At 41.7% G+C, this 480,970-nt stretch overlaps 4 protein-coding genes and 4 pseudogenes across 10 annotated transcripts; 7 read left to right on the top strand and 1 right to left on the bottom strand.

Moving 5' to 3' along the window:
- The first annotated feature begins 7,139 nt into the window (after positions 1-7,139).
- GRAP2 (GRB2 related adaptor protein 2) lies at positions 7,140-82,319 on the top strand. Of its 4 annotated transcripts, none has more exons than XM_066257423.1 (8): positions 7,140-7,325; positions 57,492-57,583; positions 64,589-64,680; positions 68,868-68,987; positions 71,998-72,166; positions 74,676-74,867; positions 76,115-76,237; positions 76,939-82,319. In XM_066257423.1, the coding sequence occupies exons 2-8, from the start codon at positions 57,506-57,508 to the stop codon at positions 77,116-77,118; spliced, it is 954 nt and encodes a 317-aa protein (XP_066113520.1). In that variant the 5' UTR covers positions 7,140-7,325; positions 57,492-57,505; the 3' UTR covers positions 77,119-82,319. The 4 variants fall into 4 exon arrangements, with proteins under 4 accessions (XP_066113520.1, XP_066113544.1, XP_066113528.1 ...); XM_066257431.1 differs by lacking the exon at positions 7,140-7,325 and adding an exon at positions 34,309-34,424; XM_066257439.1 differs by lacking the exon at positions 7,140-7,325 and adding an exon at positions 46,215-46,278.
- Positions 20,773-20,834, top strand: LOC136321482 (U2 spliceosomal RNA; annotated as a pseudogene).
- A 15,238-nt stretch (positions 82,320-97,557) lies between the features above and the next one.
- Positions 97,558-141,168, top strand: FAM83F (family with sequence similarity 83 member F). The gene is made up of 5 exons (XM_066257413.1): positions 97,558-98,128; positions 129,503-129,670; positions 130,208-130,329; positions 132,347-133,038; positions 139,833-141,168. Exons 1-5 carry the CDS (start codon positions 97,634-97,636, stop codon positions 139,880-139,882), a joined length of 1,527 nt encoding a protein of 508 aa, XP_066113510.1. The 5' UTR covers positions 97,558-97,633; the 3' UTR covers positions 139,883-141,168.
- Positions 141,169-153,610: 12,442 nt separating this feature from the next.
- On the top strand, positions 153,611-441,751 carry TNRC6B (trinucleotide repeat containing adaptor 6B). 4 transcript variants are annotated; one of them, XM_066257399.1, is made up of 26 exons: positions 153,611-153,782; positions 227,837-227,910; positions 235,293-235,383; positions 264,009-264,076; positions 357,865-357,952; positions 363,839-363,860; positions 369,660-370,001; positions 372,000-374,333; positions 376,951-377,109; positions 380,657-380,832; positions 384,310-384,384; positions 385,428-385,473; positions 386,775-386,923; positions 387,943-388,113; positions 392,670-392,795; positions 404,259-404,390; positions 404,611-404,706; positions 404,864-405,044; positions 414,416-414,553; positions 417,196-417,372; positions 420,104-420,250; positions 420,508-420,603; positions 423,516-423,740; positions 424,197-424,267; positions 427,856-427,995; positions 429,387-441,751. In XM_066257399.1, exons 3-26 carry the CDS (start codon positions 235,339-235,341, stop codon positions 429,772-429,774), a joined length of 5,592 nt encoding a protein of 1,863 aa, XP_066113496.1. In that variant the 5' UTR covers positions 153,611-153,782; positions 227,837-227,910; positions 235,293-235,338; the 3' UTR covers positions 429,775-441,751. The 4 variants fall into 4 exon arrangements, with proteins under 4 accessions (XP_066113496.1, XP_066113488.1, XP_066113469.1 ...); XM_066257391.1 differs by lacking the exon at positions 387,943-388,113 and having other exon boundaries at positions 153,733-153,782; XM_066257372.1 differs by lacking the exons at positions 153,611-153,782; positions 235,293-235,383.
- LOC136321188 (small nucleolar RNA SNORA5) lies at positions 176,272-176,378 on the bottom strand (annotated as a pseudogene).
- Positions 441,752-447,804: 6,053 nt separating the features above from the next.
- ADSL (adenylosuccinate lyase) lies at positions 447,805-476,652 on the top strand. The gene is made up of 13 exons (XM_066257327.1): positions 447,805-448,020; positions 453,147-453,350; positions 457,190-457,234; positions 457,713-457,792; positions 465,674-465,845; positions 466,059-466,105; positions 467,323-467,413; positions 468,084-468,153; positions 468,300-468,447; positions 470,408-470,498; positions 471,417-471,506; positions 472,216-472,392; positions 476,331-476,652. Exons 1-13 carry the CDS (start codon positions 447,850-447,852, stop codon positions 476,415-476,417), a joined length of 1,473 nt encoding a protein of 490 aa, XP_066113424.1. The 5' UTR covers positions 447,805-447,849; the 3' UTR covers positions 476,418-476,652.
- Positions 458,802-459,019, top strand: LOC136324448 (ubiquitin-like protein 5 pseudogene; annotated as a pseudogene).
- LOC136324440 (mitochondrial carrier homolog 1-like) lies at positions 459,117-460,148 on the top strand (annotated as a pseudogene).
- Positions 476,653-480,970: the final 4,318 nt, after the last annotated feature.

The raw sequence follows: 480,970 nt of genomic DNA, 5'->3' as shown, positions 1-480,970 counted from the left end.
GGTTCAATCCCTACTCAGGGCACATACAGGAACAGATCAATGTCTGTCTCTCTCTTCCTCTCTCACTAAAATCAATTTTAAAAGGGGCGGGGGGGGTAAATGGCAAGCTTATCCTATATGTATTACATGATACCAACAGTAAGGTGTGGGTCCATTCTAAACAAAAATACATTAACATGACTGCAACAAAAACCTGTAAATATACGGAATAAATTACAACAAATGGCTCGTTTCAGTTCAGGTCTTGCCGCCAAATAAGTTAGGGAGGAAAACTGGTTTTCAAAACTTCTGCGGTGTTAGAATGGAGAATAAGGAATTAAGGAGCTGAACTGACTTTTCCAAAGACATAAGGCAACAACAACCACATCCAAGAGGCTGAGTGCCAAGAAGCATCTCTAGAAAGATGATTTTAGGGTAGTACAATGATGAGGAGAAAGCAGCTCTTGTACAGGTTCTGCCTGTAGACATGAGTTCACCTCAGGAGGAGGAAACAAGGTCTGACCACGATTGCAACGGGAGAATGATCGTAGATCATACCATGATATGAGGAGATGTAAGTTTTGATGGAAATAATACTGCAAAAGGCAGAGAAACCAACCTGTCTGGACCACTCCTGTGTGTTCATTAATTAATTCAACTATTAGTTTTGCAGAGTTTACCACGTGACAGGTTCCCTTCTAGGAAACAGAGAAACAAGGACTCATGACACAGTCAACATCTTCCAGAATAATGGTCTACTCCTTAGTGCTCAAAATGTGCTCGCATTCCTGTATCTCACCTCATTACTTTAATTAGGATTCCAAAGGCATGGATTTGAGGTTCTGCTCCGCCATTCCTAATTAAGGCTCACAACTTCTCTGGGCCTCAATTTCCTATCTGCACGAAAAGGACTAATCACCACTAGGGAAGACGGTTGAGAAGAAGAAATGAGATGCGTGGGAAAGAATTCTGAACATGAAGAGTGGACGCTGAGAAAGAATCAACTTCCAGCAACCGCCCTCTGAGCGGACGCAATTTACTTGGGGGGAGAGGCCACGCGGGAGAAGCTTCTAGAAAGCAGGAGTGCTGTGATGGCGTCCCACAGCCAGGGCTTCCCCTCACGCAGGCTGTGCAGACCTCGATCCCCTCTAGCCAGAACTTGAACAGCGGACCGGCACTGGCACGGGACAGGAGGTTGGTGAGCAGGCCCCTTCAGGCCGACCTCCACGACCACCCCTCCAAAAGAGAGTCTACCTCAGAAAGGCCAGTGCCCCACGTTGGGGCCTTCTCCCACTCAGCTTCTAGTCCTCTGCTCCCCAGGCTTATCCACCCCTCCCCCAGCCGGGTCAAAGCACTAAGGCCCCGCCCCACTTCCGCTCACTCACTTCCGGCTTCTCACTTGAGGGCCGTTTGTCATCTCGTGCTAGAGGCATTCTAGTACCTCAAGAAAGGGGTGCGAAGAGTTTAAATACCCCATCTTCATATTGAGTAGTATGAAGGTAAATATCTTCATTTAACAATCTGTTGGACTGTGGTGCTGCCCTAATTCTTCTTTCACAGAATATTTTTTACAGTTTGTTAGTGTGATTTTAACTGACTAGAAATGCCATCTGCAGCTGATTTCCACCTCAAAGGACAAAAAATGTAAAAGTCATCTCTAGAGATGAAAAGAACAGTGTGTGTGAAGGGCAGTGATGGAGTGCCTCAAATGAGAGCCTCAGGTACCACTGACCAGTAGTTACTAAAATAGTCCTTTGGTCTTCAGTGAACACCCACTATGTGCCAGGCACCCACCAAGCAGTCAGGACACAGACATGAAACACCCACATCCAGTCAGTTTACAGCCGAATGGTAGTGGAGATGACAGGCACCATCAAAGAAGACTGTGACAAGATATGTATGCCATAATAAGAGAGAAGCAAGCATAATTCTGCCAAGGATTATTTAAGGGTAGAATTCACAGAAGAATTTCCATCTGATCTGAATGAATCTTAAAGAATGACAGGGAATTCACTGAATAAGCAAAATGGAGGAGGCCATTAGAGGCTAAGGATCCATCCTGTGTAAAAGCTTGAAAACTGAAAGGGCACGTTACCCTGGGAAAACTGCCAGCACTGTGGCTAACTATGTCTGTTGCAAAGGCTATTAGAACAGCGGACAGAGATGAAGTGGCAGAGGAAAGTCAGATCACGAAGGACCTTGTCCATATTTCTGGGTGATTTTATCCAGTAAGCACTAAAAATACAATCAAACCTTTGTTTTAAAGCATGTTGGTGGTTGAGTGGAATATGTCAACATTCTTACTAAGATGGAAGGAAAGACTTAAGAGAATAGGAAAATACTAGATGAAAGTAACATTTTTTTAGTTCTTACAACAATTATAATTATTATAACAGCCCACATTTTTTTATACTGACTGTAGATAGGTAAGTATAATATAAAGTGATAGGAGATATGAAAAAAGTTGGTCTGTTTGAAATATGGCTTAACTGACTGTAATGTAGAGCAGTGTAGTAGTTGCCAGAGGGAAATGGAAAAGGTGGCCTTGAAAGAGATTGTTCAGGGTCTTGAATACCATGCTAAGGTGTTAGTCTATAAAATAGGCAAGGGAAAAAAATATAAGTATTTTATATATTGAGTTATAGTTTGTGAAAAAAATTTTTTTTTCTTTTTTTTTTTTGGTCCTGGCCGGTGATTCAGTGGATAGAGTGTCAGTCTGGTGTGTGGACATCCTGGCTTCAATTCCCAGTCAGGGCACACAGAAGTGACCATCTGCTTCTCTCCCCACTTCCCCTTCTTTCCCTCTTCCCCTCCTACAGCCAGTGGCTCAATTGGTTTGAGCATGACCCCAGGTGCTGAGGATGGTTCAGTTGGTCTGAGCATGTCAGCCTCAGGCACTACAGATAGCTCAGTACTTGAGCATTGGCCCTAGATGGGGTTGCTGGGAGTATCCCAGTCGGGGAGCATGTGGGAGTCTGCCTCACTATCTCGCTTCCTCTCATCTAAAAAAATTTTTTTTCTAAGTATATCTGATGTAAATTTCAAAGGAATTCTGAAAAATAGGCATTAATTACTGCGTTTTACATATAAGGTAGTAAGTTTGGAGAACATGCATTCATTCTACATTACTGAGCATCTGCTATCTGCCAGTCACCATGCTAAGCCTTGAGAATACAAGAAAATTATAGTCTAATAGTCACATAGAGGAGACAAGAATAAATCAGCAATTATAATAAGTTGCCATGACAAAGGCAAGTATAGAGTGGTATGGTAGTAAAAAGAGGATTTGTCTAAATCTACAAAGTTAGGGAAGGCATCCTGGAGTAGGTGAACTTGAGCTGAGTTTGCAGGAACAAGTAGGTTACATGAATTGCCCAGAATTATTCAACTAGCATTCAACTAGCAGTGATTTAACTAGAACTTGAACACAAATCTGCTGTGACCAATTCTGTGCCCTTCCCTCTACCCTAAGGATTAATTTTTGGTCCTTAATGATGACCTCCATTGATATACTCAATCACAAGTTTATCTGTTGTATTTTTAGGTCAGAGATCCTATGTTTTTCTTTTTAAACCCATTCGTTTTCTCCTTTTAGAATGACTGGATGAGTTTAAAAGGGAATTCATTAGGCTTTGCAAAAGTGTAGTGTTACCTACCTAATAGAATTAATTCTGTTTATGGTGACATTATGTAAGAATTCCTTTTTATCTGCTTTCCTCCATTTGGGGGCACCATAATTTAGTTGCAGTACTGTAGCATTCACCAAATACAGACATCATTTTTACAGTAATAACTTGGCATGTTTCTCCCACCCCGAAGTCAGAGTTTTATAAAAGTAAACAAAGGTTTATTCTTTTGGTTTCTAGGGCATCACTGCTCCTTCTCATCTCTTTGGCTGGTTTCTTCTCATTTCTCTGACCTCTGAACTTTGGAGGGGTCTGTTCTCTGTATTTATTCTTTAGGTGGTTTTACCCAGTCTCATAGCTTTAAACACCCTTCTCTCTCAATAACTCTCAATGTTTTATTATCAGCCCTATCCTCTCCTGACCTCCCCACTGGTTTTTCTTATGGACTTCTCAAGTTTAATATGTCCAAAACTAAACTTCTGATCTTTCAAACCTGCTTCCCTATCTCAGTAAATGAAACATCCTTGCTTCTAGTTTCTCAGTCCCTGACCTTAGAATCATCACTGACTCTTCTCCTCGCCTCTTACACTGCAGCTCACTTTTTATTTCGGTGGCTATCAAGTCTGGTAATATGTCAGCAGGTAATAAATGGTTTATTAATGATACAGTCTAATAATCAATAAAAATAATATCTACATTTCAAGACTTTATGGTCACTCTGTATAATCAGAATTCACTTACTTCCCACAACCTTCACTTCCCACCAGTCCTAAGATACCATCATCTCTTGCCAGGACTATTACAGTAGTGTCCTGTTTTCCTTGCTTCTGTTCTTGCTGCCTGACAATCTAATCTCAACATAACAACTGGAGTGATCTTTTTAAAAGTTAAAACCAAAGGCAGATCATGTAATAACCCAGTTCAAAATCTTCCATTGACTCCCATCTCACTCAGTAAAATCCAGAGACCTTGCCATAGATAGCAAGGCCCTAAGTATTCTGGCCCCTGTCTCTCTGTAACCTCTATCCTAACTCCTCTCCCCCTCACCGACTGCATCAGGCTTACACCCATCTTAAGGCTTTGCACCTGCTGGTCCTTATACCTATATAAGCTGTTTGTCCAGAGAGCTATTAGGTTGGCTCCCTCACTTTGTTTTGGACTTTGCTCAAATGTCCTTAGTTCTTCCAGTAAAATCACAACCCCCCACCTCAGCCACACTCCCTGTGACTCTTGCCCCATTTTATGTCTCTCTGTGTTAGTGCAACCATCTGACATACATATTGTTTTTTCTTGGGCCAGACGGTAAGACCCAGGAGAGCAGGGACTCTGTTTTGTTCACTGATACATTCCTAGCACTAAGAACACGCCTAACACAGAGTAGATATTAAAACATTGTCTACTGAATGAATGCAAAAAGAATGTCTGTATATATATTATTGAATGAGAAGTACACATATTACCATAAAATTGGGTTAAATGTAATTATGCATAAGAATTTCTGGTATTAACAGTGATTCCATCAAAAGAAATAGCTGAAATATTTTAAACAAGTATGGTTTTAAAAGAAAATTTCTCCACTGTAGATAAGTTAAAATTTTACATATCCCTAAACCCTCCCAATTTTGCTGATATTTTTCTGAGAGTCCATGATGGTGAAAACTGAAATGCTGGTATTACCACATTACCGCTTTTATTCTTAGGTTCTGCCTTTACTCTTGTTCAATGATAGAGCTGTTATAAAATAAACCACTAAAATGGCCTTGCATTCCTCCCAATATGCTCTATAACACATCTGCTGATTGCTACTTACTGCAGAAGTAACTTCTCTTTGAGATTTTTCTGTTCTGCACTCTGCCCCATACTTGTAGGGGGAGGGATTATGTCCTGCTCCTTAGAGTGCAGTACCCTGTGGAAAAGTAGCCTCCTCATTAGGGTGCAAGATGAAAATATTTACCATGATACTTTCTATAGAGTACTATTCAGCTTTTCCTCTTTCTTCCCAATCCTCAGGCATGAAAGTTTATAGACTCAGTGTTTAATCATATCAAAACCATTGACTTGGGATAAGGACTATGGCCAGAGGATTTCAATCTTTGAAAATTGGTAATAGAGCTGTTGTGTGTAATGTTGATCCAGGACCTTAAACCATGAAGACCAAAGAATGCAGAGGCCAACCTTGAGATGTCATTGTTTTAAAATTGGCAACATGTTGTTATCTTGAAATTTCTATCTTTACAATATGTGGGAATAATGCAGACCCTGTTGAGACACACTTGAATTTAAGAAAATTCACCAAGCTAGCATTATTTTTAAAGAAGTCCTTTTATTAAGAGTTAGAAATAGCAAATTACTTATTTTACTCATTTAACAAATATTTACTGAGCACCTACCTACAATGACCAAGGTACTCTGCTGATTCTACACCAAATTCTTCTTTTCTATTTCAGTAAAAAATTGAGAAATTATAACCAAAAAAATGTTCAAAGAAATGATAGATCTTGAGCAAGGTTTCAGTATAAAGGAGCACAGAGATAGAAAAGGTTATCATTTCACAATATAGAATAAGTTTAAATTTTAGAACCCCAAATTGCATCTTATATGATACCTTTCTTCTTAGCCTTCAAAGGATTAATGCTAGGAACAGCCTGTGAACTGATATTTCCCTCTTTATCTTGGGTTTGGTCCCCAAACTCTGAATGGTGCCACTTAGCAAGTAACACATGTCTAATTTCATACAAAACATGCAACGTTGCAATCAATTTTCTAGCGAAAGCAGAGAGGAAGAGGACTTCACAAGTTGTACTTGCTATGGGAGGGAGGACTTCGAGAGGAGGGTGAGTTATAAATGTGAAGGTAAGAACTAAAAAAGTTGAAGATGGCAGAAACTTTAAGTCAGTGAAAAAATATCTTAAAATTACAGAAATCCTTTAGTCTAGCCAACTCAAGGGAAAGTGAATCCCAGAAGTTGAAGTAACCAGTCCCAGCTAATGTCTGACTAGTAAAACTGGTATTGGAACGTATCCTGGCTCAGAGCTCCTCTCTCTCTTTCTCTCTCTCTCTCTCTCTCTCCCCCTCCCTCTCTCTTTTGTTTTTTGTTAAGGGTAATATTACAGGATAAGTGCACTAAGAAGGCATTTTCCCTGAGATTTTAATATTGTGAGTAAGCCAGAGTTGTATTCAATAAGTTTCCCTAAGAATTCCTAATGTTTCTCTGGTTGCAAGGCTGTGCTAAGAGAAAATGAGAATTTTTTTTTTTTTAAGACCAGCCGCAGTTTGCCAATGGACAGTCTCTAGGATTAGAAATTTTCTTATGTGAACTTAAATGATTCGTGGGCAAAATGTTAAAACTGAAACCAAGCACAAAGAAGCAAAAGTGTTTCAGTGAACCTCCTGCATTTTAGTTCAACTCTGGCAGCAAGAAAACAAAACCACATAATTTAAGGCTCACACCCAACTCTCTGAAGCCCCGTATCTGCTAGTTCCTGTGTGGTTTGCCTACAGACTGCAGTGCTGACTGGGGGTAGTTTGGAGGAGGGAGTAAGTAGTAGGGAGGAGGAGGCACTGTTAATGGATCTGTGACCGTGTACCCTCTTTTTAGTGTGGTAATTGGAAGACAGCACAAGGCAGTAATTTGGATGGGAATTCATCTTCCTTCTTGCAAGAGAGGATTCTAATAACTCATTGTCAAAGCTGAGACATAGACTCAACCTCTTCGAAAAGGTATGTCATTATGCAACATCAGTCCACATACTCTAGGCATCCTGAATAGTTTTATAATTTGCAGAATGCTCTCTATGAGTCAAGTCTAATTAAAATGAATCCCATGGGCTCTCCAAGTATTGCTTTTAATATTTTGGTCCATCAGCTAAGGTCTTTAAATCTTTTGCTGTAGCAATGTCTGTGGTAATAGGACTTGACTTCTATCTAGCGAGTGAATTAGAAGATTTGTTCCTTACCCAGCTTATTACACACACACACACACACACACACACACACACACACACACACACCTAGAAGCATCACTAACTGGCTTCTGAACCATCGCATGGGGAGACTACAGGCCCTAGGATCACAAAGGTGAAATTCTACTTCACCATAGTCAACATTTAATTCAAACTGGTGCTGAACAGCAATGAATGAACACTATTTCTCTGAGGTTAGGATTTCTGCCATTGCTCACATTTCTACTACTGTTAGTATTTATGTTACCTTTACAAAGAACTCCAGTTTGAATTCCTTTACCAAAAGAAAACTTTATGTTGAAATTGATTATGCAAGGATATTGCCTATCTCTGTCTCTTTATTAACAGTTAATGCAATATCCCTAAGACTTGTCTTTTGTTCAGGTATCAGGTTTTAAGACAGCTCCTCTATGCTCTTTGCCCTACCTGTGCCTGAACATGAGGGTTAAATACACCTACCAAGGATTTTACTAACTTTAAAATATTGTATTTATATACCCAAAATTAGGCCTTGTTAGTAAAGCACATGCTATGTAACTTGCACATTACCAAAAATATGCGTCCCCAGATGAATTAAAAGGGAAAATGTTTAAAATTTAAGAGTCCAGTGGGAAAGATTGCATGTTGCTCATCCAAGAATGAGAAACCTTAGGTTGAAGACTCTTTTGTTCTATACAACTACATTTATCGTAGATGTTTAGCTCTTTAGTGGATCCCGTTTTTTCTTATTTTTGGTTTCTGAAAGAGCATTTAGTGTAAGTATAGTCTGCTTTATCAACCCAGTATTTTTTATAAAACTTTATATTTATAAAATAATTTTAAAGTGATTTTTTTTTACAAAAGGACCCATTACTAAATAAAGAACACTGTGCAAATAAAGTGTATTTAAATGTGAAGTTTTAACAGTTCAGATTTGTACACTTTTTGGGAACTTTCTGTTTTTTTGTAAAGAGAGACAGCCCTATATCATTGAATAAAGCGACTTTTTGAGATTAGACTTGGAGTATTTCTCATGCAGTAAACTATAATCTTATTCTCCCAAAATTGTAATAGATTTTATCTTTTTAAAATGACTTTACTGAAGCAGAGGGGAAGGAGGTGATCAATTTGTTTAATATGAAGAAATATCTTTATTGCTAATACAATGTCCTTTTGAATATCTTCCACATCTTAGACCCCAATAAAAATTCCTTTTATTTATTTATTTTTTATTTCAGTAGCCCTATGTCTACCTTATATAGGGATATTGTAAGAATAAATGAGTTAAAATAGCTTTGAAGTACCTCAGGGCAAAGGCACTATGAAAATGCAAAATGATATCATTGTTAATTATTTCTTTGAATCTTGATCATTTTCTTCCCACCTCTTATACAAAGTATATCTCACTTACTGCCTGAAGCAATCTCTTTTAGAACCATTGCCTTCTGGAAGAGCTGAATATGACCCTAGTTCCCACATATTTATTGATTCTCAGAGAATAACATCCACTTGGGTGGATGTGGGTGACTTGCAGGGTTCATGCCTAAACTTGAGCAGAACTTGTCTCTTCTCCTGGATCAGGAAAAGCCTACAGTTGTTTTAAAAATGTACCATTAAGTATGATTCCATCAGGATTTCATAAACAAATAATAGTAGTTGCTTTTGGATTAGCCCTAAGGACAGATTATTCATTTTTGTGCCCTCGTAAAACAAACTCAAAACTTGGTCAAGAATCTTCATGACTTAATTTATTTGAATCAAAGGATAGAGTCATTTGGCCCCCATTTTGTTTGTCCATCTCAAGTATTTTCCCCACTATATTTTGATCTGTAAAGAAACAACACTGCCTGTCTGTCTGTCTGTCTCTCTCTCTCTTTCTCTCTTGCCACTTTACAATCCTCACGAAAGTGTGGTATATAAATAAACATTTTCAAACATTTATTGTGCATTTACTATGTGTTGGGCACTGAGTTACTCTGTGTTAGGCACTGAGTTCTCTTTAACGATGTTAAAACCAGTTTTCGATAAGCTTGAGCCAATAAGAATTTAGTAAAATTTAAAAAATTTTCTTTTTAAATATGAATTAAAAGGCAAATGTTTTAGAGAATTAAAGAAAAACTTCTTACTAAGTACAAGAAAATAAAAGTCTTACATGTTCTTCAAAGATGTAAGGCATATATATACCTTATGAGGAAAGTGAAGAACATATTCAAAAATAAAGTTGAAATATTAGTACAATGGATACCTCTATAATCACCTGCTATATTCAACAGTTGTAAACTTTTTGCTGTATTTGTCCATCTGTATGTATTTCTTTCTGAACTACGTGTAGGTCATAGACAAAATGATATTTCACGCCTAAATAATTCAGTGCACATCTAAGAATAAAGACATTCATTCTTCTATTTAACCACAATACTTTTATTATACCTAAGAAAATGAATAGTAATTCCTTAATATCATCTAATATCTAGCCCATGTCTAACTTTTGCCATTTGTCCTCCAAATGCCTTCCATACCTTTTAGGGAAAAAAATACCTGCATCTGATTTTTAAAAAAGAAAGCACATTTTTGCATTTGACTTTTATGTTATTTTATTTGACATTGAATTTTTTTTTTAAAGGTTAGACCAGTTGTCTTGTGGAATGTTCCAAATTCTGGATTTGTTGTTGCCTCATGGTACCATTTAATTTCTTTCTTTACCCCTATATTTCCCATAAACTCCATGTTAGGACTAAAGCATTGATTAGATTTCAGCTGAGCATTTGTTACAAGGTGCTCCATGTTGCATCTCATCAGGAGGCACATAATGCCACGCTGTCCCTTTATTTGTGATACTCAGTTTGATCATGGCTTAAGGTAGCAATCTCACTCCAGGGACCTCTCTAATGTATAGGTATCTTTTTCTCCTTTGCAACTAACAAGTAATCAGAGCAGGTGGCATTCTGGCACAGTGGTAATATCCTATTTCCCAACAAAATTCACCAATGACTTTAGATGATAATCCTTGCATAGATTAGCTATTCTGTTAATGGTCATAAACATTTTAGTACTTTTTGAAGAAGGATTAGACAAACAAATTTATCATTATCAGCAGCAACAGAAGATATTAAGTATATAGGTTCAGGTAATAACAACAACAATGATAATAAAAATTAACACTTATTGAATGCTTGCTGTGGAGCCAGACAGTCTAGGTTTGAGGCCAATCTTTCAGTTCTAACTGGGCCATTGGGATAAGTTATTTAGTCTTTCTGTGTCTTAGTTTCTTAAGCTATAAAATGAGAGTAATAATGGCACCTATCTCATTATATTGTTTTGAAGGTTAAATAATTTATATATAGAAAGTTCCTAAAAGAGTGTCTGTTATTTGCTACATACCGGTTGACACTTTACAAGTATTCACTCATTTGCTTCTCATATGGCACAATGGAGTAGGTGCTTCTTTAACAAGTGAGAAAACTGAGGTACAGAGATGTTAGGTAACTTGTACAAGGTTACTTAACTAGTTATGTGGTAGAGGCCAGATTTAAATCCAGGTGGTCTGATTCCAGAGCATTCTCTCTAAAGACTGGCACATGTAATGAGAAGTGACACAAATGACACTAAATGAAAATCAGTAACAGGAGCCCCCAAACCCCAACCACCACCACCCAGGTTTTTAAGTTATTGAAAATCTGGGTGTGTTGCTACCAAAATATTTTTGATTTTTTTCATCTGAATTATAGCACTCTATTAAGCATAGATGAGTTTACCTATTGCATTTATATAGCTTAAGGCTCTATATAAGAAACTTTAAACATAAAAGATAATACTAGGAACTGAGAAATGTAGAACGATGAGGAATAGGAAGGAAAAAACTGAAAGGAATAATAATAGGAGAGGATAGTTATGAGACTTTAGAGCCCTGGGACACAAGATGATATTTTGATATAGTCAAGGGAGGAAAATCCTTCTCATTTTTCACTTTCTTGTACTGTAAAAGATTTTACCACTAAAACACAAGATTTATGAAACACCACATTGGATTTCTTTATAGGACAATGGATGAGTCTTGTTAGAAGGTAACATCCCTAATTGATTATCTCAAACATTCCGTAAATCAGTCTATGGCTTCTGAAATATAACTGTACACAGAAAAAGCCTTACAGGCTGGGTATTGGTCCAAAACTCTTTGTTAACATTACAAAAGGGTTCCAGTGCTGTCTTACTTGTTCCTTGATTGCCACTGCAGAAAACTTTCAAGTATATTGTCTAAAGAGAACTAAAAATGAATGAAAAAAAATCCAAGATGAATAATGTTTTTATGCATTTCTAAAATAGTCATTGCTAAATTGGTTCTGCCTTTTTATGTTTGTTTGTTTGTTTTTATTTTTTAATGAAAGGCAGCCTAATTGGTCAATTGATCATGAATATTACTTTTTCATTTGTTTTTCTCCAAACCTTCCTTCCAGAACCACAGGTTTAATGTGGCAGCCTACAAGTGGTTTATGATTTGTGTCTTTGCCTGGTGCTTTACGAGAAAACACTGAACCAATCTGCTGAGAACTCAGTAGGAACTCAGTAAATTATAAGTAGATAGTTCTATTAAATACGATTTTAAAGAAAAGTCTTTTTAAATAACTAAGAAATATTACTAGGGAAGTACACAGAAAAAATCTGGTTGATTTGTAATTTAAAATTTGTATTCATTATTTATAGGCCACTTCATTAAAAAAATAAAATTATTTTTAAAAAAATGTTGCCCCATTATAGGTCACAGATTTTTAGCATGTTATATAGCAAAAATGTGAGGTCAGATTTGCTCCCCTCTCCTAAAAAGATTTATATTCTAAAAATATGGACTATTAAATCAGTAAGGCTAGCAGGAAAATCTCAACCATATGCTAAATCTAAGAAAGTTGTCATATTTTAATACATTATATAAACTCTTTAAGTTGATCATAAATATGTTGATATCCAGCACAGCACATAGGTTCTTACTAGCGGTGGTGAAGTGGGGGTGGAGGGGAGTGTCAGAGACATATTTACAAAGTTGAAGAAAGCTATAGAAATTCTTCCCAGGGAGGAAAGATGATGTGCCTAGCAATCATGCACACACTCCTTTACACAGAATTTCCAATGGTTTATGGATTTCCAGAGTCCATCCATATATCCTCAAAAGGAAAAATTTCCTTTATTTAGAGATTTGTCGTCTTTTTCCCTGAGCCTTGTAAAGCTTTAAAAAGAGTTTTCACACATTATCTCATTTGATCTGGCTGTGATCTTTGAGGTAGACAGACCACATATTTTACCTCTCATGTTGCAGAGTGGGAAAAGCAAAGCTCGTGGTTTAAGCAACTTGCTCGAGGTAATTTTGCTAACGTAGGCCAAGGCAGTACCAAGCCTGTTAAGTTGTAGCCCAGGGCTCCTTCTACTACACTGGTTTGGGCAAAGCATTCTGGAGACACAAGAACCCTTAACAAAAATCTGAATCTTGAAATCTGAATTCTGGCTCTATTGGAAACTACCTATGTGCTTTTGAACAAGGCATTGTAAACTCTCCGGGCCTCAGTTTTCTTCTTGGTCAAGTGAGAGGTTAGACCACATGTTCTCTAAAGCCCTTTTGGCTCTGTTGTAAACTACCTAATCCCACTGGGTCTAAGAACTGAAATGACTTTTTCTATGATAAATGGCAAGACCTTTCAACACTTCCCTGTAGGTCATAAAAGTTGGCATCCAATTCATATGGGTTCCTTTGCAATGTCCAAATCCTGTTAGAAACTATAAACATCAATAGTGCTTTGATGGGTTCTTTGTGTGTTGTTCTGCTGGTTGCTTCATTTTCCTGCAGGGCTGACTGTCTCACACCAATTTTTCTGTAACTCTGCTCTGCATCAGACAGACATAACACAATATTTTATTATCCCTCTTGGGTAGTTCAGCGTATAATATGGAAATAAATAATGCTGATAGACCTATTTTGGGCTGATAGACCTTATCCTTCTAAAAAGGCTATTCCTCGTGAAGGACCCAAACCTTCCACCTGATTTTTTCATTATTAAGGGTTATTTTTATATTTCTTTAACATCCCTGAAATGTGCTTGGAAATTTGAGACTCATAAGAGGGCCTGCCACACTGAACACAGAAGCCCTGGGACAAGAAAGGCGTGACCAAGCTTTTGGAGGTATTTGGAGAATCTTTGAGTCAGTATAATTAGGACACATTTGAATGTTAGCATTTGTTTCAGATTTATAAAAAGTGTCCATAGCATATGCTGCCAAGTACATAAAATCCATGATATAGTCCCAGTTTAATTCTGAGTCTCTTCGGGAAGCTAAAACAAGCAGAAAATTCTCATGCTCCATATGTCAGTAAACTAGAGTTTTATAACATCAATTGTCAAACCATGGAATTGCAGAACCAAGAGTCTGCTACACATCGTAGGAATCCCTGCTTTTGGCCTTTGTACTAACCGAGCCAAATACCATTAGCATGGACAGGCTAGCTACCTCAGTAACCAGAAAGATGGCAATCTCTCTTTGTGATTTTCAGCTGATAGGAAATTGGGGACCCTGTTTCTCAGTCATTTTGCTCTTTGAATTTTTTAAAAGAACTTCAGGCTGGTGAATGGAGTTATATCTACTTCTTACAGAGAAGTGTATGATTTACTCTATACTGTGTCAGGTCATTGGACTATGGGAGGTAATAATGTCCAGGGACAAGCATGAAGTTAGTCCTATGGTCTGTGTTTTATTTTCTGGCTTGTGGATGACTCCGTGTGTCCCATACACTCCTCTGTCCTAGAGTGAAATGACATTGTTCTTCAACCAGCTACATAAGAAATTTAGGAAGAAACAGGCACTGTTACCCTGAAAGCATTTTTATATTTTTGATAAAATATAAATACTCAATATTTCATTTATAAAATACATAACATGGAGCTTTCTTATTTAAATAAGCCCATTTTATGAAATTTCTGTCTCCTAGACCAATATTGTCAAGTAGACTACTAATTCATTTTTTAAAAGATTTTATTTGTTCATTATAGAAAGGCGAGAGAGAGAGAAAGGGGGAGGAGCAGGAAGTATCAACTCCCATATGTGCCTTGACCAGGCAAGTCCAGGGTCTGGAACCAGTGATCTCAGTGTTCCAGGTTGCTGCTTTATTCACTGCACCACCACATGTCAGGCCTACTAATTCATTTTTTAACCAGATACTGTGTGATGTTGTGACTTGACACTTGGTACCCTATAAATATCCAAATAAAGTAGAAAGGGAGGGTGAAGTCAAAGGATCTCCCAGCTAGAGAGTAATTCCCAGACCTGGAACAAGCAAGATGAACTCTTAGAATGTCAACTCAGTTTTTCTCCAGCATGGAAACACAACTTCTATTTTAAAATGCAAAATGTCATGAAAAGTAAGTTTTACTATATAGCCGACTCTGTCAGCTCCTATTATTTTATAAAGTGAATGTTCAATTAGGTGTTATTATCATCAAGAGAATAAGCTGTAATGCTTTGTCATGTAGATGCTATAAAAAATTACCTGTCTGTTTACTTTAATCCATCTTTTGGCTCCTGTCAACAGACATCCCCTCAAGTCCCTAATTCACTGTACCCAGATGTACTGAGAACATGTAGGGTAATAAAAACAAAAACAAAACTGGGTCCTTTTCCCTAAGGAACTAACAAGCTCTTAGGGAAACTGGGACAAACAGAAGAAAATGCTACTGTAGTGCAAAATTCATGATGAGGAGATAACAGAGTAAGTGGTTCAAGGTGGGGCTTTGTAGAGAGGGCTTCCTGAAGGAGGTGCACCTGCAGGCAGAGGGAGATGGCTTGTCAAAGACTCATAAATGCATCCACAAATTTACACATTTCAAGAAAACCGCAGGAACCGAGTCTTCTTCACTGATGATCTATTTATTTTGCAAATGATAGGGTTGAGGAGGCTCTTGTGATTTTTTTCCCTCTTTGGGATCTATAAATTAAACTTCTGCTACTGAAAACTGTACCTCAAGCTCTTTTTCCAGAAAGACTGCTCTTCTCTCACTTCTAATTATGCCCCTAAGTCTTCTTTTCCAAATAGAAATATCCTTCATTCTTTTAACTACTCTCCTATGATGTGGTTTTCATCATTTTAAATGTTCACTTCTGCCAGACTTCAATTTAAAGTCCCTTCTAATTCATGGTGCTCAGAATGGGACAGAGCTCTCCAAATGCAGAACACTATGGAGTAGCAGCCTCCCTTGATGTATACCTTATACTTCTGTTAATATAACCAAGATTGCATAAGCCTTTTTGGCATTCATGTCACACTGCTTGCTGACTCATAGTGAAATTGTGGTCAACTAAAACCAGTGAGTTTCCATGCACTTCTATTAAGCCACATCTTTCTATTCTGTATCTAGGCACAAAGGTTTAAATGTAGAGAAATTTATCCCTTTTATACTTAAACATATTGGTAATAACCTATCAAAATATTTCAAGGCCTGACCTGTGGTGGCGCAGTGGATAAAGCGTCGACCTGGAATGTTGAGGTTGCCAGTTTGAAACCCTGGGCTTGCCTGGTCAAGGCACATACAGGAAGCAACTACTATGAGTTCATGCCTCCTACTTCTGCCTCCCCCTTCCCCCCCAAAAAAGTCAAGTAAAATTCAAAAAAAAATTTTTTTTTAATATTTCAGACTTAGTATATTATTAGTTCTCCCTCCCAGCAGGTGAGTGTATACTTATTTGCTATGAGGTCATAGCTAGTCTCCTGCTGGGTCTCTGGAAGAGGCCTCCAAAGAGTCAGGATTTGCTTATCTCCTTCCTATTGATAAATTGTCTGCAACCTTGGACAAATCTACATCCTTAGACAAACTAATGAGCCTCAACCTTCCTAACTGTAAAATAGGAGCAAATATGAATGGCCATTTCTTTCCCAAAGATACGCAACAATGAGTCAGATGTCTACAAAACTCTTAAGTAAAAGTCAGTATATATGAGAGGAAGAAATATGTATTTTAAGCTCTCAGCAGTTTTCAGAAGATTTGATTATTCTTATGACTATACAATACAGTGAATAACAATTATTTTCACAACTGTTTTAAAGTTATTGAGTTATCTTATTTGGAATTATAGTAACATCATGTAATGTCAGTACAATTTCAGCACACAATTATTTGTAACTTGTATAAACACCATAGGTATATCTTTTATTGCAAGGCCCTATTTTAAAGTGATTCTCCTCTCTTAATGCCTTTCCTCAGATCCATCCTCCTGCCTAGCCTTTATCATTAGTAAAACAAAGACTACAAAGACCTTGAAGTTTAGGTTTCCATCAGACTTTCAGAAACCTCTAAAAGTCATGCCAAACTAGCTTAGCAGTTCACAGATTTTTCATTCCTGACCAAAGCAAAGAACCCACAGGTAATTTATATAAATTATATTTTCAAGCTAATAGTAATGCCACACACCTGTGAGTTTCATTCATTATAGAAAGGTGCACAAAGCATCCACATTTTTCTAATCTGCCATTTTAATGCAAATTTTAATGTTGCTGCCGTGGCCTTGACACTTAACCCACTATCTACTTTGTGTGGTAATACAACATTTACAAAAGTTCATTTGATGCTTATTAAGAGTTTAAAGTTATTAAAATTTTACCAGATTTAAACATTCTATATATATTCAGCTACTTCTCAAAGTATATATAATTGGCTCTGAAATACTCTTTCCTTTCTGGGTTATTGTAGAATAGGGATTTTCAACAGGGGGTGACTTTGACAGCCCCCCTTCCCTGCCAGGGACATTTGTCAATGCCCAGAGACATTTCTGATTGTCACAATTTGAGTTGGGGGGTTGCTACTGGCATCTGTTGGGTAGAGGCCAGCAATGCTGCTAAGGACTGTACAATGCATTGGACAGCCCCCACAGCAAAGACTTACCCAGCCCTAAATGTCAATAGTAACAAGGTTGAAAGGCCCTCTTATAGAGATATATGGTTGTAGAGAAAGAATCAGATGTGCAACCATGCATAACAGAATACATAGGAAAATGGAGCCATGTCATGTCGTGAAGTGGCCGGGCAAAGAATAGACTGGCAGCTTGCCTGAGTGATGATAGTGGAGGCTTGGGAAGAAGGGAGTTGAAAATCCAGTCACAGGTGGAGAGAGGCATCTAGAACAGGTAATCAGCTGTAAGTAATGGCCGGGGCTCAGAGACTGCACATAGGGAGTTGTGGGTCTAAGAGACATAAAGGTCCTAGAGTGATACTACATATAATCTCAAAATCATGGGAGACTTGGAAAACAAGAAAGGATTTCAGGTGTTAGCATAGGAGTATACGGTGGATTTCAGGTAAATCCAGTAAGACATGGACTTCAGTGCAAGGAAGAGTCCCACTTGTTAGAATTGAGACACCTCACAGCCAGGCCAGCAATAGAGGTGACTGCGCACAGAGTTAGCTGAGCTTTCAGCTAGAGTGAGCTTCTTAAATCCCGAGAAATGCTTGGTGTTGGGTTTGCAGTATGGTTCACCTGCAGGAAGGGGTGAAGTGCTTCCAGCTATGGAGATAGGAGGACAAGAAGCAATCTGGCTCCTGACTCTGGGCTGAAAAATCTCAGGATAAGAACTGGAATAGAACTTGAGAGTCCTTCCAGGTTATTTCCCTATTGCAGTGCACCTAAATCATTTTAGAAAGATTATATACTCTTCAAATGTAAAATTTCCAGAGAAACATTTCTTAAGGACCTGTGTTGATGCCTAATCCAATCTAAACCAAAACTTTTTCTGCATTCCATCCCTAAATCCCCTTACTGAAATGTAAATTGACTCTTTTATCCTACCATGCATATAGGAGGCTTTCTAACATTCAGTAATGGTAAATAACAGAAACTGCCTCCACAGCTAGCAGGCCCAGCCTTCCCTTCTCTGGGCTAAAGACTCTCAATTTCATTAGCATGTCACCCTTAGTCTCTGCCCAACCTCTTATCCCTTTGTTAGTCTCTGTGCCTCTCCAAGTTTTGTCTGTTTATGATAGTCATCACCAATACGTATTTATTAGATATATGGCTCTGGCAGGGTAGCTTAGTTGTTACAGCATCGTCCTGATATGCCAAGGTTGTGGGTTTGATCTCTGGTCTAGGCACATACAAGAATTAATCAATGAGTATATAAATAAGTGGACTAACAAATCAATGTGTTTCTCTCTCTCTCTCTGTCCCTCTCTCTTCCTCTTCCTCTCTCCCGCTAAAATTATTTTTTTAATCTAAATATATACTGTCTGTAGACTGCACTTTGACCATGGAAAGGAAAGCAAAGAAAGCAAAATATCAAAGAATATATATGGTTTGGTTGGTTTTTATTATTATTTCTTTTTTCTCCTAGGAGTTGTCAATCTTTGCCAAGTTCATAGTCTAGTTGGAGCAATAGTCCTTAGGCTAAGTTCCATTGTAACATTTTGTTCTCCTGCAACCACCAGCACCGTGGCCCTCAGAAAAGGACAGTGAAGTATATTATCATATAAAATAGCTCTGATAAAATGGGGATAAATGCATTTGCTCAGTTCCAGAAAAGGCATTATACTGCCATGTGGATTTTGTTTCCAATGAGCTGCAAAACCAAGTTCTTTTCCATAGAAAGGATTCAACAGAATTCACTCACTTTACTGCAACTGGATTAATTCCATTTCACATCATGTCTCTTAAGTAGAAAAGTAAACTGATTTGCAGCAGGCTAAATGGATATATTGATGCATCCAACGTCAGTAAGATTTATGCTGGCTAGATTACAGCCATCATGGTTGGCCGATTGTTTTAGCTTCTATAAAGTAGTTGCAAAAGTGCAACCACTTCAGTATCTGCATTGAAAACAGCTTACAATAGATTGGGGATGTTGCAGAATGAGAGAGAGTGCAGATGTGGGAAATGAAATGAGTGTTCTTCCCCTTATTTGAGCTGGAACCACTCTTCTGCTCTTCAGTGGTATAAAAAATAATCATTTTATTCTATACCCTTGTTCTAAAAGCCACCATTTTAGATTTCTGCATTATGTTTCACATGGCCCTCCTCAAGATATACACCCAAACCCACTTGTGGTTGAGCAGGTACTGGCTGTGGGCTTACTGTTTGCTCAGCACTGTGCTGAGTACCACCTGGTAGTGGACCACACCCTCTACTCACTCCATCCTCTACTCTCTGCTATACACTGTCTCTTCTGCATCACTCTCCATTTCCACAGACACCATCTCATCAGCTTCCCAGAACTCTCAGTCTCTATCTTGAGACCCTTCTTTTCATTTCCCCTGAATTGCTGATTTTATCCTGGCTTATACTTCTAACACAAAAGGCTACTAGTGGAAATTTTTCTGATTTCTAAAGGTAGTAGTTTCTATAACTAGTAGTTACTGTACTTTCAAAGGAAATAGCTTGTGGAGATGAGCCTGTGGTGTCACAGGGCTGTTATATGAATTAAATGTAATAATATATATAAAAAAGCTACTTGTAATGTGTAACATGCTTCCCAAAGGTAAATTATTACCATATTGTATGATGTTAGGGTTAACAAAGCATCTGGGTGATATGTTAAAATTCAGTAAAACTGAGTAGCACAGTTGAAAAAGAAAATGAGAGAATTGGAGGCATTGACCCATCCATTGGTAAGCTAGAAGCATTCAACATTTCTTATAGCAAAAACACTCTCCTTCCACTGAGAACCTGTGCTCTGGTCCAAGGATCATGTCTGCTCACTATTTTGGAACAAGCCCTTCATTCTTGCTTGAGCTTCTCTATCTCCCACATAGTCACCTTCCAAAATCCCTGCCAACCTTCAAGGTCAAGCCCCTTACCTACCCCCTCTCCCCAGTTCTTCCCCAGCACTCATGTCAGCCTTATGGTAGAATTATTTATGTGGTTATTGATCTCCCTGAATTGACAGTGACCTACTGAAGGGCATGTGCCAGGCCCTCCCCTCCCTCCTTGAGTAAGAGCTCAAAGTAGAGTGGCCGGAGGATAAAGGAAAAAACTCCATGGACCAAAAATGTCCACAAAAAGGTTTTCTTCCCAGAGGCTGGTCTCAGGCATGGAATTGTTCTTGGATGAGCAAACTGCTGGGAAGAAAGGCCCCTCTGAAATGGAACAGGGTCTATTAAATAGACTCATAAAAACCCTATGAGTGATAAGTACATGGAAGCTCTGGTTTTTGCTTCTCCATTCTTTTCTGTACATTTAAATGCTTTTTATTTAAAAATAATCATAAATATTACTTCTCGGCCTTTTGGCTAAGATCAAGTGTAGTAAAAATAATCATAAATATACCCTATCTTATTTAAAAATTAGTGGGTTGAGTAGCTTTCAATGTAACTTGGTTATCAGCCTAAATATTTTCCTGTAGTTTAAATCACAAAAGTCATTGCTTCCCAGGTTAGTTGTATTTATCTATTGAATATGGTGCCCCTTTAAAATGGTTAGTTCTCAGATTGTTTCACACAATGCCAGGTTATACTGCACCTTTATTTAAAAAGGAACTCCTTGTGCAGGGCATGGGGCTCTTGAATGATGAAAAGTACCACTTTATAGCACATTTTTAAAAATCTTTGAGCTGATTTAATATTTTAATACTTTTTCTTTGGCAGAGCAGAAAGTATTTTTTAAGGGATCATCTCTGAACCAATGAGGCACATAACTATTTCCAAGTACATAATAAGTACTCGATAAATATTTTTAAAATAAATTAAAATGCTATATGCACTTCTGAACAAAAGACAACTTCAGTCTTAAACAGAATTAAATGGGTATGGTTTCCAACTGCTGCTCTTTTATGTTCATTAGAAAGTATAGAAAAATGGGAAGTTGGGGGGGAATCAAACACTGTTATGAAAACTGCATTGATAAGAGCAAATTGTAATTTTCTTTATAGTGATTTGATACACAGTTATTTGAGGGTTTCATTGTCATCCTGGATTAAAGCTGTATTGTCACTATAATAGAGGATTGGCCCAGAGCCCTCATCTGATGCCAGACGCTCTAACATTGCCTCTGTTCTTCCGTCAGCAGCCCAAGGCCCCCTCTCTCAAGCTCCATGTGAGGTGGTCCTGGCACAGACCCCTAACCTCAAACTCCAGCCAATTTCCCTAAAAACGTCCTTTTCCCCTTCACCTGCCAGATTCTTCTTGTTCTCAGACATTATACCCTGAAATCGGGCCTTTCAGTGAGTTAAAAGGGGAAATATAGAATTACCTGGCTCCCTCAGTGTTTTAAGTATTCTTGTAGACTAAAATGAGAGCTCTTGTACAAAACCACTTGAACTCTTTCTTAAGATATGCTAATTTTTTTTCTCTCTTTGATTGAACTGTTGACCTTCTGGATATATGACTAGTTATTACCTCAAGTATGTTTGGAACTATTCTTGCCCTAACCATTCTAAAATGTAATTAGCATGAAGACATTATTATAGGAGCATATCACCTTGGGCTGGGATCTCATTAAACAGCACAAGTTCAGAGGAATTGAGCATGCTCTGTGCTTTTAAAAAAATCTCCAAGAAAAATCTGTGGCATTGGAGGAAAAGTTAAAATGAATGCTTTCATGAGCCCTTTCTTGCTTACATATTTGATTTGTATAAGAATCAAAATATAGAGAGGGTGGTGGACCTTCTGTTTGAAAAATGAAAGCAACTCTGTTTTCTCAGAATTCTGCTTTTTACAGTGGGGCTGCTATCACAGTGCTGGGTCAAGCAAAACCAAAACATACTGTAGAGACAAACATTTTAGAGCTCGAACTTTCCTCTCCCCAAGAAATGCATAGTATTTTAAGACGTAATTCCATTTATCTTTGAAACAACAGATGTTGTAGAGAATGAATATTCCCTAGGAGGTAGCTAACAAATCTGAGAAAACTGAGCCCAGTGGAGGTGCAATTGTTCACAAGTTGTTCATGCTCCTCGTTGGACATTGCCCATCTCTTCCACCATGGAAGCAGCTCTTTATTTTCTGAATTGAAAACCATTTCATGCTGCCTGCTCTGTTATTTCAATTTGTACTCTTAAATTTGAGACCAATCCCAACTGTTATGAAATCTTATATGAATAATAATGAAGCTTCTCACTTCTGGGATCCCAAAGGTTACCATTTCTAGTTCATTCCAGGGCACTTTGGATGCCCCAGTTGGGCCCTAAATGTTTGGAACTTTTGGAAGAAAACTTGCCTGATTCTCACCTCATTTGTAAGTCTATGATGTGTTTTAGTGTGCAGATATGTGTCATATAAACAATAATTTCTCATTATTATAATAACATTTTTCCTTAATTGCAAAAGTATTTCTGACCTGAATTTATTCTTGTCATGGCTGTATGCACAAGCAGAGTCTTGTTTGTCTCTACAGTATGTTAATAATGTATTAATTAGCTTCCCAGTGCTGCCCAAACAAGGAGCAGAAAGAATTTATCTAAATCATGAAACATGAAACAAAGCTAACACTTTGTTAATTATTTAAAGGACAGTCTCAGCATTAGGTAGTTTAGCAAAAGATGGGCCTATTTTTGAGAGATGATAACAGAAAATATATACTATTCAACTAATGAAACACTTGTTTAGCACTTACTGCGCACAAACTCTGAGAGGCAAAAGAGGTGAAGAGAAATAAAATTGGCTAATTTAGTTTGATAGTCATAGTTAAAAGACAATAAAGGGCAAGATAATATATGTTTTGATTTAGTGTCAAATTAGCTTACATATGTTAGATGAAGCCATATGAAATTGATAATCCCTGACAGTTTTTTACCAAAACAAGTGGCAATTTCATATGATTTGTTTATTTATTTATTTTAGAGAAGAGAGAGAGAGAGAAGAGGGGAAGAACAGGAAGCATCAACTCCCATATGTACCTTAACCAGGCAAGCCCAGGGTTTTGAACCGGCGACCTCAGTGTTCCAGGTCGACGCCTGATGCACTGCGCCACCACAGGTCAGGCCAATTTCATATGATTTGACCTAATATTAGGATACTCGTTTTTGTTTCTGTTTTTAATTCAGTGAGAGGAGGGGAAGCAGAGACAGATTCCTACATGCACCCCAACCTGGATCCACCTAGCAAGCCCACTAGTTGGTGATGCTCTGCTCATCTGGGGCCTTGTTCCGTTGCTCAGCAATCAAGCTCTTCCTAGCATCTGAGGCAGAGGCCATGGAGCCATACTCAGTGCATGGGGCCAACTTGCTCCAATATAGCCATGGCTGCAGGAGAAGAGAGAGAGAGAGAGAAGCAAGAGAAGGAGGTGTAGAGAAGCAGATAGGTGCTTCTTCTGTGTGTCCTGACCAGAAATCAAACCCAAGACATCCACACACCAGGCCGACGCTCTACCACTGAGCCAGTAGGCCAAGATACTTTTGTCAGGCTGTACCAGCTCCTAAAACATTATACTGTTCATTTTCTCTCCATTTTTTCAATTAAATGATTCATTTCAAGTTGGAGCTGTCATTGTAAGTCAATCAATAGAAGGAAAATGCAAGTCAGAGATTTTACTCCTGTTTTTCACATTTATTTTTGTAGAATCAAAAGTAACATATATTTTGTTTTAAAGTTTTTGATTACATCAAATATTTTGGTTTATTTGACATAGAATGAACCTGCTACCTGTTCTTCAAGTGTGATATTCCTCAACTCAGTTTTCCATACCATTTTCTTCGTGATCTTCATGCAGAAGTGGCATGTCTGTTTCCTTCTTTTGTGCAGAGATTTTTTTGGGGGGGAGGGGATAGAGAGAGGGGCAGATAGGGACAGAAGGACAGGAAGGGAGAGAGATGAGAAGCATCAGTTCTTTGTTGGGGCACCTTAGTTGTTCATTGATTGCATTCGCATATGTGCCTTGACCAGGGGGCTACAGCAGAACAAGTGACTCCTTGCTGAAGCCAGCAACCTTGGGCTTCAAACCAGCAACCTTTGGGCTCAAGCCAGCAACCTGGTGCTTAAGTTGGTGAGCTCACGCTCAAGCCTGAAACCTTGGGGTTTCGAACCTGGGTCCTCTGCATTCTAGTCCGATGTCCTGTCCACTGTGCCACTGCCCGGTGAAGCCAGAGATATTTGACTATAGAGCACTCCATTTATTTGGAACTACTTTTCTATAGGTGATTAAATCTAACATGCAGTTTTGCTAGTCAGGTTACTGAGAAATCAAAACAGTTTACCATATGTATAGTCCACTAAATACGTTCTTCTAGGTTCATCAACATTAAACAAATAATTACCAGGCATCTATTTTGTGCAAGCAGTGGAGTTGGTCCATTGCCAAATATGAAGTTTGTATAAACAAAAATGTGTGCATTAATATAAATACAAATTTAGTGCTAATTGCACAGACCAGGCACTGTTCTAAGCACTTGACATGTATTAATCTATTTAATTCTACCCTAAGGGATAAATTTCATTGTTATATTCATTTTAAAGATGAAGAAAATTGTGGCCAGAAGGGTTAAATGAGCTTCTAGAACCCAAATGCTTAACCAAGACACCAACAATTTATCTGGTTACTGTGGGGGACTCGATGTTAGAAAGCATGTGCTTTTCCCAGACCATGAACTAAAACTGTAACCAATTAGCAGTGCCTCCTAATGCCCTAACATAGTATATAACTTGTATATAATGTCAGAAAACACTTGAACCTATCACACTGGATTTACTCCCAGTTTAGGACAGTAAGGTACACCCCTGTGAGGCCCCTAACACTCATTGGAACACACGTCAAACACAACTGACCAGTGCATTCTTGCAGAGTCACATCTTACCCGAAATCTTATCACAACCCTGCCACTATCATGCAAATGTTCATTCATCTTCCCTTGTGCCCAATGTGTGAACACTGATAACACATCTAAATTTGAAGAAAATCAACAGAAGTCATCTCAGTCAACCTGAAAAGCCTAGTGACTCATTCGCAGCCTTTTCACCGGCTCCTACTGAGCCACCCTGGTTCTCCTGAACTAGCCTCCAGGCCTCCTGCAGCCTGAGTGCAGCTCAGGGCTTGATCAGTCTCTGCTCTGCAGATCAGCTGAGCTTGACTTCCTTTTGCACAGGCATTTGAATTACTCATCAAGCTGCCCCTGTTCTGTGCCACCAGTGACCCCACTGCTTATGTCCTTGAGGCATGCTAAACAGGGTCGCCTTGGAAAAAAACAACAGGGAAAAAAATACTGACCTTTCAGCCCCAAGAGTAAACTCCATCTCTCTGAAGGTAAACTGATAATATAATATCTAAATTTGACCCAGTTTATATCAGGTCTTATAAATACATGCACACATGTGGATGCTTAAACCAAGTTTGCTGACTGCTAAAAACTGAACAACTCAGCATACTGTCTCTATAGAAAGATAAGAGCCAACCTGCCAGAGTAAAGAAACAAGGGGGATCTAACGTCTCAGCGCGCGCGCGCGCACACACGTACGTTGGTATCGTGAAATCCACAAGACAGTTGCCCTGACAATGGGCGATATTTTAAGGATTTTCGCGTTAAATTTAAACTAGAGACATGAACTTACTGAGCTTTCATGAGCTTAGCTTTAGGCTTCTGTCAGATTGAGGTCTGGCATCGATTGCAGCCTCTAGTAAGGCAGTTAGCAGAATAGATAAGAGCAAAGGCTCAAGAGTCAGACAGCTCCGGCTGGAATTTCAGTTCTACCGTTTTCCAGCTGTGCAACCCAGATGAATTATTCAACCCACTCTGTGCCTTGATTTCCTCACCTGTACAATGAGAATACTATAACTAAAATGAACCCACATGGGTTTGTTGTGAAGATTCGATGAAATAAATGGGAAAGCATTTAGAACAATGCCTGGTTCCAAGTAAGCCCTCAACACATGAGTTATTTGTTATATTAACTTGAAATGGGCTCATATATCCCACTTAGGAAACAATTGAGTTCTTTTTTGTTTTTAACTTTAATCTTTGTAGCACTTCAATCTCATTTCTTTTTCTTTTATGTGCATCCATGAGGATGGTTAGTCGCCCTTTGAGTACAGTCTTGCATTAAAAGTCTTTATTAAGTCTCTTCAAGTTTCTTTTCTGCAGTAAATGACCCAGGTTACTTAATTGTTCTGTTTTACATGCTTTAATCATTTATTTTCACTTCTAAACCATCTCCAGATTTATAGTACATGCAGAAATATTATCTAGGAAATTTGGTTTTGTAATTCTTTATCATCTGTGTCCATTAGCTCAAATGTTTAAAATACATTGTTCATAAGAGCAAAATTAAGTTCTTTACCATACTGGTTGGTTGGTTTGTTCTGTTATATTGCCTTAGTCACCTAATTCTCAAATGTATAGTTTAGCCCAAGTCAAACTAGAGGAGACCATAGGTCATTCATTCATTCATTCATCAAATATTTATTAAATGTCTACTATGTGCCAGGCACTGTGTTATGTTTCAGATTACAAATAAAACACTCTCTACTTGAAGGAGCTTACAGCTTGGGAAGGAAGACATAGAAGTTAACAAACCATTGAAAAATTCTGTCATTAGAGGCTGTACTTGAAATGAGAAGTTATCAGGATAACCTTGTGAGAGAAGAGAGAAAGAATTCAGCTCTGCTTGGTGAACACAGGAAGGCCACACAGAGAAAGTGACTTTTGAAACATATGAAAGGATGACAAGGATTGAGAGGAAAGGAGGAAGAAGCAATTTTCATGTTGTATAGCCAGGGAACCTTCCATGGTGCAGGTATTAGTGGGGCATTTAATCTGGGAAGGGTGCAGAGACAAAGTTGCCTGGATCAGCTGAGCAGGCTGGTAGCGACCAGCCCAAGAAGCCTGAGCTCCATCCTGCAGGCATGGGGAGTCAAGGGAGGGTAGGTTTTACAAACCACTCTGGAGGGAATGAAGAGGGATATTGGAAGAATTTGAGCATAGGAACAGGGAGATGCAGGTTTCAGGGGTCAAAGAGAGAGGTTATAAAGCGTGTGCTAAGGAAAGGGTGATGGAAAGAAAAGAGTCTATTTAAAGTATGTTTAAAAGATAGGATTTAAAGACCCAGGACAGATAGTTGCCAGATTTGGGAAAGAGAAGGAAAGAGAGAGAGAAGTCCAGAGGAATTCCAGGTTACTTGTGCAGACCACAGCGAGGGCCATAATAGAGCAAATACAAGTTGGCACAAATCCTTCTTCTGGAAATGCTCCTAAAAGACATATTTCCTGTTGAAAGTCAATAGGGAGCCTGACCTGCGGTGGTGCAGTGGGTAAAAGCGTCAACCTGGAACACTGAGGTCGCCAGTTTGAAACCCCGGGCTTGCCTGGTCAAGGCACATATGGGAGTTGATTCTTTCTGCTCCTCCCCCCATTTCTCTCTCTGTCTCCTCTCTCTAAAATGAATAATTAAAATCTTAAAAAAATAATAAAAACATTAAAAAAAATCAATAGGGAACATCAACATTACATGTAAAAGCAGTATATATAGTCCTTACTATTCTATTTAAAATGCCCCTTAATAGATGTGGCATATGAGCTAAGATAATATTTATGTAGGAGTCTTCATTTTTAATTATCTGGAAATTAATGTTCCAAATACAATGTTAGCATTATTTCAGTTATCTATGGCTGACATAGCATATATCTACATGTTTGTCTACTACTTTATTCTGTTCCCCCACCCACCCACCCAGCTGTAGACAAGCTCCATGAGGTCAAGGACTTCGCCTCTTTTCTTCACATCTACATCCCCAGCACCTAAAATGGTGTTTGGCTCATGATAGGTAATAAATTATTGAGTAATAAATATTTGTTGATAAAAATGAATGAATTTCCATGTGGGTAAAAAGAAACAGTCCTATCTATCCTTTACTAATGAGGAAATAAAAGAAAAGAGGGGAAAAAAACCTTGGACATAAAACAGTTTTTCATGAACAGATCCAATTTGCAAAAAAGGAACTAAAGTTTAAAAGCTATTTTTCTTCTGAAGCACTACTTCTGGGAAAATCATAGCTGCCAGCTTAGGTTTTAACTGCCCAGTTGTACGTATTGCCAAAATCCAGCTTCCTTAAATGCTGTTGGATCAGTAAGGAAGTGGTGTTTCCTTATTGATTTAATGCCAGTTCCTCTTTTGTGAAAAATCCCATGTGCTGCTCAATGGAACATGGACAATAAAAACTGAACATCAGGGCCAGACTTAGGTAAGTCACTCATGTTCCTCTCTAGTCAGGTAATGTTTAACCATTTCTACTTTCACTCTGGAGATTCAATAGTTTCCCCCTTTAAATTTAGCAGAGTGATTATTCCTCCTGGTTGGTTGCACATACACTTCTTTTGATCTCTGAAATAACTCATTCCTGGATGAACTTTAAGCTCCAAAGTAACACATACAAAATACCGTTTATGAATCGTGGGAAAAATGTTTTACAATCTCATTACTCCAAAATGGTTGCACCAAACCACTCTATCTAAAGTTCCTTCTTTTTTTCCAAGAAGAGAGAAAAAGAACTTCAGGCCATAGCACTCTAACAACAATAATAATCATCACACTTCCCATGGATTTTACTCAACAGTCTCATAGAGGCTACAATGTTGGAAACATATCATCAGCAAATATTAACTATCAGCAGGACACTGTGTTAGATGCATAGAAGCATGGTTACTGCCTGACCTGTGGTGGCGCAGTGGATGGAGCGTTGACCTGGAACACTGAGGTTGCCAGTTCAAAACCCTGGGCTTGTCTAGTCAAGGCACGTATGGGAGTTGATGCTTCCTGCTCCTCCCCTTTCTCTCTCTCTCTCTCTCTCTCTCTCTCTCTTTCTCTCTCTCTCTCTCTCTCTCCCCCCTCTCTCTGAAAAATAAATAAATAAAATCTTTTTAAAAAGCATAGTTACTATTCTCTGTGGCTTAAAAATAAGCTGGGGAGGTAAGATACAAACCACAAAGAGAAATTAATAGTCAAGAATGAACAACATGGCCCATAAGTGCCACACAGGATTCAGAAGAAGACAAGGTGACCAGATAGCATTCCTAGAAGAGATAGGTGGACTTGAATATAAGTTGGACCTTAAATGGGGATCTAAAGTGAGAAAAGGCACAGTGGTGGGAACATTCATGGATGCCATTGCTAGGGGTCACACCTGGCTGAGGCAGAGGTTGTGGCAAGTAAGGAAAGGGATAGCTTGGGGATGGCCTTGAATACCGCTCTAAGGACTTTGGGCTTGCGTCTATAAGTCAACTGAATCATTGAGAGTTTTTGAGCAGAAATGATGTGAGCTAAACAATGCTTTGCAAAAACTAAATCAGAGTTCTGTGCTATGAATTTAATCCATTGAGTAGTGAGTTTTTTTCATGCTTGCTGACCCCCAGGAATGAGGTGTTTTTTGTTTTTTTTTTCAAAAAATGAAATTAGTTCCAGTTACAGTTTTATTAACTTAAAATCATGTTTGTTTGATAACCAATTTATGGAAACAAGAAGAACATACATTTACCTTTTTTTAATGTTACCATTGTACATGTACGATTGTACTCTGGATGGTCAGAAGCCATGAGGACATACATGAACATTCGTACTACTCAAAGGGTTAACTGGGGTTGGGGGGTTCAGAATTGAGATAATGAGACCCTGACCTAGGCTGGATATCTCTATCCTATGGTACATTTCTGTGACTACTTCTTTTTTTTATAATTTTATTTTTTTAATGGGGTGACATCAATAAATCAGGATACATATATTCAAAGATAACAAGTCCAGGTTATCTTGTTCAATTATGTTGCATACCCACCACCCAAAGTCAGATTGTCCTCTGTCACCTTCTATCTTGTTTTCTTTGTGCCCCTCCCCACCCCCTATCCCTCTCCCATTCCCCCCTCCCCCCCGTAACCACCACACTCTTGTCAATGTCTCTTAGTTTCAGTATTATGTCCCACCTACGTATGGAATAATACAGTTCCTGGTTTTTTCTGATTTACTTATTTCGCTTCGTATCATGTTATCAAGATCCCACCATTTTGCTGTAAATGTTCCGATGTCATCATTTCTTATGGCTGAGTAGTATTCCATAGTGTATATGTGCCACATCTTCTTTATCCAGTCATCTATTGATGGGCTTTTTGGTTGTTTCCATGTCCTGGCCACTGTGAACAATGCTGCAATAAACATGGGGCTGCATGTGTCTTTACGTATCAATGTTTCTGAGTTTTTGGGGTATATACCCAGTAGAGGGATTGCTGGGTCATAAGGTAGTTCTAGTTTCAGTTTTTTGAGGAACCACCATACTTTCTTCCATAATGGTTGTACTACTTTACATTCCCACCAACAGTGTATGAGGGTTCCTTTTTCTCCACAGCCTCTCCAACATTTGCTATTACCTGACTTGCTAATAACAGCTAATCGAACAGGTGTGAGGTGGTATCTCATTGCTGTTTTGATTTGCATTTCTCTAATAGCTAAAGAAGATGAGCATCTTTTCATATATCTGTTGGCCATTTGTGTTTCTTCCTGGGAGAAGTGTCTATTCATATCCTCTTCCCATTTTTTTATTGGATTGTTTGTTTGTTTGTTGTTGAGTTTTATGAGTTCTTTGTATATTTTGGATATTAGGCCCTTATCTGAGCTGTTGTTTGAAAATATCATTTCCCATTTAGTTGGCTTTCTGTTTATTTTGTTATCAGTTTCTCTTGCTGAGCAAAAACTTCTTAGTCTGATGTAGTCCCATTCATTAATTTTTGCCTTCACTTCTCTTGCCTGTGGAGTCAAATTCATAAAATGCTCTTTAAAACCCAGGTCCATGAGTTGAGTACCTATGTCTTCTTCTATGTACTTAATTGTTTCAGGTCTTATGTTTAGATCTTTGATCCATTTTGAGTTAATTTTTGTACAGGGAGAGAGACTGTAGTCCAGTTTCATTCTTTTGCATGTGGCTTTCCAGTTTTCCCAGCACCATTTGTTGAAGAGGCTTTCTTTTCTCCATTGTGTGTTGTTGGCCCCTTTATCAAAAATTATTTGACTATATATATGTGGTTTTATTTCTGGACTTTCTATTCTGTTCCATTGGTCTGAGTGTCTATTTTTCTGCCAATACCATGCTGTTTTGATTGTCCCTATAATAGAGTTTGAAGTCAGGTATTGTAATGCCCCCAGCTTCATTCTTTTTCTTTAGGATTGCTTTGGCTATTCGGGGTTTTTTATAGTTCCATATAAATCTGATGATTTTTTGCTCTATTTCTTTAAAAAACGTCATTGGAAGTTTGATGGGAATTGCATTGAATTTGTATATTGCTTTGGGTAATATAGCCATCTTGATTATATTTATTCTTCCTAGCCAAGAACAAGGTATATTCTTCCATCTCATTATATCTTTTTCGATTTCCCTTAACAATGGTTTATAGTTTTCATTATATAAGTCCTTTACATTCTTTGTTATGTTTATTCCTAAGTATTTTATTTTTTTTGTTGCAATCGTGAAGGGGATTATTCTTTTGAGTTCCTTCTCAGTTGTTTCATTGTTGGCATATAGAAAGGCTATTGACTTCTGTATGTTAATTTTGTATCCTGCGACCTTACTGTATTGGCTTATTGTTTCTAGTAGTCTTTTTGTGTATTCTTTGGGGTTTTCGATGTATAGGATCATATCATCTGCAAAAAGTGATACCTTTACTTCTTCTTTTCCGATATGGATGCCTTTTATTTCTTTGTCTTGTCTGATTGCTCTGGCTAGAACCTCTAGTACCACATTAAATAAGAGTGGAGAGAGTGGACAACCCTGTCTTGTTCCTGATTTAAGGGGGAAAGCCTTCAGTTTAGTGCCATTTAATATGATGTTAGCTGATGGTTTATCATATATGGCCTTTATCATGTTGAGATATTTTCCTTCTATACCCATTTTGTTGAGAGTCTTAAACATAAAATTGTGTTGTATTTTATCGAAAGCCTTTTCTGCGTCTATTGATAAGATCATGTGGTTTTTGTTCTTTGTTTTGTTGATATGGTGTATTACATTAACCGTTTTACGTATGTTGAACCATCCTTGAGATTCTGGGATGAATCCCACTTGATCATGATGTATTATTTTTTTAATATATTGTTGTATTCGATTTGCTAGTATTTTGTTTAGTATTTTAGCATCTGTATTCATTAGAGATATTGGTCTGTAGTTTTCTTTTTTTGTGCCATCCTTGCCTGGTTTTGGGATGAGGGTTATGTTGGCCTCATAAAATGTGTTTGGAAGTATTGCTTCTTCTTCAATTTTTTGGAAGACTTTGAGTAGAATAGGAACCAAGTCTTCTTTGAATGTTTGATAAAATTCGCTGGTATAGCCGTCAGGGCCTGGACTTTTATTTTTGGGGAGGTTTTTAATGGTTTTTTCTATTTCTTCTCTACTGATAGGTCTGTTTAGGCTTTCTGCTTCTTCTTGACTCAGTCTGTGACTACTTCTTAGTCCTATAAAATTGTGCTCAATGTGCCTAGCTTCTCCACACTCTAAAACAGCAATACTCTGATGTTGTGTGCTGCATAGAATCCCACGGTTTGTACAGGCCAGGCCCAGGGGTGGTCTATGTGCAGACCTCATAATCTAGGCAATTTACAGCATGAAAGCTGGGAGGAATCTTAGAGCCTTGCAAAGTCCATCTCCTCTGCTTACCTACACGGAAGCCAGCCCATGCCCAGTTCACATAGCTTGTCAATGACAGATCCAGTAAATGACCAAATCTCCTGATTTCACCCCAGCAACGCATCCAAAGCTAGTCCAGATGCTACTTTGAGAGCTGTGTGAGTGTACAAATTCTGGCACAATTCAGAAGAATTGTTTTGCCCCTCTAAACCAAGGAAGTTCCTTTCCTTTATTCCCTCAGACCCCCACCCACCCCAATCCAGTCCTGCCTAAGCCTCCACTTCATTTCTGCCAACTCCCTGACTCCAGGCTTTCCTAAAACACCTTCTGGCTTCTAGGAACTGTGGGTCTGCTTATACCCGTTGGTTTCTTGTGGCCTGCCATTGATTGTGCTATCCTCTTTGTCTGGAACCCTTTAAGGCCCCAGCTTAGGCCTAACCACCTTCAGGAAATGCCCACTGGCCTCACCCCCTCCACAAGACAGACTAAGGTCTCCCTCGGAGTTCCCATACTGCATACACAGAGTTCTGTCACTGGTCTCCGTGATGTCTTATAATCATCTGTTGATGAGCCTGCCTCTTGCCCTTCAACTGTGGGCTCCTGGAGGGCAAGAACTGTGGGTCTGCAACATTGAACACCCTGTATCTAGCCCAGTGCCTGGACAATTAAATGTCTAATGAGTGAATGAATGAATGACATTTGCCTTCTTGATGCATTCATTTATTTAAAAATATTTACTGAGCAATTACTTATAATCAGTACCTCAGTAGACACACTTAAATGTCAAAATATACCAATGCACTCAAGTTCCACATTATGCATGCATCAATTATGTATGTATAGTGTTAACATGCATAGGCAGCAGGGACTGCATACATAACCACACATACCGGAGCTAGCAAATGCAGTAAACTGTGTACCAGATGTCCCTGTAATTTACAAAGACCCAAGAACCAAAAATGACAGTTAACTCCATAAGCCCTCTAAAAGAAAAAAAAGAAAAAATACAAAAGAACAAAAGAACCTTGAACAGAAGGAAGTGGCTATACTTCTTTTTCTGTGCACTTGAGCTGGGGGAGGTGTGGGGGGACATTTATCAAAGCTTCTATGCTGGGCAGGTTCACATAAGTCTGAGTTACTCAAGGGTTGATTTTAGGACCTGTTAGGAAAATTCATGCCATGCAGGAGTCAGGGGACTGGTTTTTATTCCGCTGGAAATTGTTAATGGAGACTGCATTAGCGGCCCCTTATTGCTTTGCCTGATAGAAAGACAGCAGGTTCACCCAAGCAATTCTGGAATCCTGATCACTGCCAATTAGGGGAGCATTGTCTGGCTGACATAATCAAGTGAGTATAAATATATTTATTGTGATTAGACTACGGAAGGGAGACAGCAGAAAGATTGAGGCAGAAGCTGCTACTCCTTGCCTGATTCTAGCTTGTATCAAACTTAGCGTGTTTGTCACAGGGTGCTTAGTTAAAGTGGTCAGTAGCTTTCTAAGGTGAAAGGCACAGTTGAGAATTCAGGACTAGAATTGTTTTTCCCAGAAGGAGCTCTGTCTCTCCTTATTTTCCCTCCTTGCCTCTTCCCCTTTTTCATGTTAGCTTCTGTGAAAACTAAATAGAGAAGAGAAACCAGATGCCATGTTGATTACATTTTAATTCTGCCCTGGCGGCCATGTCGCCTTCACTTAGCTTACCTGCAGTTTAAAGTGATGGCCAGCAATAGTGCTGTGGCAGGACTTGCCACCCTCTCTGCCTGAGTATGCAAGTCAGTCTGGCTTGAGGTTTATCTTACTGTGGACTTCTGGAACTTTTGTAGGAATATCTGTGATGTGTCTCAGAGCTGGGGTTGAAGGACCCTGATAAAAATAGTCCCCTGCAGTGGACTAGATAATGGAAGGAATTTCTCACATTTCAATAGCTAAAAAAGGGAGGGTGGATATTTAAATCCCATCTGGTGGCATTCTTGTCTGACTGGTGACTGGGGTCTGTTTAAGCATTTGCACAGATTTCAAAGTGCAGGCAGCACCTATTCATCCCCAAACAAATGGCTGAATCGCATTGTTATAGGAGTGGTCAACAACTGAATTTCAACTCATGGCTGAATGTGAACTCTGGTCAATGCAGGTCCAGTCCATCAAACATGTGGCTTTTCTTTTCTGCCCCTTGACTATTAGAAAACAGCAGTTAAAGAGCTGAGTTGATTTCAGCCACTTTCCTCAGCCCTTGAGGGTTCTGCTCTATTCAACACTTGAGGGCTGAAGATGCTTCCCACCGGCTTCAACGGAGTCAGGAGCCCCCTTCCCTGAGGGGTGTTCCCTTCAGTTTGTCTTCACAACTGCAAATTGTCCTCAACCTGTCTTCTTGAATATTTCAGAAACTATTTTATTACTGGTAGCACAGATATAAGACATAGCCATATAAGGGAAGGTTTAGATACACAAAATATAAATAAGGGGCCCGTGTAGGAGAAATGTCATTTGTAGAGATCACTCAGCCTAAAGACATCTGACCACTCTTAGTCAGCCTATTCCTGCTAAATGTTTCCTTCTTCAGCTGCTCAGAAATTGTAAGGGCAAACTCTTTTCACCCAGCTACCAGAGATATGTATTTCCTTTGCTTTTCAGATCTTTGTGAACAAAACACTTCATTTTTCTGTCTTCTACCTCTTGCCAGATATATTGTTTTTGAGAACTAGAGCTCATTTATCTCCAAGGGAGAAAGAAAGTCATTCCATATTTACCGTTAACAAATTACCACTTACAGTGAAAATACAGAGAAACTCTCTCACTCTGTTAATAAATAGGTTATTTGTCTTGGCTAGACCTTGGCTGATGGACAGCCACTATTCCCTTCAAGATGGCTTGATTTTCTCTCATTGGTTTTTGTTGCTTGATAGCAAAGAGAAATTCTTGGTTGTTTGTTTGATTCTGCTTTTGAGAAATGGGCGTGTCTTGTCTAGCCTTGTTTGTTTTGGATTAAACTCCTAACATTTATTGAGTAGTCTACTGTATTGGGTGCTGTAGGTTCCTCTGAAATCCTCCCTGATTGAAAGTTGGATGAAGTCACTAATCAGAATACTAAATCCCTTCTAATCCATTATTCTAGCATGAAATAACCATTGACCAAGAGATAGTGGGATGTCATAAACTGAGCTACAGTTTTGTATTCAGCAAGACATGAGTTATACAGTAGTGCAATCTTGGGCATCTTGCTTCTCTCTTTTGAATCACACATTCTTTGTTGTAAATGCTGATGGGCACAACACAACAGTCTGTTCTTCTTTGCCGTTCTTCATAATGAGATAAAGCCAAACAGATAGTGAAGAGCCTGGTCTAACTACGTAATGATGGTACAAATTGCATATGGCTGTAACAAGGTATTTTTGGCTTAAGCATTCAGGTGATGTTCAGTGTTGTATTTGATGCATGTCACTTAGCTAAGGTGATAAAACCTCTTAAACACACACAAAGCTCTTGATTGATTGGACATTACATCTTGTATCATTTTGATTTTTTTAGCCTGACCTGTGGTGGCGCAGTGGATAAAGCGTCGACCTGGAAATGCTGAGGTTGCTGGTTTGAAACCCTGGGCTTGCCTGGTCAAGGCACATGGGAGTTGATGCTTCTACCTCCTCCCCCCTGTCTCTCTCTCCTCTCTCTCTCTCTCTGTCTCTCTCTCTGTCTCTCTTTCTCCCTCTCTCTCTCTTCTCTAAAAAATGAATAAATAAAAATTAAAAAAAAAATGACCTGTGGTGGTGCAGTGGATAAAGCGTCGACCTGGAAATGCTGAGGTCGCCGGTTTGAAACCCTGGACTTGCCTGGTCAAGGCACATATGGGAGGTGATGCTTCCAGCTCCTCCCCACCTTCTCTCTCTGTCTCTCTCTCTCTCTCCCTTTCTCTCTCCTCTCTAAAATGAATTAAAAAAATACTAGTGATTTTTTTTATTCAGGGTACTTCCTGCTAGGAAGTAGTAAAAGAGAAGATATCAGTCCAGTTAATAGTATTGTACCAAAGTCAGTTTCTTGGTTTTGATACTGTACTGTGGTGATGCAAGATGTCACCATTAGGGGCTGCAGGATGAAAGGTACATGGGAATATTTTATACTATTTTTGCAATTTCCTGTGGATTTATTATTATTTCAAAATAAAATAGTTAATGAGAAATGAGTATGAATGGGGTTGCAGTTAGAAGAAATGAATGCTCATCTAGGTTTTAGTCCCTGGCTGGACAAATATTTACATTTTGTTTACCTCTCCCTCCCCTTTTCACATATAGATTTGTGAGTAGTCAGATAAAAGAGAAGAAAGAAGTAGAATAAGCCAAGAGAACCCCTGCCAACATCAAATTAAAGCCATACTTCCTGCCTCTCCCCACACCCTTTACCTACACAAATTTACTTCTGCATCCACACTCACCTGTCCTCCTTCCTTCCCATTCAAGAGGAGATGCCTCACCTGTTGCTACAAATGAACTCCTTCACCTGCACAAGGCATCTATCCCTTCCTGCTGTTTCCAAAGGCTCAGTCCTTCTACATAATCTACCTTTGTGAGTTCCTTCTTACCTGTGGTTTTAACAACCACCTGTATGAGAATAGCTCCCAAATTTATGTCTACTCAGACCTTTTTGCTGAGATCCACACTTATATACTCGACCCCTGACTGGGTCACCTAGATGTTGAACATTTCAAATTCTTTCCAGTTTCTTTTCTTCCTATATTCACTTATCTCTGAAAAGGTTGTCTCCATCTACCATACTGCCCACAGCAGAAATATTAAGAGCCCTTCTTAGGCTGTGCTGCCCAATATGCCGCCTCTAGCCATATGTGCTATTAAGTACTTCAGATATAGTTGAAATGTGCAGTAAGTGTAAAATATACACAAGACTTAGTTCATAAAAAAGAATGCAAAATATTTCAATAGTATTTTATACTGATTTCATGTTGAAATAATATTTTGGATATATTGGGTCAAATAACATGAGTTATTAAAAATAATTTTCTTTTAATGTGCTACTAGAATATTTAAAATTACATGTGCGGCTTGTATTATATTTTATTGGATAGTACTGCTCTAGACTTACCTGCCTTTTAGTAACTCCCAATTGGCCAAAAAGTCACAATATTAGTTAAGAGCACAGGCTGACCAAGTGTCCTTCAGTGGACAAGTGGATTAAAAAGCTGTACTACATATACACATGGAATACTATGGGGCCATGAAAAAGGAAATACTACCTTTTGCAACAACATGGATGGACCTGGAAACTATTATGTTAAGTGACATAAGCCAGGCAGAGAAAGAAAAATATCATATGACCTCACTCATATGAGGAATTCAATGAACAATGTGAACTGAGGAACAGAATAGAGGCAGAGGAGGGATCAAAGGGACCAGTGGGAAAGCGGACAGAGGGAAAGGGATGAGAAGATGAGATCAGAGAAGGGAAAGAGCTTGGTGAAATTATATAATATATACATAACAGCGTTATAGAGAACAGAAGGGCAAATCCTGGAGGAAAGCGGGGAGGGTGTTAGGGGGAGGGGCAAGAAGGATGTTGAGGGGAATTCAGGGGTGCAGGAGGATGTATTCGGTGGGACACTTGAATCTATGTAAACACAATAAATTTAAATCAATAAAAAAAGAAATAAAAAAAAAGCACAGGCTGAATTTGAAACCTAGCTCCACATGTTTTGATGCATGTGAACTTCAGCATGCATTTAACCTCTTTGAGTCATAGTTTCCTTATCTTTCAGGTGCATATAAAGATAGTTTTTATTTCTCAGGTTCTTGCAGGCATAAACTCAGGTATGTGGAAAGTACTTGCTATGGAGATAAAAACATGTGCAAAGGCCCAATGTCAAGAAAAAGAGTATGGTCTCTCATTGTCATATTTCAGGCTCTCATCATTTCTAGCCAAGACTACTTACAGTAGTTTCTCCACGGCCATTCACCCTGCCCTCCAATCCCTCACACTGCCACCAGATTAAACATTTTTTAATGTAAATGCTGTAAAAGAATTTAGTTATTCCTTATCACCTTTGGGATAAAAGTCCAAAGTCCTTGGCATGGTCTTCCATGGTTGTCTACCCTTTCCTTTATCACCAGTCCTGCCCCCTGCCAGTCCATGATGGCTACAATGAACCAAATGGGCTCCCCAACTCCTATTTGCACATACCCTTTTCTCTGTGATGTACATGACCTCCACTTGTCTATAGGACTGAGTTTATTTGTCACCTTATTTGAGAAGCTTCCCTGGTCCCTCCTGCACCTGTTCCCATCCCAGGCTGGATTAAGAATCACTCCTTTGGACCTCTCAACCACTTGAGGTTTGGCTTCATCATCACATTGACCTCACTTGTCTGGTCAACTTGTCTGTCTTTCCTATCACGCTGAGGCCTATGATGGGCTCTCTGGACCACTCTGGATTTCCACGATGAGCATGATGCCTGGCACAAAGTAGGGCCTAGTCAGTGTTTGTTGAGCAAATGCATACAGTATAAAGGAGACACTCCTGAGGGAGATAAGGAGCATGAGAGCCCAGTGGAGTCAAGCAATGGAAAATCTGAAGACTACCCTGAGGAGAAACCATTGTTTCTTGGCCGTGCAGACAGAGTTGGGAAAGAGAAAAGAACCCAAGCAAGGAGTTATGTAGGGCCAGTAGTCGCGGTCATCACAGCCAGGTTCCCATTAAAGTCGGACAGACGGTAAAGAAACAGTGGAGTCAAAAACTGGTGGGCCATACCTTTATTCTAGCCTTGCAACTGGCTGGCGAGTAAACAAACACACGGGGCACCAAAACTCATTCACACATTCTCTAGTTCCACAACCAGGAACATCTTTTCCAGTTTTCCTAGAATCAAAGATCCCCCACCAGCTCAGTCACCTCTGCTTCCCCATCTGCACACCTTCTCCCTTGTCCTCTCTGCACAAACTCTGCAAAAATATGGTCCCCTTCTTCTCCTTTCTCCTTCTTCTTAAAACTTCTTGGTGCAGCCCTGGCCGGTTGGCTCAGCGGTAGAGCGTCGGCCTAGCATGCGGAGGACCCGGGTTCGATTCCCGGCCAGGGCACACAGGAGAAGCGCTCATTTGCTTCTCCACCCCTCCGCCGCACTTTCCTCTCTGTCTCTCTCTTCCCCTCCCGCAGCCAAGGCTCCATTGGAGCAAAGATGGCCCGGGCGCTGGGGATGGCTCTGTGGCCTCTGCCTCAGGCGCTAGAGTGGCTCTGGTCGCAACATGGCGACGCCCAGGATGGGCAGAGCATCGCCCCCTGGTGGGCAGAGTGTCGCCCCATGGTGGGCGTGCCGGGTGGATCCCGGTCGGGCACATGCGGGAGTCTGTCTGACTGTCTCTCCCTGTTTCCAGCTTCAGAAAAATGAAAAAAAAAAAAAAAAAACTTCTTGGTGCAAAAACCCCTCCTCTAGCACACATTAGCATAACAAAGCCCCTTCCCAAGCAGGAAGGTAATTAGCAGTTTCATGTGGGCAGTGGCCATTTTTAACAATAAAAGTGAGCAAAATCAAATAACACAAATTTTACAAACTTATTTGCCCAACAAGTCAATAATGGAGGATTTGAAATGAAAGACTATAAAAAAGAAAAGAGCATGAAAAAAACAGAACCACACTTGGTACTGCTGGTGGTTTAGTAACTTCCTCTACAGTGGTTCCAGGAAGAGACAGGCTCTAGGAAGGCACAGATCATATAAAGAAAGGACGAGGTGTCAGCAAGTGATTTAAGGATTATTTGTCATCAGGACTAGGTACATGGTGATACAAATAAATGTCAACCTGGTCACTACGTGATGGAACTAATAATGTATTCAGGCTGCTGCCCAGGAATTTTTTATTGTGGTGCAAATGCCAAGCATGGAAAAATTTGACGAGTTATAGATATGAAAAAGCAGATAATAAATTTGAGAATAATGACATGAAATGCCAGAATAATTACAAGAAGAATATCTGACTATGTAAGAGGGTTTAGAGGATGCCTGCCTTACCACAAGTTTGGATTATAAGAAAATTTACTTATAAAAACAGAAATTTCAATATATAAAACCCACTTATCAAAACATGTGGTATCCTAGAGTGCACACTGGTAAAGGATGTCTTTTTCCCTGCATAGTATTAAAAGTAACAACTAATACAAGAAAGGTAGAGAGGCCCTGGCCAGTTGGCTCAGCAGTAGTGTGTCAGCCTGGTGAGTGGAAGTCCTGGGTTCAATTTCTGTTCAGGACACACAGGAGAAGCGACCATCTGCTTCTCCATCCATTCTCCCCCCCACCCAACTCTCTCTCTTTCCCTTCCATAACCATGGCTCAAATGGTTCAAGCAAGTTGGCCCTGGCCTCTGAGGATGGCTCCATGGCCTCAGCCCCAGGCATTAAAATAGCTCAGTTGCTGAGCAACAGAGCTGCGGCCCAGATGGCCAGAGCATTGTATGGTAGGGGCTTGCTGTGTGGATTCTGGCCGGAGCAACTACAGGAGTCTGTCTCTGCCTCCCTGCCTCTCACTTAATTAGAAAGATAGAAAGAAAGAAAGAAAGAAAGAAAGAAAGAAAGAAAGAAAGAGAAAGAAAAGAAAGAAAGAAAGAAAGAAAGAAAGAAAGAAAGAAAGAAAGAAAGAAAGAAAGAAAAAAAAGGAGAAAGGTAAAGAAAGACAGTAGGACATTTTGAAACCCATAGGCTATATGAATGAGAGAATATGTATTTCTGCATGCAAACCATAACCATCACAAGAACACATAAAGGCTTCATCGAGATCTCAGGTCTCACTTCAGAGGTCAGCCCACTTCCCAGTTTTCACATAAGAGACTCTGTGGGACAGGCATTGTGTGAGGTGCAGGAACAGCAGAGAATATCAAGATGAGACCATGAAAAGATGAAATGATTCCTTGCCATTATTAACACTTTGAAATTTCCATGAGGAAGGTGAAAATTTGAGATATACTGGACAATTATTTGTTTATCTGAATTCCATTTGAACTGGGCATTCTCTGTTTATCTAGCAGCCCTCCTTGCGTAGTGAGGTGGGCAGGTTCTCTGACATGCTTCCCAAGAGCCACAGCATGTCTCAATTGCTAGCTATTGGTGCATAAAGTAGCAGTAGCTAACAACTTCTGAGGGTCCACTATGTGCCAGCCAACAGACTAAGTGCTTTAGGTGGATAGTTCACATATTCTTCTTTACAAGAACACTATTATTATTCCTGTTTTAAAGGTAAGGGAACTGAGACTCAGAGGATTAAATAACTTGCTCAGGGTCACTGGCAAAACTCCAAGGTTGCCAGCGTGAGCATGAATCCTAGCTAGTAGTAGAGCCAGGATTTGAACTCTGGCAGCCTGACTCCAAAAACCCTTGTGCTTGCCTATCTCACTTGATATGGCCATAGTGCCAAGCCAGGGGTAGATAGATTGAATCCCCCAAAAGAATAAAGAAGCAAGAGAATAGGGTTTGACAGACAGGTCCTCAGTAAGACCTCGAAGGAGTAGTTGAAGTTAGACCAGATGCCTTTAAGTTAGAAACATGTGCCCTAACTTTAGACAGATGCAGTCCCATACCAGAACTCACAGCTTGATTAGAGAGCAGCAGCAGGTGGACTAACCCCACTGCAGTCTCATCCAGAGGCCCTTGTACAGTAAACAACTTGCACAACTGTGTATGGCAGCCGGAGTTAGATGGCAGAAGAAAAACCAGTGCAGAGGCAAAGATGCAGATGGGGCACTTAGAGAATAACGAGAAACCATTTACTAAAGTACATTGCACGAGGTATGTGGTTTTTCTGAAGTCAATTTACAGAGACAGGATGCCAGAGAGATTGCTGAAGGCCTGAATGATAACAGGACAGTCTCGAGTGGATCTGGGAGGTAGTGGGTCCAATGGGAAGATGACTCCAAGAAAGTGTATGTCAGAAAGCTTCAACACACAGGGGTCTTTGCTCCACCTAGCAGAAGGAATAGGGTGGAGAAAGAAGGAGGCATGGTAGGTAAGATGACAGTGGCCTATTTAAAAGACATCAAGCCTGACCAGTGGCACAATGGCTAGAGCATCGACCCAGGACATTGAGGTCCCTGGTTCAAAACTCCAAGGTTGCCAGCTTGAGCATGAATCATCAACATGATTCCAAGGGCATTGGTTTGAGCCCAGAGGTCACTGGCTTGAAGCCCAAGATTGCTGGCTTGAACCCAAGGCCACTGGCTTGAGCAAGGGGTCACAGGCTCAGTTTAAGCTCCCTGGTCAAGACACATATGAGAAACAATCAATGAACAACTAAAGTGAAGCAACTATGAGCTGATGCTTCTCATCTCTCTTCTCCTCCTCTCTCTTCCTTTTTGTCTCTCTCCTCTCTCTGTCTCTCTCCCTCTCTCTTTATCTCCCTCTCAAAAAATGAAAAAATAGAAGACATCAAAAGGAGACTCAATAGTCTGGAAAAGAGGACAAGGAGTAGGGAACAGAAAACACAGAAGAGAAAGTAATTGAGGAGATGAATTTCTTCTACTTTGCATTTTCTCAAGCATGGCCCCAAAGGAAGAGTTTACCCTGTTCTGGTTTATTTTCTTTTCCTAGAGGGTTATTAGACTGGCCTATAAGGAAAGGCCCACAGGCACAGCACAGTGATCTTAGAAAGGGTCATAGACACAGCACAGTGATCTTAGTAGGGCATCAATATATAAAACCCACTTATCAAAACATGTGGTATCCTAGAGTGCACACTGGTAAAGGATGTCTTTTTCCCTGCATAGTATTAAAAGTAACAACTAATACAAGAAAGGTAGAGAGGCCCTGGCCAGTTGGCTCAGCAGTAGTGTGTCAGCCTGATGAGTGGAAGTCTTGGGTTCAATTTCTGTTCAGGACACACAGGAGAAGCGACCATCTGCTTCTCCATCCATTCTCCCCCCCCCCCCCCCGACTCTCTCTCTTTCCCTTCCATAGCCATGGCTCAAATGGTTCAAGCAAGTTGGCCCTGGCCTCTGAGGATGGCTCCATGGCCTCAGCCCCAGGCGTTAAAATAGCTCAGTTGCTGAGCTATTTTTCATGATACCCTAGAGAACAAAATGCAGAAAGACCCGCTGAAGGATAAATACTTAATCTGGTGGGTTTGGAATTGATACTCAGATAATGTTGATTCATAGGCTAATGACAACCTAGAGGGAGTCTTTAGGTAAGTTCCGAGATAACCAATTTGCTTATGATCACACAGCTGGTGAAGGAAGGAGGCAAGATTCAAACTCAGCTCTGCCTAACTCCAAAGCCCATGTTCTATTTATTATGGAACAAAGACCAAAAAGACATTGAGTTTGCTTATGAAAAGAGAGTTGGAAGAGATAACCAGAGGGTAGGAATACAAATTTATGCCCAAAAGAATTGTGACTGATGGAAGAAATTGCCAGCAGGGGAGGACAAAAACAAGATGAATGACAAAAAAAAGATTAAATGTGAGCCTCACATTTTGTTTCCCAAAATAAACTGCAGAAGCAGAGAACTAGCTTGACCCCTCTTCACAGTGGGAAACACTTGGGGTTTTGTCATAGATGTTGTTGTTGAATTCCCCAGCAGCCAACAGTGTAACACATCATTAAAAATCGGCTGTACAGATAAAGTAATTAAATAGCCTTATTCCATCTAATCCAGCTCAGATCACATCTTGAATACTGGGTTCAATTCTAGGTAACATATTTTCAGAAAAACATTGAAAACCTGTGATGGGACCTGAGGACAATGACCAGGAGAACAAGGAGTCTGAACCTGTCACACGGAAGGTTGTATAATCTTCACATCAGGATGGTTAATTCTTTTGCAGACCAGCACAAAATTTCTGGCAGAGTGGCTCTGGTCCACAGACCAGAAGTTGAAAAGCACTGTTGAATAGACCCAGGGAATTTAAACATAAATAAGAAGTTGGGACTTATGAAGGTCATCTTTATATATTCAGTGTTTTTATTTCTTAGGGCAGAATTTAGACTGAAAATTATAATGACACATTTTGGTTCGCTACAACAGTTCAACAAGTGATTAGTCCATTCTGCCCAATTCTACCCCTCCATATACCCATTCTCTGACATCTCAAAAAGGTAGGCAAAGACTGAACTAACTTTTGAGATCACTTTCAACCATGAGAACCTAAGATTTAGGGCCCTACCTGATCAAAAATGGCAATTATAGAAAAAGATAACTATTTTATTTATTGATTGATTGATTTTAGAGAGGGAGGAGAGAGCAACATCAATTTGTTATTTCACTTATTTATGCATTCTTTGATTGAGTCTTGGACGTGCCCTGACTGAGGATCAAACCTGTAAACTTGGTGGATCAGTGCAAGGCTCTAACCAGCTGAGCTATCTGACCAGGGTGAAAGACAATTGCTTTAAACAAGGCAGAGCAATACAGGTGTTTCTCAGCTTAAGCAAACTCAAATTAAGACCTAAGTTTCCACTTGATAGAAGTAATTTGCATATCATTCCTTTCATTGGCAGCTTTTTAGTACCTTTATGAGGTGACAATATATAAAAGTGTAATTATCACTGACTTTTCAGGATAGATATATCGAATGAAGCAAGGTGAGCTGTTATATAGATTAATACCCACATTTGTGAGTTTGTTTTTTTTTATTTAGACAATTAAATTTAACAGGGTGACATTGGTCAACCAGAATAATTTGTGAGTTTTATGACCAGGAAACTGAAAAATGACCCGCATTCCATTAATAAATAAGGGCTTGGAAATATAAATAAAAGTGACAAGAAGATTAAAGTAGTTGTGGTCATGCAGTCATCTACTCTACCCTTTTGAGCCCAAATAAGAATTAAGGCAGTACAGACGGTGAGGGAAAGGAGAGAACACCGAACATTTTTGCAGCATTTGTGAATGATATTACAGCCCTGGTGACGACTGAGCAAGACCATGGAGGTTTTCAAGTTTATGATAAATGAGCCGCGCTTCCTGAGCCCAAATCAATAAAAAACAGACATGAAGTGAACAGAAGGGGAGAAAAGGAAAAGAGAACATAAAGGCACCATAAAATCCTGGTGATACATTTGAGAGGAAATCGTGATGCGAATAGAAAATAGGAAGTGAAAAAAAGTGAAAAAATAAATGACGCCTGGAGACTTGCAAAATGTCTGTCTCCCTCTTGTCCTCCACTCACATCCACCACCACCCCTCTCACCCTTCTTATGGGGCTCAGTAGATGATTTCTGATTCCAGGTGGGTATTTTTAATGTTTCACTCATGTTGGGGTTTTGACAGCAGGATTCATGGTGTCTCTGTAGACAGTTGTCATAGCTTTAGGAAACAATAAAGATAAAATGAGGAAATGGCAAGTGATCTATTCGTTTTGTAGCAGAGTAGAGCTGGAAGAAACATCTCCAGCAGGGTTGGTGGGCTTTCTGTTTCGTTTTTGTTGTTGTGTTGGACTAATGTTTTCTTACAGTATCATTTAAATAAGAAAATGAAGGTGATTTAAAAACAAAAGCATTTTAGATATAGATTTTTTTTCTAATTAGACTCATGGTTAGTGAGTCGTGTTTTGAGGAGAAAGTAAAAGAACTTGAGTAAAGCAGAATATATTGTGGGGATGGTTGATAATGGGAAAGATTGGAAGCAAAAGAGAGAGAGAGAACACAGAACAGAAAGGAAAGGAAAATAACAGAGCGGTAGCTTATAAATGTATTAACTGAGATTGTTTCCATTACTGCAGTTGCATTCAAGCACATGATTGACTGGTCTGAGGTGAGCCAAGTTTATTATAGTCTTTGCCTCTTTCACCAAGGAGTAATGGGTTTGAATTTTGTGGGTATGTGAGAATTGTTGCCATCCATTGCTTGGCTGAAGGACAGTCACCCTGGATGGTTCAAGGGGCCCTAAGCTAGTTAGTAATTATCCCCAACTAGCGCAGGACTATCACCATTTTGCTAGGACTAGCAGAAGCCCCGTGTTGAATGAAGCAGAGAGCACAGCCTTAGGAGGCAGCAAACAGGGACGCTCATCTCTCACCTCAGTCTCTCAGCTATAAAATGTGAATGATAATGATAATAATAATCTATGTTGCAAAGGGTGTCCCTTGTGAAGCCCTTAGCATGTGACCATATCAATAAATGGAGCTTAGTCTTAGCTAGTTATTTTCAGACTTAGGTGAGTCTTGGTTGTGTGCTCTACTAACATGACTGCCCCAGGGTTTCCTGTTTAAAGATAGCTATGCAGTGACTGAGCTCTGGACCCACAGCAAGCTTTAGAAGCCAAATCAGTTTTCTGTTTCTCTACCTTCCATTTCTCTACTTCCCTTTGGTTAGTGCCATCTTCTCTCTTTATGTACTGGATTGTTTTGATTACAAGAGCATTGTACCTTCCGATGACTTTGCATCCAGGGCCCCATGGTGAGTAGAGAGAAGCTAGCGGTAGCCCACGGTGAGTGAAGAAAACCCAGGACTTGAAAAGCTGAAGAGGAGTATATGCTCGGTGAATATACACTTTTTAAAAACAGTTTTGAAATGCTATTCTCTAAGAGAAAAGATGGTAGATACAGAGATGCAAAAAATGCTTTAAGGAAAAGATACTAAACTGTCGAACACCAACGATGAGCTGAGCATTCTCCATTTCTTCCATACAATGCTGTGGGGTGAGGATTATGACCTGGATTCTTGATGAGGAAACTGAAACATGGAGAAGTTAAGTTTTTCCAGCTACCAAGTAAGACCTGAGACTTGAAACCAGGTCGCTCTGACATCCACGTCCCATGGACCTCTGCAGTTGCAGGCAACCTCACCTTGCAGAGAGTGGCAAGTTAGGAAGAAAAGGATAGAATTTGCTTGAGTTTGAGAGAACATATATTTATTACATTTTTTTTAAAAAAAGGTATTCTTCTTACAGAAAATTTGAAGACAATTAAGATTTTATGTGACGTGCTTTGAACTTAGAAATAGTTATGTTTTATAAGCCAGACTGGTGATGATTAAAGAAGAATGAGGTAATAAATAATCAGAAGAAGAAATATAATATTGTATGCTAACTATGCTTTAACAAAAAATCATTTTTTAAAAATAAATGAGAAAAACGAAGAGCAGATGACCTTTTGTCTGGGCATCACTCAATTTCCAAGGCTGGGGAAGGGAAGGGACCTGCATTGGGAAAATCTCCTGATTTTTCCCCTCTCTCTTCTGTTCCCTCCGCTCACTATCCTGCTGCCAAAAAGAACCTTAAGTAGGAAAATAAGAGCTAATTTGAAAAAAGGAAAACATCCTTGAGACCCATGAAATCTCCCTAATCCACAGTGACAGGCAGGGACCTGCAGACTAACAATTTGATTAAATAAGGATCTACAGGGTTTAGAGGAACTCTCCAGTTGTGTGAAGTTTGTCTGTAAGTCTTTGAAGTATATTTATTTGGCTTTCTTTTTTTTTTTTTTTTTTTTTGCATTTTTCTGAAGCTGGAAACAGGGAGAGACAGTCAGACAGACTCCCGCATGCGCCCAACCGGGATCCACCCGGCACGCCCACCATGGGGCGATGCTCTGCCCACCAGGGGAGGATGCTCTGCCCATCCTGGGCGTCGCCATGTTGCGACCAGAGCCACTCTAGCGCCTGAGGCAGAGGCCACAGAGCCATCCCCAGCACCCGGGCCATCTTTGCTCCAATGGAGCCTTGGCTGCGGGAGGGGAAGAGAGAGACAGAGAGGAAAGCGCGGCGGAGGGGTGGAGAAGCAAATGGGCACTTCTCCTGTGTGCCCTGGCTGGGAATCGAACCCGGGTCCTCCGCACGCTAGGCCGACGCTCTACCACTGAGCCAACCGGCCAGGGCTTTATTTGGCTTTCAAACCTAGAAACCTTCTAGCTGGGAGATGATACCCATTGGGAAAATAGGAAGAACTCTAAAGGCAAGGCCAAAGGATGGGCCTGAAACACTAAGAAGTTGGCAGAGGTTCTGCAGGAGGCACAATGGCAGAGTCAGGTCAGAGTGTGTAAAGCCAGCTTCCCTGAGGGGGGACTGAGGGCTGAGCCTGATGCCCAAGGAGAAGGCAGCATACCTCTCCTGCCCGTGTTTCCTATTTCATGTGAAAAACCCACTGCCTATTAGTTCCCTGTCATCATAGGTGGCTCTGTCGCTGCTTTCCTCAGAAGTGAAGCAGCCAGAGATGAATGTTATGTGGGATACACCTATACAGGAAGGTGGGGAATGCCCTGCAGGCTTCTTTCATCCTCCCTTCCTTGTAGTCTCCACGACTGGCATCAGCAGATCAGCCATGAGGAATTGCTGTTCTCAGACAAGCTTTGGAGAGCCCCTTTGGTTCCATGTGTTCTCCCTGCCTGTCATGCAAGGGGATTTATGCTTTCCTGGGGCTTTGGAGGAGGAAATCATGAGTCCCTTGGGGACAAGAGGAAAATAGAAATGTCCTGTGTGCATAGAAGCATATGAAATGGAGGCTCTCAGACATCTCAGCCAACCAACCAGAAATGGCGGGGTATATTTTGCTTCTCTTGACCTACTCTGGTTGCAGAAAAAACAGGAATGTTTATTTCCTACAGAGAGAGCACCTGTGGAAACAGGCCAGGTACTCCTGAGAAGGCTGTTTATTCCGCTGGGATCTTGAGCCTAAAAAGAAATGGTCTTGGGAGGTCCAGATAAGCAAAGGAGCTATTGGTTAGAAATCTTTTAAAGCAGAGGCCCCTGAAGGCCACTCCCAGGTACATGGCTACCTGCAAGCTAGGCTGTAGCCACCACGTTTCAACTCCACTTTACCCTCTGCACCTGGCCACAGAGCTGAGTCTCCAGAGAACCCAGAAGGAAGATCTTACTAGAATAGTTTTTTGGGGAGGAGTGGTCTCTAATTTAGAGCATGAGTTAGAAGTAATTCAGGAAAAAGCACAGTGTAAAAAAAAAAAATTAAACCTTGTTAGATATTCAGGGAGAGGGTTAACATTTCCAACATGGCCAGCTGATTAAGAGGTCTCCTGTAAGGAAATAGAATATGATAGAATAGAATGATAGAATAGAGCAAAAATGTTGTCATATGAGAACCCAAAATGAGGAAAGGCCAGTCCTTGATCTCTTGGCCCAACTTTTTGCTTTTCTTTCTTTCTTTCTCTCTCTCTTTCTTCCTTTAAAAATTTTTATTTCTTTCTTTCAGTGAGAGAGGAAGGGAGGGAGGGAGGGAGGGAGGGAGGGAGGGAGGGAGGGAGGGAGGGAGGGAGAGAGAGAAAGAGAGAGAGAGAGAGAGAGAGAGAGAGAAGAGAGAAACATTGAGCTGTTCCTGTGTGTGCCCTGACCAGGGATCGATCCAACAACCTTTGCTCTTCGGGATAATGCTCTAACTGAGCTATCCAACCAGACCCAGTCATTTGCTTTTCTTTTGTACACTTTTTTTCCCCCATAATAGAATGGTTTGGGGCTCTAGAAGAGTGTTTAAGCAGTGACTAACAGGTGAGTTATAGGTAGTTGTTTATCCCATGCTTACAAATTTTCAAGGTTAATGATTTGTGTTGAAACCCCTACAGTATGTTTTTCTTTTATCTGAACCCTACAGGTGTGACTGGAGCCTTTCTGCCTCAATTTATTACCTTTTACTGGGCATTGGACCGAGGAACAGGACACTGAAATAAACTGAGGCAAAAAGGCTCTGGCCACAACTGTAAGGTTCAGACAAAGAAAAACACGCAGTAGGTGTTTCAATACAAACCATTCCAGAATCAAAAGCAGTCACTATGAGATAGATGAACAGCGACCACCTTTTCAGGACAGTCAGAGGGAATTTAAGCATCAGGAAATGTGTAGGAACAGATGGCTTCCAGTTCTTTTCCATCTAAGCGATTCTATATTTTAAGGGTTTTAGACTCGTTAAATGTTAAAATTTTTATGCCTTCAAATGCACAAGAGACAATGAGGACAATCGGGAAACTTGTCTAGATAAAGGTGGTGGGGACTCAAGATGCAAAGAAGTTACAAGATGGAATCAATGGTTTAGGGTGCACCATTGCCCTCTATTGGATTAAGTAAATCAGACCTGTAGTGCGGTTGTGTGTTTCATTATCTCTGGCTAGCTTGCTGAGAAGTCAGGGCACCTTTGTGCAAGAAATTAATTGATCCTTGTAAATAAGTCCTATCTGCTGCCCTTCCCTGAGGAAATCACTGACAGTTGTAACTCTGGTGGCAGGTCATTTATCATGTTTTTATTCACTCGGCAAACATGTACTAAGTGCCTTCTAAGCACTGGCTAGATATTGCAGGGAATCTAAGAATAAATAACAACAGCAGCTACTGTTAGCATTTATTGGATGTCTACTGTGTGCCTAGGTCTTTATACAGATTAATACACAACACCTCCAATGAAGCAAGTATGGTTACTTCTGTCTCATGGATGAAGAAACAGGACACTTGGGAAGTAAATGGCACATCTGAGATTCAAATATAGGTCCATCTACTCCTAAGCCCACACCCTGTCCACTAAGTTACAACCCTTCTCCTGAAGAAGTTTACAAACTAATAGGAGAGACAGGATACAGATAGCAATGTTTATGCTGGGGGTTGGCAAACTATGGACAGTAGGCCAAATTCAACCCATCACATATTTTTGAGCACAAGCTAAGATGGTTTTTATATGTTTAAATGATTGTGGAAAAATCATAAGACTAATAATATGTACATTGTGGCATATAAAAATTATATTCAAATTTAAGCATTCATAAATACAGTTTTATTGGAACCCAGGTCCACCCATTCCTTTACTCTTCTCTCTGGCTGCCTTCCCGGCTACAACAGCACCCTTGAGTGGTCGTGGCAGAGACCAAATGGCCACAAAGCCAAAATATTTACTCTCTGGCCCTTATCCTATAGTCTAAAGTGAAAGGTTGTATACCAATAAGGTTTATTTAAAAGCATTTTGAGAGTTAAGAAGAGGGGAAACTATTATTTATTTAACCCAGGGTGAGAGGTACTACAAGAGTTATACAGATGTGCTCTGTTTTAAGACTCAGTGAGGGAACATCCAGACTTTAAAAGAGATAAATTAAAAGGTAGTGATTTGCATAACAAATTTTCCTTTTCATTTTGTAAAAGGATTCGCCACGGGGTTCTTTTATGGAATGAGTTTCCATATGCATGCTAATATGATTCCATTTACAAATACTCTATTCATAATAACTTTTCAAGAACATATCTATTGTTTACAGTGAGGCTTTGCTATAATCATTATTTCCTGGCAGGGCAAAGGGTTCCTGCATCTGAAATGTCATTGAGCTGACCCATCAGTTCCAGGGGCAGTAAATGCTCTGCCTCCTCATTGTTTCCAGGAGGGGCTTTGCCTGACAAATAGAAAGGCTGTGGATTCCAAGTGTCTGCCTTAGGTGAAGTTCAGTGGCTGTTATAACTTTACATTGTTAGCCAAGCTCCTCTTCATATATAGCTATAGCCAAAATCCTAAAATGTTAACTCCTCACTATTCTATCGTATTTCATGTGCAAGATAAACTTATAAAAATGATATCTGTTGCTAATGTCCTGATAAATATGCTACAAGCAACACAGTTGATCCTTGAACAACATGGGTTTGATCTATGCCAGTTTACTTAAACATTGTTTTTTTCAATGAATGTCTGTACTGTTTTCAGTCTGATGTTGGGAGGGGAGGGCCTACTGTATGCATTGACCTGTGCACTTTACATAGGAGGTTTGAGCAACTTCTGATTTTGGTATTTGTGGGAGTCCTGGAATCAATCCTTCTTGGATACTAAGGGATGACTAACTAAACTTTGAGGAGTCATAAGTTTTATGCAGATTTTCAACTGTGTGGTGTCAGTTCCCCTAACCCCCATATTGTTCAATAGTTGACTGTACTTATAAAAAAACAATACTTCTTTTTTTCACCCCAAGTTATTATCTTAACTGAATTACAGCATAAACTGGGGCAAGTAATATAATCTTCAAATTAGAACTCTCCCCAGAAAAATAGGAAGTGGTGTCACTGATTCAGTTTAGGATCCAGCTTCCTCTTTCAATGGGTCTTGAGCCTGACTCTTCAAACAGCTTTCTGGTGTTATGCAATTGCTCTTTTTAAGAGATGCATAAAACAGAAACCTTGGCTATTCATAGCAAACTTAGGAGGAGCTGAAATCTTTCAAGAAGTTTCTTTCTTGGTACCATTTTGTTGGTAACTACATGCTTCTGAATACATCCACTTAATCTGGCTTTCAATTAAGGATTTTTTTTCAATAAACATTTAGATTTATTTTAAATCAGTTTGGTACATGATACAGATAGATTTTGCAGTTTTTAATGAGCTGAAATAGGAATGTCCAAATACAGCAGTGTCTGCCTGTGCAACAAATATCTTAAGGTAAAATAAAGTATTCTAATAGAACTATATCTGCATGAACAAATCAAATTTAAAAATCAGAAAAGGTTTCTAAATACCTTCTGGATTTAAAAAATGCAGACCTTATTAATGGCTCCAGATACTAAATCACTAAAGGAAGGAGGGGGCAAGGCTGTGAGTTCTGTTATTAAGAGCTCTTCTTGCAAAATCTAACTAATTTCATATTAAATGATTTTGTTGTTAGAGCAGTATTTGAAATTACAGAAGATGAGATGCTTCATCAACTGCATTTTCACAAACATTGTATATTGACATTATGTGTGACAAGATATTCATATCTAGGTAAATGACATCAGTTAAGGATATTTTAAAGAACTGTCTTGTGGTCTCTGTTTTCATCTTCTGTGGTACTATATTTTAGAAGTAGGTAAGCATTCCTGATATATAGGCTGAATATTTTTCAGGGGTTTTTTTTGATGGTAGATGAAATTTAAATGGAAATGCAAGGACAGAGAGAATCATGCTTGGAAGAATCATGTGTGGTGTTGCCCTATGGTGAGGCAGATCTGTGTCACAGGGCTGCTAATGGGTATTACGTGCAGTTCATCCTCTTCAAGTGAGACAGATGCAGAGGGCTGGTGAGACAGATGCAGAGGGCTGGTGAGACAGATGCAGAGGTAGCAGTCGGGTCAGGAGCCCTGCACGGTCCTGAGGCGGGATGCCTGGCCAAATGGCATTGTCACTGGGGTTGGGTAGGTAGGCTGCTGGAGGTGGCTTGGCTGCCCCTGGATACTGTCACTTCTCTTCTGCTGGAGGCGGCTTGGCTGCCCCTGGATACTGTCACTTCTCTTTCACACTCTATGGCAAGTAGCATTTCAGCCATTTCTAAAGCTGATCACTGGCAGGAAATGCACATTTAATCCACCTGGGAGGTTCTCAGAAGAGGCGGCTCTGTCTTCATCTCCCTTTGTGGTTAGAAGCATTGTTACTGTAAACAGAATAAAAAAGGGGCCACTTGAATTCAGGAGACAGCTGTTCTCTACCTCTCTTTCACCTCCCTCTTTCTCTTATCTCTTTCTCCTCTTCTATCTTGAAATTGTTGCTACCATGTTTTTATCTCCATCATATATATATTTTTTGTTTCTCAGATGAAGTACACAGTGGTGGTAGGTATAGATTATTAAACAAATAGATAAGTATTAAATAAATTACATTAGTTCAATATTCTTTTTCCCTGGAGGCAATGTAAAACTTTTCAAAATTAAAACTAATGGCTATAGAGGAATGGGATGTAAATTTTTCCTCATTTATATGATCAAACAGGAGATCGACCCCTAGGGGTGGCCCATTTACCATCCTCCGCTATTAGGGAAGCAGAAGGGTAAATTCAAGGGGGAAATTTGCAAAGCCCTGTGATTTGAACAAAAACAGAGCATACCCCACTCTGCCCTGCACATCTTTCTCCTACCAAGCAACATCTGAACAGATTTCATCTCGCAAATGGAAACGGATGCAATCAAATTTTTTCAAAGTGATTTCATGAAGAGTGGGCCTATTTAATTGGGTTTTTTAAAGCCAGGATTAATATTATAAGCTGGGGAGCTCTGTGATGTGCCTGTGTCATTGGCTTTGGCATACCACCTGCCTCCTTGGGAAAGCAGAGAAAAGTGCCACTATTCAGAAGCAATTCTACTTCTGCTTCAGCTTCTCACTGAAGTGACTTACAGCCAGCCTTGACCAAGGCCTGATCTGAGTTACCTGTAGTGTGGGAGAGATCTTCCTAAACTCAAGGACATATCTAAAGCATGCCTGGAATATTCTTTTCATCTCTAATTTATGTGACTTTCTAATATGTTTAGCATTTGCACTTCCCTTGTCTCCATCCTGCTTATTAAGGTAAATTTGCATAGAAATAGAATGTTGGTTTTCAGGACCATTCACCTGACACTTGATCTCCTAAGGCCACCAGTGTCTACTGTTGATACCATGAGGGTGACCCACAGACACCACATCTTAATGTGGTGCCAACTAGAGGCAAAGCCTTAATTAGAGGAAGCTTTGGATGTTAAAATAATGGCGTGAATCAAATCAGTAAAGACATTTAGCATTCACTAAGGAGGGCAGAATATGCCTTCCTGTTGAGTGGGTCATCCTAGGTCACAAAAATTTTAATTTGTTTTAGATGGACAGATATTGAAGAAAGTGACAAAAAGTATACTTTTTTTTTTGGTTTGAAAATAGTTTTGGTTGGCAATAAAGTTCAGACAGTTAACGCTGACATTTTACTTTGGCTCCTGAAATATTTTTTTGTTTAATATCTATCTTTGGGATTGGTAATATTCATCCCTACAAATTGCCTGTGGATGACCAAGCAAATGTGAAAAATCAAAAAAATGAGCCCCTCGCTATCACCACTGCTGCAGTCGGCTTTAATCCCCTTGATCTCTGCTGCTGTGCCCTCCCACCAGCAGTGGCCACCTTCCTTATTTACCCAAATCTTGTCACTTGGGCAGAAATCCCTACTGAGAAAACAGTTGTCCCAGTTTACTGGTTGCTGAATGTCAATTAGGTGTGGGGGTTACTAACCTAGAGGGTTTCAGATTTAGGCAAATTTTGCAAAACATAAATGCCAAACAATAGCTTTTAAGACTGTGTTCCAACAGTAAGCTGTCTTAGCAGGGACTAAAGGATTTGAGGGACATGGAGAATAAATATCAACAATGTTTCTAGAAGATAGAAGAAATCAAAAGAAAACTTGTGCTGCTATTAGCCAGGCTGCCTTCACTGAGGATAAATTAATATTATTAAATTATTATTAGTGTGTATGTTTGTGTGTGTGTGTGTGTGTGTGTGTGTGTGTGTGTGTGTGTGACAGAGACAAAGAGAGAGAGAGGGACAGATAGGGACAGATGGACAGGAAGGGAGAGAGATGAGAAGCATCAATTCTTTGTTGCAGCACCTGAGCTGTTCATTGATTGCTTTCTCATATGTGCCTTGACCGGGGGGCTACACAGACTGAGTGACCCCTTGCTCAAGCCAGCGACCTTGGATTCAAGCTGGTGAGCTGTGCTCAAACCAGATGAGCCCACGCTCAAGCCGGCGATCTTGGGGTTTCGAACCCAGGTCCTCTGCATCCCAGTGTGACGCTCTATCCACTGCGCCACCACCTGGTCAGACTCATCAAATTATTTTAATACAAAAATGCTACTTAGCTTGATCTTCTGTAACATTTTGCACCTATTATTTAATTTTATTTCACATCCTTATTAGTTGACTATTATGACCCCCATTGTACAGGTGAGGAAACTGAGAAAACGAGTTTAGTTACTTGCACAAGATTATGCAGCTATTCACCAACAGAATCAGGTCTCAGCTCTCTATTACATCCCTACTGTATTTTTAAACAAAAACCTATATTTCATTTGTAAGCTGACCTATTTATCTTTACACGGGTTTCATCTATTACTAGGAAAGGTCAATATTTTAACTCAATTCAGAAGTATTAAAGTGGAAAATTTCCAAATGTACTTGGCTTACACTATACTAATAAAATAAGGAAGCTGACTAATTGAGACTCTCAACTCTAAAACCAGAATGCTTTCTACTCTCAAACCATGCAGAAGGACCCAAAGTTCCCCACTGACCAATGCTGTCTAATTCTCTTAAATGATTCAGACTTAAAAGATAGAATGGCATCTGTCTAATTAACACTGCATAGTTAAAGATAGCTGACAAGGGCAGCCTCTGGTCCAGCCCCTCAGGCCTCAAGTAAGAGACAATAAACAGTACGTCTCCTTTTTTATCAACCAGAAATGGAGATGCCTCGGAAATGGTGATGGGCAGGGACAGGCAAAGGGAGATGAAAAGAGAGTCAGTTTCTGGCTTTCATTTCTTGCTCCTGGCATCTGGGGATTTAGAGAGTGATACCAGGAAGCAGGTCCTAAAGGCGGTGGCAGCTCTTCTCAAAAACAGGAATCCTCACTGTAGGCCTGGCCTTCCTCTCCGGCCTGGACACACTCACCACTCGCCTCCCAACCGCTAAGACTGCTGTGCAGCACCGTCTGCTCTGCTGCCCTGCTCCCAGAGAAAGGCACAGTGACCACATTGTTTTTCTTCCAGCCTCCCATTACAACATGGAAGCCATCGCCAAGTTTGATTTCACCGCCTCAGGCGAGGATGAACTGAGCTTTCACACTGGAGATATTCTGAAGGTAGGTGGTGTGAGGTGCAGGGGATTCATGGGGAGGGAGTTAGGTTACTCTGTCTGGTCACTGAGTTAACCTGACAATCTATGCCTTTGTTTCTTAAGAACTACACACATTTCCTTTCAAAAAAAGAAGTTCACCTCAACCAAAAAGATTCCTTCTGAGCACCTGTGTGCCATCTACCAGGCAGGCAATGGAAATCTAGCTGACATGAGCGATCATCCCTGTCCTGAGGTGCTTGTGGGGGAGGGGGGAAACAACTCCATCCAAAGTGCTGTTACAGGTGTTCTTATGTAAGAGCTTGGGGAGCACGGGTGAGGGAACAAGTGATCCCATCTTGAAAGATGGATTTGTAGGCAGGTGTGCTAACGTCACTTATTAGGGATGTAATGAAGGTGAGCTGAGCTTTTAGCTAAAGCTCAGAAATGAACAAGCCCATGTGGAGTTCTGTGAGTATTGTGAGACACAGCATGGCTGAGACTTACAAGAGGAGGGTGTGGCTGGAGCTAGCCTGGGAAAGGCACCTGGAGGAGACAGGGCTCAACAAAGACTATGTACACCCAGCCTGCACTTGAGTCGTAGTGGACACTTGCTGAGCTGAAGAGGCCTTAGACCTCTCCCAAATTTCATGTCCCACACGCACAGACTACATCTTAGCCTTTGTTTTGCGCAAAAGCACAAGCCTTTCAAGAGGCCACCAGGGAGTCTGTGATGCCAGTGCCTCCTGCCTGGCCTCAGAGCACCTTTGGCTATCCTGATCCCTGGCCCTCAGCAGCCCACATGGGCTTGCCCAGCAGCCCTGAGGCCACCAATGTCTTACTACAAAAATATGCTTGTTATAGAAAGAAACTTGTCAGTATGTGAAAGAGTGACTCAAAGTGTCTGGAGCGCAAACCAGGTAGGATGACTTGGTTTCGAACTTGAACACCCCCAGTATTACTCTTATTTATTTATTTTTATTTTAGTGAGAGGAGAGGAGGCAGAGAAACTCCCGCATGCACCCCGACCAGGATCTCGACACAGCAAGCCCACTAGGGGGCGGTGCTCTGCCCATTTGGGGCTATTGCTTTGTTACAACAGGGGCCATTTTTTTTTTAGCTCCTGAGGCGGAGGCCATGGAGCCATCCTTAGCGCCCAAGTTCAACTCACTCGAGCCAATCAAGCCATGGCTACAGGAGGGGAAGAGAGAGAGACAGAGAGACAGAGACAGAGAGAAGGGGGAGAGTAGAGAAGCATATGGTCTCTTAGTCCAGTGTACCCTGACTGGAAATTGAACCTGGGATATCCACATGCCAGGCCAATGCTCTGCCACTGAGCCAAACAGCCAGGGCTTACTCTTATAACTGTTCTTACCTTGCAAGAGCTAGTAATATGGTTGCAAAAAAGTGTGCCTTTGACGTTGTAGCTTCTCAAGGTCAAAATGTCCTTGGGCTGCTGACCCAGGAAGAGGTGACCTTCATTTCTTTGGGATCTTACCAAGTCCCAGAAGGATATGCCATGTAGTGAGCAGTCTCTCCCTTATCTGTGGGGTTCTGAACATGTTACCATAGATTTGGGAAGGGGTCAACTCCCACCACTCATCTCCCATTACAAACAGAACCCATTTAAGTTTTCCCTATTCCCCAGAAAAGTTAAAAGAAAAAAACCTTTCCCCAACTATGCTTCTCAATTCAGCTTCCAATTTCTTTCCTCTCTTTTTTTTTTCTCCAGTATTTGCTGCTAATACTGGGACAGATTCTCTATGCTGGCGGCCTCCACTCCCTCACTTACTACTCATTCCACAAGAACCCTTTGGAACCTGACTTTTACCCCCAGCATTCCTTTAAAACACACCAGTGATGTTCATAATGTGGAATATAATGATGCTACTAAAATGCCTGTAGAATGTGACACTGCTGACTGTTCCTCTCCAGGATCTGAATGGAGTTTTGTATGACTTGCAAATATTCTCCTCCTTTCCTCTAAATATTTTTCTTTCATGGAATCTCTCAAGCAATCCCCTTTTTTGCTAGAGAGGAGCCTGATGCAGTAAAAAGGAGCATGGACTGTGAAGCCAGATAAGTCTGAGTTTGAACTCCAGCTTATTAGCTGTGTGGCCTGGAGCCAGTCACTTCCCCCTCTGAGCTTCAGTGTTATCATCCATAAGTGGAGGAGGCCCTATCTATCTTGCAAGGTTGTGGAATGGATTAGAAGTCATGGCCCCCTCCCAAAGAGGATGCTTAATAAATGGCCACATTATCAGCATTACTCATTCCTGCTGCCTCTGACTGTTTAGACTATTGCCACAGCCCCTATATTGACATCAGTGCCCCCTTTATCTTCCTCCTTCAGTCATTCTATATACTAGTCCTAGAGGGATCTTTCTAGAAGACAAATCAGATCACATCACTTCCTTATTCAAAAGCATTGGTTTCCCATTACCAATTGGTTGAAACCTAAGCCATCTGGCCCTACCCACTGCCTAATCTCATCATGCTCACGTGCATGAACACATGTGCTCACACACACACACACACACACACACACACACGCATACATCTTTGTGTACTAATGCTCCCAGGTCACACTGCAATATACAGACCATCCTTTTTCAAGCTCTTCCCCATCTGCCAGATGTCCTCGCACACACACATATTTGACCACCTCTGCCTCAGAACCCTCACTAATCTTCCTCCCATCCTGCTGCCCCAGGAAAATTAATCACTCCCTCTTCAGCAATTCCACAGCATTTCACACACACTTTATTCGAAACACTTAGGATCTCGCCTCACATGACAGTTATTAATGGGCAAGCCAAGCCTTCATGCTCTCATGCACCTTGTACATCCACCTCAAGTTGCTGCCCTTACCCCTTGGGATCCTGATTGCCATTATGTGTTGGCCACTGAACAAAGCTCTCTTAGGGAGAGGACAGGGTCTGCCTCAGTGTCTAGAACAGCAGAAAGTGACCCTCCTTAATATGCGGTAAATGAATGAGTGGTTGATACCCCACAGGTCTGTGAGCTAATTGAGAGCAGAGCCTAGCTGTCTTTGCATCTTCCCAGCACCTAATACAAATCACAGTCCCAAACACGTGCTTTGTACATTTCTTGAATTGCTAAATTGCATTTCCACATGCTCATTTGGAATGCCATCAGAAGGCCAGACTCTTTTTCTTTTCAAATTCTGTCCATTCCAGCTGTAGCAGTAAAGAGAAAAGTGAAGAGGGGCTTGCTGGCCAGTCTCACAGAATGTCTGCCTCCGGGTGGTTAGTGATCCTGCCTGTAGGTCTCTACATACGGTTGCAAGGTCCATCCCTGCCCCTCACAGCTGGGTAATATGCCCCAGGGGTCTCACAATTGTTTTCATCTCTTGACTGACCCAGCAACTCTGTCCTAGGATGGTTTTTTGATTTTGGCCTTTACTGCTAAATAAAAGACTAAACAAACTTTTTCATTAGAAAGTACAAAAAAATGTCTGCCCAGCTCACCACCAACCCATCCCCTCCAGACTGTGACTTCCCCAGGACAGAGGCCCCAGCCTATTCACCTCTGTACTCCCAGCACCTAAGTGCAAACAGCAGGTGCTCATGAGGTACTGATTGATGGTAAACAGGGAACTCCTGCCAAGTGACTTGATCCTGCCTGTTCTGTGGGAGAAACATTTGAAAAGTTAGGAGTTGGGTGTTTTGTATTCATGTCACAAACCTCCGGACCTGCAGCTACACACAGCACCAGTTAAATTTATCAGCCGTTTTAAACCACGTCTCTTGGCCCAGTCTATCTATCTGCTTCTGTAATGCGTCTGACTCTACCCCATTTCTTCCTACTAAAACAGCAACCTAAAAGCACTAAGAATTAGTCAGTCCTAAATCATTAACTTCTTCAATACTTCAGATTTCTGCTATGTCTTGAAGAGCTGTAATTCCATCCAATTTTAAAATTCTTGCAACTGTTCATTTTGTCCTCTTTCCACATATAAATTAGTCTCAGGCCATGTAACACAGAAATGTATTCTGGTAAGCAGCGTTATAAGAATTGAGATACAGTAAAGTGAAGTGTCAAACCTCATGTGTTTGGGCTGAACTCCCTGCTCAGGTTTACATGATGTGGACAAGAGATAGGGGAACCGGATAGATGGAGAGATGAGAAAAGGAAGTCTGGTGCCCTGTGCCAACAACGGCAAGAGGAAACCACCTCCCCCTAAATACTCTTCTTTGCAGAAAATGGATTTTTAAAACCTTGTATTTTAGACACAAAAACGAGTCTGTAAATTTACCTCCCTGGGAACACGATCTCAGGCTGACCGAACACCGAGCGGTGGGAGACTTAGCTGGCCTCGTGTGATAATCTCTTAGTTGCTGGAGGAGGTAGATGGGTGTGAGCCACGATGACTAAAGTTACAGCTGGTTGTAGGTCAGAGAACTAAGTACAAAGTGTGTTCTTACTGTGAAGAGCCAGTTTCCAAATAGCCTCTTTTACCTCATCCCTGCTCACTCTCCTATTTGACATTTGCCACCCAGACCAAACTCCAAATTCCCATGTGACAAAAGAAAGGAATTCCAAAGCCATAAATCTGGGCAGATGGCACAGAGTAAAATGTCCTTGTGTCTTTTAGAAAACCAGGCACTTGTAGCGAGTTTCCTAGTTCTTCTGACCTAGATTTTCTGCTCCCCCTATAACCCTCTCAGCATACACATACCCACACGTCCTTAGTGATACCAACAGTCACATCTGGTGTTAGAAACTATAAAGTTTTATTTCCTCAGCAATTCTAGGACTCAAATATGGGACACATTTTTATTTCTTCAGAACAAATGATTAAATTCAAAACATATATATATAGAACCACTTTACAGAACTTACTATATAAGCTTTTCTGTGTCCTTCAGAGCTGGAATCCTCCCCTCGTGTCATAGTTTACAGAACTATATACTTTTAAAAACAAAATAGCATACACTTTCTGAAGGAATTCCAGGTACAGGTTTCACTTGATCCACACATCAACTCTGTGAGGCATTAAACTGGTTTTTCTTTTGTCCCCATTTTTCAGATGGTCAATTGACTTGCCAAAGGTCATACATTTAGTCACAGGGCCAAGCTAGAAACCAGACCTTCTCATTCAGAACTCAACATACTATCCCCTTCCTTCCACCTGGGGAGAGATATTAGAAATAGGTTGTCACTGCTTCTCAATTACTTAGCTTTCTTTAAGTCCTTTTTCTTCTCTGGGAGAGAGTAACCCAAGGGACCCATGGCTTCAACTTCACCCACTTTCGTATGACTCTAAAATCCCAGCCTCGCTGCTGACCCCAGACATACCTCTCCCACTGCTCACTGAGCTTTTCTTCCCAGATGGTCCCAGGGGCAACTTGGACTCACCCACATGCAATCTGAGGTCCCAAAGTTTTTCCTCAGACCTGCTTCTCCTCCCATATTTTCTATTTTAGTAAAGGCATCACCACCTACTCAGTCTCCCAAGCCAGAAATTTGGAGCCATTCCAGAATCCCCAGTCTCCCTTAGCTCCATGAACAGTCATGAAATCCTGCCCATTCTGTTTCCTGATTCCTCTAAATAACGTCCTCAGCTCTTAGCCCAGATCCCCTTCATCTCTGGCCTGGATGCCTACAGTCGTCTTCCTACAGTTTCTCCCCCGACTTTACCCCTCCTATCTATCTCCACACTCTGATACAATACTCTTTCTTAACTCGAATTCTTACTGTGTTATTTCCCTGCTTTCGTGGCCCATCCTTTAGTGGCTCCCCATACATTTCAACATAAAAATCCAACCTTTCAACATGGGTCACAAGGCTTGGTGTTTCTGGTTTCCTCTCTTTCTACCTCTGGGGCCACGATCTAAACTCCTACGAGACTAAGGCATTTCGCTCCCTGAATGTGCTGCATTTCCTCATATACCAGAAGCAGTTCTTTTGACATCAGATGTCTCCTGGGTAACTCCTGTCATTGCCTGTACAACCCACATGTCTTCTTCTCCAAGCAGACTTTCCTATCCATCCTCTGCTTTCCCCTTCATCATTGCACTTCTACCAGTTAAGACATTTTCAGCTACAAGAAACAGAAACTAAAAATGGCTTAAACAGTAACAAAGATTTTTATCTTTCTTCTAAAGTCCAGAAGTAGATGAGTTCCTGGGTAGCTAATTCCGTGGTTCAATGGCATCATCAGGGTTCTTACTATCTTTTTGCTCTGCCATTTTCATTTTGAATTATTGTTCGAGTCTATGCCAAACACTTTAGAAACATTCTTAGAGGGAGGTTTGTGAAAATATCTTTTAATTGTGAAACGTTTCCTGAAATAACCGTAAGCCACAGAGCCAAGTCTGGCCAGTCACATGAGTAGTCAAGGTAGGTGATAACATTTGGGATCATAGTCAAAAAGTTGGACCAGATATTGTAGTAATGAGACAGAACTGCTGGTCCTGCCTGTGACCTGGCTCTAAAAGCAAGCTTAGAAAGGGCATTCCAGATACCATACGTTACGTCCAAATGGTCTACGCACCACATGGAGTGTGAATACAAAGAGTTACTGTTTTCACAGCTGGCCCCACTTGGATATTTAAGTTTTAATATGTTTGTTTAAAAAAATTAGAACAAATTAAATTTTTAAAAGGTTCTTGGTTATCTGGCAGAGGAGAATAAATATGGAATACATGCTCTTGCTTTCTTATAATCATCCCAGATAATAAGATTAGGTGCAGAGGTATGGGACACATGAATTTCCAAAATAGAAGGAGAAAGGGGCTCAGGGAAGCCCCTGAGTGTTGGGTCTTGGAGGCCATGCCATGGTGGGGTCCCATGTGTAGGTGGCACTTGCGAACAGAAATAGCTTAGGGCCAAGAAAAGCTAAACTCCAAAGATCACCCTGCTGCTCCCGCACTAGGGCAGCTGTGCGGTTTGTTCGGTTTATTTTCTTTAAACCCAAAGGGGGATTCTTCGCCCTGCAGCCCCTTTCTTTTTGCTTCTTGGTGTCCTCCCTTCAGTGTCTTTGTCCTTCATTCTCTTCCATACTTAGGTCTTAAGTAACCAAGAGGAGTGGTTCAAGGCTGAGCTTGGGAGCCAAGAAGGATATGTGCCCAAGAATTTTATAGACATCCAGTTTCCTGAGTAAGTATTTTCAGTCTGCTGAGATGGGCCTACCCATACACACTCCCCTTACTTCCTCAATAGTTACTAAAATTACCTGTGCACACCCAAGATGCTGTCAAAAATGGTTGCCTCTGGAGAGGGTACCACATTGTTGAAGGCCAGGGGTGGGAGGAAGATTTGCATTTCACTGCATTCTCTTTTATGGTTTATAGCGTGTGCTTGTATTGCCTATTTAAAGTTTATAAACTAAAATCATCTATAATTGTAATAACAAGGTTTCCAAGCATTCCAGTGTGAGGGGCTGTAGGCCACCCCATTTCAAGAGCTGCTACTTAAAAGCACTTTATTATCTACCAGCCTATCTTCCGTTTTAACCAGGGATCCCAAACTGTTCTGGGCCCTCATTGGGTGTTTGAACACGGCCTGCCTTCCGTAAACCATGCTCACACCAAAGAGAGAAGTCAATGGGAGAAAAGGGGAAATTCCCCTCATAAAGAGGAAATGAAAATTTGAGATTGACTCTCGTTTGTCTCAAGAATTGACCACAAGGGTTAGATAAAAATCTAATCTTGTCTGAGAGTCAGGGACTAGGCCAAAGAGCAAAGGTTTGACAGAAAACCAAAGTGGTATTGGTGACTCTGGGAAGGTGCAGCAGTACCTCCCACCGTGAGCCGGTGCTGACCACTGAAGCAGCAGAATGACCATTGACCTCCATTAGGCCCTTGATGCTGCCCTGTAATCTTCTAGATGATCACGTCATACCTTTCCTGTCCTCAAACCTCCAACCTCTCCCCCACCTCACTCTCAGCCCATGACCTTGCTTTCAGGTTCACTGCAACAGTGGAAGCCACCAGAAAAGCCCGTATCTCTACAACCCCCCCCCCCAATTAACTCACTGCATCTGCCCACCTCCTGCAATTGCAACTGCATTCAGACACTACCTTCCTGCAGCTGTTGGGAAGAACTGTTCATGCTTCTAGCAAAAATTTCCCTCTCTCTCCCACGTCAACTTTCTTTCCCTCTCTGCTCAGTCATTCCTATCAGCAAACAAAGATGCTGCAGTTCCTCCCATCCTACCAAAATCAAAACCAAAACCAAAACCCCCTTCCAGCTAACACTCCACTTCTTCAAAGGAATTGTTTATATTCCTGATCTCTAATTCCTCTCCTCCCACTCTCTCTAGAATCCTCAGACTCTTGGGAATCAAATCCTTTTTATCAAGGTCACAGTGAACAGTAGTCCCAGTGGTTGACTCTTAGCCATCATTTCAGCACAATTAATGTGGGGGACTTTTCCATTTGTTAAAACGTTTTTGTTCATTTGGGTCTGGGACACCCTTCCTCCTGGCTGCTCCTCTCTGTCACCTTTGCTGCTTTCTCTTCATCTTCCCCAATCTCCTTTACATTTAGAATATCACCCTCCCAGTGAGGCCCTTCCCCTCATGGTATTTTAAATCACTCCCCCACCCCCCATCTCTCCCCTTTGGTTTTATTATCTCCATAGCTCTTATCATCATCTGACATACTGTATGTTGTAACTGTTCTGTTGTCTACTGTGCCTGCTCCACTAAAATGTAAGTTCCATGAGAGCAGGGGTTCTTGTCTGGTCTGCTAACTGGTTATCCCCCCTGCCCAGGAGGGGGGCCCAGGACTTTTTTTTTAAGCTGTTAAATGAATGAATGAGTAGCTTTGGAATGGTATGTAATACTGAAGCCCTGGTCACTCATTTAATATGTGGTGTCCTGACAGCTTTGCCCTGACAAATGCATATTTTCTAAATAATCCCTTCACTGGTTTCTGCCTCTTCTGATATATTTCTTTTGAGGTGTGGCTGCTGGGGAGCATGTCCCATTCTTTTTCCCATTACCGTTAGGTTTCCTATACAAATCCCCTTAGGGTTGTATGGCAAATACTCAGGCAGGTTCTCCAGGCAAGTGATCACCAGAACCTCTCTGCTTCTAGCCCATCAGAGCCAACCAACCTTCCCCTGCAGTCATTGGTCTGGAATAAGGACATCCCTCCTGCCACCCATGTCTGTTTAGATTCCTAAATTCTAGAGAGCACTGGGACTTGCTCAGAAAGGAATCCTAAGCTGTGCCTGTTGGACATTTACCTTAGAGGAATTTATACACTAGCCTTCCAGTGGCAGCAATTTGGGCAGCCACCTTGCAGCACCAGGACACAGTTCCACCATTGGCTGCTGAATGATTGCAAACACTTGTTTTGCTTTCCTGTGGTTGAGAGGTTTCTGGTCTCCTGCCCTGCGGCTGTGGCCACTGTTTGCCTGGCCCCTGTGGAAGTGCTTGGCCCTTTTCCATTCTAAGTACTTTCAAATACAGTCTTTACCTCTTTGTTGTAGACATCCTTGTTGCAAGCATTTTTGCTGCAAACATTTTCTCCATATAACTAGTTGGCTAAGGGTAATTTTTGCTGTTAAAAAAAAAAGATAAATAACTGGTTGACAATTGTTTGTTCCCCTCTGGTTTGTTTTCACTTCTTTATTGAAGACTCAACTGCCATAAAAAATAAAATAACTAGTTGACAGTTTGATTTTGATTTTTTGGTTTGGTTTTATTTCTTTATTGATGAATCAATTGCCTTCCACAAACTTAATGCATGTAAGCTACAGTAGTTGTCAGTTTGGTTTCATTTCTCCATCAACAAGTTCTCACAGTTACTCCCATTTCTATATTATCTGTAAATCTTAGCTAGAGCTCTTTTTCTCTCTTTTTTTTTTTTTTTTTTTTTTGAGAGAGAGAGAGAGAGAGTCAGAGACAGGAAGGGAGAAAGAAAGGGAGGAGAGAGAGAGATGAGAAGCATCAACTCATAGTTGTTTTACTTTAGTTGATCATTGATTGCTTCTCATATGTGCCTTGACCAGGGGCTCAAGCCAAGCCAGTGACTTCAGTGTTTTGAACTGGGGACTCAGCATTCAGGGTCAATGCTCTATCTACTGTGCCATTGCTGGTCAGGTTTAGCTAGCCCTCTTAGTTGTCTATACAGTGAGAGTAGACGTGGTGGTGGTGGTGGTGGTGGTGGTGGTGGTCTTAAAATAGTGTTTCATCCAGAGGATGAAGATTTGCCCCAAGAGTTGGTTTCTTATTTTTGAAATACACTGATCAGGAGGTGAAAGGAAAGGCCCTGTTTGAGGACACAGAGTTGAACCCACATTTCCCACAGAACAAAGACAAGTGCTTAGGTACAATCCACAAAATAAGAGCAGTTATCTGCACAGTGTTGCCATGAAGCTATACACACTTTATTCACAGAAAGCCTTTTTAATTTTATGTTCTTTTATTTATCATGATTTTAACTTTTTTATGGCAAATTGCCTTATGGCCAATTAGTTATGTGATGAAAATGTTTATGGCAAAAACGCTTACAGTGAAAATATGAACACAGCTTTTTTCATATAGGACACACCACTTCCAATTTTCAGAGGCTGCCACCCTCACTGCACCCCTGAAAGAGCAATTTCTTCTCAATTTCTTCTTTTCTACAGTGAAGATTATTTCCAGCCTGGATTTTTGAGGAGGCCAACACGTGGGAGCCTGCTGTGTAGATATGATTCTCTGGCTGCTGCCAGCCTCACTCATTTCCAAGTGCGTGTACAGGGCTCCCGGGTGCCTTGAAGCCTCCACCAGGCACACTGAGCAAGAGCATGGGACCCTAGGCTGTAACTCTCTTTCTGGGCCATTGAAGTCTCAGCCTGGGCCACTGAGGTCTCAATCTGGGTCACTGAAGTCTCAGCCTGAGAGCCAGCTCCCAAGGCCCTTCCCAAGGTTGCTGCCTCCAGTGCCTAAAGAGGTCCCTATCCTCCTGGCACATCCAAGGCCCCTGCATTTCTTTCCTTGCAATATCCTTCATTCAGGTGCCAGCAGGAGGCCACTTCCTGCAATGAGTCATTGCCATACTGTCCCATTTTGGTGCAAGGGAACATATCCATGATTCAGGTTTTCTGAGCTGGAGAGACTTCTCCTGGAAGGAACAGAGGGAGGATCTCGGGGAACACTCAACTTGCTGTGCCGAGAAACTACCTGGAGCATTAGTTTGGTTTCAAAAGTTCCTGGCCCCTCTTTCTTCTCTCTCTGCTCTCTGCTGAACAGAGTCTCCAGCCTCTCTCCTGTTGGGTCATCTCACCTTAACTTTCCCCTCCAATCACTCTGGCATCTCACCAAGATCCTCTGGTTTTATCTCTCCTGATAGATGGTTTCACGAAGGCCTCTCACGACACCAGGCAGAGAACTTACTCATGGGCAAGGAGGTTGGTTTCTTCATCATTCGGGCCAGCCAGAGCTCCCCAGGGGACTTCTCCATTTCCGTCAGGTACTGGCCCACCTTTCCAGATCTGACCCCGATCAGACCCAGACTGCTAAAGCCATGAGGTAATCTCTTGCATGCTCAGAAGCAAGGTGGCCATAGGTCCCAGGCATCATTTCAACTGTGATACTATTCATATCTTTCCCATAACACACGTGCATAAGTCCTTATTACATCGGTTTATGGCCACAATTATGTGTACATTTACCTGCCTCCCCCTCTAGCCCAGGTGCTTCTGGAAGGACAGGATTTTTATCTCCTTCATCTTTGTGCCTTTCACAGTGCCTCAATGAGTATGTGTGGGGGAAAGTGGGAAGGGAGACTTGTCCACATTCAGTTTTAGATCTAAATTGTAACCTTTTACAACTGACAGATGTCTGAAGAAGGGTCCAAGAGAAATACAAACCCCAAGTCATTGTGGTAGGGTACATATGGAGTTGTAGGTGACTTCACAAAAAGGCAGCAGAGAAAGCCGAGGAGGGTTGGGGTGGAGAGACTAACAGCAAAATCTCACTGCTGTGCAGCCACTGGGAGGAAGTGACTCAATCCAGGCACAAACATGACACAGCCCCACGCGCCGGAGCCCCAAGTCTGAACACACTGCATGTGGTCAGCCTGTTGGGGATTGCCAGTCACATTGCAGACTTGGTGACCACATGTGAGAGTGCAAGAATGAGTGCTTATGGCAGTATAGGAGAATAACAGCCCGTACAGTGAAACCTACTATCATGTGAGCTGACAGGAAATGCTGGTCTGGATCATTCAATAGATTTGAAAAGCATGCAGTGTGAGTACTTTAAGTATTTACATAAACCCATTCTCAGATAATAAACAGAGGTCACTCTACTACTTAGAAAGAATTAATATTTTAAGGAGTAGGTAGGAGGGACTTAGAAATAATGGGTCAACCACTTGTATGCATATGTGCCTTAAAAGTGCTCAAAAATCACTTGGGCTTGTTAGATTTCCCTTGCAGTCTCACTTAAACTCTTAATTTTCCTTTCTTTTTTCACAGCTTGGGCAATGGTATATTTTAGGTTAGGCCAATATTGATGTATCACAAATTCTAAGCTTGTTAGGTCTTAATTAATGAAAGTTTGCTCTGTTAATAAATCTTACATGTCAAACCTATTTCTTAAGGGCCCTGATTATAGAATGGACTGAGTAAATTGTTAGACTGAAGGACATCTCTTGGTGCCTTTGGTTCCCATGAAGTTGACTGGCTCCTTCAGCTAGGAACTATGGTTTATAGTTCCCCTTGATCAAAATAAACTCTACAAAGCAGTCAGTCTTGACTTCTGGCAAAGCCTTCCCCTGCTATTAAGGCAATGCAGCTTCTTGTTATGGTGATTATTACAGTCATCATTATCACATCTTCTGCAGAAAAGTAGTATAATGTATTCCAGAGCGAAGTCACTTTTATTTATTTATTTATGCATCTGCTTTCTGTCATGGGCACAGATAATTAAGAGCTAATTGTAGTTCTATCACTTAGCATTTGATAAGACTCTGAAACACTAGACTCTAGCATCTGGAGCCCTGAGTTACTGCCTCTTCTCTGCCCCTCTCAGAACACTCTCCATGGCCCAGGTGACCAACTGCAACCCTGGCATCCATCCTCTCAGCTCACGAGAGTGAAAGGGTTAATGTTTCACACTTTGAGTTCTTTGACCAGAGGCAGTGGATGAGTAATTACACCACAGGGATATTTTCTCCTCCTAACCCAAATGTGAGGGGTAATGACTATGAGTTGAGCCATGTGGTGTTAAAGTGAAGAAAACATCTGTTAATGGCCAAAACCAAGGGAAAGACCATGCAGTGATTGCCTTCACGTGTTGGTTACTACTCTAGGGCAGCCAAGCAGAGGTCATTGCGTGGGTTCACCTGGCCATGAGCAGAGCCCAGCACATAAATGAGACTGACAATCAGAATTCTTCTCCCCTGTGAACACAGACCACTAAATCCATCTCTAGGAAACCTCCACTAACTTCAGAGGTATCTTTCCTCTCCAATACTCTTTAAATTTTTAACTTTTCTGCTAGATAAGTCAATGGTAGTATTAATACCAGTTAATTTTTAGATATAAATTTACATCCACTTCACAAATAAATGATATCCTAAAGAGAATGACTTGGAGCTGTTAATAAAGATCCAGTCCTCTCTTTCCTGATGAATAAAATCCAATCTTTCTAATGTGCTATGAATGTGGCCCATCTTTTATGAGTTCAGATGGTGTCAAAAGATGCCCATCTAAAAGAAGTTAGCATGTGTACGTGGTGTGGCAGGCTGGCATCAGAGACCCACGGTTCTTGCCTCAGCTCTGCCATTCAGCCATGGTGACATTGACCAAGGCCCTCCATCTCTCTGAGCCTCAGTGTCCTCAACTGTAACATGGAGACATGAAGATATACAACCTCTGAAGTCCTTTCCAATTAAAAATTCTATATACTACTTCTTTCCCCAAAAGTTGAAAATGCTTTGCATTTTGCAAAACATAAACCAAAACCAAAAGATCTGTGTAGAGAACAAAGTATGAAAAATTTCTTAAGAGTAGTGTCTTACTATCCTGAGGAAGTTAATGGGCTTAAAGGAACTAGTTCAAAGTATGTTTGATAACAGAAAGATAACAAGGGCTTGTAAAACACCTCCCCTCTGAGTCTTGGCAGTCCATAGCACAGTACAGTACTCAAGGGTTGCCATGCTTCAGACATTGTTAAAAGGTCCTTGACCTCATAGTCTTTAAAGCAATTGGAATATTTTTTTCTTGTAAAAGGTCAGCTCCAGTGTTAGAAGTTAGATTACCTTCTGTTCTAGTACAGACTGTACCCTGAGCAGTCCTTCCCCATATCTTCCCTTAAAGCTTGACTGGGCCAACCCACCTGCCCAGTGATAAGCGAGCCACCCATATCTCCATGTCTTGCCATAACAGAACTTGGCATCCTTGGATGCAGTCAACCCTGAGTATGGGGATATTGTCACCATGTAACATATAGTTTGGATTTGCATTGATCTCTAGGCATGAGGATGATGTTCAGCACTTCAAGGTCATGAGAGACAATAAGGGTAATTACTTCCTGTGGACAGAGAAGTTTCCATCCCTAAATAAGCTGGTGGACTACTACAGGACGACTTCTATCTCCAAACAGAAGCAGATCTTCCTGAGGGATAGAATGCAAGAAGATCAGGTATGCTCCAGGTCCTAGCCAGCCCAATCTAGAGATTTTAGGCTGCTGGAGTTTCACATGAACTACCAAGACAAAGCATTTGATGGGAAGGTTCTCTCAGAATTCTGAAAAGCAAAAGAACTCTGAAGTCAGGTCTTGGTTTAAATCCTAGCTTAACAGTTCCTAGCTATTTGATTTTAGAAAGTTCTTCGATCCTCAGTTTCCTCATCCATGAAATCTGGATGATAGTGATACCTACATCATAGGATGGTTGTGAAGGTAAGCAGATAATGTGTCCCCTTTCTATACATCATTCCCAATTACACTGCAAGAACTCAATTTTTATTGTGGATGTATTATTTTCTTACAGACATTACTACATCACAGTTTTTGGTCTAGCTAGAGCTTTATGACAGGATTTGGTGTGGAGAGAAGGCATTGGAGGAGAAAACTGACCCTGGAATTCTTACTCTTAGAACTATTTGAAATGTTGAATATTGCTTTTGTAGAAAATGCAGCAGACAGCCTGACCAGTGGTAGCACAGTGGATAGAGTGTCAACCCAGAATACTAAGGTCTTTGGTTCGAAACCCTATAGTCAACAGCTTAATTATGGGCTCATTGTTTTGAGTGCAGGGTCATCAGCTTGAGTGTGGGGTTGCCAGCTTAAGCATGAGATCATCAACATGATCCCATTTGCTGACTTGATACCAAACATTACTATCTTGAGCCCAGAGGTTGCTGGCTTGAAGCCCAAGGTCACTGGCTTGAGCAAGGGGTCACTGGCTCAGCTTGGGTCCCCCTGGTCAAGGCACATATGAGAAGCAATCAATGAACAACTAAAGTGAAGCAACTACGAGTTGATGCTTCTCATCTCTCTGCTCTCTCTCTCTCTCTCTCTAAAAAGTAGAATGGAGAGAATATAATAATTCCTTCATTGGGCTGTTATGCAAATCAAATGAGAGAATATAGTAATAGCACTTGCCACAGAGCTTGGTCCATAGTAGGCACAAAGGAAATAGTAATTTGCCTTCCATAAGTACATTCACACACACACATGCATACACACACAATTTATAAAATATTTTCTAAAGGAAATAATATGGTTATAAGAGACAGATATAGGAAGAAGCATTGGCTGGAATAGTTGAAATCCCAGGGATGGGTTATCTGAAAAAGCATTGAGACTTTCAAAGCAATATGTGCTGGCCCTGGCCAGTGGGCTCAGTGGTAGAGCATCAGCCAGCATGTGAAAGTCCTATGTTCGATTCCCAGCCAGGGCACACAGGAGAAGCACCCATCTGCTTCTCCACCCTTCCCCCTCTCCTTCCTTTCTATCTCTTTCACCTGGCCTATGGTGGCACAGTGGATAAAGCATCAACCTTTCTATCTCTTTCTTCCCCTCCTGCAGCCAAGGCTCCATTGGAGCAAAGTTGGCCTGGGCACTGAGGACAGTTCCACAGCCTCCACCTCAGATGCTAGAATGGCTCCAGTCAAAACGGAGCAATGCCCCAGATGGACAGAGCATCGCCCCCTGGTGGGCTTGCTGGGTGGATCCCAGTTGGGCACATGCAGGAGGCTGTCTGACTGCCTCCCTGCTTCTAACTTTGGAGAAAAATAAATAATAATAATAATAATAATAATAATAATAATAATAAGCAACATGGCTTCAGGGAAATAAAGAAAACCCTCCCTTTGAAGTAAGTGACTGATTTTAAGCCTGAAAAGTTCCAATTAAAGGAGGAATGGGTATTCCTGCCAAGTGCACATAAAAGTTCAGAAAGAAAAACAATGGTTAACCAAGACCTTGTGGATTATTTTAACCAGGAAATGGACAGAGGTATTAATATATTAGGATGTGCATGCAGAGATAAGAGAGGCAACATAAAGCTTTGCCTTCAACTGGATGAAATGAATTCATATTTGTAAAATGCTTAGAACAGTGCCTGGCAAATATTAATCCAAGGACCCTCTGTAGTTGTTAAATAAAAACAACTACTTCTGATTCCTGAGGTGATGGTAGCATTAAGAAAAAGACCTTGCTTCTCCCAGCAGCCCATTGCAAGCCTAGTTTCCATGGTGCTACAAGAGCGTTGTGTTTGGGTCTCTATCAACAGGCTATAAATGACAGTTCAAAATCATGCAAAGTCAATAGCTGAGCTTATCTGGAGGGTAGGATATCCAACAATGTGGCAGCATGAGATAAGGAGGGGTGGCACTGTGTCAGTAAAATAGGATATTTAAGCTTGATTACACAGAGAAAAATAAACCTGACAGGAATGGACTAAATGGATACCATGTGGAAAGGGCCAGCCTGTGAACCAGAGACCTGACACTCCAAAGTGGGAGAATCTGAGAATGCAGAGGGTCTGAAACATGGGTTCTCCTTAAACAACCCCCCCCCCCGCCAACCCACCAGCTGTTTCTCAGGGCTGTCATGAGCAAAGTCTGGGAGCAGCTGCCTGAAAGGTGGAGTAGAGCCAGGAGATGTGGGAGGAGGACGGATCCATGTCATCTTTGTTCTCTCCCAGGGTCACCGGGGCAACAGCCTGGACCGGAGGCCCCAGGGAGGCCCACACCTCAGTGGAGTTGTAGGAGAAGAAATCCGGCCTGTGATGAACCGGAAGCTGTCTGATCACCCACCACCACCTCCCTCTCAGTATCCCCCAGCTCCACCGCCACCGCAGCAGCAGCGGTACCTGCAGCAACACCATTTTCACCAGGTATCTGGAAAGAATGGAGTGGGGCACAGTGAGGTGGGGAGAGGAGGTCCTTCTCTGGCCCCCCACCCCAGAGACTCAGGCCACCTTGTTCCCAGTGCCACTTGCTGCATGAAAAATCCCCACATTGCTAGAAACAACCATAGCAAATAAATGCCGGGGTTCTGTTGTGGCCCTGGGACTGCTGGCCTGGTCCAGCCTCATCAGGGCTCACTAAGTTCACAAAGAAGATCCTGGGACCTCTAAGTGGCAGAAATATGGTATGCACACTGCTTAGGCAAATTGGCAAAGAAGCCTCTGTGATTCAGATGGCCCCTGCCTGAACAAAGGAACCCACATGCACTCGCACATATGCACACACACACATTTCCTTACCCCAAGGACTCAGTGAACAATTGCTTCATTTTCCTATCAGCACAACTTCCAATCTGTTCATGCCCCTTAACCCACCTGGCTGTCAAGATCTACAAGAAAAACGGATTAGCACTTACCATGGAGCCTTGCTTATTTATTTATTTACTCCCTTGTTCCAGATGGGATTTTAGGCAGCTTACTGAGATGGACAATACAGCCAGATAACATCATTCCTAAATTCCTTAGCAGGGCAGATAGAGTCCTTTGTGAACTGATCATTTCTGTTTCCCCAGCCTCCTCTCCTGCTACCTCCCTCCCACACAGATACACATTCCAGAGACCCCACACCACCTTTAGTTACCAGTATTGTCTATTGCATCTTCTTCCATGCCTTTGAGGCTTTTATGTGCTGTCCCTCTGCCTGAAGAGCCCTTTCCTGGCAAATCCTACTCCCCTGTAAGCTGGAGTTCAAGCGTAACTTCCTCTATGAAGCCCTCCCTGATTACCCAAGCAGATTTAGAGACTCTTCTCTCTGCTTGCTTATTACTTAATTGTGCATGGATTCCCCCTCTGAACTTATGTGCCATGAAGACAAGAGACCTTCTCTTTCCAGCTACATATCCCCAGTGCTTAGTGTAGTATTAGATGCATGTTAGGTGCCTGATAAACATTTCTGGATTGAATAAATGAGACCTGCCATTGTCTTTGCCTTCAGAATTTAAGGTCCCTTTGTCATCCTTCCCCCCCCCCACTGTCATCTAGGGTTTATTGTCATCATCAGCAAGTATGTTTAGAACAGTGGCTGTGATTATGGCATCCGAGCAAGGCACTGTGGGAGACTGTGAGGGATGCTTCTGGCAGCGCGTTGACAGATTCTCTTTTGCATCTGTTCCTAGGAACGCCGGGGAGGCAGCCTGGACATAAATGATGGGCACTGTGGCATGGGCATGGGCAGCGAAATGAATGCTGCCCTCATGCACCGAAGACACACAGACCCAGTACAACTCCAAGTGGCTGGGGTATGTGGACTTTCCCTCCCTGGGCTCAATGGAGGGGGCAATATGGGCAATTAGAGAAACAGTTGGTCCTCCAGGAGAGACGTCAAACTGCACAGAGCTCAAATAGAGATAATGGGAATCCAGATGGTGATGGTGGGGGGGGGGTGTCCAGGGGTGGAGCTGATCTCAGCCTAGCACCATCCGGTCTGTTGTTCTCATCTGGCGTTGGTCTTGCCCTGTCCTTCTCATATTTCTTGGCTCTGGTTCTAGTGGAGGGAGATCTGTTGCCTTTATCACTGAGATCCATCTTGACTTGGTTGCACTAGCACCAAGGGCTGTTAGTTTAGGCACACTGCCACATTCTGTTTGTCACTTGAGGAAAGTAAAAAGACCACCTACTAATATAGGGAGAGTAGTTCTCAAGAATTCTCTTGGGACATGGAGAATTATATCTCTGTCAGCCCAAGTCCTGAGTTTCCAGAGTGACTCTGGTGAGTTCTGATAACTTCGTGGTCAGGGCTGTGCACTAGTGTCTGCTTTCCATTGCAGCAGGATTTGAAATGTCTCTGGACAGCCATACGTCAGCCTTCAGGGCAGACTGCTCACAGAGGACTTTGTCTTGATACCAAAGCCAGCAGGTTCTCTTTTGTATAGTGGTGGCTCCAAAGGCTGGTCCAGCCAGCTCCCAGTTCAGCGGGACGCTCTGTCTTTTCCCCCAACAGCGAGTGCGGTGGGCCCGGGCGCTGTACAACTTTGAGGCCCTCGAGGATGACGAGCTGGGATTCCAGTCTGGAGAGGTGGTTGAGGTCCTGGACAGCTCTAACCCATCCTGGTGGACTGGCCGCCTGCACAATAAACTCGGCCTCTTTCCTGCCAACTACGTGGCACCTATGATCCGATGAAACCCTTCTGCGGGATCAGAGGCATTCATCTGATACTGCCTGCATGAGAAGGAGCATGGAACAAAAGCTGGAACTACATGTACATGCATTTGGGTGTGTGTGCACATACACACTCATATATGTATATACATACATTTTATAATAGTAATTTATTGGCAGTTTAGTTGGTTAATTAGTTGATATGAAAGTATTGTAACTCAGATGGAAGCTTATATTCATACTTGTTTTTCTACTCCCCTCAGCAGGTGTGCAGGAGATGGTGGGGATTGGGAGTGGGGGGCAGGGAAATGAAACTGAAATTCTTCCTGTCCTAAAGATGGCACCACTTCCTCCTTCCCCTGGGAATTTTCACTGAGTAGCCAAGCAGAGATCCACACCCCCGCATTGGGTGGAGAACAGCAGGGCAGAGTTGGACATGGAGGGACATGTTCTGGCTTACCTGCGAGCCCTGTTCACCTCGAGGGTTTGCAGGGCAGTTTCCCTTCTGTTCTGCAAGGGTGAGTGCTGCTAGATTGAGAATTAAGGTGCAGCCACACAAGTCTGAGCTGGAGTGGTTAGGGTGTGAAGGCAGGACTGCAACACAGGCGCCTTGAGGCCTGGGCTGGGCCAGCCTCCTGGTCAGTGCTCAGCCAGGACCTTCATCTCCTTCAAGTGACTGTTCCTTGGCTAATCCTCTCCCTTATGGCTGATATGGAGAAATGGAGACATTGTGAGGAGCCAAGCACTGGGAAATGGAGGAATTTTTCACAAATTCCCCAGTGGCTTACTTGAATGTAAGTAAGTGGTGTCCCCAACTTCTAAGGAAGTAGCATTCTGTATTCTGTAAAGTACTTGCAGAAGCCCTGGCCGAGAATACCGGATGTTAGAGTCATTGTTCTATGGTTACTAGGGTGTCTCTTTGGGGCTTTATTTGTTTTCCTCCTTGGTTTTCTGAATTTTAAAGATGCCTTGCCCAGTGGCACAGAGAGAAGCCCACTCCACAAGACCATTGCCTAGTGATTGGCTGGCCGATTGGTTGGTTGATTGGTTAGACACGACCTGGGTAGGCCCTGACTTTCAGATGAGCTTCCTGTTCCCCTGACTATTGGACCTCTGGTGGCATCTTCCCCCACCAAGAGCTGTACCTGGAGAGAGGAACATTGCTGCCATGTCTCCCCTCAGCACCTCACATAGAGTTGTATTTCCTATTGCTCACCCAGGGGCATGAAGCACAGACCAGCCTGCCCAGGGAAAAAAGGACACTGGAGAAAAATGCTTGGCGTCATGGGGGAGACTGGGAGCACACATCTGCACCAAGCACCTCGAAGGTGTGTGTGTTCGTGTTCTGAGACACTAAAGAAAGTGTTGGGTGAAAGGATTAGTGAGGGGCATGCAGGGTGAGTGGGGGGTCGGTTTCTTCTTCCCCAGCCCTTCCTGCTCTATGGAGGAACAGGGGCAGCCATCATCAAAGGTGATGTAAGAATAGTTTGTGCCTGACCTGTGGTGGCACAGTGGATAAAGCATCGACCTAGAAATGCTGAGGTCGCCGGTTCGAAACCCTGGGCTTGCCTGGTCAAGGCACATATGGGAGTTGATGCTTTCAGCTCCTCCCTCCTTCTCTCTCTCTGCCTCTCTCTTCTCTCTCTTCCTCTCTGTCTCTCTCTCTCTCTCTCCCTTTCTCTCTCCTCTCTAAAAATGAATAAAAAAAAAAAGAATAGTTTGTGACTCAGAAGTAACTGTCAGTGTAACATAGGTTGTGTCCTGCTGACTCTGAATTCTCTGTCCTTTCAGAGAAAAATGGGAAAAGGAAGGACTTTGTGGTGGGACTTGGGAGGGGAGAGAAAATAGCCTGAGAGAAAGAGGCAGGGGGAGTTGAGCATGAATGAGGAGCGTCTCCAGGCCTCTGAAAATGAAAGCACAGGAAGGAAAAAGCAGCCAAGATATTCAAAAGATGAAGGAGCAGAATGAGAGGCACAAAGGAGGAGAATGAGAGGGAAGGGAGCAAAAGGTTAAGTGGGACAGGCAAGGAAGACACTAGAGTCAGCAGGCGGACCAGGCTTCAGGAGGAGGGACAGAGGTTGGTGGGGAGGAGAAATTAGAGCAGAGAAATAAGCCCCGGCAGGTAAGGGGCAAAGTAACAGCAGGATGAAGACAAGAGAACAAAGGCAAAGGAGACTGAATCAGGTATTTTAGTGCTAGGTAATGTGAGCATGTTACAGTAAATAAAAGCCAAAATTAACGTTTGATTTTACAGTATTTACAAACCATATGCTTTAAACAGCCCACAAACTTAATCCCTTCATCTGATTAGGTGGGAGGATCAACCCAATGAAAACAGGGTGAAGCGATTTGGTTCTGGCTTGTATTCTGTGCCTATAGACATTTCTCAAGAAAGCAGCAATAAAATGAGGGCCCTTGTTCTGCAGGGCTGTGCCTGGAGTCTGTGTTACACACACACTCCCCCAGGTAGGGGTAGGGGTCCTTGGCCTGCAGAGGCTGACCAGTGTGGGCAGAGCTTGCAGCACCTGTGCAGCTGGACCTTCTATTCCACCAGAGGCCATTTGTGGGGGTATTTTCAACTGAGGTTCTAAAATAGCCTGCTCATCACATGGCTTAGTTCAGAAGGAAGCCGGTATCACCCTGACCACCCAGAGAATAAGGGCCCTTAGGGACCAAGTTAAAAGGACAAGTTCCAAGGTGTCCCTGCTGAGGGAGGGTAGGCCGACTCTCCTGGGCCTCTGGTGCTGTTTGGGAGAGCACCTGCAGAGTGCAATCCACCTGACAGCCATTCAGCACCGGGGCATTCTACCCAGTGCCCCTCACCAGGCACACAGTCAGGAAGCTCAAATGTCCCCTGTGACTAAGCAGCAGGGAACTTCCAGAGAAAATCCAGTTCCTGTTGGACCAGTTCGGGTTCCCTAACTGCTTGCTGAGGCTTTTGCTGAGGCGCTGCATCTCAAATATCTGGTCCCTGCCCCTGCCCACCTACTTTTAGATGGCCTTAAGGCCATCTCAGCCCGGTGCTTCTCAAAATAAATATGCCTGTGAATTGCCTGGGGAGAGTGTTTAAATGCAGGTCTTGATTCAGTCCTCTATTTCTACCAATCTCTGAAGTCATGTTGCTGGGTCCACGGACCACACTTTGAGTAGCAAGGACAAAAAACTTGGCAGTGAGCTAAACAGCTACAAAAATTGAATCAGATCCCTTTACTAGGGATATTAGGGAATCTTTCTTTGTTGCTAACAAATAAGTCACTTTGGCTGTGGGACAGACATGATTCAGAACTGTCATTATGACATCATATTTGGCTGCCCAGGTGAGTTACTATTTTAGTATCTTCATCTCTGTCAAGAATCAGGAAACTTTTGGGTGAAAGGCATTCAGGTGAAGTACAGAGATTTCCTAACTAATTATTTTAAACATGAGCAGAGGTTACCGAAGAAGTTATGAAAGCTTTCTCAGGAAATCTTTAAACATAAAATCTATTCCCATCAGGTATGGGCCTGCTGGGAGGCAGGGGAATGCCCCATGTGACATCATTTGATCTGAGCTAGCCCAAAGCAAAACGGGCCAGATGAGGGACAGATTGGCATGGTCAAAATATTTGCTGATTGTCCTTAAAGTCAACACTTCGGCCTGTCCATAACAAGGCAAAGGCATGAGAAAGACATAGTATCAATTCTTTTAAATACGGCTCAGGTTCCTTCAATCCTCCATTACCACTGCCACACCAGAAACAGCTCTCCTTTAGGCAACTGAATTGGCCTCCACACTTTTCTCCCTGCATGCCCTCTTGTTCTGACTCCTTTCCCAGAACCCATGCCAGAACAGTCTTTGTAAAACATGAATCTGATCGCATCACTCCCCGCCCTTTGCACTTAGGTTAAAGTGTGAAGTCCTAATGTAGCCCTGTGAGGTTTGGCCCCTGCCTCCCTCTCCAGCCCCTTCCTGTGCTTCTCCGGACTTGCCTTAGTGCTCTTGCCCCACTCCGGGCCTCTCAGCCTCCAGATAGCCAAGCATTTGTCCCCAAATCCTTCACACCTGCTGCTCTCTCTGCCTGGAATGCATATCCCCTGTTCTTCACTTAACTTCAATGCACCTCCAGGTCTTGGTTTAAATGTCACTTGCTCAAATTGTTCTTTTCTAATTCCTAATCTAAAATAGTCCTTCCCATTATGTTAGCATAGGTAGCTAAATATTATTAAGGGAAGGAAGCAGATAGTATAACAAAAGAAGGCTTCCTTCCTCCCTTCTCTCTTCCATTTGGAAAAGCACACTCTCCCTGTTCCCCATTCATTTGTTTTCGAATTCTCCAAGCAACCATGTGGTCCTAAAAGCTGTCTGCAGGTTGGCAACCACATAGACTCCCTAATACAGGCTCAAGAAGCACCTGGACTGGATTAAGCTTTAATATGGATTGAACCATGGTGCAGAATATTTGGACACTGATCTTCATACTGGGCTTAAGAGAAGATTGGACTTTTTCCATGGTGGAATAGACAGAGACAATCATCAGGAATGTGTGGGCAACCTTCTATTTCAACTCCATTAAACCTTCCCAAGCCACAGTATTCTTCCATTCATGAGTCCTGTGGATTGCCTTCCCTGAGACTCCATAAAAAAATGCCATTTCCACCAGCAATAATTAGACCATTTCATAGTTGCCACTGGTTTTCCTGAATAGCACACAGATGATCGTGCTAGACTGATTTGTATGACTATTAGACTGTAAGCTCTCCGGGGCAGGTTCATCTCTGTTTTGTAAACTGTCGTATGCCCAGCATTTAGCACTGTGCATGGCATACAGAGGCTCAATAAATATTTGTTTAATGAATGAACAAATGAAACCCCCTCATGTCACCTATACTATTCATTCTGTAACCAAATGTCCCCAGCCTTATATACTCATAGGTACAAACAAGGTGATGTGAACATTGATACCTAAGTTACACTAGCTTTTAGCCACCTGCCCACAAAATTTCCTCCAGTTACTTCTGAGAGTCCAAGAGCAGGAGGCTGGTATTTCTCATGTATTTAAGTACTGGTCTGCTTATGTCTCTTAGTGTGGTCATGTTTGCTGTCCCAAACATTCTCTGCTGTCTTTACTGGTGCTGGGGATCCACTGTACATTGCATCTGTCTGCTGGTGAAATGGCCTTATCCTTCAGGAAACCCAATTTGTCCGTGTGGCAAGGGGGTTAGGGAAGGGATGGGATGGAGAATGGCCTGCACTCAATTCTGAGTAGCTCTTGTCCCTGGGTCCCAGAGAGACATTGCTTGGGGTCAGTGACTTTCACAATCTTCACAATCACAGTTTGTTCCTTTGTCACTGGAGCCATCAACAGGACAGGGAATGTCACCTTCCGCTTCATCTCTCCTGTTTGTTTCTCTCCCTATTGCCCCTTTCCCCTGAAAGAAACGACCTCTACCTGTTCATTTGTGCCACAGATACCACCCAGGGTCCCAGGGGATATGCACCCCATTGTACAATCTGGGCTCAGCTAGAGTTGATTCATTAAATCAACAATGTTTATGAAGCACCTCCTAGGGGCCAGACACAATCAGCCAGTGGGTCCTTCCTATCTCTTGACTCTGCCCTTTTTCCATATTCATTCCACAGTCAGTGCCTTATTTCAGATGTCTCTCACTTCTCTCCCAGGTGATAGTTTCAGAACTGGTTTCCCTGCCTCCTGGCTGGCCCCCTCCTAATTAGCCTCCACTGACTGCTGGAGAAATTTTATTAACATGCAAAGCTGATGACATCAGACTTCTGTTTAAAAGCCTTCAGGGGCTCCCCATAAGCTTTCAGACTAGAGTTTAAACTCAGTTTTGCACTAAAGACATTCTGTGGTCTGACTGCTACTTGTTTGTTCAGCTGTAACTCCCATCTCTCCAAGAGTGAGTCATGTTTTCAGACCTCTTGTGTCTTCCAATTCTGTTCCTTCTGCCTAGAACACTTTTCTCTCACTTTTTTGTCAGACTGTGGCTGTTCGATAGTACTTTTCTGAGATGATAGAAAAGTTCTATATTTGCTCTATCTCATGTGGTAGCCTTTAGCCACATATGCCTGTTGAGGAGTTGCAGTGTGCCTAGTAGGCGTGAGTTAATAGCCTTATGTGGCAAGTGGCTGGCGACCTTATTGGCAGTATGGGTCCAGACAACTGCAACTCACTTTGAAACGCTTAGCTCTGGGCTCAGGTTCTCCACTGGGAAGCTATCCCAGCTTCATGACTCACATCGATGCCCCTCCTTTATGTTCTTGTAGCATCCTTGCTCTGCTTTTATCCTGAGACTCAGATCTCTGTACCGTAGTCAGTAATTCATTTACCTGCCTCCCCCACTGAACTGAATATTTTTAAGGGCAAGGGCAAATGGTTCGTCCAATAAGTGGTTGATGTCTGACTGCACTGGTGTTCTGGTAAAGATTTAACAACTGGCTCTCTGATGGAAAGCTCTAATTTGTCATGGTTGCCAATTCTGTGGTGTAAATATTTCTACCACATGTCAAGAGGATGAGAACACAAACCACAGAATGGGAGAAAATATTTGTGAGACATATCTGATAAGGAACTGCTATCCAAAATATTCAAAGAACTCTTAAACTCAACAAAAGAAAATGAACAACCCAATTAAAAAATGGGCAAAAGACTTGAACAGACACCTGCTGAAGATGATATAAGATTGCAAGTAAGCATATAAAAAGATGTTCAATATCATATGTTACTGGGGAAATGTAAATTAAAACAATGAGATAACATGACACATGTCCTAGAAAATCCAAAATCCAAAACACTGACAACACCAAGTGTTGGCAAGGATGTGGAGCAACAGGAACTCTCATTCACTGCTGGTAAAAATAAAAATGGTACAATTACTTAAAAAACTAAACTTAGTCTTAACATATGATCCAGCAGTTGTACTCCTTGGCATTTACCCCAAGGAGCTGAAAATTTATGTTTAGACAAAAACTAGCACATGCATGTTTCTAGTAGCTTTATCCATGATTGCCAAAACTTGGAAGCAACCAAGAAGTCCTTCAGTATGTGAATAAATAAATTATAAAATATTCAGACAATGGAATATCATTCAGTACTAAAACAAATGACCTATCAAGCCATGAAAAGACATGGAGGAACCTTAAATGCATATTCCTAAGTGAAAGAAGCCCATCTTAAAAGGCTACCTTCTGTGTGATTCCAACTATATCACATTCTGGAAAAGGCAAACTGAAGAGAGAGTGAAAAGATCAAAGGTTGTCAAGAGTAGGGGTGGGGAGAGAATAGGTGACACACAGAGGATTTTTAGGGCAGTGAAATTAATCTCTATGATAAAATAATGGTGGCTACATGTCATACATTTCTTGAAACCCCTAGAATGTACACCACAAAGAATGAACACTGGTGTAAACAATGGACTTTGGGTGATAACAAACAAACTACTCTAGTGGGGGGTGTTGAAAATGTGGGAGGCTATGCATGTGGGGAGACAGGGAATATAAGGAAAATCTCTATTATCTGCTCAATTTTACTGTGAACTTAAAACTGCTCTAAAAAAATGAAGTCTATTTAAGAAACTCCCTCCATGGCTGATTTCAAGCTACCAACATGACATTGCTGAATTCAGAGTGGGGAAGAGATGTGCACAGTTGGCTCTCAGGAATAAGTAAGAACCAGCTCCAGCATACCAATGAATGAATGAATGAATGAATGAATGAATGAATGAATGAATGAAGTGTGCTAGACACTAGAAATACAAGCCTTTGGGCTCATTAGGAAAAAGTCTATTCAGACCTGCAAGAAGCTGGCCACAGTTCTGATTTCAGTTCCAACCCAGGATATAAAAGACCAGGGAGTTATATCTTTGACTTATTCAGAAAAGGGGTTTCCTTTGGGTCCTTCACCTTTAATACCATGCCTTGTCCAACTGAGGGCCCCACTCAAACTAGTGGAAAGTGAGTGAACCTGAGGCCATGTGGGCAAGAGCATCAGTCAGAAGGCTTTTGCCTGTAAGAAAATGGAACCCTGATCAGAAGTGTCCTAATTAAGGGGGTGATGCTATCCCACATAGGAAGTCCAGGGGCAGGGCAGTTTCTGGCTTGCTGAGTTCAATGGTCCAACAGTGCCTTCCTCTGACTGTCAGTAGTGTCTCAGTGGCTGTTGCAGTTCCAGACATCACATGCAGACTAACAATGTCCAATGCAATAAAGGCACATTTCTCCTCAATTTTAAGATGACCAACTTTTTTACAGTGAAAAGGAGGACAAAAATAAATGGAAGAAAACAATATCATAAATAAAAGAAACTTTTATTCATTGCAATAATAATATACTATAATATGATAAATGCATAATAAAACATTTGTAATATTTTATATTGTAATTATGCTTACATGCCTATTAATTTTTAATGATAACTGTAAGAAAAAAGTACTCATTAAGATACAGATACGTCAAATCACACGCAATGGATCAACTCTGCATCAATCGAATACAGACATTTACAGATTAGTCTTCCAATATCAAAAAGGAGGACACTTTTCGAGGGAGGGTGAAACTTACAAAAGAAGGGCTGTCCTCCCTAAAGAAGGACGACTGGTTACCTAACTCAATTTTAATTCATGAGAAAAATCCCAAGAGTCCTTCCAGCACAAATATTCTTTCAGATCCCATTGGCAATGACTAGATCACATGCCCTTCCTAAGCCAACCATTTCCAAGAGAGTAAGACCACTTTGATCAGCTTAGACGAATTGTAGCCTACAAGAGGCAGAACCTGGGAACCCAGGCAGGGTTCTACCCACAAGAAAGAAGTGGTAGGGGCAGGGCGGAGGTGGGCAATGGCTGTCAAGACCAAATCTACAGAGACTATTAGAAGATTCACATATGAAATGACCAGATCATTCCATAAACATTTTGGAGGTAGTTGAGGAACAAGGTGTCAATGTGAGGGTGCAGAGCTCCCCAGCTTCTCCCCTCTAAGTCAAAATGCCTACACAGACACAAACACACACGTGCCCACACACATACACATGCCCTTCCATTTGTGGATTTCCACATGCAGATTAAGTCAGTCCATCAGTGGGGACAGGTATGGTGTTATTCACAGAAACCAGAAATGTACATAATGAGGACCTGTGTCTGCTGTGGGGACAGAGGCCCCAGCCAGCTGGTTCTGTGTCATAAGTCCCAGCAACAGCCTCCCTGACACAGGTTCTTCCAGGTATGGATCTATCCGGGGTCCTTTGTGAATACATTCTGATGTGGGCAGTCCCATTTCAACAGGTCAGATTTCCCAGGGTGGGCAGTGCGTGGTGCCTCCCTCCCCCTGCTCTGACCTGGTTATGGGGAGTTGCTAGGTAACTGCTAGGCAGCCTTTGCTTCCCGTGCTGAAGGAGGGTTGGTTACCATGGCAAGTCCAGATGAGATGGGGCTGTGCAGGGGAAAGGGAATGCTGACCAGGGTTTCTGCAGCCTGGATTCTGTTCCCATTCTCTCTGGGCCACTGGACCTTAGGGAATTCCTTTATCCCTCTGGGCCTCAGTTTCCTTACCAGTAAACTGAAGGAGAGGCTGGGTCTCTTCCTGCTCTAAACTCCTGATGTATGCAGCCAGCATAAACTAAATAAACATTGATCTTCAGATTTCTCTTAAGTAAGAATGACTCAGGATGGGTGCAGAAAAGGAATGCTTGTCTTTGAAATAAAATTGAAAAATTAGCAAGCCTGTGTTTCCATTAGAACAAATAAAACTTATGGAGATTATCCCTTCTGTTGGCAGAAATTTAGCTTCTGAAATTGATATTCATGAGTCCCTGGGGCTCCCTAAATCCTTTGCTAAATCCTGACTTTCTAAAGAAATCCCTTTAAGAGTATATATCATTTTAGGGTCCCTGGCTTGCTAAAGTGTGATGTCCTATCAAACAGGGTCTACTGGTTCCTGGGCTTTAATGGTCTTTCTGTTCCTGCTGTAGCCATGTCACAGGTCTAGCCCTTCCCATTTCACGGCAGGGGAGGGGACAACCCTGACTCCCACAGAGTGGGGCTCTGCACAAGCCTCTAGAGTCTGCTGCTTGATCCTGACTTTGTTCTGAAACCCAGCCCCATTGTCTGCTCTGGTTTCTATAAAAAGATCCCTGTCCAAGCCCAGATGCTGAGACCTTTGCAGTACCCAGCTCCTCCCCTCCTTTGTCTTATCTATGCCAAGCACCTTCCCAGAATCCAGATTTCTCCTGTTGAAGTTGCCTAACACTGGCTGCCATCCCACCTGTTTGCGTGCCTGAATCTTTAAATACTGTAGGCTGCTGCTCCCGCCCCACCCCACTGACCTCATGCAGGAGCCCCTGATGTTTTTGGCTGCTCAGCACCACCACCACCTGATGCCCACTGTCACATGTGGCCCCTGTGACCACAGAACAGAGGCTGGACCTCATCCCACCCCCAGTCGCTAGTCTGTATTTCCCCTTCCTCCTCAGACCCTGCCTCCATGGTCCAGTTCTAAGTTTCTTTCACTCTTGGTCCCTCCCTACTACCATACACACATAGCGAAGAGGGTATGTCTAACTGTGACTCAGGATGCTGAGGCATATCGGGAAACACTCTCCACCCCCACTCAATAGCCAAGTGTCCCCCCCGGTCGGAGACAGAAGGAGGAATTCATACCTTGTACATAAGGACTGAGAACCACTGGGGTGTCAGGGCGAGTGGCCTTCCAGCTACTAGTTGTGCTCTGAGGCACTCTAGAACCTCTCAGCCCTATAGAGCAGCCCCATTCTTGAGTCGTGTTCCTCAGCGGAGAAGGCACAAGCTTTGCATCAAACAGACCTCGGTCCCCTGTCTAGACTCTGCCACTGGGCAAGTCACTTGACTTCTCTAAGCAAATCTAGAGAACCAGAGCTGAAAGCAGTAAGTAGGCATGATAAATAAACAAAATTATAGTAACTGCGTGGTCGGGCCCAGCAAAATGGTGGGCAGCTCCACTACGCCTTCTAGATGGCAGAAACAACGTTCTTTCCCTGACCCTATCCCACCTCCAAGGTTATGTTCCTGCAAAGGCCTCCTCTCCTTTGAAACTCGCCTATCCTATATATATTAAGCCCCATTCAGGGTAGGTCTCTCTGTACCTATCAAACTGGTAACTTGCTAATGTAGTATATCAACTCTGGGAGCGGTCTTCTCCCTGGGCCTCACCCACCCTCTCCCAGGTGATGGCTGCCCTGTAGTAGTGGCCAGGAAGGAACAGTACTGAGTGTGTTTGTCAAATAAAGGAATGATTCTTTTTTTTTTTTATTTATTTTTCAATTACAGTTGACATACACTATTATATTAGTTTTACATGTACAACATAGTGATAAGACATTTATATACCTTACAAAGTAATTCTAATCATTCTAGTACCCACCTGGGTACCATACATAATTATTATAATATTATTGGCTATATTCCTTATGCTATACTTTACATCCCCATGACTATTTTTATAACTGGCAATTTGTACTTAATCCCTCTGACCTATTTCTCCTATTCCCCCAACCCCTCTCCGGTCTGGCAACCATCAGTTGCAGCACTATTTACAATAGTCAAGATTTGGAAGCAACGGTGGTGTCCCCTGATAAATGAATGGAGGCTGACCTGTGGTGGTGCAGTGGATAAAGCATTGACCTGGAATGCTGAGGTCGCTTGTCCAAAACCCTGGTCAAGGCACATACCTGAAGCAACTACTATGAGTTGATGCTTCCTATTCCTTCCCCCCACACTTTCTCTCTCTCCTCTCTCTATAAACAAGAAATAAAATCTTTTAAAAATTAATGAAAGAATGAATGGATAAAGAAGATGTGGTACATATATATAATGGAATAATATTCAGCCATAAAAAAGAATGAAATCTTGCTATTTGAGACATGAGCAGACTTAGAGGTAATGCTAAGTAAAAAATGTCAGATAATGACAAATACTTTATTATCTCATTTATATGTAGAATACAAAAATAAAGGAACAAACAAAACAGAAATAAAGTCATAGTTGCAGAGAACAAGGAGTGATTCTTTTGGGGAGACTGCAGGCCAGGCAGTGTCAGCAATAGCTGGAGCCACCAGCCCTTGTCTGGCCAGTCTGCCTGCCTCCTGCACTCACCCATCAGCCCGCCCAGACCAGGCACTTTCTTTGCTAGAAAACCTTTCCCCTGCCATCCTTGCCTTGGGTTCCTGTGCTTCCGGGAGGTAGGCGTGGCAGGTAGAGGCAGGACCTCTGAGCTACACTGTGCCCTGAACCTTGTTCTGTATTGTCTCTCATAGGTGACCGTACTTATGCAGGTCCCTCGCATGGGAATGATGCTTCCTTTCTTTTGCTCTCTGTCCACATCCTAGCCAGCCTGCAAAGGCAGGGAAAATGTCACCTTCTTACACAAAATCCTCCTTGTCTATACCTTCACCCTAGAGCTCCTGTCCCTCAGCTGAACCATCTCCTGACACATGCTCTCCAGCCTTGTCCTAGAGGGGTGTGAATTCAGATCCTGTGCCCTGTGACATTTAGATTCCAGTCCCCCAAAACAGGAATGAGCGCACATCAAGTAAATAAATAATTTCAGTTCCGGTCCCTTGTTTAGGGTCAGAGCTATTTTTAAAATATGTCTAAAAATGTTCTAGACACAACCCAGTTCCCGGCACCACAGAAGAGGTACTTTGTCAGCAGCTCTCTGCCCTGTGGGGGTCAGGTTTGCTCAAGCCACCTGCAGGGTCTGCTAGGGTGCTCCACTCCCATCTGGGAACTCCCTGCTTCTGGGCTGCTGCCCTCAGGAACAGAGCATCTACATTTAAGGAAGAACGAAGGGGGCTAAGAACGAGTGACAGCAAAGTGCAAATAAACCAGGGAATTGGGATGTCCGGAAAGCAGGGACAGTTTCAAAGTGGTTGCAGAGAGGAGCATATATGCTTCCAAAGTTGAGGATAAACAAAGTCCCCAAGTCTGAAAGGTCTGGGAGGGCAGGAACTCCCCTCATATGTAATAGGTGCTCAACAAATCCCTCCTGGGTGCAGAGATTAAAGCCGTAGGCAAGTCAGGTCTGGCAGTGGGGAAGCTTAGTGTGTCTTTTCTCCAGGCCAGTAGAACAGCTCAGAAGCGAAAGCTGTTCAACTAGTTCAGTCCTAGGACCTACGCCCTCCTCCTCATGGTGCAAGCTGTAACCCCACCACCATCACCACCTCCATTCTCGCATCCTCTCTGGGAATGGGGCCTACAAGCATGGATTTTACAGAGGTACGAGAGAGACCTCAAAGTTTTATAACAGGCACTTATGACACAAATTGCCACAGAGGAAAAAAGTTGGCCCTGGGAAACTTATCTAAGCATATATCACGAGGTAGGCTATTTTGGGACTCGCATTACACAGGAGGGCCTGGGAAAACAGACATGCGTGGAGATGAACACGGCTACAATTACTGTTAACTACAAGGTGTCATATCTTTATTGCACATGCAGCCAGCAGTGTGCACAGGTGAGAGGAAGGTGAATGAGAGCCAAATATTCAAGCAGAAGGGGGAGGCATCTGCCAAGGAAGGAGGAGGGAGCAGGAACAGACACAATTTCTCAGGAAGGCGCAGTCACCTTGGCCAAGGTGGCCTTTGAGGTTAGAAATTGGCAACAGAGAGAAATCTTACCTAGCTCAGGAGACTTCCAGATCCAAGGCAAGAGGAATGCTGTAGAGGGCCAGAGGCTTTCCTAGGATGTAACCAATGCATGCTATGTCCCCAGGCACATAGGGTTTGTGCCTAAAAGGAATCCATTTCCTGGCTAAGAGGGCTTAAGAATCTCAGTGATGATGCACAGAGTGTTGAGTTGTGTGGCAGGGTGGAAGGCCTAGAGATCAGGCTGCTTGGATGTATCCCAGCATTTCCACTTGCCAGCGGATAACCTTGAACAGACCATCTCACCTCCCAGAGCCTCAGGTTATTCATCTGTAATACCAAATAGTAATTACTTTCACAGTCCACTTTACCAGACTGGAGCAGTCAAATTAGATACCTGTACAGTAAAATACCTCCATAGCCTGAACCCCTCTGTAAAGGCCATTGTCACTTATCAACCAGCCTGGTGAAGACAGGATATCTACCTTGGCCAGGTGGCTCAGTTGGTTAGGGTGTCATCCCAATATACCAACAACCTGGTCCCTACCGCCCACTAGTAGGCGTTCCAGCTTTCATGGTGGGCGGTAGTGGAGCAACCAAAGTATAAATAAAAAGATAGATTTAACTATAGTAAGTTGTTTTATAAAGATCTATTCTGCCAAATTTAGCGAAAATCTGACATAAAGTACTTGGTAAATAATTATTATTATATGCTTTAACTTGCTGTGACTCTGCTTTATAAATTTTATAAAGTAAAGTTACTTTCCTACTTTATAAATCACCATTACTGTGGAACTGGTGGGCGGTTAGAAAATTTTACTACTAACAGAGATACAAAAGTGGGCGATAGGTATAAAAAGGTTGACTACCCCTGCAATATACCAAGATTGTGGACTCAATCCCTGGTCAGGGCACATACAATAATCAACCAATGAATGCATAAATGGGTGGAACAACACATTGATGTTTTTTGCTCTTCCTCTCCCTTCCTCTCTCTCTCAAATCAATAAATAAAAATTTTAAATGTAAAGACAGGGTATCTGACTCCCAGCTAATCTAAGGGAGCCACTAGGACATCTGGCTACCATATCTGATTCCTCTTTTTCATTCTTGGTGGCAGGTGCGTTATCTAGTACACATTAACTGCTCAAAAATGTTGATTTAGTAAATACCGTAAGTCAGTGGTCCCCAACCTTTTTTGGGCCACGGACCGGTTTAATGTCAGAAAATATTTTCACGGACCGGCCTTTAGGGTGGGATGGATAAATGCGCAAAATAAAATTATGCGATCGGCGTAAAAACTGTGGTATTTTTAAATATAATTGTTGAACTTACGAGACAAGTGTCAAGAGTGAGTCTTAGACGGATGTAACAGAGGGAATCTGGTCATTTTTTAAAAATAAAACATTGTTCAGACTTAAATATAAATAAAACGGAAATAATGTATGTTATTTATTCTTTCTCTGCAGACTGGTACCAAATGGCCCATGGACCGGTACCAGTCCGCGGCCCGGGGGTTGGGGACCACTGCCGTAAGTCATCAGTATGTTAAGGGGAACATTACAAAAAGACGACAGTGTGCTTCAATCAGTTATGTCTAAGGAAGATCTCGTTCAATGTGAATTATTACTAAAGTATTCTACTCTGATTCTCACCTTCTGTTCTATTCCAATTTCTGTCACATAACATTTGTGCTCCTTGAGAGCATAAATCGTGTCCTAATCATTCCCCATCAGTGTAAGCTCCATGTGGGCAGGAACTTGGTTTTGATTGTAGCTACATCCCCAGTGCTTAGAACACACCCTTGTGCTTAGTAATGCTCAATAAGGATATAGTAAATGAATGGTTTGTAAACTGTAGCATAATGCTAAGCGTTTAGCAAATGTTTGTTGAATGAATAAATTATTAAACAAGGGGAATGCTATCTTTCACTAATGTCCTTTGTGAGCACTCTCAACTCAGGCAGTGAAACAAGGTGGTTAGGTAGGAAGGCACTGGAATCAGATGGTCCAGGCTTTAATCTTGGCTCTTCTAACTTACTAGCTGGGCAACCTAGAGTGAGTTACTGAACCTCTCTGTGCTTCAGTTTTCTCACCTATAAAAAGAGGATGATAATTTTTCTAATGGGATTACATGAATTCACTTGAAAGATACATAAAATATTTGACACAGTGCATAAAACATAGTAATTGCTGGGGTTTTTTTAATGACCATATCAGTCTCTTAATAACCTTCAGTGGCTCCCCTCTAGCTACAGAATAAAAGTCAAGGTCCCCACAATTTGGCCCCAATGTCCCTTTCTTCCAGTCCTGTCTTCTCACACTTGAACACTACTGTTTCCTGGCTGCCAGACACTCCACTGAATGATGTATATCCACTAACTTCTTTCCTTTCTCACATAACTCTGTAAAGTAGGATTTATTATTGCCCATATTTCACTGATGATGTGACCAAGGCTCAGAAAGGGGAAGTAACTTTCCCATGGACACACAGCTTATCCCAGGAAAGTGGGACTCCGTTCTAGGACATTAAAGTTCATGCTCCTATTCACTGATATCCAAACCCTTGCTATGCAAAGTACAGTCTATGAACCAGCACAGCAGCACCACCTGAGAGCTTGCTAGCAATATAGAATCTTGGGCCTTACCTCAGACCTACTGAATCAGAACCTGCATTTTGGCAAGATTCCCCCATTTGACTACTAAGAACAGTAAAGTTTTAGAAGCGTGGTTATAAACCACTTTCTACCAGTCAGATATGGCTAATTAAATCAAATACATGACCTCATTTAATCCCTACAATAATCTTGGAGGTTTTAGGTCAGAATTATTAACCTTTTTTTTTTTTTTTTTTTGTATTTTTCTGAAGCTGGAAACGGGGAGAGACAGTCAGACAGACTCCCACATGTGCCCGACCGGGATCCACCTGGCATGCCCACCAGGGGGCAACGCTCTGCTCACCAGGGGGTGATGCTCTGCCCCTCCGGGGCATTGCTCTGTTGCGACCAGAGCCACTCTAGCGCCTGGGGCAGAGACCACAGAGCCATCCCCAGTGCCCGGGCCATCTTTGCTCTAATGGAGCCTCAGCTGCGGGAAGGGAAGAGAGAGACAGAGAGGAAGGAGACGGGGAAGAGTGGAGAAGCAGATGGGCACTTCTCCTGTGTGCCCTGGCCGGAAATCGAACCTGGGACTTCTGCACACCAGGCCGACCCTCTATCACTGAGCCAACTGGCCAGGGCCCAGAATTATTAACCTTTTTACAGATGTGGACACCAAGGCTCCGAGGGTTAAGTACAGCCATGTGCCGCTTGACAACTGGGATGCATTCTGAGAAATGTGTCCTTTGGTGATTTTGTCATTGTGCAAACCTTATAGAGGGCACTTACACAAACTTCAACCTAACTGGTATAGCCTACTCCATACCTAGGCTGCTTAGGATAGCCTATTGCTCTTGGTCTACAAGCCTGTACAGCTTGTGAGACTGTACAAAACAATAAGAGATTAAATCAGACACAAGAGAAAATAATACAATCAAGACATGGATAAACAAGAGATATATGAGACTGCTGCCAGCAGAACACAGCATACTGTTTTAGAGCAAACATTGTTGTTCTTTTTTTTAATAAGTAGAAAGAGTACCCTTCCAAAATAATGATAAAAAGCATAGTAAATACAAAAGCCAGTAACATAGCTGCTTATTATCATTATCAAGTATTACATACTGTCCATAATTGCATGTGCTGTACTTCTAGGAGACTGGTAGTGCCGGAGGTTTGTTTACACCAGCTTCACCACAGACCCATGAAAAACGCATTGTACTACAACCTTATGACGGCTAAGACACTAAGCTGTAGGAATTTTCAGCTCCATTATAATCTCTCTTTTTTAAAGTTTTATTTATTGATTTTAGAGCGAGAGGAAGGGAAAGAGAAAGACAGAAACATTGATCTGTTCTTGTATGTGTGTTGATCAGGGATTGAACTGCAACTTTTGCTTATCAGGACAATGTTCTAATCAACGGAGCTATCTGGCCAGGGCAGCTCCATTATAATCTTATGGAACCACTGACATTCATCACTGACCAAAATGTCGCTGTGAGGCCCATGACTGCATCTTGCACTGATACCACAGGCTGCTCTGACATACTCAACCTCAACTCCCTCTGCCTAGAACAGGGGTCCCCAAACTCTTTACACAGGGGTCCAGTTCACTGTTCCTCAGACCGTTGGAGGGCCGGACTGTAAAAAAAAACAACACTATGAATAAATCCCTATGCACACTGCACATATCTTATTTTAAACTAAAAAAACAAAACAGGAACAAATACAATATTTAAAATAAAGAACAAGTAAATTTAAATCAACAAATTGACCAGTATTTCAATGGGAACTATGGGTCTGCTTTTGGCTAATGAGATGGTCAATGTCCGGTTCCATATTTGTCACTGCTAGCCGTAACAAGTGATATGATGCACTTCCAGAGCCGTGACGCATGCTTCCCGTGTCACTGGAAGTAGTACTGTACATGAGCGGCACCGCCACATACGGTACTCCAGCATCCGCATCCTGTGCTCCTTTCACTGACCCACCAATGAAAGAGGTGCCCCTTCTGGAAGTATGGCAGGGGCTGGATAAATGGCCTCAGAGGGCCGCATGCGGCCCGCGGGCCGTAGTTTGGGGAACCCTGGCCTAGAATGTCCTCGCTCCCTCTTCCTAGAATGTCCTTACTCCCTCTCCCCTTGAATTCTCATCCTTTTAGGCTCCACTCAAGATTCCTTCCTGCTGGGTGGAGCCCTTCTTATCCACATCCCATTGGATAGATTTATTACTTCTTCCCTCCAAATCCCCGCAGCTCCCTGCACATACCTTTCTCTTAGCCTTAATTCATTCTGTTTTTAAAGTTTATTTTTCAATTACAGTTGACATACAATATTATAGTACTCTTAGGTATACAACATAGTGATTAGGTATTTAGATACCTTATGAAGTGATCACCCCAATAAGTCTAGTACCGATATGACACCATTCCTAGTTATTACAATATTATTGCCTATGTTCTCTATGCTGTACTTTACATCACTGTGTCATTCTTTTCAAAGAAATCTGTACTGAGCACATGCTGTGTGCAGAAGTGGATTTAACGGCAGTCGTACTGGGTGTGCACCCTTGCCCCGACTTCTGAAGGGCTACGTAAACCCCAATTTTACATTTTTTTCTAATGTAAGGGGCCCAATATTTTCTTCTACGCCCAGGGCCCCAATTGACCTTAATTTATCTCTGGCTGTGTGCCAGGAACATAGTAGGCCTTGAGTAAATGTTTTCTCCCCAGAGCACAGAATATGGATGGCATCAACCTGGTAGGGCCTCAGGTCATTAGGAAACAAATTAAATGCTCTCCAGTCTAAAGATGAAATTTGTCTATATTTCAGAGTAGAGTGTTACCAGGAGTGAGGCCTTCCAAGTCCCAAAAGTAGAAAAAGACACAGAGGCAGTGATAGGCACCTCGATGCTCACCACCCCAATCTTTGGGTTGACACAGGATGGTAAAACTATTGTCACAAAATTTGCTTTATATTTGAAAATATAATTCTCATTTTTTCAGACCATCAAAGGAAGGCCCATAAATCATAGGAGACCTCTCCAAATTCCCTGGGGTTAAAATCAGGCCTCAGATTCTGTCACAGCACAAGAGAAACAGAAAGGACAAAGGTGGCTGTGACATAAAGCTAAAATCTCCGAGATATAGAACCCCAAGGGCTATTTTTCTTTAGGGGAACACCTGGGCAAACTGTGTGTTTCTAGGCCTCAATTTCCTCATCTGGAAAATGAGGGGGTTGGACTAGTTTCTAAAGCTCCTTCCAGCTCTCAGACGCTGTGCTATAAAATGAGAGAAATGTGAACCCTTAGTTGCTATGATCTGAAAATATTTTGAATGTAGAGAATCAAATTTATGGTGGTGTTTGAACAAAATAATATGTTAATGACTAAGAAGATTGTATTTAATCCAATGGGAAATGGCAGAGCTGGTGCTGGTGGTAATGCTGTGTGTGTGTGTGTGTGTGTGCTTGTGTGCATGTATCCGTGTATGTGGCTTTCTTCCTTCAGCTCAAACATCTATTGTGACTCACTATTATAGTAATTAGGCTGCTGTCAGCCTATCTTGCCCAAACATACACACACACACACACACACACACCAATTTAAATGGGGTAAAAATTCCACGCTGCTGCTTACTTAAATTCCACATCCTTACTGCATTTGGGTGGCTTTTTCTTTTTAAAGAAATTTTTATCCTGATGAAGGTGTTGGATTGACAGCTTCTGGAGGCAGGTCTCTGATCTCAGAACTGGGACGCATTGGGCCGGGAGCTGGAGATTTTATTAGCATTTTGCTTTTGCACATTAACCGCTCCACCTCTTGCAGCAGGACCCCCGGGCTCTCAAACGGGGAGAGGTCAGATCTGCAGCCCCAGAGGTGCCTAGGCCAGAGCACGTGCTCCGGACATAACCAGCACAGGGGAAAAATGAACGCGCACATGCGACGCTTCTGGTGGCGGAAAAGGTTTGCTTCCCTACCTTTCCCCCACCAAGGGTTGGGGCCAGGACGTGGAAGATGGCCCGAGGCCGCAAACAGGACTAACGACTGCTGCGCTCCATGTTCCTGCACAGTCTAGAGCTCGCGACATGGCGGGGCCCCGCAGGCCGAGCCCCACCGAGTGCCCTGGGAACCCCCGCGGTCTCTCGCGCCGCTCGCGCCTGCAGAGGCGAAGGACGAAGCCCCGCCCGACGGCCGCGCCCGCGCTCCGGCCCGCGCCGATTGGCCGACCTCGCGGCCAGGTGAGGCGCCCCGCCCCTTGGCGGCTCCAGGTGCGGCGGTGGGACTCGGGCCGCTGCCGGGGCCGGGGCCGGGGTGGGCGGTCGGCGCCATGGCCGAGTCTCAGCTGAGCTGCCTGGACGAGGCCCACGTGAACGAACGTGTGACCGAGGCGCAGGCCGCCTTCTACTACTGCGAGCGGCGGCGGACCGCGCTGGAGGCGCTGCTGGGGGGCGGCGAGCAGGCATACCGCGAGCGGGTCAAGAAAGAGCGGCTGCGGGACTTCTTGTCCAGCCAGGAACGCCAGGCCCTCCGCGCAGCCTGGAGCCCCTACGAGGACCCCGCCCCTGCCGCCGTTACCTCCTCCCGAAGCAAAAACAAGGCCAAGGGCAAGGTTCCACCGCAGGCCCCGGCTGAACCCGGAGAGTCCCTGGCCTACTGGCCCGACCGCTCGGACACCGAGGTGCCCCCACTGGACCTGGGCTGGACCGACACTGGCTTTTACCGCGGCGTGAGTCGCGTCACCCTCTTCACGCACCCCCCCAAGGAGGAGAAGGCACCACACCTCAAGCAGGTGGTCAGGCAGCTGATCCAACAGGCCCAGAAGGTAGGCCCTGCCCCCCACCGCCTCACAGGTGGGGCCCCATGCCCAGTCCCTTGGACCAGGCCCCACCTAAGGGGCGTACCGTCCTGACCACCTTCATGAAAATGGTCCAGGAAACCTCACTCATATGGTGGGGCTGTGGTGAGACCTCCAGAGCATGTATGTAAACGTGTTTGTCAAATTACAAAGTAATGGATGGTTGTTGGTCATTATTACAGTGTCCAGAGGCACTGGCTTCCATCTGCCATGTGCTTCTATGTTCCTGTTGAGTTCCTCTCCCTAGGGAAGAGTGGAGGCTTGTGGGGCTCTATGGTAAAATGGGCCACTCAGTGATCAGGATAATATCTATGTGCTGTCCAGGAACTTACAAAACATATTTCTTGTCAGTTTCTCATCTTCAAAACAACCCAAGAAGCTGGTGGTTTGACTTCCCACTCCCACTCTAACAATGATGTTCTTAACCTACTGCAGAGCCAAGGTTGACCTGGCCCATCACATTCACAATCCCTACTGGACCCAGCATTAGAGCTTAAGCAGCCTGGAATGAATGAAGAATCTATTGTGAGTGCCTGTTATGTGCCTGGCTCTGTGCTAGGCACTTGGACAAGGCAGGTCGCTGGACTCAGCAGCTCAGGAAAAGCTCCCACTTATTTTGTCTGCTGTGCTTGCGGGCTGGAAGGAAGGAATGCTTCTAGGTTGGCTGGTTAGAGTACAGGTAGCTTATGGGGCAAAGAGAAGATTTAACCTTTACTTTGTGCCCTTGGGTAGAGTTTCTAGATAAAATATAGGGTGCCCCATTAACTTTGAGTTTCAGATCAATAATGATTAACTTTTTAGTATTGGTATGCCCCATGCAATATCTGTGGCATATTAGTACTAAAAATTATTTGTTGTTTATCTGAAATTCAAAGTTAATGGGGCATCCTGTCTTTTATTTACTAAATCTGGCTCCCCTACATAGAGATTTGTTAAGAAACAACAGCAGCCTTTGGTGTCCAGTTCAGAATATACCACAGGAGTGGCTTGGGTTCACTCTTCTAATTCAATTCAATGAATGTGGTTGGAGTTCAGTTACTGCTAGAGGCTGAATGGTCTGGGGAGAGAAGATTAACCTGGAAAGACCAGTGGTGGGGCGCCTCTTCCAGTAAGGGGTAGGGATGTAGGTACTTGGCTAGACTGGCCACCAGAAGGAAAGGTTAATTTACACTCCCCATATTTCCCCTCTCTCTTTCTAAGTAATTCCTCTTTGTCTGTCTGAACTGTCTTTGTATATTGCATGGTACAAAAAGACAAAGGCAAGTTTGAACAACGGAGAAAAGAGGCAGGTGATTATTTTGCAGCAAGCTGCAGCTGAGGTCAGGGGTCAAGTCTTAAATACTAACATGCCTTGGTTTATTAGTACTTAATATGTGCCAACCACTGTGAAAATGATTTGCTTGCATTTTCCCTTTCGCTTTTCACGACAAACAGGGGAAATGAGTATGTTCCTTATTTTTGGATTCAAAATAGTTATGTTACTTGCCAAAGGTAACATAGCTAGTAAGTAGTTGAGCCTAGATTTAAATGTCAGAGTCTCTTAACCACTGTCATACCCTGCCCCACTGTCTGATGAATGGAGTTAGCCTGTCATAACCTGGGTGACAGGTTGTATAACCCTGTTATAAGAAAGGAGAGACAAGGACCCTGCCCACTTGGGCTTCCAGTCCCATGTGGGATGTCAAAAGTCTCTTGTGTAATGGAGTGTTCTTAACTCTTTAAATATTTAACAACAGAAATTTTAACAATTGTGAACTGATTCAGTATTCCAGTCCGTACATATTTAACCAGTAGTTATTTTCTGAGTGCCTAATGTCTGTCTGGCACTAGCCATAGAAGGATACAATCTGTGGCCTTTTCCTACCAAGAATTAGCTCAAATGCTGGGGGATGTGCTCAAAGCAAGAGTTTTTGAGTAGATGTGCTTAATGTGGGAGGGCTTTCTGAGGGAGGTGAATTGCTGAGTTAAACTGGGAAAGAGACAGTTGGAACGGACAGTTTCCTCATAAGACACTAAGGAGCAGGAGCGAGAGATTTTGCTTCAAAACAGCAAGCAGCTTTGATTGGCAAAAGGAAAGAGCTGTCCTGGGGGGAGCTGAGCATTGTGAAGGGCCTGGTGTGGGGGTTCTAAAACTGGTCAAAGCAGGTGACCACCCCCCTGGAAGAAGCTGCTTCTGACCCTATCTCTGCCCACTCAACTCCCAGGCCTTCTGGGCCCCCACTTTTCATCAATGCTTCTCACATCTGTATAGCACCTTCTTCTCAAAGACTCTGAAGTTGGTAGGGTAGAGAGGTTGACCTTGTTTCACTGGCAAGGAAACTGAGGCATGGAGAAGGAAAGGGACTTGCCCAAAGGTCACATGGCTGGTTAGAGAAAGACGCTGATCCCTAGCTCCTGCTCTAAAGGCTACACCTCTGGCCACTGCCTGCCCCCACCCTTACCACAGCTTGTCCAGCTGGCAAGCAACCCTCCATTGCCGTCCCTAAATCCTTCCTTCTTCCCTTTCACCCCGAGGGAGAAAGTTTCTTTGTTTCCAGTGAGTCTGGCTGCTGTGAGGATAGGTGGGGCAGACTGTGAGATGGTTTAAGTGTAGAGACAGGGTAATTAAGGGAAGAGAGGCAGAGGACATTCATGTCCAATTGAATGCCAGCGTTTGGTATTTTATCTCATTTAATTCTCAGAATAATCTCACAAGGTTATTCCTGAGTGATAACAAGAAACTAAGGCTCTGTGGCTATGACTTACCCACAGCCACTTCCTGGTGTGGGCCTCAGGAATGCAGAGGAAAGAGCCTAACTAAGGGACATTTGAATATGTGATTGGAAGTTGGAGAGAAGTGGTAGAGGGTGGTGGCCAACCCAGCAGGTGTGGAGGTGGGGCCATGTGGGGTGGGAGGAGGTCTTTGAGGCCATCTGTCTTATCTGCTCTCTGGGCCTCTGCAAATGTCAGAAGTTTCTCCCGGTCTCACTGGATAGCCAGCATTCAAATATTTGGCCATGTTTACTTGTGGGGTGGGGACTTTTATGGTGTTTTTTCCCCCTTGAGTCATCTGCTTATTTTAGTGTCACTGAATGATATATTTTGTCTGCTTACACTACAGGCGGAAAGAATGCCTTCAGGGACCCAGAAATGAGTCTCTGGTCTACCCCACACTGGCAGAGATGACCAGGGGTAACCATGGTCACATGTGTAGACTGGGAAATTCTTGTTTCTTACTTACCAGGGCAGAGTGAGAGACTCATACAACTCTAGTTTGGGTGGGCTTTCTACTTGGAGGGACAGTGCATACATTTGGTCACTGGAAAAATATCTCAAGGTCTACTGTGTGCTAAACACTTTAGCAGAAAACAAACATGTTAAACACTCCTCTGCTCTGAAGTAGACTAATAGTCTACTAAGCCATCATTATGATACAGTATGATGAGTGCTTGACTAGAGGGTGTGGCAGGAGGGCCACTAATCCAGCTCTGAACTAGATTAGGGCAGGACCTTTGATGCTAAGGACCTGTCTATAAGCATGTCTGACTTTAGCAGAAAGGGAAAGATTGCACCAAGCCATCCATCCATCTGTGTGCCCAGGCTTCTTGGTGACCAGGTGACCAGCAGCGTCCATTTGTGAGACTGATGGCAGGTTTAGAGAGTATTGCCTGTTCTTCAGGAACAGAGAAAAACTGACTGCCCCACCCTATCACAGATGAGGACTCTGAGGTCCCAAAGTGTAAAATGACTATCTTCAGACCAACAACAAGGAGATTACACAGCTTCCCCCAGGTCCCACTGGTCAGAATTACCAATGACCCTGCAGAGGTCATATGCACAACCCAGGAGAGGGAGGCTACTGGCTGAGGCAGCTTTTATTAACCAGGGGATTGAGGGACACGGGTAGCCAGGCCCAGCCCTGCCCCTTCTCTGCCTATTGATGGGTTTGTCCCTTTCCTTCAGGGCCCAATTCAGATGCCACCTCTTCCTTGGCACTTATCACATTTTTAATCCAAAAAGAATTTTTTGTTGTTGTCGTTCTCACATGTGGTTCTTTGTTTGTGCCACCTGTGTGCCTGGCACACAGCTTGCTTTGAGAGAGCCCATTTTATCCTCAGGGGCTGGGAGCTTTGGAAGAACCAGGACTCTACCTTATTCCTCTCTGTCACCTTTTCAGGGCCCACAGGAGGTCAATGATCTGTTTAAATGATTAGAAACTGTCTCCTATTGGCCACTGTCCCTCTCTGTCCCTCTCGAAAAGCACGTGTCTGGAGAAGTTGAATTGCACATCACCTGGGGGACTCCTTTAATCCCCATCTTCATAGGCTGTCTGGCAGCAGAGAGAGCTGTCTAAATTGGAAGGTGGGGGATAAGGGAGATTAGAGGGATTGGGGAAAGGTTCCTCCAGGCAGGAGGGGGCAAGAGGCATGCTTGGCCAGGCTAGCATCCTTGTTAGAGGTATGGGCAGCTGATAAGGGCAAACAGCTAGCTACGCATGCCTGGGGGTATGGCAAAGTCTTGGAATCAGCAGGTCATGGCACCAGGAAACTCAGCTTTGCAGGTGGCAGCCTTTGCCACTGGGTAGAGCCCATTGTGTTCTCCCATTAGCCTTAATCGGTACTTCTCTCATTCAAGTGCATCCAGCAGATAGTACCAGGTACCTTCTCTATACAGGCACGTGCTGGGCATTGGCTATAGACATAAATCAGATGCAAAAGGAACCAAGAAAACAACAACAAAGGTTTACATACAGAATTTTAAAAATGTTACTGGTTTGTGAAATCTGAGTCTGATAATCCATTCATTAGCCACCTTACCACCCTGTTTGTGAGCTGGTTCCAATTTCAGATTTGCTCCTAATACCTTCCTCCATCCCTCCTTTCCTGTTCTCTTTTCCATCTCACAGGGACAGTGACTTTCTAAAACCTGATTTCAGTGTGCAGGGCAGCCCATGTCCTGTGGGTCCAACACACTGTCCCCTCTGCCTAACCCTTCTTCCATGAGTGACTGTCCCACCTGGGCTTTGTTTCAGAGGCACTGGACAGCTGCGGGGTCCTTGTCCTATGAAGGCTGGTGATAATAGCACAGCTACAGCTCCAGGAACCGAGCTTCAGAGCCCTTGCAGGACCTTGCCCCAACCTGTCCCAGCATCCCTGCCAAGCCCCAGGTGCTTTGGCTGTTAGAGGCTCCTTTGTGCTCAATCACTGATCCCAGGATCCAGAATTTCTGAGCAATGGACACACAGCTTCACCTCAGGGGCAGAGCATGAGCTCTGAAGTTGCAAGGTCTTAGTTTTTGTTCTTATTTGGACACTCACTGGTTGTGTTCCTGTGGGAAAATCACTTCCTTCTGAGTCTCCTGACCTGCAAAATGGGAGGATATGCTTAGATTCCTGGATGGTTTTGAAAAACAAGGGAGAAACTATGTGTGAAAAACATGCACTTAGAAAGTAACTGCTGCCTTCTTGGTCTTTTCTGGGAACAGGGGAAGGAGTGAGGTTGAATTTCCTCCCAGAAGTGGGGGTGCCCCAGCCAGGAGATTAAGTTGTTGGGGCAGGTATGCTTCCTTGTTCCTCTGAATGATGAGGCTGCCCATGGCCCTCCCTCCCTCTCCCCTCTCTGCATTTACCTGTTGGCCTTGATTTAGTGGTGGTGGTTTGTCAGGACAGCTGTCTTCCTGGCTCATTGTCTGTGAGGCTGCAGCATATGAATCCTCAGCTAAGGATCTTCACTGGGATGCCATGTGCAGAGACAAAACAGGAAGGCGTAGAGGCTCCCTGGTTCCTAACCAGGGATGCCTGAAGGTATTCCCCTTGCACCCACCATCACTCAGAAGGGTCTGACTCAGCCTAAAGAGCCCCAGAGCAGTCTGGAAAACTCTACAGCTTGAGCTTTCACAGGGAGGATGATGAGGCATAGAGGGGCGAAGAGGTTGATGGGGCATGGAGGGACAGGCTGTTTCTTTCTCTGGAGGAAAGGGAAAGCTAGGTTTGATTTCTCTGGAATCTAACACTTTGGGTTCCTGAAACCCTGAGGATGGGTGTTTCATGGATAGTTCAAAAGTAGAAGATGGGGCCTCAGTAAGCTGGTGCCTTCTTCATGACCTTCTCTCGATGTCATGAGCAGCATAGACATGTCTGCTGGGCAGCGGTCCCAGGAGGCCTGACCACTGCCGGGGGAGGAGCACAGAGCTGGGAACCTGAATCTGGGTGTCTCGAACCTGAGTGTCCTTGTCCTTGCTCTGGCTGTCTCTTTCCTCACCTACTAGGTGACCTTGGGCAAATCATTTGACCTTGCTGGGCCTCCATCTCTGCATCTATAAAATGGGGATAATTCTTGCTTCCTTGTTTACAAGACTGCTTTGAGATGCTAGTCCAAGACTATGAGCCAGTACTTTGAAAAAGATGAATAATGTAGGCAGATATAAAGGATTTCTATTAAGAGGGACTAACATTATTGAAAGATAGGTGCTTCCCATGTGATTTCTGTTCATTAATTCAATCCTTAGCACCTTGCAAGGGAAGTCATATTTTCCCAAAGGCTTAGGGAAAGAAAGCACAAGGCCCTAGAACTCATAAGAGGCCAGTGGGGGTTCCTTGCAGGTCTGAAGTCAAGGCTGTGTCCTTCTGTTACAAATGCAGGTTGCTTTTGGGAATTGCCCCCTAGGACCACCTCTTCCCTCCAAAACTTCCAGAAATAGAATAATTTGTTGCCAGCCAGGACCTGGGAAGCCTACAAGTTTGTTGAGAGACGAGTACAGAACTGCTAGCTGCTCTGATCTGTGCGAGTAGGGTGGGTTCTTCCTGCATGGAGGCCCTGGGGACAGGTGTCACCTGGAAGCTGGGTGTCCTCTTAATGATCGCTTTCTGGCCCATGGGTCTTGTGCCCTCACTGACAAACTGAGACTCTGATGAATTCCCTGCCAGCAAACCCCCATCCCTCCACGTTGTCACTCCCAAGAATACTGCCTCACCTTGGCTGGTGACCAGAAACACCTTCCTTTTCTCAGCTTGTACAAGCAGAGCCTGCTGTGGAGCAAGCTTCCTATGGGGATCAGGGAAGCAGGGCAGAGAACCAACAAGCTTGGGGTGGGTCCTGGCACTGTCCTGAGCTCCCCAACACGCAGGCTGAGTCACTCCAGAGATCCTTGCTCCTCCCCCTCCACAACCTCCCCCTTCCCCCAAATCCCAGGAGCAGTCAGTTTAGCTGCCTTACCTAGTTTTCTTTACCCTTCTCTGAAATCTGTGGAGTATGTGGACTTCGCTTATGATCCCAGAATCTTAGCTCCGGTAAAGGGTGTTTCCAATTATTAGTCGCTCTGGCCCGAGTTTCCAGTAATCTGTAAAGCCCTCCTAGCGTAGCTAATTGGGTGGTCATCATTCCGTTGGGCTCCTTGCAGTACTGGCTGGGTATGTGGGAGGCTCTGCATAAATGTTCTTTTTGTTCTGTTTTTTAGCAATGAGCCAACCAATGGTTGCAGTCACGGTGGAGACCAGGGCCCTTTACCTTTAGGTGGGTCTTCAAGGACAGACTGTAAGTGTCCTTAACCCCCCCTCTCTGGAGGGTTTCCGGACTGCCTGGAGATTCCCCACATTTGCTAGTTCATGCAACATGTTTTTCTGAGGACCTACTATGTGCCAGGTTCCAGAAATATACAGTTGAATAAAAAGTGGACTCTGCTTTTAATTCTAAATATGAGGAAGATAAAATGAAAATAACTGGCATCACAGTTAAGCAGATTAATAGCTATTATTTATTGAGCACTTAAATGTCAGATGTATGCCAGTCCTGAAGAATGTATTGTTTCATTATAATCCAGCAACTTTACATTTTACAGATGAGGAAATTGACAGTCAGAGAAGATAAGGCCAGTTGCTGGTAAATAATGGAACTGGATGGAAACTGAGTTGAATCTTATTCCCACCAAGTTTAGGGGAGCACAGACCCCCAGGAATTGACAGCTGAAACAGCTAGTTTGGGTGGGGAAGGCAGGCAGAGGGCAAGTGTGTGCAAGAACATGTGGATTCACACAGTTCCCTCCTCTAACACCTCCAGATCACCTTCCCCAACCAAACCCCAACCAAACCTCCCTTTGCACTATCCATCTGCCTCTGGGGAGCCCTCCCAGGTAGCATCACCTGGTGGTGGCCGCTAAGTTATCCTTGTTGCTTCTCAGAACCTCTGAGGCAAACTGCCAGCTCCAGTTGTCTCATTCTGGTAGATCAATCAGGAGATGCTTCAGCAGGTACTTTTAAGTCCTTCCTTGCTCTGTGCATGTATCATATGGTGCTCAGAGCCCCAGGCCAGGAACCAAAACCAGCAACTGATCCTAAGGATTGTTTGTGTATCTTCATTGGATTTTTTTGCAGCTGATTTATCTTCCTAATTATGTTTAGATTTAAGCTAATGTTAAAATGAGCTTGCATTAGATAATTTCCCTAATTAACACCAACTTAGTGCAGGGGAAGTTGTCCCAGAAGCATGCCATGGGGCAGGGAAAAGCTATCTGGGATTTTTTTTTTTTTATTATTTTAGCCTGGGATCTTAAAAAGAACTGCCATGCTCACTCCCTGGTGAATTCACGTGTGGTTCTTCATGGCTGAATCAGTTGACCTTGCTCATGTGGGTACAGTCTATTCTCCCTCTGGAGAGCCAGCCCGGGTCTCCTATGTATGTCTATTTCATCAGCCTAGTTTGGGGTATGGGTGTGAAGACTGATGGCCTCATAGGGTCAGATGAACAGGAAATGACCCCTCCCCCCACACACAGTGGTACACAGCAGGGAGACATGACCCACAGGGTTGGGAACAGAGCCCTGCACTGAGGCCAGAGTTCTGGGGAGGAAGCAGACTGGCAGGGCAGAATTGGGCTCCAGCGGCTGCCAGTGCAGCAAGGGAGCCTGGTGTTTAATGATGTCTAATTAGTGAGCCTGAAACAATGTACATGGGCCACAGACAGCTGGGAAGCCTCAGCTGACAAAGCACAGATGCCCTGCTGGTGGGGTGCAGGCAGCTTGGCCTCCAAACAGAGAATAGGACCCCATTGGTCTTGGCTCTACCCTCTTGGTGGTCCAAGGCTCTGGTCTAAGCTACTTCCTTAGCTCCCCAAGGGGAGCCACCACTGCAGAGGGATTCTGTTTAGAGCATTTACTGCCAATCAGGCCCTGTGCAGGAAGGAATGACAGATGTCTGTCCTCCACCCCTCCCTCACCCCAAGTGCTCAGACACAGGCCTGAGCAGACAAGGATTCCCGGGAGGAGCACACAGTGCCCTGGGACCATAGTGTGGTCCTCAGGGAGGACTGGAACCAGGACCTCAACAGGGAAAGGGCATGCCCATATCCACAGGGACAGGGTGGTGACTGCACAAATTAAATCTTAAGGGCAGAGCCTTCTGGGTGTGTTTGGAGATTTTACAGTGTTTATTGTTGGGAAAGAGAGTGAGTGGGTTGGACGTACATGGAGGGTCTTTAGCCAAGCTGAGGGCTTGATTCTACAGGCAGTTGGGGACCAGAGTGTTTGAGCAAAGGAACATGTTTAGGGTTGTGTTATTGGATCTTTCTGCCCAGAGGGAGCATGATCAAGACTGTGAAACTAGTACCCCATCAAGCTAACCCTGCGTACCTACTGTGTGCCCGACAGAAGGGCAGAGCCTGGCCATGGGGCAGACATCATGCCAGATTCTGACTAGGTAGGCATCACAGTATTTCTTTGCTTCCTCTGTAGAACCATGAGGCAGCCTCACTTATCAGGTGAAATTCAGAGAGGTTAAGTAGCACCCACGCTCTCACTGCCAGTGTAAGACTCCTTACTCCAAGGTTGGCTTTCCCCATTGCTATATGCTCTTGGACTGTGGAAATTCTGCACCTTGTGCAGAAATTGGTGATGCTTCAGATGGGGCCTGTCATAGCCTTCAAAGAAAATCCAGTGCTCCCAAGCCCCAACCCCCCTACCCCCAGAGATGAATTGTTCCCATCCCCCAGCAGCACACCATTCTGTGCCTGGTTCAAGTGCCCAGAGCCTACCTCCAGGCAGTCTCTACTCTGACAGGTTTCACCTGTGCGTTCCGGCTGCTTGGGGTATGGGCATGGATGCCCAGCGTTGCTCCACCAACAGCGCACCTTATAGACTCTTCTTCCTTAATTGGGCTGCCCTTCCCCTCAATCAGTTCAACTTTGACCTTTCTGAGTGTAGCGTTACCCACGCTTTAATCAGCACCCCAGGCTGGGCCTGTTGGGCCTTGAGCAAAAGGAAAACATTTCTACCTTGATGTCTGCGCAGGCTCCCTGGGAGCTATGCCCCTACACTGTCTGTTTCCCTCCCTCATGTTGCCTCCTCTGAAGTGGTAGCTGTTTGCTCAGCGTTCCCTCTCTGAGGAGAGAGGAGACTTTAGCACAATGGTTCTCAAAGTGTGCGCCAGGGCTCACTGGTGTGCCCTAGAAGATTTCCAGGTGCACCCTATGGTATTCTAGAGAAATATGTGCCCGTTGGGGACCAAAAAAACAACAGGGCTTTTGGAGTTTATATTTTTGGGGGACAGGGGTGTGGGGATTTGGCTGTAAGTTGACAGTCTGCCCAACCCCCCATCTCACTTGCCTGATTAGGTTGCAAAAGGCTGTTAAGCTGTGGTGCTGGATTGTTTACACTACCGCCCATGTTCCCTGGAAAGACTATAGAGGCAAGTTTCTTCTTTGGTGAAAAGTTAAGATGATATATATGGTGGGAGTTTTCTGCACTCAACACAATTAAAAGTAAAAAGAGAGGAATTCTTCAATGTATTGATGAGGAAATGAGAGTTTGCCTTTCAAATATACGCCCAAACATTGAAGAAATCGCTAGGACACATCAGGCTCATGCTTCTCATAAACACAAGAATGAAAAAACTTAACACATTCATCGTGGGACCTGCCAAATTTACTAAATCTTACTAAGGATGTATCTATATATATAAAAAGATAACTTCTTTGTTGTTTTTTTATTTTTTAACCCCTCTTTTTTACAAATTCTAAAAAGTATAACTCAAAAAATATAACATATCCTGACCAGGCAGTGGAGCAGTGGATGAGTGTTGGACTGGGATGCAGAGGACCCAGGTTCGAGACCCCAAGGTCGCCAGCTTGAGCACGGGCTCATCTGGTTTGAGTAAAAGCCTACCAGCTTGAACCCAAGGTCACTGGCTCCAGCAAGGGGTTACTCAGTCTGCTGAAGGCCCGCGGTCAAGGCACATACGAGAAAGCAATCAATGAACAACTAAGGTGTTGCAACACACAATGAAAAACTAATGATTGATGCTTCTCATCTCTCTCCGTTCCTGTCTGTCTGTCCCTGTCTATCCCTCTCTCTGACTCACCCTCTGTCTCTGTAAAAAATAAATAAATAAATAAATGTAACATAAAATGTTTTTTAATGTCAGAATAAATTTAAATTTGTTGTATTTATTTCATTTAATTACCATAAAAGCATGCTTGGACTTTATATTTTTTCTTTAATATTTGACTTAATTATTATAATATATTTCTCAGAAATTTGTGTATAGTGTGCCTAGAATTATTTGTTGGATTTTAAATATGCCCAACTTCAAAAAGTTTGAGAACCACTGCCTTAGCGTTTTACCCACTGCTCCCCACAGACTGAGCACTTGCTCCTTGTGCCATCTCATTTAAAGCTCAGAACAACTCTGTGAAGGTGTCACCTCCCCATTTTAAAATGAGGAAACTGAAGCTTAGATTAAATGACTCACTCCAGGCCACACCAGCAAGAAGACGATATAGTCTCCTCTAAACACTTCTGGTTACTAAAAATCTGATCCATCCACCACCTGCATTCAAAGCACCTGAGGGGAAAGTGCTATCAAAATGCATTTTCATGGGCCTGCAGAATCATCTAGTGAGGCCCTGATCTGCACACTCAACAGGCACACCCTCACCCCAGGTGTGAACCATCCATGAACTTTAAGTGTACCTGTAGCCCTTGATCTGTCTTTGGGGAGCTCAGAGAAGGGACATTCCACACTTGGAAATGACTGATCCAGAGGCTGGCTGGCTGGCTGGCTGACACTACTTATCTTGGGAACAGGAAGGACTGCTCTCTGGCCCCAGACAAACTGACTCCCCTGGACTGCCAGACCGATGGCTGTTCTGGGAGGCAATAGCTTGACCAGTTTATTCAGCTACTGCCCTCCCTACCCCGAGGGACCTTAGGGTTCAAGGTATGGAAGTTAGTTAGCACCATTATCCTGTAGCAAATGAATTTAATGGTCCCGCATAACTGTAAGCTTTTTTTCTGTAATGTCCCGGGCATGATCTCATCTGAACCTCCCAGCAGGCATGGGAAGTAGGCAGGGCTGGCATGAGGAGTCAAAATCAGTCCCTAGGCTCACATGGGTCACCAGTGGGAAAGCTGGGATGTGCCTTGGTAGGCTGTTTCCCTTCTTCCCCAGGAAGAAGTGATTGTCACCAGCACACCCCTGTGATGGGCAGGCTTGGCTTGTGACCTCTTGCTTTTTCCTACCATGGAGCTGAGTGAGAAAGGAGTAGATTGGCCCTGGCCAGGTAGCTCAGTTGGTTAGAGCATCATCCCAACTGGAGGTTCAATTCCCAGTCAGGGCACATACAAGAATCAACCAGTGAATGCATAAATAAGTGGGACAACAAGTCAATCTCTCTCTTTCTCTCTCTCTCTCTCTTTCCCCTTCTCCCCCCTTCCTTTCTGTTCCCTCCCTCTCCCACCCCCTTCTTCTCTCTTTAAAAATCAATCAAATTTTTTTTTATAAAAGGGGTGGGTCTTTGCCAGAACAGCAGCCATATCTGCCCCAGTCCCTAGAGCTCCAGGCCAGCAGAGCTGGAGAAACCAGTGAGAGAGAGGGTGGTTTAGTCTAGTTCCACTGATGCTTCTTGGTTTTGTGTGACCAGAGGTGGCCTGGGGTTCTAGCCAGAGTAGACCTGTCACCAGAGCCTGCTGTGACCACATCATCTGGGGGCAATAGCTCAGGACCAGTGTCAGAAGCCTGTACTTTAGTCCCACCTCTGCCAGAACCAAGAATGGATAACTTAACCTCCAAGCTAGGCTCTAGCTAAGTGTCCTCCTAGTGCTAACTGGAGGTTCTGCACATCTGGAATGTCCTTCAGTGAAGAGGCCAAGTGCACAGGTACAACCTGTACCCTTCAGGAGGGCACAGCCAAAGGGCTCTGTGGAGCTGCCATGCAGCCCATGGTCCACTTACTGGCTTGCATTCCATCACAGAGAGGACAGCAACCTTTTGTAATCTGCACAAAGGTGCTTGCTGTATGTGCTAGTGGCAGCCCTGCCCCCTGGCCTCATGTCCTTGGTGTGGACTTCTGCCCCTTGGTTAAGTACTGTCCTCCCTCATGGGCCAGCTGCTCCTTCAGCATCTTAGGTGGATAGGAGCAGAGGCAGAGAGACCAGATCTCAGAGCGTCACCTCAGGCAGCAGTCCCATAAGGCTCAACTTCTTTTCCGTTCTCTGTGAACTTGAGGAAGAACTTCAGCTCTGTCTTCCAGCAAGACGATCTAACCAGGAATCTTGCTCAGCATTCTTTTTTCTCTCCACCCCAGGGCTTGTCATTAATGAAATAAATAGCTACAAAGGTACATCCACACCCTACAAATGAAACAACCTCCATTTAGACATTCATTCCATAAACATGGAAACTTGACTTGTGTTGAGATGTCCCCTGAGAGTAGAGATTCTAAGAGAAATCAGATGATCCCTGCCATCCAGGATCCTACAGCCCAGTAACAGACAGAGCCATTCAGCAGATGTTACAAAGGAGTGTCAAGGAGCTCTGTTATTTGCCTATAATACAGTGTGGACAGGATGCAGGGAGTAGTGAACATTATTGGGTGGGGAGAAATTCAGAAAGTTTTTGGCTGAGTCTTAAGAGATGTATAGATGTTTCACAGAGGTGTAGAAGGGGTAGGAACAAGACTGATGTGTCGTGGTTCTCAAAAGATGTTGGTGGGGGGTGACCTGCTGTGATTTTTGCCTCCAGGAAACATTTTTTAATGCCTTTGTCTACAGACATTTTTTTTTTTTTTGGTTATTACCACTCAGGATGGTGCTAAACTTCCTGCAAAGATAAGCCCCCCACAAGAAAAAATGACTTGCCCCCAAAAGTCAATATTGTATTAGGGTAACTCTAGGTCATTCAGCATGGCTGACAACAAGGACAGAGGTGAAATAGCCCAAGATGAAGCTGGGGAGGAGGCCCTTCAGATGCCAAGGTAAGGGTTTGGGCCTCTCTTGAGGGCTGTGAGACCCAGTGGTTCATCAGCATCTTGTTTGGGGTAGGAGGTCACTGCTGCAGAGAATGAATTGGAACACAGAGAGAGAATAGGAAGGGGAGACTAGAGAGGAAGCTATTCTAGAAGTCTGGTAAGACATGAAGGGGTCCTGATCTAGGGCAGCAGTCCAAGGGGAGCGGAAAGAAGTTGACCCAGAGAAGGTGCACGAAGTGTGTGGGACCTACTGGAGTTGGTGACAGACTGGATTTGGTCAGAGGAGAAGAAGAGGCCATTAGATGCTGGTAACCGAGAAGATGTTGATTTTGGAGGTGGCTGTTGGGGGTGTCTGGTAAACAGGCTCTGAAGTCTAGTCTGGGCCATCTAAACATATCAGGGGTGCCAGTTGCCAGTCGTCTTAAGCCATGAAGTACATGGGGGAAGGTGGGGTCCTTTTCATTATCTGATGGTAATTAAGGAGTAGAGAAAGAGAAACTGAAAAGCTGGCAGTTTAATTAAATGTGAATGACAGATAGAGGGGAATCCAAGGCTCCCTAGCCCACCTGGCTCCTCCTCCTCCCCACTGCAGCAGGATATCAAAGCAGAAGATGTGATGCTAAAGGAACTCCCAGTGAGAAGTATTACAGCATCAGAGCCTCTTTGCCAGCGCATGCAACAGCTTCTAAACACTCCTGCCATCTGGAATTAACCTCTCTCCCTGGGCTGCACATCAGTGGGTAACTGGGTAAAGGACACTGTGAGCCTGCCCAGAGGAGGGGTGGTTGTTCTCTCCTAATGAAATCTGTCTCCCTGGGTTCTGAGCCTGTGACGTCCTTCTTTTAAAATCTGATCTTTCCACTGACACCAGGAGTCTTGAAGTTAGGTTTGGCACTGAGGATCACGTGGCACATTAAATACCTGGAGCAGAGGGAGTCAGGAGAGCTGGTTTTCCTAGGCCTGATGCCGCGGAGCTTGGATGTCAGGCAGCAGCCCCCGGAGACCAAAGCAAAGGGTAATTATCACTTCTCCTCCACAATGAGATTGCAGGAGTCAGCAAGCAATTAATTTTTTTTTCTACTACCAATATTTCAGTGTTTAAGTGGTAGTGACACAGATGGCTGGCTCCCACCAGGGTGTCTCAGACCACACCTCCCGAAAGCGGCCCACAGATTCTCTTGCTCCAGTTGCAGCCTTCTCAGGTGACCGGCCAGCTCCCTGCCTGCTCTTCCAAGGGAGAAACAAAAGCCAGATTATGAATCCAGAAGTATCTCCGTGAGCCAGTCAAGCTCAGCCGTATATTGAGAGTCGACTTTAAGCTGGAAACTGTGAAGTGTTTTTGACGTGACCAAATGACGGGCTTTGGCCTCAGACAACACTGGGGAGCTAAGACATCAGGAGCCCTCCAAGATGGTGGAAGGCCATGCTCTGATGGAATGAGGTCTGGAGTATCATGTTATAGCCTTCCATGATTAAACTCAACTCCACTGGACATACCCTGAAGTGTTCCAGGACAACTGTTTGCTTTTGTTTATTTGTGCTTGTTTGTTTTGGACCTCAAGTGTAAAGCTGTGAGCCTCAGTTCATGGTCCACTGCCCTCAGCCCCCCCTCTTTTACTTTCTCTTTCCCTCCCATTCTTTCCTCCTCCCAGGGGCAGCCACACTTAGTGTACTTAGCATATGCCCTTGGACATGTCTATATCCTTAAAAAATGTGCAGTGTCATTTTATTTATATGAATGGTATTAGGCTATAGATCTTATCCACTAACTATCCATTTAAAAAAAAAACCATTCAAGTTCTGTGTGCAGAACTAGTTCCTTCTATCTGCTACTCTGTCATGTACATTTCTCACATTATGCATACCCATTCTTCTAGAGGCTCACATCTAAGTTGTTGCCAACTCTTTGCTATCCTTAAGAAAGCTGCAGTGAATGTCTTTGTTCCTGCCCTCTTATAGACCTGTGCAAAGGTTCCCTGGGTGCGTGGCCAAGAGTGTCATTGCTGGCTGTAGTTAGGAACATCCTTAAATCCACTGAGCTCTGTTCCTTGCTCTGGGAATAGCTGCACCAGTGTTCTCTCCCACCAGCAGTGAATGAGGGTTCCGCTTTTCATTTCTTTGCTTTAATTTGAATTTTTCTGATTGCTAATGAGGTCTGCTTCTCTTTATATACTTATTAGCCATTCAGGTATCTCCTTTAGGAATTTCCTAGTCATATTCTTTGCTCCTTTTTCTAATTAGTTTCCTTTCTTTTTCTTGCCAATTTGCAGGGATCTCTTGTGTATTATTAATTCCTTTGGATTGTAGACATTGCAGATATTTTCTCCCAGTCATCCTTTAGTTACCTTTGTCCCTAGTTTGTGGAGTGAATCTTTTAAAAATTTTATTTGCTTTATGATTTGTACTTTTGGAATCTTAAGAAATACTTTCTTACCTATATCCTGAAGGTATTTTTCTACATTTCATCAATTCCTTTATTAGTTTTATCTTTCATATCCAGGTATTTAGCCTACCTGAAATTAGCCATTATACAAAGTATGAGGTAGGGATCCACTTTATTTTTCTCTGTGTAGTAAGCCAATTTTCCCAAGAGCATCTACTAAACAGCATCCTTTCTCCACGGAATTGTGGTTCTACCTCTATCAGACTTAAAGTTTTATGCACATATGTAAGTACATATATGTTTCCAGTCTCTCTATTCTGTTCCATCAGTCTTTCTGTCAGTTCCTTCCTCAGTACCACAATTCTTACTACTATAGCTCTGTAGTCTTACTATCTCTTAGGACAAGTATTCCCTTTTAGTTTTTTTTATTATAAAATTGACTTAGCTATTATGGATCTTTATTCTTCCTCCATCTTAGAAGCATTTGTGTTCCTCAAAATGGTTGACTGGGCCCTGGCCGGTTGGCTCAGTGGTAGAGCATCGGCCTGGCGTGCAGGAGTCCCGGGTTCAATTCCTGGCCAGGGCACACAGGAGAAGCGCCCATCTGCTTCTCCACCCCTCCCCCTCTCCTTCCTCTCTGTCTCTTTCTTCCCCTCCCACAGCCAAGGCTCTATTGGAGCAGAGTTGGCCCCTGCACTGAGGATGGCTCTATGGCCTCTGCCTCAGGCACTAAAATGGTTCTGGTTGCAACAGAGCAATGCCCCAGATGGGCAGAGCATCACCCCGGGTGGGCATGCCAGGTGGATCCTGGTCGGGCGCATGTGGGAGTCTGTCTGACTGCCTCCCCGTTTCCAACTTCAGAAAAATACCAAAAATTAAAAAAAAAGTTGACTGAACTTTTATTGGAATTGAATTTAATTTTATTAATATATGAGAATTGGATTTTTAAAAATATCAAATCATATTATTCATAAACATGATTTATCTCTTTCTTTATTCACTTATTTGAAAGTGTCTTTTAATAGAGTTTTATAAATTTCTCCATAAAGGTATTAATTCCTAAATATCAATACTCTGTGCTTAAGTTGCAATTTTGAATGGATCTTATTTTCTTTCTTTCTTTCTTTTTATTGATTATTTCTGAAGTAGAAGAATGCTATTGGTTTTTATGAGTTTTTCTCATATCTGGCACTATTGCTTGTCATGTTAATTTTTATAGTTTTTTCCTGCATTATACTGGTTTTTCTAAAAAGATATCATTTCTAAATACTACTGGTTGTTTTATCTCTTCTAATTCTTCTAGCTCTTTTTTTTTCTTGTCATATATCATTGATTAGGACCTCCAATACTTTGTTGAATAGCAGTAGTGATAGTAGTTTTGACTTGCTAGAGACTTAAAGGGATTGCATCTTAAGTTTCTCTGTTAAGTATGCTTCAGGTGGGTTTTTAGTAGCAAGCTTTTATCAAACTAAGGAAGATCCCTTCTAGTCTAGTTTTTGGTTTTTTTTGACACCTTATTTCATTGATTGCTTTCTCATATGTGCCTTGACCATGGGCCTTCAGCAGACTGAGTAACCCCTTGCTCGAGCCAGCGACCTTGGGTCCAAGCTAGTGAGCTTTGCTCAAACCAGATGAGCCCATGCTCAAGCTGGCGACCTCGGGGTCTCAAACCTGGGTCCTTCTGCATCCCAGTCCGATGCTCTATCCACTGCACCACCGCCTGGTCAGGCCCCTTCTAGTCTAGTTTTTTAAGTATTTTAATCACAAATAGGAATCTAGTGTTATCAAACACTTATTAAAATCTATTATGATAACATTGTTCCCTTCCTTGACTCCATAAATGTTATATTAAAATGTTACATTTTCCAATAATGAATCATTCTTACATTCCTAGAATAAACTTTACTTGATTATGCTGTATTATGTTTTAATTCACTTTTAATGACTTATCCATGTCATTTTTATTTTCAAATTCATCAATGTGTAAATGGTCCTAATATACTTTTTACTATTTTTTTCTTAATTTTAATTTATTATGTTTATATGGATTCAAGTGTCCCACTCAATATAACACCCTCACCCTCAACCACGTGTCCCCTATTACATCCCTTTTGCCCTCCTTCCCCTAACTCCATCCTCCTCTTTCCTCTGGGATTTGCTGTCCTGTTACCTGTATCTATGTGTTATGTATATATAATTTCACTAATTCCTTCACCTTTTCTGATCCTATCCCCTCGTTTCCCCTTCCCTCTGACAGCTGTCTGTCTGCTCCCTGTAACCCCACCTCTGCCTCTGTTCATGCCTCAGTTTACCGTGGTCATTAGATTCCACATATAAGTGAAATCATATGATATTTTTCTTTCTCTGCTTGGCTTATTTCACTTAGCATAATAATCTCCAGGTCCATTCATGCCATCGCAAAAGGTAAGATTTCACTCGTCCACTGACAGACACTTGGGCTGTTTCCAGATCTTGGCTATTGTGAACAATGCTGCAATAAATATGAGGTTGCATATCTTCTTTTGAATCAGTGATTTGGTATTCTTAGGATATATTCCTAAAAGTGGGATAGCTGGGTCAAAAGGCAGTTTCATTTTTAATTTTTTGAGGAAATTCCATACTGTTTTCTACAGTGGTTGCAGAAGTCTGCATTCCTACCAGCAGTGCAGATGGGTTCCATTTTCTCCACACCCTCACCAGCACTCATTGTGTGTTGATTTGTTAATGAGCGCCATTCTGACAAGTGCGAGGTGATATCTCACTGTGGTTTTATTTTGCATTTCTCTATTAGTGACATTGAACATTTTTTCATATGCCTATTGGCCATCTGTATGTCCTCTTTAGAGAAGTGTCCATTCAGTTTCTTTGCCCATTTTTTTTACCTGAATTTATTTTTTTAATTAATTTTAATGGGGTGACATTGATAAATCAGGGTACATATGTTCAGAGAAAACATCTCTAGGTTATTTTGCCATTTGATTATGCTGCATTCCCATCATCCAAAGTCCAATTGTCTTCCGTCACCTTCTAACTGGTTTTCTTTGTGCCCCTCCCCTCCCCCAACCCCCTCCCTCCCTTCCCCTCCACCCCGTAACCCCCACACTCTTGTCCATGTCTCTGAGTCTCATTTTTATGTCCCACCTATGTATGGAATCATATAGTTCTCAGTTTTTTCTGATTTACTTATTTCGCTCAGTATAATGTTATCAAGGTCCATCCATGTTGTTGTAAATGATCCGATGTCATCATTTCTTATGGCTGAGTAGTATTCCATAGTATATATGTACCAAAGCTTTTTTTTTTGAATTTTTTTATTTATTTTTTATTATTTTTATTTATTTATTCATTTTAGGGAGGAGAGAGAGAGAGAAGAAGGGGAGGAGCAGGAAGCTTCAACTCCTATATGTGCCTTGACCAGGCAAGCCCAGGGTTTTGAACCGGCGACCTCAGCATTCCAGTTCAACACTTTATCCACTGCGCCACCACAGATCGGGCCCAAAGCTTTTTAATCCACTCGTCCACTGACAGACACTTGGTCTTTGCCCATTTTTTAATTGGATTGTTTACCTTCTTTGTGTTGAGTTTTAGAAGTTCTTTATAAATTTTGGTTATTATCCCCTTATAAGATGTAGTGACGAATATGTTCTCCCATTGTGTGGGTTGTCTTTTTATTTTGTTAATGGTGTCTTTTGCTATGCAAAAGCTTTTTAGTTTGATATAGTCTAATTTGTTTATTTTGTTCTTTATTTCACTTGCCCATAGAGATAAATTGGCAAAAATATTGCTATGAGAGATATTGAAGAGTTTACTGCCTATGTTTTCTTCCAAGATGCTTATGGTTTCACGATTTCCATTTAAGTCTTTTATCCATTTTGAGTTAATTTTTGTGAATGGTGTAAGTTGGTGGTCTAGTTTCATTTTTTTCCATGTACCTGTCCAATTTTCCCAACACCATTTGTTAAATAGACTGTCTTTCCTCCATTATATGCTTTTACCTCCTTTGTCAAGTATCGATTGACCATAAAGGTGTGCGTTTATTTCTGGGTTCTCTGTTCTGTTCCATTGATCTGTATGCCTGTTCGTATGCCAGTACAAAGCTGTTTTGATTACAATAGCCTTGTAGTATAACTTAATATCAGGAAGTATGTGCTACCTCCTACTTCATTCTTCCTTTTCAAGATTGCTGAGGCTATTCATGTTCATTTTTGGTTCCATATAAATTTTTGGAATATTTGTTCTATATCTTTGAAGTATGCCATTGGTATTTTAATAGGAATTGCATTGAATCTATAGATTGCTTTGGGTAGTGTTGACATTTTAATGATGTTTATTCTTCTTATCCATGAACACGGTATATGCTTCCACTTTTCCACTTGTTTATATCTTCCTTGATTTCTTTTTTCAATGTCTTATAATTTTTTGAGTACAAGTCTTTTATCTCCTTGGTTACATTTATTCCTAGGTACTTTATTTTTTTGTTGTTGCAATAGTGAAGAGATTGTTTTCTTAATTTGTCTTTCACACAGTTTATTGTTGGTGTATAAAAATGCCACTGATTTCTGAATATTAATTTTATATTATGCTGCCTTGTCGAATTCATTTATCAGGTGTAGTAGTTTTTTGACTGAGACTTTAGGATTTTCTATGTACAGTATCATATCATCAGCGAGTTATAATAGTTTTATTTCTTCTCTTCCAATTTGGATGCCTTTTATTTCTTCTTCTTGTCTGATTGCTGTGCCTAGGATTTCCAGAACTATGTTAAATAAGAGTGGTAAAAGGGGGCACTCCTGCCTTCTTCCTGATCATAAGAGGATTGCTTTTAATTTTTGCCCATTGAGAACAATGTTGGCTGTCAGTTTGTCATAGATGACCTTTATTATGTTGAGGTATGTTCCCTGTATTCCCACTTTGCTGAGAGTTTCGATCATAAATAAGTGCTGAATTTTATCAAATGCTTTTTCTGCATCTATTGATATAATCATGTGATTTTTATCCTTTCTTTTGTTTATGTGATGAATCACATTTATTAATTTGAGAATATTTTAACAGCCTTGCCTCCCTGGAATAAATCCCACTTGATCATGATGTATGATCTTTTTGATGTATTGCTGGATCTGGTTTGATGATATTTTATTGAGAATTTTAACGTCTATGTTCATCAGGGATATTGGCCTATAGTTTTCTTTCTTTGTAGTGTCTTTACCTGGTTTTGGAATGAGGATAATGCTTGCCTCATAAAAGGAGCTTGGAAGTCTCTTCCCTCTTTTTGAAGTTTTTGAAATAGCTTAAGAAAGATAGGTGTTTGTTCTTCTTTAAATGTTTGGTAAAATTCATCTGTGAAGCCCTCTGATCCAGGACTTTGTTTGCTGGGAGTTTTTGATAATCATTTCAATTTAATTTGTTGTAATCTGTCTGTTTAGGTTTTCTGATTCTTCCAGATTGAATTTTGTAAGACTGTATGTGTCGAGGAATTTATCCATTTCACCTAGGTTGTCCAATTTTTTGGCATATGATCTTCATAATATTTTCTTACAATCCTTTGTATTTCTGTGGTGTCAGTTTTTCTCCACTTTCATTTATAATTTTATTTATTTGAGTCCTCTTTGTTTTTTTCTTGATGATCTGGTTAAAGGTTCATCAATCTTGTTTATCTTTTCAAAGAACTAGCTCTTGGTTCCATTGATTTTTTGTATTGTCTTTTTAGCCTCTATGTCATTTATTTCCACTCTGATCTTTATTATTTCCTTCCTTCTACTTCCTCTGGGCTTTATTTTTTGTTCTTTTTCTAGTTCATTTAGGTGCAGCGTTAAGTTGTTTATTTGAGCTTTTTCTTGCTTCTTAAGGTATGCCTATAATGCTATGAACTTCCCTCTCAGGACTGCTTTTGCTGTGTCCCATAAATTTTGAATTGTTGTATGTTCATTTTCATTTGTTTCAAATACATTTTTTATTTCTTCCTTGATCTCATTATTAACTCATTCATTATTTAATAACATACTATTTAGCCTCCAGGTATTTGAATGTTTTTCAGTTTTCTGTTGTAGTTGCTTTCTAGTTTCATGCCATTGTGATCAGAGAAGATGCTTGATATGATTTCAGTCTCCTTAAACTTATTGAGACTTGTTTTGTGTCCTAACATGTGGTCTATCCTAGAGAATGTACCATGAGCATTTCAAAAGAATGTATGGGCCTTGGCCAGTTGGCTCAGTGGTAAAGCGTCAGCCTGGCGTGCAGGAGTCCCGGGTTCAAGTCCCAGCCAGGGCACACAGGAGAAGCACCCATCTGCTTCTCCACCCCTCCCCCTCTCCTTCCTCTCTGTCTCTCTCTCTTTCCCTCCCACAGCTGAGGCTCCATTGGAGCAAAGTTTGCCCGGGCGCTGAGGATGGCTCCATGGCCTCTGCCTCAGGCGCTAGAATGGCTCTGGTTGCAACAGAGCAATGCCCCAGATGGGCAGAGCATCACCCCCTGGTGGGCATGCCGGGTGGATCCCGGTCAGGCGCATGTGGGAGTCTGTCTGACTGCCTCCCCGTTTCCAACTTCAGGAAAAAAAAAAGAATGTATGTATTCTGCTGCTTTGGGGTGAAAGGTTTGAAAATATCAATTAAATCCGGTTGATCTAGTGTGTCATTTAAGGCCACTGTTTGTTAATTTTTTTGTCTGGAGGATCTGTCCATTGATGTTAGTGGAGTATTAAATCCCCTACTAGTTACAGTATTGCTGTTGATCTCACCCTTTATGTCCATCAAAATCTGCTTTATATATTTAGGTGCTCCTCTATTAGACACATAAATGTTTACAATGGTTATATCATCCTGCTGGATTGCTCCCTTTATCATTATGTAGTGACCTTCTTTATCCCTTACTTTGTTTTAAAGCCTATTTTGTCAGATATAAGTATTGCTGCCCAGTGTTTTTTTCATTTGCATTTGCATGAAATACTTTTTTTCATCCTTTCACATTCAGTCTATGTGTATCTTTTGGTCTGAGGTAGGTCTCTTTTAGACAGTGTATGTACGGGTCCTGTTTCTTATCCATGCAGCTACCCTATGTCTTTTGATTGGAGTATTTAATCCATTTACATTTAAGGTTATTATTGATATGTACTTATTTATTGCCATTTTATTCTTTAAATCTATTAATACATTCCTCTTTATTTTGTTTTTTGTTGTTGTTGTTGTTTTTTGCTCTTTTTATAGCAGGCCCCTTAACATTTTTTTCAGTACTGGTTTGGTTGTAATAAATTCCTTGAGTCTTTTTTTGTCTGGGAAGCTTTTTATTTCTCCTTCGATTTTAAATGTTAGCCTTGCTGGATAAAGCAGTCTTGGTTGTAGGTTCTTGTTTTGCATCACTTTGAACATCTCTTGCTAATCTCTTCTGGCCCTAAGTGTTTCTGTTGAGAAGTCAGATGTCATCTTAATGGGGGCTCCTCTGTAGTTAATTAACTGCTTTTCTCTTGCAGCTTTTAGTATTCTTTCTTTGTCTCTTAACTTTGGCATTTTAATTATGATGTGTCTTGGTGTGGGCCTCCTTGGGTTCCTCTTTAATGGGACTGTCCTTGCTTCTTGGACTTGTGTGGCTTTTTCCTTCATCAATTTAGGGAAATTTTCTGCCACGATTTCTTCAAAAAGGTTCTCTATTCCTTGTTTATTCTTTTCTCCTTCAGGAACCCCTATGATGCTGATGTTGTTTCTCTTTATGTTATCACAGAGGTCTCTTAGAGTTTCCTCAGTCTTTTTGAGCCTCTTTTTGTTTTGTTGCTCTGCTTCTGTGCTTTCATTTATCTTGTCCTCTAAATCACTGATTTGATCCTCTGCTTCATCCAGCCTGCTGTTGATTCCTTCTAGTGCAGTCTTCATTTCTGATATTGTGTTTGTCATTTTTGACTGGTTATTTTTTATGATTTCTATGTCCTTTTTGGTGCTTGCTATCACTTTAGTTAGGTACTCATTATGATCATCCATTGTTGCTCTAAGATCCTTGAGCATTCTAAAAATCATTATTTTAAACTCTGCATCTGGTAGTTTGGTCACTTCCATTTCATGTAGTTATTTTTCTGGGAATTTCTTTTGTTGATTCATTTGGGTCGTATTTCTTTGCCCATTTTGTCTGTGTATTAGGTAGCACTGTCTGACTTTGAAATTTGTTGTCATATCTTTATGAGGAAGATGGGCTTGGTGGTACTGACCTCCAGGCTACCTGTTTTCCTTGCTCTAGTATGCTTCTTGAGGGTAGTATTTTCTATCCTGTTGTACATGAGTATTGAATGCAATTGGTCCTTTCATGGGTGTGGTTATCCTTTCAGGCTGACTGGCTCTAAGGGTCAACCTTGATCATGTGTATTAGACTCTGCGCAGTGTCTGTCCTGTTGGCATGTTTATTCTCCACAGTGTCTGGTGCCTGCTGGCCTCCTCCTTTGTAGAAGCTTTGTAGCTGCTTGTGTAGTGAGCTGAGTCTAGGGTTGGTACTGTCTGCCACCCACTACTGGTTGTGTTGGTTCTAGATTTTGTGTTAGCATCAGCTGTTGTTTGTAACCTGCCGGGGGCTGCCTGTCTGGGGCTACTGCTCTTGCTGTTTGCTGTTTGTATCTTTATTCTGTGCCTGGGTAGTGTGAGAGGGGCCAACCTGTGTATAAGGATCAGCTTCCTCCTGCTTAGAGATGACAGCAGCTCCATAAAAGCCCCAAGCTCTATAAAAATTTCCTCCACTTTTCAGCTGTCCCACCTCCTGTTGTAGCTGCCTGGTCTTCTCACAGAGTCTTCTGTAGAAAAACTGTAGTGTGGGCTCACCCATCCAACCCCTCTACAGATTACAAGCTTGGTGAGTTAGGACAGCTGAGGTTGGGAATACAATGTTAATGGGACCCCCTACCTCAGGGGTCTCTTGGTCAGGAGCTCAGTACTGGGAAACTGGCCCCTACTCCAGAGCCTAATCCATCAGCCACTGCTGGATACTCAAATTTCATTTCTCCCCAGCAAAGTGAGCAACAGGTTCAGATCAAGTGGGGCTGACAGTCTCCTCTGCAGAAGTTCTTACAGCTAGCTAGACCCTGGTCTCAGAAAGGAAAACTGAGAGAGTCCTCTCCTAGGGCTGACTGTATTTCCCCAGAAAGTGGCTTGACCAAACCCAACAATAGGCTCACAGGGACCCACACTTTAAATATCCGTGCTCCAAGCCTCTCTCTCTTCCTCCTGTGGAATCTAGCCCAGCAGGGCAGGATATCCAGCACCCAGGCCACTGACTGTGAAGCTTCACCCTATCCTATCCAATGCACATGAGCCATTGTGCAGATGCTGATCACAGAAACTGGAACTTGCCTCAGCTGGGCCAGGTGTGAAGAACCCTTCCTTAGGATACCCCACTAGCAAGGGTTGTTAGGTCCTGAACCGATGCTCTCTGCAGCTGGCTACTGGATATGCCAGCCCTGGGCCTCCCTGCAGGGAACCCAACACAGACCAGTGGGAAACACTGCCCATGACTGGCCCTCAGCACCTTTCTTGGAGCTACAAGCAATCTAGAGTTTGGATTGCCACTGCTGGGCACAGGTGCACATGGAAATACCAAGCCTCACACTTAGGCTGGCTTTTACCCACACTGGGCCTGGGGGAAGGTCTGCTTAAAAGGCCAAGTTTTCCTGAGTTTTGCCTCTTGCAGTCTTTGTCAGCTCACTGCTTGTTGGGCTTGGCCAAGGAAAAAAAACTTTGGCCGAGTCTAGAGCCTGTGGCAATTAAGATTAGGAAGGGTGGTGGGCGTTGCTCCACCCCTCAGTCCCTGGTGTCAGTCTATCCAGACTTTTTTCACAGACCTCAGTAGGTTGTAGCCCAGGAGTCCAGTGGTTGTGGGCTCTGAGACCCAGAGATGTAGTCTGCCCAGTCTGGATAGTTTCTACTGAGTCTCCCATGGGGCAGAAGCATCAGTCAGACTCTAGAGCATGCAGGGGAAGCTCCAGCCTCAACGCCAGAAAACTGAGTCACTGACGCACCTCCTGCTTGCTGGCTGACTTCTCAGATCGGCCAGGTCTCCTCTCCGTCGGGTTTGCAAGAGTAATTCCCAAGGGTGGGGTAGTTGCTTTCTCCCAGGCTGATGCTGCTCAGAGGGGACTGCTCCACCCAAGAAAGATGGCAACTGCGGTATTGGAGAATGACACAGCACAGGGGTTCTATAGCTGTCCTCTACTGTGTCTCTCACCCTTCCTCTCCCTGGACCCCCAACTTCACATTGCAACTCTGGTCCTCTCAGCCTTCCCCTGCTGGAGCTCTGGGTAAGTGGCTATGAACAAGATTTTCTGCACTGGCCCTTAAAGATGGAGCCTGAGTCTCTGAGAGCTCTGTCTCTTTCTCACAGACAGAAACCTTGGCTCTTTTCACTACCAACTGCTGGGTGCCTCTTCTAGGCTGGGCCACTGGGCCTGGGGTTTAGGTCCCTCCCCTCTCAGAGTAAACCTCCCCACAGTGAGAGTCCCTCTGGACCTTCTGCTGCCACTCGCTCCTGGGAGCAGGGCTGCCCTTTCCACATCTCCACCCTTCCTACCCGTCTTGGTGTGGCTTCTTCTGTGATCCTTGGCTATAGACTCCTCTTCGTTTAGTCCAAAGTTGGTTTTTCAAGATGATTGTTCTTAAATTAAGTTGTAATCCAATTTTGTCCTGGAGGCGGCAGTTGGAATGTCTGCCTACTTTATTGCCATCTTGGAATCTGGAAACGTCCCTGCTGGATTCCATCCCTTAGCTGCTACTCGATAGCAGAATAATTCAATGGAAGCATCACGGCTGGAGTCCCAATGGTGGATTATATGTGCCATTTCAGTGTAGCATCTCTTTCTGCATGACATTTTCAGAAGTCGACCCTTTATCGACCAAATGTGGCTTGCCCTGCCCACAAGGAGTATGGCATGTGCCAGGAGCCGTGTCCTGGGCCTATCTTATGTCACACAATGAAGGACACAGTACAGCGCAGCCCTAGGAGCCTTTGACCTTTGCCCAGCCTGCGAGGAGCCCCATTTTTACCATTTCTTAAAAAATAAATATGCCTGTCCTGGCCAGTTAGCTCCATTGGTTAAAGCATCATCCTGATATGCCAAGGTTGTGGGTTCAATCCCCAGTAAAGACACATACAAGAATCAACCAATGAGCCTGACCAGGAGGCCACTCAGTGGATGGAGCGTCGGACTGGGACACAGAGGACTCAGGTTCGAAATCCTGAGGTCACCAGCTTGAGCGTGCGCTCATCTGGCTTGAGCGGGGGCTCACCAGCTTCAGTGCAGGATCACTGGCTTGAGCAAGGGGGTCACTCACTCTGTTTTAGCCCTCCCCCCAGATCAAGGCACATATGAGAAAGCAATCAATGAACAAGGAGACTAAGGAGCTGCAATGAAGAATTGATGCTTCTCAACTCTCTCCCTTCCTGCTTGTCTGTTCCTATCTGTCCCTTTCTCTGTCTCTCTGTCTCTGTCACACACACACACACACAAATCAACCAATGAATGTATGAATAAGTGGAACAAGTCAATGTTTCTTTCTCCCTCTCTCCCTTCCTTTCTCTCTAAACATTAATCAATAAAATTTTTAAAATATCTATAAGTAAATATGACTGTAGTTATTTTAATCTTTTTTAAAAATTGATTCTTAAGAGAGAAGAAGGGAGAAAGACAAGAGATGGGGGCAGGGAGAAAGAGAAAAACATCAATTTGTTGTTCCATTTATTTATGCATTCATTGATTGATCCTTGCATGTGCTTTGACCGGGGATTGAACCGGCAACCTTGGCATGTTGCAACAACTCTCTACCCAGCTGAACTGCCCAGCCAGAGCCTATAGTTATTTCTTTTTTTCACTCAGTATTTTATTTGCATTTCCTCTATTTTTTGTCATGTTTGCTAGAAGTTTGTCTGTCCTTTTTAATCTTTTTTAAATACCTCACAGCTGCCCCATCCGTGTGAGCCAATGTAATGAAGTGATATGAAGACTGTGGAGTTAGACAGACCTGAGTTCAAATCCCTGCTATCCTACATATTGTGACCTTGGACACATTACTTTGCCCTTTGCATTTATGTCCTCATCTGTAAAATGGGAATTAAAATCCTCCTTACTGTGAGGGTCAAATTAGAAAATTTACCTAAAGCACCTGGAACAATGTGAGGCACGTTAAAAATGTTCAGTGCATGTTAGTCCCTGTCCTCGGGGCCTTTTTGCTGTGCTCTTTGCCTGAAATGCCTGCCTTGTAGGCACCTGCTAGCCCATGTGGCACCTGTGTGGAGATAAAAGGTGTCCTTTCTTCAGGCAGGCACAGTTCCCACTCACCCCTTCAGCCCAGTGCCCATGTGCAGTGCACAGCCTGCATACCCATCATACCCATGCTTGGCAGCCCTGCCCACTTCCCTGCTCCGATTCCCTCTCAGCTCATTTCTCACGGTGCCCCCGGCTGCCCATTTGTCAGGTTTCAGCTTCCTCACTGAAGCCTCTCTTGTTCTCCCTGGCTGAGTAATTCATCTCCCTCCATCCTCCTCTTCATGCACCCCCCTCCCAAATTTACATCACAAGTTATTTGTACATCTCTTAAGGCATTTATTTCATTTTACCTTATATCTTAGTTAATTTGTGCAAGTTTTGTCATTCCAACTGGATTAATCCCTTGAAATTGGGGATTATAGTTTGTCTTTAGATCCTCCCTCTTCCTGGGCAGCTCAGTAAATGTTACTTGCACGAATGATTGAGTATTAAATGTAGGAGCTAAGAAGAGCCTTAAATAATATTGCGTAAATGGTGTTTGGGGGCAGGGTCTTCAGAGGCAGAAGTAATGGTAAGACAACTGATGATGAAAATGGTGATGGTGTTCTCAGAAAGGAGACCTGGCCCTTCGGGTCTGCCTAGGGCCAGGCAGTAGTGCGTGGGTTCTTGACTTCATGGAGGAAATGTTTCACAACACAGGCCCAGGTAATTTTGAGAGTATATTTATTAAAGCTGGGAACAGTGAAACAGGGAAGGGCCTAGAATAGGAGCAACAGGAGAAACTAGGCAGGGCTGCTTTGGCTCTCTTGGGAAAGAAATGAGCCTACACTGGGAAGTTAGAGGAATGGGGCCCTTGGAGGGGTTAGTCTGGGATGAGTGGCCACTGCCCATTGCTTTCCTGGTTGTGTGTCTCATGAGGACCCTTAGAGTTTAGGAGATGCACACCTGTGGGGGAAGGAAATGGGGAAGGGAAAGGGTGTGCTCCTGGGAGGGAGAGCTTGCCCTTTGACCTTTGTTTTTTGAGGGTTTTTAAAGGCCTAGGTTTTGGGGGAGATCTTAGGAAAGGAATTCATTAGCTTGTTGCTGATGTGCCCTTTCAGGGTTGTGGTCTTTACTGATTGGTCAGCCCCCAGGACAGAGGATCATTGGTTATTGCAGCTGGTCCTAGGTTCACCTACCTGGTGTTGCTGCTTTTCTAAGCCTGAACCTAAAATACAACTGAAGCCTAGATGTTACCTCTAGGAAGGTGACCTTCTGTATCTGGCTGTAAATTGCTCAGCCAATTTGTTTAGCTCTCTGAGTTTCCCCATTCCACTTGCCAAGGAATTTTTTGACTTCTTATTATCCTGCATCAATGGCAGAGAGGGTACCACTTGATTGAGTTTACCATGTGCCAGGCACTGTGTTAAGTGTTTTCACAGCTTAATCTCTCTAAGCCCTCACGACAGCCCTTTGAGATAGGTGCAACTATTAGCTCCATCTTGCTGCCAAGGAAACTCGGGCTCTGATGAGTCCACAGTGAGTTGGTACTCATGCCTGGTCTGTCTGACTTCAGAGTTCGATGACCAGCAGATGCCCTCAACCACATAGCAGCTACTGTTTACTGAGGACTCCATTCCAGGCACTGTGCCTGATGCCTCACAGACATTATCTGTAATCCTAATGGCAAAACTACAGGGTATTTCCACTTTACAGATAAGGAGGCTTATCAAGATTAAGTGACTTGCCTAACACATAACCAAATCTCTCTGACCCAAAAGCATACCCTTTCTTCTGTGTCATGTGCACAGTGCTTGTGGCCAACAAGAAAATTATTGCACTGGAGCTGAGGTCAGGCAGGAGGTGAGGTGTGCTATATGGGAAAATGTAGAAAGCTAAGGTCAGAAGGGCAGATGTGCCTCAGGCTGCAGAAGGCTTTGACTTCTAAGCATGGGTTATCAGGACATTTTGCAATCAAGGGCAGTGACCTAGGCAGTGACCTTGATTTGAGGAAGCAGTGTGTTGGTCTGGACACCTGTAGGCTAAGCTCACTGGAGATCTGCCCAGATCAGCCCTTAGGGAAGCACAGGGCTTTTCCCTTAGCTTTGCCCTTAGGGAAGCTGTACAGAGATCATAGCACCTGCTGAGAAAGTGGTATTTAAGCAGATCTGCAGCTTGTGGAAATGAATCTATTCCATGTCTCTCAGTGATCACATCTTCCTGAGCCCGCTATTCTCCAAAGGGCACCATGACCAGCTGTCAGCCTCCTAGATCTTCCCCGATGCATCTCCTGAAGAGCTGGTAGGCATTGGTCAGGGACGGCCTATACCCTCAGGAATTTCCCAAAGCAGAGAGCCCATCTCCTGGGCTCAGGTGTGCTCAGACATGGATGAGGCTGTGGAGAACTCAGGAGAGGTACAGAAGGGGTCTTTGACTCTTGGCCACCAGTTACTCCAGATCTAGTTGGTCCTCTCTGTGGGCCAAGGTGTGTCTCTTTTGGTGTGTAATTACCATATGTCTCACCAGTGCCCTTCCCTATCCAGGTCATTGCTGTCGTCATGGACCTCTTTACCGATAGTGATATTTTCCAAGACATTGTAGATGCTGCCTCTAAGCGCCGGGTCCCAGTGTACATCATCTTGGATGAGGCAGGCGTGAAGTGTTTCCTGGAGATGTGTCAGGGCCTGGAGCTCACTGACTTCCGTATTCGGGTGAGTTGTACCACCGTGGGTGATGGGGAGACAGGAGTTAAGACAGAAACTGCCTCTGACCCTTTCTCTGCCTCTTCTCCAGCTCAGGGGCTCAGAGAAACATCAAGATCTTGACCCCTTCTGTTGAAATCAGAAGATCTCAACCTTGTCCTGTGAACTGATAACCCTAAATTATATGCCAAGCTTAAATTTTATCAAAAGCCTGCTGAGGTTAAGGAGACTGCTCTGGCCCAGTCCTGGGGTGTTCAGCCTGCAGTCCAAGGTCAAAGCTAGGGCTATGGTTTAATTCTGGGGAACGTTGGGAATAGGCAGGAACCACCTTGAGCTTATCCATACCCAAAGCAAAATTTGCTGACTTCCTCCTGTTATCTAAATGATGTTCTACCTATAAGGCCATAGGAAGCAAAGCTTAGTGCAGACAGGAGCCAGCAGGCAGTCCTGTGGACAAGAGACCTCCTCCTCTGCCTAAGCAAAAACATAGCTCAGACCTTGCAGGTCCCAACCTAAGTGACAGTGTCTTTCTTCTCTTCTCAATAGAACATCCGAGTCCGCTTTGTGACAGGCATTGGCTTCTATATGTCCATGGGGAAGATAAAGGGGACCCTGTCGTCAAAGTTCTTAATGGTAGATGGTGAAAAAGTAGCCATGGGATCTTACAGGTGAGTTGGGCCAGTCCTGGGGTGTTCAGCCTGCAGTCCAAGGTCAAAGCTAGGGCTATGGTTTAATTCTGGGGAACGTTGGGAATAGGCAGGAACCACCTTGAGCTTATCCATACCCAAAGCAAAATTTGCTGACTTCCTCCTGTTATCTAAATGATGTTCTACCTATAAGGCCATAGGAAGCAAAGCTTAGTGCAGACAGGAGGTCCTGGGAGGCCTTTATTTATTGTAATAAATGTTCATATTCAGGAAGATGCTGGACTAGAGTCTCCATGGTCATAGGTTAAAGAGGTATTGTCGGCCCTGGCCGGTTGGCTCAGCGGTAGAGCGTCGGCCTAGCGTGCGGAGGACCCGGGCTCGATTCCCGGCCAGGGCACACAGGAGAAGCGCCCATTTGCTTCTCCACCCCTCCGCCGCGCTTTCCTCTCTGTCTCTCTCTTCCCCTCCTGCAGCCAAGGCTCCATTGGAGCAAAGATGGCCCGGGCGCTGGGGATGGCTCTATGGCCTCTGCCTCAGGCGCTAGAGTGGCTCTGGTCGCAATATGGCGACGCCCAGGATGGGCAGAGCATCGCCCCCTGGTGGGCAGAGCATCGCCCCATGGTGGGCATGCCGGGTGGATCCCGGTCGGGCGCATGCGGGAGTCTGTCTGACTGTCTCTCCCCGTTTCCAGCTTCAGAAAAATGAAAAGAAAAAAAAAAAAAAAAAAAAAGTAAAGAGGTATTGTCTGATGCGATGGCAAAGAAGAGCCTTTTTTTCTCAAACTTTGTGGCTACTGGATTATTCCAGAAAGAAGGTCAACTCTTACTGGATATTAAGCACAGCCTGCTTTTCATGGTCCGCAGCAAATGGTTGCATTTTGATGCATTTTGAAGCTAGTTGTTAGGCGTGACAAGTAGGAAGCAGAATGGACCAGACCTGGGAAAGAATTGTGAGAGTGTGGTGTGGAAAAAATGTCTCCTGATTTTTTTTTTTTTTTTTTTTCCGAAGCTGGAAACAGGGAGAGACAGTCAGACAGACTCCACATGCACCCAACCGAGATCCACCCGGCACGCCCACCAGGGGGCAACGCTCTGCCCACCATGAGGCGATGCTCTGCCCCTCCGGGCGTCGCTCTGTCGCGACCAGAGCCACTCTAGCGCCTGGGGCAGAGGCCAAGGAGCCATCCCCAGCGCCCGGGCCATCTTTGCTCCAATGGAGCCTTGGCTGCGGGAGGGGAAGAGAGAGACAGAGAGGAAGGAGAGGGGGAGGGGTGGAGAAGCAGATGGGCGCTTCTCCTGTGTGCCCTGGCCGGGAATCAAACCCAGGACCCCTGCACGCCAGGCCGACGCTCTACCACTGAGCCAACCGGCCAGGGCCGTCTCCTGAATTTTGATTCAGAAGGAAGTTACCAGGAACATGAGAGTCTATCTGTGCAAGTGTCCGCCCTCCACATAAATTAAAATCTAGGTGCAGAAAAGAGACCTGGGTACCTGAAACAATTAATAAATGACATAAGTCCTCCTACATGGTTAAAGTATGGGGCTTTGCAGACACTACTCTAAAAATTCAGAGGAGAGCCATTAAGAAGTGGAATTATATTAACAATAGTAGCAGCTGCAGTGACTACTTATTAAATGTGGTATTGTGCCAGCCTACTGAGCTGAATATTTTATACACATTATTTCTCTCAAGCCTCACAACAACTCTGTGACTGTACGCTCTGTGAGCACCATTTCACAAGACACACCAGGTAGAAACCAGGCTTGACTTCTCATGTCCTTGCCTTGTACCCACTGCCCACTTTCTGCATTCGAGGCCAAGACCTGGAAAAATGAAGGATTGGGTTAGTTAAGGGGAAGCACCCCAGCATACTGGCTAGGGGTGCCTTCCACCAGCAGCAAGGCCACCAGACTCAGTCATAGATCAGGCTGGGGCTGGGACAGCAGGATGTTGAGATGGGCTTACCCAGGGACTGCTCGCAGGGCGAGACCACTAGCCTGAGCACATAAGTCTTGCTTTTTTGTCTCCATATTCCCAGGTTCACCTGGAGTTCCTCCTATATGGACAGAAACCTTCTCCTCCTCCTGACGGGGCAGAACGTGGAGCCCTTTGATGTGGAGTTTCGGGAACTGTACGCCATCTCCGAGGAGGTGAACTTGTACCAGCACCTGGGCCTGGCAGGAGGTGCAGGCAGGCTTGGCCTTAACTACTCCTCTACTGTGGCTCGCAAGCTTATCAACCCCAAGTACGCCCTGGTGGCCGGCAGCCGCCATCCCCCAGGGGAGATGATGCGCTGGGCTACCCGGCAGCAGTGGGAGGCTGGTGGCAACCCAGAGGGGCAGGAGGAGGGCAGCAGAGATGGCGAGTCAGCCCGGCGCCTGGAGAACTTCCTGAATGACCTGGTCACACTGGAGCAAGTGCTGCCTCCTGTGGAGCCCATACCCTTGCGAGAGCTGAGTCGGAAGGATGGTAGGGTGGTCTCTCACCTGCACGTGGACCTAAAACCCCGAGAGGCACTTGCCCAAAATGGCAAGGGAGAAGCTGCCAAAGGGGAGGCCACCCTGCCCAAGGAGGGCAAGCGCTTTAGCTACTACAGGTTGTTCAGCCGCCGGTCCAAGAGGCCTGCAGCACCCAACGGCATGGCCAGCTCCCACTCCACCGAGACCTTTGCTGAAGCAGAGTTTATAATGGGGAAGAAGCCCAGCAATGGCTCCAGTGCCAATGCCTCAGGTGAGCCCTCCCACTCAGGCCCAGGGCTCCCTGGGTCCTCTGGTCCTTATCAGACAGCATTGCCTCATAGACCTGCAGAAAGGCAGCTTACTGTTATGTAGAGAGCTGAGGTCTGGTTCAGACAGTCCTCATTTCCCATTCTGCTCTGGGTCTCATCTCCCTTGTGGCCTTGGGCCAACCGCTGCAGGGCTGAGTTTCTGTTCCCTCTTCTCTAAGAGAGGAGGATGATGCTTGCTTTGTCCAGTTGTTCTGAGGATATAATAAGGTGCTCAGAACAGTACTGGGCATGGGGTAGTCTGAAAGCTCTTATTACTACTACTAGAGGCTTAGAAAGTTTCTCCTTTGTAAATGAAGTCACAGAGGCACAGTGCTGCTGAGTGGCAGGGCTAAGGCTTGACCCTGCCTCTGGGTCTAGGGCAGGGGTCTCAAATTCGCGGCCGCGGGCTGCATGCGGCCCGCCGAACAATTTTGTGCGGCCCGCAGACTAATCCACGAAGTTCAAAATATTTTGGATAAAATTAAGTAAGCCTAGGGGCCTACTTGTATTTTTCATTTCTCTAGCATCCTAGCTAGATATTAGCTTAGTTAACAGCAGTTGTGATGCGAACTACAGTTTCTGGTCGTTTTGTGACACTGAGTAAACTGCATGTACGATTGTGCTTGTTGTACTGATTTTTTTTTGTTTTCAACTGCAGTGAGAAAAGTGTTGCATAACAGTTGCCTTTTGTAGACCTAGTGCGGCCCGCCGAATGGCTGTGATCTTGCTCTGCGGCCCACATGCTGAGTTGAGTTTGAGACCCCTGGTCTAGGGCTTGCTCTAGCAAAGCTTGTTCCTTGTCATCAGGATCTAATCTGGTCAAACACATACCACCCTCACCTGTGCTCCACCAACGCCCTAACCCACTTCCCTCATTTCTGTTGTAAATAGTTTTACTTGGTTCCTCCCTGTGTTTATTTGATAAAGTATGTTTGCTATACTGCTTACCTCCGGGAGAGATTGTTCCTGATGGTGTTCTTTCTGGCTGTCTCTCTGGGATCCTCTGAGGTCCTGGCCTTTATTTCTTTCTCTGGAGCAGTTTTCATTGTGGCCTTTCCAGAGACTGGTGGTGACAGCCAGGACTACTGCTGGTACCTTTTTTTATGTCAACATCTCAAAGTTGAAAAGGTTTCTATGTTGAAATTTCTCCGTTTGTGGCTCTGGGGCCTTGCAGCGGTGAGACTAGGCTCAGGTAGTGACAGTGGGGTCTTCCTGTCACCTGAGGTCTTGCCCTGGATAGTCTGAACATTTCCAGGGCTCCTGCATTGCCCACAGCTCCAGCTTTGACCTGATGGTGAGTAGCTTGAGTGTAAGGATCTTAACCATCTTCCCCTCTCCACTCATTCCATAGCCTTGCTACAGAGCCTCACATACTCTGCTTCTTAAAATTAGAAGAGGCCTGGGAATCTCGTTGAACTTGGGCACAGTAGAAGCACCAGTCCTATGCCAGTGTTTGGCCAGGAAGCATTTATTGGGTGCCTCCATGTGCTAGGTCCTTCACTAAGTGCTCTCTCTGTTACTTGGCCCTCAAAACCACCTCGGTTGTGGGAGGTTGAAGCTTGGAGAGGTGAATTTAGTGGTCCCAGGCACAGTAAGTAGCACTGGGGCCAGGACTCGCTACCAGTCCAGTGCCCATATCTTGTGTGTGTTTGGTGTGTGTGTGTGTGGGGGGGGGGGTGACTGGCCCAGTCCCATTTCCCCTGGGCTCCCTGGCTCCCCTAATACCAGTTACTGCTGCTGCTGCTGCTGCTTTGCACCTTTTGTTTGGAGACAGGGTTGCCATGGTGAACACCTGGCAGGGAAGGGAGCAGGAGGGGCTAGCCCAACTACTAAAGGGGCCACTTCCCAAGTCCTGACAGAGGTGAAGTGGAAGCTTTCTCTTCCTTCAGGCCCTCACCCTGAGATGCTGTTTCCATAGAAACGAAAGGCCTATTGTCTTGTCCCTTCTTGCTGCCTTTTGTGAGTCTCTCAGCGTGAGGTTCTCTGCTTGGATAACTTGGACAGTCTCTGCTCAGTTGTACCACTCACATGGTGCCCAGCAGCCACCCAAGCTGACCCAGACTGTGCCCGGGGGAACCTCCTTTTCCGAGGACCTGATACCCAGAGAGAGAGCAAAACCCAAAGAAAGTGAGAGAGGGGAAGAGAGGACAGCAAACTCGAGTCACATAAAATCGGAAGATCCCTGGGGTACCCAGCAAGATGGCCCTATTTCTCTTCATTTTTTCCCCCTCTCTATAAGGGGGAAACACAAGAGTGGCCTTGACCAGCACAGCCTCTTCCCACCTAGGTGGGAATCCAGTACCTGAGGGCCTGAAATTCAAGTCCCCGCTGAGACCTTTTCTCTTCCTGCTTACTTTCTTTCCTCAAAGGCAGGGCAAAAAACCCGGACTCCTCTTCTTGATTGAACTGTCCCAGTGCTTCCTCTTGGTCACTAGGAAGCTAGGTCACTAGGCTGCTGTGTGCTAGAGGATCGGCCTCCTGACAGCATAGTCCCCCTCCCTCCAAGATTGGCACTACTAATCCAGGTACACTTGGGATTGTCAGCGGAGGGAAATCGCTTTGCTGTTACCTTAGGGCCCCCATCCAGGGAAAGGCTCCCTGTCCTGCAGTGAACATTCAGACCATCATTAGAACAACCATAACAGATCTCAGCTCCTGAAACATTGCTCCCCTCACCCTCTAGACACATCCTTCCACCTCCTGAGGCCATTTCCTGGTCAAGAAGAGAGGGGGTTGAGCCAGGGAAGGAGTCCAAGTTCCCTTTGAGCTCTGATTCTGTCTCTTTTCTGGCTCTGCTGCCCGGTTGGCAAGGGAGAGCCTGGACTGATGGCAGGGTGGAAGAAAGAGAGAGAAATAGAAAAGCTAAGCACTCACAGCCTGTAAAATTTCTTGATAAGAAGTATATAGTTGTCAAACATGAGAATTTTGCAACCCCAAGTGTGGTCCTTGGAAGAACCTGCAGAAATCCCTTCCTTTAGGTCTGGGATTCAGGTGGCGTATAGGGGGAGGGGGACACTACCTGGTTGTTTGAAGGCTCATATCCCCCTCTACTGGCAGAAGCTGAATCCCTTTTCCTTCTGGCTTTTCTCTTGGCTAAACCCTTGCTGAGTGACCCTCTAGAGCTCCAGACACATCCGCTGGTGCAGAGCTCCCAACCTCAGAGAACAGTGGTCACTGGAGAGCTTTGTTAAAATGCAGTGAGGGGTCTGTACCACTGGGCTGGACTCAGGGATCTGCATTTTAAAGAAGTGCCCTGGGTGTTTCCCATGTAGGGGTCCCCAGAGCAGCAGATTACTGTGACACAAGGACAAGGCTCTACCCTCAGGGCTGCCAGGCTAGGAAAGGAGGTTCCAAGTGATATTCCGAATCACCAACTAGGTCTCTCAGGGAAATCACTGAGAAATGGCCAACCCTCTTGAACATGGTTAAGAGAAGGAAGAAAGGAACAGACTTCCACTGAGCATGTGCTGGGTGGACATGGTGCTAAGTGCTTTCACACAGAAATCACAACCACTCTGCCTGATGACATCATTGCACAGACAAGAGATGAGCCCCTGCATCCATGGTCACACACACAATGAGAAAAGGTGACCATGGTCTCTTACCTCCCAAGGCCTTACATGAAGCATTAAGTCTTTTCTCTGGAAGATTAGAATTGACACCATTTCCCTACATCTTTAAAGAATGGAAGGGCCAGAGGCTTGAATGGGTGATTGACTCTCCCCCTGGTATCTCACAGCAGAGGAAGAAGAAAGTGGTCCTTTACGCTCTAGAGTACCTCTGGGTCACTACCTTCCAAGGTTCTCTGGGCCCACACTTTTCTTCCCTGGGTTCTCTGAGGTGACTTCTAGTGGCACTTGCCTTTCCAGAACTCTCCTGGGTTCTCCTGATTCATGCATGGCTGGCAGTGTGGCCTGGCTTCTAGTGATGTGGCTGCTAGGCTCCTGGATTTGGGTACTTCAGATTTGCCTCTGTATCCCTGGGCACTGGAGGTCTCAGATCTCTCTCCTCTCTGGGATGGAAGGTTGGGAATGTACTTTTGAGGTTCAGAGCTCCATAGGGACCTGTGGGCTTCCAGTTCCTGGGTAAATCTACTCAAGAGCTATTTTGTCAAGGCAGAGATACAAAATTCAGGGTCATTCCTGAGGAGCGTGAGTGCTGACCCCATCTGGTGTTTGGAGGCTGCAGTCTCGTGCTATAAACTTGAGCATTGTTACCAGCTACAGTCCAGTCACATAGCACAGATAAAGGGAACTGAATGAGCCTTCGTCAAGGAACTGATTTCAGGCGGCTCTAAAGCAGAGGCAAACATTCTAATTCTCATTGGCAGATTTCACAATCCTCCTGCCATTCTGGTTTCTCTTGGGCCTAGCCAGGGCTTATATCACCATCTAGGTGAATGAGGACACAGATGTCACCATCTTTTGATGCCAAGATTACTGTTAATATTATTAGTATTTGTTTAAACCCTTGAGTAGCTTGCCACTGCCCAATCATTTAATTCAGCAAATGTCTTATCTCTGCAAAGTCTGCTCTCTGCCAGACACTGTGCTAAGTTCCTTGCATAGCAGTGAACAGAACGCGCAAAGTCCCTGCCCTGATGGAGTGAATACCATACTGCAGAGAGAGGGTGGGAGGGCAATGACCTTTCTATAAAGGGTAATGGGAAAGGCTTCTGACAAAGGGACACTTGAGCAGAGACTTGCAGGGAGGGAAGGGAGAGAGCCAGATGGACATTTAGGGGAAGAATCCTCCAAAGAAAAGGGAATGTGAAGTCCTGAAACCTGAAGGAAGGTAGAGCCCCTCATCCTAGTACAGCCATTCATATCAGTGTTCTGCCTACCTCTCTCCCTACCCCAGGCCTCCTACTACTACCACCTCAGTCTCACTCCAGTGTGACCTTCCTTTAAGGTTTGACTTTCTCTCATAAGCCTCTTCCAGGTAGTCATGCCACAGATACTTTGTAAAAAAGAAAAGAAAAGAAAGTTTGGGCTGGTCATGGATTCTGCCCTATTAATCTGAGCAGGTCTGACTCTCCTCACAGTCTTGCCAAACACCTGCATGTGGTGGGTCCCCTATCCCTGTGCATGAAGAAACAATGGAACACAAAGAATTTTCCCTCAAAGTGTTTCTCTGTCAGAGACATGAAAATGAGTTCTGAGTACAGAGGGTCTCCCCAGACTTTCGTCCAGCTCCTCCATTGAATGTGGGAATGGGCATTCCTGCTTTCTCCTAGAGGCGCTGGGGCCCTGTACAGGCTTAGGAAGCAGGCTCTGCCTGTCTCTCTCCTGATCTGGAGCTCTTGTCACTTAACCGCCTCCAAAATGCTGCTGCCTCTGGGGAGGAAGTTGGCATCTGCTCAGTAGGCCAAGCAAATAAAATGAGCCACTGTGTAGAGGAAGAGGAGACAGACATGTCCATTGCAGCCATGAGGAGACTGTGGGATGGCAGAATGTAATCACTTCACAGCTGCACCAGAGGCAGCCTCAGCACTGCCATGAGAGATGACTGAGCTTCTTGACCCTTGGAACCCTCGGGAGGGAGCAGGCATGATTATCGGCTCCCCTCCCACCTCCTCTAAGCTCTAAATGCTATTAGCACAGTCTCCAAGGAGACGGAGTAAGTCCCAAAGAATGGTTAATGGAGCAGGGCAGGGGGTGGGACCCCACTTGGGCCTGTCCTGTGTCTTTCTTGCTAATGGCCCAGGAGAAGAGGCAGCTGCCACCTTAATTAAATTCACAGCTAAAGTGATATAGGAAGGTAGTATGAGCATTAGGGAGACGACCTGACCCTTGCAGTGTAGAAAGGAACTGGCAAAAATAGCTCAGCAGCTCCCACCTGGGAGATAAGCAGCCAGCGTGCCAGAGGACATGGGTCCAATGGCCAACACCTTGCAGGCAGGCCAGGAGGTGTCAGCGTCTGCCTCGCAGCTCCCCATGGTCTGAGAGCAGGAATCCATCCAAACAAGCCCCTGACCTCAGATAGGGATTCTAAAGGAAGTGGAAATGTATGAAAGGGTCCTGGAAAGGGGAGAACTATGCTTCGCTGGCCTGGAGGAGCACAGCTTTCTTTCCCCCCTCCTTCTAATGAAACGTATTCCCTCCATCCTGCACATTAAAACCACCTCCCTAGGTATATGGTCCCTGTCACAGTGCCTGGCTCTTGGTCAGCCTACTGACCTTACTGAGGCATAAGCTTTTCCTCTTCCAACCTAGGCAGACTGCATGGAGGGAGCTATAACTTGATTTGAAAAATCAGGTTCTGGCACTAACTGGTTCTGGGAGCTGCTGGCCCCATTGCCCTCAGTTATAAAGAAAGGACTGATAATACCTTCTCAGAGCATGGCCGCCCATGAGGATCACCTGAGACAATGACAACTATGGTTATGCTTTGTAGGCTGTGAGGCTGCATGCAGTATTAACTACAGGTGAACTGTTTCTTGACAAGACTTTTAAGTCATTGATTGTAGTTGTTGTTTTGGGGTTTGCATCCTTCCCCTATCCTACTAAGGTCAGGAAAAGGCAGATCCCTTGATCTCCCAACCAGTGGCAGTCTGGCTGAGGCTGCCAGCACGGGGACAATCTTCCATCTTGCTTTCCTGAAGAGCCTACCAACTTGTTTCCAGATCAGCAGCTTGGGACAGAGGCAGTGACCCTAACCCCAAATCTCAGGTGGGGGTAGTACACAGGAGAGGGGCTGGAGACAAGTCTACTGAGTACTTCGCTTACCTCTTTCCCTATGTCCCTTGTCTCCACAGGTAAAACAAGTCCCAGTCCTTCCAAGACCAGCAATTGCGTGATTTCCTGAGCCACGGGCCAGCAGTGGGCAGGACCTGTGGATGCCCTGCTGTCCTGTCCTATGAAGAACACAGGTCAAACCCTGTACCAGTTTGCACATTGGACCCCTACTGTCCTGCCCAGCTGCCTCCATCCTGGTCTCAGGGACTCTGAATCCTGGATATGAGGATCTGCCACATCTCAGGGCAGTCACACGCCTCCACAAGACTGTCAGTGGCTGGGCAGGGGTCATGCCTCCTTGTTTACATGAACTGGAAGCTTGACTAGTGTCTGCTCTCCTTTATGCCCAAGCTCCTCCCTCCAGTAGGTCAGCCTCATCCTGCAGGGCCCCAGCTGGAGTGGGCCCATATCTTTATAACTTAACATGATAGGGTCACCAGAGCAGCCCCAGCTCCCTGACTTCTCCTTCTCTGGGCTTCCTGGTGCTTCTGGTCTCCCCAACAGGTTTGGTGGAATAAGAGGGAAGAAGATGGGGCTCTGAGCCAGGAACCCAGTCTTGCTCTAGCCTCTGAACTGAAGGTAGAAGATGCTAGGTCAGCCGGGACACTGGCTACTGTGGCCTTCCAGACAGTCCCTGAAGGGTCCTGCACTAGACTCTGAATGGAATGAGGGCAGGACTTCCCACTGGGAGGCAGTGGCCGAATTTGACACTGCCATTTTGAAAGCCTTGGTACTGAGATCTCCTTTCCATCACCTCACTCTGCCCCATCGTGGAGTTCTCTGGCCCCATGTGGTTCAGGATTTCTTGGCAATTTTCTGCTGCAAGCCATTATGGGGTTCTTCTAGTGCCTTTACTTGGGCCACGCCACTCCCTTCCCTTAATATGCCTTGATTTACAGCCCAAGGCACAAAGAGAGCTTGGCCTACAGGTAGATTTGTGTGGTATGGGAGGCTGGGACCACTTTTGCCCTTTCTCCCAGCCCTGAGATAGTCCTTAGTGCCCTTCGCCAGCCAGGACTTAGGTCCCTTCAATAGTTACATTTGAGCCAAAGAACAGCCTTAGTCCCCTGCCAAAAGACAAGCTGTTTTTAGTATCCCCAGCCTCTCCAAAGGGCCTAGTGGCCACGATGCCAGACCAGGAGATCTGCCTAAAATCACACACTGTGCCCACCCCACTTGTGTGACTAGGGGAGTCTAAGGAGAGAGTTTGTGAATGCACACTAGAGAAACTGCCAAACTGCAGGCTCTGCAAACAGGGCCCCTTGGGTTATGGTAAACTCATAAACCCATGAATACAGCAGGCCTCCCAGCCTCTCACTCTCCCACTTCTGAACCAAACTCTTGTCCTCTGTCTTTCCTTCAGCAAAACCCTGGACACTGGCAGCACCTGGTGGGGAGGTGGTGGTGGGGAGGGCCCAGATGTCTGTGGAAGACTGGTGTGGCAGGACAGCAAGGGGAGCCTGGCTATACTGAGGTAAACCAGATGTCCTTTAAGAAGCAGGAAGTGGGACAGCACAGTGCAGTCATTGAAAAAATCTGTAGGTGGGGAGTGGAGGTGCAGAGGAGGAACCAGGGCTCCTCTGTTCATCCTGAGATTAGACCCTGAGCCATCTCCCTGAGCTTTTGTGAGGATTAAACACTTTCTGGGAAGTGCTTCCTTTATGCACCAGGGCCTGGCAATGTGGCACATGCTTGTTCTGGAAGGGAAGGGAGGGAGAGATGGAAAACTTGGGGATGCAGCGGTTCTACACCTCAGCTCAAAGCAGTCACCTTGACAATGTGGGACACAAGGTGGGTAAACTGCAATAGGGGAAAGGGACCACCATCGGCAAGGAGAGTAGACAACTCTGGGGACATAGGAGGAGGCTAGAGAGGGACCAACTTCTAAGAGATTCTATGAGGGATTCTAGTGCCTCCTCTACGAGAAAAGTAGCCTCTGTCCCTCTTCCCTTCTGCCCAAAGCAGACTTTCTTCCTGCCCCAGTTTCTCCATGTGCAAAGGTGGGGTTATCTCTCTTCCTTCATAGAAATGGAGGAGGTAGGAGACAAGCACAGTGGAATTGGGAGAAATGCTGGCTTGTGAGGCACCTCCCATCCCCCTGCAATCTGTTTCCTCATCCCCTTACAGAGTTTTGAACAAGATGGCCTCTGACCTCCCCTCCAACCCTCAGATGCTTGCAAAGAGAGTAGCCCAAGGATTGCCAAGGATCCTGAAGTCCTAAATTGTGGCTCCTAATGTTTGTTTGTCTGCCTGAGCTCCAGCCCACTTCATTCTGCCTCTTGACTCCTCAGTTCTTAGTACATCTGCCCTCTGTTCTAGCACTTGCCCACACTTCGTGAAACATTCTCTCATCATATCTCAAGGGTACATCTGGCCTTCTCAGTTGGATGGCAAGTTCAAGGGTGGATCATGCCCTTGGTTACTCCACAGCACTTTGCATGAGGCTGGTAGCATCAGAAGGGCTGGAGAGGAACAGGGATGAGAGCACTTGGTGTAGGGCTTGGCTTCACTGCCCTTCCCACCACCAGCAAGCTGCCCACTTTCTGAATTGGCTCCTGCAGGTCGAGTGTCCACAACTGGTGTGGCTGCTTGGGAAGGCCAACCTCCTAGGAGCAGAAGTACCCAGGGGCTGAGTCCCTGTAGCTGCTGCCACCCTAGATCCTGCCCCATAGAGACAGGAAGCATGAGACTCCTGCATGGTGCTGGAAGGTTTTTCCTTGAGATTTGGCAAAACTTCCCAGTCTCTTGCCAGCTGTTTGTCCTCAGGTTTGTTTAGTCCTATTCCTGACCACTCAAGGGTGCTTTTAAAGCAGCCTCTGCTAACACCATGGCCCTCTGTCTATATAGAACCTAATAGAAAGTCTGGATGAAAAAGGTGGCCCAGGGGTGGGGGTAGGTCAAATCACCCCAGTGGAGAAATACAACTGTACTTTGCATCCCTGAAGGTCCATAAAACGCTTTCATGTGCATACCCCCTAAAACAGTTGGATGGCAGTGCTTTGGCCCAGAGAGGTTGGCTGACTTGTCAGATTGTACATTCTGTGACTGACATCATAGCATCTTCCTTCTTTGTTCTATCTAGTTGCCTTGTTAGCTCTACACTGCCTGGTCCTCCTGGAAGAGGTGTGTTTACATGCACACATCTGCCTTACTCTTCCCAGTGCCTTTTCACGTTTCCTCCCAATCTGTTCCCCTTCCTTCAGTCTCAGTTAAGTCCTTGGACATACCTGTGTGTGCTTGCAGTGTCCCACCTTGGAAGGCAGCCAGAGTTCACAGCAGAGAGCCACATTCCTCAAGTCAGGTCAGGTGAGAGGTGCTGCTTGGAGTGTTAGGACCACACTCTGAGTGGACATCGACAAAATACCCCTCAGCAGCTAATTAGCCCTGCTCTGCTCTGTGTATATAGTTTATCATCTGGCTGTGCACTAGTCAGTCTCCCTGCTAGAGGTCCCAGCGGCCGTCACTGTGATCATCTGTACCATTTCAGTGGCAGGATCTTTGGCGTAGAGCAGGCACCCAGGCTCAGTGAGCTGAGCCAGATCAGGTTGCGAGAATGTGCACCTTAGAGAAGGTCAAGAGGCAGCAGGTGCAGACTTGAGAATGTTCTTAGGCCGAGTAATTGCTGGATCAGTCCGAGGCCTAGAGAAGTCAGGATGGCCTGAACTTCTCGTCCCTCCCCTGCGAACTTTTGGCTTCCCAGCTATGATCTAAGGAAGGCCCTGCTTCCTGGTACCCACACAGGCAGCATGTGTTGCCACCTAGTATGATAAGTATCCATTCAGTCCTTGGAGCTCCTGAGCCTGAAGACCTGTATCTGTTTAATACCTGTTGTTAAATGATTAAAAAATTTCAAGTCATTTGATAGAATAACCCAGGCTAATCAATGTGGGGATGTTGGGACCTCCAGAATTGGTCAGGATCCTCTCAGTCTTGTTTCTAACTTCTGAGACTACACAAAAGCCAAACAGGATTCTGCTTTCTGTTATTTAATTTCTTAAGGACTGGGTTTATCAAAAGTCCTTTCTGATCAAACCCATTCCTCTGGGAAAGCTCCTTTCAGTGGATATCCTTGGTGGACAGTCGTCTTTCCATTGCTACAGCCTGGGGGCGGGCCCAGGTCTCCAGGCTGCTCAGGGCTGAGGCTGTCTGTGCACTGCTTTTCAGAGGGCTAACACAAAAGCAGGGGAGGAAGAGATAGGCCTCGATGAGAGGAAATGTGTCCAAAGTCACCCAAGTTATGAGAAAGGCTAGAATCTGGTTATCCAGACCCTCCTAGAGCACTGTCTTGTGGCCTCTCCAAGTGACAGCCAACTGGAGGCAATTTTTCTTCAGAAAAGTGGCTAGAAGTTAGGCATTGTCTACAGACAATGCTGTCTCTAAGCAGCATCCCCAGGAACAGATGTCCATGTCACAAGAGGCCAGTTAGGACCTGCCACAGAAGCCAGCAAGTATATGGAAACCCTGGAGGAGGAGGAGACAAGAGTAGGCAGTATGCCCACAGAGGCCATGGTCCTCCGGGCACCAGCAAGGGAAAGAGCCCATACTGTGCTAATAACCAAGAACCATGCCTCATGACTCTCATTTCCTGTGTGCAGCTTGGACTCCCTGGCTCATCTCTTCCTAGAGTTCTGGAAGTAGAGTGATTGGACAAGGAAAGGGATGAGTGGTGAGAGAGGAAGGCTCTGGTGAAGCTGGAGGATTTAGAATGGTATAGGGGCATGCTGCTTGCTGTGATCTTAGCTGAGGCATGTGATGGCGAGAGGACAGTCTTCAGAATGGGAAGGCTCTGCAGAGTAAAGCACTTATCATAGTGGCAGACAGACAGGAGGAACCCAGTAACTGGGAGTACTTCAGGTAATGTGTTATATCAGGTGCTTTATCATTTCCCTCTTGTACATTCTTTCCTGGCTTCTCTCCCTTGTTCCTTCCCTGTATACTTGCCACTTCCATGTTGAGTAGTTGGCACACAGGGATACATGCCTATCCACCTGGAGGAATCAAGGCCCAGATTTTGAAAGAAGAAGGAGAAAACCTGCCAGAGATGCTATGTAGGAGCCACTCTGCCTCATGCACACCCGTTCCCACCTCAGCTCTGTGGGTTTGTTGCTTCTCAGCATGGAGGAGGGCCATGGGCTACAGTCTTATCTGCTTGTGCAAAGTCCCACAACTGTTCTTGATTTTTAGTTTTGGGTAAAATTAACAACTTTAGTTTGTTTGGAGAATCTTTCATATATAAAATACAAAGTAAGCCAAAACCAAAGAAACAGTACATCCAGAAAATCCTGCCAACTTGCACTAAGCCACTGGACTTCCCAAACTAGTCCCATGCTCTCCACACAGGCTCCAGCCAGGTTGGGAAGGGCTGAAGTGCCAGGTCCTGGCTGTGGTTTCTTAAAGGAGCCCACAGAGCTGGAACCACTGTGGTGAAATGCTGACACCTTGTGGTCATCTGGCAGCACATTTCCTTCCTCCTAGTGAAAGAAGTCAGATGGCAGAGGCCAAGGGTGGGCAAACTTTTTTTGTAAATGGGCAGGTAGTAAATATTCCTGGCTTTGCAGACACACAGTGTCTGTTACAACTACTGCTATTGTGGCACTAACCAGCCACAGTATATAAATAAGCTGGTGTGGCTGTGTTCCAATGACACTACGGACACAGATAAAATTTCAATATGATATGCACATGTCGGAAAATATTTTAATTTTTTTTTAACCAGTAAAAATATAAAAATTATTCTTAGCTCACAGATGCAAATACAAATAGTGGCTGGATTTGGCCCGTGAGCCCTGATTTGCCAGTCCCTGGCTCAGGACACCATTCCTCCACACTCCCAACACTGACTCCCAAATGTCACACCTGGGATCCTTGTTCTCTCATTGTGCTGTCGAGAGCAATCCCCCAGCCCTCCTCTCCCAACCGGACTGCTGCCTCTTCTTAACAGAAACTCTGGAGTTATCCTTGTTTTTCACCTATTCCATAAGTTTCATAAGTATCTATTAGGTGCCCAGCCCTGTGTCAAGGACCACAAAGAACCTGAAGTTTTAACCAACATTTAACATTTACTTTTATTCATTCATTCATTTGTTCAAACAAACAATGAGAACCTACTGTGTCTCAGGCACTGTAATAAGACAGACCCGGTCTCTACCCTCAAGACATTCATAACCTGGTCGGGAAGATGGACCCAGGGAAGCAGTGTTATGATGGGGGAGCACAGGGAGTGTGGAAGCCCTGAAGAAGCATTAAACTCAACGTGGAGGTGGAGGTCAGGGAAGGCTTCCTGGAGGAGGATGTGATCTCTGAGCTGACACCTGAGGAATGAATGGGGGAAGGGAGGATGAGGCAATACTTTCCAGGGAATGGTTTAGAAACTAGAAAGAATTCTTTCAAAAGAATTATAACCATTAAAGACATAATAAAGATTCAGATATAGTATCTGCCCTCAAGGCCCTCCTGACTGAGTGAGACAGGCTACTAACAGGTATTGTAATGTTGTGGACAAAGATTTAAAGACATTTTCTCACTAGTCTTGTAGTATTGGTTATCAGTGAGTCTTGAGAAAGTAAGCTCTAAAGGCTAAGTATAATCCCCATGGCCAGGCTGGGGGTGGGTCTGACTCCAAACAAGGTTCTGAGAATCTAGGGGGAAGAGATGTCAGCCTACTCCAGAAGCCCCTCAGAGAAGGAGGGTCTTGAAATGAGTTTTGAAGGAAGTGTGGACTCAGACATAAGGAAGGAGGAGGGGGCATCCTGGGTGGCAGGAACTGCATGTGCAAACTCACTAAGGAAAGAATGGACATGGCCCAGCTGAGGGGCCACCAGGATATCTTCTTGAGGGTTCCCCAGGAGGGAACTGTCCTTCTCTGTGTGGATCTCACAACAATGCCCACAGGACAGGTGGTATTTTTGCAAACTCCACCAATTAATAACTGATCACAGTGATCTTGGACAGCTACTTAACCTCTCTCTGCCCTAGTTTTGTCATCTGTATCCACATCATAAGGTTTTTATGAGAATTGGATAAGTGAATACATACACAATTTTTTTTTAAGTTGGTCACCTTATATTTATTTATTTTTTACAGAGACAGAGTCAAAGAGAGGGATAGATAGGGACAGACAGACAGGAACGAAGAGATGAGAAGCATCAATCATCAGTCGTTCGTTGCACATTGCGACACCTTAGTTGTTCATTGACTGCTCTCCCACACGTGCCTTGACCGCGGGCCTTCAGCAGACTGAGCAACCCCCTGCTCAAGCCAGCGACTCTGGGTCCAAGCTGGTGAGCTTCACCCAAACCAGACAAGCCTGCAGTCAAACTGGCAACCTCGGGGTCTCGAACCTGGGTCCTCCGCATCCCAGTCCGACGCTCCATCCACTGTGCCACCGCATGGTAAGGCGCATATACAATTCTTAAAACTGCATGGCACCAGGGCTGGCTTCATGGGCATGCACCCTGATGGTGTCACAAGGCCCTCACTCAGAAAGCAAAGAGCCCATGCTTGTGTTAATGTTCTGTTCCTGTCTTAAAATTATTAATCATTTTATTTATTTTTTTTTTTTTGTATTTTTCTGAAGTTGGAAATGGGGAGGCAGTCAGACAGACTCCCACATGCGCCCGACCAGGATCCACCCAGCATGCCCACCAGGGGGCGATGCTCTGCCCATCTGGGGTGTTGTTCTGTTGCAACCAGAGCCATTTTAGCACCTGAGGCAGAGGCCATAGAGCCATCTCCAGTGCCCGGGCCAACTTTGCTCTAGTGGAGCCCTGGCTGTGGGAGGGGAAGAGAGAGATAGAGAGGAAGAAGAGGGGGAGGGGTGGAGAAGCAGATGGGCGCCTCTCCTGTCTGCCCTGGCCGGGAATTGAACCCAGGACTCCTGCATGCCAGGCCGACGCTCTAGCACTGAGCCAACCGGCCAGGGTCTTATTAATCATTTTAGAAGAAGAACCCTATGCTTTAATTTGGCATGGTCACAAGTTATATAGCTAGTCCTGCCCAGTATTGTATGTGCTTAAAAACTTTAAGCTTTATCATTATCTTAAAGTCTACACTAACAAATAGATTCATTTTAGAAGTGAGGAAACTGAAGCTCAGACAATTTATGTGACTTGCACAAGGTCACACAGCAAGCACACTGCAGAAGGAAGGCTGGAGATGGAGAGATGAAAATCACAACCCTAGAGGTGAGGACAGGACTATGACCCAGCTCCCCCACCCACCCCCACACCCCCAGGTGACATAAGGAGAGAATAGACAGACTCTTTGAAGGAACTAAGAGAGGTGGTACGAAAAAGGGCATGAACAGTTGTGGAGGTAGGAGGGAAGCTGGCTATTTTGGGAAGCCAAGAGAAGATTCTCACAGGAAAACACAGTGGTGAAGCCATGGAAACAAAGACTGGGAAAGTCTCTTGTATCTTGGCCACCACAAGGTCATAAATGCACCTAGAGAAATTAATTTCAGTGGAAAATTAGGGCTAGAAGTCAGGTTTAAAAAATGAGGAAGCACCAATGTTTGAGATGGCCTTGGATCATTATTTTAAAGCTAAGAAAAGAAAATAGAGGGAAAAAGGGAAAGAAGAAAGAAAGAGGAGGGAGGGAAGGGGGAAAGGAGGGACGAAGGGGCTATTTTGATGGGGCTGGCAAGACAGCCAGATCTCAGTTAAAAAGTGGAGGAAGGATCATCAGAGGAAGTAATTTAGCCAGGAAGAGATGCACCTCTTTCCCTGAGTCTGTAGGAAAAAGAGCATGGATTGAGCTCATAAAGACTCATGTTCATTGGGAGGCTGGTTATCTCCCTAGCAGCATAAAACTATGGCTTTTTTTTTCTTTCCTTTTTTTATTTCTTGATGAAAGAGAGGGATAGGAAGGGAGAGACATGAGAAGCATCAGCTCGTACTTGCATCACTTTAGTTGTTCATTGATTGATTCTCATATGTGCCTTGACTGGGGAGCTCGAGCTGAGCCAGTGACCCCTTGCTCAAGCCAGCGACCTTGGGCTTCAAGCCAGCAGCCAGGGGATTATGTCAATGATTCTGCACTCAAGCCAGTGACCCCACGCTCAAGCAGCATGAGCCCACGCTTAAGCCAGCTACCTTGGGGTTCTGAACCTAGAACCTCAGCTTCCCTGGTCGACGCTCTATTCACTGCACCATCATCAGTCAGACAAGCACTGTGGCTTTCTTAAGATAGACATCTCAGGAGCAACATAACAGCATGGAAAAGGGTTTACTTTAGAGTCAGATAACCTGGTTTAACTGCAAGGTTATTACCTGTAGTAACCTGGAGCAAGTTAATCAACAGTCAGTGCCTTGGTTTCCTTATCTGGAAATAGGGAAAACCACATTTGTTGTGAAGATTAACTGCCAGCATCCGTGTAAAGCTCTAACAGTGTCTGACACCAGCAAATGTTCATAAAAGCTCTTACTTATAGCCATCTCTCCTGGTTCTCTTGTGGACCTCTTGTGGCTCTAACACTGGCCAGCACACAGGAGCAGTTCAGCATTTGCTGCTTCACTAGGAGCTTTTCAAGAAGTGTGGTCATAAGAAATAAGAGGTGACTTAGAAGTGGCACAGCGTCTGACACGAGCTTTGTTGCACAATAAATGCTACCAGACATGTAATAAGTGCTTATGAGCATGTCCTCTGTAATCAGCACCCTCTAGAAAGTTCTCCTCCTCCACTGCTCTTGGCCTTGGCCGTGGCCACACCCACTACCCAAGCGAGTAGTATCAGCTGTCCTCAGTGTCTGCTTGTCTTTTTGGATTAGGTTCTTTTTCAGGGACCTTCCCACATATATAAGTTTGGAGAATTGAAGAATGCTTTACAAACATTTCCAAATGTTTCATAGCAATGCGAGGCCAGTGCAAAGGATAGAGGGAGTTCTCCTTTGCCATAGAATTCAGAGCTGGAGCAGATCCAGCTGGCTATGTCACCCTAAGCTTGTGGGTCATTGCAGAATCGTTCACAGAAATTCCCGTTGCATTGGATTTTAGCCAGTGTGTTCAGGGATCACAGAACACTTGCTCAAGGGAAAACAAGAAGGATTGTTGCTTGGATGGCTTAGAGTACTTTTGGTAGCCATCCAAGGCAGCTATCACTCATTAAATCTGCCTTTTCCTCCAGCAAAAGCCAGCTGCATAGAACACCACATATAGACCTCTAAGAATAGTAGTACAGCACTCCAAGAACATACTGTACTTGGACTGCATACAGGTGTGCAGAGCTTGAACAGTCTTCTCTCAAAGCCAGGTGGTTGGAGTAAACAAACAAAAAACATTTTCTCCAAATAGCATGCAAAGAAGAAATGATAAAGAGCACAGAAGAGCACCCTAGCATGTCATTCTCTGACCTAGCTGCCATTTCTAGGCATAGATTGACTCTACAGCTACCAAAGCATACCAGTTAGCCCTAGAGCAGTAAGCAGAGTGGTGCCTCCTTCCCCCCACCATTCACTGATGTCACACTAGTCTGAGAAATCCTCAAAGTCCTATAACAGGTAGTAATTTGTCATTTGCTGCAACAGGAATTTGAAACCACCATCCTCTGCAATAAATATTTGGTTGATTTATTGGCTTCCCTCCCATAAGTATAGAAAGTGAGGACAGGTTTCTTCCAAAGTTGCAGTTCTGAGCAGCAATGAGAGCTCTCAGAGTGCAGACAAGACCCTACACCACACCCCACTGTTGGAAGAAATCCATGTGTGTGTCTATTCATAAAAGAGTCTGGGAAGATACTCTTTTTAACGGTGGATGGCTCTAGTCATGGGGTTTAGGGGAGCTTTTATTTTCTGTAAAATGTTCTGTATTGTCTGAAATCTTTAGTCAATGTTACTTTATGACCAGAAAAGCAGCAATTGTGTCTGAAAATTATTTTCCTCTTCTCAAATGGGAAAATATGACAGGGTTTCCAGCTTCCTGCTTTCTCCTGGGGAAGGAGGTACAATGAGTTGGAGCGGGCAGATAGCTGAAGGCCCTCAAAGACAAAGTTCATAGGAAGAATCTTTGGTTACTCCTAGATATTCCTATCCTGCTCCCTGCCCCCAGAGAGCAAACCCACCTGTTTGCCCAATATCTCCCATATCTTGCCTAGCTAACCACGATTCATCCTTTAGTTCTCTTTGTAGATGTCACTTTTTTCTTGGAAGCCTTCCCTGTCCAATTCAAGGTTATTTGGTGTCCCTTTCATGTGCTTCAAGCCGCTTGCACTGTGGTGATGTTTACCTGTTGGTTACTCCCAGTAGACTGAGGTCCCTGAAGGCAGGTATTTATTCATCTGTGCAGCCAGCCTTTGTACCTTAGGAAAGTGCCAACAGGCTTAGTAAACATTTGTGTGTTATATGTCTTGTATGCTGGTAAGTTGGTTCCAACTTCTGGCAACCCTATTAATGAGTGATGCATGTCTACAATGTCCTGTCCTCAACAGCCCTGCTCAGCTCGTGTAGACTCATCCATATGGCTTCTTTTATGGAGTCAGTCCATCTCCTATTCTTCCTCTTTTCCTGCTGACTTCTATTTTTCCCAGCATTATCATCCTTTCCAAAGAACCCTGTCTTCTCATGATGTGCCTGAATTAGGACAGCTTCAGTTTTGTCATTTTTTCCTCTAGCAATATTTCATTTACTGAATAATTGTTGTTTGGGGAACTTTAATAATCAGAGCAATTTAAGGGATACAAAGATGAAAAAGAAATCATTAATTTTCAAGGAGACAGATATGTCCAACAATTAACTATAAAACCAAATACTAGTCTAAGGGTTATTAAAATAGAGGTACAAACAACCAACTATAAAGATAAGGAAGGTTTTGGACCCTGAACATTTCTCATTCATTGTGTTTTCTAGCTCAGAATCCCATACTGGAATGCCAATATGGGGTATATGCATGTGGTTAGAAGGATTCAGGTTTTTAGGACCTTTATTAGGACTTTCTGTGGTCAGTTGTCCTAGGAATACCTGCCATTAAATTGTAATTGATGTTTGTGAAATGCCTTGTCTTCCTCTTCTGAAAGGCTTTACATGTTGTACATTATTACTGTGTCACAGTGGTTGTTTTATTATGAAAGCAATGCCAATGAGGTTACACAAAAGCTTGGATCGGGAAGTGAAACAAGGGTGCTGATCCCACTGAAGCTACAGGGGATGGGGATTTGGGATGGTAAAATGTTAATTACTTGAGATGGAATGCAGGCTAGAGTCCAACACTGTACTCCTGGAGATCATTTCAGTCCCAGAGGCTGGGACTGGCTCTCTGGCAATGGGTCCTTAGCAGCCTGCCCTCCGCTGGCTGGAATGTTGGATTCACTTCGCTGTAAGCTGCCACAGAGAAAGAATCCAATGGCCATTAGCCAGGAGCACAAGTCTTGCACAGCATCAGGGGTGACTCTGGAAGCTTTCTGAGAGCTGAAGGGCTGTTTCCTTTGCATGCACTCAATTATTTATTTCTAAAGCAATGTATTCTTTCTCTCTTTACTCTTACTCCTTGATTCCAGTTCTTGAAGACTCTCTCTAAAGATGGGGTGGGGGTTGTGGAGATAAGTTTGGCATAAAAGGATGGTAGAAATGTCCATTTATAAAGTTGAGAAAATGAACATAGAGACAGATGGGCTTTTGGTTAAGAAGCACCAAGATTGTTTATTTTAAGGTGGGGAGAAATGGGTCCTGGAGAGGAGGATGTGGTGAAAGCAATGACAACCTCTCTATAGCTTTAGTAACCAACAATGTCACTTCTAGAAACTGATTAAGGAACTTGGGTTCTGAATGAAATGTTTTTAAGATGTTGGGTTGGCTGACAGGTATGATTCTGGGCTATAAGAGAGGCACTAAAGTACGATGAAAAGAGAGAAGGATCTCCAGTCAGACAAATCTAGGACCAAATACCAGGCCCACCAACTACTTTCTGAGTGACCTTGGGCAAATTTCTCAACCTCTCTGTCATCTTAGTTTCCTATCTGTAAAATTTAGAGAAGGTAAAATTCACAGGTTTAACCAGATAAACCCTGCACAGTGTTTGGCCAAAGTGGGCATGTAATAAGTGGTAGTCATTATCATCAACTACAGACCAAAGGACCAGTCATCCATCCAAACTCCCTAGCTAACAATTAACTGGAGCATAGCGAATCCAGCTGACTGACGCGCCTGTTTGCCCAATAAGGTACCAGGAAAGAACTCAGTGGAGTCAAACCAATGGCAGTGACCCTTGTTGTTGGAAGGTTTTCTTGCTGCTGCACCAATAGTTTGAAGATTTGACTAGGGAATGACATCCTGACAGTCCAATGACGCACAACCAGCCCACACTCAGCAGTTCGGTAAAGATAGATCAAGAAGCCGGCACGTATACATTCCGTTATTATGCAGTACTGGATGGAGAAAGAAACAATGAATACGGCGCGAGGGCTAAGCACTAATGAGCTAAAAAAAAAAAAAAGAAAAAGGACGATGGTTATTCCAAGTGATCTCGGCCGCCATTACGCTCTAGTTTCCCCTTTGCCTCTCCCGATCTGTGACCGAGGAAGCGGCTTCTGGGATGTTAAGGGGGTGTGTCCTCGAGTGATTGGCGCAGGCAACTCAGCCAATCCTAGCGCGTCAAACGGGAAGCACTTGACCAATGAGGGGCGACGGCCGCGGCGAGGAATTGGGGGGCGGAGCAACAGATTGACGAACACAAAACCAGCCAATGAGAGCTAAAGGTATCCTCCCTTCGGCCAATGGAGTAAAGCTGTAGGCGGTCCCCCGAGTGTTTGTGTTGTGGTTTGGGGGGAAGGAGGCGGAGGGGAAAGTTTGTTTATTTTGTTTTTAGTTTCTGGGGTCCCCGTGTTTCTGGGAGGTGAAGCGGAAGGGACTGACCCCCCCCCCGCTCCCCTCAGTTTTCCTACTACGGCGCCTCCACAGCCTGCGAAGAAGTGGGCACCGCGCGCATCGCAGCGCATCGCCTCACAGCGGAACGCCGCGCACTCTGAACCGGCACGGCTCGGCGGTGAGTGAGGACCGAGGGCCACTGCCTCTCTTCCCCTCCCCCGCACACCGCCAGTCAGAACGGGGCGGCCGGGTGGGCTAGGACGACCGCGGGAGCGCGCGGTGATGGCCAGCCTGTCAAGCTGAGATGCATAGTGTGCGAGTCCTTCCTCGCTAGAGAGCGAGCGCGGCGGGGAGAGGGCCGGGAGGGGCGTGAGCGCGTGAGGGGTTGGCGGTGGCGGTGGCAGTGGCGTTGAGCGCGTGCTTCGCGTGGGCGGGCGTCTGGTGGGTTTGACCCGGGGCGGGGAGGAACGCGAGCGACGTCCCGCGCGCGGGGTAGGGGCTCCCCGAGTGGCAGGGTCGGGACGAGCGGGCGGGCGCGGCTGTGGGCGTCACGCGCAGGCAGGTGTGAGCTGGGGAGGGCTTCCGGATGGGCTGGCCGAGTCGGGTTCGCTTCCCGTCGCGGGGGGGGGGGGGAGCATGGGCAGGGAGGGGTCTCCGTCAAGACGGAGAGCCGAGGCCCGTGGAGGCGCGTGTCAGAGGGAGGCGTCAGGCCTCAGAGCCTCCCGGTCCTTGCGTATGTGGAGGACTTGCATGACGGAGTGATTGTGTTCCTCTGCTTAACCCGGGCCCACTCCTTCACCCCTTCACCCCTTCACCCCTTCACCCTTTCACCCTTTCACCCTTTCACCCTTTCACCCTTCATCCCTCATCCCAGAGCCCTGCGTGTGTGGCCATCTTCGACAAGCGACTCAGCTTTACACGAGAACAAGAGGAATAACATTGGTTGAAACAGCCCGAGGAGTGTGTTCTGCCTTCCTCTGGTCTGGCGCCCTTTAGTTTCAAAGTAGCGGGGTTATTAGCCCATAGTAGGCTAAGGACACCATCGTGGCTGTAGACACCCACTAACGGGGAACCTATTGTGAGGCGCTTTAAGGGCTAGCTCAACCTCAATTCTTTGGGCACAGGGTAACAATCTGGGTCTTTTCAGATTCCTTGCATTCTCGTTTATGTTTTGGCTGTTATACTGCTTTTTAGCATCTGTGCTAGAAGATTTAAGCGAGGGATAAGGCGAATTTCAAGTTAGATATGTATCACAATATCAGCAAAATTATACAACAAAATTTACTAGAGATGTTTCTCCATAGTGAATAAAACATCATTAGTTGCGCCTCCCCAGCAGTTAAGCATACAAAAATAAGGTGTACGTTCTAGCATTTTGTGGAAGTTTAACAGTAGCAGCCATTTCCTTCATCCTTGTGGGGAATTTCAGTAGGATGATAGTTTTCTATTGATTTGGAGAAACATTAGTGATCTTGGTTTTGGAACTATATTCTTTTGGTAGTGTTATGCAAATGCCTATAAAAAGCAGAACTTTTTGTGTTGCATTTCTGTAGTATGTAGTATTGTTGTAGGTAGGTAGTGAGAGGGATATGAAGAGAGTAGATCACTACACTAAGGCAACTATCCAGAACACAAATGATACTGGCTTGTCCCACTTGGGATGCTTTTATAATTTCTTAGTTTTTAACTGTTTTTAAGTGCTTGTCCTATGCATTATTTGAACAGAACATGTAGTTTGTGATAGGACTTAAGGAGAAGAAATTCCCAAGCTGCTTTTCTAAGGTAGCAGGTAAATATCATGCCCGTGACACAAAATAATTGTTAACTCATTCAAAAGGAAGCACTTAAAATTATTTAAAATCGGAACGATATCATTTGTTCATATGGTAGTAACACATTTATTGAGAGCTTCCCATATGCCAACCGCTTTATGTATTTTTTCTAATTCTTAATTCAAGCCGGTGGGGTAGGTATCATTGTTTTATGGATGAGAAAAAGAGCCTCCAGGAGCCACACAGCTGGGACGTTAAGGGAAATAGATTTAGTCTCAGGTCTACCTGATTTTAAAGCTTGTGCCTGCTCTATTTTGCCCCGTAAATTATCCAGAGGAAGAAATATGCAAAGGGCACTGAAAAGTAGAGAGGAATAGTGAAGCGAATGCCACGGATGATGAGATTGCCCATACCTAATTTAAGAATTTAATGTTAAACCCATTCTTAACTTTTAAAAATTAACATTTGTGCCAGCCTGACCTGTGATGGTGCAGTGGATAAAGCATCGACCTGGAATGCTGAGGTCGCTGGTTCGAAGCTCTGGGCCTGCCTGGTCAGGGCACATGCAACTGGCAATCAATGAGCAACTAACATGAAGCAACTATGAGTTGATACTTCTTGTTTCCCTTTTCCTCTCTGTAAAAATCAATAAATAAAATCTTTGGGGGGGGGAGAACAAACAAATTAAAATTAATAAAAATTAACAAAAAAGAAAAAAAAGAAAAGAACATTTGTGCCAGAGTACACCTATGCTTTGTTGTTATTTCATCCCTATCTTAATTTTTATAAAGATAAATGAAATGCATTTAATTCAGAGGTCAAGGCTTTAGAGCCCTTTGTGCAGATCTCTTCTCCGCTACCTTGCTGTTATGATTAATCCTTTGTCCTCTTCCAGGGACCAGGAACTTTTGTATCTAGCACAGTGCTGGCACATAATAGGGGCACAGTAAATGTTAGTTGACTAAGGAGTCGATTTAAAAATAGAATGACTTTGGTTCATTTTAGCAGTTTTATTTTAATGGGACAACAAACAAGTGAATAGTTCGTGTGCAAAATTCCTATTCTAGAAATATTTTTAAATGGAACAACTCTTAATGGTCTTGGAAGTTTGGCTCTGCTATTTGCTAAATCTCCCAATTCTACTTAGCTGTTTTGAGTTGCTGTACCATTCTGTTCTTCCTTTCACTTCGAGTTCTAAAAGAGGAGGCTCTGATGACTGCTTCCCTTTACAAGTCTTTGAACCTTTGCATCCTGGCATCCTGACCTCACTACTCACTGAGGTTTTCCCAAGGTTTTTTCCAATTACCTAATGATTGAATTTCCCAGAGTATCTTTTTCTGTCTCCCTTCAGCAGTCAGTCCTTTTGACTAGCCCCAACCCCTTTACATTTCTTTTATCTCAAAAATAACACATGGACTTTTAGTGTGTATAGAGTTCTACACATATATAGAATCACGGAACCACCACCACAATTAGAATACGGGAGTTACATAACCCCGGCAATATATCCCTCATGCTCTGTATCCCTTTTGATAAACTTTTCTCCTGACTTCTGTTCAAGAGATAAACACTAAGAATCAGGTTGGGGCTCCTTTTGTTGTCCTTGTTTTATTTTTCTCTTTTTTCTACTCCTTAAGAATGTTATTTACTTTTGGTACTTAAAATATCTATCACTCTATCTGCTAATCCGCATATCCATGCCTCACTTCTCTTCCATCATCCAAAGCACATCTGTGCTTAACTGCTGGAATTCTTCACTCCTCCTTTATATTCACTGTTTCAAGTTATGCCTAACTTGACCTCCCAAACCAGCCTTTCCATCACATTTTTCTGTAATTTTCAGTGATGCCATCCTTCTCCCAAACTTGCAACCTTGGAACACTTGGCAGGCCTTATAAGAAACTCTCTTGTCCCAGACCTGGTAACCGGCTACTCATCTACAAATACCGGCTTCTGCCCCTTTACTGCCAAGAGGCTTTGGTTCATTAGGCTGAGTGGAGCATAGGTACTTGCAGCACTTAGAACCCCATCAGGATCAGACAGACCACTTTCCTATTCAAAACCCATCATGGCTTCTGTTGCACTCAGGTGGTTTGGGATTTTACTTTTTATCTTATGAGGCTCTGCAAGATCTGGCCTTTGCCTGTCTCTCCAACCTTTTCATCTCTTTTATGACCCACCCACCTCCCTTTCTGACCTTCTAACTGCTGGGTCTTTCAATTCCTTGAGTTACCCAAGCCTTTTCCAGCATCAAAGCTTTTGTACCTTCCACTCTACTGGTTTGGGCTATTCTTCCCCTGCTTCCCCCTTGTCTTTACCCCACTTGAGTTCAGGGTTCAGATTAACTTGTCACTTCCTCAAAGAGGCTTTCCATTATAACCTTTCCTCACTCCTTCCACCCACCCATCCTCAGATCTCTCATAGCTCCTGTTCTTTTTTCATAGCTTTCACCACAATTTGTGATTCAGAACCATGTCTTTTTTGTTTCTCATGTTTCCAGAGCCTAGCCAAGAATCAAGCATACAGCAAATTCCCAGTAAATATTTTTGGCTGAGTTCTGAGTCTGGGGTTTTGATTTTATACTTTTTGCTATCTTGTAGTTTCTTGTAGCCTTGTTTTCCTACCTTCTCAGGGACTTGATCCCATTGATGGAGGTCTTGCTGCATAGAGATAGTTGGGAAATTGCTGAAGAAGACCCTGATCCTGTTCTTCCTCTGAATTGTTCCTCTGCCTGGGAGCCTTTACTGCTTACCAAACTAGATCTTACTTAAACTGTTGCCTGAACTTGCTCAGTCCACTGAGCAGTGCACCTTGGTTATCTAGACTGGGGTTAGTATTTGCAGCTGTTCTTCCCTCACCTCACCCTCCTCTTGATTTCTTCCTTCTCATCACCAAGTGTGGACTTTTAAAGACAGTGTGCACTTGCCAGCTGAGCCTGCTTGCCCTTTGACATTTACTACCTTTTGACATGGACAACTGCTTCTAGAGTCTTGACAGTACAGATTGCCCCCATGCTAATCTTCCTGAAACAGTGCTTTGTTTATGTTTCCTGTTCCCTCTCCAAATCTATCCTAGGCACTTATGTTTGAAAACCTTCAATGATATTTCATTGCCTAGAGAGCTTAAGCTGTTATTTAAAGCTCTGTGGAGTAGAACTGTCCAGTAGAAATAGAATGCAGGCCAAGATATGAGCCACATACATAATTTTAATTTTTCTAGCAGTCACATTTAAAAAAGTAAAAACGGTAACATTGATTTTTATAACATTTTATTTTCTTCAGTATATCTAAAATATTATGTAAATATGTAAGTAAAAAACAATTGAGATGCTTTCATTCCTTTTTTTCATGTTAAGTTTTTGAAATCTGGAGTATATTTTTCACTTAATACATTTCAATTCAGACTAACCACATGTCAGGTTCAAGTAGCCACATGTAGCTAAAGGCTACCTTGTTGGACAGGCCACCTCTAAACCATATCCTCAACATAGTTGAAGGGCTGTACCTGGGTATTTCCAGCCCCTGGCCTTTTGCTAACACTATTTGCCTTACCTAGCACCAGCTCCTTTTCCACATATGCTAACCTTCCTTGCTGAGGAGCCCAGGAGATCCCAAGATAGCCCCTAAACTTTAGGTCTCAACATCTCCTCTGAACCCTTTTAACATTAATTTTATTGTATCACTGATTTTTCATGTAGCAGTTACTTACAATATTTATTAGTTTGTTTTATAATCAGGAGTAATAAAAATATTTGACAACTGATAAGGCATGGCACTGACTAGTAGGAATAGATAGATGTCTGATGATTTAGAACCAATGGCATCTGTACCGCCTCCATGTTTTCCTCTGTGTGTACCTGCTGCATTACAGCTCTGATTATCTTGAGGTATGTCTTATCAGTTTTACCCCCAAGAAACTGTGAGTTCCTTGAAGGCAGACTTTTGTCTAACTAAGACAGCTTCTGACTTGGCCTGTAGTAGGCAATTTATAAATAGTTTAAATAAATGAACCAGTGCTGCTACCTTGCACTTTGTTTTATTCTTTTTATCTGCTATGTTTTATCTTTCCAATTAGAAACTAAAATATAAGTCCTTTGAGGACAGAGCATGAATTATTAAAGAGTATACGGCATATTTTCTTGATCGTCTTCATAGGAACTTGTCTTGTGAATGAAGATTTGCTTTAAAAAATAACTATGTTTAGACATTGTTCTGGATTTTCAGGCTGGGTAAAAAATGAGGCTTGAATTTAATTTAAATTATTTCCTTTTGTGGTTTGTAAACTCTCTCTGAAAGCAGTTTCAAAAGAAGAGCTCCTTGGAATTAATGCATGCTCTTCCAGAGTTTGGGGCACAATTGATTACTGGAAAGGCACTGAACTAGAAGTTGAATGTCCTGGGTTGGTTTGTATTACAGACATTTGCTTGAGCACCTACTATGTTCCAAGCACAGGAATAATTGAAAAACTCAACTACTATAATAGTATGAAAAAAATGCCCCTTTAACACAGAGATGAAATGATCAATTCTTCTTAGGGAGATTTAATTCCTCTCTTCTCCCTTATACTATACTTATGTCTCACATGGACTACACTATATCATGTTTCAAGATGTCTCTTTTACTAGATTGTGAGTTTCTTAAGAATGAGACTGTATTGCATTCATCTCTGCGTCCCCAAGCGCATGCTGTACTGTGCCTGACATAGTGTAGGCACTCAAATGTTTGAATAAATAATCAGATACATTGCTTAACTCTGTAGAAACTCAGTTTTTTCTTTTGAACTAGAGAATTCTCTGGCTCAGAATTGTTGAAACTGCAGCAAGAATAATCTTTTAAAACTACATATCTGCCTGACCTGTGGTGGCGCAGTGGGTAAAAGCGTGGACCTGGAACGCTGAGGTCGCTGGTTTGAAACCCCAGGCTTGCCTGGTCAAGGCACATATGGGAGTTGATGCTTCCTGCTCCTCCCTCTGTTCTTTCTATCTCTTTCCTCTCTGTCTCTTTCTCTCTCTGTGTCTCCTCTTTCTACAAAAATGAATAAATAAAATGTAAAACATAAATAATAAAAAAAATTAAAAAAAAAAAAAAAAAAACTACATATCTGGCCTGACCAGGAGGTGGCGCAGTGGATAGAGCATCGGACTGGGATGCGGAAGGACCCAGGTTCAAGACCCCGAGGTTACCAGCTTGAGCGCGGGCTCATCTGGCTTGAGCAGAAAGCTCACTAGCTTGGACCCAAGGTCGCTAGCTCTAGCAAAGAGTTACTCGCTCTGCTGAAGGCCCCCAGTCAAGGCACATATGAGAAAGCAATCAATGAATAACTAAGGTGTTGCAACGAAAAACTGATGATTGATGCTTCTCATCTCTCTCCATTCCTGTCTGTCCCTGTCTATCCCTCTCTCTGACTCTCTCTCTCTGTCCCTGTAAAAAAAAACCCAAAAACTACGTATCTGTTCTATATATTCAATATGTTATACCTCAAATATAAAACATTTACTTAAAAACAAGTATAAATATGATCATATTTCTTCTCTACTTTAAACAGTTAATGAGTCCCCCATACCCCACTACTCCCTCTTTGGAATATAAACTTCATGAAAATAAATACCTGTCTTGTTCATTGAGTTCCCAGTGAAGAGTCTGCCTCCTTTCCTGCCACTCTCCGCTTTACTGCCTCTACTCTTGCCACACTGACCCTCTTCTGGTTCTTGAGATGCATATACCTTCCCACTCAAGGTCTCTTCCTTGCATTTACTGTTCCCATGGCCTATAAGCCCCCCACCCTCACCTTAGTTGGTGCCTCTTCGATCTTCAGAGCTCAATTTATAGGTCACTTCTTTAGTGACTTCCTAATCACTTCCACCCAGACCAGGAGATATGCTCTTTTTTTTTTTTCATTTTTCCGAAGCTGGAAACGGAGAGGCAGTCAGACAGACTCCCGCATGCGCCCGACCGGGGTCCACCCGGCATGCCCACCAGGGGGTGATGCATTGCCCCTCTGGGTCGTTGTTCTGTTGCATCCAGAGCCATTCTAGCACCTGAGGCAGAGGCCACAGAGCCATCCTCAGTGCCCAGGCCATCTTTGCTCCAATGGAGCCTCACTGCGGGAGGGGAAGAGAGAGACAGAGAGGAAGGAGAGGGGGAGGGGTGGAGAAGCAGATGGGCGCTTCTCCTGTGTGCCCTGGCCGGGAATCGAACCTGGGACTCCTGCACGCCAGGCCGACGCTCTACCACTGAGCCAACTGGCCAGGGCCGAGATATGCTTTTTTTAAACACTCAGAGCATTTAATACAAGTGTAATTAAATATTTGTATATTGTTTCACTGCTAGAACATAGATAGCTACATAAATAAAGCTACTTTGTTTTGTTTACATTTGTATCACCAGTATTTAGCACTGTAAATTACACATAGTAGGTCTACAGTAAATGTTTTTCAAATGAAATTAGGAAAGAACTAAAAATAGAATTTATAAAAATTCTTAGTCATTCTAATGATTTAATTAAATTAAATAAATGTAGGGGCCAGAAGGGACTTTCCTCTTTAAATTGACTCCAGCTTATATTTTTCTTTAGTTTCCACTTGTAATAGGTACATTTTAAGATTATAGAAAGAATATTAAGATTTTTAATTTATCTGAAAATTTTATTTAGTCATTGTAGACTTTAATGAATATCCTTTAATTCTTATTAGCAGAAATAATCAGAATGGTTATTTCTTTGAAATCTTTCCATATGCTGAGAATTCACATTCACTGAATTTCACTGAACATCCATACAATTTCACTGAACACTTGAAGTGTGTTAAGTGCTGTAATAGTACAAGGGATGGGGCAGGGTGATAAACAAAGTCATCAACACAACTGGAGGTCAAGAAAGCCCTCATAACTCTTTGCTTTTATATCTTCTACTGTCTCTCTTGGTTGTTTCTCTTAGTGTCTCCTTTTCCCCAATCCACACCATCTCTTACATCTTTCTATTTTAATTAAGTTGTTTTAAAGTATATGGTGGAATGTCTGTACTTAGTTGGCTAACCAGTGACTCTGCACATTAGGAGCCTTGTGTATTAGGAGCTTGAAAATTTCCACAATGAGAGGGGTTAAGCTCTGGTAGTGCTGATCATACTCAGAAGATGCTAATTGACCTATTGTAATATTGATTGCTACAAATTCTGTATGTTCATTTATTTATTTATTTTTCTTATTTATTTATTTAGTGAGAGGAGAGGAGACAGAAAGACTCTCCCATTCGCCCTGACCAGGATTCACCTGGCAAGCCCACTAGGGGACAATGCTCTGCCCATCTGGGGCGATGTCAGGGGTTCTGTCTTGAATAACTTGAACTTAAAACAACTTTATACTATTATGTTTTTTCTGTGGTAACCAGAAGAATGGTTTGTACATAGTAGGTGTAAAGTCTAAGAGATAAATTTATGCCTGACCTGTGGTGGTGCAGTGGATAAAGTATCGACCTGGATGCTGAGATCGCCATTTTGAAACCCTGGGCTCATCTGGTCAAGGCACATGTGGGAATTGATGCTTCCTGCTCTTCCTCTCCTCTCTCGCTCTCTCATTCTCTCTCCTCTCTAAAAAGAAAATGAATAAATTTATAAAAAATTAAAAAGAGAGAGAGAAATTTGCAAGATTAAAAGAAGATGTTGATTAAACTTATTTCAGTTACCAGATCATACTATCTGTGGTTTATGACAAACGAACATATTTATGAATCCTGTATCTTTTTTTCTTCTTCTTCTTTTCCAAGTGAGAGGAGGGGAGATACGGAGACAGACTCCCATATGTGCTCCAACCCAGATCCACCTGGCAACCCCTGTCTGGGGCTGATGCTTTGTCCTTCTGGGGCCATGCTTACAGCTGAACTATTTTTAGCACCTGAGGCAGAGGCTCCATGGAGCTGGGGATGATGTGCTAGAATCAGTCAAACTATGGCTGCGGAAGAGAAGAGAGAGAGAAAAGTGGGAGGGGGAGGAGTGGAGAAGCAGGTGGTTGCTTCTCCTGTGTGCCCTGACTGAGAATCAAACCCAGGACATCCACATGCCAGGCTGCTGCTCTACCACTGAGTCAACTGGCCAGGGCTGAATCCGGTATCTTGTGAATAGTACAGTTTCATTGTATTCTTTTCCCAAGAGAAAGAATATTTTGTATATATTTAAAATATACTGCAATTTTTATAATGCTGTTTTGGTATGTCTTTATTTTAAGAACATACTAAAAACCTCAAAAAGTAGAAGTAATACAGGCTTTCTAACTTAGGCCCAGGTCAGTATATCACTACATATGTCTTGAGTGGCTGCTCTGTCCTGAAGTGAAGGAAGAAGATACAAAATCAAACATGAAACTGAGGACCTCCAAGGAGCTATGTGTTTTTCCTTCTGCGAAAGTCTTGCTGATGATGTATCAGTAACTTTCTTTTCATGAGAAGATGTTTTACTTAGGTGTATATTTCTGTGGGACTTCTAAATATGAATCTCTCCACTTAGATATATCATGGACAACAGATTTTAAAACAAATCTTTCACCAACTGCTCTTGTCTACTTTTTTTCACTGTAAGAGTTTTATATTTTTATACCAAAGTGTTTAAAATTTATGATGTTTTTATTTGCAATTTGGCTTTCTATTTTCTTAAACAAAAAGGCACACTAATTACTGATTCCCACTTAAACCATGCAGGTAAATCTGTGGGTTAGCATAAACTTCCATCCCCACAGTCCTAATATGTAGCCAGACTATGGGCCCACAAGGTAAAAACTTTTTTTAAACACCAAGAGAATTAGTGAAAAGGCTCTTTGTAGTAACAACAACAAAAAACAAAACGAGAATGAAAATGCGAAAGATATCACATTTCAAGCCAGTAAGGGCTAGTTTGAAAACTTTAAAAGGGGGACCCTATGCCCCACACACAGCTTGTGAGATGGCCTCAGCACATTGTGACACCACTCTACACTTCCCGAACCTGCCAGAGCCAGGGCTCAACTGTGATGCCCTGTGTTTGCTTTTGAAGTGAATATTCTCTAGACTTTCATCTACTGTACTTAGAAATGTGTATTTACCATCCTTTTCTCTTGTTTTCCTGTAATTTAGACCTTAGCTTTACTATATAGGGTGCTTTTCAGAAAAAACTGGAGCCTGGAGAGAGGCCTCTGCTTCACCTCCCTTAAAGAGTTAGTTGTTAACTCTTTTGGGGTAACCCATCCTTCCAACAAATCCTGAAATACTGACTCTTGAAACATTGCCAAATCCTTTAGGTCTTTTCTCTGTGGCTTTGGACTTTGAATCTCTCATTTTTGTTTCTGTGGAGCCATCCTGATTTTAAGTCATTCCCAGGCTGTGTCTGGATTATTAAAATAGCTTCCTGTCAGGTGTGCTGTTTCCCAGTTTCTCCCCAGAAAACATTTTCGACATTCTGATTTCTTTTCCCTTCTTTATTACCCTGTGCTCTTACTGTATGAAATCCAAGCACCTAGGTCTGAGCCAAGCACCTATACTGTTTCCATCTTATCAACTATCATTCTCTTGTTTTGAATCTGTGCTTTCTTCCATATAGTCTTTTCTATTTTCCATATGATTTCCTCCCTTTTCTTTTTCTTCTTTATAAAAGCTATACCTTATATAAAATTTTCTGTTTCTGGCTTCCAAACCATTTTCTTTTTCTCACTCTCAAAATCTCTCCTCTAAACTTTTTCTTCCTGGAAGCCTTTCTTTATTGGAGACCTCTTCATTTGGATACAATTCATTTTTATTAATATGATTGTGACTCTTATAATTAGCTAAATAAAAATAAACTTTATTTACTTATTACTTCTAGTAGCATTTTTGTAGTTTTTGTTTGTTTTTAAGTGAGAGGAATGGAGATAAACAGACTCCCATATGTGCCCTGACTGGGATCTACCTGGCAATCCCAATCTAGGGCTGATGCTTGAATCAACCAAGCTATCCTTAGCACCTGAAGCAGGCTCTCAGACCATTGAGCTATTCTCAGCACCTGGAGCCAATACTTAAGTCAAGCCAGTGGCTGCAAGAGGGGAAGAGAAAGAGGAGAGGGAGTGGGAAGGGGAGAAAAGAAGATGGTTTTGCCTGACCAGGCGGTGGCACAGTGGGTAGAGCATTGACTGGGATGCGGAGGACCCAAATTTGACACCCCAAGGCTCACCAGCTTGAGCTCAAGGTCGCTAGGTTGAGCAAGGGGTCACTCAGTCTGCTGTAGCCCTCCGGTCAAGGCACATATGAGAAAGCAGTCAATGAACAACTATGGTGCCACAACAAAGAATTGATGCTTCTCATCTCTCTCCCTTCCTGTCTCTCTGCCCCTATCTGTCCTTCTCTGTGTCTCTATCACAAAATAAAGAAATAAAGAAAGAAGAAAAGAAAGAAGGAAGGAAGGAAGGAAAAGAAAGAGAGAGAGGGAGGGAGGGAGGGAGGGAGGGAGGAAGGAAGGAAGGAAGGAAGGAAGGAAGGAAGGAAGGAAGGAAGGAAGGAAGGAAGGAAGAGGAAGGAAGGAAGGAAAGAAGGAAGGAAGGAAGGAAGGAAGGAAGGAAGGAAGGAAGGAAAGAAGGAAAAGAAAGAGAGAGAGGAAAGAGAGAGGAAAGAAAGGAAAGGAAAGGAAAGGAAAGGAAAGGAAAGGAAAGGAAAGGAAAGGAGAAAGGAAAGGAAAGGGAAAGGGAAAGGGAAGATGGTTTCTTCTCTTGTGTAAGTCTGACTGGGAATTGAACACCCGACATCAGTACACTGGGATGATGCTGTATCCACTGAGCTAACTGGCCAGGGCCTGTAGTTTTTCTAACATACACAATTATATTATTTACAAAGAAAGATATTTACTGTCTTACCTTTGACTTTTTTTTTTTTTTGTACTTTTCTGAAGCTGGAAACGGGGAGAGACAGTCAGACTCCCGCATGCGCCCGACCGGGATTCACCCAGCATGCCCACCAGGGGCGACGCTCTGCCCACCAGGGGGCTATGCTCTGCCCCTCTGGGGCATCGCTCTGCCGCCTGGGGCAGAGGCCAAGGAGCCATCCCCAGCGCTCGGGCCATCTTTGCTCCAATGGAGCCTTGGCTGCGGGAGGGGAAGAGAGAGACAGAGAGGAAGGAGGGGGTGGGGGTGGAGAAGCAAATGGGCGCTTCTCCTGTGTGCCCTGGATGGGAATCGAACCCGGGTCCCCCGCACGCCAGGCTGACGCTCTACCGCTGAGCCAACCGGCCAGGGCCACCTTTGACTTTTAATTGTTCCCTTACTGTCCTAGCTGGAACCAGAAATGGTATGAATGGGCATTCTTCCTTTTTACCCAGACTTAGAGGGAAGGCATTGTACCATTAAGTGTGATGTTAGCTGTGTTATTCTTGGTTACCCAGCTAATGCTCAGCTGAATACTCAAGGGGTCCCTTGCAGATCTTTTTCTATGTGCAGCTTGCTCTTCTGCAGTACTATACACTGCAAACTCTTGCTATCTTGGCTTTCCCAGAATCTCAGCTACATATTCTTAACTAAGGGAGGTCTCTGGGTTCTACCTGGGTTTGCCCTTCTGTGCTGTCCTACAAGGCAGCAAGCACAGGTAATGGTGTGGCTCACCTTATTTGTTTACCATCTCTTAAAGATTACCGTCCTTGCCTGACCTGTGGTGGCACAGTGGATAAAGCATCGACCTGGAACGCTGAGGTCGCCGGTTCAAAACCCTGGGCTTGCCCAGTCAAGGCACATATGGGAGTTGATGCTTCCTGCTCCTCCCCCCCCCCTTCTATCTCTCTCTCTCTGTCTCTCTTCTCTAAAATGAATAAATAAAAAAATAAATTTAAAAAAAAAAAAAAAAAAAAAAAAAAAAAGATTACCGTCCTTCCTTGTCTGATGTCCAGTATTTTGAAAATATATTTTGTCCATGTTTGTAGTTGTTTGAGGTGCAGGGTACATTTGGTCTCTGTTACTCCATCTTTTCTAGAAGTGAAAGTCCTGCCTTTTCTTCAAACATCTAAGGAATTATTTAGGAGTTGCTTCCAGAGAATGAGATATTCTTTGGAATTTCCGTAAAGGAAAATCTTCATTTTTTCAGGGTGGATTTGATTTGGGGAGGGGGTGGGTAACCAAGAATCATTTTTCAGACCTGGTTAAATGATTTGTCTGGGATATAATACTGTTGGAAGTTCAAAATGAGTTCAAAGTTATAAGGCAGATTTCTTGTGTGATTTCATTTGTAAGCTAGTTTGGAAGCAAAATAAGAGTTGTAAAGTATTTTCAGTGATGGCCACCTAACTGAGATAAATATAAAATGTCTTAAGGGGTATATATCTTGAAAAATAACTTTGTTTCTTTGTATTTATTGGTGTATACAGTTGTTTAGTATCAGTTTATATTTACAACTTGCTCTTAACTGCTTTTTAGTAAGCTTTCTTAAATTGTTTTTATGCCATACTCTCTCTCCAGCTAATGTCTGGATATTTTTGTGTATTTCCTCACTACACTGCACTCTTAACTGTAGAAGCCTCTTAAATTATGATAGTTAACTAATTTTTGTTTAAGGAAACTGAGATCACTCTGTCAAAAAACACTGCATGATATAAAGCAGGGGTTGGGAACCTTTTTGGCTGAGAGAGCCATGAATGCCACATATTTTAAAATGTAATTCCGTGAGAGCCATACAATGAGCCGTGTACCTTATGCATTATCCAATAAAAATTTGGTGTTGTCCCGGAGGACAGCTGTGATTGGCTCCAGCCACCTGCAACCATGAACATGAGCAGTAGGAAATGAATGGATTATAATACATGAGAATGTTTTATATTTTTAACGTTTTTATTTATATATTTTATTAAAGATTTGTCTGTGAGCCAGATGCAGCCATCAAGAGAGCCACGTCTGGCTCACAAGCCATAGGTTCCCGACCCTGATATAAAGGATGGGAAATTGGTTTTTGATACCTGTATAGCATTATTAATGTTTTCTTTTTTTTTTTTTCTTTTTTTTTTTTTGTATTTTTTCTGAAGCTGGAAACAGGGAGAGACAGTCAGACAGACTCCCGCATGCGCCTGACCAGGATCCACCCGGCATGCCCACCAGGGGCGACGCTCTGCCCATCCTGGGCATCGCTATGTTGCGACCAGAGCCACTCTAGTACCTGAGGCAGAGGCCACAGAGCCATCCCCAGCGCCCGGGCCATCTTTGCTCCCATGGAGCCTTAGCTGCCGGAAGGGAAGAGAGAGACAGAGAGGAAGGAGAGGGGGAGGGGTGGAGAAGCAGATGGGCGCCTCTCCTGTGTGCCCTGGCCGGTAATAGAACTCGGGACTTCTGCACACCAGGCCGACGCTCTACCACTGAGCCAACCGGCCAGGGCCGCATTATTAATGTTTTCATGATTTAAATTTAAACTTATTCATATAAAGTCCTGGCCAGAAAGCTCAATTGGTTAGAGCAGTGGTAGTCAACCTGGTCCCATACCCCCCACTAGGGGGCGTTCCAGCTTTCATGGTGGGCGGTAGTGGAGCAACCAAAGTATATGGTCTACCGGAAAGTTCTGTCCGTTTCTATCACAACAAGTTTCGACACGTTTGCACGTTTATTTAGCGCATGTGTGCCTCTCTATTTTTATCACTTAATGTATACATACTGACGTAGCAAATTAATTAAAACAAAGTTGATTCACGTTAGTCTTATGTGTGAAGCGATAGTGTACCCATGGCTACTGATAAAGTTCATTTACACCACTGTAATTTTACGAATTTCAACAAGGAAAAAATGCTACAGAAGCATGTCTGTCACATCTACCATATTCTCCGACTTAGCACCTCTGACTATCACTTGTTTTAGTCTTTACAAAATTTTTTGAAGGGCAAAAAATTCAAAAATGAAGAAGATATCAAACAAGTGCTGGTTCAGTTTTTCGCATCAAAAGATAAAACATTTTTCAAAAATGGAATATACAAATTGCCCTCATGCTGGCAAGAAATCATTAATAATAATGGCAATTATATTATTTAATTAAGTTTATTGACGGTAAGGAAAATTTATTTTGTTTTATTTCAAAAACGGATAGAACTTTCCAGTAGACCTTATATAAATAAAAAGATAGATTTAACTATAGTAAGTTGTTTTATAAAGATTTATTCTCCCAAACTTAGCGAAAATCCCACATAAAGTACTTGGTAAGTAATTATTATTATATGCTTTAACTTGCTGTAACTCTGCTTTATAAATTTTATAAAGTAAAGTTACTTTCCTACTTTATAAATCACCATTACTGTGGAACTGGTGGGCAGTTAGAAAATTTTACTACTAACAGAGATACAGGTATAAAAAGGTTGACTACCCCTGGGTTAGAGCATCATACTGATACACCAGTGGGTTCGATCCCTGGTCAGGGCACATATAAGAGTCAACCAATGAATGCATAAATAAGTGGAACAACAAAAAAATGTTTCTCTTTCTTTCTCCCTCCCCCTTTCTGCCCCCTCTTCTTCTCTTTCTAAAAATCAGTTAATGAAAATAATAAAGGTATTCATATAATATGTTTTATTCCAGTAGCATGAGCACATATCTGTATCTGGCTTAGAGAATTATATGAATGACCTAGTTCAAAGAAAGATGCCTTGAATCTGGATCTGTTATGTAATTAATCAATGAACAGCCTTAGAACCTAGTAGAGTGGTTTATATATACTACATTATATACAACCATGTCTAATTCTTTGAGGTGGAAGTAAAATTCTTTTCGCACAGTCTTTGATTTTTAGCACCTGAACGTCCCATTAGTCCAACTCTCACCCCTCATTAAGAAACAAGGGCTTTAAAAAATATATTCTTAATGGATTAAATTCTTAGATTTTTTTCTTTTAGCTTTTAACTTTGATTTTTAAAATTTTTATCTTTTTAGTTAATTGAATATATAGCTTTATAGTTCTTTTATAGTAAATCTTGTAGTAGAAAGTTTGGATATGCTTTTACTTATATGATGTCTTCGTGACTTGCTCTTGTATCCTTGATATTCTTGTAGCTTAGTACCTTTTTGTCATTGTCATCTTTTTAATTTAATTTTTTTTTCACTGATTTGAGAAAAAGAGAAAGGGAGAGAGAGAGAAAGAAATATCACCTCATTTCACTTAATTGTTCCACTTAATTGTGTACTCATTAATTGCTTCTCATATGTGCCCTGACCAGGGATTGAACCCGTGACCTCTGGCACTAAGTTGGTGCTTTATCTACTGAGCCACCCGGCCAGGGTTTTTTGTTTGTTTAAGAATAGTAAACATCCTTCTTACATGAACCAGAATAAGAGGAGGGGGATTTATTTGCCTTTCTGGGCCTTGATTTTCCTCGGGACTCCAGCTCCTTGACCTCTAGCACATAGCCATCTGCCGTGCAGCCACATTGGCCTGCTCTTGAAGGTTGACCTGCTGGAACTATTCCTCAACCAAACTACTAATTATAACATTCTTTTTCTTTTCATCATATTTCTTCTGAATTCTCTTTGAAATTGTTTTTTTGTTTAAAATCTCTTCCTCCTTTTGGGTCACCTTGGCCCCTTCTTGTGTCCCAGGGTCAGTGCATAGTGGGACAGGTACTGCTGTTCCTGTGGTGTGATGTCACTAAGCACGATGCAGCTCTTTACTAGGGTCTTGGTACAGATCAGTTTATTGTTGGATGTATTGTAGACTATAATACTTGTTTTGCATGTACAACATTCCAAGCCCCAGGAGAAGTTGCCCATGTCCAGGCTTAAAGCATGGTACTTTTTGTTACCTCTCTATGTATAGACTGTGTGTGTGCTGAGAGGGAAAATCTTAGTGTTGGCTGCTGGGCATCCCAGCTCATCTTTTAACATCTTGTTTTGGGGCTTTCTCTTGCCCCTAGTCTTGCGGTACTTGTGCCAGTTGTCCCAAGAGAGGTCCTTGGCTTGGCACCGGCTGGAAAGAGTAAATGCAGAGTCATGGTCCTTGTCTTCTTTTATTTGTTTACCTTTTTCCAATTCTGTCTTGTTTAAGTAAAAAGAAGGTTATAGTAGGAAGTTTTTTTTTTAAAATCCAAATTTACTCTGAAGTTTTAAATTTTTATTTATTTTTTATTTTGTTTGTTTATTTATTTTATTTAGTGAGAGGAAGGGAGGCAGAGACAGACTCCTGCATGCACCTTGACTGGGATCCACCCAGCAAGCCCATTAGGAGGTAATACTCTGCCCATCTGGGGCCCTTGCTCTGTTGCAACTGGAGCCATTTTTTAGGGCCTGACACAGAGGCCATGGAATCATCCTCAGCGCCTGGGGCCAATTGAGCCATGGCTGCGGGAGGGGAGGAAAAGAGATAGAGAGAGAAACGAGAGGGGGAAGGGTGGAGAAGTAGATGGGTACTTCTCCTATATGTCCCGGCCGGAATTAAACCTGGGACATCCATATGCCGGGCCAACATTCTACCCCCAAGCTAGCTGACCAGGGCTTAATTTTTATTTTTAATTAATATAGAATTCCATATTATCAGTGATTTTTTTTATATATACTATTTCTGATGCTGTATATTTTTTCTTGGCTACTGAAAACCATAATTCAGTAAATAATATTTGTAAAGACAACATTATCTTTCCTTTCCAGGATATAGCAACAACCAGTTTTATAACTAATGTTGCTTAGAGTGTTGAGTTTCAGTCTTTAGTTTCTTTCAGCTTCTTTTAGTCAGAAATAATTAAAAAAAATTTTTTTTAATTTATTGATTGATTTTAGAGAGAGAAAGATGAAGGGGAGAGAGAGAGAGGGAAACATCAATCTGTTGTTCTACTTATTTATGCATTCATTGGTTGATTCTTGGATATGCCTTGAGCAGGGATCAAACCTGCAACTTTAGCCTTCCCAGACAATGCTCTAACCAACTGAGCTACTTGGCCAGGGCCTAGACAGAAATAATTTGGTTTTTTTCTACCTCATGTATTTTTAAAAGAGGTTTGTACTGCTTTTGTGTCTACTAGTTATGAAATGAGGCTTTAATTTGGCAGCATTTTTTCTAGCATTTGTTAGTTGTGTCTGTGAGAATCAGGGAGGGAGGCAGGATTGATTGGTGTATAGAAAAAATAATAAGTAAATTAACCAATTTTATTTTGTGTAGATACAAGGGCTTAAAATAGAGTACTGTATTTATGTTTATTAAAATGTTTATTCTGTTCTTATTTTTCATGGGAAACCTTCTGAACTACTCTTCATTGTAATTAATTATAAATTCTTAGTAGTCTTACGTTTCCTTGCTTTAATCTGACTTTTCACTTTTCTTTTTGTAATAGAGACCTTTGACTTCCGCAAGCTTTGTTACCATTTGTCGTATAGGATTACATTATAATAGAATTGATATATCACTGGGCTAAAATATATAATTTTCCTTACTTGTACATTATCTATTTCTTGATTTCTATTTTGTGTTCTATTTCTTTTTTTTTTAATAATATATTTATTTAATTAAAAATTTTTTTTTTACAGGGACAGAAGGAGGGATAGATAGGGACAGACAGACAGGAACAGAGAGAGATGAGAAGCATCATCATCAGTTTTTCATTGTGACACCTTAGTTGTTCATTGATTGCTTTCTCATATGTGCCTTGACCATGGGCCTTCAGCAGACCGAGTAACCCCTTGCTGGAGCCAGGGACCTTGGGTCCAAGCTGGTGAGCTTTTTGCTCAAACCATATGAGCCCACGCTCAAGCTGGCGACCTCGGGGTCTCGAACCTGGGTCCTTCTGCCTTCCAGTCCGATGCTCTATCCACTGCACCACCACCTGGTCAGGCTGTGTTCTATTTCTTGATAACTACTTGGATTCTATTACTTCTTTTCATTTTGATTCCTTTTTTCTTTATTATTCTTTTGTGGCAGAGACAGAGAGACAGCGAGAGGGACAGACAGGAAGGAGAGAGATGAGAAGCATCAATTCATCAGTGCGACACCTTAGTTGTTCATTGATTGCTTTCTTTTATGTGCCTTGACCGGGGGACTACAGCAAAGCGAGTGATCTTTGTTCAAACCAGCGACTTGGGCTCAAGCCAGTGACTTTGGGCTTCAAGCCAGCGACCTTGGGATTTCAAACCTGGATTTCTTTTTTTTTTTCCTGAAGTGAGAAGCAGGGAGTTAGAGAAACAAACTCCTGTATGTGCCCAACCAGGATCCACCTGGCATGCCCACTAGGGGGTGATGCTTTGCCCATCTGGGACATTGCTCCATGGCAACCGGAGCCATTCTAGCACCAGAGGTGGAAGCCATAGAGCCATCCTCAGCGCGCAGGCCAGCTTTGCTCCAGTTGAGCCTTGGCTGTGGAAGGGGAAGGGAGAGATAGAGAGAAACAAGAGGGGGAAGGGTGGAGAAGCAGATGGGCGCTTCTCCTGTGTGCCCTGGCCAGAAATCGAACCCGGGACTTCTACACACTGGGCTGATGCGCTACCAGTGAGCAAACGGGCCAGGGCCAAACCTGGGGTTTTGAACCTGGGTCATCTGCATCCCAGTCCGACACTCTATCCACTATGACATTGCCTGGTCAAGCTTATTTTCATTCATTTTTTTTTTTTTTTTTTTGTATTTTTCTGAAGCTGGAAACGGGGAGAGACAGTCAGACTCCCGCATGCGCCCGACCGGGATCCACCCAGCACGCCCACCAGGGGGCGATGCTCTGCCCCTCCAGGGCGTCGCTCTGTCACGACCAGAGCCACTCTAGCGCCTGGGGCAGAGGTCAAGGAGCCATCCCCAGCGCCTGGGCCATCTTTGCTCCAATGGAGCCTTGCTGCGGGAGGGGAAGAGAGAGACAGAGAGGAAGGAGAGGGGGAGGGGTGGAGAAACAGATGGGTGCTTCTCCTGTGTGCCTTGGCCGGGAATCGAACCCGGGACTTCTGCATGCCAGGCCGACGCTCTACCACTGAGCCAACCGGCCAGGGCCTATTTTCATTCTTTTAATGATTTAAATTAGTGCTTGTTAACTTTCTATTTATTTATTTATTTATTTATTTATTTACAAAGTCAGAGAGGGATAGATAGGGACAGACAGACAAGAATGGAGAAAGATGAAAAGCATCAATCATCAGTTTTTCATTGTGACACCTTAGTTGTTCATTGATTGCTTTCTCTTATGTGCCATGACCGTGGGCCTTCAGCAGACCGAGTATCCCCTTGCTTGAGCCAGCGACCTTGGGTCCAAGCTGGTGAGCTTTACTCAAGCCAGATGAGCCTGCACTCAAGCTGGCGACCTCGGGGTCTCGAACCTGGGTCCTCCGCATCCCAGTCTGACGCTCTATCCACTGCGCCACTCCCTGGTCAGGCGCTTGTTAACTTTTTAAATCTATGTTCCTCTTTAATATATTGAAAAATATTCCTGACCTTTATGTTTTTTGTTTGTTTGTTTGTTTGTTTTTACAGAGACAGAGAGTGAGTCAGAGAGGGGGATAGACAGGAACAGACAGACAGGAATGGAGATAGATGAGAAGCATCAATCATTAGTTTTTCATTGCGTGTTGCAACACCTTAGTTGTTCATTGATTGCTTTCTCATATGTGCCTTGACCGTGGGCCTTCAGCAGACCAAGTAGCCCCTTGCTGGTGCCAGCGACCTTGGGTTCAAGCTGGTGGGCTTTTGTTCAAACCAGATGAGCCCGCGCTCAAGCTGGCGACCTCAGGGTCTCGAACCCAGGTCCTCTGCATCCCAGTCTGACACTCTATCCACTGCGCCACCGCCGGGTCAGGCCATGACCTTTATGCTTTATGTTTTTAAACATAAAAATCAAAGTATATTGACAGATCTACTTTTTTTTTAACTTTATTTCATTTTTTACTTTACTTTTTTAACTATCCTATTCATATCTCACTCTCTTGCCAAATCTCAGTTGTCATGTGCCTTTAGAAAGAGGTTGACTTAAAATAATACTGAAGAGTTACAAAGTATTCTAATAATAGTTATAAATCTATAGATATTCAAAGTAGAATGTTTTTAATAATGACAAGTTTTAAGAAAAAGGAAATTAATTAGTTCAAATTAATTTATTGAGATATTTTAAGAAAACAATTATGTATTTCAGTGGAGGTCGAAAGGACCATTTTAATAAAAACCCATTTTCAGGTTCTTAGTCCCTTACTGGAAAGCTAATAGAAAGCATTTAACATATATTGATATATATTATGTAATGTCCCTGCAGAGTCAGGGGCAGCACTTCATAGTCAAATACATTTATATTTTGGCAGCCAAAGGTATCACTATTCTTACTTTAGTAGGTAGACTATAAATAGTCTCATGTCAGTTCAGGTCAGATCTTGCTGCCAGTTAAGTTTAGATCATGTTTTGCCACAAAATGAATTACAGAAAACTTCAGGTTTTCAGAAGTTTTTGGATTGGAATTATGGCTAAGGGATTGTGGACCTGTATTTACTTTCTTAGCTCTAATGTTTGGTTACTTTTGTTGCCTTCAGAAAATGAAACCCGATTTCCTTTTTTTTCTCCTACAGGATATGAGATTAAATCTGTCCTCTACAGGCCAGTTCATAGAAATTAGGACACCTCTTCACAAAGCTTGATACCTTAAGCAGCTGTCACTGTCACGTGACACTTCACAATTCACTGGCTTCATGTTAAGAATCTCATAGTTCCCTTCTTCATTCTCCTTTCAGAAGTGCTCTGTGGTAATAAATAGTAAGGAAAAGAGATTTAAAATGTACAGTACTTCATGTTGTATATATATCCTATCATGTAGTAAGATTTCACAAGGAATACCATGCTTTCTCTGGATTGACCCTTCAGTTTATGTTGTAGCTTAAAAAATAAATCTTTCTAAAAAGAAACATACTTACAATAAAAATCCAAATGATACAGAAGCATAAATAAAAAGTAGAAGCTTTCTCCTGTCCTGCGACTTTTCTTACCCACTGAGCTTTTTTTTTTTTCTTTTTTCTTTTTCCATGTCCACAGCTAACCTTATCCCCAGGTCCCAGGGCAGGAACCCAGAGCCCATGAGCGGTGGAGCTTGCTGTAGCAGCCATCTGGCCCACCGAGCTTTGACCACTTGTTTATTAACTCTTTTAGGGGTTTGGCTCCTTTTTGGCTTTTTTTTTTTAAGTTCAGACATTATAGGGGACAGTTTAAGGAATTCTGATTAAGCATTATAACCCCACTTGGACTGCTTTTGTGTTCATTGTATGTTAAACTTTGGAGATGACCTTTTCTGTTTTAGCTGGCACATTATAAATTTTATTTCTAAAGCTGTTCAAACTGCATAGTTTTGAGATGTTAAAATAACCATTTTTCAAATATTAATTGTTCCATATTGAGTGTCTTGAGTATTATCCACACAGAGAAGTAGAAATACAATGACCTATTGATTTATTTAACAAAATAATTTCAAAAATTGCACATAATAATTAAGAGTGTGTGCACTTGCTTTTTTTTACAGAGAGTGAGAGAGAAAAAGACAGTAAGGGAGAAAGATGAGAAGCATCAACTCATAGTTACATCACTTTAGTTGTTCATTGATTGCTTCTCATACATGCCTTGATCAGGGGACTCCAGCCAAGCCAGTGACCCTGAGCTCAAACCAGCGAACTTTGGGCTCAAACCAGCGGCCTTTGAGCTCAAGTCAGCAACCATAGGATCATGTCAGTGATCCCACGCTCAAGCGGGATGAGCCCGTGCTCAAGCTGGCAACCTTGGGATTTTGAACTTGGGATTTCAGCATCCTAGGTCGATGCTTTGTCCACAGTGCCACTTCCAGTCAGGTCAGTGTGCACTAACTTTTAAGGAGTACAGTATTTACTTTCAAGGAAATGGGGTAATGGCTCATTCTCTAAGTCAGTATAGTTCTCAAGGTAAGCATATAGGCAATGGAATGTACAATAGATGCGAGTCCCAGTGATATCCCATGAATGTTATTGCAATTGTTTATATTCTTTTTTTTTTTTCTTTTTTCTTTTTTCTGAAGCTGGAAACAGGGAGAGACAGTCAGACAGACTCCCGCATGCGCCCGACCGGGATCCACCCGGCACGCCCACCAGGGGCGGTGCTCTGCCCCCCAGGGGGCGATGCTCTGCCCATCCTGGGCGTCGCCATATTGCGACCAGAGCCACTCTAGCGCCTGAGGCAGAGGGCACAGAGCCATGCCCAGCACCCGGGCCATCTTTGCTCCAATGGAGCCTTGGCTGCGGGAGGGGAAGAGAGAGACAGAGAGGAAAGCGCGGCGGAGGGGTGGAGAAGCAAATGGGCGCTTCTCCTATGTGCCCTGGCCGGGAATCGAACCCGGGTCCTCCGCACGCTAGGCCGACGCTCTACCACTGAGCCAACCGGCCAGGGCCTTGTTTATATTCTTAAACCCATGATAAATATAAGAACACAATGTATCTCAATGTGAATGTCCTTTTGGGGAAAGTGTAAATTTTTATTTCATATGTTTTATTGTTTAGTTCAAGAAACACAAGTAGAATACTATGTCAAGAACTGGTTTTATAGAGGAGATCTAGAGATTTCTTTTTATTTTTTTAGGTGAGAGGAGAGGAGATAGTGAGGCAGACTCCCACAATTGCCCTAACTGGGATCCACTGGCAGCTCCACCTGGGGCCAGTGCTTGAGCACCGAGCTGTTTTTAGTGCGTGAGGTTGATGCGCTCCAAGGGAGCTATCCTCAATACCCAGGGTCACACTGGAACCAATCCAGCCACTGGCAGCAGGAGGGGAAGAGGGAGAAGTATGGGGGGGGCAGATGGTTGCTTCTCCTGTGTGCCCTGACCAGGAATCGAACTCAGGACGTCCATATGCCGGGCCGAAGCTCTATCCACTGAGCCACCAGCCGGGACGAGTTATGTTCATTTTTACGTCATGTATTTTGAACCTTTGTACAATAATTAGGTATATACACAGTTAGGATTATGTCCTCTTGATGAATCAAGCCTTTATAATTAATTATACAGTATCTTCTTTTATCTCTGATAATAGTCCTTGTCCTGAATTCTGCATTGTGTGTGATATTAGCATGTTTACACCAGCTTTCTTATGATTAGTGTTTGCATGGTATATCTTTTACAATCTTTTAACTTCTAACCTAGTCTGTGTCTTTTTTAGCATATAGTTGGGTCTTCTGTTTTGTTATTAAATCTAATTTCAGTCTTTGCTTTTTTTTTTAATTGAAGTGTTAGGACCATTCACATTTATGTCATTTTCAATATGGTTGGCTCTACATCTGCCATTTTGCTCTTTGTTTTCTATTTATCCCATCTGTTTTCTGCTTATTCTTTTCTCTTTTCCTGGCTTCTTTTTTATTACTTGTTTTTACTATTTCATTTTCTCTGTTGGCCTATTAGCTGTAAATCTTGGTTTTATTTTATAGTAGTTGCTCTAGGCTTTACAATATGTACCTTTAATACTGTCTGCTTTAAAATAATGTGCCACTTTTTAGTGTAAAAACTTTCTAAACTATTAAGGCTATTGTCATACTTTTTATTTTCTACATATATTCTAAATCCCACAGTTCATTGTTACTATTTTTTATTTTAGAAATTTAAAAATCTAAAAAAGAAATGTCTTTTACACACGTATTTGCCACTTCCAGTGCTCTTCATTCCTTTTTTGAGATCTGAGTTCTCATCTATATCATGTTTCTATAGCCTGAAAACCTCCAACATTTCTTGTAGAAAAGAGGTTCTGGCAATGAATTCTCTCATCTTTTGTTTGTTGACAAATGTCTTTATTTTGTCTTCATTTTTTAACACTATTTTTTTCCAGCTGTCAGATTATTTTAAAATTTTTTATTTATTGATCTTAGTGAGAGAGGAGGGAGAGAGAGAGAGTACTGTTCCTGTATGTGCCCTGACCAGGAATTGAACTGGCAACCTCTGTGCTTTGGGATGACTCTCTAATCAACCAAACTATCTGACCAAGAGCACTGTCAGATTTTAGATGTACAGTTTCTGTTCTTCAGCCCTTTGAGATGCCTGTCTTGTCATCTATCTTGTATTATTTTTAATGGGAAGTTAGATGGCATTTTTAGCTTTATTCACCTGTGTGTAACGTGCCTTTTATCTCTGGTTGCTTTATAAGATTTTCTCTTGCTCAGGTTCAATTCCTGGTCAGGGCACACAGGAGAAGCAACCATCTGCTTCTCTACCCCTCTACCTCTTCCCCTTCTCTCTCTCTTTCTTTCTCTCTTCTCCGCCCACAGCCATGGCTCTATTGGTTCAAGTACATTGGCCCCGGGTGCTGAGGCTGGCTCCCTGGAGCCTCTGCCTCAGGTGCTAAAAATAGCTCTGTTGGGAGCATGGCCCAACATAAGCAGAGCATTGGCCCCAGATGTGGGTTGCTAGGTGGATCCTGGCCAGAGCACATGCAGGAGTCTATCTCTCTATCTCCCCTCCACTCACTTGGAAAAGAAGGAAAATAAAAAGATTTTCTCTTGCTAGTTTCAGCAATTTGATGATAACAGTGTGTCTTGGTGTGATTTGGGGGTTCCTAGAGCTGAGGGCTTAGAAATTTCAATGAATTTGGGAACGATTTAGCCATTGTTTTAAAAATAATTTTTTTTCACTCTGGCCAGATGGCTCAGTTGGTTGGAGCATCGTCCTGAAGTGCAGAGGTTACTGGTTCCATTCCCTGGTCAGAGCATGTGCAGGAATGGTTTGATGTTCCTGTCTCTCTCTCCCTTCCTTTCTCTCTAACCAATAAAATAAACATTTTAAAAAAATAAAAATAATTTTTCTCTTTTCCCCTTTGGGTCTCAAATTGCACATTTAGACTAAGGTTGATACTGTCCTACAATCTCTGAAGCTTTGTTAATTTTTTTAGTTGATAAGTCGTTTTTCCTGTTATGTCTTTTGTGATTCTTTAAAAAAAAATTTTTATTGATTATTTTTAGAGAGGAAGGAAGAGAAAGAGAGAGAAACGTTGATTTGTTGCTTCAACCATCCATGTATTCACTGGTTGACTGTTGCATGTGTCCCTATTGGGGATCAAACCACAACTTGGATATATCAAGATGATGCTACAACCAACTAAGCAACCCACTGCTATGCCCTTTATTTCTCTTAAGTTTAATCTGTGAATTTTTCATTTCAGTTAATTGTATTTTTCATCTTTAGAAGTTGTATTTGATTATTCTCATATCTTCTATTTCTTTTCTCATTTTATTGATGCTTTTCTTTAAATTCTTGACCACATTATAATTGTTTTAAAACACTTCTCTGCTAATTCCATCATTTTTGTCATTTCTGAGTCCATTTCTGTTGACTGATTTTTTTCCCCTCCCAATTATGGATCACATTTTCCTGCTTCTTTGCATGTCTAGTAATTTTTTATTAGACGCTGTATATTATTATGTTACAGCATAAAGTATCTTGATTTTGTTGTCTTTCTTTCTTTTTTTTTTTTTCATTTTTCTGAAACTGGAAACAGGGAGAGACAGTCAGACTCCCGCATGTGCCCGACCGGGATCCACCCGGCACGCCCACCAGGGGCGATGCTCTGCCCACCCTGGGCGTCGCCATGTTGCGACCAGAACCACTCTAGCGCCTGGGGCAGAGGCCACAGAGCCATCCCCAGCGCCTGGGCCATCTTTGCTCCAATGGAGCCTTGGCTGCGGGAGGGGAAGAGAGAGACAGAGAGGGAAAGCACGGCGGAGGGGTGGAGAAGCAAATGGGCGCTTCTCCTGTGTGCCCTGGCCGGGAATCGAACCCGGGTCCTCCGCACGCTAGGCCGACGCTCTACCGCTGAGCCAACCGGCCAGGGCCTTGTTGTCTTTCTTTAAAAAAGTTTAAGTTTTGTTTTGGCAAGCAGTTTGCTTGTGTGTCAGACTGATTCTTTCTAGGCTATTTTTTAAATTCTTAGAATGTATCTAGAGCTGAGGGCTTAGAAATTTCAATGAATTTGGGAACGATTTAGCCATTGTTTTAAAAATAATTTTTATTCTAGGCTTTTTTTTTTTTTTTTTGTATTTTTCTGAAGCTGGAATCGGGGAGAGACAGTCAGACAGACTTCCGCATGCGCCCAACCGGGATCCACCCAGCACGCCCACCAGGGGCAACGCTCTGCCCACCAGGGGGCGATGCTCTGCCCACCAGGGGGCGATGCTCTGCCGAGACCAGAGCCACTCTAGCGCCTGGGGCAGAGGCCAAGGAGCCATCCCCAGTGCCCGGGCCATCTTTGCTCCAGTGGAGCCTTTGCTGCGGGAGGGGAAGAGAGAGACAGAGAGGAAGGGGGGGGTGGAGAAGCAAATGGGCACTTCTCTTATGTGCCCTGGCCGGGAACCACCATGCTTTCTTCCATAATGGTTGTACTACTTTACATTCCCACCAACAGTGAATGAGGGTTCCTTTTTCTCCACAGCCTCTCCAACATTTGCTATTACCTGTCTTGTTAATAATAGCTAATCTAACAGGTGTGAGGTGGTATCTCATTGCAGTTTTGATTTGCATTTCTCTAATAACTAATGAAGATGAGCATCTTTTCATATATCTGTTGGCCATTTGTATTTCTTCCTGGGAGAAGTGTCTGTTCATGTTCTCTTCCCATTTTTTATTGGATTGTTTGTTGTTGAGTTTTATGAGTTCTTTGTATATTTTGGATGTTAGGCCCTTATCTGAGCTGTTGTTTCAAAATATCATTTCCCATTTAGTTGGCTGTTTATTTTGTTGTCAGTTTCTCTTGCTGAGCAAAAACTTCTTAGTCTGATGTAGTCCCATTCATTTATTTTTGCCTTCACTTCCCTTGCCTTTGGAGTCAAATTCATAAAATGCTCTTTAAAACCAAGGTCCAAAAATAATAACACCAAGGTCCATGAGTTTAGAACCTATGTCTTATTCTATGTACTTTATTGTTTCAGATCTTATATTTAGGTCTTTGATCCATTTTGAATTAATTTTAGTACAAGGGGACAAACTGTAGTCGAGTTTCATTCTTTTGCATGTGGCTTTCCAGTATTCCCAGCACCATTTGTTGAAGAGGCTTTCTTTTCTCCATTGTGTGTTGTTGGCCCCTTTATCAAAAATTATTTGACCATATATATGTGGTTTTATTTCTGGGTTTTCTGTTCTGTTCCATTGGTCTGAGTGTCTATTTTTCTGCCAGTACCATGCCGTTTTGATTGTCATGGCTCTATAATATAGTTTAAAGTCAGGTATTGTAATGCCCCCAGCTTCATTCTTTTTCTTTAGAATTGCTTTGGCTATTCAGGGTTTTTTATAGTTCCATATAAATCTGATGATTTTTTGTTCCATTTCTTTAAAAAATGTCATTGGAATTTTGATGGGAATTGCATTAAATTTGTATATTGCTTTGGGTAATATGGCCATCTTGATTATATTTATTCTTCCTATCCAAGAACAAGGAATATTCTTCCATCTCATTATATCTTTTTCGATTTCCCTTAACAATGCTTTGTAGTTTTCATTATATAAGTCTTTTACATTCTTTGTTATGTTTATTCCTAGGTATTTTTTTTTATTGCAATTGTGAAGGGGATTATTTTTTTGAGTTCGTTCTCAAATGTTTCATTGTTGGCATATAGAAAGGCTATGGACTTTTGTATGTTAATTTTGTATCCTGCGACCTTACTGTATTGGCTTATTGTTTCTAGTAGTCTTTTTGTAGATTCTTTGGGGTTTTCGATGTATAGGATCATATCATCTGCAAAAAGTGATACCTTTACTTCTTCTTTTCCGATATGGATGCCTTTTATTTCTTTGTCTTGTCTGATTGCTCTGGCTAGAACCTCTAGCACCACATTAAATAAGAGTGGAGAGAGTGGACAACCCTGTCTTGTTACTGATTTAAGGGGGAAAGCCTTCAGTTTTGTGCCATTTAATATGCTGTTAGCTGATGGTTTATCATATATGGCCTTTATCATGTTGAGATATTTTCCTTCTATACCCATTTTGTTGAGAATCTTAAACATAAAATTGTGTTGTATTTTATCGAATGCCTTTTCTGCATCTATTGATAAGATCATGTGGTTTTTGTTCTTTGTTTTGTTGATATGGTGTATTACGTTAACCGTTTTACGTATGTTGAACCATCCTTGAGATTCTGGGATGAATCCCACTTGATCACAATGTATTATTTTTTAATATGTTGTTGTATTTGATTTGCTAGTATTTTGTTTAGTATTTTAACATCTGTATTCATTAGAGATATTGGTCTGTAGTTTTCTTTTTTTTGTGCTGTCCTTGCCCGGTTTCGGTATGAGGGTTATGTTGGCCTCATAAAATGTGTTTGGAAGTATTGCTTCTTCTTCAATTTTTTGGAAGACTGAGTAGAATAGGAACCAAGTCTTCTTTGAATGTTTGGTAGTATAACCGTCTGGGCCTGGACTTTTATTTTTGGGGAGGTTTTTAATAGTTTTTTCTATTTCTTCCCTACTAATTGGTCTGTTTAAGCTTTCTGCTTCTTCTTGACTCAGTCTAGGAAGGTTGTATTGTTCTAGGAATTTATCCATTTCTTCTAGATTGTTGAACTTAGTGGCATAAAGTTTTTTATAGTATTCTACAATAATTCTTTGTGTATCTATGGTGTCTGTGGTGATTTCTCTTCTTTCATTTTGGATTTTGTTTATATGAGTTCTTTCTCTTTTTTCCTTGGTAAGTCTTGCCAAGGGTTTGTCAATTTTGTTGATCTTTTCAAAGAACCAGCTCCTTGTTCTATTAATTTTTTCTATAGTTTTTCTGTTCTCTATTTCATTTATTTCTGCTCTGATTTTTATTATCTCCTTTCTTTGGCTGGTTTTGGGTTGTCTTTGTTCTTCTTTTTCTAGTGCCTTAAGGTGTGAAGTTAAGTGGTTCACGGGGGCTCTCTCTTGTTTGTTCATATAGGCCTGAAGTGATATGAACTTCCCTCTTATCACTGCTTTTGCTGCATCCCATAGATTCTATATGTCATATTGTCATTTTCATTTGTCTGTATATATCTTTCGATCTCTGCGCTTATTTCTTCTTTGACTCATTCATTTTTTAAAAGTATGTTGTTTAGTTTCCACATTTTTGTGGGGATTTTTTCCTCTTTTTTGCAGTTGAATTCTAGTTTCAAGGCTTTATGATCAGAAAATATGCTTGGTACAACTTTGATTTTTCTGAATTTGCTGATGTTGTTTTTGTGGCCCAGCATATGGTCAGTTCTTGAGAATGATCCATATACACTGGAGAAAAATGTATACTCTGTCACTTTGGGATGAAATGTCCTGTAGATATCTATCATACCCAGGTGCTCTAGTGTTTTGTTTAAGGCCACTATGTCTTTATTGATTCTCTGTTTGGATGACTGATCTAGAGCCGTCAGCGGTGTATTGAGGTCTCCAAGTATGATTGTATTTTTGTCAGTTTTTGTTTTAAGGTCAATAAGTAGCTGTCTTACATATTTTGGTGCTCCTTGGTTTGGTGCATATATATTAAGAATTGTTATGTCTTCTTGATTCAGCATCCCCTTAATCATTATGAAATGACCATTTTTGTCTCTGAGTACTTTTGCTGTCTTGTAGTCAGTATTATCAGATATGAGTATTGCTACACTGCTTTTTTTTGGATGTAATTTGCTTGGAGTATTGTTTTTCAGCCTTTCACTTTGAATTTGTTTTTATCCTTGTTGTTTATATGAGTTTCTTGTAGGCAGCATACAGTTGGATTTTCTTTTTTAATACATTCTGCTACTCTGTGCCTTTTTATTGGTGAGTTTAATCCGTTTACATTTAGTGTAATTATTGACACTTGTGAGTTCCTTATTGCAATTTTATACATTGCTTTCTGTTAGTATTGTGTCTTGTTTGATTCTTCTTTTTTGTTTTTCTGTCCTTTGTTTTTGTTTGGTTGTATATTTCATACATCTTTCCTCTGTTGCTATCTTTTTTAAATCAAGTGCTTCTGTGGTGGTTTTTTCAATGGTGGTTACCATTAAATAATGAAAAGGGTTCCTACCCTGTTCATTGTAGTGCACTATCTTGTGAGTACTTTTGCACTCCATCGTCCTTTGCTACTGTTAATCTCCATCGTCTCCCCCCCCTCTTTTTTTTTGGTTGTCACAGTTTAAATTTGGTTTTATTGTGTTCTTGGTGGAGCTTTTACTTATGGTTTTGTTTTGTTTTGTTCTTTGTATCTGATTGGAAAACCCCTTTAGTAATTCCTTGAGTGGGGTTTTTCTGATGATAAATTCCCTCATCTTTACTGTATCTGTGAATGTTTTTATTTCTCCTTCATATTTGAAGGATAGCTTTGATGGGTATAGTATTCTTGGCTGAAAATTCCTCTCTTTCAGGACTTTAAATATTGGGGTCCACTCTCTTCTAGCTTGTAGAGTTTCTGTTGAGAAATCTGATGATAATCTAATGGGCCTTCCTTTATATGTTGTATTCTTCTTTTCCCTGGCTGCCTTGAGAGTTTTTTCTTTGTCGTTGGTTTGTGCCAATTTCATTATGATGAGCCTTGGTGTAGGTTTGTTGGGGTTAAGAAAACTCGGAGTTCTGTTTGCTTCTTGAATTTGAGGCTTTAGTTCTTTCCACAGGCTTGGGAAGTTCTCATCTATTATTTGTTTGAATATGTTCTCCATTCCATTTTCTCTCTCTTCTCCCTCTGATATACCTATTATTCTTATGTTACTCTTTTTGGAGTCAGACAATTCCTGTAGGGCTTTCACATTTTTTAAAATTTTTGAGTCTCTTTCTTCTCTCTGTTGTGCCTCAAGTTGCTTGTCTTCTATTTCACTAATCCTACCTTCTATCTGGCCTGTTCTATTAGCTAAGCTTGTTACTTTGTTTTTCAGCTCGTGAATTGAGTTTTTCATATCTGTTTGATTTGTTTTTATAGTTTCAATTTCCTTGGTAATATATTCTTTGTGTTGGTTGAGTTGTTTTCTGAGCTCCCTAAATTGCCTTTCTGTGTTTTCTTGTATATCTCTGAGTATTTTTAGGATTTCTATTTTAAATTCTCTGTCATTTAGCTCCAAGGTTTTCAATATATTATATTTTTTCTTCATAGATTTTTCCTCATCTATCTGTGCTACCTCTCTGTCTTTTGTATCCATGATACTCGATTTCCTTTTCCTTAATGGCATCTGAGGGTGGTTTTGTTGATAGTACTAATGAGAATTAATAAAGAATAAAAGTTAAAAAATAAATAAATAAATAAAATATTATTCCCTCCCCCTTTTTTTTCTCTTCTCTCCTCTCCCCTCCTTCTTGAGAAAATCTTGTGGTGAACTGTGAATTATATTTTGCTAAATAGATAAAAAATTACCTATAATGGAGGGCCTGAGTAGGGGAGAAGTAATAAAGGGGCAAAAACAGGGGGTATGGACCCACAAAATGCAAAAAAGGAAAAAATTTGGGTCAAGAATAAAATGATTTGCTTTTAGGTGATGGTTGACTAAGAGGTATAATGAGGGGAATAAGAGGGAAACAGGAAAAAGGAAAACAAAAATTAAAAAATTACTATTGTATTTAGTGGAGCAAAAACTAGATATAATGGAGAGCCAGGGTTGGGAGCACTGCTAGTGAGTTTAAAAAGCGAAGTAAAAAACCCCCAAAGCACCACAAAGAAAAATTTGAGTCCCAAATAAAAATAATTTGTTCATGATTGAGGATTGAATGAGACGAAAAGTAAAGGAGAAAAGAAGAAACTAATAAAGAGGGAGAAAAAAAGAAAGAGGAAAACACAAAAAGAAGAAAAAAGAACAAAAGGAGAGAGAGGGAGAGAGTTAAGGGTTTTGGAGTGCAACCCTCATAGAGAGAAAGGAAAAAGAAAGAAAAGATAATGGGAGATGTAACACTTATGGGTAGTGTAGTTCAAGGAGATGAGAGAGTAAGATGAGCAGAGAATTAAACGACCAAATTGGAAGAGGAAGAAAATAATCAAGAAAAGAAGATAAGAGAAAACAAATGAACAAATATAATAAAATAGGATAGGTTATAAAGTCTGTGGATTATTCTTGATTTTGGGAGGTTATCTTCTTGCTTTTTTTTTTTTTTCTCTCCCTCTTTTTTTTTTTTTTTTTTCTGAAGCTGGAAACGGGGAGAGACAGTCAGACAGACTCCCGCATGCGCCCGACCGGAATCTACCCGGCACGCCCACCAGGGGGCGATGTTCTGCCTACCAGGGGGCGATGCTCTGCCCCTCCGGGGCGTCGCTCTGCCGTGACCAGAGCCACTCTAGCGCCTGGGGCAGAGGCCAAGGAGCCATCCCCAGCGTCCGGGCCATCTTTGCTCCAATGGAGCCTTGGTGCGGGAGGGGAAGAGAGAGACAGAGAGGAAGGAGGGGGGGTGGAGAAGCAAATGGGCACTTCTCCTATGTGCCCTGGCCGGGAATCGAACCTGGGTCCCCCGCACACCAGGCCGACGCTCTACCGCTGAGCCAACCGGCCAGGGCTTCTCTCCCTCTTCTTGGTCGGTGACTCTGTACCCCGGGTTCTGCCCCTGTGGCACGCTTAGGTAGAGGTTCACATTTGATAAGTCTCTATGGCAATGTCATATATTGGGCTTCAGTCTCGTTGGCAGTCGAGGCTCATTAGCATTTGCAGGCTCCTACAATGAGAGAGTCCGTTTTCCTGGAGCCTCTCTCCTAGTCTTTCCTTCCTGAATTAGCAGCCTGATGATCCAGCTATGGGGTTGCTGCTGCTCTGCCTGGAGAGTAAGAGGCTCAGAGAGCTGGCAAATCCCCACTCTATTCCCACTCAGCACAGGGCTCTGGGTAAGGCTCAATCAGTCAGGGTTGCTAGCATAATCAGGTGGGGGTGGGAGCCAATTGTTTTCAAGGTGCCTTTCTATGTGCCTCTAGGCATGTCCCTAATGCCTCAGCACTCTGTGGGACCCCTTTTCCCAGGCTTTTGGTACTTTGTAACCTGTTTTGGCAAGGTAGAAGATGCCCTAGTCGCTGTTTGCAAAGCAAGAGGACTTACAAGCTGCCAAATCCCTCTTTTTTAACATATAGCCCTGAGTATGCAAGCTCTGCCAATCAGAGGTTGCCCCCACCCCTATGTGCATAGCATAACAAGAGGTACCAAAAAATATCTCCCCTCTTGTTGTAGATCGCTGACCTGAGAGAGATCTTGTTAGTTAGGGTCACATAAGTCAGTTGGGAGGCGAGCAGACTGTGGGTTATCCTTCACGGGTCTGTTAGCTTGTATGGCTGGGAGAGGCGCCCCACCCACCCAGAGAAGTTCGAGCATAGGGAATCTTGCTTTCGCGCACAGCTCTTCAGGGCACAGGGGTGACCCCGAGACTCCAGTTTTAGCCCACACAAAGGCCTCTGACTCTGCTCCTCTGTCCAGGAACATGGGCGCCCACTCCCGGGAGAATCTCTGGCCCACTATCCGCGCTCGCCGACCAGGATATCAGGCCGGCTATCTCTCTCCCTGGGTGAGGTGGCGCCCTGCTCACACGGAGAAGTTCCAGCGTAGGGAATTTCGCTCCTGCTCACTCCCCACGGCAGCTTTTCAGGGCGCAGGGGTGATCCCGAGACTCCTCTTTCGGCCCACACAAAGGCCTCTGACTCTGCCCCTCTGTCCAGTAACACGGGCGCCCACTCCTGGGCCTCTAGGAGGAATCTCTTGCCCACTATCTGTGCGCACCGACCAGGAGATTGGGGCCAATGGCTGCCCCACTTGCCTTTCTTTGTCTGGATTTGGCACGAGCGTTAGCTTGTGTTGACTAGATTGCCACAAGCACAGTTTTTCCTTGGCTTGGATGTCCATGTCATAGCCTGGTTTGGACGTTTGTGCCGCAGCCTGGTTCTATTCACACCCTATGCCCGCCTTAGTTCTTATACTCTCAGTTCCCAGTGAAAGCAGCCCTTATTTAGGTTAGTGAGGAAGGCAGAGTGTTTCTTCCTCCGTCTTATTTCCTTCGGGGTTGATTATATATTCAGTCAATTTTTCGCTCGATCATACCTTCGAGTTTAGCGTGGAACTTCTGGAGGCTCCAAGGATTGATTTTTCTGTTTCTGGTTGAAGATCTTGTTGAATTTTTGGGGAGATTTATCCATATTGCTCCTTACGGCACCATTTCTCTGACGTCACTCTACATATACTGTTTTCATATTTAACCCTTTGAGTAGTTTTTTTCATGCTTGCTGACCCCTGGGACTGAATTTTTTTTTTCAAAATATGAACTTAGTTCCAGTTACAGTTTTATTAACTTAAAATCTTGTTTATTTGATAACCAATTTATGGAAACAAGAACATACATTTGCCTTTTTTAAATGTTGCCGTACACATTTTTAAAATAAATTGATCATATTCTGGATGGTCAGGAGGCACAAGGATGTACATAAACATTTGTACTACTCAAAGGATTAAGGATATTCACTGCACTATTATTTAAATAAAATGTATATTTTTTAATTTATTGATTGTTTTTAGAGAGAGGAAGGGAGAGAGACAGAAACAGAAACATCAGTCTGTTCCTGCATGTTCCCTGATCAGGATTCAAACTCATAACCTTTTTTGTTTTGGGATGATGTTCTCACCAATCCAGCTATCTGTCCAGGGCTGCTGTGCTATTCTTTATTGTAGTATAAAATGGGAAACAAACAACTTACCTGTCCAACAACAGGGAGATGGTTAAATTCTGATTCATTTTAACACTAGAATCAATGTGATCATTAAATTAATATTTTAAAAGAATTTTTGAAGACATAGGAAAATGTTTCTGAAAAAAGAAGATACAAAAGGTTATTTAGATTCCTGGTTTTAAGAAAGGTAAAATTATTTATTACATACATGGAAAAAAGACAAATTAGATTATAGATGTTAGGAGTGCTTATCTTTTTGTGTGTGTGTAATAGGGGGATATCAGAGATTTTATTCTTTCATTTACTTCTACTTTTTTTTTACTTTCCAGAAAACATTGTGTTGCTATAAATAGTAAGAAAAAAGTTATCAGAAATGTAATTGACAGGAGACTGAAACATGACAACTAAATGCAATGAGGAATCCTGGAACAGAAAAAAGGACATTAATGTAGAAATTGGGGAAATCAGATTAAAGTCTGATGTTTTCTAGCAATGTTAATTTCCTAGTTTCACTGATTGTATCATGGTTTCATAAGGTATTAACAGTAGGGAAAGCTGAGTAAAGATGATATGCAACTCTTCTGTACTAAAAAGATATTTTAAAAATGTAAAAATAATACAATTGCATGTTATTGGAATTATACAAGCCTTAAAGGTAGAGATTTGGTCTTAACTCATCATGGCATACCTTGGGCTATAGGAGGCATATAGATGCTTATTAACTATTTACTAGATGAATACTTGAGATAAAATTATGTATATATTTTCTGTTACTGTCATCCTAATTATTTTGACATGGGCTTCAACCTCTTAGGTGATATATATATATATATATATATATATATATATATATTTTTTTTTTTTTTTTGTATTTGTATTAAAATTTTTTTTAAATTTTGAAATCAAATTTAATGGAGTGGCATTGATCAATAGGAGTACATAGGTTTCAGGTGAACATCTCCATGGCGTTTGAAATGTTGATTGCATTGTGTGCTCATCACTCAAAGTCAAAGCATTTTCTGTCACTGTATATTTGTCTTTTTTTACTCCTCTCCCCCAGGTAACTATTTCACTTTTATCTATGTCCATGAGTCTGAGCTTTATATCCCACCTATGTGGGATATATATTTGTCCCTCTTTACACCCCTTCTCCCTGTCCCCTTCTCCTTGGTAACCACTTAACTTTTATCTATGCTATGAGTCTCAGTTTTATATCTCAACTGAGTGTGAAATCATTTAGTTCTTAGCTCTTCCTTTCTTCCTTTCTTTTTTTCTATTCAGTGAGAGGAGGGTAGGCAGAGAGACAGACTCCCACATGCGGCCAGACCAGGGTCCATCTGGCAAGCCCACCAGGGGGCGATGCTCTGCCCATTTGGGGTGTTGCTCCTTTGCTCTGCAACCGAGCTCTTCTTAGTGCCTGAAGCGGAGGCCATGGAGCCATCCTCAGCGCCCAGGACCAACTTGCCCCAGTTGATCCATAGCTATGGGGGGGGGGGGCAAGGAGAGAGAGAAGCAGGAGGGAGAGAGGTGGAAAAGCAGATGAGTGCTCCTCCTGTATGCCCTGACTGGGAATCAAACCCGGGACACCCACAAGCCAGGCCAATGCTCTACCGCTGATCCAACTGGCCAGAGCCCTTAGCTTTTTCTGGTTGACTTATTTCACTTAGTGTAATGTTCTCAAGGTGCATCCATGCTGTTGTAAATGGTAATATATCATTGTTTCTTATGGCTGAGTAGTTTTCCATGTACCATATCTTTATCCAGTCCTCTAATGACAGACACTTTGGTTGTTTCCATGTTTTTAATTTATTGATTTTTAGAGAGAGAGGAAGACAGAGAGACAGAGAATATATATATATAAATAAATATATATATATATATATATATATAGAGAGAGAGAGAGAGAGAGAGAGAGAAACATTGACTTGTTTCACTTATTCATGCCATCATTGGCATGTGCCCTGAGTGAGGATTGAAATACAGCCTCAGCATGTCAGGACAATACTCTACCTGGCCAGCTGAGCTACCCACCAGGGTTTCTTCAATTGATAGTAAATCCTAATGTATAATAATTGATTCACTCAATAAATTTTTGTTGAGTATTTATCAGGTAATATATAATATGCTAAGCCGTAAAAGCTCTCAAATACAGTCCCCTGGCACTTATGAGGTACTGAGAAGATGTGTACAGATGTTTACAACAAAGGATGACTGTGGTAAGTACTACAAGAGAAGTAACCCAAAAAGATCTTATGGAGGTGGAGAGAAGACAGAGCATATTCATTTGGGAAATTAAAAAATGCTTATTGAAGGAATGCTTATTTGAATAGGAGGTAAAGTTTTGAATTTATGGTGGTAAAATTCTACCGTATTTCAGGAAGAAAAATGAATACCTTTTTACTTAAAATGTAGCCTTTGGTCAAGATATTTGGAAGGAGAAGAGCTTTTTATTGACTTGAGTCATACAGAGAGAACAAGTCCTTCACTTTTTGCTTGTTTTGGGTTTTTTTTTCCTCTTGAGAGAGAGAGACAGACAGACAGAGACAGACAGGAAGAGAGATGAGAAGCATCAGCTTGTAGTTGAGTTACTTGAGTTGTTCATTGATTGCTTTTTATACGTGCCTTGACCAGGGGGCTCAAGCCAAGCTAGTGACCCCATGCTCAAGCCAGCCACCTTGGACTTCTAGCCAGTGATCTTTGGGCTCAACCCAGCAACCTTTGGGATCAAGCCAGCAACCTTTGGGATCATGTTGATGATCCTGTGCTCAAGCCAGTGACCCTGCACTCAAGCTGGCAAGCCTGTGCTCAAGCCAGATGAGCCCATGTTTAAGCCGGCAACCTTGGGGTTTTGAACCACTCCACCACTGCTCAGGCATTTTCTGCTTGTTTCTGATGGTAGGGATAGAAGAAAAAGACGTGGAAAGGAGAGGTGGAAGAAACCAAAGGGAGTGGAACAGCCTTTTCCCCAGGACTCTATTATATCCTTGATGTATGTTTTAGAAGCATGAAGAGTTGTGGACTATAGATTTTTAGATATGAATCCATACTGTGTAGTTGTAGTGGTTATTATAACTATGAGTGGTGGGATATTTTGCAATGTTTATTGTTTTTATAGATGTGTGAAACACTTTGTATTATGGTACATTGCTTACTCATTCCACATGTATTTATTGAGTGGTTTACAAAGGAAGATAATTTCATTCAAATCCCATTGCGGGCTCCCTGGGGGAGAAGAGTCTACAGAAGATCAGGTTGCATTTCAGAGAAGTTAAGTAACTAAGTAAATAGTTTAGCACTACACAGCTACTACTATGTGGTAATTTCTAGAACCCGTGCTTTCATCCTCTAACTTAAGTACTCTTCCCATATGCTGAACGTAAATGTTTTTGAGAGCTAAGTGAAATACTAAAGTTGCCATTCCTGATCTTATTGAACCCAGTTAGAAGGTTACACCAAGGAAATAATTCCTTTCCAACAGGGAGGTAGGTCATTCCTTTCATACCTTTGAAACACTAGACTTTTTACTTCCATTCTTTTAAGAAAGTAACAGTCTGCTGATCTTTACCCTTTTCTTAGAATAACCATTAGAAAATTTCAGTTTTGAATCACAGATACTGTGATTCAGTATTTGATATTTGCTAGGCTCCATACAAGAGGTTTTCATTGCTTTTACTTTGTGTGATGGGAATGGAACACAGATAACTAAAAAAATGTTTTTGTTACACAAGTAATAAAAGTTGTAGACAATTCTATTTTTATTTTGAGAGAGAGAGAGATGGGAAGGGATAGGGAGAAGAGAGAAGCACAACTCATAATTGCTTTCACTTTAGTTGTACAGTAATGCTTCAGTTTTCGTTGACTTCGGTTATCGTCAGTTTTGGTTTTTGTTGATTTTTCTGCAAAAAATTTGTCTCAATTTCATCTGTTGCCTCGGATTTCATCGGCATGACCACGTGGCCTCACTGCTAATTTTGTGAAAACAAAGGGCGACCCACGGGTTTTCCTGCTCAGTGTGGCGTTGTTTCTCCTTTTGTGAGCATCACCCCATGCATCTAGCCAAACAATTGCATTGCTTTCCAGTGTTTTTGTGCCTTGGTTATTGATCGAGAGTGCTAATACTACAATTATTATATGTAAGTGATTAATGCATATACAGTATTCGGTGTAATGTGTTTATTTTGCGTTTTTCAGTTTCAAAATGTACGTAAGGCATTTAAGATAAAATCACATGTGCTCAAATCTCATTGTCTCTGTTAAGTGTTTCTCTTGTTAATAAGTTAACCCTTTCCTTTTAGCTCCATCATGGGACCAAAGAAAGTTTCCATTTATTCTTTACATTAGTCTTTTATATTCATTTAATATCAATTTCTTACTGTTTTTAGTACTAAACACTACATTTATTCTCTATAAAATATATTTTTGGTATGTATTTTGGAGTGTCTAGAATGAATTAATTGGATTTACATTGATTCATACAAAAATAATTGCCTCAGTTTTTGTTGGTTTTGAATTTCGCTGATTGTTTTCGGATGGATTATCTATAAAAACCGAGGTATCACTGTACATTGATTGCTTCTCATATGTGCCTTGACCAAGGATCGGACCTTGGGCTCAAGCCGAGCCAGTGGCCCCTTGCTCAAGCCAGCAACCTTAGGCTTTTCACATTGGGCTCAAGCTGTTAAGCTTTGGGGTTGTGTGGACAATTCCCCTGCTCAAGTCATCAACCTCTCTCTGAGGAGCCCATGCTCAGAACCAATGATCTCAGGGTTTCAACTAGTGATGTCAGCATTCCAAGTCATCACTTTATCCACTGCATCACCACCAGTCAAGCTGTTGTAGACAATTTTAGAAAATACACATTGCCCTCAATTATTCTACTATGCTGAGATAATCACTGTTAACATTTTGGTAATGACTGTTTATATATATTATACATGTGCTTTGAATATATATTGTGTATATATACAAAATATATGTATAATACGTATTATATATGTGTGTATATAATATGATGTATGTATAATCTATATATAAATTTTTTCCATAAATATGAGCAATACAATATGAATTGCATCAAGATCTGCATTATCCACTCAATATATATTATAAACGTTTTTTTAAAGTTAATAAGTAGACTTCATTTTTAATGGCTGCAATGTATTTATTTCATTATATGGATATATACTAATTTCTCATACTGATTCTAGCTTATTTCCAATATATTATTATTGACAGCATTGTAATGAGTATGTTTATACATCTGTATTTGCACATACCCATAGTTAATTAGCTAACTTTCTATAAGAAGAATTTCTGTATCACAGGATATATATGTGTTTTTTGATGCTCTAAAAATATACTTTGTCAAGCTAAAGGTAAAGTTTAGATATAGTAAATGGAAACTTTTCTCACAAAGTGTCCATACTACTTTCCAGCTTGAAAACTTTTCACTAAAGTACTTTTTCAGTCTTGCTGTGGTTGAATAGCTCAGTTGGTTAGAGCATTGTCCCGATATGCAAAGGTTGTGGGTTCAGTTCCGGATCAGGGCACATACAGAAACAGATCAATGTTTCTGTCTCTCTCTCTTTCTCTCTCTCTCTCTTTTCCTCTCTCTCTCTGAAAAATCAATAAATAAAAAAATTTAAGTCTCTTAAAAAAGAAAAATTACTTTTCACTCTCAATAAAATTAGTGGTTAATCATTGATTAATACTACTGAGAATCAACATGTGTGTTTTTTCTTTTAATGAAGACTGTCATTAAAGACAGGTCTCTATTTTAAGCCTGTCAGTCTAGAAGCTCTGGTACGCTTCTAGGGAGGTTTTTCAGAGCTTCCAGGTAGTTCTGACAAGAAGAAAGGTGCTGGAACCACTCTTGCACCAGTGTTTCCTTGTTTTCCAATAGGGTAAACTTGATAACCTTTGTGTGGGTAAGCAAGCCACATTAGTCTGCCACCAGAACAAAATTTCTTTGATGACCTCTTGCTTTAACTGAGAAATTCCTATAGAATTTATATTCTATTCCATAAAATATTATTTAATTTTTAAAAGAATTTTGGGTTTTTTTAATGTTTGTTTTTTCATTTTTATGTATTATTTTGAGAGAGAAAGAGATAAAGAAACAGGAACATCAGTCTGTTCCTATATGTGCACTGACCAGGGATCAAACTGGCAACCTGTGCTTCTGGACAATGCTCTAACCAACTGAGCTATCTGGCCAAGGCAAGAATTTTATTGTTTTATTGCTTATGTTTAATCCCAAATCTAAATGAAGTTTATTTTCTTATATAATATGAAGGAGGAGGTCTAACTTAATTTTTTTTCAAATGGGTAACTAATTGTACCCATAGCATTTATTAAATGACTTATCTTTTCTCCACTGATATGATGCCACCTCATTGCACACCAAATTACAATGTACATGTATGTAGGTCTGATTCTAGGTTTGTTTGGTTATATATTCCTGTTTGAGGACAGTGCTATCTTAATAACTGTGGCTTTGAAGCATTTTTGTTAGGCAGTTATCTAATCTTATAATAATAGAGACATTGAGAATCACATCTGTGTACCCTTGCTCTCAGCCCCATCTCTTGCCACTCACTCAATATCTACTCCCTCAAATCTGACCATCTCCAACTCTTATTCCCCAAGTAATCCTTGCTTTATCAGATGGCCACACCTTTGTACAAGACATTCCCTTTGCCTGTCGTCGTCGTCTTCTTCTTCTTCTTCTTCTTCTTCTTCTTCTTCTTCTTCTTCTTCTTCTTTTTTTTTTAGCAGAGACAGAGAGTCAGAGAGAGGAATAGACAGGGACAACAGACAGGAATGGAGAGATGAGAAGCATCAATCATTAGTTTTTCATTGCGCGTTGCGACACCTTAGTTGTTCATTGATTGCTTTTTCATATCTGCCTTGACCGCGTAACCCCTTGCTTGAGCCAGCGACCTTGGGTCCAAGCTGGTGAACTTTAGCTCAAACCAGATGAGCCCACACTCAAACTGGTGACCTCGGGGTCTCGAACCTGGGTCCTTCCGCATCCCAGTCCAACACTCTATCCACTGTGCCATCGCCTGGTCAGGTGTGTCTTCTTCTTCTAATATGATTTATTTGTCCTTCAAGATCCAGCAAAGGGCCTGACCTGTGGTGGTGCAGTGGATCTTGACCTGGAATGTTGAGGTTGCTGGTTTGGAGCCCTGGGTTTGCCTGGTCAGGGCACATGTGGGAGTTGATGCTTCCTGCTCCTCCCCCCCCCTTCTATCTCTCTCTCTGTCTCTCTTCTCTAAAATGAATAAATAAGTTAAAAACAACTTTAAAAAAAAAAAGATCCAGCAAAGGTTTATCTCTTCTGTGAAGTTTTCCCAGATTCCCCCTAGGCTGCAAACAAATGAACAAACAAGACACCTTCCTCCTATATACTTTTTAGTGCTTCATGCATAACTTTCTCATTGTGTTTCATCTTTGTATCATATCCAAAGCTCCTAGCACAATATTATTCATTACACTCAGTTTTTAAAAATAAAACATGAATTCTTCAAAGTATCCTGGGTACACAATGCTCATTCAGGTACCTACATACTTGTTTGTACATACTGTTTCCTCAAACTGCATCACCTAGCTATTTCCTGCTAAGATACCTCCAGACTGCTCAGGGATCACTTCCTCAAACTGCATCACCTTTTGCCTTTCTCCTCTTCAGAGTTTCCAGCTTACTTCCATCATGCCTGTGTATGTCTCTGTTGTAATGTTTTTCATAGTGTTCTACAGGATATTACACATCTGGAAGTACATTGTTTAGTGGTTTAGCTTTAGAATTAAATAGCCTAAGTTCTATACCGGATTTTACCCCTTTCCACTTTGTGACCTGCTACCAATTATTGCACCTTTATAAGCCTCAGTTTCCTTAGATATAAGATGGGGATTATAATAGTTCCATATAGGGTTGTTGTAAGACTAAGTGAGACAATACCTCTGACAATAGCCCTATGTCCAGAACATAGGTGGCCCTGAGTAAATACTACTGCTTATTACATCTGTCTCCACTAGACTTAGTGTAAGACTTTCTCTTACTTATCTCTGAAACCCAATACTTAGCACAGGGCCTGGCAGGGAGTAGCCTGATGAATAAATTACCAACTGTCCTCAAAACTCTTCCCTCCTTGTTTTGCTTTTCTCAGTTGTGCCATCATCTTCAGAGTACTCTTTAACTTTCCTTCTCATTGAAAACAAAAAGCTTGTTGAGTGTTTATAATGAGCCAGGCACTGTGTAAGGCCCTGGGTAAAAAGAGAAAAAGATATAGTCTCTATACATTGAAGCTTCCAGTATAGCAAGAGAAGTAGTTAAAATATAAGAGGAAAATACTAAAATCTGTGGTTTCGTACTATTTGCTCTGCTTTTGTTGATGTTTGTAAATTTTCAAAATAAGTTTTTAAGTAAATATATAAATAATTATGTTATGTGCTATGAAGATAATGAATAAAGGCTGTGTTAGAAACTTTCAGGGGGGATCATCATAGATCATGTGGTATGGGGACTTTATATTTAAGCTGAGACTTGAAAATTGAGAAGTAGCTAGCCAGAAGTGAGAGTGTTTCTGATGGAAGGAGTAGCATGTGCCAAACCATAGGAGAGCAAGTCTTAATATAGTCAAGAAACTGAAAGTCAATATGGCGGTATTAGAATGAGGAAGAATGAAAAGAAGTGATATTAGAAAGCACATTAAGTAGAGTCCATATCATCACTTACAATCTTGAGTTCCGATTTTATTTCTGTTACAATGTGATGCTCTTGAAGACTTATAAGCAAGGAACAGGATGATCTAATTTACTGTTTTTTTTTTAAAGGTGTTTGTCAGAGGGAGACAAGGCTGGGAGGGAGCAGAGAGGCCAGTTGGGAAAGCTATTGCAGAATTTAGGCAAGAGATGATAATAGGCCTGACCAGGTGGTGGCGCAGTGGAAAGAGCGTTGGACTGGGATGTGGAGGACCCAGGTTCAAGACCCCCGAGGTCGCCATCTTGAGCACAGGCTCATCTGGTTTGAGCAAAGCTCACTAGCTTGGACCCAAGGTCTCTGGCTCGAGCAAGGGGTTACTCAGTCTGCTGAAGACCCACAGTCAAGGCACATATGAGAAAGCAATCAATGAACAACTAAGGTGTTGCAACGAAAAACTGATGATTGATACTTCCCATCTCTCTCCGTTCCTGTCTGTCTATCCCTATCTATCCCTCACTCTGACTCTCTGTCTCTGTAAAAAAAAAAAAAAAAAAGAGATGATAATAGAGAGATGGAAAAAGATGAATACATTTGAGATATACAGTATTTTAGAAATAGACTCACCAGGACTTGCTGATAGATTAGAAGTGGAAGAGTAGGGAGAGATAGGAATCAAGATTAATGACTTGAGAGCTATTTACATATTGTGTTATTTACTGAAATTTACTAACAGGAATGTTTGGAAAGGAAGGTCAAGAGTTAAAATTTGATTATATCAAGTTTCAGGTGTTTAAGTGGAAATGTTGTTTTAAGGACAGTTCCAGTCTACGTATATAAATTTGAAAATTTCACTATAAGGATAATAATTAAAATGATGGGAATTGATTATGTTATTTAAGGAAATAGTAAAGAAGAGGGGGCTTGGTATTAAATTCTGAATTACTTAACATTTAGAGGATAGGTCAGGAGGATGAAGATGAGCAGTAAGAGGAGTCAAAGTCACAGAAGGAAAATTGGAAGAGTTACGTGACCTGTATCCCAGCCAATATCCAGAACAGTGCCCAGTCAATAACCATTATTTGATTGACATCAAGAGATTATTTTAAGAAGGAGGGGAATGAATTTAGTGCTGCTGAGAGGCCCAGTAAGATGGGCATAGACTAGTCTTTAGATTGGCAGAATGAATATTGCTGGTGATAGAGATGCAAGTCATATTGGAATGGATTGAACAAAGCATGCATGGGAGGTGAGAAAGTGCAAATTGCTTTTTTTTTTTTTTTTTTTGCAAAGTGTGGCTGTAAAGGAAGTAGAGAAATAGAGTAGTACCTAAAGGAGGGCATGGGGACAAAGAATTCCTGTTCTCAAGAGAGGACATACTAGAGCTTAAATATATACAGATGGGAATGATCCAAGAAAGAATGGGTTATGGTTGATGGTGAGAAAAGAGGTAATTATAAGACTGGAGTTTATGAGTATAGGGAAGGAGAAATGGGATCAGGCATTTAAGTGGAAGGATTGTTCTTCGAAAGGAGGAGGAGGGTCACATCTGTTAAAATAAGGGAAAGAAAGGAAAATGGGTGAAGATTCAGGGAGGTTTATATAATTGGTCATGGGAAGATGACATTTTTAGGTTTAGGCTTTTTAGTTCTCAATAAGAGTTGAGGACATTAGCGAAAATGGATGAAAAGGTTGTAGAGAAGGAGGAAATGGGTAAGAAAGAGCCTTCCTGGAGAGAGGACGAATTAGAAAGCTAGTTTATTAGTGAAATGTAGTATGATTGTATAATAGTTAAGATTGAGTGCCCATTTACTGACCTTGAATTTATGGTGAACATAATCTGCCTAGTTCAATGCTTTTTCATCAGTATCTTTGGTATAAATAAAGTAGTGTCTTGAGTTCTGGGATTATGGAGCTTGGAAGAGACTTTGGAATAGAGTTGAGGGTTTTAGCAAGGGAGTGTTTTAATTCTTAACTATGAAATCTAAGCTAGATAATGAGAAGAGCGAAGTCAGGATAGAGAAGATGGGGTCGGGATTGAAGGTCTCATGGCAATTGACAAGTTGTTTTCATGGTGTTACTTGAGTAAGTGAACTAGAAGGATCAAACAGTGGATTGAGTTTTGTATGACAATGGGAGGGTATGCCTGGGGCAGAATGAAAGGAAAGGTCCTTGGAGCTGAGTAGTTTACAGAGCTGAGAGGCCAGGTTGTTTGGCTAGTTTACCCATTTGAATGTTGAAGTTATGTTGAATGTGATGACTAATTGTGCTGGAAAGTTTAACAGTGAGCCAGAGGCACTAAAATATCATCAGATAATAATAAGTATTCTGCGAAGAATTAAAATTGATCTCTGGGCTAGAAAGGGAGTTGATAGCTTCTTCAGACTGAGTGGCCAAGTAAGGCCTCCCTGAGGAGGTGACATTTATGATCACATCTGAATGATGGGTGGCGAAAATAATCCAAGTAGAGGGAAAAGCTAGTATAAAGGCCCTAAGCTGGCTATCAACCCCTCATCTTTGAGAAACAGAGAAGAGACCAGTAAAGCTGGAGTTTATTGAACCAAGAAAGGTTGACGTGAAATGAGGGTGAAACTTAGTAGGAACCAGATGATGAAAGGTTTGAATGTTATGGTCAGAAGCTTAAGTTCCATGATGTGGTAGCTGGCCTTCAAGATGGCCTTAATGATTCTCACCTCTTGGTATATATGCCTTTTTGTAATCCTCTCTCGCATTAAATAGGACCGACCCATGTAGCCAATAGGATATTGAAGCAATGATGGAGTGCGATTTCCGGTGCTCTTAAAGGCATTGCAGCTTCTTCCTTGCTCTCTTTACTTTGAGGGAAGGCAGCCTGCCATATTATGAGGAGGACATTTGAGTAGCCTGTGGAAAGGTTCACATGGAGAGAAACTGAAGTCACCAGCTAACAACCACCATGTGATGGAGCCGTTGTGGAAGGAGATACTCTAGCCCTAGACAAACCTTCCCATGACTGCAGCCTCTCACATATATTTTATTTGTAAATATTTTGGTGTGTCTCTGTAGAAGGTAAGGACTCTTTAAAGAAAACACATAACACCATACAATTATCTAAAAAATAATAATTCCTTAATATCACACCAAAAAAAAATTAGTATTCAGATTTCTTCTGATTTTGTAAAGTTAGTTTGTTTGCATCAGGATCTAAACAAGGATCAACATACCATTTGGTTGATGTGTTTTTTTAGTCACTTTTTATCTTTAGGGTCCCCTCTTTTCTTCCCCTCAATTTATTGTAAAAATAAACTTGGTTGCCCTGGCCGGATAGCTCAGTTGATTAGCACATCATCTTGAGGTTACAGGTTCGATCCCTGGTCAGGGCACATACAGAAACAGATCAATGTTTCTGTCTCTCTACCTTTCTCCCTTCTCTCTCTGAAATCAATAAATAAGTTTTTAAAAATAACACAAATAAAATAAACTCGTCATCTGTTCTATAGTATCATACCTTCTAGATTTTGATAATTGCAACCCCAAGGTGTATTTAACATGTTCCTCTGCCTTATATTATGTGTAAGTTGGTAGTTATATCTAGAGCAGGGGTCCCCAAACTTTTTACACAGGGGGCCAGTTCACTGTCCCTCAGACCGTTGGAGGGCCAGACTATAAAAAAAACTATGAACAAATTCCTATGCACACTGCACATATCTTATTTTAAAGTAAAAAAACAAAATGGGAACAAATACAATATTTAAAATAAAGAACAAGTAAATTTAAATCAACAAACTGACCAATATTTCAATGGGAACTATGCTCCTCTCACTGACCACCAATGAAAGAGGTGCCCTTCCAGAAGTGCGGTGGGGCCGGATAAATGGCCTCAGGGGGCCGCATGTGGCCCGCAGGCCGTAGTTTGGGGACCCCTGATCTAGAGGCTTGATCTAGTTCAGTTCTTTTTGTTTGGAAAGAATACTTTATAGGAGGTGATGTTTACTTCCATTAGGAGGCACATAATAAGCAGTTGTCTCATCTTACAATGATGTTAACAGATACTGAAGTTCAATGCCTACATATATGTTAATGTACGTTACAAAATAGTGATATCCTAATTGTCATTTGTCTTCATTAGTTAGCTAGGGACACTTTCCCTATCAACTCTGTGGTTAATCTTAGGTACTCTTTATTCAAAAAAACAGAATAAATGTTTCATTCTTTCCCTTGCCAGTTTTTAAAATAATAAGTTGTTTTCCTAGCATCATTTAAGACAGGGGTCTCCAAACTACGGCCTGCGGGCTGCATGCGGCCTGAGGCCATTTATCTGACCCGCGCCGCACTTCCACACTCTTTCATTGGTGGTCAGTGAGAGGAGCACATTGACCATTTCATTAGCCAAAAGCAGGCCCATAGTTCCCATTGAAATACTGACCAGTTCGTTGATTTAAATTTACTTGTTCTTTATTTTAAATATTGTATTTGTTCCCATTTTGTTTTTTTACTTTAAAATAAGATATGTACAGTGTGCATAGGGATTTGTTCATAGTTTTTTATAGTCCTGCCCTCCAATGGTCTGAGGGACAGTGAACTGGCTCCCTGTGTAAAAAGTTTGGGAACCCCTGATTTAAGAGATCAATTAAATTTTTCAAAAATATTATTACAATCCAAAATATACAAAGAACTCCTAAAACTCAACAACAAACAAACAAACAATCCAATAAAAAAATGGGAAGAGGACATGAACAGACACTTCTCCCAGGAAGAAATACAAATGGCCAACAGATATATGAAAAGATGCTCATCTTCTTTAGTTATTAGAGAAATGCAGATCAAAACTGCAATGAGATACCACGTCACACCTGTTAAATTAGCTACTATTAACAAGACAGGTAATAGCAAATGTTGGAGAGGTTGTGGAGAAAAAGGAACCCTCATCCACTGTTGGTGGGAATGTAAAGTAGTACAACCATTATGGAGGAAAGTATGGTGGTTCCTCAAAAAACTGAAACTAGAACTACCTTATGACCCAGCAATCCCTCTACTGGGTATATACCCCAAAAACTCAGAAACATTGATACGTAAAGACACATGCAGCCCCATGTTCATTGCAGCATTGTTCACAGTGGCCAGGACATGGAAACAACCAAAGAGCCCGTCAATAGATGACTAGATAAAGAAGATGTGGCACATATACACTATGGAATACTACTCAGCCATAAGAAATGATGACATCGGATCATTTATAGCAAAATGGTGGGATCTTGATAACATTATACGGAGTGAAATAAGTAAATCAGAAAAAACCAGGAACTGCAGTATTCCATACGTAGATGGGACATAAAAGTGAGACCAAGAGACATTGATAAGAGTGTGGTGGTTACGGGGGAAGGGGGGAGAGGGAGAGGGAAGGGGGAGGGGGAGGGGCACAAAGAGAACTAGATAGAAGGTGACAGAGGACAATCTGACTTTGGGTGATGGGTATGCAACATAATTGAACGACAAGATAACCTGGACATGTTATCTTTGAATATATGTATCTTGATTTACTGATGTCACCCCATTAAAAATAAAGAAAATTATTTTATTTTATTTTATTTATTCATTTTTAGAGAGGACAGAGAGAGGGATAGAGACAGAGAGAGAGAGAAGGGGGGAGGAGCTGGAAGCATCAACTCCCATATGTGCCTTGACCAGGCAAGCCCAGGGTTTCGAACCGGCGACCTCAGTGTTTCTAGGTCGATGCTTTATCCACTGCGCCACCACAGGTCAGGCAAATAAAGAAATTTGAAAAAAAAAAAGAAAAAAGAAATAAACACTTTTGTTTATAGTCTCTGTTTCCAAAATCCTAATTTCTAATTGAAATGGGGAAGTAGAAAGGAGAGGGAAAAAAAGCAATATAACTGATAAATAAAAATGTCATAGAAATCCTAAAAAAAAAAAAAAAAAATTATTACAGCCTGACCAGGCAATGACGCAATGGATAGGGCATTGGCTTGGGACACTGAGGACCCAGGTCTGAAACCCCAAGGCTGCTGACTTGAGCACAGACTTGTCTGGCTTGAGCATGGGGTCATAAACATGACCCCATGGTCACTGTCTAGAGCCCAAAGCTTGCCTGCTTGAATCCCAAGGTCACTGGCTTAAGACCAGGCTTGCTGGCTTGAGCAAGGGGTCATTGGCTTAGCTGGAGCACCCCTCCATGATCAAGGCACATATAAGAAAGCAATCAATGAATAACTGAAGTGCCACAACTATGAGTTGATGCTTCTCATCTCTCTCCCTTCCTGTCTGTCTCTCTCTCTCTTGCTAAAATAAGTGTGTGTGTGTGTGTGTGTGTAGTTACAAACTCATGGATTTTTAATGTATTTGGTAGATGTGAACTCACTGCAGTGATTATTTTTATTGATGCTTCATATTTTTCCATTCTTGACTAGTGGAAGGAGCTTCTTCATCAAGCCTCTTGACTTCTAAAGACTTTTTATAGCCCTGTCCAAGTAGCTCTGTTGGTTAGATCAGTTGTCCCCAACCCCTGGGCCGTGGACCAGTACTAGTCTGTGGGCCATTTGGTACCGGTCTGCCGAGAAAGAATAAATAACTTACATATTTCCGTTTTATTTATTTTTAAGTCTGAACGATGTTTTATTTTTTAAAAATGACCAGATTCCCTCTGTTACATTCATCTAAGACTCACTCTTGACGCTTGTCTCGGTCATGTGATACATTTATCTATCCCACCCTAAAGGCCGGTCTGTGAAAATATTTTCTGATATTAAACTGGTCTGTGGCCCAAAAAAGGTTGGGGACCACTGGGTTAGAGCATTGCCCCAATATGCCAAGGTTTCAGGTTTGACCCGTCACAGCACATACAAGAATCAACCAATGAATATATCAGTAAATGGAACAACAAATCAATGTCTCTCTCCCTTTCTTTCTCTCTAAACTCAGTTAAAAAAATAAAAGTAAAGACTTTTTATAGCATTCTTGCTTTTTGATATGATAAGCTGTCTAGGCTCATCTTGTACATTTTCTGTCCCAGTCCTGAATCAGCCATTTCTTCAAGGAGCTTTGGTTGTGAATTTTTGAATGTGAATTTTGGGTGTTTTATTATATTATAGAAGACTTGTATATAGATGCTTATCAGAATCTATGTAAAAGTTCAGAAAAGGTCATCTTTCACTTTGAGTTCAAATAAATAGAAATACTATTAATATAAAAACTACAGTTTTCATTCATTTGCAGGGCAATAGGAAAATGACTTCAGATAGAAAAAAAAATTAATGAGGTTGTAATTTTCCTTTTAAATTTTGTGTCCTCTCTCTGCCATACTTTATCAGTTATGTCAAGAGAAAAGATTCTGGCTACAGGCCTGACGTGGTAGCGCAGTGGATGGAGCGTTGACCTGGAATGCTGAGGTCGTTGGTTCAAAACCTGTACTTGTCTGATCAAGGCACATATGGGAGTTGAGGCTTCCTGCTCCTCCCCCCGTTCTCGTTCTCTCTCTTTCTCTCTCTCTCTCTCTCTCTCTCTCTCCTCTCTCAAATAAATAAATAAATAAAATTTAAAAAAAAAAGATTCTGGCTACATAAAAACCAGGTACAGTTTAAAGATTATTATTATAGCATTTGATTTATATATTTCTTAAGTTTCTTTTTTATTTCTAGGTTTTCCCTCCTGGTAGTTTTCTCTCCCACAGACACATGTCTTCTTCTTGGAATTTTTAGGCAGGTATAGCATTTTAGTTTGAGAATTTTTGCTTTGTTATACCCCGAGTGAGATGTCTTAGTTTTTGTGAAAGACATAAGGGAAGCCCTGTTTTCTGGATATTTGGGCCACTAAAACTCACTTTATTACAGATTGAGAAGGAAATGTATTATATAGTTTGAATGATTACAGATTTAAATTTTAACTCAACTTAGAGGGGAATGGAATATTGCCTCTTTATGAGAAGACTCTGGAATGTAGAATTTTTCCAATATTTAGGCTCTAGGTCAGCATTTTTATATATGTTGCACTAAGCTTTTCATTCACTCATTCATTCATTCAGCAAATACTCATTGGGCATGTACACCAGGCATGGTACTAGGAACTAGGGATAAAGATAAAAGCAAAACATATGCTGATCATCACAGAATTTTTATCCAGTGGGAGAAAGACCATCAAGCAGTCATATTACTACATATACAATAACAAACACTGATAAGTGCCTTTTGGGAAAAATACAGGGAGTTGTAAGAGTGATTAACGATGAGATCTTAGTCTGAGAGGTGAGATAGAAAATAACATTTAAGCAAAGTTTGAAAGGAGAAAAGTATGAGTTGGCCAGGTGATCACTTGGAGCAATCAGTAGCCTTTAGGCAAAGGGACGAATGTTTGTAGGTGCTGTGGGAGGATAGAGCTTGAAGCTTTGGAAAAACTGAGGAAAACTGGTTAGCTACAAACAGGAGAGGAATGTGGGGTGAGAACAGAAGAGGTATGGAAGCTAGTGATGTAAGCAGGGTCAGGTCTTACAGAGCACTGCTAGCCTCAGTCTCCCTTAGAGATCCAGACAAGTATAGTCACTTAACTGTTATTGACCCAGACTCTAAGGGCCAGGCTTCTACATAGCACTTCCCAGGACCCCTGGTCCTTTGGAGAGAATGCTGGGAACTTTTTGAGAGTTCAGCTTCTTTCACCCTGCTTCTTTTGGGTCCTTTTCTAATAAAGGAATAGTTAAAAAATTATTCCTGTTTATTTATATCTAAAAGTGAAAGAGATTTTTATTATAAACAATTATTTTGACCTAACCAGGAGGTGGTGACGCAGTGGATAGATTGCTGACCTGGAACGCTGACATCCCGAGGTTTGAAACCCTGAGGTCACCATCTTGAGTGCGGGGTGGCTGGCTTGAACATGGGATCATAAACATGATCCCCAGGTCACTGGCTTGAGCAGGGGGTTACTGGCTTCTTTGGAGCCTCCCGTTCAAGGCATGTATAAGAAAGCAATCAATAAACAACTAAGTTGCTGCAACTATGAGTTGATGCTTCTCGTCTCTCTCCCTTCCTGTCTGTTCCTAATATAATTAACTGTAAGATGTAAGATGGCATTAATTATAAAACCTGTGGATTTCAGAGATGTTAAATGTAAAGAAAAAAATGCATTTCTGGATTGAAATACAGTATTTTTATAGCAAATACTCATCAAGTGCAGGAGAAATTATATGAAATATATGAAAATAATAACAAAATAAACAGTTGGAATGAGAACTTGATAAAACAAATATGTGTTCCCCATCACTGGAGAGTTGTGTATAAAATATTGAAGGTTAAGACAGCTATTTTATTTCTTCAGAGGTGAATGAGAACTGTTACTGAACTGCCCTTGAGAAGGATTAAAATTTCTGAGTGGTGGTTACTTAAACAAAAAGTGTTCTTTAACACCAAATTGGTAGGCACTAGCTGTGGAAAGGATGTTGAAAGTAGAACATGTTAATAAAGCAGAAGTTGAATATGCATCTAGAATAGTAGCATTCTTCTGCAGGTGTTTTTTGAAATGTTTTCAATTTTCTTTCCATTCTGGATTTTGATTACCACTTCCATGTTTTTGAGAGGAGATTATTGCTAATTTCATGCTAACTTGGAGTTGATCTCTTTTAGTTGGTCTTATTGCTGATGTATTGCCATATGTGTCAATGCCTATAAATATCAGCACTCTTTCCAAACATTTTGATTTGGTTAGATCATCTCAAATGATTGTGAAGCTGCTAGTTAGAGTGCTGCCATTTTATTTTGTTTTATTTATTTATTTTTGTATTTTTCCAAAGTGAGAAGCAGGGGAGAGGCAGCAGACAGACTCCTGCATGAGCCTGACCGGGATCCACCTGGCATGCCCAATGGGGGGCGATGCTCTGCCCATCTCGGCCATTGCTCTGCTGCAATCAGAGCCATTCTAGCGCCTGAGGCAGAGGCCATGAAGCCATCCTCAGCGCCCGGGCCAACTTTGCTCCAGTGGAGCCTTGGCTGCGGGTGGGGAAGAAAGAGATAGAGAGGAAGGAGAGGGGGAAGGTTGGAGAAGCAGATGGGTGCTTCTCTCTTGTGCCCTGGTCAGAAATTGAACCCAGGACCTCCACACACTGAGCCAACACTCTACTGCTGAGCCAACCGGCCAGGGCCATAGAGTGCTGCCATTTAATGATATACAGACTAGATATCTTTACAATAGAAGACTATACTCATTCAGTTATTAGGATAAAATGTTTGTTTTTTGGGTTATTACAGTAACCTCATTATTCTTCCTCCTACCACCCTGTATACTTTTATCAATTAGGAATAAATTAGACTTCATATAATGGAAAATTCATTTGCTTCAACCAAACAGATTAATTTTCTCTTACACAACATAAAATTGTGTAAAGCTCTGCAGTCACTCCACAGTGGTGTTAATTTCTTAAGATTCCTTATGTCCATTCTTAGATGTGTCTGTTGGTAATGGCAGGGTCACTTCTCTGGATCACCCAGCATCCCTCACCCCAGGAAGAAGTAGAAAGAGGTACAAAAGCTGCGCCTCAGCTAATGAGGTGCAGCTCATTGACCAGAGTCATGATACTTGGCCATATCTATTCATAAGAAAGGTTGGGAAATCTAGCAGAGTACAGGGTTAACCCCAGCCAAATCTATTGTACATTGCAGTAGTAAGTGTAGGCAGCTACCAGCTTTTGCCATGTGCTCCTTTATTGTGTGATGCATATTTTCTTAAAGCATATGCTTCATTAAATTTAGCAGTTACTGAGTACTTGCTCTATGCCAAGCACTGTGACTACAAATATGAGTTAATTACCCCATTCTTGCCATAGTTAATAGGGGAGATGAACATTAAAACAAAACAAAACAGGCCCTGGCCGGTTGGCTCAGCGGTAGAGCGTCGGCCTAGCGTGCGGAGGACCCGGGTTCGATTCCTGGCCAGGGCACATAGGAGAAGCGCCCATTTGCTTCTCCACCCCTCCGCCGCGCCTTCCTCTCTGTCTCTCTCTTCCCCTCCCGCAGCCAAGGCTCCATTGGAGCAAAGATGGCCCAGGCGCTGGGGATGGCTCTGTGGCCTCTGCCCCAGGCGCTAGAGTGGCTCTGGTCGCAACATGGCGACGCCCAGGATGGGCAGAGCATCGCCCCCTGGTGGGCAGAGCGTCGCCCCTGGTGGGCGTGCCGGGTGGATCCCGGTCGGGCGCATGCGGGAGTCTGTCTGACTGTCTCTCCCTGTTTCCAGCTTCAGAAAAATGCAAAAACAAAACAAAACAAAATCAAGTACTATAACCTATAACCTTCTTATATTCAAGGCAAATGTGACTGAAAATTACAGTAATTTATCCATGTCATCAACAGGTAGCTGAGCTAATGACTCCAGTCCCTTGGCCTTCCATCTGACTCTTCTATGCCCCTCTCATCCACATACCTAAGTACAGTATTTTTATTTTATCAAATTGATTATGTTAAAAACATACAAGCATGTGTACCATACCAACTTCACAAAGCACTGTCATACTGAATACATTGTTGCCCATAACAAATAGAGCACTAAGTTCCCTGATCATGGTCAAAATTTTATGAGACTTTAGATTCTAGGTCTTTAGACACAGGGTACTACTGATGGTGGTCAATTCTTTCTTAGGTGATCTGTGAGGACAATTATCAGTCATAAAGAGTGGGTTAGAATAAAGTTGAGATATATATTACCTAGTGAAGTCTTAAGAAACTCTTGTTCTGGTGACAGAAAATAATTTGTTGTTATGGATGATCAGAGAAGAGTTTTCTGTTACTCAAGCATAGCACTGTATTTTTTTTTTTTTTTAAGCATCCAGATTTCCTGCAGAGACATGATATTTCCATTAATCGAGTGAACCATGGGTCAAACTTGCACTGGCATATAGGTGGTATCATATTGCTGTACCTTGGCAAGTTGAATGAGTTTGCGCTTTCAAGAGAAATAGTGTAATTTGATCTGGATGTTGTCTGAGTACTTGATGGGGCCTACCATTACACCCCAGCCAAAACTGGCTCCACCTCTCTTGTCTTCTAAGAAATGTTCTCCCAATCTTCCCCTGCTCCTAAACAATTATAATTTTTGTATCCATGGGTTACGTTGGATGCTGGATATATGGCTATGAAATGGCTATGAAAAACAAGAAAAATTAAAAAATTTAAAGCATTTATTAGCCAAACATGTTAGATTTTTGGTTTTCAGTGATGGGATTTTATTGGTCAGCTAGTACTTAGGCATGTGAACTTATTTTCCTACAAAGTAGTTGAAGGAATCTATTTCAGCAGCTCTGTTAATATTGTTCTGAAACGAACAAGTTAGAATGCTATTCCAACTCCTCAACCATAAGAAATGATGAAATAATTGCCATTTACAACAACATAGATGGATCTTGAGAACATTATATTACGTGAAATAAGTAAATCAGAAAAAAGCTAAAAACTATATAATTTCACACATAGGTGGGATAGAAGTGAGATTCATGGACATAGATAAAAGTGAAGGGGTTAGCTGGAGAAGGGGAATAAAGAGGGATAAATATGTGGTGACAGAAAATAATTTGTCTTTGGATGATGAATACACAACATAATCAAAAGTTCAAATGCTATTGAAATGTTTACCTGAAACCTATGTATTCTTATTGACCAACGGCACCCCATTAAATTTAATTTTCTAAATAAAAATTTAAAAAAACAATGCTCTTTCAATGTGCTCTATCACGATAAAAGCTTTGATAATGGCAGGAAAGGTTACTAGGGGTGACCAGTAGGGGACTGAGCTTTGGGAGGAATACAGTGAAGCAAGGGGGAGAAATATTCTTTCCTAACCTGCTCCATCAGGGAAGTGCACCCTGGTGATCAGTGTGGTATCAGATAGCATAGCTGGACCTTATATCTGACTGAGGAGTTTGGACTATATTCTCTATGGGCTGGGAAGCTTTAAAACTTTCTGAACAAAAGAGTGACATCATCAGATTTGCCTTTTATTGTAAGAGTCATATTCTTTGTAAAGAACTTGAAGTTTATGAAGGAGAAAATGGTAAATATCCCCATCCTACTCCTCAGAGGTACCTGCTTTTAAAGGTTGCTGTGTATCTTGACAGAATTTTACCCAAGCCTGACCAGGTGGTGGTGCAGTGGATAGAGTGTTGGCCTGGCCTGGGACTCTGAGAACCCATATTTGAAACCCTGGAGTCACCAGCTTGAGGTTGGGCTCATCAGCTTGAGCATGGACTTACTAGCTTGAGTGCAGGGTCACCAGCTTGAGTGTAGGATCATAGACATAACCCCATGGTCACTGGCTTGAGTCCAAAGGTCACTGTCTTGAAACCCAAGGTGGCTGGCTTGAGCCCAAGGTCGCTGCTTGAGCAAAGGGGTCACTGGCTTGGCTGGAGCCTTCCAGTCAGGGCATGTTTGAGAAAGCAATCAATGAACAACTAAGGTGCAGCAACTATGAGTTGATGTTTCTCATCTCTCTCCCTTTCTGTCTGTTTGTCCATGTCTGTTCCCCTCCACACACACATACACTAAAGAAAAAAGAAAGAATTTTAGCCAAACTTTTATGCCAGCATATAATATATATACTATATTAGACATTTTATACATTATACAAGGTTGGGCAAAAGTAGATTTGCAGTTTTGAGTACATTTTATTGTTTTGTTATTTTTTAATGTACTATTTTCCCATACAAAGCTGTAAATCTACTTTTGTCCTACCTTGTATATACATATAGTATATAATATATGATTTATGTTTTTTAACCAACAAGGGATTAAACCATACATAATGTTTTGTGATGGGTCTTTTAATCTAATAAGATGTTATAAACACATTCCGTGTTATTTTTGCCTTCTTTTTAATGTCTGCATAATGTTCTCTTTCTGTTACCAGTTCCTGAATGGCTGACATTGAGATTGTTCAGGATTACAAATAGGACAGCAGCAGCAATGGACACCTTTACAACAAATATATTGTGAGGATTTTTGCAGAATTCTTCCGTAGAAGTGGAATTGCTTTTTGAAAGAAATGCATATTTTAAATTTTGGTAGATGTCATACTGTGCTGTAGAAAGACAGTTTATATCCCTCCATCAGTATATGATAGTGCTCCTTTCTCCACACCCAAGCATTATCTGTCTTGTTAATCTTTGACAATTTGCTAGCTAAAAAACATTTTTAAAAATATTAGGTTTATGTTCTTTATATCCTTTGTTTTATTCCCTTTGTGATATCTGTATTCTTTTCTTTGTTCAGTTATCTATTAGGTTTGTTCATCTTTTTTTTAAACAATATGAAAGAACTCTTATGCATTACAAAATATTTTTCTAGTATACCTTTATTTTATGATCTTTTTTGGCCATAGCAGAGTCTTAGATTTTTTTTTTTTTTTTTTTTTCTTCTTTTCTGAAGCTGGAAACAGGGAGAGACAGTCAGACAGACTCCCGCATGCGCCCGACCGGGATCCACCCGGCACGCCCACCAGGGGGCGACGCTCTGCCCACCAGGGGGCGATGCTCTGCCCATCCTGGGCGTCGCCATATTGCGACCAGAGCCACTCTAGCGCCTGGGGCAGAGGCCACAGAGCCATCCCCAGCGCCCGGGCCATCTTTTGCTCCAATGGAGCCTTGGCTGCGGGAGGGGAAGAGAGAGACAGAGAGGAAGGCGCGGCGGAGGGGTGGAGAAGCAAATGGGCGCTTCTCCTATGTGCCCTGGCCGGGAATCGAACCTGGGTCCTCCGCACGCTAGGCCGACGCTCTACCGCTGAGCCAACCGGCCAGAGCCAGAGTCTTAGATTTTTATGCAGTAAAATTATTAGTAATTTTTATGCCTTCTGGGTGAAATTATCATGCTTTTAGGAAGACCTTCCCTATTGAAGATTATAAAAATATTTTTAAAATGATGATTTTGTTTATTATTTTCATATTTTTTATTAAAGTGTACCTAGAATTTTATTTTGGTATATTGAATAAGATGTACAAAGTAAGGAATATAACTTCCACTCACCACACTCACAATGACTAGCCAGTTACTCTAAAATCATATACTGAATAACTCATCTTTTCTCCTCCGATTTGAAGGGCCCTTTTAATTAATTTCCCATTTATGGTAAATATTTTTCTCCCTGACAGTTTAGGGCCCCAACTGTGAAATCTATAAGATTAGTATATTGGATAAGGACTAGTGGGAAGGGAGATTGAATGAAAGCTATGTAAAGGGTCTCGATATCAGAAATGAATAACACTTGGCAGAGCAGGTTAGGGGAAGAGTTCTTTTTGGATAGGTTGAGTTGGAGATTGGAAGGACATTGTGATAGAAATTCCTAGCAGGTCCTCAAATTCTCTTGGTCCATTTCTTCTTTAGCTTCTCTCTAAACCACTAATTCTCAAACTTTTGCCTATATGAGAATCACCTGGAGGGCTCCTTACACACAGATTGCTTGCCCTGCCCCTGGAGTTTCTGATTCAGTAGATTTGGGTAAAGCCTGATAATTTACATTTCTATTAAATTCCTAGGTGATGCTGCTGCTGGTGCCCTGGGAACCACACTTTGAGAACCACTGACCGTGTCCTCTTTACTTTTATTTTAGGTTATTCTAATTGTTTTTAGTTTGGCTTTTTTCCCCAGTTTTCTGGCCCTTTAACATCTCTTGACACAAATTGGGATTATATTGGTGAGAGTAGATATTGAGAGTAAGGAATAAACCTGAAAGACATTTTAAAGGAAACAGTGTTCTTTGGAGGCTGAGTAGATGTGAGGCACAAAGGAACAGAAAGCAAAAGGGGCATTTTTTAAACATTGTCATCAGATTTACCCTTTCAAAAACACTTCTTTTATCTTGTTACTTGCCTGTTCAGAAATCTGTAGTGAGATAAATCTAAAATGAAATTTATTTGAATAAAATACAACTGACAGTTGACACCCAATCAATGTGGTTTCTCCTGTTTTGTCTAAGTCAAATCTCATTATGACAAATGACTTTGCAAATAGATCTCTGCATTACCAAACACTTTCAAGCCTGAGCCAGTGACCTACTTTAAGCAGTATCCAATTTAACAATTCCAGTTCAGCAAACTAATTTGGATAGCATTTTAGGACTTGTAGAATTTAATCTGAAGTACATTTGTTAAAAGAACTGTCAGTTTCTAAGGGTTAGTTTAAACCTTATTTAGATAGAAATCCTGTTTATTGTGTATATTTATATCATTATTTTATCTCATTATACACTACGCCATTTGCTTTTTCTTATGTTTGTTGTTTGGCCATAAGAAGGGAGGGAATTATGCCAGATATTCATGTTTGCAATTATAAATGCAGATGAGGCTAGAATGTGTGTTTGTACAGGTGGGATGAAATAAAAGACAATGAAAGCCTGTTCCTCAAGATCTTTGTCGCTTCTGGTTTGGAAAATGAGTATAGAGATGGCGCTTTGGATTTTAAAGGTATTCAGTACATGCTATTTTTATTTTTAAAAGCTGATTTTTATTGTTATGCTTTATTCTTGTTTTATTTGATCCTATATGTGGGTGAGATTTTTAAATGTGGGAATTACAGCTGACTGTAGAAGAGTGCCAAATATGTTTTTAAAAAACAACTTTATTGACATAATTTATATACTATGAAATTCACCCATTTTAGGTATACAGTTCAAACATTTTAGTAAATTTACAGTTGTGCAATCATCATCACAACTCAATTTTAGAACATTTCCACCAGCCCAAAGAGACCTTTATGCCCATTTATTGTCAGTCCTTGTAACTCCCATCCCTAGGCAACTAGTAATTTACTCTCTGCCTTTATAGATTTGCCTTATCTGACATTTCATGTAAATGGAGTCATGCAATATGGGGTCTTTTGGGGATGGCTTCTTTCACTGAATATAATGTTTTTGAGGTTCACTCATGTTATATCAGTAGTTTGTTCCTTTTTATTACTGAGTAGTTTTCACTAGGTGGACATACCATAGTTTGTTTATGTCTACCAGTTGATGGACATTTGGGTTGGTTCCACATTTGAGCTATTAGGAATACACGTAATACCACTGTGAACGTTCATGCACAAATTTTTGTTTTGACATTATATAAATCATCAATAACCAGATGAGGAAATTAGGAAATTTCATTGCAAACTATTTTAACCCAAAAATAAAAATCTTATCTTAGACCATATCACATTGCATTTTACATTTTATTCCTTATGTTATCTCTTAAAGCCCTTTCCAGACTTTCAGTTTAACAATAATTTTGTTGTTTTAAGGCAGTAAAACCCATATAGTAGAGATTTACACTTTAAATTATACATATCTAATTTTGTATTGCTAATTTTTCACTATATCACAGGATTTTGCAGTATATGGGTATTTTTATATATTTATTATTTTTGCGGTAAAATAAGCAAAATAAGTGTGGTAGAGGTTAATAACCATGTGGGGAAGGTTTATAAGAATGTGGGAAGAGTTTATAAAGCCTTAAAATAAATATAAATAATAAAAAATAAGGTCGCTACTTCCCAGATTTTCGCCTATCTGGGGGTGGTGGTTCTGGAGAACCTAAGCCCTACCATAGACAAGGGACCACTTTATACCTGGGGTGGGATTGCTGGATTATGAAATATGTCAGTCCTTGTTTTGTTTTGTTTTTTGACAGAGACAGAGAGTCAGAGAGGGATCAGATAGAGACAGATAAGAAAGGAGAGAGATGAGAAGCATCAATTCCTCGTTGCAGCTTATTATTCATTGATTGCGTTCTCATATGTGCCTTGATGGGGGAAGGGACTAAAGCTGAGCAAGTGACCCCTTGCTCAAGCCAGAGACCTTGGGCACAAACCAGCTACCTTGGGCTTCAAGCCAGTGACCTTAGGGCTCAAGCCAGCGACCACGTGCTCAAGCCAGGTGAGCCTGTGCTCAAGCCGGATTAGCCTGCGCTTAAGCCAGTGACTTGGGGTTTTGAACCTGGGTCCTCCATGTCCCAGTCCGATGCTCTATTCACTGCACCATCGCCTGGTCAAGCTAAATGTGTCAGTCTTTAATTTAAGAACAGTAATGCCAAACTGCATTCCAAAGTGGCTTTAGCAATTTATATTCACACAAAGTACTGTATGGAAGGTCCTATTGTTCGATATCCTTGACAACACTTATCAGATTTTAAAATTTGTAGCCATTCTGGCATATAATAGTATATCGTTATGATTCTTTTCTTAAGTGAGAGGAGGGGAGATAATGAGATTCTCGTGTATGCCCAGCTAGGATCCACCCAGCAACCCCCATCTGGAGCCACTGCTTGAATCAACTGAGCCATCCTCAGTGACTGAGGTTGATGCTCAGATCAACTGGGCTATCCTCAGCACCTGGGGCTGAGGTGTCAATCTATCCAGCCACTGGTTATGGAAGAGGAGGAGACAGAGAGGGAAGGGGAAGAGAAGCAGATGGTCACTATTTATGTGTGCCCTTACTGGATATCAAACCTGGGATGTCCACAGGCTGGACTAATGCTCTATCCACTGAGCAAGTCAGCCAGGGCCTGGTGTTTTTTATTATGGTTTTCTTTTGTATTTTTCTCACTGTTGAGGCTAGGCACCTTTTCATAATTTATCTTTCACATTTGGGTGTATAGTTCACCTGGAATTGATAATTGTTTTTTATAACTTTATTTATTTAAAAAAATTATTGATTGATTTGAAAGAGAGAGGGAGAGAAACATCAATTTGTTGTTCCACTTATTTATGAATTCATTGGTTCTTTTATATACCCTGACTGGGGGGTCAAACCTGCAACCTTGGCATATTAGGACAATGCTTGAACAAACTGAGCTACTCAGCCAGGGCTGTGTATGGTTATTCTTAATTAACTTCTTAGTGCTCCTCTGCCTTTGGGATATTTTTAAATATTTTTATCAAGTTTTCTGGCTATCTTCAGCATTGGTTGGTCAAAATTACATAATTTACTATTCCCAGAGCAGAAATCTCTTTCAAAGTTTTTCTTTCACATTGACTTCAAAATGAACTGCTCTGTAAAGGGCCCTTAATAAATATGTTTACTACAAAAATAAAATTAAAAAGCCTAAAAAAATAGATATATTCATAGTTTTTTCTATTTATGAGATTTTTAAAAACTTATTTTATCTGTTGTTTCAGCTACAAAATACTGTTAGACCACTTAAAGTTTGCTACATAAATTGAACTGATTGCAGAATAGTTTTAGAACAGTAATCGTGGTAAAATTAGAAAACATCCACTATTGAATATTAACTTGGATGATAAAAAACAATTTAACCATGGTAATATATAGCTACCTCCCTTCCTCTATCCATATATTGAAACTTTTTTTGGCCAGAGATGGACTGTATGCAAACCGCATCCAGAATGCTTTTAGTTTGTGCCACAAAATATGAAGAAAATGTTTTCAGTTTATGGCAACTAGATCCATGACATACGATGCTCCAGGAACTGTTTTTACAGTGCCCAAAATGCACACAAAAGGAGTAGCAAACTCACATGATTATTGGCAAGGAAAAACTGGCTACGTGGCTGTTTTTAAGACAGCCATATCAAGAAATGTCTAAAGGATTTGCGACTGTAGCAGTAAGATGACCTTTCAGTTAGTAAACACAGTCTTGGGGAGCCATGGCAAGGCAGTTTCTTGTGAGCCATTTACAGCTTCAGGGAGGAGAGAGAACACAGTGTAGGCGCCAGAGAGGAAAACCTGACGTGGCCTCCAGGGAATGTTGCCAAGGGAAGTACACACCACGTGGTGAGGGTGAGGCTCCTTGTCCTGCTGTCACCAGAACCCCACCTTGCCCTGCCATTTCTGCACAATGGAGGTGAGCTTGATTGTAGCCAAGATACTAGGAGTAAAACGTGCATATGTGGAAGTTATGGCTCTCCAGTCACACACATCCTTCCTGATCAGCCCCTGCTTATACTATTTTTTTTAATCTCTCTTTTAAAAAAAAAAAAAATTATGATTAGCTTAAGTGTGGTCTAAGAATTCCTACCCACCCCCTATCAGACCCTTTCAGGGGTCTCTGAGGTCACAACTGTTTTATTAGTGCTAAGATGGTATATGCATTTTAAACTCATTCTTTTATGATTATGGAATTTTTCAGATGCTACATGACATGTGAGACTGCAAAACATTGAATGTAAAAGCAGAAGTTAGTATACAACTGTTGTCTCTTAAGCCAGATATTAAAAATATTTACAAAAATGTAAAACAATGGTACTTTTCTCAAATGTTATATCTTTTAAGATATTTTCAATTTAAAATGTTTATTAGTATTTCTTATCAATAAATATTTTAAATTTTTCATAGTTTAATTTTTAATATGGTAAATATTGACAATTATAACCCCAGTAAACTAAAGCTCTCTGGGCTTCTTAATATATTTTTTTGAGAGAGTAGAGGGGGGAATGGAAGGGAAAGGGAGAGAAAGAGAGAGAAGCATCAACTATTGTTCCACTTAGTTGTGCACCCATTGATCACTTCATATGTGCCCTGACCAGGGCTCGAGTTGACACCCTCAGATTTGAGCTGGCAATCCCAGGATCAAGCTAGTGTAGTGACCTTGGTGCTCTGGTACAACGTTCTTATCCACTGTGCCATCAGTCAAGGCAGAACTCCTTAATTTTAAGAATTTAAAGAGATCCAGAGACCAAAATGTTGGAGAATCACTGCTTTAAATCATGCCAATTCCAGTTGAAATCCTAGTTTCTCTCTGAGGGCTGCACAGATTGTCTAGTCTACTATTTTCACTAAACTTCTGTGCCACATACCTTAGTGTATAGTTTTTGTGAAATTGCTATTTTTGTGGAATTGTTTGGTATGCTAGTGTTCTTCCTCTTATCAATAGTATAAGATCTTCAAGGACAGGGATATCTTAAATGAGAGTATTTTGAGACTTCCATGATATATATTGCTGTACACACCATAAACAGTTATTCATATTATTATATTATTAAAATTTCCCTATTGAACAAGCAATATCCATTTAAACTTTTTTGAACAGCCTTAATAGAAATAGCTATTTGACCTGACTGGTGGAGGCACAGTGGATACAGTGTTGACCTGGGATGCTGAGCGACCCTGGTTTGAAACCCTCATTCGCCAGCTTGGGCACAGGCTTGTCAGCTTGAGTTCAGGGTCACTGGCTTGAGCCCAAGGTTGCTGACTTGAGCCCAAAGGTCGCTGTCTTGAGCAAAGGGTCACTGGTTCTGCTTGAGTCCCCTGGTCAAGGCACATACGAGGCAATCAGTGAACAACTAAAGTGAAGCAACTATTAGTTGATGCTTCTCACTCTCACTCCTCCCCCCTCTTTTGTTTTTCCCCTTCCTGTCTCTCTCTCTCTAAAAAAAAGAAAGAAAAAAGAAAGATAGAAAAAGCTATTTTATTAAAAAAAATAAAAAACAACCACACTACATGACTGACCAGGCTACGCCACAGTTGATAGAGTATCGAACTGGGACATGGAGGACCCAGGTTCAAAACCCTGAGGTTGCCAGCTTGAGCACGGACTCTCCAGCTTGAGTGCAGGGTTGCTGGCTTGAGTGTGGGATCATAAACATGACCCCATGGTCACTGGCTTGAGCTCAAAGGTCGCTGGCTTGTGCAGGGGGTCACTTACTTTGCTGTAGTCTCCTGGTCAAGGCATATATGAGAAAGCAATCAATGAACAACTAAGGTGCTGCAACGAAGAACTGATGCTTCTCATCTCTCTTCCTGTCTGTATGTCTGTCCCTATCTGTCCCTCTCTCTGACTCTCTCTGTCTCTGTCAAAAAAAAATCCACAAAAAAAACCTCCCACATAAAATTAATATACAATATGAAAAAAGAATAGAGGGTTTTCATCATAGATTATCAATAAATTGGCTGCAAAAGCTTGAGTATGTTAAACTGTTTAATTTTTATGTGAGCAACAATTGCAGTAAAACTTGGCCATAGGCCCTTGTTCTGAAAATGTCAAGTATAGTACTGGGTGCTTAGTAAGCATTCAGTAAAGCTGGTTGATTCAATTCTGCTGTTTCAGTAGTCGCCTCTGTTCTTGTAGCAGACAGCTGGAATTTCCTGCCATCCTTGCCCCTACCTCCACATGACTTGTAGTTGTGTTTAGGTATTCACAAGGTAGCCTTACTTTCTCAAGCCCTTTCTGTTAAAGAATTGACAAGTTGTCTTAGACTAGCTAGAGGGCATTAGTTAGCTGACCAAACTGGATTAGTAGCTGAAGGTGAGGTGTATGTCTTTTTCTTCATCCTTGTTTCAGACTGAGTTTGTTTTTCTTAGGCAACATTCCCTGACTTACAAGATACAAGAATAAATTTAACATCTTTATGCAAGGGTCCTACTATTAATCCCAAAGTTTTCTTCACAGCTTCTCCCTGTAAGTTTGAGGGTCCCATGGAAGTAGCATGCTGCCCTTAGACCTGAGCATTACTTGACCATGATGTTCATAGAGCAGAGCATGAGTCTTAGCAGGTGGCTCATTCACTGAATAAATGAATGAATGAATGGAGTTTCTACCGTGGCCCTGGATATACTGTTGTAACTTATAAGCAGATTCTTACTTGAGTAAACTAAGAATATTATATATTGATTTGACCTTATTTTTCCCCCCAAAATGATTGTTTATTCCATAATAGTTTACTAAGATGTCCTTTGTTACTAGTACTGTTTTAAATGATGGTGATGCAGTGATAAAATCAGACTTAGAGTCTGTCTTCAGGAAGCTTATAACCTAGCAGTATAAACAACATACATAAGCCAAATGGAAATATATACCAAGTGCAGTCATTACTCAAAGGAAGCACCCAGGTATACCACCTTTAGCAAGAAAGAGGAATCAAGAAAGACTTCATAGAAAAGGTTCCCCTAAGCCTGCATCTTGAAGATGGAGAAGAAGTTTTCCCTGTGGGTGGGAAGGCAGTCCAAGTAGAAATAACATATACAAAGGTACATGAAACCAATGCTTAAAGCAGTGTGGTTTTGGGAGATGAAGCTGGGAGGTGAACAGGTATCAGTCCTTGTAATCATGCTTTGGGAATCGGATTTTTTCTTGAAGATAGACAAGGTACATTGCAAAAGCAGTGCATATTTGTACTTTATAAGGCTAATTCTAATGGCCATGGAGGTGGGGTAGGTCTTCAGAGTAAGAAAACCAATTTTAAAAGACAATTGGAATAAATCTGGTGAGAAACTATGCCAGAACTAAAGTGGCAGTAGGAATAGGCAAGAAAGTACTTACTGACATACGAAGGTTTGGTAAGAGGAAGATGCTGATGATAGTCCAGGTTTGTTTGTTTTTTTTGGGGGGGGTGTGTGTGGGATGATTGTATTTCTAAGAGAAACAAGAGGAAGGCCCTGTTTGGGAAAGGATTATTTTAATTTTAGTTATGTTGTGTTTTAGGGACCTATAGAACATGAGGCAGAGAAGGCCATTGACATTAGGTAGATGTATAGATGGCTTTGAAGATTGTAAGAAAGGTCAGCACTGGGGAGAGATTTGGGATTCATCAGAATATGGGAAAGGATAGCCTGACCTGTGGTAGTGCAGTAGATAAAGCATCAACCTAGAATGCTGAGGTCACCAGTTCGAAACCCCGGACTTGCCCGGCGAAGTTGATGCTTCCTTCGCCTACCTCCTGCCCATCCCTTCTCTCTCTCTCCTCTCTCTTTAAGAAATCAATAAATAAAATACTTAAAAAAAAAAAAAGATGAGAGAGGGTAAGGACATGTATATATAATAAAAAGTGAAAGGGAAAGGTGAACTCCTGAGGAACATACCAGTAATGAAAGGACAAGCAGAGAAAGCCTACACAGCAAAAGAGAGTGGTGAGAAATGGTAAGAGGTAGCAAAAGTAATAAATTTGGCCCCTTCTGTGCGGTGAAGGGACTAAACATGTTCCACGCTAGTTTAGGCAGCAGAACTAGGCACAATTCTTAAAGCCAGGAGTTGAGTTTGGTTCTCTCACCATAACCCCTGTTTCCCCAAACTCCATGTACAAAAGCAGCAGCTCCTTACCCAGCACCACCCTGCCCATGATGGCACTCTGAAAATCAACAGTATTGACAAAGAACTCTGGCTGACTACAAACCGAGGGAGACATGAGGACCCAGACACAGCCAAGAGATCAGGAACTAAAAAAGGTGCCTGTGGCCCTGTTACTGGATCTGCATTATCCTTAGTGTCCAGATAGGAAAGGAGCTTCCAAATGACAGAATTTCAGGTCATTCTGATTTTTAAATGCCAATGTTAAAGCAAAAACAATTGAATAATATCCATTGTATTAGGCAACTGGGACTGATAGGGAAAGAAAAAAAAACACAAGGATTAATAAGTGAGTGAGACATAAGGACATTGAGATGACAAATACTTTTTTTCAGTTTTATATTTATTGATTTTTTTTTTCAGAGAGAAACATCAATTTGTTGTTCTACTTATTTATGCATTCATCGGTTGATTCTTGTATGTGCTGTGACCAAGGATTGAACCCACAACCTTGACGTTTCAGGGTGACCTTCTAACCAACTGAGCTACCTGGCTAGGGCAATAAAAACTTCTTTTTAAAAAAGCTTGACTAGGAGAGGAAAGGGGAGGGAGGACACAAAAGCTTGAGAAGGTTATAGGATTAAAGGGGCTGTTTTTAGGAATGGATAGACTTAAACATTTTTACAAATTTTCAAGTGTGGAACTGAAGTATAAGTGACCTGAAACTGCAAAGATCTTGTGTATTGGTAGCTGAATGAATAAACCCATTTGCCTGTAGCAGTGCTCCTTAGGCATTTGTTATTATTATTTGTGTTACTTAACTAAATAGGCTCCTTCACTTGGGCTAGGTGTGCTGTTTATAGAGCTAGACCTTGGTACGCTCTGGGTCCATGATCGCCTCCTGGGATGGCCTTCCTAGCCTCCTTGCTGGTGTTTTGCTCCTCTCTCACATCTGCTGCTTCACTTAAGACTTTTTTCCCTGACATCATGCTTGAAGTTAGGCCAGTTGCCAGTGACATAGTCAGGATTGTCAGTTTTTTGTGACTCAATTAAAAATTTATAGTATGTTCTGAATAGACTGCACCCCAAGAATGATGCTGGGGGGAAAAAAGAATGATGCTGGATATTAGACAGATAAATAGTGATGAATGCTGGCAAGACCAGGGTGGAGTGAGAGAAGACAGCCTTATCTATATTGCTTGAATTTATTATTTATTTATTTTTCCATTAATTTGAAAGAGAAAGAGGGAGGGAGGGAGAGAGAGAGAGAGAGAGAGAGAGAGAAACATTGACTTATTCCACTTAGTTGTGCACTCATTGGTTGCTTTTTGTATGTGCCTCCTAGCAGGGATTGAACCCATGACCTCAGTATGTCAGGATGACGCTCTATCCACTGAGCAACCCAGCCAGGGCCCTATTGGTTTAATTTCTGAACGGAGATTTAAATTAAATTTAAAAGAATTATTCTAAGTAATAATGTTTGAAAATTAAACCCTACTTATCAGAGATGATATTAGTAAATATAGTTTATTAAATATGTATTTCTCTCAACTTGCCATATTCCCTAGGGAAAGATTCAGTTCTAATCACATCCTGTGAGTTTAGTTAGGTGCTTGACTGTGGAGGAACTCTTGAGATCTACTTGCAGTTTATCAGGTCCCAGGGACTGATTTAGGCCAAGATCCACTGAGCCTTTTCAACCCATGTGTGAAGTTCAAGGACAACCTGGTTGCTCTGCAAGAGAAGAGAGAAGACTGTTGTGGCTCACATAGTTTACTGCTGCAGCTCTGCATGATCTGATAGCAGGGTTACAGTAGATAGTTCTGAACATTTCAAAATGATGTTTTGAAGGAATTTGCCATTACTCATACCTTAGAAGGAAAATAGTGCTGTAGATAACTTTAACTAGACCATTTCAAATGATGATTTTAGAATTAAATTTTATGTTTATCTTGAATATGAGTACATCTGATACAGAGGTTCACAGCCCTGCAGAGAGAGTAATGAAGCTGGTTTCCAGAGTACTTGGAACACTGCCCAGTTTCCCTCACCTGCCTCTCCTGTTTTAATTCCTTTTCTCTCACTGTATGCCCAGCTGCCAAGCAGGCAAAGGACTAAGCTGGCCACTGTGTACTAAGCTTGTCTGTTAACAAGATACATACTATTGAGCTACTTTATGAAGTTGGTACAGAATTTGGATTACTGATAAGTCTAGAGAAGCAGTCCTGTTTAGCCTGGGCATAAACTTATCAGAATAGATAACTGAAAATTAGGGTTGTTATCTTAATAGTCTGTGGTTGACAAAAAAAATTAAAGAATCCAATCTGTCTCTGAGGTGCTAGGGGCACACATAACCACATATTTCACATTTTCCATGAGGGCAAGACCCATCTTGGAAGTTGTAGCTAGCTTCTTCCACTTTCCCTTGTCTCATTTAATGGGGAAGCATCCATGTTAAAGTACTAGGTTATAGGGATCACATCAGGGTTCAGTTCAGCTTATGTTTATTAAATTTCTACCTGATACCAAATTCAAAGATGTGTAAGACATAGATAATTTTTATTGTCAATGAGCTCCTGTTGAGTGAAGGAAACAGACCTATGGATATAATCAGTATTATATGGTATACCCCAAAAGAAGAACACTTGGTGCAGCCAAGACGGGTACAGAAAACTTCAGGAGACAAAACTTGAGGCAAATCTTAAAAGAGGAGTAGAAGGGAATTGGACACAGGACCCCCAGAGACATCAGAGCATATATTGTGGGCAAAGAAACTATGTGTGGTCCATGTTAAAAAAGTGTGAAGTGGCCCTGGCCGGTTGGCTCAGCGGTAGAGCGTCGGCCTAGCGTGCGGAGGACCCAGGTTCGATTCCCGGCCAGGGCACATAGGAGAAGCGCCCATTTGCTTCTCCACCCCTCCGCCGCGCTTTCCTCTCTGTCTCTCTCTTCCCCTCCCGCAGCCAAGGCTCCATTGGAGCAAAGATGGCCCGGGCGCTGGGCATGGCTCTGTGGCCTCTGCCTCAGGCGCTAGAGTGGCTCTGGTCGCAATATGGCGATGCCCAGGATGGGCAGAGCATCGCCCCCTGGGGGGCAGAGCACCGCCCCTAGTGGGCGTGCCGGGTGGATCCCGGTCGGGCGCATGCGGGAGTCTGTCTGACTGTCTCTCCCTGTTTCCAGCTTCAGAAAAATGAAAAAAAAAAAAAAAAAAAAAAAAGTGTGAAGTAATGATGTAGCTAAGAGAGATCTTGTATTTTACCCCAAAGGTAATGGATAGTTCTTAAGTAAATTTTGGAAGTGATATTCTCAAGAGGTCAGATTTGCTTTTCAGAAGATTGCTGAAACAGCAGTGTGTATAGTAGGAAGATAGGGATAATTAAAGTATTACTAGTACTCATTACAGCACAATTGCATCTGAGATTTATTCAAACATTGTTAAAAAAATAAGCTAATGTAGAGATAATGACAGAAGAGGGGGCAGCAAAATGTTTTCAAGTTTCACTGAAGTACTACCTCAAACATTGTGACATAATGTGGGACTAACACTGTAATTGACAGTCTGTAGCCATGGGGAATGGAATGTACTTTCTTGGACAGAAACATTGATTGTGTAACTAAGAGGCCAACTTCCAAATAGTGGCAGGCATTCTGACACAGTGTGGATACTTACCACAGATAAGTTTCTGCCAGGTTTGTCCAGTATTGTTTTGCCCACCTTCACACACACACAGAGGTCCAACCTTGAGCAGAATATCCTTCTGACACTTGCTTTTGCCATTGTAAAATGAAGGGACTGCCCTGGGATCTCTAAATGTCTATTAACCCTTTGAGTAGTGAGTTTTTTTCATGCTCACTGACCCCCAGGAGTGTTTTTTTTCTTCAAAAAATGAAATTAGTTCCAGTTATAGTTTTATTAACTTAAAATCATGTTTGTTTGATAACCAATTTATGGAAACAAGAAAAACATACATTTACCTTTTTTTAATGTTGCCTTACATATTTTTAAAATAAATCGATGTACTCTGGATGGTCAGGAGGCACAAGGACGTACATGAATGTTTGTACTAAAAGGGTTAATAAATGGCTATCATTTTATATATTTATATATTTGTACATTCACAGGTAAATAGACATGTATTTCATATATAGTATATATTAAGAGACATTCCATCTTGAAATAAATGTTTCACTGCATTTAGTAGCAACTTGCTATTATCTGATTTGATTTTGAAGAGGCCATTCTAGGCCCTGGCCAGTTGGCTCAGTGGTAGAGTGTCAGCCCAGCGTGTGGATGTCCCAGGTTCAATTTCTGATCAGGGCACACAGGAGAAGCAACCATCTGCCCTCCCCCCCACCCCAGCCATGGCTCGATTGGTTCAAGCTCATTGGCCCTGGGTGCTGAGGATGGTTCTGTGAAGCCTCTATCTACCTCAGGTGCTAAAAATAGCTTGGTTGTGAGCATGGCCACAGATGGTCAGAGAATCGGTCCCAGACAAGGCTTGCCAGGTGGGTCTCAGTGGGAGCACATGTGGAAGTCTTTCTCTCTATCTCCCATCCTCTCACTTGGAAGAGAAGAAAAAAGAAGAGGCCATTCCAGCCATTATTTGAGAATGGATGGGGGAAGAACAAGAATAGGCTCTGGGAGGCCAGCTAAGAGGCCTCCACAAGTAAAAATTGATGATGGCAGTAAAAATGAAGAATTGTGGGTGGATCTGAGATACATATTGTGAAAGCAGAAATGACAAGACCTGTTGATGGACTCTCAGAGGACCTGGGTAGCGTGCAAAATCCATGATGAATCTGATGTTCTGACCAGAAAATGGGTGGAGGATGGTACCCTTGAATGAGACAGTAGAGATGGAGAAGGAGGTCTGGGTGGGGGATAAAGAGGGTTGTTTGGGATGTATTCAGTCTAAACTGATTATGAAACATCATATCAAATGGAGAAGTTGAAAGGGAAATTTGGTATTTTTCTGGTAAAAAATAAAGTGAAATAAATAGTAAAGGTATAAGTTTTAATGTTTCTTCAGCAAGTGGTTCATATTTCAGTTCACATTCTTAATAACCACTTGCCTTTATTGAGCATGTGGTTGGTGGTGCTCTGTACTAAGTGGTTTACACATATATTAACTTCCAAAAATCCCTCTAAGGAAGATGCTGTTATTGTTCCCAGTGTTGAATGAGGAAGCTGAGGCTTGACAGGTTAGGCCGTTAGCCAGAGAGTCAGTTGCTGGTAGATGGAGAAGCCTGGATTGGTATGAGGCTGCCTGAATTCTGAACTTGTGCTCTTTCACTTGGCATGGTGTTTGTTATGAATGTATGGCTCATTGTGACTTTTCTGTCTTTTCAGGGTTTTGGTTTTTGCACTGAATGTAGTCTAGATTCATCTTCACGGGCGTGTGTTGCCCCAGGATACGGTCAAAGGTAAGTTTTTAAAGTTTCTCTCTACCAGGTATTGGCAATGAGAGCCTTCATCTTAAAAAGAAGACAAGTACATTTTGACTCATTGCTCCTTTTTAGAATTCTTACAGAAGGGTATTTAAAGTGTTTATCACATCAGCCCTTTGTATTTCTACTTTGGTAGGTCCCTTTGAAAAGCACTTGTATTTTTATTGATACTGACATTTGGTGCCTCATCCTTTCATAAAGCTGGAATTTGTTATTGAGATTTAGCAATTCCACAATTTTATGTGAGCGTGTTCCTACCTTCTCTGCCCCTAGTCTGTCCCTGCTGCAGTCTGTAGTCCACATTCTGCCAGAGACAGCTTTCTGAATTGTAGATTTACTTATGTCATTTCTTTGCTTAAACAGCTCTCATGGCTCCCTGTTGCTGCTGATGTCATCCTACAAACCCCTTCAACACCTACCTACTTGCAGTTGTATCTGGCTTCTTTTTTTACTGAACCCCCATCTGTAACCCTTTTTCTATTTCTCAGATATTTAGTTCTTTGTCACAGCTTTGTACCTTGCTTGGTGCTTTGCTCTTTGCTTTGAGTTTAAAAGAGGGGAGAAGAACACAACTGTCCAGTCTTCCATCTTGTATCTTTCCTGTTGTCCTCTTCTTCCAGACTCTTGGCAGAATTTCTTTTTTCATCTGTGTTCTCAGAACACCTGTTATTACAGTAACAAAACATTCATTATTTTATGTTACAGTTATTTCTGTTATGACTCTTTTACTAATCTATAAACCTTTTGAGACTTCTTGAAAAGGAACTGTTTTTTTTAGTGCTTGTTGGCTACTCCTGGACACTTAATGCTATACATATATTATTTAATTTAATACTTATAACACCTCCTCTATTTTTTGGATTAAAATAATGAAGATTAGAAAGTTAACTAATTTGCCCAAAGTAGTGTACAGCTAGTAAATTTCAAAGAGTTATGATTTTGCCCCTTCAAAACCAGTGCTTATTGTACTGTATCACATTGGTCCAGCACCATCTGGCATGTCATTGGGATCTAGGAAATATATATTGAATTGATATCTGTTACAGTTTTAATTGAAAAGGACTTTAGTTAGTCTTACATAGAAATTTATTGAATACCTATTAAATACAGGTGCACAGGGTTTAAGTAAACTCTGAATATAAAGATTAATAAGATGGAGTGTCTGGCATCAAAGGGTTGACAGTAATAGGGAAGGCAGCTACACAAGCAAATAAATTTCATAAAGTTACAGTTCCTATACTAGTATTCAAACAAGGTCCACTGGAAACACTGAGGAAAGAATCATCCGTTCTACCTAGAGATGGATCAGGAAATACTTTTTAAAGCTGCTTAATGAGGAGTATCAGGGGAGGGAATAATATGAACAAAAACAGGGAACCCTGAAACAATCTGGCACATTTCTGAAGCTTACAAGTAGTTCAGTATGGCTGGAACAGAAGGAGCAAAGAGGACTGGCCAATGACACTGGAGATACAGGTGAAGGCTGGATCCTGGAGGGCTTTGGAAATATTAGCATATGTATTTGCCAATGTATAGAGAGATCTAGTACAAATGCTGTGTGACAGTATTCATATTTGGTCATTAACATTTGTTGAGTCTTGTTCTGTATGTGCTAAAGCTCTGTGCCAGGCCACAACTATCTGTCACTTACTGTGTATGGCAAACTGATGACAGCTCTGAGGTGAAATGATGTGCTGAAGCAGAAATGAAATGCTTGTATTGTCACATCATCTTTGACAGCTTTGCCACCACTTGTTCACCCCTTCAGTTAATTTTCACATAAGTGGACTTTGTCTTGACTCTTTCATCACTCTATTAGCACCAATACACTGGACGCTATGTCACTTCCCAGATGGGACCCCTACCTTCACTATATACTTTTGCATTGCCTGATTCTCCTCTCAGTTTGTCCAAAGGACAGTAAAGCTGACCTAGAACTTTAGACACAACTGTAAGATATGTCTTCAAACAAGAGTGTCATCAAGATTTCTTCAGGAAACACATTAAAAATATTAACAGCAGTTCTAAAACAACAAAAGAATGAGAGTAAATTAAATAAAGGACAAATAAAAAATAGTTATTGATATGACATATAGTAAGTAAGCAGATTATATAGTGTTGATCCGGAAAAATTTTTAGAAATACAAATTGACTGGATATTAGAAGGATGGAAATGTGGATGGTGAAGGGAAGGGATTTCAAATGGGGTATGGACTGCATAGGTGGGGATTACCCAGGTGTGGAGAGAATAGAAAGAAGATTTTTTTAAAGACTTTGTTTATTGATTTTAGAGGAGAAAGAGAGAGAAAGTCGCAGTTGCTTCTCATATGTGCCTTGACCAGGCAAGCCCAGGTTTTTGAACTGGTGACCTCAGCATTCCAGGTTGATGTTTTATCCAGTGCGCCACCACAGGTCAGGCTGGAAAGAAGATTTGTCTCACTGAAGTGGAGAATGTGCATTAAGAGTAACTAGAAATGGAGCTAAAAAGCTTATGAAGTAAAAGTATGTTATCAATATTATGGTAATGGGATAATTGGGAAGGTAAGACTGACACTGAAAAGTGAACTTAATTCTGAAGAGGTTAAGCTTCAGATATAAGTTGGCATTGAAGGGGACCCAATAAATAATATTCTATTCCTGCCCAAGTTCTGAACCAGTGGAAATAGAGGATGGAGGAGTAGGGCAGGCAGAGATAAAAAATTCACTTTTGTGGTAAGTTGACATAGGAGAACTGACTCATCTGTAAGGGCCAGTTGGCTTTCTAATACTAAACTCCAGAACTTAACAGGTTTTCTCACCCAGCAGCACTACTCTGGAGATAGACCTACCTTCTAGAAGGAAGGAAGGAGCAGAGCAGAATAGGGACCCCCAAGGGGAAAGGGGAGAGAAGGGCAGGACTCTACAAGCAGTTTCCTCTTCTAGGCTCTTGATCAGACCAGTCACTATACCCCTGACAGCAGGAGTCCAGGGATATAACACCAGGAATAGGGAAAATACTGATATTGCCCCACATGGAGGGAAGCATCAAGAGTGGATAACAAGTTTTCCTCTTCTAGCACTTGCCAGCTTTTGTCTCTTAGCAGTCAGTGTGACTCAGCTGAAGCGTGCCTATCTCCTTTAGGGTAGAAGTGGTGTTAGGACTATCCTATTCCCACTCTCATGAGGACAACCCCCACACTACCAACTACTATTCTCTCAGGTCTTCTCTTGGGAACATGAATAGATTTATCCCCAGAAGATTCTAAAATGGATCAGTGTACAAATCATATGAATTCCAAGACTAAACAAAATCTTTCCAGCACTGTCCCTAAAAGCACCAAGTTCTAAAAGTAAGCCTATCTCCAGACCTAGAGGTATATTTCTGATAAAGTTATGTTTCCTGACTATAACACTCAGTATTGCCAAAAATTGTAACAGAGACACATTGGTATCTGAGAGAGAGAAGATGGGTGAAATCCTCCTGGTTTGAGCCTTGCCAAGATAAGATACCCAGTTAGTCTATGCTAGTGTCCAGAATCTATGACTTGGACACTGCCACCCAATTTGGAACTATTGGCCAACAAAAGGTTAAATTTGGAACTCTGCCTGTACCATGTCTGGAAAACATTCAACTAATGTACACTGCCTTCTCTTTTAAATATTTAAGTAAATAAATATTTGAAATAGTACCTCCTTTTTGCAAAATCTAGAGTTTTGTAGTTACCAACCTTTCTCCCTTCCTCTATAACGGGTCGGGAACCTATGGCTCACAAGCCAGATGTGGCCCTTTTGTTGGCTGCATCTGGCTCGCAGACAAATCTTTAATAAAAAATAATAATGTGCCTGACCAGGCGGTGGCGCAGTGGATAGAGTGTCGGACTGGGATGCAGACGACCCAGGTTCGAGACCCCGAGGTCGCCAGCTTGAGCGCGGGCTCCTCTGGTTTGAGCAAAAGCTCACCAACCTGAACCCAAAGTCACTGGCTCCAGCAAGGGGTTACTCGGTCTGCTGAAGGCCCGCGGTCAAGGCACATATGAGAAAGCAATCAATGAACAACTAAGGTGTTGCAACGTGCAATGAAAAACTAATGGTTGATGCTTCTCATCTCTCTCTGTCCCTGTCTATCCCTCTCTCTGACTCACTGTCTCTGTAAAAAAAAAAAAAAAAAAAATTATAATAATGTTAAAAATATAAAACATTCTCATGTATTACAATCCATTCATTTCCTACCGCTCATGTTCATGGTTGTGGGTGGCTGGAGCCAATCACAGCTGTCCTTCAGGACAACACCAAATTTTTATTGGATAATGCGTAATGTACACGGGTCATTATATGGCTCTCACGGAATTACATTTTAAAATAGGTGGCGTTCATGGCTCTCTCAGCCAAAAAGTTTCCCGACCCTGCTCTATAAGTTCCCTCCCTCCCTCCCTGCCTGCCTCTGTTCTTCCTCTCCCTTCCAGCCTCCCTTTGCCCTCTCTTCTTTCCTTCCTTCTATGAAGTATAGTGAGAAATCTCTTAATTTTCATTTCCCCTGTGAATTGCCTATGTAAACCTAGCACAAACAATTAAAACAGAAGTTCACTGATTTTGTAGCTTGTATGCTATTTGAAATTCATCTGCCTTGTAGTTTATATGCATCAAATAATTGTTCTACTTGCTAATATCTAAAAGACTTGTATGAAGAAAGTCTTTTTTTCCTAAAGTCTAATCTTTGCCTCAGCTATGCCTGCTTAGGAAAGCTGTGCCTGCATAATTCAAGGTCAGGCAGCAGCCTCTATACTTTGAAGTCACCCAAGCCTGCTAATGCCCTATTCTCTTTGTTGAGGCTAGCATAGCTAGTATTTGCTTGCTAAACCAGAGTGGCCAATGTGTGCTGAGACCACTTGTGCAGCTGACATTCAGATGTGCTTTTAGTGCCACCACCATGGTCTGACTGTGGCTTATTTCTTTGCTGAGGCCAGCAAAGGCTTATGTGCCAATGCACACAGCCTGTCTCTATAGAAACAGCCACTATCTGAAGACAAAGTTGCCATAACTACAGTCACCACTGAAGTAAAAATATAGTGTGGCCTGTCATTTATAAACTTCTAATTTGGCTTCTAATATAAACTTCAATAGTTAAAAGCTAGTGTACAACTGTAAAAACTTATGTGTCCTAATGTAAACCTCTTCAAGGTCAAAACACTTTACCCCCTCAAAAAAGACCAAGACCCTAACTCCTGGTTCTAACAGAAGCCTCAGAAATTCTACATGTATTTTATTCCCAAAATTATACTTCATGTCTGTTTATGAAGACTCTAGTCTCATGCAGTAGGTATTAGGGTCTGTGAGAGAGCCAATAAATTGTACTCTTTTTCCCTTGGCTGAATGTTATCCCAATTGAGAAATAAGATAGAAAGGTGTTTGGGAGACCAAAATATCATCTCTATTTTAAATGAAGTTAAACTGGAGAATACAGCTTACATCTACAGGCAAGTGAACTTTTTAACACTGAACCTCAGAATTCATCAGACTTATCTAGTCACAGGTAATTGTGAGCGGCCTGCATTGATAGGGACGGGAGCAGAGGAGAATTCATGCTCCTTGGGGACAGCTGGCTTCCAAAAGGAAGAGAGAGCTCACATATCTTGTTTCTCCTTCTGAACTCACCTTTCAGATAAGATCCTGTACCTCTTCTGGGGTAGTGTGTGTGGAGGTGGAGAGGAGCCAGGAGTGAACCTTGGGAGAGGGAGGAAGCATTCATTTTTCCCAGCGCATTCAAATGGAAACGGCACATAATTGGGGTGCCTTTCTTGATCAGCTATGTCTATGATGTATCAGCTACGAAATACAATCTCTGTATCAGTAAAGTAGAATGAGAACTTAAAGATATTTGTGAAGCAGTTTGCATACCGTACCTTTTTAGACATGTTAATTGAGTTTTTCTAGTGCTAGCAATTTAATTTTCATAGAGAGAGCAATTTTGTTTTTGTATAAGTGTCATAAACAGGTGAGCGTCAAAAACAACTATATAGATAAAGCCTGTTTCACCTGCTGTGAGGATCATGTTTCTGGAGGGAATGGGCAATGTCAGTTCATCTGGATTGAGAGAATAGAGGTTGACTGAGAGAGCTTCCAGTGTACCTGTTTTACATTTACATTAGATAAATACACATTAGTTCCCCAAAAACCTCATAGTAGATATTCTGGTACCCTTTTCCCACCCACCTGATGAGGAAGCATTCCTGGACCTGCCTTTTTGGCCTCAGGTCCTGGGGCTGGTTAGTGAGAAGCCTGTTACCAGCATCAGATCACCAGGGCCCCAGGCTGCTGCATTCACAGAGATTTCTCTGCATACAAGAAAGATACTCATCAAGCATCTTTTTAGCTTTTATATTTTGTAGCTATGAGCCTTTTAAAGATTTGAAATGTTTTAAAATATTCATACCTGCATTATAATAGAATTTTGTGTTAGTTTGAGTAATGATTCCTCAATAATTATGTATTTAATGAATTAATTTGAATGTTGCATAATCATAGTTGTTTCCTTTTGGTACATTTTAATAAAATTTTAAAAATTTTTAAAAGATTTTATTTATTCATTTTAGAGGAGTGAGAGAAGGTGGGAGAGAGCAGGAAGCATCAACTCCCATATGTGTCTTGACCAGCCAAACTCAGGGTTTCAAACCAGTGACCTCAGCGTTCCAGGTCGACACTTTATCCAATTAATAAAATTTTAATAAACTTTTATTTGACTCACTTCATTCTTAGAGGGAAAATGACTACTTTTTATTGTCGTGCCCTATGAATAGCCTGTTCTAATATAAAAATAGATTTAAAAAAAGAAAAAAAAACCTGACATTTAGTTTATTAAGCAAATTTTCTTAAAATTAAACAAGCAGGACCAATCATAAGAGTACACCTTAATTTCAGTTATAAAATACCATGAATGTTGACTATAAATTATAAACCCAAGAAACCCAGCCAATTTTAGTAGCCTAGCTTAATATCCAGGCAATATGACTGGCTGCCACATAGCAATTGGTCAGCTGCTTCCCTTAGATGTGGGCATCCTTTCTGACAGGTCAGTATTTGTATTGTATGAATTACTAAATATTTTCACTATCACTTCTGCCAGAAGTAAAATAAAAACAGGAAAACTATAATTGTTCAATACTCCAATGTCTTAAACCTTTGCTACTGTCCTGCCCTAAGGGAGGGAAGAGTCCCTCTCTACCTCAGATGCACATGTATATACAGACACATGCACACACGTTTCTTAAGGTTGTTGCTTCACAGTATCTATGGTCTCCATAACACAATTTCAAACTAATCTTTGAAAAAACAAATGTTTGAACTGAAATTCTTATGTATTTTTCTCTTCCTACCTTTTTTAGGCAGTATTTGTGTGTTTCTGCAGAATTTTGCACAGAGTCTGTTCCCATGCAAACCAATGAGGGAGAACTATCGGAAGAAAGCGGTTCCAAGGTCAGTGAATTACTAAAGGTGCAAACAATTTGAGTCGAAGTTAAACAACAGAGGCAGTGGATGAGTGGAGTGAGTGTTTTGTTGTAGGTGAATTTAGAAATTAGCTTGATTAAAAGTTAGACCTTACCCTTAGATTGAGGTATTTTTTCTTATTAATATTTATTTTTGTTATGCTACATGATAAATTTAAAACATATTTTACTGGCCTTGGCCGGTTGGCTCAGTGGTAGAGCGTCGGCCTGGCGTGCAGAAGTCCCGGGTTCAATTCCCGGCCAGGGCACACAGGAGAGGCGCCCATCTGCTTCTCCACCCCTCCCCCTCTCCTTCCACTCTGTCTCTCTCTTCCCCTCCTGCAGCCGAAGCTCCACTGGAGCAAAAGATGGCCCGGGCGCTGTGGATGGCTCCTTGGCCTCTGCCCCAGACGCTAGAGTGGCTCTGGTCGTGACAGAGTGACGCCCCAGATGGGCAGAGCATCGCCCCCTGGTGGGCGTGCCTGGTGGATCCCGGTCAGGTGCATGCGGGAGTCTGTCTGACTGCTTCCCCGTTTCCAGCTTCAGAAAAGTACAAAAAAAACAACAAACAAACATATTTTACTGAACTTACAGAGCATTTAGTGATTAATTTGTAGGATACTAGTACTTTATCTTTTAATGTGTTATGCAAGTTGTAATCCCTTATTCCTGTTGCACAGAGGCATTACTGATTATTTTTTAGACATTTAAAAATATTTATTGATTTTAGAGAGAGAGGAGGGGGAGAGGGAGAGAGACTTGAGCATCAGTCTGTTCCTGTATGTGCTGTGGCTGGTGATCGAACCAACAACCTCTATGCTTTGGAGCAACACTAACCATCTGTGAGCTATCCGGGCAGGGCATTTTTAGGTATTTTTTATTATAAATTTTAAAGTGGTAATTTGTTTGGTTTTTCAAGTTAAAGCTTTAGTGATTATTGTCATTTTCAAACCTCATATATAGTTAATTGTGTATTTACATAGACCTCTCTATATCTGCTTCTTTGTCCTGAATCTGCTTGGTTCTTTCTCTGCCTGGTCATATGGGACCCTCAGTATCACCTTCACTTCACCTCCTTCTTTCTCCTTTCAAAGTTGTCTTTAGTCTTCCTGGGAGATCTGAGGGTGTCTCACACTGTGTCCAAAGCAGTGCCCAGCACAGGTAGCATTATCTGCTGTCCTGGACCCTTCTCAGGGGAGTCCTTGTTCTGCTTCCCCTGCTACTAGTAGTCTCTGTAGGAAGGCTTATTCCTTCAGCAGAGCAAAAGTGGAGAGTTGTCAAAATGTTACTGGGAACTGTCAAAACATCATGTTCTATGAAGAAGCTGGGCACAAAAGGTCATATTATATGATTCCATTTATATGAAATATGCAGAATATATAAATCCACAGAGATGGAACACAGACTGATGTTTGCCAGGGGTTGTTTTGGGGAAAATGGAAAAGGAGGAATAACTACTAATGGATGCAGAGTTTCTTGCTGGGGTAATGAAAATGTTTTGGAGCTTGATAGAGGTGGTGATTGTACAACATTGTGAATATACCATATGACAGACACTGAATTGTCCACCTTAGAATGGTTAATTTTGTGTTATGTGAATATCACAAAAATAAATTATTTTTTTTAAAGACAAGTAAAAAGTATCTGTGAGTTCCCATCAGAAAGTTCTCTCTGCCAATAGGTCTTAGGCAATGCTTCACTGAGTTTTAGAGAGGCTACTTTCTTCTTTGCTCTGTTGTACTTTGTTGACAGGGCTTCAGAGAAGTACTACTTGTGCCCTGAGTCTTGGGGTCCCTTGTGAAAACAGCTCTTTTTGCTTCTTTCTGACTCTCTCCCTCTCTATAGTCCATGGGTTGAGTAGAGGAATAGATATTATCCTGTCTGCATGTTTGTTTTTTTCCCACCTCACCAGAACTCTTCCTTCTTTCTGTAGCCAAAACAAAAGCCTGTAGACTTTCATCAGAATCTCATTTAGAGTTAGTCAGAATCTGAGATAGACACACTCTAGGAATCTCCCCCAAACACACAAAGACATACATACAATGGACACCCAAAATACACAGACCTCAGGATTTCTGAAGTGTACATAGACAATAGACACTCAGATTCTAATTTATTAATTAGTAATGACATATAATGTTAAGGAAGACTGGACTCTTGGATTCTCTGGCTAATTCTCTCCCTGGAAAGTTAAATTGGAATTGGAAGTTGGCAAGCATGTAATTAGACCAATATTGAATATTTTATTGTGTCATCAACTTTTCACCTTTTTGAGAAAAAAAAGAGTGGCTTTCTTGATTTTTAAATTATTGAATAGCTTTTCAGGTTAGAATCAATTTGACTAAAGAATAAAAGACACTTTTTATACTTTCATTAAGTAGAGGCTTCTGTTATCAGGAATTAGATTTATCAGTCTTAGTTTAATTCAGCTTCATCAGTCTTAGTTTAATTTATGTTCTTATGGTTTTCTTATGCTTTTCTTTGTTTGAAACCTTATTATATTTGGAATGTTAGATATTAATGCGGGAATTCATCATAGTACTATGGTGATATAATTTGTGGTTGTCTGCTAACAGAAAGAAGTCAGGAAAGGTAGCTGGTTTCGTAAAAAAATAAATGGGGAATTTTCTGTAAAATAGTGATTTATGATAAATCCAGTTTTTTCAATAAATAATTATTGAGTACTGGTATATGTTTTCAGAGGCTACAACAATGAATGAAAAAGACATGGTTCTTCCTTTTAAAGTGATTATATTTTACTGAGAGAAACAAATATAAATAAAGGTGATAATTATGGATTGTGGTCAGTACTACATAGAAAATAAAGTAATATAATATAGGGTGACTGGGAGGACAAGCTTAGGGTAGTCAATGAAGCCTCTCTGAGAAGGTGACATGTCAGCTAAGAGTTGAAGGATGAGGGACCCAGCTACATAAAGAGCTGAAACAGTGTTTACTTGGGAGAAACAGCTTCAAAAGCCCTTGGCTTCTTCCAAGAACTATCAGAAGTCCCGTGTAACCAAGTGGTAATAGCGGGTTACAGAGAGTGGCAGACACCTTGGAAGGACTCGAAGGTCATGGTATAGAATGTGAATTTATTCTCTGTACACTGGGAAGTGATTGAAGGCAGAGTTGGAGAGTAACATGATATGATTTATGTTTTTAAAAGATCCCTCTGGATTGGAGAGAGGCAAGAGTGGAGGCAGGAAACAGGGAGAAGTCAGTTGTAGTCATCCAGGTGAGAGAGAAGATAATGGCCTGGATTAGTGTAGTGGCATTAGAAGTGGATCAAGACAAACTCGAGGTGTATTTTGGAAGTAGAACTGACGTGACTTGAGGATGAATGGACTACTTCTGCATCATAGAAATTAAGAGGCAAATTTCAAGAAAAAGGCATAGTCAGTACTGTCAGATGTGGCCAAGAAGCCAAGAAGTTTGGTAATTGAGAAAAGACATCTGAACTTTTTTTTAAAGAACTAATTAAAGAGAAGGGACACAAAAAAGCTTTCTGGGGAGATGGAGATGTTCTATGTCTGATAGGAGTGTAGGTTGTATAGATATATCCATTTGTCAAAATTACACCGCTGTAATTTCAATTATGATAAAAGTTACAACGTCCAGGTACATATTACCTGAAAAAAAATAGAATAATAATCTAATAAGGATGAAGAATGAATGGAAGTATAGATAAAACAGGAATGACAGAATGTTGACAGCTGTTTAAGCTTGGTGATGAGTGTGTAAGGGGTTCATTTATATTTTCTTTGTATATGCTTAAATTTTTTTAAAACAAGATTTTTAAAATTTTTTTATTTATTTATTTTATTGGAGGGGGGAGAGAAGGTAGGGAGAAGCAGGAAGCATCAACTCCCATATGTGCCTTGACCAAGCAAGCCCAGAGTTTTTAACCGGAGACCTCAGCGTTAACAAGAAAGCTTAAAAAAAAAAACTTATTAATGATATTCAGGAGTAAGAAGGTGAGAAACCAAGTTTTATGGGTTAAAAAGGAAAAATGATTAAAAAGTAAGAGTTGTGGATATAGTCTACCATCCAATTTTAGGATATTTGGAAGTAAATGAAAGAGAGAATAGCAGTGAGAAGGAAGCGGCTAGTTCAAGTGAAACAATTATTTTTAATGGAAGAGACCCATGTATGTTTGAGAAAAGAGTGGAGTAAAGTAGAGTGCATTTATAGAAAGGGTTCATTTATTGAGATTTGTGAGGTTGATGGAACCCTAGGGATTAATGAGGCTGGTCCCCTAAGCTCAGGCCTGAATTCTGTCCTTCTGACTTTCCTGACTGGTAGTGGAGAGATATTTGGAAGAGCAAAGAAAGACAGTGAGGTTCAGCTTTTCTCCATACTGCCTCTGAAATAAAAGTCATTGTCATTTTGGAGAGTTTAGAGTGCAGGATTAAGGACTTGAAATGACGAGTTTAGATTTTCTGTTAAGGAACAAATTTTTGGCCTGACCAAGCAGTGACACAGTGAATAGAGCATCGGACTGGGACACAGAGGACCCAGGTTTGAAACCCCGAGGTTGCTGGCTTGAGCGCAGACTCATCCAGCTTGAATGTGGGCTCACCAGCTTGAGAACGGGGTCTCTGGCTTGAGTGTAGGATCATAGACATGACCCCATGGTCACTGGCTTGAGCAGGGGGTCACCCACTCTGCTATAGGCTCTCCCCCATCAAGGCACATATGAGAAAGTAATCAATGAACAACTAAGGAAATGCAACGAAGAACTGATGCTTCTCATCTCTCCCTTCCTGTCTGTCCCTATTTGTCCCTCTCTCTGTCTCTCTCTATCTCTCTCTCTCTGTCACAAAAAAAGGGGGAATTTTGGAATTGTAGAAAAGATGCTAAGAATAGTTAATAAATAAATAAAAGGGTCAATGCAGTTTTTAGTGTTGTACAAGTAAAAATCAGGGAGGCTTATATATAGACAAGATTGGTAAAGGAAGTCATCTTGAAGAATATGAATTTTAATGTTTCTTTTAAAGAAATAATCTCTGAAACTGTATAACATCTTCCATAGCTTTTTTCCCTCCTGTTTTTTTGAAAGAAGTATTTGTTTATGTTTAGAGATGGACTAAGGATTATATATTTTTTTAAGAATTTGGGTATGTACACTTGGATCTTGAGTTTAGGAGGACTGTTTCTCTCCTAGAAAGATAAAAGCAAAAGATGACTTCTAAAGATTGCTATAGATTGGCCATAGATAATTCTTCAATTAAGTGTAAGTGTTCTTGCCTGATTGGGCACTGGCACAGTGGACAGAACGCCAGACTGGGACACGGAGGACCCAGGTTTGGGGCCCTGATGTCCCCGGCTTGAGCGTGGGCTTATCTGGTTTGAGCAGGGCTCACCAACTTGAGCCCAGGGTCACTGGCTTGAGCAAGGGGTCACTCAGTCTGCTGTAGCCCCCTGGTCAAGGCACATATGAGAGAGCAATCAATGAACAACTAAGGTGCCGCAAAAAAGAGTTGATGATTCTCATTTCTCTCCCTTCCTGTCTGTCTGTCCCTATCTGTCCCTTTCTCTGACTCTCTCTGTCACAAAAAAATAAGTAAATAAACTATAAGTGTTCTTTCCATTTTTCCTTGTTTATTTTTTTTGAAGGTCAGCTTTTTTTTTTTTAAGGTGAAATGAGAGGAGATAGTGAGGCAGACTCCCACATGTATCCCAACTGGGATCCATCCATGCAACAACTTCATCTGGGGCCAGTGCTTGAGTACCAAGCAATTTTTAGCACCTGAGGCTGACATGCTTGAACCAACTGAGTGATCCTCAGTGCAGGGGACCACACTTGAATCAACCGAGCCACTGGCTGTGGGAGGAGAAGAGTGAGATAAGGGTGAGAGGAAAGGGACAAGAAGCAGATGGTTGCTTCTCCTGTGTGCCCTGACCAGGAATTGAACCCAGGACATCTATATGCCAGGCCAACACTATCCACTGAGCCACCAGCCAGGCCTCCCCTTTTTATTAATTAATTAATTAATTAATTATTTTTGTATTTTTCTGAAGCTGGAAACGGGAGAGACAGTCAGACAGACTCCCGCATGCGCCCGACCGGGATCCACCCGGCATGCCCACCAGGGGGCGACGCTCTGCCCACCAGGGGGTGATGCTCTGCCCCTCCAGGGCGTCGCTCTGTTGCGACCAGAGCCACTCTAGCGCCTGGGGCAGAGGCCAAGGAGCCATCCACAGCGCCCAGGCCATCTTTGCTCCAATGGAGCCTCGCTGCAGGAGGGGAAGAGAGAGACAGAGAGGAAGGAGAGGGGGAGGGGTTGAGAAGCAGATGGGCGCTTCTCCTGTGTGCCCTGGCCGGGAATCGAACCCGGGACTTCTGCACGCCAGGCTGACTCTCTACCACTGAGCCAACCGGCCAGGGCCCCCCCCCTTTTTAATTGATTGATTTTAGAGAGACAGAGAGAGGTAGGAAGACAAAGAAAGAGAAGCACTTAGTCGAGCATTCATTGTTCATTTCCTGTATGTGTCCTGACCAGGGATTAAACCCACAACTGTGGTATTTCAGGACTACGTCCTACCCAAATGAGTTAACTGGCCAGGGCCATCGTGCTTATTTTTAAATCTTTGTTCCTTTCTCCCTCTTTCTTTCATTAATTCTGCAAATATTTTTTTGAGTATCGGTTGTGTGCCAGGAACTGTGCTGTGTGCTGACACACAGAGTTGTTTCAGTGAACTGTGATTTTCTTCGTTTTGATTCTTGGAGCTCCAAGAATTTTAAGAGGAAGCAAAACAAACAAAAAAAAAACAAACAAAAAAAAACAAAGGAAAAAGAATAAGAATGTTAACTTTCACATTAGTTTAGAATTAGCTTTTTTCCTCCTGAATGGTCATTGGAATGCCATTTTTTGCCTGACTTGTGGTGGCACATACTGAGGTCACTGATTTAAAACCCTGGGCTTGCCAGTCCAAGGCACATATGAGCAACTACTAGTAGTTGATGCTTCCTTTTCCTAGCCTGCCTGCCCCCCCAAATCAATAAATAAAATTTTTTACAAAAAAAGAAGTGGATGTGAGGAAGATCTGGCTGTATCATCTGTCACCCCATTGATCGCCAGGGTGATTCGGCTGATCTAGCTGGTTAGGCAGGTGTCTCCTTCCTCCCTCACCACTCCATTTGCATCCCTCCTGAAGCTGCGTGCTCAGTCGAAGAGGATGACCTTCCTGATAGAGGAAAGGGTCTTTCTTCGGTCAAGGGTATAAAAGTAGCTGCATTCCCCCACTAGAATGTTCAAACAAGCTCTAAAGGTCCATTTGTAGGAAATGTAGGGTAGTCAAGACTCCAGACACATTCTAATGAAGCAGTGCATGTGGGAGCCTGCCTTTAAATTTAAAAAAAAAAAAGAAAAGAGAAGAATGCAATTTTGTATGCCCTGATCACTTTCTCAAAGAGAGTTCTGCTATTTTTTTTTTTTTGAGAGTTCTGCTATTTTAATGAAAGATGCTATTGTAAATACTGAAGGAAGACAAGTTAGCAGAGCTGTTGCAGTGTTAAACTTCAGAAGCCCCTGAATTTGTTCTTTGGGGCAGCAGTGAGTATTTCTTAATATTTTCCCCAAGGACCACCTCAGGGTTTGTTTAATATCCATGCTGTGTATGTGAGAGAGAAAATGGAATAAAACTGACAATGACCCATGAATCTGTCTTTATTGCTCCACACTTTCAGAAGTTAAATGTGAAAATTATGTTCTCTTAAAGTGTTTGATGCCATATCAGGAAATTCAAAGCTGGGGGTGCGTACTTCATTGGTCTGATATACTTAGACACTCAAGTGACCTAATTTATTTAGTATTCATATGCCTATGTTGTAACTGATCTGAAAACAGATACTATTTTATCTTTCATATGTGGCTTTGACTCATTGAGTACAATGGTCAATTTTCTTAATGCCTGATTTAGCCTTTACATAGTGAAACTGTACATTATGGGGGAGATTTCAGTCCTAGTTTGGGTTTACTGACACATCATGGACAGTAGCTGTTTACATTGTCCCTTCTGTTTTATTCTTTCTAATTGAGATATTATAGAAATGATACACCTTTATAGTCATTTAATTAATTATTCAGCAAGCACTTAGGGGGCACCTGGTATGTGCTGATGTCCTAGTTATGGCATGCAAAGTTACATAGGCATGGTCTCTGCATGTTGGGAACTTTTAGTCTAGTTAAGGGAGGTAACTAGACTACAGTAAGGGCCATGATAGTGGGTGGTATCAACTGTGTACCTTGGGGGTTAGGTCAAAGCAGTGAATTCTTTATTAAACGAAGCTCCACAGTGAAATGGTTAACACTGAGTTGGATTTTGTTGGAAGAATAGGGTTTTCTGTTTTTTATTGGCTGATTGATGGGTAGGTGGGTGGGATGGGAAGCATTGAAAGCAGAAGGAACTGTATGCAGCATACATAAGTGGTAAAGTGTGACAGGGCATGGTGAAAAGGTTTGAGTGTGTTTTGGATATCTTGCCGTGTGTTAAAACCACAAAACTTAGGTGTTTAAAACTACTGTCACTATTCCCTGTGTGGAAGAATTTCAGATAATACATACAGATATTCTGCCCTCAAGGATGTGGAGTATAACTCCCCACTAAGCTTCACACTGAGAAACCTGACAAATACCATCTCAGCCAGGTGATCACGGTCAATACCAACAATACCAACACGGTCATTGTTGGTATTGTTTATAGGTTGTGTTTATAGTCTGTACTTTCATGTGATGTGATGAAATGGTACTTTATCTCAGTGTCTTCTTCCCAAAAATCTATTAATTCCCTGTAATTACAAGAAAAACATCAGGCAGATCCCAGTAGCAAGGTGCCCTACTGACCAATGTTTCTTGAAACTGTCGAGGAAATGAAAAATGTCTAAGGAACTGTCACAGCCAAAGGTAGCCTAAGGAGACACGATGATTAAATATAATGTGATAATCCTGGATGGAATCCTGGAATAGAATTAAGGACATTATGTAAAATCTAAAGAAATCTGAATAAAGTATGAGTTTTAGCTAATAACAATGTGTCAATATTGGTTTATTAATTGTAAAAAATGTAACAAATTGTTACAAATGCAAGGTAAGATGTTTCTTTTCTTTTTTTTGTGAGACAGAGACAGAGAGAGTCAGAGAGAGGGACAGATAGGGACAGACAGACAGGAATGGAGAGAGATGAGAAACATCAATTCTTCGTTGTGACACCTTAGTTGTTCATTGATTGATTTCTCATATGTGCCTTGACCGGAGGGCTACAGCAGACCGGTGACCCCTTGCTTGAGCCAGCAATCTTGGACTCAAGCTGGTGAGCCTTGCTCAAACCAGATGAGCCCACGCTCAAGCTGGTGATCTCAGGGTCTCGAACCTGGGTCCTCTACATCCCAGTCCGATGCTCTATCCACTGCGCCACTGCTTGGTCAGGCGCAAGGTAAGATGTTAATAGAGGAAACTGGCTTCAGAGTACGGTATATGGGAACATTTCACAATTTTTCTGTTAATCTGAACCTCTTCTAAAGAAAGATTTTATATATAATCATAATATATAATCATATATATATTAAAAAACACCACTACAACTTTTTACTACCTTTTACAATTCTGTGGTCGAACAGGCTCAGTAGAGCAGTTCTTTTGCTCCAAAGTGGTGTTTGCAAGGGCTACAGTCATTTGGGGACCTAACTGGCCAGAAATGTCTAAAATGGCTCACTCAAAGGGCTGGGAGCTAGGAGCTCAGCTTGAGGCTGTTGACTGCACATCAGTGATCTCCATATGACCTCTCTACATGGCTTGGGTTTCTCACAGCATGGCATCTGGAATCCTAAAGGGAGCATTCCAACCATGCAGAAACTGCAGGTATCTTAAGGCCCAGCCTCAGCAGTCACACAGCTTTACCTTCTCTGAATTCTGTTGAATTAGAACAAGGCACAGGGCTACTCCAAATTAAAAGGGAGGAGAAACAGAGTCTACCTTTCCATGGGAGGACTGGAAGAAAATTTAGGGCTATCTTTAATCCTCCACACGGTGCCAGGTTAAAGAGGAGGAGATGGTGGAAACCAGACTATTGTAAGCTAAGGAGTTTCAGGAATAGATGACAGATTTTTAAAGTGTGGGAATGAGTTGTGCATTTTACTTTACAGTTTGCTCTCTTAAGTAACTGTTGTTGATGTAGAGGCTAGACCAGAAGATCTTTATCTTCACACTTAATTTCTCTGAATAAAAAGAATCTGATTAGCCTAGCCAAGCCTATGGACTGATTTCCATTGGGTCTTGAGTTCTCAGACTAGGATAATAAGGACCATAGATGAGGAAGTAGGTCACATAGAAGAACAAGTGAATTGAAAGGCAAAAACCAGCATTCCTGGGATGGTATCCAGTCAACGCTGATGTGATCTTCCATTATATTTCTTTTTTTTTTTGTATTTTTCTGAAGCTGGAAACCGGGAGAGACAGTCAGACAGACTCCCGCATGCGCCCTACCGGGATCCACCCGGCACGCCCACCAGGGGGCAACGCTCTGCCCACCAGGGGGCGATGCTCTGCCCTTTCGGGGCGTCGCTCTGTTGCGACCAGAGCCACTCTAGCGCCTGGGACAGAGGCCAAGGAGCCATCCCCAGCGCCCAGGCCATCTTTGCTCCAATGGAGCCTTGGCTGCGGGAGGGGAAGAGAGAGACAGAGAGGAAGGAGAGGGGGAGGGGTGGAGAAGCAGATGGGCGCTTCTCCTGTGTGCCCTGTCCGGGAATCGAACCCGGGACTTCTGCACGCCAGGCCGACGCTCTACCACTGAGCCAACCGGCCAGGGCCCCATTATATTTCTTAATGAAGATGAATTAGAATTTATTTTTTTAAGATTTTATTTATTGATTTTACGGGGGGGGGGGTGTTGAGTAACGAGAAGTATCAACTCATAGTTGCTTCACTTTAGTTGTTTATTGATTGCTTGTCATATGTGCCTTGGCCCGGCAAGCCCAGAATTTCAAACCAGCAACCTCAGCATTCCAGGTCAACACTATATCCACTGCCCCACCACAGACCAGGCTGGGTTAAAATTCTTAATTTCATCTCCACAGCTATTTCTCACTTTAAGTTTAGTATAATTTTGGTTGATAGTCTGAATGAGTTCGTGTTGGCTTACTAGTCATAGAGACTGCAGCATTAGGCTTGGAAAATTTATATTTTAAGTGAAATCTAAGCAAATACAATAAAAATTATAAAACTGAGCAGTTGATTGTAATCTTAGATTGTTTGTAATCTTATTCTGTGTAGTTTTTTAATATTTAAATATTTTCTACTCAAACTCTAGGGCTTAAGAGTTATAGCTATAGCCTGACCAGGTGGTGGCATAGTGGATAGAGTATCTGACTGGGATGCGGAGGACCTAGGTTCGAAACCCCGAGGTCACCAGCTTAAGCATGGGCTTATCCAGCTTGAGTGCTGGCTTATCCATCTTGAGCGCGGGCTCACCAGCTTGCACTTGGGGTTGCTGACTTGAGCATGGGATCATCGACATGATCCCATGGTTGCTGGCTTGAGCCCAAAGGTCACTGGCTTGAAGTCCAAAGGTTGTTAGCTTGAAGCCCAGGTCACTGGCTTGAATCCAAGGATTGTGGTTTGAGCAAGGAGTCACTGGTTCAGCTGGAGCCCCCAGTCAAGGCACATATGAGAAGCAATCAGTGAACAACTAAGGTGATGCAATTACGAGTTGATGTTTCTCATCTCTCCCTTCCTGTCTCTCTCTTGTTAAAAAAGAGAGAATTAAATGAGATAATTTAGTTGAGGGTCTCTTTACCTTAAACTGAATCTGATTTAGCAAATTATTACAAGATTTCATTATTTTAAGAACAGACAGGGGGAAAAAAAACCATGCAGGATAGGTATTTTTCCCAATGGTTTACATAGCTCACAAACAACATAATTTGGATTGTATTCCAGGTCTGTTTGACTCCAAAGGTCATGCTGAGTTTACTACTACATGCTAAAGAAGTTATATGGCAGAATAATCAACTTTGTTTACTTATAACAGAGTGACTTGTTAGAAAAGTTATCTGGGTATAAAGGAATGCATAGGTGGGGAGAGGGTGCTTTGTGCATATCCAGAATCATGTATTTCACTTGAAAAGATGTTGGAGCACTGAGTTGGTTGCATGAGACTGGGAGATGAAGTTAGAGACAGAATCCTGTGCAGGCAATAGGGGCTATTGAAGAGGAGAAACCTGGTCTGATACGTGTTTTAGAATGATCACTATGGCAGCAGTGTGGAGAAATGATAAACAGGGTTTAAAATGGACAAGAGGAGCCCTGGCCGTTTGGCTCAGTGGTAGAGCGTCGGCCTGGCGTGCAGAAGTCCCGGGTTCGATTCCCGGACAGGGCACACAGGAGAAGCGCCCATCTGCTTCTCCACCCCTCCCCCTCTCCTTCCTCTCTGTCTCTCTCTTCCCCTCCTGCAGCCGAGGCTCCATTGGAGCAAAGATGGCCCGGGCGCTGGGGATGGCTCCTTGGCCTCTGCCCCAGGCGCTAGAGTGGCTCTGGTCACGACAGAGCGACGCCCCAGAGGGGCAGAGCATCGCCCCCTGGTGGGCAGAGCATCGCCCCTGATGGGCGTGCCGGGTGGATCCGGTCGGGTGCATGCGAGAGTCTGTCTGACTGTCTCTCCCTGTTTCCAGCTTCAGAAAAAAATACAAAAAAAAAAAAAAAAATGGACAAGAGGAGGTGGTTAGGAGTATCCTGAAGAGGATCGAAGAAGGCTTGAAATCAGTCAGTAGATGTGGGTCTGGGGTAACTAACAGGAGACATGTTCAGGAAGAATGGGTTGGGGCACTTGGAGACAAATCTGGAGTTTTTAGTTTGAAAGAAGATTGGTTGTAACTGTTGTTACTGTTGTTTTTAATTGGGTGTGTGTGGAGGGTTTGGATTTTGAAATATTGAAGCACCTTCAGGTACCCAGGAGAAGATAATTAGTAGGCATTTTGGACCTCAGAAGTCAGAGAGGGTGTGGAGGGGGAAGGGAATGAGAAAGGGAGGGAAAAAGAGACAGAATGAGAGGGAGGGAGAAAGAAGGAACACATCAAAGTATATATTTGGGAGTTCTCAACATATAGTAATAGCTAGGGCCTATGAAATGAGGAAAAGCCCAAAAAAGAACTGTAGGAACTACTATAGGCTGTATGTCAAACTTTAGTATGCATAAGAATTACCTTAGGTACCTTTTCTTTTCGTTTCTCTCTCTTTCTTTCTTTCTTTCTTTCTTTCTTTCTTTCTTTCTTTCTTTCTTCTTTCATTCTTGTTTCTTCTCTTTCTTTTCTTTTTTTCTTTCTTCCTTTCTTGGGAGAGAGATGAGAAGCTTTAACTGGTAGGTGTGTCACTTTAGTTGTTCATTGATTACTTTTTCATACGTGCCTTGACCAGGGGCTTCAGCTGAGCCAGTGACCCCTTGCTCAAGCCAGCAACCTTGGGCTCACACCAGCAACTTTGATCTTCAAGCCAGCGACCTTTGGGCTCAAGCCAGCAAACATGGGATCATGTCGATGATCCCACACTCAAGCCACCAACCCCATGCTCAAGCTGGTGAGCCTGCACACTAAAGCCAGCAACTTTGGTGTTTTGAACCTGGGACCTCAGCATTCTAGGTTGACTCTCCATCCACTGCACCACCACCAATCAGGTTTCTTTTTAAAAAAACAGCTTTATTAAGGTAAGTTTCACATACCATAAGATTTACCCATTTAAAAGTATATTGTTCAGGCCCGACCTATGGTGGCACAGTGGATAAAACATCGTCCTGGAACGCTGAGGTTGCTGGTTCAAAACCCTAGGCTTGCCTGGTCCAGGCACATATGGAAGTTGATGCTTCCTGCTCCTCTCTCTCTCTCTCTCTCTCGCCCTCTCCCCCCTTTTCTCTAAAAATGAATTAATAAAATCTAAAAGTATATCTATATAAAAAAGTATATTGTTAATTGGCTTTTAGTATTTCACAGAGTTGTACAGCCATCATCATAGTTGAGTTTAAGAACATTTTCATTACTCCAAAAGGAAACACTGTATCTTACCAGCAGTCACTTCCTGTTCCCATTCCTCAGGCAGCCACTAATGTACTCTTGGTCCTTAGAATTACCTATTCTGGACATTGTATATTAATTGAATTATATAATATATGTCCTTTGTGTGTGATGAGACTTCTTTCATTTAGCAACTGTTTGCAAGACACTGGACATTAGGTAATGAAGCACAGTGATTGCTGAGAATTGGAAAACAAGTAAGTTGAGTCCATTGAGTGCCTCAGCATGCTGACTTGAGAGAGCTTTCAGCCTGTGGTGTGGGAAGGGTAGACCACGCAAAGCCCAGTGGACCCTCTCAGTTGAGGCAGTCTCTCTGGGGCCTGGGAAGACTAAGGTAGGAAGAGTTTGAACAGAGTGCTGGGAGTACTAAGGATAGGGTACTGGAGAGGAAAGGGTGGCATAGAGAACTCTGGAGATCTCTGGAGGGTTTACCTTGCATATTCAGCAGAGTACTTCTGGGCCCATGCATATCAGGAATATACTCATGGTTGGGGCATAAGGGGGAACTCATTTAAGAAGATTAGAAGGAACAGTACCTAGCATTCAAACAGTGCAGGTAATAGTGTTTATTTCTATAGACCATAACATTTCATAATTCATGGGACATTAAGCTGAGACTCAGTAGTTGTACTGAGTTCTTACCTCTGTAAGTGGGGAATAATTAGCTGTATACTAAATACTACTGTGGTCCAGCTTAGCAAATCCTAAAAGAAAGACCCAAAAGGAACGGGCTGTTTCTAAGTAATTTACTGTGTTTCAGAACAAAACTTAAAAATATTTGTAGGAATACAAAAATATTTAACACCCCACAAAGTAAAATTCACAGTATCTGGTATCCAAGCAAAGATGATCAGATACGTAAAAACCAGATAAATACTAGCTAAAGTGAGGGGTAAAATAAACTGATTGAAACCAACTCATAATTGACATATATTAGAGTTAGTAATCCCTGGCTGAGTAATTCAGTCGGTTAGTCATTGTCCCTATACGCCAAGGTTGCAGGGTTTTCTTTGTCTTTTTTTTTCTTTTATGTATTAATTTTAGAGAAAGAGAAAGAGAGAAAAGGGGGAAGAGCAGGAAATATCAACTCCCATATGTGCCTGAAGCAGGCAAGCCCAAGGTTTCAAACTGGCGACCTCAACATTCCAGGTCAATGCTTTATCCACTGCGCCACCACAGGTCAGGCAAGGTTGCAGGTTTGATCTCCAGTCAGGGCACATACAAGAGTCAACCAATAAATGCCTAAATAAATGGAACAACAAATCAAGAGTTTCTCTTTTTCTCTCCCTTTCTCTCTCTCTCTCTCAAATCAATAAGTAACAATAAAAAAATTAGCAAACAAGAATATTTTAAAAACTTATAACTTTTCCTATAGTCAAAAAATCAAGCAGAAACATTGAAGATATTAAAGACTCAAATCAAATCTCTAGAGTTTATAATATTTGAGATGAAAACTATACTGGCTGTGTATGGCCAGTGGCTGCCACTGTTTTGCCACACAGGTTCTCAATGAATTTCGACACAGTAAAGAAACAGTGGAGCCAAAAAATGGTGGGCCATTCTTTTATTAAAATCTCGCACTGGCCAACAAGCAAACAGGCAGGGAAAACACTTCCCTTTCATTCAGGGAAGCCCTCATGCATTTTCCGGTTCCACAACCAGGAGAATTTCCTCCAATTTCTCCTAGAATCAAAGGCCCCACCAGTCTCAGCAGAGCTCGCAAAGCCCCTCAGCTCAGAGTTTCTCTTTTTCTCTCCCTTTCTCTCTCTCTCTCTCTCTCAAATCAATAAGTAACAATAAAAGAGAGAGAGAAGGAGTCCATCTGCACTCCTTCTCTCTCTCTGCAAAACTTGCTTCTTCAGCACTGCATTCTCCCTGCTCTCCCTGCAAAATTGCTTGGGCCCACAAAGACCCTTCCTCCAGCAAACATTAGCAAAACAATGGCCCCTCCCAAACAGGAATGCAAGCTGCAATTTTTCAATCAAGTGCCCTGCTCTGAGGGCAAGCATACACACGTGGCTGCCCAGTGCCATTTTTTTCCCCAGTGCCATTTTTTAACAATAAAAGTGAGCAAACTCAAAAAATACAAATTTTACAAACCATTTGCCCAACAAGCTGGTATTAGTGGCATTTTAGACATTGTAGACTAAAGGATTGGTGAATATAAATACATATAAAAGAAACTATTCAACATGAAATAGAGTAAAAAGAATAAAAAACAGTAAGTGAAAGGAGCATTAGTGTGCTGTGGACAGCCTCAGGTGGCCTAATACATATGTGATCAGAATCTCTGAAGAACAGGGCAGGAAGTAGAAAAATACCTAAGACTTAATGACCCCAGTTTTCCAATTTGATAAAAACTGTAAATCAGCCTGACCTGTGGTGGCGCAGTGGATAAAGCGTCAACCTGGAAACGCTGAGGTTGCTGGTTCAAAATCCTGGGCTTGCCTGGTCAAGGCACATATGGGAGTTGATGCTTCCTGCTCCCCCCACCTCCCCTCTCTATAATGAATAAATTTTAAAAAAATCTTTAAAAAATCCACAAAACTGTAAATCCACAGATCCAAAGAGTTCAGTGTGCCGTCATGGCCATTCACATGAAGGTTCCCATTGGATTCGGGCAGACAATAAAGAAACAGTGGAACCAAAAAATGGTGGGCCATTCCTTTATTAAAGTATCACATCAGCCGATGAGCAAACACAGGGAAAAAAAACACTTCCCTCTTCATTCAGTCAGAGCTCACAAAGCCCTGACACATTATCTGGTTCCACAACCAGGAGAATCTTCTCCAATTTCTCCAAGAATCAAAGGTCTCACCAGTCTCAGTGGAGCTCGCAAAAGCCCCTCACCTCTGGTTCCCCATCTGCACATCTTCTCTCTTTCCCTGCCAACATGGCCTCTCTCTCCTTGCCTCTTTTCAAAACTTTCTGGCTCAAAAACCTCTCCTCCAGCAAACATTAGCAAGACAATGGCCCTTCCAAAGCAGGAAGGTAATTTGCAATTTCACGGATCACAAACCTGGAACTGCCCATTGCCATTTTTTAACACTAAAAGTGAGCAAACTTAAAAAATACAAATTTTAGAAACTCATTTGCCCAACACTGATGTACAAGAAACATGAAGAAGACCTGGCCAGATAGCTTGGTTGGTTATGAGGGTCCCCTGATACACAAAGGTTTCAGGTTTGATCCCCAGTCAGGGCACATACAGGAAAATCTCTATGTTCCTGTGTCTTCCTTCCTCTCTCTCTAAAATCAATAAATAAATTAGAAGCAGAAAGAAGGAAGGAGGGAAAGAAGAAAGGAAGAAAGAAAGGACCATTCTAAAGCACTTCATAATCAAATTACTCAAAGCTATTGACTGAGGAAAAAAAATCTTAAAACCAGATGAAAAAAGGTATGCTCCAAAGGGACTCCTTGTGAATAACAAAAACACTCAGGAAATTCCAGAGGTTTTAGGATCTCCATGCCAAGAACCAGGGACTAAGTAAGTCTTGTAAATGAATGTTTGTAGCAGCTTTATTTGCAGTAGCCAAAATCTGAAAACAAATCTAGGTGTCCATCAGCAGATGAATGGAAAACAATTGTGTATTCTATACAATAGAATACTACTCTGCTGTAAAAGGGAAATGAATTATTGATACATGAAACCACATGGATGAATTTGAAAATAATTGTGCTGAGTAAAAGGAGCCAGACAAAAAAAGAGTACATGCTATGTGACTTCATGTATATAAACTTTAGAAAATGCAGAATAATCTACAGTAATAGCACATTCGTGGTTGTGTGTGGGGGGTTGGGGGAAGGAGGAAGGAAGGATTAAGAAAGGGCATGATGAAATGTTTAAAATTGGAGAATGTGTTCATTATATTGATTGTTGCGATGGTTTCAGGTTATATACGTATGTCAAAATTTACCAAATTACATACTCTAAAGATATGCTATTTAATATGTCATTTATACTTTATTATACTATTAAAATTTTAAATAACTTTTAAAGTTTTAAAAATTTTTTTAGAAGAAGAAAATCAACAAAAAAATTTTAGTGTTATTAAATAGAACAGTTTTGATAGAGTAGAACAAATCAAGGGAAAAAAGTTTTAAGAATTGGCCTGGATATAGATTAAACCCAGTTATTACCAGTATTAATCTCTGCTCCCTTCTAAACTCCTCTAAAATTATTACTACTTTTTATTGATTGTATAGGTTTTAGAGAGTGAGGAAGGGGGGGAGGGAGAGAAACATGGTCTTGATGTTCCACTTATTTATGCATTCATTGGTGGATTCCTGTGATGCCCTGACAGGGAAATGAACCTGCAGCCTTGGCATATTGGGAGGATGATCTAACCAACTGAGCTACCTGGGTAGAGCCTCCTCTAAAATTGTTTTTACAAAATGATTTCAGCAAACATATTGATAAATCCACCAGGAAAAAAGTGAGTGGAAGAGGAGATGAAGCAGATAAGAAATGTCAACAAAATTTTGGAAGCTTGGATGCTTTTAGAGTGACACTGACAATAGCAGGATTAGTTGAAGAATTTGCAAGGAGCAAGGCCTCAGCTCTCTGTCCCCTCTTATCCACAGGGAGATAGCAATTCCTCTCCTACCATGGCAAACCCAAGGATGGACGCAAGGTACCTAACTGAAAACAGAAGAATAAATCAAAGTCGACATGTTGGTATGAGACTATGCCGGTTGTCTTCTCAAATTCAGTCCCAGAACACTGGAAGATAGGCTTACACCCATGTGGCTGAGGATTAAAGGGTACCTCTCTGGTTGAACAGCCCAAGGAGGGGAAAAGAATATACAGATGTGGGTATCTCAGAGTTATTCCAATGAAATGTCTAGGTCTTCTCCTGATATCCAGGAAAACAACCACAGAAAAAGCAACCTCCTCTTCCTCTCCACTTACAAAAAGCACTTCCAGATTCTTTAGGGCTTAACTCTTAAATATAAGTGGATAGCCAAAGATGATAAGACAGTTTATATGAATAAAAACCTGTGAATGGAAGATACTGACCAGACCAAAGATTAAAAGAAGAACTTGGAGGAAACAGAGTGTTGGGCAAATAAGTTTGTAAAATGTGATTTTTATGCTCACTTTGTTAAAAATGGCCACTGCCCAGATGATACTGCTAATTACCTTTCTGCTTAGGAAGGGCTTGGTTATGTTAATGTATACTGGAGGAGGGGTTTTCATGTGGAAAAGTTTCAAGAAGCAGCAGAAGGGGAAGGGGAAGGAGGCCACAGAGGAAGCAGCCAAGATGAGGGGTGCTGAAGGACTGAGGCTGGTGGGGTCCTTTGTCTAGGAAAACTCGGAAAAGATTCTCCTGGTTGTGGAACCAGAGAATGTGTGAATGGGTTTTGGTTCCCTGTGTGTTTTTTACTAACCTGCTGGGTGCGAGGCTAGAATAAAAATATGGCCCACCAGTTTTTGACTCCACTGTTTCTCTACTGTCTATCCGAATTCAAGGAGAACCTGTGTGAGCCTGGTTGTGACGACAATGGCGACTACTGGCCATACACAGAGATAGTAGAAGGAGCAGAAGAAAATTAAACAAAACAAAAACATTATAATATTCTCGAAGTTAAAAGAGGATATAATTATGGAACAAGGATAAGACTGTAAAAAAGGACTATCAAGAGGTCAAGGAAGAGTTCTTAAAATTAAATTATAATAGTAGAATTTTTTTTAATTCAAAGTATTAGAAGATAAAGTTGAGAGAATCTCCAGAAAGTAAAATAAAAAGTCAAGGTAATAAAATGGTGAGAGAAAGAAGAAAATTAATGGATTTGTTCCATAGATATAACACTGAATAACAGGAATTTCTGAAAGTGAATAAAGAAATTGGAGGGAATAAAATCATCAATAAGCAGAGAAAATATTCCAAACCTGAAGCACTTGAATTTCCAGATTTTAAATATCTACCCAATACCAGCTTAATAAAAAGGAACCATATTTTTAGAAAACTGAGGAAAAATAAAGGATCCTGAAAGTTTCTAGAGAGGGAACAGGCCATATAAAACATTAGGGTTTAGAATACATCAATTTTCTATATATCAACTCTGTGAGCTAGAAGACAGTGGAGCATGGCCTTGAAAATTTTGGAGGGAAAATATTTAAAATGTTTACTAACTTGAATATCTATCTTCAACTAAGTATGTTGGTTGAAAAATTCTGTCAGTTATATGTATTATAATTAAAATTACATTCTAGTCATGTAAGATCTCAAAAATTTACTTTCTGTATACCTTTTATTAGGAAATCACTGGAATATATGCTCCACCTAAGCAGGGGCTAACCATAAAAGAGAAAGACAAAGGATCTGGGAAACAGATGCTCCGGCATGGGAGAGAGGGCAGGAATTCCAGAGAAGAACAGGAAGAGACATCCTTGGCAAGGTGTCAGCTACTTAGCAGAGAGCAAAACAATCTAGACTGGAACAAGGGGAAAACCTCTGAGGACTGTCTCCAAGCCCGGAATGAAATTGATAGATTACCTGAAGTGTTTGAACTGCCTTAGAAGAGATTTACAGCTCTGTTGGAGAGTTTGAGGATGAATTAGTGAAAAATACATAATAAATACTAAGCCAAAAAAATGGAAAGAAAGCAAAAGAAGAGGAACTATTAATAGTAATTGTTAGTTCCAGGGGAAACAAAATATTGTACAAGAAAGGAAATTTTATTTTACTGTGCCTGTCAAGTGAGGCTCTGAATGGAGCCTGAGGAAGAAGAACAGCAGATTAGATGTTTCTGTGTGGACTCCCTACAGGTTCAAATGGAGGGAGGGAGTGGGAGAGGTGCTTGTGGTCTGAGACAGATTTCAGAATTCATGGATCTGGGTGTGTAGCAGTATACATTGGTGGTGAGGCTCAACCCTGGGTCCTGCCCACTTCCTAGCTGAAGCAGAAAGGAGATGCGCACCTGAATATCTGAATCCTTGAGAGCAGGGGTCCCCAAACTACGGCCGCGGGCCACATGCGGCCCCCTGAGGCCATTTATCCGGCCCCCACCGCACTTCTGGAAGGGGCACCTCTTTCGTTGGTGGTCAGTGAGAGGAGCACAGTTCCCATTGAAATACTGGTCAGTTTGTTGATTTAAATTTACTTGTTCTTTATTTTAAATGTTATATTTGTTCCCGTTTTGTTTTTTTACTTCTTTTAAAATAAGATATGTGCAGTGTGCATAGAGATTTGTTCATAGTTTTGTTTTGTTTTTTTGTTTGTTTTTGTATTTTTCTGAAGCTGGAAACGGGGAGAGACAGTCAGACAGACTCCCGCATGCGCCCGACCGGGATCCACCCGGCACGCCCACCAGGGGCAACGCTCTGCCCACCAGGGGGCGATGCTCTGCCCCTCCGGGCATCGCTCTGCCGAGACCAGAGCCACTCTAGCGCCTGGGGCAGAGGCCAAGGAGCCATCCCCAGCGCCCGGGCCATCTTTGCTCCGATGGAGTCTTGGCTGCGGGAGGGGAAGAGAGAGACAGAGAGGAAGGGGGGGGGGTGGAGAAGCAAATGGGCGCTTCTCCTATGTGCCCTGGCCGGGAATCGAACCCGGGTCCCCCGCATGCCAGGCCGACGCTCTACCGCTGAGCCAACCAGCCAGGGCCCATAGTTTTTTTTTATAGTCCGGCCCTCCAATGGTCTGAGGGACAGTGAACTGGCCCTCTGTGTAAAAAGTTTGGGGACCCCTGCTTTAGAGACTGAGTCAAGTGTGTTTCCTGTTGTTTCATTGCTTTCTTACACTGTATTGTAATTGACTAGTTTTGTCTGTCTACAGCAGGGGTCCCCAAACTACGGCCTGCGGGCCCCTGAGGCCATTTATCCAGCCCCCACCGCACTTCCGGAAGGGGCACCTCTTTCATTGGTGGTCAGTGAGAGGAGCATAGTTCCCATTGAAATACTGGTCAGTTTGTTGATTTAAATTTACTTGTTCTTTATTTTAAATATTGTATTTGTTCCCGTTTTGTTTTTTTACTTTAAAATAAAATATGTGCAGTGTGCATAGGGATTTGTTCATAGTTTTTTTATAGTCCGGCCCTCCAGTGGTCTGAGGGACAGTGAACTGGCCCCCTGTGTAAAAAGTTTGGGGACCCCTGGTCTACAGCTACTGTCTATAGACTACAACTAGTGGTCTCAGTTGTTTTTTTGTTTTGTTTTTTACAGAGAGAGAGAGTCAGAGAGAGGGATAGACAGGAACAGACAGACAGGAACGAAGAGATGAGAAGCATCAGTCATTAGTTTTTCATTGCACATTGCAACACCTTAGTTGTTCATTGATTGCTTTCTCATATGTGCCTTGACTGTGGGCCTTCAGCAGACCAAGTAATCCCTTGCTCGAGCCAGCGACCTTGGATCCAAGCTGGTGAGCTTTTGCTCAAACCAGATGAGCCCTCGCTCAAGCTGGCGACCTCGGGGTCTCGAACCTGGGTTCTTAGCATCCCAGTTGGACACTCTATCCACTGCGCCACTGTCTGGTCAGGCTGGTCTAAGTATTTTTATGGCAAAAACTGTCTTCTTCATTGTTATCTCTGCACAGGAGATAGCATGTAACGTGTATTCAAATATTTGTTGAGTGAATGGATAGCAGTGGAAGAGAGGTGAGGATATGGTATAAGTTTTGTGAATGAAAATAATGATACTTCTGAAGATGAGGTCAAGGGGGAGTATGTCATCAAATTAAGTACAAAAGTGTTCAAGAAATTTGTAAGAAAAAAATAAAGATGCAAAGAGACTAGAAGTGGATATAAGGAAATGGATATAATGGAGACTAAAATGGAAATAGATGTAACAGGAAGTGGATTTAAGGAGCAGTGATTTTTCTGAACTGTTTTTCTTGTCTTCCCGAGATAGGCGTTAATGTCTTCTGGGAAAAATCATTTAAATTAGCACTTAAAAGAATGAGTAGAAATTTTTTTAAATTAATTTATTTATTTTTAGAGAGGAGAGAGAGGGAGAGAGAGACAGAGAGAGACAGAGAGAGACAGAGAGAGAGAAGGGGGGAGGAGCTGGAAACATCAACTCCCATTTGTGCCTTGACCAGGCAAGCCCAGGGTTTCAAACCAGCGACCTCAGCATTTCCAGGTCGATGCTTTATCCACTGCGCCACCATAGTTCAGGCAAGAATGAGTAGAAATTTTAAGTTTTATGTGCTGTGGAAGACCAGGGCTTCTAAGGAAGAGGTAACTTGAAGCAGAGAGGGTTGAGGAATTGATGTGTGCTTCATAGGTGAGTGAGACAGAGCAGATAAAAAAAAGATCACTTAGGCAAATGAACTATGCCTCAGAATGGGTGTTAGAGTGCCATTGAAGAATTTTAAGGAGAGTGATGTAATCAGATTTGCAATTTACTAAGTCCACTTCGTGGAAGTGGTTTAGAAGATGGATTGAAATAAGATGGGACCCAGAAACACAAAGACCAGGATGAAAACTTTTATAGTAGGTAGATTTAGAGAAGTTGGCTTTACCTATGGCAGTTTAAAGGGATTAGAAGGGGTGATGGATATGAGAGCTATTAAGGAAGTAGAGGCCATGGTATGTGGTGATTAATAGGATGTGTGGGGTTAAAGGAGAAAGGTGGAGAAACCATATAGTTTTCCTGTTGGGAATCAGTGAATGCTGGTACCATTCACAGAGATAGGGGATATAAGAAAAGGGAGGAAATTTGAGGCAAGATGATATTTTATTATGGCCCTGTTGGGTTGTCCAAGTAGAGAAAACTTGTATGCAGAAGAGGATTACAGTTAAAAATTTAGAAACCAGCCCTGGCTGGTTGGCTCAGCGGTAGAGCACCGGCCTGGTGTGCGGAGGACCCGGGTTCGATTCCCAGCCAGGGAACATAGGAGAAGCGCCCATTTGCTTCTCCACCCCCACTCCCTCCTTCCTCTCTGTCTCTCTCTTCCCCTCCCGCAGCCAAGGCTCCATTGGAGCAAAGATGGGGGGGCGCTGGGGATGGCTCCTTGGCCTCTGCCCAGGCGCTAGAGTGGCTCTGGTCTCGGCAGAGCGACGCCCCGGAGGGGCAGAGCATCGCCCCCTGGTGGGCAGAGCGTGGCCCCTGGTGGGCGTGCCGAGTGGATCCCGGTCGGGCACATGCGGGAGTCTGTCTGACTGTCTCTCCCGTTTCCAGCTTCAGAAAAATACAAGAAAAAAAAAATTTAGAAACCAAAGTTGAGGTTGTTAAAGCTGTGGGCTTTTTTGATTACTTCTTATCATTATTGTGCTAATTAGAAATTGATTATAGATAAGCCTTTTTCTGTTTGTGTGTTTGTTTGTTTTTTAACTAGTAAGCAGAAGCTAAGGTCCACAGTTTAAAGTTCTTTAATTGGACCCTGGCCAGTTGGCTCAGTGGTAGAGCATCGGCCCAGCATGTGGTTGTTCTGGGTTTGATTCCCAGTCAGGGCACACAGGGGAGGTACCCATCTGCTTTTCCACCCCTTCCCTTCCCACTTCTCTCTTTCTCTCTCTCCCCCCTCACTTTCCTGCAGCCATGGCTCAATTGTAGAGAGCTGGCCCCAGGCAGTGAAGATAGCTCCATGGCCTCCACCTCAGGCACTAAGAAGAGTTTGGTTGCTGAGCAACAGAGCAAGGCCCCAAATAGGCAGAACATTACTCCCTAGTGGTCTTGCCTGGTAGATCCCCTTTGGGGCACATGACATGCATGCAGGGGTCTATCTCTGCCTCCCCTCCTCTCACTAAGTAAAAAGAAAAGAAAAAAGCTGTTTAACTGGAGAAGATTTTTAACGATGAAAAATCAAGAAAATTCTATAGCCTGACCTGTGGTGGTGCAATGGATAAAGCATGGATCTGGGTTGCTGAGGTCGCTGGTTCAAGACCCTGGGCTTGCCTGGTCAAGGCACATACAAGAAGCAAAGTGTTGCTTCCTGTTCACCCCTATCCTTTCTCTTTCTCTTCTCTCTAAAATCAATAAATAAAATCTTTTAAAAAGTTAAAAGAAAAAATAAAATTTTATGTAGTATAAATGGGAAAATACTGATTTCAGCTTGAGATTTCAAATAACTTAATAAATTTAAACAATTTGTCACTTTTTATAATTAAAGTATAACACTTGTACAAGTTAGTGTATAAAATGCACAGCTCAGTGATTATTTTTCATGAATATTTACATTCTTATAACCACAATTCAGATCAAGATCATCTCTAGCACTTCATTAAATTCCCTTGCAACATTGCAACCCTAGTTTTTACTCTAGAGCAGGGGTCGGGAACCTTTTTGGCTGAGAGAGCTATGAGCATCACATATTTTAAAATGTAATTCCGTGAGAGCCATACAACGATCCGTGTACATTACGCGTTATCCAATAAAAATTTGGTGTTGTCTCTGAGGACAGTTGTGATTGACTCCAGCCACCCGCAACCATGAACATGAGTGGCAGGAAATGAATGGATTGTAGTACATGAGAATGTTTTATATTTTTAACGTTATTATATTTTTATTAAAGATTTGTCTGTGAGCCAGATGCAGCCATCAAAAGAGCCACATCTGGCTCATGAGCCATAGGTTCCTGACCCCTGCTCTAGGTTTTAGGTCACAGTGTAAACATAAGATGGGAGAATCCTTCCTCTCCTTGGCAATGCCAGAAGTCCCTAAGAGAAGAACAAAAGTTGAAATCTGGCTTTTCAACTTGGGCCCAGCACATTGGCTCCCCCAAATAAGGGCAGTGAGAAGGGCTGTTCTACCATCAGATAAGTAGTGTCCAGAGAATACACCATCAACATTCACAAAGCTCATCCATAGAGTGGTTTTCAAGAAGCTTGACTGTCAGACATTCAGAGAGATCTGAAAATTTGCCGTGAAGGAGAGGGGAACTCCAGATGTACTCATTGACTTCAGGCTCAACAAAGTGGGCCAAAGGAATACAGTATCTGGATTGTGGAAAATGTAATTAGGATTAAGATTAACCAAACAAGCTCTATATGTTGGTCACCTACATAACTGTTAGCACTTTCAAAAATCTACAGTTAACGTGGATGAGAACTAACTGCTGATTGTCGAATAAAGTCATAAAACTGCAAAGCAATAACAACAATATTGAAACCTAGTTTGAATGTCACATTATGCAGTGTGTGTCTTTTGTCCTTGCTTACGCTTCCTTCAGTTTTTCTTTTTAATCGAAATAAAGTAAATCTCTCAGTTTTGTCTTTTTTGAAACAGCCTCTTAATACTATCCCCTCTTCTCTATTATTTCTGAAAAGTAAAGATGGAGGAGAGGGTGGCAGAGCTGTAAAGTCTTGTTTTGTAGCAGATTTTATTGTGCTGTATATTTATGTTACTGTTGTTTGTCTTCCAGGTTATTTGGTCCTATAAGAAATGGACTGGGCCCTGGCTGGATAAATGGACTATATTTTTCTAAATTGGAAATAGTATCTATCACCTTGATTACATCTGTTGGATTTTTTTTTATAATGCCTTTTGGGGGAGTTTTTGTAGAACTGATAGTCTATCCCTATTTGTAGAGGTAGCTCTGTCTCTGTCACTTATCTTCCTTTATTGATCAAAACCATCTGGGATAGTAAAATATTTTTTTTCTTTGAAAATTTGTATTGAGAAATAAACCATACATATAAAAGAAAAAAGAAAAACATAGTTAAAAGGATAATTACAAAACAAATACCCTGTTTAACCTATAGTGGCACAGTGGATAGAGTGTCGACCTGGGATGCTGAGTTTTTTTTTTGGTTTTGTTTTTTTTCTTCATTTTTCTGAAGCTGGAAACAGGGAGAGACAGTCAGACAGACTCCCGCATGCGCCCGACCGGGATCCACCCGGCACGCCCACCAGGGGCGACGCTCTGCCCACCAGGGGGCGATGCTCTGCCCATCCTGGGCGTCGCCATGTTGCGACCAGAGCCACTCTAGCGCCTGAGGCAGAGGCCACAGAGCCATCCCCAGCGCCCGGGCCATCTCTGCTCCAATGGAGCCTTGGCTGCGGGAGGGGAAGAGAGAGACAGAGAGGAAAGCGCGGCGGAGGGGTGGAGAAGCAAATGGGCGCTTCTCCTGTGTGCCCTGGCCGGGAATCGAACCCGGGTCCTCCGCACGCTAGGCCGACGCTCTACCGCTGAGCCAACCGGCCAGGGCTGGGATGCTGAGTTTTTAGGTTCAAAACTCTATAGTTGCCAGCTTGAACGGGAGATCATCTGGGTTGAGCGTGGGCTCACCAGCTTGAGCATAGGATCTCTGGCTTGAGTGTGGGGTCACTGACTTGAGTCTGGGATCATTAACATGGTTCCATGGTCGTTGGTTTGAGCCCAAGGTTGCTGGCTTGAGTAAGGGGTCACTGGCTCAGCTGGAGCCCCAGGTCAGCGAACATATGAGAAGCAATCAATGACAAATAAAAAGTGCTGCAGCTATGACTTGATGCTTCTCATCTCCCTCTCTCTTCCTGTCTATCTCTCTCTCTCTCGCCACAAACAAAAATAAACAACCCCCCCATACACCCACATACCTACTACATAGGCCAAGAAATAGACCATAATCATACCTAGAACTGGTCCCATGCTTCTTCCCTCAGTCCCTCCTTCCCTCCCTCAGACATTCACTAGCCTAAATTTTGTAATACTCTAGTCGCTCCCTTTTCTTTATAGTTTTAAACTATATGTAGACATTGATGTCTATATAAACATGTATGTATGGTTTAAAAATATTTGTATTTAAACTGTATATTAATGGAATTATACTGTAAAGCTATCTTTTTTGACTTGCTTCTTTCACCCAGAATTGTGCTTTTGTAACTCGTCTAGGTTGAAATGTATTGTTATGGTTCATTCATTTTCATGCAGGATAATTCTATTGTCTGCAAACAGCAAGGGCCTGTTTTACTATTAATGGGTGTTTGTCAACATATTTTTTTTTCCTGTTAAAAGTAATGCTACTAAAAATATTTTTGTATATGTGCAAAAGTATCTGTAGGGTATGTACCTAGGAGTGAAACTACTAGTTTCTACAATAAACACATTCAAGTGTACTACATGATGGCAAACTTTGTAAAAGTGGCTGTAGCGATTGTTCCTCTCAATGGGAGTGGATGAGAGCTGCTATTGCTCTGCACCTTTGTCTATACTTGGTATTGCCCAACTTTTAAATTTCAACCAACTTGATGGTTGTAAACTAAATATATTAAAACTCTTTGTGGTTTTAAATTGCATTTTTATGATTGACATGAGATTGAACACCTTTTCATGTTTAGGGCCATTAATGAGTCCTCTCTAGTGAAGTTCCGACCCAGTTATTTTGTAAATTATTCTGATAGGTTTTTTTCATACTGATTTACAGCAATTTTTTTATTATATTCTGGATGCTAATCCTTTTTCATGGTAATATGAGTTACAAATCAACATGCTTCCTCTTTTATTCTGCAAATCTAAACACCTGAACAGAGATGCCTTGAGCAAACCTAGAGAGTGAAGTTATTGGCCAGGCTTCTGTACAAGGTACTCTAGTGAAATGGCCATGTGGTGTGCAAGGGCAGGCGCTCACTTTGGAGTGAGTTACATCTCAGTTACTGGCTGCTGCTGACCCTGTGGTACTTGCCTTTGCAGGTGGAACAGGAGGATTTTGTAATGGAAGGGCATGGCAAGACTCCACCTCCTGGTGAAGAAAGCAAACAGTGAGTCACACTTTATTTTAAAAGGGTCTTATTACATACCTTGAAAAGCACTTTGGTTAAACATGCTGAGAGCATGTTTGCAGTGATGTATATGTTGGGCACATTGTGGAACCAGTTGCTTTGGTGGTTGTTAATGTATTGCTTCTATTTATAGACAGACTAACTGGAGGGACAAGAAAGTTGGCTTTGTAGTTTTTCATACTTGACTAATCAAAATTTATGTTGCACTTTAGCAAAGGCTTTAAGGCTCAGGATATTCCAAATGGAACTAATTCAGTCTGGTTGATTTCCAAAGAATGCATAAAATTATATATCCTTTTCTTAGCAAATGTCTTTATGAAGTGACAAAATTAATAGACTGTTTTCCTGCATTCCAAGTGTGAATTTATTTGAATAATACTTCCTGAAATTCTGTTCCATTGAGTTATTTATACTTCTGATCTTTGTTTTAATCATAAATTGTTTCCCTAAAGGAATAGGAATTATAAATAATGTAACTTAGCCAACATTCTAAATGATTCAGGGTCTATCCTTTCCTGACTTAAAAAGTGATTAAGTTTTAAATCTGAAATTGGAAGTCCTCTGGGTAGCTTTGGTGGCAGTGAGTAGATTTTTTTCTTTTGCCCGCTGTCACAGAACTTGAAAAATTGTGGTGCAGAACATACTGGTATTTCATATGTCCTTTTAAAGAAAAAATAGTTAAGACTGGCTTAAATGACTAACATAACTACTATTTTTTTATTCAGACAGTGATCTCCTAATTGAATGGTTCAGTGAATCATGGAATTTACCAAAATTCTATTGAAAGAAACTCTTTTCTCTCACCTTTTTTATTTCCTAGAAAATAGTTTGGTTTTGGTCTGTCTTATGAAAATTATGTCTTTGAAACTCTTAGGAATAAATTATGCAGAATAGCTTTGCTGCCACATGGCCAGGTTCATTAAAGGAAAATGTTCATCTCCTGTTTGTTGTTAATGGAAACCAGGATATTTTCACAGCTGATTTTTTTTAAATTTTAATTTGCTAACCAGGCAGTTTTAAAAATAGCTTACAATATAAATCCTAACTTGGCTGTATACTTATATTCTGCATGGGCTGATGGAATCAATTCTTTTTTAGCAAATTAGGATACCAAACATCTAGTCCCAGTGGAATTGCAGGAACACTTCAGGTGTTTCTTTCTACGCCTCTGCCCACTTCCCCACCACTGCGCTCTGATCAAAGGTCTTTATAATAAAAATCATAGCTCCCATTTGACAAGGGTTTTCTGTGCACAAAGTACTTTGCTCATTTACATTGTCTCCATTTGATTCAGAGATCAGAGATCAGGGTAGTTAACACCCATAACAATGAGGCTAGAAATGGAAGTTAGGGTTTGAACCCAGATCTTTTTTACTTTAAAGTATTTTACAATATCTCTTAAACCCAGATGTTTTGCCAACCTTGGAGGCTATGTTCCTGAAAAGTTCTGTGGTTAACAAAATACAGTTGTCAAGATCAAAGTCTTATGGATAAGAGTTGGGGGAAACAATGAAAATGGCATTAATTCTATTTTAAAAACACACTCTGGAGGGTATCCATTTCTCAAACAAACCAGTCTTTATTTTTAAAAACCTGCTCCACTAACCCCTCTCTGAATTAGCTTCTTTAGGTATTCAGGAAACGTTGCTGGGCAGATTCTCCCACAAGTTTTATGTTATACAAACTGCACTTCTTTTAAGCTTCAAACAGCCCCCGTGGACCTGAGACGTCCTGTGTTGTTTCCTTACCATTCCCCCAGTTTTCTATTCACAAGCCTCATACTGCCTTTTCACAGATGAATCCTGTTTTGTTTTTATTTTTGTTTTACTGGGCTTGGTCTACTATCATATATTGAAATGATAAAGCAGAACTGAATCTCCTCACTTGGCATTTTTCCCATAGACCTATCCACCTCTATGGGAGTGGGGAGCAGAGGGGCTGCGTTCTCTTTGAGACAACAGAAATAATTGTTTTTTTTTGTATCTCGGAAGTATAGTCAACAAAGGATGATTGAATCCTGAGTTGTAGAATCTACATTGTAGACCCTGAAAGTGACACATTGCTGAATGACTTAACGTATTCTCCATGTATAAGATGCACCCATTTCTGAAAAATTTGGGGTCTAAAAACTGGGTGCGTCTTATACAGCGGCTGTAGATTTTTTTACTTGCATTTCTTGCTTTTTTGTACTTGCTGTCTTTGCACTCATTGTTTCGCACTTGTTACCGTCATATTACGGTAGGTTATGTTTTGCCATGTTCTGTTCAGAAATGGCTCAGAAAAGATTTTCGTACAGTACTGAATTCAAGTTAAAAGTCATCCAGTTTGCAAAAGTGAATGGAAATCATGCTGCTGAACTTAAGTTTGGTCCTCCTCCAACTGAGGAATCAATCTAAGATTGGCTACAGGAAGGAGAAACCCTATACTGAAAATGCCACGGCAGAAGAAGGCCACGAGAAGCAAGTCAGCAAAATGGCCTGATTTAGAGAGGAAATTGAAGATATATATTGAAGAGCAAAGGGCAATTGGAATTCTTGTATCCACAAAGATGGTTCAGCATGAGGCAAGATGAACTGCTGATGAAAAAGAAGTTACTGATTTCAAAGGAGGACACAGTTGGTGCTTCAGGTTCATGAAACAGAATAGACTAAGCATGCGATACACACCAGATTTTCCCAGAAGATGCCTGAAAGTTATGAGCAGAAAGTCCTTGAATTTCATAATTTTGTTCATTCAATGTCAGAAGACACATCAGTTTGAGTTGGGACAGATTGCAAATAGGGACGAAGTCCTACTTCAATTTGATGTTCCAAGTATCAGAACTGTTGAGAAGGAGGGGGTAAAAGCCATAACTGTGAAGACAAGTGGACATGAAAAGAGCCATTATACAGTTGTTCTAGCTTGTTGTGCCAATGGAACCACACTGCCTCCTATGCTGATTTTCAAGCACAAAACAATGCCAAAAGAAGACATTCCTCGAGGAGTGGTTGTTCACATTCATGACAAGGGGTGGATGGATCAGGATGGGAAAAATATCTGGTTTGAGAAAGTTTGGAGAAGGAAAAGACCAAGTGGGCTCTTAACACAAACCTACCCTATTGGTGCTTGATCAGTTCAGAATACACATAACAAAGAACACAAAAGATCACTGCAGAGCAAAAACAAAACTTTCCGTCATACCTGGAGGCTTGACATCTCAGCTCCAACTACTTCATGACAGCATTAACAAACCCTTCAAAGCTGCCATGAGAGATGAATGGAACCAATGGATGAAGTCTTCTGGGGACAATTTAACACCAGCAGGAAGAGTGAAGAAACCAATTATAGGAAAAGTTTGTACTTGGGTGCAAAGACCCTGGGATATTATCTAGATTGAGATAGTTGTCAAGTCATTTAAGAAGTGTGGCATTTCATATGCCATAAATTAAGGTGACCAACTTTTTTACAATGAAAAGGAAAACAAAAATAAATAAAAGAAAACAGTATCGTAAATAAAAGAAATATTTTATTCATTGCAACAATAATACACTATAATATGATAAATGCATAATAAAAACATTTATAATATTTTATGTTGTAATTATGCTTATATGCCTATTAATTTTTAGTAATAATTGTGAGAAAAAGTACTCATTTATATACAAATACATCATATCACACGCAGTGGATTGACTCTGCATCAATTGAATATGGACATGTACAGATTAGTCTTCCACTATCAAAAAGGAGGATGTGTAGGAGGACACTTTTTTTTTTAAGACTTTATTTATTCATTTTAGAGAGGAGAGAAGGAAGAGAGAGAGAGAGAGAGAGAAAAGGGGAGGAGCAGGAAGCATCAACTCCCCTATGTGCCTTGACCAGGTAATCCCAGGGTTTTGAACCAGCAACCTCAGCATTCCAGGTCAACGCTTTATCCACTGCGCCACCACAGTTCAGGCAGGAGGACACTTTTGATGGAGGACGGAACTTACAAAAGAAAGACTGTCTTCCCTAAAGGAGGACGATTGATCACCTTACATAGATGGAACTGAGGACGAGGTAATATATGAAGATAGTGATCCAACATCAGACACAGATGAGGACAAGCTAATGGATGGGAATTTTGACAGTGATGAGAAGTTGTATGAATTTTATGATGAATACAACGAGTTCAATAACTTTATGTAATTCTTTTTTTTTTTTCTCAAATTTTGGGCCTCAAAATTAAGGTGCATCTTATACATGGGGGATACAAGTAATGGAAATTCCCATTTATTCTTTTATTTTTTTATTTTTTAAATTTTATTTATTTATTTTTATTTATTCATTTTAGAGAGGAGAGGGAGAGACAGACAGAGAGAGAGAGACAGAGAGAGAGAAGGGGGGGAGGAGCTGGAAGCATCAACTCCCATATGTGCCTTGACCAGGCAAGCCCAGGGTTTTGAACCAGCGACCTCAGCATTTCCAGGTCGACGCTTTATCCACTGCGCCACCACAGGTCAGGCCTCTTTTATTTTTTTAATTATAAAAATAATACATGATTGTCATAAAAGAGTTAAACAGTAAATGTGGATTTAGAAATAAAAATGAGATTCTTCTTTTATGCTACTTTTCCTCCTAATTTTCCTAAATATTTTCTGTATGTTTTAAAACAACTAGATTTTTTCTCTGATGTAATACTTCTAAAACGTGCTTTTTAAATTTGACATCTTTCGCAGTCTATGTCATTATTTTAAACATCTGCAAAACATTATGTTGAATCAATGTACTGTACTCATTCTTCTTTGATATTTTGGTGGCCTTCATTTCTTTGATTACAAATAATATTTTATTGAATATCCTTATTCTTATATCTTTGTACACATATATTTTTGTAGAATAGGTTTTTTTAGAGCTGGAGCTGTTTGGTTCATGGGCATGTTTTTTACATGGAGGTAGCTGTTATCAAATTACCTTTCAAAAAAGCTATACCAGCAGCGTATGTGAGTGCCCATTTCTCCACACCTTTGATGACAATAAAATTATTTATATTTAAATTTAAATTTTTATCACTCTAATATTGTTTACTTTGCACTTTTTTGCTTACTATTATAAGATGCAGTATCTTTTGTTAATTGACAGTTGATTTTTGTGTGTTGCCTATTTATATATTATTCCCATCTTTCTATTGGATTGTTTATTTTAATAGTTTATAAAGTATAGCTAATAATCTTTGTCTGTTGAGATGTTTTAAATATTTTCTCCAAGTCCTTATCTTTAAACATTGGGATATCTTTCATACTAATTAGTACACCTTTTAAATTTTGATATAGTAAAATTAGCCTTTATGGCTTCTATGTTTTGTGCTTGTTTTGAAAAGGTTTCCCTACTCTAACATGATAAAATATGCTTAGTTTTTCTGCTTTATTTTTTACATTTAGACCTCTAGTTGAACTGGTACTCTTTCTTGTGTATAGTGTGAGTCAGAGATCTAACTTATACTTTTTTTAAATTAGTTTGCAGAATTAATCTCATTCATTGGTGTTAGCTTGTATGAATAGCCTGTTTCACTTATAGAAGCAGATGGAGCACAGAGGTGATATATCTTCCTCAAGGTCACAAATTCTTGTAAAGATTAAGTCTAAAGTTTTTTTTGTTAGCTGACCTGTGCCACTTGCTGTTTTTCATTTAACATTTTCACCATAGATTCTAGAAGTCTTGAAAAAAGTATTATCTTTCTGTGATGTTTATTTCAGTGAAACTAAGTTCTATTAATAATAGGTGGATTAAGGTAGCTATGCATGTATAAAGCTTTCTTGAAAAATAACTCACTCTTGATATTGAAAAATATCCATGCTAAACAATTAATATTTAGATCAGTTGTGAATTCTGGTATATATATGAATAAGATTTAATAGGGTGTGTAACTTTAAACACTTTATCTATTGTTCTTTTTAATGAGGCTTACTTACAATAATATATCTAATATAATCATTTTTCTGAGGATATTCAGTTTAATAGCTACTGTAGCCAATAAGACAAGCTAAGTTTATTGCCATATAATTACTATATTAAACTCACACAGTATTGCCTGACCTGTGGTGGTGGTACAGTGGATAAAGCATTCACCTGAAACTCTGAGGTTGCAGGTGCGAAACCCCAGGCTTGCCTGATCAAGGCACATATGAGAGAAGCAGTTACTACAACTTGAAGCTTCCTGCTTTTCCCTTGGCCCTTTCTCTCTCTCTCTCTCTCTCTCTCTCTCTCTCTCTCTCTCTCTTTCTTTCTCTCCTCTCTCAGAAAATCAATAAATAAAATCTTTAAAAAAACAAAACAAAAAAACACCTCACTCAGTATTAATCACAGACAATATTAATGTGTTTAACACAGGGGTAAATATAAAAATAATACAGCTTTTTAAAAGGAGCATGAGCAAATACTTACCCATAGATTGTATTTGACCATACTTATTAAAAGCTCATTTCAGATAAAATGTTTATACCTAGGCAGGCTTTTGATTTGGTTTTATTTTATAATATAAACAATAGTCTGGATGTTTGTGGGCTGATCATTTGTTATAAATTATTTTGAAGTTAAATATTAGTTTGGTGTATTAGTGAGTTTGACCTCTTTTTTATCCATCTCCCCTTTTTTTTAGTAAGAAAGAAAGAGAGAGGGAGGGACAGACAGACAGAAAGGGAGAGAGATGAGAAGCATCAACTTGTAGTTGTGGCACCTTAGTTGTTCATTGATTGCTTTCTCATATGTGCCTTGACTGGGGGGCAAGCTGCTCTAGCTGAGTCAGTTACCCCCTGCTCAAGCCAGTGACCTTTGTGCTCAAGCCAGCGACCATGGGGTATGAGGTCAAGTCTATGATCCCACACTCAATCCAGCAACCTTTGGGTTTCAAACCTAGGTCCTCAGTGTCCCAGGTTGACTCTCTATCTACTACCAACACCTGGTCAGGCTCATCTCCCTTTGTCTAAGTAATGTATAATTTACAGACGAATCTAAGCTTAAATCTTTATGCTGAAATTTAGTCATATTTTCAAAAGATATTTGTATTTAACCAAATAAAATGATTCCATTTTTCTAGTAATGTTTTATTGACTGAATTTTCTTCTTTTGTTTAATTTTTCAAAAGGTCATTATTAAAAACAAATCTCTCAAAGTAGGATTTCGAAGAGTTATTCACACAATTATATTTATTGTAGCATTATTCACAGTAGTCAAGAGGTGGAAGCAACTCAGATGTCAACTGACAGGTGAATAGATAAAGAAAATGTAATACATACAATGAATATTTTGAAGCCTGAATAAAGAAGGAAATCCTGTGACATGCTACAGCATGGGTGAACCTGAAGGACATTATGCTAAGCAAAATAAGCCATCAGAAAGGACAAATTGTGTATGATTCCACTCATATGAAGTATCTCACATAGTCAACATCATAGAAACAGTAAGTAGAAGAAAGTAGAATAATGGTTGCCAAGAGCTAGGGGGAGGAAGGATAGGGAATTTGTATTTATGGTTATAGAGTTTCAGACTTTTTATTTTGTGACAGAGACAGAGAGGGACAGACAGACAGGAAGAGAGAGAGAGATAAGAATCATCAATTCTTCATTGTGGCACTCTAGTTGTTCATTGATTGCTTTCTTATATGTGCCTTGACCGGGGGTCTACAGCAGACTGAGTGATCCCTTGCACAACCTTGGGCTCAAGTTAGCAACCGTGGGGTCACGTCTATTATCCTACGCTCGAGCCAATGACCCTGCGTTCAAGCTGGTGAGCCTGTGCTCAAGCCGAATGGGCCTGCGCTCAAGCTGGCGAACTCTGGGTTTCAAACCTGGGTCCTCCGCATCCCAGTCTGACACTCTTATCCACTGCGCTACCACCTGGTCAGGCTAGATTTTTCAAGATGAAAAATGTCGAGAGATCTCACCCTGGCCGGATAGCTCGGTTAGTAAGTGTCATCCTGAAGCATAAACAGGGTCAGGGCACATACAGGAACAGATTAATGTTCCTATCTCTCCTTTCTTCTCTCACTAAAATCAATAAATAAACATAAAAAAAAGACAAAAGTTTCTAGAGATGTTACAAAACAATTCAAATATATTTTAACTACTGAACTTCATACTTAAAAATGAGTGAGATGTTAAATTTAATGTTATCTGTTTTTACTACAAAAAAAGCAACCAAATTGAAATGTTCTTTAAATGCAAAATATAGCCTTGTATAAAATGCACCGGACTGGCTTTATTTAGAACAACAACAAAAAGAATGTAAAAAAAAATAAAAATGTAAAATTAATAACTTATTGATTTTATGTTGAAATAATCTTTTGTGTATGTTGTACTAAACCAAGCATATTAAAATTTTAAAACCTCATTTAATAATGTGTTTTATAGACAGTATTCCCTTTTTAGGAATTGTTGATAGAATTATTAATTGTATCCATTTCTAGATTTCTACTCCCTTGGGCTGCCTTTTTTTTTTTTTTTAACTTCCTTTTCTAAGGGAGAATCTGTTCCAAGGTTATATGGGAGTCCTGTTAGGAGATCAAAGTGGTGAATATAGTTTTATATTGATTTAGAGAGAAGAATGTAATTTATGGAGCAAACACTACTCTTCATGCCCCATTGTAGTGTTATATGTGCTTGACGCGTTGCTAGTTTTTAAATGTCTTGACTCCAAAGTCTTGATTAAATTCTCTTCTTATTAATTACATGCTTCCCAACTTAAATGTCTAGTTATAAAATGCTTTTTACATTTTTCTGAATTATTAATTATACAGACCTTTTGCAAGGTTTGAATTTGTCCTTACCTAATCTTTATTTCTGTTCCTGCGTTAATTTCTTAACCTACAGCTCTATTTTCCTCAGGTTCTTTTTTTTTTTTTTTTTTTAAGCAAGAAAGGGAGAGATAGAGACAGACAGAAACTGGAAGGGAGAGCGATGAGAAGCATCAATTTGTAGTTGCATCATTTTAGTTGTTCATTGATTGCCTCTCATAGGTGCCTTGACTGGGGGACTCCAGCCAAGCCAGTGACTCCTTGCCCAAGCCAGCGACTTTGGGCCCAAGCCAGCAACTTTGGGCTTCAAGCTAGCAACAATAGAGTCATTTCTATGATCCCACGCTCAAGCTGGCGACCCCACACTCAAGCTGGATGAGCTTGTACTCAAGGTGCTGACCTTGGTGTTTCTAACCTAGGTCCTCAGCATCCCTGGTCAGAGCTCTATCTACTACACCACCTTAGTTGCGCAGTTGGTGGCCTGGTCTGGCAACCAGTTTATCTTATACTGTAGTTTATTCTCCCCAAATCTTTATAGTAACAATTTCTTTTATTAAGAAATTTTTTATTTTGTATTTGACCACTCAATTTAACCATTCTTGTTTAAAAAGTTTGGGCAGCTCTATTGCCTTATCAGTAGTGGTGCAGTTGATAGAGAATGGGGAAAATATTTGCAATTCATATGTCTGATAAGAGGTTAATGTCCAGGATATATAAAGAACTACAACTCAACAACAAAAAAATCAATGATTTTAAAAATAGACAAAAGACTTGAATAGCTATTTTTCTAAAGATGATATATAAATGGCCAATAAACATATGAAAAAACACTCAACATCACTAATCATCAAAGAAATGCAAGTTAAAACCACAGTGAGATCATCTTATGCCCAATAGGATTGCTACTTAAAACACACACACACACACAAACACAAATAACAGATGCTGACAAGGATGTGGGAAAAATTGGAACCTTTGTGCTCTGTTGGTAGGATTATAAAATGGTGTAACTGCTATGGAAAACAGTATAGAGGTTCCTCAAAGAATGAAAAATAGAACTACCATACAATCTAGCAATCCCTCTCTGGGTATGTATCCAAAAGAATTGAAAGCAGGTTCTAGAAGAAATATTTGCATATTCATATTCATGGCAACACTATTCACAATAGCCAAGAGATAGAAACAACCCAGTGTCCATATGCAAAAGTATGAATAAACAAAATGTGGTATGTACATACAGTGGAATTTTATTCAGCCAAAAAAGAAGGAAATTCTGTCACATACTACAACATAGATAAACCTTGAGAATATGAGAATATTATGTTAAGTGAAGTAAGCTAGTCACAAAAAGACATATACTGTATAATTTCAGTTAGGTATTTTAAATAGTCAAATTTATATAAATAGAAAGTAGGATGGCAGTTACCGAGGGCTGGTGGGAGGGGGAAAAAGAGGAGTTATTTAATGGGTATTGAATTTCAGATTTGTAAAATGAAAATGTTCTGAAGATCTGCTTCAAAACAATGTGAATATACTTAGCACTACTTATATACTATATACTGAACTGTACACTTAAAAATGGTTAAGATGGTAAATTTTATGTATATTTTACCACAATTAAAATAGAAAAAAAACATTGTAACAAAAAATTAAAAGAGATCATTTGAGCACAGTGTTAGGACTTCTTTGAGGGCTTTTGGAAGAGCCCATGAAAGTGAGGGGTCCTGCAGCTTCCGCTTCATTGGCTTTGTACTGAAGTATCTGTTCTGACCAGGCTGATCTTGTTCTTCTTTAGAAGGCCAGCTTAACTGAGCTCTACTCTATCCATTTTCTAATTCCTGTTTCTCATAGGTGGAACCATATAGTTAATAGTTTATCTTACACTTTCTTGTGACTGTCCTGTGTATATCTCCCAATTACAGGATTTTAAGTGTTGTCTTTTTTGCACCCTATAAAAACCTGGGTTTATACTATTCATCTATTCATTCCTTTGCTTATTTATTTAGCAAACATTAATTAAATTCCTTCTATATACTAGATCCACAAATAAAAAACACATACCCTGCCCTTAAGAAGCTTATAATTTAGAGGGGGGAACACCAAGTAAATGGGTAACAATAATATTAGGGTAGGATGTGCTACCACAGAGGTGCATACTGGCTAATGGGAAGCACAGAGGAGGACATTGGATTCAAACTGGAGTGTCAAGGAAGGCTTATGCCAAACACAAATTTGATTTTTTGGGTTTGGTTTAAAGAATTTAAGAATTTTAAAAAATATTCCCTAAATGGTCTGCTAGCATTCTAATTTCTGAATGTAACTAAAGTATAAATGCTAATATTCTGTTTTCCAACTGCAGTCCAAAATTTTTGGGTTTCTTAGTTGCATTGGAGATTCCCATGTAGTTTTGGCTACTGTTTCCACCTTCTGACTTTGTTGGCACTAAAAATCCTGGAAAAACTTAGCTTTTACATATATAGTTTTCTTTTTTTTTTTCTTTCCTTTCCTTTCCTTTTCATGAGAGGAGGAGAGATAGTGAGGTTGACTCCCACATGTGTTCCTACACGGGATCCACCTGGCAATCCTGTCTGGGGCCAGTGCTCAAGTACAAAGCTATTTTCAGTGCCTGAGGTTGACGCACTCAAACCAACCAAGCTATCCTTAGCATCTAGGGCTACGCTCAAACCAAGTGAGCCACTGGCTGCGGTAGGAGAAGAGATAGAGAAGGGGGAGGGGAGGGGTCGCTTCTCCTATGTGCCCTGACCGGGAATTGAACCCAGGATGTCCATACACTGAGCCAACTCTGTCCACTGGGCCACTGGGCTAGGGCCATATTTATATTTTTTTTCTTGTCAGCCTTCTCACCATTGGTAGTACTGAAGTTTATAAAACTTAAAAAAACCTTTTCTTATGTTCTCCACATGGCAAACTCCTACTCATTCTTCACGACTCAGTTCAGAATCTAATTTCCCCTGTGAAATCTTTCCTGACTCTTCTAGCAATAAATTCTTTGTATCTCTATAACATAACTATCTCATATTTCTATTTACACCTTTTTTTAAAAAGTTTTATCTTTTTTTTAAAGATTTTATCAATTTTTGTAGAGAGAGAGAAGAGGGAGGAGCAGGAAGCATCAACTCATAGTAGTTGCTTCTTGTATGTGCCTTGATTGGGCAAGCCCAGGGTTTCAAACCGCGACCTCAGCATTCCAGGTCGATGCTTTATCCTTTGCGCGCCAGCACAGGTCATGCTATTTATATTTTAATATGGCACTTAACTTGCTGTATTTTAATCATGGATTTACGTGCCTCTGCCCTTCAAGGTGTTACCAGTCATCTCTATCTCTCTCGGCCTGGTTCTGGCATAGTATCAAATACATAGTCAGTGGCTCAAAAAATAGTTTTTGACTGCATGAATGAATGGTGAGTCAAGTTTGGGGTCTTACTTTTGAAAAAAATTAATTGGTCTTAACTACACTGCTCACAAAAATTAAGGGATCAGGGAACGTTCAGATACTCCAGTACTTTCAGCCTTTTGTATAGCGCATGAAATAAAAGTTGGTTTTGCATCTCATTTGCATAATCAAGCAACTTTCTTTGACTTGTCATTTGCTTTTCTAATGTTTAATAAAAATAAATCAAATGCTTCTATCATTTCATATTCATTTTGAAATACCCCCTAATTTTTGTGAGCAATATATATTTCATGGTTACAGATTGCTTTCCTAACAACAACCAGTTATCTGATGATAGAATCACTTCTATCTTCAAAATACTGTATATTATGTACTTCTTTCTACCTCTACCACCCCCACCTGTTTCAGGCTACCCTCCTCACCTAGATAGTGGCGATCACCTTCTAGCTTATTTCTGTTTTATCTCTTGGTGGTCTGTAATGTATTCTCCATATTGAAGCCAGGATGAGCTTTTGAAAATATAAATCTTACTGTCTCTTCCAAAGTGGTTGTAAGAACTCCATAGGTCCTTGAAATTCTTACTTTGGGAGGCTTTAGAGACTTTTTCCCATTTTATAGGAAACATATTAAAAGGTACCTACATCCCATATTAAATATGTGTTTTTATTTATTTACTTTTGCTATCACATTTTAAAATTTTATTAATTTCTGAAATTCTTTGGCTATAAATAAACTGACTTAAATGATAATTTACTAAGATTTCTTAACAGTTAACATATTTAGGAATTTTTGCAAAGTAAGAATTGTTTTCAAATGTAATTAAATTTTATAAATGCTAAATTTAATAGTGAATGGAATTGCTGGGTTGTATTTTGAGGACATTTAAGTATTTATTTAATAAATTATTATGGTTATAATTGTCTTTTTGTATTTTGAACTTGCAAATGTATCTTTTCAGGTCCTAAACATTTTCCTGGACCCCTGAAAAGCTAGTTAGGTATTAGGTGGAGGGTGAATAATAGATAAAATGGTGCTGTTCACTCTCCTGCTTTAAAATTCTTCTATGACTTACCCCTGTTCTTAAAATAAAATCGTTACTGTGGCCTTCAAGACCCAGAATGATTTAGCTCCTCCTACCTCCTCTTGATCATTCATCCCTCTTGTTCTTTGAACACTCAAGCAGGTGCTTTCAACTCAGCTTAAATGTCCCTCCTGAGAAAAAGCCTTTCCTAACCACCTTATCTAAAGTGAGCTTCCCTCAGTTATTCCATTTCCCATCAAACTCTTTATTTTCTTAGTGATTTCCTTTTCCCAAGAGGATGTTGGCTCCATGTGGACAAGAACCATTTCTATCTTGTTTATTGGTGTGCCCCTAGCACCTAGCAGAGTCAGACACATGGAAAGCACTTAGTACATACTTGTTGAATAGATGAAGAGTTATGTTAATAGATTTTGTATTTAGTTATCCTTTTATTGTTGGTACAAACCCTACATGGTCATAATCTCTTAAAATTGCTAAATTCTATTTGCAGTATTTTAGTTAAGGTTTTTGTATTTGTCTTCACAAGTGAAGATTAGTCTACAGTTTTTCTTCCTTTCTTTTTTTTGTACTCTCTTAGTCCAGATGGGTCTCAGGAATATGTTAGGCTCATAGAGGAAATTTGGAAGGTTTCCCTTTTATTTCTAGAAGTTTGGTAACAGTAAGAATAACATAAGGAATAACATAACTTCATATAACTTTGATAGAACTTTGGTAGAATTCATTTAGAAAACCATTTCTACTTCATGTACTTTTTAGTTTGAATATCTTACAAATTCCTGATAGTTTTTTTTCTTTGTTATTTTTATAACTGCCTAACCAGGCAGTGGCGCAGTGGATAGAGCATCGGACTGGGATGCAGAGGACCCAGGTTTGAGACCCCGAGTTCTCCAGCTTGAGCGCAGGCTCATCTGGTTTGAGCAAAAGCTCACCAGCTTGGACCCAGGTCGCTGGCTTGAGCAAGGGGTTACTCATTCTGCTGAAGGTCCACGGTCAAGGCACATATGAGAAAGCAATCAATGAACAACTAAGGTCTCTTAAGGAAGAACTGATGATTGATGCTTCTCATCTCTCTTCGTTCCTGTCTGTCTGTCCCTATCTATCCCTCTCTCTGACTCTCTGTCCCTGTTAAAAAAAAAACACCAAAAAACTTTTCTTGAGTTGATTTTGATACTTTCTGTTTTCCTTGACTGTTTTCTATTTTATTTACTCTTCAAATTTATTGACATAAGTTATGTGTAATTCTCTCACAATTAAAAAAAATCCTTTTCAAATCTCTAGTTATAATGCCCCCATCTCAGTTCTAATGTTTTTTAATGACTTCTCTTTTTTGTGTGTGTGTATGTGTGACAGAGACAGAAAGACAGAAATAGGGACAGATAGGAAGGGAGAGAGATTAAGAAGCATCAATTCCTCATTGTGGCTCCTTAGTTGTTCATTGATTGCTTTCTCATATGTGCCTTGACTGGAGAGCTACAGCAGACTGAGTGACCCCTTGCTCAAGCCAGCGACCTTGGGCTCAAGCTGATGAACCTTGCTCAAGCCAGATGAGCCCGTGCTTAAGCTAGCGACCACGGGGTTTCGAACCTGGGTCCTCTGCATCCCAGTCCAACACTCTATCCACTGCGCCACCGCCTGGTCAGGGTGACTTCTCTTTTTTTAATTAATCATATTTTCAAAGGATTACTTGTGTTTATTTTTTGAAAACAAAAGCTGTTAGTTTCATTGAGCCAGTCTACTCTTTCTTTTTTAAAGCAATTATTTATGCTTTTTTCATTATTAATTTTTTTGTTTGTTGTTGTCTAGATTTTTGAGTTGCCCTGGCCAGATAACTCAGTTGGTTAGAGCATTCTCCCAAAATGCAAAGGCTGCTGGTTCAATCTCCGGTCAGAGCACATATAGGAACAGATTGATGTTCCTGTCTCTCTCTCTCCCTTCCTCTCTTGCTAAAATAAATTTTAAAAATCAGATTTTTGAGATAAATGTTTAGTTTATATTTTTTAATGTTTTCAAATAAAATATTTAATTAAAATATTTAATCTCTTTTTTAAAATTTTCCTTAATTTGAGAAAGAGGAAGGGGGGTGGGGAAGAGAGAAGCATCAAATTATAACCCATGACCTCAGCACACTGGGACAATACTCTATTCACTGAGCCACTCTGCTAGGGCCCTAAATGAATTTTCTTTTTTCTGAGAGAGAAAGAGAGAGAAGCATCAACTTGTAGTTGTATGTCACTTTAGTTGTTCATTGATTGTTTCTTGTACATGCCTTGACTGGGAGGCTCAAGCTGAGCCAGTGACCTTTAGCTTCAAGCTAGCAACCATAGGATCATGTTGATGATACCACGCTCAAGCTGGCAACTCCACGCTCAAGCTGGTGAGCCTGCGCTCAAGCTGATGACCTTGGGTTTTGAACCTGGTAGTATCCCAGATCAATACTCTACCCACTGCACAACCATTACTCAGTCCCAAATAAAAATATTTTAATAGTGGTGTAGTGTATAGTCACCAAAAATACCAACTTTGAAAGAGAACAGTTATTTGAGTGTATAAGTTCTGGCTTATGTGTTTAAAAAGTAAACTATTTTTTTTACTTTGAATTCTCACTTTGTAATAATATAATTTTAAAAAATGTCCAATTTTTAATATGAAAAAATTTCAATAAGTATATCACAGGATCCAAAATGTCTGAAAATATGGGGAAAATAGTGTATTTATTGAACTTGTTTTTTTAAGATGAATAAATAGACTGTTTTAAGTTTAGAGGTACCTCAAATAAATAAATAAATAAATAAATAAATAAATAAGTCTGGATGTTTTTGTTTAGTTTTGTTTTGTTTTTGGTGCCGTGACTTGGATAAGATGTCTGGATGTTAAAGAATAAAATATTGATCATATTATTTGAAAATAGAACTAATATTCTGTTTTAAAATGTGTTTCTGTTTCCTGACTTCATGCAGCTTGTTAACACAAGGTAACACATATACACATTCAAACAGTAATATTCTGCACTGGAAAATGGAGACTTAGAAAAATTCAGTTTTATAAAGGTATTATATCCACTTGACCTGTTGTGGCACAGTGGATAAGGCACTGACCTGAAATGCTGAGGTTGCGGGTTCAAAACCCCAGGCTTTCCCGGTCAAAGCACATATGAGAAGCAACTATGAATTGATGCTCACTCTCCACCCCACCCCTAACTGCCTTTCTCTTTCTCCTCTCTCTAAAATCAATAAATAAAATCTTTTTAAAAAGATCATCTCCATCACAAATTGAAACAAAGTGGCTGTACAGTCTTCATGCATTTTAGCATGTTGAGCATGCTCCACATAAGTAATCTTTCCGTAACTCATCTGGAAGGTATTGGAGGGATAAAAATAGACTAAGTATTCAAAATTTCCATCCTAGGAGTTTCCTGCTCTTGCCTACATCTCAATTGTCAGTCCAACTCCTGGCTCCTACTCCACTCAGAGCTATGCAAAGACAGTGGAAGCATTTTATGCCATAAGTGCTCAAGCTGCCAGATCATCTAGGTATTGGACTCTGCCTCCCCTGAAACAGTTCCTTTCCTGTTCTTCTATCAGAGTAAAAAAAAAGTGGGGGGCTGTATAAAGACCCAGAAGCCAGGATGACAAATGTGGGTCTTAGAAAGGGTTCATAAAGTTTCTTTTCAAGGAATGCCAGGCTTACAGAATCTGTCAGTTCTGTGCTAGCTGGCATGGCAGAGTACACTCCGTCAGCCAAGTTCATTTGGGAGAATCATACTGAAATCCCATCTGTTCCACTTTATAGAGATACATGGGGTCTAATAGACACAGGGCACTTTTGCTCTCTTGCTATCACTTTTGTTAACTTTATTTCCTTGAGCAATCCTTAAATAGATGGAGGCAAGTTTCTGGAAAGATATCCAGTTCTTATAGTATTTGTTTGGGTGGCAGGTTTCCTCCTGTTCAGCGCAGCACTTCCAAATGGAGGTCCAGTTTAATCAATTCATTTATTTATCTATTTGCTGTAGGGCTTCACACAGCCATGAAGGAAGATGTGATGTTTGTCCTTATACATACTGGGGAAGACCAGTGGTAAGGACCTTATTTCACAAATAATAAATTGCTATTTTGACCAGTGCTATGAAGTCGTAAAAGATATGGGAGTGTTGAACAGGAAGGCTGGTCTAGATTGGGAAGGCAAGGAAAGTTTTCCCAGAGTGATGACTTAACTTTTGAGATGGCAATGATAAGATGAACAGAACTGCAAAGAAAAAAAGCCAAATGCATTTTTGAAGCTGATAGGAACCAAAGATACCATCTAGTGATGTCTTATCCTTACATTCTACAAATGAGAAGATCGAGGTCCAAGGATACCAAGGACTTGCCTTGCTAAGGTTACACAGCCCTACGGCTGTTAGCCCCAGGGCTAGAGACACAAACCCTGTGTGAGTTTTTTTTGGTCGTTGGAAATCTAGAAGCAGATAGAAGGGACCTACGGATGGGGGAAACCAGGCAGATTTTAAATTTAGTGCTTACTGCATGTCAGCTGCAGAGCTACTCCTCAGGTGGGGGAGTAGGTTAATGACTCAGATCTGCCTTATCCTAGAGGAATTTAGTTTGCTATGCTGTAGCGAAGTTTTTATTTGGGGTGGAGAAAGTACCAAACACGCATACACCCAAAACAATGAATGTGTAGTTCAATTGGGAAGCCAGTCCCTGTTTTGCAGCTGCCTAGCTGTGTGATTTGGGATAAAACACTTAACATCTCTGAATTACCATTTACAATTTATACTTTGGTGTATTTCCTTTCAGTCTTCCTATTAGTTTTAGGAGTTTGTTAGAGATGAGTTGTGCCCTGTATTTCACCTTGATCTTTAAAAACTAAAGTCTATTATTTGGGTAAAGCATTGTTTAAGCCCTCTTTTCAAGAGCAGTTTGCCAGCCTGTGCTTGCCCAAACATCTAGAGTAACTATAGAAAGCCAGCCAAGCTCCAAGATCTGCAAGAATCGTTAGCAACTGAGTATATTTCTATAAACCAATAAAGGTTTTTATATTTTGTTCATCTGTTACCCTTATGCTGTTGCCACTTTCACATTCAGTGTGTGTAGGTGGAGAGTATGAGATAACAGCTTCACAAATGAGAGTGGAAAAGGGCCGCTTTCTCTTTAAGGCAGTTTCATTCCCCAGGTCCCGCCTCCTTCCTGATTGACAAATCTACCCGAAGTCACATGATCTGCCTCTATTTGAAGGTCACAAAAAGCTGCTTCCTTTAGAGACAGAGGGGGAGAGAGAGAGCAAGAGGGAGAGTGAGTGAGAGAGAGTTAGTTCAAGCCAAAATGGCCGACAGAGTCTCTGCTGGTTTCTGAATATTTAAAATACAAATACAGAAAGACAAAAAGAAATCATTTTTTGGACCTTTTTTCATTTCCATTTCTACCTTGTATGCCTCAATTTGCTGGATTTAAGCACTGCTGCACTTTATGAGGTTGGTAAATACTTTCAATTTTTAAAACCAATTGATTTATATGGATCTTGTCTAACCGTTTTCACTAATGGTGTTGCAAATCGACATTTGTCTAGCATAGAGTCTGGCTTCAGACATATCGTGAATCTGTGTAAATCAGACCCATGATGTACTTTTGGTTCGGCATTTTAGAAATGGAAAAGCCTTGGTAAAATATTTAGATTTTGAAATGATTTAATTGCACTTTTAATGTCTGTGACTTTCATCATCGTTTTTGTCTTGCCAATAAATAAAGCTGTAATTGGAAACTTGATATTTAGAAAGAGGATTTTAAAAAACACAGACCTCTCCCTGCCTCCTTAAATCTGCTGCAAAAATTTGCATAAATATAAATGGGTTTGCATTCTTTCGGCTGCTAAGGCCGACAAAGGATCTGGGAGGGCAAGTACTTCCACGGGAAAGCCTTTTTTTTTTTTTTTTTTTAAGCTAGGCCATCCTTCCTAGAGAGATGTAAAACCTAAAATGAGAACTGATACATTTTAAACATCAGGCTGGGGGCGAGTGAACGCCAGGAGGTTTGGGATTTGTAGATTCCCCTGGTTAAAAGCCTCGGGAGCAGTGTGTGGATCACCCCTCTCCTCTGCGCGCGCTCATTTGCACTGGATCTCTATGTGTTCTTAAATGTGCAGCCAGATGCGCTGTTATTTTGAACCAAACTGTAGGGCTAACTTGTAAACATAGTGTTTTACAGATATAACAGCTATCACCCTGATAAAGAATTATTTCTTTTATCAGGTTCTCCCTGGAGATTGGCCTTTGCCATTTCTCACAGATTACATTTTTTTGTTTAATTTTATACAGATGAATTAGATTTTTTTTAGCACAAATTCAGCATCTGTCTGTGTTCGGTGGCCTTTTTGGCCATGTTTCCATTGTAAATTGGTCATTGAATGTCACATAAATAAGTAGCTGTGTTTGTACATATGTTACTTACCCCTGAAACTGTGTAGTGCCCTGAAGTTAAATTCCATTACTCCTAATGCAGGATTCTAGAAAGCCTGGAAGCAGGGAGGGAAGAAAGCTGAAAACTTGCTTTCTCAGAGCCACCTCCCCCTATCATTGTGAGAGTGTGATGTAATGCTTCTCGGTCTGGTGGGCTGAAAAGATTGTAGTTTGTGATGTGGCGGGTAAACTGCCCCCACCCCCTGGGTAAATCACCCCACCCCCTCAGCACATCTCTGGCTCTGAGAGGCCTTGCTTTTTCCACCCCCCCCCTAATTTGTATCCTGATTTATGCCTGGGAGTATTGGCATGAAAAAGAGACTGTTCTTCTAAATCTGTTACAAGGTATAGTTTAGAAAGATTTTTAAAATATGCAAATAGATTGAATTATCATATCCCCATCATTAAATATATAGACTTAGATTAAAGCTAATTAGGCATAAATGGAATAATTTTGATGAGAAGGAGCATTGGTTGTTTTGTTGTTCCTTTGTTATTAATCTAATTACAAGATGCTGGATCTGAAAGTGTTAAAAAAACATGGGGAAAAATGCTGGACCATTTGAAAATTTGACAGTCTAGAAGAGGGTGTATAGTGCTTTCAGAAGCTTTATTCTCTGTTGAAATGGATTGGCCTGTTGTGTTGAAAATGGCCTGTTTCTTTAGCCAATTATGTGTAGATGAAGGGACTTTCACGCTAACTTAATAAAAAGACTTTCTATTTAAATATATAAAGATAATTAAAATGCTCTGTCTCTAAAGAACAAGTATTTTATTATTTTTCTAAAATATTATATTCTTTTCTACATAAGGAGTAAAGCAATGGTTTGAATTCAGTGTAAATTTTTTGGTGGTACAAGTTCAGCTTTTGTGTAAGAAGGATCGGAAATACTACATTAGAGTGGTAGTCCGGAACAAATTTGTCTCTTTAAAATTTTTTTTTACAGTTTTAATTTAAAGGAAAGGACAGAAATTGCCATAGTGATAAGGAGTGTTGCTTTGTAGTGGACCTTGGGAAAATCAGAGCTCTGATTTTGCTGCTGTTTTCCTGAAAATGACAGTGCCTATTTGGGCCTTTGCTTGTTAGATGATTCATTTTACATTCATTTCCAAAGTTGATCTTACAAAAAGAGTGAGAAAAATCCAGGCTTTCCATATATTGCCATTAGCTTTTTTTTTTTTTTTTGGGGGGGGTGAACTGTGTCAAAATGTGAATAGCAGGTTAATTCACTTTGCAGAGCGAGGAACCAGAAACAGGGTGCCTACTCTCCTAGGCAAGAAAGAGAATGATATAATGAACATTGACAAATGCTGTCTAATTCTTGAAATGTTTTTTATAAATATTCCTTTCTCCTAGGCAGGTTGAAAAGTGAGATAAATAAGACCCGGTTTCACGTTAAATGTATGGCTCTATTGAGTTTCAGAAGCTCAGCTGCCATTTTGGATCTAAGTTCCTGCAGAGCCAATCTTTAATGGCATACCAAAACTATGGTAATTCAGAAGCAAATGAAAATGAGTAATAAATCAAGTGTGCAGATGGATAGTATCTAATTTGTGCCTTTTGCTGAAGTTTCTTTCTGTTAAGTAGTATAAAATGAAGGTTTAAAAACTTTAAGATGTGGCTAATCCTGTGAATAGCAAAATACCGGCATATGAGAACTGTAATATTGTGGTATTTGAAAAAGAGATGGCATATACAAAGGAAGTTTCTTACTGGGGAAAATGAACATAATCCTTATTAAAGTTCTTCCCTCCCCCATCCATATTTCCTTATGCTAGATCTAGTTGTGATGTTATAGTAATGTCATTATTCACAGCACTGCTCTGTCTCAGAAAAAAAGTGTCACAGATTCCTTATTAAGATTTTACTGAAACTTCGCAAAAAATTGGTAACGCTTATCTATCAGAAGATGGTATCTTATTTTTAAACTGTTTTTTAGTCTTTATATCTAGATGCCTGAGAGGAAGCATTGGCAACTTCGATATATGGCACCAACTCAACTCTGTTGTTCAGCTTGGAATGGCCATTTGTTATTCTCTATCACCACTAACACAATCCTTTAAAAATAAACTTTTTAGCCTGACCGGGCGGTGGTGCAGTGGATAGAGCGTCAAACTGGGATGCAGAGAACCCAGGTTCGAGGCCCTGAGGTCGCCAGCTTGAGTGAGGGCTCATCTGGTTTGAGCAAAAGCTCACCAGCTTGAGCCCAAGGTCGCTGGCTCGAGCAAGGGGTTACTCGGTCTGCTGAAGGCCCGCAGTCAAGGCACGTATGAGAAGGCAATCAATGAACAACTAAGGTGTTGCAATGCGCAATGAAAAACTAATGATTGATGCTTCTCATCTCTCCATTCCTGTCTGTCTGTCTCTGTCTATCCCTCTCTCTGACTCTCTCTGTCTCTGTAAAAAAATAAAAATAAACTTTTAAAATTCAAATAAAGACTTCTAAGGCTTTTCCAGTTCTTCAACTGTATGAGCGACACTAAAAGAGTGATGTGAGGATGAGAGCTTCAGGTTCTACAGAGTCGGCCTAGCAGATAACAGTAGTAAGGGTTGGGTCTCACCCTATCCAACTGCCCCATGACTGAAAAGATTTGAAGAAATTTAATTTTTCTAACTCAGTATAATCGCTGACCTTCTGAATTGTAAACTGAGCAAGGCCTGAGGCAACACAGATGAATGTACTTTGTCCCTACCCTCCAGGAGTACCAATCTAGCAGGATGATACTCAGGTAAAGAGGTTAACAACTTGGTTGTATATGTACAGTAGTTAGAATAATAGGTACAGAAGTATCCTGAGTATCTGTATTAAGAGAGTCCTTATTTAAAGAAGCCAAATAACTATCCCTTATTAATTTTTAGTCATGATTTGGATATTAGATTTTTCTTAAGTGAAGCATGTGACTTGGGGTTTCTGACCATTGGCTAGGGAAAGGGACAGCATATGCTAATTGCTTCCTAGTACAGTCTTATTCCTGAATTTACACTAATGTGACTTCCCTCACCTGCTTCTTGTGATTTAGACTGGTGGTAGAGTGAGGTGGGGTGAACTAAAGCCACTTTGCCTGAAAAGGGATTTAACCTGTGACAGTGACATTTTAACATGCTCTCCTTTCTTCCTTCCTTCCTGTATATATTCATTCAGCTATTATTTATTATTCCCTGGTGTGTGTCAGGTGCTGGGGAATCCAAGAATTTGGTTGGACCATCACCCTTAACAACCATTTGATTCATGTGGAAATGTTTGCCATCTAGTGACTAACCTACTGCTTGGGGTTATGACTAGGATAAGGACCTTTCACTTGATGGTCACTTTACTAATAATTGGGAAATGAATGGCAATTTTTGCTTCTAGTAGTTCTAGAAACTTCCATTTAATGTTGGACCTGATAGTCACTTTATCCATCTTCTTTAACCCTACATAAGTATCTCCTCCAATTTACCTTTTGAATTGTCTCAGAGAACCTTGAAACCTGAGTTACCTCCCTAGTTACTCTATAACATTCCTCAGTTTTACTTTTTAATACCCCTAATTGTATCACCATCTGAAATTATATTATTTGTGCTGCATCAGTCCCCACTAAACCATAGGCTTTCAGGAGAGCAGACTTTGTTTTTCTCATTGTTCAATCCCCAGCATCTAGGACATGGCTTAGCAGGAATAAGTGCTCAAAAAAAAATGTATGAGTTAATTCTGAGTTACAAGGTCACCAGGACCAGCTACATGACCATAAGCCCCTATTTCTTCATCAGTAAAATGTGAAGCATAAAGGAAATGCTGTATGGAAGGGCCAGCACCTACTCTTGTTGCTTAGTGTTTCCTTCCCCTTTATTAAATAAACCAGAAAGGTTTTTATGTTCCCACAGATACCTACCTCCATTCTTTCTCAAGGCTCCCTGATCATGATGTGCACTGATTGTAGAACTTCAGCCTGGACAAGGACAGAAGCAGTGCTGAGCCTTTTGTTTTATTAAAGTCCCTACATTTCTGTGGTCTGATGTTCTCTCTTCAGGCTCTACAGTTTCCTTTAGGTTCTTTGTTGTGATGTATCCACATTTTGTTTGGCTGCTTTTCATGCATTCTGTGTTTTGCATCAAAATGTTCTCAACAGTTTCAGATGAATTGCCAAAGGGAACATAGAATACAGTGTTTTCCCTTCATTTTGATTATTCCAAGCCTACTCATATCAGTTCTATTTATTTAATCAAACTATTAATAGGTTTGACCAAAAGACAGATAAAATGAGAATTTAGTTCATTTGCCCACTTTATACAGTGCTATTGACTTACTAATTTTATAGAAATGACTTTCATTCATTGACCTTGGAATTTGTTGTTTTTCTTTTTTTTCCAGTTATTATATATTTACTCATTTACTTAGCAAATAATTATTGACTACCTATTACATGCCATATGTTGACATAAGTGCTTGCATAGGAGTAGCATGAAGCTTTTCTCCAGGCACCATTGCTAAAGTTAGAAAGAATATGAATGCAAGGAGGTTAGCCAGTACTTGGGTTATTGTGTGATTTTAAAGGAGGGACACCCAACCCTACCAGTTGTGCAAGGGCCCTGAGGCAAGAGAGGATACCGGAATATTTGGAGAACTGCATATTGAGTACTTGGACATGGTTGGAGTGTGATGTGTGTAAGAGAAAGGATGATCTGAAAAATAAGAAGTGAAGCTGAATAGGTAAACACTGGCCAGATGCAGAAGTGCCTGTAAGCCATGTTTGGAAGTTTTTTTTTGTTGTTTTGTTTTGTTTTTCCCCCTGAAGTTGGAAATGGGGAGGCAGTCAGACTCCCGCATGCGCCCAACGGGGATCCACCCAGCATGCCCACCAGGGGGCGATGCTCTGCCCATCTGGGGCGTCACTCTGTTGCAACGAGAGCCATTCTAGTGCCTGAGGCAGAGGCCACAGAGCCATCCTCAGCACCCAGGCCAACTTTGCTCCAGTGGAGCCTTGGCTGCGGGAGGGGAAGAGAGAGACAGAGAGGAAGGAGAGGGGGAGGGGTGGAGAAGCAGATGGGCGCTTCTCCTGTGTGCCCTGGCCGGGAATCGAACCCGGGACTCCCGCACGCCAGGCTGATCCTCTACCACTGAGCCAACTGACCAGGGCCTGGAAGTCTTTTTAACTTGAGAATAATTGAATGGTTTTAAGCATGAACTTCATCTGTTCAGAATGGATTTTTAATAAAAGATGACTTCTAGTTGCACTATAGAAAATGGCTTGAGGCGTGAGTGTCAGACCAGATGGTATTGCAGTAATCTCAAGTTTAACAGTGGCTTGCCTGGACTGACAGTTGGGAAGTTGGGAAGAAGTGGGTAAATCCAGAGACATTTAGGTAGATGGTTTCACAGGACCTGATCATTAAGTTTGAGAAGTGAGAAGATGTGGGTTGAGAAAATTAAAGATGATACCTCTGTCTCTGACCAGAGCTATTGGTGGGAAGGTGGTTCCATTCACTGAGTTAGGGTCCATTTAGACAGGACATATGTGGGGTTGAGATAATGAGTTCAATTTTGGAATTACTGAATCTTGGGATTCATTATGAATTCAGTAGGGGTCTGGAGTAATTAGTTATCTGACTGGAGATAAAAATTTGAGAATCATCAGTAGTCCTAAGTTTATCAAGATTTTTTTTTTAAGTTGATTTCTTTGGTACAATGTTCAGTGACGGTAGTGTGTAGTGCAAAGTGCTATCAGGTGCTGTTATGGGGACACAATCTTACAGAAAAGATAGGCCACTTACCTCTGGTATCTCAGTGGTTGCCATGAGAAATTCCAAAAGAGTTTGAGGGCAGAGAAAGACTAATGTTAGCTAGGTTGATCAGAGAGGCTTTATGAGGACCTTGTATTTGAGCTGAGCCTTAGTTGGGGCAGAATTGTGAGAACAGGATATTTTAGCTAGAGGATTAGTTGTGTTCAGGGAGGATTGATGTGTACAAGAGTGCTGGGGTACCTGCTGTGCAGTGTGGATTGCCATGGTAGACAGTTGGGGACCTGTTAAAAATTTGACAGCAACATGACCAAAGTGGTATTTTGAGAAGACTAAAATGCAGTGGGCTAAAGGAAGACTGGGGGTGGGAGTGGGGAGGGCAGTGGGGAGAATTTAAAGTTAGGCAGGCCTGTTAAGAGGCTACAGCAAAAGAACTCTTATGAATGGTCTTGTTATAAGACTGTGGCAGTGGGCTAGAAAAGGGACCAGAGACTCCAGGTTTTCAAGGTGAATGATGGGAATATTCAACAAATGAAAATGAGGAATTACAGGTCAGACATTCTGAGTTTAAGAAGTTGGTGGGACTTCAGATGGATCTGTTTGGTAAGCATCTGACAATGTGGAGCTGAAGCTTGAGAAAGAGGTCAAAGTGGAGATAAAGAATTGGAAATCATCCACATAGACATGATAGTTGAAGCCAAGAGAGTGGATGAGGTCACCATGGAAGTATAGAGAATGAGAAAGAAAACTGAGAACTGGGCCATGGGGACAGGAAGAGAAAGAGGACCTGGGTAAGGAGTGAAATAGAGGTGGTTGTGTAGGACAGTTAGTAATAGTTACTGAAAATGAGGAAAGGACTTCTCACTCTCAGAAGTGGTCAGCAGGTTTTGATGCTGCACAGAAGAACAGTATTTGGTTATGGCAGTGTTCCTAAACCTGGTAGTGGGATGTGTTCCTGTGGGAAAGATTTGGGAATCATTAGGTTATGCCAGCATCGTTCAGTAGAAATAGAGTGGAAGAGACATGTGTTTGTTATTTTACATTAAATAGGTGTAAAATAAGTTACAATTGAATTTAACTCAATTTTTAAATTTTTTCTTGATTGATTTTAGAGAGACAAGAGAATGGAGGGGGATAGAGAGAAGCCTTCATTTGTTGTTCCACTTAGTTGTGCATTCACTGGTTACTTCTCATATGTTCCCTGACCAGGGATCAAACCTGCAACCTTGGTATTTCAGGACAACACTCTAACCAGCTGTGCTAACTGACCAGGGGCTGAACTTAATTTTAATATTTTTTAACCCAGTATGCACAATATTGTCAATTCAGTGTGATTGATACACAAATATTGAGATAGTTGACATTTTTAAAATACTAAGTCTTTGAAATCTGATGTGTATTTTATTTTATTTTTATTTATTTTTTGCAAGAGAGAAAGAGAGAGACAGTTGGGTCACTATAGTTGTTCATTGATTGCTTCTCATATGTGCCTTGACTGAGGTGGGGGCTCAAGTTAAACCAATGATCCCTTGCTCAAGACGGCAACTTTGGGCTCAAGCCGGTGACTTCGCACTCAAGCTTGCAAGCCTGTACTAAAGCTGCATGAGCCCGCACTCAAGGCAGTGACCTTCGGATTTTGAACTTGGAACCTCAGCATCCCAAGTTGATGCTCTATCCTCTGTGCCACCACCAGCCAGGCTCTGATGTGTATTTTATTATACCACATATACTACATTTTAGTTTGAACACAATTTTTTTTGGAAATGCTTAATCTGTATCTAGAGCTCATAACATTTATAGTTGAAAAACTATATTCACATATCAAAGTTTTTCCAAACATACAAAAGTTTTCCAGTAATGGAAATAAGTATCAATTTAAAATTTAAGTTAATTAAACTAAAGTAGAATTGAAAATTCAGTTTCTTGATCATTTTAGCCTTGTTACGAGTGCACACTAGCCATGTGTGGCTACCATATTGGACAGTACAGGGTTATGCAAAGTAAAATAGGTTACCTTACAATTAATGTGCCCTTTGAAAATAGCCAAAGTATCACAGAGAATTCTTACCATCACAAAACATTTCACAGGATTAGTATTTCTTGGAACACCTGTTGGCTTATGCTAATGGTATTTTTAGAATTGGAAGGGTCAGATCCTAACTTCGCATATGAGGAGATGAACCTTTTATGAAAGTATACAGATTCCAAAATTTAAAACAGGAATTAAAAAAAAAATTTGGCCTGACCAAGTGATGGCACAATGTATAGAGTGCTGACCTGATATGCTAAGGACCCAGGTTCGAAACACCAAGGCTGCCAGCTTGAATGCAGGCTCACCAGCTTTAGTGTGGGATTACTGGCTTGAAGCCCAAGGTTGCTGGCTTGAGCAAGGGGTCAGCTGGAACCCCCTAGTCAAGGCATGTATAAGGAAGCAATCAATGAACAACTGAAGTGCTGCAACTATGAGTTGATGCTTCTCGTCTGTCTCTCTTTCTCTCAAAAAAAAATTGTTTGTTTTTTTTGGCTATGGTCAGCAGGCTAGTAGTATATTGATATAAGCCCTTAAAACATACTGGTTTGTGTCAGTTCAGAAATACGCTAGATGCAGAGGTTTACATTTTAAAACAGATTCGGTTGGATGGGAGTATTCCCCACCCCTTTTTGAGCTTGTGGAGTCAGTGACGTGGTGCTCCAGGTGGGAAGATAGGAAATTAAGGTTTGAATGTTGTCAGAGCATTCAGTCTGTGGTCCCAACCTTCTCAACACATCCTAACTAATACTACAAGACCAAAGGCCTGGTTATTTTGTGCTTTTATCTCACTTCTTTTTGATGATATGCAGGCAGCTTGACCTTAGACTGTTACACTCATTTTATATTTCTTGCCATCCTGGGCCAGTATAATATTTACTAAATATGGATGGTTTATAAAAAGGTTCAGAGATTTTTATTTAATCATCACATTGGTTTATTCTGCCTTGTAGTTACTAATTAGACCTTCCAAGTTCAGGTATACCTTGTTTTATTGTGCTTACCTCTATTGTGCTTCACAGATATTGCATTTTTTACAAATTGAAGGCAAGACCCTCCACAAAAAAGATTACAACTTGCTTTTACAAGTGAGACTCATTTTATTGTGGTGGTCTAGAATCGAACCCACAATATCTCCAAAGGATGCCTGTAATAACCAGTAAAGCGAGAAATAATCTTGAATTGTGCTTGGGAACTAAACCTTATTCACACTGGAGAGTAAGTGTTGGTTTTTGATTGTTGCACAATTTAATTTTAGCTGACAGTAGTTTATTTTTCCCTCTTAAGAGTTTGGGTGTCAGCTATTCTGTGATGTCCTGGTTGTTTTTGTTGTTTTTAATCAATATGAAAATATCTTACATTTTTGTTTTCCTTTAGAAGTACATTTTGGTTACCTATCTATGTCTTTGTTAAAACCAGACTATATAGTGGTGAACTTAGTATCTTTAAGGCCTTCCTAAGTAAGGAGTCTTAGCAGAAGATGCCTCACTGCCTCTCCCAGGAGCAAGTTTTGTATTTCTCAGTGCCATTGTTTCTTTTTGCTTACAGAAAATAATTGCTGTTCTTTTTATGCCCAGAAGTTTCTATTTATAAGCTGAAGTTAGACAAATAATTGTGTTAGAACAGTGGTTTTCAAACTTTTTGATTGGATCTAAAATAAGACATAATTTGCACTGAGATCTTGTACATACATGAATGTATACACTGAAGCAAAGGTATTTACTTTCTGATACTATGTGTAATATATTCTGATATATTCTATTCAAGTTCATTTTGTAAAACAAAACAAAAATCAAAAGAGCTGATTATCCTATCCCACTAAATTGATTTTATGATTCACTAAGGGTTGTTTCACTGAGGTTTGAAGATTTAAGACTTATGAGTTGCCATATTCCAGGATATGATCCCCAGTTTTGCTTATTTTGAAAATCAAATTATCACTCTATTCAGTTACCACAGCAACCAAATTTATTAGCAGTTTTTTTTAAGTTAATTTCTTTAACATGGGAGATGAAGAATTTTGATAATCAAAATGTGGTCTTTCCTCTCCAAAGCATTTCATGTGGATCAAAAGGAGCTGGCCATCCATATTGAGGAATGGATACTTATGTTTTCCCCCAGATTTTATAGAAACTTAAGTAGAAAACACCCTTTTACCAGATTGTATATTTCTTCTTGGAAGAGCCCAATAGAAAATACTGCCATACTCTTATTTTTGGAGGGGAATGTTATTCCTCACTCCTTTTCCAGGTTTCACGAAGATAATTCTTCATTATTAACACATTCTGTTTTCAGACACATAGCAATACATTTTATTAGTTCCATATTTCCCACTGTTTCATGGAGTACTAATAGGTTTGCCTGCAAAAAAAAGGGTTCTTTTCCTGATTAGGCTGAATTAAACTGGTCTTTGCCTACTATAGGACTTACAGTCTTTAAGATGCTAACGTGCATTGGAAATCTTAAGCCATATATATATCTAAAATCTTAATGTTTCAGGTTTGTTTGTTTTTTAGGCTCAATTTGGGGAAATGCATGGTTAGCTTCCCACTTCAATTATTACTTTCTAAAACTACCTCCTAGTGAAGCAAGCTGGATTTGGCTATTTCCCAAGTCTCTTCAGACACTTTAACATGGTATTTCCCAGACTTAGGTTTCAGGGGACTATAACATTGCAAAAGCAATATTGGGATCCAACATTAGTTACCAGTTTTAAATTAGCCAAGGAAAGGCCTTTTTTAAACCCACCATTTATAATAATTATTTCAAAGAAAAAACTAAAGTTCAGCATTTGGGAAGCCTATCTTAATTATAGACCATCTCTTAGAACGTTTTACTATTAATTGTGTGCTTGCTGGTTTTTATTAATCTTACAAGTAGGAATAAACCTTACTTCAAGTCCTGGAACTACTTTACTGTATTCTTACCTATTGACTACAGTGATAAAGGGTTTCAATGACTCAAGCTTTTAAAAATATTGCTTTGTTCGCTATGACCTCACTGTAAACAGATAACCATTCTACTTTAATGTAAGAAAAAAAACAACAAGCCAACTCTGTTATGTGCTGAGCAGTTGTAGAAGCTAAAAAAATGTGTCTGATTTAATGAGGTAGTAATGATGATTATGTAAAAGTGTCAGGTAGGTCACAGAACTAAATAACATTACTTATTTATGTTTTTGCTAGCCTGTTGGCTCTTTATGAGTTTGAATAGTGGCCATAACAGATGTTTTGTCATATTATGTACATTTTTATTTTTATGTCTACCATCCCACTTTCACATTTTAAGTAACTAAAAGTTCTTAAATCCGGCAGCCCCACATAAAATGTCCCCTCTGTCTTTTTTCATCGAGAGAAAGTGCTTCTTAGATACACTTGAATCCTTTAATTAATGATGAGGAGCATGGCCAACAGCTAACTGGTCTGCCTGGGTGTGATAATGCTATCAACTGGTTCTGCGAGTGGCAGGCCTAGCAAGGGCTTTTTGACTCTTCATCATGGAAGGGTCTTGGGGCAGAGAGGAGGAAGAAGGAGATTGGGGTTAGCAGTGTAGGGTGTTTGGAGGCAGTAACATACTGGGTAGATTTGAGTTTGAGCAGGGTAGATCTCTCCGTCCTTTGTACTTTGGAGCATTTGTTCGAGAAAGGCCGTATTTCCCCATGTGTAAGACACATTTATTTGAAAATTTGGGGGTCTAAAAACTGGATACATCTTATACAGTGGTTGTGGATATTTTTACTTACATTTCCTGCTTTTTCGTGCTTGTTTTTGCGCTCATTGTTGAAGACTAATTTGTCATCAGACACAGAAGATGAGGACAAGCTAATGGATAGGAGGGTTTTGTTTTTGTTTTTGTTTTTGTTTTTTACAGAGGCAGAGATACACAGGGACAGACAGACAGGAACGGAGAGAGATGAGAAGCATCAATCATCAGTTTCTCGTTGCGCGTTGCGACTTCTTAGTTGTTCATTGATTGCTTTCTCACATGTGCCTTGACCGTGGGCCTTCAGCAGACCGAGTAACCCCCTGCTGGAGCCAGCGACCTTGGGTCTAAGCTGGTGAGGTCTTTGCTCAAGCCAGATGAGCCTGCGCTCAAGCTGGCGACCTCGGGGTCTCGAACCTGGGTCCTCCCACATCCCAGTTCGACACTCTATCCACTGCCCCACCACCTGGTCAGGCTGGATGGGAGTTTTGACAGTGATGAGGAGTTGTATGAATTTTTTGATGAGTAAAACTTGAGTCCAGTAACTTTATGTAATATTGAATACATTTTTTTTCTTCCAAATTTCGGGCCCCAAAATTAAGGTGCATCTTTATACATGGGGAAATATGGTAAGTTATTTACTTTCAGGCACTATAGTGCTGAGAATATTGTACAAAGAGAAAAAAGACCTGATTTTTAGGGTAATATTCTTATTTTCCCTAGGCCTCTAGGGCACAATCACCACACCAAAACAGAAACCACAAATCCTCTCATGGTTAATTGTTTTTGTTTTTATTTTAGTGAGAGGAGGGGAGGCAGAGATAGACTTCTGCATGCACCTAACTGGGATCCACCCTCAAGCCCACCAGGCGGCAATGCTCTGCCCATCTGGGGCCATTGCTCTGTTGCAACCGGAGCCATTTTAGTGCCTGAGGCAGAGTCCATGGAACCATCCTCAGTGCCCAGGGCCAACTCACTCTAATTGAGCCTTGGCTGCAGGAGGGGAGGAGGAGAAGAGAGAGAGAAGTGAGAGGGTGAGGGGTGGAGAAGCAGATGGGTGCTTCTCCTGTGTTTCCTGACCAGGAATCGAACCCAAGACATCCATATGCCAGGCCAATGCCCTACCACTGAGTCAATGGGCCATGGCCGCGTCATGGTTAATTGTTGACTGTCAGCTATCCTATACCTACAGATGTGGGTATCCTGTACCCAAAGATAGTGTTTATTTTTTTAAACTTTTTATCCAATCCCAGAGATTTCCCCTACTTTGCTTTCTCCCACCTCTCTAATCTATCAGCGAATTTCATATAACCTCCTTATAGTCTTTCCCTTTGATTTTGATGTATAAAATAGGTGATAAAACTGCCATTTTTTGGAGAATTTTCTTCATCTACTGAGATTTTGCTTCCCAGAAACAGTTGGTTTGGCTCAAAAAACTCATTAAAAATTTTTAAGAACAAAATAAACTAACAAAATAGAAGCAGACGCATAGGTACAGAGAGAATGGACTGACGCTATCAGAGGAAATGGGTGTGGGGGACGGGGTAAAAAGTGAAGGGATTAAGCAAAGAAAAATTTACAGACACAGGCAGCAGTGTGAGGATTACAGGAGGGGATCGGGGAGGGAGATGGTAGGGGAAATGGATGGTGATGGAGGGAGACTTGACATGGGGTGGTAAACAAACAATGCAGTATATAAACGATACATTGTATAATTGTACACCTGAGACCTGCATAATTCTATTAATGTTACCCTAATAAATTTAATAAAAATTTAATTTAAAACTAAAATAAAATGGTCACCAGTAAAAAAAATTCTTACAGGTTTGAACATTTCTTATGTTGACATAGTAAACTTTGGTTTTTCTCCTGTTTAAAAAACCTTTTAGCCTGACCTGTGGTGGCGCAGTGGATAAAGCGTTGACCTGGAAACGCTGAGGTCGCCGGTTCGAAACCCTGGGCTTGCCTGGTCAAGGCACATATGGAAGTTGATGCTTCCTGCTCCTCCCCCCTTCTCTCTCTCTCTCTCTCTCTCTCCTCTCTATAATGAATAAAATAAAATCTTATTAAAAAAAAAAAACCCCTGGGCTTGCCCAGTCAAGGCACATAAGGGAGTTGATGCTTCCTGCTCCTCCCTCCTTCTCTCTCTCTCTCTCTGTCTCTCTTCTCTAAAATGAATAAATAAATAAAAATAATTAAAAAAAAAACACCTTTTATTTTGGAACTCACGTGTAATGTGAATGGTCAGTGAAGCTGTCTGTAATAAAGATGGAAAGATGATACCAAGGAATCTGAGAGGGTGGGGAGAGAGAGGTCTAAGTCACTGGGGAAGTCTTCATCAGAGTGGAAGCATTTGAGCTGGGTCTTAACGGTAATTAGGAGTTGCTTGATAAAGGAGATGGTAATTAAATTAGGGGCAGTGTGGTATATAGTATACTGGTTAAAAACCAAGGTTCTGGCCTGACACATGGTTGCGCAGTGGTTAGAAGGTCAACCCAGAACACCAAGGTCACTAGCTCAAGCCCAAGGTCACCGGCTTGAACCCAAGGTCACCAGTTCAGTTTTCAGGCAAGACACAGACGAGAAGCAATCAGTGCACAACTAAATGGAGCAATGAACCCAAGGTCACCAGTTCAGTCTTCAGGCAAGACACATACGAGAAGCAATCAAAGCACAACTAAATGGAGCAATGATTTGATGCTTTTCTCTCTCTTCTCTCTCTTACCCTTCTTTCCTCTCTCTCTAAAAAGAAAAAAGAACCAAGGTTCTGAGGTCACAGCAGCCGTGTGGTTAGGTCAGCCCAGTGTTAGGCAAGTAATATCTGTGTCCCTCAGTTTCCTCACTGGGAAAATGGGGAATAACAATAGTATAGACCTCGAAGAATAGTTAGGAGGATTAAGTGAGAATTTGTTTAAAGACTTTAGCATATTCTTAGGAGTCCATATAAGCTACTATTTTCATTATTTTTATTATTAGCATTTCAGGCAGAGGAGCTAACATAAGCAAAGGCAAGGAGTTAGGGAGTAGGAGAGTCTGGGAAATGGTGAGCTCTTAGTGGGCACAAGTGTAGGCTGTCCAGAGGAGAGTGGATAGGTTGATTGGAATTTGTATTTTTTTATTTATTTATTTATTTATTTATTTATTTATTTATTTATTTATTTATTACAGAGACAGAAAGTGAGTCAGAGAGAGGGATAGATAGGGACAGACAGGAATGGAGAGAGATGAGAAGCATCAATCATTAGTTTTTCATTGCGTGTTAACACCTTAGTTGTTCATTGATTGCTTTCTCATACGTGCCTTGACCGTGGGCCTCCACCAGACCGAGCAACCCCTTGCTGGAGCCAGCAACTTTGGGTTCAAGATGGTGGGCTCTTGCTCAAACCAGATGAGCCCGTGCTCAAGCTGGCGACCTCGGGGTCTCGAACCTGGGTCCTCTGCATCCCAGTCTGACACTCTTATCCACACTGCACCACCGCCTGGTCAGGCTGGAATTTGTATTTTAAGAAATTTGGGATTTGTCTTGTAGAAAGTAGTTTTTAAAAAAGCCAGCTTGCCAGGGGACGTGAACGGAACACAGAAAGCAAGGGAACAAAGGAGGGTTATTGGGGACATGAAGGAATGACCCAGAACACGAGGAATACAGAATGAAAGATAGGAAGAAGAACGGAAAACAAGAGGGAATTCAACTATTGAAAAGTCAGTGGCCTCTCTTGTAGCTGAAGACCTAAGCATTCATTGCCCCGGGACAATAATAATAATAATATTGAACGCAATAATCAGATAGTATTTACTGAGGACTGACCACTTGCTCAACTTACTCACTGACTCCTCACTCCCTCCCACAAAGGGGAGCATTAACTTGCATATCAGGTCACTGACCACAGAGGTGAAGTTACTGGCCCAAGGTGACAAGTCCAGGCAGAAGCAATACTGAACCGTCTACCCCACCACACCCCAGTCACTTACAGGACCAGACAGAGAGTGATAAAGCCACAGACAGGGCACGGGAAAGGTCAGGGGCCCCCAAACTACGGCCTACGGGCTGCATGTGGCCCTCTGAGGCCATTTATCCAGCCCCCGCCGCACTTCCTGAAGGGGCACCTCTTTCACTGGTGGTCAGTGAGAGGAACGCATTGACCATCTCATTAGCCAAAAGCAGGCCCATAGTTCCCATTGAAATACTGGTCAGTTTGTTGATTTAAATTTACTTGTTCTTTATTTTAAATATTGTATTTGTTCCCGTTTTGTTTTTTTACTTTAAAATAAGATATGTGCAGTGTGTGTAGGGATTTGTTCATAGTTATAGTCCGGCCCTCCAACGGTCTGAGGGACAGTGAACTGGCCCCTGTGTAAAAAGTTTGGGGACCCCTGGGAAAGGGGAATAAAATTTCTTCAGAGTGAAACTTTTTCATGTAGTGAAAGAAACGGAAAGACCTCAGTTTTGGTGCTGCTTGTAGACGTCAAGTTACTCTCTTTAGTTTGTAAGGGTACTGGCTGCATGAGTGTGCTCATAACACCTTTAAGCACATTAAATTTAAAAGTATTAATAGTCACACAACATTTACAAATTTTCTTGTGGAATTTATCCTTTCAAATGTAGTTTCCATTGGAAATAAAAATTGTTGCATTCAAACACCTAAAAAAACCCAGCTTGTTTCATTTGGTTTCCATGTTGACGGACTGATGGGAGGGGGAGAGATTGGGGGCAGATAGTCAAAGCAAGAGGAGTGACTGGAAAAAGTAAATTAAGTCAGTGACGGTAAAAATGGAACAAAACAGATTTTGGGGACTTTGAAAGAGGAATTCATAGGCTATGATGAGAAAAAGAGAGGAGTTGTGGGTAGGCACCAGGCTGGGTGCATGGGTGATGCTATGAGTTAGGATAGGCATCCAGTGGGTGGAACATGGGTTTGGAGTGTGTAGTAGGGTGAGGATGGGGGCTGAGAGACTTGTTTTGCTTGAGATATGTTTTAAATGTTTGCTGGATGTTTACTACAACTTGGCAGGTAGAAATAAGGGTATGGAACTCGAGAGAAATTTACATATAGAACTGGTCATCTAAGTCCAGGGGAGTAACAGTGCTTCCTCAAGGAAATGGGTTGAAACAGGAAAAGGGTTGATGTAAGAGAAACCCAGATAGGAAGGAGTTTAGGGAAGTATGAAAGATAGTCATCAGGACCTTTGCCTCAGGGGTTCAGCTGAGATGAGTCCTGATGTGGACAGTTAAGTTCGGCCTTGACTGCTCAGTGAGGGTTTGGTCCATAGGTCTCCACTAGGGCCCAGTAACCCAGCACGATATTGTTCATCCTGTTTGTCATTGTCTGTCACATTGTAAATACTCTCCCTTGGTTCTTGGGTCTCTTTGTCACTACAGTGATTAGCTCTAAGACAGAATTTGTATTTTAATACAAATTTGTGCTCACCTCTGTAACCCCAGCCCCCCCCCCCCCACTGAGTGCTCTGAGCATGTGTTGGATGAATAACTCAATCAAGGATGACTTGAATTAACAGAATTTTTTGAGTGCCTTGTGTGTTCCAGAAGGTATGCTAGTCTCTAGGAATAAAACAGTGAGCAAAATAGATAAAAATTTCTCCCCTTGTGGGACTTACATTCTAAACTATATATGAATCAGAAGGCTAAGGGGAAAGAGCAAGTAGAGGAGTAATCATTGTAAGTACAAGGATAAGCTCTATGTTCTCAACATCTGTGAACTGAGCCTGACACCCTGAGTAGGCATTTGATACAGTTCGTTGTCTTGAACATGGGAGAAAGGGTCCAAGATGAGAACTGAGGTGTGGGAATTTGCTGCATGGGTGACAAGTTAGCCTTGGAGAAGGGAGAGTAAATTTGGAAATGGAGAGAAGAATATTTGAGAGTTCCTCCAGGGAGGCATTCACCTCTGAATAGAAGGCCTTCCTCTCTATAAAACAGGAGATGAAATCTGAGTGAAAAGAAAGAGAAAACATTTAGAAAACTAAGCCTGCCCTCCCCCACCTTCAAAGGAAAAAAAAAACCTACACGAAGAAGCATCTACCAGCTCTAAGGGCTTAGCTAAGAGAGGAGAGCCTTTATTTGTGATTGCAGTGAACTGTGGCTTTGTAGCCTTTCCCATAAAGTCAAGGTGAAGAACAATTAGTTGCTGAGTGAGGATTGGCCTAGGTAGGCAGTGTGGTATAACCAGGGGGTGGAGCCTTTGTGGAATGCTGGTGAGTGTTCAAAAAAGTACAGGCTGGATTGGAAATAAGATAAAACCAGGGTCAGGCAAATGATCTGAAAGAATAGGGAAAGAAAGTCTGGGTCGGAGATGAGAACTTATCTGTTAGAAGGGAAAAGTATTATTAGTTCCTATGTGCTTCCTATAATGAACACCAGGCACATTGTTCTAAGTGCCTTATATATGTTAATTCACTTAATCTTCATAATGAAGACTCTTAACTCTAGAGAGGTTAAGTATACTGCTCACAAAAATTAGGGGATATTTTATAGCTTTGTATTTATTTTTGAAATATCCCCTAATTTTTGTGAGCAGTATATCTTGCCCAAGGTTACACTGGCAGGAAGTGACCTGACAGACTTGGCTGCTGAGTTTGTGTGTTTGATCACTAAACTCTACTGCCTTGGGAAGAAACCAGAAAGGAAAGCTTCTCCCAGGCCAACTACATAGGTTTGCAGTAGCTTCCTGAAGTTGCTGGGCCTCCCTTCCTTCTAGGAGAAATATTGGGGTAGCATGGAAGAAGGGAGCTGTGGACTATCTGGTTCCAACCCTTAAATTAAGTATCTATATTTTAGGCAACAGTGTACTTTTTGAAAACTCAATTTTCATCACCTCCAAGCTCATGCCTGAATGTCCTTTAATAGGAGACAAAAACTATTGCACAGAGAAGACTTTAAATGTAAATTATTCTGAATTCTCTGAGTTGCACACCTTCTCTGTTCATCTTCCCTCATTAAACAAAGAGCCGGAACAGCTGCCTGTACCACTTTGAGGGATGGAGAGACTAAAGAGAAGCAGGTCTAGTATGTAGTACCTAAAAGGAGGGAATCTTTCTCCAGAAATACTGGTATGCCTGCAGTCTTTTGGGGGTTGGGGGTTCTGGTTACAGTTCCTAGTTTGACAAACAGGAATGTATTCTCTTCCTGGGGAGAGTCCCCTTGTGTCTTAGGTTACATTAACTTTTCTGGATAACTAGTTACTGTATACTTATGTTTGGTGAGGAATTTAGTCTCTGTGCCCTCTACCTGTATCTGAAGCTTCTGACATATCACTCAGGGTCTAGCTCTTGGCATACCCAAGGGAGATACTCTGACCTTTGCTTGCAAGCCATTTGGAAGCTCAGAGGCTTTGCAAATAAAACATGTGGGCAATTTTATCCTTTATAAGGAAGATTATTTGCAGAGACAACATGTATATTCATGGCACCTCAGCATTTCATTCGTAGTCTTTTAATATCAGGCTTTGCTCTTGAAGAGGTTTGGAAAGAATGCCACTATATATCTTCCATCTCTTTGGCGTAGACAAATTTTTATTATTTTTAAAGAAGCAATAAACTAGCCTAAACTGTGGTGGTGCAGTGAATAAAATATTGACCTGGAATGCTGACGAAGTCGCTGGTTCAAAACCCAAGGCTTTCCTGGTAAAGGCACATACACAAGCAGCTACAATGAGTTGATGTTTTCCGCTCCCCCACCCCTTTCTCTCTCTCTCTTTCCTCTCTCTAAAATCAATTTAAAAAAATCTTTAAAAAAAAAGAGAAAAAAGAAGCAATACACCAAAACCACATAATTTTTTTTTAATTTTTTAATTTAATTTAATTTTATTTTTTTATTTATTCATTTTCGAGAAGAGAGAGGGGGGGAGAGAGAGAGAGAGGAGAGAGAGACAGGGGGGAGGAGCTGGAAGCATCAACTCCCATATATGCCTTGACCGGGCAAGCCCAGGGTTTTGAACCAGCGACCTCAGCATTTCCAGGTCGACACTTTATCCACTGCGCCACCACAGGTCAGGCCCAAAACCACATAATTTTGCATGCCAACAAAGCTTAGATAGTTCAGATAATTGGAAATATAGAGCAAGTATAGGTCATCTGGCATTATTTGCTGGTAATTTTTAGATTCACTCCTGATCCCAGTGTTTTTTGTTGAGGCCCTGTGTTTGAAATGTCTTATTACCTGCTGGCAGTTTTGCAGGTTTGATTGGTTCACTATTAGGGACTAGCATTTTGTCTTTGTCATTTTTTAAATTATTATTCATTTTAGAGGGGAGGGGGAGAGAAAAGCAGAGAGAGAGAGAGAGAGAGAGAGAGAGAGAGAGGGAGAGGGAGAGGGAGAGAAGTGCAGGGGGAGGAACAGGAAGCATCAACTCCCACATGTGCCTTGACCAGGCAAACCTGGGGTTTTCCAGCTGGCCACCTCAGAGTTCCAGGTCGAGGCCCACTGTGCCACCACAGCTCCCCTCCCCTCCCCTCCCCTCCCCTCCCCTCCCCTCCCCTCCCCTCCCCTCCCCTCCCCTCCCCTCCCCTCCCCCCCCCCTCCCCTCCCCCCCTTTCTTTCTTTCCTTCTTTCTTTCTTTGCACTGCTAGGATGGCCTATAGTGCATCATTAACTTCTTTGGTTTTTAAAATTGCTTACCTCTAATGGATTTTTAATAGCATGTTCTTATTTTGTCAGATAATTTATGCTAATATTTAATAACTGGTACTTGACAGAGTTGCTTAGACAAAAAAGCAAATAACTCACTACTGAGATAGTGCATTTAGTAGTTCCAGTGCCTCCAAGCCAGGATTAATTGGGGTCTCTAGGACTAGTTGGCACCTTTATTTGGAAGTCAAATAGAAATTATAGTCTATTTATTCCTCATTCTCTCCCCACCCCCCAAATACCGATACTTACTGTTCTCCTGGGTAGGGACAAAGTTGGTCGCTCAGTTTTAGGTTGTGGAACTTTGGTATATTTAAATCTTCCTCTTGATTTGTTCAGGGGCAGTGATAGAGTAGACAGAGTTTAAGCTGGCATGTTCTTCTGTGTGTTCCCTCTGAGGTTCTGTATGGCAACTTTTAAAATACTAAGCCGAATCATCCTGAATTTTCCCATGAGGTGGGGGAAGTGAGGTTGGACATGAAATCATATTTATTAAGTCCTTGTTATATAGCGGGTTCTTCCCACTATTTCATTTAGTCCTCACCTGACCTGCTGAGAAGAATGGTTTGTCCTTCATTGGAAAGATGGAATTTCCAAAGCCTAGTAACTGATCTGAGGCCACATAAACAAGGATGTGGAGGAAGTAGGTGCTGTAACTCTAGAATGTGTTCTTTTCCCAAGCAAGCCTTCTTAAACGCAGTACAGACTAACTTGTTAATTGATTGGGTGAATCCCTGTTTTGTAAAGTAAAATGGCTTAAATAAAATACAGACTCAAATGACGGGACTAATGGCTTTATGGGGCTCCTCAGCACTGCGTTCATAATAACAGGATGACAGTGAGACCAGAGTGATGGTGTGCTGAGTGGTGGAGCAGTTCTTTGGGGATAGGCCTGCATGGCCATTGAAAGACATTTTTCCTTTTGAGCAGCATGATAGGATAACTAAAAAGGAGAAATCATTGAATGATTAAAAACTTTATTTTAGATGATTAATTGAAAAGCCAAATTGATTAATACAGAGATATTTTAAAAAGGATCTTAACTACATCAAATATAAGTAGTAATTCTTACAGTATAATCAAATAAAGGGTTATCAAAGCTATAATGAAGAAAATAGAAATTATTCATAATTAGGCAATAATTAAAGGCAAGTACATGCCCAGTGATTTTAAAGTGCTTGAAAAACTTAGTTTTCTTAAGTAGGTTAAACAACTGGGTTGCAAGCTTGTTTACACTATTAATTTACTTAGCAAACCTGTTCTTCATAGATGATGCAAAAGTGAACTTTAGCTTGGCTGTCTGAATTATCACCAGTTTTAATTTAATGGATACTCTTTTTCTGTTTTATTTTTATTTCTTTTTACATTTAATATTTTAAAGTATTATTTTTCTCTTCCTATTCTCCTTTCTACACAATTCTGTCAAAGCCTGTTAGGTAGACAGAAGGTAGCTGGCCTGCCCAGGGGATTCAGCCATAGAGACTGAGAAGGCCTTCACATAAAGGGAGTATTTGGTGTGGTTTATCAGAGCCAAAGAGAAGCCAGAAGGATGTCCATGTGGGACTGGGATGTCAGCAGCACTGAGAGATTGGTAAAATAAGGGGAATTGATCAAATAAGTATGTTAAAAATAATGGGAGCCAGCACCTCTCACTGTTGGAGAAGGAAGTTACGAATATTGAAGGAGAGAAAATGAGAGTGAATCCTGTGATGGTAGGTGGTATCAGAAGTATTGGTGTGAATCATGGATTTTAATAAGTATTGACAAATATAGAAATAATGTAGGTGTAAAATGTATGCATGTGTGTGCATATATTAATACACACATATTTGCATGCATTTCTCTGCTCTGTCCATAGAGAGGGTGGGTGCCTGGGAGCAGCAATACCCCAACCACCATGAACACATCACGTGCTTAGATCTTGACTTCTAAATACCATTTTTTAACAAAAAGGGAACCTCAGTGTCTTGGAAGAATGACTGATTAAGGCAGGGGTCCCCAAACTTTTTACACAGGGGGCCAGTTCACTGCCCCTCAGACTGTTGGAGGGCCAGACTATAAAAAAAAACTATGAACAAATCCCTATGCACACTGCACATATCTTATTTTAAAGTAAAAAAACAAAATGGGAACAAATACAATATTTAAAATAAAAAACAAGTAAATTTAAATCAATAAACTGACCAGTATTTCAATGGGAACTATGGGCCTGCTTTTGGCTAATGAGATGGTCAGTATCCAGTTCCATATTTGTCACTGCTAGCCGTAACAAATGATATGACGCACTTCCGGAGTCGTGACGCATGCATTCCACAGCACTGGAAGTAGTACTGTACGTGAGCAACACCGTGCTTTGTGATGCATCCTTTGCTCCTCTCACTGACCACCAATGAAAGAGGTGCCCCTTCTGGAAATGCGGCGGGGGCTGGATAAATGGCCTCAGGGGGCCGCATGTGGCCCGCGGGCCATAGTTTGGGGACCCTGGATTAAGGATTAGAGCAGAAAAGTTTATGATGAACCTGGAATATCTTGTGCTAAAAAAGGCAAAGAAGTCTTCAAAGAATGATGGACATGTGTTAAAAGGACACCAAATCCAGTGTGAAGGTGTTCTCACTGGCCAAATCTGGAATTATTTGATCATCAAAATTTAAGAAGTATAGTCGTGGATTAAGCTCTCTCTTATTCAACTAAGGGTTCCCACATAATGTCACCTACTTTGCAATAAAGCATATCTGTGGATCCATGAATAAATTCACAGTTTGAGGAATACCTATTTGAATTTAAAAATACCTCTTTGAAAAAGACCTATCAAATACAAAGGGATGAAAAGAATGTATAGTGTGGGAGCTTGGCAGACACCACCTTAACTGTGAGTGATCACCAGCAGTGGAACAGATTGAAATTGTGTCACCTGATAGGTTGTAATGAGAACACAGCATCACTTTAGTGATATTCGGGTCAAGGTGCATGACCTGAATCTTATCATGAGGAAACAACAGACAAACCCAATTGGAGGCACATTCTTCAAACTTCAAAAGTTTGAAGGTCATGAAGTCAAAGCACAACTGAAGAACTATTTCAAACTGAAGGAGACTGAAGAAACATGTCCACTAAATGCCACATGTGATTGTGACCTGGGGTCTTTTGCTCTCAAGACCATTTCTGGGACAAGTGGTAAAACTTGAATAGGACATGAGGATTAAATGGTAGTAATGTATCAGTGTTGATGTTTGGATTTTGATAGTGTACTTTAGTTACATAGGAGGTTTTTATTTTAAGGGATATAGGTATACATTAAAATATTTGGGGAAAAAAATATTTGGGGTGATGAATCATCAGATTGACAACTTACTCTCACTGGTTCTGGGAGAAGAGTTCTTTATACTATACCTGCAACTATTCTATAACTTTGAGATTGTTTCAGGATTTAAAAGGAATTTTAAAAGTAATGTTCTTGCCTAAAATTTTAAATCATGAAACATACATAAAATTTTCAGAGTTTCCCATTTCTTGTTTTAACTCACCCTGTTCTGCTTCATGGAGACATGACTGATAACAACTAAGGCATGTTCTTTCAGGCATTTCATTTATGTAGGTATGAATGTATATATATTGCAGATTATAATGATATTTGTAGTGTCGTGGGCACTCTGCGTTCCTAGGAATTAGTGTTCAGCAGTCGAAAGGCACAGTGCGTGCCTCTCTGTATAGCTTCATGGCATTGTGTTTTGGAGGTGTCGTCTCTTTTTTTGTGTGTGACAGAGACAGGGACAGATAGGGACAGACAGGAAGGGAGAGAGATGAGAAGCGTCAATCCTTTGTTACAGCTCCTTAGTCTTCTTAGTTTATTCATTGATTGCTTTCTCATATGTGCCTTGACCAGGGGGCTACAGCAGAGTGAGTGACCCCTTGCTCAAGCCAGCGACCCCGTGCTCAAGCTGGGTGAGCTTGCGCTAAAGCCAGCAACCTTGGGTCCCCAAACCTGGGTCCTCTGTGTCCTGGTACGATGCTCTATCCACTGCACCACTGCCTGGTCAGCCGGAGGTGTCGTTCCTTTAAGCCCCCTCTCGTGAGAGTGGAATATGGTGGTGGTAGCTCAAGCTATAAATTCATATCCCAGCTCTGCCAGCAATATGAAATCTTTCCCAACTTCATTGTATCTCAGTTTCCTTATCTGTAGATTAGAGATGTTACTAGTCCCCATCTAACAGAAATGTTTTGAGACATATACAGTGCTTATTACACTGTGTGTGGCATGTAGCAAACACTCAGTAAATATCAGCTATTGCCAAGGGACATTTAAGTTCATGGTTTTTGCTTTTATAAATAATCTGAAAATTGTCTTGTCCACATTTTCGCATACTTATGCTTTAGGAGCTTTAAAAACTATTTGATTATTGCCTGACCAGGCAGTGGCGCAGTGGATAGAGTATCTGACTGGGATGCGGAAGATCCAGGTTCAAGAACCTGAGGTCGCCAGCTTGGTCATGGGCTCATCTGGTTTGAGCAAAGCTCACCAGCTTGGACCCAAGGTCGCTGGCTCGAGCAAGGGGTTACTCGGTCTGCTGAAGGCCCACGGTCAAGGCATATATGAGAGCAATCAAGGAAGAACTAAGGTGTCACAACGAAAAACTGATGATTGATGCTTCTCATCTCTCTGTGTTCCTGTCTGTCTGTCCCTATCTATCCCTCTCTCTGACTCTCTGTCTCTGTAAAAAAAACACACACACACACACAAAACTATTTAATTATCTTACTATCATGAAGTTTTTTTTCCAGTGGATTTGTTAGCCTGTTAGAGTGATGTGGGAAACTATATAGATAGAGAATGGGGAACATTTGTCTGAAATTCTTTGTCACATAACAGCTGGAACTTGAGTAATACAGAATATGAAATACTGGCTTAATTCCAGATTGTGTTTACTTAAGTTTGTCTACTAACACTGTGGTTTTTATCTGGAAATTTGCCAGTGCTCAAATAATACAATTTTAGAAGTAGTTAAATGAATTTTGCCCAAATTTGAAAGGATCATTTATGTAATGCTAATCACTACATATTGTCAGGTTACTTTGTTTGAAGTAGTAGTATATACCAAAAGAATATTGTATGGGTGGGTTTTAAAAACTTTGCATGGTGTATTGTAAAAGGTAGAGAATTCCTATTTTTTCAGCTTAAAGCCATTTAATTTGATGTTTATATTCTTGTATACCCTGCTTCAGACACTGCTTTAAACTCCAGAACAGGCTTTTAAACCTCTGAATGGCTTTTATTTTGTTTGCCTCTGGTATATCTGTTTTGGAAATGAGCAGCTTTCTATTATGAGTTTTAACAAGAATGTTTCCACTTTTGACCTTTCACATTTGAAAGAATCAAATGACTTATTTTTAGGGTATTGTAATTGGAAATAGATTGCAGTTTTCCTCTACTCCAGGTTAAACAAACCATTACTAACTATGAGTGTATATATAAACTCTTGTAGGATGGGGAGATGCTTGAAAACTGAAGCAAAGGAGAGTCTATCTTTCAAAATGAGACGGTCCATTGATTCATCTGATTTATGTATTGCCTCGAGAGAGCCATTGACTTGTTTCCCAGTTTGGAGACACATAGCCCACAGTGTTGGATTAATGACTGTTAAAGCTTTGTGAAGACCAAAATGTTTCCTCCATGTCACTGGTCCTTTTAATCTTTTTTTTTTTTTTTTTTTTCATTTTTCTGAAGCTGGAAACGGGGAGAGACAGTCAGACAGACTCCCGCATGCGCCCGACCGGGATCCACCCGGCACGCCCACCATGGGGCGACGCTCTGCCCACCAGGGGGCGATAATCTGCCCATCCTGGGCGTCGCCATGTTGCGACCAGTGCCACTCTAGCGCCTGAGGCAGAGGCCACAGAGCCATCCCCAGCGCCCGGGCCATCTTTGCTCCAATGGAGCCTTGGCTGCGGGAGGGGAAGAGAGAGACAGAGAGGAAAGCGCGGCGGAGGGGTGGAGAAGCAAATGGGCGCTTCTCCTGTGTGCCCTGGCCGGGAATCGAACCCGGGTCTTCCGCACGCTAGGCCGACGCTCTACCGCTGAGCCAACCGGCCAGGGCCATTTAATCTTAAGTTCTTGAAGATGTTTTGGAGGAGCCTATGTATACATTGCCTGCTAGAATAGGAACCGGAGGGCACTGAATGAAGGGGATCACTGAAGGTGGGGGAAACACTACCCTTCCAATTATTGATTATCCCAATTATCAATGATTGGTCTGAAGTCTACGGAAAAGTTAAAGTTGGTTACTACCAGTTTCCATCTGTCTTTCCTACCCACTTTTACTGTCTTCTCTTGCTAGACTCTTTCTTCTTGCCCAGGTTTTCACTAACGTCTTTGATCTAAGACACTTGAATTCAATGAGGAAAACCAGGTCTGTTGCCATAGACTGTGAGAGGCCAAGGTCTGTGTTAAATGGGCTTCAGCGTTACAGGTTGGCATTACCTTACTAAGTTTCAAAAATGCTGGCCGCGGATAACCATCTTGTATTGTTGAGTTCAGTAGAGAACTAATTATTGGTATTCACAATGGTGTTTAATGTAACGGATAGCTCAAAACAAAACACGTTTGGTCCAAAGTTATTGTTGCTTCCCAGCCAAGTGTCAGGACACTCACTAGTGCATCACAAAGACCTCACATGTCACAACATGCCAAGTTTTCCCCACTCTACAGAGTCTGGCCTGCCCCCTTAATGGATTCCCATTGGGCTTGCTTTCTCTTTCCATCAATCTATGTCCCACCATTTGTCCTTCCATAACAGAAGTCAGCTCATGAGAATGCTCTTTGCTTCTACTTTCATCTCTTCCAGGTATGTCATAAAAATGTACATGTGTGCAGTAAACAGATTGGAAAAATAGTCCAGTAAAATCTTTATGAATACTTTGATACAAAGGCCACTTACGGAGAATCTCTAAAGTAAATTCTATAGTTAAGATGAAATTTTGAGATCTGATATCTTCTCTCCTTCCTCCCTCCCTCCCTTCCTTCCTTTCTCCCTCCCTCTCTCCCTCTCTTCTTCTCTCCCTACTTTTCTTTTTTTATTCCTTCTCTCTCTCTCTTTTGCCTTAGATTCAATCATGAGAGCATTTTCATGTAGCGAGGCTTTCTGTTTCTGTGATTTAATGATTTGTTTTCATTTCCTGCCACATAGCAGGTGCAGCTGAGAAGTATCTTCAGAAACCTCTGGCTCCATCTCTGCAGGATGCAGTGATCTAGAATTCAGATGGGCTGTTGCAGGGTGGGAGGCTAGTGACTAGCCTTGACTTGGACCTCTGTCTGGTCTCTTACTGCCTTTTATTATGTGGCACTCTCACTTTTACTTTCCTTCCTCGGTTTCCTTCTTGCCCTCATTCCAACTAAATAGCATTCATTGCCTTCTTCAGCTCTCTACTTCTCATCCCTTCTAGCCCCTCATTAATGAAAGGGAATCAAAAAGAAAGAAAAGGGAAAGAAGAAGAAACATTTTATAATTTGAAGTTTTCAGCAAAATACTTTATTCTGTCTTTATATGTTGTCACATCTCTTTTAAATTTTTAGAGGATATGAATATTCTTTTCATAAGCTGTCTGTACTGGGTTTAGACTCTGGATTCTTTTATTATAAGAGAAGGAGTATGGGGGCAGGATCTTTATGTACTTGCAGAGTTCTTGCAGTCCTCTAAAACCTTAAAAGTCTAGTGTTTGTTCACAACCTTTAGGATGGACTGGGCAAGAAGGTTCAATTCTTTCCCTTCTTGTGGGGATGCTGTGTCTAGTGTCCAGGGCCAGCCCTTCCAGACTCTCCTACTACCACTTTGGTTCCCAGGGACTCTCAGAGACCAGGCTATTAACCTGCCCTTATACTGTTTCTGTCATACTATATTCAGAAAATGTTACCAAGTAACTAGCTTAAGTAAGTTTTATGTGTGGCAAAGCAATTTGTGGAACTTGGGTTTTAATGCTTGCACCACTCTTTGTAGGCATGATGTGTCTCTGCATGGTAACATGTAACTGAACCAAGGGCTGCCTGGCATCTGCTGCTCTTCTGTGAGAATAATATAGATTGGTAACTGCAGAGCTGCCTGTGACTATCAAGAAGCTATGCTATACATATGTCACCTGCTATTGTTCTCTCTCTTGGTGGCCACTGCTGCTGCTTTTTCTATTTTTAATAGTTGCCAGTTAACGGGGTTTTTGTAGGATACCAACAGTTCACTGAAATTGGCTGAGGAAAAATGTAGTTGCTTTCTAATTTTTATTTTTATTTACCCAGGGAAATTATTCATTCTAGAAGATTCTCAGCAGTTATTTGGAAAGTACTGATGCATTTTTGTCTTATTAAACACCACTGTTTAATTTTATCATTTTAAAAAAAGTGTACAAGCATGTAGCAAAAGACACTTCACCCAACATACACTATTTTTGATGATCATGTTAAGTTCAGGTATATTCCACAGATGAAGGCATATGTAGTATAGATGCAGAGCTAGGGATGGATCAGAGTGGAAGTCCTAGACTCAGGTGACCATATGTATGTGGAATCTGGATACAACTGGCCTTGGCAATCAGTCAGTGGGAAGAGGTGACAAATGACACTGCAGATTAGTAGGAAAAGGGTAGACTTTCAACAAATGGTGCTGTGATGCTCAGTCTGGTTGTATTGATCTCCTGGGGCTGCCATAACAAAATACCACAAACTGGGTGAGAGGAGGGAAGGCAGAGACAGACTCCTGCATGCACCCCATCTGGGTTCTATCTGGCAAACCCACTAAGGGGCAGTGCTCTCCCCACCTGGGGTATTGCTTCATTGCTCAGCAACCAAACTCTTCTTAGCACATGAGGCAGAGGTCATGGAGCCATCCTGTGCCCAGGACCAATTCGGGCGAACTCACTACAATCAAGCCATGGCTGCAGGAGGGGTGGAGAGAGAGAAGCGAGAGAAGGAGGATTGGAGAAGCAGATGGGCGCTTCTCCTGTGTGCCCTGACTGGGAATCGAACCCAGGACATCCACACACTGGGCCAACGCTCTACCACTGAACCAACTGGCCAGGGTCAAAACATCAGAAATTTATACTCTTACAGTTCTGGAGGCTAGAAGTCCAAACTCAAGGTGTCTACAAGACCAATTCCCTCTAAAAGGCACTAGTGAGGAATCTTTCCTTGTCTCTTCCTAGCTAACTATTGATAATCATTGGTGTTCCTTGGCTTATAGCCATATCACTTCAATTTCTGCCTTTGTCTTCACACGATCATTTTCCCTCTGTATAAGGATCAAGTCAGACACCTACACAAAAGTAATACCAAAATGATTCAGGTAAATATGAAAAGATTTAACACTTCTACAAATAAATGTAGGAGAATATTTATAACCTTGGGAGAGGAGTTCTTTTTTTGTTTTTTGTTTTTTAAAATTTTATTTATTGATTTTAGAGTGAGGGGAAAGGGGAAAGAGACAAACATTGATCTGTTCCTATATGGGCCCTGATTAAGGATCCAGCCTACAACTTTTAGGTATCAGGATGTCGCTCTGACCAACCAAGCTATCTTGCCAGGGCAGAGAGGGATGTTTTAAACATGATGCAAAAAGCACAAATCATTAATGGAAATTGATAAATTAATATTCATTAATATTAAACAAAGACATCCTATGACCCAGCAGGTTGAGTTGTAGGCACAAACCTACTCCTCCGAAGAACTCTGTGTATGTGCTTGTATTGGAGACATGTAGTAGGATGTTTAGAGTAACACTGCAATATATTAGTATAAATTAGAACTCTGAATGTCCATCAGAAGGAAAATGGACACATACATGGTGGATGTTAACAATGGAATGCTATCGCATTTATATAACACAACAAAGTGAAATTCATGAACAATGTTTAGTAAGAAAAGCAAGTCATAGAACAATAAAATACGATTGACCCTTGAACAAAATAGGTTTGAATTGCACAGATCCACTTACATACACACTTGTCTTTCCATTTCCTATTATGACTTTCTTAATAACATTTTCTTTTCTCTAGCTTACTTTATTATAAGAATACAGTATAACATGACCAGGTGGTGATGGAGTATAGATAGAGTCGACCTGGGATGCTGCAGACCCAGGTTTGAAACCCTGAGGTCACTGGCTTGGCTGGGGCCCCCACCCCTTACCCCCAGTCAAAGCACATATGAGAAGCAACCAATGAACAACTAAAGTGACTGAAGTGATGCAACTACAAGTTGATGCTTTTCATCTCCCTTCCTGTCTGTCTGTCTCTGTATCTTTCTCTTGCTTAAAAAACAAAACAAAACCCAAAAAACAATACAGTATATATAATACATATAGCCTGGTCCATGGTGACGCAGTAGATATAGATCATTGACCTGGAACGCTGAAGTCACCAGTTCAAAACCCTAGGCTTGCCCAGTCAAGATACATAGACAAGCAACTATGAATTGATGCTTTTTGCTTCTTGCTTCTTGCTCCCCCCATCCTCTTTTCTCTCTGTAAAATCAATCAATAAAATCTTTACTATATATACATATATGTAATACATACAAACATACAAAAGTTTAAGTGCAGATTTTCAACTGTGCATGGGTTCCATACCCTGAACCCTCATGCTGTTCAAAGATAAACTATAGCATGATTCCATTTATAAAATTCAAAATGTATGAAACAAAAGATAAGTTGTTTAGGTTACAAAGCATTGTGTGCTACAAAGCAAGGGGGCAATAAACATTCAGTTTAGGGGTAGTAAACTTGTAGGGTAGGAAAAGGTAGGATCACAGAGGGTGGAAGGGCGCTCTTGGTACTGGACATGTTCTCTCTCTCTCTCTTTTTTTAAATTCATTTTAGAGAAGGGGGGAGAGAGAGGAGGGGGAGGAGCAGGAAGCATCAACTCCCATATGTGCCTTTACTGGGTAAGCCCAGGGTTTCGAACCTGCAACCTCAGCGTTCCAGGTCGATGCTTTATACACTGTGCCACCACAGGTCAGGCCTCTCTCTCTTTTTTAAAGATTTTATTCATTTTAGAGGAGAGAGAGAGAGAGAGAGAGAGTGAGGGGGCGGGGTAATTTTTAATTTATTGTGTTGACATGGATTCAAGTGTCCCACTGAATATAACTCCCTCACCCCCCACTGCTGTGTCCCTTTTTATACCCCCTTTGCCACCCCTCCCCATAACTTCCCCTTTCCCTCTAGGATTTGCTGTCCTGTTATCTGTATCTCTGTGTTTTATATATATATATATATATAGCTTCACTAATCCCTTTACCTTCTCTGATCTCTTCCCCTCTTCCCCCTGCCCTCTGACTGCTGTCCCTCTGGTCCCTGTGACCTCACCTCTGCCTCTATTCTGTTCCTCAGTTCACTTTGTTCATTAGATTCCACATATATGTGGGATCATATGATATTTTTCTTTATCTGCCTGGCTTATTTCACTTAGCATAATATTCTCCAGGTCCATCCATGCTGTTACAAAAGGTAAGATTTCCTTTTTCACAGCCATGTAGTATTCCATTGTGTATATGTTACCACAGCTTTTTATCCACTCATCCACTAACGGACACCTGGGCTGTTTCCAGATCTTGGCTATTGTAAACATTGCTGCAGTAAACATGGGGTTGCATTTCTCCTTTTGAATCAGTGATTTGGTATTCTTTTTTTTTTTCATTTTTCTGAAGCTGGAAACAGGGAGAGACAGTCAGACAGACTCCCGCATGCACCCGACCGGGATCCACCCGGCACACCCACCAGGGGCGACGCTCTGCCCACCAGGGGGCGATGCTCTGCCCATCCTGGGCGTCGCCATGTTGCGACCAGAGCCACTGTAGCACCTGGGGCAGAGGCCACAGAGCCATCCCCAGCGCCCGGGCCATCTTGCTCCAATGGAGCCTCGGCTGCGGGAGGGGAAGAGAGAGACAGAGAGGAAAGCACAGCGGAGGGGTGGAGAAGCAAATGGGCGCTTCTCCTGTGTGCCCTGGCCGGGAATCGAACCCGGGTCCTCCACACGCTAGGCCGATGCTCTACCGCTGAGCCAACCGGCCAGGGCAGTGATTTGGTATTCTTAAGATATATTCCTAAAGTGGGATAGCTAGGTCAAAAGACAGTTCCATTTTTATTTTTTTATTTTTTATTTTTTTGCATTTTTCTGAAGCTGGAAACGGGGAGAGACAGTCAGACAGACTCCTGCATGCGCCCGACCGGGATCCACCCGGCACGCCCACCAGGGGGCGACGCTCTGCCCACCAGGGGGCGATGCTCTGCCCATCCTGGGCATCGCCATGTTGCGACCAGAGCCACTCTAGCGCCTGAGGCAGAAGCCACAGAGCCATCCCCAGCGCCCGGGCCATCTTTGCTCCAATGGAGCCTTGGCTGCAGGAGGGGAAGAGAGAGACAGAGAGGAAGGCGCGGCAGAGGGGTGGAGAAGCAAATGGGCGCTTCTCCTGTGTGCCCTGGCCGGGAATCAACCCGGGTCCTCCGCATGCTAGGCCGACGCTCTACCGCTGAGCCAACCAGCCAGGGCGACAGTTCCATTTTTAATTTTTTGAGGAAACCCCATACAGTTCTCCACAGTGGCTGCACAAGTCTTCATTCCCACTAGCAGTGCAGGAGGGTTCCCTTTTCTCCACATCCTCGCCAGCACTTATTCTGTGTTGTTTTGTTGATGAGCACCATTCTGACTGGTGTGAGGTGGTATCTCTTTGTGGATTTAATTTGCATTTCTCTGATGATTAGTGACCTTAAACATTTTTTCATATGCCTATTGGCAATTTGTATGTCCTCTTTGGAGAAGTGTCTATTCCGTTCTTTTGCCCATTTTTTAATTGGATTGTTTACCTTCCTGGTGTTGCGTTTTAGAAGTTCTTTATAAATTTTGATTATTAACCCCTTATCAGATGTATTGACAAATATGTTCTCCCACTGTGTGGGTTGTCTTTTTATTTTGTTCATTGTGTCTTTTGCTATGGAAAAGCTTTTTAGTTTGATATAGTCCCATTTGTTCATCCTGTCCTTTAATTCACTTGCCCATGGAGATAAATCAGCAAAAATATTGCTACGAGAGATATCGGAGAGTTTACTGCCTATGTTTTCTTCCAAAATGTTTATGGTTTCATGACTTCCATTTAAGTCTTTTATCCATTTTATTTTTGTGAATGGTGTAAGTTGGTGATCTAGTTTCATTTTTTTGCATGGACCTGTTCAGTTTTCCCAACACCATTTATTAAAGAGACTGTCTTTACTGTATTGTATGCTCTTACCTCCTTTGTCAAATATCAGTTGACCATAAAGACATGGGTTTATTTCTGGGCTCTCTGTTCTGTTACATTGATCTGTATGCTTGTTCTTATGCCAGTACCAAGCTGTTTTGAGTACAATGGCCTCGTAGTATAACTTGATGTCAGGAAGTGTGATACCTCCCACTTTATTCTTCATTTTCAAGATTGCTAAGACTGTTTGTGTTCTTTTTTGGTTTCATATAAATTTTTGGAATATATCTGTGAAGTATGCCACTGGTATTTTAATAGGAATTGCACTGAATATATAGATTGCTTTGGGTAATATAGACATTTTAATGATGTTTATTCTTCAAACCCATGAGCACGGTCTATACTTCCACTTGTTTGTATCTTCCTTGATTTCTTTTATCAATGTTTTATAGTTTTCCGAGTACAAGTCCTTTACCTTCTTGGTTAAATTTACTCCTAGATACTTTATTTTTTTTTTGTTGCAATATGAAAGGGATTGTTTTCTTAATTTCTCTTTCAGTTTATTGTTGGTGTATAAAAATGCCACTGATTTCTGAATATTAATTTTATATTCTGCCACCTTGCCAAATTCATTTATCAGGTCTAGTAGTTTTTTAACTGGAACTGTTCTATATTTTAACTGAGTAGTGGGTACATGAAATCTTTTTTGTATGTACTAAATATTTAATAATAATAGCTTTTTAAAAATTATACCCAGAAGCTTTTATTGTTTTTGAGAGTGGAAAAATAACAGAAACGTCAAGTTTCCATCCAAAAAGTAATTTGAGCAGTGAATACTTATTTTTACATGTGTTTTGAATTCTTTGTAGATGAGAGGCTTGAAAAGGCAGGCCCTTCTTTGTCCCATGACTTTGGCATTGAGAAGGCTTCTGCCCCTTCAGGCTTGACATTGTATTTTAATTGCATGTGAAAGCATATTCAGATTTTTAGTGAAGCAACAGTATGCCCATCTCCTGTTCATTTTTTTTTCTTGGCATCTAAATAATTAAGCCAGATGGAAGACATTTCCCACACTGGGTTCTCTTTCAACATGTCAGCTATTTAATTTTACTGTCCCTAATATCCTGTTGATAAGACTTCAAAATGTTAGTGTTGACTTAGTCCAATTCATTCTCATCAAAGTTGATAGCAGCCTATTCTTGGGGCAGCCTTCCCTTAGAACAGGGGTCCCCAAACTTTTTACACAGGGGGCCAGTTCACCATCCTTCAGACCGTTGGAGGGCCGGACTACAAAAAAAACTATGAACAAATCCCTATGCACACTGCACATATCTTATTTTAAAGTAAAAAAACAAAACGGGAAGAAATACAATATTTAAAATAACAAACAAGTAAATTTAAATCAACAAACTGACCAGTATTTCAATGGGAACTATGCTCCTCCACTGACCACCTATGAAAGAGGTGCCCCTTCCAGAAGTGCGGCGGGGGCCAGATAAATGGCCTCAGGGGGCCGCAGTTTGGGGACCCCTGCCTTAGAACATTGACTTTCCCACTAAGTTCAGAAGCTTTTCATGATGCCTCATACCTTCCCCTTTCTATTCAAATCATATGCCTAATAGGAGGAGCAAGGACACAATAAATAAAGCTAGTTTTCATTTCTTCCAACCTTTCTGGATGAGTCATCTTGCTAGCAATTGAAAAAATCCAAACCTTTATCTCACCAAATCAAAATGGACAATTCAGTATTAAGCAAAAGAAAAAGAGTAAATTAAGAACATGGGCTTGCCTTGACCGGTTGGCTCAGTGATAGAGTGTCGGCCCAGCATGTGGATGTCCCGGGTTCGATTGTCAGGGCACACAGGAAAAGCCACCATCTGCTTTTCTACCCCTCCCCCTCCCTTTCTCTTTCTTCCTCTCCCTCTTTCTCCCCCTTCAGCAGCATGGCTCGATTGATGCCAGTGATTAGTGCCAGTGAGTAGGCCCCAGGCGCTGAGGATGGTTGGTGGCCTCCACCTCAGGTACTTTAAAAAATAAAATAAAATAAATGGCTCAGTTGCTGAGCAATGAAGCGACAGCCCCAGATGGGTAGAATATCACCCCCTAGGGGGCTTGCCAGGTGGATCTCAGTCGGTGCATATGTGGGAGTCTGTCTGCCTCCCCTCCTCTCACTAAAAAAACAACATCAACAAACCCAGAACATGGGCTTAAGCATCAGACAAACCTAGCCTTCAAGCCTCTGCTCCATCCATGACTATATATAAAAACTGTAATTTACTTTAAAGTCTCTTTCTTTTTTTTAAGTGAAAGTAGGGGAGATAGTGAGACAGACTCCTGCAAGCACCCCAAACAGGATTCACCCGGCAACCCCCTTCTGGAACCAATGCCCAAATCAACCGAGCTATCCTCAGCACCCCAGGCCAACTCTAGGACCAATCAAACCACTGGCTGTGAGTGAGAAAGAGAGGAAGAAGGAGGAGTGAGAAGGGAAGAGAAGCAGACGGTCACTTCTCTTGTGTGCCCTGACCAGGGATCGAACCTGGGACAACACTCTATCCACTGAGCTAACTGCCAGGGCCTCTATTTGAAAAATGTTTATTTTAATGATTTTAGAGAGAGTAAGGGAGAGTCAGAGAGAGACAGGAACGTAGATCTGTTCCTGTATGTGCCCTGACTGGGAATCGAACTGGCAATCTCTGTGCTTTGGGACGATGCTCTAACCAACCAAGCTTTTGGGCCAGGGCTTAAAGTCTCTTTAACTTCACTTTTCTCACTTATCAGATGGGGATTATAAATAGTTTCAGCTTCGTAGTTGAAAGACTAGAGGACTAATACATGTAAAAGCACATGATCATTGTTGTTGTGATTCTTGGACCAGCCCTAATTTTTATACAAATAAGCAGGGGCAGGTGGGATCCTTTATACAAATAAGCAGGGGCAGGCAGGATATTTCTCCTGCCTCCTCTGTTCCCCGCCAGCTTCACTGGCACTTCATCTCTTCCCCACTATTTAACTAGTTGTGTGAGCACTGGCAAATCACAAATTCTTCAAAATTGTTTCTTCAGCTATAAAACAGTTGGCAGTATCGATGTCACAGTTTTACTACACAGATCACATAGGTGAGATAAGACAGTGGACATGAACATGCTCTTCCCTCTGTAACACATGGTGGGAACATAGGCGTTGATGGCTGCTCCCTCACACCCAGCAACCAGCCCCTCCTCGGCAGGTTTGTTAATCTTTATTGAACTTAGAGCCTGATCTTTATAAAATATGAAGGTATGTGGCTTGGATAGTCTTTGCTTAAAATTGGTAAGAGTTTGTGAATCCACTTTCATTTTCAGACTCCTTGAGAACTATTACTCCTTTGGTCAAAATTATTTTTTCTAACATTTTTATGCATTACTTTCAGTGATTAAAATGCGCAGATGAGTCCATTGTATACTAAGTATTCTTCTTTACTGGCAGTGGAGACAGTCTTAAAGGTGAGGATTAGAAACTCTTTAACAGACTTGGTAACAAACATTGTTTTGATGTCCATCTTTCCTAGAAACTTAGGTTATAAAGAAGCTGTAATTGTTTTTTTATGTTGTAGTTTGCTTAGATTTATATTATCCTACATTTTGTCCTTTGCCACCCTCTCTTCATGCTACCTGGATAAAGTTCTTATTCCTAGGTCTTAGTACAGCTCTGCACTCTAAGACTCCTGATTCTTGTCACAGGCTCAACTGTTCCTTTGATCAGTTTCCAAACCCTTATTCAACATCTTTATCTGAATGCCCTAAGGGCACACACATCCAAAACTGAACTCATTATCTTCCTGTCCTCCTTCTAGCCCCAGACCTGTGTTCTTCCTCCTGTGTGCTTGGTCTTAATTAATACATTCTTTACCAGTCACCCTATCCCGGGCACCTGGAAATTATACTATATCAGTTTCTCATTCTCAGAACTGACATGTGAGGCTAGATAATTCTCTGTTGGGGGAGGGGGACTGTCCTTTATATTGTAGGGTGTTTAGCAGCATTTGTGGCTTCTGCCCACTGTCAGTAGGACTCTGCTCTCCTCAGTCATGATAATCAAATATCTTCTTCACACATTATTCAATGGCCCCTTGATAGCAAATCATTCCTGTTGAAAATGACTGTGTTATACTTTTCTTTTTCTCTTACCTCCGACATTTATTTAGTCAGTTACCAAGCCCTTTTGATGCTACTTCCTGAATATCTTTCTGGTACAGTATTTCATCTTTCCTTTTTATTCTCATTGCTCATATCTTACTTTAGGTTCTTTTCTCTTAGTACTACCAGACTAGTAGTACTAAGCACACCACCCGCCTGGTGGTGGCCCAGTCCTTGAAACCTGAGGTCTCCAGCTTGAGCGCAAGAGCGTCAATATGATCCCAAGGTTGCTGGCTTGAGCCCAAGGTCGCTGGCTTGAACAAGGGGTTACTGGCTCAGCTTGAGCCTTCTTGTCAAGGCATGTATGAGAAAGCAATCAATGAACAACTAAAGTGAAGCAACTGAGTTGATGCTTTTCATCCCTCTCCTCCCCCTATCCCTTCCTGTCTCTTTCTCTCTTAAAAAAAAGGAAAGAAGGAACACCACCTGTATACTGGCCTGTGTTACTACTACAAAGCCCAGGACTATTGCTAGCTAGGCTGTGCTTGCTTGTGCTTTGCTTAGTCTGACAAGCTGTCCCAGCAAAGCAGCCAGAGGAGGCCTGCAAGTTCCTAGCCTAATTTGTCCTTACAGCCCTCCATTTTAGAGAACAGGTGGGTGTCATCAGAACTCTGGCAGCTGTCCACAGAAAAGGTCAGTCCCTCACCTACAACAAAAGTATGTAGGAAGAAATTTCCATTTTACATGTAAGAAAACTGAGGCTCTGAGAGGGGAACCCTGTACCCAAGGTTATCTTGTGGGTGAAGCTGGGTAGAGTCTGACACCAAAGCCTGTTTCCCTTGCTGTGTGCTCAGACCTAATGCATCTATGCTTTTGTCTACCTCTCCTCCTGCAAGATTGCTTTCACTTCACAGGTTAGCTTTCTAGAATGCAAATTTGGTTGTTTAATTACTTTGCTTAGTAGATTTTTCAGTGGTTTCTCACCAAGATAAAGTCCGAATTTAGCCTGAAAGGCAAAGCCCTTTGTATTGGCTCTTGCTTATCTCAGACTTATCTTGCTTGGGCTTATCTCCTGTCATTTCCCTAGCTGTACTTAAGGCTCCAGCCACCACTGCTTCAAAACATAATGTGTTTGCAGTTTCACGGGTCTAGTAGAATGGTTCAGTATCATTGGAAAACAGACCTTGAATCTTGCACTACCACCAACTAGCTCTGTGACCTCAGACCCTGCCTGGAATGCCCTCCCTACCTTGTTCCCCTAACTGAAGTCTGTCTTTAAGACTGAATACTGCCTTAGTTGGAGAGAGGCCCTATTTGCCTCTTAATGCCTCTACCCTCTCAACCATTCCATTCTTTGCCTCTGTACAAACTGCAGTTAGCACTCTTATTAGTATTCTTATTGCCAGCACTTGTTATTTTTTAAAAGTATACCTTAGGGAACAGATTAGCTTGGAGTTTTTATGGCCTTTGGGTATGGACACAGGCCAAGGTTGTGGTCTGTGTGCTCTGGGTTTCTACATGCTTCCAGCATGCATCAGCTTCCCTTCCAGCTCGCTGCAGCTTTGCTCCCGACTTTCCTTTCACTAGCTGGATATTTCTTCTTTTTCAAGTCTTAAGCAGTGTTGTACAGAACTTTCTGTGATGATAGAAACAGTCTAATACTGTGCTGTCTAATATGGTAGCCGGTAGCCACATGTGGCTATTGAACATTTGAAATGTGACTGGTGTAACTGAGGAACTAATTCTTTAATTTTACTTAATTTAAATTACCACAGGTGACTAATAGCCACCACATTTTGGATCCTGTCATCGATAGCATAACCTCTCCTACTAAATGAGATACTATGTCTTCTCTAATTTGTTACATCTGATGTTCTTCCTCTCTTATGGAAAACTGTTCTGTACTTCAATGCCTGCTTCCTCTGGACTGAATAAAAGTAATTAAAGCCACTGAACTGTACACTTTATAACAGTTAAAATGGTGAATTTCATGCCATGTGTATTTTACCACAATAAAAAAAAGAGAGAGTGCCTGCACAGTGAAGGACATAAGATCTACAGTGAAGAGCCATCAGGGAGGTTTTCACTGAGGTCGCAGCACCCTGAGTCTGGAAGGTAAGAGCAGTGGGCCCAAGGGAAAGAGATGACAAGTGCTTCCTGATTCTGGATCTGGAGAAGCTGGACAGCAAGTGGGTGCTGGGCCATGAAGAGCCCCTAATGGCAGGCTAAGGAAATGAGGCTTGGTCCAGAAAGCCATGGAGGGATTTTAAGCAAGCGAATGACATGTTTGGATTTATAAAGCTTATTCTGGCTGCTCTGTGGGAAAGGTATCAGAGGGTGGAAAAAATGGATCATGGGAGACATAATCAGGCTAATAACAACCACTCTGATAATAATAGCAGCTAACATTCAGTGTTGCAGTGATTCAGGAGGAGGTGATGAGAGACTGAGAGTGCAGTGATGGGTTAGGAGAGATGCCGTCTGTTATTTGAAAAATAAGATGATCTTCTCTGGAGAGGTCTTTACCTGGTATGCAATGCATAGGAAGAGCTAACCCAAAGCCAATTGACTTATCTTCTTTAATCACTCTTTAAATATGGGAAAAGAATGCTCGTTCATATGACAAATAACGTTAGAATAATATATAAGCTCTTTTCCAGACAACATCAGTAGGTATTGGTGGGGGAGAGGGATGGCTATGGCTATCAATGGGTAGCTCAAAGTGTCCTTATAATGGAACTGTTCAGTACATTTAACAGATGAAATATGGGTAAGATTGGTAGATTGTATCACTGTCGATTTCCTGGTTATGAATAGTGTAGTACTGTAGTTATGTAAGATCGACCATTGGAGGAAACTGAGTAAAGAATATACAGGACCTCTCTGTTATTTTTTTTAAATTGATTTTAGAGAGAAAGGAAGGAAAGGAGAAAGAAAAACATTAACTTGTTTCATTTAGTTATGCATTCATTAGTTGGTTCTTGTGTGTACCCTGACTGGGGATTGAACCTGCATTCTTGGTATATCAGGATGATATCTAACCAACTGAGCTACCTGGCTAGGGCTCTGTGTTTTGTTTCTCTCTCTTTTGTGGCAGAGAGAGGGACAGATAGGGACAGACAGGAAGGGAAAAAGATGAAAAACATCAATTCTTTGTTGCAGTTCCTTAGTTGTTCATTGATTGATTTCTTATATGTGCCTTGACGAGGGTGGGAGGGGGGCTATAGTAGACCGAGTGACCCCTTGTTTGAGCCAGCAACCTTGGGCTCAAACTGGTGAGCCTTGCTCAAACCCAGTGAGCCCACACTCAAACTGGCGACCTCCGGGTTTTGAACCTGGGTCCTCCACGTCCCAGTCTGACGCTCTATCCACTGCACCACCACCTAGTCAGGCTCTCTCTCTCTCTTTTTCTCTTTCTCTTTTTCTTTTCCTTTCTCTCTCTTCCTTTCCCTCCTCCCCTTCCCTCCTTCCTCCCTCCCTTCTTTTTTCCCCTCTTTCACACTCTCCTCCCTTTCCTTTCTCCATCCCTTCCTTTTTTTTCTTTTTTCTTTTTTTTTAGAGAAAGAGACAGACAGAAAGAGAGAGATGAAAAGCATCAGTTCATATTTGGGGCACTTTAGTTGTTCATTGATTGCTTCTCATATCATAGGTGTGGGGGCTCTAGCTGAGCCAGTGAACCTTTGCTCAAGCCAGACAAGCCCACACTCAACTCGGTGACCTTGGGGTTTTAAACTTGGGACCTCGGCATCCCCGGTCGATGTCCTATCCACTGCACCACTGCCAGATATCTGTGTTGTTTCTTATAACCACCAGTGAATATGTAGTTCCCTCAAAAATAAAAAGTTTAAAATTTTTTTTGACAAAGCAGCTCTTCATTAACTCTTGGTTTTTAGTATTTTCCTTTTATCTGGATGTATCTTGTAATAGTTTTTTTTATAGACATCACTTGTTTTGGTTAAATTTGATACATCGCTAAAGAATATTTAGCTGTCTTGTCAATTCTGAGATATACATTTTTTCTTCACCTTTTAACATCTTTGAAACAAGAATACATCTTACAATTCATGGAGACTTGGCATTGAATCATTTTAATTGGCTGCAGTTTTACTTAATGGCACCTAAAATGTAAGTGCATTTTACAGTTACTAGTACCCTAGATTTGATACATTTGATTAGTGAGTGGGTCATTTAGCCATGATAGAAAAGAACAATGGCTGGTGAAAGTTTTGTTAGGCACTTTTTTGTGTGTGATATATTGGTTATTAAGTGTTTGTTTTTTAGCTCCAAACCCACTGCTCTATACTCTTTTTTTGTGATGTTAAAGCTGAGATTCCGCTTGACCAGACAGTGGTGCAGTGTATTAGAGCAGTGTTAATCAACTTGGTCCCTATTGCCCACTAGTGGGCGTTCCAGTTTTTATGGTGGGCGGTAGCAGAGCAACCAAAGTATAAATAAAAAGATAGATTTAACGATAGTAAGTTGTTTTATAAATATTTATTCTGCCAAACTTAGCGAAAATCCGGCATAAAGTACTTGGTAAGTAATATTATATGCTTTAACTTGCTGTAACTGTGCTTTATAAATTTTATAAAGTAAAGTTACTTCCCTACTTTATAAATCATCATTACTGTGGAACTGGTGGGTGGTTAGAAAATTTTACTACTAACAGAGATACAAAAGTGGGTGGTAGGTTTAAAAAGGTTTACTACCCCTGCTGTAGAGCGTCGCCTGGGACAGGAAGGACCCAGGTTCAAAACCTTCAGGTCACTGGCTTAAGTGTGGTATCATAAACATGACCCCATGGTCGCTAGCTTGAGCCCAAAGGTCACTGGCTTGGCTAGAGCCCCCACCCTTCACCCCTAGTCAAAGCACATTTGAGAGAGAAAGCAATCAATGAACAACTAAGGTGCTGCAACTATGAGTTGATGCTTCTCATCTTTCTCCCTTCCTGTCTGTCTCTCTGTCTCTTTCTCTCTCTCTAAAAAAGAACAACTCTGGGATTCTACCAACCAAAATTCTGTTTGGCTGGCACCTGGCTCTTTGTTAGGCAGTGCCAACAGGGGTTAGAGAAGGTGACTGCAGAGCCAGGGAAGGGAAGAAGGAACTTGCTTCTTCCTGTCTGCTTCCTAATTCCATGAGTCACTTGAGCAATTCTTCTTTGCTCCAACAGAAGCAGCCGCAGTTCCTTCTTATAGCAGCAGCTGAATCCATTTTCCAGTTTTTCCAATACAGTACTTGCAGGGACCGGCATCATTGCACCCCTGAGGCGTTGGCACCTGACCAAGCCTCCTGCTCAGAGGCCCTAGGCCCCTCTTTGGAGCCTCTTCCCTTTGTTCTCCAGCCCTAGGGCAGCTGCTGCCTCTGCAAAACATTAGTGTTTTCTCCCTCTCTCTCTCTCTCTCTCTCTTTCTCTCGTTTTGACTTTTCAGTAACTTTTGACTACTTAGTAACTTTATACCTAGTTACAGAGGCGGATTTAACGGCGGGCGTACCGGGCACATGCTCTGGGCCCCGACTTCTGAAGGGCCTTGCAAAACCCCAAGTTTACACTTTTTTCTAATGACAAAGGGCCCAATATTTTCTTCTGTGCCCAGGGCCTCAACTGACCTTAATTCACCTCTGCCTAGTTAGGAATTCTTTATATTCAAATCTCTGTTAAAATAAGTGTGGTTTGTGTCCTCTGAGGACCTTGCCTCTGATACCGATAAAGTCAACAGAACCAGCTTTTCTCACATACGCTTTGTTTCTGCAGCCAGTGACCTTTTTGAAATAGAAATCTGATATTCTTCCTACTTAAACCTATGGATGAATGCTCATGTTCAGAGGGGGAAATGGAAAATTCTTCATGGGGCCTGCAGGGCCACCTCCTGCCCCAGGCTCAACTCTTACTTCACTTCCCAGGTCTCTGATCTGGCCACACATCTTATTTCATTTCCTCAACAGCCAGGGTTCTTCCTGCGGGACAGCCTTTGCCATGGGGTTTCTGCTGCTTGGAGTGCTTCTGCTGCTCCCACACAAGAGTTAGCTTTTCTTCCTTTAGTCTCAGTTTCATTGTAACCTTCCCTGCAACACCCTAATGCCTTCCCTGGCAGGTCCACCCACGACATGCACTGGTAACGCCTGCCCAATACAGCCCTTAGTGCATGCAGCCTTAGTAGGCATTTATATGGGTTTTTCTCTAATGACTGTCTCTTTCCCCAGCTATATTAGCTTCATAAAGATGGGGCTAAGTCAGTGTTTGGGTTTTTTCTTGTTCCTTTCTGTGTCCCCAGTGCCTGGCACATTGTATGTGCTAAATAAATACTTGAATGAACAGTAGGAAGGGACCAGTCAGTGATATCTTCATGGGATCAGTTCTTATTATAAGCTAAAATTTTTGAAGAAAGTCTCTCTTGCTGTATGTTAAATTACTTTTTTAAAAATACTGACAACCAAACTATGAGGAAAAATGTTCACTTATTAAAGTGGAAGTTGTAGTATGTATGTTACTCTTCTGTAGCAGTTAGATAAAGAAATAGAATATGAAAATCTGTGTACCCCAGTGAAGCCTAAGACGTTATCCTACTTTCTTTTTTTTGAGTTGCCATCAGTCTCAAATTGGAGATTTTACTACATGAACCCACAATGTATGGATATTTCTCTTCTAAAACTTTTTCTCTTAATCCAGTACAGTGCCTTGTGCTTGGTGAAACTATGCCTTTGCCTTCCTGTCCTCTGAGTATTCTCAAGTTCTTGGTAACATGGTCACAGTCCTAGATGTACCCCATGTATATCATCCCTGGAGCTCATTACCATACTCTGAAAATTCCTTCTGACCCTAGAAGCATTTCCTTCATTGCTTTTTGTCTTCCATCACTGCATTATTGGCATCAACCACTTGGTAATTAACAGTTTAAAATGTTAGCTATTTGATACTTGTCCTACATGGTAATTCTCAAATTATTCTTTTGTTGAAATTGGATTTTACTAATTTTCTAAAGCCATCATTAAATGCAAAGGCTAATAGGAACTTGAAATAATCTAGTCTAATTCTCTCTTACATATGTGTGAGCCAGAGCAGATGAGTGGCCTACCTCAGGACTCCTGACACCTTGGCTTGTATGTTCATTGTCAGTAAGGGCCACAAACATACTGTGTATGAGGCATTGTCAAGAAAGGATGCACAGTATGACTGTAATTTCTTTCTAGTCCAGTCCTCTAGAACTGATATATCCTTATCAAGTGTTGCTTTTTAAAAGCAGACTGCAGGCCTGACCTGTGGTGGAAGAGTGGATAAAGCGTCGACCTAGAATGCTGAGGTCGCCGGTTCGAAACCCTGGGCTTGCTCAGTCAAGGCATAGTGGAAAGCAACTACAAGCTGGTCCTTCCCACTCCTCCCCTCTGCCTTTCTCTGTCTCTCCTCTTTCTAACATCAGTATTTTTTATTTATTTTTTTTTAAAATTCATTTTAGAGAGGAGAGGGAAAGACAGAGAGAGAGAGAAAGGAGAGACAGAGAGAGAGAAGGGGAGGAGGAGCTGGAAGCATCAACTCTCATATGTGCCTTGACCAGGCAAGCCCAGGGTTTCGAACCAGCGACCTCAGCATTTCCAGGTCAACGCTTTATCCACTGCGCCACCACAGGTCAGGCAACATCAGTATTTTTTTTTTTAATTAAAAATAAATAAATAAAAGCAGGCTGTGGGCCTTGGCAAGTGGTTCAGTGGATAGAGCATCGGCCTGGCATATGGATGTCCTGTGTTCAATTCCTGGTCAGGGCACACAGGAGAAGCAATCGTCTGCTTCTCACCCCCGTCCTATCCCCCTCTCTCCCTGTTCCCCTCCTGTGGCTCAACTGAGCATGTCCCTACATGGGGGTTGCTGGGTGGATCCCGGTTGGGGCACATGCTGGAGTCTGTCTGTCTTCCCTCCTCTCACCTTAAAAAGAAAGCACACTTTGGCCTGACCAGGCGGTGGCACAGTGGATAGAGCGTCGGACTGGGATGCAGAGAACTCAGGTTCGAGACCCCAAGGTCGCCAGCTTGAGCGCAGGCTCATCTGGTTTGAGCAAAGCTCACCAGCTTGGACCCAAGGTTGCTGGCTCGAGCAAGGGGTTACTCGGTCTGCTGAAGGCCCGCGGTCAAGGCACATATGAGAAAGCAATCAATGAACAACTAAGGTGTTGCAACGCGCAATGAAAAACTAATGATTGATGCTTCTCATCTCTCCATTCCTGTCTGTCTGTCCTTGTCTATCCCTCTCTCTGACTCTCTCTCTGTTTCTATAAAGAAAAAAGAGAAAAGCACACTTTGCAGATACTGAAAAGGGGCCCTTGACACTGGTACATTCTAAAAGAGAACGTCCCAGCCTGACCAGGCGGTGGCACAGTGGATAGAGCGTCAGACTGGGATGCGGAAAGACCCAGGTTCGAGACCCTGAGGTTGCCAGCTTGAGCACGGGCTCATCTGGTTTGAGCAAGGCTCACCAGCTTGGACCCAGGTTGCTGGCTTGAGCAAGGGGTTACTCGGTCTGCTGTTCGGCCCATGGTCAAGGCACATATGAGAAAGCAATCAATGAACAACTAAGGTGTCTCAACGAAAAACTGATGATTGATGCGTCTCATCTCTCTCCATTCCTGTCTTTTTATCCCTCTCTCTGACTCTCTCTGTCCCTGTAAAAAAAAACAAAAAACAAACAAACAAAAAAAACTAAAAGAGGACGTCCTAGACTGAGCCAAGAAAATATGACTGGAATAAGCACATAACCCTTCAAAATAACTGCTTTGAAGGGGATGAAACTTTTTTGTCTCAGTGAATCTTGGTATGATTGTTAAAATATTGGGCTTATTTTTTAATAATATACTTAGAGAGTTATGTCTACTCTTCCCAGCATGTGTATAAATATTCTTAGAGATGATGACCTAATTAAATAATACTAGAAGTAATTTTTAAAATCATATTATATAGCACCTTATTGATTAGTAAGTAAGTGGTACTGATGACTTAGTCCACATCAGCCCTTAGAGCAGTAAGGGCATCCCAGGAAAGCTGCTACAGTTGGACAGACATTATCTTTATTTCTTTGTTTTAACAAACATTTCTTGAGTGCCTTTCTTGGACTAAGCTTGGGTGAAACATGTGACCAAAGAAAAGACAGACAATGACAGTGGGTTCTGTTAACAGCAGGTGGGGTAGAGAAGATGGGAAGGTAACTTAAGGCCACATCAATGGCTGGCTTGTTGAAAAGCCAATTTTTCAGGAGTGGAGTTTTGATCATGATGGATAAAATGAATTCATTTTCCATACCAGGACTACCTTTTGAGCAACAGGTAGAAACCAGGCTCTCTAGACATTGTAGGAAGAGGATCACCCGCCTTTTGAGTTTTTAGGCTGATTTGGGCAGATGACATCATATGTACCCACAAAAAAGTTAAGTTGCTATTTGAGGCAGTTTTCTGATAAAAAAAAAAAGTCAAATGAACCTTCATTGTTACAGTTATTCCATTGTGTAGAGAGTGTTTACCAAGTCCTCTCCCTGGGAGACTGGGCTGAGCCCCTTGAAAGTGGGACCTACATCTGTTCACCACCCTGTGCCCTGGATCAGGATAATACCTGGCCTGTAATAGGTAGATAGTAACTATTTGCTTAGAAAAAAATGAGTAAGTGTTCTAGGCCTTCAGGAATCCTTCAGATTTAATGAGAACACTGTCAAGGAGATGAGATTTAAGTGGGGAAACTTCAGCTGGCTGGAAACAAGAAAAGAAGGAGCAAGAAAGTCATTTCTGGAGGGGCAAATAACTTAAGGAAAGATCCAGGCTTAGGAATGTGGACAGGAGTAGACCCACAGGAGACCAGAGGTTCTTGATTCTTCTATTGCCACAGAAGGAAAGGAAGAGTCCTGGACACAAATGACAGGTGCTGTCCCCCAGCCAGCACCTATCTTCCATCATCTACCCTGCACTTTGACTTACACTCAGCAACTTGGTTCCCACCCTGTGCGTTTTAGACTGGGTCTTGCCTCTCCCTAAATAACTCTTCCTATGCTAGGCTTTTTCTCACCATTCGGCACTTACGTGTTACCTGCCCAGAAGCCTTCTCTCACCTGTCCAAAAAAAAATTATTCTTTGCCCTTTTCACACTCTGCCCCATTACCCTGTCTAGTTTATTTTCTTCCTAGTATGGTCACTACTAAAATGATATTATTCATTAGTCTGCTGGTCTAATACTTTTTTTCCCCTTACTGAAAAACACTTTTTCTCTATCCTGAGTACCCAGAACAAGGAGGTATATATGGCCTGTAGGGGGCACTAAGTGAATGCATGGGGGGGGGAGGAGTGATAGAGTTTATTACAGAGGGAGACCTTTGTTTTAAACAAATTATTTGTAAACTTAGTAACTTTATTAGAAACAAATGATGATGTAGCTCACAACTGATCTTATTGAGAACTGTTGCTATGGTTAGATGGGGGATGGAGCTTTTATCTGGGAGTATTTTAGTATGTTCTAGCTTGAATGCTCTGGCCTTTTGAACTCTTTGAACTCTAAGTCTGTACTGGTTGCTTGTGGGATTTGTAGTAGGGAATCCTTGTTGAAGGATCCCCAACTCTTGATATAGTGATGAGCAGACCTCAGTGGTCCTGGAGTCAAAGTCAGAATCCTGAGTGTGACCAGGAGCAAGAGGTTAGCGCATGGCAGTAGGTATACTCAGGTGCATTTTCCTCTCACTTGGAGGGAGGGGTGAAGGTTTTAGTCTCTTCCTCTCCCCACCTACTAAGGAGCCTTTGTCATTGTCAGTCTTAGTGCAACTTAGAGGAAGGAGTGAGGAATGGTTTCAATCTACCTTGCTACAGGCAATAAATATTTTTGTATGTGCATACACTATATTGTTCAAGTGTTTGCCTAACTCATTTTGTCTTAGATTTCTTTTTTTTTTCCTTTTGATTAGCACCTTTACAGTTTAATTTTGGTACACAGTGTTTTCATTTCTCTTCTCTTTTTATCTTTTTTTTTTTAAACAAAAAATGCATAGATACTGCTCACAAAAATTAGGGGATATTTTATAGCTTTATATTCATTTTGAAGTATCCCCTAATTACCGTGGCAAGCTTAACCATGGAAACCCCAAGTTGGCCAGAAGAATTGGCAGGCATTATGAATGTGCTTACTTTCTTCACTTTTCTTTCCCTTTTAAAGTCTTTGTTTTAGGGAGAAGGAAATTGGTGTGTTTAGAGAGCAGTTGTTAGCTTTTCAAGACTGGACTCGTTGGTCTAATTTGGTAAGGGCCCTGAGCATGTCAAATAAAATGAGTGAAAAGGTAAATCTAAAGCAGGCATGTAGGGGAAAGCAAACAATTTTAAATGTTAACCTCAAAGCCACACCTAATATGCTTTTAGTGAAGAGGCTTGGCCACTTCTGGGCATCTTTAGGTCTCCTGAAGATGGCAGCATCCTTCTAAGGCAGTATTTTTCAACCACGGGGATCTATAATCTTCATACCACATCAAGGTGGTTAACTCTTGCAGACCGGCACAGAATTTCTGGTGGACCAGCAATGGTCTGTGGATCAGCAATTGAAAACCACTGTTCTGAGGTATCCCATCTTCTGCCCTTCCCACCCTACTCCCACCCCCCAGTTCTGTTGATACTGCAGCATTATTCTATATTGTCCCTAGACTCTTCAGCCAGACTGATATGTGAACAATTCCAGTTCTCCCCTCATTCCCTGTGACACACAGTATAGCATGAGGTTTCCTTTTTGTCAGGGCAATTGTTTCCTTCTTTTGGGTTTAGAAAAAAAAATTTTTTTTTTCCTGAAGCTGGAAACGGGGAGAGACAGTCAGACAGACTCCCGCATGCGCCCGACCGGGATCCACCCGGCACGCCCACCAGGGGGCGATGCTCTGCCCACCAGAGGGCGTCGCTCTGCCGCGACCAGAGCCACTCTAGCGCCTGGGGCAGAGGCCAAGGAGCCATCCCCAGCGCCCGGGCCATCTTTGCTCCAATGGAGCCTTGGCTGCGGGAGGGGAAGAGAGAGACAGAAAGGAAGGAGGGGGCGGGAGTGGAGAAGCAAATGGGCGCTTCTCCTATGTGCCCTGGCCGGGAATCAAACCCTGGTCCCCCGCACGCCAGGCCGACGCTCTACCGCTGAGCCAACCGGCCAGGGCGGGTTTAGAAATTTTTTGACAACAGTACTTACCTGTACTTCTACGACCAAGTCTCTAGTGTCTAGTTGATGTTTCTTGAGTCATGTTCCTACAGCAGTTTTACTACTCAGGAAATAGAAATGGGCAAATTTGTTTAGTTGATTGTTTTCTCTCGGAGATAGTACAATCAGGTGAAGAGTATTGGCTACTTTGCTAATCCCTTTATTGACTCCTGTCTACCTCCTGCTGCCCCTTGCTCCAGGATCCCACTGCACATTCTGCCCTAGCCTGTCCTTAGTCTAAGTGTTCTATATACAAATATTGATCGACTTACGACCTATGCAACTTACGACCATTCGACTTTACAACCACAATCACTAGCCACAACTGCTCTGCGTCTGGCAGCGCAAGCGTTGCCCAGCTGGGCATACGACAGTGCGGACCAGCTTCCGGCAGCACTACCATCTCCACGTGCACCATTTCAACTGTTATCCCAGACTCGGTATAGCAATTTGTGTTTTGTGTCTTGGATATTTTTCATCAAACCCCTCCCAAGATGTCTACCAAGAAGAAATTGTCTTTGCAAATATTAAACCAGTTGTACTGGTAATGCAGTGTTTTACTTATACCTGAAGAATGTAAAAATAAGAAACAAAATTGTGTAGAGATGATACAAATGGCATAAAATGAACAAAGAAAATTATGATATATAACAATAATGAAAGAAAATTATGATAAAATATGACTTAAAGATTTTTATAACATCATTTCACAGTACTGTACATATAGCCTACTCAACTTATGAGCAAATCATGTTACGACCAGTCTGTCAGAACCAATCATGGTTGTAAGTCGAGCACTAGCTGTATTAGAATTAGGTGGTTGTTTGGTGAGCATGGAATCCATATAAGGGGTGATTTAATGGGAAGATTTTAGTGGCTGGTGTTCTGAAGTTAGGATGTCCTGGCTTATCCATCTCTTTCCATTTTAAGGTGTAGCCAGGAGGCAGGGTGACTCATATCTAATAATAGGGACACTTTCCATTCCTGGGAGAAGTGGAGACAACATAAGTTCTTGCTCTTTGGGGGTCTCCCTTGATTATCTCTCATATGGTATTCTGTCTTTAAACCATCTCATAGCCCTTTCTTGGATGTGAAAGTAGGGAGTCTGAAACCTCTTAGGTGTTCATTGAGCTTATTTCTGAGGTGGGTTCATTCTATCCTGGGACTGCTCTGGACAGCCTTACATGTTCATGTTTGGTAGACCATACAGTTCTGTCTGTGTATGTTATACAAAATGCTTAGGTTAAAAGGGGATGGAGAGATAACAAAGGGCATATTTTTTAACCGTGTAAAGGCCTAGAATGGAACCAAAAGAAAAGAGAGTATTTGCGTTACAGTTGTGGGAGACACAAGAGCCATAAAGGCAGAGAGGAATGGGGCTTGTCTGGGAAATAAAGGGTTCTCACAGGAATCAGGGCTCCTGTGATTGAGGCCCAACAGTGGTTTTTCTCCTGAGCTCAGGATAGCATTACTACCTTGACCATGCTTTTGACTTCTAGATCCATTTTATATTGCTTATCAAATACAGTTTTGAGTTATTTTTTATAAACTTTTTATTTTGAAGTAATTGTAGATTTATATGCAGCTGTAAGAAATAACAGTGAAAAATAATAAAGTATTAAGAAATGATCTTGTGTACCCTTTACTATTTCCCCCAGTGGTAACATCTTGCGGTATTATCTTTACTAAAACTGAATTTATATGGTCAAAAGGGGTATCCTGTTGTCTTACAACCACCTAGCTTTTGTGTCTCTGCAGTAGTATTACTGGCTTATGTTTCTTTCCAGGGAATTTCTATTAATAAAGAATTACATAGAAGCCCCCTTTTTGTTACATACAGTAGCATAAAATACACTTTTTTAAATCTTGCTTTTTAAATTTAACAATAGATTTATCTTCATTAGTACATAAAGGCTTCCTTTTATAATTGCATGGTTTCCCTTGTGTGGATAAGCTGTAATTTATTTAACCAGTCTCCTAATTGATGGACTGTTTCTAGTCTTTTGCCATTACAAACATGTTGCAATGAATATACTTTACGTACATAATTTCTCACATGTGTAATTATTTTCCTGTGGTATATTCCTAGAATAAGATAGCTGGATCAAAGACTTTTTAACACTTAATTTTGATGGTTGATTATTTAATTGTCTTCTATAGAGATTGTACCAGTTTATAGTCTAATTAACAATATATGTGAATTTCTTTTCCCCAACAGCTTTGTTAGGCCTGTGTTTTTACAAATTTTGTCTTTGACATTTGGTCAGTGAAAGGTGGAGTCTCAGTATAGTTTTAACGTGCTGTTCCCTCACAGGGGATGCAAAGCTCATCTTTTCATGTTTTAGGACTCTTATTTCCTCCTCAGTGAACTGTCTGTTCATTTCCTTCACCCACTTTCCTTTTGGATTGTTAGTCTTTTCTTACTGATTTGTAAGAGCTCTTTCTGTTTTATTATGGAACCTAGCTCTTTGTGATGTAAACTGTTAACATATTCCTGGGTTTTTTTTTCATAATAATTGGTTTAAAGTTTTTATCTATCTGTACTTTATACAGATATAGCAATCATTTGTTTACGGCTTCTGAGTTTTTGTCATAGTTAGGACGTCTTTGTTTACTCTGCAAATATGGAAAGAAAAATTAGCCAATTTCTTCAGGTACTTTAACAGCTCCCTCCCTTCCTTCTTTCCTTCTTTCCCTTTAAAATCTTTCCTCCATATGAAGTTTACGTGCATGTATGATGTATGATTCCATTTTTATATAGATAGTCATGAAGATTCCTGAGTGCCTTCTCAGGAATGATGTGTGTCTCATACCACTATATTATCCATAGCTCCTTCTCTGGTGCTTCATGCATAATAGGTGCTTGATGTGGAGGAGAAAGTGGAGGAGGAGCACACTTCTGCCAGCAGCAGCAGCAACAGCAACCTTAGGCTGAATATTGCGATCTCTGATTATTTCCAGTCATTATCTCTAATTCACACAGCCACTCTTCAAGATAAGTAGTATAACCCTCATTTTATAGATACAGAAACTGACTTAGAAGCCAGATAATTTACCCAGGTTCCTACTATTAGTGTTCTGGGCCAGAGAAAAATACAGTTGGATCTTAAAGTAGTCAAACTTCGAAGACTGTGTGTTTTCTCTTTACCTGGTAATCTGCATAGAGCAGGGTTCCCCAAATTGCGGGCCGCATGCGGCCCCCTGAGGCCATTTTTCCAGTCCCCGCTGCACTTCCAGAAGGGGCACCCCTTTCATTGGTGGTCAGTGAGAGGAGCACAGGATGCACCCTCATCCTGTGCTCCTGGAGTACTGTATGTGGCGCCACTGCAAAGTGTGGCGTCGCTCAAGTACAGTACTACTTCTGGTGACGTGGGACGCACGCGTCACGGCTCCAGAAGCACGTCATATCACTTGTTACGGCTAGCAGTGACAAATATGGAACTGGACATTGACCATCTCATTAGCCAAAAGCAGGCCCATAGTTCCCATTGAATTACTGGTCAGTTTGTTGATTTAAATTTACTTGTTCTTTATTTAAAATAAGATACGTGCATGTGCATAGGGATTTGTTCATAGTTTATTTTATAGTCCAGCCCTCCAATGGTCTTAGGGACAGTGAACTGGCCCCCTGTGTAAAACGTTTGGGGACCCCTGGCATCGAGGGCTTGGCTTGTAGTTGACCATGCTTGGATATGGGATTGTGGGAGGTAGAACCAAAAGAACTGCCAAGCCTGACCAGGCGGTGGCTCAATAGATAGAGTGTCGGACTGGGACGCAGAGGACCGAGATTCAAAATCCCAAGGTCGCCAGCTTGCATGCAGGCTCATCTGGCTTGAGCGCAGGCTCCCAACTTGAGTGCGGGTCACTGGCTTAGTGTGGGATCATAGACATGACCCCATGGTCGCAGGCCACAGGTTGCTGGCTTGAGCAAGGGGTCACTCGTTCTGCTGTAGACCCCATATGAGAACGCAATCAATGAATAACTAAGGTGCCACAACAAAGAATTGATGCTTCTCATCTCTCTTCCTGTCTGTCTGCCCTGTCTCTCCCTCTCTCTGTCTCTCTGTCAAAAATAAATAAACTAATTAAAAGAATTACCAAGTTGTTGGAAACTGAGGGTTCTGAAACACAAAGAAATAATGAAAATACTGCATGCATTCGTTAGGAGAGTTCCTAGGCTCAAATGATACAGAGAAAGCATAATTCTTAAGCGGAAGTGGGGAAAACAGATCTTCTTGATAAAGAGAAACTTAAGTGTTCTCAGAAAAACATATTTACACATAGCTATTACTGGGATTATTTATTAAAGATTACAGTGGGAGGTCATTCTCTAAAATTTTTCCTCAGGATACCTAAACAGAAATTAGGTACAAAATTGTATTATTATATAGAGACTTGAATATCATCTTAAATGGAGTTAGTATCCTGTTATCTGATCCCGAAGAGTTAAACACAGGTACATGTTGATTTAGCTGTTACCAAAAGGCTGTATATAATTAATATTTTAAATTTTGAGTCATTTCCCCACTGGTGTATAATTTTAGTTGGAGAAATGGGTCGTGTAAGTTCATAAGTTAGCATTACTGTGTAGTTGATTACTTATTAACATTCAACATGCCTATCTTTCAAAAATACACATTTTCCTCAAAGTAATTCAATTATTATCATTCAACGTACTAAATGTAGGTACTGACTGCTGGCACACAGGAACATGACTTTCCATTTTTACTATTCTCTGAAAATAGAGCACAAATTACAACCATTGATAAGTAGGGGCCTGGCCTGTGGTGGCACAGTGGATAAAGCGTTGACCTGGAAACACTGAGGTCGCTAGTTCGAAACCCTGAGCTCACCTGGTCAAGGCACATATGGGAGTTGATGCTTCCTGCTCCTTCCCTCCTTCTCTCTCTCTCTCTCTCTCTCTCTCTCTCTCTCTCTCTCTCCCCCCCCTCTTTAAAATGAATGAATAAAATAAAATAATAAAAGAGAAGTAGGGTACAAGTATCACCTGTGGAATTCTGAATTCAGAATTGATTTCCTTCTCTGCTAATTTTTTCAATACCAAGATAAGTGTCACAAATAGTACCATTTCTCTGAGGATTTCCAGAATTAAAATAACAGGCACAAACTTAATCACATAGTAGAGGTGCAGGAGAATCGGGGAGCTCGCATGCTACCCATCATGTCACTGTCGGCAGGAGGTACTGTGTGACCTAGGAAAGTCCGCATCACTTCCATTTAATTTTTTACATAAAGTGCCTATTTTTTTGTTTTGTTTTTCTTAAGACACAGATCTAGAAAGGTGTGCAAAGAATTACTTTCCAGATGGGCCACATTATGACAATACTTTCTGACATTTCCTGCCTCTTTGTCAATGTGATATGTATCAACCCCATTGTAAGAGGAGAGCTAAATGCATTATTATTTGAGTTATCTTCTTTTTTTGTTCCTTAGATTTAAGAATGGAATGGTTTTAAAGATTATTATGTATTATTTAGCCCCATTTTTTTTATGTGTGCAAGTGTATGTAGCCCTGAGAGGGAAAGTGGCTTAGTCAGTGAGAAAGAAGGATCTAGAAATTGAGAATAATGGTTCTCAGTTGAGGGCACACACTACCCAACTCCCTTCCCCTGTGTTGGTGGGCACTAGACTTCCCAGAACCTTCCATACTTCTCCATTGGGAGTGTATACACAGGGATCTTGATCCTCAGACCAAGGCTTCTGAATCATCCTCTTCAAAGATGAGGCGCTGGCCTGACCAGACAGTAGTGCAGTGGATAAAGCATCGGACTCCTAGGATGTGTAGGAGCCAGGTTTGAGACCTCGAGGTCACCAGCTTGAGCACGGACTCATCTGGTTTGAGCTAAAGCTCACCAGCTTGGACCCAAGATCGCTGGCTTGAGCAAGGGGTTACTCGGTCTGCTGAAGGCCCGCGGTCAAGGCACATATGAGAAAGCAATCAATGAACAACTAAAGTGCCACAATGAAAAACTGATGATTGATGCTTCTCATCTCTCTCCGTTCCTGTCTGTCTGTCCCTATCTATCCCTCTCTCTGACTCTTGCTCTATCTCTGTTAAAAAAAAAAAAAAATGAGGCGCTGCTGTGGACAGACATGTTTTTAAGCCTCTGGGCATTTTGATGTCATTGCTCCTGAATTATTCCTTGATGCACTTGGATATGTTATGCTTTAGTTGTTTTAAAATTGCCTTTTCATGGAGTTTCACCTTACAGTAATTTTGGCTGAATTACTAACAATCTTATTGATTTCACATGTCAATTATTATTATTTATTCTTTCAATATAATTAATAATTGTTTTGTACCATGCATGAAAGCAGTCAAAGGGGGGAGAAGCCACATAAAAAAGAAAGCAGCCCCGTTACCTACCCTTAATAAGTTGTCAATTATTCTAAATAACACATGCCTCAATAGCTTTGGATTCTAATTGACAAACATTTTCATTTCTGCTGGGGAACCATATTTTATCACTATTCTAAAATGATTTCCAAAGCTCTGGCTTAGACTATTATACCTACCTTCACCCTCACTTTCTTTGCTATTGTGTGTTAAGGGAAGAGTGCTTCTCTGGCTTTTGTGGGTTTGGCCCTTAAGGTTTAGACATAGTTTTTAATGGTTCCAGGGTATATATATTAGAGTATGTGGTATAGCCCTCACCATGATGCTGTTCCTTGGCCTATTTGGATATTTATAAAACTACTCTTAATTTCAGAGTGTCTTTAGGAACCTGGCATACTAAATGTCGTGTGTGGGAAAGTGCTTCTAGGAGTAAGATGGGTGATGGTGTTAAAGATTCATTCACTAAATTTTAGCACAGAAAGAACTAGAGAGTCCTTTTAGCTTTCTGAATATTAGTATAAAGCAAATAAAACCACAAGAATAGTTGAAAAAATAGATTTGATTCAGTTACAACACAAACACGTTATGTAGCCGTTCCCAAGGAATGAAACTTTATGAGAAGAATCCGATTGAAGATGCCTGTAGCTTATCAGTATCCAGAATTTTAGAGAAATGAAATAGACAGGTAAAGGTCTAAAAATTCAGACATTTGACTTAGTAAAGCTTCTTTTACAGGAGACTTCTTTGCATTTAAAAATGAAACTGTACACTGTAGGAATGTTATTTATACAGAAGCTCCGATTTAAAGATCTTGCCATCTTAGGGAACAGTGTGCACACCCTGGGTGAAATTTCAACTGATAAAGAGATCTCACTTGTACTGGTATATCAGTCAGAGCTCTGTCAGGAAAACAGAGGTCATTCTAGGTATTCCATATAGGAAAGATCCCCCTCCTTCCTTTTTTGTGTTTATTTTAGCCCTTTATTGAGTCATAATAAACTGCTTATATTTGAAGTGTTCAGTAGGCACTAAATTTTGAACAAAAGATGTTTACAAAAGATAACACTGGGCCCTGGCTGGTTGGCTCAGTAGTAGAGCATCGGCCTGGCGTGCAGGAGTCCCGGGTTCGATTCCTGGGCAGGGCACACAGGGAAAGCGTCCATCTGCTTCTCCACCCTTCCCCCTCTCCTTCCTCTCTGTCTCTCTCTTCCCCTCCCGCAGCCAAGGCTCCACTGGAGCAAAGTTGGCCCAGGCACCGAGGATGGCTCTGTGGCCTCTGCCTCAGGTACTTGAATGGCTCTGGTTGCAACAGAGCAACACCCCAGATTGGCAGAGCATTGCCCCCTGGTGGGCGTGCCTGGATGGATCCTGGTTGGGCGCATGTGGGAGCCTGTCTGACTGCCTCCCCGTTTCCAACTTCAGAAAAAAATACAAAAAAAAAAATAATAATAATAATAACACTGGGGAACTTTTTTTTTCTTTCATTTTCTGTTGCATGAGATTTTAGAACTGTTTCTATATATATCTGCATCGCTGATTCCAAATCTGTTTTTTGGTGCATGCTCTAGTTCTTATGCAATTTTAATTTCTTTTACAGTTAATTACACGCATTGGTTTTATATTTTTTTAAGGGATTTTTATTTTTATTTTTTGGCAGAGACAGAGAGTTAGAGAGAGGGACAGATAGGGACAGACACACAGGAAGGAAGAGAGATGAGATGCATCAATCCTTCTTTCATGCATTGGTTTTATTTTTATTTTTTTTGTAGTTGCTTTTTTTTTTTAAGATTTTATTTATTCATTATAGAGAGGGGGGAAAGAGAGAGAGAGAGAGAGAAGGGGGGAGGAGCAGGAAGCATCAACTCCCATATGTGCCTTGACCAGGCAAGCCCAGGGTTTTGAACCGGCAACCTCAGCGTTTCCAGGTTGACGCTTTATCCACTGTGCCACCACAGGTCAGTCATGCATTGGTTTTAAATTGGAGTTAAAGGGCAACGACTCTTGGATTGAACATAACCACAAGGCAATTAATGTTTTACAAACATCACTTTTACATAATTGTAGTTGTTTTTAAATGTAAAAAATTATTTGATAAAAACACCCTCTTATTTTGTTTTAAGATTGAATCATGGCTTCTTTGAATAGGCGTAAATGTAAGAATAAGAATAGTCCTGACACCTTCTGTTATATATGTTCCACACTTCGATATCAAAGGCGCAATATTTCATCGTTTGTGACACGTGTATATATTGCCTATTTTCAAGTTCCCCTTGGCGATCAAGACAAGAATTGGGCTCCTCATGTTGTGTGTCATAATTGTGAGGAAATGCTTCGTGACTGGACAAAAGGAAAACACAAAGGAATGCCTTTTGCTATTCCCATGGTTTGGCATGAATCTAAGGACCACAGCAGTGACTGTTATTTCTGTCTGATCCATACAAAGAGGATCTGCAAGAAAAAATGGCATATGATTGCATATCCTAATATTCCTTCAGCAATACGACCTACCCTACACTCTGAGACACTCCCAGTTCTGGTTTTCATTGGTTTTATTTTTTCTAAGGACGAAGAAAGTGAACATGGTGATCAAGTGTATTTTGATAAGATGCATTAGGAAAAATGGTTGTAGGATCTGAAGGGTCTTTTTCTGATGCCAAGCAGTCATTAACCCTTCAACAGTTTAGCCAACCTTAATCGAATGACTTAGTAAGAGATTTGGGCCTATCAAAGAAAGCAGCTGAGTTATTATCCTCCAGGCTTCAAGAAAAGAATGTACTTCACCAGTCAGCTAAAGTATCCCATTTCAGGAAGTGTGAACAAATTTTTGTGGACTTTTCCAAAGACAAACACTTTGTTTACTATCATGATATCGGCTGTCTTCTCAGCTTGCTAGGTGTTACCACTTACAGTCCAACAGAATGGCGGCTATTTCTTTTTTTTCTTTTTTTTTTTAAAATTTTTTATTTATTTTTTTAATTTTTATTTTATATATTCATTTTAGAGAGGAGAGAGAGAGGGAGAGAGAGACAGAGACGGGGGGAGGAGCTGGAAGCATCAACTCCCGTATATGCCTTGACCAGGCAAGCCCAGGGTTTCGAACCGGCGACCTTAGCATTTCCAGGTCGATGCTTTATCCACTGCGCCACCACAGGTCAGGTGGCGGCTATTTCTTGACAGCTCTATACGGAGTCTGAAATGTGTTCTCCTACACAACGGAAATGTTTATGCAGTGGTTCCAATTGGTTATTCATCTCATCTGTGAAAAGGTTATAATGACATAAAAATTTTTCCTGCTAGGAGAATAGAGAAGTTTCATGAAGTATCCTTGTTTTCTGTGTTTGTGGGACAGCTGAGCTCAGGAGAAACACTGGAAGCGTGGCCGAAACGTGAAGCTCTGGAGGCAGGGATGCAAAATATTGTGAATGAACCTGTAGTTAATCGAGACAGGATCATTTTCCCCCACTTCACATCAAACTTGGCTTAATGAAGCAGTTTGTTTGGGCTTTGAATAGAGAAAGTAAATGCTTTCAACATATTATTTCTGCTATTCCTGCCTTGTCTTTCAAGAAGATAAAGGCAGGTGTATTCGGTGGACCTCAAATTCGAACCCTCATACGTGACAAAGAATTTGCCAAGATGGATAAGGAGGAGAAAGTAGCATGGCAATCTTTTTTGGCAGTTACTTCCTTGGCAACAAAAAAGCTGAAAACTTTGAACTTCTGGTTCAAAGGATGCTATTGGCTTTCCATGACATTGGATGTAACATGAGTGTTAAGATTCACTTTCTGGGTCCTGGCCGGTTGGCTCAGTGGTAGCACGTCGGCCTGGCGTGCAGAAGTCCCGGGTTCGATTTCCGGCCAGGGCACACAGGAAAAGCGCCCATCTGCTTCTCCACCCATCCCCCTCTCCTTCCTCTCTGTCTCTCTCTTCCCCTCCCGCAGCCGAGGCTCCATTGGAGCAAAGATGGCCCAGGCGCTGGGGATGGCTCTGTGGCCTCTGCCTCAGGCGCTAGAGTGGCTCTGGTCGCGACATAGTGATGCCCCGGATGGGCAGAGCATCGCCTCCTGGTGGGCAGAGTGTTGTCCCCTGGTGGGCGTGCTGGGTGGATCCCGGTCGGGCGCATGCGGGAGTCTGTCTGACTGTCTCTCCCCGTTTCCAGCTTCAGAAAAATGGAAAAAAATAAAAAAAGATTTACTTCCTGCCTGACCAGGCAGTGGCGCAGTGAATAGAGAGTCGGACTGGGATGCGGAGGACCCAGGTTCGAGACCCCGAAGTCAACAGCTTGAGCGCAGGCTCATCTGGTTTGAGCAAAAAATCTCACCAGCTTGGACTCAAAGTCTCTGGCTTGAGCAAGGGTTACTCAGTCTGCTGTAGCCCCACAGTCAAGGCACACATGAGAAAGCAATCAATGAACTAACGTGTCGCAACAAAAAACTGATGATTGATGTTTCTCATCTCTCTCTGTTCCTGTCTGTCTCTATCTATCCCTCTCTCTGACTCTCTCTGTCTCTGTAAAAAAAAAAAAAAAAAAAAAGAGTTGTTGGCTATTCTAGATCCTTATGAATTTTAAAAGGAGCTTGTCAAATTCTACCCAAAAAAGTCATATTGAGATTTTGATAGGTATTGTTTTGAATCTATAAGTTCTTTTTGGGAGAATTAACATCTTTAACAATCTTGAGTCTTCTAATCCATTAATATGGTATATTTCTCAATTTACGTAGGTTTTTGAATTTGTCTCAGCAACATTTTAGTTTTCCTTGTGTGGGGATTGCATTTTTTTTTGGTCAGATTTGTCCCTAAGTAGTTTATAATTTTGATGCTCCTTTAAATAAGATTAAAAAATTTTTTCCATTTCTGATTGTTCGTTGCTAGTACATAGAATTGGTTTTAAATGTGATTTTTCTCCTATAACCTTGATACAGTTATTTACTAATTTGAGTGTTGTTTTTTTTTTTATTTTTTGTAGAATCTATTGTACTTTTCAATAAGGAACAGTGTTAATGTAGGGAATTAAAAGTTCACATGACCATTAGAAAGTCGGAATTCAAGGAGGCCTCTGTTATTGTTGATGAAATTAGAGTGCCATTTTCCCAGGAAAGCAGCAATCTCAGATGCCTGCAGTGCCAGTATAGCTTTCACTCATCTGGAAGCTACTGTAAAAATGGGAGGTCCTGTCTACCAATGGTCATGTTGTTTCCTTTCAACTGTTTTCAAAGAGTATTGACTTCTTTTCTGCCTTCCAAATGTCAAGTGGGTTCCTCTCAAGCATCTAACATAGAACAAATGGAGAATAGAATTCTGGGGAATGTAGTTCCAGGCCTTTTCCTGCAACACAAGGAAGACTAATAGGAAGGGGTTATCACAAAGGACATTAATAGAGATGTATGTAAGATCCTGCACCTGATTGTAGAGAACTAACTTAGCAGTACTGTAAAACCTGTGGGGTTCGGTGATTTTAACTCAGTAAGATATATTCAAGGCCCTGGCCGGTTGGCTCAGCAGTAGAGCGTTGGCCTGGCGTGCAGGGGACCCGGGTTCGATTCCCGGCCAGGGCACATAGGAGAAGCGCCCATCTGCTTCTCCACCCCCCCCCTCCTTCCTCTCTGTCTCTCTCTTCCCCTCCTGCAGCCAAGGCTCCATTGGAGCAAAGATGGCCCGGGCACTGGGGATAGCTCCTTGGCCTTTGCCCCAGGCGCTAAAGTGGCTCTGGTCGTGACAGAGTGATGCCCCAGAGGGGCAGAGCATCGCCCCCTGGTGGGCAGAGCGTCGCCCCTGGTGGGCGTGCCGGGTGGATCCCAGTCGGGCGCATGCGGGAGTCTGTCTGACTGTCTCTCCCCGTTTCCAGCTTCAGAAAAAAAAAAAAATTAAAAAAAAAAAAAGATATATCCAAGAAGACAAACTTGCTCTTTAACAGTATGGGCAGTGATAAGCTCTCTGGGACAAGGAAGTGGCAGACAGATACACTCTATGTGGCACTGCTTTGTCCAATAATTGTATGAGTGTAGACAAACAAACATGTTTAAGGGGACATTGACCCCCACTGGTGAGAGACTAGAGAACCAGGTCACATATGGAATGTTTGACAGAATTGAGAATGCCTCAAGGATGCATGATGGTTGACTACAACAATTTAGAAGACTTGTTCTTTGCAGTCTGAAAAGGAAGGCTTAGGACCAGTGGGTGGAAGCTATATATAAGGAGTCAGTTTCTAAGGCAGTATAAAAGCAATTCCTGCCCTGGCTGGTTGGCTCAGTGGTAGAGCGTCGGCCTGGCGTGCAGGAGTCCTGGGTTCGATTCCCGGCCAGGGCACACAGGAGAGGCACCCATCTTCATCTCCACCCCTCCCCCTCTTCTTCCTCTCTGTCTCTCTCTTCCCCTCCCGCAGCCAGGGCTCCATTGGAGCGAAGTTGGCCCAGGCGCTGAGGATGGCTCTGTGGCCTCTGCCTCAGGCGCTAGAATGGCTCTGGTTGCAACAGAGCGACGCCCCAGATGGGCGGAGCATCGCCCCCTGGTGGGCATGCCAGGTGGATCCTGGTCAGGCGCTTGTGGGAGTCTGTCTGACTGCCTCCCCGTTTCCAACTTCAGAAAAATACAAAAAAAAAAAAAAAAGAAAGAAAGAAAGAAAGAAAGAAAGGAAAGGGAAGGGCAGGGCAGGGAAGGAAAGGGAAAGGGAAAGGGAGGGAAGGAAGGAAGGAAAGAAGGAAAAGAAAGAAAGAAAGAGAAAGGGAGAAAGAAAGAGAAAGAGAGAAAGAAAGAAAGAAAGAAAGAAAGAAAGAAAGAGAGAGAGAGAGAGAGAGAGAAAGAAAAGAAAAGAAAAGAAAAGAGAAAAGAAATTCCTGTGCAGCTGCACTATGATTGAATAGGTCAGGAGCTTCCTTTCGATTGCTGGACTGCCTGGCAAGTATATGATAAAAGAATTGTGGTTTCAAAAAAACTAATAAAAATAAAAATAATTGTGGTTTCAAATGAGAGGTTCGTCAGGCACTATTGTAACCCTGAAATTTTTTGCAGGGAGAAATTTCCCAAGTTATTGGTTATAACTTTTGCCTCATGGAATTTCTAAAAGTGAAAACAAGTTCTAATATATTATTTTCTCAACTTTATTTGGTTTGAGTAATTCCAAATAAGCTTATTCCTTGCATGTTCCTTGAAATATGGAAAATGGGAGTCATTGGCTATGTATGCAAAAGTCTTATTGCCATATTTCATTGATTCTGAAAATTGCTTCTTTGACATCTCTGACATCTGTATCAGTTGATGGTACCCTCACTATTGATGCTTTATATTTGCTGTCATCCAGATTTTTTTCTAATGTATTGATATTACAGAGAGAGAAGGGGGGAGAGAGAGAGACAGAAGCATCAATCTGTTCCTGTATATGCCCTGACTGGGCATCAAACCCGCAACTTTTGTGTATTGGGGGATGCTTTTAACCAACTGAGCTATCTGTCCAAGGTCAGATTCTTTTTTCTTGTGTGTACAGATTTGGTCTTAGCTTTTTCTTTTTTGATTGTTTTATAGATGAGAGGGAGGAAGGGAGAGAGGGGTAAAGGAGAGGAGGAGAGAGAGAGAATCATTAACTCCTTGCACTTAGTTGTTCCATTTAGTTGTGTACTCCTAGATTGCTTCTTGTGTGTGCCCTGACTGCGGATCGAACTGAACCTTCGGCCTCAGCACACCAGGACAGTGCTTTATCTATTGAGCCAACTGGCCAGTCCTAACCATTCTTTTATTTCTTTTTAAATTTTATTTATTTTATTTTAGAGAGAAGAGAGATAGAAAGGCGGGGGGTGGGGAGCAGAAAGCATCAAGTTGTAGTTGCTTCCCATATGTGCCTTGACCTGGTAAGCCTGGAGTTTCGAACCAGTGACCTCAGCATTCCAGGTTGGCACTTTTTCCACTGTACCACCACAGGTCAGGCTGTCCTAAGTATTCTTTTTTTTTTTTTTTTTCTGAAGCTGGAAACAGGGAGAGACAGTCAGACAGACTCCCGCATGCGCCCGACCGGGATCCACCCGGCACGCCCACCATGGGGCGATGCTCTGCCCACCAGGGGACGATGCTCTGCCCATCCTGGGCGTCGCCATGTTGCGACCAGAGCCACTCTAGCGCCTGAGGCAGAGGCCACAGAGCCATCCCCAGCGCCCAGGCCATCTTTGCTCCAATGGAGCCTTGGCTGCGGGAGGGGAAGAGAGAGACAGAGAGGAAGGAGAGGGGGAGGGGTGGAGAAGCAGATGGGCGCTTCTCCTGTGTGCCCTGGCCGGGAATCGAACCCGGGTCCTCCGCACGCTAGGCCGACGCTCTACCACTGAGCACTGAGCCAACCGGCCAGGGCTTTGTCCTAAGTATTCTTAATGCTATCATTTCAGTGGAATTCCATACATATCTTATACGACCTTAGTTATTTAATTGCCTTTTAATATACAGAGGTTGGCAAAGTAGGTTTACAGTTATACAAACAAGGAATACAATAGTCAATGAATAATAATACAAGAAAAAACTGTTTCACCTACAACTGTAAACCAATTTTGCTTACCCCCATATCTTCATAAAGATTAAATGGCACTGAAACACAAATAGGAATAACAAAGCTTAAGCTTGATATTAGTGAGGTTATTTATTTTTGGAGAAATGACTACAATTCCATATTTTCTTGGAAAGAAACAACTAAGTGCGTTATACCTGTGCAATTCCAGATAAGGTCTAGGGATCAATTAGAAATGGAGAATTGTAGGTCCCAGCCAACATCTACTAAAATAAAAATCTGCATTTAAACAAGATTCCCATTAAAAGTTTGAGAAACATTGCTTTATACAACCTCATATAGGATGGTAACCCATATGTAGAAGGAGCTGTGTTAAATTTTTCTTCCTGTGAGCCCCACTCAGTGTTAGAAAGATTTTTATGCCTCAGTACTCTTTGGCCTTGTCTACTAATTTAATATCATGTGCAAATTACATTAGCATTCTATTAAATTCTCTCATTCAGATCCAGCAAATGAAAACGTTTAAGAACAAATTCAACACACTTATCTGGAGTACCCTACTATGTAATTTTCTCTGCCTGAATGGCTATATTCCAAAATGCTATTTTATTTTGTGCATCTTTAATTAAAAACACTAAAAATTGATACTTTGAGCACTTAACCCTTTTTGTTCTATTCCTTTGTTAATTTTCCTCACCTCAAATATGTGTACAGTATCATTAACTTAGTTATAGTTGTTAATGGTTTTGTGTCTAGTATATTTTCTTACTGTTTTATAAATTGCCAAGATTACCGATTGTCTTTTAAGCAAATGTCTATTAAAGTCACCTATATTAGATGTAGTTTGGAAACCATATGTAAATCTATGTTGGACAGAGTTCTTAGTATTTAGATAGTAGAATTCACTGTCGTTTGTGCCAGGGGTTTATTAAATGGAGATACTATCTCACAGATTCTTGGGAACCACATAGAACTGGGGACCCCACAGGAATTTTTTCCTCTTTCTGTACATTCAGGAAATGACTGTTAACATGTGTCGGCTCTAGGACCAAGCCATCTCTGCCATGCTCCCTGAGAGCATAGATGCTCTGTATCCTGTCAGTACCCTGTTAAACTCACACACGAGCACAACTTATTCGTGGAACATAAATGACATCTCAATTTTTAGTTAGAAGGGAGTCGGGAAATAGACCAGAAGGGGCTTGGAATTAGAGTTGACTGAGCTAAGGCATGTGTCCTACAAAAAGTCAAATAATAGCTCCTATTATTATTATGTCACTGAAATTTTCAATTAAAGAATTATATTGTGAGTGACAGAGGAACATTTTAAATACCCCAGTGGTGTCATATTTATCATATAAGGAACTTACTACAAGAACTTTGATTGATAAAACTTTAACAGAGCATTTCTGTGAATGTCAGGACTAAACAGTTTCTAAAATTCTTTTGGACTCTTATGTGACCTTCACAAAGAGCTATTTAAAAATGGTTTAAAGTTAGAAGTCCTTGAAAAAATTTTAAACAGATGACTAAAAGATGAGTCAATTTTGGAAGCATTTTTAAAAATTAAAATTTTGTCTGACCAGGCAGTGACGCAGTGGACAGAGCGTTGGACTGGGACACAGAGGACCCAAGTTCAGAACCCCAAGGTTGCCGGCTTGAGCATGGAGTCGCTGGCTTGAACAAGGGGTCATTCATTTTGCTGGAGCCCCCCAGTCCAGGCACACATGAGAAGGCAATCAGTGAACAACTAAGGTGCTACAACGAAGAATGGATGCTTCTCATCTCTCTCCATTCCTGTCTGTCTATCCCTATCTGTCCTTCTCCCTGTCTCTCTCTCTGTCTCTGTCACACATACACAAGAAAAAAAAAATTAAAATTTTTATTGAGATAATTGTAAATTCACGTGTACTTGTAAGAAATAACATAGGGATTCCATGTGCTCTATACCAATTTCCACCAGTAGATTCTTCTTGAAAAACTGTAATACAATATCATAACCGAGATACTGACATTGATAACAACTCATTTATCTTATTTACATTTTGTCAGTTTTACTTGTACTTATTTGTGTATGTGTGTTTAGTTCTGTATGGTTTTATCACATGTAGGCCCGTGTGTCCACCACCAGTATCAAGATACGGAATATTCGTTCTATCACCTCAAGGATCAGTAGTGTCACCCCCTTTTATATAACCACATTTGCTTGCCTCCACCTCACCCCTTGACAAATTCCACCTGTCATTTCAGAAATGTCATATAAAGTGGATCATATAGTATGTAATCTTTGGGATTGGCTTTTTTACTTATCATAATTTTCTGAAGATTCATCCAAGTTGTTGATGCCTTAATAGTTATTTTACTGTGTTAATTTGCTTCTGCACATTTCACATGTTGGATATCTGTTCAGGTCTGCTTCAATTGTGTAGAGTTGGTTATAAACCGGGACCAAAGGCACCACCACTTTTACTGACCACAGAGCATCAGAGAGATCGGTTTTGATGCTGTGATAGCAAGTTATCCACACCTTTTAAAAAAAAGTCTTTTTTGTGTGTGACAGAGACAGAGAGAGGGATAGATAGGGACAGACAGGAAGGGAGAGAGATGAGAAGCATCAGCTCTTCATTGCGGCACCTTAGTTGTTCATTGATTGCTTTCTCATATGTGCCTTGACCAGGGGCTACAGCAGACCAAGTGACCCCTTGCTCAAACCAGCGACCCTGGGTTCAAGCTGGTGAGCTTTGCTCAAACCAGATGAGCACGCACTCAAGCCGGCAACCTTGGGGCTTTGAACCTGGGTCCTCTGTGTCCCAGTTCAACACTCTATCCACTGTGCCATGCCTGGTCGGGCAAGAAAATTCTCTTTATACCTAAAGTTCTTTTCTTGTCAAGATGAGTCCTAGTTGTTTAGCTGAATCGATGGCCTTAAGATCTTTTCACTCCAGTCAGTAAATCGGTGATCACCACTTTCAAGTAAGAAATTGTCAGCCCTGCCTCTACTTGATGTTTGAGGCATGATGAGCTGAGGGACATAAATTCAAAAACCTTTGGTCATGGTTCTAGTTTGTGGAAAAATTAATCTGTTACCTGGATTTTCCCAAGCCATGAATTTCACATATCCAAGGTTCTGTATTTTCTCCCCCCCCCCCCCCCCCATTTTTCACATTTTCTGAAGTTGGAAACAGAGAGGCAGTCAGACAGACTCCAGCATGCGCCCAACCGGAATCCACCCGGCATGCCCACCAGGGGGCAATGCTCCGCCCATCCGGGGCGTTGCTCTGCTGCACCCAGAGCCATTCCAGCGCCTGAGGCAGAGGCCATGGAGCCAACCTCAGCGCCCGGGCCAACCTTGCTCCAGTGGAGCCGTGGCTGCAGGAGGGGAAGAGAGAGACAGAGAGGAAGGAGAAGGGGAGGGGTGGAGAAGCAGATGGGCACTTCTCCTGTGTGCCCTGGCCGGGAATCGAACCCGGGACTCCTGCTCGCCAGGCCAACGCTCTACCACTGAGCCAACCAGCCAGGGCCGGTTCTGGTATTTTCAAAATACCAAAGGCACTACAAGTTGTCTTCAGAGCAAGAAGAGCAGAGGTTGATGCAGTGAAGCTGTTATATCCATGTTATTAGGCGAGATACAGTCATAAAGAGTTAAACTAAGAGCTCCAGGAATACAGGCATTATCTCGTCTTGTTTGTTACTGAGTTTTCTGCCTCTGGTACAGTGCCTAATTAACATCAAGCAGGCACTGAAATAATGACCAGAGGAGGAAAGGAGAAGGGGAGCTTCCAAGAAATATGATGCCAGCTTTACTGGTGGTGGCTCAGTGGATAGAGTATTGACCTGGTATGTTAAGGTCCCAGGTTCTAAACCCCAAGGTTGCCAGCTGGAGTGCAGGATTACCAGTTTGAGTGTGGGATTATCAACATGATCCCATTGTCTCTGGCTTGAGCCCCAAGGTTGCTGGTTTGAGCAAGGGCTCACTGGCTTGGCTTGAGATCCCAGCTTCTCCCCATCAAGGCACCTACGAGAAGCAATCGATGAACAACTGAAGTGACATAATTACGAGTTGATGCTTTTCATCACTTTCCCTTCCTGTCTATCTGTCTGTCTGTCTCTTTCTCTCTCTCAAAAAAAAAGAAGTGTGATGCCCAGTTCTTTTGGTATGAGTGCAAACTATTACAAAGTAAGTACAGAAAACTCTGAAGGGTGTATGTGTGTGGGGGGGGAGTTGCTATGGAAGGAGGTGAGGGAAAGATGGGAGTATACTACCCTTCCCCCAGAAAAAAAATACAGCTCTGAATTCACACCAAGCACTTTCCATTCAGCAGCCTTGTACTTATTATTCCCTCTCTGTGGGCAGTCACTCATTCCCCGATGGTTTTGTTCATTTAGGTCTCCAGTCAGATATAAACACCTCATAGAGGTCTTTGGTGAACATCTTGTGTACTGTAGCCCACCCTCTTCCCTCTTCCCTGTCCCTTCCTTCCCTCTTGGTCACTCTCTTCCCTTTCTCTGCTGTATTTACTTCATGGCATTTGTGATTTCCTGGAACCCTCTGTTTGTTTGTCTCTCATCTAGACTGTCAACTCCCAGAGGGCAGGGACTGTCTCTCCACAATTCATTGTTATATCCCCACGACTTATGTCAATTTGTGACACAAAGTAGTAACTTTTTGGCAAACAAGTATTCTGACGGGGGTGTGTGTGTGTGTGTGTGTGTGTGTGTGTGTGTGTGTGTTTTGAGAGAGAGGGAGAGAGAGGTGGGTGGGGGAAGGGACAGACAGAGAAGCATCAGCTTGTTCCACTCAGTTGTGCCATTGATTGCTTCTCATATGTACCCTTACTGGTGCTCAAAACTCAAACCAGCACCCTCGGGTATTGAGTCTGCAACCCCAGGATCGAACCAATGACTTTGGCATTCTAGGATGACAGTCTGTTATTACCTGTGCCACTGGTCACGGCCCTTGGCTTATTTTGTACTTTCCTTGCCTTAGCCCCCAGGTTAGCTCTTTTTCCAAAGAACTGGATTTTTTTAGTGAAGTAGTAGTATTTAAAGCCACAATCTGGGTGTTGTGTTCATTGGTATTTGGGTGTTGTTTGTTCCTCAAGCCCTCTCAATAATAGAGGTGTGTGTGTGTGCATATTAGTCCCCTTAATGTACAAGGGATATGTTCCAAGACCCCCAGTGGATTCCTAAAACCACAGATAGTGCCAAACCCTGTATATACTATATTTTTTCCTGTACATGTCTTTTCACTTCAGGGCTTCTGTTTCATATATCCTAACTACCAGCATCACTGCTCTGCTGGCACTTTGGGTATTTATTTATTCATTCATTCATTCATTCATTTATTTTTTGACAGACAGGAAAGGAGAGTGATGAGAAGCATCATATCCTCATTGCAGCTCCTTAGTTATTCAGTAATTGCTTTCTCATATGTGCCTTGACGGGGATGGGGGGTGGGGGTACAGCAGAGTTTGTGACCCCTTGCTCAAGTCAGTGACCTTGGGCTTCAAGCCAGTGACCCCTCACTCAAGGTGATGAACCTGTGCTCAAGCTGGATGAGCCCGTGCTCAAGCTGGTGACCTCGGGGTTTCGAACCTGGGTCCTCCATGTCACAGTCTGAAGCTCTTATCAACTGTGCAACCGTCTGGACAGGCTGGGTCCGTTGTTAAGTAAAATAGGGGTTACTTGAACACAAGCGCTGTGATACAACAGCAAACTGATTACTGAGGCAGCTATTAATGGGCAGGTAGCTTAATTCTTCCAAAGGAAGTGGAATTTAAAGAGAAGGCTCAATTCTACCAATATACACAGTAAAAGATCACAGTGAAAGCACAGCCTGTCTCCTGGAAAGCTTTGAAAAATATTTGTTTTGGAAGTAAATCTGCTTATAGTGAACATGAATTTCAGTCCCTTTCCCTGAATTACCTGTTTATGGAAAAAATATTTGAAAAGGTTAGTTGTTTTTTAAGAATGTGTCTCATTAAAGACTTACTGCTTTTTTATGTTGCATTTTTTAAATAAACTTTCAATTTTAGAGTAGTTTTAGGGGGCAAAAAACAACTTAATGCTTTTTTAAAGGCATTGAATATTTATAAAGGAGATATTCCTGCTCTGTTTGCTTGCTTTCTGTGATCCAGAAAATATGGAGACTAAGATACAGTAAGTGGGTCATGAGGAACCATCTTCTTCCATTTGCATCTAGAGGAAGCGAGAGGCTCTAAGAGCCAAATATAACAGGATCTGTGGTCAACCTTCCTTAGATGGTCAACATTCATCTTGCCAGTTTTTGTAAATTTATTTATTTATTTTACAGGGACAGAGAGAGAGAGTCAGAGAGAGGGATAGACAGAGACAGACAGACAGGAACGGACAGAGATGAGAAACATCAATCATCAATTTTTCGTTGTGAGACCTTAGTTGTTCATTGATTGCTTTCTCATGTGTGCCTTGACCGCGGGCCTTCAGCAGACCGAGTAACCCCTTGTTTGAGCCAGCGACCTTGGGTCCAAGCTGGTGAGCTTTTTGCTCAAACCAGATGAGCCCGCGCTCAAGCTGGCGACGTTGGGGTCTCAATCCTGGGTCCTCTGCATCCCAGTTCGACGCTCTATCCACTGCACCACCGCCTGGTCAGGCTGTAAATTCATTTTCTTAATGCACAGATATAAGTGGAATTTTACCAAGAGCTCCATGTTGAGTCTTATGTACACATGATCTGACTCCAAAGAAGTCTAGCTCTAAACCAGGAAAGTTCAGTAGTGCCTCTATCATGACTGTACAGTGTGTCCATCAAGTAATGGTGCACTTTTGACCGGTCACAGGAAAGCAACAAAAGACGATAGAAATGTGAAATCTGCACCAAATAAAAGGAAAACTCTTCCAGTTTTATACCTATTCAGAAGTGCAGTTCGATGTGGGCTCACGCACAGATTTTTTTTTTTTTTTTTTAGGGCTCCTTAGGTAGCTATCCCGTATAGCCTTTACAGACTCGTCACTGACTGATGGCCTACCAGACTAGGGTTTCCCCACCAAACTGCTGGTTTCCTTCAACTGCTTATCCCGCCGAGTAATGTTATTCCTATGTGGTGGCGCTTCGTTATAAACATGCCGATATTCACGTTGCACTTTGGTCACGGATTCGAATTTAGAGAGCCACAGAACACACTGAACTTTCCTCTGTACCGTCCACATCTCGACTGGCATGACTGTGGGCTGCTCCGCTGTACACACGGTGTTATGTCATGTGCACATGCTGCCACATCATCCTACAGAAACTGGGAGGGTTTTCCTTTTATTTGGTGCAGATTTCACATTTCTATTGTCTTTTGTTGCTTTCCTGTGACCGGTCAAAAGTGCACCATGACTTTACGGACACACTGTATTTTTAAAGTTTTCATAAAAGCTACCTTCAGAGTGTGTATTGTGCACTTTAGGCTTTTATATATTTATGCCCAGAGGGTACAAAAGGAGAAAATGTGAGTATGGACAGATCCACTGAAAACTTGACATGTAGGTCAACTCTTGGCTGTGTGTGTGTGTTTAGTTCTTGTTTTTAGTAATTGCAGCATTAATTACCTGTTTGTGAGAGCTTGCCTCAGTGTTGGTCTTCAGTTCCTTCTGTATAGGTTAAGTCAGTGGTCCCCAACCATTTTTGGGCCACGGACCAGTTTAATGTCAGAAAATATTTTCACGGACCGGCCTTTAGAGTGGGACGGATAAATGCACAAAATTATGCGACCAGCATAAAAACTGTGGTATTTTTAAATATAACTGTCGAACTTACAAGACAAGCATCAAGAGTGAGTCTTAGACGGATATAACAGAGGGAATCTGGTCATTTTTAAAAAATAAAACATCGTTCAGACTTAAATATAAATAAAACGGAAATAATGTAAGTTATTTATTCTTTCTCTGTGGACCTGTACCAAATGGCCCACGGACCGGTACCTGGGACCGTACTGGGTTAAGTGATTTCCACTCCTCAAACTTGAGTCCTTCAGGAACCATCTTTGTGATTTTTGCTACATCTGCAAATCTTTACCTTAAGTTTGTCTTTAATATGTCTGACTTTTAGCCTTTTTCTAGATAATATCTGTGAAACTGTGTATCTGATGTATTGATCCCCTACAGTCACAAGTACTATAGGCAGTGTATATTCAGCACTTGGGGACCTGGGAACTAGAGCTCCAACTATCCTTTAAGTTCTGAAATTCCATAAGCAAAACTCCTGCCTTGAGCTTTGAAGTTGTGTCAGTTATGTGTTTTTCCCAGTTGACACATAGTGCAAGTTGGCAGCTTTTTATATATATTATATTAGAATACATCTTATATTCTGTAATAATAGCGAATAAACATTAAATTTTAAAATTATTTTTCAAATGTGAGGTGTAAATTATCATACATTATTTTAGTTTTTTTGATAACCTGGAAAATTGCTTTTATTTATACTTTTTTTTTTTTTCATTTTTCTGAAGCTGGAAACAGGGAGAGACAGTCAGACAGACTCCCGCATGTGCCCGACCGGGATCCACCTGGCACGCCCACCAGGGGCTACGCTCTGCCCACCAGGGGGCGATGCTCTGCCCATCCTGGGTGTCGCCATGTTGCGACCAGAGCCACTCTAGCGCCTGAGGCAGAGGCCACAGAGCCATCCCCAGTGCCCGGGCCATCTTTGCTCCAATGGAGCCTTGGCTGCGGGAGGGGAAGAGAGAGACAGAGAGGAAAGCGCGGCGGAGGGGTGGAGAAGCAAATGGGCGCTTCTCCTGTGTGCCCTGGCCGGGAATCGAACCCGGGTCCTCCGCACGCTAGGTATTTATACTTTTTCTGAGAGAGAGAAGCATCAACTCATTGTTCCACTTACTTTGTGCACCCCATTGATGGCTTCTCATATGTGCGCTGACTAGGACTTGTACCAGTGACCTTGGGATCGAGCCAGTGACCTCAGTGCTTAGGGATGATGCTCTATCCACTATACTACCAGCCAGGGCCACATTATCTTAGTTTCTTAAGATTCAGCGTATTTCTTCAACTAGAATGTTCATTATTGTGTATCATTTTTATTTTAATTGAGGGGAACAAAATCTGATTGTCCTGATTCAGGTGTGCCAGAAAAATGCAGTGGTAAACTCATCCAATAAAATAATAACCTGATATGTAGGACACTCAGTACCTGCCTTAAAAAACAAGATATAGAACATAGAGTATTATGTTACTCACTGTGAAAATGTTGTGGGGAAATATCTAAATTATGATAAGTACCTGTGTACCATCATTGAATTAATATATTCTGAGTTATTTGTGAAGAATATTGCCAGAAGCCAACTGGATGTCATATAGTATATTTATTCATATTAAATTCTTTGATGAGTGGGAAATACACTAATTTGTGTGTGCATTAGGAAGACCTCATAAAAATTCACTTTAATGGACTTCTTTAAAACTAAACTTGATGTCATATTTTGCAAAAGGGGTGACGAACTGAAATATGAGTATAACTAAATGTGAGTTTTTGCATCTTTTTAGTTTAAGTAAAATACTTTGTTCTGCTCAGTCACAGACATAAAATGTTACCTAGCACACCATCTACAAAACATTTGATTTGCTACAAATAAAATACAACACAATACAAATAAATACAAATATAATAACCTTCTCGTGTGACATTATCTTAACAGAGAGAAGGAGCAAGAAAGGGAAGAACAGTTAATGGAAGACAAGAAAAGGAAGAAAGAGGATAAAAAGAAAAAAGAAGCCACTCAGAAGGTGGGTTTAATCAATTAAGTCTTTTAATAATGCTGCAGCTGATTTCATGAAAAGAACAATAAACAATATTGAGAAATGCAAGACTTTTACCAACTTTTGTCATATTTCATTATTTGAATCATAATTAATCTCCATTTTCTTAAGCAAACTTATTGAATAACTTGAGTTGCCACAGTTTGCCCTGCTATTCTCCTTTTGGTTCACCTCCAGCATTGTCATTTATATGAGTCTGCCTTTTGATAATTTCATAAAGAAATCTCCCTTGCAGAGGGTCTTTTGGGCCTTCACAGTGATTTGAGAAAGAAAGCATTGCATGGCTTTGAGATTTTGCCTAAGGTAGAAGAGGTGCTAAAAAAAAAAAAAGGCAGATAGATAGCTGTCAGTTGTGAAGTCTTAGTTGAAGTGTTTGTGTGATGGGGCTGTTGGAGCAAGCAGAGATGGTCAGAGCCCCTTGTCTTGTTCCCTTTGCTGTAGAGCAGTGGTTCTCCCGCTGGGGTCACGACCCACAGGTTGAGAACTGCTGCTATAGAGCATGCCCCTCTGCCCTGGACATTGTCTGAGCTCATTTCCCCCACCTTGCCACCCCTCTTAGCATTGCCTGATATGGGCTTTGGCTCAACAGTGTTGCAGGTTTCCCAGTATTGTTGTATATAGTTCAGCTTTCTGAATTACTGAAATTTGATTATGAGTGCCAGCATTAAAAACAATACTGGAAATACTATCTGAATTGAGTTGCCTGTGGCCCTGCCACATTAAACCTATAAAACGTGATTTATCTTTTTTTATGACTTAATTAAAAGGAATATTCGTTATTATTTGGTGCTGTAATAGACTACTTTGCTCTTTAAGATTTTGTCTGCTTTTAACTTTTGTTTCTGTGCTCACCATCAAATCTTTATGCTTTTAGGATACCTGCTTCTAATGTGTTCCTTCTAACCTGAGCTTGTTGTAATGGTCTAAAATAGCAGTAAAGGATTTGACAAAGTTGTCAGATAATGAGCCAGATACTTAAAAAAAATTTTTTTTTTGAAATGAGACTTTTTTATTGATTTTTTTATATTGACATCAGTTCCTCTTTTTTTTTTTTTTTTTTTTTTTTTGCATTTTTCTGAAGCTGGAAACGGGGAGGCAGTCAGACAGACTCCGCATGCGCCTGACCAGGATCCACCCGGCATGCCCACCAGGGGGCGATGCTCTGCCCCTCTGGGGCGTCGCTCTGTTGCATCCAGAGCTATTCTAGCGCCTGAGGCAGAGGCCACAGAGCCATCCTCAGCACCCGGGCCATCTTTGCTCCAATGGAGTCCTGGCTGCGGGAGGGGAAGAGAGAGAGAGAGAGGAAGGAGAGGGGGAGGGGCAGAGAAGCAGATGGGCGCTTCTCCTGTGTGCCCTGGCCGGGAATCGAACCCGGGGCTCCTGCACGCCAGGCTGATGCTCTACCACTGAGCCAACCGGCCAGGGCCTTAAAATATATTTTTTTAAGATTTTTATTTACTGATTTTTACAGAGGGCAGGTGGAGGAACAAGAGGTATCAACTTATAGAGTCTTCACTTTAGTTGTTCATTGATTGCTTGTCATCTGTGGCTTGACTGGGCAAGCCCACGGTTTCAAACTGGTGACCTCAGTGTTCCAGGTTGATGCTCTGTCTACTGCGCCACCACAGGCCAGGAACCCACTTTTTTTACACTTTCTTTTGGGTATGCAGCCACATTCCATGCCATTGAGGTTGCAAATAAGCTGGTCTACCAGCCATACAATGTTGTACCCCCCACACACTGACCCTCCAGCTGGAATGATGGGAGAGTAAAGCTCAGGGAAGGATTTTTTTCCCTTTAGGGCAGTGTTTTTCAACCACTGGTCTGGTGCCAATCCACCAGAACTTTCGTGCCAATCCAAGAAAGAATTAACCACCTTGATGTTGTATGAAGATTATAGACCCAATGATGATAGGCATGGACATCCTGGCAGAGTGGCGGTTGAAATCTCTGCCTGGGGGCATTCACACGGTTCATTTAGTAAGTTGGTACAGCAGTTGGATTCTGCAGTCTGTGAGAATAGACGGTTAACAGGCTGGACACTGGGGTACTTGAGCTAAGGCTAGGAACAAGATGGTGCCAGATAGAACAGTTGACTAGTATACATGCAGTCCATTCTCATTCTTTAGAACGAGACAGTAGACAACAGTGTTCTCTTAACCTGAAAATGTCAGTGTCTAGAAATGAGTAATACAGCATGCATATGTAAACTTTCATTGTGGATCCTACTAATAGAAAAATTATTAACAGTAAAGATGGTATGGGTTTATTCAAGAGTGCATTGGGATTATTTATGTAGAGAATGTAGTTTAGTCAGCTGGATGATCTCTGGGTGCTGGCCTCTGCATCAAGAATTGGTTGAGAAGTTTTGGTAAAGAGAAAAATCACCATAAACAAAATTTCAAATGGTTAATTATGAACAATAAAAATTCAGTCATTTTGTTCAAAAATGTTCTAGATTGGCTGACACAGGATCTAGGCCAACACAAGGCCTCTGGTATTGTTTTATCATACTGAACTATTGTGAAATTTCAGAATGAAATTGTGATTTAGCAGTTTTAAGGAGAGAACACAAAGCTTATCATGTGATTGTCTTAGTGGTTTTCAGCTTTATGTAGAGATGGCACTCCAGCTAGGGGGCACAAAATGTGCTGTGATGCAAAGAATTGTCTAGAACATGCCAGAGGTTCTAGTATTCAGTTCTTCAATTAGTCAGTAGACGTTTGTGGTGCTTCTTAGTCCTTCCACATCTTTCTTGCGGCCTGGCCCACTGCTTTATAATCATCTCTTTGCTTCTGTCTTCCCCATTGGACTAACTGTAAGTTTTTCAAGGTTTTATTCATATTTATATTTCCAGTAACTAGAATAGTGAATACCTGGTGCATAAAAGTCACTCAAAAAATGTTTGTTTAGTAAGTGAATGGTCACTTAGTAAGAATGAGTGCTAGCAACATAATTTTCTTGACAAATTGACTTACTTAAATCTTAATTAAATTATTTCCACACCAAAATTAAACATGAGCATTTCCCCTTGTGTTCAATGGTTGTGGCAGTTTGCTCTTTCTAGAGCCATCACTAAGTAAACTGTTAGATTTCCATTCATTAGAGAGGTGTCAAAGAAGGATTCTGTTAACATTCATTAGGCTGATGCTGCTAAAGGATCGTTGTTTAGTGTTGGCAGAATACATGCTTTGATCATCCAGCTTTTAACTGTCTGGGGGACAGATCTTTTAACAGAACCCACATTATAAGACACATTGACATTTGGAATTGTCACTTAAACAATTGGAGAAGACATTGACTTTCTGTATAACTGATCATAATGGCATCCTAAGAAATATTTACAATAGTATAGCCTTAAATTGCCTTATGGAATTGGTATGTATGTGAGTACAAATTTGTTTATTCTTGGATAAGCAGGGTTATACAAAAAGTATACAGTTGAATTGAGCTCTGTAACAATTAGTACTGGGAAACGCTGTCTACCAGAAATTCAATACAGTAGAATTAGTTTGTCTTTTAATGCAGGAAGGTAGGAAATACTCCAGGAGATCACACAAATGGATTAATTCAGATTCAGTCTTGATACTGGTTTGCTGGAATCCATTGTGAAATGGGCTGGTTAGCTACAGGACATAACCTTCCAAAGATGAGCATGTTTTTTGAAATACCCATAACAGTAACTTAGTATGATTAGTAGTCACAAATAAACTCCTTTTTTTAAAAAATTTAATTTTATTTTTTTGACAAAGTGAGAGTCAGAGAGAGGAACAGACAGATAGACAGGAAGGAAGAGAGATGAAAAGCATCCATTATTCATTGCAGCTCCTTAGTTGTTCAGTGATTGCTTTCTCATATGTGCCTTGATTGGGGGGGGTGGCTACAGCAGAGTGAGTGACCCCTTGCTCAAGCCAGTAATCATGGGGTCACATCTCTCTTCCCACGCTCAAGCTGGCGACCTTGGGGTTTTGAACCTGGGTCCTCTGTTTCCCAGTTCAACGCTTTATTCACTGCGCTACCACCTGATCAGGCTCTAACCTCTTTTTTTCTATATGGATATTTTTATTACAAAAGTCAGATAACCAATATAAAAATTTTTTGGAAGATTAACAGTTGAGAAAAGAGTTTAAAATTACCTATGATCTCAATAATGTTATATAACCCCTATTGAAATTCTGGAAGGTTTTTATTTTCTTTTTTGCATTTTCTTTTGGATGTTTTATTTATGCCCTTTTGTGGTTTTGTTTTAATATTATAGCGTGTATAATTAGGTACTCTCCTTTATTTTCCCTCTTATTAGCAGAAACAGTTTTCCATGTGTCTCCTAACCATAATTTTCAAACTCTCTAAAAACCTATTATTACAGCCTGACCAGGCAGTGGTGCAGTGGATAGAGTGTTGGACTGGGTTGCAGAGGACCCAGGTTTGAAGCCCCGAGATTGCCAGCTTGAGTAAGGTGTCGCTGGCTTGAGTGTGGGATCATAGACATGACTCCATAGTCGCTGGCTTGAGCAACAGGTCACTTACTTTGCTGCAGCCCTCCATCAAAGGACATATGAGAAAGCAATCAATGAACAACTAAGGTGTTGCAATGGAGAATTGATGCTTCTCATCTCTCTCCCTTCCTGTCTGTCTATCCCTGTCTGGCCCTCTCTCTGGCTGTCTCTGTCAAAAATACCCCCGCCTGACCAGGCAGTGGCGCAGTGGATAGAGCGTCGAACTGGGATGCAGAGGACCCAGTTTCGAGACCCCAAGGTCTCCAGCTTGAGCATGGGCTCATCTGGTTTGAGCAAAAGCTCACCAGCTTGAACCCAAGGTCGCTGGCTTGAGCAAGGGATTACTCGTCTGCTGAAGGCCCACGGTCAAGGCACATATGAGAAAGCAATCAATAAACAACTAAGGTATCACAATGAAAAACTGATGATTGATGCTTCTCATCTCTCCGTTCCTGTCTGTCTGTCCCTATCTCTCTCTCTCTCTCTCTGACTCTCCCTCTGTCTCTGTAAAAAAACAAACAAAAAACATTATTACATTTAGCCTTTCCAATCTTTTAGGTTAATCACGTCCATAGATATATTAGTTACTATACTGCTCACAAAAATTAGGGGATATTTAAAAATGAATATGAAGTGATAAAATATCCCCTAATTTTGTGAGCAGTATATATAAAGAAACAATACTTTTAACAAAGCAATCTTTATTGGTTCAAAATTTACATATTTCATGCTGTTTCCTATAAACTTTGATAAAAGTAGCAAACTTTTGAGTATTAGCATAGGATATCTGTTTAATCTTTGTAACAATCCTTTCTGGGGAGATGCTATTACTGTTTCCAGTTAACAGGTAAACAGAAAACTCAGACCCCACACAGCCAGGAAGTGGCACAGCTTGATCCAGAATCCTGCTCTCCTACTATGACTTCTGATGCCTGTGAGGATGGGCCCCTGAACTTTTGGTTTCTAGATCTAAGATCAAATATTTGAGTCGATACTCAACAGGGGAATCTTTTTGTCTCTGTGGCTAATTTAGTTGCCACATCCATTTGCTTTTCTCTAGTCATAACAATCAAAATGGCAAATAACATTTCTGGTACAAGAACTTCATCACTTAATGAGAGTGGAATACTTTTTGTTTCAATTTTTAATATCCTTCATAGTGATGGTCATGTAAGTTATGATGGCTGTTGTCTTTAGAAGAATGTCTGAACTGACTCCCAGCTTCTTTTTCTGGATTTTAACTATGCCTATGTATCTGATAGCTGGAATTACTTGAGTTATTGGCATTAAAGGAGTCTTATAATACCAAATTAGAAAGCAAATCTCATTTACTTATATCTGTTCATTTATTTTGCAGGTCACGGAACAAAAAACCAAAGGTAAATTGTTTGTTCATTTTTTTCCTTTTTAATTCATTGGAACCTTTTATGTTTACATTTTACATCCTTGTTGACTCAGCCTCCAGTCCACTTAATAAGTGAGAGTGTATAGAGATTGATTAAGGTAGGGTGTTTGCAGTCACTAAAAGAATGGTAATGACAAATAAAAAGTACTTGTCATGGTGCTTGTAGTGACCTTACATGTTTTTAGGAAGCAAAATGGTTAGAAAAAGTAATACCTGTTTTGAAAGTATATGGGTCATGATTTTGAACTGAACCCTTTCAAAACTTTTCTTTCATTGTCTTTTAAAAAAAAGTGAAAATTCTGGAGAGGGACAGGACAGGAATTTCAATTGGAGGTTATATGAAGGCATAGACTAGAGTTGGTCCTGCTGCCCAGGTAACAAATAATAAAAAGCACTTCAGGTAAAATCTAATATACCCCTTTGTTGGGTATTAGACTTCAAATTGGGTTTGTGGGATTGATTTAATAGATGAGATTTAACAACTATGAATGATAAGATTAGAATTAAAATGATAGACTATGTAATGGGAGAATTTGGACATAGCAATTTAGCTTTGTTAAAAAACTATGTAGCCCTGGCCGGTTGGCTCAGCGGTAGAGCGTCGGCCTAGCGTGCGGAGGACCCGGGTTCGATTCCCGGCCAGGGCACATAGGAGAAGCGCCCATTTGCTTCTCCACCCCTCCGCCGCACCTTCCTCTCTGTCCCTCTCTTCCCCTCCCGCAGCCAAGGCTCCATTGGAGCAAAAGATGGCCCGGGCGCTGGGGATGGCTCTGTGGCCTCTGCCCCAGGCGCTAGAGTGGCTCTGGTCGCAATATGGCGACACCCAGGAGGGTCGCAACATGGCGACACCCAGGATGGGCAGAGCATCGCCCCCTGGTGGGCAGAGCGTCGCCCCCTGGTGGGCGTGCCGGGTGGATCCCGGTCGGGCGCATGCGGGAGTCTGTCTGACTGTCTCTCCCTGTTTCCAGCTTCAGAAAAATGAAAAAAAAAAAAAAAAAAAAACTATGTAGATGATGGTTGTATTCATGGGAGTTATCAGTATGAAATGATTGATTTATAAAAATTAACCTGCGTTAGTAAAATACAATATCTAGAAAGGGATGTATATAGTTCATGTAATGGACGACACCACACTATGGAAAGGACAGAGAGAAACTTCTGTAGACCATGCGGCATTTGGGCCAGGTTGGTTAAGAAATGTAAACTTGTGTCGCCTCTAGGAAGATTATACAAGCAGTAATTCATAACCTATATCCCCCTGGGACATAGCTGAGCACCTTTCATCAGCACATCTAGGGTGATGGACCATTGCAGTGCATTGGCCACAACTCTGTCTTTTAAGGCCATTCCAGAGGGCATATTATAATATAGGCGTGGCCAACAGTTTTTGCCCCCGGGCCAGATTAGAAAGAAAACTTTTTTCACAGGCCAGACAAAATATTAAAATTAAAAAATGTTAAACACAAAAATGATTCATTTAAGTTAACAAAATTTTATTATGTAATTTGTTTATGAATAAATGTGAGTAAAAAATTAATATACAGTACTATTTTAATAAAAATATATTTTAATAAAAATATAATTACATACTATATAAATATCCAAACTATCACAATCATTTGAAACAATTTTTAATTAATAGAATAAGCTTGAGGGGTTATATCACAAATAAAACAATTATTTTGTATTACAAACAGCCTGGAAACATTTTCAGTTATCAACTGCAGCTATTGTCTATGCTACAATGCCACTTGATTCAGCACACTTGATCACAAAAATAACGAATTGTTTGACCTTAGGTGCGCACTGGCAAACTCCTAAAAGAATGTGGGTTTCACATCACCGCTAAATGTCAAACAGTTCATATCAAGTACAGATGAGAACAAAAGTTGTAAATCTTTATAATGGAATTTTTTTAAAAAGTAAAGAAGTATCGCAAATCCATTCAACCAGTTATTGGAAGTTAACCCTAGATGAGTCACACGCAGAATTCTTTTCCGCGTATCACTATCTTCTTAAATATCTCTATTTCCAATAATCAAAGACTTCTGCTTCTGAGTAGCTGAGATTTTAAAGAAGTGGAGAATAGTAAAAATTTAACTGCAGGCTGCATAAACTCATTACATAGGTGGGATCTGGCCTGTGGGCCATATGTTGGCCATGCCTATTATAGTGAGTGCATGTGTTGATTGGTATAAATTTTGAGTCCACTCTAATATATTAATATATGAGTTGAGGTTGTTTTACAAAGTAAATAATTTACCAACTAAATTGCTTGAAGTATCCCTCACACCTAGTAGAGACAGCGCCCCCCCCCCCCCCCCCGTGTTTTTTAATCCTGTGGTAGGAGCCATTTGTTTAGAGATGAAGCTGGCTTTCACTAGAGCAGAGATTTTCAACCAGTGTGCTGCAAGAATTTTTAAAACAGGCAATATCTGGCTATAGTCAGCTTATCTTTTCCCTTCGATTGTCAAATTAAAAAATGACAAGAACCTGACTGGTGGTGGCACAGTGAAGAGAGTGTCAACTTGGGATTTTGAGGTCCAGGGTTTGAAACCCTGAAATTGCCTGCTCGAACACAGGATCATCAACATGATCCCAAAGTCCCTGCTCAGCTTGAGTACCATCCACCTCCACATCCCACCCTGTCAAGGCATGAATGAGAAAAAAAAACAGTGAACAACTAAAGTGATGCAACTGTGAGTTGGTGCTTCTCTCCCTTCCTATCTCCCCCTCCTCCAGTAAATAACAAGAGCTAACACAATAGCCATCTGATGTGAATGAAACAAAATTATGCCTTTTTTTGGTTAAATTGGCAAAAACTATAATGTATTTTTTGGTGTGCTGCAGAATTTTATTAATTAGCTTATATGTGCCATGAGATGAAAAAGGTTGAAAATTATTGCTCTTGCCTCAGGTGCTGAAATAGCTTGGTTGTTGAGCAATGGATCAGTGGCCTCCAGACAGGGCTTGCCAGGTGGATCTTGGTCAGTGTGCATGTGGGAGTCTATCTCTTTGCCTCCCTGCCTCCCCACCTCTCACTTAATAAAAAGAAGGAGGGAGGGATGGAGAGAGAGAGAAAGAAAAGAAAAGGAGGAAAGAGAAATGGAGACAGTACTTAGAGGTTACCAAAAATTGTTCATTGTGCATTGTCATTAATTGTTGAGATTTTGTTGTACTACATTGTAACTGATTATTCTTCACAGGAAATTTTCAGTCTAAAATAATGTCTTTTCTAGTGCTTGTTTGTATTTAACTCATACTTCTAAACATTTTCTAGATTTTTGTTTGGTACCATCAAAGCATTTAAAGAAAATAGTTCGGGGCCCTGGCCGGTTGGCTCAGTGGTAGAGCGTCAGCCTGGCGTGCAGGAGTCCCGGGTTCGATTCCCGGCCAGGGCACAGAGGAGAAGCGCCCATCTGCTTCTCCACCCTTCCCCCTCTCCTTCCTCTCTCTCTCTCTTCCCCTCCCGCAGCCAAGGCTCCATTGGAGCAAAGTTTGCCCGGGTGCTGAGGATGGCTCTGTGGCCTCTGCCTCAGGAGCTAGAATGGCTCTGATTGCGGCAGAGCGACACCCTAAGATGGGCAGAGCATCGCCCCCTAGTGGGCATGCCGGGTGGATCCCGGTCGGGCGCATGCGGGAAGTCTGTCTGACTGCCTCCTCATTTCCAACTTCGGAAAAATACAAAAAAAGAAAATAGTTTGTATTGGTCTTGCCTATATCTCAGTTTTCTTAATATTTTTATCTGAAAAAGTAACATTTGAAGTTTTTCAGAAATAGAGGCAATCAGAAGTTTAGACTGTGAGATGAGAATGGTTTAAGATAAGTAAGACAACAGAGAAGGGGAAAAGATTCAATCCTTAGAGTAAATAAATGGTTTGGGAGAATAAATGAATGATTTATGATCCACTCTATCTCTGATGTGATGGTGGGAAAATGCCCTGAGGAGCATTAGCAGGGAATCTTGCACAATGTATGATACCCACCAGATTTCTTTGGTTGTGCTGTGAGTATTGTAGAGTTAGTCAAACTGGTGTTCACACCTCAGTTCAGTAAGCTGGTCTCTAGGCATGTTAACATAAAGTAAAGACTGTAGCCTTTTTATAGACGAGCAGCCTCACAGGAACATAGCTCCTTACGTCCTAAAAACACTTGGGAAGAATCCTCCTCCCCTTTGCCAGCTTCCTGTTTATTCTCATCATATGGAAAGGAGATTGAGAATGCCATGTGGTATTGAATCTTCCAGGCACAGATAACAATGGATCATTAAATAATTCATCTTTATTCATCCATTTATTATTTGCCCATTGGCTAGTATAGCTCATGCAGAGGGCACTGTTTTGAAAATATTAGACAATGACCAGTTTATTTTCTTAAGTCATATGTTTATTCTGCTCCTCAGATTATGGATCCTCTGACATCTTTTTCTTATTGGGAGGCTCAGTACAGCCTCCTGATGGTCTCTAAGGTTAGACCCAAGGGTTGCCTTGAAGTTACTTCAGGCATTTACTCATTTCTCCTGTTACTTACAGTACTCACCAATGTCCAGTGGGTATAGATTGGAACCCTTGATTTCTGATGATTTGTTTCTCTCCTTGTAAAGGAGGCAGTTCAGCAGGCAACATACTGGCCCAGGCACATTTCAGTGATCAGAGCGCTACTGCCATAACATTAGTCTGGATATCAGGGATTTTGGCTTTAGAATCATCTGAATTATCAGACTCAATGATTGTTTCTGTATTCCTGCCAGCCTCTATTTGCGAGATAACTTGTCCTGGAAAGGGCAGTAGTCTGTTGGTAGTATAAAGCAAGGGAGGTACAAATCTAGAAGAAGAGCTTCTGTAGGGCAAGCCAGAGGGCCCTGCAGAGTAACTTAACTGTCGCCCAGCAGATCCCCACACTTCTTTTGCCATTTTTAAAAGTAAGCAAAAACATGAATTATTATTAAAGTACTTACATTTTGAAATTTTTATTTTAAAGGAAGAGTTGGAACAATCACACAATACACTGAAATGGGGGAGGGGGACAAAAGCAAAAATATTTATAATGTTTATAATATTTACACACAGTACCAAGCAAGAGTCTTTGAGTTCAGGTGTCTGTAGTAACCAACAAGCTGATTTTGTGATTCTTTAGATTGAAGTTCCCTGTGGCAGGCCTTAAGAAAAAAGCAATAAAAATGTGTCTCAGCCTTTGTGGAACTTATGGCCTGGTGAGGGAAAGGGGCCAATAAAGGGAGAATTTCAATATAGTATGACAAATTCAGTGGTAAGGAGAGATAGGACAGCATGTTCTAGGAGTACAGGTGAAAGGTGCGTAGCCTACCTGGTCCAGGGACTTTTAGAATCTCAGTTTCTCAGAGGTAGGTCTTTAAGAATATGGATGAGGCCCTTGGGCTGAGAGCCTTGCACTTTTACCAAAGACTTTGCCTGGGAACTATATGTGCCCTTAGATGTGCTAGGCAGGCCCTTTAGGGAATTTCACTGTTGAGTTAGGGGAGTGAATAAGGATTGCTTCCTCCTTCTCCTTAGTCAGTGGAATGGAATTTTACGATATTGCTCTCTTTGAATTCTTGTCACCATCACTCCCCACCTCCATCCACCCTACCTTCAGTAAACTGAAGGTGCTGACAATTTGTAAAGACCATGTCCATCAGAATAGGATGAAAGAAGGGTTGCCTTATTGCAAATGGTCCCATGTAAGCATTCTTAAAAATTGTCTTTAGAAAAATGTATTGAATTTCAAAGGTTGTTTCCCAATTTCTCTCTTTCAGTGCCCGAAGTGACGAAACCAAGTTTAAGCCAACCAACGGCCGCCAGCCCAATTGGCAGCTCTCCATCGCCACCAGTCAATGGTGGCAACAATGCCAAAAGGGTGGCAGTGCCGAACGGACAACCGCCAAGCGCCGCCCGCTACATGCCTCGGGAGGTGCCGCCGCGATTCCGTTGCCAGCAGGACCACAAAGTGTTACTAAAACGTGGGCAGCCCCCTCCACCGTCCTGCATGCTCCTCGGGGGTGGGTCAGGGCCTCCTCCCTCCACAGCACCCGGAGCAAACCCAAACAACGCACAAGTGACAGGAACGCTGCTGCAGAGTGAGAGTGGGACTGCGCCAGGTAAGGAATTGGGATTGGTGACTGGAATTCACTCCAGCTTGGGAGGGACAGAGAGAGAAGGAGAGAGAGCACTCTTTCGTATTGCCTGGTGTAAAATGCACACACAAAAAACATTAATTATAAAAACTGTTATGCTCACAAAATGTTAGGCAGGTAGAGAATAGTCTCTTATATTACTCTATAGAACTTTGGGAGGATTTCAGATAGCATCATTCCATAATCTTTTATTAGATATACGTTTATTTATTTTTCCATTGATTTTAAGGGGGCTGGGGAAGAAAGAGAGAGGGAGAGAGGGAAGCGTTAATAAATTTTATACCTACAAGGATCTTTAGCTAAAGGGTTCTACTAGAAGTTTTGAACTTTTTTTCAATGTGTAAATAAGTCAGTTAACAGCTAAGAACTTACAAATACCTTTTTCTTTTTAGCTTATTAACAGATTTCAACTTATCTCTTGAAATGTTATTTTGAGACTGTTTCAAAATTCAGTGCTTAAGTGCCATTAAGCTTTGGCAAGGACAGTGAATTGTGGTTGTTAACAATAGGATGCTTTATTCTAGTCTAAGTTTAAATGTAGACTTACCTGAAAAATGCTCTCACTGTCTCGTGTGCAGAGTAAGGGTGGAAAGAAACCTGGTGTGACATAGGCTTCATGCAGAGATACGCCCTATGCATGAGGCTTCCCTGTGGTGACCACCAGGCCAGGCCCAAAGCTAGCAGGGAAAGACCTCTTGGCCCTTCCTTCCTAGCTCCTTGTAACCAGATACAAGACATAAAGTATATGAGGGGCAGTTGTGTTGGCCATTTCTGCAGCCCTTTCTAGCCAGGCCTGGATGTGGACATGGGTCCACTGTGAGCCAGAATCTCCTGTGTACATTCTTAAATGAGATTTAGGGATACCCCTAAATCTCAAGTATTTCTGTGCTTCCTTGCTTTTTTAAATGGCTTTAGGTAACTTTATTTTTCAACTTTATATTGATTTTAAGCTGCTTGGTTAAAGAAGCTAAATAAGTTTAGCAGAAATTATTGGATTTAAAACATGTCATTCCCCCACACACACACCAAATATGGTAAATGCCACCAAAATATGTGCTGAGCCAGACTAATTCATCAGATTAAGTTCCTTGGCCGTGCAGACTGATTCATTTTTGTCTGCTCCTGCCATCCATCATTCATCCAGTGCTCACTGAGCCACGATGTACTGGACACTGTGTGGAATTCAAATGTTAACAGTATAGGATCTTTGCCTAACAAGCACCAACAATAAGGGAGGGAAGACATGAAGACAGTATTCTAGCACTGGGAAAAATGTCTTTAGACAGGGAAAGACTATTTTGGGTGATGAGCTCAAAAAAAACATCTTCATAGAAAAAAAATAGTACTTGAACTAGACCCAGAAAAGGGTGCAAATTTTAGTGTATGAATTCAGGAGGGAAAAACAGGAAGTGCTCATGTGTAACGGTACCAGGGTGAGAAAGCACAAGTTGTGGAATGTCAAGTAGTATGGAATGTAGACGTCTACAGAGAAAATAGTGGAAAATGAGACTAGAACAGTCACTTGGTTTCAAGTCATGGAGTATCTTGATCAAACTCCAAACCAGGGAGTTTAGCTTTATTCTTGTGTACTAACGAACTGTTGAAGTTATATAATCAAAGGTGTCCTTTAGAAAATCTTCTCCAGCCAGGAGTGTTTACTGTAGAGTAGAGATACAGAGCAAGCCAGGTGTTACATGAAGGCCCTTCTCCATCAGTAGGAATGGCAAAAGGATATGGCTTTGAGAAATGTTGTGGAGTTAGACTTAGCAAGTAATACCAGCCAGGTAAGACGAAAGAGAAGAAATGACTAAAGCAAGTGTGATACAGTTCACCAAGACCAACACCTGGGTGGAAAAGCTAGTTTGAGGGAAATGTGATGAGTTCTCTGGAGCTGGTTTGAGCTTGAGATGTTAATAGATTATGCATATGTATCTGTGATTGATAAGACACTCTCTTTCCCAGAGTCAACTCTTGGAGGTGCTGCTGCTTCAAATTATGCAAATTCCACTTGGGGCCCGGGAGCCTCCTCCAACAACGGCGCCTCCCCCAACCCAATTCACACCTGGGACAAGGTGATTGTAGACCGGTCTGACATGGAAGAGTGGCCTTGTATTGCCAGCAAAGACACTGAGTCTTCTTCCGAAAACACCACCGATAACAACAGTGCCTCGAACCCTGGCTCTGAGAAGAGCACTCTGCCAGGAAGCACCACTAGTAACAAAGGAAAAGGGAGCCAGTGCCAGTCTGCAAGTTCTGGGAATGAATGTAACCTTGGGGTCTGGAAATCTGACCCTAAGGCTAAATCTGTTCAATCTTCCAACCCTACTGCAGAAAGCAACAATGGACTAGGAAATTGGAGGAATGCAAGTGGTCAGGACAGAATTGGTCCTGGTTCTGGCTTCAGCAACTTTAACCCAAATAGCAACCCATCTGCCTGGCCAGCACTGGTCCAAGAAGGAAATTCTAGGAAAGGGGCATTGGAAACAGATACTAGTAATTCCAGTGCACAAGTTAACACAGTAGGTCAGGCATCCAGGGAACAGCAGTCAAAGATGGAAAATGCGGGTGTTAATTTTGTTGTCTCTGGCAGAGAACAGGCTCAAATTCATAACACTGATGGACCAAAAAATGGAAACACTAACTCCTTGAACTTAAGTTCACCAAACCCCATGGAGAATAAGGGAATGCCCTTTGGAATGGGCTTGGGGAACGCCTCCAGGAGCACTGATGCCCCTTCACAAAGCACTGGAGATCGAAAGACTGGGAGTGTTGGATCTTGGGGTGCAGCTAGGGGGCCTTCTGGAACTGACACAGCCTCTGGACAAAGCAATTCTGGAAACAATGGGAACAATGGAAAGGATAGAGAAGACTCCTGGAAAGCAGCTTCTGTTCAGAAGTCAACTGGGTCAAAAAATGACTCTTGGGAAAATAACAGGTCTACGGGTGGGTCCTGGAACTTTGGCCCTCAGGACTCTGATGACAACAAATGGGGTGAAGGGAACAAAATGACATCTGGGGTCTCTCAGGGAGAATGGAAACAGCCGACTGGGTCTGATGAGTTGAAAATTGGAGAATGGAGTGGTCCAAACCAACCAAATTCTAGCACTGGAGCATGGGACAATCAAAAGGGCCACCCCCTCCCTGAAAACCAAGGCAATGCCCAGGCTCCCTGTTGGGGAAGATCTTCCAGCTCTACAGGAAGTGAAGTTGGAGGTCAAAGCACTGGAAGCAACCACAAAGCAGGAAGTAGTGACAGTCATAATTCTGGCCGTCGGTCATATAGGCCCACACATCCTGATTGTCAGGCTGTCCTGCAGACTCTTTTGAGCCGAACCGATTTGGATCCCAGGGTGCTCTCAAACACTGGCTGGGGCCAAACTCAAATTAAGCAGGACACGGTATGGGATATTGAAGAGGTGCCAAGGCCTGAGGGGAAATCTGACAAAGGAACTGAGGGGTGGGAGAGCGCTGCCACACAGACCAAGAACTCAGGGGGCTGGGGAGACGCACCCAGCCAAAGCAATCAAATGAAGTCTGGATGGGGGGAGCTCTCAGCCTCTACAGAGTGGAAAGACCCTAAGAACACAGGAGGCTGGAATGACTATAAGAACAATAACTCTTCCAATTGGGGAGGACGACCAGATGAAAAGACATCTTCCTCTTGGAATGAGAATTCTAGCAAGGATCAGGGGTGGGGAGGTGGACGCCAGCCCAATCAAGGATGGACTTCTGGAAAGAATGGTTGGGGAGACGAAGTTGATCAAGCAAAAAACAGCAATTGGGAAAGTTCTGCAAGTAAAACTGTGTCTGGATGGGGAGAAGGAGGGCAGAATGAAATTGGAACTTGGGGAAATGGTGGGAATGCAAGCCTAGCTTCCAAAGGTGGGTGGGAAGATTGTAAAAGATCTCCAGCATGGACTGAGACAGGCAGACAGCCCAATTCCTGGAATAAACAGCAGCAGCAGTCACAGCAGCCACCGCCACCACAACCAGAGGCTTCTGGTTCATGGGGAGGCCCACCCCCACCACCTCCAGGCAATGGACGACCTTCCAATTCCAATTGGAGCAGTGGGCCGCAGCCAGTAACCCCTAAGGACGAGGAACCTAGTGGTTGGGAAGAGCCATCTCCACAGTCAATTAGTCGTAAAATGGACATTGATGATGGCACTTCAGCATGGGGAGACCCCAACAGTTATAACTACAAGAATGTGAATCTGTGGGACAAGAATTCCCAAGGGGGCCCAGCACCACGAGAACCAAACTTGCCTACCCCGATGGCCGGTAAATCAGCATCAGGTAGGCAGTGGTTTTTCTTGCAGGTTTTGATGATTGAAAGATCCTAAACCAAGGTGCTTTTATTAAGCTGCATATATTCAACTTAGCTGTCTTCTGGGAACCTTTCCTACATTAACAGAGCTCTCTTTTTATAAAATCATAGTGATAACAGATGCTGGTAGTACATTTTAATGTTCTTTCTTGGCAAAAATAAAGGTAGTATCCCTCTGTTAGTTTCCTAAAAAAAATTTTTTTTTGTAATTGTATTGGTTTGCAGAATCCAAAAGACTTCCATCTTACAAAACAAACTATGCTCTAGATTTCAAAATAAAGAATTAAAATAGTAGCAAAAATAGACCTGATTTTCCATTCTTGTTCTGCCCATGGCCACATCTGCTGTGTTTCTTTTTCCCCGCGAAAGGAAGTATTGTGTGTTGTTTTCGCAGAGGCCATCAGAAGCTGGGGTCTGGAAGATGTTGGTCACTTTGCAGACAATATTAATGATCACCTTTGAAAGTAGAGTACTTTGAGTAACAGATTATGTCATGATAATTAGTTGTCCAGAATTTAAAATTTTCCCATCTTATTTGAACAGGAAATCATTACCTTACCTAGTAAGTTAAAATAGTGCTGGTAATGTCATTCTTAGTTTGGCATTGTCAACTTGAATGCCCCCATAAAGCCTATAGTTCAACAAGCGAAGAGGATGTACTGTGTAAGTGTTTTTTCCCCTTCCCTTTGGGTTGTTGTTGTTGTTTTTTTTAATTAAAATTAATCATAATATTCAGTTTTCTACTCCCCAAAGCAAGCCTAATGTTCAGTGGATGTAATTATGGCCGCTTAGAAAATCATTACTTAAAACTTGTTTTCCCCTTCAAATATTGAAAAGAATAAAGAAGGAAATGAATGTTGTTCACTGATTTCTTATCTAGAGTAAAACCTGCTAACAAGGAAAAAAAAGTTTTATCCATATAGTTGGCCCTCTGGATCCACAGGTTCCCCATCCACAGATTCAACCAACTGCAGACCTGAAATAATTTGGAAAAACAAATATACAGATTTACATTATTGTATACTATGTAGTTAGGCCTACAGTGAGTGGTTGCATCTATACTGAACATGTACAAATTTTTTTGGTTATTATTCCCTAAACAATACAGTATAACAACTATTTATGTAGTATTTATATTGTATTAGGTATTATAATTTATCTGGAGATGATTTAAAGAACACTGGAGGATGTACATAGGCTATATGTGAATACTGCTACATTCTACGTAAAGAACTAGTGTATCTGTGGGTTTTGGTCCTGGAGCCAGTCCCCCTCAGATACCAAGGGATGACTGTATAGTAAAAACCTTCAAACTGTACAGAAAAGCAAAAGGTAATAAATAAAAGAATCTTAGCCTCTAGGGTTTCTCCTCACAGGTTATCTCTTAAAATTTTGTATCTCATTCAAAGATTTTATTCATACCTATAGCAAAATATATTTAATAATCTTACATAGAAGGGATTATAGTATATACACTGTATTTTACCTTGCTTTTTTCATTATATTTAAAAACTTTCCATATTACCACATATATTTTTGTCTTAATTGCTTTGTATATAATATTCATTTCATAGGTGATCCTTGACTGGTCTAGCCAGTGCCCCCCCCTTTTTTTTAAGTGAGAGGAAGGAAGGCAGAGACAGACTCCTGCATGTGCCCAGACCAGGATCTACCCAGCAAAGCCACTGGAGGGCTATGCTCTGCCCATCTGGTCGGGCCCTTGCTCTGTTGCAACTGGAGCCATTTTTTTAGTGCCTGAGGTGGAGGCCACAGACAGAGCCATACTCAGCACCCAGGGCCAACTCACTCTAATTGAGCCATGGCTGCAGGAGGGAAAGAGAAGTGAGAGGGGGAGGGTTGGAGAAGCAGATGGACACTTCTCCTGTGTGCCCCAACTGGGAATTGAACCCGGGACATCCACACGCCAGGCCGATGCTCTACCACTGAGCCAGCTGGCGAGGGCCTTAGTCCCTTCTTGATAGATACTGTATTTCCCCATGTATAAGACGTACCCCTTTTCGAAAAAATTGGGGTCTAAAAACTGGGTGTGTCTTATACAGTGGTTATCATTTTTTTTACTTGGCTTTCCCACTATTTCACTTGGCAATGTATGAAGACAGTGATTCATCATCAGACACAGATGAGGACAAACTAATGGATGGGAGTTTTGACAGTGATAAGGAGTTGTATAAATTTTATGATGAATAAAACTTGAGTTTAATAACTTTAATACTTTTTTTTCCCCTTCAAATTTCAGGCCCCAAAATTAAGGTGGTTCTTATGCATGGGGTGTCTTATACATGGAGACATAACGGTATTTGGGTTGCTCCCAGATATTTTTCAATAGTGATGCAGTTGATATTGTTGTACATGTAATTTCATCTGTTTTTGTTAAGTTTAACTATGGTATGATTGATTTCTTGGCGGTGGAATTACTGGGCCAAATGTGATAATGCCAAATGCCCTCCGTGAAAATGGAACCTACTTCTGGTTCTCAGTGTGCCTGTTCCTCCCTCCACTGCTACTGGATGTGATGGTGTTTCATTTAACACATCATTCTTAGAGACGTATTTCCTATCTTTACAGTCTGGAGCAAAAGCACACCACCTGCTCCAGATAATGGTACTTCAGCTTGGGGTGAACCAAATGAGAGCAGTCCTGGGTGGGGTGAAATGGATGACACAGGAACATCAACCACAGGCTGGGGGAATGCACCTTCCAATGCTCCAAATGCCATGAAACCTAGTAAGTAGACAGTGTTATTTTTGACAGATTCTCTGTTGATTTGGGGATCAGACATTTTGGAAGGGCTGTTTAGTGTTTAAAGTGTTATACAGTGAGATTCAGGATGATGGACCTTTAATAAATGGTTAGTAGCAAATGGTGGTGGTTTGAATTGGCATATGTTAAATTGTTTACAGTGAACTAAAAGTCTCAAGTTAATTTTGTTGATTTTATTTTAAGTTAAGTTTAATATCTGGCCAGAATTGAAATTTTGATGTGGTGCTTTTTTTGCCCAGTAACCAAAATACAGCTCTTAACATCTATTTTGCATTTCTACTCTTTTGCTAGGATAATTTAGAAAGTTTCCTGGCTTTTAATGTGGGATGTAGTTTCTGCTGCCCAGTGACTTCATCCTTCTGTTCCTTCCTTTTCTCTTTGTCTCTCTTTTTGTACATCCACCCACATAGGAACATTTAAGATTTCTTGAACCTGACAAAGAATTTCTTCATTTGAATTTTAAACAAAGCACATCATACTTATTCTTAGTCGTTGAAAAGCTAAGCTATACTTGATCCAGCTGGCAATGCATAGTCACAGTAATTTGCAAAACTTTGTAAACCGAAGCTTTGGAATGTCTCGGTAGATGTTCCTCAATTGAAAAATTCAATTTCAAATGCCTGTTTCTACTTGTTTATAATTTTCCTAAAAAATACTCCCAACATCTCTTTTCTAACAGATTTCAGACTTAAGGAATTGTTTTTTAATTTAAAAGTGTGGTCGTACTGAATACTCAAAATTTGAACAAGAATAAAAAATTTTATCGTCATTTATTGTGTGGTATTTAGAACTCTTAAAGTGCTACAGGAAGGATTATGATCTTAGGTATATTTTATATATAACTTGAATTCATTTTTTAAATTACAAATCTTCTCAATTTCACCGAAATAGCTTTATAAAGACTGATTTTCATTGTTAAATTGGTTGTATTGTCATGGGAACTACCATCCTGTAGATTTGAAATAGATCCAAAAAGCTGTGGGAAGACATTAAGATACCGTTGGCACAAGGGGGTACTTTAGCAGTACTGCAAGGATTTTTATGTCTTACCCCAACCTCAGAATCACCTTTCTTTCATCATAAAAACATCACTTTTCTCCAGATTTTAAAAATGTTTTCTATTCTTCAGGATCATCTGTAGTTGTAGCTATAGTTATAGTCACCCTTTCTCTGGATAAATAAAATAAAAAAAAATAATAAAGGCCTGACCTGTGGTGGCGCAGTGGATAAAGCATTGACCTGGAAATGCTGAGGTCACTGGTTTGAAACCCTGGGCTTGTCTGGTCAAGGCACATATGGGAGTTGATGCTTCCAGCTCCTCCCCCCTTCTCTCTCTCTGTCTCTCTCTCTCCTCTCTAAAAATGAATAAATAAAATAAAAATACTTTGAATGTGTAATACTCAGAAGAAGGAGTTTAGATCATCACAGCCTACCAATTGATGCTAGTGATTAACCTGTTATCTTCTCTAGATTGCAGATATCTGACTAAAAATAAGTTTTCTTATTTTTTCCATAAGATGACATTATTGAAAGTTCAGTTCTTTTTCTAAAAGAAGGGTTATATGGACATCTTTGTTTTTATAAATGGGTCAGTATGTTATTTATATTGGGCTTTTAATTCCTGTTGCTTGTCAGAGGATGGTATAAAGCCTATGCTTACATAACAATGAATTCTCTCATACACAGAAGGAACCATCCTGGTTATCAGTGGCATTTCCAGTGGCAGGGAGATTAGCCCCCAAACTCTGCCTCTTGCTGTTCATTCAGAAAAACCTTCATGTACGGCTGGATGAACCCCATGGAGTGTGTGTCAGTTTTACTTAGGCCATGTGTATGTGTGGGGGAATTGAGGGGCAGTGCCACAATTAGAAGAAACCAACCACCTTGTGTTCTGTGTATTTCATGAGTGCTTTCATGGCTGTCTTAGATATGGTCCTAGGAGATGGCAGCAGTCATTCAAGGAAAGAGCCACTTTTTGGCTTGAAACTATCTAAATCTAATAACTACCCCTTCCATAACTGATGGAGGTTTTTCTAGGCAAGATAGTGCATTTTCCCTTCTTCCATTATTTTATGGAGTCTCATTACCACAAAATGTATCTTTAATTCCATACAGTATTTTTAGAGGGAAATTAAGGATTTATCCTGATTTCCGAACTAAAGATCTTTGTTTAAAAGGGGATGTTGGTAGAGTAGACTGTGAACACTGGCATCCTACTTTCTTGAACATTAGAGCCCTCATCTCTGATTTCTTTGACTCCCTCCCCTCCCCTCCCTTCTCCTCCCCTTCCCCTCCCCCTCCTTCCCTTCCTTCCTTCCTTCCTTCCCCATTCTCTGTCTTCCAATTTCCTCCGCCTATCTTTTTGTGTGTGTGACAGACAGAGAGAGGGACAGATAGGGACAGACAGACAGGAAGGGAGAGAATAGAAATGCATCCATTCTTCGTTGCGACACCTTAGTTGTTCATTGATTGCTTTCTCATATGTCCTTGACCAGGGGGCTACAGCAGACCGAGTGACCTCTTGCTCAAGCCAGTGACCTTGGGCTCAAGCTGGTGAGCCTTGCTCAAACCATATGAGCCTGCGCTCAGGCTGGCAACCTCGAGGTTTCGAACCTGGGTCCTCCACTTCCCAGTCTGACACTCTATCCTCTGTGCCACTGCCTGGTCAGGCTCTGCCTTTTTTTTTTTTTTAATTTTTTTAATTTATTTATTCATTTTTAGAGAGGAGAGAGAGAGAGAGAGACAGAGAGGGAGAGAGAGAGAGAGAGAAGGGGGGAGGAGCTGGAGGCATCAACTCCCATATGTGCCTTGACCAGGCAAGCCCAGGGTTTTGAACTGGCGACCTCAGCATTTCCAGGTCGACGCTTTATCCACTGCGCCACCACAGGTCAGGCAGGCTCTGCCTTTTTAAAAACTATTGCTTACACCTTTGCCTTTACCTAGGATTATTTTTAGTGTGTGTTACATTTCAAGTATATAAGTTGATTAATTTAATTTTTTATGGTTATCTGTGAATTTCTCTTTCACCATAATATTGATATTAAAAAATCTAACAAAATTTTTTTTCATGATTTTTTCTTAACTTTACCCCAGACTAGGTAGACAGATGTTCTTTATCATACCTCATATTTTAAATGTCCATTATAAATTACACAATGTACTTTTGGAAAGGTAAAACTCTGAGAAATAGAGTTAACTGTGCTTACTAAGAAGAACAGATTTCTCTTGAGATGTAAAATTTTTTATAAGTGTTGATAGGTTGTTTTCAATTTTTGGAATACCTGTCAATTTTATATAAGGGGAATGTCATTGAACCAGAAGTCAGGAGGTCTTAATTCTGTGGTGTATTAACTTACTTTATGGGTTTACATTTCCTGTTCTCTAAAATAGGAATATTTAGCTTGTCATATAGATGTATTATATAAAATTATAGTATGTATTAACAAGGAATTATTATTGTGATTATTGTTATATAACTATTGCATACAGTTCTTTCATTCTTTTCTTAAAGATTCCAAATCTATGCAAGACGGCTGGGGGGAGAGTGACGGGCCAGTGACAGGAACTCGCCATCCCAGCTGGGAAGAAGAGGATGATGGAGGAGTCTGGAACACCGCTGGCTCTCAGGGAAGTGCTTCCTCCCACAACTCAGCAAGCTGGGGACAAGGAGGAAAGAAACAAATGAAGGTAGTTTGCTTTAGGAATATTTGAGCTTGTTTATTCATTCTCAGAAGACAGAAGTGAGAATTTTTTAATGGAAAGAGGGCAGCTGGAGTCCCTGAGGTCCTAAGTAAGAAAGAAAAATAATTTTCTTGGGAACAAATAACTACTTCCTCTTTACCCTTCTGTTTCTTTCCCCATGACTTAGAAACAATGGACTACAGAACTGTTGCTATGGGTAAAAGGGAATTTTCAAAAATGGGAGATTTTTTTTTTAACTTTTAGTTTCCACATTGTACTTATTCTTTGGAAGCTTTCAAGGCACACTTTATATTTTTATGCTTTTTTTTCTAAAGCCAAGGAAGTCCTTAGAAAAATCCCAGTGAATATATATAGAAACCAAATTAAGCTAGCTTCTCTAGTGGTACACAGCATGGCTGGTTTTTATCTAAGTCAGGAAATTCTAAGTTCCAGAGCCCTTTTCCCAACGAAATGAAGTGCCAGTGTGTAACCCTGCTGCAGCAACGAGATGGAACATAACCCTTTAGCGCAGGTTATATTATAAACTTTTCACTCTCCTTGTCTTAGGAACAGCTCAGTTTCTTATTGGATTTGCATAGTGTAATGAAGACTTTGGTTTTTAGCCTAGAGTATCAGTCTTTGAACCTGAACCACTCTCTCAGCAGAAGCACTCTTTTTTCATTCTAGTCTTTCATTGCACAAATAAAGTATTTTAAAAGATTTTATTTAGGCTCTGGCCAGTTAGCTCAATTAAGAGTGTCGTCCCAAAGCAAGAAGGTTGCGGGTTTAATCCCCAGTCAGGGCACACACTAGAAGCAACCAGTAAGTGCATGACTGAGTGGAACAACAAAGGAATGTTTTCCTTCCCCCTCCCCTTTCTTTCCCTTTCTTCTGTATCTCTGAAATCAATAAAAAAAATTAAGCGGTCCCTGGCCGGTTGGCTCAGCGGTAGAGCGTCGGCCTGGCGTGTGGGGGACCCGGGTTCGATTCCCGGCCAGGGCACATAGGAGAAGCGCCCATTTGCTTCTCCACCCCCTCCCTCCTTCCTCTCTGTCTCTCTCTTCCCCTCCCGCAGCCAAGGCTCCATTGGAGCAAAGATGGCCCGGGCGCTGGGGATGGCTCCTTGGCCTCTGCCCCAGGCGCTAGAGTGGCTCTGGTTGCGGCAGAGCGACGCCCCGGAGGGGCAGAGCGGAGCCCCTGGTGGGCATGCCGGGTGGATCCCGGTCGGGCGCATGCGGAAGTCTGTCTGACTGTCTCTCCCCATTTCCAGCTTCAGAAAAAAAAAAATAAATAAAATAAAAAAATAAGCCCTGGCCAATAGCTCAGTTGATTGGAACATTGTACTGGAGTATGGAGGTTTCCAGTGCATTTCCCCAGTCAGGGCACATACAGGAGCAGCTCCATATTTCTGTCTCTGCCTGCCTCTCTCAAAAATAAATTAATAATAATAAAAAGATTTTATTTATTGATGATAGAGAAAGAGAAAGGCAGGGGGAGGAGTAGGAGGCATCAGTTTATAATTGTTTCTCATATGTGCCTTTACCAGGTAAGCACTGGGTTTCAAATCAGTGACTTCAGCATTACAGGTAGCCACTCTATCCACTACACCAACACAGGTCAGGCTCCACAAATACCTTGATAGAAATAAGAAATGAGCAGCCATATATTTACTTTCAACTTGGGAAGCTTGTTACTCTATGAAACACTTCAGAACTAATATCTTCCCAGGTTTCAAATACTTGATGCCGCCAAAGAAGCTCTTAAGCTGGCTAAGGGGCTGCGCTTTCATCCCCTTTGCATATGGGATACTAATTTTGTTCTTCATACAGCAGCTCTTATAGCACAAGAATACAGGTCATTGCTATTAGACATTTTGTTTAAACATCAATTCACAGTGTCTCTTTTTTAAAGACTTTTATTTCTTACTCTGGTCACAAAAGGAACTATTCAACATTCTTTTGCACTCAATGTTTTTGAGTATGCTGAGGCTTTTTTGTTATTTATGAATAACAACAAAACCAAATTAGAAAACAGTTCAGAAGACTGCTGATTGAAAGAATGCAACTGAAAACTGAGTGGAAGTTATTAGCCCACTCAGGTAACCACCGAGACTTAATTAATTGGGAATTAAATGTTTCTGCTCCATGACTAATCATTCTGACTTTTCATATTTGAGAGCTTTTTTCTTTTTTAATTGTGGTCAAATACAGTTGACATAAAATTTACTATGTTAACCATTTTTAAGTGTATAGTTCAGTGGCACTAAATATAGTACATTGTTGTATTGCTATCACCTCCATCTATCCACAAAACTTTCTTTATTTTGCAAAATAAATTCTGTACCTATTAAATGCTCCCCTCCCTACAGTGAGGGTTTTCTTTTAACCTTAAAATGTGTAACTGAACTTAAGTACCTTATTACTTTCAAGAATAATAAAATTGATATGACAGGTATCATCAGAACACAAACAGATTTTTATTTTATTTTATTTTTTAGTGAGGGAAGAGAGCGAGATGAGAAGCATCAACTCATAGTTGCAGCACCTTAGTTGTTCATTGCTTTTTCATATGTGCCTTGACTGGGGGGAGAGGAGCTCCAGCTGAACCAAGGAGCTTGAGCTCCTTGCTCAAGCCAGTGACCATGGGGTCATGTCTATGATCCCACGCTCAAGCAGACAACATTGGGCTTTCAAATCTGGGCCCTCTGCCTCCCAGGCTGACCCTCTATCCACTGTGCCACCTCCTGGTCAGGCCAGATTTTTTTCTTTTTAACAGACAGAATTTTTTAATTGCAGAGTGTACAAGTTCCCAAAGCACCATCACCCCTTTCCCCAGCAAGTCCTCATCATAGTTCCACCTGCTTTCTCTATAGTAGTGAAAGGGGAGCTGGTGATCAATGTTTTGTTCAGGGGAGAAACTAGCTTATCTCTTTAAAAAACAAACAAAAACCCACATCTGCCTTATTTTGCAGTAAGATCAGTGATGATATTCTCTGCTAGGCTTTTTTTTCCATTGGAGGCCCATGTCTTATACTGTGAAGCAAACAGATGAAAGTATGACAGGGATGAGTTCTTCCTTGTATGCACACAGAGAATAATGATGAGTGCAATTGTGCTTCCTTTCAGATAGCACACACTAGCATCAAACTTTTTTTTTCTCCTGATACTGACTGGCTTTGGTTACAAGGAGATACTAAAAGGGAAAGTACTAGCATACAAACATTGAAATTTACAAAATCTGATATTGACTGTATATTTTTCCAGTTATATTTCTAATTCAGTGTGACAAAATAAGAATGAAAACATATATTTAAAGCTTGTTACTCTTTTAGACAAATATCTAAAATATCAAAATAAACAGTTAAAGAGGAATAATTAGGGTTCAAAAGGTTTGGTTCTTTCTTTTCTATCAGTACTTATGTAACTCAGATATGAAGTTGAAAAAAATAATTTGGTTCTGAGGTTACATATTTCTTTTCTGTAGTGCTCACTAAAAGGAGGAAACAATGATTCATGGATGAATCCTCTTGCCAAACAGTTTTCAAATATGGGATTGCTGGTAAGTTTTATTTTTTCATATGTGTAATGTATGTTGACTTCTAGCACAAATTTTAAGATCACTGCCACATTTAGTACAAAATTGAGTACTACAGATTTACAAACTAAACAGTGTTCATCATTTGGATTCAACAATATTTGTTCTGTGATTATTTAAAAGTTATTTTATTTTTTATTAGTAGTCCATGTATCATTTTCTTTAGGTAGCTAGGAAAGAAAGAGACAGGCACTTATAATTTATATTTTTCCCTAACTACTGTTTCAGTTTTAATAGTACCATTAAAAAAAAAACAGTAAAATAACTAAAGAAACTATTTGTGACTAATTATAGAGGGAATTATTGTAGATCTTTTTTGGAGGCAGGGGGTTTCTCAGTAACATTAGTGGGACACCCTGTACCTGGTGCCAAAAGACAAATGACTTTGACTTGGCTGCACATTTCAAGATTTGATGACTTGACAAGTCACAAGAATAAGTTGTCATCATTTGGCTGCTACTCATGAAATTTGATCCTGAGCTGACTGGAACTTGAGAACAGGGGTTTCTAGAAGCAGTTGTTTAGCCATTGCTTTATCCATAGATTTACTGAAGCTAATTCTACTTAAAAATCAAGTTTAGGAATATAGGCACCAGCAGGAATCAAATTAGTTATAGTTATATTAACCCTTTGAGTAGTACAAACATTCATGTCCATCCTCGTGCCTCCTGACCATCTAGAGTACAATCGATTTATTTTAAAAATGTGTAAGGCAACATTAAAAAAAGGCAAATGTATGTTGTTCTTGTTTTCATAAATTAGTTAACATGATTTTAAGTTAATAAAACTGTATGGAACTAATTTCATTTTTTGGAAAAAAAAACAACTCACTCCCGGGGGTCAGCGAGCATGAAAAAACTCATTACTCAAAGGGTTAAAAATGTTACTGCCTTCATTCCAAAGGCCCTTTTATAGTACCAGTTGTCAGATGTGACTCTTACGTGAATAATGCCATTTCTTCTTTGATTCAAACTTTTAATTTTCCCTCACTGTTCTTTACTTTTCAGAGTCAAACTGAAGATAATCCAAGCAGCAAAATGGACTTGTCTGTAGGTGTGTATCATCCCACTAACATGAATGAAATATTGTTAACAACATCCTGCTGGGATCCCCTGCCCAGTTTGAATTGTGATGAGTGCAGTTCTGTAGACACATATTAAACACTTATTCTGTGAAAGGTACCATGCCAGACACTAGGTAGAGGTTGAAAACTCAAGTGACTGCAAGAACCAAGAAAGCAATGTAAATAAGTGGTGCATGCCACGTGTAAGAAACTGCGATTTGGAGGCCATTGGTTAGCTGCGGAGAGCATATGTGCCACTGAAGGAATCTGCCTTGCTCAGCTCCTAGCAGGTGTTGCCGTGGAGGAGCTCAGGCTCAGCTTTGCCAGATTTCCGGTTTTTGAAGAGATGCCAGAAGAGATTTAGATGTATATTGATATCCTGATTCTTAAATATTAGAAGCTAATTCAGATTTTTTAAAATGCTGTGTGTGTAGCCAAACGAAGTATGTCTGTGGCCCTGCCAGACTCAGCTCTCAGGTTGCCAGTCCTGCCTGCCCTGGGATGTTTTGTTATTGACAGACCATCCCATTATAACTGGAGCAGATGCAGAGTCAGCCCTTCATCTGTGGGATCTTCAAAAGGATGCTGTTGCTTACCCTGAGGGACTTAAAATGAATCCAACCAAGAAGAAAATAAAATAGTTCTGGGTGATGTTTTTGATCTCTGATATTTTAAATATGATAACTAAGAAATAAGCTTCCCAAGACACTAATTGTGCCAGTGTACAATAGCAAATTTATAGAGCTGTGAAAGGAAAGTGGAAATAATCATTGCACCTGGGAAACTGCATTGCACGAGTAATGTGCACACTGTTTCCTGTGTTCAGGGTCTAAATTTTAGAGGCAAAGGTTATGCCTCTTTGACCTTTTTCTTCCTAATAACTGTGTTTCACAATCTCAACCATTTATCTTTAACAGATGCTATATAAGAGCAACAAGAAACATTCTTTCATTAGGACATTTGAATTTGAGCAAGGCGTATGCATCAAGCATATGAATAACCAGTCTAAAATGATTTTTAAGTCAGATTTTTACCAGGTTAGCCATAAGGCTCTCTTTCAGTCTTCCACAGAAAACAAACTACAACTGATACATGTTGGGGTTGTTTGTTTGTTTTTTAATGTAGAAAAAAGGACTCACTTGTCTTTTAGGGAGGATCACCAGCAGCTTGAACCATTGAGAGCTCTTCTGGTCTTATACCCAGCACCCCAGGGAAGAGAGTGGGGCAGATCACTTGGTCATGAGGGAGACGCTGATTCTTGAAATTTTTACTTCTTCTGTGGTCCTTTCAGGGAGCCTCACAGATAAAAAGTTTGATGTGGACAAGCGAGCAATGAATCTCGGGGATTTTAATGATATCATGAGGAAGGATCGATCTGGGTTCCGTCCACCTAATTCCAAAGACATGGGAACCACAGATAGTGGGCCTTATTTTGAGAAGGTGAGTCAAATCCTTTCTTTAAGATAGTAATTTATGAGAACCACTTTGGTTTCTATTTGTCTTTTGATAGTTTATTCCAGGAAGAAGCATAGTATTACTGAGCAAAATTAATGAAAAAAATACAGACATCACCTGATTTAACTGGTGACATGAAAACAGTTGATGCCAACAGGTGATTAGGCAGGCTGTAGAACCATCTGTCTTTAGGATGTGGATGTGAGTGAGTATTGTGAAGAAGGTGTAAGTTTTGGAAAATTTATGAAGTTTGGTGGGGGGAAATTGTCTGACTTTATAGTGAGAGAAATACACACTCAAACATGTAGAGGAAATTTAAGAGACAAATTTATTCTAAACTTTGTTTCTGCCACTTTGTATAGTTACAAATTAAATTTCAGACCTTGTGCAAATACTCTGTCTCCTAAGGCCTTGCCTTCTGTCAAGATAAGCCAAAACTTTCTCCTTTGCTATTTCTAGGAAAGTTCTTTTGTGATCTTTCTCCATTTCTCTAGTGATTTACTTAGTTACAATGATATAATTTCAAATTCTCAACTACCTAATTTAAGTCATGTATAACATTATTTTTTAACATTTCTAATGGAGGAGATTATTCCTTGATTCAGAATACCAATTTTTATATCTGGCACATTTTTGACACCATTGATGCTGGTCCAGACAGCAACATATTTGCAAGAAGATTACTCTGGCTTCTATTTCAGCAGCTGCAAAGAGTAATCAATATTAGATGCATAAAAAATAAAGTGTCTGGCAATTTTTGTCTTAGTGCAACGGACAGAATGTGTTACTAACTTAGAGGATAAGAAAAATATATATCAAAGAGAATGACAGATGGTGTCTGTTGGGCAAAGTGTGATGATTATTATCAGATCCAAATTCTATCCTGGTTTATTGCTAATACACTCTAACTTTGTTTATTCCTACTTTTCTGTCTTTTTTTCTTCTTGCATTCTGTTGCTTCACTAACCAACACTCACTGTGATTGGCTAACTACTACTTTTCAGCTGACTTTGCCTTTCTCCAATCAAGATGGGTGCCTTGGGGATGAGGCTCCCTGCTCTCCCTTCTCCCCTTCTCCCAGCTACAAGCTATCTCCCTCTGGTTCCACACTACCCAACGTCAGCCTTGGAGCAATCGGCACAGGGCTCAACCCCCAAAACTTCGCTGCTAGACAAGTAAGGAGGCCTCTCAGATTTATAACTGCTTGGCTGTGGCCTCACGTTGGCCTTGGTCTGCAGTTTATTGCATTATTTGTCTGTCTTGGGAAATTTGTTGATTACTGAATGCACAGAATGATACTAAGTATAGGCTTTAGATCTTTTAGCCCATAGAAGCCATCTGTCTTCATGTTTTTTAACATGGATTTTATTTTAAATATGTTTCTGTCTTCTCATTTTTGGTCGTAAGTTCACATTTGGGGATGAGGCTCCCTGCTCTCTACTTAACTAATAACTGCCTTACGAAAATGTTAAAGGGGCTACGTAGTTATCTTGTGTCATCTAATAACAACATATTTGCCATTTTTTAACATTAGATTAAAAGTCAAGTACTAATAATTTTGAGGTCTTTTCATTTTAATAAAACTTCTAATTGGAAAATAGCAAAACTAGTAAGATTAAGTATTGCCAAGGGTATATAGCATCTTAAAATGTAGTGCATTCAAGTACAAAATATAATAATTACCAAGAGAAAGATAATTTTATTAGATAACTAACCTTAGAGGAAACTAGATGCTGCTCAGATGAAGCAGTGTTTCATTCAGCTTGGAGCGGCCCCTTTCCTAGGATCTGATTTGTCTTCTGAGCAGGGGCCATGCCACAGAAACAAGACTGGCAGGGTTGGCATGGTGATGCCTACTGGCTTTCACAGGACCAAGGAGACGCAGTAGACCTCTCTGTATCCCCACAGGAGCTCTGCTGTAGTTTTTGTGGAGAAAACCAAGAATGTAGCCACAGTTCCTTTGTGACAGTGACTCCAATGATGATATTTTCCTAGTCATGGTTCTGTATGTACTTGTCACTGTGACTTTCACCTCAGAATGTCAAGGAAGAACATTTAATTTTTAGTTGTATTTACTTTGTTTCCACATGATGGCTTTCACATATAAATTAGAGAATGATATAAAACACCTTTTACACCGTAGTCCTCAGGATGCATATAGGTCGTTGATATGCTTTTTAATTGCCTTAGCACATTTAAAAAAAATGAATTATATTATATCCCCCATGTGTTCAAATCGGTTATCTCTGGATTAGAAGTTATAATTTTTTGTTTTCTTCCTTTGTATTTCACTGTTTCTCTGAATGTTTCCACCAAGGACATGGATATGTATTACTTATATGAACACAGAAGAAACAATTATACCAATATTTGGGGGCAGCTTTTTTGTTCTGGGCCATGGCATAGAAAATATAAAGTAGTCAGAACATTCTTGGTTAATAGTTATTATAAGTATGTTTCCAGGATCATATCATTATCAAATGTTGTTAGTACATAAATGTTAGTACAACAGACCAGCCAAAATGGCTATGCACTGGACTCTAAGAAAGGGTCCTTCCTCTCTACCTTTTTTGTCTGTGGACTGCTACAAAGTCTATCATGAACCAGGTTGATACACATATTCTAGCTAAATGTAGTCATGGTTTTTTCAGTGTTTTTTTAATTCAGACTTTAAAGTTTTCTCTTCAAATCAAAGAAGATTTCAATCAGCTTGGTAACTTTAATTTTAATTTATATAGTATATAGCTTTCTAAGTTAAACACTATAGTTGAGGCAAATTTCACCAGTAACTGTTAGGACTTAGGTCATCATGAAAGCCTCACATATAACAGTAAAGTATTAGAAATAGCCAGATAAATCACCATTAACACGTGCACATCCTTTTGATGACCATTTTACTAATTTATAAATATAACCCTTGAAAAAAAGACTCAGCCAGTATGATTGCCACTAAATATATTGCTGTGCAAAAATTATCTACTTCTGAGCCAAGGAAATGACCAGCTTGTGGTGCCAAGGTTCCATATTAGAAAAATACAGAAGAAAAAAAATAGGGAAGTTACTTTTGACAGACCGTTGTTGACTTCTCTATAATACTAAGTGCACCAGATACATCAAAGTGCTTGGTATGGCTTTAGAGACATTTGATATTGAAAACCTGAAATCTTTGAAGGAAGTGGGTTGAATCTGTCTACTGGAATTAGGAAAGTAGGGCTTGATTTAAAAAAAAAAACACAAAAAAAATTTCAAAGAGCAAGATTTTTTAATACTTCTTACCAGAAGAGAGACTCAAAGAGGTTTAAAATGAACCTCTCAATGTAATGGTAAGATTATTACTTTGATAGTAAAGTGTAAGTAAGAAAGATCTTAGTAAAATATTCTGCACATGGTGTCTTAGACCACTGAGCAATCCTGATTTTGTAGAATTTTCTTAGCAAAATAAATGTTTTCTATTTCCTGGGAACAATTAGTAGTTAAGCTACTACCATGATCACAGAAAAGTTCTCACGTAAGCCATTTCACCTTATGGGGACAGTTTGATTAGTAAGATAGGAGAAGCAGCAGATGTATTAGAATTTTTAAAATTAAAGTTCTTTTCATGTTTAAACAATCTTTTGAGTGATTTAAAATTTATGGTGGATCTTGATTTATTTTGAGATAAACATTTTTTATTGCCATTTCTACTTTATGTTCATAATCATTTTTATTTTCAATGCTTTTAACTTTATTTCCCTGTAGTAGTCCCATAATCTATTTTGAATCATTAAGTTATTAAATGTCTTCAGTGTTCTAGACCTTAATGGTGCCATTACAAATTTTTTTTAAATACCTTCCCCATGATTCCAGGAATAAGATGATGGTGGTGCCTTCACTTCGTTGTACACATACTTGGTGTAAGCAATGGTATAGCCGTCTTTCACCAATGATGTTCAGTGGGACATTTTCAAGTATAAGAAATCAGTGGGTTGTGGATGTTTGCAAATGAAATGATGTGCTCATCCTACAGAGCAGGGCTTAATACTGAGCTCTGGGAATACAAAGAAGGAATTATTAAGCTGGTAATAGAAAGACAGCATGGAGAGTAACTATAATGTGACTTGATGATGGATGTTAACAAAGAGTTTTGAAGTGTTTTGAGAACATAGAGGTAGGCTTAGTTAATTTGAGTATAAAATGAGGAAGAAGGTTTTGGGGAAAACTTTCTTGATGCAGATGACCCCTAAACTGGGCCTTGAAAAGGCCAAGTGAAGTTGGTGTAGAAAATGACCTCAGTCAGAGGGAATACAGTGTTGAGTATCACATATGATATCTTTGCTAAAGGACTTTTCTCAGAAAGGAAGGGCCATAATGTAGCCCTGCTTTCTGTAGCTTTTTGATTGGAACAGTCTGAAAGTGTTCCAGTGAGTTGATCCTCCAAAAATCAGGGAGTTAATTTGTTTTTTAGCTAGACCAGGGGTAGTCAACCTTTTTATACCTACCGCCCACTTTTGTATCTCTCTGTTAGTAGTAAAATTTTCTAACCGCCCACCAGTTCCACAGTTACGGTGATTTATAAAGTAGGGAAGTAACTTTACACTATGAAATTTATAAAGCAGAGTTACAGCAAGTTAAAGCATAGAATAATTACTTACCAAGTACTTTATGTCGGATTTTTGCTAAGTTTGGCAGAGTAAATCTTTATAAAACAACTTACTATATAGTTAAATCTTTTTATTTATACTTTGGTTGCTCTGCTACTGCCCATCATGAAAACTGGAATGCCCACTAGTGAGTGGTAGGGACCAGGTTGACTACCACTGAACTAGACTAATAGTCATACATTTGAATAAGAAGTTACAGGTGAGTAATGTTTGTTTTGATGTCCCTGTAATAAGTTTCTTTCTCCTTTTCCCATTATTTTAATCTTGCTCTGTGATTGATTCAGATTTCCTCATCTAGCAAAGAAAGGACCAAGCAGACCCAAAACAGGGAAGGGTATTCAGATCTGGAGTTAGGGTCTTCATGGATCTAAGCTTATAATCAGGTAGCACTGATTTTGTGATTGAACTAACCCAGTGGTTAGCAAACCGCGGCTCACAAGCCACATGCGGCTCTTTGGCCCCTGGACTATGGCTCTTCCACAAAATACCACATGCGGGCGCTACCTCGATAAGGAATGTACCTACCTATATAGTTTAAGTTTGAAAAATTTGGCTCTCAAAAGAAGTTTCAGTTGTTGTACTGTTGATATTTGGCTCTGTTGACTAATGAGTTTGCCTACCACTGAACTAACGAATGCAGAGAAACAATATCATGTGTTGGTTTACAATATTATTCATAAGCCTGCATTTTTACTCAGGTGCATTTCAAGATGGATCTCAGATTATAAGGCTTGAGAGTAAATTTGGTAAACCCAGTCTTAAAAAAGAAAGTTGAAACAAATGTTACGTTGCCTATACCTTTCTGTTACAATAAAAAAAAAAAGAATGCCCTTTTATAACATTTGACTAAGTTTAACCCTTTTGGTTTGTAGAGTTAAACAGATTATAGAGGTGGTAATAATGATATGCCCATGATCAAATTTGGATAATTTTTCTGAGCATTCCAAGATCAGGAATTCTTCAGGTATAAAATTCTGTGATTCCATGGAACAAAGAGTATGATTCTTCTGAGGGATAGAAAACCTGAACTGTTTCTTATTTGCATTTTCTTATATTAACAAAAAGCCTTACAATTGCTGTTATGTTTGCAGGGTGGCAATCATGGTTTGTTTGGAAATAGCACAGCACAATCGAGAGGTATGCACACCCCAGTGCAGCCAATAAATTCTTCTCCTAGTCTCCGGGCGCAAGTGCCTCCCCAGTTTATTTCCCCCCAGGTAAGCAGTTGTGTGTTTCCACAGTGCAAAAGTAAATCCCATCCAGGTGGTTACCAGTTAACTGACTGGTTTTGTGGGCATAAAAGAGATAGTAGTAGGCTATTAAATTTGAAAAACCCAGATGCCAAGGACCAAAAATTTTAAAACAAAATATCACATCTTTTTTATTGTATTGTGCATACAAAGTAGATGTTTTTGTATGAAAAGCATTATGGTTATATTCCTTTTATATCTATGTTTTATAATACTGTGTTGATTTTTTAATTGAATATGGTTAAAACTACTTTATAAATTCTGTTCCGTCAACATTCAGAAGTTGACTACCCTCAAGGATTCACCCACAAATGAACCATAGAATTGCCAGGTTCTTGATTATTCTCAAAAGTTAGGAGGAATGATCTGCTAAAATAAAGGCTAGGTGCTCTGGGTGGAGTTTTAGAACTAAAGAAGTGGTGGAGACTTATTCATAGAGCAGCTCTGTAAGACATAGTCTTTGGATACCACGGGAACCTTTTAGGTCCATTTCTTAGTAGAAGATATGGAATGAATTGTTTGGGGAATACAAGTGAGAAATTTGTCCCAGTCCACCACATACTGTTCCTCGTGCCTTTTTGTGAAAAAAAAAGGGGCTCAGGTGCAAGTAAAAGTGAATGAGCTTGTGTAAGGATTCAGTTTGTAACCTTGATCTCCTTAGAATGTTTAAATAAGAGCAAGAGCTTTGAGTCCCATCCTATAAAAGGGGGTGGGGCACTTACTAGATCCAGCCAACAGGTTGTAAAGGGTCAAGTTTTGTTTAGTTTTTTGTTTTTGTTTTCTTAAATGAGAAGCGAGGAGGCAGAGACTGACTCCCACATGTGCCCTGACTGGGATTCACCTGGCAAGCACCCAATGGGGCAATGTTCTGTACATCTGGGGCTCTTGCTCTGTTGCTTGGTAACCCAGCTATTTTAGCACCTGAGGCGAGGCCATGGAGCTTTCCATGGGGCCAGCACCCGGGGCCAGCTTGCTCCAACCAAGCCATGGCTGCAGAAGGAAGAGAGGGGGAGAGGTGGAGGAGAAGCAAATGATCACTTCTCCTGTGTGCCCTAAACGGGAATCGAACCTGGGACATCCACAGGCAGGCTGACGCTCTACCACTGAGCCAACTGGCCAGGGCCAGTTTAGTTTTTTGAAATGCCTTTTAAGACAAAAGCTTAAAATAATTTATTTGAAACCATAATCTATACATTTCAAATCCTGTTTGTGACATTGAATCCACGTCTGTTTTAGTAGAGAATAAATGCTCATTATGCGCCTCCTATTCCCCATCTTTATGGTCCAGATGTCTTTCTTTCTCTTCATGCTTTCTAAGTTCTAGTCATACTTCAAGTCCCAGGTAGTGGTATGCCTTCCAGACAGATCTGTTCCTGACTTCCCCAGCACTTACAGTGGGAGCATCTTAACTCTTGGAGCACTTTCCAGTATGCCTTAGTATTAAATCAGCAGTCGTCCATACTTTGGAATGTCTGCAGAATGCCAGGTAGTTTACTGACAGTGTACAGATGAAGAAAATATCATGTCTCCCATTGCTGCTTCCCAGAGTTGGTGGTAGTGATAGAAGAAGAGTCAGCAAATAATGTGATAAATGTATAGCAATGCTGAACGAGTTTGGGGAGCTGGGTGCGGCTGCACATTAGCAGTGACATTTACACTGGGTCTTGAAGAATGAGTCAGTTTGCTGGGCACGGCCAGGTTAAAGATGCCTTCTAGGCAGCAGAATAAGCTTATGCAAGAGGCAGTTATATCTGGAAGAACATAGCACGTTCGGGGAAATGTCTCTAGTTTGAATAATTAGTTTGAGCTTCTGGAAGCATATAGATGCTTTGTAGAGTGGAATAGGAAGAAACTAGTCAATAAATTTGGAACCAAATTTGGAAAATCTTTGTTTGCCTTGCTAAGGAATTTGGACTTAGTTCTTTGGCCTGCATGGTTTATAACCATTATTTGGGCTCTTACTGAAAAATATTTGAGTTCCAAGGTCTCTCTCAGTGTATTGAGTCAGAATCATAGGTGTTGGAGTCTATTCCCCTCCACCCCAGGTGATATCTGTATGTACCCTAAAGTTTGGCTGCTACTGCTATAGATTGTATAGTATTAGTCAAGACTTTTTTTTAGCGGAGTGGCAATATAGGAAAATTTATGTTTTGAAAAGCTAACACTGACAGTGATTAGAGGACATGTTTGAATGGCAGAATTACTAGAGCAAAGGAGATCTATCATGAGGCTAATACAGGAAGGAGTCCAGGAGTTTAGTGGCACTGGGAATTAGACCTTGTGAAGGTCACCAGTGATCTCTGTGTTGTGGAATACAATGGTTTGTTCTCCAGTTGCTTTTTACTCAGTTTATAAGCAGCATTTGACACAGTAGGTCACTACCTTTCTTTTTTTTTTTAACTGTTAAATTGTTTATTCTTTTATCTTATTTTCCAATACGAATAATAAATGGCAAGTAAACATTTAGTCTCTGTCCACTCATAATCAAAATTGCCTCTATTTCTCATTACTATCTTTGCTCACAATTTAATAAAGATCATATTTTGTACCCTAAATTTATCAGTGTTCCTAATTGATCTAACCTGACATCAGGAATGAAATAAGTAAGTAGCAATAATCAGAGATACTTTTCTCTAGGGAAATATTTATTGCTATTAAGAAAAAATGGTATTTGTACCAAGTATGCACTTGAGAAAAAAGGACCTTTATTTATAAAACCTTTTTTTTTGTATTTTTTCCAAAGCTGGAAACAGGGAGGCAGTCAGACAGACTCCCGCATGTGCCTGACCGGGATCCACCCGGCACTCCCACCAGGGGGCAATGCTCTGCCCATCCGGGGTGTCGCTCTGTTGCGACCAGAGCCACTCTAGCGCCTGAGGCAGAGGCTACGGAGCCATCGCCAGCGCCCAGGCCATCTTTGCTCCAGGGGAGCCCTGGCTGCGGGAGGGGAAGAGAGAGACAGAGAGGAAGGAGAGGAGGAGGGGTGGAGAAGCAGATGGGTGCTTCTCCTGTGTGCCCTGGCCGGGAATCGAACCCGGAACTCCTGCACGCCAGGCCGATGCTCTACCACCCGGGACTCCTGCACACCAGGCCGAGCCAACCGGCCAGGACCTGTAAAACCATTTTTTAAAATTATTTTTTATTTTTCAATTACAGTTGACCTACAATATTATATTAGATTCAGGTGTATACTCCAGTGATTAGACATTATATAACTTACTAAGTGATCATCCCAGTAAATCTCATATACCCATCTGACACCATACATAGTTGTTAGAATATTATTGACTATATTCCCCATGCTATACTTTATATTTTCGTGACTATGCTGTTGTTAATCAATTTGTACTTCTTAATCCCTTCACCTTTTTCAGCTGTGCCCCAATTCTCCTCCCATCAGGCAACCATCAAAATGTTCTTTGTATCTGGGAGTCTCTTTCTGTTTTTTGCTTATTCATTTATTTTGTTTTTTAGATTCAATTGTTGATAGATATGTATTTATTGCCATTTTTTTTCTTTTTCAAGTGAGAGGAGGGGAGATAGAGAGACAGACTCCTGCATGTGCCCTGCTTGGGATCCTCCTGGCAACTCCTGTCCAGGGCCAATGCACTGCCCTTCTTGGGCCTTGCTCAAAAATGAGCTATTTTTAGCGCCTGAGGCGGAGGCTCCATGGAGCCATTCTCAACACCCTGGGCCAGTCTGTTCAAACCAATCAAACCATGGCTGCAGAGTGGAAGATGGTTGAGGGGAGTGGTAGAGAAGTAGATGGTCACTTCTCCTGTGTGCCCTGACTGAGAATCAAACCCAGGACATCCACATGCCAGGCCAACGCTCTACCTAACTGAGCCAACCAGCCAGGGCTTATTGTTCATATTTTTAATCTTTTTTTTTCTTTTACTTAAAGAAGACTCTTTAACATTTCGTATAATACTGATTTGATTGTGATAAACTCCCTTAGTTTTTTCTTGTCTAAGAATTTCTTTATCTGTCCTTCAATTCTAAATGATAGCTTTTGCTGGGTAGAGTAATCTTGGTTGTAGGTCCTTTGTTTTCATCACTTTGAATATTTCTTGCACTCCCTTCTGGCCAGCAAAGTTTCTGTTGAGAAATCAGCTGCCAGTCTTACGGGAGTCCTCTTATAGGTATGCAAATACTTTTCTCTGCTACTTTTAAGATTATCTTTATCTTAAACTTTTGCGTTTTAATTAAGAAGTGTCTTTGTCTTGGTGTGAGCCTCTTTGGGCTCACCTAGTTTGGAACTCTGTGCTTCCTGGACATGTATGTCTATTTCCTTCTCCGAATTAGAGAAGTTTTTGTTGTTTTTTGTTTGTTTGTTTTTGTTTCTTGACAGAGACAGAGAGAGGGACAGATAGGGACAGACAGACAGGAAGAGAGAGAGATGAGAAACATCAGTTCTTCGTTGCGGCTCCTTAGTTGTTCATTGATTTCTCGTATGTGCCTTGACCGGGGGGCTACAGCCGACTGAGTAACCCCTTGCTCGAGCCAGCAACCTTGGGCTCAAGCCAGTGAGCTTTTGCTCAAACTAGATGAGCCCACACTCAAGGTGGCGACCTTGGGATCTCGAACCTGGGTCCTCTACATCCCAGTCTGATGCTCTATCCACTGCGCCACCACCTGGTCAGGCAAGAAGTTTTTTATCATTACTTTTCAAATATATTTTCAATTTCTTGCTCTCTGTGCCTTCTGGCACTCCCATGATGTGAATGTTGGTACACTTGAAGTTGTCCTTAAGATTCCTTACATTATCCTCATTTTATTGGATTTTTTTCTTTTTGTTGTTCTGTTTGAGTATTTTTTTGCTTCCTCATATTCCAAATTGCTATTTTGATTCTCAACTTTATCTACTCTACTGTTGATTCCCTATAAATTAGTCTTCATTTTAATGAATGTGTCCATTTCTAACTGGTTTTATTTTATGGTTTCCATGTTTAAATTTTTATTTTTTTTTTTAGTGAGAGAGACAGGAAGGGAGAGAGATGAGAAACATTAACTCATAGTTGCAGCACTTTAGTTGTTCATTGATTGCTTTTTTATATGTGCCTTGACCAGGGGGCTCAAGCAGAGCCAGTGACTCCTTGCTTAAGCCAGCAACCTTTGGCTCAAGACAGGGACCCCACACTCAAGCCAGCAACCTTCGAGTTTTGACCGTGGGACCTCAGTGTCCCAGATCAACACTTTGTTCACTGTGCCACCACCAGTCAAGCTGGGTGTATTTCTTTGTCTCCTCATTTTGACAGCCTCCCTGTGTATGTTCCAACATATTAGGTAGAGCTGCTGTGTTTCCCAGGCTTAGTAGATGGCTGAATGTCGGTGTCCTATAGGGTCCAGTGGCACAGCCTCCTCTTTCACCTAAGCTGGGCACTGTAGGTGTGCTGTCTCCTCCGCCTTGATTGCTGTTGGCTTGTCAGTGGGAGGGATTTACCCCAAGGCCCATCAGTTGGAAGGCTGGCTGTGACCTCCTTGGAGGATCAGCTGTACAGGGGTCCACCCCACAAAGAAGGACTTACTTCAGCGGGGCTCTGGTACCTTCTCAGTCCACCCTTTTAGTGTATCACTTGTGGAGGTGGTAGGGTAGTGCCTTGTCGTGGTCTGAGCTGTCCACCGGGTGTGCTGGCTCTGGGGTAACCCACCATGAGCTATGAAGCAATCTGCAGATGGCTGCTACTTGTGCTTGGCCAAGAGAGGCCAAGCTGTGAACCAAGGCTGGCCACCACTTTTACCAGGAGTAGGACCACCTAGTGAGAGGTACAGGGCGTACTGAGGCCAGTTGCTGCTTGGTTGATAAGTTTATGAAAGTCTGAACATGAGCCAAGGTAGGCCATTTATATGGGAAAGACATTGGAAACAGCTTGGGTGTGCCAGCAAGTTGGCTCAGGGTCTCGGGGAATCACCAGGGCAAGGCAAACAGTGGGAATCAAGTTGATGTAGACTCAGGTATGGCACCACCTACTGGCTCTGTGGGGGCAGGCTAATCAAAGGAACAATCGCCTCTGCCAGCATGTCTGTCTGGAAGAAAGCTGTTCCCTGTCCTCAGCTCTGTCCTGATGCCAGGCAATTCAGTTTCTCCCCATATGTCCCTAGTGCCTTTCAGGCTGCTGCCACAGCCCTAGAACTCAAAGCACTTCGTCCTTTTTTGAAACTCTTATTCATTTGGCTTTCAGACACCTTCTATATTGGCTGTTCAGCTACCTCTTCCCTATCTCCTTTTTAAATTCATTCTCACTCCCCAACCTTTAAACATCAGAGTGCCCCAGTTTCAATACTCAAACTCTTCTTACCATCTTCAGCGACTGCTATGTGATTTCACACAGTGGAATGACTTGAAATACTTACAGTTCCAGTGTTGTGTTTTTAGCCTAGATCTCTGTTCTTAATTCCACAGACTCTGGGGAATCTCTACTAGGATGCTGTAGGTATCTCACGTTAACATATCTGAAACAGAACTTCTAACTTCATCCCACACTCTCTCCAAAAATACCCTCTTCCTCCAAGTAAATCGTACTCCCATGTTGCAAGTGCCCAGGTCACAGACCTCAGAGCTAAATGTAAGTCTTCTCATAGTCCACATCCAGCCCATGAACAGATCCTTCCTTCACAACTTTATGTAGAATGTGACCAATTCTTTCTGTATTTTTTCAAAGTGAGAAGTGGGGGGGGGGGGCAGACAGACTCCCGCATGCGCCCAACCGGGATCCACCCAACATGCCCACCAGGGGGTGATGCTCAGCCTCTCTGAGGCGGTGCTCCACTGTATTAGAGCCATTCTAGTGCCTGAGGCGGAGGACAGGGAGCCCTCATCAGCGCCCAGGCCAACTTTGCTCCAGTGAAGCCTTAGCTGCGGGAGGGGAAGAGAAGAGGAAGAGAGAAAGGAGAAGGGAAAGGGTGGAAAAGCAGATGGGCGATTCTCTTGTGTGCCCTGGCCGGGAATCAAACCTGGGACTTCCACACGCTGGGCTGATACTCTACCGCTGAGCCAGCCAGCCAGGGCCTGAATCTGACCATTTCTTATCACCCTGCTTATATGATCCCTGGCCTAGCCAACACCATTTCTTTCCTAAAATTGGCCTCCTGACTGGTCCCTGCACTACTTCATTCGACACTTGCTTGCCTTGAGCCTGTTTTCCACCCAGCATTCAGACTGATCCTCGAAAACTGTGCTGTCCAATGCAGCCATTAACCCTGTGAGCACTTGAAATGTGACTAATCAAATAGAAGAACTGAATTTTTAATTTTAATTAATTTCAATTTAAATAGCCACAACTAGTTAGTGGCTACAGTATGGACAATACAGATAAAGAACATTTCTATCAGTGTAGAAAGTTAAGGTAAATCATGTTACTCACACTTTCCTGGGAATCCCCGCGTAGCTTTCTCTCTCTCACTGAGAACACAAAACTAACTCTTAAACTGGGGTCTTTGAGGCTCTTGGTGATCCTCCACCCTCTCCTGCCACTGGCCCCAGCACACTGAGGATGCTCCTAGATCACTCTTCTCCCACTGACACATGATTCCATCTTTATTTCCTTCGGATCTCCACTTTGGTGCCCCCTTATCAGAGACGCTTTCCCAGGCTGCAATGACCACTATTACTCTCCCTCCCTGTTACAGTTCCCCCAACCCCCACCAGCAGTATAATAAGCTTAATAATGCCAGGATATGTGTCTGCTTTGTTCATGGCTGGATCCTGAACACCCACAACTGTGCAGGGCATGGATTTTGAGCTCAGTAAGTTTATTTCGAGTCATGGGAAGGTGCGTTTCTGAATGATTTATAAAGTGGAATTGTTAGGAAAGCACAGTTAACTTCGTCTAAGAGACTTAGGGGCTGCAACTCCTTAGTACTTCTTTGAAAAAGAAAAACACTTGTCTTCTACATTTTTGAAATGTTTGTTTAGCAAAACTGGTTAATATTTACTTAATGCATAATGAGGGCAGAGTATTAAACAATAGAATATTAATTTTTCCCTAACATTTTTATATTTTAAAAGAGTTGTTTGTGTGCGTGCGTGCGTGTGTGTGTAGGGAATATAATAGCAACACTGAAGTGGATATGGAAAAAAAATTCTTCCAGAAACCTCCCCACCCACCTATAATGATAGGCATTATTTCTACAAAGTCCCCTATTCAGAGTTTGTTCTGTGTACATGCATGCTTTTCACATAATTGCATTTATGGTTACTATATCCTGCAGTTTTGGTCAGCACTGTGTTGTATTTTTCTCTGTTATTATATAGTCTTCACATTGATCATTCTTAATGAAGAAGGCATAATGTTCTAACAGGTAGATTTATTTTGATTTCCCTTCTCCTGTTATTAGATATTAATAGTTTCTAAATTTTTATTGTTATAAATAGTGCTGTAGAGAAATCCTTACACATAGAACTTTGCTCATATTCTAAATTTAGTTGCTCAAATGAAATTCCTTTGTCAAAGCATATAAACACATAAAGTGTTTGATAGCTATTTTAAAATTTTACATCCAAGTTAACTACTTAATACTTAATAGGGGCAGTCAGTATTTATTTTATTTTATTTATTTATTTATTTTACAGAGACAGAGAGAGGCATAGATAGGGATAGACAGGAACGGAGAGAGATGAGAAGCATCAATCATCAGTTTTTCATTGCAACACCTTAGTTCATTGATTGCGTTCTCATATGTGCCTTGACCACGGGCCTTCAGCAGACTGAGTAACCCCTTGCTCAAGCTGGTGAGCTTTTGCTCAAACCAGATGAACCCGTGCTAAAGCTGGTGACCTCGGGGGGGTCTCGAACCCAGGTCCTCCACATCCCAGTCCAATGCTCTATCCACTGTGCCACTGCCATTTTTTTTCTTAATACAACAAGGATTTATTTTTTTGTTATTGTTGATTGATTTTTAGAGATGAAAGAAGGGAGAGAAAGAGAGGAGAAAAATTGATTTGATGTTTCACTTATTTATGCATTCATTGGTTGATTCTTGTATGTGCCCTGATATGGTGTATCAGGATGATTCTCTAACCAACTGAGCTGCCTGGCTAGGGCAGGGGCAGTCAAAAAAAAAAAATATATATATATATAGAGAGAGAGAGAGAGAGAGATTTTTTTTTAAGTGAGAGGTGGGGAGGGGCAGGCTCCCACATGTGCCCCAACCAGATTCACCTGGCAAGTCCCCTACAGGGCAATTCTCTGATCATCTGGGGCTGCTGCTCAGTTGCTTGGCAACTGAGCTATTTCAGTGCCTGAAGTGAGGTCATGGAGCTATCATCAGCACCACCCAGGGCCAACTTGCTCGAACCATTTAAGCCATGGCTGCAGGAGAAAGGGGAGAGGTGTGGAGAAGCAAATGGTCATTTCCCCTGTGTGCCTTTACTGTGAATCGAACCTGACACTTCCACACACTGGGGATGCTCTACTGCTGAGTAAACTGGCCAGGGCCAGCAGTCAATATTTAATGTAAAAGTAGAAAGAAGACATTGAAACTAATCTTTAAGATTTATTACTACCAATGTGCCAGGCCTTGGGTTTTCTACCTTGCCTTCTTCATCCTTACTCAAATATTCAGAAAGTAACATATTCTAGCAGGTTTTTGTCTTGCTTTTAACTTGCTGTCATTTTGCACCTGCAATGCCTTGTTAAATGCCATATTGGCTTCAGCTAGAGCTTCACTTTCTCCAGCCCAGCTGGAAATTGATGGCTTAAGCCAGAATAATTAACTCCCTGCTATGGGAATGTGCAAACCTGTGTTTTAATTACTCTGCAATCAGGTATGAATAGCCATTTGCCAGGAGCTAGAGGTGCTTCTTTCTGGTTCTTCCATATTCATTGGAGAAGGACAGTACATGTGCAGTCTGAAGAAAGGAAAGGCTGAGCAAAGCTAGATTGGAAATCCTCAAAGGGCAAACTTTATAGTTTTTGAAGCTGTCTATTTGTGGACCATATAAAATGCTGGCATTTAAATTAAATTATTATATTCCCCCATGTATAAGACGCACCCTTTCCTGAAAAATTTGGGGTCTAAAAACTGAGTGTGTCTTATACAATGGTTGTTCTGGGCTCTGCACTGAGAAATTAAATGAAATACAAGTCAAAAATCTGATCATGTGCCTGACCAAGCAGTGGCGCAATGAATAGAGTGTCCGCCTGGGATGTGGAGGACCCAGGTTCGAGACCCCGAAGTTGCCAGCTTGAGCACGGGCTCATCTGGCTTGAGCAGAAAGCTCACCAGCTTGGACCCAAAGTCGCTGGCTCGAGCAAGGGGTTACTCGGTCTGCTGAAGGCCCACGGTCAAGGCACATATGAGAAAGCAATCAATGAACAACTAAGGTGTCACAACGAAAAACTAATGATTGATGCTTCTCATCTCTCTCCGTTCCTGTCTGTCTGTCCCTATCTATCCCTCTCTCTGACTCTCTCTGTCCCTGTAAAAAAATAAAATAAAATAAATAAATCTGATCATGTTTAGCCTGAAGATGAGGTGCAAGAGAACTTTTAATCATTGTCTCTAGACATTTTGAAAAACCATCTTGTGGAATAAAAACACTTGTGGAATGCATTTCCAAGCATTTGACATGGATTAACTCATAAAATAATTCCTGAAATTAGTAATTTTCCAATTTTGGAGGTAAGGAAAATGAAGCTCAGAAACCTTAAATAAGTAACTTGCCCTGAGTCACACATGTAAGAAATGGCAGACCCATGCAGTTTACCTGTAGAACTAAACTTTGTGCTGCTTGCTACTCATGGAAGGGGGATTAAGTTTGTTGTCCTTGCACCAGCTGATTGAATGGGTTCTTTGAAAGAGTGCAGAAAAACTCAATTGAGGTCAGATAAGACATCTTAAACGAGTGGTCAAAATATGAGAGGAAGTCCTTTCTCTATCTGGAAGATCCTGCGGCCTAGTCTAGCTCACTCCTGAAAACCATGGAGAAGGAACTAGCTGAGCCATTTGACCTTCTTGACTCTTCTCTGCCTCTCTGTGACTCTGTTTGGTGTGAGAAGTGATGAGTCAGTGTCTCATTTTCAAGTTTGTACAATAGAAGTACTTTAACCATTTATTTAGTAGCTTATGCAGTATGGTGTGTTCTTTTTTATGGCACATTTTGAGTAATAATTTCACAGACAAAAGTCATACTGCCATTAAATATTTCTAGTCTTGCAGATGGCATCCTAATTGTAAAATTTATAACTTGTAGAAAAATTGGAAAGTCTAACAAAAGAATATAAAAGTTTATACGTCACTCAGAGATAACCATTGTTGAACACTTTGGTGTATTTCTCCCAGTCGTTTATTATTTTCCATAAATATTTTTCAAGGGAAAAAAATGACTCTTACATTAGATCTATTAAGATTCTTTTCACACAAAAATAATTTATTTTGGTAAATTCTGACAGGTCTTTTGTTTGTTTGTTTTTTGGTTTTTTTGCTTAGGTTTCTGCCTCAATGCTCAAGCAGTTTCCCAACAGTGGCCTGAATCCAGGTCTTTTCAATGTGGGGCCCCAGTTATCTCCTCAACAAATTGCTATGCTGAGCCAGCTTCCACAGATTCCCCAGTTTCAGTTGGTAAGTAGTACATTTTCCTCCTATAACTACAAATATTGTGCTTTTTATTTTTATTTAACTTGATTTGCTGAATTTTATGTGTGCTCCACTGCGGATAATGTGACCAGTAGACTGGGAACTTGGTGGTCCTTTCCTCATGGACACTTGACTCAGTGCACTAGCCCTCTCAGCACCCTCAAAGAGCCCGCCTCAGGAACACCTCTCTCTCTCTTCCCCATAGGCCTGTCAGCTTCTCTTGCAGCAGCAGCAGCAGCAGCAGTTGTTACAGAACCAGAGAAAGATTTCTCAAGCTGTGCGCCAGCAGCAGGAGCAGCAGGTACAGTCCCTCTAGTGTTCTTTTTGAGAAGTGCATCTTTGCTTAACCTTTGAGAGGAAAAAAAAATCATATTTAGTCTTTTCCTGTGAAGTTCAGGACATTGGCTTATCGTGTGTCCATTTTCCCCTGGGCCTGCCAATGTGGACTGCCCCCACAGCTGGCTCGAATGGTGAGTGCTCTCCAGCAGCAGCAGCAGCAGCAGAGGCAGCCTAGCATGAAGCATTCGCCATCTCATCCTGTTGGGCCCAAGCCACATCTGGACAACATGGTGCCCAACACACTGAATGTGGGACTCCCAGATCTTCAAACCAAAGGGCCAATACCTGGATATGGTTCTGGTAAGTTGTCAGTAATGAAAACCACTTTTTTTAAGCCTGCAGTAAAGATTAGATCTGTATTACACTCTGTTTTCACAATAGTCATACAGAGTAGACGGTCATATCCTGTCTTACAGATGAGGTGCCTGAGTTATCAACATCCTGGAGTTCCTATGGTTTTTGGACGCTTACCATACAATCAGTAAATAGCAGAGACAGGGCTCCAACTTCTGACCTCCAAGCAGTCTTTTAGTACTTGTAAGTGGCAATCTGCTCCCCCAGAACTAGGATTTTTAAAAGCCAGGTTTAAATACAGGTATTTGAGCATACTGTGAGTGCTATAGGTGCCTGAGGTTATAATCAACTAAAATATATACAAGTTAAAGTGTTGAGTTCTAATAAAAATTACCTTCTCTTGAAAAAATAGACAACTATAATTAAAATTACAAGGTAAATTAATAAAAAAATTTCTGATATTTGTATTCTGATTTGAATAGAATTAGCACAAGTAAGGTTAAACCTTTGACATTCATCAAGAATTTGTTGGCAGGCAAATCGTAGCTCCTTCAGAACCAGGGAACATGCTGTGAGCAGAATCCAATCAGTGAGACAACAGTGACTTAAAAATAAAATTTAAGAATTAAAAAGTACCACAGCGAGTTTCTTCTCATTGACATTTAGATTTTATTTTGGTAAAGAAATAATCTGCTTTGCCAACTCAAAAATAAGAGTTGTGGAGACCTGAAATCCATGCTGCTAAGTGGAAAAGTGAACCTGGACAAATGGCCCTGCTCTCTGTGCTCTAGTTCTGTGAGGTGCCCACTTACTACTGGGGTATCCACATTGCAAGGAAGAGCAAAGACCTCAAGGGCACACCTTGATCCTGAATAGTTTGTTTGTTAGTTAGTTAGTTTTATTTTTGCAACAGAGACAGAGAGGGACAGACGGACAGGAAGGAAGAGAGATGAGAAGCATCAATTCTTTGTTGCAGCACTTTTGTTGTTCATTGATTGCTTTCTCATATGTGCCTTGACTGAGGGGCTACAGCAGAGCAAGTGACCCTTTGCTCAAGTCAGTGGCCTTTGGGCATAAGCCAGCAACCATGAGGTTATGTCTATGATCTCATGCTCAAGCGAGTTCAAGCCAGCGACCTCAGTGTTTCGCACCTGAGTCCTCCCCATCCCAGTCTGATGCTCTATCCTCTGTGCCACCACCTGGTCAGTAGATCCTGAATAGTTTTAAGGGAGTTAATTTCCAGATTTTCAACTTCCATCAACTATACTCTTAAAAATGATCCACCTGAGAACTGACTTCAATTTAATATAACCTTTCTACCACTTTACATAAAAGAAGGGCAAACTCTCCACCATCCCGAGCATCAAATAAGGAGGAAGCTTACCATAATGTCTAATGAAGTTGTCATTATCCCCAGGTTTTCAGTTTTTATCTTCTTCATCATGTTTTCCATGAAGGATGAAGCTTGACATTTTTTTGATATGTGGTTAGTTGTTCTGAATTTAGACACCATATGTGATTCTAAAGCAGGGCAATGTTGCTTCTTCCATCCCTTTTTGTCAGAGTGCATAGTTCTCAAAGTCGAGTCCAGTCAGTTCAAAGCAAAGAAAGCATCTGGAATCCACAAGCAACTTTTCCACTAGTTTAAATGCAAATAGTTCTTTTCAGCTCTTCTCATTACTCATCCCTAGAGCGTGTCTTAGGTAGAAAGAAAAGCACCCTCAAACAGCTTGAGCATATACAATAGTGACACTTAAATACATGTTTTTCACAATGAATCAGGTAAGGCCTGTGGGTAAACTGTTTACGTGGTTTCCTTTAGGTGGTGTATATGTTAGTCACTCAATGGTTAAAGGCCTAAAGTCATGATATATTCCAGTGACAGTCAATCCTTACAATATCTTTTATATTTTCTACCTCCTATTAAAAAGTAAAATTTGCCTGACCAGGCAGTGGTGCAGTGGATGGAGCGTCAGACTGGGACTTGGAGGACCCAGGTTCAAAACCCCAAGGTTGCTGGCTTGAGCAAGGGCTCATCTGGCTTGAGCAAAGGGTTACTTGCTCTGCTGCAGCCCCTAGTCAAGGCACAAATGAGAAAGCAGTCAAACAACTAAGGAGCCACAATGAAGAATTGATGCTTCTCGTCTCTTCCTTCCTGTCTGTCCCTATCTGCCCCTCTCTCTGTCTCTGACACAAAAAGAAGTAAAATTAAATGTTTTTTATGAACCTGTTAGTTTTTAGCAGCATATATCTTTATTTACTAAATATATAAAAAAAATTTCATCATGATGTCTTATTAGATTATTGGTATTATTTGTGGTTATTGTTCTTGTCTTAACTATTCCTAATGACTGAAGGATCATAGTTGAGTAGACACACATATATACATTTACTAAAGAAATTTTTCATCTTTTATCATACTCCTGCTTTGTAAAAAACTTACAAATTTAGCTATGTATCATAATCCAAATGAAGTAAGGAGAAAGAACATATTGACTTATTAACTTGTTTATATTTGTTAATAGTAAACAATAGCTAAATTAATTTATTAGATCTTTATTATATTAATTGTAATCTAACCAGTTATCTTCCTTGCCAGATGCATATTATATAACTTTTCTTAATGTATATTACCTCATTTGTTTGAACTGAAAAATAGATTTTGGGACTGAAAGTAAGTCTGATTTGGCTACCTGTTTTGAATAAACTAAATCTGTAGCTATAAATTTATTTATTTATTTATTTACTTATTTTTTGTATTTTTCTGAAGCTGGAAACGAGGAGGCAGTCAGACAGACTCCCGCATGTGCCCGACTGGGATCCACTCAGCACGCCCACGGGGGGGGGGGGGGGGGGAGATGCTCTGCCCATCTGGGGCTTCGCTCTGTTGCGACCAGACCCACTCTAGCGCCTGGGGCAGAGGCCACAGAGCTATCCCCAGTGCCCGGGCCATCTTTTGCTCCAATGGAGCCTCGGCTGCGGGAGGGGAAGAGAGAGACAGAGAGGAAGGAGAGGGGGAGGGGTGGAGAAGCAGATGGGCGCCTCTCCTGTATGCCCTGGCCGGGAATCGAACCCGGGACTTCCACACGCCAGGCTGACGCTCTACCACTGAGCCAACCGGCCAGGGCCTGTAGCTATAAAATTTTGATAAAAATATATTTAAAGGCCCTGGCCAGTTGGCTCAGCCGTAGAGCATCGGCCTGGCGTGCGGGGGACCTGGGTTCGATTCCCGGCCAGGGCACGTAGGAGAGGCGCCCATTTGCTTCTCCACCGACCCCCCTCCTTCCTCTCTGTCTCTCTCTTCCCCTCCCGCAGCCAAGGTTCCATTGGAGCAAAGATGGCCCGGGCACTGGGGATGGCTCCTTGGCCTCTGCCCCAGGCGCTAGAGTGGCTCTGGTTGCGGCAGAGCGACGCCCCGGAGGGGCAGAGCGGAGCCCCTGGTGGGCATGCCGGGTGGATCCCGGTCGGGCGTATGCGGGAGTCTGTCTGACTCTCTCCCCGTTTCGAGCTTCAGAAAAATACAAAAAAAAAAAAAATGTATATATATATATATATATATATATATATATATATATATTTAAAGCTTATGCAGAGATTCAGTTTCTTTCACAAAAAGATTATATGGCAAAGATGTAATAGAATGAATACCATATTTCCCCATGATAAGACGCTTCCGTGTATAATGCACACCTTAATTTTGGGGGGAAATATATTGCATAATGTTATTGAACTCAAGTTTTTGTTCATCATAAAATTCATACAACACCTCATCACTGTCAAAACTCCCATCCATTAGCTTATCCTCCTCTGTGTCTGATGACAAATCACTGTCTTCATATATTGCCTTGTCCTCAGTTCCATCTATGGCATTTGAAATGCCACACTTCTTAAATGACTTGACAGCAATCTCAATTTTTATATTATCCCAGAATCTTTTCACCCAGGTACAAACTTCTCCTATAGTTGGTTTCTTCACTCTTCCTGCTGGTGTCAAATTGTCTACAACAAGGAGTGGGAAAACAAGCGCAAGTAAAAAAAAAATCTGCAACCACTGTATAAGATGTACCCAATTTTTAGACCCAAAATATTTCAGAAAAGGGTGCATCTTATACGTGGGGAAACATGGTAGTATTTCAGTTTTCCTAACACTGAGTGTATTGAACTAAAAAGGACACCTGTGGAAGTAGCAGGAATACTTAAAAGTTTCTTAAGTCTTGATAAAGCCTCTTTTGGTATATTTTCTCAAAATCCATAATGACTTTCTCAAAATTGAATGACTAAACTATTTTTTTTTCACTTAACTCATTTTTAACTGATGGTTTTTATAAAATAGGTGGTTTTCTAATTCTCTGCTTGTAGCAAAATTGGAAAATATACCTAATTAATTTGTCAGGTGATAATGACCTATCTATAAAGTTATGTTTTAGTATCTATGTTTTTAACCCTGGTGAGGAGGGAATACATATGCTTTAAAAGGAATTCAAAGAAATGTGATGTTATAACAAGGCTCCTTCTTTTCCAATTTGCTTATTTATATAAGGTTTCTCAGTGCATTATGTCTACAAAAATTTGTAAAAAAATAAGCATAGAGTAGCGTAAATTTGATCATTTTATTAATAATTCCTCGTCATTCACAGTAGCTGAACTAATTGGGAAATATCACTCTTATTAGAAATTGCATTTCCAATAAAATCATACTGTTTATGTTTAAAATATATCAAAATTGAAATATTTATGTGTGATATATCCAGTGAACCCAGTGAGTTATTGATTATTATAGATTATTAAAATAGGAGAGTAATTTGCATCTCTCCTGGAATTATGAATATGGCCATATCATGTACCTGTAGACACGGTTTAGAACTGTTGTGTTAAATGGCAACTGTGGGTGATTTGTTTCTTTTTCTTTATTATTATTCATTTTTAGAGAGGAGAGAGAGAGGGAGAGAGAGAGACAGAGAAAGAGAGAGAGACAGAGAGAGAGGCAGAGAGAGAGAAGGGGGGAGGAGCTGGAAGCATCAACTCCCATATGTGCCTTGACCAGGCAAGCCCAGGGTTTCAAACCGGCAACCTCAGCATTTCCAGGTCGACACTTTATCTACTGCACCACCACAGGTCAAGCCTGCTTTGTTTCTTTTATAATTTATTTTTTATTAAAATTATTTCAAAAGCATTAGTTTGTTTTTTAATCTACAACAAAAGGAGTAGCAGAAAATAGAGAACTATTGACAAAGGGAGTGATGGAGTGATCTATTAAGGACAAGTTGATTTGAGACAGTTTCCTTCAGATGGTAAGCACTGAACCAAGTGGTAGTGATGAGTAGATGATGTATTAGGGTACTGGAAGCAGGAGAAAGGACAGATAAGAGATGCAAAGGGTTGTTTTTGTAAGAATGATAAGGTAGATAAAAGGGATATACTGGTGAAATGCGTCCCTGGGAAGGTAAGGGGTATGTCTTATCTCCATTTGTACTTCAGCTGCCAACACAGAACCTGGGGCAAATTAGGCTCTCCATAAATATTCATTAAACTGAACTAAATGGTTTGTTTGATTTGAGTTCAAGTATTGGTGAGCTAGAAAATTACAGGGAGGCCACTTGGTGGACTGAGCAAGTTTGGTTTTAATGAAATAGCAAGTATAATAAAGTCAGTGTTTTCCTGGGTTTAGAGGTATGATAGCTCATAAATAGCCCAGAGATCACAAGTGGTATGCTCCTCTGTTTTCTGTTAATGCAGCCATGAGCATACAGTGTTCCAGAATCCCTTCCCTCCAGATGTTGAGTACGTTCTGTTTCCTAATGTCGTGCCAATTGCTACATGACATAGAGAAAGACAGAGTTATGTACAACGTTGCACTGATTTTTTTCCTTTCATAGTTTTGGATTTGTAGGTGAACCTTTCAAGGCAGTTTTATTTTTTGTTCTTCTAATTCCTTTTAATTTTTTTTTCTTACCAAACCTTGTTATTTAATTATGATGCCGCCATATTTAATGGCATTTGGTCCCCAAGTTTCTAATAAGAAAAATGCCCACTTACTTTGCATAAGGTTGAGGTGGATGTTCAAACTCTCCCCTCTCCTTTTTTTATTTTTATTTTTGATAGAGAATAGCATCAACTTATTCCGTTTAGTTGTGCCATTGATTGCTTACTATATGTGTCCTTAACAGGACTCAAACTGGTGACTTTGGAGCTCCTGGACATGCTCTATTCACTGTGCCACTGGCCAGGGCTCTCCCCTCTCCTAAGATTTATTATTCGAGCCCTGGCCAGATAGCTCAATTGGTTAGAGCTTCATTTTGAAATGCAGAGGTTGCCAGTTCGATCCCTGATCAGGGCACATACAGGGAAAAGAATGATATTCCTGTCTCTCCCTCTCCATTCCTCTCTTAAAATCAATAAATTAAAGAAAGTTTTTTAAGTTGTTAAACTCTTTGTTAAAAAAGATAACACTGCCCTGGCCGGTTGGCTCAGTGGTAGAGCATCGGCCTGGTGTGCAGAAGTCCCGGGTTCGATTCCCGGCCAGGGCACACAGGAGAAGAGCCCATCTGCTTCTTCACCCCTCCCCCTCTCCTTCCTCTCTGTCTCTCTCTTCCCCTCCTGCAGCCGAGGCTCCATTGGAGCAAAGATGGCCCGGGCACTGGGGATGGCTCCTTGGCCACTGCCCCAGGCGCTAGAGTGGCTCTGGTTGCAACAGAGCAATGCCCCGGAGGGGCAGAGCGTCGCCCCCTGGTGGGCGTGCCGGGTGCATCCCGGTCGGGCGCATGCGGGAGTTTGTCTGACTGTCTCTCCCCGTTTCTAGCTTCAGAAAAATACAAAAAAAAAAAAAAAAAAAAAGATAATACTTGCCTGGCCAGGTGGTGATGCAGCGGATAGAGCATCAGTCAGACTGGGACGCAGAGGACCCAGGTTCAAAACCCCAAGGTCACCAGCTTGAGTGTGGGGTCACTGGCTTGAGCGTGGGATCATAGACGTGACCCCATTGTTGCTGGCTTGAGCCCAAAGGTTGCTGGCTTAAGCAAGGGGTCACTCGCTCTGCTGTAGGGCTCCCCCGCCCCCATCAGGGCACATATGAGAAACAATCAATGAACAACTAAGGTGCCGCAACAAAGAATTGATGCTTCTCATCTCCCTTACAGTCTGTCCCTATCTGTCCCTCTCTCTGTCTCTCTCTCTGTTTCTATCACACAAAAAAATAATAACTTACTAATTTTCTATATTTCATGTCACAAAAGAACTCTAAACAGCTAAAATTTAATATCTTTAATTCACTATGAGTTTTAGAGAAATTTTACAGCAACTTCAAAGAAAAATTAATAGGCAGTAAATGGTTCCTTATCCTCTTCCTAATCTCAACATTTCTGTTTTTAATCTTTACCAGAATTCTGGGTTATTTTCAAAAGCTCTTTCTCAGTGTCTGGAATCAGCTTTCAGAGAGTCTGAACTCCAGGCACCTTGGGCTGGTTTTCTCTGTCACGTGTAGATGTATAATTTGCCCAAGGAACAACACACTTGAGCCATTAAAGTTTATGTCAGAGAAAGCCCTTGTTCCTTTCAACTTCCCTGCCCTCCAGTCTCATTTCAAGAAGAAAATATCTTAAACTCTTTTTAAGAAAAAAACAAAACATTGTTTTATTAGCAGTATTTCTAGCTCACACCAAAGATTTCTGCTCTCAACCCTTCAATCATTTGGACTAGTGAAGTCAGTTCCAATGTGAAGGAAGTATCCTTTATATTTATAGCAACATTTTAAATATAGGTCAAGAATGTGTTAGAAATTACTTGAACTTGATTTATTATGCATTTATAAAATTATCCCTGACAACTAGGAGACACACAGGGGAGGAAATACATGACCCGGACCTTCAGTGGGATTGGATAAATGGTAGTTAGGGGCCAATAAGACACCAGCAGACAGATGGTAGGTGAGTAAAATGAATACAGCATGGAGTCTGGCCTGGCCAGAGCCACACATTCTGGAGTAAGAATAGATTGGTATTTGACTTCTACAGGCTACCTGAGCATTGGCATGGTGGGAACCCTGATCGCTTCTCTGGCTCCAAATGGTCTCTCTAGTTATTCATTGTTCTCCCCCTTCCCTGTTTCATTTCTTTATTTTAGTCCTTTATTTTACTTTTGTGAGAGTCAGTTTGAAAGAAATATTAAGGACATTCTTATGGACGGTGGACCTTGTGAGACTCCATCAACAAGCCTCTAACTTTGCCTTTCATGTGTCCCTTCCTGTTGAGTGGGAAAATGTTACCCATCAAAACTTCTGTTGAAAGCCTGGTACCCAGGCTTATCTGGGGGCTCACGACAAAGAAAACTCTAAACCTCTTACTAATGACCTATTCAGGCTTTCAGGTTGTCATCACTGCATAAAAACTTCTTTCAAATTGATCTCTCAGATTCTGTCTTGATCTTCATCTACCCTGTTCTCACACTGCCATTTCTCTTTCTAAAATACAAATCTAGTTATCTCTCTCTCACTTACTTAAAATTTTTCATTATCTTAGAGGGGAAAAAGTCCAAACTCCTTAACTTAATATATAAAGACCCTATCTGAGCCTGACCTGTGGTGGCGCAGTGGATAAAGTGTCGACCTGGAAATGCTGAGGTTGCTGGTTCGAAACCCTGGGCTTGCCTGGTCAAGGCACATATGGGGGTTGATGCTTCCTGCTCCTCCCCCTTCTCTCTCTCTGTCTCTCCTCTCTCTCTCTCTCTCTCTCTCTCTCTCTCTTTCTCTCTCTCCTCTCTAAAATGAATAAATAAATAAAAAATTTAAAAAAAGACCCTTTCTGACCTGATTCTTCATTTCACCCCATCTCCTGCCACTTTGCCTCACTTTATCTATAGTCAAGCAACAGAGTTACATTGGACTCTTATTAGTCCTTAAATATGACTTATTTTCATAATTAGAGCTTTGTATTTGGTTTCCTTGACTTAGTTGCATACCTAGTTTAGGCCTTAGATAAAAATTTTCCTTCTTTTCAAAGCCTTTCCTCCATCAGAACCCTTACCACAACCTTGTAGCTGCTCTTAATTCTGTATTAGTTTGATATGTGGACACCTCCATTTTAGCTGAATTACTGGCCCCAACATTCTCTCAGGCACAAATGTTAGCTAAATTAACCAGTGAGTGAGATGGTCTTAATTACATGGCAGCCATACACACGTTTTCATACCTTAACAGAGGCATGTTTTTTAGCAAGTAAGGGCCAACATCAGCATTTTGAATCAAAACACCTGTTTCTGAGTGAAACTCCTTGTGAATTAGTCTTTAAGTTAAAAATGAAGCCATTCATGGGTTCTGCCTCAGAATTCTTTTTACTAATACTAGAAATTTATAGAAAGACATAAAATGTGGTTCTCTGTTTTAGGCTTCAGCTCTGGCGGCCTGGACTATGGCATGGTTGGTGGGAAGGAGGCTGGAACAGAGTCTCGCTTTAAACAGTGGACCTCCATGATGGAGGGACTGCCCTCTGTAGCCACACAGGAAGCCAGTATGCACAAAAATGGTAAGGGCAAGCAAAGCATTATGAGTTGGAGCTCTTTGAACCTTCAGCAGGCCTTGATGAAGTGTCCTGTAAAATTATTTTAAAGCACAGATCTATAGCTTTTTCTTAGTGAGTCTCTTTGATTCTTTTTCTCCACCAACCCTCACCCCACAGCCCCGGTCTTATGATCACCTATGAAGGAAGATTGTGTTTATTTCAACTTATGAGAAACTTAAAATGCTATTTCTGATTAAAGGGAGCAAAATTTCCCACCTGCAGTGGGGATGGATGGAATTAAAGGTAGTAGAAGTGAACTTGAGTACCCAGTAAAATCCTAATGATTTGGCTGAGAGAACAGAATCAGGTTGTTTTTAATTTAACATGTAAGAGATCACAACAAATACCTGTCGTGTTGATTTTGAACCCTTCAATCTCCAAAGATGACTAACAGATCAATACATGAGACTTGAACTTTCCACAAAGCTTTCTTTATGAATTACAGGGTTTGCTGGACAGCAATTGAGGGCTTTCCAGGCTTTGGTTATAAATGTGGGTCAGCCCTTCTTCTTCAGAATCTCTATAGGAACTTGTCCTTTTCCCTGTTAAGACAGATGAAAGGTCTCTGACTCTTCCTACAGCCTTTGTTTCAATTGACAGTAATTCACATGGATTCATCGTAGCTATGAGAACCAAGTATAAACAAATAGGTGTGGGACTGCTCCTGGTGCAGCTTCCTGACAGGCCTCAGCCCCATCAGTCTAAAGCCTTCCAGGGTTTCTTTATAAGCCACTCTTAAAAATGTGCCTATCTGGAGACTGCTGAAGTGGCTGTGTGGACCTCTCTGCCTGCTATCCCAAAGCATCGTCATTTGATTTTGTGGCACAAAATCAAGAATGATTTTTTTAAAACTATGTGATCTGTTTCTGAACTGAATAATCCAAGCCCAACATCTGTAGCTTTGGGCACTTAACACTGCTTCCTTCCCCAGAGACATAATAGGTGCATGACAGTAAGTACGAAATGGCACGTGAGAGGGTATCTCAGAAGTAAGATAGCCACTTGCCTTTTTAGAGATTACAGTTAGTATTTTCCCGAAGTCTTTAGCAATCCCCAAGGGAATTGAGCTTTTCATGTTCTACTACTTTATTATAATGTGCCCTTGAATCAAATTTCTTTCAGTAGCTCCAGAAAATCAATGACATCTTAGCTGAGCATGGAGCTGGTTTTATGGTTTTGATGATACTCCTACTAGGCCAAACCAGATCCTTTAAAAAAAAATTATTTATTTATTTATTTGGGACAGACAGGAATAGAAAGAGTTGAGAAGCATCAACAAATAGTTATGGCATCTTAGTAGTTCATTGATTGCTTTTTTTATATGTACCTTGACCAGGGGGCTCCAGCCCAGCCAGTGACCCTTTGCTCAAGCCAGCAACCTTTGGCTCAAGCCAGTGACTTTGGGGTCATGTCTGTGGTCCCATACTCAAGCAGGTGACCTCAGGGTTTCAAACCTGGGTCCTCAGTATCCCAGGCGTTGCTTTATCTACTGCACCACGACCTGGTCAGGCCAAACCAAAATAAAATTTATTTTTAAAATTTTTTTTCATGGGTGAGGGGAGAGATATCAGTTTGTTGTTCCACTTAGTTGGTTCATTCAGTTTTGTACTCGTTGATTGCTTCTCATATATGCCTTGACTGGGGATTGAACCTGCAACTTCAGTGTGCTAGGATGATGCTTTATCTACTGAGCCACCCATCCAGGGCCTGAACCTTTTGATCAATATCTTTACAAATATTTTAACACATTACCTTGGAAATAATTGTATCAGTTTATAAATAGGATGCTAAGAATAGATCAAGTGACACTGTGCAGCATGTACAATTTGTTTGAGAGGTAGAATGATATCTCATAGAGGCTAAAAATATTATTTAAAGTAAAGCTCATTTTTTGTTAAAGAGAATTTTAAATTTTTAAGCTTTAAAATTTTTCCCTGCCCCATGGCATATAAAATACATGAAGAGTGCACCGACAAAACTGCTGAAATGCTCTCAGGAAGGCAGTTACAAAGGATTTGCTGTTCTTCGTGTGTGGGGCCATGGATCTCAGCGCTGCAGAGCTTTCTGCTGGTCTTGTGCTGGCAAAGACCGTAGGCAGGAATTCCATCTCATTGCTTTGGAATTTAAAGCAATTGCAGATGCTTTTCTCTTCAGTGGACTACCTTCCATTTATATTGCTTCTTCCAGTGAAATTAGGCCTGCTCACCACGAAGAACTTGGGTGGGTATTGTTAGTACAAATGTAGTTAAAAACCTTATATACTGTGAATTGTTTAGAATTTTTATTATTTCTCACTCTTGAGTCATTAGTGTAGAAACTGGGGATAATGGCATGATTAGTAGTTTATTAAAGTTCAGTTAATTTCATAAGACCATCAAATTTTAAAACTGAAAGGCTCAAAAAGGTGAAATGAACTAACTGTTCAAGATCATCCTGCTTATTAATTATATATGGGTACTAAAGTATGACCTCTCACTCTAGTATTCTTTCTACTGCATAAGCTTCAGAATACTGTATTTGTTTGAGTTTCTCTGACTAAAAGATTGACAAGTTCTGTTCACAGTACTCCTTTCCAAGGTGAATTAATTTCCTCTCTCTCTCATCAGGCGCTATAGTGGCCCCTGGTAAGACCCGAGGAGGGTCACCATACAACCAGTTCGATATCATCCCGGGTGACACACTGGGTGGCCATACGGGTCCTGCTGGTGATAGCTGGTTACCTGCCAAATCTCCACCAACAAATAAAATCGGAAGTAAATCCAGCAATGCCAGTTGGCCTCCAGGTATTGTCCAGAAAATGTTTTTTTCTGAGATATCATTTGTTTTTTTGTAGGTTTGTTTGTTTGTTTGTTTGTTTAGAGAGACAGGAAGGGAGAGGGATGAGAATCATCAACTTGTAGTTGCTTCACTTCAGTTGTTCATTGATTGCTTCTCATATGAGCCTTGACTGGGGGTTCCAGACAAGCCTGTGACCTTGGCTTCAAGCCAGCAGCCTTGGGGTTCAGGCCAGTGACCATGGGATCATGTCAATGATCCCACACTTAGGATGAAGACCTTGGGATTTCAAAACTTGGACCTCAGCATCCCAGATCAGTGCTCTATCCACTGTGCAATCACTGGTCCAGCAGATATCATTTGTTTTTTAATTGTTAATTTCAGGTTCTGAACAGATTGTTTTGCCACCAACTTTACTAAGTCACCCACTTTAATTTTTTTCATTCAGTAATTATTGTCTGATAAAAGCAAGACATGTGCCATGCTGTGGGAAGATGAAGATAGAAAGTTTTCATTAAATAGTATCTCTGCTGCCTGACCAGGAGGTGGCGCAGTGGATAGAGCGTCGGACTGGGATGCGGAAGGACCCAGGTTCGAGACCCCAAGGTCGCCAGCTTGAGTGCAGACTCATCTGGTTTGAGCAAAGCTCACCAGCTTGGACCCAAGGTCACTGGCTCAAGCAAGGGGTTACTCGTTCTGCTGATGGCCCATGGTTAAGGCACATATGAGAAAGCAATCAATGAACAACTAAGGTGTTGCAACACGCAATGGAAAAACTAATGATTGATGCTTCTCATCTCTCTCCATTCCTGTCTGTCTGTCCCTGTCTATCCCTCTCTCTTACTCACTCTCTGTCTCTGTAAAAAATAAATAAATAAATAGTATCTCTGCTCTATAGTGTTCAGTCAAGAAAAATAAGGTATTTACATTAAAAGTAAGTTACAGTGTGGTAAATATTGCATGGACTTGGATAAGCTGAAGGAAGTCAGGAGAGAAGAATCTGAGGACAAAAGAAGGTGACGTTGGAACCAGAACTTGGCATACATCTGTCATAGGAGATGCTTTGTAACCTGGGTTCTTCTGAAATGTCCATGATTTGATTTTTTTTTTCTTTGGGGAGGGGAGGGAGGGAGGAAGAGAGAGACATGAGAAGTATCAACTTATAGTTGCATCACTTCAGTTGTTCATTGATTGCCTCTCATTCATGCCTTGACCAGGGGGCTCAGGAGGAGCCAGTGACCTCGGGATTTTGAACCCGAGTCCTCAGCATCCCAGGTTGACGCTCTATCCACTGTGCAACCACCAGTCAGGCTGATTTATTTTTTTAAACAAGTATTTATTACCAGTTATGTCCCAGGTTTGCAGCACTGAGTGCAATGAGAATATTTATTACTTCTCTCTCTCTCTTTCTTTCTCTCTGTTTTGGTATAAATAAACTATTTTTATTGTAGAAAAAAAATTTAAATGTAGGAAAGTAAAAATAAAAAATTTGGTATATGTCCTTCTATATAATTTTAATTGTGATACAAATATGTAAGCGTTTCATTAGAGTAGGCTCATATAGTGCCTGCTGTTCATATGTAATGCATATTGCTTTTCCTCATCATGATTAGAAAATAAAAGTTTATTATCACATACCTTTGAATATGACTTAAATTTGCCTACAAAAAATTATAAACATTTAATTGTATATATTCCAGGCTTTCTCATGATAAGCCAAATTATTCCTGCCAGTTGTCCCTGCTCAGTTTCTTTAGTAGTGGTCATTTGTATTGTGTTTTCGTTTGTGCATCTGAGCAAGTTTCTGGTAAGATAGATGGAAGAAGTTACTGATCGCCAACCTAGATTTTCTTCCTCCAGTTCTTTTTTTTTTTTCTTTAGTTTTTATTTGATGGTTTTAGAGGAAGGGAGAGAGAAAGACACAGAAACATCTACCTGTTTCTGTATGTTCCCTGACCAGGGACTAAACCGGCAACCTCTGTGTGTCAGAACAATGCTCTACCAACTGAGCCATCTGGTTAGGGCGTTCTTCCAGTTGTTGTCCTAGATGCCTGAACAGTTCTCATGAGCACCAGGCTGCTAATCCTGCTTCCCTGCCTTCAGGCCTGAATTTTCCTGGGAGTAAGAAGAGAGGTTCTGGGGCCAGGAACTGATGAATTCTAGCGTCAAGTTCACAACCATAGAGAAGATTGACATGTTGTGATGACACGAAGGTGGTGCTGGAAGAGTATATGTTGAGGCTGACTTTTTTTTCTTTTTTTTTTTAATTTTATGATGACTATCTGAAATAAAATAGATTGAATATTTAGACTTTTTACATACCTATTTTTTATATTAAAACATAACTTTGGCTCTGGCTGGTTAGCTCAGTCTGTTAAGAGCATCATCCTGAAACAAGGTTGTAAGTTCAGTCCCCAGTCAGGGCACACAGAGGAAGCAACCAAAAAATGCATGACTGAGTGGAACAACAAATGCTCTCCCCCACCCTTCCTCTCTGTCTCTCTAAAAATCAATAAAAGTTAAGCCCTGGCCAGATAGCTCTGGAGTGTCATCCCAAAGCGTAGAGGTTGCCAATTCAATTCCCCAGTTGGGGCACATACAGGAGTTGCTTGATGTTCCTATCTCTCTTTCTCTCTCCCTTTCTTTCCCCCAGCCTCTCTCAAAAACAAAAAACAAAACAAAAAGCTTTATTTTACCATTTTTTGAACAACCTTCTACCTCTAATACTTTTTCTCTCAGAATTCCAACCAGGAGTGCCATGGAAAGGTATCCAAAACATTGACCCTGAATCTGATCCCTATGTCACCCCAGGAAGCGTGCTGGGGGGTTCAGCCACATCTCCCATTGTAGATACTGACCACCAACTTCTGCGGGATAATACCACAGGTAAATCAGTCAAATGTCCCTTGTGTTGATTCAGCACCCAACATTTTTAAATTTTTCAATCTGTAGCTTCATTTATACTTGCTATTATCTATTAATTTAACTAGAAAACATAAGAATGTAAAGCTTTTCACATCATTTTTTAGATATATTTTGTTTCTTCTTCTATTGCAAGTTAAATAAAATATTTCAAGGTTTCACTTGTTGTACTGACATTTATCTGCAATATTTTTATCTTGTTTTTCATTTGTCACTCAAAGGGTCTAATTCTTCCCTCAACACCTCGCTGCCTTCACCTGGTGCCTGGCCCTACAGTGCCTCTGACAACTCCTTTACCAACGTTCATAGCACTTCAGGTATGAGTGTGACCTGTCTGTTTTCTTTTGGTTAGCTCTTTTCAGATTCTTTTTTACAAAGGAAGTTGGCATTTATTTCTGAAGGAATACTTTTATAGAAGTTGAGTAGCATGTATCAGCATAGGTGGAGGCACCACTCTTGTATTGGCCATGTCCTCGGGGAGCTTTCAGTCTCAGAGAGGACAAGACTTAGGACAAAGTAGATGGTGACATAAATGCAGGAAGCTGTTATGTTAAGAGGTTACACTTGTGTCACTTAACACAGTGCCTTACAGATTGGTAGACAGTTTAGTTAATTGTCACTTTGGTCTTGTAAAAGTTGGACCTTAAGCCATTCAAGTTGTTAAGGATTCTATTAGAAAGTAAGACAAATTCTTAGCTACTTGCTAAGACATGACAAATTAATGGCCATATAAATTGTATTTAATATTTTTTCTTTCTACCTCTGTGTCCTTTCAGCAGTGCAACAATAACCTATCCTTTATTGAGTGCCCTTGCAAACCAGGTAGCATGCTAAGCCTTTAGCATGCATTCTTATCTTTCCTTTGTCAAAGTGTATGGGGGGAGTCTTGATGTTATCCCATTTTGTAGATGAAGAGGTTCAAAGAGTTGATGTAATTTGCTACAGGTCTGAATAAGTGTGCTAAGGAACTCAGTATTTTATGTTTCTAACCACAATCCTACAGTATACTTTTACAGAACTTTTTTCTTTACATATAAAAACTCATTTTAATCTAACCCTTTTATTCTTGTGACTGCTCATATCTCAGGTTGAACAGTGTTATCTTTTATCCACAATTGGATAGTCACCCGAGAGATGACCCAAGAATCATCCCAAATATTGTCTCAAATTGAGTATTTACTGTCCCACTTCCAAAATTATCTTTCCTTTTTAAATAAACTGTATTTTTCTTAGTGATGCTCACATGTGTCAACTGAGTCACAAAATCTCAGTATTTTCTTGCTCTTCATTTCTCTCTTGCTCACTGAAAACAGGCAGTGATGATGTCTCTGAGTGGTTTACTCTGCTGTTGTATCTCCCTTACCCATGTCTTCCATTCCGTTCTATTTACTGCCACCCAGATTTTAAATCCTCCTTTAAACACTAAATGCTGAAATCTCCTGCAGAATCTTCTAGTAGTATTTAATCAATCTCCAGCCTACCTTTATGGACTCCTTTACCTGTCTGCCCCCTGAAATGTTGTTCAGCCAAAATTGGGGGGAAACATTTGGTACAGAAAGTGTTTAAATTGAACCTTGGTTTATGTTTTCCAGTCTGTCGGAGCCCACCTATTTATGTAAATCCTTCAAGACCTATCTTTGCAAAGCCCTTTGCTCATAGCCCAATGTTGTCTTTCTCCTTTGTGTTGAACATACAGAACATTGCCTGGGACTACCAATTTTGTTTTTCATCCCATCTGAACTTGAAGTTCTTTTTTTTTTTTTTTTTGCATTTTTCTGAAGCTGGAAACAGGGAGAGACAGTCAGACAGACTCCCACATGTGCCGACAGTCAGACTCCCGCATGCGCCCGACCAGGATCCACCCGGCACGCCCACCAGGGGGCGACACTCTGCCCACCAGGGGGCGATGCTCTGCCCATCCTGGGCGTCGCCATGTTGCGACCAGAGCCACTCTAGTGCCTGAGACAGAGGCCAAGGAACCATCCCCAGCGCCCGGGCCATCTTTGCTCCAATGGAGCCTTGGCTGCGGGAGGGGAAGAGAGAGACAGAGAGGAAGGAGGGGTGGAGGGGTGGAGAAGCAGGTGGGCGCTTCTCCTGTGTGCCCTGGCCGGGAATCGAACCCGGGACTTCTGCACGCTAGACCGACACTCTACCACTGAGCCAACCGGCCAGGGCTGAAGTTCTTGAGAATAACTTTTTATATTACCCACACACTTTTAGTGCCTTAAAGCATAGGAAGCCCTCAGTGAATATTTGTTGATTGTATTTTAAAAGTGTTTGAAAATCAGTATCTAATATTCTGGATCAAGAAAAGTGGCTGAATGGCTTGATTGGTTAGAGCATTGTCCCAATTTACAAAAGTTGCTGGTTCAATCCCCAGTCAGGACATACAGAAACAGAATGATGTTTCTGTCTGTCTCTCTCTCTCCCCTTTTCTCTCTCTTTAAAATCAGTAAGTAGGCCCTGGCCAGTTGGCTCAGTGGTAGAGCATTGGTCTGGCATTCAGGAGTCCCGGGTTCGATTCCCGTCCAGGGCACACAGGAGAGGCGCCCATCTGCTTCTCCACCCCTCCCCCTCTCCTTCCTTTTTCTCTCTTCCCCTCCCGCAGCCAAGGCTCCATTGGAGCAAAGTTGGCCCGGGCACTGAGGATGGCTCTGTGGCCTCTGCCTCAGGCGCTAGAATGGCTCTGGTTGCAACAGAGCGATGCCCCAGATGGGCAGAGCATCGCCCCCTGGTGGGCATGTCAGGTGGATCCCAGTCGGGCGCATGTGGGAGTCTGTCTGCCTCCTGTTTCCAACTTCAGAAAAATATAAAATCAGTAAGTAAATTTTAAAAAAAAGAAAAGTTTAATTTTCTAGTGTACTTTCCATTAAGTCAGTAAATGTTTATAGAACACTTCAGTTCCACTAGATTTCACATGCTGTAAGATTGATGGCTTCAGAAATACTCTCCTTGAATTAATTCATCTTCCCTTTCAGCTTATGTTTAGCTAAGAAAGTGAGAATTAGTTATCTTATTCCATTTTGTAAACTTGTCGATTCAGAGTAGGTGTTATTGAAAATGTAATATTTAATAAGCTCAAAGAACAATGTTATTTTGTATTGCTGCTTTTAAAATGCTCACTTACTATTTTTATAATTTAAATGTGTGCATGTATATGCAAAATTTATGTGTATTTGGTGACAAAGGTGACCTATATAACTTTATTCCTTCCTCAATTTTTTTATAGCAAAGTTCCCTGATTACAAATCAACATGGTCCCCAGATCCCATAGGACACAACCCCACTCATCTCTCCAACAAGATGTGGAAAAACCATATTTCCTCAAGGAACACTACACCGCTGCCCCGCCCACCTCCTGGTCTGACCAACCCCAAACCGTCATCTCCCTGGAGCAGCACAGCACCCCGATCAGTCAGGGGGTGGGGAACACAGGACTCACGGCTTGCCTCTGGTAAGAAGGATCTGCCTAAAGCAGCATCATGTTCAAACACAGAGGTCTTATGTTAACAGAAATGATAAAGACATGATGATGTCTTTACAGAAGAGAAAATTACAGTTGGCTGGTAGAGGGAAAAGTATCTCTTGAATAGAAAATTGTAGTCATTGTAAAGCATAGGGACCCAAGAACTGCCGAGGTGCTGGTGGAGTAAAGTGGCCAACAGCAGAGTGAGAGCAGTAGAGGGAAAACATTGTCTTGTAGAGAATGCATAAGAGTGCATAGGGATCCAGGGCTAGGAGAAGAGAGCTGGCTATTTGGTGATGAGGTAAAGGTCAGAATGAGGTAAAAAAGAGACAGTGATTTATAGAAAGAGAGAAGAAGGATGTGGGCCAAAGAAAAATGTTTCTCATTCATGCCTTTTAAAATTTTTTGATGGCTGTTCTTAATCTTTTTTCTGATTGCCTACAGCCTCTACCTGGAGTGATGGTGGTTCAGTTCGTCCTAGTTACTGGTTGGTTCTTCACAATCTCACTCCACAGGTAATCATGCTTCCTTGTGATTTTTCTAAATAGGACTTAATTGTGTTAAAAGAGAGAAAACTAGGAGATGTGGGCAGAAATGAAAGCTCATTTATTTCCTAGTCACTGCAGAGGGGTCCAGCCCGCAAGAGTTTCCCCACCCAAGGCTTGAAGCTACTGCTGAATGGGGGATGTTGGCCATGCAGCTTCACGCCTGCCTTCATGGTGATGTTAATACACGTAGTTTATAAAATAATAATTTATCTGGTGAATTCTGTCCAGCAGAGATAACTTGCTCTGTAGATCTGCCTGTCAGAATCTAGAACCAAGTGGGAAATGGATGTTTAAGTGTTTTAACCACCTGCCAAGAAAATTACTTGGTTTTTTTTGTTATTTAAGACTTTTGAGGCTCACTATTAACCATATTTCTGCTTCATAAATAATTAACCATCTATCTCTGCAGAAGGAATGTGTCTGTCTTATAGCTTAAATGCCCCATAGGTACTTGTGATTTTTCTCTGTTACACTCTTCTGTGTAGATGGCATCACTAATTTTTGTCATCAGAACATGCTCTCTGAGTTGTTTACCCTATGAGGGGACTTCATTTGGACCAGAGTGTCCTCCCCTTCCCATTGGTTGCTTGATAACTGACGTATTTGCAGCAGCATTATGTTGAGCGTTCAAACTAGGTTAAATGAACCATCGAAACAGAGCTCATACCTTCATTTGGACTTGACAGCACAACTTTTACAACACCTTGTTAGAAGGGGTCAGTTATACCTCCCTGCCTTTGATTCATAAATGGATTTGGGTGCACCTTACTAAGCTAGTACTTTCTATAGTGGTTCCCAGGAGATATTTGTAGGTGACTGACCTAATATGTTTGGAATGTATATTTGATTAAACAAAATCAAGTAGGTTTCCTCACTGTGAGAATTCTTAGATCCTTTAATATGCTAACATGTATTACAACTCTCTATGGAGAAATACAGCTTCTCCTAAATTTATTTACCCAGTGAACCCATTTTGTGGGAAGTAAATCCAGGGCTTGTATTTCATGGTACCTGTTGAGAAAGGCAGTTTCCTAAATACAGTTTAAATAAGGGAGAATCTGGATTGGCTTTTAGTCCCTGAATCTAGTAATTCAGCTAACAGCCCCAGGTTATTTATTTAGCTAATAGTTGACTGAAGCATGAAGATTTTATATAGCCATCCTCAAAACGATATTCTCCTCATTATTTCTAAGTAGTCCCATAGTGTGGTGGGTGTAATGTGGTCAGGGTGAGAGAAGAGGTACACTGTGTTGAAATGAGCCTAGGCAAACTAACCAGCTGTTTACTTCTGTTTTATAATATGAAAACTGGTGAGTGTATCTGTGTATTTATACAAAATGAATATAGGGATTGGCTGTGTTTATATTAGAAATAATTGATTAATTTTAGTCTACAGCCATACCACTCTGAATGCTCTTGATCTCATATGATTTTGGAAGCTAAGCAGGATCAGACCTGGTTAATACTTGGATGGGAGAAAGAATTGATTAGTTTTAAAAATTAACACCATTTAATAGCAAACTAATCTCAATTGTAGCTTGAAAGGCTATGAGGTCAAATCTTTGATATCTGGATAAATTTACTTTTTAATCAACTAAAGTTTGTTTAAAAGACATCTCTTCTGAAAAATCACTACTGGCGAACACTAATATGTTTCTATAATCAGTTGTCACTTTAAAGACGATGCTAAGAGCTGTTTCTCCAGTCATTTTCTTTTTATTTTTTTAGCAAGAGAGAGACAGAACGGCAGATAGGGACAGCCAGACTGGAAGGGAGAGAGATGAGAAGCATTAATTCTTCGTTAAAGGACCTTAGTTGTTCATTGATTGCTTTTTCATAGGTGCCTTGACAGTGGGGCTCTAGCCTAACCAGTGACCCCTTGCTCAAGCCAGCAACTATGGGATCATGTCTATGAGCCCGCACTCAAGCTGGTGACCTTGGGGGTTTCGAACCTGGGTCCTCTGTGTCTCAGGCCACCACTCTGTCCACAATGTCACTGCCTGGTCTGGTTCTCCAGTCATTTTCTAACACAAATTATGGTGAAACTGCCAGTTTCATCCTGCTGTTTCCATGGTAAAACCACAGAATATTTCTACTGCCGCCTACAGCAGTATAACTTTTGAAGTCTATTCCAATAGTAATCTGTTTCACTTCCAAAGAAATGAACTGAAATATTGGACTGAGCAGCTTAAATAAACATAGTTAAGATCTTGATGCAAATCAATTAATCAGAGTGAATAGACTTGTTCATTTGAGTCATAGTTGAGGGCAGTTATCCTCTGTCATTGGACATCTTATTGATGAGAGTCTGACTAAAGTGAGTGACTACAGTTTTTGGTCCCATCAGCTGCGGGCAGCAGAGGACAGAGAGTAGGTAGAAATAATCTCACCTTGTGATGGCCAAAGTAGGAGTAAGAGGACATCCGAATAATCTATGAGCTGAGACAGCCATCAACATTCTAAATCGGGGGTAGTCAACCTTTTTATACCTACCGCCCGCCCACTTTTGTATCTATTAGTAGTAAAATTTTCTAGCCTCCCACCGGTTCCACAGTAATGGTGATTTATAAAGTAGGGAAGTAACTTAACTTTATAAAATTTATAAAGCAGAGTTACAGCAAGTTAAAGTATATAATAATAATTACTTACCAAGTACTTTATGTCAGATTTTTGCTTTTTGGCAGAATAAATCTTTATAAAACAACTTACTATAGTTAAATCTGTCTTTTTATTTATACTTTGGTTGCTCTGCTACCGCCCACCATGAAAGCTGGAACGCCCACTAGTGAGTTGTAGGGACCAGGTTGACTACCACTGTTCTAAATCGTCAGATGGTTAGCCATGCTTTTCTTGTTGGTGGCTTCCTCTTTACCTCTTTTTTAGATTGTTAACTTGGGAGTGGAGGAATACTACATGAGTTATGATGCTAAGAACTTTGCACATTTTCTTAAACTTTGAGTACCATATTATTTTCTTTTTTTAAAGCCCTACAAATTAGCATGTGTTCACTTGTTTGCCTCTTAAAGAATATAGACCACAGGTCGAATCATATGCTTTTATTTGGAGCTACATTTGTTTAAACTTTGTGTGTGTGAGAGAGAGAGAGAAGAAGGAAGGGTGGGAGGAGAAAGAAAAAAGCATCAACTCATTGCTCCACCTGGTTGTGCACCTGTTGATTGTTTCTCAGATAAACTCTGACCAGGGCTCATACCTGCAACTTTGGCGTCAAGCTGGCAACCCTAGTGCTCCAGAACAACACTTTGTTTACTGCACTGCACCACCAGCCAGGGCTGTGCACACTTTTTATTTGCAAAATGGGCAGGTTAGATTTCAGCTCAGTGCTTTAAATATCTTAAAATTTCACTTGAAGACCTCTGTATTCAGTATACTCACTCCTTGTCTTGAGTTCTTCATTCATCCCTGCAAGACTTATTTAGTACTGATGCTATATTATTTATCAATCACAGAAGCCCTCTCATTCTCATGTGTAAGATCACATGACTTCCTTTCATACCTCACTTCCAGTTTTTATCTCACAAATGTCTTACTCCTTAGATTGATGGGTCAACCTTGAGAACCATCTGCATGCAGCACGGCCCACTGCTGACATTCCATCTGAACCTAACCCAGGGCACTGCCCTGATTCGATACAGCACCAAACAGGAGGCAGCCAAGGCCCAAACTGCACTGCACATGTGAGTACCCATCCTGTACTTACTGAGACAAGCACGCATGAAGATGTACACCTTCCTGTTCTGGCACGTGCCTAATTAAAGATGCATGAGAACATGCCCCAAATGATGTCATCACATAAGCCGTTTTTGGGTACTAAGGTGGCTGATCTTAACCTGCCAAAGTGTGGATTGTCCTGTGTATGTCATAGTTCAATAATTGGAATTCCACAAATGAAGAACTTGTGAAATAGTGAATTACATTTTAAGTACCATAAAACAAACCCACTATTTATGAAAATGTGAAACCATAATTACTGTCACTTTTCATAAGAGTATCTAACCACTTATTTGGCTTCATTGTGGGTGATGATGAAATATTCTGGTGGGTAGCAGAGATTTTGTGTGAAGTAGATGGGACTGGATTAGACTGACCATCCCCTTCCCTGTCACTCTCAAACTGGTGGACAGGAAAGAGCTGACTCCCTGTGCCTGCAGATGCCATGACAAAAAGCTACACACAGGAACAAGAGGGTGAGGCTTAGGCAGTGAGCCCACCCCTGAGATGGAGCAGCATTTCCAGGTGTATGAAGCTGGGTCAGCTTGATGGTGTGTGATCTTTTTACCTCCTATAGGGGAAAAAAAGATGACATTATCCTTTTTAAAATTTTTTGACTACTTTTTTTTTCTTTTTTTAAATTTTTATTTATTCATTTTAGAGAGAGAGAAAAAGGTGGAGGGAACAGGAAGTATCAACTTGTAGTAGTTGCTTCTCATATGTGCCTTGACTGAGCAAGCCCTGGGTTTGCCGTGGGTTTAAGCCCAGCGACCTTAGTATTCCAGATTGACACTTTATCTGCTGCACCACAACAGGTCAGGCCAACATTATTCTTTTTTATTTTTTTATTTTTTTTAAGTAAGAGGAGGGAAAATAGACTCCTGTATGCACCCCAGCCAGAATCTACCTGGAAACCCCCGTCTGGGGATGATGCTCAAACCAATCGAGCCACTGACTGCAAGAGGGGAAAAGAAGCAGATGCTCACTTCTCATGTGTGCCCTGACTGGAGATCAAGCCTTGGACTTCCGCATGCCTGGCTGATGCTCTTATCCACTGGGCCATCTGGCCAGAGTCCAACATTAGTCTTGACATACAAATTTCACATAAATGGGATATCTATACTATACTCCAGTAGTCTTTGTGTGTTTTGAGATTTAGTGATACCTTATTGCTTTAAATCAGCATCTGATGGCCTGGTTGAAATGTAGGTTCTGATCCTGTGATTCTTCATTTTAAAAAGCATCGAGGGAATGTGGAATCTTCTAGTCAAAGGAGTGCACTGTAAATACTCAGTCTCTGTGTGTGCTCTAGGATTCTTATCAAATCCATAGTTCTTCCCTTTCTTTTTTTTTCCAGGTGTGTGTTGGGAAACACTACCATCCTGGCTGAGTTTGCTACCGATGATGAAGTTAGCCGCTTTCTGGCACAAGCTCAGCCCCCTACACCTGCTGCAACCCCGAGTGCACCTGCAGCAGGTTGGCAGTCGCTGGAGACCGGCCAGACCCAGGCAGATCCCGTCGGACCTGCTCTGAATCTTTTCGGTGGGTCCACAGGGCTCGGGCAATGGAGCAGCAGTGCTGGTGGCAGCAGTGGGGCCGATCTTGCTGGCGCCTCATTGTGGGGGCCCCCAAACTATTCTTCTAGCTTGTGGGGAGTCCCAGCTGTGGAAGATCCCCATAGGATGGGCAGCCCTGCTCCTTTACTACCTGGTGACCTTCTGGGAGGAGGGTCGGATTCAATCTGAACTTAGAACTTTCAACTCTGACCTCGTGACCTTTTTTGGAACAGCAGCAGCACTAACTTGACCTTTTCGTTTTTTTTTTCAACTTGCAATAAATACATTTTTAAAAGGAAAAAAGAAAACGGAGAGAGAAAAAAAGGTGGGTCATTGACAGACTGTCTGAGCACATAGTTGCCTCCCTTATAACTTCAGTTTTTTCGTTTGGAATATGAATCCAAAAAGAGAACATATCACTCTTGAAATACTTGAATCATGAACGCCAACCTAGAAAGACAATGTGAAGCAAGTACACATACCATTTAAATTTAAACACAAAAAAATTAAAAAAATTAGTTTCTAGTTTTTCACTTTTTTCATGTTATATGGAAGTTGTTGCTAAGAAACATATATACTGAAAAAAAAATAGCTTTTTAACTTTGTTTGCACTGGGTGTGTTTCCGTCCTTAGGTCTACCATGTTTGGGAGGGAGGGGAATTCAAAAGAATTGTTGGGGTGGGGGGAGGGAAGACTTGACGGAGCCTCACTTTAAAAACAAAAATGTAAAAAACCTAAAAAAAAAAAAGGAAAAAATTTGTGATTGGCTGGTTGATAAATACCAGTGTGTTCTGGCACATGTAACTGCCCAGGCATGCTCGTTCTGGTATGTGTGTGCACGTGTGTTCATGTATATTTGCGTGCATCCTTCTCTGTCTCTGTGTGTGTGTGTATGCCTGTGTCCTCTGCCGCCACCTCCTTCTCCTCCTCCTTCTCCTCCTCCTTCTCCTCCTCCTCCTCTTCTTCCTCCTCCTCCTTCTCCTCCTTTCTGACCCTGATTGCTCAGAAAGCTGCATTGCTGACAGTCCGCAGGCTGGCTGGCCGGCCATCTGCTTTTTACTTTTATTATTATTTTTTTTAACTATGAAAACACACAAGCATGGGGAGCCACTGCTACTAAAGCAGCTCCTTTGGGCTGTGTTAAGATGAACAGAGTGCTTTTTTTAATGAGGAAAGCAGGAGCTCCATTACATCTGCAAATTAGCCTGAGTATGAATTTTCTCCAGCTTTTCTCTTGACCTAGTAGTAGAGTGGAGCACTGCCAAGTCCAAAAATTAGGAGAGCAGGAGGTACTCTTGCTCCTCTTGGAGCAACTGTGTGTTTACTTATTTTCTTTCTTGGTTTTTTTTTGTTGTTGTTGTTTTTCAAATAGTGGCCACTAGGCACTTCTGAATATCTGTTAAGTTTTTTGCCGGCCTTTTTGTTACTTTGAATGGGAACAGATGCTGAGATAAGTCTTTAATTATGTGATGTCTCAAAAGCAGAAAAACTGTGTTCCCCCTTCCTTGTGTAATCAGGTATGAAAAATTCATCAGAAAGTCAGGTAATGCTGAATTCAATATTTCTATTTGTTCTCTTTTTCATTTTATGAAAACAGAAAAGAGTAAGTTGTGAGCAGCCTCCTGAAAGCATCTGCAGCTCCTCCCTCTCTGCTCCTCTCTTGCTGAGCGTTACCTGTGCCAGGCCGTGGCGTGTTACAGCACCAGGCCATCACTGACAGAAACGTTTACTTAACGAATGTTCTTAAACCAGTGTGTACTTCAAGCGTTTCCTTTTGTTTCTCTATGTTGTGTATTTCCTGTGTATGTGGTTTTGCTTAGGCAGGTATAACTTAGCAAAGATTTTTAAGTATTGCACCTTTTTTTGGTTTTGACCTCTTACTTTTTTTTCCTATAATGTTGCTTTTTTTATTTTGATATTTAAAGACTTTTTTTTTTAAGCATCAATGTAGTAGTACTCTGGGCCGAATAGGAGGCAACTTTTAATCCACAGTTATCACCAACATGTATGTACTTACGTTGGAATCAAAATGTATCAAACTGCTTTTTGTGAAGAGAGTTATAGCAGCCCTGAAGGGGTACCCCTCTATACAAAGCAGATGGTGTGCGGGTGGGGGGAGGGGGGCATATGCCGGTAATGTGCTAGCACTTGTGTGGACATCCCAATCTGCATTATACTGTTTAACATAAAGTGCCGACATTCTGTACCAGCAAATACCTGCCCATTCCAACCCTTGGTGGGAGCAGACCTCTACTGTCCTCCATAACTTGCTGCTAGTGAGGACAAAGGAGTTTTTCTTTCTTTAGCATCTTCAGTGAAGGATATAACAATGCCTAATGTATTTGACTTTTAGCTTGTGTCTGTGTGTAGGTGAGTGGGTGGGTGTGTATAGGAAAAGGCAAAAAAGCATTTAAGTGGTTTTGTGAGACAAAGAATGGGAATTCTGTAGTCCACTTGGCTTGCCCTGTTGATTATAAACCTAGCCTCAAAAGAGACTGACATGCATAGTTCAAGTGAGCATTTGCTAACACAAGTCTTTATTACGTGGGTAGATGGTCAAACTTGAGTTTCTAGTGTTGGTTTGGTCCCGTTGGATGCCTTGTAGAAAACTGACTGTGCCCTCCTGCTTTCCGGATTTCGTTACCACCATGCCCCTTCCACCTCTTCCCACATACACAATGTCTCCTCCCAGCCCGCACTGACTGTTCTCTCTGTGTGGAGCAAAACCCTGTAATGTTTGACCTCCAGGTGAAGAGCAGCTGTTTTCAGACATTTACAGAAAGCTAAATCTTCGTGTCCCTGGGCTTAGGAGTATGTCCAAGGCTCCCAAGAGCCAGTGACAACTCTGCCACTCTTGATTCCCTGCCGTGTCCTGCCCCACCCTCCACCCTACCTGCCTGTTGGTTCCTTGACCTGCACTATGGGTTAGTTGAGTTCCTTATGATACTACGGTGAAAGCCGGGTGCTAGAGCCCCTCTTGTTTACAAGACATAATGAGGGATTTGAAATATGTAAAAATAAACATGAGAAGCTAAAATGTTCTTCCATCATAAGCTTAAAGGGAAAAAAATTAAAAACTTTAAAAAAAGACCAAAAAAGTGCATATATATATATACACACACACACACACACACACACATACATACATATAAATATATATTTTAGATGAAGACTAACTCTGGGAGCATTTAACAGTGTTTTTTGTTTTCGTTTTTAACATTTATTTTCCTGCTTTAAAATTTGCAAGCATTCTCAGGAATTCTAGGGTAGGAAGCCAGTTTTTTGAAGATGGTTTATTTAACCGTATCTTATCCTAGATAGACGGCTGTTTCTTTCCTGTTAATAAACTTTTACAAGTTCCTGAAACTTCAAAAAGTTTAAACAATTTTTACTTAAAAAAATGTAAAAAGAAAAGTCTCCAAACGCTATTATCATACTGGGGATCACACATTTTAAAACATGTAGAAAGAAATATTTTTTAAAAATGATCAATTTAGCAGCAAGAGGTAAATTCATTATCTTAAAAAATATGGGAGAAGGATTGAGCTTTATAAGAGCTCTATAATGGATTCATTTGAAATTCGTGTGTAATTTAATGGGAGACTGGTTGTATGTATATGGGAATTCTATCACTTTGTTACTTTCCATTTAAGACAACTCAAAATCTCCCCTACTAATTTTAATATTTTTTAAAGGACCCTTCTCCCTTTTGCCCAGCCCTACCAGCAAAAGAAAGGAAGAAAGAACAACAGCTTAAAATAAAAAGTAACTAATCTATAAAGTAATACAGTTGGATTGCTGAGAATCTATGTAAAGAGTTAGGAAATATAGGTTAATAATTTTTGGAACAAATTTTAAATATAGGCATTACTAGAGGAAATATATCTGTGGAATGTTCTATTAATGAAGAATGTCTGTCTTACCTCCATTTGTTATGGCAGGAGGAGAAAATAATACATAGAAGAATCTAATAAGGAACAAGTGATTTTACTTTTTTTGCTCCCAGCTACTGTTGTGCTCATTTTAATTGCTATTTTGAAGATCTGCTGCTTAATTATCCCCATCCCTCAGCCAGAGATGTGGAGTGTTTCCTTTCAGTTTTTGGTGATGTCAAATTCTCCTTTTGTATCCCTCCTGGGGCCAGGGATCAGAATTCCCAAATATGACCACAGCTTCTTTTAAACATCTAAGCTTCCCAGTGGGAAAGAAACTCCTGCTCCACAAGTAAAGGGAGTGGGTGGGGTTGCTGCCTGCAATTTCTCTAAAACCGCTTTAGTGCCTTCATACATACACCCAGACATCCTAAGCAAGGGGAACACATGTGTATGTGCATGTGGTCCAGTCACCCCACAGGCATTAAGACACTTGCCCATTAAGGAAATTTGAGTGGTTCTGGACAGGCCCCCAAAAGCAGTGGGCTAAATTTAAAATACATAAGCAGAAATCAAGGAGGTTAAATATGACTTTATGTCTCAATGTAGAATGCCAAGATCAAGATCCTTCTTTGTGTTGTCGTTCTGTTACTGTGCGTTGACTTCTCTGGGTGTGTCAGCATGGCACCTACAGTGATTTGGAAAGTCTCTTTATGTTGGGCCAATAGAAAGGGGTTCGTATTTTTCTGTTCTTGTCCTTTGTTTCCTCCCTTACATCCCCCCCTTTTTTTGTCAACTCGCTGAAAGCTTTGCTCTGTTGGTTGGCAGTGACCTAAGAACAGATACAGTGAGATGTCATGGAAGAGAAAAACGCTTCTTTCCATGGTTTTCTTTGGCAAGAGCCATGTCTGCTGAGCGGTTAGGTGGCTTCAAGAACTTGGAAAATTCAGTGGAGCATCTTCTCTTCCACATTCTGGCATGTATACAGAGGCTTGCTGGTCACCTCTCGTTATATTGATTGATTTTGCTTTCCAGTTTTTGCTAGTTTCCCTTTTTTTCTTTAAACACTTGATTACTAGTGACTAGAGGTGTCCATTTCTCAAACATCATGAACTTGGTTTCTGTCTAGCACATGAGTAGCCAAAAGAAAAAGCACTAGTAAGGGAAGGGATGTCTTCCATCAGACTGAGGACCTCTAATGACAATTGATATCCAGTGCCATGACCTAATTTTAGGTGTTTTTTAGGGGGGGAAACCAACAAAGTTCATCTCCGAGACACTGTGAAAAAGTGGGTATGGCATCTCTGACCCCTTCGTCCCTGGCCCTTGATATTTTTCATTTATAACATTCACAGAAGTTCACCTAATCAGCAGTGCTGCAAGTTAAGATTTCAAACCAAATTCTTTCATCAGTGTCCCCCAGTAAATCCAAATTATCCATTGGCTGCCATTCAATTTGTTTTATCTATCTACAGCAGTGTGATTTTCTGTTACTACAGCTCCTGTTGTAAGAATTCCCACCACTTCTAACATGACTGTAGCATAAATTAATAGTTGGTTCTTCCAAGTTCCTGTGGGTTGAATGTGGTATATAAGATATGCAACAAAAAAAGAAAGGAAAAGAAATTCCTGCCCAAGAATTTGGAAGAGCTTTTACAAATATATCTAGCAGAAACTAAAATTTCACAGGCTATTAACTTGTTGCAGATATTCACTCTCACTTTTACCACTTTGGGGGAGGTGAGGGAGCAGTTTTGTAGTTAACAGCCAGATTCCATATCGACCTCAGATGCTGTGTACTTTTTAGTTTTATTTTTTTATATTCTGGCATCTTGACTCTTAAACAGAATGCAGATGTCTGTGTGCTGATCAAAATGCTAAGCCAGGCCTGTTTTCCTTTGCAGTGTAAACAGGATGTTTTCAGCAAACTTGGCTGTAACAGCCATCTCTAAGAATAGGGAACAATTGAGTCTTTATGTAGAAAAGGTACCCTTCGCCCTCTCCCCCATCCATCCTCAGAGTTCAGATTCAACACATGACACTTTGTAGGTTATTATTTTGGGTTTGGGTTTCTTTTTGTTTTACTTATCTATATAGGTCTTCATTTAGGAGTAGAGATACATTTTTAGCTGATTAAAAAAAAGAATCAACTTTTTCTTCAATGCTTTTGCCAAGTTTTGTCACACTTCATATCTATGCATTAACTACATTTCTTAATGTTACTGCAAAAAGAAATCATTTTGTTTTCCTTCCTGTGAGTGTACAACAACAGCAGGGCTGCATGTGGTAGTGCAAATGAATATACATAATGTCAAGGACATCATCAATCTATTCAAAAAACTATATCGTTCCAGAGTTAGAGCACACCCTATAGTATGGTCTGTAGGTTTATGGCCAGTGCCAAAGGTGTGTATTTTCAGAGGTGGTCCCCATTTTTCAGTGACAGTGTTGTTTTCTTGAACTTAAATTTGACAAAGTAGGTGCTGGCATTATATTCTTTAGATTTGAAGTAATGATCAACTTCAAAATCTATAAACATCATAGTAACTTAAAATTTGAACATTGGCCCTCCCGGCGCTACTCAGAATGCCTCCTCTCCACCCACATTGCCAAGGAAAAGAGGCCATGAGCATTCTACAGGATGGTGAAGGGAACACTGGTCAGGAAACAACTACTAACCCACCAGCTGGGCATCTGTGCTGTTCTCAAACTAAATGTGGATAATTTACCAAGTATGCTAACATTTGAGTGGTTTTTAAACTGTCAAGCTCTTGTAATAACCTGCTAAGTGAATGAAACATCCAGTGTTTGCCTTGCAGAATTTGAATAGTTCCGTTTTCAGTTAGCTATACACCTGAATTTGTTTTTAATGAGAAACTACAGCGGGAAAAATGGTACTGCCCTAGTCAAAGGGTTTCTGTAATACTCGGACATGGGTTCTTCATTCTGCCAACACTTTTTTTTTATTATAGGAGGGCAAAGGCAAGAAATGTTGTTTTAAATTTTAAAGTGTTTCATTAAAGCACTTTGTGCCTCCATTTTTACTTCAAACTATTAAGTCATTGCTTTGAAAATAAAAGCCCACTTATAGTTGACCCATTTCAAGGCAATATTAATAAGCTGGGATTGTGTTTTTAAAAAGTGAATTACTTTTTACAGCAAATGGTGAATAGCAAAAGACAAGTTCTGAGGGTAGCTTACAATATTATAACAGACTTATAAAATTAAGTAGTTTTCTTTCCCTTCTCCCCTGCTTTCTTTGACCTCTTGATGAAGTTGACAGTCCTTCTCCTTTGGGCTACTGAAAGGTGTGCACAGCTCTCAGGGCTGGGTTGTGAGAGTACACCGAAGGCAAGGTGGAGTAGCTATGCTGCAGGATTAACCTTATAGCAGAGCTTTATGGAGAGGAACATAGCTATCCTACATGTGTTCGCCAAAATGAAAAGGGAGGAGGGTAAATTACACAAAACCAAGAGAAAAATACCTTTGAAACTGTTCAAGAAGTTACGTACCTTTTAAAGGTAGTATAGTTTCTCACTAAGTGATGCATTCAGCATACACTTCTTGCCAGAAATTTCGGGATGTTAGAATAAATGTGCTTAAAACACCACCTCTACCCCCCTGGTTTTTATTTTGTCCAAGGAATTACTTAAGTGTAGTATTTCTGAATGTGCCTTTGTGAGTACAGAGACCATCTATGTTAGGAAGAAGCTATCCACTAGGATAAAACAGAAAGATGGTCAGCCTAGTCTTTGGGGAAGTCAGCGTTTCTCCTGGCAGTCTCCAGGGGCAGCTGTGGAGTTTTCATTAGCATCAATATTGCACGGTGTAGAATTGTGTGTAAGAAGTTCTGGGACTTGGGAGAGGGGGCAATGAGGTGATGGTGCACAGGTAATAGAGACCCAGATTAGTCCAAGAGTGCAGGTTGAATTATCTGTCTGCATTATCTAGTTTTCTTTGTGTATGTGTGTGAGTGCATGTGTGGTTTTACTTTTTGTTTTTCTGTAAGCACTGGAGAGCTGATATATGGTGATATTTGTGACGCATTCATGCATGTCCAGAAGGCGTTTTCTAGCTTCTGTGTGCAGAGCGGGCAGTGCATTTTCACTCTCTGAGTCTGTGTCCTGAGAAGGCAATTATTTTCCCAAACGGAAGTCACTTCATGTTGCTGTTTATGCAAACAGGGTATTACACACTAGAAGAATGCTTTTGAAAGAATAAGATGGAAGTGTTTGAGAAAGAAAAAAGTCTGAAATAATTTTATTTCTTTAGAACTATCTTATCATAGTTAAGCATAGCAAGCCTCAATGTCTCTTCATTTGTTTTTGTTTTAAACGATTCCACCTCTTCTCCCCACTCCCAATCTTCTAAAGAAATATCAAGTAAGTGAATGCTAAGGGCCATTTCCGTAATTCCTCAGAACTCCCCAAAGAGGAAACTGATCCCTCCCACAAGATTCCTTCAGCTTCATTCAGGAAGACAAAGGGAGGAGAGATGCTGCCGCTTCACTCTCATTCCTCTCTAATGGCCTTGAAATGTATTATTATGCAAATGTGAATTTTGATACTGAATTTAAGAAGAGGTTATTGGATTTTTTTTTCTTTTTTCAAAAACAAAAAGGTCCCATATGTGGTCATCATTGCTTCTTTATTTTGTAACGTGAATTGTAACTATGCATTCTGCAAAAGGGGGGAGGAGAGGGTAGAAAGGGGAAGGAAGTAGCATTGCATCTTGTTCTATGGTTTCTGTGTCCATGGTATCCCATGTCCTGGCGGGGAAGGCGGGTGAGAGCAAGAAGTGGTAAGGTCAGCACAGTGAGGTGCATGCAGAGCCCTCTGGGTCCTCCCACAATCGCTGGCAGGCCTGATGGCCCAGCAAAATCAATATGGTACAGGATTCCCCATCTTAGCCGTGCAGTGTTAACCCAGTGCAACAGTGGGGCCCCAACGGCTCCAGTGTTCTCTGGGAAAAAGTACTCATCCTTTCCTGAAGTCAGAACCCTTTCAAGCTCAGGAAACTATGCCTCACTCCTGCTGACCTTAAAGTTCATCTTTATGTCAACTTCAAAAACCTCCTCCTCCTCCCTCTTCCTCCCACTCCTTTTTAATTTTTCATTTTTCCTTAATTGTTTTTAAGTGAACTTAATTATAAGGAAACTGTCTTGTTCTAGGGGGAAGAGGACTGTTGCTTGGCAGGCAAAATAGGATTGTCTTCCCCTATTTTGTCTTCCCACTACTACACCTCAGCCAAATGTAGTCTCTCTGCTTCCCTGGCATTTACTAAGCTGTGTATAGCTAGCGAGGTGTTTGACACAGGAAAACCTGCAGCCTTCTCTTTGTCCTACAGAATTCCTCTGTGGATCTTGCCTGTGGTGAATCGTGGCACCTGTATTGCTCTGGTCTAGGCATTATTTGCAATACACAGTATCGTACACAAGAGGATGTTCTGCCTGTGTTCAGTGTTTCCACGCAGCAGCTCTTGTCCACAGTACTGTAATGAGTCACAGACTTGTCCACAGTCTCCTTGTGCCCAGGCAAGCCTGAACGGGCACAATCTTATCAGGGTTCCAATCTGTTAGATTGCCTTTAGACAAAAAACAAAACCAACAAAAAAATTAAAAATCCTGATGTTTCAACTGTCTCACACAAAACAATACCTCGAGGTACGTTTCCCCTGCAGTGTAGACCTTGACTCCCCTCTCTTTTTCTGACAACAATGGGTTATCCTTTTGAAAATATGAACATGTAAATAGCAGGATATCTTTTATAATTCTTTTTTTTTTTTTTTTTTTTTGCTGTGAAAGTAACCCTAAAATATGATATTTCTCTCTCTTTTTTAAAAGCCATCAGAAGTTTTAGATCTTATTCTTTCATGTTTGAGAAAAGCAGAACAGGTCAGGGTTTGGATTTGCATTTGTGGGCTGGTGTTCTCTCTGTTGCCTCCTGTTCACAGTGATAGCGGGCCAGTGTCTGAAGTCTGTTTTAAATAGATGCCATCTATTCTAGCCTTCTAGCTCCAGGGTGGAGAGGGTCTAAATTTCTCTCTTCTGCAAGATTCATCCCTCCAGGATTCCAGAATGTTTTCCACGGGAGACCTTGAGCTCTCAACCTTTCTTGATTCAAACAGGCACACACACGCACACAGTAACTGAGTAGCATTCTGTAGTTCACAAAGGGAATCAGTCCATGGCATTGCAGTTTGGCGCTGTAGAGTTTATAGCTTTGTCACTTTGCGATACTCTGGAAGTGTACTGATTTCTTACTTACAAAGAAACTAAGACGTGCAAACAACTGCCCTGAAAGGCGTGTGTACCGAGCCCCCTCCATGAGGCTTGGCTGACATTAAGTAGAGGGACATAAGTTTAACAAATGCTGCTTGTAGGGATCTGTTAGCTACTGCTCTCCTAGATTTGGCCACTTATGAGGCAGAGTCAGAATGGGTCGTTTTGAATAGCTTCATCACAAACACCCCTTTCCTCCATCTTAATGATAAACCCTAGATCTGCCAAGAAGCCCTCTGTAGTTTTGACCTGTATAGTGACGACTTCCTTTGAGGGGAAGAAGCTTGATTATAAAATGCATGTATACTCACTATCCACCTTCTGATTTGGGCCCTGTCGACCTTGGGATTTCATTTCTTTTTGTTTAGAGACCCCTTTTCTATCAGTTTCTTTCCTTTGGTCCCTCAAAAGTTCTTCCCACCCTTATCCCTCTATGATCCTCCCAAAGGGCTTTGTTGATCTCTGCACTTCTTTCTTGAGACACTCACTCCCCCACCACCACCCTTTGCACACATACCGGTGACCAAAGTGTGTCCAGTGATCTCACAGAAGACATCAAAAATGGTGCATGCACCGTGAATGTGCTCACAGAGACACGTGCACAAGGATCCTGCACCCTTGGCCTTAACCTCAGTATGACTTAAGGTGCAGGAACATTTTTAACAGGTTTTAAAAAAAAAAATCTAGGAGGGGGATAAAAAGCAGTCACAAGAGCTCAGCTGTGCCAGCTCCTAACTCTCCACTATTTGCTTACAACTTTGAATTCTGTGCCCACCCCACCCCATCCCTGTTTTGAGTAACCAAAAACAGACAAGATTTCTGAGGAGAGATTTCTGGACTATTTTGTCTTTCTCCATTTAGATGGAGATGTAAATGCTGCTTTGGGTTCCATAATCCTAGGGGGCTATGTTTACAGAGTAAAATACATCCTACCAAATCAGGAAACTGAATAATGGAACCTCTGCAGTGAGAGTTAGGTCACTGACTGCGAACAAGAGAAGCAGGGGGCTTGACAGGGAGGGTATGGAGGAGGAGAACCAGAAGTCCCATTTTAATGACTTGTGACATGTTGCTCCCTTCCTCCGTCTCTTCCCTTCACTTCTCTCCTTGCCCCCTTTGGACAGAAGATGCAGAGAAAGGCGGGAGTTTTCAAAGGCAGCTTCCCAACTTTGCACACAAACAGGTAACAGGAAGGTACAGTAAAAATCCTCTCATCTGAAACACTGTCAACAGAAACAAAACCTGTAAATGACTAAATAGCTGCACATGTTGATGCTCTCTGCAGGTTACCTAGAAGTATTTTGTTTTTCTTATACTTGAAATAGCTTTTACAATATTATTTTGGTGACTTTCTTCCTCTCTTCCTGTGGGCAATAGAGAAAGTGGATGATGGGATTTAAGGAAGTTTGAGGGGAGAAAAGGAAGGATATGGCATTGTCTTTTTTTTTTTCCTTAAACATAGAGGTTTAATCAAACTCCATATTTTGAAATTGCTCCTCATATTAATGGTTTTACATGGACACAGAAACTAGGCACTTTAGAGGTGCACTTGCATGGCAGGCTGGGCCCCCCTTTTCTATATTTTATTTTACTTTTTTAGTATAGTGGTACTTAAAATCACTGGTTCACTTAAAAAAACAAACAATAAAATGTTAAACTCTACTAATGTACAAATAAGCTGAAAAGTTGCATTTTATGTGTATTTTTTGCCATAGCAGGTACTGTATTTCTCATGCTGGATTTAAAAAAAAAAAAAATCAAAAACAAAAAAACTAAAGGGTGGTGTTTTATTGGATTGTGACAGGTTGAGTAATACGGAATTAAGTCTTCGTCATTTCATTAAAACTGAGAGATGATGTAATGCATACATAAGAGTTTTCTGAAGGGTTTTTTTGGGGGGCTTTTAAACAGCTTATTTTTGTTTTTGTTTAGTTTTTTATTTTATTTTGGAAAGATATGATTGTATTATGTGCAACTCAGTTGCTTACATTATAACTACAAAATATTTTTGGGTTCCTGGAAAAAAAGAAAAAAGACTAATAAATGTGTTTGGCTGCTAAGCATTTATTGTGGTTTCCTGTTTTATTCTGCCAATTTAATTTGCTCGTTTGTTTGAATGTTTATTTTTATTTTTTTATACTCTTTTGCTCCACACCTAAAAGATACCCAAAATTCAGCATCTAAATTGTCTATCTTGTGGTGGAATGTTTTTGCTTTTGGGGTGGGCAGGTTGGCCTGTTGGTGCTGGGTTTGTGCTCTTTGCTCTTGCTGCCTGCCAAAGTGCAGGGTTCAAATTCTCTAAAAGAAATTGATGTTTTCCTCTGCCTTTTGTTGTCTTCTTTAATCCTTACTTGAATTTGGAGTGAGAGCACTAGAGTTAAGGAGAGAAGAGAGAAGACTGTCTAGGGCTCTGCTGTATCCCACCTCTCCTGCTCCCAGGGAAGAGAACCAGCCAGCTTTGTCCAGAAAACACCTGCATAGTGCTCCCTACCCCACTTTGAGTGCTGCCAAGCTGCTGAGGAGCATCAGAGCCTTCCCCTAAAGGCGAGGTTTCCCCCATCTAAACAGCTTTTTATTTTTTGTTGGCTGTTAAAATAAGACTTGTTGAGACATGTGATTATGAAATACCTCTAGAATGGCCAAGGGGAGGAAGGTAGGGAAATTAATACTAACTCCCAGGTATTGTTGTGTTCAACTTAATTCTCAGAATGCTGTGTGAACAGATAGCAAACCCATTTCATGAGGAAACTGCAGCTCAGAATAATTTAATTAGCTAATAGGTAACATTGATTGATTGATTACTATAAACTAGGCTCTGCTCTAAGCATGCCATATATATTCATTCATTGAATTGAAACCTTACTAGGAACCCAGATAGGACTCATAAGTTAACCATGTCAAAATGCCTCTGCTGCAGAGCACTTGGGTTTTGGAGACAGTGGTCTTAAAACAAGTCTGTTGTACAAAGTGGTAGGCCATATACCATCTAATTCTTTTATCATAAAATAAGTAAATACTGGGAAATCAGAAGTGAGAAGTAAACTCTTCAAAAACATCTTGAGGGTTGGTCTATTATAAATAACTTTTTTTTTTTTAAATAACTGCAAAGACCTTTATCAAATACTTTGGATATTGTAAAAATGCATCAATGGTGCTTGACCTGTGGTGGTGCAGTGGATAAAGCATCAACCTGCAACTCTGAGGTCACCAGTTCGAAACCCTGGGTTTGCCTAGTCAAGGCACACATGGAGGTTGATGCTTCCTGCTCCCCCCCCCTCTAAAATGAATAAAATATTAAAACAATAAAAATTAAAAACTCAGTGGCTAAAGGGGGATGTGTTGTAGAATTAAAAGTAGTTGTTAAGACTTTAGTATCTTGCTCAGCCTTCCTCACTGCCGTGCCCTGTCATCATCTTAGGTGACTTCAGAGTATGCATGGAAATCCCATGCTAAGCCAAACTTCCACACTCCTTCCTCCAGTCTACCCCAGCCATACACTCACCCAAAGTGGCTCCTTTCCAGAATCATTAATTTCAGCATTTTTGACCTTGACTTCCTGTTCTCTCAACCATCTGATTCCCACTCTAGCTTTGTTGTGACCTCATCAGCCACTCCAGGACACTGACCTATTATTTCCTTTCTCCCGGTCCGTCAGCCCTCTCCTTTTTCTCATTTTCTTACTAATTTGGTTTAAATTTTATATCCCATAATTTCATTAACATGATTGCAAATACTTATAAGTTATATCTCCCTTCAATTTTCTTGACACTGTGTGTAATAAAATCCCCAACTTTGGAAAAACCTATATTCTATGTCCCACCAGTACCCAAAAGCAGCATTGCTGTGGCGGGGTAGAGGCCACTACAAGGCAAATAAGGGCTCCTATAAAAATGTGCTGACCAACAGTGAGACTTTGACAATACCCAGCAGGTGGTGGCCTATGTACGCTAATACATGGAGAATGTCGCAGAAATCAGAAAAATTTATCCAGATTCCCGCTTCCCAACCATAAGCAGAGAGAGGTGCTTCCTTTATGGGTGTCACAGTTCTTCAGTGTTTGGGATCTTTTTCCTGCCCCTTGGGTACTTTTAACTCGCCATTAGCCATTCTCTCTTCTCATGTTCAGCTGGGGCCCTTACCAGTCAACATACTACTTTAATCCATTGCATGGCAAAAACCCTCCCTTGGATTTATATATTTATTTTGGGTTTTTTGGGTTGCTTTTTCTGACGGAGTCAGAGAGACAGACAGACAAGGAAGGGAGAGATGAGAAGCACCAATTTTTTGTTGTGGTTCCTTAGTTGTTCATTGATTGCTTTCTCATTTGTGCCTTGATGGGGGGGGGGGGCTACAGCAGAGCAAGTCACCCCTTGTTCAAGCCAGCAACCTTGGGCTCAAGCCAGAGACCATGCAGTCATGTGTATGATCCCACGCTCAAGCCAGCAACCCCACACTTAAGCTGGTGAGGCTGAGCTGAAGCTGGATGAGCCCGTGCTCAAGCCAGCAACCTCGGGTTTTAAACCTGGGTCCTCCGCCATCCCAGTGCAACGCTCTATCCACTGTGCCTCTGTCTGGTCAGGCTGGACTCATATTTTGTCTCTTGCCTTGCCAGCTACTGTCCCATTTTTCCCCTGAAGAAATGTTCTCTCCTCTCCCTCCAGAGTCTCTTCCAGTCTATCTTCTGCTCCTGTCATTCCCCTAGAAGAGCTGTTTCTGAGGTCACTGACAACCTCCCTAGTCCAGTGGACATGACTATTTTGCTTCTTGATACCACAACTGGATTTCCTTTTCTGTTTTAGCGTGTTGGATTTCATCACTGTTCACACTAGGCCCTCCTTTGTTGCATGCTAAAATCCTAGACAGTGTCATCCACCTCACTGGCCTTCTTTTTTTTACTCTTTTTTCCTTTGAGCCCATCCTGCCCAAATTATATCTCCAACCTTGGCCTTCCTCCTAACCCCAGAAAGAGAGACAAACATCAATCAGTTTCTGTATATGCCCTGACCAGTGATCAAACCAGCAGCCTTTTGTGTATTAGGACAATGTGGTCTAACCAACCCTGGTCTTTCTGATTTCCTAATTGCCTACCCACCTCTTAAGTCTAATGAATAAATCCCCCACCTTCCTTGTTAAATATACTTCCTCAGTCTTTCCCAACTCAGTAAATTATACCACCGTTCACCCAGTTGATTAAACCCATAGCTGTTTCACATCACTGATTTAGTCCATCATGAAGTCCTGTCAGTTCTGTACTAAACATGTATCCACAAACTGTCCACATCTCTTACATCTCACCACAACCAATGTTTAGGTCCATCCACCCTAAGTGCTCACCTGGACCACTGCAGTAGCTTCCTGGCAGTCTACAATCTTTTCCTTAACTTCACCCTCAGACTTCTTCATTTGTTCATGTCACTACCCTCCAGTAGTTTCTCTTTACAATTAAAATCCAAACTCCGGCCTGACCTGTGGTGGCGCAGTGGATAAAGCATCGACCTGGAAATGCTGAGGTCGCCGGTTCAAAACCCTGGGCTTGCCTGGCCAAGGCACATATGGGAGTTGATGCTTCCAGCTCCTCCCCTCTTCTCTCTCCCTCTCTGTCTCTCTCTCTCTCCTCTCTAAAAATGAATAAATAAAATTTTAAAAAAATCCAAACTCCATACCATGGCCCATAAACCCTACACAAATCCCACATGTGCTCTTTTTCCTCTGACTCCTGATCTAAGTCTTATATTAGCCCTATTAGCTTTCTGTTTTCTTAATCCCACTAAGCTCATGTCCACTTCAAGTCCATTATATTTATTTTTCCATTGCCTGGAATGCTCTTTCCCTGCATCTTCATGTAGTCATTGATGAAATGTGGGGTCTTACCTGAATATTCTATCAAAAATAGCTGTCACCCCACCCCCACTTCAAGCTATTCCATGCTCTTGGCTGTATATTTTCTTCATAGAACTTACACTTTATAAAATCACCTTGTTTATTCTTTATTATCCATCTCCCTCACTGGAATATAAGGACAAAAATTTTTTTTCTATGTTGCTCACCAGCTCCAGGGCCTAACTTCATGACTTTAATCATCCATATGTTAAGGATTGCTCAATTTATATGTCCAACCCTCACCATTGAGCTCCACACTTCTATATATAATTGTCTACGCAACATTTTGAAACACCTATCTTGATGGCACTGCAAACTTGATAAACCCCAAACAGAAGTCCATCTCACCCCTCCTCTCACCCTATTGGTAAATGGTATTACCATCTATTCAATGAGAAAACCTGGAAACCTAGGAACATCCTTGATTCCACCCCCTCCTTTACTCCTCATAACTAACATCACTTGGCTAATGTGGGCTTTACTTCCCTTTCTGGGCTAGGCTCCTTTGGACATTATTCACCCAGGAAACATTTATTGAAGACCTGAACTAGGTGCCATGGGTGACCAAAACAGACTTGATCTCTGCCCATGCTGAGTTCACCATCGATGAGAAAGGCAAATTATCTGGTAAGACTTATTAGAGAGAGGCCTATAGAAGCCAAGCGGTCATTCATCATTTATGATATACTAGAGGGAGGTGGACAGGGAGAACATTACAAGGCTGATCTATAGGTTTTTTAATGAATCTGGAATAAATGGAAGCAGAAATGGACAGATGACAGGAAAAGAAGTTATCAAAGACAAGATCTTGAAGACTTGAGGTCTAATCAGCAGTGTTTAATATCCCTGAAATATTATGGTTATTGGGAAAGGGGAGTTCACCTCACCAAACAAGGTGAGGAATTCAAAGTGGAATTCCTCTGGGAGGTCTTGTTTTTAGTAAAGAGATCAGAAACAGGTATTTTTAAAGCAGCTTGGTACCATTGGAGTACCAAGGAAAGGGTACATTTGGAGCTAAGAACCAAGTGTCTTGTCTGGCCTGAGATAGCTCAGTAGATAGAGTGTGGACCTGGAACACTGAGGTCCCCGTTTGAAACCCTGGGCTTTGTCCTTTCAAGGAACATACCCAAGCAACAACTAACGTGAAGTAACTATGAGTTGATACTTCTCCCTCCCCCTCCCCCTCCTCTCTCTGTAAAATCAATTAAAAATAAAAACAACACCAAGTGTCTGGAGCCTATATACACCTACAGTTAACTCTTAGCTCTCCCCTTCTACATGAGCAAACTAAAGACAACCTGCCCATGCCTTTATTTTGTCATCTGCAAAATGGGATCATAATACATAATAGCATTTATTGAGCATTTACTGTGTGCATTGCACCAAGAGCTTTACTTGTAATATTCCGTTTAATAATACCTGAACAACTCAGGAACACAAAGATTAAATGAGATCATTTTGTAAAGCACCTAGTAAGATCTCCATAGATGTCAGGGGCTTTTATTATTATTGGCCAACCAGAGGAGAGTAGGGCCATCAGGGAACATTCTCTGGACTGGGCCTTCAGTAGTGATAAAAAGAGAGGTGTTCCAGAACGGGGGAATACCTTCACCAAGCCGTTGTGTAACCCGGCATGGTATGTGCTGGGAAGCATACTGCTTAATGACTAAAAGTGCAGTCTCAAGTGGGGCGGCTCCCCTTAGCTGCGCGACCCTCAGCATGTCACTCCGCTTAAGTCAGTTTTAGCTCTTGCTGAAGTCTATTTTCACTGCAGTTTCGTGCGAAGGGATCATTTGGAACTCAGTAAGTGCCGATTTTCCTTTAACACTTTCATTTCTCCTCAGAACCTCTCAGTGCCAGGCAGGCAGTAGGAGTGGGGGAGGGGTGGGTGATAAAAATAATGGCAAACGAAGGACTTTCTAAGTGTCCTAGACGTCTGATACTCAGACCTCACAGCAGTCTTTCAGATGAGGAAATGAGGCACAGAGTGGGTCGGTAATTTATGAAGTGCTAATCACGTTTCTTATAAACGACGAGAAACCCGTTAACCCTAAACTGCGAGCGACGACGCGAGCTAGCTGAACTACTCAACCTTGAACGCCCGGGTTTTCCAGAGCCCCGGGGGCGGGATCAAGTGGAGGAAGTCCCGCCCCCAGCGGAGGAAGTCCCGGCTTCAGGTTTCCGCTCCCGCCCTCGCTGTCCTGTCGGCTCTAGTTGGGTTGTTTGTCAGGGATGGCTGAGGGAGGCGACTGTGCTGGGCTGCAGGCGGTTTGCGGGTACGACAGCTACCGCTCGCCGCTGGCCTCCCGCTACGCCAGCCCGGAGATGTGTTTCATGTTTAGCGACAAGTATAAGTTCCGGACCTGGAGGCAACTCTGGCTGTGGCTGGCAGAGGCTGAGCAGGTAACGGGCAGCAGAGCTGAAGGAGCCGGCGGAGGGAGGCGAACCCGCTCCAGCACGTGCCGGGCTCCGCGCCCATGTGGGTCTAGCCGCCTAGGGACAGCTGCCCCGCTATTTTCGGCCGGTGTTCCCTTTCAAGATGAGCTTCGGCCCCAGCACAGGCCGGGTCAGGATGCCAGGGAGCCGCCACCTGTTGCCTCACATGCTTTTAGTCACAAAGTAGGAGACGTGGAGGCGGCGGCAAGAAGTGTGATCTGTGGTTAAGTTACTAAATCTTGTCCATTCCTGCAGGAGTACACCGCGGGCCACTGAGCTCTCTCTTTTTTTTTTTTTTAATTTTTATTTTATTTTTTTACAGAGACAGAGAGAGAGTCAGAGTGAGGGATAGACAGGGACAGACAGAAATGGAGAGAAATGAGAAGCATCAGTCATTAGTTTTTCGTTGCGCATTGCAACACCTTAGTTGTTCGTTGATTGCTTTCTCACATGTGCCATGACCCTGGGCCTTCAGCAGACGGAGTAACCCCTTGCTTGAGCCAGCGACCTTGGGTCCAAGCTGGTGAATTTTTGCTCAAACCAGATGAGCCCAGGTTCAAGCTGGCGACCTCGGGGTTTTGAACCTGGGTCTTCCGCATCCCAGTCCGACGCTCTATCCACTGTGCCACCGCCTGGTCAGGCCCACTGAGCTCTCTTGACGTGCAACTGTGCTGATTTCTGTACACATCTTTTCTCGTTTAACCCACCTTGCAAAGTAGGTGATGTTTTTCCCACATTAGAGGGAATAAAACCAAGCCTGGATTATAACCAAGCGTGCTGTATGCTCTCGGCCACCCAGCTGTCAATATCGGAACGGGGATGTGAACCTGGCTGGGTTGAGTGCAGAGCCTGAGCGCCTAGCCACTTCGTCTTCCACCGTGCCTCTGTAGTGACCGTACTGTCATACAAAATCCGTGTTTCCTAGGCCACTGTTTTGCCTCGAAGGAGGGAGAAACAAGTAGAGGTTTATTAGATGGAATTTATGGTTTGTTTGATAAGAACTGCATATAGAGCTATTCAGCACAACTGTTTCAGATAAGGCTCCAGGGGAGTAGAAGGAAATTGAAGGTGATCCAGAGAGCTATAAAGTTTCAGAGGAAAATGCCACAAGGAAGATGGCAGTGCCCTCTGAAATGGCATGAGTAAATATGGCAACAGTCTTGAGTAGGTACTAGGACAGTGTACAGTGGAACTGCCCAAAAAGGAAGCGTTCACACTAGATCACTCCGTCCATAGCACTGTGCTCAAAAAAACAGTGACATAATAATAATATAAGCATTTCTATAGTCCTATGTGCCGGGCACTGTTTTAAGACTTTACACATTAATAGCTCATTAATCTGCATATTTAAGGTAAGTACTACATATTTTGCAGAGGTTTTACAAATAATGGAATGGAGGTCAGACAAGTACTGTAAACTATTAGCTCAGATAACAGTAGTGGATGGTAAAAGAGGACATTAATAGTGTGTTGTGGTTCATTATGTACCTGCATGCACTCTATTTTCTATTTTTTTTTAAAATAAATTTTATTTTATTTTTATATATTTTTTAAGATTTTATTTATTGATTTTACAAAGAGAGAGGAGAGAGGGATGAGGGAATGAGAAGTATCAATTCAGCGGCTTCACTTCAATTGTTCATTGACTGGTTGTCGTATCTGCCTTGACTGTGCAAACCCAGGGTTTCAAACTGATGACCTCAGCATTTCAGGTCTATGCCTTACCGATGAAGCCGCCACAGGCCAGGCTCTTTTCTATTTCATTTAAGACTATTATATAGGTTAGGATAGTGGCATTCAAAGACTTTGCAGGGTTGCCATAGCTAGTACATGGCTTCAGGCTGGAATTGTAGTGTCATCTGAATATGTGTCCTCTGCACAGTCGCATATTGCCTGAGATGCATACAATTTTGATATGATCTCCTACATTTGGATTATCTATTAGTTAGGGCAGTGTTTCTCAAAGTGTGTGCCAGGGTATACTGGTGCACCCTAGAAGATTTCCAGGTGTGCCCTATGGTATTTCAGAGAAATATGTGCCTGTTGGGGACCAAAAACCCAACAGGGCTTTTGGAGTTTAGATTTTTTTAAATTTTTTTTTTACAGGGACAGAGAGAGTGAGAGTCAGATAGAGGGATAGATAGGGACAAACAGACAGGAACGGAGAGAGGTGAGAAGCATCAATCATCAGTTTTTTGTTGCGACACCTTAGTTATTCATTGATTGCTTTTTCATATGTGCCATGACCGCGGGCATTCAGCAGACTGAGTAACCCCTTGCTCAAGCCAGTGACCTTGGGTCCATGCTAGTGAGCTTTTTTTGCTCAAACCAGATGAGCCCGCGCTCAAGCTGGCATCCTTGGGATCTCGAACCTGGGTCCTTCCGCATCCCAGTCCGACACTCTATCCACTGCGCTACCGCCTGGTCATGCTGGAGTTTAGATTTTTGGGGCACAGAGGTGTGGGGAATTGGCTGTAAGCTGACAGTCTACACAAACCCCCACCTCACTTACCTGGTTAGGTTACAAAAGGCTTTTAAGCTGTGGTACTGGATTGTTCACACTACCCCTGTTCCCAGGAAAGACTGGAAGCAAGTTTCTTCCATCCTTTTTTTGGTGTAAGGTTAAAATGATATGTATGGTGGGGGTTTTCTGCACTCAACACAATTAGGAATAAAAAGAGAGGAATTCTTCAATGTATTGACAAGGAAATGAGAGTTTGCCTTTCAAATATATGCCCAAACATTGAATAAATCACTAGGACACATCAGGCTCATGTTTCTCATAAACACAAGAATGAAAAAACTTAACACATTATTATAACATTTCTCAGAAATTTGTTTATAGTGCGCCTACAATTATTTGTAGGATTTTAATTGTTTTTATTATTCCTTTTACAAGAGAAAGAAAGAAGGGAGGAGGGGCAGGAAGCGTCACCTCCCATATGTGCCTTTACCCAGCAAGCCCAGAGTTTTGAACTGGCAACCTCAGCATTCCAGTATTTGTAGGATTTTAAATGCGCCCCGACTTCAAAAAGTTTGAGAACCACTGAGTTAGGGTGTCAAAATTAGCAGCATAAATTACATAATTTGATAGTTAAGAAAAAAAATTGAATGAGCGATTAAGGGGAGTGTAGAAAATGAGGAACCTGGAATGAAACTTTGAGATCTATTGCTTGGGGAAAAAGTTTGATTGTAGGAAAAAGTTTGATCACGCTGCCCCGTTGCTTTGCTTTGGAAGGAGCCCTGAGATATCACAAATACTGGCTAAAAATCCAAGGCAGTTCAGGCCACATGTGGTTACTGAGTGCTTGAAATGTGGCTATGAGGAACTGAATTTTTACTTTTACTTTTTGTATTTTTCTGAAGTGAAAAGGGGGACGGGGGATGGGTGGCAGGCAGACAGACTCAACTCCCACATGCACCCCACTGGGATCCACCTGGCATGCCCACCAGGGGGCGTTGCTCTACTGCAACCAGAGCCATTCTAGTACCTGAAGTGGAGGCCTTGGAGCCATCTTCAGCGCCCGGACCAACTTTGCTCCCATGTAGCTTTGACTGTGTGAGGGGAAGAGATAGTGCAAAAGGAGAGGGGGAAGGGTGGAGAAGCAAATGGGTGCTTCTCCTGTGTGCCCTGGCTGGGGATCGAACCTGGGGCTTCCACACGCCGGGCCGATGCTCTACCACTGAACCAACCTGCCAGGGCCCTGAATTTTTACTTTTTAATCATCTTAAATGTAAACAGCTATATCTGGCCAGTAATTACCTTCTTAGATAAGATAGTTCTAAGATGTAAGATCATCTCCTGGGCCAGGGTATGGGAGTTTGAAGTGAAGTTTGAATAAACTTCACCAATGTACATATTCACCACTTGGATCCAGGATTCTGAGCTGCCTTTGGGTAGTCAGCTGATTTTTCCAATGATAGATGAATGGAAGATGTTGGTGTCGTTTTCTTTTTTTTTAAAGTATTTATTTATTTTAGAGAGAGAAAGAGAGGCAGTGTGGGAGGAGTGGGAAGCATCAACTCATAGTTCCTTCTCATGTGTGCCTTAACAGAGCAAGCCCAGGGTTTCAAATCAGTGATTGCAGCATTCCAGGTCAACGAGGCTCTACTCACTGTACCACCCCAGGGCAGGCGGTGTGTTTATTTTCTCATCAATATCTCCTGGAATTGCTTTCAGTTGCACTGAATTTCTATACCTAATTTATTGGCAGAACTACTTACAGCATTCCTAATTATGGTTTCCCTAAGTAAATCCATCTGGGTCAAATGTAAAGCTGTGGCTTGGATCCCACACATTGGGTGCTTATGTGCCAAGCACTAAAGAGTAAGCCATAAATACATCAATGCTCTCCTCATGGGATATACATTCTAAAGGGTGAGATGGGCCTGACCAGGTGGCGCATTGGATAGAGAATCGATCTGGGACACTGAGGACCCAGATTTAAAACCCCAAGATTGCCGGCTTGAGCACGGGTTCACCAGCTTGAGCAAGGGGTCACTGCCTCTGCTGGAGCCCCTGGTTAAGGCAACCATGAGAAAGCAATCAATGAACTAAAGTACCACAACAACAAGTTGATACTTCCCCTCTCTCTCCCTGTCTGTCCAGTCCCCTCTCTCTCTCTCTCTCTCTCTCTCTCTCTTTCTTTTTCTTTCTTTCTCTCTTTCTCCCTTTCTCATGCATGCAACTAAAAAAAAGGTGGGATAAGCTAATACATTTATTAAAAATGTCATGTGATGAGTGCTGTAAGTAAAATCAAGCTAAAGGGATATGAGAAGGATGTCTCACATTAAGTCAGAAAAGAGATATCTCTGAAGAGATGACAGTTGAGCCCAGAGATAAAGCGCAGGATGGAATAACAATTAGAATTACATTGTTGTATATACAGGTTTTTACTTAGAATGTAGTTTGCCAACATTCATTGAGAAAGCCATCCTCTCCTCACCATGTACTTGAAGATACATCAAATCTTAATTTAAGTATTGGGAGATAGAACATAAATGCTAACAGGAACCGCTATTTTCTCAGTGTCATCTCAGTTCAAATAGTTGTGACACCTGAAGTTATGTTTTTTTATCTTGTGTTTCTACAGACATTGGGTTTGCCTATCACAGATGAACAAATCCAGGAGATGAAATCAAACCTGGACAACATTGACTTCAAGATGGCAGCTGAGGAAGAGAAACGATTACGACATGATGTGATGGCACATGTGCACACATTTGGCCACTGCTGTCCAAAAGCCGCTGGCATTATACATCTTGGGGCCACCTCCTGCTACGTTGGAGACAATACAGTAGGAGCCCATTTGTTTTGTTTCCACTTAGGACTCAGTCTTTATAATACATTTATGAGTTGTATTTTATTTTATCTAGTTTTAGAAAGTGATTACATAAAGCTTTAGTTTTAGGAGTATCTTTTTAATATAATCTTTTTTACTTCTTTTTTATTTATTGGTTTTAGAGAGAGAAGAAGAGAGAGAGGGAAGGAGAGCTACATCGATTTGTTGTTCCACTTATGCATTCATTGCTTGCACCTTATATGTATGTGCCTTGACTGGAGATTGAACGCACAACCTTGGCATGTTGGAACAAAACTCCAAACAGCTGAGCTACTTGGCCAGGGCCTTAGGGGTATCTTAATGCTCAGAATTTTCCACTTTTGGTATTTCTCGCATCTAAACTATAAACTCTTTTTTTTTTTTTAAGATTTTATTGATTGATTTTACAGAGAGAGGAGGGGGGAGCAGAGCAAGAACTATCAACTCATAGTTGCTTTACTTTAGTTCTTTCCTTGCTTGTCATACGCTCCTTGTCCAGGCAAGTCCAGGGTTTCGAACCAATGACCTTAGCATTCCAGGTCGACGCCCCATCCCCTGCACCACCACAGGCCAGGCTAAACTATAAGCTCTTAATCATCTCCATAGAATAAGACCTCCAGATACTTCTTATGTTATTGGTATGTTGGACATAGGCCAAGCTCTTAGCATTTTCATGGCCTATGTAATTTTCCAAAGGGGTATTTCTTTCCCAAGTCCCCTATAATTCTTTGCTGTGACTTCTCAAAAGAAGAAAGGATTGCATTATAATTCTTAAACAAAACCTTTAATTAGAAAAAGCATCAGCATGTCTTTTCCTAAGAGTTTACTAGGTGTCTGGCACTATTCTGAACACTTTATATATTTATTCTTCATGACAATCATAAGAGATAGATGCTACTATATCCATTTTTAAACAGCTTTATTGAGGTATAGTTTACATACCATAAATTTACTCCTTTTAAATGTGCAGTTCAATGCATTTTAGTAAATGTATACAATTGTTAGCCTTCACCATACTCCTGTTTTAGAGCACATCTCTCACTCCAAGAAATTCTCTTGTGCCTTTTTTTTTTTTTTCATTTTTCCGAAGCGGGAAACGGGGAGGCAGTCAGACAGACTCCCGCATGGGCCTCTCTTGTGCCTATTTGAAGTCAGTTCCCACTCCTGCTTTCAGATCCAGAAAAACAGTGGTCTTCTTTCTATCTTCATAGTTTTGCATTTTCTAGAAATTTTAAATGGAATCAGAACATACAGTCTTTGGAATCTGGCTTGCTTTCTTTTTTATTTCTTATTTTTCCAAGTGAGAGGAGGGGAGATAAGAGAAACAGACTTCTGTGTGTGCCCGATTCACTCAAACCAATCAAGCCACGGCTGAGGGAGGGCAAGAGGGAGAGAAAGAGAGAGATGAGTGAAGGAGAGGGGTGAAGAAGTAGATGGTCACTTCTCCTGTGTGCCAGGCGTCAAACCTGAGACATCCACTCACTGGGCTGACACTCAACCACTGACCCAACCGGCCAGGGCCTAGAAATCTGGCTTTGTTATTTCTATCTCTATAGCATAAGAAACTTAAAGAGAGGTTGAAGAACTTACCTAAGGTTACACTACTAGAAATGATACAAACCCAGCTAGAATGAATGCCTCCAAAGCTGTGCTCTTAAACATAGGTGCACTCATGTGACCAGAAGTTAGATTCTAGATACACTTCCAATATAGAAGGAAGCCACTAATTTTTAAGTTGCCCCAAATACTTTTCTAGTCTTAAGTGGTATATAACTAAAGGCATCTATGCACTGGTCAGGTAGCTCAGTTGGTTAGAGCATTGTCCAGATAGGCCAAGGTTGCAGTTTCGGTCACCAATCAGCACATAGAAGCATCAGTGGATACATGAATAAAAGAACAAAAAATTAATATCTTTGTCTTTATTTTTCGCTCTCTCATTCTCTCTCCCTTCCTCCCTCTAAAATCAATTTTAAAAAATTTAAAAAGGTGTCTGTGTGTAATTGGTGAGTCAAACAGTGGAAGAAAAATACTCCTCTCTTACCTGATCTGTGGTGACACAGTGGATAGAGCATAGGTTTGGAATGCTGTAGTTGCTGATTTGAAACCCTGGGCTTGCCTGATCAAGGCACATATGAGAAGCAACTACTACCAATTGATGCTTGCTCCTCCCCCACTTTCCCTCTTTCTCTTCTTTCTCTCTCCCCTCTCTCCTCTCTCTAAAAATCATTAAATTCTTAAAGAAAGAAATGAAAAAAAAAAGAAAGAACAATCCTCTTACTTGGATTGTTCCAAGTTTAGGAAAGTACCCAATGTGGCCTGGCCTGTAGTGGCACATTGGACATAGCATCGACCTAGAATGCTGAGGTCACTGGTTCGAAACCCTGGGCTTGCCCAGCCAAGGCACATATGACAATCAATGAACAACTAAAGTGAAGCAACTTTAGTTTCTCATTCCTTTGCCCTCTCTGTAAAATCAGTTAATCAGTCAATAAATGTGCCTAGTATAGGCCCTGGTTGGTTTGCTCAGTGGTAGAGCATCGGCCCGGTATGTGGATATCCCAGGTTTGATTCCTGGTCAGGTCACATGGGAGAAGCAACTATCTGCTTCTCCATCCCTCCCCCTCCCTTTCTCTCTCCCTCTCTCTCTCTTCCTCTTCTTCTTCCCCTCCCACAGTCCTGGTTTAATTGATTCAAGCTCATAGGCCCCAGTTGCTGAGGAGGCTCTGTGGAGCCTCTGCCTCAAATGCCAAAAATAGCTCAGTTGGGAGTATGACCCCAGATGGGGGTTGCTGGGTGGATCCTGATTGGGGCACACGCAGGAGTCTTAGCTACTCTCCTCTCACTTGGAAAAGAAAAATTAAAAAAAAAAAAAAGTACCCAGTGTATAGTAGGGCTCAGCAATTACTATCTTGTATAAGCATGTCTCAGAGTTGCCTGAAATACATCTTTTATCTCTCTCAAAAGCAGCTTCTATTTCCTAAACCTAGATCTGGTTCATGTCTTTTTTGTTGTTGTTGTTGTTAGCAATGATAGACATGAAAAAAGGGAGAGGAAACTAATGACATGCATTGTGGAATCTTCACGAGACTTAAGCACTTATTTATGGGAAAATAGAAACCTTGTTGACCTAAGCGTATTTGCTGTATTCAGCATGAGAATTAGTCCTTAACTATTTTCCAGTCATTTTAATACCACATACATTGGGTTTTGTGATTATAAAGGGTTTGTCCTTTATAGATTCCAACAGTACCACTTTCTAAGTTTGTGTGCTTTTTTTTTAATTTTTTTTATTTTTTCGGAAGCTGGAAACAGGGAGGCAGTCAGACTCCCGCATGCTCACCAGGGGGCGATGTTCTGCCCCTCTGGGGCGTCGCTCTGTTGCATCCAGAGCCATTCTAGCGCCTGAGGCAGAGGCCACAGAGCCATCCCCAGCGCCCGGGCCATCTTTGCTCCAATGGAGCCTCAGCTGGGCTGCGGGAGGGGAAGAGAGAGATAGAGAGGAAGGAGAGGAGGAGGGGTGGAGAAGCAGATGGGCGCTTCTCCTGTGTGCCCTGGCCGGGAATTGAACCTGGGACTCCTGCACTCCAGGCCGACGCTCTACCACTGAGCCAACCAGCCAGGGCCTAAGTTTGTGTGCTTTTAAAACAGTAATCGGAAAAGAATGACTTCTCTTAGAGTCTTCTGACTTGCAGAGTGGGTTTCTAATATGAGGTAGGCAACTAGCTGAGACACCTAGTTGTGATGGCCAGAAAGTGTTATGTAATCATGTTTGGGCAAAGCTGTTTAATATGAGACCATTGCATTTTCCTTCACAGGACCTGATTATTCTTAGAAATGCATTTGACCTGCTTTTGCCAAAGGTAAGGAGTTGGTGGAAAGTTCCTACCAGCCCTGGATTTTCTGTGATATAGAAGTAAATAAACACAATATAAATCTAAATAGATGATCATTGACTGAGGCGAATGATCCTATATCTAATCTGTAGAACTATTTTAATTGTCTCTTCTTGGGTTAAAACACTGTAAGGGAATACTTTTTAAAGCCTAGCCTCTTAAATGAGAGAAGCGTAACCAGTGGCATTTTGCTGGAATATGCATGTCAGTGTTCCTAAAATTGTGCAGAAAATGTTCATGGCTTTAGGTAGTCAATTCTGTTGTCAAGCATTTGTTGCTATGAATTCTTAAGGCACTTGAGGATACGAAAATGAAAAAATAGGGACTCTTCTTTCCATGAGCTGGAGGTCTAATTCTATATTAAATTCTATAAAAGTGCAGTTCCTGATTATGTGATGTGTTCAACCTGAATTCACCCTCTTTCTCTACGTGGTCTTTCTTACAGCTTGCCAGAGTGGTCTCTCGGCTCGCTGACTTTGCTGAGGAACGAGCCAATCTTCCCACCTTAGGTTTCACACATTTCCAGTAAGTGATACGATTACTTCTTGGGAATGGGGCTTGTTTACGTGCACCTGGCTTTCATTTTATTTTTTTCAGTTCTTCTGCAGGGAAACCTTGAGATGAATAATCTCAAGACATAGCTTAAGCAGATACCTTTGAATACTTAGGAGAGATGAACCTGATACCCTAAAAGCTGTACTGGTGAGACAGTAAATCTAATAGTTCATTTGGGAAACATTGTGAAATCTGTATCAAGAGCCTTAGAATGTATTTGTACTCCTTGATTTAATGATGTCATGCTAGAGAATCTCTAGACCAAGGAAGTAATCCAAATTATGGGGAAAGCTCTTTGTTAAAGAGCTATAAGTATAAAGATCTTTGTTAAAAAAACTATTTATAGTAGTGAGCACTGGAAACAATCTAAATGCCCCACGATAAGAATAATTAGTCCTGGCCAGGTTGTTCAGTGGATAGAACATCATCTCAGCACGCTGAGGTGGTGGGTTTGATCCCTGGTCAGGGCACATACGAGAAGTGACAGATGAATGCACAACTAAGTGGAAGAACAAGTCAATGCTTATGTCTCTGTCTCTCCGTCTCTCCCTCTCCACCCTCCCTTCTCCTCACCTTCCCCTCACCTTTCCCTTCTACCTTTCTCCCCCTTTCCCTATCTTGCTCTCTTCTCCCTTCCTTCCCCTCTCTCTCTCTCTCTCTCTCACTCTCAAATCAATGGGGGGAAAATAGAATAATTAAATAAGGTATGTACCGTATTACCCCATGTATAAGACGCTCCCACGTATAAGATGCACCTTAATTTTGGGACCTGAAATTTGGGGGGGAAATGTATTACATAAAGTTATTGATCTCAGGTCTTATTCATCATGAATTTCATACAACTCTTCATCCGCACAAAACGGAAATGCAAGTGAAAAAGGAAAAAAAATCTATGAGCGTCAGTCCTGGCTCTGGCTTTGCCCTATAGTTATGAGGCTGTGACATAGGCAGGTTCTGGGCAATTCAAGCTCCAGACAGGATGATCGAGGTTGTTTGCAACGACCATCTGGGGAAGAAGGTCCACATGAAGTGCAACACTGATGACACCGTTGGGCTGTAAGAAGCTGATAGCAGGCCAGACGGGCACCCACTGGAACAAGATAGTACCTGAAGAAGTGGTACATGACTTTTAAGGACCACGTTTCTCTGGGGGACTATGAAATCCACGATGGGATGAACCTGGAGCTTTATTACTAATACAGCAGAATTCCTTCCTCTCTTCTTCCACCTTCACCCCTCACACTGGTATGGATGCTTGTTTTTAAAAAGTCACGTTAGGCGGCGGTGCTGCGGGATGGCAGGAGCGGGAGCAGGAGCCAAAACTCGTGGCAGAGCTGCGGGAGTCGAGGCCCAGCTCAAGACCCGCCGCCGCACACAGCACACAACCGCGCCACCCTCGGCCCACAGGATGGACGGCGCGTCGGAGGGCTTGTGTTCCCGGGACAACACCCCGACCACCAAGGCTCTTTTCATGGCACTGGGCGCCGGCATGACCGCGCTCAGCCATCCGCTGCTCTAGGTGAAGCTGCTTATCCAGGTGGGTCATGAGCCGATGCCCCCCACCATTGGGACCAATGTGCTGGGGAGGAAGGTCCTTTATCTGCCAAGCTGCTTTACCTATGCCAAGTACATTGTGCAAGTGGACAGGAAGATCGGGCTGTTCCAAGGCCTGACCCCCCGGCTGAGTCCAACGCCCTCTCCTCTGTGACCCGGGACAGCATGAAGAAGGTCTTCCCTCCGGATGAGATCAAGCAGGTTTCCAAGCAGGTTTCCCTGAGGAAAGTGGTGAAGGAATCCTCCTACAAGATGATGATGCAGTGCATGTCCCGGATGCTGGCCCACCCCCTGCACATCATCTCAATGCGCTGTATGGTTCAGTTTGTGGGACGGGAGGCCAAATACAGAGGGGTGCTGAGCAGCTTAATTCCTCACCTCCTGGGAGATGTGGTTTTCTTGTGGGGCTGTAACCTGCTGGCCCACTTCATCAATGCCTATCTGGTAGATGACAGCGTGAGTGACACCCCAGGGGGGCTGGGAAATGACCAGAATCCAGGTTCCCAGTTCAGCCAGGCCCTGGCTATCAGGAGCTATACCAAATTTGTGATGGGGATTGCAGTGAGCATGCTGACCTACCACCTCTTCCTGCTGGTCGGTGATCTCATGGCTGTGAAAAACTGGGCTGCAGGCCGGGCTCCCCCCCTACTCCCCGGTGTTCAAATCCTGGATTCACTGCTGGAAGTACCTGAGTGTGCAGGGCCAGCTCTAGCACGGCTCCAGCCTCCTCTTCCGCCAGGTGTCCTGAGGATCGTGCTTTGCCCTCGAGTAGCCCAAGCTACCGACATGGTGTCTCTCCTGGCCTCTGCAGGGGAGGCCCGATCCTCTCGGCTCCTGTGAGGCGACTCCTACCCAGCAGTACCTAGATGTGCCCCAACCCAGCTGGGCACTGTATCCGTTTGCCATGTGTCTGTCCGGAAGCAGGGGCTGGGAGGAGGGTGAGGCTGCGCCAGGTGATTGTCACCTGTTAGATCTGGGGATGGTGGGGTGGGCTGGGGATTAGAATAGGACCCCCTTCACACATCTGTCAAGCCTGCCTGTGCGGGGGGCCAGGAATGGCCTGGGGCAGCCCTGGTTGGATGGGAAAACAGGTCATGGTGTTCTATCCACCCTACCCCCACCTGGTCAGCAGCTCTGCCCCTGCAGCTCAGCCAGGAGCCGCTCTCCTGCTGTAAATAGGGCGTCCCCCTCCCGCGAGGCCCTCCATGCCCAGGCCCTTGCGGGAAGCTAGTGCTGGTGCTGCTGCGTTTTCCACAACACTACTTTCTGATACGAAGGCAGCACCTTTTGAATGGGAAATCATGTGACCACTCAGAATGTGTGTCCCCCCACCCAACTGCTCAGCGGGCTGTTGGTGATGTGGCGTGTGCAGGGTCTGGTTGCCTGTGTGGCTGTGAACACCCAGAAGTTGGGCAGATCTCTAGTCCTACCCTGTTTAAACGTTCCTGCATTCCTGATGAGATTGACCCTCCCTCCCTCAAATAAATGTACTAGTGGTGATTGGGGGGGGAGTCATGTTAATAAAATCTTAGAAGCAGCAAACACACACACACACACACACACACACACACAACTACAACCACTGTGTAAGATGCACCCAGTTTTTAGACCCCAAATTTGGGGTGGTGCATCTTATACATGGGGAAATATGGAAGTATATCCACAGACTGGATAGAATAATATTCAGCCATTAAAATGATACTGGTGCCTGACCTGTGGTGGCGCAGTGGATAAAGTGTCAACCTGGAAATACTGAGGTCGCCAGTTCGAAACCCTGGGCTTGCCTGGTCAAGGCACATATGGGAGTTGATGCTTCCAGCTCCTCCCCCCTTCTCTCTCTCTGTCTCTCTCTCTCGCCCTCTCTCTCTCCTCTCTAAAAAAATGAATAAATAAAATCAATAAATAAAATAAAAAAAAAAATGATACTGGTAAGACTAATATCACAGAAATGTTCTTAGGTTAATGTTAGAGGATAAAGACTGCACATAGCCTGACCAATGGTAGCGCAGTGGATAGCACATCAACCTGGGATGCTGAAGTCCTAGGTTCGAAACCCCAAGGTCACCAGCTTGAGTATGGGGTCATCAATATGATCTCAAGGTTGCTGGCTTGAGCAAGGAGTCACTGGCTTGGCTTGAGTTCCCTGGTCAAGGCACATATGAGAAGTAATCAGTGAACAATTAAAATGATGCAACTACAAGTTGCTGCTTCTCATCTCTCCCTTCCTGTCTCTCTCCTGCCTCCCCCAAAAAAGAAAGACAATATATAAATTGCACAAACATTGGAAGAAATTATACTGACTGTAAATATTGATTGCTCTGGTTTATGAGATAATGGAAGATTCCTTTTTCTCTACTACTTTTTGAATTTTTCACTTTTAAAATGTGCATGTATTTTTGTGATTACCAAGAACAACACCTTTTTAAAAGCTGATATTTTTGAAATGCTAGTAGGTTTCAGGTGGCAATATTTGAGTAGTAGTATACTAGCATGTGCCTTATGTTTTGATGGGGTATTGCCGAGGTAACAAGATATCTTCTATATCATCAATTTAGGAAAGCCTAAGTTGAGTTTAATCTTCCTAAAAGTTAGGGTCTGTATTGGTGAAAACCTGAAGAAATGGCTCATGCGAAGGAGTCAGTGCTCAGTGTGTGTGTGTGTGTGTGTGTGTGTGTGTGTGTGTGTGTGTCTTGGCTGTGACATATGTTTCCTTCTTCTGCCTCCCTCCCCATTTAGCATTACCTCTAATTGCAGCTCCTCTTCCTCTCCTGTCTGTTGGAGAGTGCTCAGGAAATGCAGGCATTTCAGTTTCCTCTGGGGATTGCCTAATGAGAGGTGCCCACTGCCACAGTGAGCAGGCACTGAGAACTCGGAAGGTGGTGCGGTTGTGTGGGCATCACTCAGTATGTGTCAGCCCCTGCAGTGAAAAAGAAACAACTTTATTGAGATATAATTCAGATACTATAAAATTCACCCCTTTTAAGTATATAATTGGGTGGGTTTTAGTATATTTCCAGACTTGTACAGTTACCACCAGTATATAATTTCAGAATATTTTCATCACCCCACAAAAACCCCCACACATTAGCAGTCTTATTCCCCCATTCCATAGCTCCTGGCAACTACTAATCTGTTATCTCTGTGGATTTGCCTCTTGTGGACATTTCATTTAAATAGAGATACAATATTCATCTCTTGACTGATTTCTTTTAACTTAGGACAGTGTTTTCAGTGTTCATTCATATTGTAGTTTGTATCAGTACTTCATTTCCTTTTATGACTGAATAAGAATGCCATTATATGGATATACCACATTTTGTCCATTCATAAGTTAGTAGATAATTTGGGTTGTTTCTACTTGTGGCTATTATATATATATAATGCTGCTGTGAACAGATCCAAGCAAACTTATTTATTTCTTTGCTTATAACAGTAATCTGTTAGCAGAAGTTTGGAAGGAAAACTACCATGAGATTAATTTTGGGATGTCTTGTATCATGTGGTTTGCCTACTATAGCTATTGCTAGTGCTGTTGGTTGATTTCTTCAGCCATCAGTATCATTAGCCTAATAGGAAATGCCACCCATCTGGGATATGCTAGGTCATCTACTAGAACGCCAGCATTATTGCAACCTATTCATAATTATATTTTATGTTCAGAAACAGACCTGAAATTGTTTGGTTTAGACTTTGGACTAGAAACAAAGCCATTAATTGTTATGTTAGAGTCTTTAATTACCCTTTTTACTTGTTTACACTACAATGTGAACTCCACTGGACCGGGACCTTGTTTGATTTGTTCATTGTTGTATTTCTAAAATCAAGAGCACATTAGCCTGATCGGTGGTGGTGCAATGGATAGAGCAGGGGTCCCCAAACTTTTTACACAGGGTGCCAGTTCACTGTCCCTCAGACCGTTGGAGGGCCAGACTATAAAAAACCTATGGAGACAGAAGACAAGATGGTGCTGGAGTAGGCGGACATACCAACATCCACCTCCCAGAACCAAAGTGGATTACAGAATAATTTTAAGAACTATCATCTGGAAAAACCAACTTTGGACTAAACTAAGAGGACTCTTCAACCAAGGAACACTGAAGAAGCCACACCAAGACTGGTAGGAAAAGCGGAAACGTGGAGAGGGCTGCCCAGCTCCCCAGAGCAAACGGCAGCCGGGAGAGACTCACGTGGTAGGAACTTAGTGTATCCCAAGGTTCTCTTTACCAAGCAACAGTCGCAGAGCTCCAGGGAAAAGCAACCTGGTCTCATCTCTCCAGGCAGAGGAGAACAGAAGCTCCATCTCCACACATGCTGCAGATGGCTTTTCCAGTCTACCTGAATCATTACCAGCTAGAAGCAGCGGTCATTGGGACTTGGACGTGAGCTGCAAAGTATAGAATTGTGACAACAATTCCAGTGCCATGCGGACTTTTCCTGGATGTGGACTTTTCCTGGACTCCTGCTCCTTGTGACAGCTCCTAACAGACTGAACTGGGGTTGGGTTGCATTTTTCAGGGATTTGGCATGGTGTTGGGGCCAACTTGGACTTGGTGAACATGTTAAGGACACTACTCTTTTATGGATTCTTGCTGTATTGGCCAAGAGTTTGCTTAAAGGCTTTAATCACTGTAAAAAAAAAATAGAGGACTGGATAAAGAAGATGTGGCACATATACACCATGGTATACTATTCAGCCATAAGAAATGATGACGTCGGAGCACTTGCGGCAAAATGGTGGGATCTTGATAACATTATACGAAGTGAAATAATTAAATCAGAAAAAAACAAGAACTGCGGGATTCCATACATTGGTGGGACATAAAAACGAGACTAAGAGACATGGAGAGGAGAGTGGTGGTTACCGGGGGTGGGGGGAGGGAAAGAGGGACAGGGAGAGGGGGAGGGGGAAGGGGAGGGGCACAAAGAAAACTAGATAGAAGGTGACGGAGGAAATCTGACTTTGGGTGATGGGTATGCAACAGAATTGAATGACAAGATAACCTGGACATGTTTTCTTTGAATATATGTACCCTGATTTATTGATGTCATCCTATTAAAATTAATAAAAATTTATTTATTAAAAAAATACTGTAGATAGTTTTCTCTAGAATTTATAAGAATGCAGTCTGTAAATTCAGAAGGTGATTGGTACAAAACAGGCATGCTCTATATTAGGATAAAAAGAATGTTCTATGTTATACAGTATTACCATTTCTTCTCATCAATAAATTGTAGAATGGCATTTAACAGGTTAAAAAAAACAAAAAAAAACCTATGAACAAATCCCTATGCACACTACACACATCTTATTTTAAAGTAAAAAAACAAAACGGGAACAAATACAATATTTAAAATAAAGAACAAGTAAATTTAAATCAACAAACTGACCAGTATTTCAATGGGAACTATGGGCCTGCTTTTGGCTAATGAGATGGTCAATGTCCAGTTCCATATTTGTCACTGCTAGCCGTAACAAGTGAAATGACGGCTTCCGGAGCTGTGACGCATGCATCCCGCGTCACCGGAAGTAGTACTGTACGTGAGCGACGCTGCGCTTTGCAGCACCACCACATACAGTACTCCTCTCACTGACCACCAATGAAAGAGGTGCCCCTTCCGGAAGTGCGGCAGGGGCCGGATAAATGGCCTCAGGGGGCCACAGGCCGTAGTTTGGGGACCCCTGGGCTAGAGCATCCACCCCGAACGCTGAGGTTGCCAATTTGAAACCCTAGGTCGCAGGCTTGAACACAGGCTAAAGGTTCCCAGCTTGAGCAAAAGGTCACTGGCTTGGCTTGAGCCATCACCAGTCTGATCCCTAGTCAAGGCACATATGAAAAGCAATCAATGCACAACTAAAGTGAAGCAACTGAGTTGATGCTTCTCTTTCTCCCTTTCTGTCTCTCTCTTTTTCTTTCTCGCTCATTCAAAGAAAAAAAAAAAAAGAACATATCGGCTACTTGGCAAATGTTTGTTTCATGTTATATTTCTTACCAAAGTCTAGAGATGAACAAAGTAGACATTGTCTCTGCCCTTATGTTATATTTGCTCTTGATCATGAAGAAAGAACTATGTTAAGAGCCCTTTAGCTTTATAATCTTCGAATATTTAGGAATGACATAGACTTCCTTAACTATTACTTGCTCAAACATTTTAGCTCCTGTCTTGTCTATACTGGTTTCTCTATCTCTTACTTTAATTATTCCTAGGCTAACAGTGATGACTGGTGTGAGCAATGAAGCTTTATGAAAGTCAGTTCTTGGTTTGAAACTGCCTGTGTTCTCTTTGGGTTACTTTCAGGCCTGCTCAGCTGACCACAGTTGGGAAACGTTGCTGTCTTTGGATTCAAGATCTTTGCATAGATCTCCAGAACTTGAAGCGTGTCCGAGATGACCTGCGCTTCCGAGGAGTGAAAGGCACCACTGGCACTCAGGCCAGCTTCCTGCAGCTCTTTGAGGGAGATCACCAAAAGGTATTCTGAAAGTGACCTGGGGGACACAGAAACATAGTGGTGGGGCACCAGAAACAAAGTTGACCTCCAGGACCATAGGAGATTGATCTCGGGATGAGTAGAGTCTTTGGACTGGAAGGGGTATGGATGGAACGCAATTGGGGCAGGATGTTGAGAGAATCTCATGCTAGACAACACACCTACATTACTATAGGGATGTCTTTTCTTTCCAAGGTAGAGCAGCTTGACAAGATGGTGACAGAAAAGGCAGGATTTAAGAGGTACGTAAATGGGAAAAGTGTCGCCTCCCTGTTAAGTGATGAAAGGCATGTGTTCAGTATACCTAACTTTGTGTCTTTGTGTGTGTGTGTATGTGTGTGTGTGTGTGAGAGAGAGAGAGACAGAGATAGAGAGAGGGACAGATAGGGACAGACAGACAGACAGGAAGGGAGAGAAATGAGAAACATCAATTCTTTGTTGAGGCATCTTAGTTGTTCATTGATTGCTTTCTCATACATGCCTTGACCAGTGCGCTACAGCAAACCGAGTGACCCCTTGCTCAAGCCAGCAACCTTGGGCTCAAACCAACAACCCAAGGCTCAAGCTGGTGAGCTTTGCTCAATCCAGATGAGCTCACGCTCAAGCTGGCGACCTCGGGGTTTTGAACCTGGGATCTCCGCGTCCCAGTCCGATGCTCTGTATCCACTGCGCCACCGCCTGGTCAGGCCAGCATACCTAACTTTCGGTTTGGCTTTTTTTTCTTTATTCTTTCATCCATTTCCTGGCATCTTTTGACTGGGTCGTATTTTCTTATAGCCTCGATTCTATTTTTTTAGAATCTAAGTGAGAGAGGGAGGGAGAGAGATAAGAAACATCAACTCATAGTTGTGTCACTTTAGTTGTTCATTGATTGCTTCTCATATGTGCCTTGACCAGGGGAGCTCCAGCTGAGCCAGTCACCTTAGGCTCAAACCAGTGACCATGGGGGTCATATCTATGATCCCATGCTCAAGGTGGAAACCCTGTGCTCAAGCCAGCGACCTTGGGGTTTCGAACCTGGGTCATTAGCATCCCAGCCAACACTCTATCCACTGTGCCACCACCTGGTCAGGCACTTCTATGATTTTTAGAACAACCTCACCCATGTTGCTATTTTTGTTTATTTACTGACATCCTTCAATGGATTCGTCTAAATCTCGCCATTTCCATTTAGGGTCACCAGGCCCTGCTGTAGCTCCTCCCAGACACTTCTGTCAGGCTGCAGCAGAATATGGGCACATGGACCGTATTTCCTTCTTGGATCAGGACAGCTGCCTGGTTATTAGTAAAAAGGATAAAACAGTTTGTTCCAGGAACCAGTTATCAGTGAGGTCCTCTGGGCTGACTGTGACTTATCATACCAGTGAGACCAAACTTTTGCTTAGGATTGTTTTTGCTCATTTGTTTGATACAGTGACATATTTTGAAATGTTTCCATTTAAGGCTCTTTTATTTCTAGGGCTTTCACCATCACTGGGCAGACCTATACACGGAAAGTGGATATTGAGGTGCTGTCTGTGCTGGCTAGCTTGGGGGCATCTGTGCACAAGGTGAGTGGTGGTAGCTTGTGGGGATGAGAGCTTTGGACACCACAGACAAACCAGATCAGTCTCAGATTTTTATTTCATCTTCTCACTCAACAAGTGTCAGATGTCAGATGTCATTTGTAACAATTTGGGGCCTGTAAATGCAGTTTTTTTTTTCTTTTAATTGATTTTAGAGGGGAGCAGGAGAGAAAGAAAAACATCGATTTGTTGTTTCTCCCGTTTATGCATTTATTGGTTGGTTCTTGTATGTGCCCTGACTAGGGAATTGAACCTACAACCTTGGCATGTCAGGACTGTGTTCTAACCAACTGAGCTACCCAGCCAGGGCATGAAGCCTCTTAGTTAAGGAGTGTTGAAGGAAAAGACTAGCTTTGGCGTTCTCATTAAAGTTTACCTTGCCATTGTCCTTTCCATGATACCTTATGCAGTGTTTCACAGAAACCCTTTCCATGCTCCCTGAGCTTGTCATCCCAGGTCTTCAGGAGGCAAGAGAAGTCTTGATCAGGTTCTCTAGTCTACAGGATCTCTTGGGGAGGACGTGCTGATGAAGGAGATGAGGTCTTTAGGTTCGGCAACAGCATAGAAAGCTGTCTCCTTCATCAGTCCTGTCCCTGCCCCCAGATTCTTGCATTCAAGAGTATGGGGTGATGCCTCTACCCCTGCTTTTCCTCAGATTTGTACCGACATACGACTCCTGGCAAACCTTAAGGAGATGGAGGAACCCTTTGAAAAACAACAGATTGGTGAGTGTGTGTGAAGACCTAAGCACACCACAGAGGTGCTGAGAGCCTTACAGGGGTGTGTTAATAGTTCACCTACCAGCATGCTCAGGGCCTCACTGTCCTCTGAAGTCTTTCTGCCTTTGCTTCTTGTCCTTGTACATGGTCAGGCTCCAGTGCGATGCCATACAAGCGGAACCCTATGCGCTCAGAGCGGTGCTGCAGCCTTGCCCGTCACCTCATGGCCCTTATCATGGACCCACTGCAGACGGCATCTGTGCAGTGGTTTGAACGCACCCTGGATGATAGTGCCAATCGGTCAGTTGGAGTGGGGATGTCACAGAAGGCTGTTTGGAATTTCTTTCCATTTTCTCATTGTCCCCAAGGAGCCTGGAGTCTAGCAGGGAAGCAAGAACATAGAACAGTACGATAACTGTTAGGATCAAAGTATGTACAAGGAACTCTTTGTGAGGATTCAGGTGATACTTAAGACTTAAGAAATAGCCTGACCAGGCGGTGGCGCAGTGGATAGAGAGTTGGACTGGTATGTGGAGGACCCAGGTTTGAGACCCCCGAGGTCGCCAGCTTGAGCGCAGGTCATCTGGTTTGAACAAAGCTCACCAGCTTGGACCCAAGATCGCTGGCTCGAGCAAGGGGTTACTCAGTCTGCTGTCGCCCCCCGGTCAAGGCACATATGAGAAAGCAATCAATGAACAACTAAGGTGTCGCAACAAAAAACTAATGATTGATGCTTCTCATCTCTCTCTGTTCCTGTCTGTCTGTCCCTATCTATCCCTCCCTCTGACTCTGTCTCTGTAAAAAAAAAAGAAAAAAGAAATAGATTTTTGTTTTAGTAGGAATCTGTAGGCTTTGTGTGTGTGTGCATGTGTGAAAGAGAGAAAGAGAGAGAGAGAAGCATCAACTCACTGGTCCACTTTAGTTGTTCACCTGTTGATTGCTTCTCATACATGCCTTTACCAGAGCTTTAACCGGTGACCTCAGGGTTGAACCAGCTACTTCGGTGCTCTGTGGTGATGCTCTATCTACTATACCACTGGCCAGGGCAAACAGACAAAATAGGGAGCATGTATAAAGGCCCAAAGGCAGGAGAAGGACAGTTTACAGTTTCTTATAGTCAGGTAGCACAGTGGAATGAAGTCTATATGTGGCAAGATATGAGATGGGATATGATCGGAAGTCAAAGCCAGTTTATGAAGGGCGTTATAAGCCTGAAAAGGAGTTTAAATAATGTTCTGAAGGAAGTAGATGTCAGCTATAGTGTCTGGCACAGTGACATGAGGTGGGTCAGAAGTAATTTTTAGCTGTGACTAAGGTACTGACATGCATATGGTTTTCTACTTTATGTATATACTTATTTAAAGCAGATTCACATTATACTGGTTTGCCTGCATAGTACTGGGATTTCTTTTCTTTTTTTATCCCTAGCAAGATAGGAAAGGAGAGAATAGGAGAGAGACAGGAACATGTGTTCCTATATATACCCTGACTGGGGATCGAACCGGCCACCTTCGTGTTCCGGGATGGTGCTCTAACCATCTGAGCGATCTGGCCAGGGCACATACTGGGATTTCTTGAGGGGTAGATACATAGTTAAAGCTAGCTCTCTGGGATCTGTGTGTAACCCAGGGTTTATCTGGAAATAAAACATGTGAACTCATTCAGAAATCAGTTTTTTAATACTTTTTAGCAGAGTGTGACCAAGTGAGATGTGCCCATTAAAACACCCTGAAACAATTTGGGTCAGTTATCAAGGGACATTGATCTAGTCAGACAATCAGGAGGCTACTTTGAAAATACAAGTCCACACTGGCACAGTGGTCATGTGAATGGAGAGAAAGGCTGTGGCTATAAGCACAGTGGCAGGTGGGCCAGCCTTCGTGGTTGACTGGAGTAAGTGTTAAGATGGGTGATGGAGCATTAGTGCCATTTACTAAGCCAGGGGCCACAAGCAGAGACAGGATTGAGGTGGTGAGCAGGAGGCAATGGAAAAGTAACTGAGTTCAGTTTGTGGTTTGAGGTAACTATGAGGTACCTATTGAGATGTAGCTCTCTGATTGGGTATGTGGCCTGGACAAGAGGAGATAGATTTGAGGATCATCAGGATATTGGGGTAGTTGAAGTCAGAGAATGAAGGAAATTGTCCAGATAGCACATATGACATGAGAAGTCAATAGGACTGCTTCTTGGTACAACCCTACCTCTCATAGAAATTCTTAATTGTATAAAGAGAAAACTGAATTGGCTATTTGTTTTCTAGACGTATCTGTTTGGCTGAAGCATTTCTCACTGCAGATACTATATTGAGTACGTTGCAGAACATTTGTGAAGGATTGGTGGTGTACCCCAAAGTAAGAGACCTCAATTAAAAAGCAAACTATTAAGGAGGGGTTGGAATGTGGGAAGGGAATTGTGTAATTTTCCTGCTCTGGAGTGGTTCTGTTGGAGAGCTTCATTCTGGTTCTTCAGGTTGACATAAGCTCTAGGGAAAGAACATGTAGCATTTATAGACATGTTTCTAGAAAAAGGGATAAAGTACTTTGAATTGGCTTAAACTACCCACCAGCAAGAATCATCAGGTCTGGTTTGGCTGGCAAAATAAACTGTTCCCTTTGCCTGTTTTTAAGTACCTGAGGCAGATGGGTTCATTTCCATCATATACTCAGCTCCTGCAATGGGCACTAAAATTTAACACCTTGAAGTTTTAGGACTTGTTTTCAATGAAGCACTTTTAAAAATTTGCTTAAATCAGGTTTTTTTTTGTTTTTTTTTTAAGAGGAAGTTTAATAAAGCTGGTGACAGTGAAACAAGGAAGGGCCTAGAATAGAAGAAGCAACAGGCGATCCTAAGTATGGCTGCTTTGGCTCACTGGGAAGTCAGAGAAAAGGGGGCCTTGGAGACAGGATCAGAGGATTAGCCTTAGACAAGCTGCGCTATCCACTGCTCCCCTGGTTGCAAGTCTCATGGGGACCCTTAGAGTTTAGGAAATGCACACCTGTGGGGGAAGAAGAGGAGAAGGGAAAGGCACAGGCGTGCTCTCGGAAGGGAGAGTGTCAGTATTTTGTTGTTGTTTTTTTAATCAAAATACTCTGGATTACTAAGAAAAATTAAAAATGTGTAAAATAAAACAATTCACTCTACTCTCTATCTTCATAGATATGGTAGTTGATGTCCCTAACATGCATTTTGCGGTCATAGTTGATATCTTACTGTGTATATGACTTTGTAACTTTGAGGCATCTTTCTTAGCCGTTCATTTATTCTTCTAGGTAATTGAGCGGCGCATTCGGCAAGAGCTGCCTTTTATGGCCACAGAGAACATCATCATGGCCATGGTGAAAGCTGGAGGTAACCGCCAGGTTTGTAACTCCTCACGCTCCTGAATAAATTAGTCCTGAAGAAGAATGGATGAAAGAAGGAGTTTCTGTCATGACCTTTACTAAAAGTATTGGTACAGAATAGTAACCATATTCTACCATAGAATAGGCTTATTCTGGAGGGTGATTGTGGTAAATTCAGTTTATTAAAAGTGAATCACTTAATCACTAATAGAAAGGTCTACTCTTAAGGAATTAGGTATGAATTTCCATAGGAAATGGGAAGTAGGTAGGACACAAGTTCAAGAGGCTTTAGATTTAAAATTTTTTCTTAATTTATTCATTTTAGAGAGGAGAGAGAGTGAGAGAGAGAGAGAAAGAGAGAGAGAGAGAGAAGGGGGAGGAGCAGGAAGCATCAACTCCCATATGTGCCTTGACCAGACAAGTGCAGGGTTTTGAACAGGTGACCTCAGCGTTCCAGGTCGACGCTTTATCCACTGTGCCACCACAGGTCAGGCGAGGCTTTAGATTTAAAGGAGCCTACATGAGGTGGACATCCACTGCAGATCTGTCCTAGGCTGTGGTCACAGAGTCAAGATCTTGATGGTCAGACTATGAGGGAGCCACCTCAGCCTGAAGGGGTTTTGTGTACCAGCCAGAGACAATATGAGTGTGAAGTGCCAGCCAACTTATCAAGACATTAAATGCCCCATTAATAGTGAACCAACAATATACCTCCTTGTCTTTCCAGGATTGCCATGAGAAAATTAGAGTGCTCTCTCAGCAGGCAGCTGCTGTGGTCAAGCAGGAAGGGGGTGACAATGACCTCATAGAGCGTATCCTTGCTGATGACTACTTCAGTCCCATTCATTCCCAGTTGGACCGTTTACTGGATCCTTCTTCTTTCACTGGGCGTGCATCTCAACAGGTAAGCACCAGAACACTTCCATGGAGCTGCAGTGTCATTGTCGTCGTCGTCCCCCTCCCCCGCCACGTCCTCTTTTTACACTGCTGAGCTACAGAACTTGGAATATTGTAATATTTCCACTTTGTAGGAGATGTGATGAGAATGGGGCTAGTTAGAATTCAGAGCAGGTTGCTGGCTAAACTACAAAGTTTTTGTTGTTTTAAGCTACCTTAAGTGTTTTCTTAGTGTATTTATTTATTTACAGTGTGTCCATAAAGTCATGGTGCACTTTTTTTTAAAATTTATTTGTATTTTTTGTATTTTTCTGAAGTTGGAAACGGGGAGGCAGTCAGACTCCCGCATGTGCCCAACCAGGATCCACCCGGCACACCCACCAGGGGGTGATGCTCTGTTGCAACCAGAGCCATTCTAGCACCTGAGGCAGAGACCATATAGCCATCCCCAGTGCCAGGGCCAACTTTGCTCCAATGGAGCCTTGGCTGCGGGAGGGGAAGAGAGAGACAGAGAGGAAGGAGAGGGGGAGGGGTAGAGAAGCAGATGGGCGCTTCTCCTGTGTGCCCTGCCTGGGTTGTTTTTTTGTTTGTTTTTTTTTGTTTTTTTATGGTGCACTTTTGACCGGTCACAGGAAAGCAACAAAAGACGATAGAAATGTGAAATCTGCACCAAATAAAAGGAAAACCCTCCCAGTTTCTGTAGGATGATGTGGCAGCATGTGCGCATGCGCAGATGATGACATAACACCGTATATACAGCGGTGCAGCCCACGACCATGCCAGTCGAGATGTGGATGGTACAGAGGAAAGTTCAGTGTGTTCTGTGGCTCACTAAATTCGAATCCGTGACCAAAGCGCAACGTGAATATCGGTGCATTTATAACAAAGCGCCACCACATAGGAATAACATTACTTCGTAGGATAAGCAGTTGAAGGAAACCGGCAGTTTGGTGGAGAAACCCCATTCTGGTAGGCCATCAGTCAGTGACGAGTTTGTAGAGGCTATACGGGATAGCTACCCTAAGGAGCCCTAAAAAATCTGTGCGTGAGCCCACATCGAACTGCACTGAATAGGTATGAAACTGGGAGAGTTTTCCTTTTATTTGGTGCAGATTTCACATTTCTGTCGTCTTTTGTTGCTTTCCTGTGACTGGTCAAAAGTGCACCATGACTTTACGGACACATTGTATTTTTATTCATTTTAGAGAAGAGAGAGAGAGAAAGGGGGAAGGAGCAGGAAGCCTCAACTCCCATATGTGCCTTGACCAGGCAAGCCAGGGTTTTGAGCTGCTGACTTCAGCATTCCAGGTCAACGGTTTATCCACTGTGCCACCACAGGTCAGGCCTGGTGGATTTCTTTTAATTCTTTGTCTAGAGCAAGGGTAGTCAACCTTATTATACCTACCGCCCACTTTTATATCTCTATTAGTAGTAAAATTTTCTAACTGCCCACCAGTTCCACAGTAATAGTGATTTATAAAGTAGGGAAGTAACTTTACTTTATAAAATTTATAAAGCAGAGTTACAGCAAGTTAAAGCATATAATAATAATTACTTACCAAGTACTTTATGTCAGATTTTCACTAAGTTTGACAGAATAAATCTTTATAAAACAACTTTCTATAGTTAAATCTATCTTTTTATTTATACTTTGGTTGCTCCGCTACCGCCCACCATAAAAGTTGGAACGCCCACTAGTGGCCTGTTGACTACCACTGGCCTAGATGGTACTTGGTACATTAAGTATTCAGTCAGCCTGACCAGGCAGTGGCGCAGTGGATAGAGCGTCAGACTGGGAGGCGGAGGACCTGGGACGCGGAGGACCCAGGTTCTCGACCCCGAGGTCGCCAGCTTGAGCGCAGGCTCATCTGGTTTGAGCAAAGCTCGCCAGCTTGGACCCAAGGTCGCTGGCTTGAGCAAGGGGTTACTCGGTCTGCTGTAGCCCCTCCGTCAAGGCACATATGAGAGAGCAATGAATGAACAACGAAAGTGCCACAACGAAAAACTGATGATTGATGCTTCTCATCTCTCTACGTTCCTGTCTGTCTATCCCTCTTTCTGATTCTCGCTCTGTCTCTGTAAAAATAAATTAATTAATTAAAATTGTTGGAAAAAAAAAGTATTGAGTCAGTGTTCATCACTTTTCCTCTTGGTCTTTTGGGGACTATAAGAGTTCATTCAAAAGCATTTATCAGTTGCAGACTAAGTGCTCAGTATCTGTTGAAATATTGTATTTAATTCTGGGGCTTTAAAGATGTGTGGATAGCCTGACCAGGCGGTGGCGCAGTGGATCAAGTGTCGGACTGGGATGCGGAGGACCCAGGTTCAAGACCCCGAGGTCGCCAACTTGAGCGCGGGCTCATCTGGTTAGAGCAAAAGCTCACCAGCTTGGACCCAAGGTCGCTGGTTCGAGCAAGGGGTTACTCAGTTTGCTGAAGGCCCGCAGTCAAGGCACATATGAGAAAGCAATCAATGAACAACTAAAGTGTTGCAATGAGCAACGAAAAACTAATGATTGATGCTTCTCATCTCTCCATTCCTGTCTGTCTGTCCCTGTCTATTCCTCTCACTGACTCTCTCTCTGTCTCTGTAAAAAAAAAAAAAAAAAAAAGATGTGTGGATAATCCTTATCTTCAGGGAGCCTAAAACTTAGTGAAGACTTGTAAATAGTTTGTTATAATACCACACAGTACATACAGGAATTGAGAAAGCACATCATTTTGGGGTTCACAAAGGATGACACAGCCCTAGAATAGTAGAAGTTGGGAAAGATGTCTTGGAAGGCATGGGATCTGAGCTGAATCTAAGGGACAAATACAAGTTAACCAGAGAACACCAGGATGAGAGGAGAGGTCTTAACGTGGGAGAGAGAAACTACAATTATTTGCTGTATTATCAAGTGCCCCAGAAGTAGTTACAGGATTTAAAGTTGAAGACAGAAGTTTATATCATTTATGTTCAAATCACTGTAGACTTAAACCAGAGGTAGGGAGACCAATAAGGAGGCTGTTGCAATGGGCCAAACACTGGAAGGTGAGGGCTTTGAGCCAAGGCAGCGGTAGAAACAGACAAGGTGGTGGTGGTGGTGGGGGGGGGTTGAGGGCTCTTTAGAAGGTTAATCAGTTGGTAGCTGGTTGAATGAAGAGGAGAGGGAAGCAGTGATGGCTTTAGCTTAGGTAACTGGGTGGAGAATGGTGAGATCCACTGAAAATACGGGCTCAGAAGGATAGCATATGTGAGCATGGTGGGCAAGCTGCCTGTATCCAGGGAGAGAATTCTGACAGGCAATTGAGAAAATTAGGTCTCATTGATATAAACTGACATTGAAAAAGTATTATTGGCCTGACCAGGTAGTGGCTCAGTGGATAGAACATCGGACTGGGATGCGGAAGGACCCAGGTTTGAGACCCCGAGGTCACCAGCTTGAGCGTGGGTTCATCTGGTTTGAGCAAAAATTCACCAGCTTGGACCCAAGGTCGCTGGCTCAAGCAAGGGGTTGCTCGGTCTGCTGAAGGTCCATGGTCAAGGCACATATGAGAAAGCAATCAATGAACAACTAAGGTGTCGCAATGCACAATGAAAAACTAATGATTGATGCTTCTCATCTCTCCGTTCCTGTCTGTCCCTGTCTATCCCTCACTCTGACTCTCTCTGTCTCTGTAAAAAAAAAAAAAAAGAAAAAGTATTATTGGCCCTGGCCGGGTTGCTCAGTGGATAAAAGTGTCAACCTGGTGAACCAGAGGTTGTGGGTTCAACCCCGGGCCAGGGCACAAACGAAAGGCCATCAATGAGTATACAACTAAATGGAACTAGTGAAACAACGAGTTGATGCTTCTCTCTCTCTCTCTCTCACTCTTGCTCTATTATCAGTGGGAAAATTAGAAAAAGTATTATCAAAACCTACATCTTAATGTTTTGTTTTATGTTTGCTTTTCTCTTTGGCAGGTACAGAGATTCTTAGAAGAGGAGGTATATCCGCTGTTAAAACCATACGCCCATGTAATGAAGGTGAAAGCGGAGTTATGTCTGTAGAGCTGAAAAAGCATTAAACAAAAAATCACTGTTGGCTGCATTACATTTTACTGCTGAGTCATGAAAACTTATTCACCTCAAAGGTTGTTAATACAGCACTTTTTTTCTCTCCATGGCACTTTCATATTTCTCAAGGTTTACAATGCAAAAATAAGTTGCATTGTAGTTGGATGGACTGTTTTGTTTTGTTTTTACAGCAAAACAGACCTGCATAATAAATGTAGCTCATAGTTTACAGTTTGTTATCTGTTCTCTCCGGGCATTTTCTAGCTACTGTAGTTTCATTCTGTGTGTGTGTGTGTGTGTGTGTGTGTGTGTGTGTCAGAGACAGAGTCAGAGAGAGGGACAGACAGGAAGGGAGAGAGATGAGAAGCATCAATTCTTTGTTGTAGCACCTTAATTGTTCATTGATTGCTTTCTCACATGTGCCTTGACGGGGCGGGGGGGGGGACACTGCAGCAGAGTGAGTGACCCCTTGCTTGAGCCAGCGACCTTGGGCTCAACCCGGTGAGCCCTGCTCAAACCAGATGAGCCTGTGCTCAAGCTGGCAACCTCAGGGTCTCAAACCTGGGTCCTCCACTTCCCAGTCCAACGCTCCATCCACTGTGCCACTGCCTGGTCAGGTGTTAAGTTTCATTCTTTTCACATGTTCACTTGATTCAGGGTAGTAAGCAAGTTCTGGTCCTCTCTTTTTTTTTTTTTTTTTTTTTTTTTTTACAGGGACAGAGAGTGAGTCAGAGAGAGGGATAGATAGGGACAGACAGGAACGGAGAGAGATGAGAAGCATCAATCATCAGCCCTTCGTTGCGACACCTTAGTTGTTCATTGATTGCCCTCTCATATGTGCCATGACCGACGGCCTTCAGCAGACTGAGTAACCCCTCACTCGAGCCAGTGACCTTGGGTCCATGCTAGTGAGCTTTTTTGCTCAAACCAGATGAGCCCACGCTCACGCTGGCTATCCTGGGGTCTCGAACCTGGGTCCTTCCGCATCCCAGTCCAACGCTCTATCCACTGCGCCACCACCTGGTCAGGCTCTGGTCCTCTCTTTTAAAGGTGAGTTTGATCTGGGCCTAGCAAAGTAACCTGGACTCAGTAATTCGGTATGGTTATATATCTTTACTTCAGTTATATTTGGCTAGATTAATTAATGAAATTTGGCAATACAATGAAGTCTTAAGGTAACTGATATGATTCAGGTACAGCTGAAGTTGTACCTGACCTTCATGTTTTGAAAAGGCTTTTGTATATCAGGGAAATGCCAATATAGTACATTGATTTCATCAAGACGTTTGACAGTCTTTAATTCTGGTTACATGGACTGAATGTTTGTTTGTTTTAGCAAGAGAGAGGGAGAGAAATGAGAAGTATCAACTCACAGTTGGGGCACTTTAATTGTTCATTGATGATTACTTCTCATCTGTGCCTTGCTGCGGGGGTGGGGGGTGGGGGCGCTAGTTCCAAGTCAGTGACCTTTGGACTCAAGCCAGCAACCATGGAGTCACGTCTCAAGTCTTGGCCGTGGCTGGTTTGCTCAGTGGATAGAGCATCAGCCCAGCATATGAACATCCTGGTTTAATTCCTGGTTAGGGCACATGAGAAATGACCATCTGCTTCTCTCCCCCTCACTCTTCCCCTTCTCTCCCTCTTCCTCTCCCGCAGACAGTGGCTTGATTGGTTCAGGCATCAGTTCCAGATAGGGGTTGCTGGGTGGATCCCAGTTAGGGAGCATGCGAGAATCTGTCTCACTCCCTCTCCTCTCACTTTAAAAAAAGAAAAAGAAAAAAAACCAGCTGGGTTTCTGGCCCAGATTTCAAGCTGAGCACTTCAGAAGAGGATATGATCTGAAGATGACTACTGGGACAAAAGGTCAAATGAGGTATGAGTGGGTGGATGAACACAAGGGGCCTTCTATATCCTTTCATATAACAAGACCCTTTGTGCTTAGAAAAGTGAGGTTTGCCTAACCAGGCGGTGGCGCAGTGGATAGAGCATCGGACTGGGATGTGGAGGACCCAGGTTCAAGACCCCAAGGTCACCAGCTTGAGCGTGGGCTCATCTGGTTTGAGCAAGGGGTCACTCGGTCTGCTGTAGTCCCCCTACCCCCGTCAAGGCACATATGAGAAAGCAATTAATGAACAACTAAGGAGCCGCAATGAAGAATTAATGTTTCTCATCTCTCTCCCTGTCTGTCCCTCTCTCTGACTCTCTGTCTCTGCCACACACACACACACACACACACACACACAAAAGTGAGGTTTGACTTGTCCTTTCAGATTCTGAGGCCATACATAGTTCTGCCATTTCTCTTAAGTTTATGGTGGTATTAGACCTTCCTCTTCTATTGTAGGCCAGAATTTGTGGTTTGGCAACATCTCAGCCCAGGATAGCATGGAAGGAGAGTTTTGAAGGCATCTTTGGGAACTCCTGTAGACCTCTGACCATAATCCTCATATAAGAATCACAAACTTATATTGAATAGTGATTCTGTATGGTCCCATTTAAAATGGAAGATGAGCCATGAAGGCTACAAGTCAGTCTCCATCCACTAGTGATCTAGCAGCCTTTCATTGCTTTTGCTCTAGGGCACTGAGACATTTAAGACAATGGAAAAATGTTATATATACTTCTTCCATGTTTTTTTGTTTGTTTGTTTGTTTGGTTTATTTTAGAGAGAGGAGACAGAGAAAGAGAGAAGAGGGGGCAGAGCAGAAAGCATCAACTTCCATATGTGCCTTGACCAGGCAAGCCCAGGGTTTCGAACCAGTGACTTCAGCATTTCAGGTCAATGGTTTACCCACTGCAGGTCAGGCACTTCTTCCATGTTTTTAATCTTTAGTAGGACAGCTGTTTCTGAAAGATATTTGCCTGGCCTGTGGTGGCGCAGTGGATAAAGTATTGACCTCAAACACTGAGGTTGCTGGTTCGAAACCCTGGGCTTGCCTGGTCAAGTCACACATGGGAATTGATGCTTCCTGTTCCTCCTCCCCCTTCTCTTTCTCTCTTTTTCTTTCTCCTCTCTAGAATGAATAAAAATAATTTTTTAAAATCAACCAGTGAATACATAAGTGGAACAAATCAATGCTTCTGCCTCCCTGTCTCTAAAATAAAAATTTACAAAAATATATATAAATTACAATATATCTTATACTTCACATTTAGAAAGCTTTGTTTCTTTAGTGATAACCTGGAGCAAATAAGTACATAATATTGTTTCTGATCCAGGTTTCATACTTGAACAGGTATTTTTTTCAGCACCCTATGATGTACTAGGAATAGTAGCAAGCAAGGCAGTCTGCCCTTCTGGAGCTGTGGTTCTCGGGCAGGAAGCAGACTATACAAAGTGATTAATGGCTCCTCAATAATGGGACATACAAAATTCAACATCTGAACACATGTAAAGTTCATTAAACTACACTGAGAAAAGGTGTTCCTGAGATGTAACTTCAACAAGAAATCCACACTTCCTTCCCTGGGTTTTAGCGTCTACTTCACTGTTAATCATGAGGCAGGTGCTGCTTTTCCCATCTGTATGGTGCTTAGTCTGAATTATTTCAGTACACCTGGCTTTCCATGCACCCTTCATGGAACCTGAACTGATAGGCTCCTTGCCTTGGGTGGTGTCCTAGGGAGCTAAGAATTTGGCATTTTTATTTCTCCCTTTTGTTGTCTCATAGGGCTAAATGTGTATAGAATTCACAGCATTTACAAATAAAGTTTAATAGAATTGATAGCTAGTCTATCCATTATTTAAAAGGGAAGTACAGGCAATCCCTGGGGTATGAACAAGATAGGTTCTGTAGGTTTGAAAATGTTTATGTATTTATATGCCCAGAAAGGTAAAAATGGTGTTAAGACAAACATTTGTCTAAGTTGCATGTAATTGTAATAGGTAGATGTACCTGTCCCAACTTTGATACAAATTCAACTTAAGAACAAACCTACAGAACCTATTTCATTCATAACCCAGGTACTGCTTGTACTCATTTTCTGTCTTCTGTGGTCTTTGGACCTGTCCAGTGTTGATCTCTGACAAATGTTACAGTGGAGCACAGGGGGACAAATTCTTAGTTCCGTATGAAGTCTAGGGAGAGTAGGCAAAGATGAAATGCTGATAGTTATTCCAAAAACCTAAGGGGCCTATGCTGAAACTAGCATTACTCAGCTGTTGAGTTTTGACACCTCATCTTACTTTACAACTATCTCAATAAACTGTTTTCCATAAATATAAGTTTAAGAAATATAGCCTCTGAAAGTTGTGACATGAGAGAAAAGGGATGTTACCACACTAAAAAGACTGGAATTCATTGCTCTAAGGCAATTTTTTTCTTTTTTAAGAAAGCAGAATTTATAAGAGCCAGTAGTGTGGTTGGAAAGAAAGATTAACTTGGCCAGAGACTGGGTTCAGATCTCTGCTGCTTAGGAGTTATTTTGGCCAGGTCTTCTATAAAATTCAAATGAAATTCTCCCTGCTTTTAGCACAGGAGTGTGTGAATTACCTTAAAATGCTTTGTATGGCCGGTTGGCTCAGCGGTAGAGCGTCGGCCTAGCGT

This window comes from Saccopteryx bilineata, chromosome 1 (genome assembly GCF_036850765.1).
Source record: "Saccopteryx bilineata isolate mSacBil1 chromosome 1, mSacBil1_pri_phased_curated, whole genome shotgun sequence".
Lineage (NCBI taxonomy): Eukaryota > Metazoa > Chordata > Mammalia > Chiroptera > Emballonuridae > Saccopteryx > Saccopteryx bilineata.
This window is presented reverse-complemented; position numbering and strand designations above follow the sequence as displayed.

Coding starts and splice junctions, on each gene's coding strand:
- ADSL (XM_066257327.1), top strand. CDS start 447,850: ATGGCTGAGGGAGGCGACTGTGCTGGGCTGCAGGCGGTTTGCGGGTAC. Junction 467,414..468,083: donor TGGGGGCATCTGTGCACAAG/GTGAGTGGTGGT, acceptor GCTTTTCCTCAG/ATTTGTACCGACATACGACT. Junction 470,499..471,416: donor GATTGGTGGTGTACCCCAAA/GTAAGAGACCTC, acceptor TTATTCTTCTAG/GTAATTGAGCGGCGCATTCG.
- TNRC6B (XM_066257399.1), top strand. CDS start 235,339: ATGCAAACCAATGAGGGAGAACTATCGGAAGAAAGCGGTTCCAAG. Junction 404,391..404,610: donor AGATTCCCCAGTTTCAGTTG/GTAAGTAGTACA, acceptor TCTTCCCCATAG/GCCTGTCAGCTTCTCTTGCA. Junction 420,251..420,507: donor TCTGCGGGATAATACCACAG/GTAAATCAGTCA, acceptor TGTCACTCAAAG/GGTCTAATTCTTCCCTCAAC.
- FAM83F (XM_066257413.1), top strand. CDS start 97,634: ATGGCCGAGTCTCAGCTGAGCTGCCTGGACGAGGCCCACGTGAACGAA. Junction 98,129..129,502: donor TGATCCAACAGGCCCAGAAG/GTAGGCCCTGCC, acceptor TTCCCTATCCAG/GTCATTGCTGTCGTCATGGA. Junction 129,671..130,207: donor TCACTGACTTCCGTATTCGG/GTGAGTTGTACC, acceptor TCTTCTCAATAG/AACATCCGAGTCCGCTTTGT.
- GRAP2 (XM_066257423.1), top strand. CDS start 57,506: ATGGAAGCCATCGCCAAGTTTGATTTCACCGCCTCAGGCGAGGATGAA. Junction 57,584..64,588: donor ACACTGGAGATATTCTGAAG/GTAGGTGGTGTG, acceptor TTCCATACTTAG/GTCTTAAGTAACCAAGAGGA. Junction 64,681..68,867: donor ATAGACATCCAGTTTCCTGA/GTAAGTATTTTC, acceptor CTCTCCTGATAG/ATGGTTTCACGAAGGCCTCT.